The 487,587-nt window shown below is 48.4% G+C and overlaps 1 protein-coding gene across 1 annotated transcript; it reads right to left on the bottom strand.

Annotated features, from left to right (window-relative positions):
- Positions 1 to 5,565: 5,565 nt before the first annotated feature.
- On the bottom strand, positions 5,566 to 456,870 carry GALNT17 (polypeptide N-acetylgalactosaminyltransferase 17). The gene is made up of 11 exons (XM_043559874.1): positions 455,163 to 456,870; positions 293,766 to 293,949; positions 247,768 to 247,934; positions 220,117 to 220,291; positions 213,959 to 214,156; positions 119,913 to 120,030; positions 44,265 to 44,450; positions 41,847 to 41,984; positions 33,478 to 33,573; positions 7,879 to 8,046; positions 5,566 to 7,158 (listed from the first exon to the last, which is right to left on the bottom strand). The coding sequence occupies exons 1-11, from the start codon at positions 455,398 to 455,400 to the stop codon at positions 7,030 to 7,032; spliced, it is 1,797 nt and encodes a 598-aa protein (XP_043415809.1). The 5' UTR covers positions 455,401 to 456,870; the 3' UTR covers positions 5,566 to 7,029.
- Positions 456,871 to 487,587: the final 30,717 nt, after the last annotated feature.

Below are 487,587 nucleotides of genomic sequence, written 5' to 3'. Positions count from 1 at the left end.
ATGAGTCCTAGTCGTACTGCTAAAGCTCCCCGAGACTCTCCAATCTCGCTCTAATGCTTTCCAAAGTCCTGTGGTGCAATTTCTTGCTTCACATCGAAAATTAGAAGAAAAAAAACAATCCTGTGATTTTCTTTCAGTTAGGAGGGTTTGCTCTCGTCCACATAGGACACCAAGTTTGGGAGTGACCAAAAGGTGAGCAGCTGGAAGAAAAGCAAGAGCTGGAAACAAGTCCCCTAGGGATGAGACCCATCACAGATCTGCGGGTACCGCGTCCTTATCCAACTTTGCGGAATGCAGAGAGACCCGAGCATCGCTTCTCCAACGGCACCTGCAGGTTCTCAGACTCCTGCAGCTGTAGGACGTCCGTCAGATTTTCAAATGTTGGGTCTTCACTTTGCTAATTGCCTAAAAATTAATACAAGCATCTTCTGAATCAGCTGGGGGGTCAGCTAGCGCCCATCGTGAATTTGGGACAGGGCTTTGAGTCGGTGTCACAACAGCATTGGCACCAAATAGTTCTACAGGAGCTGTCCCAGGTGAAAGAGAAGGAAGGAGCGGAGATTTTGATATCAATGTGTTTGCCCCTCAGGAAAGCCAGTGGAATACGGATTCCTGGAAAGCAGGGTCTCTATCTGCTTCGCTCACGGCTCTACCCTTAGCTACGTCCCGGGTGCTCGTAAATCTGGGCTGCACTAGTGAATGGTGAATAAGTATTTCAAAAGCAGCTGGGATACAGAAAAGAGGTGGGATGATCAGGTTATCACAGGACACACGACCTCTGCTAAGGCCGTTGTTACCATCACCGCAGTCGAAGCAGCCGCAACTTAGCGTCCACAGGCCAGGCCGCCACCAGGTTGAATGAATGCTAACGTTAAGTTTTATTGACTCTGTAGATTCGTTTGTATCGACTTGTAAATTTATTTTATTTTATAGCAGTAACGGAGCTATGAGCAAAAGCCATTTTATGTTCATACATATTTGAGAAACACTGCAGTACAAAATAAATTAGGTCAACCCTGAGGGTCTGTGAGAATCTTTTTTTTTTTTTCTTGAGAAGGATTCCATCCATTCATTTTCTTTAGAAACAGTAGATGAGGGGGCGCCTGGGTGGCTCAGTTGGCTGAGCATCTGACTCTTGATTTCAGCTCAGATCGCCATCCTGTGGTTCGTGAGTTTGAGCCCCGCGTCGGGCTCCGCTCTCGCGGCAGGGAGCTCGCTTGGGATTCTCTGTCTCTCTCTCTCTGCCCCTTCCTTGCTCTCTCTCTCAAAAATAAATGTAAATAAACATTAAAAAAAGAAAGAAACAGTAGATGAACATTTTTCCACAACATGTACCTAATCCTGCGGCAAAGGGGAGACGGCTTCCCTAGCTAAGAAAGTTAACCATTTCGCTGGATGGCAGAAGTGAACTCTGTCCACAGATACAACTGGAATATAGGCTGTTTTTCTCTCAGCTATAACTGGCCCTGTTAAAACTTCAAGGTAGGGCACTGGCTTTAAGGCACACTGTGGATTTTAAGGGACAGTTGATTGTGTCAGAGCTCCAAGGGTGGGCGGTGGGAGGAGGTTACTGAGAAGTGGCCTTGGCTTGGCTCGCCATCAGAATGAGTTTTCTGCCCTAGAACAAGCTGTTTACGGAGTCGGTACTATGTGCTTAAGGAAAGGGGGCATCCAACGAAAGAGTGAACGAGATGATGTTTGATCTTGGTGTTTTATGAAGCCTCTATTTGTTATGGATGACGATAAGAGCTAGCCGGGTCTGACAGTCTCGTGTTGTGTTACCATCGGCAGCACCGATGATCCCTGTTTGGCTTCCTTAGTTCCTCAACTTGGCTCTCTGTGCTCGGGCAGTGTGGGGAGCCCCCGTCAACAGGCAGCCGATTAATTCGAGCTAGAAGCGTGCTTGCAAGAGCCATCAGCTGGGCCCTCTTTGGGGAAAGAACACTGAAATCTGTAAAAAGATCCCCATTTGTGCTGATGGGAGTAGGCCCCACTTCATGACTACCCAATACCTAGTGTCTATGTTCTTCTTTCAAAGATAACCTTTAACGGCTGAGGACCAAGATATTCGCTGTCTTTTAGCTCCTTCTGCCTTTTCTCTCTCTCTCTTCCAAGAAGTCTTAAAACGCAAGCCAAAGGATCAGTGTCCAAATATAACTGTCGAACTGAACTGAAATGGGCCTCTGGAGTTTGGGGCCCACCATCGATTGCCAACACGTGGTCTCGGGAACTTGATAAGTGAGAAAGCAGAGTGGCCAAGAGACTCAGATTCACGATTTGGCCAAGAGGAAGGGCAACTGATTAGGAGCTGACGACCTGCCAGCCCAACCGCTGATCTGGAGCCTGGACTGAAACAAGAGGCTAAGGTGCCTTTCATGACTTATCAGCCAATGACTTAGCATTGCCTTATCAGCAATGACTTATCATAGCCAAACTATGGAAGGAGCCCAAACGTTCATCCACAGATGAATGGATACACACACACACACACACACACACTGGAATATTATTCAGTCATAACAAGAATGAAATCTTGCCATCTGAAACAACAGAGATAGAGCTACAGACTATAATGCCAAGCAAGATTAAGTCAGAGAAAGACAAACACCATATGATTTCACTCATACGTGGAACTGAAGAAACAAAACAAACTAGCAAAGGGGGAGAAAAAGGAGAGAGAGGCGAACCAAGAAACAGAGCCTTGAGGATAGGGGACAAACTGATGGTTATCAGAGGGGAGGTGGGTGGGAGCATGGGTGAAATGACTGATGGGGATTAAGGAGGGCACCTGTCGTGATGAGCACAGGGTGATGTATGGAAGTGTTGAATCACTACATTTTACACCCGAAACTAATATAGCACCATTGGTTAGCGAAACTGGAATTAAAATAGAAGCTTAATTGGGGTGCCCGGGCGGCTCAGTCGGATAAGCATCCGACTCTTAAGGAGGGCACCTCGCGGTTCATGAGATAGAACCCTGCATCGGGCTCTGTACTGATAGCATGAAACCCGTGTCAGATTCTCTCTCTCTCCCACTCTCTCTGCCCCGCCCCGCCCCGCCCCGCCCCGCCTCGCCCCGCCCCGCCCCGCCTCGCCCCGCCTCGCCTCGCATATGCGCATGCTCTCTCTGGGCCTCCTGGTTTCCTGCACAAGCTCCCGGCCTCTCCCAAGCCCATCCCCTGGGGGACCGTCATTCCAGGGTGGGTGGGGGAATGGGGGCAGTTGGCAGGGCTGTCCTTCAGCCTTTCTCAGAGCAGCAGTCCCAAGCAAGGTGGAAGGAGAAAAACAACCTGATCAGGGACAGCTCACACGACAGCCCTGGGGGAATCGCGTGCTCTGGCCGGGCCTGACTTCTGCCATTTGGGAAACCGGGATGCTATTCAACATTTTTTTTTTTTTTTTTTTTGGGACAGAGAGAGACAGAGCATGAACGGGGGAGGGGCAGAGAGAGAGGGAGACACAGAATCGGAAACAGGCTCCAGGCTCTGAGCCATCAGCCCAGAGCCCGGCGCGGGGCTCGAACTCACGGACCGCGAGATCGTGACCCGGCTGAAGTCGGACGCTTAACCGACTGCGCCACCCAGGCGCCCCCCGGGATGCTATTCAAGAATGGCGGGGAAAATATATGAGATGGAAAGGAATGGCTTCAGGAAACCAAGCAAAAGGGCTTGGAGTGGGTTAACATGGCGGCTTCCGGCCCAGACTGTGCTTTCTCAGCCTTCCGCATTTCTCCTTCTCTGGCCACCGGAATAAGAATAGAGAACACATTTGAGAAATAACACATATAGATTCAAAGACATCTGTGGTGGGGCTTGGGCATGTGTCAGCAATACCATCTGTGATGTTTTTGCCATATAAACAGAGAGGGGAACTTAGAGAAAAGCAGAAGAAATTGTCACCAGACAGGGGCACGGGGGCACAGGTGAGGGACTAAGTAGACAGAAGGGGTGTGTGGAGCAAAGGCTGTCGGGGCTCAACTCCCTGTGCATCATCCCTCCTGCAAGGGCTGGGGGTGACGGAGGTATGGGGATACAGACGGTGCCAACGCCCAACACCTGCTGAAGGCGTGTGAGATGCCCCTGGAGCCGGACGTCTGGAGCTGATGCCACCGCGCAAAGATGTGGGGCTCCGGACCTTCCAAAGCCCTCCAAAGGACTGGACACAAGGCTCCCTCAGGGCCCTGCTGCTTTTTTCTCTCCTCCCTCTTTAACTTTGCTCATTCCTCCTCTCTGCCTTGGTCTCTGATCCTCCCCCCCCACCCCCACCTCCTGCCCTGTGGCGCCAAGAGGGTGCCGTCCTGGGATGCTGGCCATTTTCCCCAGGGGGCCCAGTCTTTCCCCAGGGGTAACCCAGGTGAGTGCTGACGGCAGGTGCTGATATAAACGCACAGGCCTCCCGGATGCTGGACCCAAGACTCGGGGCCCATGCGCTGGTGTTCGGAGGCAGAGAGTGTCCCACGGTCCTGAACCAGCACCACTACCCTCCCCCACAAACACACATAAATAAGCCAACCCAAACATCCTGTCCTGCTGCGTGTGACACTGAAGAAGAGTACTTCACTCTGGTAAGTTCTAGGATCCTTGCTGCCTTGTGTTCTTAAGGGTTCGGCTTGGAGTACCAAGGACTCCCACATCCAGTGAGGGTGCTAGAGCCCCAGAGGGTGTGGGCTCCTGTTCCCTCAGAGAACTGAGCAGGCCTCGAGGCTTACTTTGGTTTGAGGCCATTTGGCCCATTTCCTGTAGAATGAAGGATTCTCCCTGGTGCCCTCCCAGGCCTCCCAGGCCTCCCTGGGCCTCCCAGGCCCTACCTGGTGCCTCACCGGGATTTGGGATCAAAACCTCAGCAAATGGTAAAACAGGATGATTCCGTCTTCATATTTGTACTTTCAGACCCACACAGAGGGAGTATGGGGCAGTCAGGGTAGGACTCCTCCCCCAAGGCATCACACTGTGATATGATCCCTTGAGCCCCGTGGGAACCTGCAGACCTTCAGCTCTTTTCACTTCACGGTCACCCCGAGACTCCAGCATTTTCCGTCAGCACGCTCCTGGACCCTGATTCTCTTAGAACCCGAAAGAAACATGGCAACTGCCATTGGTGCGCGTGTCTGTGTTTTGTGTGACGTCAAAGAAGACGGACCTTCTGGGCTTCTTCGAAGGGAAGAGGGACTGTCACAGCTGAGGGGACCCCTGACCGTGCGTCCCATACCCGTTTCCATGATGGAAGGCCTGGAGTCTTTAAGGATTTCACTTTGCCACGAGCAGGAGGGGCTCAGCCAGGTCACCTCAACCCTCCTCCCCTTTTCCGCTTCCTGCACCAGCCTGAGCCTCCTAAGCTGGGGTCCGCAAGGGGGTTAGTACACGAGCACCAAAATGTCAGGTTCTGTCCTGCTTCGGGGGGGGAGTGCAAGTGCCGACCGGCTTTGTCACAGCCTCGTGCTGCGACCGACGGCTTTTGCTTACAGTAAGACCAAACCCCCCACCCAAAAGAGCCCTCTGCCATGTTCCAGGAACTCCCCCCCCCAAACCCCGGGCTCTGGAGGAACCAAGAAGCAAACAAGGCTGCTTGGGGAAGTGCTCACATGTATTTATTTCACAAGGGAGGAATTGGGGGAGGGGGATCACCAATAAGATGCCACCAAATGAGACACTGTGAACCCCAAACCGGGCAACTACAGGATTTGGTTCTGGGCAGGGCTTGGCCCTTGGGGACAGCATGAGGGACAGAGAGGGACCCGGGAGAAAGGACAGCCTTCCATCTGGGGCGCCACATGGGGCCAGGCTGGGCCGCGTCCTCCTGGCCACAGATGCGTGGCCAACCCCCCATGCTTCTGGCAGCCTCGCCCCGATCCAGGTGAGCGACGAAGGGGCAAGCCCGAGGCCACACTCTGACACCCGCTCTATCACACACTCGGAGGCGCACGCCCAGACACACACATGCACGCGCACACGCACACCACGCAGGCACACACACTCGTAGGCATGCACACGCGTCCATATATTAACTCTGATTTACAAGTGCACCCTAACCAGAGGGCAATCGAAAACAATTATTACTCTGCAGAGAGGAATCGACTGCCTTCTCCCCTGTCAGCCAGCAGAGCATGGGGTGAGATGAGATGAACCCGGAGCATTTTCCAGGGTCCTGCCCTCACCCCGCCCCGACCCCCGTGCTGTGCTGGCCTCAGTCCTAAAGCTCCAGGTGGAGGCTCCCATGGCGGCCTCCCTGGTCATGAGTCAGGGCCCCCTGGTCTCCCGGAGGGCAGAGCCGCACTGGCCCGGCTCCAGCCCGGAGGGCCCCTCACAGCCATGACCTCCCTACGTGCTCAGCCTCTTTCTGTGTCTGGCTCCCTGCGGACACGGGCAGAGCAGCTGGCCCCGGAACGCGAGAGCCTAGCGCCCTGGTAACCATGGAAGCATTCATTCCTTCCACGCCATCTCAGGGAGGGTCCAGAAAAGTCCAGGGCCGTAGCCGCCAAAGCCGTCTGCCGCTAAGGGTTGGGGTGGAGGCTGCCTCGGGCTGCAAATGGGCATCGGGGCAGAAGCAACCTCCAGGGAAACGGAGTCCCAGGGCCTGACTGCCTCCTCTGAGGAGGGGCAGATAGGACGTGACTGAGCGCCACCCCCCACCTTGCCGAGGGTCGGGGTGGCACTCAGGAGCTGCTGCAGCTGCAAGAGACGAGGACGAGGAGGGGCCCCTGTCGGTCCCAGTCCTGATTGTGGCTGCAAAGACGACGAGGAGGACGTGGGGGGTTCACTCCATGGTACGAGGTCCACATCCAGGCTGCAGAAGACACGGCTCCCGGGTTCCCAGAGAAGGGTCGGGGGGCTTTTCCAGGGGGCACGAGCCTCACGGCAGCTGAGCGCCCACTGGGGACACCAAGTCTCCATCCGGGGCCCCTGGAGAAGCCCCGGAAGGGCTGCTGCGCCCCGGCTGGCTCCTCGCTGTCTCTTCACCAGTGCGGCTGGCCCAGAAGACGGGCAGACCTTGTCCCGGGGGCCAGGCTCCGGGGGCCCCTGCTCCTCCCCGCTACTTGATCGAGTTCTTAATCGTCCACCTCTGTCCCGTGCAGCTGCGGAGGATGAGGTCGATGCCAGCCAGGCCCCGGTTCTCCACCTCGAGGCAGCGCCCCGTGCCCTTATTCATGATGGCTCCATTCTAGGTAAAAGGCGGAGAGACAGATGGAGACATAGACAGGGAGACAGAGAGAGACACAGAGACAGAGACACAGAGAACGGACACAGATCGGCGGAGACAGAGATATAGAGAATAAGACCGATAGAGAGAGAAAGAGAGGGACCAGACCATGAGAGAAAAAGAGACCGAAAGGCAGAGAGAGAGGGAGAGAGACAGGGAAAGAGAGACAGGGAGAGAGACAGAGAAAGAGGCCTGGCGCGTGGCCTCTCCTGGGGAACAGTCCCACCAAAATTGCCCAGGGGGAGGGACCATCCAGAAACCCTGAAGTCAGAATGGCCATCGGCTTCACCAAGTCTGAATGGCTGAGCCAGGGGACTGGCCCCGATGGGCGACGGTGTGGGAATGCGGAATTTGCAGGGATATTGAAGGTCTGGCTTTCTCAATCGCAGTGGCTGTAGACACTTAGCAGATTTCAGGGACATCGTCCACACTCCCCTCCCGAGATCTGCCGGAGCCCAGCCGGCCTGGTGCTGCCGAAGGGACCCGGAAGCTGTCCCAGGTGGAAGGCCCCCGCCACCGCCGGTTCCCCCTGGACGTGCCCTGGGTTCACGAGGCTGGCCCGGGGCTGGAGACCTTTGGTGTGCTTTCCTGGGCACCGTTCCTTGGGGAGGTCGGACTTCCCTGTGGTCTGCAGCAGCCTTACCTGCTCTGGGGTGCTGGCCCTTCCCAGGGGGTACCCACCTGGATGAAATTCCAGCGCTTGTACAGGCTGCTCTTGACTTTGTCACAGTCGAGGAGCTGGGGCAGCCGACTCTTGGAGTTGTCCACCAGGCAGCGGGTGTCAGGGAGGAGCGTGGTGGTCCCCAGGGCTCCCAAGTGCAGGAAGCCCTCCTTGGTGTAGCGAGCAAGCTGGGGAGAGAGCAGACGAGAGGTGGGGAGAGGGGGCTCGGGCTCGCACGTCTCATCCAGGCCTCTGCCAGTGCCGCGGTCCTGGCCAGCAAACACTCAATTCACAGGCGAGCCCTGCTCAGGAAGCCCCCTCCCTGGCTGGATCCTGCTCCCCCAGGGCCGGTCTGATTTTCTTCTAAGCATGCCCTCGGTCAGCGTCTCTGGATTCTAGCCTTCTGCTCAGCAACACGGGGGGAGCAGGGATCAGTCAAAGCACAGGACATCTGATTTCAAAGCTTGGCTCTGCTTCCAGCTGGCGGGGCCCCCTCGAAGCAGTCACTTAACCTCTCTGAGCCGGCGTTTCCTCCCCATTTGTAAGTTGGGATTCGTTCATTCATTCCACCCTGCTGTAAAGTGCCCAAAGAGGCAGCTCACCAAAAAAGAAACGCATTAAAAAGCATTCAACCTGATAGGTGTCAAAATAAAGAAACTAAAACAGCAACGCGATACCGCATTAAAACAACAACAACAACAGCAACAACCCTATTCCCGTTTTGTCATGGGCTGGAGCGGGGGTAAGTTGCTACAGCCGGTCAAAAAGGGAATTTCAACATATAGGCTCCATGCTGTTAAAATGTTTTCTTCTCTTGACCCAATAAATTCCCCTTCAGACATCCATCCCAAGGTAAGGATCGCAACCACAAACACGAGTTCATGTCTAGGGTCTTTACTGCACCATTATTTACAGTGATGAAAAAGCAGAAGCGTCCTAAATGTGCGACACAGTCCTGGCACTTGTTGACGGCCCCACGCACAGCAACAAATCCTGGGGGACTGTGGTAGATTGCCAAAACAGCCACATCCTTCACTCCTTCCTTCTATACACCCTGGGCACTGTGACTTTTAGAGCCACGTGCATCAGGAAGTGGACTCTATTTCCCCATCCCTTGAAAACCGGCGACTTGCTCTGGCCCACAGAACATAGCGGAAGGGAGGATGTGCCACATGCTAGACTAGCCCTTTAGCCTTGCATGTTTCCACCCTCTTGCTCTTGGAAACCTGCTGCCACCCTGGCAGGTAGCTCTGGATGGCCTGCCAGAGGAGGAGGGACAGGTGGGCCAACCAACAGCCAGCCAACCACCGGCCAAGTGGATGAGGTTGTCCTAGATTTGGCAGCCCTCGGCTGCCCTCTGGTCCTGGCTGCCAGGAGATGTGTGAATGAGCCCAGCTGAAGTCAGCCGAGCCTGGTCCAGATCACAGAACCGTCTGGCTGACCTATAGACTCATGGGCAACGATAAACCACTAAGGTTTGGAGTAGTTGTTACGCAGCAAGAGCTGACTGATACACAGATGCTGTTGCCTATCAACCCTTCCCGCGGCGGGGTCCATGCTACTTCAGTGGCCTCCCTCTCCCACTCGTCCACGTTGTTTATAATCCTGGATACCAACTTTTGAGGGAATGCATCCAGCTGTCTTTCGCACTCTTTTGGGGGCCAGAGACTGCGTCTAATTAACTTCATTCCTTGCTGGGGGAAAATGACAGACCAAGTGCTCAAAACGTGTTTGTGGATGTTATCAACGTGGTGAACGACATCATTTAAAAGACGCGGCCATGTCTATTCGTTTAAACTCCAACAGGCATGTTTTGAAGAGTTCTCTGTGTGCCCAGCCTGGGAACAGGTTTCTGGGAATGTAAGGACGGGGCTATGTTCCCCCTGAGATAACGCCAATGCAGGCTGGTGAGGGCAATGAGACAGGAAGATACATCTCTCATTTTTGCTCTCACGTCCTAGGAGGTGGGCGGGGGCAGGAGTGAAGATCGTTAATATACAGCTGGTGCTGAATGAATTAAAAAACAAAATGACCAGCTTGCGTGTATTAAAGGCATACCCTGCACCATTTCTAAGCATCTCTAAGTTCTCGCAGATAAAGAACGTAATTCTTACGACAACTCTGAGATAGGTTTCTACTGCTCTCTGCATTTTAAAGACGAAGAAACTGAGGCATGAGGACATTTGGTCACCTGGCAGGGTCCTGGCCTCTCTCCTTGGGACCCTAGAGACCCGATGGTTGGCCGCCCTGGGCCAGAGCTGGGCAGCAGAAGGGCCTCCTCCTACGTGACCCTGGGCTCCTCCCGAGAGCCTGGGCATTTCTGGTCAGGAATGGAGCAAGGAGGCAGCTCTGCTCAGTGCCTCTTCTCCAGGGGACGGGATTTTCTGCAGGGGTCCTCATTCCTGAGGACAACCACTCAGAAACCCTTTGCTTTGATCGCCAAAGGAGAGCCCACCTGGCGCCCTCTGAAACAAGTGACAGGGGCTTTATTAAGTGCCCTTGTGAGAGATGCGGGTAACGTGTGCTTTAAACCCAAATTAGTTCCAAATCAGAGTGATTGTTAGAGGCAAAAAGATAAAATCAGAAGCCCTCCTCACCCCTCCCTAAACAATGTCTCTCTGAATATACTCAAATTCACCAAATGCAAAGTGATGAATGACAGCAGGCTGCCTTTATGTTCAGGGGAAAGATATACACAGCTGCTTATTGAAATTATGAATCAATCTATTATCCAGCAGGCAAATGAACAGTGCTAAGAACATTAATTAACTGAGCATATCTGTGACCCAGATGTTTAAAGAGCGAAGCTAAATGCCACCAGGAGTCAGAGGCTCTCTTTTCTGAGGGTCTGTGAGCAAAGGACGAGATCCCAGCCAGTAGGACCTGCAAAGGCCAAGTGCCAGCCCCAAGGGAGTTGGGCAGGGAGGGTTGAGGAGGGTCCTATAGGATTTCCAATCTGGGGGAAGGTGGTTTCCCAAGCCAAAGACCCATACGAGGAGGGCACAAGCAGAGGCTCTGCAGACCTGGCCAAGGGTCGTGGGAAGGGGACCGCGGTCTGAAAGGACGATGGTACTAAAGTTATGCCAACAGATCTCACACTGCTTCTCATGCACGTGGTGCGTGTCTGGACCTCATGCCGACCACATCCTCCTCCTTGTCTCAGTCCCGGATCATGAGTCTTTGTGGTGTCTTTGGACCACTGTCTAGTCTACCTCCCAGCTCCCCAGACGTGGTATTCCTTCCTTAAGGACCTCTGCTCCCTGTCCTCTACAGGTACAATAGGCTTTTCCGCCCCCAAGGCTTTGCTCCAGCTGTTTCCCTGACTAGAAAAGCTATTTACTGGCCCTCCTCTAGAATAGCCTGTCCTCAACTTTCCTAGACTTCAGGGCGATTCTCTCCATTCCACAGGGTCTTCTGTAACTCTCCCACCCCCACGGCATCTCCTCTCAAGTCTTTGGTGCAACATGCTCTGGTGTCTCCCTCCAAGGTGGTGTAGGAGTATCTCATTTTCCTCTTGACTATTCTGGGTACCCATGGACCAAGTGATGGATATTTGGGCTTTTTTCTACTTTGTGGCTATCATGAATGATACCACTATGAACATTCCCATATAAGTTTTTGTGAGGCATAGGTTTTCAATTCTCTTAACTATATAACTAGAAGTAGAAATGCGAATTGTTGGGTCATATGGTAAATTGGTGCTTAACTTTTCGAGAAGTTGCCAAACTATCTCAAAGCAGCTGTACCAGCTTACATGCCCAGGGTTCCAATTCATCTACATCCTGGCCAACTCTTGTTACTGTCTGGTTTTCTTTCCTTAAAAAAAAATTCTAGTCATCGACTGGGTGTGAAGTGGTATCTCATTGTGGTTTTGATTTACATCTCCCTAATAACTAATGCCATCGAGCATTTTTCATGTGCTTACTGGCCACTTTGTAGATCTTCTTTGGAGAAATGTCAACTCAGATATTTTGCCCATTTTTTTTTTCATGGACAAATTGTCCTTTTATTGTTGAGTTGTAAGAGTTCTTTATATATTCTGGATGCCAGATCTTTTTCAGGTATATGTATGAGTTCATGTATTTTCTCCCATTCTATGGGTTGGTTTTCCACTTTCTTGAGAGTGTCCTTTGAAGCACAAAAGTTTTTAATTTTGAGGAAGTTCAATTTATCAGTTTTTTTCCTTTGGTTGCTTGTGCTTTTGATATCATGTCCAAGAAACAGTGCCAAACCCAAGGTCATGAAGAGTTACCTCTATGTCTTCTAAGAATTTTAGAGTTTAAGCTCTTACCTTTAGATCTTTGATCCATTTTGAGTTAATTTCAAATATGAGGTAAGGTATGGGTCCAGATTTATTCTTTTTCAGGTGACTGTTTATTGTCCCAAGATCATTTGTTGACAAGACTATTCTTCCCTGTTGAATTGTCTTGTCATCCTTGTTAAAAAAATTAACTGATTATAAATGTGAAGGGTTATTCTTGGACTCTCAATTCTGTTCCATTGATCTATGTGCCTATCCTTATGATAGCACCAGAATGGCTTGATTAGTATGGCTTTGTAGTAAGTTTAAGAATTGGAAGCGTGGGGGGGGGGGGAATCTACCCCCAAAACCAAGAGCACACTGTACACACGGTATGTTAGCCAATTTGACAATAAATTATATTTAAAAAAAAGAATTGGAAGTGTGAGTCTTCTAACTTTGTTCTTTTTCAATATTGTTCTGGCCACTCTGGGTCCCTTGCATTTTCACATGCATCTTAGGATTATCTTTTCCATTTGTGCAAAAAAGGGAGTTGGAATTTTGATAGGTAATGCACTGAATCGGTAGATTAACTCAGGGAGTACTGCCATAACAGCAGTTAAGTCTTTCCATCGAAGAACACAGTGTATATTTTTTTTATTTAGGTCTTCCATTTTTTTTCCACAATGTTTTGTAATTTTCAGTGTACAAGACGTATACTTTTTTGGTTAGTGTATTCCTAAGTATTTTATCTTTTTTGATGCTACTGTCAATGATATTGTTTTCTTAATTTCCTTTTTGGAATGTCCATTGCTAGTGCAAGCAGGGTCTTTAATATATCTCTGTGAGCCACCGGCAGCCACTCTGGTACCTCCTGGTCGCTCAGGACTGCTGGCTCTGCAGGTGCCCTTGGCTCCTGCTTCCACAGGGTCAGGGCCAGGTGCCAACTGCCTGCACCCTCTGTGGACCCATATTCCAATGGTGCCCCAAGTCATCTTATCATTTGCCTCACGTGACTCTGCCAGCCCGCATCCTTCCCATCCCCAGCAAGGTCTAGATTCTTAAAATGTGCCCTTCATCCTAACCTGTAGCGTGGTGGCTTGGGCCCTCACTGGTCAAGAGGATTTTTGCCTCCCACTTTGCGGAGAAGTTACCTTCTCTACCCTTCAATACTTTCCTTCCTTCACATTTGCTCATTTCCTTCAGCTCCGTCTCCTCCTGGCTCCGCAGGTACCTTAAGTCATTATTTCTCCCTTCTCCTTCATTTCTTCCAAGCTGCAAGCATAACCAGATCTTTATGCCCAGAAAATCTCCAGTCACAGCTTTCATTCTCCTTATTTTTTTCTTGGTTTTCTGCTCTCTTTCCTTAGTGCATTGCAATTTGGCTGCTACCACCACTCTGCATTGAGATTGCTCTCTTGAAGGTCAGCAGGATTCATTAATTACCAACTTCAATTGTTTTTTCTTAGTCTTTCTGTGGGGCACCAACTGTGGGCCAGAAACTATGCAGGGTGCAGGTGAAACCACCTCTCCTGGAGAGCCTGCCATTCTAGGGCCTATCAGTGGCATCTATACGCTAACTTGGCTAATTGTGCCAAGTTTCTATCTCCGAACCAAACTTTCTCCTCAATTCCAGATTTGTCTATCTAACTCGCCACTGGACATAATTTGGGGCTCTAATAAACATTTCAGATTTATAGGATGAAAACAGTATTGGTTCTATCTTGGTAATGAGAACTCCATCCTTCCAGTTGCTGGGTCCAAACACTTTGGCTTTGTCCTCGCCTCTTCCCCTGACCCACCATATTCAACCATTAGCAAACTATACTCAGATTTCACCTTCACTGCTACCTCGCTGTACCCAGCCACATTTGTCTCTTGACTAGATTAGTACAATGGCCTCCTAATTTGTCTCCCAGCTCTCACCCTTGCCTCCCTTGGTCTTTTTTTTCAATATGGCATTGGATTGCCATATTGGCAATCAATGATTGCTTTTAAAATATTACATTATTTAAAATTATGTTCTTTCAAGTTGGAGTCAGGTCAACATCCTCCAAAGGCTTCCCATTTCCTTCAAAATAAAAGTCAAATCCTTACAAAGGGCTACAAAGACCCAATGCTACCTAATAATAGCTCAACTTCTACCACTGTACCCTTTGCTGACTCCACTCCAGCCACACTGGACTCCTTGTTGGTCCATGAACAGGCCATACTTGTTCCTGTTCAGAGTCTTTGCATTGGCCGTTCTTCTCTCTTGAATGTTCCTTCCCCGGTATTTGAATGGCTCACTCTCTCACCTCTTCCAAGTTCCTGCTTAAATGTCATCTTCTGGACCATCTTACTTAAAATTTCACCCTCACCGTGTATTCTATATCCCTTTTCTTGCTTTATATCCTTCCAAGCACATATTATCTCCTTACAGATGATATCTTCTCCTTATCTATAGGGTTTGTTGTCTGGCTCCATCCAGTAGAATGTGAGAGGCAAGAGACAGAAGTTTTGTCTTTTTTGTTCATGGCTCTATCCCCACCTCTTAGTGGGCTCTTATAGCCAGAGCAGAAGAGGCCCTGATTCAGAAAAGGGAGGTCAGAAAAGGCATCCAAGAAGAAGGGGCATTTGAGTGAAGCCTTGTTGGAGTCAGCCGAACAACTGAGTAGGAGAGGGCAGATCAGATCAGACAAGGCGAGCACATATCCAAAGGCCTAGAGACCAGAAGAAATGCAGGGTTTTGGATGATCTAGGCATAGCTCACCATGAGGGAGCATGATGGCTGTGATGGGGCAGAAGCAGGGAGGTGGGAGAGAGTGCAGATGAGACTGCATTATGTGGACACACGGTGCTTAGGGATTGGGGCTTTTTCTTGAGGAGCCACCTGACTTGTGGGAAAACCACACTGGCTGCCAAATGGGCAATGACCTGCCACGGGACATGATGGAAGGCGAAGGGGCTGATGAAGGTCTCAACCCAAGTGGTTGCACTGAAAGAGGGGAGAAGATAACAGATGTGAGAGGAGCACCCAAGCCGAGAAGGATTCTACCATCCTGGTGACTTTCATTGTCATGAAACAGAACACTTCATTTTTAAGAATCCGTTTTGTGTGGAAGGTGCTTTGTTTAGTTACCCCAGCATCCTGCCCTTTAGAATTGCCTGTTTCCATGCCTTTACTTTCAACCTCTCTCTCCTATGTTTATTTATTTATTTATTTTTTTAATTTTTTTTTTTTTTAACGTTTATTTATTTTTGAGACAGAGAGAGACAGAGCATGAACGGGGGAGGGGCAGAGAGAGAGGGAGACACAGAATCGGAAGCAGGCTCCGGGCTCTGAGCCATCAGCCCAGAGCCCGACGCGGGGCTCGAACTCACGGACCATGAGATCGTGACCTGAGCTGAAGTCGGACGCTTAACCGACTGCGCCACCCAGGCGCCCCTCTCTCTCCTATGTTTAGATGTGTCTCTTGGAAACAGAATACTCCTGGATTAAAAAAAAAAAAGAACTAGGGTGACAATCTATGTTTTTTAGCCAAAATGTTTAGTCAATTTGTTTTTATTGCACTTAATGATATATATGGCCTTATTTCTACCATCCTTCTTTGTGCTTTCTGTGCATCCAGCCTTCTCTGTTTCCCTTTTCTCCTTTATTTGCTTTAGTTGGGATTGGTTCCGTTTGATTTGTTGGAATATTATCATATTTCATTGTTCTCCTCTATGGATTTGGAAATTCTATTCATTTCTATTATTTTACGGTTCACTCTTGAAATGTAGTATTAACTACTGAGCAAATTATTCAATATTCTAAATTTTATTTTTGTAATGTTTATTCATTTTTGAAAGACAGAGAGAGACAGAGCACAAGCGGGGGTGGGGCAGAGAGAGAGGGGGGGGGGGACACAGAATCTGAGGCAGGCTCCAGGCTCTGAGCTATCAGCACAGAGCTGGAGGCAGGGCTCGAACCCATGAACCGTGAGATCATGACCTGAGCCTAAGTCCGATGCTTAACTGACTGAGCCACCCAGGTGCCCTGCAAATTATTCAATATTCAAATGTCTACTCCACTCAATAAAATTCAAGGATGTTAGGACACTAAATTTGATCACCTCCTTTTAACTGCTCAGCCTTTGGTTATATTTCCGTGCCCCAATGTAGACATTATTCTTATTATGTAAGAAATGTTTTTTTTGTTTTTTTTGTTTTTTAATTTTTAACGTTTATTTATTTTTGAGACAGAGAGAGAGCATGAACAGGGGAGGGGCAGAGAGAGAGGGAGACACAGAATCTGAAATGGGCTCCAGGCTCTGAACTGTCAGCACAGAGCCTGACGCGGGGCTCGAACTCACGGACCGTGAGATCATGACCTGCGGCAAAGTCGGACGCTTAACCAACTGAGCCACCCAGGTGCCCCAAGAAATGTTTCTTTGGATTTACTTGTATGTTTATAAATTTCTTTGTTTATAATTCATTCTTTCCTCAGGACACTCTTCTGAGCTCAATCTCCTTCTACAAGAAGAAGTATTTCCTTTGGTGACTATCTGTCATAGGAAACCCTCTCAGATTCTTTATCTGAAAGTGTCTTGGGGTGATTTGTTAATGCAGCAAATCATTGTAATGGACACAACCACTTTTTGTGCAGCTAGCATGGGCTTAAAATGATATTTGTTGTCGTTGATTTGGCATCTGGTTACGCAGCGGTGGGCAGACCCTTCAAAGTATCTAAACTGCTCTGTCGTTGGAAGCTGACTTCTCACCTTCTGCCCACGTGCTCCCCCACAAAGTGACGGCCAAGCCACTGTCTGTGGGATTTGCCACCTCAGTACGACGCTCACTGCGACGCTCACTGCGACGTTCTAGCGACGCAATCCCACAAAGAGCGGGAGAAGCATGCACTCACCCATCACGTGCTCCACTGAGGAGCCAATGGGTGAAGCTTCCTCCTCTGAGTCGGTAACTGCCCCAGACTTGTTGCCTCTCACTTCCCCAGTTATGGCCCACAGGCAATCAGCTCCCTGTTATTTACCCGTACTCCTGAGCTCTTCCCAGGCTCTAAGTTTGCAACCTTGGGTCATCTCCCCCCCTACGCGCTCTCCCATCCCCAAAGCTACAAGTCTTCCCATTCCCCTCTCCTGTGTTTCCTCCTGATCTCCCACCTCCAGGCCCTTCCAGTTTCTACTTGTCCTTCCTACTCCTGCATGTTCAAATCCCATCAGTCTCTGCTTCAACCTTCAGTTGCTCTAGTACCCTCTGATTTAAGAATAAACTTTTTTTTTTTAACCATGATCTTCTATTGTAAGTCCCCAGCTTAGCTTTTCAGCTGTAACTCTTGGTTTCTTGGCTCGGCCCAACAGGTAACTTGAGATCTCTCAAAAACAGCCAGAAGTCTTCCCTGTGTGGAATATATCCCCACCCTACCCCTATCGGATCTCCCCTGGTTCCACAAAGCCCCCGCCCAGATGCGATCTCGTTCAGCTTACCTACTTGTGTGTTCTGTGACATTCCTTGCTATAGCTTTTCGTTGTTGTTGTTGCTGCTATTGTTTTAGGACGGCAGCATCCTACTCGTTTTTATATTGCACAAGGAGTGAGAAAGTATCTTGCAGAAAGCAAACGCTCTATAAATGCCTTTTGAATTGAATGGGATTATTCTAGGTTTGGCTGCTGGGCCCAAGAGGAGAAACGAATGCCATTATCCACAACCCTAGTGCATTAGGAAAAAAAAAAAACAAACCCTCTGAGCTCAAATACAATTAATTCTCATTTAGCAGAGAAAAAGAATTTTCTATTTGAGATGATCTAAGAGGCACACACAACTATTAACCCACATTGAACAGCCTTGAGGGAAAACTGAAATATGCAGGTTATAGCCAAATAAACAAAAACCAGCCAAATGATTGTGGAATGACTCTGGAGCACAGCACAATCCATCGAATTGTCCATAAAAACATGGCTTGCAATTGCTTTCACATTAAGGGTCTTTCTTGTCATTTTAAAACCAGGCCTAGTCAGTGCAGAAACACACTGTTAAATGAAAAAAATGCATTTTCCCCACCTTCTACTCCGGACACAGGGAGACGGGTTCCATCGATTTGAACCTGCTGTAGGCTGAATGTATTCGTTTGCTGCTTGGCCGAAGGAGTGGTTTCTGGTGATTACGCGTGCATGTGTGCATTCTTAAAAACAAACAGACTTCCTCTGTCACTGTCCAGAGTGTGCCTGATCCCAAAATGAATAGGGAAGAAAAATGTCTCCAACTGTATCTCAAGCAGACACATGGTGTTTGGCAGCTGGGGGCGGAGAACGGGGGCAGGGGGGATCTTTGGGGGGGAAATGGAAATGTTGCGTAGCTTGATCAGGAAGGGAGATCTGTAGGCACGTACCCTGTCAAAACTCATCCAAGTGTACACTTTAAATAGATGACGTGTATTGTGCTGATCTTCTACTTCAATAAAGTGACTTAAAAATCTACCTGGGAGCTTAGAAGGTAGGCAATAGAACCAGATATGTTTTGTGTAGGGAGAGCTAGTTCCTGGGGGACTGGATGGTTCCAAAGGCCTCCCTCTTCAGTCTTCTTCCACCATTAGGACTCATCATGCTTGATGAAAGCGTTAGATTTCCAGAAAATGCACCGCTACCAAGAACGAACGGAGAAACACATTCATGCCACAAAACCTTGGGGGTGGTTTTCTTGCAGAGATAGGTTGAGGAGTGGATAGACGAAAGGCATCGCCAGTGGAGGCGGGGGATGGCAGGGTCTGGCCACCATAACTTTGTGGAGAGAGCTGGGAGCCTTCTGGAATGAGGGCAGCACCAGGATGAGGGTTAGAGGAGCTGAGTGGGAGAGGGGCTGGCAAGCAGGATAGTTCACTCCAATCCCCAGAGATCTGGAGACAACTCCTAAGCATGCCTCCAAAGCTCACCCTGAGTTACAGGAAGCAAAGACTCTATTTTGCAATGAACAGATACATTTCTTTCTTGCCTCTGTGGCGTGACATAAGAAGGTAGGATTGTTATCTGGGTGCAGTGTGGAAATGCCGGCAAACACTTGGCTCCCCTTTTAGCAAGATCTTAATTAAATCTGTCTCACCTTCTCATTTTTGCCAATTGAAACAGGGTTCCTGGCTTTGTGCTGTGTCATCAACGAGGCAGTCTATTATATGGCTAAAGACTTGGACCGTGGAGCCTGCTCTAGAAATCTAAGCTCTGCCACGTAATGGTTTTATGATCTGAGGCCTTAAGCCCTGTGAGACTCTATTTCCTCATTTTCAAAATGGGGATAATTTTACAATTTAAGTCATAGGGTAGTTGTGGAATTAAGTAAATTAGTGAGAAGAAGGCATGGGGCACAGGAAGCCCTGTGTTTTGTTGTTCTTATTCCCCCCTGACCTCATGTGCCAGTTGAGAACTGGGCCTTGTTTCTAATTCACCAGACTTCTTTTCTTTCCGATGGGCTCCCACGTGGCCTCATGGGGCCAGCATTTCCTGGCCCCGCTCCTTCCCGGCACTCGGCCACTCCCAGCTTCCTTCCCGTTCTCTGCCTGTTCTCAGAGCTATCTGTCTAAGGGTTGCTGGCCCAAGAGCTCCGACAATACTTCCGGGAAGCCGAGTACCCCCAGGTGGCTACCTGGACCATAGGGCTCTCTCTGCCTAGGTCTGTGGGTAACTTCTAGTTGGATCCCTGATCCGGGGAAGGCTGGATCCCACAGCAGGGTCTCCTGCTACGCTCCTGCCTTTCTCTTCCCCACCCCCCACTTCATTCCCCCAGTTTGATCCAAATCTCACATGCCCTTGCCTGGAGTGGACTTGGAGGGGACTCTCAGAACTCAGCTTTACATCTCTAAAGCCACCCCTTTAGAGGAGAAGCAGCATTAAATGTGGAGCCACGCTAGGGTCTGTCCTAGGATCGGTGCTCTGCTCTCCCTTGGTGCACCCCCCCCCCCCACCAAAGCCCCATCTGCCTCTCCCGCTCTGTCCTCAGCACCTGGTTGGAATGTTCGGCTGCCTGGAGGACATCACTGTGGGGGTTTCCAAGACCCACCCCCCCCAAACTCACACCGCCCCAAACAGAACTCACATCATCCTCCAAAACCCATGTCTCCAATCTCAACAATGGCACCACTATCTACCTCCTGGTGAAGCCAAGGGAGTATCACCTCCAACCTCCCTCACCCCTTCCCTTGACCTCTCCACCAATAATTCCAGTCAACTAGACCTCTCAAAAGATGTTTTTTTAAAACTTTTTAGGTCAAAGTCATTTTAGACTTACAAAAAATTTGCAAATATAGTACGGGGAGTTCCCAGTATACCTGGCATCCAGCTTACCCGAAAGTTAGTATCTTACATAATCATGGTATGATCACCCAAGCCAGGGAATTCACACTGGTACAATCCTATGGACTAATCCAGAGACCTCCCAGAAATTTCAGCAGTTTCCATCTATGTTTTCTCTTCCAGGATCCCCCACTGCATTCTGTTCTCACGTCTCCTTAATTTCCTCCTGTCTGGGATAGCTCCTCAGTCTTCCCTTGTTTTTAATGACCTTGACACTTTTGAAGAGTACCAGGCAATTATTTTGTAGAATGTCCCTCAATTTGGGTTTGTCCGATGTTTTCTCACAATTAAAGTCATAGTTGTGCATTTTTAACAAGACAAACCACAGAGGTGAGGCTGTGCCCTTCTCAGGGCATCAGATCAGGGGTCTGTGAGGTCTCATTACTAGTGACGTTAACCTTGATCACTTGGTTAAGGCGGTGTCTTTTGGGCTTCTCAACTGTGAAGTTACTATTTTCCCTTTATAAAGGGAGATACTCAGAAACTGAAAATATCTCCGTTTTCATCATATTTTCACCCACCAAGTTTAGCGTCCATTGTTACTTCTGGACTTCAACAGATATTACTGGCATGACTGCCTCGGGGTGATTTGCACTTTCCACATTCCTTCTACATTTGCTAAGCGGACTTCTACTGAAGGAAGAGCTATCCTTTCTCTCCATGAGTTTGTCACTGTGGACTCATGCATTTTTAAAAAGTCATACGATGGAACCACAAAAGGCCCCGAATAGCCAAAGTAATTTTGAAGAAGAAGACCAAAGCAGGAGGCATCACAATCCCAGACTTTTTAGCCTCTACTACACAGCTGTCATCATCAAGACAGCATGGCATTGGCACAAAAACAGACACATAGACCAATGGAATAGAATAGAAACCCCAGAACTAGACCCACAAAACGTATGGCCAACTCATCTTTGACAAAGCAAGAAAGAACACCCAATGGAAAAAAGACAGCCTCTTTAACAAATGGTGCTGGGAGAACTGGACAGCAACATGCAGAAGGTTGAAACTAGACCACTTTCTCACACCATTCACAAAAATAAACTCAAAATGGATAAAGGACCTGAATGTGAGACAGGAAACCATCAAAACCCTAGAGGAGAAAGCAGGAAAAGACCTCTCTGACCTCAGCCGGAGCAATCTCTTACTCGACACATCCCCAAAGGCAAGGGAATTAAAAGCAAAAATGAACTACTGGGGCCTCATGAAGAGAAAAAGCTTCTGCACAGCAAAGGAAACAACCAACAAAACTAAAAGGCACCCAACAGAATGGGAAAAGATATTTGCAAATGACATATCGGACAAAGGGCTAGTATCCAAAATCTATAAAGAGCTCACCAAACTCCACACCCGAAAAACAACCCAGTGAAGAAATGGGCAGAAAACATGAATAGACACTTCTCTAAAGAAGACATCCGGATGGCCAACAGGCACATGAAAAGATGCTCAACGTCGCTCCTCATCAGGGAAATACAAATCAAAACCACACTCAGATACCACCTCATGCCAGTCAGAGTGGCCAAAACGAACAAATCAGGAGACTATAGATGCTGGAGAGGATGTGGAGAAACAGGAACCCTCTTGCACTGTTGGTGGGAATGCAAACTGGTGCAGCCACTCTGGAAAACAGTGTGGAGGTTCCTCAGAAAATTAAAAATAGACCTACCCTATGACCCAGCAATAGCACTGCTAGGAATTTACCCAAGGGATACGGGAGTGCTGATGCATAGGGGCACTTGTACCCCAATGTTTATAGCAGCACTCTCAACAATAGCCAAATGATGGAAAGAGCCTAAATGTCCATCCACTGATGAATGGATAAAGAAATTGTGGTTTATATACACAATGGAGTACTACATGGCAATGAGAAAGAACGAAATCTGGCCCTTTGTAGCAACGTGGATGGAACTGGAGAGTGTGATGCTACGTGAAATAAGCCATACAGAGAAAGACAGATACCATATGGTTTCACTCTTATGTGGATCCTGAGAAACTTAACAGAAACCCATGGGGGAGGGGAAGGAAAAAAAAAGAGGTTAGAGTGGGAGAGAGCCAAAGCATAAGAGACTCTTAAAAACTGAGAACAAACTGAGGGTTGATGGGGGGTGGGAGGGAGGGGAGGGTGGGGGATGGGTATTGAGGAGGGCACCTTTTGGGATGAGCACTGGGTGTTGTATGGAAACCAATTTGACAATAAATTTCATATTTTGAAAAAAAATTAATTTATGTGCATTCTTAAAAAAAATAAATAAAAAGTCATATGAGTGACAATCCAATATTTTATTGTTCCAGCTATATAGTTCCAGCTTTGGACATAAGGAACTCCTTTCGGGGTGGCTCCTACGTTCTATTGAGAAGACAACACCTTTTGAAGAGCACTTTTTAAAATTCTGACACCGCCCACAAGGTTTTCCAGGCTTACCCTGTATTTTCCGCTCCATCCCTGGGGTCATCCAAAATCTGGGTGCTAGATGTGTTCACTGCTCCTGGATTGTATTGCTTCTAGACGCTCTCAGAGCTAGGAAATATATGTATGTACACCAACCCATAGGCACATTTGTTTTTATGCCTACATTTTCTACAAATTTATTTCTACAGCTCGCTCTATGTTTTATACGTGTATATTTATATATTTTTACATACACCTATAAAATAACTTCATCCTGATCCCTCACATTGCAACTCAACATTCATTCTAGCCATACCCTCTCCTTATTTATAACCTCTTTCTCTAACAGCAAGAGACCAGGCTCCCAGTATCCACACTTTCTTTTTCCTTTTTTCTTTTTATCCTCAAGTTAGTTAACACACCGTGTAGTCTTGGCTTCAGGAATAGACTCCAGTGACTCATCAGTTACATATAACATCCAAGGCGCATCCCAACAAGTGCCCTTCTTAATGTCCATTACCGATTTTCCCCACCCCCAACCCCCATCAACCCACATTTTGTTCTCCATATTTAAGAGTTCTCTGTATTTATGGTTTGCCTCCCTCTCCGTTTTTGTCTTTTCCTGCCCTTCGCATATGAACATCTGTTACGTTTCCAAATTCCACATATGAGTGAAATCATGTCCGTTATCCATACTTTATATACTTACTTGTTCACATACAGTAGTTTCAGAATTGTTAACCCAGACTCCTGTGGAAAACAAGCTTACTGACTAGAATGCGTTATTGGCAATGGTTCTTTTTGCCTTTAAGTTTCTAGAATCCAGTCAAAACTGTCCAAACCGGTTCCAAGCCATGGAGATTGGCTTTATTCTTCCCCATCCAACAGTGCAGTTATGTTATTCATTTAGCTGCTTTGAATGTTGAAATCATTATTATTTCTCAGAGATTTTCAATATCACCGTGGTTCTAAGAGTCAGGACTTGACAGAAAACTGCGCTGAGAGGTGTCACTCCCCTTTCATTCCTTATTCTGCTCCCACGTTCTGTCCACCCTGTTCTCACCCACCTCGAGCAGGCAACCAATCTCATCAGTTTCTGGTTTATCCTTCCCGAATCTCTTGCACAGATGAGCAGATAAAGGTATTTACTTTTCAGAGGCCATTTGTCTTAAATAACGGTTAGCATACTAAGCATCTTCCTTTGTACTTTGCCTTTTGCATCTAACCGTACGGGGAAATCACTCAGTACCAGTTCACAGGGATGGCCCATGTTATGCCTACGAATAGGCATTAAAGTGGTTTCCAATATTTTGCAACTGCAAATAATACAGGAGGGCACATGTGTGTTTTCACATTGTTGGAAATGTATCTTCAGTGTAGATTTTTGCAAGGGGATTGCTAGGTCAAAAAGTAAGCATACTGTAGCTTTGGTAAGGATTGCCAAACTCCCTTCAAAAAAAAAAAATGGCACCAATTTGTATTTCTATCGGCAACCTATGAGGCTGGAGTTTTCTCCAGAACCTGGACCATGTTCTCAAATTTTTTAATTTTTGCAAATATGCAAAAATTTGATAAGTAAAAAAAAAAATGCTGGTGGTTGGACTCAGCCAATCACCAAGCTATTTTATACAATAACACCTTAATTAACTATGAATTCCTAGACGGTAGGAGTCTCCATGTCTCATCCATCTTTCCAAATAACCCGCTTTCCAGGTAAGATTGCCTTGAAGAACTGAACCAAGCTAGAAGTCTAGCTGAATGATGGAAAGGCTCATGTGTCCCAAAACCTGAGAACTGGAAGGAACCTTGGATATCACTGGTCCTATCTACTGCTTGCAAGGTATACGAGGATTTGAGGTGCTCAAAGTGCCTGGGGATGTTCAAGTTTTCACTGCTATTTGTTACTGGTTTTTATAGCCTCAAAAAGTAGAATACTGTGTTCCTTTAACTGACTCTTGGGAAAACTGAAGCTTTCCCAAGGTCTCACGTTCAGCACCATGGACATCATCTTTATATGACATGTGCCGTGGACCTCGTCTAAGAACTTTTCATCGATTAGCTTGTTTAACTGACACAGCATCTCTATGAGGTGGATACTATTATGATATTTACATTACAGAGGAGGAAACTGAAGTACGAGGAGCTTCAGTGTCTTGCCCAAGATCACAGCTTAGAAGCCAACCACACACAGAAAGGTACCTCTCAGCATCACCATGGAAAAATGAACTTTGATGTGAGATGTGGGTGAAGTATCATTTCCTGATTTCCAGTCTCGCTAAGGTGCAGAGATCAGAGATCTCCACTTAGCCATGCATGGCTCTCGTTAGCTCCTACCCACCTTGGCACTGGAATTAGGAGCCTCATTCCCAACAGAGAATGCCATGACAAAAAGTATCTGGAGTGCGAGCGTGGGCCTTTGGGTGACCATACGTCCCCCAGGTTGAAATCTCCTATCCTGTGCATGGCCAAACCAACCATTTAAGTAGGGGACAGTGAGCCCGAGCTGACGAGAACCCACATCCTTGTGCACGAAGCCTTCCTGCAAGGCTTCTTGGGAAGGTGTTCAGTTCTTGGCTGGTTGACATTTCCATTTCCATGGAGGGCCACAGATTCAAGCCCTGCAGACATTTAATTTTGGGAGCAGTATCAGGAAGGCAAGATAGGAATCTCTTGAAAAGTAGGCTCCGTCACCTGCCACTTGGCCCCTGTAGCTGCAGGAGGAAGCCAGGAGGCCATGCAGGGCAGCACTCTCAGGAAGGGGGTTGGTGATGACACCACCACGGCACAGAGAAATCTGCAAAAGGCCCTTTTCTGGAACCAATGTCAGTGTATATGGTACCCTTGGTGGTCCCCATGTGGGTGGGATTCCAGAAAGTTGTCCCAAACCTGGCACCCCTACCTTCTAAGCCAGGCAGGTGGTAGGACGGTAGATAAGAACAGTCTAGAACATTGTGCTACTGACATTTGGTCTTCCTCTGGCCTTCTCTGATGGGAACTCAGACATCTTAGACCAATGGCCTGAGCTGCACTAGCAATAAACTCTTCAGGATCTGCCCTTAACTCTGACTGGCCAGGTTCTCAGACCGTCTCCATTCTGAACAAGCAACGTCTTTGAAAATAACCATTTGACAGACGTTGCTGTTCCAAAGAAGCGCTGAAATTCTCAGCACTAAATGGCCAGGGGGTGAGGCTATTGTAATGTTTTCCTCTTTCGCCGCTGCTCCTGGTAAGTGCTAAGGCACTGAAGACTTCTTCACCAGTAGGTTCCACCTCCCTCTTCTTGTCCTTCAGAAGAAGGGATGTTATTAATTCAACGATTTGTGAACAGCCTAGGAAGGCAACATACTTCTTTGAAAACGCAAGGGCTGGAAGCCCACCTCGGAAATGATCATAGTTGTTTTAGGATGGCGAGATTATGGATGATTAAAATTTTTTTTTTTCCAAACTCATTGCAATGCTGTTGCATCTTTAGTAGAAAAGGAAAAGATTAGCAGTGACTTTCTTTGAATTTAACAGCTCTGGGCAAGGAAGGGAGAAAGGTTCAGTTGAAAATGTGGTCACCATCTGACTATTCAGTGTGAGTTTTCCTTATTCCATACCTAACATTAACACAAAATCTACCCGGATCACTTTTTGTGGCTGGAGAAAAAAATCCACTGAACTTCTAAGCAGACATAAGAGTTTTAACTAAGAATCTCTACTGGAGGGGCACCTGGGTGACTCAGTCGTCTGAGCGTCCGATTCTTGATTTTGGCTCAGGTCATGATCCCAGGGTCATGGGATCAAGTCCTGGGTCAGGCTCCATGTTGAGCATGGGGCCTCCTTGAGATTTTCTATGTGTCTCACCCTTTGCCCCTCTCCCTCCCTCAGTCTCTCTCTCTCTCTCTCTCTCTCTCTGTCTCTGAAATTGAAAAAGAAAGGAAAAAAGAAAAAAAAGGATCTCTACTGGAAAAGAATTCTGATTTTCTGGAAAGAATAGTTCATCAACCCAGTCTGGCAAGAAAGCAGTAATACAGTAATTCCTCCTTAACCCTGGGGTCCTCCTTAAGCAAGATAAAATTCACGTGCATTTACTTCCGAATGCCATTTAGGAAATCGGGCATTCCTGCTTCCTGTACATGGACCTCAAGACCCACTTGTCAGGGGTAATTTAAAAAAACGAACTGGGGATCGGAAATCGAACAGGGAAGCAAAGCTGAAGCCTCGGGAAAGTCTCAGAAGTGCAAAGCGCATGGAGGTCTACAGAGAAGGTGGGCACCAGGGACGCTCACAAAGGCTGGATGGAGGCAGGGCCTGGAAGGCAGGAGCTAACAACCTGGAAATAATAAAATCAGAAGCAGTTTGAATATCTCGAGAGAAGACGAGTCAGAAGAAGAACAACAACAAAAAAAGCGCTTAATATTCCTGCAATCTGCAACGAGGCAAAATGAATTTATAAAAGTGTTGCACTGGGACGCAAGGAGAGGGTTTTTAAAAATACCGCACAGGAGATGAGAGATGGAAATGAATGGTACAGACTCGGTGGTGTCATATTTCGGATGTGTCAAAGAGCGCTGGCGTTTTCTTTCCCCTCCTCTCTCTTTTCCCTCCTCTTTTTGTCTCTGCAGGTTTCCTTAACATGGGTAGCTGCCCTCCCTCCTCCAACCCGATTTTCCCACAAGGCCTAAAGCTCCCCAGCTCTGGCCTCATGATGCTCTCCAGGAACTGAAAGGGATTCCCGGGCCTGCTTCTTACCAAATGCGAGCGGCCCGTCCCCCAAGTCACAGGTCTGTTTTCTGGGGGCAAAGCCATCCTTCCGGGGGTGGTACCTTCAGTGTGCTCTCAACGGTTCCAGCCCCTGAGCCCCAATGCTTACATGACTTTGCCTGGAAGCCAAGAGGCTGCTTGGATGTCATCAACTTCCGCGTTTTCCGAGTGCCTTCCGCGTGCTAATAGCTGTGGGAGCCCCGTCACTCCAGGGGGGCACCAGCGCCTTCCTGGCACAATGCATCATCGTGACAAGGTGTTTGGATGATGTATCACTTAAAAGATGAAGCCATCAAAGAATAAGTCGAAGATCAGATTAAATTTAATTACAGGATAAAAGAATTCTCATCTGTCATTCTGGTGATGAATTCACCGAGGGCAAGGAATGGGAGCTTCTCTGAAAAGGAGGGGGAGGAAGAATAAAACATATTGATGGGGGGGGGGCAAGCAGAAGAGAGACCTCCGATACCTCTCTGGAGTGCAGGGAGTCACAGGGGCCCTTGGGACAGAGCCTGACACCCCTCTCTGTGATACACACCTCCAAGAATGTTCCGCCACAGCTAGGAGCTGTTTCACGGGGAGCTCCTTGAACGCCCAGGGGACCACCGACTCCAACCTTGTGCTGGCGTGCTGGCTGTGGGCCTCGGCTCAGGGAGGAAACTGTACCAGAACTGTTGCCTGGTGGGCCGTTCCAGGGGGTGAAGTTGGGCCTCAAATTTGGGGACAGAGGGAGGGATTAATCACGAAGGGGCTCAAGGGACTTTTGGAGGTGGCAGACCTCGACTGAGGTGGGGTGACCTGACGGCATGTGTCAGGGAAACCTTGTAGTTACGCTAACAAGAATGAATTTACTGCAAAAATGAAAAAAAAAAAAACAAACCAACCCCGATTATATAGAAGTAGTAGTATTATAAACTGGAAAGAAGAATTCGGTTGGGACACTGGGCCTCATGTCGGGCAAATACAGATGTATCTGACCTGTAAGTCACACAGCCTGGCCCGTAATGGACGCCCAACAGACGGTGTTGACTGAGACAGGAAAACACTTGGAGATGACAGCATGCAGATTCTCAGGCCGTAGCTTCAGGAGGTCTGGGGTTGGACTCACGGGCCAGTCGGCTTTTGTGACGCGCCGTTGGTGGCTCACGGCTCTCCGGACCACACCCGAGATGCTCAGGGGGGAGCCCCGGCCCCTCATCCTGGCACCCGGGGCTCTCAATACCCTGTCCCTACTGGTTACCCTACAACAACCATATCGCTGTCCCCCGAACATGCCATATGCATGTTCTCCCCACCAACGTCCATGCCTCTGCCCTCACCTCTTGCCTAGCATTGTGTCCGTGCTCAACACAAGTCCTTCCACCATGCCTTCCCGTGGGCTAGCGAACCATGGGGGCTCACTCAAGGGAATGAGACAGGCTCCCCAGAACACGCCAGATGCCACAGCCCAGGGTTCACGACCAGGAGTCACAGGACTTGAATTTGAAAAATGTCATGGCACTACTTGAACCTCAATGTTCTCATTGTTGTAAAATCGGGGGTGGAGGCGGGGGGGGGGGACTACCCACTTGGTAGGATTAAACATATCGCTAAAAACAGAAATGGGTTTACGGCCAGCATGAACAATTTTTTAATGTTTATTTATTTATTTTGAGAGAGAGAGAGAGAGAGCACGAGCAGGGGAGGGGCAGAGAGAGAGAGAGAGGGTGAGAAAGAATCCCTAGCAGGCTCCACGCTGCCAGCGCAGGGCCCGACACAGGGCTCAAACCCACAGACCGTGAGATCATGACCTGAGCTGAAATCAAGAGTCAGACGCCTAACTGACCGAGCCACCCTGGTGCCCCTATCGCCAGCATTTCTATTCCCTGTCTCCGCCCAGCCACGGCTCTGGCCCAGTGCTCAGGGCTGTGCCATGAAGCTCTGGGCCACAGTCCGTTGGGACCTCAGCAACAGCTCAGCGGCAGGGGCTCAAGAGAGCAGCCCAGAACCATTGGGGCTGTTTAAGGGTAAGAAGGAAGATGCGCATGTGCCTGGGGGCCCCTGGGGGCGGCACTGCCCACCCTTCTCTCTCCTTGACTTTGGTCCTCAAGGGAAATCAGAAGGAGTGGCCGGGGGTGGCTGACAGGTTGACCGGGTGGATGGGGAGGGAGCAGGAAGGGGCTGACAGAAGAGGCCAATCTCATGGCTGATAGGCCTGCAGGGCAACCACCTGACCTGGGCCCAGATCGGCAGCCTGGAGTCGGGTGGGGGAGCCGAGGGCCTCCTTAGACAAGAACCCTGGCTCTCAGTGAGGTCGAGCTGACACCAGAGGCTATTGCTGCATCGTTGACACCCCATTTTTAGGTAAAACTTGAGCTCGAAAAGAAACGGGCACGTGTCCAATCCAAATTAGTAACCGGACAAGAGCGAGGCTGGTCAGCAGCTCGCTGATAGACACTTGTGAGAGAGCAGGCTCTCCGAGTGGCAAGGAACCTTTTCCATTTTGTTGGCAAACACATGTTGGAAGACAGGAGATCACCCTCCTCGGTGCTTATTTTCTCTCTGTTTAATTGCTGTCGGATAATAAATTACGACCGAGAGTCCATTAATTAAGCTCACAATGTCCGTGGAACACCAGTTCCTTCTTCTGGGAGTTGCCTCGTTCCAGGAGCTTTGATTCAGTCTCTGTTTGCCCAAAGCACTTTACGGAGCGGTTTTAAAAGATGCCAAGGCACGTGACTGGTGGGGAACTCACTCCCAGCGCAGAGGGAGTGGTTTTGCAAGGAGGGGGAGGAAACCTTGATGAGCGACGGTGGGGGGGCGGGGTGGGGCGCAGCCTGGCAGCTGGAGAGAAGTACCCAGGGTGCCTTCTCAATTCAGAACATGTGGTAGAACAGAAAACAACATTAGACTTACTTAAAAAAATCAGCTGATGGAAAACAACCATGGTCCCCTCCTAGGTGTTCATCCCAGCGCTGGGGCGCGTTGGGGGGGGGGTCAATGGACAGCCTCCCTTGCTTTTTCATTCTACAATCTGCTAAATGGCAGGAGAATTCATTGGAAAAAGCCCTGTGTGCAGGTGGAACCCAGGAAAGATGAATTCCGGAGCCGCACCGGGAAGCCCTCAGATCTCTGGGAGACATTTATTAGACCACCTTGATTCCTTTCCTCATGCCCAGAGGTTGGCTTCACAGGCCAGTTTTTGATTATGCAGATATCTAAACATGACAGGGTCTGTTAGCTCAAATGTTACCTGTTCGGAACACTGGGTGGAGAAACCTGGGAGTTAAGTATTTTTCCAAACGCTACTCCCGGCATCTCCCGAATGACAGTCACATACAGCAGTGTGGCTCAGAAGCCGACATCCCCAGGGCTTAGCGTCCAGGCTCCCGCTGCCCTCCTGGTGCGATACCACCACGTCCCAATGTCCCCCTCCCTGCCAGCTCACCCAGCACCAGTTGGGCTCGATTGCCAGCTTGTCATATGGCCTGTCCCAAGGTGCGGCCTCTTAAATGTCTGACTTGACCATCCCCTGCAGGCCACGGCTCCCCACCTCCACTGCCCGGGTCGCCAAGGCTTCCAGGGTCCTTGTCACCTCCAGACCCTGCGAGGGAAGAGCTGGAGAGTCAGCGGGGGCCGATGGCCAGGATGCTTCCGTAGCATCCACACCTCTCTGAACTCCTCCGAGAGTTCAATCTAAGCCCGATCTAAGCTGTCACCACCACCCGCCCCGCGCCCCTGGTGGTTCCCTAGTACCCCCAGAGTCGAGTCCCACACTGGTCAGGCCGGCATCGTGGCATCATCTGGGAACTTGTTAGAAATGCAAAATCTCCCCTCCCACCCCAGGCCCCCTGACTCAGAAGCTCTGGGGGTGGGGGGCCAGAAGTTCAGAAGCCAGAAGGCTTTCACAGGCCTTCCAGGTCATTCTGCTGGACCATGAAGGCAAGGACCTGTGTCTTGGAGCATGCCTTCTCTGGCCTTGGGAGACCCACCTCTCCATGCCCTTCTGCATGATCTCCCAGCCAGCCCTCCCCTCTCGCAACTCTGAGCGCCAGCCATGCTGGGCCACCTTCTGTGTTCCAGCCCCCGGGCTATCTTGTTCTTTCCACACTTCCTATGCTATAGAGTCTCCTGTCTCTTTTTCTCTTCCCTTAAGTGGAGCCCATCTGAGAGCAGGGACCAAAGCCTACCCACCGCCGTATATACACGTGACCAGCACCTGCAGTCAGTGAGAAAGACACACTCTTTGAGCGAACGGATAAATGAATGGAGACACTCCCTGGATTCGTTAGTCCCTAATGCCTTTGCTCGGAGTGCCTCCCTGTGGAGAGCCTGGTCGCTCTCCTGCTCCCCACGCGTGCTTTTAGCCAAGTAAATCATCTTGACGTACATGGGTTTGAACACAGAGCACTTTAGTCAGGCTGGAGGGCGTGGGTTCTCGTCTGCTTTGCTCACAGGCACTCGCTCCTCTGTGCCTCAGTTTCCCCATGCTGCCCGTCTACCCCCCAGAAGCAAAGGGCTCAGGATTCAATCTGTCTCGCAGTACCCATTATCCACCTTCAGAGGACCTGTCACACACTGAAGGGATGCTGAGAGTCTGGACTATCAGAACTCCCTGCCATGGGGCAGCCCGTGTGGTTCAGTCGGGTAAACGTCTGGCTCCCAATTTCAGCTCAGGTTCTGATCTCACGGTTCATGGGATTGAGCTCCATGTTGGGCAGCTCAGAGCCTGCTTGGGATTCTCTCTCTCCCTCTCCGCTGCTCGAGCTTGCTCCCACTCCCTCAAAATAAGTAAGTGCACTTAAAAAAAGGGAAAGAACTACCTGTCATGATGGTAGAGAGAACACAATTCCTCTCCTTCCAGGTATTGGCTTAACGGGAAGCAAAAGTGCCGGGAACAGAGGAAACCCATGAGCCGTAACGAATGCCTGCTTGAACGTGCACGCGTGACTCTGAATGTGAATTGGCAACTGAATGTCTTTGGGTTCACGGAACAAGAGACGGACCAAGGGAGCTGACGCGGCATTTTGTCCAGTGTCTTCTATTACAGAGGAGCAAACTGAGATCCAGAGAGAGGGAATCACTGAGTCTGGCTCAGAATCACCTGTCTGGTGCTCCATGAGGACCGCATCATAAATGTTTTCCCCGTTTGTAGCCTGCCTTTTATTCCCATTAGTTGACATGAAAAAAATGTCTTAAACTTTTATGAATGTCAAGCCTAATGACATTTTTGGGTACGTTTTCTCCCAAATCTCAGAGAATTTCTGCCAAGTTCTTTATTCACACACATGCACACACATACATACGTAAACACACACGTATGCATACATGTGTGCACACACCTCGGGTTAGCACAAAGTTGCCGAGGGAAATTCATTGACTAGGCTCTATTTTCACAATGTTGGTCGAATGTGTTGCCCTTTTTGAGTTATTCTGTGTTCTCCTCAGAAACCGGAGAACGCGTGTGTTCTCTGAAATGTTACTACCGGTACGTTTCTCTTCCCCAGTTAGCGCTTCACTCTTGTACTTACAGACCCGGTCACACTTACCACCCAGCAGGTCCTTCGGGATGAACATGTCAGGCATGTTCTCATGAGGAAGTCTGTTATTTCTTTGAAGTACGCGTAAGCGGGCATATTCAGTTATGATTAGAACGTATGCCCATGTGGCAGATACTTGCCTAATTGCACATGACTCTGAAATGTATTCACATTCTCTATCCGGTATGCAGTGTGCCCATTGATCCTCTTAATATCTGTGCTGATGCAAACACTCATGAATCTTTTCCCAACTGCTATGCAGGAACAACCAGAATGTACCAACCCCTGCCCTTCTCCTTAAAATCTCAGAACACAGAACAGCTACAAAGTAGAGAACAACAGATGCCCCACAGATCCTCTGGAGGCTGGTGATTTTACTCCTCTCCTGGTCAGAGATGGGCTCCTACCTGGGGTCCCCAGCCATGGCATGGGTACAGTATTGCTGTGTGGTTCTCCAGTGGCCCCTGGTCCAAGCAGACGTCTTTAGCCTTGTTGTTTCGAAGCTGTAGGAATAGGCAAAACATCACCCATCAGAGCTCATCTGGTGGAAATTCCGTTGCCCAACCCTTGTTCCGCCATGACTTGGTTCGGACTTTTCTGTGAGGTGATCATTTTGGCAAGAAAGACAAAGTCCTTCAACGGACGGTGTGGGCATGAGCGCTCTGCCTGCGACACCCCTAGCCCCTGCTGACACACAACTCCCCTGTCCCCAGCACAGAAGAGAAGCCTAGGGAACATCTGGACATAGGAACACCAGTTACCCACTGGTTATCCAGAGTGGGCCTTGACACCAACACTGCTTTTAATAACCCCGGGAATCATGGGTCAGTTTCTGAAGTCACTGCTGGCATGGAGGCATTAAAACCAGTAATCCCCCAAAGCAAACAAAAACCCTGCCGCCGAGCAACAATTTATTTATATATTTCTGTACTTATCTACATATTCAAAGAATACTTACTGGATGCCTAGACGGTGGCAGGTACCATGCTAGGTGTTTGGAACGCATCTGTGGCAGAACGGACCGAAGTCCCCAAGACAAAAGCCCAGAACCTAGCTACGCACATCTCTCTGGGAACACGGAAGAATTTGTCTCGTTGGAACCTAGACCGGTGTCCATCCCACCCGCCATGTTGCAATCTCAAACCGGTGGGAAAACGTTGTTGGTCTTACACTCGGTCTCCTCCATGGAAACCAAACTAACCAGAGACAAATCAAGAAGGGAGACAAGGGGCACTTGGCTTCTGTGCTCCCAAACTGTGTTTAGGTTCAGGCAACTGAGCAGAGTTTCACTGCCTTTTTTTTGTTTGTTTTAAAGATTACAAAAATAACCCCATCCTACTGAGATATCTTGAAAACTGTAGAAGAAAGTAACAATTGCTCACCATCCTTTCCCAAATTCGGTTAATTTTTTTCCCTAATTCTGAGACAATTTTGTTTTGCTCAAGTTGGACCGTAATGAGCAACTGTGTAAAGCTTGTTCACCCTTCAGGTTTTACTAAGAAAATAATCCTAGAACTGCGGTTACGGTAGCAGAAGGTAGGGCTGCCTTAATGTTCTTAAAACCTGCCGTCCAAATCCTTTCCGGGAGCTTCAAACTAATTTCTATTCCCATCCACGAGGTATGTAAATACTTATTAGTCCTGAGTTTCATGCTTTAAAAATATTGTGTTGGTCAAAGTATACAAACATCCAAACTTAGATGCTGGGGAACCTAGTGCACAGCATGGTAATCATAGCCAATAATACTGTATCACATACTTGGAAAATCACCCAGCGATTAGATCATCATAAATGTTCTCATCACCAAAAAAAGAGATGGTAATTAGGGGATGTAACAGAGGTGTTAGCTAACTCTATGGCAATAATCACTTTATAGTATGTAAGTGTGTCAAATCAACATGTTGGACCCCTTAAGCTTATATAGCTTTATATGTCAATTATATCTCAATAAAGCTGGAGGGGAAAAAAAAGAAAGCTGCTTGGAAGAAAAATTCTAAAGAAATTGGCGGGGGTATTGCTTTAAACCCAAGTTACCAAAAATGTATGCAGAGGGGTAGAAGTGATGAATCAGATATGTTGCACAAAAGGTCCCAAGCAAGAGATCTCTGCTGAGTCGCCTTGGAGCCCCGTGCTGTGTTTTAGTTCTTTTGTAGATGCTTTGAGGACACGCTCACTGTCGATGCTTTCAATGAGGCAAAGGATAAATTACGTGGAAAAAAACCCAAGCAAACTTCTGAGTCAAAAAGTAATTCAGAAGAATTAAGATGTTGAAAGTGATAACATCTACCAAATGTATTTTGCTTATGTCTTTTTTTTAATGTATACACAAGAGCAATATTATAAAAATGTGTCCAATGGAGTCTAATGAAGCTTTTAAGAGAAGTATAAAATAAAAATTACAGGTGATAGGGAGTATTGTTTTGAGAGGTGAGGAAAGACATTCTTGTTTTTATGAATTGACAATTAATAGGAAATTGGAGAGTTTCAAGTTTAGCAATTGTTTCCCTTTTTAAGAATTATCTGCTTATTTCCCCATTGGGATCTCCCGTGGTTTTATTGTAGATTTAGAAGCGCTCCTAATATATTAAGGTATTGTTTTTATGGCATATTTGTTCCCTATAATGATTTCAGAATGCCAGGCTTTTCAATTTTGTCTCTAATGTTTATGCAAAGAAATCTATTATTCAGTAACTTAATAAATATTATGGAGGGCCTCATACGTGCCTGGGACTGTGCTAAGTTCAATGAATGCAAAAATAAACAACACAGTCCTTGTCCTGAAACAGTCCATGGTCTGGAGAGACAGACACAGGAAGAGCTCGTGCAAGACTCAATTTTTGCCAGGACAGCAACGAAAACACGTCCCCATTCCATCTGTATATTATTATATTGCTGTATATTATTATGCTGCACCTGTATGCTTTATGCATACCGTATGTGCATGGTCTTTTTTTTTTTTTTTTTTTTTTAATTTTTTTTTTTTCAACGTTTATTTATTTTTGGGGCAGAGAGAGACAGAGCATGAATGGGGGAGGGGCAGAGAGAGAGGGAGACACAGAATCAGAAACAGGCTCCAGGCTCTGAGCCATCAGCCCAGAGCCCGACGCGGGGCTCGAACTCACGGACCACGAGATCGTGACCTGGCTGAAGTCGGACGCTTAACCGACTGCGCCACCCAGGCGCCCCTGTGCATGGTCTTTCATATAAATAATGGTAAGAGAATAACAAAGATGAATCAAATCAAACAAGGGGCAGAGGCACTTCAGGCCACGAGGACAGTATGAGCCAACCACAGAATTTTGACCAAAGACCCGGTGAATGTTTTTGTGCTCACTGAGTTGCTTTTACATGTGGAAAAGCAGTATCTCATACATGGAAGAATCAGGACATAAAGCGGGCACATGTCTTTCTTTAAAAATTATGTTAAGGCAGGGGTGCCTGGGTGGCTCAGTTGGTTGAGCGTCCGACTCGATTTTGGCTCAGGTCATGGTCTCACGGTTCAGTTGATGAGTTCAAGCCCCGCACGGAGCTCCCCGCTGATGGTTCAGAACCTGCTTGGAATTCTCTCTCTCTCTCTCTCTCTCTCTCTTGTTCTCTCTCTCTTCCCCTCCCCTGCTTGCGCTCTCTATCTCTCTCAAAATACATTAAAAAATTTAAAAAATCACGTTAAAGCATTCTAGCTAATAGAGGTGAATAGACATTTAAAAAGCAAGGGAAGGTGGCTTACTCTGTAAGTGGGCCTGGGCGCCATCGCTGTGGTCAGGATGAAAAACACTGGGGCTGACACCTGCTCAGAGGTGTCTGTCTCCCTCTGTCACCATGCTGGGGTCTGGGCGTGGCAAACAGGACTGCTAGCAGTAAGTGTTAAAATACAGTTGCCTGAATAATCGTACATCTTGTTACTGAAACGAATTTAACCGTAAAGCTATTCTGAAAGGTATAAAATGTAAATAAAGGAAAAGAATGTTTGCGCCCCAAACCCCAGATAATATTAGCAAAGGCTGAGAAGTTGTTGAACTTTCTCAGTCAAGGAGAAAGTGTGTTAACGTTCTTGTGTTACATGCCCCCTGACCCTTCATTTTGGAGACTCGGAGACGAATTAAAAACAAAACAAAACATTGGAGGTAGTGCAGTTGCTGGATCGTAGGGTTGTTCTCGTTTTAAATTTTAAGGAACCGCCATACTGTTTTCCGAAGCGGCTGCGTCAGTTTGCATTCCCACCGACGGTGCAAGAGGGTTCCTCTTTCTCCGCATCCTCAAACATCTGTTGTGTCTTGTGTTGTTGACTTTAGGCCATTCTGACAGGTGTGAGTTGCTATCTCATTGCATTTCCCTGATGATGAGTGAGGTCGAGCATCTTTGCACTACTAGGTACAAAGAATGCAAAAATGCTAATTTAAAGGGGGTCCCTGCACTCTGATGTTTACGGCAGCACTATCTGCAACAGCCATATTATGGAAAGAGCCCAAATGTCCATCGAGTGGTGAATGGATAAAGAAGGTGTGGTAAAAAACACACAATGGACTATTATTCAGCCATAAAAAAGAATGAAGTCTTGCCATTTGCAACAATGTGGATGGAGCTAGAGAGTATTAAGCTGAGTGAAATCAGTGTGAAAAAGACACACACCATGTGATTTCACTCACATGTGGAGTCTAAGAAACAAAACAACACAGGGAAAAAGAGAGGCAAACCAAGAAACAGACTCTTCACTACAGAGAACAAAGTGATGCTTACCAGAGGGGAGGGGGATGGGGGGTGGGGGAGGGATGGGGATTAAGAAGGGCACTTGTTGTGATGAGCAACAGGTTCAAAAACTAGAACCACCCCACGATCCAGGAACTTCACTGCTTCTAACGTTTTTTGAAAAAAAAGAAAAAAATTCATCCCTGAGTCTCCAACATGAAGAGTCAAGTGGAGTGTAATATAACCGGGTCGAATCACTACACTGCACACCTGAAACTAACATTACACTGCCTGTGAACTAACGAAAAAAATTTTTTAAATCTTTTATTTATTTTTGAGAGAGAGAGACAGAGACAGAGCATGAGCAGGGGAGGGAGACACAGAATCTGAAGCAGGCTCCAGACTCCGAGCTGCCAGCACAGAGCCGGATGCGGGCTCGAACTCACGAGCTGTGAGATCATCACCTGAGCCCAAGTCAGACGCTTAACCGACCGAGCCACCCAGGTGCCCCTGAACTAACGAGAAGTTAAGTAAAAACTTAACAACAGAACGTTACAGGTTACCATAATGCAATTAACAACGAGACACAGATAATTCACGTGACGAGGACGTTTTTTTAAAGCCAAGAAACAAGCCCGCTAAAAAATTGGGAAGGAGCAAGGAGCATTAAACCCAGAGATATTCACTGGCCTGGGGAAAGACTCTCAAACAGAATTGTACATGAAAACCGGAGGACATAAATTGCAAATACAGTACGATATTCACTCTGCCTTCTTCTTTTTCCTGTTGCTCGGGGGCCTGGTGTGGTGAAAAGAACCAGTAGGAGGGAGTATTAGAAATAGAGTTGTCTAAATAATGGTAGATTTTGTTACCAAACTGAATCTGATTAGTTTGACTTCTTTCATTTAATGTTATAGTCCATACGAAATATATTTTAGCATATGTTGAGCTCAGCAAGCCGAGAAGGAGTGATAAAAGCAAATGCCCTAAAATGTTAACACTGATCATATCTGGGAATTGGGATTTGGAATCACTTTTGTTTCATCTTTATATTTCCTATAGAGTGTATGCACTGAATTTCTTACTTAAAAGAGATAGAGAGATTTGCAAAAACAAAAGCCGCCCCTTTCCCCAAAACCAGTCTATGATTTCCACGTTGACTCCATGGCCAGCCATCCCACTGTTCAGCTCCAGAGACATCATTTACATTGTACTTCATGTGAATGACAGGCCCTGGAGCTGTTCAGTGCACAGCCTGTGGAACTGGGTCCTGGCCATCGTCTTTCATTTTCCCGTTTTTATTCCTTATTTTTTTTAATACTGTTTTCCTCCTCATTATGGTATTATCATATAAACATTAGCAATAATTGGGAACACATGACAAAGTACCCTCACAAAAGCTGCCTGTCTCCACCCAGAGGTAACTAGAACCCGTGTCTCCATTTCCCCATGCTATTTTCTCACTTGCTTTCAATCTAAAAGAGTAAGTAGCTAATCCAATTTTATAATCCTGACCTTTTCCTCTTAAGAATTAGACTATCAACATTTCTCTCAAGTCATTAAACTTTTGTACATACCTTTCGAAATGGCTGCAAATATTTCAAACGATTAATATGGTATATTTAACTAACCTTCAAGTGAGAGTCAAATTTTTTTGATAAAAAAAAAAGTCACGGAGATGAACAATTACTCTCAAATCTTTGTGCTCATTTCAAAGTATTTGCTTAGGATAAGGGTAGAGATGAGAGTGTGACTCTCATTAAGCCTTTTAATACATGTGGTTCAAACTGCTATTTAAAAAGCTTGTTTCAATTTACACCCTCACCAGAGGATCTGTGATTTTTCATATAACCAAGATCTTACTGGCAGGATGCCCACACGTATTCCAAAAATGAACCTTTGTTTATTTGGCAGAAGCACAAAGCTACCTCAATGCATTTTAACGTCTTCGATGATGAAATCAACGAAAAACGTCCATGTTTTTCAACCATTTGTGTTTTCTCTTATACTTTGTTTTTCTTTGGGGGTGTTCTATTTTCTTATTTAAATTAATTATTAAGATGTAATTCAGTTTGTGGAGCTCATTAGATATTATTGGCATTGTCCATTCATCTATACTCTTCTTGTGGTTTGGCATATTGTTTCTCTATTCGGTTGATGTATAGATTATTTTAATATTTATAAGCTCGGATCCATTATCCTTTACTTTTGCGTTTTCTTCCAAGGCTTTCATTCTTAGGAAGCTCTGGCCCTTTCAGAGACCAGCTGCACATGCATTTCCGTATGGTCCTATTATCATTTCTTTTCTTTCGTTTAACGCTAAAGTTCATCTGAAATACACTTCAGGATATGGTGAGCTGCAAGGATCCCAACTGTTTTCTTCTCCAAAGAACTAGGCAATTCACCCAACTGTCTTACGAATAATCCGTTTACAGCCTGTTGTTTTTCAATGCCTCCTTTTATGTGACCTTACCTTGATAACCCTAAACCCCCAGACCACACTTTTGTTTTGAAGAAGAAAAGATAAGGCAATTTGCACCTGTTACTAGTCACTGCTGAGTGCCAGCTACTGGTCTAAAAACTCAACATATCCCGGCTCGTTTCACCTTCCCGATAGCCCTGTGCAGTGATTCAGTCTTCACGCGCCCCTAATCACTATATGGACTGTGCCCGCAAGGCACATGCTTCCCATTCCAGATTCTGGCTCCAGAGGGACACCTCGCCCACACCCTGACGGTTTAATCTGGCCCTTACTTACTTCCCATAAAAGGCATCGGGCATGAAGCGGGAAAATACACAGTTACAGAAAAAGGAAACACTGTAAGTCAAAGAGAGCCTTAGCTTCAGCCGCAAGCAGCTCTGGGAAGCAGCCCGAATACCGGAGCTAGTGGGGGTGTCACCAGTGGGTCTGGTGCATCTGGCGCCCTGCGCCCTGGCCTCACTCTGTGCCTCATCCAAACACACAACGGAAGGAAGTAAAAAGGCTTATACACAGCATGTTCTCAGCGGTGGTGCTTACGATATTGAAAAAAATAGAAATAACATAAACGTCTGTATTATCGAGCAAAACACGGCACACAAAGGTGGTATCATGCACAGTCACTACACAGTCATGTGTAATGACATACACAGTCATTACATACACAGTCAATGACATACAAAGTCATTACTAAGGCTGCGGAAATGACACAGATATTCCTTGTATGTTATGATTTCAAATTATTACACACGTGGACACCACGGCTGCAGCAATACATAGATACAGATGTGTTTATAAAAATATACATGTGTGTATATTTTTAGCAAAAAATGCACACACAGACACACACCCAAAGACCACACATCAAAATGTACGTATCACCTACGAAGTCGGAATGCCTGTGTCCAAGGCCGGCTTCATGACTTACAGCCCGAGACCTTCGGTAATTATTGAATTCATCCAAGTCTCAGCTTCAGCTTCCTTATCAACAACACGGACATAATACTCATAAAGGGAGGGCAAAATGAGTTCACAGGTGAAAAGCACTTAGAATAGTGCCTGGTGCATCTTGTACGTGTTCGCTGCCCCTTATTAGTATTTTCAAATTGTTCTGAAATGCATACTAATGGCCTTTGTAATAAGAGAAAAGTCTCCCTATTTCAATGTGTAGGGAGTTGATGTTATCTCATCATAGAAGATCTAGGAGCGTCTGTCCTTTTGTTGGTGGCAAGGGGTTCTGGCCGCCAGCACTGAGCAGTGGACAGCTCCAGTCACTGCCTGTCTTTATCTCCAACTTCCTGCTCGACGTCCCTCTTACGGGTCCCGGGGGACCTCAAAGTCAAAATGTCCCAAATAGAACTGATCATGCACTCTACACCCCAGACAGAACAGGTTACCAGAGCCTTTGGTCCCCCCCATTGTAACATTTATTACATGTGTCCCCCCACCAGCTGGTGAGAGCCTTGCTGCCAGGTCTGTACCTCCGAAAAAACACTCAATGAATGAATGAATGAATGAATGAATGGATCTGTCCTCTATTTTCCCCCATCAGAGCAATCCCCAGCCTACTGCACCGCCATCCAAGCTGAGGGCATGTGTGGTCTTAATTACCTCCCCATATGCAATGGTGTTATTGTATCTTCTCATTTCTGGGTAAACGTGGTCCAGGTACCATTGGAAATTCTTACACTTTAAACTTTTCCTCAAGGCTCTTCTTTCGGAGACATCACCGATGTCAATTCCTGGATTCTGAAAGTAGAGAGAAGCAAGGGGCATTAGTGACTGGGGAGCTCTGGCCGGAGAAGAAGGCGGGTGGCTTTTGAGGAAAGCCATCAGAGAGAAACCTGATGTCCTGCATGCTTGCTTGGGAAGTAGGTTGAAGGGGACTCATTCGATCCCAGAGCCCCGGGCTAGACTACGGTCCCCTGAGTGCAGCACGCGGCCCCCCAAAGGAGCCGTCCTTATCATCACCACACAAAAGGGATCCTAGGACGCACTGATGTTGACAACCTATGTTCCCAGCATCTTCCCTCGTTTCCTCAGTGACTCTCAGAGCCAGTTATTAGAGGAATTATTTGATTAAGACAGGAAAATAAATGCCTATAACCACCTCCTGTCTTTCTTCTCTATACACGTGTGATTCCCCCCTTTGCTGGCCCTTTGTGAAGTTCATTATACACCGAAGTGAAAATAATTTTCCATTGCAAAGCTTGTAATGATGTTCTAATGAATAATTCACTCTGCTTTTACAGAAATGAACCTGTAATGGGTTCATTACATGCTGACAAGGGAAAATAAACTAGCTGAAATAGGACTCCACAGGCTCCGCCGCAAGATGGCCGCGAACCAGGAGGGACAGGACGCTGTCTCCACAATGGCGGGCAGCCAGGCGGCAGCTCGGGGGCCAGGGGGAGTTCATATTATTTCGTTAAGATTTCTCCTTTCAACAGCCAAATGGTGGTGTTAAAGGAAAACCCCCCTAAATGTGCATCGGAAGACGGCCAGCCGCGTTGAGCGCTTATGACCCTAAGTCACACTGCCACTGTAAATGCACAAACGGGAATAATAATACTGATTGCACTGATTTCACAGGGCTGTGGGGAGAGTCGAGGAAGGATGTGAGTTCACAGCCCTGCCCTGCCGTGTGCTACACGTAGGACCTTACGCAAGTCACACGTCACCTCCCAGAGTTTCAGTCTACTCACCTGTAAAATGGACGTCATAACAGGTCCATATCAAGCTAGCATGTATTGAGCCCTTCACAGTTGCTATACTCTAAGCCTTGTTTTTATCTTCACAAGAGCCCCAGGAGATGAATGTCAACAATCCCTGCTTTATAGGCAAGGAAACTGAGGCAGAAAGTTCTTCTGTCATGAGGTCGTTACGGGGGCGCTAAATGAGATACTGCTTAGGGAGTACGTTTAAGGGGACTCCTTTGATCATACTTCCTGAGTGCCAGGGACATAGCCAGGGCTCAGCAAGGGGTACCTATATTTATATAAATAACCACATGTCAAGTCACTTCTGGTTTGACAGCTACAAAGTGCTATTATGGCCAAAAGGGCTTCAATGCTTGGGAACATTATTTCAATAACTGTAACAACATGATACAAATTCTTCACTTTTACCCTCTTTATCTAGAAATCCTGCACATAGTCTGCTGCTCTGGGCTGCCGCCTCCTGAAAGCTGAAATCTGCCGGTCCTCAGAGGGAACAATTCTAGGCGACTCTCTCAGGGCATGGCTGAGACACCTACAGGTACTCTGACTGAAGAGATAAACCCAACTTTGGGGGGTCACCCCGCTGTGCTGTGGATCTAAGTGCATCACATGCACCTAGATCGATGATTTTGGTACTCTGTACTTAAACTGAGTACTCTAGTACTTAGATGGGGGTACTTTAGTACTTATTACTTAAGCGAGTACTTTAGATTCAGTTCCCCCAGTCACCTTCGGAAGGATTTTCTGGGCAAGGAGCCTCAGGGACGGAGGCAGTAAATGGGTTTGTTCAAGACTGCATAGCTGGTAAGCGGCAGAGCAGGGATTGCAACCAAATCAAGGCACAGCCATCACACAGTACTCCTGTCAGGCTTTGGCAACACGGGGATTTTCTTAGGCTGTATTCTGGAGAGAATATGGAGGAGACTTGAAGAGCCATGTAAACTGGTAGGGGTGTATGTCATGGGGCAGGTGGAGCTCCGTGGCAGGGCACAAAGTGAGGGCAAATCATGGAGTCGTTGGTTAAGAAGCTTCCAGAACACCATGGACGTTCAGGAGCAGGGCATCCGGATGACTACAGTACGGCTGGGATTAATTCAATAAGACCCTTCTACTCTTTGTAACTGGATTTCGAGAGTTCCATTGTGCCAGGCCCCACGTAAAGCAGGGTTTCCAACACCTGGAGATCTGTGAACCCCCTCAAAATGCTCTTACAATTTTGCAAGTGTAAGCATCTTTCTGAGGAGACACCGTCAGTGACCTGACAGGATCACTGGTCCAGGGTGATGGGGAAGGGCTGCTGGGGCCCTACCTCCAGTGGCAGATTCCACGCTATGTACACGTGAGACTTGTAATCATCCATCCAGACCTCAGCAACCCGGAGAGCATTCCTCTTGGTGTAGAAACCGATGTTGCTGTTGTAGGGTTTCTTCTTCCGCTCAATGTGGGCCACCCGTGAGCAAGGCAGGACCTCCATGCTGCCCCCACAGAGCCATACCTGGAGGAGGGAGGACTTGATCAGCCTGAGAGAGAAATCCCTAGAGGCCACTGCCCCTCCCCAAGGCCCAAAGGCAACGGTCAGGGGACGCAGCATGGGTGAGAAGTACATTGTAATGTATTTTGAGGTTGGTCTGTTACTGCAATGTAGACTAACCTAACTAAAACAGGTGTAAAAGAAGGCTTGGGAGACTTTTACAGATAAAATAGTTTAGGATATTAAAATAGAGCTCTGGGTAACTAAGGCCCAGAGCCTTAGTTAGGTGGCTCCTGGTGACACATGGATTTTCTTAAGCTCTTCGTAGTGCACAGTTGGCACCCATGGAGGTTTTCTTTTCCACCTGGCTGAAGTCGGGCCTTGCAGACCTAGAACAGAAAATTCAAACTGAAAAGCAAACCGTATTTATTCATATCAGCACCAAGGGCACAACAGGCTACTTACGCATCGTTAATATGCTCTATGATGGAGTCCTAAGAGCACAGATGCCCAGCCTTCTGGAAGCATCTGCCCCAATCCCTTGTTATTGCTGGAATTGGAACATGCGGGTGGAAGGCTGATATGGTAGTTGCCTTTGACGGATACAAAAGCCCAAGGAAGTGACACCTGCCATTCTCTGCATGGGCATGGCAGGCATCCAGGCCCAAAAGGCCCTGCTTGTATGGAAAAGCTGAACTGTCCAACTTCTCCCAGTCCCCGGCAGGCAAAACAAAGCACTCCTGATTGTCAGGAAGGACTACTTTGTGGAAATAAACGTACCGGTGGGGAGAGTGTGCTGGTGAGCTGACCCAGTCAACACAGACAATGTATATGCTCACCCCAACCTGGGATACTTCAAGCCCCTCTACCTTTACTTTCCCAGACCCCCTTCTTGAGGATACTGGGACCCTCCTGCAGGTTTGTACACCATCCCTGGATCTTCATTGATTGAATCTGGTGGCAAGATCCATGCGTGTGTGGTCTTCTGTTTCTATTTCCCAACTCTGGCTGCACCACAGGGAAATGATACAGATGGAAAATCCTGCCCATAACCATGAATCCTCACCTTCAAGGAGGAGACTGTAAGCTAAGGGTTTGTTTGGTAGACAGTGAGTGGTCCAGAGGAGCTTGATTTGGGGACCTGACCATTAGGTTCCCCTTGCGTCGTCATGGCAGCTGCTGACAGTGGAAGGAAGCCATGTCAAGGAGGCAAATATAGCCAATGCCTGTAGGGAATGGGGGCAAGAGACCTTACCAGGTAAAACAAGGTAGCTGAATTTCTGGGGTGGGCAATAGGCAAAGATACAGAGTGGCACAGGTATGTGGCATTGCACAGTTTCAAGATTCAGGAATGAATGGAAAGACATCCCATATTCATGGATTGGAAGGCCCAATATTGTTAAGACGGCAACACTTTCCATATTGATTTAAAGACAACACAATCCTCATCCAAACCCCAGATGGCTTCTTTGCAGAAATTAGCAAACTAATCCTAAAATACATGTAGAAATACAAGAGACTCCAAAAAACCTTGGAAAGAGCAAAGCTGGAGGACTTCCACCTCTGATTTCAACTTACCACAAAGCTACTATAATCAAGACAGTGCGGTGGAGGAATAAGGATAGACGACAGGATAGAACGGAGAGTCTAGAAATAAGCCCTCACCTCTACAACTGACTGACTTTCAACAAGGGTGCCAAGACAATCCAACGGGGGGGGAAATAGTCTTTTCAATAAGTTGTGCCGGGACGACATGCCACAGAATGAATCTGGACCACCGCATCACAACATATGCAAACTTGAAATGGATCCAAGACATAAATGTAAGAGCTAAAACTGTAGAACTCTTGGAAGCAAACAGAAGGGCAAATTTTCATAACCTACGACTAGGCAAATATTCACCAACTGATAAAAGGATTAACAAAAGATGATATACCCATGCAATGGAATATTATTGAGCGGCAAAAACAAGTAAGTGCTACCCTACGGATGAACCTCGAAAACATTCTGCTAAGGGAAAGAGGCCAGTCATAAAGGACAGCGCACTCTATGATTGCATTTATGTGAAAGGTTCAGTATAAGAAAATCCATACAGACAGAAAGAAAATTAAGGGTTGCCTAGGACTAGGGGTGGGGTTGGAGGAAGGTAGAGAGGGGATGGGGTTTCCTTTTACGGTGATAAAAAAAATGTGTTAATATCAATTGAGGTGATCACTGAACAACTCCTTGAATATACTAAAAACCATTGAGTCGTGCACTTAATTTTTAAAATTTTTTCATGTTTGTTCACTTATTTTGGGGGAGAGAGAGAGCGCATGAGCAGAGAAAGGGCAGAGAGAGAGAGAGAGAGAGAGAGAGAGAGGGAGAGAGAGAATCCCAAGCAGGTTCCGCGCTGTTAGTGCAGAGCCCAACGCGGGGTTGGATCTCACGAACTGTGAGATCATGACTTGAGCTGAAACCAAGAGCTGGGTGCTCCTTCGATTGAGGGCGCCTCGGAGTTGTGCACTTTAAATGAGTGAATCGTGATGGTATGTGAAGATCTCAACAAAGCGGTGACAAAAATAAACAGATAGGTAGAGAAGTACTTCCCCAGAGAGATGGGAAAAGAAGATTCAAGGGGTAGATTCCAGTTTGGGAAGCTAAGGAGAAATAATGCAATCCAGAGCAGAGTTGTGTGAAAACCACTTCCAGAGTAGGGATAACGTGTGCGGGTGTATGAGGGGCCTCAGCAAAAGCCAGAAACCCCGTAACAAGAACGGAGGTTCCAGGCGGGAACAGAACCCACAGGCACACCAGCTTGGTGCCAGTCTTCTGTAAGCGGTCCAGACCAAGGTCAGGACAGACCAAGATCGGGATTGCTCCGATTGTTTCAGGTTGTCCCTAGGGAAAGTGGTTTCAGACGTCCCTTGCTAGGAGTGGGCTGACAGAGCAGAGGGTCCAGGTCAGACCCCAAGCCTCTTAAACAAGAGTGGGAGACGGTGTGCCAGCTGGGAGGCAGGCCGCACAGCACATCTGCCGTGTGTAGCAGGGACCGTGGCTTCCTCTCCTGGACTCTGCCATGTGGATACCAGTTGGCATACTCATGGACACCAACTCAGAGCCACTTAGGTTTTCCTGTATGGTCTGGGGAGAGGCAAAGGGTTCTCGGACTGTTTAGCATCTTGATGGTACAGACAGCCCTCTGCTGGGCCCAGCAAACCTGGAGTGAATGACCAGTGTCAGCACTGGCCCGGATGCCTGTAACATCATCACAGACCTCTTCTGCCTGGAACACATTCCTGTTACCATCCTGTGCCAGCCTGGCCTTGGTCTACACCTCAGTCTGTCACCTCTAGTGACTCGGACTGGATTTAGGGTCGTAAGCACGAGCAACTCGCAACAGCAGATCTTGTATGAGACAGAAAGTGACAGCACTGAAACACACAGGCTGCAAACTACTCTGGAGATACTGGGCAGAGGAGGTAATTTAAAGTTAGGGAAGAAAGTTAAGGAAGGAAGGAAGGAAGGAAGGAAGGAAGGAAGGAAGGAAGGAAAGGAGGGAGGAAGGGAGGAAGAGAGAAGAAGAAGAGGAAGAAGAAGAAGAAGAAGAAGAAGAAGAAGAAGAAGGGAGTGGAAGGAAAAAACAGAAAAGAAAAAGAAGAAAGACATACAAACACCCAGTAGGTGTGGGAGGCAAACTGAGTGCAGTTTGGGCCTTGAGGAGCAGCCCTAGCCTCCTCTCTGCTTTATCCTTCCTCCATCCTCCACTTCCACAGACCCTCCACTCACAGAGGTGAGTGTCTTCGCTAGGCCTGCTCCAAAACGTAGGACCAGCCAAATCCTTACAACCAGGCACCAACACCAAGTACCTCATGAAATCCTCACAGATGAGGCAACTGAGGGTCCAAGAGGTTGATTAAGTTGTTTACAATCCATAGTCAGTAAGTGGGGGAGCCAGAACCACACCCTAACCCCGGGCCACACCAACAGGCCAGCCCTTACTCGGTGGGCACCTGCAGCTCTGACCCCACCAATCCAGGGGGGGCGGGCCTGCGCTCATGGATCCTCCAGAATTTCCTCAGCCACAGCTTGCACCTCACTCAAGATGTCTGGCCAGTGCCTCTGTGGGTGGGGTGAGTGAGGGGGACAGGGTGTGCATCCATGGCCTGAGGAAACTCAGTGGACCCGAAGTGGCACCAACGATACCCTCAGGGTCAGGGGTGTCATCGTTAGGGGTGCCAAGGTCAGCCTCCTGCCGCACAAAGCCACGTCCAGTGCGACGCAAGGGGAACGGAAGGAGCCAGTGGGTCAAGTGATTCTCAAGTCTTGGGAGGCTCTTCTCCAAGTTGGCAGGAGTGGTCACAGCAGAGCTCATGGGCTGGCCCTAAGTGTTGACAGGGTGACGTGAAGTCTGTCCGTGGTCAAATGACTGAGTGTAGATGTAGTGTAGAAGTGAAGCCATTCACGAGGGTAGACTGAATACCTTAGAAACAAAGCGACAGGTTAACTAAGGCAGCTGCTGAGGGCTGATCCAGGGGACTGATACTCACGCGGTTTCCTACTCTACCTGAGAGCTATGAAAGCAAAAAGGTAGCTCCATAAACGGAGTGATCGATTCATCCTTCCGCCAGACATAAGCACTGGCTACACGTGTCTCAAGTACAGCTGCTCCCGAGGAAGTTATCCTTCCTTCCGTTACTGTTTGTCGGCCCAAATGGCGAGGTTCTATGGAGACTGGGGGACATTATACCAGGGGAAATGAATAAGTAGGTGGGGATGAAAGACTGATTGGCACATCTGTGATGCCAGGGAGGAAGAAGAGAGCAAACGACCATCCTGGAATAGCACTCCAGGCCCGGAGGTCCTCCCCAGAGGAGGAGGTAGGCCCTCCAGATGGGCTGGAAGGGGCCAGGAAGATAGCACAGTCCAAGCTCGGGGACAAGTCCTGGTGGGATAGAAGCCATAGCAAGGCTCTTGGTGACCCTCTGCCTGGGAAGTGGTGGCCATCAGGAGACGTGCTGACCCCAATAACACATATTAATTAATTCATAGTTATTCATCCAGAAAATTCCACTCAGAGCCTGCTTTCCAGTATGGGAATGTCATGGAGAGTGCCGAGGGACAAGTCCTTGCTCTCACGAAGGTGATGATCTTAAAAGGGAAACACATCAATTAAATAATCACAGGCAGATGTGCCTTCTCAGAAGCAGAGCCAATTTCAATGAAGGAAAGCAACACAGTGCTGGAAAAACCAGCATCCAACAAAGGGACAGGCCCTTAGGCTTAGAGAAAGCATCCCTGACACGGGGCAGGTAAGGTGAAATCAGAAAGCCTAGACTGAGCTAACCTGGCTAAAGAGGTGGGCTAAGTGGACAAGAGACCAAGCCTGGGCGCAGCCAGCACAGATGCAGTGGCCTCGTGGGGGGGGAAAGTCTGGGTTCAAGATGGCTGCAACAATCTCTCCCATGCTCCTTTGCAATGTGGATTTTTCGCTCCTTCCATCAACGAGTGGGATCGACTTTCCCTCCTCTTGGATCTGGGCTCGTGAAGGACACTGATCTTCGTTCTAAATGAGAAGCCACCGAAAGGTATGAGTTTGAAAACGTGAACTCTGGCTGAAGCGTGGGAAACAGATTAGCAGGAAGGCGAGGGGAGGCAGAGGAGGCAGGAGGGTCTTAACGTCACTGGCCGGAGAAATGCTGGTAGCTTTGGCTAGGGCAATGGAATAGAAGCAGATATGTTGACAGATTTGAGGCTTTTTAGCAGGCAAAATCTTGAGCAACGGGTTGGATATGGCGGAGACAAAGAAGGATCACGAATGACTCCTAGGGTTTTTGCTTGTGTAGTTGGACGTAGGGTGGTGGCATCGTGCCCTGGGCCAGAAAGCCTGCCCAAGGCTCTGGAAGAAAAAAAGCATCACAAGAGTCTTAGGCGGGACACGTCCTTTCTGCTTAGGACACTTGATACCCTGGGGGAAGAGGACACTATGGGAGATGGATGTCAAAGGGTGCCATTGATTTCTGAGTTCTCCACCATCACTCCACGGGGAGAGTCTTCAAGGGTGCGCTGGCTTAATTCCATCTTTTGGTGAATTTCATTCATTCAACTCATATTGTCTAACAAGTATTTTACTAACTCACTAGAGTCTTAAAGATGACGGAAAGTATGTCACAGACTAGGCAAAAGTTGGTATTTCCGGAATTATGCCTGGATCTCAGCCGGTCTGGCGGTCTCCCTGAATGCCCTCTGTACTTCCCAGAGTCTCCGTCTTCCCTTCAAGGGCAGGATGAGAAGCTGGCCTAGATTGCTGGTTCCCAAACCTGGCTGTGCCTCTGAATCCCCAAGGGATGCTTTAAAATAACAAACGCTTGGATCCCACCCGAGACCTATGAATCACATTCTCCGAGGAGAAGCTGAGGGACTACTGGGTGGTTTAAAAAATCCCCAATGTGATTGTGATGTGTCCAGGTTTGGGAACCACTGGCCTAAACTCATTTCATGTCTTTTTCTGAGACTGTGGTTTTATGACTGGAGGCAAAGAGAAGGTAGGATGTGCCTGGCCAGAGCTCAGACCACTGGGTGATGGCTCCAGGAATGCTGGGGATCTAAAGTTCCAGGTATTGCCCAGACCATGCTCTCCCTGGTGCCTCCATCACCAAGGAGCTTGGACGGTAAGGGGGCAAAGTCAAGGAGCCGGAAGTCACCGCCTTGGTGGAGGTGAGCAGCCGTGGAGGCGGCCAGGAAACATGGCGGAAGCCAGGAGCTAAAGCCAATGTGGCTCATTCATTTATATCACCTACTGTAGGCAGTGGCCTCTAAACATTTTTGATATATGTTCTCCACTGGAAAAAGAACAGTTGAAGGCCAATATGTTGACTTTATCCCTTTAAAAATATATGCCCATGCTATCGTATTAATGTATTTTACACACGATACATTTAAGGACAGAGACATTTAAAAATTATACCACCATGGAGGTGCTAATGTATTCCCCTTAGACCCCAGTGGATTATCCTGTGTCCGTCCGGCTTTGGAAACCACTATGAGAATTCAAGTATTCGAGGTCTGGGTCCCATTCCACCATTTTTAGAGGCCAGCTGTTGCTCAAAGCAGCAGAAAGTATTGTTCAGGAACGAGTAGGTTTGGAGCCAAAGTAATCTAGTGAGAATTTTCAACCGTGACACTAGAGTGTGAACAGCGAGCGCCATGATAACATGAAAGCTACTTGTCCCGAGATGCCCCAGGTGCCATCTGGGGGCAGCTGTCTCTGGAAAAAGCCCTGGATGGTGTTACAGGGTCTGCACCTCCATCTCCCCCACCCCCTAGTCATTAAGGTTCAACAGGAAGCTGCCGGATCCAGAAAGAAATCCAGGTGTCATGCTCAACACTCACCTCCCCAGACACTGGTCAGTCTGTCACCAAGTCCTGCAGACGAACGCCTCTTAACTGTGGCTCAATTGTAGCCACTTCCCCAAACACCCACCATGACCACCAGACCACCGGCTCCTCTGCCACCACCACTCCAAGCTGCCACCACCTGGACCGCGGCACCCACGTGCCCATGGCGCCATCCGTCTGGCCTCCACTCAGCAGCCAGAGTGCCGTGATCCGATCACGTCATTCCCCCGAACGCTTCGTGGGCTCCCACTGCTCTGAGAATGAAGTCCAGAATCCTAACATGGCTTTGGAGGACTCCCGTGCCCGCCTCACTCTCGTGTGCAGCTCCCCCACAGTGAGCCTTCTTTCTCTTCTTTCATGTGCCACAATCCTTCCAGCCTTGGAGCCTTTGCTGAGCCCCTGCCCGGGACACTCTTTCCTTCTCTGCCTGGTTACCTCTTCCTCCAACTTCAGCCTTTAGCTCAACCGCTGCTTCCCCAGGGAAGCCCCCCCCCCCCCATAAAGGCAGAGCCCCCTACTGGAGACTCACGTAGTGCTTGTACACACTTGTGCAAGTACAACTTACCGCAGTTGTGATTTTGTGAGTGTGCCACGCACACACACAGTGGGTGCGTGAGAGTATTACTCTCTCTTTTCCTTACTGGGCTGTTAGCTCGTTGAGGACCAGACCCATGTCATCCTGTGTCCCCAGTGCCCAGCGCTGGGTCTGGCACATCAGTAAGCACCTGACAAACTCTTGTTCAATGGGCGGATGTGAACGTACTAATGAATGCAGTGGGGACGGAGGGCGAATTCGTAGGATGGGTCTAGACAGAGGGCATAAGACGGGGGGAGGGAGGGAGGAAATGAAGGGAAAAAATAGAAACGGTCTAGAGATACAACATGACAGGCACAGAAAGGACAATCAGATTGACCAAGGGCCTTTATTACAGGACTCAACACCAGGAAGATCTGAGTCTCCCCAACTTTTTGGCCCACAAACCCAAAACCACCCTCGTGCTTCTGGGACTGCGGTTCCTTGGCACCCTGGCTAATAATGCAAAGCTACCCTGGAGTAGTCACCACCAGCCGGCCCAGTCCAGCCTGGACACCACCGGGAGGCATTCTCTAGCACAAGCTGAGAAATACTGAGCAGGTATCTGGTAAAGGAAGCCCACGGGCTCCATTTCTCCCAGAATTTGGGCACACTCACTCTACCCCACCTCACCCCCCGGTTTCCTCATCTATAAACAAGGGGGGGGGGGGCTACTTCCGAGCCTCTTTTGGCCCTGGTGTTAAGTCTGTGATTCCCTACACCATAGACCACAGGCCCAGGGTTCAGGGTCAGGGTCATCACCAGTGGAGGGCACCGGCTTCCTTATGCTGGCCACCCCAGCGTTGACCTTCTTGGAGAATAATCTTGAGACTACCAAGAATCCCCCAACTAATGAATTCAGGCATGTTATCTAGACCACCGGTTTATCTCTGAATCAGATCTCCAGGCTGCCTTGGGTGCACCTAGGGTGCACCCTCTATCACAGGCAGCCTCTAGGCGCGCACCGAAGCTGGTTATTTCTCCTTGTGAACTAGTCGACATCCCGACCGTGCCACTCACTGAACACATTTCTTGGATGGCACTTCCTTGTATTGGCATAGGGTGTGACACTGACTCTACCAGATCTCAGATCTCAGCTAGTGCTGAGTGGGGGGCACCTGGGGTGGCTCAGTCAGTTGAGCATCTGACTTTGCAGGGTTTGGTGTGGATATGGGCATATTTTCGTCTCCCTTGGGTATACACCGAGGAGTGGGATTGCAGAGTCGTATGGTAACACCACGTTTAATCTCTCCAGGGGCTGCTAATCTTTTCCAACGTGGCTGCACCATTTGACATTCCCACCAGCAGTGTAAATTCTCCACATTCTCCCCAACCCTTGCCATTGTCCATCTTTTTGATTATAGCCATTCTGGTGGGCGTGGACTAGCCTCTTGTTGTGGTTGTGATATGCATTTCCCTGATGGCTAATGATGTTGAGCATCTTTTCACGGGCTTATGGGCCATCTATGTCTCTTCTCTGGAGAAATGTCTATTCAGACCCTTCGCCCAATTTGTAACTGGGTTGTTTGTCTTTTCAGTATTAGTAGAGGCCGTGTGGAGGAAATGAAGTTGGCTTCCGGTGTCATTTCACTCCCTCTCCTTGCTTTCCATCATCCAAATGCTCTAGGGTTCAAGGCCTCTCAAATCAGTCCTCCCCTGTGTAGAGCTGCCATGGAGATGGCCATGAGGTGCAGAAAAAGAACTGTGCAGCAGAGGCTGGTTGTTCTTCTTTGTAATGTTTACTGAGAGACAGAGCGTGAGTAGGCAAGGAGCAGACAGAGAGGGAGACGCAGAATCCGAAGCAGGCTCCAGGCTCGGAGCTGTGAGCACAGAGCCCGACGCGGGGCTCGAACCCATGAACCGCGAGATCGTGACCTGAGCCGAAGTCGGACGCTTCACCCACTGAGCCACCCAGGCGCCCCCGGAGGCCAATATTCTTGTTCTACCTCCTCCGAGGACTAGCTGTGCGATGTTAAACAAGTCCTTTTCCTCTTTCCTCCCAGGCTTAAGGCGTCCTCACCTATAAGATGAGAGTTGTACTACCCTCCTGCCTGTACCACAGAGCTGTAATGAGGGCCTACTTGAGGTTATAGAGGTAAAAATGTAGGGACACCGTAGAGCCTTCCAGCCCTTCAAAGGGAGATCAGTGATGTAACTTCTGGGCCTGGACCCAGGTTTCAGACTGCATGCTTCCGTCCCTGGCCCCACTGGTTGTTAGCTGGCCTGGGGCAACTTGTCCCAATGTCCCCCCCTGTGTAGTGTAGTGAAGGACAATCGCAGCCCTTACCTCTCTGGACCGTGGTGATGTTTAAATGAGATGTTAGCACATCTCACTGTCAAGTGCTTAGAGCAGCGCTTGGCTCCAAGAAAGTTCTCCATACACGTCATCTGGGCCATCGTTATTACCATCACTCCAAGTCGAGATTTCTGATCCCCTATTCTCTCTCTGCTCCCGGCGCCAACTAAGAAGAGAATGGGCCGGATTGAGTTCCTAGAAGGTTTCTTCCTGATTGAGCACTGGACGCACTGGCAGAACAGGCATGCCGATGAGCTGCGCTGGTTTTTCCAGCCTAGCCGTCTCCCCGAAACGTCCAAGTCTGTGTCTGAAGTGTGTGTGGGGGGATTCTGCCTTTCGGGGCCCTCCTCAGATAGGTGCCTCTTGGCGTCTCTACCCGTCTCTCCTTGTTCAGGCCCCAAGCACAGCCACTGTAGGAGACCAGAATATGCCACCCTGAAATATGCCTCTTTGTCATAAAGATAATTTTGAGCTGATTATTTTGAGAAACAGCAGACAGAGAAGCTCTGAAAACAGACCAGAAGTTCCCCTTTGGTAAGGGAAAATTGTATTTATAAAAGATCTCCATTTGCAAGGGTACCTTCTCCTCTGTACCAGGAAGAGGAGGATGCCTCCAAATCATAAGAGACCCATCCGTAGACAAAGCACTGACTTCACTCTGCATAATAAGACTTATCCTTGTTTACAGTACTATTCCCGGTCCTCTTCCCATAACTGGTCCCCTCTTCCTTTGTTTTAGCTGAAGATGGTATTCAAGCCCGAGTTCTTTAAAAAAAATTTTTTTTAAACGTGTATTCATTTTTGAGAGACAGAGAGAGACAGAGCACAAGCAGGGGTGGGGCAGAGAGAGAGAGAGAGAGACACGGAATCTGAAGCAGACTCCAGGCTCTGAGCTGTCAGCACAGAGCCCGGCGTGGGGCTCGAACTCACGAACCATGAGATCATGACCGGAGCTCAAGTCGGACACTTAACCAACTGAGTCACCCAGGTGCCCCTCAAGCCCAAGTTCTAAGCCACCTCTTGAAGTTTTCCCATCCCTGAGTTTCTCCCAGGTATACGTGAGATGTACATGTCAATAGATACCTGTTTGCTTTTCTCCTGCTAATCTGTCTTTTCTTACAGGGGCCCTAGCTAAGAACCTAGGGAAGGGAAGATTTTTTTTTTCCTCTCCTCTACCCCACCCTCATCCCCAGAGTCTGTGCATGTTCCCAGGGCAACCATGGGTGTCCAATGCTGTCCATCCCAGTCTGTCAGCCAAAGAGGCAAGCCAACCAAGGCAGCTCTTCAGACCCCAGTCACTCAGTGTCTTTCTCCGGTGTCTTACAAGATGCTGCTTTTCACAAGTTAGAGTTGGCTTTGTTCTAGAATAGAACGATAAATATCTGGATTCCAATGGGAGAATCTCAAGGGAGTTGACAGGTCAGCCGGCCAGCAATGGGTGCGGGAAATAAAATTTCCTTGTAAGGCCTCCATTCTGTCTTCAGTCAGCTTTCTCCCCAACTCACGGGCACATATACCTAAAGTAACAGGGGACATCACTGACATCTCTCGGGAGAGAAGAAAACACGATTTTCTATTTTGTCATGTAGACTCGGAATGTAAGAGGAAAAAAAAAATTCGCCCCTTGGAAAAAAGGTGGCGGGAGGGGAGTCAAAGAGCCTAGAATTCAATAAACACTGATGTGTTCCTGTGGTTGGTGACCAGCACCTTGAGATTCTGGATACGGCCATCCCCCGAGGAGAGATGGACTTGACTGACCTTCAGCTACAGGAGCTCCATCAGCTTGGACTCCTCTCACGGCCAGACCTGTGTATTTGATTCCACAGAACCTAGAAGTCCTATACTGGGGGCTTCTCCTGTCCCTTCCCCTAGGGAGTCTAGCCCTGCCTCTCTGAAGCTGGTCTTCTAGATGCCTCCTTCCCATGGACACAAATTCTTCCTGGTATCACGCTGAAATCACTGTGGAAGCCATTTAAGCCCATTTACATTGCTAAAAGCAACGCTAGAGGAACGTTCAACACAGAAATTATGTAAATAACCCCATTTCGGTAATCCAAATGCAGGCAAATGTTAGCCTTTTGTCTGCTGGTAAAATCTGTTCAAAATAACATAGATTTCTAGCTAAGAGAACTTTTAATTTGTTATTCCCATCCGGCCAATTCTTTTGGGGACTCTCTGGTAACCCACCTCCCAAAGACACGGGCTCATCTTCGAAATCCCAGGGGGTGGCCCTGCTCCTCCGTGCTCCCCTCTGCCATCCTGGAGATGGCGAGCTGGCTTTTCGTGGCCGAAATGTCTGTTCCTATCCCACTAAAATGGACAGATGCGTAATGGCTTTCCTCCTAAAGTCCTTTAACAAAAATTCAATTTCAATCTTCTGCTTGATTTATTACCGTTTCTCAGAAACAAGATTTACAAATATGGACCTGAAGACATATCTCAATTTAACACCACAGTGGCAAGAACCTCTAAACACCTAGATTCTATTGCCAGTGGATGCGAGTCATTTCTCTTAATACAAGATGAGGAATTAAAATGAAGCTTGGTAAAATGGCACGTGAGGCAGAGGAGGAGAGAAATGCACACATTCTGAAAGCAGCTTGACTTATCGAGCATGGAAGGTATGGTGGGAGGGCTCTTTCCTTTTCTTTCCACTTGTGTGGTCGCTGCTTATGTGTTTGAAAGCATAATATTGGGGGGGCGGGACAAATAAGACCAGGTCTATGCTCTTACCAGTTTAAAATGTAGCCCAGCCTTGCTGCCCAGCCTGGTGGCATGTTACTGTGGGAGAGGACCCAGGGTTCTGTGTTAGGAAAAGAGCCCCAAACAGCCTCAATCATGCACTTTCAGCCCATTCCGCCCCTGCCCTGTGCCTTCCCCACCACTGAGGATCTCCCTACGCGGGTCTTCCCTCGTTCTTGTTTCTGTCCTCCCACTGTTCACGGACTCCTTCCCTTGGACAGTCCCTCCTTGTGTAAGAAGCTCCAAGTAAGTCGGTATTAAGCCTGTATCCCTCTGCACTCCCAGCCTGATGCTCTCAACTTGTAATAACCGATCTTCTTTGGTCACCCAATTCAATACCATCTACGCGTTTACTAAGACCAGAGCTCAGAGCTAAATGCTGCCAAGGAACTAAAGATAATTTAGATGCACATCTGACACACAGTCTTTGCTCTTTTCTCAGAGCTTAAAATTAGAATTCCAGGAAAGTGTTGAAGATTGCTTTAGAACCTTGGTGTGGAAGCAGCCAGAAGGCGGGTGGGTGCTAACAGCCTTCATTCCCCTCCCTATGCATCCATGTTCTACTATCACTTAGCCTGCAATCTCACTTAGGATGAAAGAGGGGCTGGTAGGGTGCAATTAGAGATAAACTATGCTTCGCCATAGGAGGAAAGTGGATTATATTTAATTCTGTGTCTGTGACACCAAAGGGCTGGAGTTTTATCAAGTACGGTGATCTGGAAGGAGACGGGAATGTCCACATGCTTCAAAGAGTATCCCGTCACCCTGGTTCAAAATGTCCTCAAAGGGTGTCATTGCTCTTTCTAGAGCTCCATAACTGAAACCAACCTGGTCTGGGGTAAATGAAAGGCCTTGCCAATTACCACTCTCAGAAATCTGCAGAAAGGGACAGCGGGTACAGGGTTGCCGGTACTTTGGGGGTGGGGTGGGGTGGGGAGAGGCCAGGACTGACTCACTGACAGCTCCAGCAGATGAAATGGCCCGTCCGCCCCTTAGCTGTCAGGTGAACCTCCCGTTCATTATAACGCGGCCACTAAGGCATGTAGTGTGCATGGGAGGGGCAGGTGGGAGATAATGACCCTATGATCGCGGGGGGAGAGCAAGGGTTGCTGATGCCGGGGCGGGAGACACAGGCCTCACCTTTGGGGCACCGTGAGTCTCTTTGTGCACGTTTGGGTTTTGTCCAAGGCACATCTGTTATTGGATGTGGGCTTTCCTATGGCTGGCCCTGCCCTGCCTGGCTGGACAGACCCTCAGCCCCCTGATCCTTCCCCAAGTGGTCAGGCCGGAGCATTTCCTAGCGTGCGCCTGCTGTAAAGTGGTGCCGGGTGTTCACGGAGGCTCAGAGGGCAAGGACGGCCACGTAGGAGACACTCACGTGGACCTGAGCACTGGCCCGGAAGTCCACGATGCGACCTGAGGTTGGTCCTCCTGAGACTGTGGCCACAGACACCACCTGGGAGGTGCAGACAGGGCAGCGCTGGGGGGCTGAGAAGCTGCGGGGTTCCGGGGCCTGGCGGGAAGCCAGCCCGTCGATAACAGGGACTGTCACTGATGCTCTTTCTCTCCAGTTCTCCTAAGAGTGGGATGAACGGGGCGGGTTGGAACTGCAACCTGTTTCCCCATCCCCCCCTTTTAAAAAAAATTTTTTTTAACGTTTATTTATTTTTGAGACAGAGAGAGACAGAGCATGAACGGGGGAGGGGCAGAGAGCGAGGGAGACACAGAATCGGAAACAGGCTCCAGGCTCTGGGCTGTCAGCACAGAGCTCAACGCGGGGCTTGAACTCACAGACCACACGATCATGACCCGACCTGAAGTTGGCCGCTTAACCGACTGAGCCGCCCAGGCGCCCCCGTGTCCCCGTCACCATCTACAAACAGCAGCTTTGGACGTTCCTGGAGGGATAGCATCACCAAACGCACTGGCCTTCCCGGTAGGGGATCGTGAAGAAGCACGGTCCGGGTGTAGGAAGGTTTCTATCCCTCCCTCTGCTTCTCCTAGAGCCGAAATGAGGAGCGTAAGCAACTTCCTTCCCCTGGGAACTGGGGGACGCGCACTCATGTTCCCAGGCTCGGCAAAGAAAAAGAGCGAGCGCGCGAGAGATAACCGTAAGTTAAATTTAAAGAGAAGCGGACTCCACCTCCCACTCGGAAGATATAAAGACACCGAGTCCCTCGCAGGTAGCCGATCAGTTAGCGAGAAGGTTCGTGGCGGGAGCCTGCTGATGCGCTGGGAGCAGCAGTCGTGGTCCTGCCTTCCTGAGCCGGGTCACCCACCGCTTCCTCCAAGGCTGGACGTTCGCCAGAGCCCTTCCCACGATTCCCTACCAGTCTTTTTCTTTTTGCATACACTGCTGAGAGCATCAAATAGGTTTTAATTTTTTTTAATGTTGGAATTTATCTGTGGGAGAGAGTGCGTGCGTGTGCGCATGCGCGCGCAAAAGCAGGGAAGGGGCAGAGAGAGAGAGAGAGAGTGCACAGGTGGGGGAGGGGCAGAAAGAGAGAGGGACAGAGGATCTGAAGTGGGCTCCTTGCTGAGAGCAGACAGCCTGATGCAGGGCTCGAACTCGCAAACTGCAAGATCGTGACCTGAGCTGAAGTCGGACACGTAACCGACTGAGCCCCCCCAGGTACCCCTGAAATGCTGGACTAAAAATCGGGTTAAAAGCCTGAGACGTCGGGGAACCGTCAGGTCTCTGAAGCTGACGAGGAGCTGGAAGTCAGGCAAAGGTGGAGCATTGGGGCGCAGTAAGTCAGGGACAAAATGCCTGACCCGGTAGTCCGTGGGGACCTGGGTGTGCATCCTTAGGGACAAGGAAGCTGCCAGCATAGTAGGGTCTGAAGACCAAAAATTACATGCCTTCAGGCCATTCGGTGCTCTGGGGGATGCTGGGTGACTGACAGCCAAGAAAAGGCAAACGGATCTGCTTCACTTGGGTCTAGGCACAAAATGAAACTCAGAACCGTAAGATGACCCTCCTAGGTGACTCTGGGTCTGTAGCTTGGTGGCTTGCAGCTTGATGAATTACAGCACCAGTGGATTTCACAATCTTGTCAGTTTTTCCACATAACCGTTAGGATTTTGAGCAGGAAAGAATCCTAACACCTGGAGGGGACTCTCATATACTGAGAAAATGATGGAAAGCGGTCCTTTTACTGAATTCCAACCGCTATTCTGGTTCCTAGAAGGACCAGGCAATCACGCGATGCGTCATGCGTCCGGGCTCCCCCGAAGCCAGGGGTCCTACAAGACTCCTCCTTACCAGCGCGGATGAGCCTGGGGAGTCGCGTCACCCAAGGCCTGACAGAATTGCCACTCCTTCTCTCCCGCTGCACAGGGACCTTGGAAGTCGCTCACGGAAGTCACCTGAAGAAGGAGCCGAGGTCCCTGAATGACCTCACGGAAGGCCGCCTGCCAACCTCGAACATCCATCCACAAATGGGCTTTTACGAAGACCTCAGGCAAGCCACCCAGATGAGGCGGTTCGATTTGCTCCAGCGGCCGGGGAATCGCTATCCCCTGTCTGGGCTTGGAAGTGTGTAGAGTTTTAAAATGTATACAGGAATCCCATGTTTTGAATGGATTAGACGTCCCGAAGCAGGTGGCCTCACCGAGCGTCCTTCTGATCTGATCATTTTATTTCAGTTTCTCTCCCAGGAAACAATCTATTCCTCAGCTTCCATGGATGCTGGGTATTGTACATGGATATTGAAAATGTCACCAATTTGCCCTCTTCCATTCTATTCTCTGTTCTGCTTGGGGCCGGCTTCGCCTTCTGGAAATTGCTAGAATAGTAGCCAGCAGTGCAGCTGATCAAGGGAAAGGTTCTTTTAAATTTTTAAACAGTCCTTTCTGGCGCTGCTTTGTTCTTGCTCGCCTAACACAATGTCCGGCATATCTGCTAGGCCTGGGGGTCTATTTGAACAATTCTAAAATGTCATGTCCTACCTGCTGACTTCTGCTGCCGCAAGCCACTTAGCAGCCTGGCTCCCACAGAGCCCGTCGGGCAGACTGTGTGTCAGTACTATGCATTCACAGAAGGCTCGCTCAGAAAGAAAGCCAACTTGACTAAAATATGTCTACCCACTCTCTGGCTCCGAGAAAACACAAGGCTGACATTGTATGATCTTGAATGCACCCTTCTTTTTAACTTTTGTGAAGATGCCGGGGCGTGGGGGGTTGGGTTTTGACACTTGATCATGATAGGGTGCCATTTGAATAGCATTGCTCTAGAAACCTTAAAGAACCATCAGCTCAGGGTATGTGTAGAGGCCTCCCCAGCTTTTGTCCTGGAGAATCTGAAGCACGATCCATCCCGTGATTGAAGTTCTTCGTGTGTGACGTTCCCAACGGATGTCACACGCGCCCGTATTTTCGGGCCACGCCTGGGGGTCGTCTGAGGAGTGCTCAGGGAGGAGAAAGAAATCATGTCAGGGACTGAACCCTGTCCCCACCCCCACATTTATACTAAGCCCCAGTACCTCAGAATGTGACTATATTTGGAGACAGGGCCTTTAAAGAGGGAATTAAGATTTAATGACCTCTAGGCCACTAGAGTGGGTCCTAATCCAACACGACTGGTGGGTGCCCGAATAAGACGAGGAGATTAGGGGTGCCTGGGTGGCTCAGTCGGTTAGGCATCTGACTCTTGATTTCGGCTCACGTCATGATCTCGCGGTCAGGAGATCAAGCCCCGCATCGGGCTCTGTGCTCTCAGCACAGAGCCTGCTTGGGATTCTGCCTCTCTCCCTCTCTCTCTGCTCTTTCTGCACGCACACTCTCTCCCTCAGAATAAATAAAATAAACTTTTTTTTTTTTTAAAAAGAGAGGAGATTAGGGCACAGACACACACAGAGGGAAGACCGTATGAGAGTGCCAAGAAAAGATGGCATCTGTACGAGCCAAGGGGAGACGTGTCAGAAGAAACCGACTCTGCCAACACCTTGATCTCAGATGTCCAGCCTCCAGCCGTGTGAGAAAACTAATCTCTGTTGTGACGCCCACCCCGGCTGTGTGCTTTGTTAGGCCAGTCGGGGCTCACTAATACGATATGCCTCCTACATCTTCCCTGGATTGATGACAGGGTACTGCCTTAGGGGCACCCACCTAAGACAGGCCCATAGAAGGTTCTGGAAAAATCTAGAAGGAAGTCCGTAAAAGAAAACATTCCTTCCAAGCACTTAATCTTGAAAGACGCGAAGCATTCGGCTGCCCACGAAACCGCAGCACCTTCTGTTATTAGCTTGGAGGCCCGCTTCGGGAAACCATTTTAAATCCCCTCTCAGAAACAGAAGAGATTTGTTCCAAGTCCCTCCATACGGAGGAAAAATAGCTTCTGGCTCGCAGACAGGAAGGGGCTTCTTTGCGGCAAAATGAGACGCTTGGTTTCATACCAAAAGAGGGGGGTGAACCAGGAGTGACACTGGACTCTCGTGGAAGGGGGGTCAGTAGGCAGCCCCAGACTCCCGGTGGCACGTCGGCCCCAGGCTGGAGCCCCTCTAACAGCAGACTGCCACCTCCAGCAGAAATGACCTACCAAGCTTTGGAAGCCACGCCACAAGCACCGCTTCCCTCGGCAGCCTCGGAATTTCTAGCACCCAAACGAGGCATCATCAACATCAACAGAAACAACGGCGGCTGACTTTCCACCCGTCCGCCTCCCTGCAAAGTGCTCCCTGTTCGTTATTTTCTTTCTTTCTCCCGACAAGCCTGTGTTGCGGATGAGGACACTGAGGCTCAGGGAGGCCGGGGACCATGCCCCAGGCACACACATCCGGAGTGAGGGGCCCAGATGTTTTCTCACACACTTCCAGAAGTTAAGAAGACCCTGCCCCTCTGTGAGCAAGCCTCTCATCAGTGCCACCAACCCCAAATTCTGAGTCCTGGTTATTGGGATACAGATGATCTAAGTAAGAGGCTTCTTTTTTTTTTTTTTTTTAATGTTTATTTATTTTTGAGAAAGAGAGCACAAGTGAGGGAAAGGGCAGAGAGAGAGAGAGAAAGACACAGAATCGGAAGCAGGCTCCAGGCTCTGAGCTGTCAACACAAAGCCTGACACGGGGCTCAAACCCATGAACTGCGAGATCGTGACCAGAGCGGAAGTCAGATGCTTAACCAACTGAGCCATCCAGGCGTCCCTAAGTCAGAGGTTTATAAATAACAGACCTCTGACATGGGCTGGCTGCACTCTCATCATCTGGGGAGTTGTTTTGTTTTGTTTTTTTAAAGTTTATTTATTTTGAGAGAGAGAGAGAGAGGCATAGAGAAAACTAGCTTCCTTTGTAATTCTGTGCATTTTGTTTTACTGAAGCATTTGTATTCTGAGAAGGGCTCCGTAGGCTTCACCAGACTGCACAGGTGTCCGTGGCACAAACGTTTTCAGATCTCTACGAAGCTCCAGATAAGTGGATTCTCTAAGCTCATTAAAATACACAGGCCAGGCCCGCCACGCTGTGCGCATGCAGCCTGACGCGGGGCTCGAACCCACGAACCATGAGATCATGACCTGAGCTGAAACGAGAGTTGGATGCTTAACCGACTGAGCCCCACAGGCGCCCCCATGTGATTCTTTAACACTTTCAGGAACAAGATCCAGTGTGGGTTTAACGACTATCATAAATTTGTACGCAGACGGGAGGATTTCAAGACGTCCACAAAGAACTGGGACACGACGTGTACAGGTCTGTGATTAGCGCTGGAGACAATAACCCGGGTTCGGCTGATAGTACGCAGACCCGTAGCACCAGTGCCAGATGGAGATTAGTGAACACAAACAGGTGTTTTACATTCCTGACCAAGTTTACAGTCCCCCCTCGATTTTATCACAAGACTCCTCGGAGATGTGTGGACCCCAGGCTAACCGCTCTCGTTTCGGGGTTGTGGCCGCCTATAAAATCTGAGATACGGAGAATATGAATATGAAGAGCCTTCTCTCCACAAACACAGGTGTCACAAGAGGCAAAATCAAGCCGAAGAGACGCTTGATTTCCATTGCCAACGCGAAGCCTGCGTGATCTCTCCTTCCTCGCCAAGGGGCCGGATGAAATGGTCGATATAAAAATTAACGATCGCTGGTGGAAGAACCACCACAAGAAATCACGTTCATGCAAATCTCGCCGGGGAGAATGGCGCCTGATTTATCTTGTTGTCAGCGTTCTTGTATGCGAAGATGAAAGTTATTTTTTTCCCCCACTCTTGCTTTGTTTTGCACTTATCTTAATTTTCTAAATAACATGGTTTCCAGATTGCGAGAAATGATTATCCTTATTCAGAGCAAATGGTGCCGGAGAGATATTCATGGAAAGGGCTGCGTTCTTCCCCGCCATCAGCCACCCTCTCCTTCGCCTTGTCGGAGCGCGTCCCCCTCTGACGAGATTACCTGAAGGTTCAAATGGATAAAGCAAAAACGAGAAGCTCCACGTTGCAACTAGGAACGATGCTTTATGAGCCCCCAGAAAGTTTGGTGCGCCGAGCTCTTGCATAGATACCGGGGATAATAGGATTTTTGTGCACGCTCACGAAGCATTTAAGAGCTTAAAGCATTTCCTTCCTGCTTGCAGTCCCAGTTGTGTGCTGCAGTGTAGGTGAGTCTCCGTGTTTCCAGGCTGCTCACGGTTATTCATCTCTATGGCAGAGGGAACGGGGAGTTCACGTTCACCTGTGGCAGTGAGCCGAGCCGTCCCCAAGGACTTCCTTGGGCAACTACTCTGCGTCAGAGCCTCTGGTGGTGGAACAGACACCAGCCTGACGAGAAGCATGGACGGATGGCCATCTGGACACCTGTGGGCACAGCCGGGAGGAGAAGGGGAGCCTTTCTTCCAGCTGTGTGCGTGGAGATGGGAATGTGGTCGCGTAGACACGGCTCCATCCTCGGGACTGTCTCATCAAACCGTCCTGTGTCCACTCAAACCGTTTTTCTGTGGACTCCTCTTAAAGCAATACTCTCCCGTCCCATAGCGTCATGGGCCTCGGTACCCAGCATCCAGACTCAGCGGCCTCACTACACACGGAGGGCAGGTACCCACATCAGAATATCAAAAGGTCCATTTCATTCTTTCCATCTGTTACTGTGGCTCAAGCCTCCACATTCAGACTCACCTCCTCCGTTATCCCCATTAGACTTGACCGCATGTTCTCCCGTCCGTTCTAACCTCAGTGACTACCCGCCCTGTGCCCACAGCAGAGGCTCCCTCTCCTGTCCTCTCTGCCCATCCAGATCCCACTCACCTTCCGAGGCCCAGGGACCCTCCCCAGAAAGCACCGCCCTGACCCTCCAAGGGAGGGCCAGCCCCCCATCTTCATTTTTTTTTTTAAAGTATTTTTTTTTTGGGGGGACAGAGAGAGACAGAGCATGAACGGGGGAGGGGCAGAGAGAGGGAGACACAGAATCGGAAACAGGCTCCAGGCTCTGAGCCATCAGCCCAGAGCCTGACGCGGGGCTCGAACTCACAGACCGCGAGATCGTGACCTGGCTGAAGTCGGACGCTTAACCGACTGCGCCACCCAGGCGCCCCCCCCCCCCCCCATCTTCATTTTATAACACTCTGTGCCGGTGCCATTATTTCACAGATGCAGCAGATGGTCCAAAATGCCGGCTGTGCATGGGGACATCGCGTGTGGTTCCCGTTCGTGAGCTGCGTACTGAACCAGCGCGGAGGACTGTCCCCACCTCCTTCTCTCCACTGACCTCCCTGCTCCGCGGCAAGCCCCTGGTCCCACGGTTACACCCTAGCTGCATTCAGAGTGACCCACTCTGACCTCAGGCTTTTTTTCTTCTCTCCCACTAAACGTGTTCCGGAAAGAGGGCCTCAGGCCGCTTCATGCCTGGGATAATAAAATAATAACAAAGTAACGAGCTAACACTTAACTGTGTTCCACGCACTTGGCATTTACTGACTCATTGCTAACTCAATCACATAATGACGCCACAAGCTATGTGCTGTTACCCTGCTCACTTCAGAAACAAAGAAACTGAGGCAAAGAGAGTTTAAGCAAATTGCCCCGGGACACCCAGTGTCTTCACTGTGTTGTCTTAGATCGTGTATCTATTTGGTGTTCGTTAATCACAGAGCCAAACTAACAGCCAGGATTGTTTCCGTCTTCACGGAGGACCAGAGCCCATACCCTGAACCACCTTCTTGTCTAACTCCTACACCAGGCCAGTGTTCCCCCCGCCCTAAATCTCCCGGGGTCAGCTATCGGGGAACCAGGGACAACCCCTCTGTCCCAAGGCCGGCCTGAGTCATTCAAAGTAGGCAGTCCTCAGCTGAATGTCCTGCCTTGCCCCCTCCGTGGAAACCCAGTCACCCCTCTCTCAGCCTCCTGACCAAACCTGGTGCCTCCTGCTGTGGTCCCGTGTGGAGCGGACAACCTCTCATTCCTGGGGAACTATGAACAGAGAGCACTTCTGTCTCAGTGGCACTGACCTCTCTCTGCGTCATTACGCAGTCGCCTTTATAAATTAAGACCCAGGCGCGAATCGGCGAGCTGGACGGTAACTGAGCTGGGGTCCGAACCCTGGCAGTCTGCCTACACTGTACCTCCGCCGTTGGCCCTCCCTTGCTCTCCTGTGCCTCTTCAGCTCACAGGCCCTTCTGTGTCACTTGTAACCTCTGCGCCACGTCCTTTCTTTTGCGTCCTCTTGGCAAAGCCACAATCTTGGAGGGGACCGACGGTCTGCATTCTCTAGACCCATACCCAAACTACTATTGGAGGAAAAGCATACAGACACTGGTTGTCGCCATAAAGAGGTCCTCAGGAGGACCCTGGATGCTGCCGGAGGAGCTAAGCCTCTCTCTTCGGTCCCCGCTGCCGCAACTGCGAGCTTCCCTGTCTGTTCTCAAACCTCCAACCGCCCCTCACGTTCAGCTGATGACAGCAAACAGAAGCCACCAGGTGGAAGCCGCCCCACCCTCTGTCACCAAATTAGTTCGCCTCCAGCCCTGCCTGGCTCCCCGCTTCCTCCTGTTATGGAGGGGGGGTGCGGCTTCCACCTGTACATCGGCCCCTCCAGCCCTGTTCTTCCCGCAGGGCTTTATCTCACTGGTTTTCTCTGCCCCTTACACCTGCAGGGTCTCCCTCTCTCTCTGCTGGATCTTTCTGGTCAGTGCGAAATGTGCCCAAGTCTCTATGTCCCTAAAGGCAATACAAAGTAAATCCAATACCGAAACCATACAGTCAAGCTTCAGAGCAGTTTACGCTCCCCATCTTTACTCCCCGGTCACCTCGCTCCTGAACGCAGTGCAGCCCTGTCTTACTCCTGAATCCACTGTCCCCAGTGTGACGGATGGCGCCCTGCGCCGAATCCAAGGGCACTCTTAACCCCTTAATCTGTCTGCAGTGCTCAGCCCTATCTCACTCATTCATCTAGGGAGCACCTGCTATGTGTCAGGCACCAGGAAAAAAAAAAATGCTGACAGGTCCCTGCCCTGTGGAGCTGATATTTCAACAAGGGCAGAGAGACACTAAATGATACACATAAGAAGTAAGTAAGTAAATTATGTAGCACATTGGAAGGTCGTAATAAGTCTATAGACAAAAGAAGCGAAGGGAGGTGGGGGACTCAGCAGGGCTGGGTTATGGGCAGCGGAAGGGAGAGCTGTAACACAAAGGTGGTGAGAAGGAGCTGTGGGAAGAGCATTCCAGACACTGGAGGGCGCTAGAGCAAAGGTCCTGTGGCAGAAGCTCAAGGAAAAGCCAGGAGGTCAGTGGGGCTGAAGGAGAGAAGGCGGGAGAATAGCGGGGCAGGTGGTCTGTCCCTGGAGGGTCAGTAGGAGACAGAAAGGACTTTAGCTTTTCCTTCCAGTGAAATGGGGAGCTAGTGAAGGTTTTGGAGCAGAGGAGCGCTGTGATCTGACTTAAGTATTAAGAGTATCGACTGCTGTGTCAGGATGGGCTGTGGGGGGCAGGGGCAGGGAGGAGGCAGGGTGAGCAGGGAGGAGGCTCCAGCAGTGCTCCAGACAGGAGGTGAAGGCACCCTCGCCAAGAAGGGAGCAGGGAGCTGGTAAGAAGTGGCGGGCTTCTTGGTCCTTCCACCATGCTGGCGGCTCCTCCCTGGAGGGCATCTCCCCTGGACTTTATGTGCTGGGGCTCCTCATGGCCCCTCTCACCAGCCCCCTGTGGTGGGTGGCAGTGTGAACGCTACTGACGCCAAGTCCCCAGCTTGTATTTCTCTGCTGAGCTTCTGACCTATAAATCTAACTGGGCTACTCGTCCCTCTGCCTGGATGGGCTGCGGATTTCAGAAACGTATCCGAAACTCACCGTGAAATGTGCTCCTCCCATCTCAGTGAATGGGACTCACCCAGTTGTCCAAAGAAGGAACCTGGGAACTTCCCTCTCCTTTCTTTCTTTATTTTTTAAGTTGTTTATTTATTGTGAGAGAGAGGCAGAGAGAGGGAGAGACAGACTCCCAAGTAGGCTCCATGCTGTCAGCGCAGAGCCCGACGCGGGGCTCAAACTCACGAACTGTGAAATCATGACTTGAGCTGAGATCCAGAGTCAGATGCTCCATCGACTGAGCCACCCGGGCACCCCCTTCCCTCTCCTTTCATATCAAAGCTAACTTACGGCTAGGATCTGGTGGTCTCCCTCTGAAACAGCTTCTAAAAGCACCTGCTTCTTTCTATCTCTGCTGCCACTTTCCTGATCCGCCGTCTTCCTGGGAGGATGGGGGGGGGTGCTCCTGAGTGGTCTCACTGCATCTCCGTCACCCAACGCCTCCGCCAGGATGCACTTTCTAACGTGCAAGTCGTGCCTTGGCGCCCCCTTCTTCCATCTGTTCTGTGGCTCCACGCTGCCCTGAGAAGGCCCACAAGGCCAGTAAGAGCGGGCGTCTGAGGGTCTGCTCCCGTCTCCCCGCCACGAACCTCTCCTGCTCCAGCCCCAGGGCGACTGTGTCAGTCCCTGCCGTGGGCTCTGCCACCTGCAATCCCAAATGCCCACAGCACTCCTCACCCACCCCACCACCTCTCCCCCTCATCCTCGGGTCCCATCACGAGGTCGCTTTCTCTAGAAGCTTCCCTGGCCCTGGATTGGGGCTGCCTGCCCGACACAAGTATCCTTACTTCTTCAGCCGTAGCATCTCCATTCTGCTTGCTGTTCACCTATTCATGTCCCCAGCACGCCATCAAGTCACCCAGGGCCAGTGCCTGCCTCTCTGATCCCTCGTCACAACCCCAGCACACCGACAGCGATGCCTCACACGTTGCGGGCGTTTGCCGATTCGCAGAATATTAACTGGCGGGCTCCGGATTCTCAGGAAACCTGGTCTCCGAATATAAAACCGGCTCCTCAAGTCAGTTCTATGATCTGCGAGGCCCCCACTGCCGACACGTGACATTGGGATGCCCTTGTTATACGAACGTTACAATCATCTGAAACCTAGGAATTCCATGGCCAATGCGCAAGGCCCGGGACTGGGCACTCTGTAGGTTATTTCAGTTAATTCCCACAATTGGAATTTCCACTTCATAACAAAACCCCGCAGCTTTGAGAAGTCAAGCGACGTTTGCTTCATAGCGAACGAGGGGCAGAACGTGGCCTGCAACTTCGGATTTGGGTGTCCTCGTTCCCCTCCATGATGCCTTCCCCAAAACGGGGTGGGGGGGAGATACCAACTCTTGTTTTAATTATTATTACCTGTTGAACTCCTATCCCCCAAATTGCTCGAGCCCCTTCTTGAATACATTTCACTTCTTGCTTGTCCACACACGCCGCTGTGTAAGGAAATATGCTCTCTGATTGGTCTTCTCCCCTGCACTTAACAGTGGGGCTTCGCAAGGCAGGAGGGTGGACGTGTGGCACGCGATCCTGGTACCACCAGCCCCCCGGGCTCCCGAGGGAGCTCTAAGTGGGAACAGAGGTCTCCGTCAGCGGCTCCCCTGGCGCTGTTCCTCTGGGCCCGCCCACCTTCGGCCCGTCTCACAGAAAGTGACCCAAACTGGGCACCAGAAAGAGCCAGGCTGGCCAGTGGGCTTCAGACCTGCAGCCTCAGGGCACAGAGCGGGCCTGCATCTCACCCCGTCACCCCAGGGACGGCGGCTGGGCTGCTGCAGGAAGCAGGCCCTGCTGAAAACAGCATTCGAGGGGGAAAAATTCTGAAAACAGAATTCACTGAAACAATGCTCCTTGTTTATAAAGGGCCACTGAGCGGGGCGCCTGGGGGGCTCGGTCAGTTAAGCGTCCCAGTCTCGGTTTCGGCTCAGGTCACGATCTCACGGTTCGTGGGTTCGAGGCCTGCATCGGGCTCTGTGCTGACAGTGCGGAGCCTGCTTGGGATTCTCTCTCCCTCTCTCTCTCTCTCTGCCCCTACCCTGCTCGTGCTCTCTCTCTCTCTCTCTCTCAAAATAAATAAATAAACAAACTTAACAAAAAAAATAACCACTGAGTAATGGAGGCCTGAAGACAACTGAGTCTGGCTGCCTCGGCCTAATCCTTGCTGAGGTACCCAGAACATTCTTCCGGAGAAAGCATGGGGAGGGAATGCCCCAGAATCAAAGACATCTGCAAACAATCCCATGGCCTAGAAGGTGTAAGGAGGTGCCAGAGACGAGAGAGCCACCAAAGGGGTGGGCCAGCCCAGCCCAGGGGTCTGAGGGAAGCTGGAGAAGACGCAGGGGCCAGTGCCTGGGTGCAGAGGGAAGACCCATCCGTCCAAACAGCCCCCTCCCTAATGCCTCCTCACCCCTGCCCCAGGCCTCACATCCCCCAGGGAGCTGGTCCTCTGTCAAAGTGCGCTCCCTGGGGGGTGGGGATGGGAAGGCATGGGATACTCCTCAGGACATAACTCCAGGGGAGCTAGGACCCGGGTGGGGTCTAGGACCAGGGTGGATAGGCCTGGCAGCCTCAGACACAGGCGGGGAGGGGAAGGGGCCTTCTCATAGAGGGTGTGGGGGGGCTCCACTATGAGGCAGGTGCCCCCTCTGAGCAGGGTCTGGGCCCTAAGCACAAGCTTCCCCTCCTTTGTCCCTGCCTCGTCCAGCGCTGCTGCCCTCACGATTCTTGATGCAGCTGAGAGCATATGGCTGCAAATGGAAAGTAAAAATGGGCTTCTTCCTTCGGTCCCCACCTGCCGATGCCAACGGTGCCCGGGATGGGCCATCCGCTGGCTTCCCTCGAGTACGACTCACTTCCTCTGTGGTGTTTCCAGGCGAGCGATTAATGAGCAACCAGAAACAGGACTTCGAAAACAAATTCAGCCAAACAAATGCTCCAAGCAACCTCTCGGGCCCTTCAGCGGGCAATGAGGCATGTTATATGAAGATTAGCGGAGAGAGCGGCCGATCTCCCTAAATAAATAAATAATGAGGCGGCACATACCCACAGCTGCATTCGTTTCCTCGGCCACGGTCCCCTTGAACGCTCCCTGCTGGGTAAAGGAACGGGGTCCCGCTTTGGATGGGTGCTGCTGGGCCCTCCCCAGACGTAACCGGCCAACCGGAGGGGTAAGCCCGGACCTCAGGACGAACCGTCCAGCCTGGCTGCCCCTTCCGTAAGGCGTCGGGTGTATGGGCCACGGTTTTGAAGGCCTCTTGCTAGGATGCAAACCTCCCACGTTGCCCGTGGAGGCTGCCGATGGGGAAGCTTTCCCAGTCCAGAGCAGAGCTGCGTCTGGGGCTAGACGAGTGAGGCACTCCCCATACGCAGCGTTCCAAGGGCGCCATAAAAACCCAGAAGTCGAGAGAAATGATGATTGACGCAGCATTTTAAACATCGAAAAGAATGCCAGAACCCCGGGCAGGGCGCCTACGCTGCGACGCATGTGCGCACAACTCACCTCGCATGCCTCCCGCGGGCCCCGGCAACTGGAAGCCTGTCCGCCTACCTGAACTTGGCGCCTTGGGCATCCATCCCCATGGCTCCTTCCCACACGCCACACCCCCTGCCGGGCTGTCGGTGTCTACAAAGGAGCCAGGTCCTCTCCTCAGCCAGGCCCCCTGTACACACAGACGCACAGATCCATCCGGCACGGCTGATGGCGCTGTGCTCCCGACACTGGCCACAGCGACCACCCTTCTGTGTCCTCTTGGCACCCCCCCCCCCCCAAGCACTGCCTCCCCTCTCCAAGGGCTGGGCCAGATCGTGTTTGATATTCACACCCTGTAGATTTCAGTGGTGAATCAATGAATGCACAGGCGACTCTGATTTGGGGCGGCTCCCAGAATGCATAGCATCTGGCAGGGGGGCCCTCAGGGCTCACTCACTTCCGGTGATGGGACCTCACATCACCCAAGCAGCCTGTCCTTGCAGGGAGAGCGAGGCTGGACAGAGACACTTCCTCATCTACAGCCCTAATGGTTCTCCTCGTTAAGAGCATCTCTTCAGGTATCTGAAGAAAGGGTTCAGGCCCCCTGTCCCTTTTCTTTCTGTCTTTGGGCTAAACATCTCCAGAGCATCTAAAGGATCCCCATCTGACATGCCTCTGGGACCCCCGCAGAGGGTGCTGGAAGGTTTGCTTCAGGCCCTCAAAATCTTCAACCGGCTGCTGGCTAATTTTTCTCTTCCCCAAAGTCTGTCATCGTCTTCAAGTTGAGTCGAGGCCACCTGGTGATTTCTCACCTGGATTATTAAGTGCCTAACCGAGCCATTTCTGCTCTTGCCCCACCAACAGGAGAATCCCCACAGAGCAAAGAGGGATCCTATAGGATGTAAACCAAACACATCACTCTTCTGCTCAAAACCCTCCCATGGCTCCCACCTTACTCAGAGCACACGGCAAACTCAAAGAACGGGCAATGGTCTTCCTCTTCTGTTCCGCCATCTCCTCTCACTCATGCCACTCCAGCCACACTGATGCCCTGCTGTCGCCAACTGGGCCAAGCTTGTTCTTACCGCGGGGCCTTTGCACCTGCTGTCCCTTCTGCCTGGAGTATTCTTCCCCTAGAAGTCCACATGACTTGTCCCTTAACTTCATTCGGGCCTATTACTTAAATACCTCCTTATCCCCCAAACATTCGCCGCCTACGTTACTCAAAACGGTCTTCTCTCCCCCCATCCCCAACCTCTGTCCCCTTATTCCGTATTATGTATTTGCGTATCGTCTGCTCCGTGAGGGCAGGGACTATGCTGCATTCCCGGTGACAGCACGGGGCCTGGCATGCAGCAGGTGCTCGATGAATATCTGTCGAACAAAGAAACGAGCCAGAGATCTGGCTGCTGAGCCCGCAGCCTCAGCACTCACACCTGGTATGTGGGGTACAAACCCAACCGTGCGGCCCATAGCAGCTCTGCCTCATTTCTTTACATCCCAAATGGCAACCCCCCCTGGGAACCCAGCCCCAACCTCCACCGTTTCTGGATTGTACCAGAAGATCCAAACATTTCATCCTTGCCGTTTTCAACTCTTGCTGAGTTGAGTCCCTGGCCTGCCTTGCCAGTGTTGCCCCGGTATTTTTAGAAGAGTACTTCTTGTGTGTTTGTGAAGGCCAATTATCCCAGCTGCCTCTCTGGGTACATTTCCACTTGCTGGTTCATTTTTGTTTTTCAATCCGTACAAACACTGATGAAATTGCCCACTAAATATGTGCCAATCCCCAAAGCGTAATGACATCCCGGTCTCGAGTGGCCTCCGCCACCACAGCTCATCCAGTGGCAGCTCACGGGAAGTGCACAAGAGGGGATCCACAGGCAGAGGTGGCCTGACAGGGAGAGGTCAGGTGGAGGGGGCGGGGAAGGGAAGGAGAACCAGACTGCCCTGGGGGCAGGGAGGTGGTGCCCGGAGAACATCAAGCCCTTGTGCTCACGGGATGTCTAGGGTTTAGTAACTCTGCTCCTCTGGCATAGAAGCCCCGCCAAGGGAAGGGTTTGGCTTTCCCCCCAGATCTCTGGTCAGCACACAGCTGGGACCCACAGACATAGGGAGGGAAGGAGCTCACCTCCGAAGGAGGGTTCAGAGGGATCAGCTCCACTGTCTGCACCCAGTTCTGGATCTGGAGCCTCCGATGGACCCATGGATGGCAAAACCATCCCCCCAGATTGTTCGGTCTTCGGGAAGGGGGTCCATGGGTGCCATTAGAATCTCAACCTAGAATCTCCATTAGAATCTGCCTGGCCTCCTCTCCCCCTCGGCCCCCTGCCTCTGCCGGAGCCACACCTCATCATTCATCTTCACCCATCGGGGCCACCAGCTTCCGACTTGGTGCCTCTGTCCAGGCTGCACCTTCTGCTAAAACACTCCTCTTCCTTCCCCACCAGCCAACTCCCGCTGCTGCTTCGACACCCTTCGGGGATGCCCTCCCCGAGGCTTGTCCCGAGCCCCCCTGCTCCTCTCCCCCCGCCAGCGTCCCCAGATCAGGGCTCCGCAAAGTGTGGCCCACAGACCGCTGCCTGTCCCCGAGCGGTCTGCAAAAAAGATGCGGATGGAAATTGTGAATAAGCTTGGAAGGCATTTATAGTAATTCAGCTGAGTAACTTTCAGTCGGTTGAACTTAATAATAAAAACGTGGGCCTTGTGTTTGTTTCTCCCTACCCCCCCCCATTTTATTTTTCTGGACATCCATTTTTACTGCCTTTTATTAAAGTATCAGCTTGTGATCGACTGGAAGAAAAGATGTGGTCTGTTACTACACATCAGTGTTTCTCAACCTTCTTTTCATTATTGCCACCCCCCTGTCCCTGCTGCCCCAAACCGGAACATTTGTAGCCATTTTTCTCCCCCTAGCAGCCACCCACTCTTTCTCCCGCCATGAGATTTTAACACCACAGACATTCTGTATGTCTGTTTGCATGCTGTCCCGTTGGGGACCATATCACTCTCGGTAAGCACGCAGGCCACATATGGTTCATGAAGCTCCTCATCAGGGAAATACAAAGCAAAACCACACTCAGGTATCACCTCACGCCAGTCAGAGTGGCCAAAATGAACGAATCGGGAGCCTATAGATGCTGGAGAGGATGCGGAGAAACGGGAACCCTCTCGCACTGTTGGTGGGAATGCAAACGGGTGCAGCCGCTCTGGAAAACAGTGTGGAGGTTCCGCAAAAAATTAAAAATAGACCTACCCTATGACCCAGCAATAGCACTGCTAGGAATTTACCCAAGGGATACAGAAGTGCTGATGCATGGGGGTACTTGTACCCCAATGTTTACAGCAGCACTCTCAACAATAGCCCAATGATGGAAAGAGCCTAAATGTCCATCAACTGATGAATGGATAAAGAAATTGTGGTTTATATACACAAGGGAATACTACTTGGCGATGAGAAAGAATGAAATCTGGCCCTTTGTAGCAACGTGGATGGAACTGGAGAGTGTGATGCTAAGGGAAATAAGTCATACAGAGAAAGACAGATACCGTATGTCTTCCCTCTTATGTGGATCCTGAGAAACTTAACAGAAGACCATAGGGGAGGGGAAGGGGGAAAAAAGTTACAGAGAGGGAAGGAGGCAAACCATAAGGGACTCTTAAAAACTGAGAACAGGGGCGCCTGGGTGGCGCAGTCGGTTAAGCGTCCGACTTCAGCCAGGTCACGATCTCGCGGTCCGTGAGTTCGAGCCCCGCGTCGGGCTCTGGGCTGATGGCTCAGAGCCTGGAGCCTGTTTCCGATTCTGTGTCTCCCTCTCTCTCTGCCCCTCCCCCGTTCATGCTCTGTCTCTCTCTGTCCCAAAAATAAATAAAAATGTTGAAAAAAAAAATTAAAAAAAAAAAACTGAGAACAAACTGAGGGTTGATGGGGGGGTGGGAGGGAGGGGAGGGTGGGTGATGGGCATCGAGGAGGGCACCTGCTGGGAGGAGCACTGCCTGTTGCATGGAAACCAATTTGACAATAAATTTCATATTAAAAAAAAAAAAGAAGCAGCATCGCCGTGGTGCTGGGCTACCGCCAGAGGGGATCTGGAAATGTGTGTGGGGAGGGGGTCTTGTCAGCTGATAGTTGTGCTGGAGGGTTGAAATACACACATTCTTGCAAATCACCTTTCAATGTCCCTTGTGTGTTATAGTGAGGGTATACACACTGTTTTTTTTTTTTAACTATGGATTTTAGCAGGTTCCCTTATCTGTAAACTACCTGTTGGGTTTTGTGATTCTTTGGCAGGGGAGGAGGAGGAGGAGGAGATAACAGAGGAGGGAGAGGGGGAGGAGGGAGAAGGGGAGGAAGAGGGAGAGGAAGGGAAGGAGGAGGCAGCCACGGTCATGCATCTGGTTGGTCATGTTCAATATTCTTGCTCCTCTGCCATTTACCCTGTGACCACTCACTGCTCATCCTCCAGACGTCTCAGGGCAGCCAACGGGAGCCCCGTGCACCATCTGGAGGGGCTGTTCTGGAGTGCACAGCAAGCTTCTCTGCAGAAAGCACCAGTCTAGGAACTGCTTCTCTCTGATACACCTGCAGCACACTCAGCATTGCAAAGAGCTGGGGAGCCATGCCCACTCAGTAGCGAAGCCCTGACATTTCTGTCAGGATCTTTGAACCCTATTACTTTTGCTTACATACGACTACTTTAATTTTTCAGGACACCTATGACGACCCATGGAACTGGCGTTCCAAGGAACGCACTGTGGGGAGGAAAAAAAGGAGCCCGAGGTTTTGTTAACTCATGTTCCTTTTCCCCAAGGCCACAGGTCATTGGAAGTCCATCAGTAAAGACCAGAACGTCTCCAGCTGGGCTCACGCAGATCGGCTGGAGGTGCCAACACCAGCGCCCTCACACCCCATCCACCAGCTTTGAAATCCTGCCTAGAACTGCCCTGGTAGAAAGTCTGAGGAACATCATGGCTCCTACGGTCACCCTCTCTTCCCGAGGCTTAGCATGAGCCTTGGCCAGACACCAAAGACTCAAATTCATTTCCTGATTTCTCCTCAACCAAAGGTAGATTCGTTCTACCTTGAAGATGCCTATCATTTCTCACCCTCTCTTCGCTTGGGAGACAAACCAAAGTTATAGAAGCATCACAGACACATTTAGTGCCCAGGCCCCCTGAGCACTCTCTGGAACTGCCCAGATGATGTATTTCTTCAGAAGAATCTTTAGCTTATGTTCGTCTTCTCCCAGAGGAGCTGTTTCAAACGCAAAGAATTCAGACCACGTTAAAAGCAATAGCCCGCTGAACACTCGGATGAGGGCTCAGAGAACATCCCGGACGGTGCATTCATGCACGAGGGCTGCCGTAACAAAGTACCACAGACTGGGAGGTTTAAACAACAAAAATCAACTTTCTCGCAGTTCTGGAGGCTAGGAGTCCAAGGTCAAGGTGTTGGCAGGTTGCGTTTCTCCTGAGACCTCTCTCCTTGGCTTGCACATGGACGGCCATTTTTTTCCCTCTGTGCATATTTGTGTCCTTATCTCCTCTTCTTAGAAGGACCCCAGTCAGATTGGATTAGGGCCCACCCCAATGGCTTCATTTGAACTTAGTTACTACTTTAAAGACCCTGTCTCCAAATACAGTCACACTCTGAGATGCTGGGAGTTAGGCGCAAACATATGACTGTCAGGTAGAAATAATTTAGCTCGTAACAGGTGGGAGAAGGTAGCTGGCCTTGCTGGTGTCGTCTTTTTTCAAATTTTTAAAAAATATTTGTTTTTGAGAGAGAGACAGAGTGAATCGGGGGAGGGGCAGAGAGAGAGGGAGACACAGGATCCGAAGGAGGCTCCAGGGAGCCCGACATGGGGCTCAAATGCATGAGCCCTAAGATCATGACCTGAGCCAAAGTCAGACATTAACCGACTGAGCCACCCAGGTCCCCCTCACTAGTATAAGTCTTAAAGAAACACACGCACTGTCAGAGCTTTGGAGGCCGTTGAACTCACTCATTTCAGAAACTGGAAAAATGAGGTCCAGAAAGGAGAAGTAATGCGGCTCATGGGCCCTGGACTCAAACCCAGGGTTCACAGCGCCCATAAGTCCAGGAACCTTCCCGGGCACCCGTCAGACTCCCCCCTCTCTGAACCACTACTCTTGCCCACGCCCCCACCCACAGAAGAAACAAAACACAGAAACGCTAAAAACTTATAAGCAGTTGTAAAAAGAGAGGAGAAAAAATAAGTCTCCAAGGCAAGGCAAATACTTGGACAAAGATTTTTTTTTCCTTGACTAAACATTAAACAACCTCCTGAACCTGCTCCTGGGCCCCTCTGTACACTTCTTTGGACACTCCAATTCCAGCAAGAGCCCCACTAAGTCAGTTGGCCAAGAACCCCTGACGTGGGTATCTGACCAATCAGGTTCCTTGTCCTCCACCATCCCCCAGGTACTATCCGACATTCTGGCCCATCTTCAGCAAGAGTCCTGTTAGGTGGGTGTGGCCAGAACTCCCTTCACCCCTGGATATTTCCTCTTAACAATTTCCTGTCCATTGACCCCCGCCCCACCCCCCCCTGCTCCATGGCTGTAAATTCCTACCTGCCCACGCTGGGTTCAGAGTGGAGTCCCGTCCCTCTCCCCGACTGAGACCTCCCACTGCACCGGCCCCTGCGCCTGTCACGGTGGTCCTCGATGATGTCTGCTTACCATCTTGCACAGGCGGCACTGAATGTTTCTGTTTCCTTAACAACCTGGAGTCTGGTTTTATAAAGGCTGCAGACCAAAGAAGCAACGCGGAGTTGGTTACGCAGTTCAGCCGCAGTTTTCAAAGTACGCTCCGGGAGACCCCGTGGTCCCTGAGACCGTTCCAGGGGTCCCCAAGGTCATAGTCATACCGAGATGTCATTTACGTTTTTCGCTTTCATTGTCTCACGAGTGGAATCTTCCAAAGGCCCCATCATGTGGGATGATGCCATTGCTCTGACGACTAATGGAATGCGTGAAGCAGGCATGAGAACCACCTGTTGTCTAGTAAGCTGGACATCCAGAGATTTGCAAGACAGCGGAACAATCTCCTTATAGCTTTTTTTTAAAAAAAAATACACTTAGTTTTCATAAACATGTGCTATGTATGTTGCTGTTCTGAATGATTTAATATATATTTTTGAAACTTCCACTTTAGTTTCTAACACAGTAAAAACGGATAGATAGGAGATACATACGTCAAGACCCTTTGAGGGTCCCCCATGATTTTTAGGATTGTGAAGGGGAGCTTACACCAAAGAGTTTGAGAACAAGGGCTCTGGACAATGGATGAAGGTTACTGATGAAATCACCAGTCATTTTCTTTAATTTTTCTTTATGCCATTTTTCCTTCCAGTGGATTTTTTAAAGTTGTTTTTTAAGTTTATTTATTTTGAGAGAGAGAGAGAGAGAGAGAGAGAGAGAGCAAGACCGACCAGGACAGAGGCAGAGAGAGAATCCCAAGCAGGCTTCACAATGTCAGTGCAGAGCTCAATGTAGGGCTCGAACTCACGAACCATGAGATCATGAACTGAGCTGAAATCAAGAGTTGGACGCTTAATGGACTGAGTCACCCAGGCATCCCCAGTGGGTTTTTTTTAAGATCTGGTTTAATTCCACCTGCCCCCCCGGGCCCTCATTGAGAAGAGAGGCAGCAATTGGTACCGAGAAACCACGAGCACCTTGACCTAAGGGCTGCTCCCACCCCACGCTGACCTCCCCGCGCTCCATGGGAACTGCCTCCGCCATGATTAGAGGGGACCCCAGGATGGCATGTTGACTGCTGGGGCAGCTCCCTAACTCCCCATCGCTCACTTCGTTAGCCTCTGATAAGCCCCGTGCCCTTCTCCAGGGAGCTGAGGAGCTCATCTTCTGAAAGAAAGGAGATCCAGATCCAGGAAGACGGAAAGGGGCAGGTGAAGGGTGTCAGTCAAAAGACACTTAAACTTAGAGGGAGAACTTGGCCTTGAAGAGGCCAAAACGCAGGGGGGAGGAGACGGAGAGGAGGGGGACCAGGGGGGGATGTTAGGAGCAGATGGGCTGTGAGGAAAGTCTAAGCATGAGGACCCCCGGCTCGTCTCCCTTTGGACCCCCCAAAGTCCAGCCCGGGGTCTTGTGAGGAAGACTCCCATTGATACCCAAAAGCCGACTGTCCACTCCCCGCTGCCACAGGGTCTTGGACGTGGCTGGGAGAATCCACATTTACTGAAGAGTCGGCCGCTGGCCTCGGTCCTTGGATCTCCTCCTGAAGCCAGACCCGAAGGCCAGCCTCCCGGCCTATGAACGGTAGTGGTAAAGCCCCCACTGGACAGAGTCGGGTCAGCTTCTGAGAGAGGCCACATCCAGAAAGAAGCAGATCCCGAAGTGACACAGGGAGAAACCTCAAACTGTACTAGAGCAAGGGCGAGCGCCCGCATCCGAGAATAAAGCCTGGCGAAGCTAAGGGAGACACAGGTGCGCGTGAGAAGAGGCCCACGGAGCACTGCAGACAAAGGCCACTCATTCTGGGGACGACAGGACTTCTTCTGAAGACCCAGGGTTCCGGCCGCTCGCGGTAAGTCTTCACGGCCGCTGTGTTCGGCGTTTGAACTGATGCTTCTATCACTTGGGAAAGCAGGCTCTTGTTTTTTATTTCAATGCGTAGTAAAACTATCACTCTGTGCTCAGCGAGCCCCAGGAAAAGAATGCCCAGAAGAGTCGGACGAATACACAGAGCAATCTGACAACGTCAGCCTGCAGAGCAGGACTTCTACCTGCCCAACATCACAGCTGTCGTGTGGCACGCTCCAGGGGCTCCGTTCATGTGCATTCCGTGCTGGGTCCCCCTTCCGCTGCGTGATATGCTCTAACGCCGGCCAGCCTGTGGCCCTGCCCCTCAGGCTCTTTTCCCGTAGGACCATCGTTCCAAAGGACTGAGCGTCGGAAAAATCCCCTGGAAGCAAAGGAGCTGGGCAGACGAGCGCTTGGGGTCTACTGGTCCCTCAGCATCAAGGAGTGAACAATAAACAGGTTCTTAGACCTTTACCCGGGAGAGACAGTCTCTTTTCTTATGCTGACCCATTTTAAAAAATGAGCCCCAGAGACCATGATGGAAGAAAAGATAGTTTTACTAAACTTCTAAAGTAAAGGACAAGATCCCTTTCCTAGGGACCCAGTACGTGGCTAATCTGGAAGAGTAGCCAAGAGAGCGCTCTAAGGCACAGTGAAGGTTCTGTTTCCATCTCGGGGTCCTATGGTCTTATCACGGCTTTCAAAAATAGAAGACAGGAAAAGACACTTTTTTTTTTTTTTTTATTTAAAATTTTTTTTTTCAACGTTTATTTATTTTTTGGGACAGAGAGAGACAGAGCATGAACGGGGGAGGGGCAGAGAGAGAGGGAGACACAGAATCGGAAACAGGCTCCAGGCTCTGAGCCATCAGCCCAGAGCCCGACGCGGGGCTCGAACTCACGGACCGCAAGATCGTGACCTGGCTGAAGTCGGACGCCCAACCGACTGCGCCACCCAGGCGCCCCAGGAAAAGACACTTTTATGCATTTTCCATCCGTCCATCCATCCATCCTTCCATCCATCCATGTCACAAAAATCTGCTAAGGCCTACAACATGCCAGGTACCAGGGGGCGCACTGATAAATAAAATAGATACAGACCCTTTTCTTAGGGAGTTTGCATGTAACAGATAAGGATACTGATGAAGCTGTCACAAGGATCAAGTACAATGAGAAGAAAAGAAGATGTTCAGGGTGCTACAAGGGCATGGATATTAGGCAAGGGAGAGAGAGAGAGAGAGAGAGAGAGAGAAAAGCCAGGCATTAAAATGAAAGTGTGTTCACACTGAATGAATACACAGTTGAAACTCTCTCTACCTAAAGATCCAATTAAAATGTGGGAATGTGGTATCTCTCCTATCTGCATCTGAATACATGACTTAAGCCTATAATTAACTGTGTTTCTAAAAAATGCAGCCCCGTGAAATCTGGGACCCAAATCCTGTCTCTTGGGCTATTTACTAAATCCCCAATTAGCAATCAGACAAAGGCCATTGTCCCAAAGGCAGTAATTTGGTCTTGAAGTGTGATCTGAATTTGCAAGCTTATGTGAATTGAGAATCAGAACAAACCTGATATTTATCCAAAGGGGGGGGACGTGCTTTCTGATGCCAGAAAAGAAGGACAACCAGAATGCTGAAGAGGTGAGCGGAAACTTGACCCCGGAAAGGCTTCATGCTTCTGACAATCATTCCTTTTCTGTCAAATGGGTTTGGTGCCTTTTCCTATCAATTCTCCCCGTCTTATTTCAAAATGACTCTCTGAGTGAGACGAATGGTCTCGAAAAACTTTCAGAAATTGTGAAAAATGAGCAATGTATTGATGCAAGAGGGAAGCCAAGAGATTCACATTTCCCCGCATATAACAGCAGAAGGAAAGCGATGGGACCTATGTCACTGCACACATCCAACTTTCCCAGGGGAAAGGGGAGAGGGGTGACACGTCACTTGCCTCCCTTCTTTGGAATCTCAGTCACACTGATGAAAGGATAAAGAGACTGACAAGGGTCCCACCTCCAGCTGCATGCGGGAGTCCCCAGGCGGAAGTGGCTGGAGAGCAAGTGTTTTCTTGGTTGACAGAGGCAACCTTCCACACCCACTCTCCAGAGAGGGACCTGTGGCCAAACGCAAACCTTAGGCACCAGACCCATGGATGCAGTCTCCACTTAAAGTGGAAAGTGTGTGGGCAGGTGTCGACAGTCTCTCCTCCCCTTGGCCACTGAGCGTGGACAAAGTTTGACTCTAGTCTATAGAACCATCTGCAGAGAGAACCTCCAGGGCTACCGTGAATCTATGAGTCCAGGGTTCTGCACACGGCAGAGAAGGCCCCCCTCCATCCATTCCCCAATCAAGGGGTCAAGATAATGTTGAGAATGGAGGGTGCATCTTAGGCGACTGGTGCATGATTGGCTACACGTGGGGGTGAACTCCCATTCTTAAAGGGGGCATGTTGTCTTTTTTTTTTTCCCATGGAAAATCTAGGTCTTTTTGCTTTCTGACTTTTAACCCCCTACCAGACAAGTTCAAGAATAGGACATCTTCTTCCAATTAACAGAGAAGGATGATTTTTGTAAATATGAAATTTATCATCAAATTGGTTTCCATACAACACCCAGAGCTCATCGCAACAGGTGCCCTCCTCAATGCCCATCACCCACTCCCCCCCCCTTCCACCCCCAATCAACCCTCAGTTTATTCTCAGTTTTTAAGAGCCTCTTATGTTTTGGCTCCCTTTCTCTCTAACTTTTTTTTTCCTTCCCCTCCCCCGTGGTCTTCTGTTGAGTTTCTCAGGATCCACATAAGAGTGAAAACATATGGTATCTGTCTTTCTCTGTATGACTTATTTCACTTAGCAAAACACTCTCCAGTTCCATCCACGTTGCTACAAAAGGCCAGATTTTATTCTTTCTCATTGCCATGTAGTATTCCATTGTGTATATAAACCACAACTTCTTTATCCATTCATCAGTGGATGGACATTTAGGCTCTTTCCATCATTGGGCTATTGTTGAGAGTGCTGCTATAAACATTGGGGTACAAGTGCCCCCATGCCTCAGCACTCCTGTATCCCTTGGGTAAATTCCTAGCAGTGCTATTGCTGGGTCATAGGGTAGGTCTATTTTTAATTTTTTGCGGAACCTCCACACTGTTTTCCAGAGCGGCTGCACCAGTTTGCATTCCCAGCAACAGTGCGAGAGGGTTCCCGTTTCTCCACATCCTCGCCAGCATCTATAGTCTCCCAATTTGTTCATTTTGGCCACTCTGACTGGCGTGAGGTGATATCTCAGTGTGGTTTTGATTTGTATTTCCCTGATGAGGAGCGATGTTGAGCATCTTTTCATGTGCCTGTTGGCCATCTGGATGTCTTCTTTAGAGAAGTGTCTATTCATGTTTTCTGCCCATTTCTTCACTGGATTATTTGTTTTTCGGGTGTGGAGTTTGGTGAGTTCTTTATAGATTTTGGATACTAGCCCTTTGTCCGATATGTCATTTGTAAATATCTTTTCCCATTCTGTGGGTTGCCTTTTAGTTTTGTTGATTGTTTCCTTTGCAGTGCAGAAGCCTTTTCTCTTCATGAGGCCCCAATAGTTCATTTTTGCTTTTAATTCCCTTGCCTTTGGAGATGTGTTGAGTAAGAAATTGCTGCGGCTGAGGTCAGAGAGGTTTTTTCCTGCTTTCTCCTCTAGGGTTTTGATGGTTTCCTATCTCACATTCAGGTCCTTCATCCATTTTGAGTTTATTTTTGTGAATGGTGTAAGAAAGTGGTCTAGTTTCATTCTTCTGTATGTTGCTGTCCAGTTCTCCCAGCACCACTTGTTACAGAGACTGTCTTTTTTCCACTGGATATTCTTTCCTGCTTTGTCAAAGATGAGTTGGCTGTACTTTCATGGGTCCAACTCTGGAGTCTCTATTCTGTTCCATTGGTCTGCCTGTCTGTTTTTGTGCCAATACCATGCTGTCTTGATGATGACAGCTTTGTAGTAGAGGCTAAAGTCTGGGATTGTGATGCCTCCCGCTTTGGTCTTCTTTTTCAATATTACTTTGGCTATTTGGGGTCTTTTATGGTTCCATACAGATTTCAGGATTGCTTGTTCTAGCTTCGAGAAGAATGCGGGTGCAATTTTGATTGGGATTGCACTGAATGTGTAGATAGCTTTGGGTAGTATTGATATTTTAACAATATTTATTCTTCCAACCCATGAGCACGGAATGTTTTTCCATTTCTTTATATCTTCTTCAATTTCCTTCATAAGCTTTTTATAGTTTTCAACATACAGATCTTTTACATCTTTGGTTAGGTTTATTCCTCGGTATTTTATGATTCTTGGTGCAATTGTGAATGGGATCACTTTCTTTATTTGTCTTTCTGTTGCTTCATTATTAGCGTATAAGAATGCAATTGATTTCTGTACTTTGATTTTGTATCCTGCGACTTTGCTGAATTCGTGTATCCGTTCTAGCAGACTTTTGGCGGAGTCTATTGGGTTTTCCATGTATAATGTCACCTGCAAAAAGTGAAAGCTTGACTTCATCCTTGCCAATTTTGATGCCTTTGATTTCCTTTTGTTGTCTGATTGCTGATGCTAGAACTTCCAACACTATGTTAAACAACAGCGGTGAGAGTGGACATCCCTGTCGTGTTCCTGATCTCAGGGGGAAAGCTCAGAGAAGGATGATTAAGCCAAGCTACCTTCTGGCTCTTTCTTGAACTAGAAAGCAGATTCCCTCAGGAGGAGGAGGAGGAAGAGGATGGCAAGGGAAGACCAGAAAGGAGAAAAAGGCCAGGACGGTTCAGGAGGACAAGAACTCAAAATGTTCACACAAAGTCTCTGGTGATTGAAGGGAAGACAGTTCCAGACGAGCCATCCAGAGGAGACAGAGGGAGGAAATCTGAAGGAAGGGGTGGTGGGAGCCCCATTTCCCCATTTCTGGGAGCCAGGAACAGGGGGAGAAAAAAAACTGAAGCTAGAAGGGGAGGAGACTGGCCAATTTAAAAGGAGAGGGAAGGGTCGAAGAAAGGAGGACAAGAGAAGCCATCAAGTTCCTGAAGAGAAAGGAGGATAAGGAATCTTGGATTTGGAAGACTTCAAGCTTCTCTTGAGGTACCAGCATGAACTGTCCATCTCAGGCCCCACAAACATTCCCAGATTCTCGTCCGAGCACCATTCTCATTTGGTTGAGGCAGAGGCTGGGAGACCACCTTCTAGGCACAGGTGTGCAGATGGTAACAGTTCCCATGGTGCCGCCATATGTATTATCTTGGGGCCTCCCATCCCATCCACCTGTGAGGTCAGCTGAACAGGCACTTGCTCCATTTGGTAGAGGCACGGTCTTGGCCCATCAAGATCCCACATTCAGCACTGGGACCTGGGTTTCAGACTCCGACCTCAGGGCTCTTCCTGCTGCCTGCGCTGCCCCTGCCCCTGTCAGAGGTGGGGGAGGCGAGGGTGATGCCTCCTGGAATCATCAGAGAAAGCCTCTTTGCTCTCCTCCCACCAAGCCAAGTAGAGGCCACGCCTCTTCTCATGGCCGCATTCATTCAGAGTCCACTGGATAGAAAAGAAGTTGATGTAGAGTAAGCGAATAAGAAAGCAGGAAACACTCTGCTTCTCAAGAGTAGACAGAAGAGGGAGCCAGAATGCTTGAATCTGCTCCACGGGCTGGAAAAGCCACACCTGTGGCCAACAACCTAGGTGACCTGGCAGGGGCTGGCCAGTGGACGCAGGGCTGGGAAAACAACAGAATCACAGACCCCAGGACGAGGGGCCAGAACGGGCTAGTGGGTTGGAAACTAGTCTGGATGAGGTCCCGACTGAACAATTACATCTGAAATTGAATATGACAGTCTGTTCGGTTACATGAAGCACTGGCAATGAGCTAAGCCCTCTGCGGGTGCTGTTGCTCCATCACACCCCCCACCCCCCTCCCCCGCCTGGCACCTTCCCTTGGGGGCAATGATCCTCTCCACAAGACACTACCCCGCTAGAAACTACCACGGTAGTGCCGGAAGATTCTTGCCAGTCACGCTGGTCTTGAAACAAGCTGTCTTGGTAGGAAGCAGGCATCCTTCCCTCCTTAAGGAAAACTAGACGTGTGAGGTTAGAAATGACCCCCGGGGGTGATCTCTTGGCTCTTTCCAGCTGGAAGAGAAACTGGACTTGGCCCCACTTAATAGGGACATACAGACACACAAAAGGGAGATTAAGGGGGCCGTTTTGTTTTGAAATGTTAATTTCAACGGCGATGAGGTCGAACCGTTTTATTGTAAAATCGTGAACCAAGAGGAGCAAACTAAAATGAGTCACAACTCCCAACACCCACCCAGAGAGGTTCAGCGACTTCGCCCAGATCTTACAGTGAGCTAGACCTGAAAAAAAATCAGGGTTCACGACTGTCTGAAATTCTGTGTTCCGGAGGCAAGCCAGAGAGAGAAGGTTACTAGAAATACCCAGACATAACCATTCAACCAGTGGAGGAGACCGTAGGTAATGATCTGGAATGCCGCTTCCAGCTCTGGGTCCTTATTGGTCCTCCAAGAAAGCAGAGATAGGACAGATGCTGATCTGGCTGACGCACCTACAGAATGACACTGCTTCCCAGGGCTGGTTCATGCAGACCCTTTGGCATTTTCGCTTTTGATTTCCTTAATATGATTGCTCTGTTTCCTTGCTGTCTGACAAAGGTCAATTTCTATGTGTCCTCTAATAAATGGGCTGCTTAATGCTGGAGCAGAAAAAAAAAAAAAAAGAGAGCAACAGGAAACCCTCAGAGCCATCTACAAATAAAGTAAATCATTTACTATGGTTTCGTCTTTGAACTTCAGAATTTTTATCACATACACATGTACCATCATTAGCCTTCCCTGGCAGCATCTAGCCCTTTATGGAGTTACTGCCTCTCAAAAACGATCATGCTTTTCTGAACATGCTGTATTTTTGGCTGCAGCCTTGAATTACTGGGAATGCAATTGCTTTTTAATTGGAACCAACAACCAGTGCTGGCTTGGATTCAGAGCTGAGCCTCTCTGCATCAAAAATGTCTGCTACATCCTAGAGATCAGAGAGAGAGGGTGGCCAGGTCGTCCACCTTTGGGTTATGACACCCCCCCAGCCCCCCCCCCCACCCTCCGGGGAAACTCTGTTTGTCTGTGGGGACTCTGCTGGCTTAGGAAACAGAATTTCCATTCTCTGACCAGAAAGAGAAGTAGCTGCCATTCAGGGGGCCTGGCAAATAGGAGTGGCTCATGCGGGAGCCTTCACCTTGCCCAGCTGAGGTCTGCAGACGCGGGACTAAACCAGAAGCTCGGACGAAAGGAAACAAAAGAGTCACCAAGGAAAGTTTCAGTCTTCTCTGTCAATGTGCCAGGACAAAAATGTCCCTTTCTTCCCAAAGGGAAGCGTCTGCAGGAATGGGTCCTCTTGCCTTCTGGGAGGGGAATAATCAACATTCTGGAAAGGAAGCCACAGCTTCAGGTTCTCATTCTATCAAGCAATTATTTAGAATTTGCAGCTTATTAATACGAGAGCACATCTCATTGACACAGCAGGCTAGAAAGCTTACACTTAATCAGATATCAGCACAATGGCTTGCTAAACACAATCTCTTTTCCACACATTCTTTTGATTTAACTAATTTTAACTGAACGCACGAAGGGCATGAGCTGAAGGCGAGTCGCCCATACCGAAATGTGGGCAGGGGAATTATGCACGATATAAAGTGACTAATTCTGAGCGCCTCAAGGGCTATTTCCATATGCACAGCCCTTAGGATGGGGTATGTGTTGTACTAGACTTAGCCTCTGTGCGGTGTGGGATGAAAACCAACACAGAGAAAAATCCAAACAATTCAGCCAAATTCTCTCTTCCCCCACTCACACGAACTCAGGTCTGACCTCACTCTCTTAGTCAAGTTTGCAAACAGTAGATAAAGACTTCTACATTGGGGGGGGGGATATTCCATTGGAACTTATAGACATTGTTGAGCCAGCTGAACGTTTTCAAAGAATGTAAGAAACCCTACTTGGGTCTGAATGACACTGGTGGCTTCAATCGCTGATGTTTTACAGGTATGAGATTTGGCCCACGTGCCCCCAATTGTGATTGGGGGGTGGCTGTGGGAACCATCCAAACTCAGGTCCTGGGTTCCCCTTTGGGGACTCTCCCCTCAGCTAAGGCAGCCCCTCCATTGTCCCCACACTTACTCCCTCTCTCTTCTTTGGATCATATCCCTCCAGCCAGAAATCTCAGGCCATGAGCTCCTTCACCGTTCCAGGGTTTTCCCTCTGCCAAGCCAGCAACATATCATGGCACCCTGGGGCATTCTACACCATGATCCTCCTCTTTCTCTGAATTCCTGTGGCACTTTCACGGTAATATGGAGTTTCTCCTCTTTTCCCAAGAGTTTAATATATTAACACCAACAAGAGGAACCGCTCTTTGGATGCCTACATCTGCTCTAGGACCTGAGAAGTGTTCTCTGTCACGTAGCACGTGTTTGTCTTGTATTTCTGTCCTGAAAGCCCTGTGCGGGGGCCCAGCGAGGAAGACGAGGGGCAAAGCAATTCAGGGACGTGGAAGAATACGGGAAAGCAGCTTAAAAGCTACCGGGGGGGAAAAGACAAGTCAACAGACGTGCGTCGGTCTACAATCTAACACTTTCACACCCACCATGAGCAAGGTGGGAAGTGTGGGCTGGACTGAACGATCGGTTACTTGTAAGTTCGAGGCCAGCTGGCACGTGAGCTGGGATCTCAAAATCCAGTGCGTCCGACTGGGGTCCTCCGTGGGAGGGGCCTTGAAGGGCCCACCCACAGAGGACAGATTTCAACCTGACAGCAGTAGGGATACAGTACATATTTCTCACAGGGGAACAGCAGGCCTGTCCCTGTTTTAGAAAGAGGAGGTTGCTGGAAAATCCCACATGGGTGGAAACAGGGGACTACATGAGGGCAGGCAATGGGCATAGAAAGTAGGTATTGCCAGCAGACAGCCTGAGGGTGCCCAGAGGGAACTCCTGGATGAACTGGATGTGGAACAGAGTATAGGGGTGGAGACACGGGATTCCTGACCCCTCAGCACCACACATAATTACGGCCACGAAAGCCGCCTACCCTTTGAGCATTACTTGAGCAACATTCCTTGGGGTTCTGACAAGTACTGTTTCCGCTTATTATTTTTTTAGCAGCTTTTATGGATTTTCTTGGTGTTCTCCTTTGACCAACGATCCTGTATTTGGGGCATCTTTAAACACTACATGTTTTAAAGCTTATTTATTTATTTGAGAGAGAGAGAGAGAGCGCGTGCAAGCAGGGGAGGGGCAGAGAGACAGGGAGAGACAATCCTAAGCAGGTTTCACACTGTCAGCGTGGAGACTGACATGGGGCTCGATCCCATGAACTGTGAGATCATGATCTGAGCTGAAATCAAGAGCCGGATGCTTAAGTGACTGAGCCACCCAGGTGCCCAGAGAAGGCCAACACTTCTTTCCCCCCGTGCTCTTTTCATTTAATCCCATGTTACCAATTTCTGGTTTGATGATATTGTGATCAGAGAGCCAGATCTGAAACATTTGTGCTTTTTAGGATCTATGACAATTTTGCAGGCTAGGATACGATCAATTTTTTTGTGACTGATTCACGGGCATTTGAAAAGAAGTTCCATTCTCCTTCTCGGAGGTACTCAAGTTCTAAAAATATTTACCTTTATAATTATGTGTGTTCATTTGCTCATTCGTCATGTAATTGATGAATAAGTGTTTGTTAAATATGATTAAGTCTAACTAATTATACCTTTCCTATCAGCTATATAATTTCTTCCTGAAGGCTCTGGCTACTCACAAAGGGACATCTGTGTCGCCACTCCTCCTGCTTCAGGCCTGCTGGTACCTGACCGCTCCTCAAATGCTCACTCACTCCGCATCCATAATATCCTTAGGCGAGCCCAGGCAGAAGATTCAGAACAAGCCAACCAATGTCAGCCATAGATATGGAATGGTAATGAAGGCCCTGGAGGCGAGGAGTTAGATAGGTGGCTTTGATCAGGAAGAATAAAGGATGTCCAAGAACTATATATACACCGTTGGGTCAAAAAATGAGATGGTGTTTGGTGTGGACCCAGGAGGTAGTGTAAAAACACCAGGCAGAGTTTGGATCCCTTCTGCGGTTATAGCGGATGGGCTCAAATGATGGGACTGTTCTTGGAGACTTCATTATTTTGATGCTGTATCTGTGGAGCTCTTTCCCTTTAATGTCGGATTTTACGAAGGTTATTGTGACAGCGATATTTCCCGCTTGTCGACTCTCCGTGTGCCCGCCTTCGTGTCCTGGCCTCCCTACAGTGAGATGAATAAATCACTGTGATTCCAATGAGTGGTAGGTGCAAATAACAGGCATCGCACCTGAGCCAAAGCGTTTAGGAACACAATCGGCACAAGGGTCTCCAGTTTCCCTCTTCCCTGCTGCAGTGACCTGGAAGCCAGTTCCAGATCGTGCAACAATAAGATGACCACGTAACTTAATGCACTTACATGCACATTTCAGGGAAGCAGACTGGGTTCCTAAATGATCCCTTGAAGGTGACTTTCGTGGAGAGTGTCAAAGCTCTTGCTGGACTTTTATGAGACAAAATTTTTAGGTATTCAAGCAACTCAAGATTCAGGGTGAAGGTGTTACCACCGCAGAACTTATCCTGCCCTGACTAACACAGTTCTTTGGGAAGGATCAGTGTGGCTCCCAACGCGTTGACCATCAACAAGGACTGAAGGGCTTTTGTTTGCACTTGGTTGGCTCTGTTGAGAAAGCACTAGAGGAAGGGTGAAATTGAACAGATGGGAGGAGATTCTTCTCGCCCTCTTTTCCTTGGAGATGTTTCTTTCTCCTTTTCTTTGGGCACTCCTATTCTTCGTTGATTACACCTCTATGTCAGTCGTCTTTTCCCACAATCCTTCGGAAATCTTTCTTGTTTATCTATTTATCTTCTTCAGGGCCCTTTAAAATTTTTTTAGTGCACCCCCCAAAAATAGTTCATGGTCTCTTAGAGTCTTAACTCCATTTTCTTATGATGTACCACCCTGTCTATGATTAACAGATATAAATCCCCCCTCTACCTTGTTGAGAATGTGTAATAATTGATTTCTAACTTTTCCATTGGTCTCAAGTAAGAAATTATTCCGGTGCAACTTTATGCTCTTATGAGTTTATTCTTTTGTGTTACAAAATATTTCCAGGGCTTTCGATGTTTTTTGTTTTTTGTTTTTGTTTTTGTTTTTGTTTTGCGTGTGTGTTCACATACCTTCTTGAGTTCGTGAATTGATGATAACACCCTTTTATTCCTCGGGCAGTACCGGAAGCATTTTTTTTTAAGTAGGTTTCATGCCCAGTGCAGACCCTAACGCGGGGCTTGCACTCACCACCCTGAGATCAAGACCTGAACTGAGATCAAGAGTCAGACACTTAATCGACTGAACCAGCCAGGCACCCCGGTACCGGAAGCATTTTTCATAAGCTTGTCATCCTATCACAGTCTTGGTGACATCAGCTTGTATTTTAGTAAGACATCCAAGTTGAGGAGCAGACCCCGTGGGTATGGGCCATTTATTTCTGACCACCGAGTAATTTTGTTGCTTTGCCTTCCCCCCACCTATTTCAAGTTCACCATACTCTCCATCGACGCTGCTTGTGGTTTCTTGAGTGTATCAGTCTATTTCGCCCTATCGTAGAGACCTGTGATCTAAGATTATAAATCAAGATGAGATTTGTGTGTGCATGCGCATGCGCACACGTGTGTGTGTGTGTGTGTGTGTGTGAATGAGGGTTACAACGGCTAAAGCTAATTGAAGTAAACTCAGCCAAGCCAAGGATCTCCTAAGAAATATTCACCAATCTTATGACCATTTCCATAAAGGCAGGACAGGGGATCATGAGGGTGGGTGTCAGGCCAACTGAGAGATGAGACTCCATAAGCAGACCACCAGGACACCACAAGACTTCCTTCAGAAACCGTACGAAAATAGACATGTATCACGACCGCCATGAGATGAGATCAGAGGCTATAAAAGATCAATGAAAAGAGGACATCCCCATGGGGGAAGGAGACAAGAGAAAGGACAATTTCACGAAAAGATAATATTGCTGAGAACTGTGGAGCCTCCTTTACCCTCTTCATACTAAGCGCTGGCCATCTGAGCGCACGGGCCACAAATGGTGACAGGTTTGGAATGGGGTGAGTGACGTGTGAAGGACTGTGTACCATTAGTTGCAGCCCATAAACATTTAAATTGGGAAACGCTTCCAATGTGATTTATACCAACGGGCCTCCCTTGGTCTTGGAATGTTTCCCTTAGGCGGAAGGGATTTCACCTTCCTCGGCACGTGTCCTTTCCTTCTCCTGGAACACCGTTACTCATGTGTGCCTTTCAAGGCATCCTCAGAAGCGCCTCCAGATCCTCCAGCCTTAAGTCTCTCCCGTAATCCCAATGAGTCCCGGCACAGCTGTATTCTCGTGCTCATCGGGCCCTGTTGTAACTACGGGCATCTTCTTTTTCTTCCTTGAAAACAGGACCTATGCCTTCTTCATGTGTATATCCCCCAAACTCAGTGCTCTGCTCGAAACCTTAGTAGAACCTCTTCCGCTCTGTCAAGAGTGAAGAAATAACTGGGTAAGGGAATGAATAAGAATGTTGGCACACGGGCGGTCGTCCTGAAGTTTACCTATACAGTGCCAAAGCAGGAGTCAAGTCTGGGCGTGAAGATTGGGGAGAGCTTCCTAGGTATCCCTGATTCATGTCTTGCCAGTGTAGCTTCCGTGATTCATTCGGAAGGGAATTCTCCCAAGCATCCCTTTGCCTGTTGAGAAAACAAGCGGGTTTATCCACTCCATTCGCGGCGAGATGTGATCTTGGGTTTTAAGCATAACTTCGAGAACGGGGAACAGGCTGTGCTCTTTGTCCCCACCCCGGTCCTGCTCTTCGCCACATATGAAGAGTCAGCTTCTTCTCTGGGCAACACAAGAGGAGAAGACCCCGGCCAGGAGGATCTTGAAGCGTGAGATTCAAGGAACCAGGGAGGAACTGGGTGTGTTTACCTACATACTCTCTTCCTCCGGCAGTAAAGACTAAAGGGGGCCGAAGGGGGAAGGGGGGGAAGCACGCCTTTGGGTTGAATCAGCCTGAGGAATTTTGTGCAGAAGGGGAATTGAACTCGTCTGCCAGAATGGCAACGGGCAGCATCAGTACCGCTGCATGAGAGCCACAGGCAGACGTCCTGCTGACACGACAGTGCCATAGACCATAAGGCGATATTGCCCAGTGGTTCATTAGGCCTTGGAGTCAGGCTTCCTGTGGCCAAGACCCGGCTTCTCCGTTTGCCAGCTCTGTGACTTGCCCTTCTCTGCAATGGTGATAACAGTAACAGCTCGCCGGGCAGTTCTAGGAATGAAGTAAGGTGGCAAGAACTTAGCAATAGGGCCTCGTCAGCGCTCTACGATGCAGGCTGCTAAAAACACGACTTCCAGGGGATCCGAGTGGTTCAGCAGTAGGATGGGTGCGAGGTGGCAAGCCACCTTGTCGTCAGAGGGATTCAGGCACAGGCTGGCTGACACCTGACCCGGTTCATGCTCCCATCACAGCAACCTTGAGGTCCCTCCCGACAAAACTCGACGGTGGATCCGGGAGCCCGCCAGTGACCTGGGGACACCTCCCCTCCAACGTGCCCGCAGCTGCTCTGGACCCTTAACAGCTGCAGAGAAAGAGGCAGGAGCGGGCTGTAATCTGCGTGCAAGAACTATTTTGGAGAGAACGACACGTAGAGTCAATTATCATAATTCCATTCCTAATTTGAAATGCTCCAATTACTCTACGTTACCGTAACTTTTCAAAGTTGAAACACCCAAGAGGCAGCTTCTATCGCCTTCGACGAGCAAAGGAGGGTCAGTCTGTTTTGAGGTACGTCCTGGGGGCTTGGAGCTGCCTCCCCGGCAATGGGACCTTCAAACTGGAACCTAAAACCCTTTCTCAACATAGAGTGAGGATAAAAGAGCTAAAATTCCAACTCTGAGAAGACAGCAATATTTGCCAAAGAGAGAGAGAGAGAGAGTGAGCAAGCATGAAATAGTGTTATTTCTCTGTGTAGATATACAGCTTGGGAGGAAAATACTCTATGCATTTTTTTTTTTTTTTTTAAATCAGGGATGCTCGCAAAATTCCTTTCCTAAAGATCACGAACTTAGGACAAGAGCGAGCTCAGTTGAGACAGGCCCCAGAGGGAAGTCAGGAGCCATAGTGATTTACTTGGCGGGTGGGAAAAGAAGCAGCCAAGGCCAGCCTTGCATGGGTCGGCTGGGAAGAATTCAGCGGCCTGGCCCCGCCCACTCCAAACCCACTATGCAGCCTCTGAGGCGGAGAGAGACAGAAGGCAGAAGAACCCGGAGAAGGTTGTATTAAGGATCTCACTGAACTCTGAGGCTGCTTTGCTAGCATGCCCCTTGGACTCTTGGCTCCCTCCCTCCCTCCTGGTCTAACCTCTCAATTTTCCATTTTCTGCCCACTCCTTCCCTGCTACCTTGCCTCCCTCTGCTCCCTTCCCAGCCCCCAGGGACCCTCTGGTCCCCCCACGTTCCTGAAAACCCCTCTGATGGGCTTTTGAGGTCATGGTCCTCCACCCCCGGGTTGGCCCTGGCCCACTGCGGTAGAGGGCAGGGTCTCTGGACGCTGTTTATTGTGAATCTGAGTGTGCCTCAGTTTCCCAGCTACGTCAGGGTGCTGCTGTGCACGCTCAAACCACTCGGCCCCATGCCTGGCACGTGATCAGTGATTACTGTTAGCCTTTGCTGTTAGTGATTACTTGGCCCTTCCTGCCGGGCCCTCTGGCTCCCCATTTCGATTTCCAGGACCCTTCCTGCCGGGCCCTCTGGTTGCCCATTTCAGCCAGGTTTCCGGCTTCCCGGAAAAAAAAAACCGTTCTCCCTTGGTCGAGAGCAGTGTTTCTCTATTTTGTTTTTTATTACTGCCCTCCCAAGAAGCCTTCTTAGACATGTTTTGTTTTCAATTGCCTTCCTCTCCCATGCAATTTTAATACCACGGATACACTATATATCTGTTCACGTACGGTGGCCCTTTGGAGGGCTGTAAACCACTGTCATGTCGACGATTTTCACTCCTCAAGAACCTCTGCTTTTACCGCCTGGGGAGCATTTTACCCCGTTGAGAAGGCATGGTCTAAATCAGTGCTTCTCCACCGAGGGCCAGCTCTGATCCCCGCCCCTCCCCGCCAGGGACACTCGGCGATACCTGAAGATGTTTTTGGTCATCACAGCGTGGCGGTGGTGGTGGGCACCACGGGCATCTGGTGGGCAAAGGCTGGGAATGCTGCCACACATCGTACAACACCAGGACGCCCCCTCCCCCCACAACAAGGAATGGCTCAGCCCCAATCGTCACTAGTGTCTACACGAGAAATTCTGCTCTAATGGATGACCCTAGGAGCTTGATCAGGCAGAAGAAATATCCCGGGTTTAAATTTCCACTGGCCGCCGAGCCCCAAATTCTGGCCACTCCTGCCCAAGCCCTTGTCCCCCAGAGACTCAAGGGTCTGAGCGCCACAGCGTGGCCTTGACCCGTTAAATATAAGAAAGCAAAACCCCTATAGGCATTTGGTCAGGGCTTTCCCGATGTGATCAGACCAGCCTGCCTCCTCTTAACCCTGTCTCTACTCAAGTCTGTTACAGACCATGTGGTTCTTCCTTCAGGGACTTCTCATTAACTCTAGACAAAGTCCCCAGTGAGCCAGGTGGCCTACGAGACCGTGTAAGACCTGGCCCTTTCCTGCCTTTCCAAACTCGTCTCTCTCAACCTGAGCCTTCTGCTCAGCCACGCGGGTTTTCCCCAGAGGCTGGAACCCAATGATTCCATTTGTCTCTGGAGATGTTATCCGTCCTGCTCTTTGTCTGGATCACTCTTGGCTGCTCCCTGCTCTTCCCTTGCCCCTTCAGGTCATGCTTTCAATACCACTCCTGAGAGAGGACCTCCCCACCCACAAATGTCCCCAGCACACCACCTTACCCCCCGTCTTTTCTTATCCTGCTCAATTCTCTTCCTTCACATCATTTACCCCAATGCATTACCATCTATTTGCGCATGCCTACTTACTTAACGCCTGATCCCCCAACCAGACCATCAACTCTACAACGTGGGAGACCTCCCGATACCCCAGGCCAGCACACAGGAGACGCTTACTAAGTATTTGTTGACTGGCTGAACTGTAGGCATTTCCATAGGATTCTGTTCACCTCTAACTGCGTGCGAAAACATTTCTAGAAAGTGGGTTGAGGCACCTCGCTTCTGCAGAGGTATCTCCTAGGACTTTCTGCCTTACATCTACTAAATTAAAAAAGAAGACGAAAGGCTCCAAACAAACCCCAAAGTCACCCTGGAAACAAAAAACCCCTCCCACCCACTGCAGACAAACGATAAACACAGCTGGTGTATCTTCACATGTGTGAGATCAACAGATACGTTCCATGTTATCCATATCCCTGCTGACCGAGAAAAGCCAGCGGTCAACTGCAGGACGTCAAGGACCCACTTTGCCGTTGCTGAGGGCGTCAACCAATATCTGGCAGAGAGACCCGCCTCTTCTAGAACATGGACTGTTCCTGCCTTCTGAATTAGAAAACTACATCCCCCTCAGAGTAAGAAATGAGCCCAGGGCGCTAATACAGCTGAGTGTAGGAGACCCACAGGCTCCACCTTGTCATGCGAAGCGATCATGCAGCAACGGGTGTCGGGGGGGTGGTGCTGACAATGGGGACGCTATTCGGTCTCCTTGTTCCCCCACATTCTGCTTCCACGTGATGTACAGCAGTAAATCACATCTGGCCTTAGGGGCACGTCTGTCGTGGCCCATCACTAGGACTCCTCTGGGCCAGCAACCTTCTTCTCTGCAGACACAGGGCTTGCCACAGGATTTAGCTCGCTTTCTTGCACACAGGACCCCGAACATGTTTACTGGACAGAATTTAGTTCCTTCTCTGGTGGGGGACCAGACCATGGTTGCAAGGACCGAACGTGGCAGCACAGACATGCCATAAAGGAGATGGCAGAATCAAAAAGCGAAGGGAGGAAGGAGAGACGGTCCCTGCCCCTGCCCTCCGATGGGGCTGTCTAATCCACGAAAACTGTGGGGTGGAACCTTCTCTAATGTACAGGCTGTATTTTCCACAAATGCTATACCTGTCTATCCCATTCCACATGCACTTTTGGAACGTGACCTGGACATTCTGCCCATCAAGAAGCGGGATCTTCTCTTCTTGAGCCCAGGGCTTCCCCCGAATGGAAACTACGATAGAAATGACACTACGTGATTTCAGTGGCAAGGTCATAAAAGGTGATACAACTTCCACCTGGCTCTTTAAAGATGCTCTTGGAACCCAGCACCGCGATGTCAAATTGCCCAAAGGAGCCCATCCAAGAGACCACCCGGTGTTCTACGTGACAGCCAAGCTCAGGTTTCAGGTGACAACCAATATCAGCTGCCAGACGTGTTAGTGAACATTCCAGATGATTCCAACTCTCATCCTCTAAATCCTTCCAGCGGATGCCCCAACCATCCCGGAACAGAGACAAACTATCCCCACTGTATTATTAGTTTCCTTGGATTGCCGTAACAAAGACCTCAAACTGGTGGCTGAAAACAAAAGAAGTACGTTGACTCATAGTTCTCTTCCGAATGAGGTCATTTCGCAGGTACTGGGAGTTATGACTTCAACATATCTTTTGGTGGGGGCGGGGGGCACAATTCATACCCTGTGTGTCGCTGGATACTCTTCTGGATACCCAGAAGAGATAATAAAAAGACTGTTGTTATTTTAAGCCATTTATTTTGGGGCTGTTGGTCATACACTTAGAACTTGAACATCAACCGATTCCCTCCAACCCATCTACCTCTTCTGTCTTCTGGTTCTCAAGACATTGTGTGTCCCACTACCCCCCCCCCCCCCGGGTGCAGATCTCTTCCCATCTCAACAGCTTTCCTAGAGTTTGTCACAGCTGCTGCATCTCTTTAAGTAGGCTGAGCATCTTCAGAGCGCATCCCCACCCCTCAGAGCAAGCCTCAAAGCCGCCCCTGTGCCCTCTAACGCTGGCAGCCACCCTAATTTGTTCCAGACTTGCGGCATGCCACTAGGATGACTCTCCCTTGATAACTTCCCCCCAAAAAGAGCTCCGAATTTATCACATCCATTCCAAGCCCGAAGAACTGGCTGATTTTCTGGGTGAGAAAAAAAAAAGGACAACTTTGGGGGAGAAAAGAGAAGATGATAACTCTTCCCTGAATGTGCACACTCCTCTCACCTCTTTTTTTTTTTTTATTTTTTTTCAACGTTTTTTATTTATTTTTGGGACAGAGAGAGACAGAGCATGAACGGGGGAGGGGCAGAGAGAGAGGGAGACACAGAATGGGAAACAGGCTCCAGGCTCCGAGCCATCAGCCCAGAGCCCGACGCGGGGCTCGAACTCACGGACCGCGAGATCGTGACCCGGCTGAAGTCGGACGCTTAACCGACTGCGCCACCCAGGCGCCCCTCCTCTCACCTCTTTTACATCAACAGGATGGACCTTTATCATTTCCTACCTGGGTGTCCTTGTGGGGGGCGGGGGGAATGGAGTTGGAATGCACCTCAAAAAGGTTTAGAAGAGTCTAAATGCAAATTTTGAAAAGTATGCGAGGTTTTAATTCTTTCTATTCCTGTCGCATAGAGGAAGCACGGAGTTGCATTTCTAAGCTTGAGTATTTTAAAATTTATGGAGTTGTCAAATGCACAATATATTTCCCATTTAGATTTTCAAAAGGAGAGAGAATTAATTACAAAATAGTCCAATGGGAAGCCATTTCATACTCTGTGAAGCAGACAGTGGCTACATGTGGCTGTCAGCCAGAAGTGCCCACACATGGGCGAAGGGACGGACAGCGGCTGCAAAGTTGAGGGTCCCAATTGGCAAATCCAGCCACCCTATTTCCACTTAGGCTTCTTTTCCCCAAACGAAGTCATTTAAATAAGAGCTTCGGCAATAATACAGGCCATTTGCATATGCAAAGTTTTCTTGCTGAGCCAGACTAGCGTGTCACACTTAGGATAAACGACCTTCTAGGAAAAATGGTTTCAATTAGGGAGAGCCCCCAGCACAAACCTTCCAGAGTCAGAATATGATCAAGAGAGGTCAGAGAGGCTTTCATGCCTGAATCTGGACTCCTCAGTGGGGACAAGAGCTCAGGGATGAGTTGCCTTATCCTGAGGACCTTTAAGTGCACCCAGCCCACCCAAGCACCATACTGCAGAATGCACGGGAAAGCCCGCCCAGGGCACCAGATCTCACCTGCCTCCGGCAGTCCTCCAGGATTTCTCTGTGCATCGCTTGCCCCATCCATCATCTCTCTCTCTGGTCTTTCTGGAACTCCAGTTCTCTGGCTACAAACTCCAGCCCTGATTCCTGCTCACATCCCCTACCTCAACATTTTAGTGACTATTCAGGCTCTCTTCCCACTGCCTACTTTCCTGGTCCTGGAAGCAGCCAGATTTTCAGGCCCAAACAGCCTTGGTCCCAAGCAACTGACAAAAGGATGCCCCCCCTTGGCATCCTATCAAGGAAAAAAGGGATGAAACATGGGACATTTCCTAGACAAGCTCTTGTAGATGGATAATGTGGGTCTGCCTAACAGGCCATCCACAGGGCAGCAAATCCCTAAAAAGCCCCCAAATATTCGACCACTTTCCTGCTGAAGCCTTGAAATGTAAGCATTTGCAATGGTGCTCTCTCAAGGCTGAAGCACATCACGGTGCCCTGGGTACATTTACAGACATCTCACCCAACTATGGGACCCAGAGCTGAACGGAGTGGCTCAGGACCCTAGGACTGTCCCTTGAGCCATGGCATTTAACGAGCCCACATGGTACAGGGAACAAATCAGTGACATCCTACGTCGAATGGGGACAGGTGGATTCCCACCCCCCTTTCTGCGGAAATAATGGAAAATGGCAACAAACACACCGGGCCAGGATGCCACTTTCCAGTCCCCTGCCCCGGAGACACAGAGCTATAAATCACCCACATCACTGACGTCCCAACTGGAGAGGATGGTGTAAATTCAGGTTCACATTTATAGAGAATCAAATTATTGCTTTATTCCCAGGGAGATGAATGAGAGTGACAGACTTTTCGGAGTTGTAAAAATAGATGGATGCTTCCTATAAAATAACTCACAGACGCCTACAATAATTTACAATAGATCTGGCAGCCTGGGAGCAGGCAAGTGGAATCTCCGGCAGAATACCACACCATTTTCCAGTGGTAGAGTAAATGGTTTGGCTATTATGATAATACATTTCAGCACAGCAAATATATCTCCCCTTAATAGAAATACATTAGACGCCATTTATAAAAATATCAACACCGCGGTTCTGTTTCTCGAACTATAACTTAGACATAAATATAACACAATTTATGGATGAGGAAATCCAATTTCATGGTGTTTCAAACACATTTTTGTTTATTACATGACTACGCTTCTCTATATATGAGATAGTGTATCACATGAAATAGATGTATGGGCATGGGATCTATTTGTGTGTCTACACAGGAATTATGGACATCGTATCGACTACAAACGGAATGACTCTCTGATCTGTACTGTATACGGACAACATTCGGAGCACCTACTATATGATGACATCGGGGTATAATCTGCAGCTTTCACGGCTACCCAAAGGGTGGATGGATGAGGCTCTGGATGAATAAATACACCAAGCAACAGGTGAGCAAAGCCACAAAGAGCTCCGAAGTCGGATAGATTGGGGTAGAGTTCTGATTCCTCTATGAGCTGTGAGATCTCAGACCAATTAGTTGGCTTCTGCCCATCCTCGTATCATCTGTAAAACGGAATCGATAATGGCTACTTCACAGATCTGTCGTGAAGACTGACTAACCTGGTGTTTATAAAGTGCCCAGCACAGTGTCTGGCCCAGTGTTACGCCAATCGACGGCAGGCATGATTTTTAGGTGCTTGCCTCTCCTATGTAAATGCAATGACATTCGTGGACACCCATTCTCAAGTCCACGACCCCCTTGCTTATCTTCTCAGGCACCATGAATACAGATTAGCTATGGTGCAAACACGCACCACGCGATGAAGGATACGGAGAAGGCCTGTGGGCTTTTCTCCCTGGTGTCCATTCTGTTCCCTCCCTCCACTCACTGATGACGGTCATGCTCTGTTCCGCCTTTTAGAGCTCCGGGGGCCCTGTTTTAACCCAGGAACGGGCTATTTCTCCTCTCTGAATAGTTCTCATATGTGAGGATTTAATTTAGCTTTGACAATCAAGAAGATGCTTTGGGGGGGGGGGAGGTGCTCAGTGTTCTTTTTATGCCTGGCAGTTCTTGAATTTTTTTCCCAACGCTCTAGCAATAATAATAATGATGACAACAGTGACAGACCCCCCTTCTCATTGGATCCATAAGCTCAGCCACAAGGAAGGTGGGCTGGGGCAGATTTACTAACAAAATGAATCCATGTGAAGCGGCTGTCCTGACTCGCAGCTCCTCTGGCGGTAAGCGTTGCCGGGCACCAGAACCAGAAAGCCCGAGAGGGTGCTGGAGAGAAATCAGCCCGAACACTGTGTTTGGTGCACGCTGCCGTGACTATACGCAGGACTGCCAAAATTTCGCAGGGGTGTTTAGAGCGCTTTTATTCTTAACCGTCAAAGCTTGGAAACGACCAAGATGTCTTTCTTGAACAAGTAAACTGTGGCACATCCAGACAATGGACTTCTATTCAGCTCTGAAAATAAATTCCGACTCTACGATTCCAACTGCACGTACTATATGTACAATTCCAACTATATGACATTCTGAAAAAGGCAAAACTATGCACGGAGTAAAAAGATCAGTGGTTGCGAGGGACCGGGGGACAAGGGAATAAAGAGGCAGAGCACGGAAGATTTTTAGGGCAGCGAAAATACTCTGTATCATGCTAAATGATGGATACACGTCATTATACATTTGTCCAAACCCACAAAACGTACACGAAGAGAAAATGATGATATAAACAGCAGATTTTGGGTAATAACGATGTATCAACGTAGGTTCGTCAAGGGTAACGGGAGAGGCTATGTATGTGTGGGGGCAGTGGGTATATGGAAAATCTCTGTACCTCTCTGTCAATTTGACTCTGAGCCTAAAGTTGCTGTAAACAAAATTTTCAAGCCAAAACTTCAGGTCAAATGACTCCAACCAACTGATTTGTCAAGGCTAAAAGAGAAAAGCAAGTGAACTTCACTGCCCACTGCCATACAGCGCTGACATCCTCTACCAAGAATGTGAAAACAAACCACAAAGAAGTATTGAGTTTCACTCAGTTAACTAGCTAGCTGGCATGCTTATTTTGAAACCATTATTTATACAGTTGTAGAACCATGCAAATAAGAAATTACATGAACAGGAACCAAGTCTTTCAGTAAAAGAGAAGTATAAAAGCAAAGACGCAAAAAACCCTGTGATCATAAACTTGAATTAGAAATAGGAGCATGAGGGGCGCCTGCCTGGCTCAGCCAGTTGAACATTTGACCGTTGGTTTTGGCTCAGGTCACGGTCTCGCTGTTTCATGAGTTCAAGCCCCGCATCACGCTCTGCGCCGGCAGCCCTTTTGGGCTCTCTCTCTCCCTCTCTCCCTCTGCCGCTCCCCAACTTGCATTATCTCTATGTCTCTCAAAATAAATAAATAAACAAAAATTCTTAATATTAGTACGAACTCATGATCTACATTTCTCAGTCTATAAAACTCAATATTGTCTAGCTTTGCTCATTGAAAAGGCAACACAGTGATACTCCAACAGCAATGGGCACCCTGACTAATAGGTTGGATACCAAAGTCTTACTATTTCCCATCGGAAGGAAATAGGGCTTCTTGTAGAAATGGCTGATTCCAGGTCAGGGATGAGAAATATACAAAATGAGACCCAAACTGAGAAAGCTCTGCAAAGTGGGTGTTCAAATCTCTTGCTAATTTTCCCTCACGATTTTTAAGATTTGTCATATAGAATCTGGGTAAAATTCCTTTCTCAGATACACACACTGTGAATATTTTCCCCAGTGTGTGGATTTGTTTATGCATTTTTAAAATTTTTTTTAATGTTTATTTTTATTTATTTTTGAGACAGAGAGAGACAGAGCATGAACAGGAGAGGGGCAGAGAGAGAGGGAGACACAGAATCGGAAACAGGCTCCAGGCTCCGAGCTGCCAGCACAGAGCCCAACGTGGGGCTCGAACTCCCGGACCGTGAGATCATGACCTGAGCCGAAGTCGGACGCTTAACCGACCAAGCCACCCAGGCGCCCCTTACGCATTTTTAATGGTATGCTTTGATTAGCTGACGTTTTAAAATTTAAAAAAAAAAATTTTTTTTCAACGTTTATTTATTTTTGGGACAGAGAGAGACAGAGCATGAACGGGGGAGGGACAGAGAGAGAGGGAGACACAGAATCGGAAACAGGCTCCAGGCTCCGAGCCATCAGCCCAGAGCCCGACACGGGGCTCGAACTCCCGGACCGCGAGATCGTGACCTGGCTGAAGTCGGACGCTTAACCGTCCGACTGCGCCACCCAGGCGCCCCTTAAGTTTTGATTAAGTCTCATTAGTCACTTAAAAAATTGTTAGTGTCTTTTTGTGTCCAGTCCAAAATAGTATTGCCTACCTCAATATATTCTCTTAGGTTTTCTCCAAGGGTTTTATGGCTCACAGACCTAAATGTAAAAGCTGGAACCATAAAGCTTCTAGAAGAAACAGAGCAGAAAGTGGATAGACAAACTACAGATTGGAGAAAAATATTCAGAGTACGTATATACGAAGTTAGTATCCACTACACATATAATGAACCTCTACAAGTAAACAAGAAAATAACACAGTGTTTTAAAAATGGGCAAAAGAAGATACACAAATTACCCAAAAGCACAAGAAAAGCTGCTCAGTGTCATCAGCCATGAAGGAAATGTAAATTAAAAACACTGAGGTACGGCTTCAAATCTACTAGATTTGTTAAAATAAACACTGACACCACCAAATACTGATACAGATGTGACACCCCCGAAACTCTCATACAGGGCGGGTGGGAGTGGTAAATGACACTTTGGAGACCTGTTTGGTGGTTTCTTAAAAAGTTAAATATACATCTTCCCTATATTCTAGCTATTCAATTCCTAGGTATCTCCCTAAGACAAACCAGAACATCTGTCCAAAAATGACTTTCTCATGAATAATCATAACAGATGCAAATTGGAAACCAACCCACTATTCCTCAGAAAATAGGAGGGAAATGAATGAAGAAATTTGTCATATATTCACACAGTAGATACCTCTCGGCAATAAGAATGAAGGAGTTGCTGACCAATAAAACGGCGAGGAGGAATGTTGAAAACTTTACTCGCGCTGTAAGAGTAAAGTATGTAAGATACGATCCCCTTTATGTGAAGTTCTCAAGACACAAACAAGTCGCAGAAATCAGAAAATGGTTGCTTGGAAGATGTGGCGTAGGGTAGCGGTGGGAAATGATAGGAGAGGGGCAAAGGGGGCCTTTTTCAGGCAACGGGAATGTTCGATATCGGGTTTTGGGAGGTGATTATAGGGAGGTATACAACTGTAACATCCATCACACTGCAGACTAAAAGTCTGTGTATTTTGGGGTCACTTGGGTGGCTCAGTTGGTTAAGCTTCCAACTTGGGCTCAGGACACGATCTCATGGTTCATAGGTTCGAGCCCCCGTGTCAGGTTCTGTGCTAACAGCTCGGAGCCTGGAGCCTGCTTTGGATTCTGTGTCTCCCTCTCTCTCTGCCCCTCCCCGCTCACACTCTGTCTGTCTGTCTGTCTCTCTCAAAAATAAATAAATATTTTTTAAAAATTGTGTATTTTATTGTATTAAATAATACCTCAACAAAAACATATATATATAATGGGGAAACAAATCAATAATGACTGTAATGGATTTAGACACATTATGTATGTATATATATATATATATATATATATATATGAGTCCATAATATTACTGGGGAGAAAGACCTCACTGGTCATCTTTGGGGGTTGCTATGGCACCAATTCATTATTCTACAAAATGTTTAAATAAAAGGAACGAATTGGGCATTTACCCTGCCCTCCCTATTTGAACTGTATTTCTGAGTATCCAAATAGTTGATGAGGGAAGGTTCCTTTTAAATAGAATTACAGCTTATAAATGCAGAATTAATGTAGAATTTACAAATCACCATTTTGTAGGCCTTAATGAAATAATGGATCTAGGCAATGATCATTACTGGCCACTAAAACCTTTAGGTGAAAGGTTGATGAGGAACTTCTATAATGGATGAATTAGGTTGACAATACACAAAGCCACTGCTGAAACTCAACATCACAAAATGTGATGAAAACTTGATAAAGTTTAATTTATAAATTAGGCACAGTGAGAGATTAACAGGAAGAACTACTAATAACTTTAATAATTATGATAATATACTGTAATAAAAGTTATGTGAATGTGGTATCTCTCAAAATATCTGATCGTATGGCACTCACCCTTCTTTCTTGCCAAGATGTGAGATGGTAAGACGCCTACGTGATGAGATGGAGTGAGCTGACCGATGTAGGCACTGTGACATAGCGTTCGGCTACTCCTGACCTCCTGATGACGATAAGTCAGGAGGGTCACCTGTTCCTGGACCACAGTTGACCATGAATAACGGAATCCACAGAAAGCGAAACCCCAGTTAAGGGGGGACTACCGCACAGCTTAGAGAAAATGGTGATCAGAAGGAACACATTAAAGGCAATAAGAAGAATCAATCTTCCAAACCCAGATTGTGCAAAACTTTCCTGGACAAAGGACTTGGTGTCTTCGACAAATGAATGATATGAGAATAATAAAGGTCGGGTATGTTCTAGCAACTGTAAGTGTGTGTGTGTGTGTGGGGGGGTGGGTGTGGGCGGGGGGGGGGGGGCGGACAGAGACATCTTACAGAATGTTGAGAAATATTCTTGAGAAACATGGCCTGGGTATTGAATTTTACTAAATGTAATTTTATGTTGAGCCTGTGATGAAAAAGTTCTTTTTATGTTAAGCAACGCACTCTAAAGTTTTTACAGCTGAATGACAAGACGTCTGGGGATTTGCTTTCAGAAAGCTGAGGGGCAGTAACTGAAAAACACATAGCGAAATGTTGATATTTGTTGAAACTAAATGATTAGTACATTTGGATTCATTAGACTGTTCTATTTTTGTGTATGTTTCAAATTTTCCATAATAAAATCTTGAATTAAAATAAAAGAAATTAACATAAAATGTAATGACTGAGTTCTTCATTCTCCAATTTGTTCTGAGGGGGAAAAATAGCAAGAGACAAAATAATCAACACCCCCTCATCCACTCACGGTGGGATTCCCAGCACATACAAAATTAGCGTTAAAAATTTTTAGCAACTCTACGGAGGCCATTTTCTTCTACAACCAACACCACATTGCTGGCTGCCCTTTGGAAGGTCTCTTGAGGTGTGTGTGCATGTACACGTGGGTGTGTGTTTTCAGCTTTCTACATATATGAGCTTATTTTTCATCTTTAAGGGGATGGTGATACATTTGAATAGAGATAGCAGAGTGAGCCTGCTATCTAATGCCATAAACTGCTTAAATTAACTTTCTCTTGCTCTTTCCATGCCCTATAAAGCACTATCCTGCCCCACGGTGAGAATATCACCCAGCAGTGATAAGAGCAAGGTGTCACTGCAGATTTTAAATCTTTACAGGTAGGTGGCTCCTTGGCTGTTGCTCTGATAGTTTGTGGGGGCCTCACCATCTCCTTTTGGGAGGTCCCATAGAAACAAGCATGGTGGGACTGGAGGAGAGCCAGGAAACTCATGTACTTGGGTGAAATTAGAGTATGGAGCAGAGATATAAACACTCTAAACATCCTGAAAAAACTAAAATCTTTTCCCAAAAATACGCAGTTAAAAAAATCTTTCCATGTGTTTGCTGGCCATCTGTAATGTCTTCTTTGGAAAAATGTCTATTCAGGTCCTCTGCCCATTTTTTGATCAGATGATTTGCTTTTTTGGTGTTGACTTGTAGGAGTTCTTTATACATTTTGGGTATTAACCTCTTACTGGATATATCGTTTGAAAATACCTTCTCCCATCCAGTAGGTTCTGGCCATTTACAGCCATGTGTAATATTATGCCATTACAAGAGGGCATAATGCTAAGTGAACTCAGTCAGAGAGAGAAAGACAAACACTGTGGGATTTCACGCACATGCAGAATTTAAGAAACCAAACAAAATAAAAAAGAGACAGGGGCGCCTGGGTGGCTCAGCTAAGTGACTTAGTTTCGGCTCAGGTCATGATCTCACGGCGCATGAGTTTGAGCCCCTCACTGGGCTCTGTGCTGACAGCATGGAGGCTGCTTGGGATTCTCTCTCTCCCTCTCTCTCCCCTTCCCTTTTTGCCCATGCACATGTGTGTGTGTGCTCGTTCTCTAAATGAATGAATGAATGAATGAATGAATAAATAAATATTTTAAAAAAATAAAAGAGACAAAAGAATACCAGACTCTTAAATATAGAGAACAAACTGGGGGCTGCCCAGAGGGGAGGTGGGCAGGGGGATGGGCGAAATAGAGAAAGGGGACCAAGAATATACTCATCGTGATGAGCCCTGAGTAATGTATGGAAATTGTTGAATCATTACACGATACACCTGAAATTAATAGGACACTGCATGTTAATTACATTTCAATAAAAACAACAATAGTAACACACTATTTTCCTAACTCTTCGATAAGCCACTGGCTCAAACCACAAAAGGAGTCACCCTGCCCCAGCTCCTGTAGGTCAGCCCACACCTAAAGCACCTCACAGACCCCCGAGGGCCACAGTGAACACCCCGCACTTGTGCTGGAACCTACCCCCCGCCAACCAACTCACACTCTTGGCTGGGACCCCATCCTACTCCCGCGTTCCCTTTGACATCTCACTACCGGGTCACAGGCCGCTGCGTTTTTAAACCCCCAACGGTTTTAAAATGGAACTCCTCGAGTCTCCACCCGCGGACCTTCCTCTGTGCCAGCGTTCACGACGTGAACCCGCCCAGGTGCCGGGAAAGCCGGGAAGCCTCCTTCACGCTCGCCTCTCATTCATTCCTAAGCTTCGGCCACCCACCAGGTGCTGTTATACCTCCCCAGTGGTGCTCAGCTCCCCACCTCCTCCCCATGCCTCCTGTCCCTCGGACCAACTCTGGGTGCTTACAGGTGGCCTTCTCTCGCCTGCCATGAGCTCACTCTCCCGGCTTCTCTCCTATTCTGTGCCCCCTTCTTAGTCTCCTTTCCAGCTGCTCCTTTCACGCCTTAAATGTTGATTTTTTTTTTTTTCTGGACTTCTGTCCTATCCTTTCTTGTCTTTCTCTATACAACTTCTTCCTTCTAGCGACTTCGAATGTGATCCCTGGACCGAAGATGCCCAGGCAACCCACCCCCCCACCCGACTCAGGCCTAGGCCTCTCTTCCTTGGCGTGATCCCTACAGAGCCAACAACCTGCTGGATGAACTCGAGTGTTTCAGAAACCGAACAGAACACACTGCCTTTCTGCTTCTCCCAAACCTCCTCCGGTGGTGTTCCTTATGTCAGAGTAGCAAGGGCATTTCCTGGTTGCTCAAGCTAGTAACGTGGGAGTCAGCCCCACCCCCACACTTTCCGCCATTTCCTTCAGATACTCAGCCCTCCTCATATGCTGTCTCTTCTTTCTGAATCTGCCCATTTCTCTCCCACTGCTCCAACCAACCATAGTCCAAGCTCCCGCACTGAGGCTTTCTTCCTCTGAATCTAACTCAGGTTTACAATCCATTTTCCACAAGGCAGTCGTAGTGACCCTTTATTAAAAAAAAATAGTTGGGGGCGCCTGGGTGGCTCAGTCGGTTAAGCGTCCGGCTTCGGCTCAGGTCATGATCTCGCGGTTCGTGAGTCCGAGCCCCGCGTCGGGCTCTGTGCTGACAGCTCAGAGCCTGGAGCCTGTTTCGGATTCTGTGTCTCCCTCTGTCTTTCTGACCCTCCCCCGTTCATGCTCTGTCTATCTCAAAAAAAATAAATGTTTTAAAAAAAATAGTTGGATGATCTCACTTCCTTTAAATCTCTTCAAAGGAGCTGAGTGATGGGTACGTGGGACCACACGCACACACACACACACACACACACACACACACACACACGTGTGTGTATGTGTATGTATATATATCTTTTTTATTTTTCAAAAACATTTTTTTTTTCAAAATGTTCACACTGGTCCTTAAAGAAAAGCCAAATTCTTACTTACAAGAGTATTTCCCTCTCAGGATTCCAAACCTTGGCACATGCTACTCTAACTAAAATATCGTTTCTCTCTGTTAAGTCACTTTATTGAGGTATGACTGACATATAAAAAGCTGTACACATTTAATGTATACAACTTGATGAGTCTGAAGATATGTATATACCTGTGGAACCATCACCACAACCTATGCTAGAAACATATCACCTCCAAAATTTCCTGCCACATTCTTAATTATTACTAATTAATTACTATTATTAATTCGTATTACTGTTAGTATCATGGTTATTATTTTGTGATAAGAACACTTAAATCAGGGGCACGTGCGTGGCTCAGTCGGTTGAGCACCCGACTCTTGATTTTGGCTCAGGTCATGATCTCACAGTTCACGGGATCGAGCCCCGCATCAGGCTCTGTGCTGACAGTGAGAAGCCTGCTTGAGATTCTCTCTCTCCCTCTCTCTCTGCCCTGCCCCAACTCAGGCACAGGTGTGCTCCCTCTCTCTCAAAATAAATAAACTTAAAATAAAAGAATCCTTGGGGCACCTGGTGGGCTCAGTCAGTTAGGTGTCCAACTCCTCATTTCGACTCAAGTCAAAATCACAGTTCGTGGGATCAAGCCTCCCGTGTTGAGCTCTGTGCTCTCTCAAAGTAAATAAACATTTAAAAGATAAAAATAAAGTACACAAGGTAAAAAAAAAAAAAGAGAGAACACTTAAATCATACAATCATCAACAGATGCAGAAAAAGTATCTGACCAAATGCTGTTCATGGTAAACAATCTAAACACATTAGCTACAGAAGAAACGTGCCTCAACATAATAAAGCCCATATATAATAAGCCCACAGCTAATATCATACCCAATAGTGAAAGGTTGAAATCTTTTCTTCTAAGGGCAGAAACAAGACAAGTGTGCTCAGTCTCACCTCTCCCATTCAACCACTGAAAGTCCCTGCAAAAGCCATCGGTCAAGAAAAAGAAATACAAGGCATCAAAATTGGAAAAGAGGTAGCGAAAGTTTCTCTGTTTGCCGATGACACGATTTTATGTATAGAAAAAACTAAAGACTCCACCAAAAAAAAAAAAATGTTAGATCTAACCAATCAATTCAGTAAAGTTCTAGGATACAGAATTAACAGGGAAGAATGAGTAGAATTTCTATACACTAACAATGAAATCCAAAAAATATAAAGTAAACAATCCCATTTGCAATAGCATCAAAAGCAATAAAATACTTAGGAATAAACTTAACCAAGGTGGCGAAAGATCTCTACTCTGAAAACTTTAAGACGCTGAGGAAAGAAATCGATGAAGACACACATAAATGAAGAGATAGCCCCCATTGATGGATTGAAAGAATTAATATTGTTAAGTTGTTCATACTACCAGGGGCACCTGGGTGGCTCAGTTGGTTAAGTGTCTGGCTTCAGTTCAGGTCATGATCTCATGGTTTGTGGGTTCGAGCCCCGTGTCAGGCTCTGTGCTGACAGCTCAGAGCCTGGAGCCTGCTTTGCATTCTCTCTCTCTCTCTCTCTCTCTCTCTCTGCCCCTCCCCCACTTGTTCTCTCTCTCTCTCTGTCTCTCTCAAAAATTAATAAACATTAAAAAAAATGTTCATACTGCCAAAAGCCATCTATAGAGTCAATGCAATCCCTATCAAGACTCCAATGGCATTTTTTGAAGAAGTAGAAAAAAATCATACTAAAATTTATATGGAACCAAAGACCGCAAACAGCCCAAACAATCCTGAGAAAAAAGTTCAGAGAGAAAGCATCACATTTCCTGACTTCAAGCTATGCTATAAAACTATAGCAGTCAAAACAGTGTGATACTGGCATGAAACAGACAGATCATGGAAAAGATCGAGAGCCCGGAAGTAAACCCCAACATATATAATCACCTAATATTTGACAAGGGAGCCGAGAATACTCAAAAGAGAAAAGGTCGTCTCTTTAAATAAATGGTGCTGGGAAAGTTAGATATTCACATGTCATAAAATGGAACTAGCCACCTGGCTTACACCCCTCACAAAAATTAACTGAAGATGTAAGCCTCAGAGCCATGAAACTTCTAGAAGAAGACAGAAGAAAAGCTCTCTGACATGGGTCTTGGGAATGATATTTTGGATTTGACGCTTACAGCACAAGGGACACAACAGAAAATAAAGTGGGGCTACGTCAAACCAAAAAGCTTCTGCACAGCAAAATAAACAATCAACAAAGTGAAAAGACAACCGATGGAAGTATTTGCAAACTACATATATGATAAGGGGTTAATATCCAAATTTATAAAGAACTCCCACAATTCAATAATAAAAAAAATACATCAATAAATGGCAAAAGGCCTGAACAGACATTTTTCCAAAGAAGATACACGAAAGGCCAACAGGTGCATGAAAGGATGATCAACATCACCCGTCGTTCGAGAAATGCAAATCAAACCACAATGAGCTATCACCTCCTGCCTGTGAGAATGGTCATCATCAAAAAGACAAGAGATAGCAAGAGTTGGAGAGGATGTGGTGAAAAGGGAACCCCTGTGCACTCCTGGTAGGAAGGTAAATTGGTGCAGCCACTATGGAAAACAGTATGGAGGATCCTCAAAGAAATGAAGAACAGAATGACCATATGATCCGGCAATTCCACTTTGGGGAATGTATCCAAATGGAATGAAAACACGAACTTGAAGAGATACATGAACCCTCATGGTCATAGCAGCATTACTTATAACAGCCAAGACGTGGAAACAACCTAAGTATTCATCACCAGATAAACGAATAAAGAAGTTGAGATATATATATATATGGAATATTATTCAGCCATTAAAAAAAAACAACGTGGAAATCCTGCCATTTGTGTCAACATGGATGGACCTTGAGGGCATTATGCTACATCACATAAGTCAGACAAAGACTGCATGATCTCATTTATATGCAAAATCTAAGAACAAACAAACAAGCAAACAAACTCTTAGAAAAAGAGATCAGATTTGTGGTTACTAGAGGTAGGGGAAGGGCTGAGGGGGAAAGGTGGTCAAAAGGTACAAACTTCCAATTATACGATAAGTATTGGGGCGCCTGGGTGGCTCAGTGCATGGAGCATCCGACTTTGGCTCAGGTCATGTGTCAAGGTCCATGAGTTCAAGCCCCGCATCAGAAATGTGTGCTGACAGCTCGGAGCCTGGAGCCTGCTTCAGATTCTGTGTCTCCCCTTCTCTCTGCACCTCCCCTGCTCATGCTCGCTCTCTCTCTCTCTCTCTCTCTCTCTCACATTAAAAAAACATATTAAAAATAAAGCTGCATCCAATTATAAGATAAATATGTACTAGGGACGTAACAAGTACAGCACGATGACTATAGTCAACACTTCTAGGATTTATATGAAAGTTGTTAGTTCAGGGAGTAAATCCTAAGAGCTCTCAACATGAGGAACTTTTTTTTTTTTTTTTTGCTTTCTCATTTTATTGTACCTATATGAGATGGTGGATGCTAACTAAATTTCGTGCAGTAATCGTGTCACAAAATACATAATTCAAACTATCATACTGTACAACTTAAATGTATACAGTGACATAGGTCAAGTCTATCTTAATAAAATAAGCTAATTAAATTTAAAAACCACAAGGTATACCCTATTAGCAAATACTTAAGTATACAGTACAGTATTTTGTCAATGTTTATTTATTTTTTTAGAGAGAGAGGAGAAAGAGGGAGAGAGAGAGAGAGAGAGAGAGAGAGAGAGAGAATATAAGCGGGGGAGGAGCAGAGAGAGAGAGGGAGACACAGAATCCGAAGCAGGCTCCAGGCTCTGAGCTGTCGGCACAGAGCCCGACGTGGGGCTCGAACTCACAGAGCGCGAGATCATGACCTGAGCCGAAGTCGGATGCTTAACTGACTGAGCCACCCAAGCTCCCCAGTATACAACAGAGTATTAACCATAGGCATTATACTGTGCAGTGGCTCTCTAGGACTTACGCATCTCGTCTAACTGAAACTCCCTCGAACATTCTTTCTCCCACACTACACACCCACGCCTTCTTTGCCTATTTCAATTCACCTTAGTTTTAAAGTCTTAAATATCACTCCCTTAGGCAAGCTCTTCCCAATCCCTAGACTAAGTGATATTCCCTTGCTAGATTCTCCCATAGCGTCCTCCCAGCCTATCTTTTCACACTGATCACACTGGTAGTTACTGAATTTTATCGCAGACACCCTCTAATCCTGCACTACGAAGTCATTTGCATGGCCAGACATGACCAACGCCAGTGGGGAAGGGGGAATAGATTCATACACTCTAAGGATCAGGAAAACTAAATCAAACCAATGGTCTGGTTCCCCCAGGAGTGACCATTACCCAAAATCACAACATTTAATAGATACAGCAGACTTGAGCCTGGGAGGTCCAAATGGGTGACGAGGCAGGTCTTCAGTGTCTTGAGTTCAAGCGGACTGGACTGGGCAAGATGGCGGGGCTGCCAACCTTGGGCCCTTTGGGTCATGACAATGGCATCCAAACTCCTTAGGAAAACGGTGTGGCCCGGGGCCATTACGTACTCTGCCACCGGCGACTGTGGCGGCCAGGTCAAACTCTGCTGTTTAAGAACGTTATTGTGACTCTAAGCAAATGAAAATACATCCATCCTTTGCCATCACTCATCGTGATGGGTCTGAATCTCAGCTGCGACCGTTGTGGAGCCTCCTGCAAAAGCTGAACCACAGGGAAGGTTCTAGGCTGGACTGAGCCAGGTAAGAAGATTATCCCAGCTGTGCCTCCCCACACCCTCTAGATCACTGACTTGCATCCGGTCTCACAAATACTTGCCAACCACACATACACACACACACACACACACACACACACAGGAACTCTGCCTTGTATCTACTTCTTGAGTTTCCTGACCAAGGCAAGATGTTTTCCAAGAGCCAGAGGATCTGATCATGTCTTTCTATTGTCTCCCTTTAGGGACGGCCGTGCCCAACAGGATTCAGTAAACTTGTGTGTCACTCTTTTTTACGAGGCTTCAGAATAAGACAGTGCCTTCTCTTCCCAGAGAAGTCGGACATACTGGAGAAATCTGAAGCCATCTGATTTTTTACACCACTTAAAAGGAATCTAGGCGGTCTTCTCTCCTTGGAGAATTTCTTTGCTCTTACCATTTAGACATGTTGCTATAATATGCCTTGTTAATAGTTTCTGATTAATGTTACTCGGAACAAGATGAAACCTTTCAATTTCTCATCTCATTTATTCTCTCAGTCCTGAAGAGCTTCCCCCCACCCCCACCCCTTCCCTGCATCGATCGTTTTGGTCACAGGCAAGCTGCCTTCCACCTGAGCAACGGCCCTGGAGTCAACCCTGCTAGTATCTTTCCCTGAACCACAGTGAGACTTTGCATGTCGACTCTCGCGATTCATCCTTACTCACTTAGGATGAAATGAAATGGCAACAACAAAAATTTCAAAGAACAGTTAGAAAGATTGCAGGGGGACCTATTTCTTGGTGAAAAAAAAATCACAAAGAAAGTGTGCTCGTATGAAAATTTTCCTACTTAACTAAAGCACGAGATGTGTCATTTCTTACAGGTCAATGTGTATAACTGTATATGGGCACCAAACGAAAATTCCATACAGGTGTGTGTATATTCAACAAAGCTCTGATTTTTTTTTTCAAGCCGTGGGGATGGCTTTCTTAACAATGTATTTATTATTCACCTAATTCGTTTGTTTTAAATGTTTATTTATTTAGAGAGAGAGACAAGAGAGAGAGAATGCCATAGTGCAAGCCGGGGAGGGGCAGGGAGAGAGAGAGGGAGAGACAGAATCCCAAGCAGGCTCCAAGCTGTCAGTGCAGAGCCCAACGTGGGGCTCCTGATTCATGAGATCATGACCTGAGCTGAAACCAAGAGTCAGATGCTCAACCAACGGAGCCACCCAGGTGCCCCCTTTTGTCATCTAATTTGTGTTCTTAACAGCATGAAATAGCACAAAATGCACGAGAATGAACAGAGTTTGTAAAATAGATTACATCGATGACCTCATGTAAAAGGGACCCCTGTCCTCAAGAACCTTATAGTCACCTGGTCCAGACACCTGCCCTTGAAGTTAAGGACGACTTAAGGCGCTGACAGCTAAGGTGGGCTGCGGGTGAGGGGAGGGGGAAGGGCGCCCTGAGGGCCTGCAGTGGCCACGAGGGGCACCCAGCCTTGAAAGGTGTGAACCCTCACCTGAGCTACTTTCTGAGAAAAGGCATGTGTTTAACCAGGAAGCTGGCCGAGGCTGCGGTGTAGACCAGCGACTCTCAAACTTGGGTGTGTAATAGAATCACCTGGATGGTTTGTCGCCAGGCAGGTTGCCGAGCCACACCTCAGGGTGTCTGATTCGGCGGGTGCGAAATGGGGCCTGGGAATCTGCATCTGTAACAAGTCCCCAGATGAGGTCGATGTTGCTTGTCGGGGACCACACCCTGAGAACCACAGAGTACCACGTAGACAGTAACTACGTGGACCTTGAACCCAGGTCTTGGTCTTTATGGCACCAACAGCACTCGCCTCCTGCTTTAAGGATTGGCAGAAAACCGGGGTGCGTGGGTGGCTCGGTGGGTTAAGTGTCCGACTTCTACTCAGGTCATGCTCTCACAGTTTGTGGGATTGAACCCTGCATTGGGCTCTGTGCTGACAGCATGGGGCCCGTCTGGGATTCTCTCTCTGCCTCTCTCTCTGCCCCTCCCCCACTTGTGCTTTTTTTTCTCTCTCAAAATAAATAAATAAATTAAAAAAAAGAATTGGTGGGGGGGCACTTGGGTGGCTGAGTCGGTTAAGCGTCCGACTTCGGCTCAGGCCATGATCTCGCGGTTCGTGAGTTCGAGCCCCGCGTCGGGCTCTGGGCTGATAGCTCGGAGCCTGGAGCCTGTTCTGGATCCTGTGTCTCCCTCTCTCTCTGCCCCACCGCCCCCCCAGACTCGCACTCTGTCTCTCTCTCTCTCTCAAAAATAAATAAACATAAAAAAAAGAGAACTGGCAGAAAACCAAGGCTTCTGTGGAGTCAGCTCACAACTGGCAGGACGACGTAATCTACAGGAATACGGCATAAACAATCCCACACCTCCAGCGTGGATGCTGGATATGCCTGGGTATACAGTAAGCGGCAGGTAAGTGCACAGGAGGGTGGCATCCATGCCTCGATCCATCTGAAGTGCTCATGAAGACGTGCAGAGAACAGCCAGGAGCTGAACCATAGGGAAGCCAGGACTGGGAGCAGACTCCATGGGCCGTTCACTCTAGCCTGTTCCTGGGGAGCGTGCAGAGTAGGACCCACTGGCCCCTGGGATGGTGGTACAGCCGGCTTTGTGTCCTGGGCTGTGCTTTGGGGTGGAAGCCAACACACCCCCTGCCCCCTTCATGGCTGGGGCCAGCCACACAGGACCACCATCTCCACGGAGCCCGGCAGAGCCCCCCACGCTGCCCTTTGCAAGTTCCAAGTCACTGCAAAGCAAATACTTTTGCAAATGTGGGGAGACCAACGTCTTAGCAAGCCTTAGCCCTGAATTCTGCTGTCACAGCCTCTGTTTCCCCCAGAACACAGCAGGCAGTGGCAATCAATCCGGGAGTCCCTCCTGTCCCCATAACTCCTCTACCTATGTGCCTGGTCACATAGGGGCAGTGTTTCCCCCCCATCATCTGGTTCTCCCCTCTCTTGGTGATGTCTTACCCTTCACCGGCTTCCTTCTAACAGCATATAGAGACATTCAAATCTCTCTTATCGTAAAAATAAAATTAAAAACAAAAAAAAAAAGGTTAACTTTTTCAAGGCAGGGCTCCCATCAGCTCATTTCCTTTGCAGACAGGTACCTGGAACAAGTTATCACAGATTCCTAACAGACATTCAAGCATTAACCTAAGAGACACCTACCGGGCCATGTGTGAAGCATGGTTCTACATGCATGGAACACAAAGGTGAAAACAGCAAAGATCGGGGCCCCATAAAGGGCAATCTACTGAGGGCAAGGTCGACGAAAACCAACACTCCTAATAAGTAAGTAAATTCTATGGCAGGCTACAGGTCAGTGAGAACTTTAAAACAAAAAAGAAAAGAAAAGAAAAAACAAAGCAGCAGAACAGAACAAGGAGAAATGGACGGGAACAGGACGGGTAGAGGTTTGAGTCACAGGCCAAGTTCATCGTGCTGGGTCCAGATCTTTTCCTTCAATTAAATTCCAAACGGATGAATGACAAATGTATTCGCTATAATATCATATTCATAGGCGTTTTAATTGCTGGGCTTTACAAAGAAATCCTATGCAAATTCCATCGAGGAAAGAACCCAGGCTGACATTGACAGCACAGGAAGAGTCTGCAGTCTCCAAAAGGGGACGATTTTAGGATCCAGGGAACGTCCTCACCATCCCCTTTCACTCATGTATCCCAGGAGGTCATTACATCATGAGGGCATGACGCCTTTTGTCCCACAAAGGGGGATCCAGTACAGACGAGGGGCTGGCGGAAGGTATTGGGCAGTGAGGGATGAGAGAGTCAAATAGAGAGCAGGCTTTGAGGAGGGGAGGGGATCCAGACTGAGTGTCCGCCTGGTAGAACAAAAATGGGAATGCAGAAGAGGAAAGCAAAGGAAAGTCAATATATTTAAAAACTTCGTATTGTGTCCTGAGCTGTTTCTAACAAGCCTGATTCCCAGGGGCTCAGGCATGAAAAGGGTCAGGACAAAGGACAGTGGGCACAGAGGCTCCAGCTAGGGACACAAAGACCACCTGCTCTTTGTGGTATGGAAGAAGACATACCAGTTCAGTGGTTACTGGGTCCTCAAGGAGCCACCCAAGCCAAACCCCTGGCTGGGGTTCATTGGACTTCACTCTAAAACAAAGAGGTCGGAATGCATCAGTGTGTTCAACTTTTATTTTTTCTACACTGGAATTCGCTTTTCAAAGAAAATCTTGAGCAAAACACAGTACAACTGACCCAACACAGGGGTTCAGGGCACTGACCACCCACCTGCGTGCAGTTGAAAATCCATGTACAAGCCCTGACTTTCCAGAAACTTAACTACTCACAGCCTACTGCTGAGCGGAAGCCTTACCAATAATGTACACAGCCGATTAACACATATTTTGTGTTATGTGTATTAATACCGTATTCTTACAACAAAGGAAGCCAGAGGGGAAAAAACCTGATTAAGAAACTCCTAAGGCAGAGAAAATACATTTACAACACTGTACTGTATTTATCGAAAAAAAGTCTGCATGTAAGTGAACCCGTGCAACTCAAACCCACGTTGTTGGAGGGTCAACTGTATCCAAAATATCTTAACAGTGAAGCTGATCTGGGTAATGTTCTATCATTACCCTTCCCTAACCTCCCCCTTAGAAGCATTTCTAAGGAAAGGAAGGGTCCCACAGAACATGGTCCTTCTCTCTTCTGGTATCTTATGATTCCATGAGGTACCTGAATCGTCGACATGTATACGATAGGATACTACTTAAGGAGACAGTTGAATTTAAGAAACATTTAAGGGAAGAATCAAAACTGGGTGGATGTGGGAACCGAATTCTGCGGCTCAGGTCCAAGCTGGGTCACCAAGGCGTGAAACACATCGTTCAACCTTTGGAGAAGGGAAAGCCCAGGGTTCCCCATGTTCCCCCTGGGACAGCCGGGCTGGCACATCCTCAGGAGCGGGGGATGGGTGAACGATCCTGCCACTCACCAGCTAAAGGAGCTTTAAAACACACACGAAGGACGATCAGGCGGCAGTGCTCACAAACACGAATAAACCAGGGGGAAAGGATGCCATGCACAAACCTTGATTCCAAGTTCGATATTTTCTCCTCCATACACATCCATGCCAGGGTCAAGGAGACCGATTTCACCAAAGAACTTCCTGTTGACCACGAAGGAGCAGCCAATCATGGCTGGTGTCCTGCAGGAGAGAGAACGAAGTCACAGTCAGCCGACGTATCATTCGGCCATGGAAAAGCGGGAAATGCCGCCATTTGCAACAACACGGGTGGACCTTGAGGGCATCACGCTAAGTGAGAGAAGTCAGACAGAGAAAGGCAAACACCGTAGGATGTCTCTTATGTGTGGACTCAGAGGAACCAAGAGTAGAATGGTAGTTGCCAGGGGCTGGGGGTGGGGTGGGGGATATGCTGGTCAAAGGGTCTAAACTCGCAAGATGAGTATGTTCCTGAGATCGAATGCACAGCATTGTGATTATAGTCAAGCATACTGTACCATATACTTCAAAGATGCTAAGAGATTAGATCTTCCATGTTTTCACCACAAAATGAAATGATAATTACGTGATGTGACAGAGGGGTTGGCTAATGCTGTGGTGGTAATCATATTGCAATATATAATATTGCAATATATATGCAATATATAATGCAATATATAATATTATATGCAATATATAATATACTGCAACGTATAAATGTATCAAGTCAACATGTACGCTTTACACAGCGTTATATGGTAATTACGTCTCTATGAAGAAAAAAGGGGGAGCTGAAGCCACTCAGGTGACAAAACCAGAAGCCATCACAACAGGTGCTGGATTTCACTCCGGCAGATCAAGTAGCTCCCCTGAAATCCTCGATTCCCACACGCCCTCTTTGCATAAAGCTCTGTTTGAGCTTCAGACCAACTCGGGGACCCAAACCACCTAGCGACAACCAAGCTTCTGGGTGGCTTGCACAGGATGGGCTCCCATGACATGTGGGGTCTGCAAACACGGGAACGATTCTCATGGTATGTCTGGCAACAGCCATGTGACGGGATGCGCATCCCTGGGCAGCTACGGAGAAGCTCAGAGGTGAGGAACGAGAAGGGAGAAGACTCATCCAGGAGGCCACTGGTGCCCACAGAGAGACTGCCTCCGCCCGCCGAGAAGGGGATGCCCAGCAGGAAAGACGAAAAGGATCAGCAGGGTGGCCCGTGACCATCAAGTCCGGAAACAAAGACTCAGTCTTTATTTTTGTATCTATCGATCCCCTTCATTCTGTCTTCCAGGGCAGGCCGAAGGCACGAGTTGGCTCACCGAAAATCAGAGACAGACACCGTCTGAAGCAAAATATCAAGGACGTATGTGCGGAATTGACAGGATTGTGGTATTAATCTACCACGTTCACTGCAATTCCCCATGAAGCACAGAACCACGCTTTCTAAGGGCAGACGGCATTACATTACATATTGTCTGGTATTATATAGTATTACATCGTGTACTGCGGGGTCATACCAGCCGATCCCGGACTCTGCCCTTTCGCCTCTGCTTCTAGACTTTATGGGTACCCCGTATAATAAATTCATTCAGCAAATATTTTCTCCCACCTACCATATCTAAGGCCTCTTACCAGTGCTGTAGCAGGGAGAGAAAGACACAACATACTTCCCGTGTTCAAGCAACTCTAAGTCTAATAACAAATTAATATTGTTATATACTAATAATATTACGTACTATGATTAATGTTACTATTTTCATCACAGCCATTTATTAAGCAATTAAGGAGCCTCAAGCACAAGGGCAAAGCCCTCTCTTCAAGCACCGTCTCATTTAAAAACCTCCACAGCCCTGGGAAGAAGGTGGGGCCATCGCCACGGAAGAGCTGAGGCCCGTGGATATTTGGTGACCTGAGTCACAGGGTAGGGCTGAGGACCCATCAAACTTCAAAGTCCTTGACCGTGGCCCTTCTGCTGCACTGTACTCTCCAGAAAAGTCTTCGGAGAGGAGCCGGCAAACGCCCACACTGTCAAAGGCCAGAGATGCTGTTGAGATGCTTTCCTTGAGAAAAGAGACAGGCAGGCAGGTGAAACCCCACTGGGGCCACCAGGAAGTATTAATTCGATGGAATTCTCTTGAGCTGAACCATAAACCTCAATGTCAGATCTTCAGTGGCTCCTGGTTTTGAACCTGACTCTCACCTTAATGTCCAGACCTCCGACTCCATGGAACATCCCTCGGTTGTTACTCTTTTCATTACAGCCATTTATTAAGCAAACATTTTTTGCTGGAACACTGGAAAAATCAGTGCTCGGAGTTGATCAGCCTGGTGTGAATGTTGGCACCACCCCACTGGAAACCGTACTTATGGGATGTTAACGGAGTGCTCTGGATCCCAGAGAAGTCCCTACAGAGTACTGCTGTGAAAAGAGATACAGTCGGCATACAGGAGGGGCTCCGTGAATGCTGTTCCTTTGCCCTCTCATTGTGAGGCCCATCCATAATGTTGTCTCCACAAATCATATGCCAATCACACCTCTATATATGGGGCGCCACCCTCTGCCATGCCCGCTACACCAGGGAAAGGAAGCACGTCACTTGCTCATTTTCTCCCAGCCCCGCGCCCCTCAGGGAGAGGCAGCTGACCGCCCCCCACCCCAGAATGGAAAAGCACTTTGCGGGCCCACCCTCCCCGCGCTCAGTGACCTAAACCGGGAATGCGCACCAAACCCCAAACTGGGTCCACCGAATCACGGTATTCCTGAGGCTTGGAATCAGGAGGCTGCTGGTCTCATTCGTCTGTAGGACTCAGGGCGCCACTTTGGGGCAGCTGCAGGGGCCACCGCCTAAGTGCACGATTGTGCAGAGGCAGGACGCGGACGTCCGGTGGGGGTGTGAGGCCCTGGCAAGGGACTGCCTAATGACTTTGGCCTCCCATCAGCTGACAGGCCCGGGCTCTGCTCTCCGCCCCTGGGTCATGTGGGACCCCCCGCGTCATTCTGTTCTACCTCCTTGACTCAAACCGTGTTAGATAGTTTTCTGTTCTTTGCAACCAGTGATGATAACACAGGCTGTCTCCTCCTACTTACCATCGGTGGGGGGGGGGGGGAGGCAGGGGGGGTGGAGGATGTGTTATCACACAGCCAGGAGGGGCAAACTGCAGGGGAGGGTCATTCCGGGAGAGCTAAAAGCCAGGGTCCCCCCCCCCACCCAGTGATAGAGAAATGCCAGCAACTTGGAGAAGTGCAGCCAAGTGCAGGGGTCTGCAGAGGAGGGGGGAACATGAGGCAGCACCCGGGCCACCTCAATTTTGAGAGCAAGTGCTGAGCACATCAAGAAATTCGGGTATGCTAAGGCAATCTCCCCAAAGCCCGTGCTCAGCATCGCCAAGTTCCCAACCTTCACAGACACGTGTAATGAACTCCTGCTCCAAGATGCTGTACTTTCTAACCCCTCGAGGGCAAGCAAGGCAGCCGACATCAGATGGCACAGTCAGTCAACAGACTCGCTTGGACGGGTGGCTCTGGGCACAACCCCATGGGCGAAAGAATGTTTCTCTGAGACTGGCCCAGGGGCACCAGCATCACCAGGACGGCTCTTTAGATAAATGCAGATTCCTAGGGCAGACCTCAGTCTGTTGAGCGTCTGAGTTAGGCTCAGGTCACAATCTCACGGTTCGTGAGTTCGAGCCCCGAGTCAGGCTCTGTGCTATCAGCATGGAGCCCACTTTCAGATCCTCTGTCCCCCCCTCCCCACCTCCCCTGCTGCACTCACACGCTCTCTCTCTCTCTTGCAAAAATAAATAAACATTAAAAAAAAGAGAGAGAGACGGACAGAAAGAAAGCAAGAAAGAAAATGCAGATCCCTGAGTGCGGCCCAGGATCATGGAACCAGGTTTACAGAGAAGGGACTTAGGAATTTGTGTTGGTGCCAGCAGACCTATCCCGTGGGGCCATCTCCCCCAGAGCCATCAAGTTGTCCCTCTAATTTGTTTGTTCCCAGGACCTACTGCCCTTGCTGGCACAGAGCAGGCGCCCGCTGTCTACTGTTGAATAAACGAATGAATCTAACAGAGCTGAGCCGCCCCTGCTGGGGAAGGGCTCCGTGACATCTCTGGGACATGCTGGCTTGCTTACCTGGACCGGAAGCCGAGGACAGCAGGGGCGTGTGCCACAGCTGGGGCTGACAGGGAGGGGCGCAGAACGGAGAAGACCGAGAGAAGGAGGAAGACACGCGGAGGAAGGAGCGGGGGAGGGAGGGCGTCAAAGCACGAAACGTTCGCTGTCACGGAAGGTAGACGGGCTGCTTGTTCCCTCCAGATCCCTCTCGCATTGCCCTTTGGGAAACATTTTTCCCTGTCAAGCCGCATGATATTTTAGTGTAACTGGCTTTATCTGGATGAGATTTTTCACGCGTGGTGGCAAGGAGGGAATTCACAGTATGAGCCGCTCCGGGGCCCCTCTCTGCTGGTCACAGCTCTGTTCAGCACACTCGGCTAGGTTCGCTACCAGAAGCCCCAGGATCCTTCGCAGCAGAACTGAGAGGTCCCTTAGGGCCTCCTCGCTGAAACCGGGCCAGGGTGGCACCAGGGCCCATGGCCATGGGAAAGCAGGCCTCTGTATGCATCCTGGGTGGCTGTCAGAAGCTGAAGGTGAAAGGCAAGGTGCCCGGCCCTAAGGAAATGCAGACGTGGAACAAATATGTGACCGTTTTCGTTGGTGGCAGCATGTGGAAAGGTCCCCGAAAGGTCACGGTGAGAAACCTGATGGTGTGTCAAGAAGAGAGAGCACGCCATTCCACGTCTCGGCTCTCTCGCGAGGTGCACCTGACAGGACAGTGGACGAGGGAGGCCGGAACCAGAGGCGGCCTCCGCGAAGCAAAGACCACAGTGCTGGGGGCAGCGCAAGGCTCCCGGCAGGTGGCCAACATCGAACTGGGTCTCCCCACCCCCCCCCACCCCCCCCGCCAGGCAGGCCGGCATTGCTGGTGAGGTCAGCGGGACAACTGCTTTGAGTTCTGGAACTACCCGGGGCGCCTGGGTGGCTCAGCCAGTTAAGCGTCCGACTTCGGCGCAGGTCACGATCTCACGGTTTGTGGGTTCGAGCCCCGCGTCGGGCTCTGTGCTGACAGCTCGGAGCCTGGAGCCTGCTTTGGATTCTGTGTCTCCCTCTCTCTCTCTCTCCCTCTCTCTGCCCCTCCCCCCACCTCAAAAAATTGAATTCTGGAACCGCCTGGCCGCTGATGAGCCGCTGGGGCTCCGCCCGGGGAGAAGCAGGTCTCCGCTATAGCAGCCCATCTTCCAGCCCCACCTGGGAGCTGCCCCAGGGGTGGCAGGCTTAGCCAGACCCGGCCTTCCACTGAGAACCAAGAGGCGAACCTTGCCCCGCTTCCCCTCTGGTCTCCTCCACCTGCCCGGCCTTGCCGGCCACAGCCGACTGCGCTTCGGGGCGGACAGGATCCCGGAACGTGAAGTTCTTCAGACTCAACCGTGATTACCACCATTAGTGCAAACATTTCCATTCAGAATCATTCAAAAATGATAATCATATTAAGGGATCTGCCAAAGTCTAATAGCTCTATTACAGAGGAGAAGAACAGAAATTAAAAATAATCACTTTTATTGTTGCTGTCGCACAGAAGATGTGCAACACATACAACGGTTCCAGCTGAGAGGGAGGCGGAAGGGAGAATGTCCGCCAAATGCAAAGCCTTCTCAGCGTCCACACTTCCTCTCCTCGTAAGGGCCAACGGGTCCGTCTGGGTTGTAGGTATTCCCCCCCCCCCCCCACTCCACACCTCTTCATTGGCTCCCTATTCTCTCCTCGGTTGAGGGCGGGCTCATCCTTCGCTCCCAAGTCCTCCTCAGTACCGTCCCAGCCACATGCCCCACAGATGCGACGGCCTGCCGACTCTGGGCTGTTCGTTGTTCAGATGGTGTGTCCCTTCTTCTGAACTGCCCTCCCTGGGACCACCTCCATCCATCCAAATCCTACCCGCCCTTCAAAGCACACGTCTTTCTTTCTTAAAAAAAAAAAAATGAATTTTTTATGTTAGGCGAAGTCCTGAGGACTTCTGTAGGTGCTGTCCTAGTGAGCAAGCAAACACGATTTTTTGGTAGTGGGCTCTTAGTAAAAACGTTTCGTGGTTGCAGTACGGTACCCTTGTTATCATTGGTGAGCGAGGCCACTGGAGGGGGAAGGGCAGGCACCAGGGGAAGAGCGGGCTCCAGGGGTAGAGGGGAAAGAAGGTGCTAGAAAACAGAGACTCTGCTGATCTGTGGCCCGTGGGACTAGGTGATGTGCTGTTTTCAGAAGGAAGGCCCCCACTGGCCAGGGTCTTTCTTCTGCCCCTCGGTCTCCTGATTTGCAGTGACTACTCCTACCAGGGTGCGTGCATGTCACGGCGTGGCTCGCGATCTTGGTCACCGCGGAGGGTATTAGAGCTGAGATATCTGCTCCTGCCTGCCTCATACCCACTGCTGCTTTCATAGGTCCCAGCTGCCCCCTGGCCCCCATCTCTGGTGGCCACGTCTCCAAATTCGTGGCTCGTGAGTCAGGGATCCAGGGCTCACCCTGTTTTCTCCTCTCATGATTCCAGCTGGCCTGCCTCACCTTCCTCGGTCCTCAGACTCAAACACCTGCCATTTTCATTGGTCCCAGCTCTGCTTTAGCTGACGGCCAGGTCTGTTTGCGGAGCACCTTCTGACGCCAAGACCCCGTTTGCAGGAAAAGCCTAGAAAACTCTACGCCACCCCTGGGGTTATCCTTCGAAGAATTTCCGCAAGTCTCGTTCCCAGGGTACCACCAGCCCTGGGTATTTGGGTGATCTTGTCAACTTCTTCAGCAATAGACAGCTTGCTTAATCGCAATGTACTTACTCCAGTGCCTTTCTTTCAAATGACGAGGACTCTGACACCGGTTCCTCACACGCAGAAGGGGTGTCTCACGTGGATGTCGCCCTTCCTCGGCCACCCCATGGCACAGAGGCCGATGTGCTCAAGTGACCAAAGGACAGAGCAGGGATGGGGGAGGAGAACTGAGCACACCATCCAGGCCAACAACGCCCCGTGCCGAGAAAACGGACGTATCGATGCTGCGCTGGGACAATCCAGTTGTCCCTGACCCTCAGAGCAGCTCTCGTTGGTAGATACTACTCGTCCCAGTTTCCAGCCGAGGAATCGGGGGTTAGGGGTCAGGTGAACTGGTCAAGGGCAGACACGCGCACGGTAAGCGCAGAGCCAGGAGCAACCTGGTGGTGTGTCTGACCCCACCCCCTCCTAGGTATCCCGGCTGTCTCCCAAACAAGATCACCAAAAACAGGCAGCAGCTAAGAGCTCTCGCACCGGGTGGGGTAAGTGGTCCCGCTCGGAAGATTTCTGGGAACTTGCAGCTGCTACGCACTAAAAATACAATTTGGGGGAAGGAGCTGGCTGGCTTGCATAGAATTCTCAACTGGCACAGTACAGTAATTTAATACTCAGAGTTCCATTTGCCTCTGCTATACATACAAATACCAAAAGGGTAAGGACCACGCTGCCTTTTTAAAAAGCAAATGCTGTATCCGGCGCACAGATATCTCACGAGAAAATCGGACCCAGAGGCCAGTGATTCGCTGTTAAATGGAGGCAGCACTTTTCCCTTTTGTTGCCGAGGAGATAATTCACACGGAAACAACAACTTCTTCCAGATTGGGAAGTGAACTGTCTGGGTATTAAGAGCCTTTCCTTGTGGAGGATAAAGGAAAGGCTCATCTCTCTGGAGTGTGATTTTTCACAGATGCAGAAAATGCCAGCGGGGATTGAAGTTGCCAGTTCCAAAAGCATTTCCTTGGCTGGCTGATTTTGCCCGGGCTTGTTTTATTAAAACAAAGACCACATCAAAACTCTCTAGTAAGATGTTTCCTCCAAGTAATCTTCTCAGCATAACACTTTGGCTCTTTGCTAATCACATTTTCTGTAGGCTTCGGGAAATCGATTTGCAAATAATCCTTTGAAGACAATTTTTGCAAAAGCACAAAGTTTCTAAAGAAGCGGTAACGCATTAAGCCATTATCAGCCATCAACACTTCATATATGTGTGTATTTAAGGGTCTGGTTAGCTACCTTGTGAGATAAAATACAGGTTGGGTGAATGTTTGGGGAAGAGAAAAAAAGAAGAAAGGTCTAGAACAGGGGTCAGCACATCATACCGCCCGCTTTTGTCCAACCCGAGAGCCAAGAATGCTGTTTATAGATGCACATACGGACGTGCGGGTGAGAACACCGGCAACATGTTACCCCTCCCCCCGACAAAAATTCCATTATCCTCATTAGTAGACATGAACTCCAAAAACTTGTACTCATGATTGTTACAGCTTGGATTTCATCGGTAAAATATTTGTGGAAATTGGTCTTTCCTCTTCTTTGTAGGCATCTATGTAATAGCCTTGAATTTGTCTTTTGGATTATAGAGCCTAAGATATTTACTGTTCGGTTCCTTTAGAGAGAAAGTTTACTGAACTCTGTCCTAGAACATGAGGCCTGGAGGGAAGTAGAGACTCCATGTGGGGCCGCGTGGTACCAGGTGACTGGAAGAAAGGTAACTTTGAAAAGGACAGATAAGGGACTTGGGGAGAGAAAGACTTAAAAGATGGATGAGCATCCCTCCAGACACCAGGGCCGATGTCAGAGCAAATCTGATGAAGGCTTTGGGCCGCACACTCAAAAGTGCACACCCAGGCTGGCAACACACCTTGTTCTCTGCAAAGAAAGTGAGAGGGCGCGTAATTTGCCCGCCCCAAATATGCCTCTTTGGCGCAAGGATTACCTTGAGCTGGTTATCTTTAAGAAACAGCAGACACAGGAGAAACTCTGAAAACCTACCCTTCGGGAAAGAGAAATCTCCATTTATAAGGGAAAGCTCCATTTGTAAGGGTGTCCCCGTCTCTGTACCAGGAAGAGAAGGAAACTCTTATCAATAGAGAAGACACCCACTTAAATCACCATAATAAACCTTACCCTTGTTTGACTGTGCTTTTTCTGGTTACCCCCCCCCCCGCCCCACCATTGACAGACCTCCCTTCTCTGCACCATATTTCTTTTGTGTTTAGCTGATGATGGTGTTTAGGGTGGTGGTTTGGGCCATCTTGGGAAGTTACTCAATTTTCCTTGCTCTCTCCCATCTATCTAGAAGGCATACATGTTATTAAACTTACATTTGTTTTTCTCCTATGAATCTTTTTATAACAGGGGGGACCTCAGCCAAGAACCTAGAAGGGTAAAAGGAAAATCATTTTTCCCCCCTACTAAAGGAGGTAGAGAATCTTTCTGAGAAGGTTTGAGGCCATCCTATAGAAATGCGGGCACTGTGGGATAAAATACAATTAGAACTAAATGGCGACACAGAGCAAAGGGGAAATGAGCAGAATAAGATAATGCCAAGGGTGAGCTTAACATACGTAACGGACGCTTAATAAAGGTGTGCCAGAAATGCAGCACAGGCTTTCTGGCAGTCATTGCAAACACTGGAATCATCTGCAGTGTCTAAAATATTTTTTTTTTAATTTTTTTTTCCAACGTTTTTATTTATTTTTGGGACAGAGAGAGACAGAGCATGAACGGGGGAGGGGCAGAGAGAGAGGGAGACACAGAATCGCAAACAGGCTCCAGGCTCCGAGGCATCAGCCCAGAGCCCGACGCGGGGCTCGAACTCACGGACCGCGAGATCGCGACCTGGCTGAAGTCGGACGCTTAACCGACTGCGCCACCCAGGCGCCCCCTAAAATATTTTTAAAAGACAAGTACAGACACTTGGCCCCTAAGTCCCCGCCCCCCCCGCCCCGCCCAAACTTCTCCACTGAGGAACTTGGTCAACCGTCCCCTCAAAACACTACTTTAGTAACACCACACGCTCCACATTTCTGTTTCTTAAAACACTCTTCGGCATCGGCCCACAGCATTTATCCAAGTATAATAAGATGAGGACAATTGTTTTCAGGGCCAAAATGAGGTCAAAGTAAGAACATAGCTTTCTGATGGCCTTGTTTGTTTATGGTTAGATTAGCAGTAAAGTAGCTATAAGGAAGCAGGCAAATAAAATATGTATTTTGAGGGGCGCCTGGGTGGCGCAGTCGGTTAAGCGTCCGACTTCAGCCAGGTCACGATCTCGCGGTCCGGGAGTTCGAGCCCCGCGTCGGGCTCTGGGCTGATGGCTCGGAGCCTGGAGCCTGTTTGCGATTCTGTGTCTCCCTCTCTCTCTGCCCCTCCCCCGTTCATGCTCTGTCTCACTCTGTCCCAAAAATAAAATAAAAAACGTTGAAAAAAAAATTTTTAAATATGTATTTTGAAATATATGAGTATGCTTTTCTATTCTGGCTTCACTTTCATCCAGAGGCAGTCATAGCTTTGAGATGAGTAAAGACTGTCAGAACTAAGATGAAAAGAAGCAAAGAAGTGTTAATTTTCAGTTGTGACTGTAAAACTGACTCTTGAAACTAACTTCCGACACAGTCTTGAAATCAGGATTTTAAGTGCATTAGCCATGCGCTGGAGAAAGATGTTTTCTGAATCTGAACCTCCTTTGAAATATCAGGCAAAGACAAGATGGAGGTTGTGACATGGCCATGGGTCTCAACGCTGGCTCACTTTGGGATCACCTGGGGAGCACTCATAAACGACCTGTGCTTGGGCTCACTCCCAGACACTTGGATTCAACTGATCTACATCCATATTCGATTCAAAAGGGCATGCGACCGGGGTCTAGAACCACTGGCAGATGGAATCTTTCCAATCCCAAAGAGAGGCTACTTCTTTGTGGGTTGGGGGCAAAGTCCGTAGAGAGCGGAGAAAGGGAGACAGACCTGAAGCCAGGCCTCCTCTGAGCGGTGGTTAGTTTAGTCCTACCACTCGGTTGGGAGTCCGGGTGTGGGGAGAGAAACTCTGCAAATAGATTTGAACCTAGGAAAGCAAAAGTTTTGCTTGCTGCCTAAGGGTTAAAGACAGGCTACTCCAAGATGGGCCACTTTAGTGTGATGATTATTTTGAGTCAAAGGCAATAAAAACCCAGCAGATTCAGGAAAAAAACTTTGCCTCCTTCTCAACTGCCTAAATTTACACTGGAAAAGACAGCCTGTACCAGGATGAGAGCTATTTTTTATATATATATAATTTATTGTCAAATTGGTTTCCAGACAACACCCAGCGCTCATCCCAACAGGTGCCCTCCTCAATGCCCATCACCCACTTTCCCCTCTCCCCCACCCTCCATCAACCCTCAGTTTGTTCTCAGTATTTAAGAGTCTCTCTGGAAAACAGTGTGGAGATTCCTTAAAAAATTAAAAGTAGATCTACCCCATGACCCAGCAACAGCACTGCTAGGAATTTACCCAAGGGATACAGGAATGCTGATGCATACGGGCACTTGTAACCCAATGTTGATAGCAGCACTCTCAACAATAGCCAAATGATGGAAAGAGCCTAAATGTCCATCCACCGATGAATGGATAAAGAAGATGTGGTTTATCTATACAATGGAATACTACTTGGCAATGAGAAAGAATGAAATCTGGCCCTTTGTAGCAACGTGGATGGAACTGGAGGGTATTATGCTAAGTGAAATAAGTCAGGCAGAGAAAGACAGATACCGTATGTTTTCACTCATACGTGGATCCTGAGGATGAGAGCTATTAACAGAGATTCCTCCTTACCTAAAACAATGTATCTGCATAATAGGGCAACCTTTGTTTTCCAAACAGCGCCTCTCTCCTTCCTGCTAGTGGTCTTCCTCCCCTTTGTATCCTCAGGCCCCCTACCACTCTCCTTAGCTCCTAGAAGCCTCGTGTTGCCTCAATGTCTTTAGAATTTCTTGTCCTTGTGGATTCCCCATAGGTACAAAACTAAACTTGATTTTCTCCTGTGAATATCTCCTGTTAATTTTGTTCTTAGTCCAGCTAGAAGGACTTTGAAAGGAAAAGAGAATTTCTTCGTCCCAACACTGCCTAGCACTCTGCAGGAGGGAGAATGCCTTGCAGAATAGCCAGGCCGTAGGGCAGAGATGGTCGAGTGATGTTTAGGCAGACAGAAGACTTAAAATAGTGTTTCCAGTGCCCACAGCTAGCTCCTGACTTGCCGGAAATCCTGATGCTCCCTCATTTCCCAGAGGAATGGTAGCAAAAGGCTAGATCAAGGGAGTCAGGGAAATGGAGGGCATGGAATATGCAGATATTGTGCCTGGGGTTCAGGACCAGGACCAGGGGTATCAGCAGTGAATAGGGGATAAAACACGTATGAGAGGGATGAGACATGTCAACAAGGCCCAGGAAGGTTACAGAGGACAGCCTGCTACCCAGACACCTCTCCCCATCACCACGGTGGAGGGCTAGTTCATGCTTGCTCCTAGGAGTTATTCAAGAGGGGAAGAAGGAGAGGAAGACCCTTTGATGGGAAAGAGCAGTGCTTACATAGAACAGCCCATTTAATCATGATTTAAGGGAGCAAATGACTTCAGAGAATGCAGTTTTAAATTCAAAGAAACTGAATTTCCTTCAGACAACAAGATGAGTTTTCTTTTTCATCATCAGTGAATATGGGGACTAGAGATCAAGTTGAATTCAAATACAGAAAAACAAAGTCAACGTTTTCCACATCTGACGTGCAACCACAATTTAAAACTTGCTACAGGATTTGGAGCACTTAGAAGAGTGAACGGACTCTAAGACACCAACAGAAAACTAGGAGAGGAAAGAACAAAGGAGTCTTATAAGAAAAACAACTTTTCTGGGAAGTAATTTGGCAAAATGTCGCACAAGTTGTCACAGTGTATATGTCTCACGTGTAGAAACCCCATGCCGGGGCGCCTGGGTGGCGCAGTCGGTTAAGCGTCCGACTTCAGCCAGGTCACGATCTCGTGGTCCCGGAGTTCGAGCCCCGCGTCAGGCTCTGGGCTGATGGCTCAGAGCCTGGAGCCTGTTTGCGATTCTGTGTCTCCTTCTCTCTCTGCCCCTCCCCCATTCATGCTCTGTCTCTCTCTGTCCCAAAAATAAATAAACGTTGAAAAAAAAATTTTAAAAAAAGAAACCCCATGCCTATGAATTTATCCCAGAGAGTAATAATGATTTCCGCCTCTGAGAACGTTGGATTACGTGATTTGGACAACTTTCCAACTAAAACCAATGAGAAAACACTGGGTTACAACTTTCGAATTGTAATGAAACCATTACAGATGAACAAGATGTAAAGTATTGAGTTGAGATCTAGCCGAGATTGGAATAAAGGGAGAGAATCCCAACACTAGGTTTGCTTCTGCCCAGAGCTATGTACTAGTACAGAAAGAGGGGCTGCATTTATTATGGCAGCCTCAAAAGACCAGGGAGTTAAAAGATAGATGTCAGGGCCCACCATGATAGGCAACCTGATAAACCACCTTCTATTTTTGGCCAGGACAATGAAAGGCTGACCTAAGAGTAACTGTCTACTGGAAATCAGCCTGCCCTCCCATAAGCTACAAGTCTACTTCATTTCATCTGAGTAGCCCAGAGGACTTCAACTCTTGAATTTTGATTAAAGGAATCAGGGTCACTTGTACTCCTGTGCTCCTGACAGAAGTGAACAAAAATTCTGCCTAGAGGCAAGTAATATCATCCTAGGTTTCAAATTCATTCAGTAACAAATTTTTCAAATACACTCTCCAACACATAATCAAAGATAAGCAGAAGCATTAGGGTCAAGATGTCAGATGTAAAGCTCGTAGAAATGAGAGACAACAGAAAGGTTTTAAGCAAGCTTAAACCTCAATAAGCAAGCTTAAACGTCAATAAGGCCCAGGAAGGTTACAGAGGAGAGCCTGCAACCCAGACACCTCTCCCCATCACCACGGTGGAGGGCCAGTTCATGCAGGAAATTCAGCAGGAATTTCAGCAGTTAATTGGAAACTATATAAAAAGTGAGACAGCAGGTTTTGAAAAAGAAAAAAGAGAAAATCTAGAACTGAAAGGTTAACTAAAATTAAGAGCTCAATGGATAGTTTAATAGCGGATTAGACACAAATAAAGAGAGCATTATTAAAGTGGAAGATAGGTCAGAAGAAACCTAGCAGAAACAAAGCACAGAGAGACAAAAAGATGAAAAATACATAAAAGAGGGTAGGTTATATCAAGAATACAATAAAGCCTGACACAGGTTTGTGAGATCCTGGAAGAGAAGGAAAAAAGGGCGGAGGCAATATTTGAAGAGGTAATGACTGAGAATATCCCAGAACTGAGGAAAGACATCAACGCACAGAGTTAAAAAGCTCAACAAATCTCAAGCAGAAAAAATAAAAAGAAATCCACACCTAGACACATCACAATGAAATTAAAAAAGAAAAAATGGAGATATAATCTTATAAGTAGTCTGATGGGGAAAGAAAAAGAAATAATGATTTTTTAAAAAAGTTTTTGTGTAAGAATTTTAATCAAAACATTATTTGTCACAGAGAACAAAAGCCTTCTGAATTTCCACCAACAGAGAAACACTTAAATGTATTTTGGCATATGCCCATGATGGAGCTGTTAAAACATCATTTAAAAAATACTGAATGATGTAGAGAAAGTTACATTTAAAAATATAACACCAGCAACCACTGTTCTCAATTTCAAACTAGGGCAGGACTCATTTGAGTTAGTAGTTATTTTGCATATGTCACATTCCACTTATTCTGGTTTTAAGTACATTAAGTTTTATGCACTGAAAGACAGGCGAGAGGGGGCCTTATGTTCAAACATGGTATTAAGTGAGCAGGGGGAGTATACAGCTGAGAATGTCACATATTCTCTTCTAGATGCTTCTGTGGAGAATCTACCAAGCTTTTCCTCTACACCTCTTTTTCTGTCCTCCCAGAAAACCCATGTGACAGGATGGGATTCTTTTTGCTCTAAAATTCTCCCAGGAGTTTGTCATTTCCCCGTCCCCTACTGGGCCTGGCATATGTCAAGCTGGGATGACAGAAAAGGGCTTTTTTTCTAATACAACTCAAGGAGAAAAAGAAATATTTTTTCAGTATACTAAGACATATTAAATCTTCTATTATAATCAGATTTACATTAAGATCTGTTCTCATGGTCTTGTAGATGCCAAGGCCAAAGGCTCATGAAGGACCGTGATCCTTCGATCGCCTTCTCAACCCACATGGTCTAATAGCCTCTGGAATTCCACTTAAGAGTCAGATCAACAAAGGATCAGGTGTCCAGAGGGCCGGCAATCCTGGTCAAGCAGGCTGGCGGTGTCAGAACTCACTAGAATAACAGCAAGACCACATTAAACATGAACTGTGTCATCCCTGCCCTCCTGGAAATAATGGCATGAGGAAGGAGTTAAGCATGGAGGGCACATGGTTACCAGAGCTCAGAGGCTGCCAAGGGACTTCACCCAGAACTCCCAGGAGCTCAAAAGCAAAGCGATTTCTTACATACCCTCATTTACTCCCTGGCTCGGAGAAATAAACTGCGAATGTTGTCGGTTACTTCCTTAGAAGGCTGATGAGTTGATAATCACCAGGAGATGTAACATATGTCATTAAGCAAACCTCTACAGGAACAGGACTCTTGCTGCCTTCTTCCTTAATGAAATTGCTCCTTCCTAGCTGTGTTTGTTATGAGGAAGGAGAGACGAGTCGCGGATTCTAAGCACAGGTACACCCGCCGGCTCTGCCTGGGAACATTCTCCAATGCCTCAGTTTCAAGGTGTCCCCAACACCTACCTGACGAATTCGAAACTTCTAGGCAGCGCTCCTTCGAGGCTCACTGAGATCTGGCCCTTTCTTAGCTTTCCAGCAGGAAAACTTTTCAACTTGCCTAGAATCCCCTCCCTCTCTGAACCCTCTGCTCCTCACTCAAAGGCCAAGATTATTTGTGCTTCTTCCCCTGTGTTTAGACAGTCCCCTGCTGTCTTCCACTCAAGTCCTTGTATTTTATGGGGCTAGTTTTGGCCCAGCTGCCTCCATGGATCCTTTGACTAGCTTAGCACAGCAGCTCTCAACCCCTAGAGTCCCTGTTGTCCCTAGCATTCCTTTGGCAAGGGTATTATTCTCTTTTTCATTGTCTTGTGTCTCCCCACCCATACGTCCAGGCCCCAGGCCTGGGGAAATGGCCACATTGCTCTTTTCCCCGTCATGGGCATTCAGCAATGGGAGAGCCTGGACAGCACAAATCGGCTGTAGAGCACGCTTTCACCTTTAATAGCTATGATGACTGCACTGCCTCTCCGCCATCCACACTCATCAAGTTGGGTCCAAAAGAGCAGAATAATTCTGTCACTGGGAGATTTGAGAAGAAGCCAGGAGGGAATGAGCTACTAAGAACAGCTTTGACTCATGATGCATGGGGAGCAGCTGGGTGGGAGGAGGGAGCTTGGCAGAGAGAAAGCCGGGGAGATCAGGCACGAGGCTGGCCATTCGTACAGGGCTGGGTTACGCCTGGTACCCCTGCCAGGTTCAGAGTTCAGAAGACAGGGCTCCAAATGTTTTCCAGTGAAGAGATCAGAAAGTCCAAGTGAAGTCACAGTCAAATCCAGACCCAGAGAGAAGAGTCACAGAATGAAAATCAGAACAGATGCATGTTTATGTAGGACTGATTGGGCAGCTGTGATTTTTCTATGGGCTCAGGGGTACCTCTCCCTGTGTGCCCTGTAAGCCTCTGCTGCCTGGCTTGAGGGGCAGGGATTCCTGGGCAATTACATTTACAGTTTTGCCATGAACCCCCTTATAGTTCTGACAGTTCTGTTTTATTGAGCACTTGGTACGTCCTAGATGCTGTTCTAAGCGTTTACATACATTATTTCGCTTACTCCATCCAACAGCTTATGGGGAGGTACTATTAATATACCCAACTGAAAGATGGGGAAACTGAGGCACACAGGAGGTAAATCCTTTCCCCAGCAGCAAATCACTAGTAAGTGTGTAACCAAGACCTGAACCCCAAGCTCTCCCAGACAAAGCCCATGGGGTTTTCTCTCCCCCACCAGTCTGTGTCACCTTTGGATGGGTCCTGACCCTGGCCTTAGGGAGAACTGAACTACTGGCAGTGGTCCACAAGGCCTATGTGGGTCGGGCCCTCCCCTGGCACAGGCCAGCCTTCAGGCAGATTCCTCCTGTCCCATCTCAACTTCAGAGCCTCCCCGTACTCTAAAGAATGTGTATCTTCCCAGCTCTGGTAGCCTCCATTCTTCCTGCCTCAGCCAGGCCCACTGCCTCCTGTTCTTTCTCCGAGACACTAGCCCTGTGGAGAGTCACAGTCTCTGTTTTTGAGTCTGTGCGGTCAGGGCCCTGGGGAGAATGAGGTATATAGGGGAGTCCGGTGCAACGCGGTGGCCAAGCCACAGACCTCCTGGCCTCTGGGTCGGAGTATCCCTCATATCACCCTCAGGTTAAATTACTTACTCACTGGGAAGATTCACAGGACTCGGTGTATGGTCAAAGTCATGGCTATGATTTATTACAGCAAACGGAGAGAAGGAAAAGTCAGCAGAGGGAAGGTGCATGAAACAGAGCCGGAGAAACCAAGCACAAGCCCTCAAGATCCTCTCCCACTGGAGTCAGACAGGATGTCCCCCAACCAAGTGCTGTGACAGCATGTGTGAAATGCCATCTACCAGGAAGACCCCCCCCCACAGACTCAGTACCCAGCGTTTTTGTTCACTATGGAGGTACCTTCTGCCTAACAGGTCCCAAAATTCCAGGCTCCCGGAAGGAAGGCAGGGGCTTGGCATAAACCACATTGTTTGTACAGTTTGGGTGAAATAAGCCACTCTTATGAAGCCACTCCAAGATGCCAGCCAAGGGCCAACCTTCTCAGTGTCAAGAATAAATGGTTTTAGGGGCGCCTGGGTGGCTCAGTCGGTTAAGCGTCCGACTTCGGCTCAGGTCATGATCTCACGGTCCGTGGGTTCGAGCCCCGTGTCGGGCTCTGTGCTGACAGCTCATAGCCCGGAGCCTGTTTTGGATTCTGTGTCTCCCTCTCTCTCTGCCCCTCCCCTGTTCATGCTCTGTCTCTCTGTCTCAAAAATAAATAAACGTTAAAAAAAATAATAAACGGTTTTAGAGAATAAATAGTTGGGCCTATTATGTTAACTGTTTTCTGCACATAATCCAAACAGACAATCTAACACCCCAGCAGAGCTGTCCCTCCTTTCCATTTATGCCAGATTCCACACTTCCTAAGCGTGTCCATCTCATTACAATCTCACGATAACTTTGTACAGGAGGCAGGTGGGAATCAGTCCCGTCGCAGATGAGCAGGTCAACGGCTGAGGGAATTCTTGATTCGGAGTCACCGAGAAAATGGCTGCGAAAGCTGAACCCTTAGACCAGCCAGCCTCCTCCCCTGTGACAAAGGAGGGACGGGCGACACGGAACCTAGATAAGCCACGTGCACAAAGCTGTAAGAAAAGGCTGCTCTTGTTGTCATCTGGAGTAAAACAGGGATGTGTCTCTACCACTCGAGAAAACCCAAGATGAAAAGAACTCCCAGTCTCCATGAACTTCTGACTGTTCCACAGTGCTCTCCATTAAATCAATTCACAGAATATTAGCGCTAGAAGTGTCCTTAAGAAATCACTGTGTACAACTCATTTCTTTATTTGAAAAATAGGGAAAACAATTAGCTTCAGCCCCTATTGCATATGGCTAATAACCTATTGTTTAGCAAAGACTGGAGAATGGGTAATGAAAGCCATTATGTGAGATAGCTTTTATTGTGCCTTCTTTATCGTTGGAAAATTGCCTTCATTATCAATGAAAACAGTGATGGTCCCTCCTCTTTCAGCTTGGCTTTCTCTCCCGCTGCAGGCTCAAGTCAGGGACGCTGTTCTAAGTTTGAGACAGAATGTAAGAAAAAGAAAAAGATAAAAAAATAAAACCCTCAGCTCTTTTATTGTTTAAGGGCAGGCCAATTTACCCAAATGTGAACAAGTGGGCCCATGAGAGGGTTTCTGAGAGACAGATAATGGCCTGACCATGAAGTAGGGACAGGGCCTCATCCAGCGGTCCATGGCTGATTCTTTCTGGGTCTGACTTTCTTCACCTCCGCAGTGGGAAGACCAAGAACAGCTACCACGGATGGACTGCTCCCTATACGGCGGGTTCAAGGCCATGACCTTAACATACATTTGTGAGTCCATCTGATTCTCACGGCAACGCTTTTAGACAAGTCATGGTACCTGCTTTCGAGAGTTGGGCATGCTGAAATATAGAAAACGCGGGTGCCTGCTCTAACACGGTAGAGAAGATGCCACGCTGGGTCCCCTCAACTCTCAGCCCAGCGACTGTGTAGACTGTCTGCCTTCAGAGAATCTGCTCAAAGCCCAAATCACAAGGAAACCCAAGGAAACCTGCCTGTCTCCTCTTGAGCTCTGTGCCTGAAACAAGTGTCCTCTGAAAATTCATAATTACTTGCCCCTAAGAGGGTTTGAGATTTTAACTTACATTGGCTGCACGGTCAGGAAACACCAAGCCTAGAAATTTGCATGAAACACAGTCCCAGCGTGAAGACACCCAGGAGTGAGTGGCAAAAGCAAAAGTAAAACCTCACTATGTAATGTTGTGTGTCAACTATACTTCGATAAAAAACAAAACACCACAAAACAAAAACCTCACTGGAGAGATCCACATGCAACCCAGAATTCCCACCCAGAAGCTCCACAGAAGGTGAGCTCACAATCTAAAATTACAAACATACGAGGGAACAATCTACCATAAGCGAGAATCAGCAAATACAGTGGAATTAGTACCCCCGAGAACTTGAGATAACAGAACTACCAGAGAGAGACCACAAAACTGAAATGGTCCAAATGTTAAAAACCTCAAAATAGGGGTCAAAACCATAAGGATAAGACCCTAAGAAAAATAAACAAGCAGATGTGAAAAATAATGAAGCAAAACTTCTAGAAATGAAAAGTATAGACTTTGAAATCTAAAACACAACAGGCGAGTCAGATGATAACTCATGCCTAGATGAAGAGCGAAACAGAGTGAACAAAGGGATAGATGGATGAAATTACCCTTAGTGCATGTAAAGAGATAGAAAAGAATGCAAAAGGGATTAGAAGATATAAAAGTTGGATCCTGCCATGGAAACACTGGCCAGCAAGGTCCTGGAGCCTGGGCAATGTCCCTCTGTTGCCAACAGTGGAGATTACTAAGTGTGCTACATTTGAATAAAGTTTTATAATTTATCAATAAAGCTTTCAAGGTTAATGCGTGTAATTCATTTGACCCACAAAGAATCCACGTGATGGAGATGCACGTATTAAATTACCCACCTTACGGATGGAAATGGAAGCTCAGAGACATTTAAGGGACTTGCACAAAATCATACCGCTAGCTCATCAATGATGAAGCTGAAAGTCAAAGGGGCTCTCTCAAACCTCTTTTATAAGGTCATTCATCGCAGCCATAAGGGCTCTGCCTTTATACTTAATCACCTCCCAAAGGCCCCGCATCCTGATACCATCACATTGGGCAGGAGGATTTCAAGGTATGAATTTGGGCTCTTTGCAGGGAGATACTTTCAGACCCTGGCAGATGCCAACTGGGATGCTAATAGGGTAAACTTTGCAAAATTAACTGACTCTCAGGGTCCACGGGGTTAACTCAACAGCCCCCGGCCAGGACCACAAGGCACCTCTCCTTCCTTGGTGTGGAGAGCCCCCTTTTCCTGCTCAGGCCGAATTAGCCCACAGCTGCAGAGGATAAACGACAGGACAAGGCTGGCTTGCAGAAAGGGGAAACTGCTCGCCACAGCCCTTCTCCGAATGAACTCCTGCCACTCCGGACTTGATCATTTTTGGTGGGAGAGAGAGAACGCATCGTTCATTTCCTTCCTATGTTAGGGGGAAATGACCTGGAGGGGAAATATACCAGGGTCAGTTTCACAGGCCGGGCACAGAATGAGAAACATCCCCAACCACGGGCAGAAAAGTCAACCACAGTCACTGAAACTCTTGGAACAAAGGACAAGCAAAAATGACATTCTTCTGGAGCGTGGGCTCCCTTTTTAAAAGGGCAAGTATTTGCCCCCTGGAGACCCTGGAACCAACTAACTGCTCAGGCATCTCATTCCTGAAAAACCCTCCCACACAGGCTTCATTTCTCTATTCTGATAGCTCAAATTTATAAGTTATTGGGATTCAACACATCTGCCAGGTGGGATCTTAAATCTGATGAGGCTCTGGATTCATTAACCTTGGCAGAAGGAGCCTGGGTAAATCTGCTTGAAAAATACCTGTGGTATATTTTAATTCTCAAAAGGGCAGGGGATGTAGAACGCAGATCTGTGTATCCTGCCCCCACTACATCCTTGACAATCTCAATAACCTTCTCGAGATTATCATTATCTTTTATTAAAGAAGAACGGCTTCTGCCAGAGACACGGGGCCATCAATGGCCAAGGGAAGTGACGTCTGCCTCCTGCGGCCTCGATGCAAGCTTTGTTCTGCACCTCTCTGGGGTGTTTAAGGCCCCCCACCTTACCATGCAGTCATTCACCTACATGATCTCATTCTCCTGCTCTAAAACTGTGCCCCTGTTTTAGTCCCCTGGTGTATCATCAACAGCAATTAACACAGTGGCTTCCATTTCGTAAGTACTCCATAAATTCTTACCGGGTAGCAAATGAATGCACGGGCCTGATTAGCACATTCTTTCCTCAGTAACCCTTCCGCTTAAAGAAGTCCTCTCTGAAAAGGGGCCTCCATGTGTATTCATAAGAGAGCAGCAATAATTCAGAAAGAAATTACACGCAAGCCAACAAATGGTCGCATTTGTAATGAGGTTGTCCTTCCCGTCGCGGTTTCAGACTTGCAGTTCGATCGCGTTGCGTTCTCAGGAAGATTTCACGGAAAGGGGCTCCAGTTCATCTCTCCTCACGTCGTCGGGGGTTGGGGGGGTGGGAAAGAGCAAGCGTAGTGTCCAGATTACACAGAGAGAGGGGGTTATGAATGGGAGCTGTGTGGGTCTAGGAGACCCGAGAACGAACTCTCCATACCACTTGGTGGCAAGTGACCACTGGTCCCTTGGCACAGCTCTGTCCTGTGGCTTCAAGAATCCAGGGCAGGTGAGCGCACAGTGGGGATTCCAAGCAGGAGAAGCAGACCTAATAACGCAGCTATTGACAGGTGTTATGGGCCAAGAAAGAAAACGGCCCACCGGTGCGTGCTGTCTTGATGGGCAGTTCGAACCTCTTTTTCCAGTTGGCGAATTACAATACCATCAAGCTCACGTGATTGAACAGAACACGTCTACTTCTGGGAAACTGGCCCAGAAATAGCAAAGCATACATTTAAGGCTGTTGACTATTGCACTTGTTGGAAGAGAAAAAAATAGAAATAACCAAGTGCCCGTCAATAATAGGTCTTGATGAAAATGTCCCACGGGACAGACAGACTCCTCTATCCGTTGTGTGCACTGCTTTAAGCCCAGCACCTAGAACAGTGCTGGCACATGGTAGGTGCTCAGTAAATAATTCTTTTGCAAGATGAACAGGATGGCACTCACCTGCCAAAAAGACGGAGGAGGAACTAAATTCCAGTTAACGATGTGTCCTTGGTGGATTAAGCAAAAAACAAAAAAACAAAAAAACAAACAAACAAAAAAAAACAAGCTGCAAAATAATAGGAATGAGGTACTCCAAGTTTGGCACATCGTAGGTGCCATCAAAATACCTGTCAGAAAAAAGGTTGGTGAATGTACTGCATTTTGTAGATGTCATGTATATTTACGGGCATACGCACACGCACAGAAACCCGCTCACGCACACACGTATATTGGTAAATGCATAAAGCAAAGCGTCTGGAAGTCTATGTGCCAAACTGTTCAGAGCAAGGGAGGAAGATACGGGGCTTTTGACTTACGTAATCCTCATAAGGGTTGAATTTTTTACGACAAACCTTTTCCTGTTTTTACAATTCGAATGGCATTTTTAAAAACTCCGCCTCCAAGAAAACGTCCAAGAGAAAGGGCAGTGCTTGTCCTGTGCTGCTTCCTACGGCCGCTCTGATGCACCGTGAGGCGAGCGATGAGGGAGAGATGAGTTTCACGGGCTCAGCTCCCGAGCACTCAGGAGCGAAGAAAAGTGTAGAGACCCTTTACAAAATGAGGGTTAATATGACAGTGGAGAAGCTATCCCTGCCATCACATTACCAAAAAAGGGAGGTTGATAAGGGCGATTGATCATTTTATCTCATCACTTCAAAGGACTAGAAAGATCTTTCATAGGCACTGAACACACTCTCAAGTTTAAAGGCCTTTAAATCAATTTTATTAGGTTAATTGATGATCTCTCCTGTGCACTTTTGTTCTGCAATCTGCCATGTCTTGTCAGGTTGACTGCAGGGCTCAAACTAGAGTTCTTAGTCTCTCATCCCTGCTGGAAGAGGAGGGTATGTATTTGCCCACATGTGCGGCTGCCTTGTGGGCTCGAAGGCGTACGGGGCGACGTGGTCCTTCACGGAGGAGCACCGTGCTTGAGCTCAGATTTCGGGGTTTCAGTCGGACTCATAAAAATGTGGGCAGAAGACACATTCAGAAGTTTCCCTTTTCCGCCGAAATATCTTTAACCGATTAAGTGCTCCAAATACAGAATTATCGATGTTTATTCATTTAACAGCGAAGCTCTGACTCTGTATCAGTCACTCTATATCCTGGCTCCCTAGGGCTGCCGTAACAAAATGCCACAGACTGGGTGGTTTATATCAGAAATGTATCTTTCAGGATTCTTTTCACTTTAATAATTATTCATTTTTGAGAGACAGAGAGTGAGGGAGGGGCAGAGAGAGAGGAAGACACAGAAACTGAAGCAGGCTCCAGGCTCTTGAGCTGTCAGCACAGAGCCTAACTTGGGGTTCGAACTCACAAACTGTGAGATCGTGACCTGAGCCGCAGTCGGACGCTTAACCGACGGGGCCACCCAGGTGCCCTACGGATTTTAATTTTTTGTCAATGTTTATTTATTTTTGAGACAGAGGGAGACAGAGCATGAGAGGGGGAGGGGCAGAGAGAGAGGGAGACACAGAATCGGAAACAGGCTCCAGGCTCTGAGCCGTCAGCCCAGAGCCCGACGCCGGGCTCGAACCCGCGAACCGTGAGATCATGACCTGAGCTGAAGTCGGACGCTTAACCGACTGAGCCACCCAGGCGCCCCTGGATTCTTTTTTTTTTTTATTTTAAGTTTATTTTGAGAGACAAAGAGGGAGAGGGGCAGAGAGAGGAGAGAGAGATCTCAAGCAGGCTCTGCACTGACACCACGGGGCTCAAACTCACGAACCGTGAGATTATGAGGCATAACTGACTGAGCCACCCAGGCACCCCTCCTCTCAGGATTCTATAGGCCAGATGTCCAAAATCAAGACACAGGCAGGCTGCACCCTTTCTGAAGGCTCCCGTGGAGAGTCTGCCTTTGCGCCTTCCAGCCTCCAGTGGCCCCAGGCGTTCCTTGTCCTGTGGTTCCATAGCTCCAGTCCTGGCCCTTTCCTCTGTCTATGTCTTTTCTTCCTCTGTCTCCCGTAAGAACACTTGCGGTCCAATCTTGGGCCCACCCAGACAACCCAGGACGGTCTCAGCTAGAAATCCTGAACCCACATCTGCCAAGAGCCCCCTTTCCACACAAGGTCACAATCACAGGCTCCAGGGGTCCTATCTTTTGGGGAGGCCACCATTCAATGCACCACCCTATACTAGACACTGAAGGCACAAGGATACACAGGCCACAATTCTCCCCATTGAAGAGCTCGTGGTTTGTTATGTGTAATCAGGTGACACTGTGCAACGTAAAATATAAAAGGTGGATGGAGACCACCGTCCTAGAGCTGAGTGACTGATTCAGGAGAAAGCTGTGAAAAGGAGGAGGTGTCGGGCTGAGCCTTAAAGAATGAATACACAATCACCAGGCAGAGATGCAGTGATATGACAATGGGCGTCCCACGCAGCAGAAGGACAATGGGCTCACGGAGAGGGGAACGTAGGGGGTTTCAATGGGCAGGGTACGTTCAGGGCCTGCAAAGTAACCCAAGGGGACAGGAGCATAGAGTCCTTGTGCGGGTATCTCAAAGAAGGAGGAACCAGAAGACGGGGTTGACCTTGTGGGGTCAGGACGTAAAAGATCTTGCTCTTCCAAGTGCATGTCTTGCCAACCACCTGCCACTACTCACCCCTTCAAGGGCAGACTTAAAGTAACTCCAAGCTTATCCGTATCTGTGCACAGCCCATTATGCAAGAGGCTCCGCGAGGCTGCAAGTCTGTCTCCCCTGCTCCCACCTGAACGTGAACATGCTGCGTCCGGGGCTTGGGTAACCTGTGCCAGGTAAAAGGGTAAAGCCCAGACGTAGGAGCCTCCCCAAAGCAGAGTGTTGGGTGTAATCAGCAACCCCGGGTGAACACGTCCACTAACGATGTCGAGCCTTCTTAGTTATCTCTGGGGAAAGGAGCTTAGCGAGAAGAGCAGTGACCAAAGTTGATAAACAATCCTTCTTGCTATGCACAGTCACTGATGCTTCGTCTTTAATCTTTGATAGCTAAATGCCCAAATAGACCGATGGTGAAGACAGTCGGTTGAGTCATAAAATGAGCCGTTAAGCTGAAATCATTGATTTTTATTACTAAACAAGCCCCGATAATGGCCTGGCTGGGCCATAACGTAGACACGGCTTCAGCATTACGGTACGCAGAGTCAAACATTCCAACTGCTAGGAATTAAATGCATTTATTTCTACAAATTAAGTTGCCTGGGGGAAATCAGTCTCAGGTGCAGAAGTGCTTAATGTTTACCGACGAATATTCCAATTGCTAAGTAACCCTGTCGGGTCTTGACACTTGGCCCAGAAGTGACATCTGTCTTCTTAATAAGCAGGTAAAATGAAATCATGGCCACGTGACCAAGGGTTTCACGCCCACCGCTCTTCCTAACACAGATGCTTGATCCCAACTCTAGAGACACAGCCAGCGTGGTCATTAGCAGGCCATATGTTAGAAGGGAGCACCACAGAGTGGATGACTTATCGTGCGCGCGATCATCTGTAAATAGCAGCACTTAATGGTCCCCAAATAGAATTTTTGCACACTTTTACTGCACAGGTGAAAATACATGCCCATTAAGGGAAATGCACTTGATTTTACTCACTGGCCCTTCTCTCCCATACAGATATGATCTGGGCTTCCCATCCGTCAGGGAGTATGATCTTGGGTAACCCTTCCGGACAAAGAGAAAACAGAATAAGAACAGCATGAGCTCGATTCAGACGTCAGTTGGCATCTGGCTCGCACCCCCCTCTTGCCACCTTCTCATCAGGTAAGCAAGATGGATGAAGACGCCGAAGAAAAGAAAAATTACTAATCGTCCCAAAGCTTGGATTCAGGCCACCTACTGCCAGAATCTGGCAGAAATATCTGCTCACCACAAGTCAGTAGGGCTGGATGGAGAAACACAAATGTGGCTTCCCTCTTGAAATATCATTCTTGCCCTCTTAAAGGATGATGGGAAGAAAGCTCTATGTCCCTTCCGCACTATCTTCCTGCCCTCAGAGATGGAGGGAAACAGACAGCCGGGCAGCCCGGCTCCTCATCACTTTGGGGAGCAAGATGTCGGGTTGTATCCTTCTCCCTCCGATGCCTGAAGCACCCGAGAAACTCCCAGGGCTGGGGTACAGAGATGATTCCGCCTCAGCCCAGCAGAGCTGCATGAACAACACTCCCAGAAGTACACCTGTGATCTGCGCACATCCTTCCGTTCCCCCTGGAATAATGGAAAATGGGCTCTGACAGGCAACTCCAGCCCCACGTCATCAATCACCTTGCCTGGCACGTCTCCCGAGGGTGAGCGTCTGCGGAAAAGCGAGGGAAAGAGACCATCTCGCTGAAGCCTCCAAGAATGAATACAGCTCTGCAGTTATTTGCTTACAGAAACCAGAAATTAAAAAAAAAAAAAAAAGTCTCTCATCAACCACTGCAAGAGACGAGGATATATAGTCTCACGCCTTCCTCCCTGATTTTCTAAGACGTCACACTTCGTATATGTTTCATCGATTCTGGACACATTTTTGTTCCCGTACAGCTTACTAAATCCACGAGCTAGTTTCCTCGTGTGGCTAACGTGTCTCGGTCCCGGTCCTCCCTCCTTTGCTTCGCGTCCGCGTGAGGACGTTCAAGCCACGCGAGGAAGAGAGCGTCCCTTAGAGAAGTCAGGTTTTTGTTTTTTTTGTTTTTTTTTTTACCGAGAAATACATTTCCCAATGTCTTGGTCTGAGTGTCGGGTAAAAGAGAAATGTGAGCGTTGACGACGCTTCTCCCTGGCCTGAGGTTGTGGACGGAAGATGGGGGTGGACGCCGTGTCTAGTCCAGCTCCGAAGAGGAAGGGTTTGCACAACCCGGGCAACCGTACGACACAGCCGGTAAAAGGAGGTGACAAACGACGCTGCGAAGGCCACGGGGATTTTACTGGGAGAAGCGCAGAAGCTTGAAACAGGTGTAGCAGGAGACGAGCTCGCTTCCGTGTAGTTTTCATTCCTTTCTTTCTCCCCACTTGGGAGGAGCACACTGGAGAACTATGGACAGGACTGGACCAGCAGAAAAGGCAAGGAGCAGGCTCCTCAGGGCTGTCTCTAGAGCTCCAAGGTCTGCAGAAGGGAGCCCCGAGGCTCATCAGAGAGGAGCCCAATTAGCAAAACAGGGGTGAAGACTCCGTGAAAGGGGCTGGCCGCCCCCCCCCCACACCCCGTGCATATACACCTGCGCACACGTCCTGGCTGAAGCGAGTGTGGACATTGACCATGAGTCAAGATTCGGCCCTTCAGATCCAAGCATCCCAGGAGACACTGTCTGACCTGTGCTGTGGAGCTTGGAAAGTGATGACATCATCGACACATTTCGACACACAGAAGTTTCAGAGAAATGCTGATCGCAAAACTCTACGTAGACGTTTTGTCTATTCTCCCCCAGCACCAAGCTTCTAAACCCTGCACTGAGATTCTGGGGCAGGGAGTCCCCAAATGACATCTTCCAGACCCTTCTGCCTGATTATATTCTGATTAGATTTCTGATTAGGTTCTGATTAAATTAGGTTCTACAGATTATATGTGCCATAAAATTAGATTCTGCCAATGGGAGACGCTGGCAGGAGGCTTGAAGTCAGGCGAAGGAAACAGGATACATCTCCTGCCTCCAAACTGGGTCTGCATCTCTCAAGAAGTGAGGGAAGACAGGGGCGCCCGGGTGGCTCGGTCGGTTACGTGTCCCACTTCGGCTCAGGTCATGATCTCACGGTTCCCGAGTTCGAGCCCCGCGTCGGCCTTGGTGCTGACAGCTCAGCCCAGCCTGCTCTGGATTCTGTGTCTCCCCCTCTCTCTCTCTGCCCCTCCCCTGCTCACGCTCTGTCTCTCTCTCTCTCTCTCAAAAATTAATAGACTTAAAAAAATGTTTTTTAAAAGTGAAGGAGGACAGAAGTGCCAAACTCCAGTGGAGATCAGAGGTCCTGGCACCACCCGCACTGGGTCCGCAGGTGCAATGAACACCTGCCGTAATATTCTGCTGGAACCGCCCCCACCCTGGCCCCAGCCCAGCTTCTGTGTCCCTGAGCAATCCCTGCCCGACCCACTGCCATTAGGAAATACCCTAGAATTTTGTGAGGCTTCAGTGAGTTAATATACGGGAAGTACTTAGCAAACGCGAAAAGCCCAAGAGTCAGATCACATACAAAGAACAGCTATTGTGACTACTGTTACCGCCTCTGTCACTGCTGCTGACTTCTCATCTAGCTCTGCATCAAACGACGCAGTGGCAGCCACCAGCCACGTGTAACTATTTGCATTTCAATCTACCTCCGCTAAAACAAAATGAAATAAAGAATTGAGTCACTCAGCTGCACGGGCTACGTCTGAAGGGCCCGCGTAGCCACGTGCGGCTACCGTGTTGGATGGCGCAGAAATGGAACGTCCCCATCCTCACCGGAAGCTGTGTTGGGCAATGCTGATCCGGAGTACTCTGTGCCTAAGAATCAACGAGAGAGCTTGTTAAAAATAAAACTCCCGCGCTCCTACAAAAGACGCTGATTTCGAAGATGTGTGCAATCAGTGTTGAGAACAGTGAGCCTCAGGTGCACTCAGGTGCTGTGTGTTCCCGGAGCACACTTTAAGAATAACCGAGGTGGGGAATGGGGTGTTCATCTCCCAACATGCCTCTTAAAAAAGTCTTTAGGAAAACCGAGCGCGTGTGTGTGTTGCACAGACAAACACAGATTGCTGTTAATTCGCGACGAACCAGAATTCTAGAAGTTAACATTTTAGAGATGACGCCATTTTAAGACCAAACCTCAGTCAACCCGGGTGATCAGGAGTTATACGAACTATGCTGAAGGGACGGCAGGGACCCAGGACTTGCCGCCTTCTCAGTGGAACTCTGTCGTTAGGGGACAGGTGACCAGGGAAGTAGGAGAAATAGGTAGCCAAGTATCTTTGCTAAACCAGAAATTATTGTTAATTAGCATTAATTATTGTTAATTATTGTTCCTGTTCACCTTGCTAATCACAAAGCTCGCCATTGAGCAAATGCTTCTAGGTTCGTTATCACAATTAATCTTTATTTCTAAACAAAAGTTTGTTTACATTTTATGCATAATTATGGTTCACAAGCCTTCCATAGAGAAGCCCAAGCGTTCAACTTAACACTTTGGACACAATGAATTCTTGATGGCTCAATTAGCTTTGCAAATCCTCAGGTAAACATAACTAAAATTCGCGGATTATTAATTACCTAGCTGTGACTCGCCTTCCCCTCTTCCAGAGGCGTTGTGCACGGCATGCCTCATCCACCGAGGGTATTATCCCATGCACCACTCAATTCCTTTACGCAAAGAACCAAATGACAGAGCCTTCCTGGAGCCCAGCCCAGAGCTGGGAGAAGTTGTCGCTCGTAATGTCTGTTTACACACCTCACTACCACCAAAAGAGAGCTAGGTATTCCGTCATTCTATCTTCGCCCTGGCCACCAGGTGGGCCATTTCAATCACTGGCGCATTATATTTCCATGTCATGTGTAGCCTTACGTTTTCTTTTACACTCAATCTCGGTTTGTTTGTTTGTTTTCACATTTAATCTTATATCACGGGGTTTCAATCGTAGGTATCTGTGTTTTTGCTGTCAAGCCTCTTCTCATTTATTTTTTCTGTTGTAAGTTCATCCATCCATCCACCCATCCAGCCAAACGATCCTTCCTTGGTGTGAGTGACAGCTACCATTTGGTAACTAAGTTCACTAGGGTTCCTAATTCCCCCCGATGCAGTGGAATTATAAAGGGAGATAGATTACATTCATTGAACACAACTGTTCACATCCTTCCCCTTCTGACCATGCTTTCCCGAGGACCTTCCCGCCTCACTGACCATTAGCTTGGTCGTGTGACTTGCTTGGACCAATGGCCCGTGGACGGAGGTGATGCAGGCCACGTTCAAACGAGATCTTCAAGTGCTCTGGTGCCATTTGGCTGTCTTTGCTCCTGTCCCCTCCATAAGGATAACACATACCACATAATACATAATGACGTACACATAGGTACAATGGCCAAGGTCCCCCAAATAAGAAGACACACAATGTATGCTCAGTGAACCCACAGCTTTGAGAAGCGTTATGGGGTTGCAGCGTGGCTTCCTACCTGTAGAGGACATGTGACATAAGCGACAACGACCTCTTGTTGGTGAAGCCATTACAATTCAGGGGTCAACTGGTTATGCCCCATAACACAGCATAAGCACTATTCTTAATTTCGCTGTTGCTGATGCAAAGGGCAAGACTGGAGCACCGCTCCACCGTCTGATGGAGCACTCCCAGCTGGGATCAGCTCACAGGACAACCTGACGTGAGGTCAGAGACACGCATGTGTTACGCTTGTTTAAAACCTTCCAGCAGAGACAACGGAAGTGAGAACTCCCATTGAGGTTCCTAGGTTGCAAGGAGAGTTTATGAATCATTTTCAGGCTCTCTGCCGATTTTGTATCTCCCTGCAGGGACCCTTTGGGCTTGGCACACTTGCCTTGATTACTTAGCCCCCAAAACTCAAGGGAATTTTGGCAAAAACCTTGATTCAGCGATCATATCTCAAAAGTGAAGAAAGATGGGGGCGCCTGGGTGGCGCAGTCAGTTGAGTATGCAACTTCGGCTCAGGTCACGATCTCATGGTTCGTGGGTTCGAGCCCCACGTCGGGCTCTGTGCTGACAGCTCAGAGCATGGAGCCTGCTTCCAATTCTGTGTCTCCCTCTTTCTCTGCCCCTCCCCCACTCACGCCCTGTCTCCCTCTGTCTCAAAAATAAATAAACGTTAAAAAAAAATTAAAATCCGTAGGGAACTCTGTCCCTCTCTCTCTCTGACCCTCCCAGCTCATGCTCTGGGTCTCTCTCTCAAAAATGAATAAACATTAAAAATATTTTTTTTAAGTTAAGAAAGATGAATAAACAGGGAAGGAGGGTTATGGTGGGAAATGTGTGTGTGCATGTGTGTGAGCACATGTATTTAAGGAGAAAATAAAGGTCTCTTCTTTTTTTTTTAATGTTTATTTAGTTTTGAGAGAGAGAGACAGAGCACAAGCGGGGGAGGTACAGAGAGGGAGACACAGAATCCGAAGCAGGCTCCAGGCTCTGAGCTGTTAGCACAGAGCCCGACAGGGGGCTCGAACTCACGAACCGTGCGATCATGACCTGAGCCCAAGTTGGGAGCTTAACCGACCGAGCCACCCCGGCGCCCAAGGTCTCTTCTTATGAAATGCCAAGTTTCTTGTCTCGTGCTTTTTACTGTAGACATTTCGAGATTTTGCAACATTTTAAGATTTGCTACGGATGGAAAATATTGATTAACAAACCAAGTATAAAACGAGCACAAAACAAGACCAGACAGTTAAAAGCTGACACCAGCCTTGACGACAAGAGTCAAGTGAGCCTTCAGTGACAGCCTGCGGAGGACAGGGTAACAATCAGGCCACAGGAAAGAGGGAAAAGGGATGTCCGTGCAGTTGTGGCTTTGAAATCTCCCGAGCTCCTTTCAATTACCTACCTCGAAACCTAATGGCATTCTCACAGGGCTGGTCTTACATGATCAGGGTTAAAACACCAGTTCCTCACACTTAAACGGTGGTGTTATGGGACGACTTTGTTCCACTTTTTCTCTTCTATGGATTTGCACTGCCTAATGACCTATCTGATGGGTTTCTGCAGGAATTTTCTATATCATGCTGAACTATCTTTAGACCTTCCTTCCCTTTTAGTGTGTTACTGAAGGGATGTTTTCACAGATGCTGAATTAACTTCATTCATTTAGAGCTTGCTGGCTGTCCCCGACAACAGTCATTATCATTACAGCGACCATGGATGGCGTGCCTTTCCTGTGCAATACGTTTTGTGCTAGATACAGGCTGGACCCAAAAATAAACAGATAAACGGGACCAGATTCTACCTTAAAATTCTAATGAAAGAATCTAATAGGGCTCAGACAGCGACAGAAGGGATGGGGACGTGAACTTTCTTAAGAAATAAAGCAGAGAAAATGATCACTGCCTCAAGTGAGGTGCCGCAAGATGAAGGGACCGTGGAGCGATGACACTGAGCTTGGAGATGACCGCGGGCTTCATGGAGGAGGTGGCTGGCGCCGCTCCTCTGGGCATCGGTGGACGAGGAAGGCATGGTGTGGTTGCAGCTTGCAAAAGAATATATTTTGCACTTCAACATGAAAAGTCTCGCCTGGTCCTCTGACGAGGCTTAACCAGTTTGTGAGGACCCGGCTACAGATTCGGGAGAAGATGTCAGCATTTGCGAGAGAGAAGGAAATCGAAATAACCAAGGTCCTGTTTCTATTCCTGGCACCGCGTGCAGGCAGCAGTCACATAAACTCTTTTCGGAGGGGGAAAAAAAAAAAGTTCAACATCCTAAGAGGAGAATCAAAATGAAGGCAAAGGGGAATATTCTAGACTCAAAGAACTTGTGGCTGCCACTACAATCATCTAAACAGGGAAGTCTGATCATTAGCATAGAGGCGGTCGCAAAAGTAAACGTGACTATTAAATCTTATTCTTCAAAGGGAGCTTAGCTAATGGGAAAATTGATAAGCAGATAATGTCGACCTACAACCTCAGGTTTTATTCATAGAAAAAAGGAAAGAAGAGAGGGAAATGGGGAGCAGGAAACACTGAAATTAGTTAAACACCTTGTATTTAGAGAATTCAACCGACAGAGGTATCTTCCTGACTCTGAGCGTTTGAAAATGCAGGCTTCGCGAGTTTCTCAAAACACAAAGAAAAGTAATGGAATCAAAAGGGAAATGTGCATTTTCCACAAATCTCCGGAGAAGACGAAAACAAAGACCTACCCACGTGGGAGGAAAAGAGGGAAAACAAAAGCCAAGGAAGCAGAGAAGCTGTAACCCAGGATGCCAAGTAAGGGTGACGGTGCTATTTCTGACAATCGTCCCCGAGCTCAGAACATAAAAACAAAGCCCATCCACATACTGCTTGCAAGCAACAGGCTCAAAACAAAATGACCCACAAAAGTTTCAAAGGTGGGCAAGAGTAAACAACAAAAAAGCAAGGACAGGGGCCCCTGGGTGGCTCAGTCGATTGAGTTATCTGACTCTTGATGTTGGCTCAGGTCATGATCTCACAGTTCATCCGCTTAGGGAGGTCGAGCCCCACAACGGGCTCTGCGCTGACAGGGGGAGCCTGCTTGGGATTCTCTCTCTCTTCCTCTCTCTCTCTTCCCCTTCCTCAAGCTCTCTCTCTCTCTCTCTTTCTCTCTCTCAAAATAAATAAACTTAAAATTAAAAAAAAGCAAGGACTGAGGCGCCCAGGCGGCTCAGTTGGCTGAGCGTCAGACTCGCGATCGCTGCTCAGGTCGTGATCTCTCGGTTCGTGAGTTCAAGCCTCGCATCAGGCTCTGAGTGACAGTAGGGAGCCGGCTTGGGATTCTCTCTCTCTGCCCCCATTGCCTCTCTCTCTCTCTCTCTCTCAATATAAATAAATTAAAACTTAAGAAACAAACAAACAAGGACTGTGAGTGGTACAAATATCAGAACAGTGAAAGGTGACGCTCCCTACCTCTCGTCAATCGAAGACGCGCACTGATAAGACTGCCTCTCATTATTCTTTGTGAGATTAACACAGAGAAGTTCTGCTCTCCGGAACACGATGACCTCACTCGCTTCAACATCTTTCTCCAAGGGCAGTAAACTGCATGTTTTAGTCGATGCCTCTGGTACGCTGCGATCATCTGCTCGGCCAGTTGGAGACCGAGGTCATGTGTGGATTTTGGGTAGAGTACTGTCAGAGCTCCACGGTCCCCTGGATTTGCTGGGCCCAACCCAGGACTTTCCCGGTTGATAGGTCTGGGGGTGGGGCAGACAGTCTGCATTTCTAGCAAGTTCCCAGGGGATTCTGATGCTGCTGGTCTGGGGAGCAAGTTTGAGACCAACGACTTAGAGGATTTCTCCCCTTACTCATCCAAACGTGACTCAAGAAGTGACCCCAGGTGAAACCAGATTTCACCAGGTAGGAGGCCTGAAGAACACGGCTAACGGGTGTGGTCAGCCCACACCAGCAGAGGCCCCAAGAATCACCTGCATCACCTCAGAAAGGGCGTGACGACGGTTCGAAGCTCAGAGAAGGGATTGTGCCGGGAATGTATCAACCCTGTGGGCTTTTTCTGCTTTTTTGTCTCCCAGAGGAGACAAAGCCTGGATCGGGAAGCCCCACAGCGCTGTGCAAAGAACACAGGCCTGAATGGCCTGGGCCCAAATTTCATTCACTGCTTCATCACGAACTACCCGAGTGACCCTTGGCAAATCACGTAACGTCACCGTGCTTCAGGTTTTTTGTTTGTGGGATAAGACATTTGGACGAGAAGCCTCCCGGGGGACCTTATGGTCTCATGTTCTATGACTCCTTCCAGAATCAAGACTTTCGGGGGAGAAAATCTCTACGATTATGGGAATATTCACGCAACAGTTACACGTTTAATATAGACCATCTGTTACTGTTTCAGACGTGTCATAAACGCAACAATGCCATCAGCTGGTAATCTGCATCCTTTCCCTGCAGTGTGATGGATGAGATCCCACCTGCCGCCACATGTATCAGGAAGAGACCATTTTCCAAGCAAGCCGGAGTAATGAGGCGTGCTGGGCTTGGCACCTGGACACGAGAAGCCCACGAAGGAAGAGAGAGGAGCAGACTACGTCGGCAGCAGGCCCAGAGCTGGGTTCAGCCACTGTGATCTGATTGAACCACCGTCCTCACCCGCAGGGGAGAGGGAGGCAGCGAGGCCGCCTGGCTGGCACCAGGGTTCTAGAGGTTTCCATGGAGAAGTTACGGGAAGCAACGGTTACTACAAAGATGGGTTCCCAGAGAGGCCCTGGAAGTCTGTGACCCGGACGCCGGGGAAAGATGAGCAGGGGCTTGAGGAGGCTCCCTGGGCACATGAGCAAGAATGGAGGAAGAAGGCAGCCTTCACATTCGGGGGGCCTGGCTGCTTTGGCCACCTGGAGACAGGTGTGCTAAGCCTGGCCCGCGCCTGACTTGCGAGCACACAAACGCGCAAACATCCAAATGCGTACCAGCCCTAGGACCTGGGTTCGGAAGGACAGAGCCAGCATCTGTCTGAGTGCCCACAGTCAGAGCTCTATTGTGCCACAAAGAGGTGCGTGTGACATTCCGGAAGCCCAGAACCCATCATACACACACACACACACACACACACACACACACACACACACATCCAGAGTCTTCAGTGGCTCCCATGGCCCTCAGGAATCTCCTCCAGGCAGCTTTGGCTCTCCACCCATGGCTACCTGGAGGTCAGCATCATACTTCAGAGAGTGCTCAAAGATCACACTGAGCCCTTAGCAGACGAGCACAGGTGTCCTGGTGAGAAAGGGCAGTGACATCATCCACCACTAGGCCAAGTGCAATCCAAGCTCCTGTGCCTCTCTCCTAGTCTCTCGTCCTACGGTCCTTTTGCTGGGTCCCCCCGTCCCTGACCCCATCCTCTCCCGCCATGCTTGCTCTGACCTCCAGCTCCCATTTCCTGCCCAAGCATGTTTTTGAGAATCACGCTGACCGAGAATAAGGTCCCACCATTCAGCGGTCTTTCCCACCACCCACTTGAAGCATGCTTCTGTAGCTTTACACACACCCCATCCTGCCCTTGCCCGTGCTGGTCCCGCTGCCTGCATATCCCTTCCCACCACCTTTCACATGCAATTCTAGCACCGCTTTCTTCAGGAAGAGTCCTTGGAGAGTCCACACAGGATCGCAAGGTCCTGGGTCCCCAAGGGACACCGTGCACCTACATCGACCATAGTCTGACCCCACTGTATACAACTCCCTATCTAAATCTGTGTCTCTCCCTTGGACTCTGACCACTTTAAGGGCCAAGACTGCATCTTACTGATTTCTCGGAGTCTTATACCAAGCCCCGCACACAGTAAGTGCTCAACAGATGCTCACCGAATGAGTGAATACTGCTGCCTTCTGGTTAGATTAACAGCCCCATTCATTTCTGCCCCCCCACCCCCCCAGCCCTCCTGCCTCTGCACTTACACAGCACTTAAGCATGCCTCCTTAGAATAGCTGCTGCAGCCACTCCCAGATCACGCCTCTCCGTTTGTCCTTCTCCCTGAGCCAAGCTGGTCCCTCCCGGCTTTATCTGTGCTGAAGCTACCCCAACCTGCTGCTAACGCTGTCACTTAGAGAACAGAAATATGCCCCCACGATTCTCAACCATGACTCTGGAGAACCCTCGTGATTTCCTGAAGAGAAAAGCCAAGGTCTTTCTCTGCTCAACACCCTCCGGGGACATCTGGCCCGGAGGGTATGGTTACAGAATGAATGAATGTGTAGATAAATGAATGAACTGGCCAATGCTCGCCGATTAAACCGTTTACCTAATCCATGCAAGAGACAGAAAAACAAAACAAAACAAGACAAAAAACCAGGCACGGAACCATTTACTGGGGCGCGGAGAATCTTCCAATTTCTTTCCAGGCAGAGGTTTGGTTGTTTTTTTTTTTAATTTTTTTTTCAACGTTTTTATTTATTTTTGGGACAGAGAGAGACAGAGCATGAACGGGGGAGAGGCAGAGAGAGAGGGAGACACAGAATCGGAAGCAGGCTCCAGGCTCTGAGCCATCAGCCCAGAGCCTGACGCAGGGCTCGAACTCACGGACCGCGAGATCGTGACCTGGCTGAAGTCGGACGCTTAACCGACTGCGCCACCCAGGCGCCCCCAGGCAGAGGTTTTAATCTCGTCTGGCAGTGGGCTTTTAGAAATACGCGCTGTTCAGAACATCCATCTTTCCTCCCTCTATCCCACGGGCGGCGTGAGAGTATTTCCAAATCATGTTTAGAGAAGGCTGCAAATTTGTGGAGCTATACAGCCATTCTGAAGCTTCCTGGTGACTCACGGAGTGAGGAGGCATTCTGGAAATAACAATCTCAGGCCATATTGATTTTAGGAGCACGCGGTGGGCTGTGTCTCTTGGGTGATTAACGGTATCCTGGTTAAATCTCACAGCGTATCCAGGACTTTCAGAAATACCATATTCAAAGCATAACGGGTTACGATGATTTTTAACAGATGGCAAACGACCCAGCCACAGTTCCCTGAAGAAAGCCATTTCTGGGTTAGAACTTGGGTCCCGGAGGAAAGGACCAGTGGAAATGACAATGTGAAGATCAAAAAACTGGCTTCTTCAGAAACCAAGGGAAACAGGAAACGTGCAGAAACAACAGAAGATAGGAGAGGAAATACACACACACACACACACACACACACACACACACACAATTGCCGGTAAGCATTTTGGCACATCGTGGCGATTTTTGTAACCTGGATCAGATCATGCCATGCCCCTGCTCAACACCCTCTCAGAGCTTCTCCTTGAACTAAGAATAAATGCTACCTGCTTGCCTTGGCAGAGAAAGTCTGCACGATCTGGCCCTCGATCCCTTCTCTCCTCCCCCACTGGCTCCTGCCCACTGCCCACCCTCTCTTTCCCATGAGGGACCAAGCCTCCCCTGGGATCTTGGACGAGCTGCCCCCTCAGAGATGAGAGCTCCTGGTCCCAACCCTTTCCCAACAGCTGGCTCTTTTTCTCCTTCACTGGAGCGGGGCCCATGCCACCCTAGCAGCCCTCTGTTCAATTTCCTACACAACATGTATCACAGGCTTAGGTTTTCCGTTTTCATTTACTTGGGGGCTGATTGGTTTCATGTCTCTCCCTACTGTAGTTTTGTAAGCGCCACGAAAGGAGGGGCCCTCTCTATCATTCATCCCTGAAATCCTTGAACCTGGTACCGCCCCTGGCGTGTAGTTGCAGGTGGTAAATCTTTTTTTCTCAAATGATTGATCCTTATGATCCGATTACCCATCTCGATGTCTTCTACAGAGCGATGTCTGATCTGATAGGAACGGCAGCCACAAAACCGGAAAGAGAATGTAAAGACACGGATGGGCCAGACAGAAGCTTCCACGTTGTGTTATTCCTAAAAAACGCGGCACGTGAAAATCAACGAGATACGCAATACAGCAATACGGCCGGGCCAACGGGGCAACAGGGCTCCCGTCCTGAGGTCTCTGACACCCCTGCGTTACTGTCAGCAGCCCCAGGGGTCAGTTCAGGCCCTGAGGAACAGTGGCCCCGACGGAACAGAAACACCGGCCAAGACGGCATCCATCCCAGGCGGCCCAGGAAACCCCCTGGACGCCGCTGTGCCCATGCGGCTCGGAGAGACCAAGCATGAGGCCGAGAGGCCGTGGTCGCTTCTGGCTGGGACAAACGTGGCACGTTCGGCCCCGCGGGACGAAAGCCGTCCTCCCAGGCAGAAACTGGGATGAAACAGGGACTCTGGCGTGGACGACAGAGCGACAAGCAGAAGAGAAGGAAACGTGTGTCAACCGTGGGCTCGGGCCAGCGGGTGGGGCTGCTCCGGGCCGGCCTGGGGTAATTCCACACGCTTCCATGTCTCCGTTTCCCCAAGGAAGCCTACGGCCCCAAGGAGACGTATCCTACACGCCCTCTGCTCTCTGAAGGAGGCCCGGGGACCTGGCGCCAGGTGCCCAGGAGGCCGGCAAGGAGGTGAAGAAAAACGGCCGTCTCTCCACCTCCCCGGACGGCCATGGGAAAGGAAGGGGTTCTCGGCTTGATCCCACAAGGGACACGTGAGGACACACGCCGAGGACAGCAGCTGTGTCACCCGTCCGAAACAGTGCCACCCAAGTCCTACTCCTTCTCTGCTACTAGTCCCTGTGGCTTCTGAGCAGCTACCTCATTCCTCGATTATCGAAATGAGAAGGGTACTAGCTCCCCTCCCCCACCCAGGGAACGCAAAGGCGAAAAAGAAAAGATGAGCCCCTGCGAAGAGGGGTCGGCATTCGGAATGAGGAGGGAGGGGGCGCCACCAAGGGCCCCGTCGGAACCTTTGGCGGGGGGGGGGGGGAGGGGGGTGCTCCTCGGAAGCCCGACCTCATCGGGCCCTAGCGGCAGCCCCAGTGAAGTGCCTTCTAGACCATGAAGCCCACCCGTGGAAGAATGGCAGCCGGAGAGAAAGATGGGAGATCTAGTTTGTTCCCCAACGGCCAAGCTTCAGTAGGCAGTGAGCAGGGACATCTGCCCAGGACTGTCCCCCAAGCCCCCCCCCAACCTGCCTGCATTCTGCTCGGAGGGGCGGGGGGTCTCCTGGATCTAGAGAGCTTTTAATCCACAACGGCTTCTCTTACCAGAATCCTCTTACACGGTCTTCTCTTTAGGAAAAAATAATACCCGAGGGGAGACTGCCCGAGAGCTGCTGACTGCGGAAGCCGGGCGACGGGGGGGGGGGGGGGGGGGGGGGGGGGGGGGCGTGGAGGTGGGTTATACCGTTCAGCTTTTGCACGAGCTTGAGATTTTCCATGATCAAGAAACGAAAAGAAAATAAAAACAACCCGAAATTGCCAAGGGAAGGATAAGAGACCTAGAATGCAGGGTTCCTTGCTTCCCACGGAACGGGCCTTTAGTTACAACAATCCTCCTTGAAAACAGCACCAACAGCCTAATCAACCCGGGGAACATAGAGGAGGCTGTTTGTGAAACTTAATTGCCATTTTAATGTGTTTTAATTGCATAGAAATGCTATTTAATGTGCTGTTGCAGTATCCACTTGCCATTCTGGGGAATCGCAGTGCTCGAAAAGAGGAGACCGGGTTGCTGCTAAAGGAATCTTGGCCCATTAGACAAGAATGAAATATTTCCCTTGACAGGCAACCTGGGCCTCGGGCCTGTTTCTCCCCCACACTCCCCTCCATCGCTCCCCACCTTTGCCCCCACGCAGGGAGCCGAGCCCGCGCTGGCTGTCGGAAGGGACAGGAAGAATAATGCCTAGGGCAGCACTGGGGCTCAGTCCCTACTGGCATAAATGTGGCACAGCCAAAGTGGGCCACTTCCCAGGTGGTAGATCTGAGAGCCTCGAAAATCCGCCCAGCCTCCGGCGTCTCTCAGGGGGCCGCCAGGGAAACCGAGGGAGCCAGAAAGCAAAGCTGTCCCCTGAGCCTTTGTGCTGATGACCCGGACAGGCATCTTCTTAAGGGGCATCTCTCTGAGGGGCCGGTAGAGAGACTGCAGACCTCGTGTGAGGCCCGGGCAGCTAGGCTGACCCAGATGCTGAAGTCAGGGGCTGCGCCCACGGGAGACTAGGAGAGAACCAGAAACACCACCAGCCTAAGTGGCTTCTCCCTGTCAGGCCGCTTCTAACACAGCTGGGCAAGGAAAGCTGACCTCAGTGATGCAGGACGCATCCCATGGTTTGGGAGGCTGGATCCCAAATTAGCTGTTTGTTAGCAGAGAGTCAGTGTTGAGGGAACTCTACTGCAGATAAAAGAAAAAATTCCTTTCCATCCAGGCGATGGGTAGCAGTTGCTACCAAAAATGTCAAGCAGAAGCGGGATTCTGGGATGTCTGACAAGAGAAGGGAACCCTGACTGATCCAAGCAACAGTATCAGAGAAGTTTGTCGTGGGTGGCGGGCAGGGTTGCCCTATACAGTTATGCAGGTTGTGCACTGCCCAACTCTAAGGGGCACAATCATACACAGGTACATTAATTATGATGGTTTTCCAGCAGATGGCACTAAAGTGTCTTGTGCCTTACCCTAATTTGCACAAAGTCCTATTTGGGCTAGCAAGGGTGCTACTGACGGGGTCCGTGTCACTGGACTGGAGTTTAAGGGCTACAGAAACTGGTGGGGTTGGAGAGGGCCAACAGGAATCCAGTGCTAAAGGGCCGAAGTCCTAGGCAAACGGACTAAGAAATCAGAAGGTCACATCCCTTCTTACCAGGCTTCACAGCTTGGCTTCCCCTTGCTTTGGAAGAAAATCCGAACTCCTTACCAAGGTCACCAAGAGCCCTCCTGCAGGATATGCCTCTCCCACCCTCTCGTCCCTACTTCCTCATGCCCCCCGCCCCTCACTGCACCCACTCTGGGCCCCGGGCTTCCAGTCGGATCCCTGCAAACTCCCACTTGCCCCGTTTTGCACCTGAAAGCCTCGTCACCTCCCTGTTCGGGCCCCATGCCCTGACTGTACCCTCTAAAGCTACGTTACTCTCCCACCTGGGAAGAGGACCAACCAAATGGGATGGACCGGAGGAGCAGAGGCCTTCCTGGATCTTGGGAGAAAAGAGGTGATTTAATGGACGGAAGCAGAGAAGATACACGGATGGGTAGAGCACACAGCACCTCGCCGGCAGCCCTGAGGCCCTCCCACACCCGCTGCGGCCTCCAGCTCCCAGGCCTCTCGGCCTGGGTGTGCCCTGTGTTCTCTGGGCAGACGCGGGTTGGCCTGGGGGTCTGCACTCTGGGAAGGCTGGACGTGCCAGGGAACCAGCATCAGGAGCGACCCGGCCGATGGGGGACAAAGGCCCCAGCGTTGGGCAAATCGACAGCCAGAAAGTAGACGGAGCGGCTGTCTAGGCTGGGGGGGGATGTAGGGACTAGGGGATGATGGTGATGAGGTACAGGGTCTCTTTCGGGGATGACGGAACTACTATAAAATCCACGGTGGTGATGGTTACACAGCACTGTGAATACACTAGAAGCCACTTTGGCAAGCCTTGGGGCCTGATCCCCGGGTGCAGTTCTGGCCCCTGGGCGTCGGGCCAGACAAAGTGCGTCCCTGGGGAAGGGCAGTTATTGAAGAAATCCACTGAGGCCCCGGGGAGAGGCAGTGACCCCTTCTGACTCCCAGTACAATGCTCTTTCTGCTTGAGGCTGCCATACAAACAAAACAAAAACAAAAACATACCCCCAAACGCATATACTTTCACAGTGCTTTGGGGGATCATCCCCCCCCCCTACTAAAGCCCTTGCCCCGAATCCTAGTTTCAGGGTCCTTGGGGGCATCCCGGGCAAGGACACAGGCTCTGGTTTGAATCCTAGCTGTGCCACAAACTTAGGAGCTTTGGGCAAGTTGAAGGCTCAGGGAAGCCAAGCGTTTCCTCAGCTACAAAACAGAGATAATTATACCCACTTCATGAACATTCTTGTCTTGTGCGGATTAAATAAGACAGCAAATAGAAACACCCAGAACGGTGCTGAGCACCAGAACGAACAGAGATAGGACAGGCGAGCAGCCGGAAGGTGACGCAGGTGAGGGGCTGTCCACGTTCGGGTTCAGGTGCGCACGCACCCACACAGGTGTCCACGGTCTGCCCCCGGGGAACCCCTGACGTTCCGCAACCAGGCAAAGGCTCTGGAGTGGAAAACTGTAAAGCCAGGCCCGTGTCCTGTGGCGGCTTGTGGGTGTGAGGCTCGTCGTGGGGGAGGGACGGGTCCTCTGAAGAGAAGCCTGGAGCCTGTGACACCCCTGGCAGGTTGTTCATCTGCAAAGCCACGGCCACAGCCCCCGCGCCTGGCCAAGGCTGGGATCTGGAGGATCTGGCTCGTCCTGGCGGCTCCGGGACCGACCACCTAAACCAGCAGGGGCAGCGGCTCCCGTGAAACACCAGCGGCTCAGCTGACCTGCCAGGGAAGGGCCACGCGTGCTCACCTCTCTGGTTTTTAATGACGGTTCCCGCTTCGAAGGGGCCAGAAGAGCGGGCGGACGCCATCACCGTTCGGGTGACGGCGGCCAGGTTTCTGTCTTAAAAAGCCGACGGGAAATTATACGGGATCCCAGGGGCAGAGACGGGACTGGCAGTTTTTGCATGACAGGATCCTGCTGCCGAACTGCTCTGCTGTTTCCAAGTTGCCGAAGCCCCAGACACAGGATTAGCTGGCTTAACATAATTGCAAAAGAGACATAGACGCCTTTTTAAAATATGCTGACGGACGTCACGCCGCTGTGGGTTTCATTTACTTTTCCTTTCTTTCTTTCCCTGCCTGGAAACAAGGTCCCCAGTTTCACAAATCACCTAACTTGCTAGCACCTGACAAGTGGGGGGCCGCGGGCCCTTGCAAACCGCCCGCCTCACGGCCCGCAGCTCAGCCCCCTTGTCATCAGGACAAAGAAGCTGGGCACGATTAGAAGAGGCAGCTTAATTTCTTTGGGGTGGACTAGTGCGGCTTAAAATAGTTAATATTTTGTTTTATCTTCATTGACTTGTCTAATAATGCAGAAAATATCCTCCTCGGGCATTGAACAAAGGAGATTATCCTGTCACACAAGCTTAGCAAAACCTGTAAGCTGAATGCTGATCCCAGGTGTGTGCGACTTGAAATCCCCTTGCTTAAAACAATTAAGCTTATCATGGAGGAAGGTGCTTCCTCTTCCTCCCTCGTCCCTCGTTCAAACACTTCCCGGCCACGCAGACCTGCAGCGTGGCCCGGCTCCTTTCCTCCTGTGGGAAAGCGTGCGTGGTGTTCTGGATCCCTCTTTCATGCGGTAGGTAATAAATAGGTAATCAGGAGATGCAAATTGCTATTGCGTTAAAGGAATACAGCTTAAAGATTAAGCAACACGTCGGCTCAGGGCCCGGATGTGCTCACAGACACAAGCCGGGTGAATTTTCTCGGTGTGTCAAGGCCGGCCCACAAAAGACTCTGACCTCAGGGTCAAAGGGGGACCGTGAATAAGTGTTTGTTCCCAGCGAGGCGTTCCAACGGAGCCACCTCGAAGTTATTCTGGACCTGTGATGACTCTGGACCCGTGACGAGGTTTTCTCCAGAAATCACCTAGGCTTATGCATAAACGTCAAGTGTTTTCATCATTCTGGCTGAATGTGATCTTCACTAAGCAGGACAAAAGAAGTTACCAAGTTCAGGATCGAAACTGTTCAGACAAGGGAGGGAGGGTCTACGCCTAACCGCACGCTGCTGGCACGACACGTGCCTTCTGAGGACTTCCCTCCACACCCCAGCAAGTGTGACTCCTCTTTGGTTTGGATTCCTGGTTTTGCCTTGGCCAAGAGGCAGAAAGACGAAAACTGGAGCAATGGAGTGTGTGGCCTCCCACCTTTGTGGAATCTGTTATTTTATTAAGGAGCTAAGCAAAGCTTCGGCTTGAACAAAGGGAGAAGTACTCGATGTCACAAAGCATAAGTACTTGCTTCTTTCTCTCTGTCCTCACTTGTTTTGTCAAGTTCTCTGGAGGCAGGCATCTGTGGGGAGCCTTCCAAAGCCTTGTCTTCGGGGATGGGGGTGGGGAATGGGATCAAAGGGAATCACGCAATTCACCAAAGCTGGACGCTCAGACAGAGAGATGCATGCTAAGGACCTATAATGGAGGCATCTGATCTCCTGGAGAACGCCGTGAAGACGCTCTAAAAGAGAGATGAGGAGGAATTAACTGGTGGAAGAGGGGGGAAACAAAACACATCCCAGCAGAGGAACTAGCATGTGCAAAGGCCCTGTGGTGGTGGGGGGGGTGGGGGTGGGGGGTGATGTGGCAGGAAGAAGAGATGGAGGGCTGGTGTGCTAGGGGCAAAGCAAGGCTGAAACTGTTCCATCCGGGGCTGGTGACGTACCTGAGGCCAGAGCACCCCGACTCTGGGGCCAAGTAAAGGATTAGACTCCTAGCTCCAAAAGCCAAGGGCAACCATTGCATTATGTTGTGTGGGGGAACTCAAGCATGCAGACCATGATCCAACTTGCATGTTGCCACAAACCCTAAGCGTGCAGTTGGGATAGAAACGAGCAGGGGGTGGAGGTCAACCCGTGCAGTGACTGTGCCACAGTGGGAGAGACCAGAGAAATATTCAGGACTTAGCATCGACGGCTGAGTGGGACACAGCGGGTGAGGGATGTGGACGATGCTTCCGGCTGGGTAACCGGCCGGACGGCAGGACCCCTCACTTTCCTTTTTGGTCAAAGGTCCACGGGTTTCCTCTCTGCTCAAAGGCTGTTCCTTCTTTGTATGTCGGTGTCCTCAGGGCTCTGCACCCTGTCTCCTGTCCTCGCTGTGTAACTACCCGTTTTCCCTCAGTGACCTCTGCAGCCCCCTGGGTCTAAATAACAACACCGAGCTCCCAAAGCTTTCACTCCAGCCCTGATTTCCGCAGGCTCATAAATCCAGCTGTCTACGAGGCGTTTCCACCCACCTGCATGCCCAACAGGCTTCTCAGACTTACCACAGCCAAAGTGGAGCTCTGCACTCGCCCCCAAGTCTCTGCCACCTAGAAATGGTACCACCACCCTCCACCCCACGGCTCAGGCGAAGGTCTAGGGATCATGCTCAATCCTTCTCGGGCCCTTGTCCCCCGCACTGAATGCCCCCCACAGATTCTGTTGACTGCAGCTCCAAAACACAGCCCCACTACACCCAGTTCTCCCCACAGCCCGCATCCACCCTTTAGTCTGACCAATTGCCTGTCCTGCCTGGCCTCCTGCGGCAGCCTCCACGCTGGCCTCCTGGCCTCTACGTGTGTCTCTTACAGTCCCTTCTCCACCCAGAAGCTGGAGGGATCTTATCAAGCCGGGTCCTGCCACCTCCCTCCTCTACCCCATGGTTTTCACCCCATTTAGGACACAATTCAAGCCCCAGGCCCGGCCTCGCTGCACGATCCGGCTGGTGCCTTCCTCCTTGGCCCACCTCCGATCGTCATTCCCTTCACTGTCCCGAGTGTGCAAGGGGATCCGCTGACCTTCCCGCAAATTCCAAGATTTTGTTTCTACTCGGGGTCTTTTCACCACTGTTCTCTCTGCCATGAATGCTCCTCTCCGCCCCCTCCCTCCCCCCCCCAGTCTCTATGCGGTGGCTCAGTTTTATTTAACAAAAGCTTATTGGGATTATAATTCGCAAACCACGATCCGCTTCCTCGGAGCGTGTAAGTCAACAGTTTACCGTATGGTCACAGAGTTGTGCGACGATCACAATTGGGTTTAGAACATATCCTCTACCAGTATTTCATTTCTCATTTGCACAATGGCTCTTTTTATCATTCGTGTCTCTGCCGTCGTGTCCTCTCTTCATGACGGCCAGACTGTCTTCGGCGCGTTACCTTTTGTAGAATTGGCTGTCTGGTATCTGTCCCTATCCTTCAATATATTTATTTACCTACTTATGTATTTGTCTGCTCCAAATATCTAGAACAAAGGCTCACGAAAGCAAGAACTTTCCCTGTCTTACGCAAAGCCTTGGTAGGACAGCGTCCAAGCGATGACTGAATTTCATGAACCTCGAGGCAGAGCAGGTGGAGAGAGGAGCAGATCACGAGTACAGTTTTGAAATCTTGGCCCTGTTGAATCTGAGGTTAACGCTGACGTTCCCAAGAGGGAACTGCCAGCAGGAAACTGGACATATGGGTCAGGAGCCCGGAGAAGATAGAAACTGTGATTCGTCCACAGAAGGGGTTCATAGACATGTGAACCTAGAGTAACTTGCCTAGATGGGGGAGAAGAGAATGGAAACAGAAGAAAGACTAGGCTTGAGTCTTGAACAATTTCTGCATTTAACAGGCACAAAATCATGTATAAAAAGGGAAAAGAAGTAGCCTGGGAAGTAGAAGAAAATCAAGAGAGTCCAGAAGAGGGTTATATGATGGATCCCAACGGAATCTAGCAGTTCAGGGATGGGCGGTCAACAGTGTAGAGGCTAATTGTCCAGACAGAGAAGGTCTAAGCAATAACCTGCCAGACTTAGCAATATGGTAAGAGCCATTTTAAGCATGTGATGGGGGAAAGGTGGCCTGGGATATTTTAAGAGTTGACTGGGCTAACAAACTACTCCAGAACTGTGGGCTGTAACAGTGTCTTTGCTCATACATTTTGCCTGTGAATCTACAATTTGGGCAGGGCTCTGTGGGGATGGCTTTGTCTCTATTCTCCTCGGTGTGAGTTAGGGCAATTCAAAGGCTGGGAGCCTGGAATCATCCAAAGTCTTCCTCATGCCCATGCCTGGTGGTTGAGACTAGGAAAACTTAAACGGCAGGGCTCCTTGGGCATCTCTCTTTGTGTCCATGTGGCCTCACCACATGGCCATCCCAACATGGCGGCTTTGGGGAAGCCAGACTTCTTACATGTTGACTCAAGGCTCCCAAGATGTGTGTTGAGAGAAAGAGAAACACCATGTTGCCTATTATGATCCAACCTCAGAGGTCTAACGGCAATACTCCACCACATTCTATTGGCTGAGACAGTTCCAAAGGTCTTCCCAGGACCCAACTTCTCAGTGGAGCCATGTCAGTGACACAGTGTCAGAAGAGCACAAGAGGTGGGATTTATACTGGTGTGGTTATCTTTGGAAGAGATGATCTGCTACAGGAATGGATAGGAGGTGAGGAAATGGTGAGCAAAAATTAAGAGTTATGGCCATGAGGGACAAGAGAGAGTAGATACCAGCAAATATGACATTGATCTGTGTTGTTAATGGCTTATTTATCTATTTATTTACATTATTTTTTTTTGACAGAGAGAGAGAGCACGAACATGAGTGAGAGGCAGAGGGAGAGAGAATGAGAATCCCAAGCAGTGTCCACACTCAGCCAAGAGCCTGAAGCAGGGTTTGTTTGATCCCACAACTCTGGGATCATGACCTGAGCTGAAATCAAGAGTTGGACGCTCCAGCAACTGAGCCAGCCACGCACCTCTGTTCTGTTTTTTAATGCAAGAGCTCAGGCATGTTTGAAGACCAGTGGGACAGACCTCTTTGCGGGTGGGGGAAGGCTGAATAAAGAGGAAAGGGCTTATTAATAAACGGCACAGAGACCCTATGAAGACAGGGGATTGCATCCTGAGTGTAGGTGAAGGAACCCACTTAGAAGACAGCGTCCCTCTAGTGTAATAGGAGGGAAGGAGGAGAAGGTGGTGATATTTCTAGAAGTCTGTGTCCGCAGCCATGGAGCCGAGGATATCTTCTGCTTCCTCGGTGACAGAAGATGTGTTCCCTTGGTACATGGGAGAAGGGTGGTCAGAAGTTTGGATTGGGAGGGTGGCCAAACTGAAACACTAACTACGGAGAGTCGGAATCACCCTAACACTGTGGGTTTGGTGATCAGGAGCCCGTCTTCCCTGGAGTAAGGGTCCCTAACACCACTCAGGGCACGAGTCCATCGGGAAGAGACCCATCCAGGGTTGAGCTCTGCCATACGTGTATGACAAAGAGACGAAGGACCCGGAGCACTTACTGTGTAGTTAACGGCATGACTGATGATGAACCCTGGAATCTAAAGTAGGGAAGGAGGGGGTGATGGAAGAGGAGCCCCCACAACAGAAAGAAGAGGGGGTCGTGTTCTCCAAGTTCCTATGCCATCAAAGAACGCCCAGAGTGGGAACACCAGTGGTGCAAGCAACGATGTATCAAGGGACGCATGTCTGCATTACCGCTTTGTAGGTTATGACGAGCTCTAGAGGTGTGGCCACAAGAGCGGGGGTTCGAAGCCAAGTGCAGGAGGACGGTGGAGAGGAGGAAGCCAAGGATCAGAGAGCCAGTGTGCTAGAAGGGGCAGCCCTGGAGACGCTGAAGTCACCTGCGACGATGGCAGGATGGAGGGACAAACAGGACCACCATCTAGGTCAACCTCACCCAAGTACAAAATCAATGTGCCATAGACAATTACTGCCCACCATCACCGTGGCCTTCAAAACACACAGAGAGTCTTTACTGAATGCCTACCGTGTTCACAGCACTTGACTTGACACTGAGGAGACAGAAGCACACAACAATGTTTTCGTAGACATTCAAGAGCATAATGAGACACAGCACAAAGCGGTGCAGTGAACTGCCAATAATCGCTCCAGGAAATTTACAGGAGAAAGCCATCAATGGGGATGGAGGAGCCAGGGTCGGATTTATAGAGGAAGAATATGAATTTGAAATGGCTCTAGTGCAACAGGTAAAATCTGGAGGGGGGAAAAAGAACTCGGGAGCGCATCTCAAGCAGATGGAGGCCAGAGCAAATGGCCTTGTTCGTGACTTGTCCGAGTTTAAGGACGCTTTTTCTGGGACTCTCCAGACCACTCGTTATGAAACGAAAATGCTCCCGTCTGCACTACCTTCTCTTACTGGTGATCTGAGCCAGCACACGCTTGGACCGGGTTTTGGTTACAAGTCAATCTCTCCCACTTAGGAAACAGCCTCCCAGTCGCCATCCCCTGAGACCGGAAACACTCCTGGTCCGAGCAGAACACCTGTCCGTGATCAGCCCATCTGCACACCCGGCCCGAACTGGGAACCCATGACAGGTGATGGTATTAAAATACAGGTAAAGGAAGAATCTGAGACAGAAATGCCATTTCATTAAACGGTAGTGAACGCGGACATGAAGTATACAGATGAAAAAAATAATGCCCCGCTGTCCTCCTGCCTTCGGATCCCCCTAAAAATACACTTCTGCCGAAAGAGTTGCTATGGAGACTTACGAAGTATTCCAACGTCCTGTGGGTCATCCTTACAGGTAGAGTTGGCACAGGGCAGATTTCAAAGAAAATATCAACAGATGCTCTTAGCATCAAATGTCACCGTGTCCTCAAAGACAGCTCAACTTAGGGCTTTTGCATTTTTACAGAATCACAGACTCTCAGGGTTAGGAGGGACATTAAATGTCATCTTTCAACCCTATTCATCTCTTTGATGCGGTTATCTGCTCTTGCTTGGACATCCATCTGCAGGGCTTTCTGAGGCAGCCTGGTAGTTACCTCATGGCTGCTTCATGGCTGTACAGATGGGGTCCCAGCCTCCGCCATATCCCCATCCTCTCCCGGCCATCCTGACTCTGGGCAAACGTTCATCCCCTCCATTCTCTCTTGGACCCCGTTCTCTCTTGGACCCCAACCCCTAACTCTTGGACCCCAACCCCTAACTCTTGGACCCCAACCCCTAACTCCACACAAAATGGAGGCCAGACTTGAAAATTCCCTGAGCAGACAGAAACCCCTTAAACCACACAAGCAAAAGGGAACCTAGTATTTCATGGACCATAAGTGAAAAGCAACTTAGGGTATTTGTCAATGCCTCTGATAAGCATAAAAGAGATTTAAGTCACGGTCCTAAAGACAGTGTAAGAAAATCACTTTTAACCAATCCATCTGGAAACCCCCCACGTAATGACGAATTATCATAAAGGTTCAACGACATCCCCATATTCACTTTATAAGCCATCCTGTAACCTCACGCCACTGAGTTCCCTATCAGTTTTGGGCTTGAAAGCTCCCAGTTAGCAAACTGTTCTTATATGCACAATAAACTTTTACTAAACACTCATTCATTGATCTGGTGCTTTTAATTTTGGTATTTCTGGATTTTTGACACATTTCAAGTCCTGGCCCAGAAATCCCAATTTCAGGCACTGACTCCCAGCTCCGAGGTAGAGCATTTGCCTTCTCTGGGTCTCCCTTTCCCTTCGTTCATAGCCCTTTCTCTCTTTTATGTTATAAGAGCAATATAAAGTCATCATAGAAGACATGGCAAACACAGGTAAGAACTTCCAGAAATGGCAACCGCCCACCTTCCTGCCCATAAGGATAAACCCCACCGTGGGCTGTGCCCTCAGACATCTTTGCTTGCACAGATACAAGACATGGTCACGCGTGCAAGTGGACACGTACATCCTTTTAAAATAGAATCATGCTGTCCTATCTGTTTTGCAAACTGCCTTTTCTCATGGAGTAGAATACATTTTGTGGATGTTCTTCTTCCCCAAAGTCGCAGCCATCTGTAGGACGAGTCGCTGCACAGAGCACCTGCATTCTCGAAGCTGTTCCTACTGAGCCCACAGATGGTGTTCCTGGCACTTCTGGCCTTGCCATCCATCCGTCCGCAGCAACGAGAACACGCGTGGGCAGCCGCGGAGGACATCACTAACCCTGGCAGGCTGTTGGTGGCAATCTGAGCCAGCGTTCCAGGAAACCGGCGTGCTTCCCACGGGGCCGCAGTGGGCCACATATAAGGGAGTATTCGGGAGCGAAATTCATGTGGTCTCCTCAAAATCCTTGCTGGAGTCCTTACCCCTGGCACCTCAGCATGGACTGTATTTGGAAACTGGTCTTTAAAGAGGTCATTAAGTTGGTGCGCCTGGGGGGCTCAGTCGGTTAAGCGTCCGATCTCACGGGTCATGATCCCACAGCTTGTGAGTTCCAGCCCCGCGTCGGGCTCTGTGCGGACAGCTCGGAGCCTGGAGCCTGCTTGGGATTCCGTGTCTCCCTCTCTCTCTGCCCCTCCCCCCTCTTGCATTCTCTCTCTCTCTCTCTCTCTCTCAAAAACAAGTAAATATTTTAAAATTTTTTTAAAAATTAAAAAAAGAGGTAATTAAGTTAAAACGAGGTCATTAGGGTGGGCCCTGATCCAAGGTGGCTGTTGTCCTCATAAGAAGAGGGAATGTGGACACGGACACACAGGAGGGACGACCCTGTGGGGGTACGGGGAGAAGATGGCCATCTCTGCAAGGCAAGGAGGGAGGGCTCAGAGAAAACCAGCCCTGCCCACACCTTGACCTCAGACTTCCAGCCTCCAGAAGTGTGAGAAAATCAGCACCTGTTGCTAGAGTGCCCCCCCCGCCCCCACCTAGTCTGCAGTAAACTGTCATGGCAGCCTTGGAGACTAAGACACAGAGGCGGGTTAGCTGCCTGAGACAGAAACATCCGATGATTTATCTAGGCTCTGTTCCCGGTTGGAGGACAGAGATCCGAATTTCCCTCTTGGGACCGTTAGGAACAATGATCTCCTTCTGCCCCAGCCCTCCTACCTCGTACCAGCACAGCTGGAAGAGTCTGGAATAGGAGAGAAGGCCGTGCTGGGCTCCAAAACACCTGCTCTTCCTCACCCTCCTTCTCAGGGACAGGGACAGGAAGGCGGGGCGGGACGGGCCTGGGAGGGGAGGCAGAGAGTGTCTCGTGTCACTGGGGGCTCTCGGTGCCGGGGAGGGGGAGGGCAGGGCCTCATTTTGGCTCCCTCGGTTCAAACCATAGCTAGTGGCCTCACCAACGTGGTGGGCACGAAATGGGCCATGTGGCTTGCAGCTTTCTCTGGGGGAAACGTTCCCCTCTAATGCCAAGGGCCTCCCCACCCTCACCGAAGAGAGGTGGCCACGCGTCCCGCTCACTCCATCACTGCTTCGTGCCCGCAGACACTCCGGGGAAGGCGGGAAGGCGCGCCGATGTTGGTCTGCAGCCCCCTGGGCATTCCTGTGGGACCTGCCCCTGCCGCCTCAAAGCCCCTCACCCTTAAGCCCGGAGAGCTTCTTCTATGTGCTTCCATGAACACGAACCCCTTCTGAGTCCTTTCTTTGCTTCCCGGGCACACCACACGTGGCTCCCTCAGCTCTGATGACACGGGCAGCCACTGGGCTTGCGGATTTTACCACTCTCTGGGCCAAGCACAGACACTCCCGGGACCCTCCGACCTCCCACACACTTGAAGAGAGGAGGGAAGGGTGACCATGGGCTGGAGGCGCACTAGGGTCATTTCCAATTCCAGCAGAGAGGTCACCAGCCTCCAGTGCGACCGTCAAACGTCCTCCAGTGACGGAGGCCATGCCAAGACACGACTCCCTTCCCAAGCCTGCTCAGGACTTGGTGGTTAGGGCCCCACGTGCTGGGGGTCAGACCTCGGCACTACATTTAAATCTGGCCCTGCCACTGCTAGCCGTGGGCAAACGACGCAAGGTCTTTCTGCCTCATCTACAGCCCTCTTTTGAAGAATAGGTTATTAATCTATGGAGGGTGGTTAGCACAGGCCCTGGCACACGGTAATGCGTGCTCAGTAAAGACAGCTATTTCCGTGGTCATTGTTCACCCAGGACCCAGCGTAGGCTCTCCTAGGCTTCTCTCCTCTGCTTCGTAAAAAAGCTGATGGACTTCATTCTTCCCTGTGTGTAAACGACGTGAAGTAGAGCCATCAAGGCCATCCATAGTAAAGGTATTTTTTTTTAATGCCCGAGTAATACTCTACTGTGTATAAACCCCATAGTCATCCATTCCTCTGTTAGTGGACGCTCTGATTGTTTCCATATCTTGAGTGTTATAAATAACTTATCCTGCAATAAACACAGGGGCGCATGTTCTTTTCAAATTAGTGTTTCTGTTTTCTTTCGGTAAATAGCCAGTAGTGGAATTACTGCAGCATATAATATTTCTGTTTTTTCATTTTTGTGAGGAGCCTCCATACTGTTTTCCAAATCTTGCCACTCAAGACAACACGGACGGATTTACCGGGTGTTACGTTAGGTAAAACAAGTCACATAAAGAAAGACAAAGACCCAACGATTTCACTATATGTAGACTCTGAAAAAACAAAATAAGCCACAACAACAGAAAATAGAAATAGACTCATAAATTCAGAGAACACACTAGGGGTCGCCAGAGGGGTGAAGGGGTCGGTGAAATAGATAAAGGGACCTGAGAGGTTCAAACCTGCAGGTATAAAATAAACTTCACGGAGACAGGAAGCAAGGGAATTGTCCGTGAGATCATGACCTGTGAGATCGGACGCTTAACCGACTGAGCCCCCCAGGGGCCCCAACTTAATGACCTCTTTAAAGACCAGCTTCCAAATACAGTCCATGCTGAGGTGCCAGGGGTCAGCCCGACAAGTCAATACTACTGGAGCAACGACGTTTGGTGATAGATGATGACTATTTATCACGATGAGCACTGAGTAATGTGTAGAACTGTCGAATCTCTGTATTGACCACCTGAAACTAATATAACATTGTAGGTCAACCTGACTTCAATAAGAAAGAAAATAGTGAAGGGATGTGTGTGTGTGTGTGTGTGTGTGTGTGTGAGAAAGAGAGAGAAAAGAGGGAGGGAGGGAGAAGGAACCTGACAGATCTAAACAGAAATACTTGCATTGTTCACAGAGGAGAGGCAAAGGCATGGAGAGTGTTGCATGATGTCAAGAAGGAAGGAGAAGGGCAGAGAAGGGAGCCAACCAAAGCTCATTTCCTTCTCCTCACCAAGTGCACGTATTTCTTCACCATGAGGGTGAATCAGGGCCCCGTCAAGGACGTCCTGACAGTAGAGGACGCACACATGTGCCCTGGCAGAGGGGCCGAGGGACCCATTTCTGCACTCGGTGCTCAGGTGGAAAAGGCCCCAAGAGAGCCCCAACCAACCCCGGCACGAGTGGGGCTTAGACTGAGCTCCCTGGAGACAAGACTATGCTGCGCTGATCTCTGCACCAACACCCAGCCCAGACACCTGGGACGTGTCCAAATTTCAATACAAGCAGTAGCAGAAGTCAGAACTATTTCCTCTGGACACTGACAATTTCCACTAAAATATATATTTGCTCATGCAATTTGATTGGATCCAAGGGGAAACCGGGGGGCTGAAAGAAACCCATCCATCCACAAGCATGTGAACTAAGGAATGCTAAAGGGAGACCCTGGCTCCCCATCTCTCCGCGTGGGTCATTCCTTCAAGATACGGCTCTTGTTAGGATGTATTTTGGAAGGAAAAGGGGAAAATGACAATATGGTGTCAAATATAGATGACTCTCCCACAGCGTAGGGGTTAGGGTGCCGACCTCCTGTGTAGCGGAAAAATCCGAGCACAACTTTTGACTCCCCCAAAACTCAGCTACTAATATCCTGTTGAGCAGGAGCCTTACCAACAACATAGTCGATCAGCTCATATTTTGCATGTTATATTTTTGAAATGCCAACTCCTTACCATAAAGTAAGCTAGAGAAAAGAAAGTGTTAAGAAAATCAAAAGGATAAATACCTAACGGTGCAACTGCGGGATCGTAGGGGAGTTCTATTTTTAGTTTTTTGAGGAACCTCCATACTGTTCTCCACAGTGGCTAGACCAGTTTGCATTCCTACCAACAGTGCAAGGGGGTTCCCCTTTCTCCACATCCTCATCAGTGTGATATATACATAGAGATAGATATACAGATATATAGATGTGTATATACAAGCATATGCATATACATATATACATATGTATAATATATATGTATACACACACATATATAAGTATATGTATATATGTATATACATGTATATATACATACATACATACGTATGTATATATGTATATATATAAGTATATGTATACGTACTTATACATATGTATATACATATATACACACATATATAAGTATATGTATATATGTATATATACATATGTATATACATGTATGTATGTATATATACACACATATATATGTATGTATATGTGTATATATAAGTATATGTATATGTACTTATACATATGTATATACATATATACACACACATATATAAGTATATGTATATATGTATATATACATATGTATATACATGTATGTATATATACATACGTATATATGTGTGTATATATAAGTATATGTATATGTACTTATACATATGTATACACATATATACACACATATATATGAGTATATGTATATATACATATGTATATACATGTATGTGTGTATATATACATATATGTATATGTATGTATATATGTATATAAGTATATGTATATGTACTTATACATATGTATATACATATACACACATATATAAGTATATGTATATATGTATATATACATATGTATATACATGTATGTATATATACATACATATGTGTATATATGTATATATATAAGTATATGTACTTATACATATGTATATACATATATACACACACATATATAAGTATATGTATATATGTATATATACATATATATACATGTATGTATGTATATATACATACATATATAATATGTATATATGTATATATAAGTATATGTATATGTACTTATACATATATGTATGTATATGTATATGTATATGTACTTATACATATATGTATGTATATATATAAGTATATGTATATGTACTTTTACATAAGTATATACATATATATACACACACAATGGGGTGTTTATTACTGAGCCATCATATACATATATGTATATGTACTTATACATATATGTATGTATATATATAAGTATATGTATATGTACTTTTACATAAGTATATACATATATATACACACACAATGGGGTGTTATTACTGAGCCATCATATACATATATGTATATGTACTTATACATATATGTATGTATATATATAAGTATATGTATATGTACTTTTACATAAGTATATACATATATATACACACACAATGGGGTGTTATTACTGAGCCATCAAAAAGAAGGAGATTTGCCATTTGCAATGACGTGGATGGAGTTAGTACTAAGCTAAGTGAAATAATCAGAGAAAGACAAATACCATATGATTTTACTCATACGTGGAATTTAAGAAACAAAACATACGAACACGGGAAGGGGGGCAAAGAGAGAGGGAGGCAAACCACTAGAAACTCTTAATGATAGAGAACAAACAGGGTTGATGGACGGAGGTGAGTGGGGGATGGGCTAGATGGGTGATGGGCATTAAGGAAGGCACTTGGGATGAGCACTGGGTGTTATACGTGAGTGATGCGTCAATGAATTCTACTCCTGAAATCAATATTGCGCTGTAGGTTCACTAAATTTTAAATTAAAAAAGAAAAGAAAAGCAAAAAGAGATGGAAATACATCTCCAGTCCTGTACTGTATTCATTGAAAACAATTCATGTGTAAGTGGACCCGTGCAGTTCAAACCCGTGTTGTTCAAGGGTCAGCTGTACTTTGTATTGTGCAACTGATTTCTCACGGCCGTTCCACGAAACTGTATTCTCTCCAGTTTGCCGATGAATGAGTGAGAGGATTGGGGTCACTTACCCACTTTCGTCCCTGGCCCACGTTCTTTCTGAAGCCAGGTCTATCTGCCACCAAAGGCTCAGTCCTCTCTCTCCCTCTGCTCCACCAGGAAAGAGCCACCCATCAGATCATCCCATGTGTCAGTGAAAACACGGTTGAATGAGGATGCTCCGGCCACGGCCCTGAAAGTGACAGCCAGAGGACTGAGGGTTTCCACAGGAGCCAGGGTTGGAAAGTTCTAGAACACGACACACCTGAGGAAGGTGGGTACAAGTGAGAGGCTCCCGGCAGCTCTGTGGGTGGGGAGAAAACCTAAAACAGGCCCAGTTATCGCTGGGGCATGGACACGGTACCCAGCTCACGCTTTGAGAGGAGAGACTTCAGCATAAATTTCTCCAGGTCAGTGCTTCTCAAAGCGTGACTCCCAGACCAGCGGCATCTGCAGCATCGGGTAACTTGTTAGAAATGCATATCCTCGGGGCTGCCTTAGACCTAATAAATCAGACAATCGTGGGGCTCAGCAGCGTGTGCTCAAACAAGTCCTCCGTACGGCCACTCCGGGTTATCTTTTCCGGACGGCAAGACGGCACTGGGGTCTCCTGCTAAGACCAGTCCACCAAGCCGACCTGCCTGGGCTGATAACGAAACTCTGCCTCTCCCCACAGGCACTGATAGTGGATGAATTTACTAGGGTGTGCAGCTGCCTTAAATCATTCGGGAACAAGGCAGGGAACAAACATATAAATAATGCCGCGTGCTTTGTGGCCATGACGGCCCTCACTACAAATCATAGGCTGTAAAATGCAACTGGTGGAGAAAAGCCATCCAGACAGCTTCTTACATTCCCTGCCTGAGGAAAAATAAAGATCACCTGTACCACTGCTCTTACCCCTAGGCCCACCCTCACCCCCAGCTACTCAATATTACCAGGGAGGTCCAGCAGAATGAGTATGATTCAGAGCCCAGGGGACCAGAAGGCCAAAATTCCAGAGGGACTGGCTCCCTTTGCCCACAGAACCCAAAGCCGGTCATTTAAGATGACGTTCCCCTTCACCTTCATCCCCCCACCACCCCACATGCCCTACAAACACTTATGAAAGGCTTGGGATCATTCCGTCGGTCCATCTAATTCTTCCACCGGGCAATCATTCTGTCTAGTGAGGGCTTGTTCTGGCCAGACTTCACGCTAGCACCTTCCACATCTGATCTGTGGCAATTCTTACCGGAACCCTACCTGATACCTTTTTACAGATGAAGGACCGGGCTCAGAGTAGCAGACTCACTTCCCATAGCGAACATCGGACTCCAAAGTCTATCGATAAAGATCAGCTTGTCTGTTTCGCGTGACTCTCTGACCTTATTTCGGGTTTCTGTCCTTGCTGATAGGAGCTGATCGTGAGTAAGGCATTTCAGAGCTGGTATTCAGGTGTCCGTATCAGGCTCACCTGTCTTCTGGTCTTGCTCTATGTCAGGGTTCTCCAGACCAGCAACATCAGGATTACCTGGGAACATGTCAAAAAAATTGCAATCCCGCGGGCCCCACCCGCCTCGGCCTGCTGAATGAGAAAATCTCTGGGCGAGGCTGGGAACTGTTTCAGCAAGCCCTCTAGGTGATCCTGATGCCGCTCAAGTTTCAGAACCTGGGCTCCAGCTGGTGTTCCGACGAGTGACAGGGGTTCTGTCTGGCTCCTTGTGCAGAACCTGTCTCTCTTCTGAAAGTTCCCTCACATTCCCCACAGCAAAGACCGTATGCCTCCCCGGGATTCTGGTCCGATGCGACACTGGGTCTTGCTCTCTGCTATGACACTCCCTTAGCCTGCCTGCCCAGACACTCTACGATCCCCATGCCGGCAGGGCCCTTCGCTCTTCCTCACCTGCCCCTCGTTCTGTCTAAGGGCTTGCTTCTTGCTCGGACTCAGCTTAGCTCCCAGCGATTCCCTGGATGGGCTTTCAGTACCGTCACGAAAACTTCTGACCCACCGGCTGTAGTTTCCAGATTCTAGTTTCCTCATGGTCTATCTTATTATCAGTTAAGCATGGCCGAGGAAGGAGATGACAGACTCGTGTTGTTCATGCTCCAGCAAGCTTAGTAGGAGACTGAAAGATGCTTGAGGAGGAGAAACTTGGCCGCCCCCACGGAGACGCAAGCACACGTCCAGGATTGGGCGGAGGAGAAGCTGAACTACGATGCACACAGGACAGGGACCGCAGACGATTGCTGAAGCCAGCCGTCCTACAGAGATGCCCCCAGTCAGGCAAGGGGGTTGGACCTTCATGCCCCACCCTGAATAGCCTGGGTGGGGGCCTTACTTGGGGAGGGGGAGGGAGGAGGGTGGAGGGGAAGGGTGGGGGTGGGGGTGTCGGGTGTGGTGCAGGGATCTGAGCTGCCACCACCGTGGGAGCAGTCAAGCCGACTCTGGAAGGCTCTTGTCTCCAAGTCTGATGCTGGAGCTTGAATTCCACAGGGCGGAGGGTCAGGGAGGGGAGATGATGGATATAAGGAGAAACGAGAACAATCTGGAATCCAGACACGCGCCGAAGCCCAGGCCGACGGACAAACCTTGCCCGGGTGTCTTGCTGTCTCTGGCCTCGGTGGTTTGGGGCTTCCCACAGAAGCCGGGGCCCTTCATCATGGAGCTAAATACTCACATCCGGTGCGAGAGAGCTGGAGAAGCTCTGGAAGCTACCGGAAAAGCAGAGCGGTCACAGAGGGGCTGGCTACCCGAGCCAGCAGATGAGCGACAGCATGTGCGACGTGCACAACGTGGCCACTGCCTCACCTCCACTCTCATCTCCCCCAGGAGTCTTGTGGGCCACCCCATCAGAAACCTACAGGGAGGGGAATTCTGGGAAGTGTAGTCCAGCCGGGCCCACCGTCACAGCACCAAGCGGCCACACCCAGCTATCCTGCAGACTGTGTCTTCTGGAAGGACTCGTCCCATGGGTGCTTATGAGGGATTCCAAGCTACCTCTTGAGAAAGCGCACCGGTTTGGTACAAAGCTGGGGGGCCACGGTCTAAGGCGACGGGGGACCGTAAGGCCAGGATGTGGGCTGTGTGTTTTCTCATCTTCACGGGCAAACTGCAAAGGCTTTCAAACTCCAGGCTGACCAGCCTGCCGTGAAAGGGCTCATTCAGCAAAATATCGTTGTGGGTTTTTTTTTTTTTAACTTTATTAAAGTTAATAAACAAGAGTGTGAGCAGGGGAGAGGCAGAGAGAAGAGAGCGAGACAGAGAGAATCCCAAGCAGGCTCCACGCTGTCAGCACAGGGCCCCATACGGGGCTCAAACCCACAGACGGTGAGATCCCGATTTGAGCCGAAATCAAGAGTCGGATGCTTAACCGACTGAGCACCCCCCCCCCACCAGGCGCCCCGGAAAACACTGGGTTTGAAAGCTCAAAGCCTCAGCACGATAGACACCGGCCCCTTCTGCAATGACAACAGACCAAGTCCTCGGCATCAGGCACCAAAGCACCTCGGGTGAGTGTGGACAGCTGTGTGTCGGGCAGTATGCCACCCACGGGACTGGCATCCGGGGCATCAGAGGAACAGGAGACAGCACAGCAGGAGAGAGAAATGAAAGGACTGTGCGGTAGCCGGGAGGCCTGACCGCAGAGACCCTGCCCGGGAAGAAGCCCAGCCAAACATTGCAAGAGCCCCGTGAGGGGTCTCCCAAGAGCCACAGATCTGTGATTGTTATCGTGGACCGAGCTTTAACATCGGCCCAACTGGCGTAGCACGGCCTGGGAAACACAGGCTTTACTCGCTCAAAGGACAGACACACGCCAGGGGGGCAGAGGGCCTCTTCTCAGCGGAAAGACCTGCTGGGTCGAGAAGGGGTTCACCTCAAAAGGAGAGAGACTATGGCTCTGTCAGCCTCATGCACGAAGACGTGACACATCTCACAAAGGCAGCTCTGGTGCCATGTCTCCACTTGAACGCTTTCTGGAAAAACGGCTGGAGTGGCGACAAAGTGGGCCCTGTAGCCCGAGAATATCAGAGGGATCCTTGACTCAGACCATTAGCAGGTCCTCCAGCCCCAGCCCGTTCAAAGGCAATTTTGTTGTCCAACCGAGCATGAGCCCCGCGTGGCCTCTGCAAACATAATCTTGGATCTCACAGTCTCTGGACAGTTCCGCAGACATTTAAGCATGCTTCTGTTTGCAAATGAACGCAGCCCCCCCCCCCCACAAGAGAAAGAAAAGTCCCCCGCGAAGACGGAATTCGGGAGACTTCCTTCTCACTGACCGGCTGAGAAGAAAAGGCGTGCGCTGTTCATCAGCCACAAATTCTCTTGGCCGAATCAATTAGCTACCGGAGCGTCCTCAAGCCGTGCTGACGGTCATCAGGGTGGCTCCCTGAGCCTGTCGCAGCCACGGCTCTGTGGCTTTTCCCGAGAACCCGTTAAGACAGAGCCCACCTGAAGCCGTGCGTGCGGAAGCGACACGGTGAAAACCTGGGTGGAAAACTCTTTTAACTTTTTGTTTTTACTTTACTTGAGACATTTTTAGAAATCTAAGCATAGAGATTGAGTCAGTCGTGCATCTGGTCGCCATGGGCCGTGCAACGCCTCGCTCCTAATGCCAGCGGCCCTGAGCTCAACGGTAAAGGACGATTTCTGGTCTTAGACAAGATACTAGCGTGAGTGTTTCCAAAAGCTGCCTAATTAGGGTGGGCGACGCAGAGAAGGAGGGAGCGGTGAAGCTTCGTGCAAGGGTTACGGTATTTCACAGAAATGCAGCCACGCCAAGTGATTTGGTCTCTGAGATAGTTCTAGTGTCCTACTTCTTCTGCATCAGGAGTTTTTCTTTAAATCTTTTTTTAATGTTTATTTTTGAGAGAGAGAAAGACAGAGGGAGACAGAATGCGAGCGGGAGAAGGGCAGAGAGAGAGGGAGACACAGAATCCGAAGCGGGCTCCAGGCTCCGAGCTGTGAGCGCAGAGCCCGACGCGGGGCTCGAACTCACGAACCGCGAGATCATGACCTGAGCCGAAGCCGGACGCCCAACCGACTGAGCCACCTGGGCGCCCCCAGGAGTTGTTCTGAGTGGCTACCTACAGAACTGACCCTAGCCGATTCGCCTGCACAGGACTTTACCATTGGAGGCCCTCAGCCAAGAGGGGACAAGACACCCCGACAAAAAACAGGCACCGGTTTAGCTTTTCAGAGGCTTCTCCTCCCCGTCACGTGAATGGACTTGCTGATACGTCTTTCGATGGCCGTCTTCCCCCACCCTCCCCCAGGGGAGTCTGGCTGGGGAAGCTGGTTCTCGCCTCAGACCTGAGCTACAAGGGAGGCGGGGAGGCGAGTTTCCGCTCCGATCTCCGAAAGGCTGGGCGCGGGGTGGCATCTCCCCCGAAACAGGAGGAGGGTGGTCACAGGTGCCAGGCAGCCACAGAGAGGGAACACAGGATGACAGCGGGGCACCCAGTGTGTGCTTATTTCTCCCGGTCCTCGCCACTTTCTGCGTGGAGGAGGCCAACACGGAAGCTGTGGATTTACTGAAAACTCCAGCTCCTACCATGTGGACTGGAATTAGATCATCTCAGCTGTAAATGTTATACCCTCTGAACGTTCAGGGCCAACAACAGGGTGGGCTGGTGAATGCCTCGGTAAATAGTCTCAATAAGATCCTCAAATAACCATTCATGACGGTCGGAAACTAAACGAGTTCCTGTCGGAAAGATTTCTCAGACAACGGTTTGAAGCGCCACAGGTTTTTCCGACGGGGTCTGAGGGGACACGCGAGAGGGTCGGCTATGGCGCGGGGGCAGACGGGACGCTGGGCTCCCAAGGGCGCCGTCGCTGCCTGGGAGCTCCGGCGGCCGGACATGTACTTTTCAACTGCAAAAGAAAAGGATTAAAGCACGCCTGTTATTTTCGAACTTCTGCTGAGTAGCAACAGCACCCAGCTGAAATGCTCAGTCCCAGGCCAACACAGAGGAGAGAGGGGCTGGTGACGCGGTGGCCCCTGGGGACGGCCTCGCACCCCGCACTGGGCCTGCTGTAGCTCCCCAGGGCCTGCTCATCCCACCCTGTGGGATCTGAAGGATGTCCTCTGGAAACCACTCAACTTCATGATCTCTAGGGTCCCTCTGGGGGCTCGGATTCTGGGAGTCTGGAACTCTCGGCCCCGGATGCAAGCTTCCCAGCCTCAGCACTGCTACCCTTTAGGGCTGCAAAAGCCCTCACTGAAGGCAATCCTGGGCAGGCAACAGCAGCACCCCTGCCCTCTACCAACCAATGCCAGCGGCACCCCTGGCTGTGCTGACCAAAAATGTCACCATTCACTGCCAAATGTCCCCTGGGGGACAAAACCCTCCCCCAACCTCCTTGACAGCCACAGTCCCAGATTAATTCCATACACTATTAAATGTCACATTCCGTTCTGATCAGCCTATGGTTTTCCCTCCTTCATCCAAAAAAAAAAAAAAAAAAAAATTCAATCTCTTTTTAAGCTAGCAATAAGGCAGTTTCGTCTGCTATCTAGGGGGTTCATGAGCAAGCTTCTTTGTATCCTACTGGTACTCTCCGTGACTCTTGTTCCTTGAAAACCACACATCTTTCCATCTAATTATCCTTTTTGCTCTCTGTATCTCCCCAGCAGCTCAGGACATCGAGCTGGGGAGGCTTAGATACTACAAAGCCCATCACCGCCAACACCTGACGCCTTTGCCCTTGCACTTAAGTGCTGAAACACAAATCACAACGAGAACAACCTCCCCCCGCCCCCCAAGCATGATCCCATCGTTCTTTTCCATAGGACATGGGTCCCAGTTAGTCAAGTGAATCACTGGTGCCCATCAACACAGCCCACACAGAGACAAGGACCAGCTGGGAACACAAAAACAATGATGGCAATGAATTACTTGTAGTAAGAGCAGAGTATTAGAGCCGTTGCACAGTGATGCTTCCCACAGATCAGATGCTCCGTGTATGTCCTGAGGACTGTAGACTGTGCAGGTACCCCGGCCCAAGGTTGTCGGGAAGAAATATCCAGAGACAGAAATGGGTAAAAGAGATTCCCGGAAATCCCTTCCGCGGTGCTCTGGGTGCGGTCCAGCACGCCCTCCAGGGAGTCCGGGCTTTGGATTGACTTGTTCAGGAGGCTATTTTACACCTCTGAAGTCAGCTCCTGGGGCGGCGGTTACAGATTGCTACACACTTGCTGGCTTAAAGCAACAGAAATTTATGCGCTCTCTCTCTCTCCTTCTGGAGGCCAGAAGTCGGAAATCAGTCAGTGTCACCGGGCTTTGAAATCGCGGCATCTGCAGGGCTGTGTTCTCTCCAGACGCCACATGGGAGAACCCGTTCCTTGCCTCTCCCGCCCTTTGGTAGCTCCTGGCATTCCTTGGTTTGTGGCCATGTCACTCCACTCTGCGTCTGTAGTCACACTGCCTCAGTGTGTGTGTGTGTGTGTGTGTGTGTGTGTGTGTGCCCACTAAGTCTCCCTCTGCTTTTTTCCTAGAAGGATACATGTGATTCCATTTAGGTAGGAACCACCAAGATAATCCAGGATAATCTTTTCATCTCAAGATCTTTAATTTAATCACAGCCGCCAAAACCATTTTTCACCATATAAATAACGGTTACAGGTCCTGGGGGTGAGGATGTGCATATCTTTGGGTGGGGGTGGAGGGTGTTCACCGCAGGAGTAGCTGTTGCATTCTAGAGAACAGGCAGGGAACAGGCAAATGCTACCTGTAATGGTTTTGTTTTCTGGTAAAGGATATAAATCTCTGTAAATCAAACTTTCATTTGAACTGGACTTAACATCTTATTGATTCTTCTGTGAATTAATAACTTGAATGAAATGTTATGTTTTCACTTTCTATGTGCAGGCAGAGCACGGTTTTAAATTATGCTTTAGTGACATCAACTCATTAATCTTTGAAACAAGCCCATGAGATAGGTGCTATTGTTTATCCTCATTTTAAAGATGATAAAATTGAGTCCCAGAGAGGTTAGGAGAGTTGTCCAACGTCACCCAGCTAAGAAGGAAGGTCTGGCTTCAGGGCCCACTGCGCTGTGCCGTCATAACGCGATGGCTGGACCAAGGGACCAGTCGTGTCCTATTAACCTGGCTTTGCCAGGATTCCATAAAAGCCTGTAGTTTGCTTTGGGTAAAACAGTAAACATCAGTAAACATCTTTCACAACAGCCCACACAGAAAATGAAGCACTGATCAGGCTCTCTGAGGGTAGACACATGCTGTGCCTGGTTGGGGAGAGGCGGGATATTTTTCAACTACTTCAGAACACAATCATAAAACGCAAACATTAGGATTGAACCAACAGACACATGCAAACCGCAAAACAAATGATCTGTGATAGGAAAGCGTTATCTGTTGTTTATAATTCCTAACTGCAAAGGATGCCGCAGAGAAGGGTCCTTTGTTTGCTAAAAGGGATGATGGACTTGGGAAAAGCAAGATGGGAAAAGCTAAGAGTTACCGTGCTTGGTGTAAGAGAACAGGAAGAGACAGGGAGGAGGAGGAGGTGACTGGCAGCCAATGAGGAAACAAAAGGGTAGAATCAGGTATTTCATAGCAATTTTGTTAAATATTGCTGTGGCAGGTGACGTGGTCTTCTCTGCTTCCTCCTGCGTTAATTGCCTGTGCAGTCTATTTCACACCAAACATGCTCTGCAGAGCCGAATTTGTTTTTTGAGCATATGGTGCCGAGCCCTACTCCTGGAAGGGTGCGGAGGCTGTTCCCACAGGGGCCCAGTCACGTTGGGATCACAGGTAATTAGAGTTTAAAACTGCACGGACGTTGTTCTAAATGTCCGACGGGTTGGCCGTGGTTTGGGGAATCCGATGGGGCAGAACTTCAGTCCACAGCAGCATCCCAAATAATGAATTTCTATAGGAAAAAAAGTTTTTAAAAATTGGGTGGGGGAAGCAGAGAAAACCAATGATCCCTCTGTATATAAAAAAATATATATGAGCCCGAATATGATTCAATATGCAAAACACACACCCTCACCCTCTGAAATGTGAGCATCAGACAACTGACCCCGTTTGTGATTCCTCGTCACCTGTTTGCAGAATTCGGGTGCCCTTGGGTGTCTTAGTTAATTAAGCGAAGTCCAGTCTGTTCATTTTCTGATCTGCTTTAAATCTCTGCTACGGTTTTCACATCATCTCCCTCCTTCTTCTTGGATCAACGTCTCCATTTTCTGATCTGCTTTAAATCTCTGCTACGGTTTTTACATCATCTCCCTCCTTCTTCTTGGATCAACGTCTCCATTTCTAAAAGTTGGCAGTTTAAAAAGAGGTTTTTGTCCTTCCGGAGAGAGATGTACAAATACTCCGGATGACCGGCATTGGAAAGGGACATTTAACTCAAAATGCTCCCCTTAATCTGACTTCTACTGGTGTTTCTTCTCCATTCTAGGAGAGTCAAAACATCAACTAACCAACCCAACTAGCCAACGTTCCCCCCAAACTTAATTTTGTATTCATATCTTCTCTCTTAGTTTTGGAAGTATATCACTGGCATTCATTTCTGAGCTCGACTACAATATTAACGGAAGGGTACGACACATCTTGGGACCAACATTTTTTTTCCAGCGGACCACATCTCCAAGTGCGTGATAAAGCCACATCGATCCTCTGTTCCCTGGCTGCAGTCTTCAAAGGTAACAAACACTCGACCAGGAATTGTTCTAGGTGATTGCTACTACTGTTTGTTTTGTTTGTTTGGCTCTCTTGAGAGATCATGGACATACAGCATGGTGTAAATTTAAGATATACAAAACGATGATTTGTTACACGTGTGTTCTTTTTTGTGGTGAGAACATTGAATATCTACTCGCTCAGCAATTTTAAGTATTGTTAACTAGTCATAGTGCTGGCAGCGCTGTTTGTTTACAAATGAGGAGTCTGAGGCACAGAAAGTTTAAATAACTTGCCCAAAGCGACACAGTGGAGCCACCATTTGAACCCAGATCTCTGGGACTCCAGAACCTTCTTTTACACAGTTCCTCCGTCCCTCCTCCCTCCAACAACAGCCTCCTAGAGATTCCAGGAATCTATGATACTGTTTCCCATCTCTGAACCTTCACTGACCATTCCAAGAGCCCAGAACATTCTCCTCCCTCTCTCATTCCTTTGTCTATTGGACTCCTATTATTTGTCATATCTCTACTCCAGTGTCCCCATCACGGGGACAACTTCCCTGATTACCTTCTTACAGCACTACGTTCCTTACTGGCAAGCAGTTGGCTTACTTTGTCACTGTGAGTTCATCGGTGTGATGACCCACCCAATCTCCAACCTCCTTAAGAAGAAACTTCTATTTTGGCTTATGATTGTGACGCCGAACCCAGCAAGGATTAACAGCTCAGTAAATTGTTACCGGACGACAGAAGAATGAACGAGTGACAGAATAGAAGAAAGATAAGTACAGGAAGGCAAGAAGCCCCGGGACGAGCAATCAAGGTGGCCTGGGCTGGGGCAGATGCTGCCAGTCCAAGGTCAAGATGGGAGGAACACAAACCAGTGAGTTTAGGGGAGCCCATCTCTTATATCAAGAATGTCCTAGAACACACCTGCACCCTCCCCCACACGCCAATTCATAAAATCCAGACGCAAGGCCCAGCTGGTGTAGAAGCTCCGCCCCAGGCCCCCGGTGTACCTATGTAATGTTACCAATAGACCTTGGCTCTGAAGATCTTTGGTCCCCATCACTAATTTTCTTCATGTCTGATTTTCCCAGTATTTGGGCTTCAGGTGTCCCTACAGACTTTGAGCTCTTTCTTTGACTATCTATGTTTCCTGCCATCTACAACGGAACTCTGTGCATGAACCTCGGGTCCCCAGGACTCCAAATCTTCCATCACTAAGCTGGTAGCATACCAGGCCAAGTCCTGCCATGGGAGGGAGTCAGAGAATTAGTATTAAAATGCATAAATTACTTTTGAGGCCATTTTTTTCAAGCACGCGTCTTTTATATAAAACAAGCTGATGAAAAATAGGGCTTATTGCCTTTGTGTTTCTCCATGGATGATCACCATCTTCTAGGCATCACCGTGTCCCCCATCACTGTGAATTAATCCAATAATAATAATACAGTCAGCAGTTAATCATGTATGGACTTTTCACGAATACAAGCATACTTGGGAGACACAGCTGACCCTACCGATGTATAACAACAGTACAGCTGACGTGCAAGTGGCTCCAACGCATTGCAAACTCCACCCCAGTTCCTTGCCAAGGACACAACTGTCCCTAAGCCTCTTTTTTTTTTTTTTAATTTTTTAAATGTTTATTCTTTTTTTTTTTTTTTTTTTTTGAGAGAGAGAGAGACAGAGACAGAGACAGAGCATGATTGGGGCAGGGGCAGAGAAAGACAGAGACACAATCCAAAGCAGGCTCCAGGCTCTAAGCTGTCAGCACAGAGTCCGACAGAGGACTTGAACTTGTGAACCATGAGATCGTGACCTGAGCGGAAGCCAAACGCTAACCGACTGAGCCACCCAGGTGGCCCCTTAAGCCTCTTCTTTACAGCTTCTGTAGCCCCAACTGCTATCCTCCCAAGCACTGTGGACAGACATAACTTGAAAGAGTACTAGACCCAAGGAAGGGAGAAAGTAGGCGAGGGTCAGGCCCAGCAGGAGCAAATGCTTTTACTGAACAGACTTGACAAAACAAAGAAGCTGTTCTGGAATTTCATTCCCACCAATGTTGGGCGTGTGTGGCTTAGACACGGAAGCAGGACATGAAGCTGGGTAGGAAAGCATCATCTCTTTTGTATGTGGTCTTGTCCTGCAGTCATCTTGTTGGGGGGGAGCAAAGGTGATCAAACCTCCCATAGGAAAAAGCACGCTCTCCAGAGAGCAAGCTGGGTAGTTAAAGTTAAGTTTCTTTAACGTTTTTCTTCTACATGTTACATTGGAACTCTAGAACTGAAGTGTGTTTAGGAGGCTGGAGACAACAGCAGTAGGGAAGGGAAACAACCAGAAAAGAAGGCAACCGCCTCTCCGGGCCTCTCCAGCTCCCCAGCACCGGGGTATTAGGGATCCTGATGCCGTGCACAGACCCAGTGGGAGTCACAGATAAGCAACGTGAAAGGATCACCAAGGAGTGCTCTAACCCCTGTCCTTTTTGTTTGCACAAGGAGACAGGAAAGAATGAAAGATCATTTTCCAGCGACTCTTTGTGGTTTGAAGGTTATGCTGGGGGAAGAGAACAGAGGGCCAGTCAACAGCTTTGTTCTGTTTCAGGGCATCTCCAAAGAAAGCCTGTCTATAGCCAGGTGCATCTAGGGCATGGAAGAGAGGGAGAGTAGAAGAGCATCCCTTCATGATGACTCTGTCTTTGACCAAACTTCAGCAAGGCTCCCCTGAGCCCTCTTCTCCACCTGGGCCTTCTACGTCCTTCCTTGACGAGTCTTGTGTTAGCAGGGATCCTGCAAAGTCAGTTTAGAGCGAATCCGCCACTACTGGAATATGATCAGGTTCTTCATCCCCCACCCTGGATGCCTAAGCACTTGGCCTGCCTTTGGGAAGAATCCCGTTCGGCCAGGTGAGCAAGAATCCCCCCACCGGTGATGTTCCCTCTTAGTGATTTTCTATTCACTGACCCCGTCACCCTGCTCCTTGGCTATAAATTCCGATTTGTCCTTGTATTTAGAGTTGAGCTCGCTCTCTCCCCTATTACAACAGAGGTAAGCCCTGTTACAATCGTCTTGAATGAAGTCTTCCTGATGATTTTAACGAGAGTCATCCATTTCTTAAACACCCTTTGAATGGAGGGCATGAATGCCTGGGGGTGGGGATAAGTATCCTTGACACGGGAAGAAGGATCAAGGGACTGATTTCCGGTTCTCCACTACCGGGGAGTCCTATGCCCCGGTCCCCACAGCACCCCAACGAGGGGAGAACCCTCCAGATGTCCAGGAGGGGTATATCTGTGAGGCAGAGCGGCTCATATCCCCGCCATCACTGAGCGCAAGGTTCTGCTTTTCCTGGGACGCCTGCATCCTTCTTGAAGCAGGTGGGAACAGGAGGGCAGAAGAGTGGCATTCCTGGACATCCAGCCAATTACGTCAATTTTTACTTTATTCAAAACCTAAAGACATGCGTTCTTTCTTGTTCCAGGGGGTCATGGGACAAGCCTACAGCGGTTACACGATAAATAACTCAGACCTGTCGGGACATCTGTGGGACAGGGCACAGGGATGAGACAAGCCGCTGAGAATGACACTCCAGAGCAGGACCATGAAAGGCAGAGAACCTGGAGGGGATCTGCGGGAGACCCCTGCCAGGTGGCCCAGCTCAGGGAGGCCCAGCAGGGAGTCAAGCAATCAAATGGAAGCACTTATTGCCTCCTGAGGCTATGTTAATGGAGGTCCCATTTCTGACTTTTTATGTTAATTTAAATGATGTATGTTTATGCCCCACTGGGTAAAAAGGACACTGAATTAACACACACAGGAAAGCAAACCAGCCCTCGGCAATCACTCTCCAGTACTCTTCCGCTGCTTCCGATGAAGGACTATTTTACTCTGCTTGGAAGAAATCCTTTCATTATCACCTCCCTGTTTTGAATGCTTAGCATAGAAGTCATTAAATACTCCGCTTCTTAATGAGAAGATAGTGCAATAGGGCAACAATTTATTTCGGTGCCTTCTGCTTAAGAAAAATGAAAGGCTCACTCCCGCATTCCGTCTCCATTTTTTTTCCCCCTCAAGGTGTTCATCTAACATCCACGAGATGGTATTTCCAGTGTTCACACTTGGCTTTCCCTTGACAAGTCTATGGCGTCTATAGTCTGTAAGACCTAGACAAATGGGGTGGTGATAGTCTGGCCGATACAGCTGTCAGCGCAGAGCCTGATGTGGGGCTCGAACTCACAAACCATGAGTTCATGACCTGAGCCGAAGGCAGACGCTTAACCGACTGAGCCACCCAGGCACCCTGAAAATACCTATTTTAAACCAATGCTGGGAGCATCTGACCTCGAGCAAATTCCCTGGGGTATAAGGTTCCTCTTAAAAATGGAATAGACACCACCCACTCCCCCTCCGGTTTTCCTCAGGAATCTGACAAACAAAATACCTAACTGAAACAGGTAAACCATAAAATTTCTGTTATACAAGGGACAGCATGATCAGTCTGACTCCTCACACAGTGGAATCAAGTCAATCAGGAACGGACAACCCAGCACCTAGAGTTATCACGCCAATAAGGGGAGAACCTGAGAAGGAACAAGGGGGAAGGAACAGGGCTGACCAGGACCGTACAAAACAAAGTCCCTTTCCTATAGTTGTGGGCATTCACTTTCAAACGTCCCCTCTCTATAAAGAGAGCTTTCATACTATTCTTACCTTCTGATCTTCTACTCAAATAAACTTTTGCCTGCTGCCCATTTCATCCTGGGTCCACCTCTTCATTCTTCAAAGCGGTGAGACAACGAACCCTGGGTATTGAGGTAAAAAAAAAAAAAACCTGCAACAATATCACTGTGGGGGACAGGAAGGCGCCACCCCAAAATATGCCTCTCTGGCATGAAGATTATTTTGAGCTGATTATTTTGAGAAACAGTAGACACAGGAGAAGCTCTGGAAACAGAGTAGAAGCTTCCCTTTTGTAAGGGAAATGAACATGTATAGGGGAGATAATCCATTTGTAAGGATTCTCCAAGAGGAGAAGGGAAATGAACATGTATAGGGGAGATAATCCATTTGTAAGGATTCTCCAAGAGGAGAAGGAGGGCTCCAAATCGCAAGAGATTCTCACCCACAGAGAAGGCTCTGACTTAAACCCGCGTAACACTCCTTATCCTTGGGGCACCTGGGTGGCTCAATCCGTTAAGCCTCTGAATCTTGATTTCGGCTCAGGTCATTGATGAGAGACTACGGGGCAAATTGAAGGCCAGGCAGAAGCAAGCCTTACCACCATTGCCCCCCACCCGACCCCCGCTCCATGGGATATGTCTGACATCCCTTGGACACTGCAGGCTACCCAGAAACAATAAAGGACAAAAAAACAAATGGTTAAACTGATAAGAGTCTCTACCATTTTATTAGAAAAAGGTAATCAACTTCAGGAACTCCCTGGGTCCTGTCCCCGTGCTTTAATAAAACACCTTTTTGCACCAAAGACATCTTCAAGAATTCTTTCTTGGCTGTCAGCTCCGAACCCCACAAACCCCACCATCACCCTAAAACTTCATCAGTCATGACCTCACAGTTCATGAGAGCAAGCTCCACATCGGGCTCTGGGGTAACAGCATGGAACCTGCTTGGGATTCTCTCCTTCCCCCCCTCTGCCCCTCCCCTGCTCATCTCTCCCTCTCTCTCTCTCTCTTTCAAAATAAACATTAAAAAAAAAAACACAACCTTATCCTTGCTTACAGTACTTTTCCCAGTCTCCTTCCTGTCAATGCTTTCCTCCACACCCTTCTTACTTTGTTTTCGTTGAACAGAACGTGGCGTTTAAGCCCAAATTCTAAGCCACCTCTTTGAGCTTACCCATCCTTGAATTTCTCCCAGGTACATATAAGAGATACACATGTTAATAAGCTTCTGTTTTTTAAAACTTTCCCTTGTTATCTTTTGTTACAGGAGCCCTAGCTGACAACCTAGAAGAACAGAAAAGGAGATTTTTCCTCCCCTACAGTTTCTATTTATTTTTATCTGCCATCTGCGACCAAAAACTCTACTTAAGAAATAGAAGTCTCATGGCGGTTTACTACTGCCCCCGTTGCTGTGGTCCAACACTGGCATCCTTGCCTATTTGATGGAAATCTCTAGCCCCGCCTGGGTATCTGATGTGCCCATCTACTGCTCCATGCAGCTTTTAATTCGGTGGGAGAGCTCGACTTTCTCTGTTCCTGGGGCAACCAAAGATCAATCAGATGTGCGTCTGCTGGCAGACAGGACCGAGAGTCCCACTACACGTGCGGTGGGAAAGGATCAGCCGGCTACCGAGCCTGGCAGCACGTCTTCAACAAGCCCTCGTGATGAGCTTTGTTGTGGCGCTCTCTGGCAGGATGGGGGTAGGTGAGAACAGGGGCCGTACTGGGGAGCACAGCATGACTTCACAGAGCGGGGTGGGGGGGGGGTGGCTGTGGGCCCTGCCTTCTGTTTCTGCCTGCTGTTGAGATAAAATGTCATCAGCTCCTTTCTACAAAGAGGCTTATTTTAAAATGCCAATGCAACGGCACAAACATCCCTCCCCTCCCAGGCCCCACACCTGATTTCCAGAAGTGTCGCAAAGAGCTAACAGAGCGCTGGCTCCCACAATACGGCCTACCCTCAGGTAGATGGAGTCACGACACGTCATCTACCTTAACTTTCACGGAAGCCCAAGGGGCCACGATCTCTCCTGAGACTTCTCGTGGGATCTGAGACCCACTGAAATTAACCAGACAGAAAGCGGACAAGTCCTGGGACCAAGGTTTCATCCAGGTCTACTTGGTTCCTACAGTTGACTTATTCTCTTATGCAAACATGATGACCCCTTAAAGAGAGGTCATCACCTGCTCAGGGCTATGTTTGCCCAATGGGATTGAGGGTCCAGATGGAAAAGCTTTCTCCCCAACCCAGACTGGGGAGCATGGCCTGCAAGCTCATGAAAGACAGCTGTCTTCTCTGGGAGTGGAGCCATCTCTGGTCCCACAGGGTCTGGTACAGTGCCTTAATCACAGTGAGGTTCACGAAACGTTTGCTGAACGAATAAGTGAGATGCATCAAGACTCTCATTAAAACTCAAAACACCCCAAAACACAACCCCCAAACCCAAAAAGTTGTAATACTCCTGGAACTTAGTGTCCTGTGATCTTTTAGCACTGTAGCATGAACGAATTTACAGGAGATGAGCAAGTCAGTCGCAGAGAGGGTGCAGACAGAAAGAGGGACGTGGAAAGCCCAGTTAGGAGCTGGAACAGAGAAGCTAAAAGAGCCAATAAGTGCGCGTCTGCTGACACTGACCGAAGGGATCTGAAGACACTAGGCGTCCACCAGGGATCTGCGGAGAAGGGGAGAGGGGGTTGCGAGAAGAGTTGAAGCAGAAACAAAGAGGAGGACAGAAGAGCACCCACACCCCGCTTACCTCCTCGCCATTCCACATCCGCTTCCCCCTCCGCCCCCCACCGGGCTATCTTACATGTAAAGGGCAGAGAACAAAAAATGCCAATAGTGTGCACTTTGGAATCAAGTGTGCTGATCACCCGGGGTATTATGCTAGACAAAAACAAACAAACAAACAAACCAAACCTGCAATATAAGTATGAATGATGAGTAAATGAAATCTCGTTGGCACAACGCCCCCTCCCCCCCCCCCCAACCCAGGCAGCCACTCTCAACTTGAACTCGTGCAAAAAAAAATGTGGGCTTACCACGTTTCAGGCAGGAGTCTGCGCCTTTGAGAGAGGATAATGAACAAGGCGAGCGTGACTCTTACCCTCATGGAGTTCACAGTCTGGGGCTCACTGAACCAACAAGGAGAGCAGAGGAAATGATGGCCAGGACGAGTAAGAACACGAGGAGTGACAGAGAATTGAGGGCCAGGGTCTAGGCAGAGTTGGCAATCCTCTTAAAGCACGTGGAGGAAAATGGAGAAGCAGCTACCCAGCAGTCAGCAGAGTGAGTGCTCTGACCACACTTCATGAAACAGAACTTGCCAGAAAATAAAGAAAAAAAAAGTGCAAGATGTTTTAGGCTTGCTCCAGAGCCCCTAAGCCTGTGCTGCCCAGAGATCCCCCTTCCCTTGAGACATTGCACGGAAGGCTGACAGAGCATCACCCCTGCTCAGCCCCGATCACACGACTCCTCAGGGGCAAAGTGAGCAGACAAACACCAATAACTGAGAAATGCATACCAATGTTCTGCCCAATGCATAACACAGCTTCTTTCCCAATAACCATGATAAAAGTTGATCATACAGTAAGCCCTCCTCCAAAACAACCTTCATACTTAAAAAATAAACAAATTAAAAAAAAAATCACCGCGATGCAGTTAAAGCAAGAAATTCAGCATAAATGTTTACATTTCTAAAATCTAACCACTGGGTTATTAAACAAAAAAAAAGACTTCCAAATAACTCTTAGATCAAAGAGAAAATAAAACCTGAAATTATACACTATTTAGAAAATAGTGACAATTCTAACACTACATATAAAAACTTATGAGCTGTGGCAAGGTCTGTTCTCAGAGGAAAACACATAACATTAAATGCTTTTGCTATTAAGCAAGACAAAAGGAAAATAAATGAATGGAGATTTCAACTCAAAGGGTAGAAAGCAAGAAACCAAGGGGAAGGGGGAGAGGACAAAACAAGGTGTAGAATTCAAATAGGGGGAAAGAGGGGCGCCTGGGTGGCGCAGTCGGTTAAGCGTCCGACTTCAGCCAGGTCACGATCTCAAGGTCCGTGAGTTCGAGCCCCGCGTCGGGCTCTGGGCTGATGGCTCAGAGCCTGGAGCCTGTTTCCGATTCTGTGTCTCCCTCTCTCTCTGCCCCTCCCCTGTTCATGCTCTGTCTCTCTCTGTCCCAAAAATAAATAAACGTTGAAAAAAAAAATTTTTTTAAAAAACAAATAGGGGGAAAGAGAGGGACTGTACATCAGGAGCTGGTTCTTTGAAAAGGCCAGCTAAATAGATTATAAAATTAAATCTAATTTTAAAAGGAGAGGAAAAAAAAAAAAACACGTAAGTGCCATTAGGACTTGAAAAGGGCTTTGACCACAAACATAAAGAAGCTTTTACATGTTTTAATGACACATGAATGGAAGAAATGTCAATCCAGAAAGCTTTCTGAGAGAGCTGAAAACTGGCATAGGCCAACCACTTAAAATCCTGGAAAAGTCAGCCAAGATTACTATCCAAAAAGGCATTAGACCTCGATTGTACTACAAGTAAATTCTGTCTTTTTTTTTTTTTTTTTTTTTTTTTTTTAGGAATAGAAAAATACCAAGCAATCTGAAGTTGCCCAGAGCGTAAAAGAACATGGAAAAGTTTGTCATTTTTTGTGGGGGGCAGAGGAACTGAGTAAATAATTTCTTTTAAGGGTGATGAGTATGTACTAAAATCATGGTAATGGTCGCACAACTCTGAATATACTAAAAACTCATTTAATTATACATTTTAAATGGATAAAACGTGGGACATGTGAATTATATTCAAGAAGGCTCTTTTAAAAATTATTTTTATTGGGGCGCCTGGGTGGCGCAGTCGGTTAAGCGTCCGACTTCAGCCAGGTCACGATCTTGCGGTCCGGGAGTTCGAGCCCCGCGTCGGGCTCTGGGCTGATGGCTCAGAGCCTGGAGCCTGTTTCCGATTCTGTGTCTCCCTCTCTCTCTGCCCCTCCCCCGTTCATGCTCTGTCTCTCTCTGTCCCAAAAATAAATAAACGTTGAAAAAAAAAAAATTAAAAAAAAAAATTATTTTTATTTTTACTTATTTTCGAGAGAGACAGAGCGTGAGTGGGGGAGGGGCAGAGAGAGAGGGAGACACAGAATCAGAAGCAGGCTCCAGGCTCCGATCTGGAAGCACAGAGCCCAGCGCGGGGCAGGGCTCAAACTCATGAACCGTGAGATCATGACCTGAGCTGAAGTCGGAAGCTTGACTGACTGAGCCACCAAGGTGCCCCTCAAGAAGGCTTTTGCTTGTTTTTTTAAAGAAATACCGCATATACACAATCAGAAGGAAAAGCTATATATAAGTGTTACTAATCAATTGAGGATTGAAAATTTTAACAAAAAATACTAGCAACTAACACACCAGTACCAAGTAGAGTTTATTCCAGGAATACAAATATGGCCTTATTTTAGATAATCTATTAATATAATTCCAAAATATTAATAAATCAAGAGAGAAATTAATCACATTGATTAATGCCAAAAGCCATGCGAAAACATTAAATATGTATTCTCAAGAAAAACTCCTACAAAATTAGAAAGAAAATTTCCCAAATCTGTTATCCTCTTAAAACAAACATCCGATATTAGTTATAATGGTAAAAATAATTCAAGCATTTCATTAAGCCATCACCATCAATATTCAATATTGCTCTGTAGATTTCAACCGAGGCAATAAAAAAGGTAAACATAATGAAAGGAAATAAAAAGGCAAAGCTATGTTTATTTGTTCATAATGTGATGCTCTATCTTGAAAAATAAAATAAAATCAAGAAAGTCAACAAAAATTATTAGAACTTATAAAGACTCCAGAAATGTGGCCAGTTGTCATTCCTAATGAAAACTCTTTATCGAAGTAGAACAGACATTTTTTAAAAAGCACACAAATCTCAAGTGTTCGGCCCTGTCACTTTTCAAAAACTGAACACACCCATTTAGCCATCACCCAAGTCAAGAACCAGAAGATGACCAGACTCCCAGAATCTCCCTGTGTGCTCACCTAATCATTACTCTGTGGTTACCTGCCCAAAGGTTAACTATCTTGAGTTCTAACATCATGGATTGGTTGTGCTTGATCTTGAAACTTCTATAAAAAGAACACAACAGTGTATACTATTTGGGATCTGGATTCTTTGATTGTACATTATGTCTGAAAGATGTTAGTGCTTTTTTGTTTTGAAAAAATAGCATTCATAGCCTCAGATAATTAAGAGAATATATCACATTCATAAAACAAGAACTGGCTGCTGTAGCAAAAGATGAGTTAGAGAACCAGTAAGAACCCTTGAAAATTAAAATACAAAAGCAGAAATAGAAAGTTTAGAAAAGAAGGTTAAGAAAATTTCCCAGAATGGATAGTCAAAAGGCCTAAAATGAAAAATAGGAGGGTAAAGATAGAAAAAAAAAAATTAGACAACTGGCCCAGGAGGTATAACACACAAATAAAACGAGTTCCAAAAATGAAGAACAAACACTACCCCCCTCACACACAAATAAAGAACATCAATAATAAATATGAGTTTCCATTGGAAAGTTCTACCAAGCACCCAACACAATTAATGAAAGTAAATCCCAAAGTACATCATCAGGAAATTTCAAAATACCTGGGATAAAAGGATTTCTAAAGAGATAATGACAAGTCACCTTCAAAGAACCAGGGTCAAAATGGCTCTGAACTTCCCAATAGCCACGTTGAAAATTAGAAGGCAGTAGAACACGGCCTTCAAAATCTGAAAGAAAAATCATTCCAAGTGGGAAGCTTGAATCCAGATATTTTTAGACATGCAAGGACTAAAAACTTTACTTGAGGATATGCATCACTAAAATGAAGGAGTAAGCCAAGAAAATAAAGACATGAGATCAGAACACGGGAGAGAAGGGAAGGGAACCCTAGAATCTGTGTTGTATTGCACAGCCAGTCCCAATGGAAAGGGCCAGAGCACTCTTGAGACTTTTCTTCAAACAGATGAACTGGACAGAATATCTAATGTGGCTGAGATGATTGAGAAGGAATTCAGACAAGAGCCAGAGGGTCTGAAGTTGAATTGGTTTAAAGTATATAGAAAACAAAGTAAACAAGTAAATAGAAAGACAATGATTAAGTACAGGAAAAACAAAAAGCTGAGCAGGGAAATAATTCAACGTATACCATGGGGATCAGCAGTATGCTGTTACAATAATACAAATATTTTTAAATGAACTGAACAAAATTAGAATGTAACTATAATGGAGGATGGGGAAGAGATGAGAAGAGATGTAAAATGTGGCAGGGGTAGGTGTGAGTGAGCGATAAAGAGCTTTTATCCTATCCCCCGTAGTGGGAAGTCAAGAAATCATGCCTCAATCTCAAAAAAACAAGTAGGGCTGGAAGTATGTTATTTAGAGAGAGACAGGTAGACAAAAAGGATCATTTTTAAGAGTAGAGAGTGGTCCCTTTAGAGAGTGAAGAGAGCCTTGCAGAATATAGATCAGACTTTTAAAACACAGACGTATACCATTTCCATAAAACTACAAAATAAGTTAAAATATGTAAGACCCTAATGAAATATTAATCATGGTTGTCAGCAGGAGTATGATGACGCGTGATTATCTAATTCTCTTTTTTTTTTGTATTTTTAAGTTTTTACAGTGAACGTTAAATTTACAATGAATACATAATAATACGAATACAAAAAAAAGAAGTATTTTTACAGGGTGATTTTCAAATTCCCCAGTCTGCTCGCCACTGTCCTTGTTCTTCTCTGCTGGGCTGGAAGACAACATCTGGATTAGAAGCAGAGCAGAAAATGACTCCTATTTCTTCCCCTCCTGAATGCCTATAGACAAATTATAGAGCTCTAATTTCATGGCTGTCAGCCTCTGCTCCTCCCCCCTCATATTCTCTCGAATTTGAAGTCTCTGCAATTTCAAGTTTCTTCAAGCAAAAATTCCCGTTTTGCAGGGATGTCTACAAGCATCAGGGATTTTTTTTTTTTTTTCTGTGCATAGTTACTTTTGAGATACTGTAGGGTTTGGCAGAGGATGGTCACCCCGGTCACGTAAACATTCTCAATCCATCAAGACAACCATTCTTGGCCACTTTGAGGCTCGAGAGTATATTCAAAGGGATACACAAAGATGGGGGGCGGGGTGGAAAGGTCAAGGTGCTCTTTTGGAGTCAAGGAATGGGGTCGTTCCAGCCACAGAAGCCCATAGGTAGACTGGAGAAGTTCAGTCCTTATGGCAAAGTGAGGGTTCCAGCAACTTCCAATCAGAGCTCAGCCACGGGGTGGCCGGAAATCCAAAGTGAGCCATGGAGCTGGGGCCGGGGGTGCAGGAGGCTAGCCGAGGAACGGGATTCAGAGGTGTGGTTCCAGGCCAGGGAGGTTTGGCAGCAACGATTTCCAGCAGCCTAGGACTCCCAGTGGGAGCAGCCCGGACAGAGAGACTGGACAAAGGAAAGGCCCCTGGCCGCCAAGAAGCCAGAGTTCTGGGACAGAGCACACTGGTGGGGCGGAAGGTCTCGATGTGGAGACCCCACTCCAGGAGCCTCAGGAACAACACAGAGGCCTATGGGAGCAGCGTGCCCTCCCTGGAGGAAGAAGAGTTGCAGGAATGTGCAGTGGCTCAGGGTTCAAGAGGTGGACACTGTTTCTCGGCTCACGCCGTGGGGGCCGGGACCACAGCTGGGGCCTCCGTGTCGGCCGCCCTGGTCCCAGGACCAGAGTGGGGCCAAGGTCTGCAGATGAGAAAGGAGGGCAGGGATCTCAGAGGAGCTGGAGAATAAACAAGCCAGGGAAAGGCAGAGGTCATCACCGCTGTCCCCAACTGTCCTCTAGAACGTGGAGCAGAAGAAGGGCCTCGGGGAAGCTGTCCTTCAGAAACACTCCTCTCTTTGCTCCAGAAAAGGCACAGCCTGTGTGGCACAGGTGACAGTTCGAACACCACCCACGTGCTTTCCTCCTTTGGGTTACGTGACCTTCGCTCCGCTGCTCTAAGCTGCAAGGTGGGCGACTTGGGAGTTTTCTCGGGGCCTTCTCCGCCTCCTGCGGGAGTGACGCTCAGCTCGGAGGAAGCAGGGCACGGGGCTCTCATAACTGGAGGAAAACCCTCTTGCTCCCCTAAAGCCAAGGACGGGGGGCCGGGGCCAAGGAGGAGGAAGATGTTCTCTAAATGAAAGTCTGCGGTTTCCTGCCTATGGTCCCATGGGAAGGAGACAGGGGCAGGACGGCCATGAGCAGTGACGTGCACCCCGTCTCGGCACAGAGAGAGGAAGTGAAGTGATGCACGGTGAGGTTGGCGCAGAGGGCGTAGGGGGGCCTGTGCTTCCGTTTTCTATGGGGGCTGTGGAAGGAGCCTGTCCCAGGCGGCCCCGTACCCATCTGGGGCCCGCCTCATCAGACGGGTTATGATGGAACAGCGTGGCCGTGGGGCAAGAGGCCCCGCTCCCTTGGAGGGAAGGGGGTGGCTGAGTTGAAATCCAAAAGAGCAGCTGAGGGTCTCTCCTGAAGGCAACATGGGCCGGCAGCTGAGGCTGGGATGGGTAGGGGGAGAGATGACCGAGCTCAGGTGTCTGCCACCAGCACAAGTCCCAGGTCGCGGAGGCAGATGGGCCCTGACCAAGCCGAGAGGTCAGATCGCGATTAGGCCGGCCGGAGTCCTCTACCGGCGACGGTGGCCGGGCCAGGAGCTGCCAGGTGGCGCGGGGACACCGCCCAAGGGAAGGAGAGACACACAGAGACCCCGAGGCTTCCACTCGGCCACAGGGGGGCTAAGCCCACCGGTGCCACACCTGTCCCCACACCTGTCGCCACACCTGTTCTCCCCCACCCCCCACACGCCGTCTGAGACTGAGAGTTCTTCCTGGACGAGGCTGAGCGTTTCCATAAGGACAATAACAGAAACCCAGCGGCAGGTCCCTAGACTTCTGAATTGATGAGCCCGGCGTGTCGCGAGGGCTCAATACGTATTTGCTGGTACGTCAATGAAGGATTCCATATTCTGCACTTGTCTGTCCAAGACATTTGAAAGAAACTAAAGACTCTCCCTAACAACTTAATGGCTGGTGTGCTGTTTTATTGTCTGTGTCCACATCAGAGCATTTCATTGAGGCTAGGGTGCCGGGGACGGGGTGGAAAAAAAAAAAAAAAACGCACGTTAATGGCCTTTCTTTGGCCTCATTGCCTTTTTGATCCATTTGCTTCATAATAACACGTCGGTCCCTGTTGGGAGTGGTACGTATAGAAGTAACAGCAGCTGCTGGATTAATAGTTATTGTCAGTTTGGCCGCCTGGGTGGCTCAGTCGGTCAAGCGTCCAACTCTTGATCTTGGCCCAGGTCATGATCTCACAGTGTACGGGTTCAAGCCCCGGGCTGGTGTCTGCTTGGGATTCTCCCTTCCTCCTGCCCCCTCCCCCGCCCCTCCCCAACTTGCTCTCTCTCTTTCTCAAAATAAATAAATTAACTTAAAAAAAACCCGGCAGAGTAGATGTCCGTATGATCCTCCGTGCAGGCGAAAGCCAACTTGCTGTAAACCTTCCCGAGCGATGGCAAAAAGGTATAAATACGGAAATTCACAAACTTCGCTAAGCTGAGTTAGGACGGGAGACGAAGCCAGCGTCCCACGCGAAAAGCTGGGATTGCCCAGAGTGGTTCTCAGAGCCCATCTTTCCACTTGAAACCCCAGATTTGGTTACAGCGCAGGAATGGTTCAACCTAAGGCCGGTTCCATCTGCCAAACCGTCTGCAGCCACCGCGTCCGCCGCCGTCGGAAATTCAACGTTCATAAAAGACACTCGAGGAACATCGCTCTCCCTTCTCCTTCTTAGGCATCTGGGGGTCCACTGAACTTGACGCACAGAGGTCAAACTCCAAAATACCGACTTGAGCACCCTACCAGGGGTACAAAGGACGCTCCGTGCGGGTGAGATTTACCGGACCTCACACACTGCCCGTTCTCAGAAGCCTTCGAAAGGGCCACTGCTCCACACACGGCACTCGCACTCTGTTGTGCATAACAGCAGAGCAAGCTTGTCGCAGCCTCTCGGCTGCTATGAGGATGCGTGACCCGAGTGGCTTAACGACCCCGGAGCCCGTTCTTCGGGGAGAAAATGAAGCCCGCTGCCCCTGACTTCCCGTGTGCCTGGCTGCAGAAGCTATTTTTAGAGCCACGCTGGCACCAGCGAAGACTTCCACCTCGAACTCCAGAGAGATACTGCGAAGCGTCAACCCGAACTTCCCTACTTTGGGAAGGTCTGGGTAAAACTCCCACAGCCTTGGAAACCGTGCAGGGTCGGCAGGAGGAGGAACCCCTCGGGGCCCACCAAGGTAGCAGGAAATGGTCATTTATGTAGGCTGGACTGCCCGAAGTTCATTACTTGGCCACCACAACTCGGCCATCGGTACTTAACAATTAATTTCCCAGACTAACAGAGGACTTTGCTTGCTCTCTTTTAATCTAAGAGAAATAAAAGTCACATGTTCCCGTGTTTCCGTAAGAGGGGACAAAAAAACGGATAGGGGCTAGGCTCCACAAGGAGCCGCAAACGTAACAAACGCGAAACTGGCAAAGCCCGATCCGCCCTAACCTGTGCGGAGGAGGCGAACTGTGGCCAGTGCACCGGCGAGCTGAGCAAATGGCAAAGGCTGACCGGGCGTGGGAACACGTTAGAGTCTGTACCTTAGTCATCTCATCCAGAGGACACCCTCAAAAACAGCGGGGAACAATCACACACGGAGGACGGGATGGGCCAGAGTTCTAAACTGCACTGTAGAGAAAACGATGGGGCAGCCGGGAATAAAGGAGGAAAGGGAATTTTCTGCTCTGAACTCAATCCGAGCGTCTTCTGTAACTGCTTTGTGGGCTCTGAGGATGGAGTGGAAAAAAGAAATGTGAGATGGGGCGCCTGGGTGGCTCAGTCGGTTGAGTGTCTGACTTCGGCTCAGGTCATGATCTCACGGTTCGTGAGTTCAAGCCCCGGGTCGGGCTCTGGGCTGATGGCTCAGAACCTGGAGCCTGCTTCCGATTCTGTGTCTCCCTCTCTCTCTGCCCCTCCCCCGTTCATGCTCTGTCTCTCTCTGTCCCGGAAATGAATGAACGTTGAAAAAAAAAAAAAAAAAAAAAGAAAAAAAAAAAAAAAGGTTAAAAAAAATTAAAAAAAAAAAAAAGAAATGTGAGAAAGGGCAGGGGAAGGAAATGCAGGAAATGGGCAGGGGAAGGAAAACCTACGCAAGGCCAGAAGACGGCACATTCTGGAGTCATCTAGAAAAGGGGGATTAAAGCTACCAAAATAATGGCTGCAGCCTACCCCTCCCCGCTCCTTCCGCAGTCACACCTCTCCAGCTGCAACCGATCTGAAGGCCCGCCAGATCAATCTGGAAAATTAAGGGTACCGCTGCGTCCCTATTTATGTCCGGCAATAATGCAGGAACCGGGCATTTGACTCAGAGGCAAAGCATCTTCTATTTTTAAAGCCTTTACGTTTCAAATGAAACTTATCTGCTCTCTGGCAGCCCAGCACACTGAGCCTCTTTGCGAGGGGGGAGGAAAGCCTTCCCAGCATTATTCAGATTTACCTGCTGGCTGCTATGAGCTGTCATAACACATGTTGGTTGATGGAGGCAGGTCTCTGCTTGTCATCACGGAGAACGGTTACCCTGCAAAGCCTTGCTCTGGCTCCAGGGCACTGCCTGGGAATTTTGCTTCCAAAAGCAAGGCAACCAGCAGCGACATCAGCGTGTCACGCCAAGGTAAGAATTGATCTACCCAGGCTGGTGTTGAGGGTACATAGGTGATGTCAAGAAAGACCATTTATTTCACCCAAGAGCAGTGTGTTCACCAATGTGCAAGCACACTTCTGTTTTATATTGAACAGCCTCCCGGAAAGGACCGACTTGAAGGCGGTGGGACTCTTCTCTTTCCGGGCAAAAACACTTTCGTTGAAATCGCCACTTCTTGGTTAGCGCTCAGGACTCTGCTCCGTTCGTAGGATACCGACTAGGGCTAATCCAATGAGCAGGTCATTTGTCATAATCATTCATAACCATTCAGAGTTGTACGAATGGACCAAAAAAGAGATTATTACCCTCATTTACTACTGAAGAATCTAAGGAGCAGAGAGGTAAAGCAGCTTGTCCGAGGTCCCGTCGAATGGGTCTGCAGCACATCTAGCCCTTTTGCAGAGAAGTAAACGGAGGCTCAAAGCCGGTGGTCAAATCTGGCCCCCAAACAGGTCTTGGGACCCTGGGCGATGTTTTCTCCGTCGCATCGTGCTGCAGACACACGGAGTCATTGACAAGCGCTCGCTCCTAGCTCTGAGCACCGCGAGAAGGCCGCGGTCACCGGGGGATGGCTAGGCAGAGCAGACGTGTGCCATCCTCTGTTTCCCCGTGGGTGTACCTGCCGTTTTCCCAGGAAGGGACAAAGTTGAGGATGCTGCTGCTTCCTCACAGTCCCGATCAATTGCGATCACTACTAGACATTCTTTCCAGCTAAGCATCTGACCACACAGCAAATTCTGTAAAGAAGTGGCCATGTCTTCCCCTGGATACTCTCACAGGACAAGCACCCACTCATGGCTTCTCCAGTGATCGTTTTCATCCACTCCACTCTTGTGGGGGGTCTCAAAAATGCACAAGCATGGATGAATTTGCAAAGGACTGAAGCCCAGGTGGAGTAGCCTCTATTCTGCTCTGAACAGAGGTTTATACACAGGAGGAATCTACGAAGGCTCACGAAGCAAAGAGGAGCCAACCCCTAGGCCTGATCGTATTCGGAACAATGCTTCCTGCGGAGGGGTGTAAAACCCCACGGTTGACCAGGATTGACCAAACGAACGCCTTCCATCAACTCACTGGGCTCCTCCAGGGCTGGCCCCTGAGGAAAGCAAGCCGAGTTTTGTGGAGGGTTGTTATTTTTAACTGTGAAATGCCTCACGTCTTGCTTCTGTAGTAAAACTCTTCACTGAAACTGATTACCTACAACACCTCCTGCCGGATCATGAGAGCATCAATGAGTGCTTTTCATCAGAGGAGCCCAAAGCTGTGTTATGGAAATTTTCTCCTCCTGGGAAAAACACCTTTAGACGCTTTACATGGTTTAGCGATGAGAAAATGAAACGCTCATCTACAGAGGAGGGGTGACCGGCCTAATGACACAGACCCTGTTGGGGGCAAAATCGAACAGGTCAGTCCTCTGTTGCTGGGAGACTGCAAGGCAGGAAAGGAAGGTAGAACTCTTCCATTGTGATTTTTCTCTTCCTCAACTGGGACGGACTTCAGATGGCCCTGGAGCTAGATTCCTTTTATGACTCTCCTTTCCTAGGGAAGGGCTTCCAAAGGGAAGTCCTAAGCACCGTGGTCTTTAATTTGTCCTTGTCCACACATGCTGCAGGACGGCCAGCACCATACACACAGCCCAGGTGGGTCAACAAGACGAGGCCCTGGCTCAGTGAGATGGTCACCTTCTGCCCAGGATGTGCCTCGTTTTCTGAAACCCTGCTTGCGACTCGGCCGTGACAGATTCTGCTGCTCTGGGATGTGACCCCAGTTTAATTGCCCGCTGTGCTCGGTGCTGCCCTGCCACTTCCCCCAAAAGGGGGACCACACAGGACGAGGAGGCACGAGTTCACACCCAACTGTCTTCATCTTGTTGCAAGATCGGCCATCTGCTGATGGCCATCAGCTCCTAAGGTGGAATTCACATTCCATTCAATTCATCTATTTACAGTGCGCAATTCAACAGCGCTCGGCATGTTCACAGAGTTGCACAATCGTCTCCAGAATCAATTTTAGGGCATTTTTATCACTCCCCCCCGAAAGCCCTGGACTCATCATCAGTCTCTCCTCTCCCTGTCCCTTCCCCAGGCCTAGACAACTGCTCTTACACTTCTTGTCTCCCCGATTAGTGTTTTACCCATCTTTAATCTATCTCATTGGACCACTGGATCGAGTCTGGCCTCCCCTGTTTGGTTTTTAGAACCCTCCATCAAGCGGACTTCCTGTTTTGATCTACATGGTCTCCCGTCTTTCCTCTCCTTTTTAACGCACATTCCCTACCTTTAGCTTCCTCACCGTACCCAAAATACCCAAGCGAATGGTTAACTCAGTGGACTTGGGTTGCCCAAACCTTGTACCTTCCAAAGAAAGAACTGGCTCTTCCCAGGGCCCAGGGAGATAACTAACAAGGTCTTGAGACGTCCTGCCTGATAAGAGTGATTCTGCCTGCCTGAAGCCCTGGACCGTGCTGGTTTAAGCTCCGGGCGTGGGGAGCTGGAGACTGCGTAGCCGAGGTTAGTCACACGGCGCTCCATGACCGACCCCCCACTAAAGACCTTGCAAGCTAAGGCTCAGGTGAACTTCCCTGGATGACCATGCCTCACACCCGCTGTGACCTCTCACCGCTGGGACACGGAGTACTGTCCACACAACTCCATGGGAGAGGATGTCCAGCAGCTCGCACCTGGTTTCTCCTGGACACTGTCCTATGCATCTGGTCCCTTTACCGATTTTAATCCGTACCCTTCGGCTGTAACAAATCAGTAATCGCGAGCATCACTGCTTTTCTGAGGTTTGCGGGTCCCCAAACACACCCATTTTCACCACCGGGCCTCTAACTGTGTTGTCTCCCGTCTACCGTGCCAGGTTGCAAGGTCCAGAAGGTCCCGTCTTTCCCAGGACAGACAGCACAATGGGCAAGAGTGTAGACTCTGGGTAACCGGACCGGAATCCCAGCTTCATGCCCTACTGAGTGTGTGACCTTGGGCAAAGTGCTTGCCCTTGTGCTTTAGCAGCCCTGCCTGTGAAGTGGAGACCATACCAATACTTACCTCCAAGGGCTAGTATCAGCTGTAAATGGATACCGCGATGTGTAAAATGCAATGCGTACAGCGTATGATTAATGCCTGGCGCGCTGAAAATTCCAACATTAGCTATGGTGTCTATGAGCTCCCCCATCCACCCCTCTCACAAAGTTCCTTTCCTCCCATAAATGCACACTCACCGATGCCGAAGGGCAATTGTGCACACTTGGGTCCTCTGTCTCCAATCAGCCTATGATCTCCTTCAGGAGGATCATGTCATTTACCAACACCGTCCCCCCAGAAGTTCCTACAATGCTGAGCAGACAATGGATTCCTAAAATATATCTGCTGGTGCACAGGGAAGATCTCTCTATTTAAAAGTCTAGGAAAATCTGATTCTTCACGTAAGGATTTCCCCCTTGTGTAAGCCAGTCATCTTCCTCTAGGGAGGGAAAAAATAAATAAAACCCTTCTCCTTTATATACATTTGTGTACAGAATTTGAGATACCAGCAACCACGCATACCCAGGCCAGCCCTTTCAACTAAGAATCTAACAGCCTCTAATGGCTCCTATACCTTATAATTATTATCAAATTATATGTTGGCTTTAAGATGGCTAATTATTAATCATCGGCCTGAATTCGGTATTAATGAGCAATGCCACTAATTGTAGGGTCACCTAACCCAGAGCAGGAAGGCACGACTGACACCTCACAGAGGGTGCCTGACTCAGCCCCAGACAGTGCCCTGGAAGCAATGTGCTGTAAAATGTCCCATCTCTGGTGACACCTCGGACCCTTGCCGGCTGGTAAAAGGCACGGGATTTTACAGCTGGAAAGAACTGTAAAGATCAGCACTTCCCAAGCTGTGAGCGACACATCTCTGAAGACTGCTGAGTTAAGCTAGGCTTCCATGAATTCATGGTGCACCCAACCCAGGTGCCTCCAGGCTACATGGGTGATATCCCCGCATCCTTATTTCTGCTACTATTTTTCACACATATGTGCCTAATTTTATCGATCATAAAATTCAAGCTTATATCAAAGGACAACTGAATTCACAGTAGCTTTTTTTGTCAGGGAATTCTCACGGGAAGTTTGGTGAATGTATATTCCTGGACCCTCAAGACCGCTGTCAATGACTTCTCTGTTCTTGGTCGGCTCGCCCATTCCTATTCCTTCCGGAAATCATTCCAGAGGCTTTATTGTTTTCCTGTAACCCCCATGCAAGGTCTAGCTCTCACTCTTTTTTTAATTTTTTTTTAATGTTTATATTTATTTTTGAGACAGAGACTGAGCGGGGTGAGGGGCAAAGAGATTGGGAGACACAGAATCCGAAGCAGGCTCATGGCTCTGAGCTGGGCTCAGACACTGGGCTTGAACTCATGAGCCGCAAGATCATGACCTGAGCGGAAGTCGGAGGCTTAACCGACTGAACCACCCAGGCACCCCGCCTAGCTCTCACTCTTAAGGATGATTTCTCCTCCTCTTTCCTGAAGAAAATGTGGGTCACAAAGCATGAGCTCACTGCTCTTCTCTTCAAGACCAAACCACGGTTCGTGTTCTGGACCTGAGCTCCTCGCCGCTCTGTGGGGTCCTTCGTTCCCAACCAGCCCCCCTGCCTCCTTCCGATGCCTTCAGACCTTCCCTCCCCTTGCTCGGTGCCCTCAACTGTTCGTACTGTGTTAAAATAGCACTCTTCGCGTCCTCATTCGGGAAGAGGATGTTCAGACAACAGATGTCATATTCAAGGAGATCAAGCAGGAAGTTCAAGAAACAGCTGACGAGCAAGTGGAGTTTAGGAAGAGGACTGTGTCAGAAGAGGCTCCCTGGAGTGAAGTGCTCCCCGGAGCGAATGGGGATCCTACCATCTGTCCCCAAGCCCGGCGGTGAGTGCTTCTGGCAACAAGAAACATCCTCACTGCCGCCTGACTCGGGCTTAGCAAAGGGAGAGTGGCCTGTGAACTAGAGGGAGCCTTGTGTGGGGGGAAGTCACCTCTCCCCTCCCATGCAGGACTAAGGTGTGTGAATCCTGGAAACCAGATACGGGATGCAGAAGGAATGCTGGCCTGCGGCCACTTTAAAGGTGGTCATGATTAAAAGTCACTATAAAAAAGAACGAAGAGGGGTGCTCGGGTGGCTCAGTCAGTTAAGCGCCTGACTCTTGATTTTGGCTCAGGTCGTGATGTCACGGTTGGTGAGTTCGAGCCCTGCGTGGCGCTCTGAGATGATGCTGCAGAGTCTGTTTGGGATTCTCTCTCTCTCTCTGCCCCTCTCCTGTTCACTCTCTCTGTCTCATTAACAAATAAACGTTTTAAAAATAAGTAAATAAATAAACTACACATCACTTGATCTTTACCCGCCTCCATAGTTTCTACGCCTCACCTCTCTGAGTCTACCCCAAACACCTCAAAAGCATAATCTGCTCTCAAACTGCCCCCCCACTCCTTCATATCCCATTCATTCCTCCATACACGGCCAACTGGCTTCAGACTCCAAGAGTCCCTTAAAATGGTTTCACCAAGGCTGTGATGAGTGGACCCCTTAAACCCGATGGTGCTTCCGGTCTTCTTGGTCTTAAGTCTTGGACTCCACGGATCATCCTCATACCTCTCTGACCATTCATCATCACTTGCTGGTTGCTCTTACATAGGTTCCCTCCATCCCAGAAATATTGGCGCTCTCCTTGTCTTTCTCTAAGGGACCTCTGGACAATCTCACTCTCTATCTAATCGCTAGCCCTGATCGCTCTTCGGAGCCTCAGATGTCACTCATCCATTCATTCACTCGCTATAGATTTCCAGCAAACCTACTAAGTGCCAAGGGAGTAATCAGGCACTGGGGATACAACTGTGAACCAGTCACAGTCCTGGCTTCCTAAAGCATATAGTCTCGTGGGTGATAAAGAACGGTAAAGAGAGGCTCTCCAACTGGGAGAGCCAAGTAGAAACACCTAGCAGTGGTTCTTAATAAAAGGCCTGTGGATCATTAAGGCATTCATAAACTGCATGAAACTGCACGCAAAATTCTGTCCGCTTGTACGTGTTCAGGGCTGATACGATCTACGCCTTTCATTAGATGATCCCAGAGGCCTTTGACACGAAAACGTTTAAAATCTGCTGGTCTGATGATAGGTTACTGATGTGACATTGGACTTGATGGCACTTTGGAGAAAAACTGGGGCTTAAGACAGATTTGAGACCCTCCTCTGAGAGGCGAGAGTTGGCTCATGGCTCCTCAAGGTCTTTCACTGGAGAATCTCAGCAGCAGAGGGCAGCGACATATTGGAGGTGACAGCGGGACCCCGCATGGCTTAACTCAAGCTCTAAAACTCTGAGCAACACTGTCCCCAAATCCCCCAGTCATGCGGTGCCCACAGCCCCCAGCGTGAGAAGCATGGACCACAGCTGTCCCGGGAATGATACAGGTCTCCCAGAGCTTTGAAGAAGAGGCATTTTTTTTTGGCCAACATTTAGAAGTCAGAAGATTTCATGCAATGATCTGGATTTGTGTTTTCTCTTAAAAGTCTGAGGACCCGGGGGCACCTGCGTGGCTCAGGCAGTTAAGCGTCCGACTTTGGCTCAGGTCACGGTCTCACGCCCCGCGTCGGGCTCTGTGCTGACAGCTCAGAGCCTGGAGCCTGCTTCAGATTCTGTGTCTCCCCCTCTCCCTCTGCCCCTCTCCCACTTGTGCTCTGTTTCTCGGTCTGACAAATAAACATTAAAAAAATTTTTTTTTAACTTAAAAAAAGTCTGAGGACCTGACAAAAGCCAGCCTGTGTCCCCATCCCCCAGCCCAGCACCATCCCCCAGGGCGGGGCTAAGAGCAGCTGCCTCCTTATTGGCGAGCCTTCTCTTCAGTCCCCACCCCCCACCCCTCATACACTTGGACTCTGCTCTCTTTCGTGGCACCTGTGCTCTCTCCTTGCCCGAAACTTGGGAAATAAACTGTTTACCAGGCAGGAGAAGCCACAAAACAAAACAAACAAATATGAAAAAGGGAAAGAAGTAAAACGAAGGACGTACATTTTCTTAATGGAAAAAATCTCCTACGTTATGTTGTCTGCTGGGAAGATTCAGTATCCACGGCCTCATCCAGTCTAATGCCATTTGGATTGTGAAAATGTTCTCCTCATTCCATCCTTCGCCAGAATAAAATCATTACTATCAAAATATTAGAATCACAGTGGGGAGGGGGAAGCCACCATGTCCCAACATTTAAGAAATCACATCGTATCTGCCTAACAGCATCAGAAGGGCCATAAGAATTCCTTCCTACAATTAAGTATCCCCATCAACTATTAACAAATTAAACATTTTGTCAGTTAGGATACATTAAAAAGAGATCATCGGTATTGGGTTCTGTTTTGGGCATCAGAGATACATGTAATGTTAATGACTCGTGATCACAACTCTATTTTCTCGAGTCTCTTTTAAGTGCATATTAATCATCTGTTAATGTTACCATAACTCATTAAATACAAGCTACATTTTTGCCTGGCGCCTTTCATCCATGGGGAATAGCTAGGTTTTCAGGGCCTGTTACAGCGTTAGGACGCACCCGCTTCTTTCCCTCTTGTGTGGTTAACACCACCGTCACACCTCCGTTCTCTTATCGGTCAAGGCTGGAGGTCAGCCTCCCTGTGGGTCAGGGATGAAGCACCCTTTGTGTTCCGTTCAGTAGTGTTAATTGCATTCAAGTTGTCGTGCAACCAGTTTCCAGAACGCTTTTCATCTTGCAAAACTGAAACTCTATAACCATTAAATAACAACTCCCCATCCTGTCTTCTCCCCAGCCCCTGGCAAACCCCCTTCTACTGCCCGTCTCTATGAATTTGGCCATTCTAGGTACCTTCTATGAGGTATAGTATCCGTCTTTGGTAACTGGTCTATTTCACTTGGCATGATGTCCCCGTGGTTCCTCCATGCCATAGCATGCGTCAGAATTTCCTTCCTTGTTTAAGGCTGAATGATATTCTGCTGTAGGTATAGACCACATTGAATCCATCCATTCATCTGTTGGTGGACATCTGGGTTATTTCCCCCTTTCGGCTATTGTGAAAAATGCTGCTGTGAACACGGGCGTGCAAATACCTCTTCGAGAGCCTCCTTTCAACTCTTTGGGGTATGTACCCAGATGTGAAAATTACCACATGGTAATTCTACTTTTAATTTTTTTGAGGAACCGTCACGCTGTTTTCCATAGCGGCTACGTGGTTTTGTATGTCCACGAGCAAAGCTCAGGGGTTCCAATTTCTCCGTATCCTTGCCAACACTTGTACTCTACTCTTTTGTTTATTTCTTTGATAGTCACCATCCTAAGGGATATGAGGTGGTATATCACCCATTAAACTTAAATTATCTCAAAGGTTATGCTTTGCTTCTCAGAAAACGCCTTAGTGATGAGCCTGCATAATTACCTGCGAGGATTCTAAGAGTGTGGCCCCGAAGCATTGCACAAGGACACTGAATGTCTAGGTTGGGATGGAAACTGAGTCACAAGGCATCTCTGGTGGAGGAAGTTACTGGCCCAAAACATCACCAGGCTGTTGCACAAATCTGCCACGGGCAGCTCCACTCTAATGCGATCAATTCTGTACTCTTCCATTTAGGCAGGAAAGTAAAGGAACATGAGGCTTCCCAGTTATTTAGAATGCCACAAGGAAGAACTTCACGACTACTTGGGAGAAGCTTCTCATCCTGTTCCACAATTCCTTCTTGGTACTCCCGCTTTATAACAACAAACACTGCCTTAAAACCAAGCCAAGGTAGGAAAGCCTCTTCCCCCTCTTCTAACGTAAGAAAGAACCGTGACAGTTTCAAGTGGGTTTGGCCTTTGGGCGGCACTCACAGAAAGCACCGCACGGCAACCAGGCATCATCTGGGTTAAAAATCAGAGCATCCGTGGTGGGCTGAACGATGCCCCCTCCCCCTCCAAAAAATCCACCCCCTAATCTCCGGCGCCTGTAAACGTTACCTTACATGGGAAAAAGGACGTTGCAGACGTGATTCACCTTGGGCAGGGGGATTAGCTCAGATTATCCGCGCGGACCACAAATGCCATCACAAGGGAGGCAAGAACGCCAAAGGGAGATGATGGGCGTGTGACGAAGGCAATAGGGGAGGAAGAGGGATGTGATGGAGCCACAAACCGAGAAATGAGGGCCTCTAGAAGTTGGCACAAAATGGACTCTCCCCTACAACTTCCAGAAGGGCCTCCACCCTGCACACGTCTTGAGCCCGGCTCCGAAAAGCTCATTTCGGACTTCGGACCTTCAGAATGGAAGGGAATACATCTGCGGAGCTTCCTGCCACCACACGGATAGAGATTTGCCACGGCGGCCACGGGGCACGAACACGGCATCAAAGCCAACCCACGTCATTCAACACCCTTTAGAGGCGAGCCCCCAACGGCTGCGCCATGGGGTGCTGGTCTCCCCGTCTCCGGGGGCAGCAGGGTGGGACCCGGGCGAGGGTCACGCGGAGCAGCCCAAGGCCCTCCAGCTGCCCCAGGGTCACACAAAGAGTGTCCGTGTCTACGCATTCCTGCATCGTGCAAAAGGGGAGAGGGAAGGTTGCAGGTACGAGGAAGCCCCAGGAATGGACGCCTCTCGAACCACGCAGCTCCTGGACACAGCTCACCAGACATGAAGAAGGAAGGGAGAATAAAGGGAGGGGAACGTTCCTATCGTGCCAGTCTCTCCGTCTGCTGAGCTGCCCTTGAAAACTCAAGCTCAAGAAGCAGTCTTTCCTCAGCAAGAAAACCACGATGGGAAGATACCCTGAAGTCCTAAAGCAGCTTCTATAGGCTGCCGGTCTGCCCCAGGCGGTCCCTCCTAGACGCCCTCCCCCCCCCCCCCCCCCCGGGGGCTCCTGTGTCCCCGGAGATCTGGGGACGCGACGGCTCCCAGAGCTTGCCCGCCACAGACCTGATGGGGAGAGAGGGGTCTCCGGCGTCCCACCAGTCTTTCGGGGGGCTGATGTACATGCACCACAGCTCCCAGCTGTAGCCGTGGGCCGAGTTCTCGTAGCGCTGCACCTCGAAGGTGTCCTGTTTGATGTTGTCGATGGACGGGAGGATCACTCGCTTCCGGTTCTCCTGGATTCGGGACAGAACCGGCTCGGCCCTGCAACAGAGAGAAGTAGATCTAGTTAAGTCTCTCTCCTGAGGCACGCCCACCCCTCAAACGGGCACAGACTCGGGCACCATGGAGAAGGAACGGGGAAGTGTGGGCCCCGGGGAGGCTGGGGCTCAGGTGGAAACTGAGGCACGGGAGTGACCTGCCCCGGGTGGGTCGTGCAGCTGTAAGCACGCAGGGCGGCTCGGGCCCTGGCCCAAGGGGGATCCCGGCCTGAGAGGCCCCGAGCAAGATTTCGGAATCTGGGGGGTACCCCCCGGAAAGCACCAGGCCTCTCTTTTGTGCTGACGACATCAGCCAAGGCAAGGCCTTCTCGGCTACAAGTGAGTTTAGCGTTTCCATCTCCCCCTCGGGGCTCCGGGTGACGCTCCTTGTTTCTTCTGCAGGAGCCGAATTTTCTTCCCCAAAAATGGGTCGCTTCTGCCCTGGACGGCCTGGTTTTAATAAGCATTTCACTAGCTTCTCGGTGTGCGTGACTATTTCAGTTGGTTTAATTGATTACTTAATTGATTTCTTAAAAGGGATCTAATTGAATTGGTTAGCGATGGCGGGCGAGAACTAATTAAAAGCAAAGGCAGGCAGAATCGTGCCTCCCAGCTAGCCGGTCCCCTCAGGGCTACAGCGGGAGACAGGCAGGGACCTGGTTCCAGGCCCAAGGTGCAGCCCCGCTAGCTTAGGGGAAAGCAAATGGTCAGACTTCCCCGCTCGTGTGCGTCTCCGAGGCAGACGTAGGAAAGCGCCGTTTCCCATGTTCCAGAAGGAAAAGATGGCCCTCGTAAGCCAGGGCATTAATCTCTCTGCTTCGAACAGAGCTAAGGCTTTGGACAAGAGTCAAGTGAAAATCCCATTCCTCTGCATTATTTGGAAGAATAATGAGAACCCTCGCCCTGCCTCCCATCTCTTTTCATTTCCAAGCTATTGAATTACCTGTTGGCTCATCTCATCTTTCTATTTAAAACGAGCAATAAAATATACCCTGGGCCATTTACTGCCTCCGTTGCTTATGCGCACACCATACAGGCTGAAGCCAACTGGGACTGATTTGCCACGGCTTTCAGATATGCTTCCGAGCTTCACCCCTCCAAGCATCTGCCGACGCCGTTCTCCTCCGGGAATGCCCTTGGCCGCTGGCAGGAAGTCTAGTTACCGATGGAGTCTTACCAGATCGAGTGCCGCCTCTCCCGAGAAGCCTCCCCTGATTTCTCCTGGAGGGAAAACTCTCTCCTGCCTCTCAGCTCTTGTTCCATCTTCTCCACCTCGTCAAAAGTCACTCTGTCCACACGTTGTCTTTGCTGATCTCGAACACACATTATTTCTCCTACTGGGCTAATGGTAGCTGATGTTTATGGAGCACTTACTACATGCTAGGTACCATTCTAAACATTCCACGCAGGCCAAGCCGACTGACGGAAATCTCACAACGGTCCTGGGAAGTAGAGAGTATGAGCAGCAGTTGACAAGTCAGGAAACTGAGGCCCAGAGAGGTTAAGTCGCTCGCCCCAGGCCACACAGCCAGCCGGTGGCAAAGCCGGGTTTCTAAGCTGGATGGTCTGGCTTCACGCCCTAACTCTAAGCTCCACTGTGTCCTATGCTGGGCCACGCTTCCTTCAGCTGGTCTGGTGGCCTGGATATGGAAAGAAGCACTCCGGGGAAGGTTACTGGGCCCTAGGGTAGAAGACCTTGGTTCTTCTAACGCTTCTGGAACTGTACAGGGTGACTTCCCAGTCCACGAGGGAAGGTGCACCTGTTCCCAGTTATTCGCACCCCTCACTGGAGACACCCCGCTTTTTACCACCGGGCCCGCAGAGGGGCGCACTCCCTCCCTCAACCCCGTGAACGGTCGGCTTGGACATGTGACCGACTCTGGCCAATGGGCGATGAGCCGAAGAGATGACGTCACATCCTGCAGAAGCATTTAACAGCCGCGGCCAAGGCTCTTCTCCCTGAGCCACAAGAACGGTACGTCCTAGACGGGGTCCCGCGTCCTGTCACGTCAGACTGCAGAGCTAGGACATGTGTTTCTCATTTCAATATTGATTTGTATGGGAGATTTTTAAATTGTCTGCGTTCTGCCATTTCTGCGGTTTCCAGCCAGAAGCGTATCTCCAGTGAAGCTCAGCAACTAACCATCGATGTGGAGCAGCCGCCGATCCTGTGTCCACGTGACCTGTTACCCCCCTGTCCCACCCCAGTGCCGAGTAGGGGGAGCAGTCACTCAAACCCTTGGGCGGCCCTAAATGCTTCAGCCCACCACCTAGCCATGGTTTTAGATAATAATACAATTATTTCGTGTTCCCCAGACCTGTCGCCCATAACTAAAATTTCCTGGATTTTAAAAACAGGGAGCGAGCGACGAATCCCGGGAATCTACCCCCAAAACCAAGAGCCCACAGTGTGCCCTGTAGGTTAGCTAACTTGACAATACATTGTATCTTAAAAATAAATAGATAAATATTAGAAAAGAAAAAAAAAAACCCGGGGGAACTGTAGCATATCTAGGGTGCCACCCCAGCTACCTCAAAGCCATCAATAAAAACAGCCTCACTTTAGCAACGATCAGATTGCTAATCTGCAGATTTTATTTTATCTTTTTAATGTAATTTATTGTCAAACTGGCTAACAGACAGTGTGTGCGGTGCGCCCTTGGTTTTGGGGGTAGATTCCCCGTGGCCCATCGGTTACACACGACGCCCAGAGCTTGTTCCAACCAACTGTTAACCTGCAGGTCTTACTTTTTAAAATTTCGGTTTTCCATGGGGCGCCTGGGTGGCGCAGTCGGTTAAGCGTCCGACTTCAGCCAGGTCACGATCTCGCGGTCCGTGAGCTCGAGCCCCGCGTCGGGCTCTGTGCTGACAGCTCAGAGCCTGGAGCCTGTTTCCGATTCTGTGTCTCCCTCTCTCTCTGCCCCTCCCCCGTTCACGCTCTGTCTCTCTCTGTCCCTCCAAAAATAAATAAACGTTGAAAAAAAAATTAAAAAAAAAAATAAAATTTCGGTTTTCCTTAGGTGGCTGTCTGAACGGTGTTTATTAGCCCAGTAACAAATGCAGACTTAAGTAGTCCAACCACTCCCCTGAGCAATTCCTAGTTTACCCCTTACGGTGAACAGCTTAAGTGCTCTAAGTTTCCACAAGTCCTGATTCAAACCTCTAATATTTTCACATAAAGCAGACTGGCGTATAAAATAAAATACACGATTACTCATTTCCTACGTTGTCTCCTATAGTCATATTTCCATTTTATGTATATGAGGTGACAGGCTCTAAAAACTTCAATATCAGTGTTGCCCTCCAAGAAGGGAGAACAAAGTCCAATTTCTTCAACAAAAAGTACTTAGTCTTGGAAGGACTTTGCGTAAATGGCCACGTGTGTAATCTGTACAGAATTAAGCCATTTTAGGGTTAGAAATTATAAGCCACTGAACCCAAACGTCCATTCTTTTCTGAACTACGTTTCAGCAAATATTCTAAAACTGATGCCAGTTTTAAAAGCTGCTATTACAGGGGCGCGTGGGTGGCTCAGTCGGTTAAGCGTCTGACTTCGGCTCGGGTCACGATCTCACCGTGGGTGAGTTCGAGCCCCGCGTCGGGCTCTGTGCTGACAGCTCGGAGCCTGGGGCCTGCTTCAGATTCTGTGTCCCCCTCTCTCTCCGCCCCACCCCTGCTTGTGCTCTGTCTCTGTCTTTCAAAAATGAATAAACATTAAAAAAACATTTTTTTTTTCCTGAATAAATAAAAGTCGCTGTTACCAATCCCGTTGACTTTAGCAAGGTACCTAAAGTCACAACAAAGACCTCCTTGGGTCTCAGAATGCAGAGGACGTGTGGAAGCTGAGTATGAAGGACCACGGCCTCTCTCTCAAAGAGACTAGTTAGACTACAGACTACCTGAGGGCAGATACCGAATCTTGTCAGATTCTGAACCCCAGCCGAGTGACCAACTGTCCCAGTTTGCCTGGGACTGTTCTGGTTTTACCACTAGAAGTCCTGCGTTTTGGGAAATCCCTCAGCACTAGGCCAGTCCGAACAGCTGGTGACCCCAACCCCAGCCTAGGACAGTGTTTGGGACAGTGGTAGGCATCCAGGAAACATCTGTCAAAAGGAGGATTCCGGCAGCCCGCTATTCGTTGAGGGGCATGGTGATGAAGATGGAGGATGGGCGAGCGGAGGTCAAAGCCAAGGGAGAAGGGCAGATGGGCGAAACAGAAGGGAAAAACAGCCAGAGCTGGAGGTTGACCGGGTGGGTAACGTGATGGGGAGGGAAGGAGCCAATGAAAGGGACGCGGGAAGAGTCGCCAGTTTTGACAGAAAAGAAACGGGGAGGCAAGGATGTGGCAAATAAAGGCAAGAAGTGCCACATGGAACATTCGAGGGCCTCTGTTCAGAAGGCTTCCAGCTCAACGCTTCTCAAACCTGAGCGAGCCTCAGAGGTCCCTGGAGCACTGGCTAAAACAGAGTGCTGGACCCACACAGAGCTTCTGATTTCACAGGTCTGAGGGGAGCCCCCAACTCTGCCTCTCCAGCACGTTCCCGATGGCACTGCTGGTCCGGGGAACCACACTCTGACAACCATCACTCTAAGAGATAAACAACCCTGAAGCTTAGAGGAGATTAGGGCTGCAAACCTACAGCTGTGTGTCACCAGGGTCTAACGGTGGCAGAAAAATCAGGCAGGACACTGGTGTCTGAGACGGCAATGGACAGCCATGTGCGCTTGAACAGGCCAGTGTTACCTGTGACCCCAGGGTGCAGATCGTCATGTGCCCAAGTGATAGCCATTCTCCTTTGGTCTGGCCCTTAAGGGATTCTAAGATGTGTTGCAAATGAAGAACAGATTTTGTAATGCTTAATGGGCAATGGGGCACTGGCTCTTCCGATCTGGTACCACCAACGGTATTCAAGTTCAAGATCAAGATCAAGTTCAAGATCATATTCAAGATGGTGCCACTGAGTTAACACAGGTTACAAGCAGGGTTTGTGAAATTAAAGACTCTGCTTCTTAGGAAGTAAGCAAACTGAACCCAGGTTATTTCACCTCTGACTCGGTTTCCCATTGGGCAGTCAGCCACAGCCACATGACCGTGCTTTTCAGCCGTAAGCATGCCCACTGAAGGTTTGGGCGTTCTGATGCTTCACGATTCTTGCAGTCCTAAGTCTTCTCCTCTCTGGGTGGCCCCCAACTTCTCCCAGATTGTTCTTTTCACCTGGGAAACCATCGGGGCCACATTTGCAGAGATCCACCCCTCCCTTCCTCCAAATGATGTTAAAGATAATCCCTTATGTTCCAGGAGGCTTTAAACCCGAGTAGGTGGAATTATAAATGGATCTCTTCCCTCCAAATAGCACTCAACCATCCTCCTCAGAAAAGGGAACAAACAAAGTGGGAGAAGAGAAGAGACATGGCTGTCTCGTCCCCTTGGCAAGGATCATCTCGAGTTCTGTCCAATCAGTGTGTCATTTTCACTGGGTATTTTTTTAAAAATTTTTTTAAACATTTATTTATTTTTTTTGAGGCAGAGAGAGACAGAGCATGAACAGGGAGGGGCAGAAAGAGGGAGACACAGAATTTGAAACAGGCTCCAGGCTCTGAGCTGTCAGCACAGAGCCCGACGCGGGGCTCGAACTCACGGACCGCGAGATCATGACCTGAGCCGAAGTCGGCCGCCCAACCGACTGAGCCACCCAGGCGCCCCTTCACCGGGTACTTTGATGACGATGGTGGTGGTGGTTGGTGGAGGCCACAACAACGGAGAACCGGGTAGACAGCAAACTTCTCCCTGCTTCCCAGTTTTATCCCACAGTATGGCTCTCACCTTCTTTGTCAACCAACCCTTCTCCACTGTTCTACTAGCCCCAGAAGGAACAGGCAACGTTTCCACCTCCCAGATTCTAGCTCCTCCCGACCACCCTACTGCAGGTGCCGGGTGCCCCCAGGGTCCAGCTTGTGACCTACCAGCCAGCTGTGAATTCCACGTGGGCATCGAAGAAGCCAGTGACCTGGCCAGTGGCCGCCTTCCAGCCCTCGATGCGAGCTCGGATCAGGCCCTCTCTTTTTTGGTTGCGTACCACCTTCACCAGCCCAGGGTAGCGCTTCTGGACGTACTCTTCCAGCGGGGCCTTCAGCTCCTCTACAAATGACAAAATGCAAGAAGGTCCATAACCGTGTCACTTCAAACGTGTGTCCAACCCGCCGTGATGCCAACAAGATCTCCAGGAAGGCTGGAGACGCGGAAGAGTTGGCACGCTGGTGATCTTAGCAGAAAAGACAACTCAGGCAGCCTGAGAGTCAGAAGACATTGCCGACACCCTGACCCGGGACGGCAACGTCCTCCCAGCATCCAAGGTAGACAGCTGGACAGAATCCGCGCCTGGCTGTCACATCCTGACTGCCGCAGGCCACCAGATGTCTCTCGAGGCTTGTTTTCTCGGTGGTCTTTCCTCCTTTGGAGGCCAGCATTCCTGCCCTCCTACTGTCCCCTGGGTCCTGTTTATCAACTTCTGTATGGGTTTTCCCGTTTGTACACACACACTGGCTCTTACAGGACATGGCCTGGGTGGTCCAAACCCACAGTCACGCATCAGATGCAAAGTTAACAAGGTTGTTACTTTGGTCTTAGGATAACAAAGTAATCTTTCCCCGGTAGTGCCATGGCAGCAGGAGTAATGCTACCAGAAACTGAACGCTTTCCCTTCTGCAACAAGCAGGTGGTGGAGAGTGCTTTCTTTATATGGTCTAAATTAATCCTTACCCCAACCTAGGAGGTAGCTAGATTAATTCCATTAATTCCACCTTGCCAATTAAGAAACACAATTAGGGTGGCTAACTTGTCCCAAGGTCACACACCTAGAAACGGGTGGAGCTGAGACACAGCCAAAGGTGCCTGACATCGCAGACGGGGCGGTTGACGCCTCTCTGTGCAGAGAGTCACCAGGTGGGGGAGGGGGAGGGGGAGGGGCTGCCTGGCAGGGGATTCAGAGACAGGCACGCTGCAAGGACCCCCCACTTGGAGAGACTCATGCTGGAGGTCGCTAGCAGTCCAGATGATTCTGATGCAAACAGTCGGCAAACAATACCTTAAGAGATACAGTTACCCCTGACTTTACTCCAGAGAAACCCCAAAAGGTTGTGTTGATAGACGTCATACAGACGTCTCTCTTCCTAATTACACACGGCACCTTGGGGAGCTCAGAGCCATACTTTTGAGCACAGGTGGAGGCTGAGCTCTCTAGGTCACGGCTGTTGTTCCCCGGGAAGGATGCAGTCATGTGACCCAGGAGGAAATATAGAGCACGGGGTGTGCAGACGGATGGGAACCAGAGAGTCCCCAAGGCACAGAGACACGGAATGGGTCCTGTCAGCCAAATGCACGGATGGTGGAGACACAGGAACGATACGGGCTGAACTGTGTACCCCCCAAATTCATCTGTCAAAGCCCTAACCCCCACTTCCTCGGAATATCATCATACTTGCAGATAGGGACTTTAAAGAGCTGATTAATTTTAAGTGAGGTTGGGGGCACCTGCGTGGCTCAGTCAGTTAAGCGTCCGACTCTCGATTTCAGCTCAGGTCATGATCTCATGGTTCGTGAGATCGAGCCCCTTAGGCTCTGTGCTAACAGGGCAGACCTGCTTGGGATTCTCTCTCCATCCCTCCCCTGCTCATACTCTCTAAAACTACATAAACACACACACACACACACACACACACACACACAGGAATTTAATGAGGTTGTTAATATGGCCCTAATTCAATCTGACCGGTGTTCCTATAAGAAGAGATTTGGAGCCACCAGGGGCCATGCACGCAGAGGACACAGTGGGAAGGTGGCCATCTGAAAGCCAAGGGGAGAGGCCTCAGGAGACACCAGCCCTGCCCACACCTTGATCTTGGACTTGCCGCCTCCAGAAATGTGAGAAAGTAAATTTCTGTTGCTTAAGCCCCCCAGTCTGTGGTCCCTTGTCACGGCAGCCCAAGAAAACTGATACAGGGGAGTATTAGTTTGGAAAGGAGGGAAGTTGGAACCTGAGTGGGGAAGGGGCAGAAACCTCTAAGGAGATATAAGGTGCACTTGGGTATTTACACTGGAGTCAGACCGTGGGGGGTTCAGAGCCTAGCGCTGCCATTTATCACCTGAGTGCACCTGGGTGATTCACCCGATCTGTGCATGCCTCAATCTCCTCATCTGCACAAGGCGATGATAATCAGAGTAAGGACCTCATAGGGTGGTGATGAGGAGTGAACCAGTCAATGTAGACAGAACGCCGGGGCGCCCGGTGGCCTCACTGCTTGAGCGTCTGACTCTTGATTTCGGCTCAGGTCATGATCCTGCGGTTGTTAGATCGGGCTCTGTGTCGGGATCTGCACGGACACCGTGGAGCCTGCTTGAGACCCTCTCTCCCTCTCCCTCTGCCCCTCCCCTGCCCATGAGTGTGCCCTCTCGTCTCTCTTTCTTTGAAACAAAAAGAGAGAGAGAGAGAGACTGAATGCCTAGAATGATCGCTGGCATAGCGTAATTATCTGCTCAACCCTGAGTAGGTAGCCAGCGTTGGTAAGAATGTTCCCTCTTTCCATCCACATGGTGGAGGGCACATGGAGAGGTTTCAGAGCCACCCAGGGGGCCTGAGGAAGCTGCACCCAAGATGGAAAAGGGCCTCTACACTAGAACGATGGCTCTCAAAGCGGAGGGATCAGCTGGAGGGGCTGAAACGGATTGCTGAGCCCCTCCCCCACAGTTTCATTTTCAGAAGGTCAGGGGTGGGGCCTGAATGTTTGTGTTTCTTTTCTTCTTCTTCTTTTTTTAATATTTATTTATTTATTTATTTATTTATTTATTTATTTTTGAGAGAGAGAATATGTGCCCATGTGCACACACATGCATGCAAGTGAGGGAGGAGCAGAGAGAGAGGGAGAGAGAGAGAATCCCACGCGGGCTCCGTATTGTCAGTGCAGAGCCTGGAGCAGGGCTTGATCTCCGGGGCCCTGAGATCACGAGCCGAGCCGAAAGCAAGAATCGTATGCTTGATCAACGGGGCCCCCCGGGCGTGCCATGAGAATCTGTGATTCTAACAAGACCCCGGGGGGGGGGGGTGCCCATGCTGTGCTATGGGGAACCACTTTGAGAACCGCTAAGCTCAAAATGCACAGGGCTTCCTTGGTGCACGCTTGGCACATCACACACCCTCAAGAAGTTATTTATTGTTGGGGCACCTGGGCGGCACAGTCGGTTAAGCGTCTGACTCTTGGTCTGGGCTCAGGTCACGATCTCCTCGTTCATGGGCTCAAGCCCCACGTCAGGCTCTGTGTTCACAGCGCAGAGCCTGCTTGGGACTCCTCTCACTCTCTCCCTGCCCCTCCTCCACCCGCGCTCTCTCCCCCCTCTCTCTGTCTCTCAATAGATAAATAAACTTAAAAAACAAGTTACTTAGCGTCGACATCTTCACCAACTGGTCTCACCAGTATTGCTAATATCCGTGCCATCACCCCAGGGTTGGGGAGGGAGCTGGTGCAGAAGCCGGGCTGTGGGGACCCTCTGCCTCTTCACTCACTGTAAGTGAGAGAAGATGACCAAATACATGGGACTGGGGTGCCCAAAGAGTCCTCGGCTTCTAGAAACCATCTATTGACTGAATGTTGGCTGGATCGTCCCGTCTGTTAATTACATTTCTCGGAACAAGAATTCTAGCAAGAAAGTTGGGCAGGCCATGCCTGCTTGGTTTTTCAGTCCTCCTCGCGAGTACCGGGTGGGTGGGCAGGGGATGGAGGGACGTGCCACGGAGGGCGCTGGATCCCGCATGGGCACTGCACCTACAGAAAGGTATAATGGGAGACCGGCCCGTTCGCTTGGATTGGCCCACGGTGGGAGGAATTCTGGGAATCTCCATAAGTGCAGGGAGGACGCTCTGAGCGCTGCGTGTTAAGCACCCGCCAGGAGACCCGCAGGCACGGTTACCCTTTGGCTGCCTGGGACCTCACTGTGGCTCTGCCTGGGAACTGGGTGTCAGCTCCCATACGTGTCAGTCACTGTGTCCAAATGCCAAGGGGTTTCCTCATTTGCTCAGTGGTTGTGACTACGACTCCAGGGTGGAGAGAGTGACGGGACAGTGTCACTCACGACCACTGGCTTCTACACCTCAAGGCTCCTGAGATACGGGCATTAAAAGGCTTTGAAAAGTATAGAGGGATAATGCCTCGGTACCGGCCCTAGGGCTGTTAAATGAGATGTTACATGAACACATTAATCCTTAGTAGTAAGCATTCAATAAAAGTCACTTCTAACAATAATCGGTCTATTAATATTACCGATAGAGGTCAATTTTATAACTTCCCATGACTGACAGCTTCTCTTTCTAGCTAGTCAATGTCATTTTGAAGTCTGAGGGTCGCCTACGTAGGGGTAGACAGCACCCTCACTTACAAGGTTTGGGGACACGTTGTTCTAAACGCAACAGAAGTGTCGGTCTATGGGCTTTTGGGGGATCACAGCAGGATCCGGGAACAAGTGGCACTGGTCAGGCTTCTTTTCCCAGTCCCTGTACGTGGCTCTGTCCTTCAGAAGGTAGTGGCTCGTGCCCTCGCTTGCCTTCAAAAATCGCTTCAGACACGATCTGCTTCCCCCAGGCGCTTACGATCTAGTTAAGCACGTGCGAGATATTCCAAAACTGACGGCATTCAGCGTGACAAGAAAAATGGAGTTGACGGCCCAAGACAAATGGCCACAGAAGGAAGTGCTACGAAGAGGGAGACGGTATTTTGGTTGGGGGTGCCCATGAAGAAGGTAGTGTTCGAGTTAAGCGGAAGGTTTGGACATGTGTTCTAACTACCCCAAGATACATAAACACGCAGTGAAATACGGAAGCGTAGAAGCGGTCTTCTTAGGTACCGCGGAATCACTAGTGTCTGGGGGACGGGGAAGATGTCACTGATTAAAAAAGAGATAAAGAAGAAAAGTAGAACAGCCTGGGGACAGGCTGAGGTGCCGGCAGACACTCGGGTAGACTGTTGAACCAAGCAAGTGACCCAGAGGTGACAAGAAAGGCACAGAGTGTAGGGGACGCAATGGTGAGCTATGATGCCATAGGAGAGACTGCAGATGCCAGGAGATGGAGCGAGGACTTGGAATAGTACGCTGGGACACATGCCCGTTAAGGAGGCAGGAGGGAGAGCTAAGGAGCAAGGCTGCCTCGAACAGCGTCCCGGGGGCGGAATCCCGTCAAGGGTGGAGTTTCCAAAAAGGAAGACACGTGTACCCATTCCACAAATACATACAGGGTACCTGCGTGGCTGAGGATGACACAGTTCTTATCCTCAAAGAGTAACCCAACATCCAATGTCACGAAGGTCAAATGCACTCGAGAAAATGAGAGCTGAGAATGGCCCAGAGATCCAGACAAACAGTAGGCTCCTGACAGGACCAGAGAGGAAAAGGAATTCCCTTCTGGAAACAGCCGTGCCCTGCAGGGATGGGTTCGCATCAAGAGAAGTGGGTGAGTAGGAGAGCTCAGGAGAGTTCCAGAAAGACTAATCCCGGAGGAACACAGTTTTAGCAGTCTGAGGCATTGGGGTGTTGAGGTTCGGAAATCGCCTTCAAGCGAGAGAGCCCACAAGTCGACCCAAGTAAAATCGAGACCCCAGGCTCACCGGGGAAGGTGACAATGCTAAGGTGACCCCAACCTGACAGTGCTAAAAAAGGTCATCTCCACCACCCAAGATCCTTTATCATCCTTGACAGACGAAACCAGGTTTGGATATTATCCTAACAGGAAGAAAAACATTTTACACGTTATTTTTCTCAACAGCAAACGCGGAGAAAAGAAACCAAACCTCATGTCTGTGAAAATAAATGTTTGCCTTCCAGTGTTATAAAATCCACTACTAAATTGGTCCGGAGTCATCTGGGAATCTTTGTGTTTCTTAAGGTTTCAGTAAATAGCATTTGGGGAGGTCAAGAGGGAAGAAACAGACACCGCCTGTGATCAGAAGGGACCAGAAGAGAGATAAATCTTGTTCTTACCAGTAAAAGCAGCACCTGTCATCCAGGCTTAAGGAGTACATATTGGCAACAAGAAAGTTATAAAGACTGAGAACTACAGCGGAAACATTATTACAGAGTTATATCTAGATCCCACACTTTGAGGGATATTAGAAAATAAACCATCTGTCCCGTGTCGAAGCCCTGCTCGGAAGCAAGTGTTGACCTTGCTTACCATCTCTCCCTGTTCCCGAACACCTCGGTGCCACAGAGATGTAAACTTGGAGGTGGCCATGTGGCCCAGTGCTGGGCCACGTCTGTGCCTCTCAACCCTCACTCGGTTATTATGTCTTGGCGATGAGACTTACCGAATGTTCTAATTCTCAAGAAAATGGCGACAGGAGAATGAGTCTAAGCTTAGATGAGCGTCTCTCAAGTGTTGACCTGCATCAGAATCACCAGTAGGTCTGGGGCGTGGTCCAAGAACCCGCATTTCTAACAAGTTCCCAAGGGCTATTGCTGCCACCCTCCTGATGAATACCCTTTGGGCGGCTCTGGCTTAGAGACGACCACCTCTGCAACGCTGTCCGCATGAATCCGTCCCTGTATGTGCAACAGGACTCATCCGAACTGAGCAGGAGTCCCAGAATCCCAGGGGTGCCACTGCCCATCTCTGCCTTTCTCCCTACCTGAACCTTCTTCTCTTGCCTCATCTGAAAGACTGAGCTCCTTGAAGGTGACCTCAGTCTACACGGCAAGGGTTTGTCTTTCCAAAACTGGATCCCCATTGCTGGTCACCCCTGCGCGGAGCGACCTCACAATTATGTCAGTCCCTTGATGAGGACCTCATGTGTTCCCGGACTCTGGCCTCATTCCCATGACTCCTCTTACTATCGCTACGAGTGCCACAATTCTACCAATATTACATCTGCCACCGTCAGTGCCACTGTCACCACCACAGCCACTTATAACCAATGCATCTCCCTGCCAGCAGCTGCTGAGTTTGGGGCATGCCGCTAGCTGGCAATGCATGGGTTGCGACAGCTGTGATGAGAAAACAGCACATATGGCACGTTCCGATTAAGAGCAAAAAAAACCCAAAAAGCGCCTGCCTCAAAGCCAGCATTCCTTAGAATGGGGTCCCTACCAGGGAATCACTTGGGAGCTTGTGCACACGCGGGTCCCCAGGCACACCCGAAGAGTTTCTCATTTAGTTGGCATTCGTAGGGTTGACCAGCGCCCCAGACGGTTCTCACACGAACCCAAAACTTCTTGAAAGCACAGATGGAATCTTTTTCATTGTTTTTATGACAGTAACATGCACATGAGATCGACCATTTTTGCTTATTTTTGAAGTGGTCTATTCAGTAGCATTCTGCGCATTCACGGCGTGGTGCAACCATCACCGCTATCAGGTTCTAGAACTTTCCATGACCCCAAACGTAAACCCTGCACCCACTGAGCTGTCCCTCTCCACTTTCTAACCCCGCTTCAGCTTCTGGCACCCACTAATCTGCTTTCCATCTCTAGGAATCTACCTCTTCTGGATATTTCATAAAAATGGAATCGCACAGCATGTGGCCTTTCGGCCTCTCTGAGGAGAGGGCCCAGCCCTTGGATCGGTGTCATACCCCTAGAGTCCCCTGGCACCTGCCTCCTCTCCATCCCTGATGAAAACTTGCAGCTCACTGCGCTTGGGGGCATTAAGATCACTCAGGGAGAAAACACAGTCTTCAACACAGGGTTTTAGCAGCCATTAGTCACGATGCCCTACATTTCTGCAGTGTCTTTTTTTTTATGAGATTTTAAAAAATCTTGATTTATTTTTGAGAGGGGGAAGGGGCAGAGAAAGAGGGGGACAGAGAATCTGAAGCAGACTCTGCGGACGGCAGCAGGCTGGACGCGGGGCTCCAACCCCTGAGCCGTGAGATCGTGACCTGAGCGGAAGTCGGACGCTTAACCGACTGAGCCACCCAGGTGCCCCCAAATAAGGCATTTTTTAAAAAAATTACCTTTAAAGTTTAAAAAGGGAAGGGGGAAAAACCTGGTTGCCTGTCCTGGCCGTGAACTATATACAAGGGCTTCACGTTGGTCAAATGGAGATATTAAGTTCCAGAAACACATCTGGGTTTTGGAGTACCTTAAATTTGCAAAATTTGGAAGATCGTCTTTCAGGAAAAGAAAATCTCTCTTTCACACGTTTTCCAAAAACACATGGGCTTTGGGATGAACACACTGTCAGGGGGACCGAGCCAGGGAGAGGTCCCCAAACATCAGTTTCATTAGCTTCAGAGTTGAGCACACCCTGGCCAGGCCGACTTCACGGATGCAGAGTTCCTTTTCACTAATAATCACGACTTTTCAAACATTTCAAACAGTATGCTCGTCCGTATCTATAATGAAACATCTAGATGCCGAAACTGCTAAGCAAGCTGGCTGAGAGAGTCAGCTAATCACGAGATGCTCCCGGGCACTATTCAGATGTGCTCCCCTTGGGTTTTAACATTTATTTGTTTTTAATTTTTGCTTTAACATTTAACACTTCTTGGCACGAATGAAGTTGCACGTACTGTTGTGGCCACTTGGGCTGGATCAACTCTTTTTACCCGCATGATGACTCTGTTACTATCCCCATTTTATGAGTGGGGAAAAGGAGGCACAGAGAGGGTAAAGTCCTTACCGAAAGTCACGCAGTGACTGTAAGTGTAAGTGACATGGCCGTGCTCTCTGTCATCCTGCCTCCGATTCCTATGGATGCGAGGCTGTGAAACCCGACGTTGTTCGTCTGCTCGCATAGAACTGCACCTCACGCAAGGCCGTTGAGGCTCCAGGTTTGTCCTGGAACTGGCCCTCTCTGTAACTCTGAAGCATCCATTCACTCCCTCTGGGCTTGGTACATGCATTTACCTTTCGAGGCACCTGTCCATGGATGCCGATGCCGGCCGGCCCTCTCCAGAGAACGAGCCCATGGCTGATGGAGAGGCTCAAAAGGGCTGGGAGGCATCCAGAAGAACCTGCTGAACCCTGAGCTCCTCCAGACAGTCCCACCAGACCCTGAAGGGACAGCAGTGACTCAGGGCCCCTTCTCCACTGTCTCTGAAATCCTGGCCTTTACGAACAGCCATGGAGAGAAAGCGAGCATGTGAAAATGCATGCTGAAATAACACAGAAGGCAGCTATGATGTATATTTTACTCTCTGAGCAGCTCTCAGCTTTGTGGCTTAAATAATGCATTTTCTGACTATGGGACGGAAGAATAAAAAAAAAAAAAAAAGAGGCGGGAGCAGAAAACTTCAGCAAGAATGGAGGAGATTAAAAAGAGATGTTTTTGCTGTGTGTGAAAGCGTTTTAAAGGCTATTCCATAGCGAGATCAAAGCAAGGACCAAAGAAAGCAAACGACGAAAAGAAGCAAGAAGAGGGATGTGAGGCACAAAATACCAAAGTGTTAAACTAAATATATCACACAGAGTTGTGCATTCATGAGAGGCGCTTTGAAAAGGAAAGCCATCCCTGATTTCAATTCCTTTGTTAAGAAATTCCTCTCCCCTGCTTCTTCCATTTTAAATTTCACCTTAAAAAAAAAAAAAAAAAGACAAGTAGCCCAAATGGGAAACATCATAATGCCCATAGATGGTGCCTCCAAGTTGCTGCCCCAAATTAAAAGAGCATTCGCCTACCTTGCCCCATCAAAAGGCAGTCGAAAGTCTGGTATTTGCAGCTGATTCTAATAATAACGTGTGAATTTAAGCGATAAAATTTGTCTACAGGCTGGAGTGTGTTTTTCTTTCATTATGTTTCTTATTTACTGTGATATTGATTCTGAATGCTCTGAAGCCGGCAAAAATTTTTCCTTGAAATAGCAAAAGTCACCGTCATTAAGGGCAGGGGTGGGGCGGGGGGGGGGGTGGGGAGAGCAAAACAGAACACAAGAAACACGAAGCCTTGGAGACGACGGGGTCACATCTTGGCGCTTGGTCACTTTGAGTTTTCTTTAAATGCTATTGGCAAGCCCAGGAATGCAATAACTTAGAGCAAGGCATCTGGTCAGCCCCCTCTTCCCTAGCATTTGGGGACTCTGTATTCACAGCCCTGAATGCTCCAAGGTCAACGGCAGCGCGGACCCTACGCACAAGGAAGACGCTCGCGCGTGCTCACAAAACAACGGCGCGTGTTGAAGCGTCGCGTAGCAGGACAGTGTTTCTGTAAATAGCTTTTGTTAGGGTCCCGAAGGCCTGCAGAACCTCGTGTGTCTCTGCTAACCCAGGTGACCATCCAAATGTAGACTACAGGCACGGACCGGGCAGAACAGATATGAGCTGGACTACTGCACAGGAGCATGCTGGCGACACAGGGCAGGGATGTTTTGATGTGGAAAAAGAATGAAAATGGCAAGGTCTCGCGAAGAGGGAGTGCTGTGGGGCCGGACATATTTGTGTTGCATTTACACCGAGCCAGGGGCACCTGGGGAGGCAGGGCCACGCCCAGTCAGAAGCACTCATCTTGAGCTGCCGAATGACACCCACTCTGCATTTGTACATCCCTCGGGGGTGAACTACTGGCAGCTGGTTGTCCTCTCTCGCTCGTGAGAAGAGCAGGAAATCGGTGGCCAGTCAGGACCTACCCTCATGACTCTGAAGGCAGCCATCTTGCCATAAGGACATAGGGGAGAGAGTAAGTAAAGGGTTTGCTCTAGGCTCTCTGCTGGTCTTGGTCACGGGCCTTTCCAGACCCCGTAACATAGCCTGAGACCAGAGCAAGCAGACCAGAGCTTGGGGCTAAAGTAATCTACAGACACTCGTGTCAATGCCAACTCAAGTACCCAGCTCATTTTTCCAATAAAATATGGTCAAAGCTGGAACACTGCTCTTGGAGGAACAAAGGTGAAAGTGGCTTTATTTGGTCGTCCTGACAACTACTGCAACCATCCCTGGGCTTCCTTGCTCCACATCTCCACCCGTCCCACCTCTATCCTGGTGGATCCCCAACCCGGGCTGGGCTATTCAAGCAGCCCTTGGCATCCCTGTTGCTCTGAGGCTGCATAGCATTGCTGGAGAACATCAACACTCTCCTTCCTTAATCCTGTGGCTCGGTGAGGCTCTCAATATCTGAGATGCCCTCTCTCTGAAACTCCAGTCCACCCATCAGTTCTCACACGTCAAATCCCATCTACACTCTTCCCTCTGTGTGCCCCAAGCTTCCCTGCCTCTATTTGAGAACGTCTCCCCACTGTATCTTCTTCCTATTTCCATATGTCCCAAATCTCTCTGGAGACGGCCAGTCATTCGCAAACACTTTTAAATTTTTTTTTCTTTTTTTTTTTTTCAACTTTTATTTATTTTTGGGACAGAGAGAGAGAGAGCATGAACGGGGGAGGGCCAGAGAGAGAGGGAGACACAGAATCGGAAGCAGGCTCCAGGCTCTGAGCCATCAGCCCAGAGCCTGACGCGGGGCTCGAACTCACAGACCGCGAGATCGTGACCTGGCTGAAGTCGGACGCTTAACCGACTGCGCCACCCAGGCGCCCCTCTTTTAAATGCCTGGGGCTGACTGGCCCCTAGCCCAACCTCACTCTTATCACTGGGATGCGTCGGACCCTCCAGCATTCTTACTGGGTTCCTATCAGTGTGGACCCAAAGTCTGACCACAAGGCAAACATTTCAACACATATTCTAGATAACTTCTGGTTCTTGTAGAGCGCAACTATCCCCTTTGGCACTATAGTCATGGACACCAAGGTTAAAACAGAAACTTCTCCTCCACGGGAGGCTGGGTTGGAAGATCAAGAGTTAATCTGATTTTGCACCGAGGGGATGTCACCCAAATGGAGTAAATGACCAAAAGAGCTCGTTTGAACCCGCAGGCATCGTAAGACTCAGCAGTTGTGTTCTTGGGCACAGAGACGAATATTGCTTTTTGTACAAACATCTGTACGCAAACCCTGATAGCAACTTTATTTGCGAAAACCCCCAAACTGAGACAACCCAAGTGTCCTCCGACGGGCCAGGGGTCAAACAGACTGTGGTGAAGCCGTATCACGGAACTCTGTGCAGAAGTCAAAAGGAATGAACTCACTGAACCCCGCAACGTGGGCAGATCTCGGGGGACTCATGCGGCGTTTACAAAGCCAATCACGAAGATTTGATACCGTACGGCTCAACCGAGGGAACAGTCTTGCAACAGCAAAACTATAGGCTGCAGAACAGATCAGTGGTTGTCAGGGGTATCGAAGGAGAGCGTCGGGGAGCGTTGAGGTGCCAGGACAGCTCTGTACCTTAATTGTGTTTGGTTATAAGAATCCACACCTGTGATAAAACTGCACAGAACTGTCTCCACACACACGCACCAACACAGACACACACGCGTGTTCAACTGGTGAAATCAGACTAAGCTCCGTGGATGGTACCCAAGTCAGCGCACTTGTTATAAGCCTGCACTAGAGTTCTGCAAGATGGTAACCATTGGGAGAAACTGAGTGGAGACACATAAGACTTCTCATACATTGTTGCAACCTCTTGCGAATTTATAGTTGTTTCAGAATAGCGAGGGGTTTTTGTCTTAGTGAATTTTAAATCCAGTTAGGGGGCGCCTGGGTGGCTCAGTCGGTTGAGTGTCCGACTTCAGCCCAGGTCATGATCTCGTGGTCCGTGGGTTTGAGCCCCGCATCGAGCTCTGTGCTGACAGCTCGGAGCCCAGAGCCTGTTTCAGATTCTGGGTCTCCCTCTCTCTCTGACCCTCCCCTGTTCATGCTCTGTCTCTCTCGGTCTCAAAAATAAATAAACATTTAAAAAAAAATTTTTTTAAGCCAGTTAGACTATGAAGCTTTCACTGGGGTTCTTTCACGATCTCCAGTGTAAAGACACACAAACTCTCTTTTTTAAATTTTTTAATGTTTATTTTTCGGGGGGGAGGGGCAGAGAGCGAGGGAGACACAGAATCCGAAGCAGGCTCCAGGCGCTGAGCTGTCAGCACGGAGCCCGACGCGGGGCTCGAACTCATGAACTGTGAGATCATGACCTGAGCCGAAGTCGGATGCTCAACCCAATGAACCACCCAGGTGCCCCTACACTCTCTTTCTTAATCTTTCCCCCTCGTGGCCTGAAAATACATGAGGGGAAATGTAAATACACAACCTAGTTGTGATTACAGACCCACAGAGCAAACGCCGTCACACTGTGGTGATCTCGTAGGGGACAAAACCAAGCATTGTTTCTGATTAGGAAGGCTCTTTACAGGCAAGGGGAAAGGCAGGTGACGTTCCAATAAGGAAGCCTGGCCCGGCACGGGGCATGGAGTTGCGTGATAACAAGTTGTCTCCTGGCTGCTTGACTCAGAGCCTCCACCACACAGGGGAAACCGTTATCTTCCAGAAACACAGGACTCCTCCTATCCCCGCAATTATAAACCAGGAAGAAAAGCAAACAATGCCGTCGCGCCGTCTCCAAAATCCCTTCTGGAAGTCCGGAGGGTGTAACCTTCCACGCAGAAAAGTTTTCTAACTCGAACCACCCTGCTTTCACCCTCTGAATGCGCCACGCAAGAGAAGAGCCTGACCGGGTGGGCTGGTCCCCCAGGGAAGGAGTAGGGACCAGGTGGACAACCGTCCCGATCACCAAGAGATGATTCCCGGAGATGAGTGCTTTCTGAGACCTAAACCACAAGAACCAGAGCATCGAAGCCCAAACACGCACAGCAACGCCGAATGCAGAACCTCCCAGGATGATGTCAGAGGAAGTACAAAAAAGGAAGCTTGGCGCTCGCGCAGTAACTGAACATATTCAGCAATCGCTGTAACTCAGCAGCGTGCGGGGGCCCTGGGAAGGCAGCACAGAAGGAGCTGTGGTTCTTGCCCTCAAGGGTCTGCCCGTCCAGAGATGGGCAAATACGCAAAAGCAAGGCGGCAGGCCAAGTGGGGGGGGCCAAACCCCACAGTCATGCCCGGGCAGCGGAGGCGAAGGGCCCCGAACCCTGCCACAGCTGGGAAATCCGGGAAGGCTTCCCAGGGGAGGTAACCCAGAAGAAGAGTGCCCAAGAGTGATCTGGAGCTGGCAAATCCAATAGCACCTCGAGCACCCTCAGTGGGAACATCCTTTGTCATACCTCCCGGGACTTGCACTGTGGGCTTTTGCAAGTCTTAACTCTAAAGCCGACAGTTTAAACCCTGCCTCAAAGCCACTGCTCTCCCCCAAAGTACTCAACACCAGGAAAGGTAAGTGCCTTGGCCGACACCACACCAGATTCGATTCTGCTTTTTCCTCCACATGCTATTGCTTAAGAACAAAGAAGGTAATGAGGGAAGTTTTTAAAAAGTAGCTGAAAACTATGGAGAAGACCTGTTTGAAAATGCATTAAGGATTATGACAGTAGAAATGAAGAAGACCCTAATGTTCTTGTAATATTATTTTATTCCAGTACTATTTTAAGCCACTTTTGGAGAGAGGGAAGGAGAAGGGGGCGGGGAGAAGGGCAGAGGGAGAGAGATTCTCAAGCAGGGCAGAGTCCAAGGTAGGGCTCGATCCCACGACCCTGGGATCATGCCCTAAACCAAAGTCAAGAGCCGGACACTTAACCCCCTGAGCCACCCAGGTGCCCCACCATTAATACTATTTTGATGGTTGAAGTTACCCCTCATCTGAGTTTGGAAGGCACAATGAACTTCCACAGGAATTTGCCCCTGACATATCCAAAAAGGTGAACTCAGTCCCCCTCCCATACCCACCACTTCTGCCATATCCTTTCAATGTTCATTTATTTTTGAGAGAGACAGAGCATGAGCTGGGGAGGCGCAGAGAGAGAAGGAGGCACAGAATCCGAAGCAGGCTCCAGGCTCTGAGCTGTCACCACAGAGCCCCACGCGGGGCTCGAACTCACGGACCGCGAGATCACGACCTGAGCCGAAGTCAGACGTTTAACCGACTGAGCCACCCAGGCGCCCCTACATTCCCCCTCTTAATGAGTAGCACCAATACCCATCCTGTGCCCGGAGGCAACACCCCTCCATAACTCCTCCCTCCTCTTCCCCCTCCTCCAAAACCAATCAGTCCTCATGTGATTCAGCCGCCATGTTTCCACATCTGAAATATGGTAGCATATGAAAATAGGAAATCTCAAATCGGTGGTTAAAGGACAGAGTATTAAATAAATTGAGATAAGCACATGTTGAGACCAGGGTCTCCAGGCTGAAACTCTTATACCAGAACACGAAAATGTTTAATCCACAGAATTGATTTTGAAAAAAAACAAAACGATTTACCTGGAAGAAAATATGCATGAATATTTGCGCCCCCTGAGGATGATGAGTAACTTTCTCGGGGCGTCACTAAAAGAAAAGACTAATGGATCTGACTATGTAGAAATGTATAATTTATATTTGTCACAAAATACAATAAACAAATTAACATCAAAAGCACAGGTTGGGGAGAAACGCCCATCAGATGACTGTGAAAGAAGTTTATTTAATATCTATAAAGTTCTCACAATTCAGTAAAGTGAAGACAAATTCTCCAGGAGAAAAGGAAATGAGGGGTCATCAACTGGCAAATCTCTATCAAAATAAAGACAATTAACCATTTGAAAAAGTTCCCGTCGTCACTAGGGTTAAAAAAAAACGTAGATTTAAAAGTATGTCGGGGCGCCTGGGTGGCGCAGTCGGTTAAGCGTCCGACTTCAGCCAGGTCACGATCTCGCGGTCCGTGAGTTCGAGCCCCGCGTCGGGCTCTGGGCTGATGGCTCAGAGCCTGGAGCCTGTTTCCGATTCTGTGTCTCCCTCTCTCTCTGCCCCTCCCCCGTTCATGCTCTCTCTCTCTCTGTGTCCCAAAAATAAATAAACGTTGAAAAAAAAATTTAAAAAAATAAAAAATAAAAAATAAAAGTATGTCATTTTTCACTCATCAGAACCGTAAAGACAAAAAAGAAATAATGAATCAGTGTCGATGAGAATGCAGAGAAAAAGACACTTTGATATCCTTCTCGTGGGACAGACCACATATCTGGAGAGCAATTTATCAATCCATATTAAAAGTTCTTAAAAACTGGGGTGCCTGGGTGGCTCAGTGGGTTAAGCGTCCGACTTCGACTCAGGTCACGATCTCACCGTCCGTGAGTTCGAGCCTCTCATCGGGGTCTGTACTGACAGCTCGGAGCCTGGAGCCTGCTTCAGATTCTGTGTCTCCCTCTCTCTCTGCCCCCTCCCTCACGCTCTGTCTCTCTCTGACTCTTAAAAATGAACAAACGTTAAATTTTTTTTTAATTATTAAAAATTAATATGGAATTTTGGGGGGAAGATGAATTTAACTCACGAATGTGACATGCTTCCCTGAAGCATAAACCCCGAAAACACTGATTTCTTTTTTAATATGAAAGAAACCCACACAGGCTTTCCCAGGGTCGGAGAAAACACAAGAGGAGACACCAGCCACAATACCGGGGAAGCTGGAAAGTGGTAGAAAGTGCGCTGAGAGATGTCTAGCAGCCGACCTCCAGCTACCATGGGAAACACTGAGAAACCAATTCAACATACGCCGGAGAATCCTCGAGAGATAATGAAGCCAGCCGCACCGGGTACCTCTTGAACTGGGGGTGACAGAAATGAGGGGCACCAGAAGGAAGGCCATTCGAAAGGACACTGATCACTAGATCCCCGTCCCTACCCTGTGCTCCAGCCCCTGCGACCCTCTACTGTCAAAACTGGCTGCGATCCTGAGCAGACAGCAGGCTCACCAGACCTCGGCGGGGGGCCTCAGCTCGGGGAGACAGAAACCAAACAGCAAAGAGCAAAAACCGTGTGGAACCAGACTGCGCAGGGAGAAAAACCGAAAACCCAAACAAAAGACGAAATATTATTAATATCCTCCAGGGGATAGGAAAACATATTGCTTCTATTAAATAAGAACAATATGCTATAAAAAGGAACTCTCAGAGAATAAAAATGGGCACTTGGAAGTAAAATCATGATGGCAGAGATAAAAAAAAAACTGACTAGAAGGGAAGGAAGATAAAACTCAAGAGAGAGCAAACAAAGCTGGGCAAAAATATAAGGAAAGATAAGGTGGCAGAGAAAAAATAAGAAAATTAAAGGCTCCACCCAAGAGGCTTACTAATGGAACAGTGGGAGACGCTGAAATAGAGAAACGAGGAAAACGGGGAAGGATTATCAATGGAATGTTCCAAGAAATTTTCCGAAAACTGACAGACATTAGATTCCAGATTGAAGCCACTAAACTGACCCACACTAAGGCTCATCATCGTGGATTTCAAAACTCTGGGGACAAAATGGAAGATTCCACCAGCTTCCAGAAAGGAGAACACACACACACACACACACACACACACACACGCACACACGCGCACACGCACACACACACGCGCGCACACACGCACACACGCACACACACACGCGCACACACGCACACACACGCGCACACGCACACACACACGCGCACACGCGCACACACGCGCACACACGCACGCGCACACGCACACACGCGCGCACACACGCACACACGCACGCGCACACGCGCACACGCACACACGCACACGCACACACGCGCACACACGCACACACACGCGCACACGCACACACACACACACGCGCGCACACGCGCACACGCACACACACACACACACACACGATCAGAAATCAGAATGCCTTTGGTTCCTTTACAAAACATTGGAAAAAGATAATGAAGCCAAAACATCAAAATCTGAAAGAAGGGAATATCTGTCTCAACCAGGCCATCGATCACACAGAAAATGAGGATAAAGCTTTCTTCAGACACGGATGATCTCAAAAGACTTTATCTTCCTCGCAGTCCCTTAATGAGGCTTCTAGCTGTTATGTTGCACCTAAACAAGCACGTAAACCAAGAAAAGAGAAAAGCCTGGAATTTAGCATAGGAGAGGGGGCAAAGGAGGTCCCCAGGAGGATGGTGAGGAGGGATCCAAGGTGACAATGACCTATAGCCACTGCAGCCAACTGTCCACAGCGGGGCAGCGGGACTTGAGGCAGACACATGGCAAGTTGCCATTACTCTTGCTTCTGCAAACTCACCTCATTTTCGACTGAGGATAGATTGCTTGAATGAGCCCAGAACTTTCAATATGAATTGATAAATTGTTCAGATATGCGGTTCTGTCCCATGAGAAGGATATGAGAGTCTTTTTTCTCTGTATCCTCACCGACACGGACTCTTACTAATCTTTGTCATCTTTGCTGCTCTGATGAGTCAAATGATGTCTGAATGAGGATAGATTGTCCCCATTCTTCCCTATAATGGGATATTCTGACCACAGGCTGACATAGTCTGTGCTCTCTCTCGCCATGCCCGCTGCGTGGATCAGCGGAGGACATTCATTTCATCCCCCAGACGTGGTCTGCTTCGACCTCCTTCTAAGAGTAGGCAATGCGCCTTGATGAGGTCGCCGGCAGAAAACACAGAGCAGCGATTCCTTCGGTCCCGATTTTTGCCTTATCCCCAGCACTGGTGCACACAACAGCCTGCCAGATGTCCCCACAAGGGTGTGTCCTGTGTTTCCCTGAGCTCGCTCGTGACTTAGCTGTCTTCTCCAGAAGAAGCCTTTGTAAACAATTAAGAATGTACACGGGTCAGTACTCTTGTTCTTGACATGATAGGATATCAGGCATTTCGTAAAAAGTGCACGAAAAGAATAAAGGAGCCAGGAAAACTAAGCAAAGAATAAATAAACAAAAGGCATCCGGATTGGAAAGTACGAAGTAAAATTGTCACTACTTGAAGGTGACGTGACATTACAGGCAGAAAGCTCTGAAGAATACACACACACACACACACACACACACACACACACACACACAATCAGAGCTAAGAAACAAGTTTAGCAACGTAGAGGAATACAAGATCAATATACAAAAATCAGCTGCATGTCTATACGCGAGCAGTGAGTAGTCCAAAAATGAAATAAAGAAAGCAATTCTACTTACAATTCAACATCAAAAATAATAAAATATCTAGGAATAAATTTAGACAAAGAAAGCAAGACTTGTAGGGGAGCCTCGGTGGCTCAGTCAGTTAAGCATCCGACTCTTGATTGTGGCTCTGGTCATGATCTCAGAGTTGTGGGATTGAGCCCTGCATCAGGATCCACACTCAGCAGGATTGGGATTCTCTCTCCTTCTCACTCTGCCCCTTCTCCTCATGAATATGTGTGTGCTCTCTCGCTCTCTCTCAAAATAAATAAATAAACAAACATTTAAAAAAAAAAAAACAAGAGGACTTGTATATTGAAAATTATAAAACATTGTTTAAAGAAATTAAAGAAGATCTAAATAAATAGAAAGGCTCTCCATGTCATGGTAATCTCTACACCCAACATGGGGCTCCAAATCACAACCCCAAGATCAAGAGTTTGCACACTCTGCTGACTTAGCCAGCCAGGTACCAAAGACATTCCATGTCATGGATTGGAAGTATTAATATTGCTAAGATGACAATACTTTTCTTTTTTTTTAATTTTTTTTTCAACGTTTATTTATTTTTGGGACAGAGAGAGACAGAGCATGAACGGGCGAGGGGCAGAGAGAGAGGGAGACACAGAATCGGAAACAGGCTCCAGGCTCTGAGCCATCAGCCCAGAGCCCGACGCGGGGCTCGAACTCACAGACCGCGAGATTGTGACCTGGCTGAAGTCGGACGCTCAACTGACTGCGCCACCCAGGCGCCCCTAGATGACAATACTTTTCAAATTGACCTATAGATCCAATGCAAAATCCCTGACAAAATTCCAACTGCCTTTTTGAAGCAATGGACAAACGTGTCATATGTCCCATGTGGGACCCAGAATTCACACGTCAACACGTGGGACCCAGAATGGACAAAACAATCCTGAAAAAGAAGAATAAGTCTGGAAGACTCACTTCCTGATTCTTAAAACTTGCTATAAAGGAAGAGTTATAAAGACAAGGCGGTACTCACACAGGGATAGACACATAGATCAATGACATAGGATTTAAAGTCCAAAAATAAACCCTTACACTTACAAGGCAATTTATTTTTGGCATGGATGCCATGACCATTCAATGGGAAAAAGAACAGTTCCTTCAACAAATGGTACTGGGACAACTGAATATCCTCATGGGACAAAAAAATAATAAGAATAATTTGGACCCCTACCTCAAACCATACACAAACATGAATTCACAATGTCTAGGAGCTAAAACTCCAAGACACTTAGAAGAGAATATAGGTGTAAATCTTTGTGACCTTGGACTAGGCAATGGTTTCCTAGATATGACACCAAAAGCTCAAGCACCCAAAGAAAAAAATAAAAAACTTGACTTTCATGACCATGAAAAGCTTTTGTGCATCAGAGGACACTATCAATAAAGAGAAAAGACAATCCACAGAACGGAAGGAAATATCTGCAAATACATTTGCAAAATTACGTACAGAATATATTTGATAAGAGTGTGTGCCCAGAAGACATAAGCAATTACAACTCAACACTAAGAAGACAAATAACCCATTTTAAAAATCAGCAAAAGGGGGCGCGAGGGTGGCTCAGTTGGTTAAGCGTTCCACTTCGGCTCAGATCATGATCTCAAAGTTCATGAGTTCGAGCCCCGCGTCGGGCTCTGTGCTGACAGCTCGGAGCCTGGAGCCTGCTTCAGATTCTGTGTCTCCCTTTCTCTCTCTGCCCTTCCCCCACTCGCACTCTGTCTCTCTCTCACTCAAAAATAAATAAACATTCAAAAAATAATAAATAAACAAACAAATAAATAAAATTCAAGTTGACAAAAGATTTCAATAGACATTTATCCAAATAAGACAGACTAATGGGGGCGCCTGGGTGGCTTAGTTGGTGGAGCATCCTACTTCGGCTTAGGTCATGATCTCACGGTTTGTGGGTTCAAGCCCCGCGTCGGGCTCTGTGCTGACAGCTCAGAGCCTGGAGCCTGCTTCGGACCCTGTGTCTCATTCTCTCTCTGCTCCTTCCCCACTTGTGCTCTGTCTCTCAAAAATAAATAAAAGTAAAAAATAAAAATAAAAAAAAAAGACAGACTAATGGCAAGCAAGCACATGAGAAGATGCTCAAAATAATCAGTCATTAGAGAAATGCAAATAAAACCATGAGATACCACCTTACACACACCACGGTGGCCTTTGTGTGTGTTTTTTTTTAAAGGAAAATAACAAATATTGAGGATGTGGCGAAACTGGGACTTCATACATTGCCAGTAGGAATGCAAAATGGTGCCGCTCCTGCGAAAAACCGTGTCGTTGGGGAAAACAGTCTGATGGCTTCTCAAGATATGAACCGTGGAATTATCACAGGACCCAACGATTCCACTCCTAGATAGGTACCCAAGAGAACTGAAAACATTCCACACGACAACTTTTATATGAACGTTCCTAGCAGTATTATTCGTAACAACCAAAAAGCAGGGACGCCCCACCTATCCATCAACGGAAGAATAAAGAAAGGTCATGTGCTACCTCCACACAACCGAATGTCGCTGAGCCACAAAAAGAAATGACGTAAAACCATGCCACCACACAATGAACTTGGGCGACAGTACGTTGCACGAAACAAGACAGACACCAAAAGCTACAGGCTGTACATTTCATTGAGAGCAAATGTCCAGGAGAGGCAAATTCATAGAGACAGAAATACTTGGTGGTTGCCCCAGGACCTGGGAGAGATGGCTAAACAGGTCCAGGATCTCTTCAGGGGGGACGATGAAAATATTCCGGAATTAGATCGTGGTTACAGTTGCAAAACGTCGTGAATATACTGAAAGCCACCGAACTATACACACTTCATAAGGGTGTATTTGATGTTATGTGAATTCTATCTCAATTAGAAGTAAGGGACAAGAGGGACACCTGGAGGGTTCAGTCCGTTAAGCATCCAACTCTTGATTTCGGCTCAGGTCATGATCTCACAGTTTGTGGGCTTGAGCCCCGTGTGGGGCTCTGCACGGACAGCTCAGAGCCTGTTTGGGAGTCTCTCTCTCCTCTCTCTCTCCGCTCTTCCCCCACTTGCACTCTCTATCTCAAAAATAAATAAACTTTAAAAAAAAGTAAGGGAAAATCATAAAGGATGACCGTGACGGGGTGTGGCAAGAGTGATGATTGATACAATTCCGTGCACCTGAATTCCCTCAGCCTCAAGCCCTCAAACAAAGATCAAAGCGGAAAAATGCTGATGATCTGAACAAAGACCAGTGGCTTGGGACACGGCCAGGCGGGATCCCGCTCAAGAGGGACTAAGCAGATGCTGAGAAACAGAGCAGAAAGAGAATGAAAAGCCTTCTGGTCTTTGGTGACGAGGTAAAGCCCTTCACTGACAGGAGATAATGAGAAGCAGGTCTGCGAGGCCGAGAGGAGGATGCTAAGTTAGTCATAGGACAGACTGAGCTTACGGTTCAGAGGGACCCTGGCCCTTGAGGAGAGAGAGGACGCAGGGCTGGAGCTCAGGGGAGAGGCTGAATTGCTCTGCACTGCAGGGATGGATCGGGAGACCATTCACCATGTGCCCATGGGAGGAAGCGCCCCGCGTGTCCCGACGCTGAGAATCATGAGTGATCCCCTCGAAGCAGGGAGCCGAGGCAGAGAAGACAGCGGTGCTGGGGTCGCAGGAGGAGACAAGTGCCAGGAAGGAAGCCACCAACAATGTCAGACGTGGCCGGATCAGAGCAGGAAAGTGCCCGCTGGACTGGGTGCGCCGCGATCACTGGTAAATTTTGCCCGAGGGATTTCGGTTTAATGTACAGGAGCACAAAGAATTGCATCTTACTTGGGTTTAACTTGGGTCAGCATCAGTATTCAAGCCGAATGAAACAAATGTAAAAACAAACCTAACAAGTGAAAGACCCTGACTTACCTGTACACACAGGTCCTGAGCCTTCTGGCTTTATTCACATACTCCCTGGACCAGGTGGTTTTTCTTTCTTTCTTTCTTTCTTTCTTTCCTTCCTTCCTTCCTTCCTTCCTCCCTCCCTCCCTCCCTTCCTTCCATCTCTCTCTCTCTCTCCTTTTTCCTTTCTTTCTCTGTTTTGTTCTTTCTTTCTTTCTTTCTTTCTTTCTTTCTTTCTTTCTTTCTTTTCCTGATAAAGCTTGGTTTTCCTTTAATGGATATGATAACATACAGCTGTGGGATTCTAGTTCCCACCTGTGCCAGGCATGACTGGCTTGAGAATGGACCACTCTACCCTCATGAAAATGATGTTTGCAGATCTTTTTTAATAAAAAGAGAGCTATGATGCTTCACAGTTCAGGGGAGGAAACAGGAAGAATAGTAACTTGTTTTTACTATAGGATCTTAACTATGTAATACCTGCATTAAAAAAAAGAAGGGGGTGGGGTGCCTGGGTGGCTCAGTCGATTAAGGGTCCGGCTGCGGTTCAGGTCATGATCTCATGGTTCGTGGGTTCAAGCCCCGCATCGGGCTCTGTGCTGACAGCTCAGAGCCTGGAGCCCGTTTCAGATTCCGTGTTTTCCACCACCCCCCCCGCCCCCGGCTCCTTCCCCGCTCACACTCTGTCTCTCTCTCTCTCAAAAATAAATAAACATTAAAAAATTTTTTTAAAAGAAAGGGAGGGGGAGCCCTTGGCTGGCTCAGTTGGTTGAGCATCAGACTTTTGATTTTGGCTCAGGTTATGATCCCAGGGTCGTAAGATCAAGCCCCATGTCAGGCTCTGCACTGAGCATGCAGCCTGCTTGAGATCTCTCTCTCTCTCTCTCTCTCTCTCTCTCTCTCAAATAAAAAAATTTTTTTAAGAAGGGGAGAACAGGGGAGAATGAACAGTTGCCTTCAGTTACTCTCTGCGTATTTGTATTTTCCAGTTACTTTTTGATACAAAGTTTCCTACAAAGAGAGCACGCATTACTTTTAAGATCGGAAAATACAGTAAGGCTGGGGAAAAATGGTTTAATCAAACTTGAGCAGAAGGTAAGCAGGGATAACAATATTAAGGTTAGATGAACTAAATTCGAGGCAAGGAAAAAAGTATGCTTTTAAGATACAGGAAGTCTTACATCAGGGTGATAGCCACCACTAACGATGAAACCACACAGACACGAATCTACAGTTACCAAAGAAACTGACAACGAGATACAGAAATCAAGCATTATTAGAGACATGGGAAGGAAAAGTCATCGCAGGAGGAGATTTGAAAACACCATCATCAAAAGCCTTAAGAAAATAAATCGTAGTCTATCTAAATACACAAAATTGATGTCTGGCAGGAATTCAATTCCATGATTACAGTGTGTGTGTGTGGGGGGGTCTTTTCAAGTGTATATAGAACATTTACAAAACTCGATAATACCAGTCACAAAGAAAATCTCAACAGAGAAAAAAAATGTTAAGTCCCTGTTGCAGTTAAAGAGAAGGTATTTCTAGCCTGGAGAAAATACAGAAGCTAGAAGGAAGGACAGAAAAGGGGGAAAGAGTGTTAATATAGTCTCCTCCTGGTCCACCGGGATTTGCAGGGTGGGTGGGGGGACAGAGGAAAATGAATGGGAATTAACTTGATGATCAGGCTGGACCGAATATCTCTCCCACCCCGTTTCTCACCCACTGAACAGCTTTATTTAAATGCGAACCCCTGAGATGGTAACTCGGTGGTTCTCAACTGTGTGGTTCCTGTAGGGGCAGGATCAGCACCTCCTGGGAATTTGTAAGAAATGCACATTCTCAGCCCTACTCCAGACCTCCTGGAGCAGAATTTCCTCCAGGGTGGGGCTCCAGGAGGTTCTGAGCGGAAAGCCGGAGAAGGTGCCTAAGTACTCCGGGAGCAGACTGGCTCAGAAGAGGAGTGGGCTTTATACCCCTGGCTCCCGGAGTCCCCCAAGTGGGATTAAGCTGCCTCAGCCACAGGGGCCACCTGCATATCACGCCCTTCCTGTCCTACTTCCCCTGAGCCCCTCGAGGTGTTCTCTCCCCCTCGCAAATCAACTAACACACTCAAATCTTTGTCTCAGGGTCTGTTCCTGGGGGAGCCCAAACTAAGACGCCCACCAGAGACCAGAGTTTCCATTCTGGGTGAGACGAGCTTGGACCCCCATTTCTCTCTGGTTGAGCTCTGCCAAGATCTCCTCAGGGGAGGGAGCCCCACTGGCCGTGGGTCCTCACCCCAATGCCGTCCCGGCACCCGCTCTCTTCTCTGGGGGTGCGAGCTCTTCTCTGCCCCGCCTCCTGCCACAAGGCCACTTAGCCCCCCCCCCCCCCAACTTGACCTTTGCAAGCCTCGTTCATCTTTGTCACTCACTCCCAGGCTGGGTGAGACTCACCGAGGGCCGATGCCAGACGGGCCCTGAGAAACCCCGTCCTATCCAGCACCGTGGGAGGCCAGTTGTGCAAGACGGGGAGGTATCACGTGCTACGTGCTGGGTAGGTAGGGGAATGGGTGCTGGGGGAGCACCCAGCTAGGGCCGTAGGACGGCAGCAAAGGATTCTCTGAGCAGGGCACCCACAGGGGACACCCGGGGGACTCGGCCACCAAATGGAGGGAAGGAGGATCAGGGATGCCCTCCGCTGATGCAAGGGGTCCACGGTGGGCACGCGGCATGCCGCGAGGGGCTCTGGGAGCCACGTCAGGGAGACAGGCTTCGCCTGACGGCTTAGAGGCTCCAAGGAAATGAACGTGCCACGTTCTCACAAGAAGACCGCCAGGGCCAGTGTTAGCAGAATCTACACCTGGCAGAATGGCCAGAGGTAAAAAGAGATGTGAAAAATACAGCCAGCGACCCCTCCGTCCTCCAACTCTGGAGGCCTCGGAGAAGGCGGTACCCGACTGGCATATTGCTGGGCCCAGGTGCACGGGAGCCCTTCGGGGGCCCAGCCAGCCAGTTCAGAAGGGGCAGGGGGACTTCAGTGCCCGGGCCAATGACGTGGCTCAGCCCTGAGCTCCCAGAGATAGCCAGGTGCCACACGGCACCCGTGGCATCGTCCTGGCTCCTGTTCACCCTCTCCTAGCCTGGAAGCACACACGGGGTAATCTTTCTCCTTCTCTACCCAGCACGCTGAGAGCCAGGGCTTTAGCCTGCCCTAGTCCTCCCGTGGCTCAGAAGATAAGCCTCCTTGGCCTTCAGCGCGCACCCTGGCTGGCTTTCTCCTGTGGCATCAGATGGTGGGGGTTTCTCCCTGTGGCGAGCACAGCGCATTACCTTAGGCCAGGAGCCAACACAAGGGCACAGTTAGCAAGACTCATCTGCCACCACTTGGACACCAGGCCTCCCCCTGACCCGCCTCCAGGGACCCCGGAGGATTTTTGTTCCTGCTGCCCAATACCTGCCTGTTTTATATATATATATATATATTTTTTTTTTTAATTGAAACTTTTTTTTAAATTTTTTTTTTTTAACATTTATTTATTTTTGAGACAGAGAGAGACAGAGCATGAACGGGGGAGGGGCAGAGAGAGAGGGAGACACAGAATCGGAAACAGGCTCCAGGCTCTGAGCTGTCAGCCCAGAGCCCGACGCGGGGCTCGAACTCACGGACCGTGAGATCATGACCTGAGCCGAAGTCGGCTGCTTAACCGACCGAGCCACCCAGGCGCCCCAAACTGAGCCACTATTCTAAAGGGAGCCGACCTCCAAAACACCTGTGGACACTGCTCGTCTCTACCTCCAGTCATTTTTGGCTCGGCGGCCCAGAGAGGACTTCGGATGCCAGATGAGTGGTTCCCGTCCCAGGACGGGATTTCACTGTTTTGTTTTTTAAGTTTATTTATTTACTTTGAGAGAGAGACAGAGACAGCTCGAGTGGGGAAGGGGCAGAGAGAGAGGGAGGGAGAGGGAGAGAGAGAGAGAGAGAGAGAGAGACAGAGAGAGAATCCCAAGCACACTCCACCCTACCTGAGCAGAGCCCCATGCAGGGCTCGAACTCATGAAACCTCAAGATCATGACCTGAGCCAAAACCAGGAGTCCGGACGCTCAACCGACTGAGCCACCTAGGTGCCCCCAGAATTTCATTTTTTATTTTACCTCTTGGGAAAGGACGGTGGCAGTGGGTAGGGCTGGGACGGGGAGTGGGGAAGAATCTAGGCGCCCCTTGTCATCTACTTTAGGTAATATGAAGAAGGGAAAATGAGTCCATCTATGTGGTCAGTAACTTCTTTTTTTTTTTTAATGTTTATTAATTTTTGCATTGATAGCAGAGAACCCGATGCGGGGCTCGAATCACGAGATCATGACCTGAGCCGAAGTTGGACGCCCCACCGGTAATGTCTCAGTTTTTTCTTAATGTTTCTTTATTTTGAGAGAGCAAGAGAGAGCATGAGCAAGCTGGGGAGGGGCAGGGAGAGAGAGGGACAGAGAGAATCCCAAGCAGGCACTGTACTATGAGCGCGGGGCCCGACACGGGGCTCGATTCCACGAGCCAAAGCTGAAATCAAGAGCTGGACGCTTCACCGACAGAGCCACCCAGGGTGCCCTGCCAGTCATTTATTCCTAAGAGCCCTGCAGGCCTCGAGGTCTAATGGGCCAGTGCTCGTGCGCCCAGATGTCTTCCTCTCTGTAGCTATGCCCCAGGGACAGGAGACAAAGACAGGTGGACTCGGGTTACAATGCAAGTAGCATTTTCCCCCCTGCTGACACAGCGTGCTCCCAGGATCCCCTCCAAAACGCTCGTGCAGCTTGGCAGCCCCCATACCTTCGTCACTGTTGTCGTCCACCAGGATGATTTCCTTCAGCAGGTGCGTTGGCGTGTGGTTGACCGCGCTGTGGACTGACCGCAGGATCACTGACAGGGCCTCATTCACGAAGATGAATATGATGGAGATCTGGGGCAGCTCCTTGGAGTACTTCAGCTCCTTGCACCTGGGGGAAGAGAGCCAGCCGAGTAGAGTCAGAGGAAGGCGGAAGGCATGGGCGCTGCGGATGGACACGGCCCACGTGTGCCCAAGGTGTGCGTCACCAGTTCCCTCCGGGCCCCCCTTGGCTGAGAACAAAGGCTAGAACCTAAGGAGGAGATCGTTAAGGGGTCCCGCCCCAATCTCCTCAACCTGCCGCCCCAAAGGAACCAGAAGCAGCAGTCTCGGGGACGTATCTCGCGTCTCCCAGGCGGCCTGGGTGCCCGTTCACACCGCCTGGTCCCACTTCACTGCCCACCTGCCCCACTCCCTACTCGGGCACCTGCGTTTCCATGCCTGGAAGCTGCTTTGCTGCCGCCCCACCCCCATCTGCTCCCATCCAGCGGCGGCCAGGAGTTGAGGCATGAACACCCCAGCTCGCTCACCCCAGGAGCAGGCTGACTCCAAGGGCAGCGGTTTACAAGGGCTCCCAGGGTCCCCCTAGTGAAACGAGGGAGGGTTCCCCCTCCACCCACAGTGGCCATCTGCATATCACACCCTTCGGGGGATGCCTTCCCTTCCAGATCCTACTGCCCCACGCCCCTGGTGGTGTTTGCTCTCTCCACCTTCCGAATCAATGGTGCACTCAAATCTTAGTCTTAGGGTCTGCTTCTGGGGGAACCCAAACCAAACAGCCCGCTCGGGTGGAGCCTGCATTCTAGAATCAGACACGAAAGGCACACGTAAATAATCGTATTCAAGGAAGCGGGTCCTCAGCCTGCATAGGAGCCTGCTGCCGGGTACACCCCAACCCTTCTGGCAGGCGTTCCTAGAATCTCCTGGGGGGGGGGCAGGAGACGGGACCGCCTGCCTTTGAGGTCCTCCCTCCTATGACCCAGCAGCTCCCCCATCCCTGAAAACCGGAATAAAAGAGAAGAGTCCTTTTCACCCAGGCTGGACACAGGGGTGTCGAGCTCTGGCCTCCCTGGAGCTCCCGGTGATGCAAGCTTGATACCCAGAGAACAGGCCGTGTGTGGCTCAGTCATGGGAACACCGCGCTCCGTCCAGGGGAGCACTCACGAATCTGGTCCTCTGCTTAGGCTGAGCCGCATTGGAAATACCAAGTGGAAACCAAACAGCATGGGAGAGGGCGCTAAGGCATTTCAATACATTCTCCCCCTCCTCGTGTGAGATCGGACAATATATAGCACAGGCGTTAGAGGAGAAAACAAAGGCGACGAGCTGAAGGAATGGAGTGAGGGGGAAGAGCACTGAAGAAAGAGCAAGAAAAACGGCTGTTTTTTATGCGGAACAGCTTGGGCTGTGTCGGGCCGTATTAATCAGGCAGGCAATTTTCGGAAGAAAATAAAGTTTTGTTACAAGATACATTTGTGTCTCCTGGAGGAGAACGTCCAGGGATCCATTGATCATGCAGCCTCATTTTTACCACGTCGCTCTAAATTCACTTCTGGGGCTGCCAGGGAGATTAGAATGGTTATTGACGGGCTCTCGGGCAGTCGGCGGGAATCATCTCATTTGCTGCATGGGGATCCGAGGGAGGAGGGCACCCCAGAAGGTCCCTCGGAGCCCCCTCGACCATCCTGGGCAGCTTACTCACCAGCCTGTCCCTGTAAGCACACATTCCGGACGTGCCCACCTATTCCCAGCGCTCAGCCCCAGGGCTTAAGTGCCTTTGGTCCTTGGTTTTTAACAGCTTCTGGCACTTGGAACGCAGAATCAGAAAGACCAGATTGCAGTGTCCCAGCACTTTCTTCTCCACCCACAGGCAACGGGGTCATGATGCAATCAGGACTGAGTTCTGAGTCAAGCCTCTCGGCTAGAGCAGGCAACTCGCGCCCCCAGGGTAAAGTGGGAAATGGGGGAGCCTCAAAGCCCCCACCCTGCCCCTTCATGGGCCAAGGTGGCCATTTGGTAAATCATGGTGGATGGGGGAGGGGGACAGGGATTTCAAAAATGAGAAAGCGCTCCGTCACACACGGGGTACACTGTTCATAGGTCTTCACCTCTAAAACTGTCAAAATAATCCGTACCACACCTAGCTGTGGTGCTTGCCTGAGACCTCACAAGGGTCATCTGAGAGCTCCGTGACAATGCAACATACCAACTAATGGAAGGACCCAGTCTGCCCGGCTGCCCCCCCCAGACCCCCCTTTCGGCTCCTCCGTTCCCTTCTGTATGCTCCCCAACGCTTGGGCCAGGCTTCCAGAGTTTTCACGCAGCCCAGACCCTCCTTGCAGGACCCACCCAGGAGTCTCCTCCCCAGCCTGGCCACCCGGGTCTCTATCCTTGCCCAGCTGACAGTGCACCTCTCCTGGGCCCCATGTCCTCAGGCTTTCCCAATGGGCAGACGAGATGAATACAGTCACTGTCATAAAAATCAGCGTTCTTTCCTTGGTCTTTTTTTTTTTTTTTTAAGTGTATTTATTTATTCACTGAGGTTTTTAAGCACTGAGGAGTAGGTGCTGACTCATCACACGTTACTTACAATCACACCCCCGGGGCCAGACAGGGCGGAAGATGAAGGGTGGTTGCTGCCGGGAGAGAGGCTCACTGGCCGTAGAAATGCAGAGAGAAAGAACAGACCACCAGACCACGGCTCCTGCCCGTAGGACTTGACACTGAATTCCCGCCAAGTGTTCCGTCCCTGAGTCCCCGCAGAGCCGAGGAGGCAGAAGGTGCTGAGCGCCCAGTTACCCCGGTGGCTTGCACGGTGCTCTCGGGGGTGGCCGGGGTGGCGGGGCAGGCCGACTCGGGGAAGGAGAGGTCGGTTTCAGAGCTTGGCTTCCCACCCCCATCTGTACACAGTGGAACACACAGAACCCGACGTGTTTCCTGCCGCCCCGACGGCCTTCCAGCTGCAAAACCCGGGTAGGAGTAGCCTGGCAGGTTTAGGAGGATAAAAGAACGGATTCGGGATCTGCGAGGCACCCAGGAATGAGCAGAGGATGCTATGCCACAGCAACTGCCAAGTACTTCCAAATCCACAGCCGGGGGGGCATCCCGTGGGCTTCCTCTAGCAACACGGGCTCGGAACTGGGTCCCAGAAATCACAGGCCTCCTTTCAGAAACGGGTCAGTGAGCAATAAACAATCTTGTCTTAAAGAAGATGGTTGGCAGGCAAGCTGTCTTAAAGTCTGGATAACTTTCTTTTTTTTTTTTCTTTTTTTTCTTTTTTTTCTTTTTTTTCTTTTTGAGAGACAGAGAGACAGAGTGTGAGGGGGGGGGGGGAGGGGCAGAGAGAGAGAGAGAGAGAGGGAGACACAGAATCCGAAGCAGGCTCCAGGCTTCAAGCTGCCAGCCCAGAGCCCGATGCAGGGCTCGAATCCACGAACCGTGAGATCGTGACCTGAGCCGAAGTCGGACGCTTCACCGACTGAGCCACCCAGGCGCCCATTAAAAAGTCTGGGTAATTGTCAATAAACACTTAAGGCCCCGTAGAGAGGCTACAAAGCAACTCAAGCCCAGCCCTCTGCTCCGAGGGCTACGAGGAGAACAGTCCCTGGAAAGCCGATCTCACAGAGAAGAGCGAGCAGAGACAAACAACCAACCTCGTGAGATCTGTCAGACACCTTCTATCCATCCTTACGTCTGTCTGTCCATCTCTCCACATGCCTGGGATACTCCCTTGAACTTGGTAGCTCCCCGAGGGTAACTGTCTCCCCTTCTCTCGGTGCCCTCACAGCAGAGCCATTGGCATTGACCTCATTCAACACCAAAAGTATCCACGACTTCCCTTGGCTGATGCTGAGCAAGGAGAAGAGAGCTGAGGAGAACTGGCCACTTCGGAACCCACCAGGCCTCCAAGCAGGAAATGAAGCCCAAGGAGCTGCCCATGCCAGGACCTCCTTTTAAGGACAACTTACGTGAGCCCCACGTGGTACATAGATCAGAGGGGCCAAGTGACGCTTGTGACCCAGTTTGCCAACCTGGCAACAAAATGACCCTACAACATCCCCACTGCACTGCTGTAAGAGAATCGAGACGCAACGTGGGCCAGGAGATCTCAGGACCTTACAGACGAGGATGACGGTGAGGTTAGCCAACATTTATACAAGTGCAGGCTGTGAGTCAGAAGTTTCTGGAAGCTTCTATGTACTGTTCTGTCTCATTGAACCCTCACAGCAACCTTCTGAGGTAGGCGGTATTATCATCCCCATTTCACAGAGGAGGAAACTGGGCGCCCAGAGAGGTGAAGTCACTTGCCCTGAGTCGCACAAGCTGCCTGAAGACAGCAGCAAGGGTGCCTGGAAGGAAACTTCTTCATCTGATGTGTCGACTCTTCCAAACACGGGATAGCACATGGGGCCAGTTCAGGGCAGGCGCCCACAGGGCCTGCACTCAGGCTCTACTCCTTATCTCTGGTCCCACTTGGGCATTAATCCCTCGGGTCTTAAGGTGAGGGCTCCCCTTCCAGGGCCTACCCAATCTCTCCCGTCACTCAGCTCACACGGATGGTCACCTCGTGGCCAATCTGCTGGGCCTTCCTGGCTGCTTACCCTGAGCTCTGGCTTTGGGGCGTCTCACTAGGGTGTGGGGACCCGTGACCGAGCACTGCCCGGGCCCCAATCCTGCCGTCAGTAGCCAAGAGTCTTGGGGTTTGCAGCTAAAACACGTTCAACACTTAGAACAAGGCAGCTTGGAATGCAGTGCGGTAAACGCTAAATGCCGAACGGTTGACGAGGGTCCCTTCTGTTTCCCTTCCGGGGCCTTCCAGAAGACATCTAGCTAAGGTTGCTCACAGACAGAGCAGTGGGGAGCCAGGGCTTGGAACCAGAGGGTCACAGCCGGCTCTGCAAATTCCTACCAGGCTGATTCATTTTCATTTTCCAAGTGTACCAGACACATGCATAGGATCAGAAAGGCCAATTAGTAAAGGTTCTTTACAGTGGACGTGGAGCCCATGCCCTCTCAGTGCCGGCAGCCCAGAGCGAAACCAGAGGGAGGAAAGAGGGGGGAATCAAACGGAATAGGTAGTTTGAGTCAGGAAACACCACCTCGACTGAGCCCAAGCAGCCACAGGCTTGGGGCAGACACATCTTCCCATCCATTCCTTCCACTGCTGTGGGTAGTGGTGGGAGGTGAGGCCTCCTCCTCTATGGCTGCCCGACCTCAGATCCACGTCAAAAATGGAAGGTCCGGGTCCTGGAGTGTCTACCTTTCTATTTCTTTTTTTTTTTTTTTTTAATGTTTATTTATTTCTGTCTGAGAGACAGAAAGAGAGAGATGAGGGGCAGAGAGAGAGGGAGACAATCCCAAGCAGGCTCGGAGCTGTCAGCGCAGAGCCCGACGCGGGGCTCGAACCCGCAAACCGTGAGATCATGACCTGAGCCGAAACCAAGAGTCAGACGCTTCACCGACTGAGCGCCCCAGGCGTCCCTACCTTTCAGTTTCTGAATGCGCTTTACGTACGAGAGCAAGCCTGGAATGTACCCGTGTACTACCATCCCCTGGGCTTCCGGAACGGGCACACCAGCTCCCGGGACCTGGATGGCCACACGCTTCCTTGGCCTGGGCTCACCCTCCTTGATCCACAGCAGACCCCGCCATCTCCAACTGAGAGGCAAAAGGGCCCCATCCCCAAGAATGCATTGCTGTGGCCCAGCCACTAAGCAAGGGGATTCATTTTCCAAATAGTGGTGCCCACTTGCCAGATAGAGGTAATCAGAAAGGAAAAGGCAAATGCGTCAGACGGTCACCTCTTTGCCGCCGCCTGAATTCCGTGAGTCCGTAAACGCTGAAGGCACATCCTTAACCAAAGACACGGCTCGTGTGTGCCAATCTTAGCTACGCCAAGCCATGGGTTATGGGCAATCAAGAACAGAAATGGGACTCCTCCTTGGAAGCCCTATTGCAAAAATTCCCATGCTCCTGAGCCCGGAAAAGGCCATGAACGTTGACACTACACCTGCCAACTGACACGGAACTTCAGAACGTTCCACTCACTTCCTGTGTCACATCAACAATGGCAACTTCACTTTCTGTCCAGCAAGGAGACAAACCGCTCCCTCCTCTCCCCGGCCCACTGTGGACGGGGGGCCAGATGATGACGTCAGATCGCAAAGCACATCTAACTGCTTCTAATGCTCAGTTTTATGGGTCAACTTGGCTAGGCCGTGGTCTTTTGGCCACAGGTTATTCTAGAGGTTTCTGAAGGTACTTTTTTTTCTCGATGAGACTGACATGTAGATCAGTAGGCCTGGGTTGAAGCAGATTACTCTCCATAATGTGGGTGGGCCTCATCCCATCAGTTGGAAGGTTCGAAGAGAAAAAAAAGACTGAGGTCCCCCCGGGGGAAAGGGAATTCGGACAGCAGACTGCCTTTGGATCCTCGCTGCAACATGAGTTCCTCCCTGGGTCTCCGAGCTGCAGGTGAGCCCTGCAGGTTTTTGGATATGCCAGCCTTCACAATCACGTATGCCAAATTCCTTTAAATAAATGTTTCTCGCTCTCTCTTTAGCTCTCCCTTCCCCCCCTTTCTCTCTCTCTCTCTCTCCATCCATCTGTAAATATAATGATATTTGATATAATGATAGAGACAGATAAAGAGAGAACGTCTCACACCTGCAGCTGATGACAAGACAAATCCGAGGTTTCCAGTCTTCACGGCCCTCAGAGGACCTGCCCTGAAGCTTCTCTGGAAGGCTGGTCAAAGCCTCCAACCCTCCCCCCGCCTCCCCACTGCTCTCTGCTTTTACCAGTCTCCCCTCTGGCTCATCTCCCTCCTGCAGGGAAGCGTGCCTCTTAATCCACCGAGGAAATCAAGGCCATCAAGGCCATCGGCAGGAATTTCCAAAAGTGGTCACGGGCCTGTAGCATCAGCGTCGGTCAGCATCCCCTGGCAACTGGGCAGACCCTGGGCCCCATCCCGATCAAATTCCGCATCGTGGCTCCTCTGCAGGTGAGGATGAGAGAAGCCAGGCACATGTAAGGACGCTCTGTCCCTCCTCCCCACCCCCCCCCCCCCCCAAGCAGAGTCAGGAAGCCAGACGCTCAGGTCTCTCCCATTTAAATACAATGTGGGTCTCTCCCACAGCTTTCATTGATGTCTTTCTTCTCCTTGTCTCCTTCCGTCTCCCATCGGTTCCTCACTCCACTCTCTTCCTCTGGCCTTGAGTTACCCTCTTGCACTAAAACCGCTCTTGTTAGTTTCCAATGACATCCGTGTGGCCGGAATCAGCAGATACCTCCCGACCATCATTGCTGCAGGATTTAACGTTGTTGCCTCTCACCTCATATAAATGTGACTCACTCTTGGGTGCTGGCACACCCAGGGTTCCCGGAGTCACACCTCCGCTCTCTCTCCCACCTGATCGGCCCCGGCCCCCTGTTCTTTTTCCCGGGTTGCCCTTTCTGTTCCCGTTCCAAATCCCCAAATTCCTCAAGGCTCCTTCTCTGCCCTTGGCTGACTCTAACTAGGCGACCTCGTCCTAATCTATGGCTCCAACTGTCACGCCCTGCAATTTCCAAACCCGCATCACTAGCCTGGACCTTGGCTCAAGCAACAGCTTCCCACTGGACGTGGCCACCTGGACGCCTCGCAAGCCCAAGGTCAGCACGCCTAAACCTGACACCCACTCTGTCTGTGCCTTCCTGTCTCCATCGCAGGGGACCGCCCTCTCTTCTCAGGAGGCATGTTAGAATCACGACCCATTCACCTCGTCTGGCTGGTCACCGAATCCTGAAGATTCTGCCATCTTGAGGTTCTCTTTGTGACACTCGCCCCTACCCCCCCCACCCCGGCCATTTGCACTGCCCTGGCTCCACGTCTCAACGCTTCCCTCCTGGATGCCACCGAAAGCCACTTACTGGAGCCCTGCTCCCGGCCGGCCCCGTCTACAGCTCAGCCTCACTCTATCCACCACACTGCTGCCAGCACGTTCTTTCTTTGTAATATTATATTTTTAAGTGATCTCTACTCAACGCGGGGCTCGAACTTACAACCTGGGGATCAAGAGTCCCACGCTGAGCCACCTAGGTGCCCCCAAGCATGACCTTCCTAAAATGCAAATGGGATCAGGACACCCTCCCCCTGTAACTATCTCCTCGCCTGCTCCGTTGCTTTCAGAGTCAGGTTTAAACTCCTTTGCTTGGCACCCAGTTCAGCCCCAGCTCATCCTTCCAACCTCAGCTCCTACCCCGTTCCCCCAGCTACCGTGAAGCAGTCACACTTCCCGCAACCAGGAATGCCCTCTCTCAATGCACACTCTTTCCCCTCTGCCTAAAGTGCCTTTCCTTGGACCTAACACGCCCCTCCCCTCCAGCCCCACCCCAGGCACGTCCTGGCCTGATGTGAGGTCCCTGTCCTCTGTTGCGTTCTCCCCCTCTGCAAATTGCCATCCTGATGCCCTTCGCTCTCTTCTCTCCCACTGCGGGGCAGCTGGGCTCCCTTTGTTTCCCCAGAGCCCAGCCCAGTCCTTGGCAGATAAATGGTTACTGCACGAACCCGTGAAAACCCTCCTACCTTCCCTATTTCTTCTCTCTGCTCTTTTTATGATCAAAGACATCACTTATCGTCTCCCGAATTATAACACCAGTGATGGCACCTCAACACTTAAAAAAGACACCACCCTGAACTCGACTGCCTGCTGTCTCCTTTGATTTACTAATCAGAACTCAAATTCCGAAAGCCCGTTTGGGTCAAGTGCATTAACCAGGCCGACAGCCCCTCTCTTTCTCCCCTCCTCATCAAGACTCTCCTATAATCCACGGAAAGAGCACTATCATTTTTAGCAACAGCAAACCTTGCAAAACAAGACAGGGGGCTGAGCCACCGGGACGCACGAGGCCCCTCTACTGGACCGCTCATTACCAGAGAGAAGGCACACTTTGCTGAGTGGTTTAATTTCCTCAAGTTGAGCTCGGCACTTCATCCAGGAAGGAGCTCCACACCTCATTAGCTCGGTTCCTACGCAGCCAGGCTCTGGGACGAACTGCCTACTTCAGCATCTGAGTTCCTGTGCATCCCGCAGATCAGTCACACTGGGGCGATTTTCATGAATCGAGATGCAGCCTGCTCTATGCCTGAGACGGGGTCCCATCCTGGGGTCCACAGAGCCCCCCAGGAAAAGCCTCCCAAATTGAATGCAAGATGTGATGGGCGTAGGAATTTTTTTTTTCCCCTGGGACGAGAATTCACACCTTTTGTGGGCTTCCCACAGAAGCACAGAGGAAGGGTACAAACCCAGGGCACATGGCCAGAGGGCACAGTTGTCAGTGACAGGCCAGTGCCCCGCCCACGCCCTTTGGTTTTCAAGCACCAAAGGATCAACAAAGCTCTAGGCCTCCCCTGCCAGCCTGGTTCCTACAAACATTTCTCTTGGAATATTCCCAAGCCATTTTTGATTCTTGAGCTGATTACCTACAGGTACCATGGAATCTCCCAGGCTTCCTGGGACGTCTCTTTCTCCGAGTCCTGAAGAGTTGCTTTTCCAAGGACAAGGTCTGAGACTCAGCTGTCCTTGGCCAGGTGGCAGATAATGACAGTTTCAAGATATGGCAGGAGGTCATGACATGGGCACCCCCTACCTGTGTCTCTTTATCTTTGGAAGGTTTTGTTTTGTTTTGTAAGTGAAAGGGGTTGATTCATCTTCTTTAACCCTCAACTCTGACCACGGGTCCCTGCTTTGTGCAGCATGCTTTTTCTAGAAGGGAAGGGAGGAGCCACACATGGGGGGTGGGGGGAGGGTGGAGAGGCTGATGGTGGGGGAGGAAGGGAAGGGTGGGGAGGGGCATCCTTCAGACTCTCAGCTCAACAGATGGATCTCTCCGGGCATGAGGAAGCTAATCTTGTTGTAGCCAACTGACGAGAACAGAAAAAGAAAAGAAAAACCCTGGAGTTTTATTAAGCAATGGCTCAGGAACAGAATTTCTAAAAGCAATTAAGGGTAAATTAATGCAGACAGTTTCAGGCCAGAGCTAAGAAAACCTCAGTGCACTTAAGGCACAAGAAATGCTGCCTAAGTTATTCACACATGGTATTTATCCCATAACCTTCCGAAGGGGAGTGTGATGAACGGGGACCCCCCCCCCCGCCCATGGCCACCGGAGGCCAAAACGCATTAGGAAATGATCCCAACTGGAAATAATAAATAGCCGTGTTCCAAGGCCCAGCAGATCCAAAATGTGGGCAATCTGATCCTTCAGAGAAACGGAAGGGCCCTAAAAGGCTCTGCACTCAGCCGAAGCCTCACTCTCCCACCCCAGCCCCTCCCGGAGCTCCAATCTGGGGCCACAGTTGTCTTCTAGAACTTCAGCGAGGCAGTGAGAAACATATTACCCAACGGATGACTTTTCCTTTCCTTTCCTTTCCTTGCTCTGGTCAAACTGGCCAGTCCAGCCTGCCTTTTCAGAGGCACAGACCACGAAAACACTTCTGTTCATTCCTGCATCCGGGCCACCCTTCTGTCCTTGGTGCTATGGTACCTCCACGCAGAAAGCCGTCCCCAAGGGCAGGCCCTCCACCATGGGACTCAAATCTGACACACCAGCCCCAACCCCCCACCCCCAGCCTCAGTTTAGTGCTAACCTGACGCTGCCTATCTTACTCAATCCGAAAATGCCTTCTCCCTCCCCGAACCACCAGAGGCTTCAGCAGATTCTGTTTATGTTGTGTGGCAAAAGGCATTAACCTTTCACCCCTCCGTGTGCGCGGCTCCTTTGCCAAGTGACTTCTTCCAGGAGGTTTTTCTCACTGAAGAGGCCAAGTCTATCTCCCCACCCACGGGATCTGGGCGCGGCCACACGATCGGCTTTGACTTTCAGAACAAGGTAAGGGGCTATTGCGGGTCCAAGCGTGAGCCTCCGGGGGTTCTCGTGCCCTTGGCCATCACCTGAGAAGCGCTGGGCTGGCCCTCTGCTCCGAGAGGGCAATACAGGATGAGTAACAAAAGGTGACCCCCCCCCCATCCTGCAAACACACACACGTGTGTGAGCCCAGCTTCTGCAGCCGTGCGTTGGGCCAAGAACCTTCCAGTGTACGCATTATCCCATTACTTTTCACGGTAAGCCAGGAATGTAGGTATACCCATTGTACTGATGAGTAAACTGAGGCCAGAGGCAAGTGAGTAGTAGGCAGAGCTAGACTTCAAACCCAGATCTACCTGACTCCAACGACCTTTGTCTTAGCCTCCGAAAAACAAAACCGGTTCTCCAGGAGGGTCTGAGCAGAGACATGTGTCTTGGCATTTGTCTAGTAAACAAAGCCACAGGCACGATGACGTCACTCATGCTAAGCCAAGTCACCAAACTGGGGCCGAACACCTAACCTAACTGCAGTTTCCGCCTCCCCCAGAAATGCTGTCTTCACTAGTCAGTCAGGAATTTTCCGGTTGGCTCTGATGAGGTCATTGGTCACAGGAGCCCTTCTCCATCCCCCACAAAGTAAAGTGAGGTGAACCCACCGAAAAAGACCCCCAGCCTTCCCTTCCCACTAAGGGAAGGTGACCTTGTCTGAAACAATCCTTCCTTTGGCTAATCACTCTTGCCCCACCCTCCTTCCAATTTCCTTTGCTTGAATGCTCTTTTTTTTTTTTTTTTTTTTAATTTTTTTTTTCAATGTTTATTTATTTTTGGGACAGAGAGAGACAGAGCATGAACGGGGGAGGGGCAGAGAGAGAGGGAGACACAGAATCGGAAACTGGCTCCAGGCTCCGAGCCATCAGCCCAGAGCCCGACGCGGGGCTCGAACTCCGGGACCGCGAGATCGTGACCTGGCTGAAGTCGGACGCTTAACCGACTGCGCCACCCAGGCGCCCCTTGAATGCTCTTTTTTAACATGCTTATTCCTTGACATTTAACCGTGACCTCCAACGTTCTATACAAATATGTGTTACTTTCATAAGTTAGAAATACTACAAATGTTACTTTTTCAAAGATTTCTATAGCACTAACTTTGCCACTTGACAAATAATCCCAACAGTGACCGAAAAGAAAAAGCAGGCGAGAATAAATAACAAAACGGTTGAGGGGAAAAGGGCTGTAAGGAAACCTGGAAACATCCATGATGTTGAAGTCAAATGTCAAGTGAATAGCATCTAATCAAGAACCAGATGATGGACACGTGAAACAGAAGTAAGATGCTAGAAACAGATCCGATCTTGGAGAATTTATGCCGAGAAGTTTCCACAATAAATGATGTTAGGGCTACTCACTCTTTGTCGGGTGAAGCAGTGAGAGTCCCCCCCTACGAACAAACTAAAAGTAAATTTTATTTTATTTTTTTAAGTTTATTTACTTATTTAAGTAATTCTACACGCAACGTGGGGCTCGAACTCACGACCCCAAGATCAAGACTAGAACGCTCCTCCGAATGAGCCAGTCAGGCGCCCCCGAAAAGAAGGTTTTTTTTTTTTAATTTTTTTTTAATGTTTATTTATTTTTGGGACAGAGAGAGACAGGGCATGAACGGGGGAGGGGCAGAGAGAGAGGGAGACACAGAATCTGAAACAGGCTCCAGGCTCTGAGCCATCAGCCCAGAGCCTGACGCGGGGCTCGAACTCACGGACCGTGAGATCGTGACCTGGCTGAAGTCGGACGCTTAACCGACTGCGCCACCCAGGCGCCCCAAAAAGAACATTTTAAATAAACAAACTGGCTGAGTGCAGAACTCAAAATAAAAGGAAAGCAACATAAAAATGTGAGGGAATATTCATGCAGACTCCGGATATCGAAGAATCTCCAATAGTTTGATAATATTTGCAAACTTCTGATCACGAAAATAAAATTGAAACAGCAAACTCCCCCCCCCCCAAAATTCACAGCAATTACAAGGGGAGAAGATAATGAGGGCCCAAAGAGCCCAGACAGATAAACAAAAAACATGAACAGACAATTCAGAGAACCAAAGAAATAAACACCACGCATGTGAAAATAGGCAGACCATCACTAGTAATAAAAAAGACTCAAAACAATAATGAGATGTCATTTTGCCTCTATGTGGTGGAATTGTCAATAACTTTTTCTTGCTTCTTTGTACATTTCCTGCTCTTATTTTTTAGAGTGAGCAAATGTAACACAGAAAAACACATCAGTTTAGATTAACACACGAATGACTGAGCCATATTGCAGAATTAAAGGGAGTCGCAATGCCGGACTACAAGTTCGTGGATTTTCACACGAGAGCATGACGTCAGTTGGCATGAATAAGAAACAGCCATGTCATCCCCCCAACAGGCCTTCTGAGGCCACAATCGGAGACAGAAGTCTTGAGTCAAAACCAACATCACAACTGTTCCACCTGTTGAAATGCAGATGGGGGAAAAGAATAATGTGGCCTGATCTCACGTTATCCATTCTAGAAAGCAAGCATGCCTATGACTGAAATGGACCTCCACCTTTTTTCTCTACCCAGAAGCTTTTCCAAGAGGCCCTTATATAATAAGGGGTTTATACCATAAAGGTATAATAAACATAAAACCGATCACTGCGATTGTAAGCCTTCCTCTGTTAGTCAACACGTAGCTTTGAAAGGGCAAGAGAAACTTAAATATGAAAGAACTGTAATTTTGTTTAAATGGCGGAGTTAGCTCCAGCCATCTGCCAATTTCTTAAGGTGATGGGAACTGCCCACTTACCATGATGATAATGCTGCACGAGATGTGAGCCCCAGCCTGGGTTTCTTTTGCAAAGAAACTGAGCCATCCAACTGAGCCTGCCAGGCAGCTAGTCTGGCCCATTAATAACCATTGATCAAACAACCCCATGACTTCTGCACTAGGACATACTTCTGCTCCGGAGTAGAAGGGCATGAAAAGAAACTTCATTCCTGTTTAAATGCCGTTCCCAGTGGTTTCTCGATATCCTATAGAATGTTCCCTGTCACCTTGTGCCATCTCTCAGACATGTTAATAACAGGCAATTTTCACAGTTTTCAACCTTCCTCCAGGTAATGCCTTCCTTTCTAAAACCCCACGGGTGGGGCGCCTGGGTGGCTCAGTCGGTTAAGCGTCCGACTTCAGCTCAGGTCACGACCTCGAGGCCCGTGAGTTCGAGCCCCGCATCGGACTCTGGGCTGATGGCTCAGAGCCTGGAGCCTGCTTCCGATTCTGTGTCTCCCTCTCTCTCTGCCCCTCCCCCGTTCCTTCTCTGTCTCTCTCTGTCTCAAAAATAAATAAACATTAAAAAAAAATTAAAAAAAAAAAACCCCACGGGTAAGATCTTATGCTAACTTGGAGACCTGTAGCGCATTGACTCAATTCCTCCTATCTTGGGCCGGCAAGGGAGCTACAGAAAACGGTACACGAGGCACAGTGGTAATAATAAATCTGTCCATGCAGCTGAAGGCCCCAACCCTTACCCTTCCCATCACTGGCCAGTAGGTTTCATGAGATCAGGGACCACATCTCTTCGGCTGATACATCTCCAGCACACAGGAAGGGCTCATCCCAGATGCTCAGAAAGTATTTGTAAGATACATTAATAAAGAGAAAAAAGGCATCTAGTCATGTGTGGCAAAAAGAGGTTGTATGGAATGCCCAGTTCTGGAATCCTACAGATTTAATGAAGACCCTAGACTTGTAGGAAGACTGAGTCTCCTCCCAGGGTACCTCCTACACCTGTTTGAAGATGCCACATCAGATCACTGGAGAGAAAGTTCTCCCGCCTGAGGATGGTGACTTTGTGTAACTCCAAATATTTTATGATAGATGGAAGACAGTGCCCATCCCTCGATTTTAACATGGATATTTTGTCTCTCTTAAAAAAAAAAAAAAAAAAGCACCTGTTCTTTTATTCCCACACCCCTAGGACCAGTGTATCTATATCACCTGGAAACAACAGGTTGATGGTGACATTTGCACATACTGGACATAGATTATGGACAAGCAAAGTGTTGAAGATACAGAAAGTTTTTTAAAAACCTCACTGTTACCCTGGAAAAGTTCACAGCCCCATAAGAGAAAAAGCTAGGTAAATCGTAACTACGGTTACGGAATGCTACATGTCACAAGGGAAGTTTGTTCAGGATGGTCCGAGATTTCTGCCTTCAAGGAGACAGATGGAGGCCCCACCCAGGGAAGGTTTTGCAGCAGAGAGAAAATGTGCCCTCAGCCATGAAGCATTGGTAGGTAATTCCCAGGTGAGGGCCGGTGAAGGGAGAGATGGGACAAAGGGCAAAATTCTCTGAGCAAAACAAAATGAACAGCGTGTGTAAAAACGGAGGAGAGAAAACGTACAGTGCACCGCCAAGAAGCAGAAATCAGGGTTTCGGGGCGTGTCTGGGATGCGGAAAAGAAACCAACGGTCAACCAGGTTGCTCTGAAGGCAGTTTAGAAAATTCAGACTAAGCCCTCCAGCAGCGCGAAGCCATGAAGTCAAGGATTATTGAGCAGGGAAGAGGCATGACAGCACAGGGCATGTGTCTAAATCAAAGAACAGCATCCCTGCAAGCAAGGCCAAGATGCGACCTCAGAGGCCGAGTTCCGAGCTCTCGAAAAGACATGGGTGTGTAAGTTCCCTGCCCAACAAGCTCATTCATTCCAGACCGCCCAGATCACAACCCCAGGTCCTCACGGAGCCCGCTCATCTGCTCTACAGATGACCCTGTAGAGACATCTTCCAAAGGTACTCACGCTTGGCTCAGACGCTCCGATTCCTCTCCTAGGCCCCAAAACTCTGGCCTACCCACTAGTTCTCAGGGTGGATCTTTGGCAGGGCTCTCTCTACCCCATCCTGAAGAAAGAACATAACAAAAAGTATTTCCTTGATCTCTTACATAAATTAGCAGCTCACCACGTTGTTGGCAGAAACTAATGTTTTTCAGTTCAAGTCAAAACTGTGAACAAGGCACTTTATCTTACAGGCAGAGCCCTAGAGGGAACGAGCTGACCTCTGAAACTAAACTTGGAAGGAGCTCTGGACCCAGAGGGCTGGTGAGACCCGGCAGAGAAGTGGGCAACTTGCCAGATCTGATTTCTCGATTTCCCAGAGGCCTCTGGCATTAGGGGGCCTCACCCGAACCAGGCCCCACCCCTTACCAGAAAACTCACGTAGCTCAGAGGGGCCCATCAAGAAATCAGCAATAAACATGTCCAACAGAAGGGCATCTCTGCCTACATCCGAGGCCAGTAGACCACACATCACAATGGCAGCCAAGCAAGAACCATCTCCCAGCCCCCACATATAAAGAGAAACCCCTGGGGATTGGAATTTGGCCCCATATCCTTCATCAACTCTGCACTGCCAGCTCAGAGCCCAACACGGGGCTCAGACTCACGAGATCATGAGATCATGACCTGAACGGAAACCAAGAGTGGGACACTTAACCAACTGAGCTACTCAGGCGCCCCTGAAACCACATTTAGAAAGCTACTCCAAAGCAACAAAGAAGAAGTTTTGAAAAGGTGGGGCAAGAGAAGGAGGTAATCAATGAGAAGGTAAGTAGAGTCACTTGGCAAAAAACATGAAGGGATCAAGGGTCAGAGAAATATTTCTTTTTGATAAAAGGTATGATTTAGGACAATTAAATGGTCATGAATGTATGCACCTGATAGCATGCTTTGAAAACATGCAAAGCAAAAGGTACTGAAAACCTAAGAAGTATGGGGCACCCGGGTGGCTCAGTCAGTTAAGCATCTGACTTTGGCTCAGGTCATGATCTCACAGCTCGTGAGTTCGAGCCCCGCATCAGGCTCTGTGCTGACAGCTCAGAGCCTGGAGCCTGCTTCAGATTCTGTGTCTCCCTCTCTCTCTCTCCCCTTCTCCTGCTCATGCTCTCTCTCTCTCTATGTCCCTCAAAAATAAATAAAAACATTTTTAAAAATTTAAAGAAAAGAAAATCCAAGAAGTAAAAGATAAATCCACAGTCATACTGAGAGATATTCACCACATCTCTCTCAGAAATCAAAGGAAACAAAAATATCCAATAAATACATGAAAAGATGATCTATCTCTATAGTAATCAAAGAAATGCATCCAAGAGCTGTAACAAAGTACTTCTTTTTTTTTAATCTTTCGGGTTGGGAAAACAAATTGAAGACAGATCTTATACAGTCCTTTCAAATGTGAGGAAAGACACCCTCATACAGTACTGGCTGGAGTATAAGCAGGCAAAATCATTTAAAGAGCAAGTTAGCAGCACCCTGCAAAATTAAAAACGAGCATGCCTGGCACATCCACGCATAAGCAAATGTCAGACAGACACAGGAAGCAGCCACTAGTGGTCACCTTTGTTGAGAAGAGTGAGGTTTGGGTCTGGGGCTTTAGAAGGGCTTTGTGTTTTGCTCTATATACATCCACATAATTTATAAGTAATACATTCAACTGTTGTTTGTGGAGTTTCTTTAAATTAGAAAAAGAGCCACGGGGTGGCTCAGGCGGTTAAGCATCCGACTTCGGCTCGGGTCACGATCTCACGGTTCGTGGGTTCGAGCCCGGCGCCGGGCTCTGTGCAGACGGCTCGGAGCCTGGAGCCTGCCTCGGATTCTGTGTCTGCCTCTCTCTCTGTTCCTCTCCTGCTCGCACTCTGTGCTTTCCCTCTCAAAAATAAATGAAGATTGAAAAAAATTGTTTTAATTAAAAAATAAATAAATAAACTGATACATGAATTTAGCAAAGTTGCAGGATATAAAATCAATGTACAGAAATCAGTTGCATTCTTATACACTAATAATGAAGCAACAGAAAGACAAATAAAGAAACTGATCCCATTCACAATTGCACCAAGAATCATAAGATACCTAGGAATAAATCTAACCAAAGATGTACAAGATCTATATGCTGAAAACTATAGAAAGCTTATGAAGGAAATTGAAGAAGACATAAAGAAATGGAAAAACATTCCGTGCTCATGGATTGGAAGAATAAATATTGTCAAAATGTCAATACTACCCAAAGCTATCTACACATTCAATGCAATCCCAATCAAAATTGCACGAGCATTCTTCTCGAAACTAGAACAAGCAATCCTAAAATTCATATGGAACCACAAAAGGCCCCGAATAGCCAAAGTAATTTTGAAGAAGAAGACCAAAGCAGGAGGCATCACAATCCCAAACTTTAGCCTCTACCACAAAGCTGTAATCATCAAGACAGCATGGTATTGGCACAAAAACAGACACAGACCAATGGAATAGAATAGAAACCCCAGAACTAGACCCACAAACGTATGGCCAACTCATCTTTGACAAAGCAGGAAAGAATATCCAATGGAAAAAAGACAGTCTCTTTAACAAATGGTGCTGGGAGAACTGGACAGCAACATGCAGAAGGTTGAAACTAGACCACTTTCTCACACCATTCACAAAAATAAACTCAAAATGGATAAAGGACCTGAATGTGAGACAGGAAACCATCAAAACCCTAGAGGAGAAAGCAGGAAAAGACCTCTCTGACCTCAGCCGTAGCAACCTCTTACTCGACACATCCCCAGAGGCAAGGGAATTAAAAGCAAAAGTGAATTACTGGGACCTTATGAAGATAAAAAGCTTCTGCACAGCAAAGGAAACAACCAACAAAACTAAAAGGCAACCAACGGAATGGGAAAAGATATTTGCAAATGACATATCGGACAAAGGGCTAGTATCCAAGATCTATAAAGAGCTCACCAAACTCCACACCCAAAAAACAAATAACCCAGTGAAGAAATGGGCAGAAAACATGAATAGACACTTCTCTAAAGAAGACATCCGGATGGCCAACAGGCACATGAAAAGATGCTCAACATCACTCCTCATCAGGGAAATACAAATCAAAAACACACTGAGATATCACCTCACGCCAGTCAGAGTGGCCAAAACGAACAAATCAGGAGACTATAGATGCTGGCGAGGATGTGGAGAAACGGGAACCCTCTTGCACTGTTGGTGGGAATGCAAACTGGTGCAGCCGCTCTGGAAAACAGTGTGGAGGTTCCTCAAAAATTAAAAATAGACCTACCCTATGACCCAGAAGTAGCACTGCTAGGAATTTACCCAAGGGATACAGGAGTACTGATGCATAGGGGCACTTGTACCCCAATGTTGATAGCAGCACTCTCAACAATAGCCAAATTATGGAAAGAGCCTAAATGTCCATCCACTGATGAATGGATAAAGAAATTGTGGTTTGTATACACAATGGAGTACTACGTGGCAATGAGAAAGAATGGAGTATGGCCCTTTGTAGCAACATGGATGGAACTGGAGAGTGTGATGCTAAGTGAAATAAGCCATACAGAGAAAGACAGATACCATATGTTTTCTTTCTTATGTGGATCCTGAGAAACTAACAGAAACCCATGGGGGAGGGGAAGGGAAATAAAAAAAAAGAGGTTAGAGTGGAAGAGAACCAAAGCATAAGAGGCTCTTAAAAACTGAGAACAAACTGAGGGTTGATGGGGGGTGGGGGGGGGTGTGGGAGGGAGGGGAGGGTAGGTGATGGGTATTGAGGAGGGCATCTTTTGGGATGAGCACTGGGTGTTGTATGGAAACCAATTTGACAATAAACTTCATTTATTGAAAAAAAAATAAAGAATAAATAAATAAATAAATAAATAAATAAATAAATAAATAAACTAGAAACACTAGGGGCGCCTGGGTGGCTCAGTCGGTTAAGCGTCCAACTCTTGGTTTTAGCTCAGGTCATGACCTCGTGATTTCGTGAGTTCAAGCCCCATGTCGGGCTCTGTGTTGACCGTGCAGAGCCTGCTTGGCATCCTATCTTTCCCTCTCTCTCTGCCCCTGCCCCACTCATGCTGTCTCTCTCTGTCTCTCTCAAAGTAAATAAATAAACTTAAAATAGAAATTAAAAAAACAAAGTAAATTAGAAAAAGACTTGAAAAATCTATTGGGTATGGCCGTCAGAAACTCATAGGAAACATCTGTATATTTCAATGTCATGTTTTGTATGAGGAGTAGTGTGGGGAAGAATAGATACGGTGAATTAAAGCTTCCTCCCAGAGCAAGGGAGGAAAAGGAAAGAGCAGAGAAGCAAGTTTAAAAAGAGGAATGTTCACTTGGCATTCAGCCCCAGCAAATGAGTCCCTCTGGTCCCGTGTGCCTACATCCTTAAAGAATCTTGTTCCCTATTCTGCCAGCAGGACTGATGGGAGGCAGGAAGCATGTTAAGGTCTAGCAGGCGAAGTAATGGCTTTCTCAGAATGAGTGTCCTGGCACATCTAACTCTTCTCGTCCTGAGACATTTTACTCCCTGGCTCTGGATCTGTGTGTGTCTGTGTTTAAAAACTGCCTTAATTAGTAATTGCCAATGGGTTCTAATAAAAAAAAAAAAAAAAAAAAAAAAAAAAAAAAACGTGGCAAAATGTCTACAACCCCCCACAAAATCTTCTACTTTGCACACTGGTCCAAACGGGTATTTATAGGGGTGCCATCACTTGGCAAAGTGATGTTAAATTGGAAATTCCACTCCCACGTGAACACCTCACAGAAGAGGGGCTGGGAAACGCCTGGGAGGGGGACTGGTGGAGGGCACTGAGTCCTTTGAGAATGATGGCTGGAGCGACAGGCTCCATCAAGATCCCCCCCACCCTCCCCACGGCCCCGAGCCTGCAAAGGAAAAACTTTGGACGAACACCAAGGTCCAAAACGCCAGGAATGGAGGAAGGCGGATCAGCACATCTGTGTTCGGGAAGTTAGAAATCAGGATACTGAACCAAAAGTTAGCACCCTGTTTCCACAGCACCGAGCTCAGTGTCCGGACCAGTCAGGGGCGAGGATGGGGAAGGCAGTCTGGCTTAAAAGGTCGGGCGCGAGGCAGACCCCAGCCTCTGCGAAGGTACCCCTGGGCTGCCTCTTCTGTCCTGATGAATGGGGAGCCTCCCTGAAGGAAGAGGTTGGCTCCAGACATCCGTCTTCCTTCTGCTCCAGGTACAGGGGCTGGCGGTGGCCCAGGAGCATTCCATAGCTTTTCTCTGCGTGCACAGTCTCTGTGTCCAGGTAGACGTGTGGCTACAGCCCCAAGTAGCCGCCTTTAAGTACCAGCGAGGGAAATCTGCACGGATGCCGAGAAGAGTGCTGAAGGGTACCTCCCGCTGGGACTTCTTAGGGTGATGTCCGGTCATGGGTAGCAGACTCTCCCAGTCCTGGCTAGTGCTAGGAGGGCCGTGGGCCCGTGGGTGTGCAGAGAAGCAGCCAGGGTGCAAACATGCGTGTGGCAGGTGGAAGAAAGCGCCGAGTGGTTACTCATCAGTCCGGGAGTTTGTGCGCTTTGCCTCCGTATCGGTCCGCGTACGATTATTCAACAGCCTTTGGGAACCCGTTTGCTGCATTTATCTTGGCTGAAAATCACTGGACGTACGGTTCTTTCCGCTGACCTTCCCACACTGCCCCGGTGGCTTTTAATGACGTTAGATGTAGCAAAGTCCTCGGGCTTGGACAACAGTAGGGCAGCACACCCTTTCTGCCCCGGGGTATCTGCTCAGTAGGTTCAGCCACCAGAGAAGCACAGGAGATGTGCAAGTCAAGGCATTTGAAGGCCACCTCCGACCTCGCCTGGCTAGTGGGGACTCGGCCAGGATGCCTCAGTGGTTGCAAGCTTACTGAGAGTCTGGGTCAGGGTGCCGGTCTCAGACCAGGCTTCTGGGACTCGACGATGTAGGTGAACCACCAGAGAATCTTGTTAAAAAGCGTATTTTGATGCAGTGGGTTTGGAGCGAGGGCCGAGCTCCCGCATTTCTAACAAGTCCCAGCCGATGAGGAGGCCAGAGGTACACGGGTCACCCTTGGCATCGAAGATGGAGAGCAGGGCTGACCTTGAATCCTGGGTCTGCCACTTACCAGCTTATGGGCAAGTCATCTATCGGGTCCAGGTGGGGAGCGAGGAAGGGGAAGGACCTGGGATGGGGGACGAAGGGCAGACGGTTGGAAATCGGAGAATTTCCAAGCGGGGGGATGGCAGCGGGGGCAGGAAGGTCTGGATGACAAGGAATGGGGAGGTAACGCTGTCCCAAGAAACTGTCTAAAATGGCCGCTGGCATGGGCAGCTGGTGGCTACGGAGTGGGGCCCCCCGGGTGGCTCAGTCAGTTAGCATCCGACGCTTGGTGTCAGCTCAGGCCACGATCTCACAGTTCGTGAGTTCCAGCCCCGCGTCGGGCTCTGCGCTGACAGTGTGGAGCCTGCTTAGGATTCTTTCTCTCTCTCCCTCTTTCTCTCCCCTGCTTGTGCTCTCTCTCTCTCTCTCTCTCTATCAAAATAAATAAATAAACTTAAAAAAAAAACAAAAACAAAAACAGAGGGAACCGGGACATCATGTGTGTTTGGAGAAGACGTCTCTGCTCCGACCGGCAAAGACCGCCTCACGATTGTTTACCAGCGCCTGGCTCAGCCCAGGGCACACCATCCGTGGTCCAAAATTATTGGGCCTGGAGCAAATTACCACATTAGCAATGGAAGGGAGGTTTGAAGAGCGTTTTGTTCAAGGCCCTGTTTTCACAGTTGCCCAGAGTGGCTGAGATCCAGCCAACATCACACACCCAGACTACGTTCTTGGGTTGGGACCCGAGCTGCCCTTTCAACAGCCGTAAACGGGTCGCGCTTTGCTTCGGACCCTTCGAGGGGGCCATGGCTGGGGACGGGCTGGGTGGAGCGTTTCCTGTAAAAATATACATAAGCCGATCTGTTTTGTTGAGACACGCTTGCCAAGAGAAACGCCCCCCGAATCAGCATCTTGGCCGTAAAAGAAAGCACGAGCAAGTCTTCATGTGAATCGCGCGGCCACGTGGGATGGACTCCCTCAGGCCCACGCGCAAGCTTCGCGAGGAGGCGAAATGGGATCAATGAGTTTCTTTGTTAATCTTGATATTTGCAGGAAGCAAACAAACCAAGCACTCTGCAAATCACTGGCTTTAATCTTCAGAATTACTTATACTGCCATTTAGGAGAGTTTTGTTTTCTGGGGAGATTTGCACACAGCAGGCGGCAAACATTCTAATTGCCGTTAAGTACATTTGGTGTAATATGTTGGGGGAAATGTACTCGTTGAATCAGTTAAGCATGAACACACAGGCTCACGGGCAGAATGCAAGTTTGCACACAGACCCGCTCACCAAAAGTGTTCTTAGTCACAGAGACAAAAATCTCACGTGGGAAAAGAGCCTGCCCCTTCCAGACGTGAACGGCACCCCGGGGCCCAGCCACAAATGTCCACAACAAATGTCCACGTTGCACTCCACCTTTTCTGCCCCTCTCTCCCCACTCTCTCTCTCCCTGGGTTCATTTATAGCCAAGATGCAATGCTATTCACAACATATATTGTGTCGCCAGGCTTTGCAACCTGACGCGGGAGGCGTTCAATCTATGCAACAAGAGTAAAGCTCAGTGGGAAGTCAATGTCACGGCTATTTTCCGCCTCCAAGTATTCCAGCCACACACGCCCACTTCTCCCACCAGATTAAAACCTCCTTGCAGTCAGGGAGCACATCGCGTCCATTTCCACATTCCTCAAGCTCTTAGCTCTGTGTCTGCCACACGGCAAAGACACAACTGCTATTTGTTGAATTGAACCGAAGATTCTTCCCAAGCGTAAGAGCGTTCACTCAGGAAAGGAGCGTGAAAAGGAAAGGGAGCGTCAAGGCCATTTCCAGAAACGAAGAATGGAGGCGGTGGGGTTCAAGTGCTAAGGCAGGCTTGCCACGAGAGGCACGCTGATCAAGCTAGTTGACTCCCAACTCCCAACTAAAATGCGAGACCAGTTTTTGAAAAACGATGACCCAAGCCTGGGCCGATTTCCCTTCAAGGTCTTCCAGTCGAGTGTGAAATAATTCATTGAGCCCTTGGTTGCATAAAAAGGAACTGTTTAAAAATCTGACAAGGTGTCGAAGTAAATAATTCACCCGTAATAAAGCAAAAAGCATAAAGTGATTACCTGCCTATTCCGACTAACAGGAAGCCAGTAGCTAAACCACACCCAGGGCCAAGTTTCAGAGAACCGAAGTGACAGGCTGCATCCCAGGAAAATTGCCAGTTCTGGGCAAGTGTCGGCAATTTCATATGGCTCGACCACGCTACAGCGAAGATACACGGAGTCTAACTAAATCTACTCCAAACAAGGTGATATCCTAGCTGTTGTCTGAAAACTTTTAGTGAACTCGTTTGCTTACAAATTAGTTCGTCTGATCATCCAGTTTTGTTGTTGTTTTTTTTAAGTAGGCTCCAAGGCCAGGGTGGAGCCCAACACAGGGCTTGAACGACCCTGAGATCAAGACCTAAGCCAAGAGCAAGAGTCAGATGCTTTAAGGGCGCCTAGATGGCTCCGTCAGTTAAGCGTCCGACTCTTGATTTGGCTCAGGTCATGATCTCACGGTTTGGTGCAGTCGGGCTCCGTGCTGACAGTGCAGAGCCTGCTGGGATTCTCTGTCTCCCTCTCTCTGCCCCTCCCCCACTCGTTCATTTTCTCTCTCTCTTTCTCAAAAATAAATAAATAAATAAAACTTAAAAAAAAAAAAGTTAGACGCGTCACCGACTCAGCCACCCAGACGCCCTTGATCATCCAGATAGTAAGACCACCAATTCAGATAAGATGTGATCTCTGTTATCGCAACTTGTAAGGAAAAGGAAGAAATGTGATTTCTAGGTCACAGGAGCCAGTGAAGCAAGGATCCCAGAAGGAAGAAGTACTTGGTGATGGAAAAGTCATTCTGCAAGTTCCCAGGAACGTGGCCACGGAACAACAGCCATCGCTCTAAACCCAGCGGACAGACGAGGCATGGGAAATTGGCCTGAACTGCATATAACGACAGACACTGAAAAGGCTTTTGGTTTTACTAAATCTCAGATACCAGATTATCATTTGTTCCTCTCTAATAGCAAGGTGTAAAATACGGTATATGGAGAGATTTTTTTTTTTTTAACTTTCTGACGGCTATAATTTACATCAAGAAATAAACGAACCTAAAAGAACTTACTGGTGACCAATAAGTTCTTGTTGAATGGATACCTAAATGATGACACGGTGGGGCCCATAAATATCCCATGAGTTACCCGAAGTCCGCCAAATTCTAGCTTTGCAGTGCTGTGACCAAGCGTAATTGTTCCCGTATCTGACTTTATCATTTTTCCCGCCTACACCAGTGACTCCCAAACTTTAATGAGCAAAGAACCCACTGAGGCGTCCCTTGAAATACAAACTGCTGGGCCTCACTTCCAGGGATTCTAATCCAGTCTACATAGAGTGGAGTCTAAGAAGTCCACCAACAACCTCATGGGATTTTGATGCAATTGCTTCATCAATGTAGGTCAATATGCTCATCAGTAACGAACTTTAAATCCAATTATCTCCCAACTTAAAAACAGCAACGAGAGGGGCATCTGGGTGGTCCAGTCGGCTAAACATCCCACTTTGGCTCAGGTCATGATCTCCCAGTTCGGGAATTCCAGCCCTGCGTCGGGCTCTTTGCTGACAGCTCAAGGCCTGGAGCCTGCTACGGATTCTGTGTCTCGCTCTCTGTCTCTGCCCCTACCCTGCTCGTGCTCTGTCTCTCTCTGTCTCTCTCTCTCTGTCTCTCAAAAATAAACATTAAAAATTAAAAAACAAAAAACAAAAAACAGCAATGAGAATTTGGGGCTCCCCAAATCCCAATTTCTCACCACATTTTCCAAAATAGTAATAGATAATGTGTAAAAGAACAAATAAAATTATAGCGTTACTGTAAGACAAAGAACCCTCAAAACTTCAAATTATCATTAATAGTATAAAAAGGAAAAAGCAGGGTTCATGATCCCAATACCACCGAAAGTGGATACAAGACAAAAGGCATTAAATGCAATCAATTAACTGGAACACAGGTGATTTTTTTAATGCTAAAAGCCATAATTCACCATGAAGATATAAACATTTTTCATATCTATGCGCCAAATAGTGCAGGAAACGTCTTTATGAATCAATACACTAGATGCAAGAAAACATAGGCAAGAACCCACACTGATAAATATTAACACCCCACTCTTAGCATAAGCAAACCAAAGAGACAAGGAGTAAACATATAGAATGCTTAAATAATACTATCCATATGACAGAATTGATGGTTATTCATCAAACTTCACTCCTAGAAAAAGACAATATACCTTCTTTTCAACCTTGGGAGAAGTTTTAAAAAAATAATCACAAAGGAAACATCAGTACCTATCATAAAACAGAAACATTACAAACAACACTCTCTGATCACAATGCAATAAAATTAAAAAGTATTAATAAGTATTTTAAAGCCATCAGCCTGGAAACTTTTTAAAAAACTACTAAACAACTCATGAGTTCAGGGTAAGTAGAAACCAAAATTAAAGTACTTCTGAAAAATAATGATAATTATTGAAATAATTATGAAATTATGAAATAATTATGAAAACATCACATAATGTCAGTGGGGAACTTCAAGCCTTAAATAAGAATATTCAAAGCCTTAAAAACTTTTAGCAATAGAGGCACCTGGGTGGCTCAGTCGGTTGAGCGTCTGATATGTGATCATGTGAGGTCATGATCTCACGGTTTCTGGAATCGAGCCACTGACAGTACAGAGCCTGCTTGGGATTCTTTCTCTCTCTCTCTCTCTCTCTCTCTCTCTCTCTGTCCCTCCCCCCCTTGTGTGTGCTCTCTAAGTAAATATAAACTTAAAAAACTCTTTTACCAATAAAAATCCTTGAGTTTCATTACCAGCTCAAAAAGCTAGAAAAAGAACAACAAAGTAAGCCACGAGGAAATACAGAGAAGGCAATAATAAATACAAACGCAGAAGTCAATGAGCTAGAGAAGGGAAAAATACACTATCTCATCAATAAATCAAAATTCTAGTTTTTAAAAAAGTAATTTACAAAACAAGCCAACCTAGTTTAATCAAAAAAGGAAAAAGCACAAAAATATAAGAAACCAAAGAGAAAAATCACTACTGAAACAGTTTTCTTTGAAAGAATTATTTGTAGGTGTATACAAATAAATTTGAAAGCCTAGATGGACTGGACAATATCCTAGGGAAAGGCAGTTTACCAAGGTTGACCTCATTAGAAACAGAAACCTTTAGTAGACCTGTTTCCCAAGGAGAAATAGAAAAAACCATCAAGGAATTACCACATAAAGCACTCCCAGCACCAGATGGTTTCACAGGTAAACTCTACCAAACGTTCAAAGACCACACAGTCATAATTCTCCATAAATTGTTCCAGAGCATTGGAAAGGGAGAAAACTTCCTAAGTCTTTTTTGCAGGTATCGATACCTAAACCTCTCAGGGAGAGTGGAGAGAGAGATAAAGAGAGAATTACAAATTTTGTTGCAAAAGTTCTAACATGATATGAGTGAATATCACGTTCAGAAAGTGATACGCCATGGCCTAGTGGAATTTATTCCGGGGATGCAAACTTGATTCAGTATTAGAAACTCTAATAACATAATACACAATATGGGGAGAAGAAAATCTACGATTATGTGTAGAGGTATGGGAAATACTGAAAACCGTTCAACAATGTTGACTTATCCTAATAAAAAAACTCAAGAAAATCGGAATTGTTACTTTCTTAACCAGGCACACAACTTTACTATCGTCCTAACGAGGCAACGGAGCCCCCTAGCTCTTACTAATTCAACATTTTACTGGAGGGCTCAGGAAATGTAACTATCAGGCAGACACCAACTTTAACCAAGTGATCAACATTAATGCCACCAGTAATGAAACAAATAGATCCCACATGTGTCCTCATAAGACGTGCTGAGACGAACACATCACTTTTGGGAGTATTCCTGCACAATAGTATAACCTGAATCTAATTCTGAAGAACACACGTGTCCAAATTGAGGGATGGTTTTCAAAATAACTGGACTGCAGTCTTCAAAAATGTCAATGTCAAGGTGCCTGGGTGGCTCAGTCAGCTAAGTGTCTTGACTCTTGTTCAGCTCAGCTCTTGATCTTGAGGTTGTGAATTAGAGCCCCAGCATGGAGCCTACATATGTGTTATACATGTGCTTACATACACATATATAATAAACATATATATGTGTACATATATATATATATATATAGTATATATATAGTTGCTAGAATTTTAACAAATAAAAAAATAGAAAATATCAGTGTCACGTGGGGCGCCTGGGTGGCTCAGCCGGTTAAGCGTCTGACTTCGGCTCAGGTCATGATCTCACAGCTTGTGAGTTCGAGCCCCACGTCAGGCTCTGTGCTGACAGCTCGGAGCCTGGAGCCTGCTTCGGATTCTGTGTCCCCCTCTCTCTCTGCCCCTCCCCCGCTCACACTCTGTCTCTCTCAAAAAATAAACATTAAACAAATTTTTTTATTTAATGAGAGAATGTCCTTGTTCTTAGGATACACACGCTGAGGTATTAAGAGGGAAAGGCGCATCGTGTCTGCAACTTATTCTCAAACAGTTCAGGAAAAAATATGTACATATGGAGAGATAGAAATATTAGAAAATGTTAACATCTGAGGAATCTGGGTAAAATTTCTTATACTATTCTTGCAATTTTTCTGTGTGAAGTTATATCATAATGGAAATTTAAGATAAACAAAGTGATATTAATAACCTACTTTGATTCCCAAAGCCATTGGATGCAATCCCATGACTCCTCTCCTCTTCACAATAAAAACCACCAAGAGTAGTCAACTTGTTGTCCCCACTTCCTTTCTCCCATTCCTTCCTTTGCCAATCCCCATCAGGGCTGAATACCCTTATGGAGATCATCAGTGAACTTCCTGTTGCCAAACCCACTGAACTCTTCCAGCATCTCAGCACCACTCATGGCTAGTGACCACTCCTTCCTTCTGGAAATACGCTCTTCTTTTGGCCTCCAGGTCACTACATTCTCCCAGATTTCTTCCTTCTTTAGTTGCTGTTCCCTCTTGACATCCATTACTTAATTCATCTCCTCTTCCTATCTCTAAATTTTAGAATGACCCAACACTCAATCCTGAGCCCTTGCCTCATCTCCAGCCCTCTTTAGTGACCTCAGTCTTGATGGACATCTCTTTGCTGCTGCCTCCAAAGGTATATCCCCAACCCCAACCTCTCATCTGAGCTCCAGATTCAGAAATAGTTCAATCACCTATTTGATATCTCCCATTATAGGATGCTCATCCTATAATTCTACTTAAGATGTCCAAAGTAGAATGCTTAAATATCTCCCCAAATCTATTCGGTGTTCGGTCCTCCTTAGCTCAGTAAATGGCACTACCATCCACCCATATGGTTCCATCTAAAACCTGGCTGTCTCCCTTGATTACCTCCAACACAAGCCTCCTCTCATTTCTTCACCTCCCTAGGCTCACCTAATCGGAGTTGCTATCATCCCCTGCCTGAACCATCCTCCAAACTGGACTCCTTGCTTCACTCTTGCTCTGTATAGCCCATGCTCCAAAAGAATTCGGAATGATGTTCTAACAGCATAAACCAGATCATGACCCTTCCCTATATCAAAACTCCAGTGACTTCTGTTACTATTGGAATTGGTTTCCTAGAGCTTCCATAAGAAAATGGGTGGCTTAGAACAACAAAAAACATAGTTCTGGAGGCTAGAAGTATGAAATCAAGGTGTTTGGGGCCATGCTCTGAAGTTTCTAGAAAAGAATCCACCCTTGCTTCTTCCTAGCTCCTGGAGATTGCTACATTCTTTGGCTTGTAGATACATTATCACTTCACCCTCTGTCGTTGTCTTCCCACATCCTTCTTCCTTCTGTGTCTGTGTGTGTCTTTGTGTCTCCCCTCCTCTCATAAGGACACCAGTTACCTTGGACTTAGGGCCCACCCTAATCTAGTATGACCTCATCTTAACTTAGTTTCATTGGCAAAGACCATATTTCTATATGAGGTCACCATCAGAGACACCTCTCTTTCCCCAGTGGACCTTCCTCTAAAGCACACCCTCATTTCCAGTTACTCTGTAGATCAGCACTCTGTTTATTTACTTCAAAGCACTTAACCGCAATCTATATTCATCTCGTCTTTATCTTTCCCAGTTTATCAACTGTCTTTCATTACCATTTCAGCATCCAACCCGGTACCCGGTACATGGGAGCTGATCAATGAGTATTTGCTGAATGAAGAAATACATTCGTGTTTGTGTGTGTGACACCCATCTGTTACAATTGCCACAGAACCTGCCCCTGGCTCTCTACATAGTCCTTGAAAGTGTTTATTGAAATCAATTAGCTAATAAATTCTATCAATTTCCTCCATGCCAGAATTTATAGTCAAACAAAGAATTCTCCTGAACAGACTTTGTAAGACAACAACAATGGCTCCAATGCTGCCACCGGGGTTCCAAACATTTATTAAGAATTCTGTATTGGGGCACCCGGGTGGCTCAGCTGGTTGAGCGCTCGACTCCTGATTTCGACTCAGGTTGTGATCTCATGGTTCATGGGATTGAGCCCCGTGTGGGGCTCTGTGCTGAGTGTGGAACCTCCTTAGAATTCTCTCTCTCTCCTTCTCTCTCTCTGCTCCTCCCCTGTTCTCTCTCTCTCCCTCTCAAAATAAATGAGCATTTTAAAAAAAGAATTCTGGGGGTGCCTGGGTGGTTCAGTTGGTTAGGAACCCAACTTTGGCTCGGGTCATGATCTCAAGGTTCGTGAGTCTGAACCCCATGTTGGGCTCTGTGTGGACAGCTCCGAGCCTGGAGCCTGCTTCGGATTCTATGTCTCCCTCTCTCTCTGCCCTCCCCAACTCGGGCTCTGTCTCTCTCTCAAAGATAAATGAACATTAAAAAATTTAAAATAAAAGAATTCTGTATCTGGCGTAGGGCAGTCCAAGACTCCTCAAACTTCCCGTGATCAGATACCGTGTAAGTGAACCCACCTGCAAAGCGGGACAGGATTCGCCACGATGAAGATCTAAGACCTTCTTCAAGGTCATGTTATGAATAGGCCTGGGTTGCAGAAAATTTCACGTGTGTCCACAAAGCATTTGAGAGTTGTGGAGAGCTCGACGTTATCATCAAGGGTCAAGCGTACAGAAACGTGTTGCCCACAGAGGCACATCCTGCTCCCTCGCCACCGCAACACGTACCATTAAAGGGGTTTTCAAGGAACGGTAATTCGCGGTACGTCTACTTGAAGCGATTTTGTATTTATTTATTCGACTGAATTATTTATGTTCCTCATAATGAAATGCAACTCGACCCGGCATTGGTTCTCTCACGTCTTCTCTTGCTTTCATTTGGTTTGTTGCCTATGACTATTTTTATGCAAATGAGGTTATGATGACATTAAACATTTTCTCCTGATTTTCCAAGAACAAATATGTTCTCTCCATATGCCACAGTCTTCTTTTGCCTGCATCCATCCTCAAAGCTCTGTCGGCTGATCAGAATTTTTTCTAAATTAACTCCAAGGACATTCCATCTGTAATACTGATGAGCCTGTCTCCCTCTGCAGTGTGCACAGAGCACTCCCATTAATACCTGAATTTAGCCCATTTCGCCCATTCCGCCAGAAGCCTCATGCATCCCCCCCCCCCCCGCCCCCAGCTCTCACAGCGCTGTAAATCTCACCTTGTTACAGGGCACCGTGGCACTTCCCCGGCTGCCACTTCGGGGGACGTTTACTCACAGAACAAAAACAACCAAGAACTCCACACATTTAAAAAAAAAAAAAAAAAAAAAAAGGCCTGATGATTGCAGAGACATTTGCCTCTATTGATTATATCCAGGGCTGAGAAACAAGGGTTTTCAGGAGAGAATTTCACATAACTAGCCACTAGACAAATCAGAGTGGAATTCGGCAGGCTGCATACACTGGGCTCGTGTAGGCTGGCTTGGGCTTTCTCATGTGGGGTGTGTGTGTGTGTGTGAGAGAGAGAGAGAGAGAGAGAGGGAATTTGTTTTAACTCAGGTGCACTGCTACGGTGAGAGGCAGTAGGTCTGGGCAGGCAGGAGAATCCCCTAGAAGGACACAGGTTGCAGACTGCCAGAGTCCCCAGGTACAGGCATTGTGGGAATTTCTGAATATTACTAGAGGTGAGCTGTTTGCCTATGGTTCAGACATGCCTGCAGTCCTGACATACAGCATCAAAGGGCTGCAGAAGCAAGGACAACCACGGCTGTAAATCCCAACGCTGGTTTGACGTAAGGTTATAAATCAAGAATTCCATTTCCCATGGTCACATCTACATCTGGGGAACATGCATTTGGTACTCAATAACCCTGGCCGTTGTAAACACGCCACAGAGCGGATGCATTTGCATAGACAGGACGAGGTTCACGTTGGGTTTCTCTCTGCAGATTTCAAGTTCCCCGTGCAAGCAACTGGAACTGGTCCAGGAAGCTCTCTGGAACCGAAATGGAAGGGAATCTTTCCCGCAACCTCGCTTTAATGCATTTAGATGAGAATCCTCTCAGGTTCAAATGAAAGATTAAATTAACTTTGCCAATTCATAAATTTTTGGGCAGCCAGGCTGGCACTGCCTCGAGAAGTGGAGTCCTTTCTTAAAAATTAGCTAAATCTTTGACCCCCGTGCTTACGATGCCCTTGGTAGCACAAACAACATCTCAGCTGTGAATCTGTCTTTCGACCCTAGTCTCTACGTTTGAAACACTCTGGAGGGTTCTCCACCGTTTCACGGGGGTATAATAAAGTACAAAAAGGAAGATCATTCAAAATGAGGTTGATTTCTTTTTCTTTTTTTAATATTTAGTGTTTATTTATTTTTGAGAGAGACACAGAGCGTGAGCAGGGGTGGGGCAGAGAAAGAAGGAGACACAGAATCCGAAGCAGGCTCCAGGCTCTGAGCTGTCGGCACAGAGCCCGATGCGGGGCTCGAACTCATGAATAGCGAGATCATGACCTGAGCGGAAGTCAGACACTTAACTGACTGTGCCACCCAGATGCCCCAAAAGGAGGTTGATTTCTATTCAGTTTCATTTATCAAATGGATGCTCTGGAGGACATGGGATGGGAGGGAACAGGCGTAGGAGGGAAGGTAAACCAATAACGAAGGATGAGAACTTCCCCAAGCGTGCAAAGTCCTGCCCTGCCCTGCCCTGCTCTGCCCCTCGTTTTCTCTTCCACCAACTTTCTCCCATCTCAGAAAATGGTGGGGTCCCAAGACGCTCAAAGTTTTAAAAATAAGAATCACGCAGGTGAAATCACACAGGTGAATCAGCTTGTGAGGATGAAGATTTATAGCTCCCCATTCTAGGGGGCTAACTGGGAGGCGAATCTAACTAGCAGGGCCAAAAACTTGACACGGTTTTTTTTTTTAATTAATTTATTTTGAGAGAGAGAGAGAGAGTGCAAGCAGTGGAGGGGCAGAGAGAGAGGGAGAGAATCCCCAGCAAGCTCCCGAGGTCACCGCAGAGCCCGATGCGGGGCTCGATCCCGCAAAACTATAGGATCATGACCTGAGCCGAAATCGAGAGTCAGACGTTTAACGGACTGAGCTGCTCAGGCACCCCAAGACTTCACAGTTTTAACCCGCAGCCCTGGCAAGTCAAATGCAAGGGCCACACTTCCAGAAACATGATAAGCCTGCTGAGTATCAATCTGATGAGATACTGGGGTAAGTGGGACGCTTCAACAAAAACCACAGAAAACAATACTGATGCTTGGCCCCACTCCCCGAGATTGTGAGTCAATCGCTCTCGGGGAGAGTATCGGCATCCCAATGGGGAAAGTTCCCCAGGTGATTTCAATGCCTGGTCAAGACTGAGAACTGCCATGTTGGGAGAATCCATGCCTTTAGACAAGCAGGGATGTGAGCCCTAGAGCTTCCACTTTTCACACTTTTACCCAAAGAACATTCCAGAAGACCCCTGTCTGAATAATCACATTTATTCCAAGATTCCACGGTTGCAAAAAAAGGCAGGAAATAATGATGAAAATTGGGCCATCTGCCTCTTGACTGTAACGGTCGGGGATTTTAAGGCAGGAGCATCTGACTGAGGCAACAAAGGGTTCTCTTTGTGCTGTGCGGACCCCAGACCAGCCTGGAAGATGAGGCAGAACCTCCTTCGCCCTCCCCGCAGCTGCCCCAGGCCAACGGCCAGCCTCAGAGGCCGGGTCAGGCTCCACATTGGAGCGGCTGCACAGAAAGTCTCAAAACTCAAAACTTCACTGAGAACACGAGGCCACAGCGGAACAACATCCAATCTCTTAAAACTCTCTTACCCTCTCAGAGGTTCTCCATGTAAGGAATTAATTCATCGAGAGTGGCCAAGACTTCAGACCAAGGACTCCGTTGAGCCCAGCAACCTACTTCTTTTGCAAGCTCCAAAGAACTTCCTTTGAGAACCATTCTGGGCTTTTCAACATTCAGCCCTTCACACGGAAAAAAAAAAAATATTTTCACATGTGGTGAAAGAAATCATTTCAATTTTTCCAAAAGTAAAGAACACAGATTACAACTGATCCTTGAACTGTCTGAATTGGACTCAAGCAGGGTTTGAATTGCGTGAATGCCTCATTCGCGGATTTTTCGCAGAACAGTCCCGTAAATGTGTTTTCTCTTCTTGATGGTTTTCTTAATCGCATCTCCTTTTAGCTCTAGTTTACTTTATGGTAGGAAGGCAACGTATAATGCATGTGACATATACAATATGTGTTAATCAACCGTTTCTGTTACGAGTTAGGCTTCTGGTCGGCAGTAGGTTATTCGTAGTTAAGATTTTAGGGAGCCAAATGTTATAGGCAGATTGTCGCCTCCTAACCCCCACGTCATTCCAGGGCTGACTGTAAACTGCCTTTTTTAGTCAGATTGCTGTCGGTGATGGCAAAGCAGGGGCAAGCGGCGGCTGATAGCATCCCGCCGCCTTCTGCTATGCGTCCTATGCCCTCAGAACACCCAACTGACCTTCCTTCATACGGAAGTTATGGTAGATCCCAAAGCTGGGCTTTCTGAGTCAGCTGGGAAGATCCTGGGGAAGTCTTTCCCAGGAGCTCATCCCAGCCTGGCATCTGTCTCAGGCTGGGTCCCCTGGATTTTTGTGCCGACTTGACGACGAGAAAATACTCGTTAGGCTAGATTTGAGCTTTCCAAATTAGAGACATACAGCTGTGCCCTACTCTTCAGGTAGATATTTTCCCAATGATTCTGTCATTACATGCAAGGTGTTTTAAGGATAAGAGGTATGTACGATGAAGGATCTTTAAGATGTAACGACAGCTAATATTTACGGATCAGGTATCATTCGTATATGAGAAAAGGCTCAGACGGTGGCCTGGTAGATCAGTCTATGGAGCTCCCAAGACATAATCGATTTACTCCCCACAACAATTCCATGAAGTAAACACCATCACATCACCACCTTACATATGAGGAAACTGAGGCACTGAAAGGTTCAATAACTTGCCCACAGGCACAGAGCTAGGAAGAGGCAAAGCTAGGCTTGGAACTCAGACAGATTTCCAAGTCCATGCTCTTGACCTCTGTAAAAACTCTCGGATCAAGGTTTTGAAGTGATGTAGACACGCTCTTCAGACCCAGGGAACCCACAAAAGTGGGATCGACGTTCACCCACAAATACTTTGGGAATGATGGGACATTAAACCAAGGGCACCACGCCGTTTGCATATTCCCATCACTGTGGGTGAGGACCAGTTCTAGCCAAAGAAGTTCCTTCCTCTAGAGGAAATCAACTCTATGGTAAGACACTCCCTAAACTTGTAAATATCGCACTCTTCATTTTTTCTGAGTTTTGCCCCCCCAAAATACTGTATCCCTTAAAGAGAGTTTCAATTATACCACACCACATACGAGGGGGCCTTATGTGCACCACTTAATCAAATTCAAAATGCAGTTTCGTGGTGGGGGGATTCTGTTACAGTTGGAAGGGGTAAAAGGGACGAAGAGAAGCAAACGAAGGAAGTAGACGCACGCAGACACACACACACACACACACACACACACACACACACCTCCGAAGAAACTGTCCTGTTCCTCGGACTCAGAATCTCTCTTCCTTCTGACGGTGCCAGCGTGGACTAGAAGGTTCAGGGCACGGCCTGAAGAGGAACCTTGGTGTGCGGGCAAGTGCACAGGCCTCGAAGACGCACACAGAGCTGCGTGTGACTCCAGGCTCCAGCACTTACGGGCTGTGCGACCTCGGGCAGGTTGCTCAACCTCTCCTAACCTCCTTCAACTCATTTATAAAACAGAGAGGGGAACAGCTCCTTCAGAGAGCAGTTAAATTTAAACAAGATCAATAAAACATGCAGCACAGTGACAAAACATAAAAGGCAGTCAATAAAAGGGAATAATTATCGTGGTTAGTGATTCAGAGACACTCCTAAGCATGCACCGATTTATAACGTCGACCAACAAGTATTTATGGGACAGTTACCCTCTGTGCCCACATCTGTGAAAGACAAAGTGTAACACAGGATTCTTGACCTTCTTTAAGGTGCGTTCGCTCTACTAGAAAACAACCTATGAGACACGGGATATTGATCATCGGAGAAACGATTCAGAAAAAAAAAAAAAAAAAAGCCCAGTCACCGATTCAATAATCAGATGCTTCGTTTTCACAGGGGGCAGAGAACTCGGGTCGGGTAATTATAACACCGTCACCTGCATACACACACAGACTCCGCCCACAATAATACCCACTGGACTTGGATGCTTCTCAAATCTCCATGGTCAGCCCGGATGTCGTTCCTGACCTCCATACCCACACGTGCAGCTGTCCTCTGGATATGACACGAAGACGGTCCACAGACATCCCACGGCCAGGTGTGTCCAATGCGGGGACATCGTTGGAATGTAACTGGTTAGAATTTGTGGCAATGAAGGAAAGAGGGGGCTTTCTAAGTGAAGCAAAATGAATTCCAAAGAAACCTGGCATGTGGATTTATAAGCAGGAGGCCAAAGGAGAAATTGAAGATAACAGCAGTAGAAACTGCCCATAAATTACCGACACGATCTGGGAGGAGGAGGCCAGCCATAAAAAGTATGCAAGGATCTCAGCGGTGGCTTTCATAAGCACAGCCGGATTTCTGTGCTGCTGGGTGGTACCTCCCCCCTATTACCAGATAATCAGGCAAGCAGATCGTTAATACGCCACATGATACGATATAGAACGGGAGATCTCCGCAAGGGACAGGAGTGGGGTTTTTAAAGCCTTAGCTGGCTTCTGGTGTCACCAAATGTCACCGCCTCGCGCGCACACACGTTGTCACGTGACGAACGAAGCTGGCACATTCGTCTCGTGGTTGCCTCGAGAAATCCCCCCCCCCGAAGGGAAAACGCGGACAAACAAAACTACCGTCTGTGATGCAAAACACGAGCCTTTGCAGGGCTCTCTCACGGTTAACGAAATCACTTCACGCGGGCTCCCAAGCTAGAAACTTCTGACTGTGCCCACTTCATCCATATCCAATTAATGGCCTCATCTGACCGATTCCCAGAAAGTTTTTCTCGAATCTGCCCGCCCGCTCCATCCCTGCCTAGTTCTTGGTTTGCTACAGAGAAACCATTTCCATAAAAATAGTATGAGAATAATAAAACTCTATTATTAGAGGGACAATATCCTCCCCATTGGATAAGGCCTAGCACTCGGTTGGCACTCCACAAATGGGTGGATGAAGAAAAGACTAAATATATTCAGCCAACCTGCGCCCAGCCCCCATCTGCTGCAACCTATCCTACGCATTCCTGCCAGAGTTAATCATTATCAAATCAAAAAAAAAAGGGATTGCACCAAGAGTACCATCTTGCCTCACGCCCTTCGCCGGCATCCACTGACCACGATAAAGTCCCCGCTGGAACCCAGGCTGGCACGTAAGTGCCACAATCTGGCCACCTGCCTCCCCTCCCACTTCTCTTTCCGCAATTCACTCTCGAAACTCTGTTCCAGCCCAAAGTGGATGTGCTGTTCCCCGCACCAAGAACTTGCCCAGTCCTCTGGCCCAGGCTGTTTTCACTTAAATGCCCTGCCTTCTCTTTGGAGGAAAAACTCCCCTCTGGCCAGTATGACCAAGGCTACCTTTGCACTGCTCTCTGACTCCTGCGAACATCCATCTGCCTCCCCACGCTCTCGGATTTCCGAGAGGGCCTGGCTCCTCTCCGTGCTGCCAGCACAGTGCCCGGCAGATTGACTGGAGACTTCCATCAAAAGCCATTTTGGGGGCGCCTGGGTGGCTCCGTCAGTTAAGCATCCGACTTCAGCTCAGGTCATGATCTCGCGGTTCATGAGTTCGAGCCCGCGTCGGGCTCTGTGCTGACAGCTCGCAGCCTGGAGCCTGCTTCGGATTCTGTGTCTCCCCCTCTCTCGGCCCCTCCCCCACTCATGCTACTGTCTCTCTCGCTCGCTCAGAAATAAACATTAAAAATTGTTTAAAAAGCATTTTTAATAGCTTTTTTGAAAGAAGAAAGAAAAAAAAAACCATGAGGCCAAAGGAACAGTGTACAACTTAGAAAAGAAGCCCACATATATGAAACATACAAACTGCATTAAACATAGCACCTCCAAACAAGAGTGATTTACAAGTTTTTTGGCAAAAGCTGCTTTGAAAAGAAACGGACAGCCATTTTACACAAAAGATACATACCTGGTACCATAGTCTCAAATAAACCCTAGGTGGATAAAAGAGCTAAACAGAAGAGTCACGGAAAAGCAACATGAACAGAATAGAATATTTATTAAGTGTTTCCAAGGGATGGTATCTTTCTCGGCTTCAAAGCAGTGAAGAAATGAAATTGGCAAGATTGACAGTTTGGGATTCATACAGATTTAAACTATCTGTCCTGTGGAAGAAAGAAAAAAAAAACCACACAGAATTGAAATGAAACGGAAAACAACATTTTGGAAGCCATTTGCGTGCAACAGAAACAAACGGTTAATCCCACCACTATCTAAAACTTCCTTTACATTTATAAGAAAAACAAATTTCTTAAGCATGGCATGAGAATAAAACAGTAAGAATCAAAGCAACATAAGCTTCTGTACAAAATCTCAGTTGAAACCTGCTGATTTAAATCCCCCACACTCGGGAGGACTTCACAAAAAGGATCTTGCCCATCAGGGGATACTTTCTCCTGGGCTCGGACTGCATGGGAGGAAGGAAACTACCCCGGCCCCAGACACCTGCCTCCCCTCCAGTGACCACGATAAAGTCCCCGCTGGAACCCAGGCAGGCACTTAAGTCCCTCACAATCTGGCCACCTGCCTCCCCTCCAATTTCTCTTTCCGCAGTTCACTCTCGAAGCTCTGTTCCAGCCCAAAGTGGACGTGCTGTTCCCCGCACCCTCAAATCCAAGAACCTGCCCAGTCCTCTGGCCCAGGCTGTCTTCTCTTAAATGCCCCGCGGCACCCCCAGGGCTCAGATGTCAGAGCTTCTACAGGTAAATCCTTTGCCGCTCTTGGATGGCAACGGTTAATCCGCAATTTAGCAAAGGTTAAGTTGGTAACTTTTGCCGTGGAACCCAGAATTTATTTGCAGTGGTACCTCTGGTTTCCCTATAGGGCCCATGAGCAATCCCTCAAGTTGGCATTCCACCTTCCAATTCGGCTTCCAGATAGCTGCCAGAACGATCTAAAAAAGGCAAATGTGGTCACGTCACCGAACCTATCTCTTCCTTTCTTCTCCCATACTTTCGCCCTGCCTAGCCTGCGCTGAATGTTTTCCGGGTGTAGATTACACTGAATGCTTCATTAAACTTTCATTTTATGAAAATCAAACCTATACAGTCCCGTCTCCTTTCTGTAATCTCCATGTACCTAAACAACAATGATGACACTACTATTTCTTCATGTTTAAATTTTATATCTTTTCAATTGATTTTCTGTTTCTGCAGATGGAGACTGAATGGCCTGATACACCCCACGCCCCCACACACATTTTGCCCCCCTCCTTCTCCTAACACAGCTATACCATAATTTACGGGTAAGTGAATATCCAGCGTTTACATTTGCGTGACTATATTGTCCGCAGCTGAGCCAGAGTGTATATACAATTAAAGTTCCTTTCTTAAGAAACTCTTGCTCCCCCCGCCGCGTGGCTAACAATTGCTTTGCTTTGTCAGAAGTTTGGTTTTTTTTTTTTTTTTTTGCCTTCTGTTTCTATCACTAATTCAGTCCCAAACTTTTGAAAAGAATGGTTAAAAAAAAAATCTTGCGAAGACAAGAAATACAAAAATAAACACGTGGGACTCCATCAAACTAAAAAGCTTCTGCTCAGCAAAAACCAAAACAAAACAAAGCAAAACACCACCCACAAAATGAAAAGGCAGCCTATTGAATGGGAGAAGATATTTGCAAATCATATATCTGAGAAGGGATTAATATTGAAATGTACTACAACTCAATAGCACAAACACCCATAAACAATCCAATCAGAAAATGGGCAGAAAAGCTGAACAGACATTGTGCCCAAGAAGGCATACAGGGGGCCGAAAGGCACATGGAAAAATGCTCCCCATCACTCATCATAAAGGAAATGCAAATCCAAACCGCAAGATAATACCTCACACGTGGCTAATATCAAAAAGACAAGAGTAAGTTTTGGCGAGAATGTGGAGAAAAGGGAATATCCCTATGCACCGTTGGCGGGAATGTAAATTGGTGGAAAAGAGCACGGAGGTTCCTCAAAAAAACAAAGAACAGAACTACCGTAAGACCCAGCAAATCCACTTTTGGATATTTATCCGAAAAAAGAAATGAAAACACGAATTCAAAAAGATGCCTTCACCTCCATGTTCCCGGCAGTATTATTTACAGTAGTCAAGATACAGAAGCACTGTAAGCATCCATCAGTGGATGAATGGATAAAGAAAATGTCTCTCTCTCTCTCTCTCTCTCCCACACACACACACACACACACACACACGACTACCATTCAGCCATGAAAAAGAATGAAATCTTGCCATTTGTGACAACATGGGTGGACCTGGAGGGCACATTAGGCTAAGTGAAATAATTTGGAAGAAGACAAGCACTGGGTGATTTCACATATATGTGGAATCTGAAAACAAGCTCATTGACAGAAGAGACCGGTAGTTGCCAGAGGCAGGCGGGTGGGTGAACGAGTCAAAAGGAAGAAACCGCCAGTAATAAAGTAAGTCCTGGGGATGTAATGTACGGCGTGGTGACTACAGTTAGTAATAGTGTATTCATATGTGAAAGTTGCTGAGACAGATCTCAAAAGAAAAAACAACCTGTTACCGATGTGCAGACGTTAACTACACCGGTCAGACTTGCCGCGGTCTGTTCACAACGTACACACGCGTCATTATGCTGCACACCTGAAACTAATATAATGTATGTCAATTGCCTCAACAATAATAGCAATCATCATCATCATCATCATCATCATTCTTAATGTAGTCAAACACATTAGGTAATCAAATAATTCTGTCCCCTGGCCTCCCTTGGAGACATACCGCCTACAGCCCTCCATCCTCCTGTTCCGATGCGGAACGCCTGCTCTCTTGGCCGGCCACACAGCTGTCACCCTGAAATGTGACTCTGGAACATTCCTTCATCGGCTTCCCGGGATCTGCCTTTAGTACCCTCCTGTCTCTTCAATACTATCACCACTCTCTTTCTCACTTTACTCCCTTGTTTTACTGGAGCATCTCCTTGAGACGCTTGCTGAAAACAGATGCAGGGAAGGGGGCCATTGCGGAGACCCTACAGAAATGCAGTACGTTTACTCTGGGCTCCCTCTTGGCACAAAGAATTCAATGGCTGACCACGGAATTTGAGGTCGAAAGCAGTGTTTTCAACTCCTCTCCTGGAGTGCAGCGTTGCTACTGTGCAATCCAATACGAACGATTTATTTGATCCACATTTCCTCTCTGAAAGCTTTTAGGACTCTCTCCTCCTCCAAGCTGTTCGGAAATTTTACATTGACATATTTTTTTTAATTTGAAGATCTCACTGGCTTTATTAAATGATTCATTCATGAATCAGGCAGCATCCCAGCTAGAAAACAGAGGGGTGATCTAAGAAGTTGTGCAAAAACATTCACATGCCGTGATGTGGGTTTAATTTTTCTTTTCAGTGATTCCACAGACATGGGGTGGGACCTTCTAACCTGAAAGCTTATGAACTACAGTCCTGGAAAATTATGCTACATCATTAATCTGACCATTTTCTTCTGTTTTTTTTTTTTAATGTTGATGTTTGAGAGAGAGAGAGCGAGAGAGAGAGAGAGAGAGAGGGAGAGAAGAGCATGAGTGGGGGGAAGGGCAGAGAGAGAGGGAGACACAGAATTCCAAGCAGGCTCCAGGCTCTGAGCTGTCAGCATGCAGCCTGATGCAGGGGGCTCGAACTCATGAACTGTGAGATCATGACCTGAGCTGAAGTCAGATGCTTCACTGACTGAGCCACCCAGGCACCCCTAATCTGACCATTGTCTTCTGTTTTCCCTGTTCTCTTTCCAATATTCCTATTATTTAATGTCTAACCGGCTGGTCTGCCAGAAGTTTCTCTCAATGCTATCTTCCACTCTTTTAGTGAATTATTTATTTCCACCTTATTTTTAACTTCCCAGGCTTCTCTGTTATTCTCCAATTATGACTTTACCATAGCACTAGGTCTTGTTCCGTGAATAAAACAAGACATTCCACGATTTGAGCCACCAATTCGAGTTTTCAAGTTTATAGTCTCTTCCTCTTCCAGACGCCTTTTCTATTGTTGTTGCTGTTGTTAAGGCCTTTTGTAACGGAGACTCTCCAGAGACGTCCAGGGATCCTGGCTCTCCTTTCTTATTTCAGACACTGACAGCTATGTGTAGACAAATGGAGCTTTACAACAGGCACGCTTTACTACTAAGTGAGCTGAACTCTGGGGCGCCTGGGTGGCTCAGTGGGTTAAGTGCCTTACGTCAGGTCAGCTCATGATCTCACGGCTCCTGGGTTCGAACCCCATATGGGGCTCTGTGCTGACAGCTCAGAGCCTGGAGCCTGCTTCACATTCTGTCTCTCTCTCTCTCTCTCTCTCTCTCTCTCTCTGCCCCTCCCCTGCTTGTGCTCTGTGTCTCTCTTTCTCAAAAATAAATAAACATTAACTTTCTTGTTTTTAAAAATTGAGCTGAACTCAGAAACTTGGGGAGGGGAGCCAACTATCGTATCGGTCAGCCTGTTTCTTAGCCTGGTTTCCTGAGAATAGATGCTTCAAACTGTACTCATTTACAGGGGTGTGAAAGTCTGCGGGGGGCAATTAATGATGCTGAGGGTGTCCCTAAATGGTATGTGGCCCTATCCTCTGTCCTAGTCTATATCTTATGAGTTCAAGCCCAGAGTTCACCTTTTCTGGAGAGTAGATCTCCCATATTCTTCCAGGCAGGGAAGGGCAGAACCTGGCTGTGTGGTGTGGGGGAAAGAATCTGGGGATACAGCTTCAACCCCTGTTTTCCAATCTACCTCCCAGCCATCAGAAGTACCCAGGGCCTCCAAAGCCTGAGTCTCTGGGGTTCTGAGATGTGACTGGGCTGCATTCTTCAGCTCTTCCCACCCCACCGCACCATATGCAGGAGGCGGGGTCCCAGCCTCATCCAGCTTTCTGTCAGTGACCACTCACCCCTCCTCTTTCGATCTTCCAAAACTGTGTCGGTGTTTCTTCCTTGACGTCATCCCCTAACGTGCTCTGTTGTCCCTTGTAGATTACCATCCTCTCCAGTTCTTTCCGATCATCTTAGTAAATAAAGTTCCAGGAGGGGCCAGATGCAGGTCGTATGTTCAAAACACCATGCTAAGTTAACAGAGCGCAAATGAGCTACGCGTTCCCCCACCCCCACCCCCCGAGCTCGCCATGTTTTTCTTTGTGCCCCCAACTCTGCTGTTGTTCCGGTGCCTGGTCCATCCGTATCTTTCTCCCTTTGACCCTTCATGGGGTGAAAGGGTTGAGATGAAGTTCAGGCATCACGCTGTGTACATCGCTGGCTTGACACACACCACACAGACCACAATGTGCCAAATCAATCTGCCTACAAGTTTGCCTCCATCCCCAGAGAAGAAGTAAGTAGGCAAGGACTGTGTCTTTGCCGATATTCTGTCTCTAATATGGGGAAAACCATCTGGCACATAATAGGTGCTCACTAATATCTGTTCAACTGACCCACTTCCAGCAAGCTCCACGTTGGAAACATTTTCATTTCCAAAGGAGTGGAAAAAAAAAAAAACAACAACCCACATTGCTCTGTTTATTTGCCAACATCCAAATAAGAAAGGCTAATCAGAGAGCACCAGGAAATGAAAACAGCCAGATGTGTTTGAGAGCAAAAGTCCAGGAACACAAAATAGCTTCCAACAGGGGTGATGTATGTTTTCTTAGCGATTCAAAATGAATATATGTTTATTAGGCAGAGAGAGAGAGATTTAACAGGCTTCTCGGCTAATGCTGCAATTTTAAATCCATTTAAGATAATTTTCTTTATCTTGAATCTATTTCTCTCAGTAACCAGGATACTTAACTGATTTGTACAAAATCCATTTGAAAAAGGAATAATCTACTCTAAGCAAGGACACACTCTAAATGGGAAAAAGGAGACACTACAAATCTAACAGAAAACAAAGAACCCGTTAAGCCAACGTGGACGCCTGCCTAGAAAATAGGTTTTCCTCCAGCATCTTGATTCTATGACCAACCCCTCTTCTCCATCTCCCAAGGAGAAAACAAATGTTTCCTGAATCTGAGCCCGCAGAACAAAGGCCTTTCAAGAGACAATGAAGATGCAAACCACTTGTTTAAAAGGTAAGACTCAATCAAAACAGTAGAAGTTGAAACAATCATGGAACATACTTTCTCACCCATCAGCTTGGCAAAGCGTCTTTGAAAGGCGAGTATCCAGTCTGGGAAGGGACGGGTACTACTCCAACTGGAGTGAGGATTGCCATAAACTTTCTAGAGGACAAGATCCCAAAATGTATCACCAGTCTCCAAATGTAGTCCTATGATATGCTACAAGGATTATACTTTTAAGAAGTGTGGATTGAGAAAATAAATACCAAATCACGACACATAAAGATTTGAGTGCGCAGACATCCATCAAATTGTTATTTATGAAACTGGTATTTATGGAAAACTGACAATAAACCAAATTTCCGAAAATGGAAATAATGATGATCATAATGAAGCATAATTAATAACATCAGAGAGTGCTCATGAAATAATATTAAGTGAAAAAAGGACACAAACAATATATCACATAATCATAAATCTGTATAGAAGGCAGACTCAAAGGCAATATACTAATATTTGACAAATTGCAGTCTCTAGGTAGAAATCATGGCGATTTTTGTTTTTGACTTAAAACCGAAGGGTTTTTTTTTGTTTTTTTTTTTAATTTTTTTTTTCAACGTTTATTTATTTTTGGGACAGAGAGAGACAGAGCATGAACGGGGGAGGGACAGAGAGAGAGGGAGACACAGAATCGGAAACAGGCTCCAGGCTCTGAGCCATCAGCCCAGAGCCCGACGCGGGGCTCGAACTCACGGACCGCGAGATGGTGACCTGGCTGAAGTCGGACGCTTAACCGACTGCGCCACGCAGGCGCCCCAAAACCGAAGGTTTTAAGGTTGAGGACCTTCCTATATGTTTCTCGGTTCCTTTTATAAAAATTTAAATACTTTATCGGGGGCACCTGGGTGGCTCAGTTGGTTAAGCATCTGACTTCAACTCAGGTCACGATCTTGAGGTTCACGAGATCATCGGGCCCTCTGCTGTCGGTGCGGAGCTCGCTTTGGATCCTCTGTCCCCCGCCCCCACCCCCTCCCACCTGTCCTCACTCTCTCTCTCTCAAAAATAAACATTAAAAAAAAAAAAACAAGTAAGCAAACAATAATTATAAATTATTTTTTAAAATGTAAATACTTTAGATCATATTTCATGGTCAACAGTACTTGGTCTGTTGACTGTGAAGGAGACTGAGTGAGATCAAAGCTCCTCTGCTAGTTACAAACAACATGAGAACATGTCACAGACTCGGGTCTACACCCAACCCTATGACGTGGCAAGTCGCTCTGAATGACCCAACCAGAACTTACTTGGTGGGACGATAATCCGGAATGGAACGATCCAGTGAAATTTTTTCACTGAGGTAGGAATTGTAGCCATACTTCTCATGGGGTCCCTTGGCTTTTTCTTCTTCGGCCGGGGAAAGGGTAGCGGGAAGGCCCCCTTTGCCCCGTCCACCATAACCTTCGATGAGCCCAAGGGATTTGGATAAGCCTAGAAAAAGGAGGGAAAAAGAATTATTTGAAAACCACCACATCAGGACACGTCAGTCAAACTGAGCTATGGCTTTGATGGAAATTCTACCATTACCTGTCGCAGAGAAATTTACGTCCCCAATTTATCAATCCAGGACTGTGCCCTGAACGCATTCATATTGAGAGGAAGTTCAGGGCAACTGGGAGTTCTGGGGTTGAGTCTAATTCCCAAGAAGAAGCCTCTCCCTCCTTTGGGGAACAGACTGGATGGAGGTCTACAAAAGGGAAGAGATCATCTAAACTGGGAGCAACGCAGACCGAGAAGGACACACACAATGGGACAGAACTGAGGCTCAGCCAGGCCAGCTTTCCTTTCTCCGTGGGACAATTACAAGGCTCCATATTCCACGAGATACGCGTACAACACAGAATGAGAACAGCCAGTAACAGGGAACGGCCAACCCCGCAGGTGTTTTTGCTTCATTTGAACAGAGAATGACATACAGATTGATTTTATCATGAGTTTAAAGTGTGTAACAACCTGACACAGTTCTTTACCTAATGGTTTTATTTAAATTTCATCTAAATGGCAAAAGGAAATACAGAATGTTTGAGAACAAATCATAGACAGAAAAACCCCATAAGGGTGATAACTGTGCCAAGCAGAGTAGGAGGCCTCTGTAACAAGCCTCACTGAGCAATTGGAAGTTCCCAGAATGGTGGCAGCTTTATACCTACTGTTCCATTATACGATAAACAGCTTGATGGGCAATTTTGAAATCCAAGAGTTACGGGAGGTTTTACTTCAGGCCTAGAAAACTTTTGTTGTTAAGAGCTCTCATTCCCTTTTGCCATTTCAAATATTCAAGCCACTCAGCATACACTCAGGCATGCTCGCGGGCATGCGTGCGCGCACACACACACACACACACACACCACTGTATCCGTAAGAATCCCATTGCTGCCTCTGGCAGGAAGAGCACAGAGGAGAGATGTCAACCGTGCCCTCAGCTTTCATGATGGGCGGCCCATAAAGCTGAGGAGGATTTGAACCTCCCAGGAAGGCATCCCCAGACCAGTCAAAGGCCAACAAATCTGCTCCGGTCACAGAACGGGGCTCCGTCTCGTAATGGCAAGACTTTCCTGCTTCTCTGAAAACAGAAATGCATTTTCGGTTGAGTAGGAGGCCTCTGTAACAAGCCTCACTGTAAAAAGCAGAGGTCGAGCAAGCATCTCAGACGTGGTCGCAGGTGAACATCATTTTTCTACCTGAGAATCCTTTCCACTGTCCGCTATGACCTCCAGGCACCCTGACATCTTTCCTGCCTGCCATCATCCCAACAGAGGGGCCATCAACAGAGAACGAGATCATTCCAACACTTCCCATGGACTTCCTGATCTTTGAATTATCTTTCCACCCACCATCTGTGTGCCACTAACGTTCCAATAACCTCACCTTCACAATGTTCGAAAATCTCTAAGAATGCTTCCCACGTCAAGTACGAACACCTGTGCTGGGTTTAAAACTCACTCATCGTAGAACATTCCTAGTAGGGATGTGAGGCGGCACAGCTACTTTGGAAACCGGTCGGGCAGTTCTTCAAAACGCTAGAGCATCATTTGACCACGTGACCCAGCAATTCCTAGGTACGGACCGAAGAAAAATGAAAAGATACGCCCTTGCAAAAACTTGGACGGAAATGTTCATAGGGGCATTATTCCCCTATGTCTGTCCCCATGTCTATCGACTGATGCATGAACACCCAAAATGCAGAACCACACCATGAGATACTATTAAGCAATAAAAAAGGAAGGAAATAGCGATGCACACTACAACACGGATGAACTTTGAAAACATCATGCCAAGTAAACAATGCTGGTCAGGAACGACCCATGTAGGTATGATTCTGTTCATATGAAATGTACAGAACAGGCAAATCCCCAGAGATCTGTTTCAGGCTGAGGGCGTTGTGGTAGGCAACGGGGAGTGACTGCTAAGGTACGTGGGCTGTCTTTTTGGGTGGGGATGATGTTCTGGAGTTAGATTGTGGTGATATTTGCGCACACTTGAGAATATACTAGAAGCCACAAAACTGTACCCCGTTAAGTGGATGAAGGATATGGTATGCGAAAAATATCTCAATAAAGCTATAAGAGAAAACCCACTCTGTGATAGGCGATTCTGTTTCCAACAAGATGGAAGGCTAAAACAACATGAAAAGTCTCCCGTAATATACCTAGAAATGCCGAATAAAACCCTTTGAAGAATATTTTAGATGCGGGGCGCCTGGGTGGCTCTGTCGGTTAGGCATCCAACTTCAGCTCAGGTCATGATCTCACGATTCGCGAGTCAGAGCCCCGCGTCGGGCTCTGTGCTGACAGCTCGGAGCCTGGAGCCTGCTTCGGAGTCTGTGTCTCCCTCGCTCTCTGCCCCTCCCCCGCTCACACTCTGCCTCTGTCTCTCTCAAAAAGAAATAAAACGTGAAAACAAAATTTAAAGAGTATTGTAGGTGCATCGCTGAGCTTGCAGGAAAGAAAAGCGAACTCCCGGAGGGAAGTCACAATCAGAGCTGAGGCTGTACCTGCTGAGATCGAGAGTAGGATGGACTGCTCCCTAACTAAAGATGTCTTGTAGAGCTCTAACCCGCACGGGATATGAGACCTTTTGTACGCCTTAAACGTTTCATCATTTTTAACTATGGAGTTGCCGGGTTGAGTAGTGGACCCCTGAACTGTGAATATGACTTTATTTGGAAATAGGGACACTGCATGTGTCAACACACTAAGACCCTCGGTATCCTCAAGAGAAGAGAGACACAGACACAGAAGGAAGAAGGCCATCGGACAAAAGATGCAGATATTGGAGGATGCAAATGTAAGCCAGGGAATGTCAAGGATTGCTAGCAACTCCCAGAAGCTAGGAAGAAGCAAAGGATTCAGAGGGCTGGCCAACACCTCGATATCAAACTTCTAGCCTCCAAGAGTATGAGAGAGGAAATTTCTGTGGTTTTTAGGCCACCGAGATGGCAGTCACTTGTTACAGCAACGTCACGAAACTAATGCAATGAATATCAAAAAACCTCCGGGGACACCTGGGTGGTTCAGTTGGTTGAGCGTCCGACTTCAGCTCGGGTCACGATCTCGCGGTTCTTGAGTTTGAGCCCTGTGTCAGCTCTGTGCTGACAGCTCAGAGCCCGGAGCCTGCTTCGGATTCTGTGTCTCCCTCTCTCTCTCTCTGCTCCTTCCCCGCTCACGCTCTGTTTGTCTCTCTCAAAAATAAATAAACATTAAAAAATCTTTTAAAAAACTTGTAGGATAGTGCTAAAGCAATACTTGGAAAGAACTATATAACCTTAAATGCATATATGGGGGGGGTAGACTGATAATTAATGTGGTAAGCATCTAACCTGAGGAGTTAGGAAAATAGAGGCAACCCAAAGAAAGCAATAATAAACAAAAGAACAGAAATAAATGACTGCACGCACACAAAAGAAAGACAGCAAGGAAGGAAGGAAAAAGTGGAAGGGAGGCATGGAGAGAGGAAAGGAGGGAAAGAGGAAGGAAGGAAGAAAGGGAAGAGGGGGAGAGAGTGGCAGAGGGAGGGGAAAGGGAAAAACTAAAAGAAAAGAAAAGGTGGGGAGAGTAACTTCAGCAAGACTAGATCAGGATAGATAATGGATGGATGGATCGATCGATTGATCAATCACTCAGTCAACTGAGAGATAGATAGATAAATGGATAGATAGATAGATGGATGGATAGATAGATGGATAGATAGATGGATGGATGGATGGATGGATGGATAGATAGATGGATAGATGGATGGATGGATGGATGGATGGATGGATAGATAGATGGATAGATGGATGGATGGATGGATGGATGGATAGATAGATGGATAGATGGATGGATGGATGGATGGATGGATAGATAGATGGATAGATGGATGGATGGATAGATAGATGGATGGATGGATGGATGGATGGATGGATGGATAAATGGATGGATAGATAGATAGATAGATAGATAGATAGATAGATAGATAGAAGGCACATGTACCCTTCACAGAAGATTTATCTATTCATCACAGTAGACGCAGAGCCTAGAGTCACCTTTAGGGGCCCAGGAAAATGTTTAAATTTCTTTTAAAATCAAAACAACATAGTCATAAAATAGAATTTCTGATACCATTTTTAATGGAGGAAGAAACTCACGAAGGCCAAAGCACCTAGAGCCCACAAAAGTCATTTTGTGGCCTTTATTCCCTTGAGGTTAGAGTCTTATCTATAAGTGACGGGGCCTAAAGCATAGACAAGCTAAGTAACAAGACTAAGGCATAACTTACAAACTTCTCCTAGAAGGTGGATCGCACAAGGACAGACCCCAGTCACGAGCAGTAGGGCCAGCTACCATGGACAGAGGGGCATTTTCCGCGTGCCGGGCGCCCCGCTAAGTGCTTTTACATGTACTGTACCACAATCTCTAGACAACTGCATGAGGAAGGTATTATTTAGATCTCTGTTTGACAAAGGAGGTCACTGAGTCTGAGAATGGAGGAACTTTGTCAAAGTTCCATAGTTGGTAATGGAAGGCAGACTGGGCTTCTGGATACAGTTAGAGATCCAAAGGAAGGCAAAACCCGGCCTCTGCGACAAAGAAGGAGACCAGTTCCAGGGCTCTTGCAGCAGCAGACAAGAGACGGCGGGACCTCGTTTTATGGCAGTGGTGACAGCGATCAAAAGGAGAGGAAAGATTTGGGAGATCTTTAAGAGATCCCATCACAGGGCAGGAGACAGCAAGTGTTAGCGCGGGAAAGCGTGGGAAGGAGTGAGTGAGCCCAGCTTCCGGTGCAGGAACCGGGCAGTCACACCACTCACAAAGATGAGCCCCGTACTGCGTTTGCGGTCTCTGGGGCACCCGAGGGACATTCAGATAGACTCAGATGTCCCGTGTGGAGCTGAAACATAGGACCAGGGAAGTGCAGGTGGCAGACAAACCCAAGATATGAACCTGGAAGCCGCCAGCACGATAGGACAGAGGGCAGGGGGGGAAAGGCTGGGGGCAGCTATCAAGCAGCAAGAAGGAGAAAGACAGATGATGCTCAAGAACTTCACGATATCTAGAGGAGGAATTGCATCCTTCAAAACTTATATCTTCACCACTCTATATGCTACTGAAGGTACGCTCCAAGTTCAAGACTTCAAGGAACCCAGACTTAATGGAATGGAGAAAGATCCCAGTACGGACCACGTCGTTAAGCTGCTTGCTTGTCTCCATAGATCCATTCGACCACCCTCCCTCCACCTATTAATGATCACTGCTTTGACTTTAATATTTGCAATGGTTTTACATCCATTTCTGCATTAACCAGGCAAGGTTGGTGTTACCAGGATCCCTTGACAGGTGAACAAATGGAATATCTGAAGGATTAATTATTTGACCTTCCTAAGTAATGGAGCCTCCAACACACACACACACACGAATGTTCCATCCAGGAAATTCTTTGGGAAGAAACAACCCACCATGGGAAAGCATGATGGTGGCAAAATAATGTCAGGAACTCATTAAAAGGAATACCGCACAGCTATGAACATGCACGGATAAATAGATGAATCTCAGACACTCAGTGAAAAGCAAGTGAAAAGCAAACATGAAAAGTGCCTATGGGGGCTCCTGGGTGGCCACGTCAGTTGAGCGTCCGACAGCAGCTTTGGGTCATTGGTCTCACGGTTCGTGAGTTTGAGCCCCCGCACCGGCTCTGCGCTCACAGAGAGGAGCCTGCTTCGGATCCTCCGTCTCCCTCTCTCCCTGCCCCTCCTAACCACGCTCTCTCTCCCTCTCAGAAGTAAATAAATGTTAAAAAAAAAAAAAAAACGAGAATTAAAAATAAATTTTAAAAACGCATAGAATTTCAAGGTTTCAAAAGCTAATCAAAACACAGTTCGAAGCTGTAAACTTATTTCGCGAGACTAGAAACAGCCGCAAAAAAGAGACGGGGTCCTCACTGGGTAACGCACACAAAGGGCCTCAGAGGGCCTGGTAACGCCCCGCTGGGAAGCGGCTAGTATTCATTACAGAATTATTACCTGACGTATACGTGATGTAGATAACGGATGACGTCATGCATAATAAAAAAGATGGTGAAGGGACTACTTCAGGGGAGTTTTTTTTTTTTTCCTCCTTGTTTTGTGCACTTTTGCCCATTCACCCTGGATTTTCCCTCCCGCTCACTAGGCCACCAGCTCGGCCTTTCATGGCTTTTCCTGCCAGCACGGAGCCCAAGGGTCAAGGAGGGAGATGACTGGAATGGGGCACGACTGACCGTCAATCTAACCGAGCAGCTTCAATGGAAAACATCTGATTCTTCCTCTTACGTCATCCGGGTGGTTTGGTTAGCGCATCTTTTTCTTCCCCTGATGATAAGGCATTTCTTTTGTCCATTAAATGCCACCTCCGAGCTAAAATGCATCCCAGCTGTGTTTGCCCCGCATCGTCCATGGCCAGCCTTTCCCAAACAGGCAGAAGGGCCAGGGAAGGAATTCATTTTTGAAATGGCACAGGAATTAAGACTAGGAATGCATGTTAATCCCACCAAGAACACAAAGGGAACGACACTTCCCGGCGAAGTCTTTTTCCCCCCTTCCTGTGGCTTTATTTCTCCCATTGTGAAAGGCACCCACTTAGCAGCCTCAAAAAAGATCATTTTTCACGGTGCGGTGTGACAACTACGAATTATATATTTTGTGGTCCGTGCGCTCCCATTTTCCCCCCAATTTAATCTGCCAGAAAGGTTCAACAAAGCAGCAAAAATCTTCACTGGCATTTTCATGTGCCTACTTAGCAGGCCCCGGAACGCAGTGGCAAAGATAAATAAGAATTCAAGATCACCGACAAGGCTCGAGTCGGTCCTCACTTAGCCAGGAAAGGTGAGCACTGGAGCAAGGAGGGATGACTCCGTGCATCTGGGAACCTTCTCTTCTGAAAGTGCCTTTGCGATCTGGCCAGAAACAGTTACGGCCGCCGCCGACCACAGTGAGCTTGTAGGCACAGAAGTGCCGATGAGCAAAGGGAAGAAGAAGAGAAGAGGGACAGAGGGGTGGGAATAGAGTCGCTGCCTGGCACTCGGCCTGGGAAGACTCATCATTCCCTCCTCCGGGCCCTGCCTTCTGAGTTATTTCAGCTGAAGTCTGCAGAGTCAAGCTAAAGATAAAGGGAGGAAGAGCCAGTTGAGGTCAACCATCCCCCAGCACTTCTACCAAATAATCTTCACGTTTCTCTCCAGATCCACCGTCCACCCTCTTTCCCTGCTTCCTATCCCGGGAGACAGACCGACAGAGACAGCATCAGGGATTCCCCTGCCCTATGGCTTTGGGCCGGAGTCCACCAACAGACACGATGGATGGAAAGAGAGAGAGGTTGGGGTACGTACTCCCCGGCTCCCTCCCAACGGGACAGTGGTTGGATAGAGGCTGCTTTCTCTATGCCGCTGTTGCTACAGGGCAGCCCTGTCCTAGGGTTACCCCCGGGGTTATAGCTAACCCTGTGTTCTGTGAACCGCTCCCTCCTCTCCCCCCCTGCAGGGTTTGGCAGGCCAACAGCTTTCTCCTCTGTGGCGATCCCTAGGTGAGTCAGCATCCCTTGTCAATCTTGTGGATCTCTGAAACTTGGTAAATATTTTGCTAAACTCTCTTCAATCCCTCTTCTGGGTGTGCCATCTGTTTCCTGCTGGGATACGGACAGATAGAGCCTCCCACCTATCCCCGGGGGGTGGCATCTCCCGCGGTGCCACATCTTGGCACTCCCCTGAAGGGCAGGGATGTAGTCACCCCAGTGCCCTGACAACCGGGGAGGTCTTAAAAACTGTCGCGTATACGGATGAGTAGAGAAAGATCTGGAGATTCAACTCAGAGCCATTTGTGATAAAGTGAATACTTGATGTCAAGAAAGAACTTAACTACGTGTCCATGAGATAACGTCTACTAAGTGAAGAACAATTAAAGCTACTTATTACAGGGGCACCTGGGTGGCTCAGTCGGTTAAGCGTCCGACTCTTAATTTCAGCTCAGGTCACGATCTCACGGTTCGTGAGTTCGAGCCCTGTATCAGGTTCTGTGGTGAAGCCTGCTTGGGATTCTCTCTCTCCCTCTCTCTGCCCCTCCCCTACTTGAGCTCTCTCTCTCAAAAGTAAATAAATAAACATTTTAAAAAGACTACATATTACAGTTGTATATACAGTCATAAAGAAGAGAGTCTAGGGGCGCCTGGGTGGCTCGGTCGGTTAAGCATCCGACGTCGGCTCAGGTCTTGATCTCGCGGTCCGTGGGTTCGAGCCCCGCGTTGAGCTCTGTGCTGACAGCTCAGAGTCTGGAGCCTGCTTCGGACTCTGTGTCCCCCTCTCTCTCTGCCCCTCCCCTGCTCACGCTCTCTTTCTCTCAAGAATAAATAAACATTAAAAAATTAAAAACAAAAAAAGAGAGTCCACGCTGATGCATGTCACAGGGAAGTCGAGCCTGAGAAAGGCCATTGAGTTGGCCGTGGAAAGGGCCCTGGTGCCCTTGAAGACTGGCACACCCGGGAAGCAGGCACCTCCAGGGCAGAGAAGAAAGGGGGCAGGAGGCAATTTCCCTCCTCAGTCGGGACCCCTGAGCTGGAGCCATGTGGAGAGCCATGAGCCAAGAGCTCCCGGTGTTTCGCATTCTAGCGATAACCCACTAGAATATATCATGTAAAAAGAATGATATTTATTAAAACGACAAATATGACCATACATCTGGAAATAACTGTAACCAATAGGGAGAAAATTATAAAATTCTTTTTTTTTTTTAATTTTTTTTTTCAACGTTTATTTATTTTTGGGACAGAGAGAGACAGAGCATGAGCAGGGGAGGGGCAGAGAGAGAGGGAGACACAGAATCGGAAACAGGCTCCAGGCTCTGAGCCATCAGCCCAGAGCCTGACGCGGGGCTCGAACTCACGGACCGCGAGATCGTGACCTGGCTGAAGTCGGACGCTTAACCGACTGCGCCACCCAGGCGCCCCTATAAAATTCTAATAAAGGGAATAAAACGAGACATATCTAACTTGGCAGAGAGACGTGCTTTGGAATTAGAAGGTGCGATGCCGTGAAGACATAAATTTCTCCCCTTTAATGTAGAGGGAACGGAAACTCCAAAATTACCCCAGCAGAACACAGAGGTAAGAAAACTTAGATTTTTTCTGTTTTAAGAAGAAAAGTGGGAGGGGTGGCCCTATCCAATATTAAGTCAGCAAATAAAAGCAGTAAGAATTCAAGTGGCAGGGTCACCGGGAGGAAATTCTACATATCCACGGGGAAGCGAGCCTCTGAATATTGGATAGTCATCCCATCTTCCAAACATTAAGCCATAAAAATAACCCCGACTTTTGAAATTTGAGAAATTCCCTTCTAGTGCACTTGGGTCAACACCTAACTTGTGGATGACAGAGAAGCCCTGCCCATCTCGCACGGAGCGCGGGGATCCGGAGTTGCAGAGACCCGACGACCGCTCGGAAAAACTCAATCGCTCGGCCCACGTCCGTCTTGGGTTAGGCCCAAGCCACAAAGGCTCCATGGTGGCAGCAAAAATAAAGAGCCACGGCTGTAAATCGAGTCCGAGCCGCCTTCCTACCTCCCCCCGTACGACGGAGGACATAATTTTCTCCAGGGTTACAGCTTAAACTCACGAGTTTACAGGTAACCAGCATTATTCTTCCAGAAGTAGGGATACGGCACTCACAACAGACACACAAACTCCAGGACGGATGGAGTCTGCAGCGAAATACGGTCTGGTGCCTTGTCAACTCGTAAAGCTCCCCAACATCCACGGCACGTGCGTGCCTGTTCACGCACACACACACGCCAGCCAACGGTGCCACGCGGCCCAGTTGGGTGAGCGCGTGCGAGGGGGGTCTCTGCAGAGGCTCGGCGCCTCCTGAAGGTCACGGAGTCTCAGGGAGCTCCTCTGCGATGCTACGGCATTTGGAAGTTGTAAACCTTACAATCGGGACGTTGCAGCCATAAACTTCATAGTAAGCAATAATTCCAGGCATATTCCCGGCCAACTTCTCAACAGGGACCACCCCTCAGAAACGCATGAAGAGGGGGCCACGGAGGGGCTTAAAACACACGGAAAATCTCTAATAATTAAGACAGCGAGACAATGGAACAAGAAATGATAGGCCCATGAGCGGAATGGAAAAGCTAGCCCAGAAACATTGTCAAAAGAGAGAGAGAGGAGAGTACCATCTGGGACACAAATATTAGTGATAACTACTCAGATTGACAAATGTCCTTTAGATGCAAAGCACCATACTGTACTAAGCATTTCAATTCTCAGTATACAATACTTATGTGAAACAAATATGCTAATCGTATCTGTGTTATATATATATAAATATTTTTTTTTCTTTTTTTTAAGTAGGCTTCACGTCCAGAATGGAGCCCGACGTGGGGCTTGAACTCACTACCATGCGATCAAGACATGAGCCGAGATCAAGAGTCGGACGCTAAACTGACTGAGCCACCCAGGCGCCCCATCGCATACGCATATTATTTCTAATTCATTACTCCAACGACTCTCGGGACTCACTCTTGCGTATCTCTTGACCCTGTTCCTCCTCTGCATCCCTGGATTCAAGCCCAAGTCCTCGAGTTATTGCAGTCAACTCCTAACCCAGTCCTCAGAGGGAGACTAAGCCAGGGTGTGAGGCACACCAGGCTGATCACTGCCTGCTTAAAATTCATCAGTGCGTTCCTGCTGCTACGGGAAAAATCCAAACTCTCCATGTAATGTACAAAGCCGCTCATTAGCTGACTCCCTGCCCAGCCTCGTCCTCCACCCTTCCCCCTGCCTCATAGTTTCTTCTGAGCTATCCCACACTCTGCTGACGCCTCTAAAAAGTCACCGCCCCTCCGTGCCTCCGCCAATCATCCGCGCGACTCGACACAAACCTGCAGACCCTTTCTGAACACCGCCCTGGCCAGAGAGTCAGATGCCGCCTCTTGGTGGAAATCTCAACCAGAGCACGGCTCCTATCATATCATATATGCCCTTGACGACTCCGTCACACTTCCTGGGAACAGGAAGACCTCTCTGTGTCTCACACACGCCCTGGCACATAGGAAGCGCTTCGTATATGTTGCACACGTGAACGAATAGCTGAGTGAGCCAAGCCACTGAACGCACGAATAAGTGAACAAGTGCGTTATGAGCTGCGCTGGCCAAATATATTACCACGTATGTTCTAGTGCTGACACAGACATCTCCTGGAGACATGTCAGAAACTGGTAAGCCCTGCTTCACGAACTCCTATCAAATCATTATAAAATCCCCAGCTCATTTATTAGCGTGATGATCTTGACATTTGTTGACATCTGCATTATAACGATTTTGACATTTTCTGTCCCGTATCCTCAGTGCTTCTCAGACATGATGTCCGAAGGTTCTGTGAGTCTTGATATCTTGAACGAACTCACGGAGTTCAACCGTGTCAGCTGCTTCTTGGCAGAAGAGAACGGAATAAATCGTTCCTCTATCTAACGGCAAGAGTGCCCCCGGGATCCGACACAGAATCCTGAGTTGGAAGGAAGGAAAATTCAGCTGCTTCTCCACACCACCATCCAGCGCGGGACTTCCAGAGAGATGGCCACCCAGTTTCTGCTATAGTCCTCTAGAAACAAAGAACTCACCACCTTGCAGGGCAGGGCATTCCTGGTTTATCTGTCATGCAAATAAGTACGCTTTCTTGTTATTTTCAGATATTTCAAGACATTATCATGACCTGTCTTCGTATTCTCTTTTTTCCAAGCTAAACATACCCGCTCCTCAGTCATGGGATAGGACCATGGTTTCCAATTTTCCATGATGTCTTAGCCTGCTCAGGTCGCTATAACAAAATACCATAGATCGAGAGGCTTAGACCACAGACATGTGTTTCTTAGATTTGGAGGCTGGGAAGTCCAAAAGTAAGGTGCTGGTTCTTTGGTTCTTGGTGAGGGCTCTCTTCTCAGCTGGCAGACAACCGCCTGACTGCTGGGTCCTCACGGAGCAGAACAAGAGCAAGCTCTGGTGTCTTCTTCTCCTCTTAAGGGTACCAGTGCCATCACGGGGACACCGCTCCCATAACCTCCTCTAAACCTAACTACCTCCCGAAGGCCTCACCTCCTAATACTATCACATTGAGGGCTGGGGCAGTAACATCTGAATTGGGCAGAAGGGGATACATACATCCACTCCATCACCCATGGTCGTCCGCCGTTGGATTCTATCCTAGAAGACAAAATGATGACTAATAGGTCTTTGGATGTGGCTCCCCCCGGGAGCCCAGAATACTAGAAGTACATTTTTGCCCATTAACCAAACTGTTCATGCAGCATTTGCATGAGATATGAATCATTGTTATGTGCTTGAAGTGCCTTTGGAACAAACTGTCCATAAATTTTCAAACTGCAGTTTTATACAAAATGACACATCGTACATGTATTATGAACTTTATACTCCCTGGAATCTTTTCTACAAAGATTATTTAATTTGATCCTCAGAAGAGCCCTATGCACATTCCGCAGAAAGGAAAAGGGAGGCCCAGTCAGGATTACGAAGGCCCCTCAGACCACAGAGGACAGTCAGAGGTGGAGCCAGAACCTGGGTCGATGTGTTTCAGCTTGCCAGACATGCCTTAAGGAAATGCACTCTCAGATTTCGTGCTTGATAAAGAGGACCAAAAGGGCCTGAATCTCCCTCTTTGTGCCGAGCAGACATTGGCACAAACATCCCCCTGTGCGTGGAGGTGATGAGCACACGCCTCCGGGCTGGCCCAGGCTCTAGCTGATGCATATGTCTGAGCGTGTAGATGAAAAAAACTATTTCTAATAAAATAAAGAAGCGACGCACTTGGCAATCATCGAGATTGCTTAGAGCAGACGGATGAGAGACGCCGGCTGCACGGGTTAGTTGTGTCACTTAGCCTCGCATCACTCATAAAAACTACACAAGGGGGAAAAAAGGCTGACCTAGGGCTGGGTGGGAAATATGCTGAATTGGAGAAAGTCCCCCGCCGTGACCTACAAAATTCGCTGGCGTCAAATGCATGCAAGACATTGCCGACCATGCCATTTGCCACATTCGTCTGGCACCTGCCGGTCCTAAGAGGTTTCAGAGCAAACTCCCACTCCTCCCTTCTCATGCCCTGAACCCTCCTCCTAGGGTTCTATTCCTAATGAGAGGGGTTAAAAAGGGAGGGGGAGAAGGCAGTGAACTAACCTTCACCAAACTCTGTAAAAAGCATATACGTTTTCAATACCATACGTAGACATCCACAGATTTTTGAGTGACGACGGTGGCCACGTCATAAGGGTAAATTACGAAATCAGAAAAGGGATGAGGAAGAGAAGACAACATAAAGTGAACCCCTTTAGGGAAGTGTCGCTATCTCCTTCGCTCCTAAAAATCATCAGCATCACCTTCCTTTAATGGGCGTGCGTCTGCAAACACACACACACACACACACACACACACACATACCACCGCCGCCACAATCATCATCCACATCACCATCACCACCGCTACCATGACCATCCCTGCTTCTAGGAACTAGAAATCATAAAACACCCATTCTCAAAGAGCTACTCAGAAGCACCACAAGTTTAAAAATGAACAGCCAGGTCCTCATAAAGAGACCCTGTTGGCTAAAGATCCCATTGACTGATAAGGACATTTCCCCTCTAAATGCTTCTCCAACATGCTATATTAGATTTCTGTTCAGGAAATACATACTTTCTGCCCCCCACCTCCCTGGGAAGAGTACACATCCCCACCCCACTAATGTTGGGCCTGACCATTTTGCTGGGCAAAGGCTACTTCCCCTCCCTTAATTCTGGGCTTGGCCATGAAGCTTGGCTTGGGTCAACAAGGTACTAGAGGGCGTGACCCGAGAAGAAGCTTGAAATGTGCTCGCGCTTGGCGGCTTCCACCTCTTCACCCGGTTTCAACATGACAACGGGCTTTGGGTGGCCCATTGGTCCAAGGAGGATGAGACGCACACGGAACAGCTGGGTGCCATCTGTAGCTAAAAAGCAAGCCCGGCCAAACTCAGGCTAGATTCGCCTATCTGAAGACACAGGAGAGAAAGAAAGACTCCAGGAAGAGCTCACTTACATTTTTTACCTGAGCAACAAAGAATTTTGGACGCTGGTGCCGTTCAGTAAGATGGAAAACGGGGGGAGGAAAAGATTTTGGATACGAGTGGGCATGACACAGAGACAAGCATTTCGTTGGGACACACTGAGTTGGAGACGCCCACGAGACGTCCAAATGGAGACGTCAAGCATATAGGGGATGAGGTCAGCTTTAGAGATACAAAATTAGCATTGACCCAAGTGTCCGAAGGGAATTTAAAGACATGGTCCTTGAGTCACCTAGGCAACAGAGATACACAGAGAACAAGGAAGCCTGAACGCTGAGCCCTGGGCACTCCAACAGGCAGGGGACAGAAAGAGAAGAGCTGTGACAAGAAAACTGGCATGGAGACAGAAAACCCGGAAATGGTGGATTTCGGGAACCACTCCCTTGGATTTGGTCATGCCGAGGCACCAGTAAATCCTGCGAGACCAGCTTCAGAGAACCAAAACCTGGAGCAGCCTCGAGAGAGAACAAGAGAGAACGAATGAAGGCAGCAGGTACAGGTAATGCTTCCAAGGCGCCTCTGTAAGAAAGAGCGGAGATGGGGCGCCTGGGTGGCGCAGTCGGTTGAGCGTCCGACTTCAGCCAGGTCACGATCTCGCGGTCTGTGAGTTCGAGCCCCACGTCCGGCTCTGGGCTGATGGCTCAGAGCCTGGAGCCTGTTTCCGATTCTGTGTCTCCCTCTCTCTCTGCCCCTCCCCCGTTCATGCTCTGTCTCTCTCTGTCCCAAAAATAAATAAACATTGAAAAAAAAAAAAAATTGAAAAAAAAAAAAAAAAAAGAAAGAGCGGAGAAATATGGAGCTCCTTCTATTCTAGGTCATTACGGAAAACAGTTACCCTGACAAAAGCATCGATCAATAAATAAGCCTTGGCATGCAGAGGATGTGGGTCTGTGGACCCCAGGGCCCTCTCTGCCCTGGTGGGACGACGGCCTCACGCAAATCCCGGCCACGTGTGAAATGGGGGGCTGAAAAGTGTCTGAGACCCCTTGTATTCTCGGATTCCACGCTCCTCTCCGCGCAGCCCCGGTGTGAAAACATATGTGACAGAATGAGGACACGAGCAAGAAAGCTCATCTGTCAGGAAACGAAGGATGTGGAATAACCTGGCGGCATCTGGAGATCAGCAGACTTCCAAAGGCCTTTGTTCCAGGGGTTCCGCGGTTACGTGCGGCCCGCACAGTGGGCAGCTGTGAGGTCCCAACACCTGACGCAGAGCGTCAGAGCCCCGTGGCATCGCAGTAAACCAGAAGAAGGGAAGCAAGAGGCAAGATCCTTCCGGACCTGGGCGGGCCCAGCTACAGCAACACAGGCACTAGCTTAGGACTGATCGCTCCGTGGACAAGTGGCAAAATCCAACCTCTTGGAGATTCAATAAATTCAGCAGATGCAAAAGAGCCCCCCCCCCAAATATATGAATCCCCAAATCTCAGGCTTTTAGGCTCATCCAGGGCCACTCCAGTCCTCGACCTAATGCAGGATACACCTCCTCCACTGTGCCACCGGGATGGAATCCAGCCTCAGAATAAACGCCTCCGGAGGTTCAAACTCACATGTGAGCCCCCAAACAGCCTACTCCATTGGGTTCCTTTAAATTTTTTTTAATATCTGTTTCTTTTGGAGAGAGAGACCGACAGACAGACAGAGCGTGAGCAGGGGAGGGACAGGGAGAAAGGGAGACACAGAATCTGAAACAGTCCCCAGGCTCTGAGTTGTCAGCACAGAGCCCGACGCGGGGCTCGAACTCACGAACCGTGAGATCATGACCTGAGCCGAAGTCGGATGCTTAACCGACTGAGCCACCCGGGGGGCCCCCACTGGGTTCATTTTAGATGTTCTCTGAATAGGGTTAATATCGGCCTCACCATTTGATCTTTCACACGCTGGTCTTAATTCTGCCTGGGAACACACAGAAAAAGGCGGCTTCCTCTGAGCCCCGGAACTATCACTGTCGCCACCATGCCTGGAGCACAAGGCCTCTGTGGCCGGGACAGGTTTCTCCGTCTTTTCTCCTCCCGGATCGTCTCACATGCTCCTGATTCCTCTATGTCCCGTGTCACTTTGCTTCCTTCCCTTGCTGGAGCCCCCCACTGAGGAAAACAAACAGGATGCAGAGCAGAGGTAAGTGTTCCACGGAGAAGCCTACGGCCCTAGTTCTCAGTGCGGCCAACAGCCTCGACCTGGAGGCTACAGGTTTAGGCAGGTGGAAGAGTCTGGACACTTCACTAAACAGAGATGCAAGTGAATGCAACAGACCAAAAGAAAACACAGTCTCACGCCCCGGCCACTCTCCGCCTCGTAGAAAATGACCTTCATGGCAAGGGTTAGTGAAAACGACCTAGGAGAAACACCCCGAAATTTATTGCTCCTGGCTTGAGAAGAACCTGGAAGCCTTTTGGGGGAAGTGATGACCCACACAACACATGCACCCTCAGAGACCCCCAACACTGACGTGACAGTTTCCGCTTCCAAAGAGCTGCAGTGAATGCACGCGGAAAGAGGGCCTCCGTGGCCCTTCTTTCTGGTATCGGGGCCACTCCCCCCCCACCCCCCCCACCCCCGAGCATGTGCCTGTTAACCCCGGGGCAGAGAGAGACAGAAGCAGGCTCCAGGCTCTGAGCTGTCTCAACACAGAGCCCGACGCAGGACTCGAACCCACAAACGGTGAGACCACGACCCGAGCCGAAATCAGACGCTTAACCGACTGAGCCCCCCGGGCGCCCCAATTTTCTGTTCTTCAGGAATAACCAACTACTATAACTTTTCCATCCCCTTGTCTGCAGAGCAATAAACTACACACCCACACTGTCCTTCAGGTGTGTTTTATTTTGCAAAAGTAGAAAAACCCACTGTCCCTATAAGGATGAAGAAAGACATCTGCACCCCCCGCCCCCCGCCATAGCGCCTAATAGCCAAACTTAAATGATCTTTTTCCAACTCCACTAGGGGCGGGAGTTTTTTTCAAGTGGACAGCCTCGCGAGCTCTTCGTGAATTTTCCTGACATCTCACATGACAAAATGTCCCCTTTATTCCCTCCCCGAGGCTAACAATTGCAGCAACTCAACCCGTCACATTTAATTTCCTTTTAAAACCAGGTTTCTGAGGGGGCTCGGCATCTACCACAATAGTTGCCCTGGAAGGCTTCCAATAAGCCAGTAGCGGCCTCCAACCCAATATGTACTCAGTGTTATACAAATTGCCTTCATAGAGAGAAACTCTTGAGTCAATATGCATTTTCTCCCCCCGACCAGCGTGCTCTCTCCCTAATTAGCTTTCACTGAGCTATGGCTCACCATTTTTTAAGGTCAAAGAGTCTCCTTTGCAAAATATTCACCTGATACATTGAAGATTTTTTTTTTCTGAGGCTGCTTTCATTCTAGATAATTACTCTTTGCTAAAATGAAACGAGGTCTATAGCTTGCTGATGTGCTTTTTTCGCACTGGACAGTCGGCCACAACGCAGAAGAACCTTTGCCGCTCAAGGACCATCCTCTCTCAAATTTCAACCTACTGGAGGAGTGTCATTCCAAGTCCTTGGGGAGACACCTGAAGGGAAAAAAGTATCCCCAGGATGCCGCCTGGTCCTCCTGGGATCTACAGTCTGGACCGGAAGCTGAGATACACCCACACCACTTGGAGGGGTAAAAATAAAGACTCCTGAGAGCGATTTGGGGGGTGATTCAGAGCATTCGCTGGTCCGTAAGAGCTTAGAATAATGCTTTCATGGTCCTAGGACCCAAGGATGGGAAGACCTAATGGTCCCAGTGTGGTAAGTGGGAAAGTCTACGGCTCTCCCCAGCGTGGACTCTGGATTGGGATTTTAGGTATCTCTCTTTGGGGGAGCCCCTCCTTGCCAAGCCCGCCGAGCACAACCAGTGCGTGATCCGCTGGGAGCACGGCTCGGAAGGCGGTGGCCACAGCGAGCACGACACGAAGCAACTAATGACACAAGTAATTAAAGTAGGTCAAGGGCAACAGGTGAGGTGTACCGCACGCACATGTCCTGTCACATGTTGCTGGGTGTTGAGTTCCCAACTCCTGGGACCTCAGCATGTAACCCTACTTGGAGAGAGGGTCTCCACCGGGGTGGCAGAGTTCAAATGAGGTTACCACAGTGGCCCCTAATCCAATCGGACCAGCGTCTTCTTACACCCCAGGGATGAGCACAGGCAGGAAGACCTCCATGTGGAAGGAGAGAGGCCTTGGGGCAAACCCATCCCGCAGGCATCCTGATCTTGGACTTCCAGCTTCCAGAACTGTGAGACCATGAAATCCTGTTCTATAAGCCCCCCGCCCCGGTCTGTTATATTATATTATGGCAGCCCCAGCAGACCGATAACACACTCACAGATGACCCTGCCAAGTTCTCAAGGGCTTTTTAGCAATGGTGACGTGGAAGGGATGGCCCACACCAAGGTTTTGATCCAGGCAAACAGACAATGATGAAAGTTGACGGGCGGAGGCAGACACAGGGACAGCTGGTGTGGGAAGGTAAGCGATACTCTAGAGTGATGTCCTCTTCTGTCTCAGTGACCGCCAAGGTCCTTCTCGGCTGCAGCGTCTTCTGCTTCCCCCACACAAGGGACCCGTGAGAACAGATGCCCAGCACAGCCATCTACATCCTTAAACGCGAACACTCCTATCCCTTCGCCGGCCCTTCTCAGGAATTTAAGGAGTCAAGGGAAGACCCTCCCAATTGTGTCCTTGTCATGACTCCACACGGACCATCTGTGCTACCCTGCGTCATCTCTCCACGGTTCTGGGAGTTTCCTCAGTTACAAATCGCGGACCTCGTCCTGAACCACAGCATCCGATCTGTGCTCCAGGCAAAACAGAAGCGTAAGCTGGGATCCCTCTCCACTTTCTCGATCTTGTACGTTATTCATCCTCTAACCCCCCCCCCCAATTCTTTCTCCATCCACCTTTGTTCTCATTAGCTCAAGTGTTTATTTTTTAAACTCTATTTCACTCAAAAAGTATTCATTCTCTTACCAACCTACTTTTAACACCTGTCTCAAATTTTATTCCTTCTATTTTGTATTTTTAAAAATGTTAACCTTGTCACTTTCAGCTTATCTCCTTCATCAGAAATCTCAATTTGTGCCTTGTTTTATTGTCTGGAAACATTTTTACTTTCTTTCTGTTGGCTTACTTGCTTTGAAAACTCCCTTAACCTTCTGCCCTCCTTTTAGGACACTGGTGTTTCTGGAGAATTCATTTCCATATTGGCCAATATGGTCTTGGGAAGGGAAACAGGGGAGGGATTCTTCCCACCCCCTCCCTCGGCTACGCAGAGAGGCTCCCTCACCCCCAGGCCTTCCCAGACCACCTAAGGTAGCTCTCCAGAAATATACCTCCTCGAACGGTCCTACAACCTTCCAGGTAATGCTCCCCGGGTCTAGAGCGTGCAGTTGGCACATCTAAGTTACCAGATGGACGATTCAAGAAACACAGAACTTTCTGATCCTTCTATGAGGAAGTGACGGTTTGGAAACCAGTACCATTAGACATTGGATGTGGGCCAAACTAGGCCCAAATCCATCACAATGTGGAGGAAGTGGTGAATGGGAAGCCATTCCTGGAGAGAAGAAACCAGGTGACCATTGGCTTTGCCTGTATCCAACCTGTGACCTCTGGGATGCTTATTTCTGAATTGCCCCCCTCCTTCCTCCCTTCTTGGCTGAATTCTGGAAACCTATCCTTAGTGGGGGAGGAGGAGGAAGCAACTTCTCTGAGCTTATGAAGGTTCCAGAGTAGCTGACTGGAGCGGAGCTCAGCCCAACTCTGGCTGCAAAGCCAGACGCTGTGTCTCACAGGGTAGCTCACCCATAATGTGTTGGGGCAAGCGGTACCTACCAAGGATACGGAAACCTGGACCAGAGGTGGGCCATTCACTCTGCCTGCGCTCTCGTGAAATCCTTGGGGTTTAGGGGAGAGCCTGTAACTAGGCTTCCACAACCTCTAGTCTATCCCTCAACCCCCAAAGAGCACATTTGCTTTTCTATGGGGTTTTCAAGGCTGATGGATGATCAAATCTATTTTCAGAGCTAAGTCATTTAACTGTAGTACCTGCGATGAACGGTCTTCGGTTCTCTCCTGATACGTGTCCCCCACTGGTTCGCCATGTAGGATCCAAGCCAAGGGAGAAACTCCCCTCCTCCTCCCCGCCCAACAGGTTCCTTAGAGCAGCATTTTTCTGACTGTGCCTTTTCATCGTCTCCAGTAGCACACCCTTGGCTCACTCCCTGCGGAGGGGCTTGACCCTCAGGCTATCTCCAGCCATAAGAAGCTTCCTCATCTGGTGGGATCACCAGTGAACCCCACCCCAGCGTGGCTTAGCTGGAAGGCCTGAGCCACATGAGTCTTTGCCAAGCCTACATACACCGCACACCTTTGGGAACGAGGCATCCTCATTGGGTTTGTCAACTTTGCCGAGGGCATGTGGTCCCCTATTCCCATCTCGGCTGACGGACACAACACAGAGTTAACTGGCCAGACAGCAAACCCTCACTCCGGATATTGTCAGGAAGCTTCACTTTCAAGCTCCCTGCTGCTCGGGTTACAGAGAAGGTCAGTAGCAATAAAATAACATCCACAGAGAGGCTTTCCGAAATGAAATACAGGGCGGCCATCCCTCTGAAGACTCGAGAGTTATTTTGGGAATAAATCTAATCAACGCTGAGCTGCACACTGGGTTTGCCTCCTAGAAAACGGGGGTCTACTGGACTGGTGTGTTAGGGGCCTACTGAGGCCGTCCCTCTGAGCTGTCTTCCCAAACCCTTTCTCCTCCGCTCCCACCTCCTTCCTTGCTAACAGAACCCTGACCGGGTGGCAATCGGCCCAGCCCCACAATGATCAAGGTGGCGTAAGCCCATCGCGCCCCACTGCTGGACGCTTCTCCAGCCCTTCTGCTGCTCAGGGGTGTCACGTGACCTTGCTCTGGCCAATATAGGGGAGAGACCCCTAAAGAGCAACCGCTCCTCTCTGATAGAAAGGAAAGCCCTTTGACTCTGCTTGAGATGCCCACCCTCAGGGCATGACATCTGGATCAACCACGAAGCCAGCAGTGCGAGCGATAGGGACTAGAAGCACGCACCTGACACCTCAGAGCTCCTAAAGAGCCTGGGACCTTGGACTTCTAGGATTCCTGTTAGGTAGACGGTAAATGTCTTCATGGTCTCTGACACCACCAGCTCTTCCGGGATTTGCAAACAAACGCAATGAGGCACAATTTGCCTCACGTGCCCTCGAGGACACCGTGATAGGACTCGGGGTCAGCCCACTTCCGGGAACTCTCTTTAGGGTCTCGGCACCAGGCTTGGGTGTGCTGCCCCTGACCCGCTTTATCCCGGAGACGAGCTGAGCCACCTGGATGACATCTCTTCGTCGAAAGCACCAGCGCGGATTCCGGTTCCGTTTCTGGCAAATGCGTGGAACCGAACACATAACGCTATTCAAGTTCATGTGGCGCCTAGCTTCCTTCCTGCTGTCCCCTTGTCACGAATTACCCTCCACACAGCTACGACTGCCACTACAATATAACGTTCGATATCCATACGGGTCCTTCTGTCATATGTCATTTTCCTGTGGCCTAAACCATTTTTGAAACAAAGGTAATGGGAACCCAAAGGGAGCGATGGCGCCCTCGCCTTGCAAGGGGCGTGACCAGCTTCCCTAAGGAGGCAACATGAGGATTTCACTCCGAAAAGCATGCAGTGTGTGCCAGGCCAAAGAGAGGCGGGAACAGCATGTTCCCAGGGGAAGGAGAGGCATCACCTTCAAATCACAGAAGGAAGAGGCAAGTTCGGGGCAGCAAGAGATGGGAGAGAGGCGAGCCGGGAAGGGTGGTAAGGCCGGAGGAACAGACGGGAATCAGATTGCAGAGCCTCATGGGTTTGGGTTTCTGGGTCTCTTTCTCTTTGGGAAAGACAAAACACGTGACCAGGTCTGCGTGCGATGATACAAAGTGACCCTGACTGACACAAGTCAGAAGAATGACCCTGAAGGGAGAAAAGTCCATTTGAAGGTGACCTCAGCTGTCCAAGACAGACGAAAAAGGACTTGAGCCAAGAGACGCGGTGGGTAGAGAGAGCAGAGAGGAAGGAAAGGTTCTCCGGGAGCGGAGGCCAGAGGGCTGGCCAGGCCACCTCCATACTCCCAAGACACGTCGCATCCACTCATTCACGCGCCACGTTTACTAATCTGCAAAGTGTCCGACACTCTGTAGGGTTCCGGGGATACAAGGGGTTCTCAGTCTACTCTGACAGATAGACAAGTTTGCAGGGAGCCTTACAAGGAGCCCACGCTAAATACGTAAGCGCTAAATCAAACGGGGGGGGGGGATGTTTAGTACAGAAGTTCAGCAAAATTATATGCTGTGTGTGTGTGTGTGTGTGTGTCTCCTCCCTGAGAAAAGCATACAGATCTCGTGACATCAGACCCACCGCCTCTTTTGAGAGCAGTTCTAGAAAAGGCAGCGCAGAGGCATGAGGGCGGAAACGGAGCAGCCTCGGTGTCGGGACAACCCTCAGGGACACCGGTGAGATCACACACCGCTTCAGTCCCAGGCCCGGCAGCCAGACCGCCCCCCTCCGACTGCAATTCAGTCCTTCTCTCTTCCTCTGCACACAGCCTCTGAGGCTCAACAAAATGTGAGTCGCCATGACAACAGTGGCATCATTCCTACATAGCAGGCCTTTATGTACTTTCTCCGTCCAGACTTGCCATCTTGCCCCTGGGCTCTCCCCCACGTGACTACACGCCCCCTAACCCACAGCCTTCAAACCTTCCCCTTCAAACACCCATCGCCCTGGATCAGGCTCCACCTGCCCCTGTTCCCGTTTTCTCCCAAAGGCCTCGCCTCAGTCTGGCCCCTTGCGGACAACCACAAACTGTGAAGGAAGTATCCCAATGAAGTACCCTTTACCATCTCTCAGAGCCAGACAGACACCTACACTAAAAGAAGGAAACGCGTCCACCAACGTTCCGTTCCCAAAAGATCGCTCCAACCCAAACCTACCAACTGCCCGGAGCTTAACTTTAGCTTCTCTTGTCCTGGTTCCTTCTCCTAAGCGGGCTTTGGAGAATACGTCCAAGAAGAATCCCCACTTTGGGGAAGTCTTCCTTGATGGCATCCCCTCCGTGTTCTCCTAAGACGTATCTCCATCGCCACGCATGCATGACGTATTATAGTTTTCTGTCTGGATGCGTCTCTCCTCCCACAGACCATGAGATTCCTCTTTTAGGGCAAAAACTGGATCCTACTGTCTCTGAGTACCAGCACCTGAGAACAGGACGTACCCCCAGCGGAAAGTCACAAAGGTGCTGGGAACCACAAAGAGATACCACCTCCCGCCCACCAGATGGCTATGTCAAAAAACAAAAACAAAAAAAAAAAGAAAGAAAAAAAAAAAAAAAGAAAAAGAAAAAACAAACAAACAAAAAAACCACAAGAAAACACAGAGAAGAACAAGGGTTGATGAGGATGTGGAGACACTGGAACCTCATACACTGTGGGAATGTAAGACAGACAGCGCGGCTGCTATGGAAAATGGTGTGGTGGCTCCCCGCCACCCGCCCAAAAAGTAAAAAACAGAATTATCAGACGACCCAGCAATCCGCTTCTAGGTATACACACAAAAGAATTGAAAGCAGGGTCTTCCAAGAGATATTTGCATTCACGAGGCAGAATGTTCACGGCATCACTCACCGCAGCCAAAGGGTGCAAGTAAGTAAAACGTTCGTTCATCCAGATGAATGGATAAGCAGAATGGTCTATCCAGACAATGGAATATTATTTGGCCTTAAAAAGGGAGAAAATTCTGACATGTGCTCCAACATGAATGAGCCTGGAGCTCATTCACTGTGCTAAGTGAAATAAGTCAGTCGCAAAAAAGACGAACGCTGTGTGATGCCATTTATACAAAATCCCTGTAGGAGTCAAATTCACAGAGACAGAAAGGAAAATGATGGCTGCCGAGGGCTGGGGAGAGGCGAGACCGAGGGGTCATTTAACGGATCTGGAGTTTCAGTGACTGTACTTAAAACGATCGTCTGGCATGCTTACAAGTGGTTGACCTGGTAAATTTCATGCAGTGTATATTTTACCACAATTTAAAAAAAAAATTTTTTTAAGTATAGATCAAATCATGATACTCTCCTGCTTATGACATCCAGTGGTTTTCCAGGGAACCTAGACTACTTAAAAAAAAAAAAAAAGTTGCAAATGAATTGTTCGGGAACCATCTTCAGTGGCCAGTTAACAACTAAGATCTCTGCAAGATCCAAAATGTTAGTTAAAACACAGAAACTCTCCAGTTCCACAGTCAAAGGCGGGGACACCTGATAACCAGCCTGACGTGTCCTTTGCCACTGACCCCATGTGGATCTATGAGGACAGCATCCCGGAGCGGGGCCCCGCTGCGGCCGACTATAGGACATCCACCAAAAAACGGGCACTCTGAGCACAATGGTCGACAGATTTCCTCTTTAAACGTGAAGTTAATGTCGGAGAAGACAACAGTTCCCACAAAAGATAGGGCCAGATTTGAAGAACAACTGCTAACAATTTCACTCCTGTGAATTTCCGGGACAGGATCTGCCATCCTGAGGGAAAGAAAAACGTATTCTCCTCGTGGGTCAGCCGGAGAGAAAAGAAAGCAATTGTGGTGCTTTCGCCTGGAGCCAGAATTGATCTGCAATTGAAGGAGAGTCACCGCAGGAAAAAAAAAGTAGGGGAAAGATTTGCTAACACAGAAAGTTTCTGTCTGAGCATTTACTAATTTACTAGTCTGGGGAACGGGAGTTTGAAAAATAAAAAAATAAATAAGCCCCTCCCAAGAAACTAGCAAAAATTAAAATGCGCTCGAAGCCTTTTTTTTTTTTTTTTTTTTGCTCCAAATCGGATTATGTTTGACAGAAGAAAAATAATGAAGTCAGGGATTAAGGTATTTAATTTTAAGAGTCTGTACACCTGCATATCTCTATCTACATCTACCTCAATTCCAACCTTATTCTTTCCATGTCCCCACTGTATTAGTGGGCTGGGGCTACCCTAATGAGACACCACAAAGTGGGTGAAATTTATTTTCTTACAGTTCTGGAAGCTGGAAGTCCACACTCAAAGCGCCAATGGGGCTGTCGCTCCTCGGCTTACAGACGGGATGCCTGTCTTCCCTCTGTGTTTGGTGTCCTACCCTCCTCTTCTTTTAAGAGCATCAGTCAAATTGGATCAGGACCCACCCTGATGGTCTCATCTTCATTTAATGACCTTTCAAAGGCCCTCTCCCCAAATGCTGTCACATTTGAAGTACTGGGGTTAGGACCTCAACACATTATTTTTAGAGTGACACAATTCAGTCCCTAACACCCAGAGAGGGAAAAATACTACACCTCTAAGTAAAACACTAAACTTTCCGGTAAAACTAGCAACGGATGCTCACGTAGCAGATCATTTTCTAGCAAAAACACCCGGATAGGAAGCACGAACGGAAGCTCTCTAAACGGCAGGTATCCCGTCGGCACAGGTAGGCAAACGTCAGGAATTTGCATCTCGGCACCCCTGCAAACTGAGTGGTGTCTCCCGATCGGACCTTGCTATAGTCCAAGAATGATGCCCTTGACGCATTTCCTAACAAAAACCCGCATGTAACACTGCTTCATCAAAACCCTCTCCACTTCCAGCGGTTTGCCCATTGATTGAATGTAACCAAACACAGAACTACTTAAGGTCATTAGGTAATTTCCCCAAGGTCATTCAAGCTGCAAAGGGAGACCCAACGCCTGAACCCATGTGGTCGTCCCCTCCCCCATAGCTTCAGTTTCCACCTGCACACTGACGGATCCCTAACCCATCTCTCCATCCCATTTCATTTCATTCAGTTCTAGACCTGTACATGCCATCATTGACTCTTCCAATAGGGAAGTCAGTATTTTTTACGCCTAACTTCCCTTCCTCTTCTGTGCTTTGTCTTTTTTTCCACTGGGGAAACAAATACTAGATTTCCGAGGAAAGATGGCAGATTGAGCGTACCTATGTAATTTTGTCGTCTCTCCAGCACCCCGCCTAACACGTCGGAAGAGGGATTTACGTTTTAAGGAACAAATCTTCACGGACAGGGCACGCAGAAAAGGAGGCAATAGGAAGGATTTGGGAGGCTGGCTAGTTTATGGATGAGTGGTAACAAACCAGACAAAAGGGGCAAAGCTGCATCTTGAGCCGACAATGAGGAAAGAGGAGTACCACCTTGGTTCCCTCCACAGGAGCCCTTGAAATACACAAGAAATGAGCCCTTGAAATACACAAGAAACGAGCCCTTGAAATACACAAGAACCTAAGGCGCCAGGAGCAGCAGCCATGCACATGTGGTGCCCGACTCTCCCTTCCAGAAAGAACCTGCCAGTGCACAGCCCCCAGCTGTTAGGACCTTTGGGGTCAGCCTCGTCTTGGGCGCAGTGGCCACGGTCTTCCCGGGCAGCCCCAGCCAGTGACTGAACACGGCCAGGATACTAGCGCCTAATCGTTCCTGCCCGGTGCGCGAAAGACAACCAAGAATCAACCAAGAGCCTGACTCTTGTCAGATCTGTATCACGGTCTGAGGCTCACCCTGCCCATCCCTAGACGTGTCACATCCGCATTGTCTCTTTCTTTCTCTGTTTCTCTCTGCTTGCTTTCCCTCTCTCTCTCTCTTCCTTTCTTTTCGGATGTAATTTAGTCAAGATGAGGTCGTGCCGAATTAGGATGGGCCCTAAATCCAACAACTGACGTCCTCATAAGAAAAGGACACACACACAGGTGAAGAGGTTCGTGTAAAGATGGAACCATCGATTGGAGTGATGCCCCTACAAGATGAGGAACAGTCAGGATGGCCCGCAGCCACCGGGAGCTTTTAGAAAAGGCAAGGAAGGATCCTTCCCTGGAACTTCAGAGGAAGCACGGCCCCGCGGACACCTTGACTTCAGACTTTGAGGCTCCAGAAATCTGAGAGAACAGACGCTCAGTGTTGTAAGCCACCCAGTTTGTGGTCGATGTGTCACCAAAGTCCTGAGAAACTAACACGAGGGTGCAGGTGACCTGGGACAAGTCACTTAACCTCTCTGAGCCTCAGTTTCCTCATCTGTGACGGGGGGATACTAATAGTAGGATGAATTCATAGGGTTGTTACGATGGATTGAGTAAAAGCGTGGTAGTTACTTCTGTGTGTCAACTGGGCCGGCCACAGGGAGCCCAGATTACACATTCTTTCTGGGGGTGTCTGTGTGGGTGTTGCTGGTGGACCAGCGGACTCTGTTCACCCATCCGTAGGCCGCCCTCCCCAGTGCGGGTACCATCACCCAGCTAGAACAACAGGCAGAGGAAGGGGGAATTCAATCCCCTTTTACTGTCTGCCTCGCAGACAGGACAGTTCACCTCATCTTCTCCTACCCTCAGACGGGGATAATGTCATCGGCTCCCCTGCTTCCCAGGCCTTCAGACTCAGACTGAATCACACCACAAGTGCCTTGAGCCAATTGCTACAATAAATACCTTTCTCTCCCTTCCCCCCACCCCCCACCCCAGGACACTAACCTCTCCTGGGTTTTTTCTCCCACCTTATTATCAGTGGCTTCTTTTCAGTCTCCTTTGGAGATTCCTTCTTATGTTCTGGCTTCAAAAGATGGCCCCAGGCTCATCCTCAGCTTGTTTCCTTTCTTTCTCTTCCCTTCTCAGGCTCTCTTCATTGCCTAAGTCCCTAAAGTCAGTCCCATGCGCTAAACACTCGCCACACATCGGTGTTCTGGCCATCCCAAGCTTCTCCCCTCAACTCTAAACTCGGATACCCACCGGTGCACACAGACAGCATCTCACCCTGGGTGTCCCACGGGCATCCCAAGCTCAGCATCCCAGCCCCAAGTTCCCACGGCCCCTCCCAAACTCGCCCCTCCCACGTGCCCCCCCATCTCATCCCAGAGCAGCTTCAGGTTTCCAGCCGCCCTCTGGGGCTCCGCACCTGCCCTCGACCCACCAAAGGCCTCAGGAGGCCCTGTCAGCCCTTCCTTTGAAATACACCCAACATTGACCACTTCTTCCCACCACGTCACTACCGTGTGCCCCAAGAGCCACCTGCTCATCCTCCTCCTTGCTATCCCCTGGCTCCTTTTGCACATGCTGCCCCTTCTGCCTAAAGTCCTTCTGTAAGGCTTCTTCCCTTCCTAAATAAAAGCAAACCTCCTGCCATCCTCCATCCCCTACCCGGCCTTATTTTCTTCCCAGCCGTCATCGTCACCTTACGGAGTATGTAGACAGTTGCTTCGTCAGTCCCTCCAGATAATAAGCTCCAAGAGGCCAGGGACTTTGCGTTCCCAGAGCCTACACCAGGCCTGGCACTTTGTAAATGCTCAAAAATTATTTGCTGGGTGAAAAAGAGCAAATTGAATCCATGAATGAATGAATACCGCTTGAGTTCTGCCGATTCCCTGAAGTAGGAAAGCTGGCCAAAACCAAAGAGCGGGATCTAGGCGTGTTTTGTACAAACAAGCAAGGTATGCTTGAGAGCTGAGCCGGAGAAGTTAGAGTTGAAAGCTTCGCGGACATTCTTGAGGGACACGCTCATTTCATATTTTTGACGGACCCAAATACACACACGTGCTCCCGGAGACACGTGTGGAGAAATAAAAGCCAGCTCTTGCCTACTCTCTCCAGATAACTCTGATGTGGTCGTTTTTAAAATACCTGCCTCACAGCCGCCCCTGAGGAGTTCAGCTCGTATCTGGATCCTGGAGAGACAAATGTTCCAAGTTTTGTTAGACGTCCAGAAAGAGAAATACAAAGGGCTAATCGCAAATGTTCAGGGTCAAGTCTTGCAAGGAATGTGGCTCTTCATCAACTGTAAGGGCGTCTTCTTCAGAGGGGGGGCCAACCTAATCTGAGTCACGAAGAAACAAAGAGAGTCATTTCCCAATAGGAGAGTATCTGTGAATCGCTCCCGAAGAAGGGATCAATGTGCTAAGTATCCGTAATGACGGTCTTAACAAGAAAGATTAGAATCAGACATCTTTGCAGCGCAAGTCAGAAAAAGCACCGTATCTGTATTTGACCACGCTCTCTTTCCCCTCAGGCATCCCAAAGTATATATGAGCCGCGGTTATTACAGACCCCACCAATTCGGACTCAGGGATCGCTCACGCAGAATGGGCTGGCTAATTTCACTTTGGTGTAATTTATGAAGCAAATGAAAAAAAAAAAAAAACCAAAAACATAGCAATGAAGTGACACCAAGAAGCCTGGCATGCCTAACCTACAGAAGCCATCCTATTTTTAAGGGTCTTAGTATGCTAAGTATACTTCGTATACTAATGAAATGAAATATAATGCATGAAAGTTGCTTCTCCTGATCTCAAATGAGTGCCCCGTGTTGAATAAGGCAAGTTCAACAGAATTGCAAGGGAGACAGTTTTCGTTTTGTTTTGTTTTGTTTTGAACCAGATGAGTCATGCTATGTTTCTGGAAATAAGAAATTTGGTATAACTAATAAAATCCAGTGAAACAGTATTCCTGGGTTTTCACCAACTCAGCCTGGCTACCTCTCCCCGCTGCGGTAACCTTCCGCGCGGTGAAAATACCTCAGCCTGGAAGCAAAGGACAAGACTGTGTGCCCAGAACAATCAAGAGAGGGTACATGTGCGCACACAGCCTCGCACACATATGTCTGTATCTTTCAATCCCTGAAATTACTGTATAGAGTTCCAAGGTGGCCATTTAACTTAGGGAATGCTCACTTTTGAAACATAAATTTCAGTGTATGTTTAAGAACCCATCTTATGATCAGGCTTTGTACCTACTTAGACTATTTTTTTAAAACGTTTATTTTTATTTTTGAGACAGAGAGAGACAGAGCATGAACGGGGGAGGGTCAGAGAGAGAGGAAGACACAGAATCCGAAGCAGGCTCCAGGCTCTGAGCTGTCAGCACAGAGCCCGACACGGGGCTCGAACTCACGGACCGCGAGATCATGACCAGAGCCAAAGTCGGATGCTTAACCGACTGAGCCACCCAGGCGCCCCTAGACTATTTTTAAAGTTACCACCCATAGCAGGTACCTCACCATCCTCCCCTGGGTAAAGAAAACCAGAAGCTACCAAGAAAAGGTTCATTCAGATGAAAGTTAAATTCTTTTCTCATCTAAGTAGACTCCTTAATTTATCTACCATTTACATTACTCACTGTTTTTTCAACTTTATTTTACCGTGATAACAACACTCAGCATGCGCTCGAACCTCTTAACAAATTTGTAAGTATCCAACATTGCATCGTCAACTGTAGGTACGATGCTCCGGACCTCTGCAATGTATCCATTCTGCTTAACTGAAACTTTATGCCTGTAGAAAGACAGCCAAAAGAAGTACAGGCTAACAGGAAACAATGAACAAAATGGCAATAGGAAATCCTTCCCTATCAATAGCTCCTTTAAATGTAAATGGATTCAATATTTGTTTAAAAAAAAAAAAACAAGCTTCTGTTACAGCACAACGAACAGCTGATGACAAATTATGGAAAAAAGACCAAGTTCAGTCTCTGAGGCTCTGACGGCAGCACACGTCTCTTCAGCCTATGCCAGGGGGTGGAGGGAGGGCCTGGAGGCTCGAGGTCAGGGTCAGGTCCCGCTCAGGAACACACCGTGTGCACAAGACTGTACACACGGCGTCCACGCTGTGAGGAGACGCAGGGGCGGCGGGCATGTGTGGATTCTGGAAATGCCTTTTCTCTTCTTCCCCTTTTAGAAATACCGTGTGCAATTTTTCATTGTGCCTAGCAGCACGCTGATAACGATGTGTGCACAGGGTGTGTAGGGAACCGATGACTTGCCTTCCAAGCTAGGAAGAAGAGCCGTTTCTCACTTATTGGGATCAGAAAATAACCCCCTTCCATTTGTTATCCTGTCCAAGTCCATGAACGTCCAATAGCCAGTGATTTGGAAGAGCTCAGCCATGTTAGCTGTGGCTGGCGGGGAGGGGGGACACGGGACAGGAGACGGGCAGATGTCTCCCTGTTGGCCAGCACACCGACCTCCGTGCCAGTCTGATTTGTGAATTTAACAAGCCTCCCTATAGGAAGAAAACTTCAAATCCACCTCCTGTCTTTAATGAGAGCACACGTTCCTAAATTATCAAAAGGAGCCCCAACTCCCAAGGGTGTTATCAAAACAATTTAAATCATCTCCTTCAAAAGTTTGATTGAATATAGCAGGCATTTTTCTTCCATCAGTGCCAGACGCCAAGGAAGAGCAGGCTCTGTGAGGCTGTGACCATGAAGGTGAATCATCCCCCCCCAGGGACCTAAACGCACAGACACATGAAGGACACACAGCTCTGCCTGACCACTGCCGTTCGCCCCACCACACGTCATCTCTGTGCTGAACCCTATCGATCCGGCCCCCGGGGAGGCAACAGCCCATGGGGACAGGAGAGTGTGCTCGGGGGCCGGCACACAGCAGGCATCTAGCCAGGGCTGAGGGGAGTCAAAGCGCTGCAAATCCTAAGTCTGCCTAAGCCTCAGTTTCCTTGTCTGTTCAGTGGGGTAGATAACCCCCACCTCACGGGTCTGCTGCGAGGAACTCAAGACGTGACACAGGTCAAGCACCTGGCACATTGGAGGTTACTTCACAAGACGAAGACCAACACGGATCAAAAAAGCATTCCAGGAAAAGCTAATCATAAGACAAGAAAACCCGTCTCCTAGATGGGCCCCCAGCGCCCCACAAGCCCTTCAAGTCGCTTGTCTCCGGGGCTCGGGTCTGCTCACCTGTAAGATGACCCAAGGTCCTGTGAGCAGGTGTAACGTTCTCTGCCTGTAGGTGCCCGGAAGGCTCTGCCTCTGGCGTTCACACCCTGCAAGTCAGCTGCACGGGTAGGGACACAGCGTCTGCAAGCCGCTGGGGTGAAAACCCTCACGTGCCCACTCGGGGAGATGTGACAGACCCACAAGTCACACCATCAGCACCGTTACCCTGCCAAGTTCCCACAGGCAGCCACTGTTTTTTTTTAAAAATCATATTCCATATCTTGGGGTTAAAACAGCCTTAGTCTGGCACCTCCGAAACAGGTCTCTCCACCCCCAAAATAGATTTCTATCCATATCCCGTAGAAGGTACAGGCCCATGCACCCATGGCGAACACACACACTGAAATCGCTGGAAATAAAAACGAAGTACAAATCTGATGAAGCCAGGTCTGAACATACCTTTACTTTTGGAAATTGAAAAACCCAGCCACTCGGAACAAAGACAGGAAAGCCGGGCTGTGGCCGCCTCCACGGTCAGCTCAGAGGAAAACGCGGGGTCAGAACCAGACAGGGGAGCAGCCTGCCTGTGGGACCAGCCCGAGGAGATAGATGCCGACACTCACCTCTGGCCCCTGGGCCAACCCTCAGCTTCAATTTCAGCTGCTTTGTTCATGGATCGTATTGAATTTAGGTTAACGTGTTACTTTATTCCCCCGATTTTTTTTTTTTTTGTTTTACATGATACTGATATTTTGAAATTGAGGTGAAATTCACATAACACCCAACGAACCGTTTTAAACTGCACAATTCCGTGGCATGTAGTACATTCAGTGTTGTGCTACCACCGCCTCTAATTCCAAAACGTTTCCATCACCCCTTAAGCGAACTCCACACTCATCATGCATTCTTCTCGCCCCACCCTGCCACCAACAACCACTAATCTGCTTTCTGGATATTTCTCTAAATGGAAGCATGCCATATATAACCTTTTGCCTGGCTCCTTTCACTCAACGTAATATTATTGAGTTTCATCCACCTTGTAGCCTGTATTAGACTTTCATTCCTTTGGTGGCTGGATAGCATTCCATTCCATGGACGTACCACATTTTGTTTATCCCTTTATCCACTGACGGACATTTGGGTTGTTTCCACCTTCTGGCTCTTTTGTAAACAATGCTGCTATGAACATCCGCGCACAAGTATTTGTTTGAATATCTGTTTTCAGTTCTTTAGGGTATGTACCCAGGATTGGAACTGCTGGGTCATACAGTTAATTCTATGTTTAACTTCTGGAAGAACCCCCAAACTCTTTTCCACATGGCTACATCACTTCACCTTCCCACCGGCAAGGCGCAAGGCTTCCAACTTCTTCACATCCTCAAATAAGTTGGCCTCAACTCCTCAAATAAGTAAGTTTTTGCTTGTTTCACCACGGCCTAGTGGTTATGAAATGGTATCTCATTCCCACATTTGTTGTTGTAACAACCATGGCCATGTAATTTATTGACATATAACTTACTGAGATTAAAATACACAGACCCAAAGTTCGACTCACTTCAAAGCGCTGTAAACACCTGATGGGCAACTACGACTCAAGACATGATCTAGAACATTTCCAGCACGTGATAAGGTCCCCTTATGCCTCCTTCCGGTCTATTGTCCCCTCCTCCAGACATCAACACATGGTGACTTTATCACCAGAGGCCGCTTCTGCTGTTTTGGCACTTCTTATAAATGGAATCCTATTGTAGGGGCTTCCTTTTTTCAACACGATACTTCTTTTAGACTCATCCACTCTATTACTCATGTCATTACTTTACGTGGCTGGATCATGGATCAGTACAAAGTTCATTCCTTTGTACGGCTGGATGGTCCCCCACAATATGAACACACCAGTCTACACATCCATTCACCCGGTGGTTGACATATGGGTGGAATCCAGTCTAGGGCTACCATGAGTAAGGCGGCTATGAACATTGGATCCAAATCCCTCTTGTTTTATAAGATCGGTTTCGCGGGGCGCCTGGGTGGCTCCATCGGTGAAGCATCTGACTCTTGATTTGGGCTCAGGGCGTGACCTCGAGGTTCGTGAGATCGAGCCCCCGCATTGGGCTCTGTGCTGATGGTGTAGAGCCTGCTGGAGATTCTCTCTCTCCCTCTGTCTCTCAAAATAAGTAAACTTAAAAGAATTAATTCATTCGTTAACTAAAAGATCAGTTTCGAGACTGTGGCCTCAGGGAAGATCAAGGCCCAGAGCAGATGTAGCACACCACAGGTGAGACATGGCTTCTCCGGGGTGGGGGAGGAAGAGCCCCGACTGTTTCCACTAAATCCATCTGAACGTAACGAAGTGCGGGCAGTGGGGGTGAGGGAAGGCTTCCCCTTAGTCCACTAGAGCCACAGTGGGAGAACCTGGGTTAAAGAACTTGGCTTAGGTCCATATCTTTCCTGACATCTGCAGCCTTGGGAGGAGGAATCTACCAATCTACCAGCATGGCAGGTTCAAGTGCCACGATGCGGGCCGAGTTCAATCCACATGGCAGGAAAAATACGTGTGTATATGCACACGTCTGCGTGTCCACACATCTATGCCCAACGATATACATCCACCATATTTCAATATATTACGTGTATTATTACATTATATTTATATACGTATTTGTAGTATGTGTTAAAGCTGCCGTAATATACGGTAATATGTTATAATACACGCGCACCTACACACACACCTACCTACACACACACCCTGGGTCCCGAAGGTCAAGGATTCGTTAATCAAAAGCATGCCTGCATGTCTGTGAGGGGAGGGGGTAAGAAATACTAGACTGGCTCCTACACAATGAGGAATCAAAAGAAAGTACTTCATTCTTGCCTCAGATAAACAGAGATCTATAGGCTCAAGAGCTGCTTCTTAACTTCAAAGAGAATTACTAATGGCAACAAGAAAGACAAAATACTGCCCATGAAGTCAAAGACTGAGAGTGAGGGAACAGTACAAAGTATGGGGAAGACGTCAAAGGACCGCATAGGACTTATGACTTATAAACTGACAAAAGGTAAAATTCATAATTAATATAGACTATCATGTCCGGGGGCGGGGCAGGGGGCAAATAAGAGAATACCAGAATCGTTGGAGAAAATGAACAAGACCGCTCTTTCCAGAAGCTTCTTTAAATACTTGAAACGTCAAGTTCATAACCACGTAAATAATAACATAAAGCATTTGGAGATATATAACGTTGAATTAACGGATGTATATGTAAATATGTGTATCCTATAAACAGATGCTATGCTCTCACCCCAAGCATCCATGGAACATTTACAACACCCGATCACACATTGGGCCACAAGAAAGAACCTTAAAAATTTTTTAAGAAGCAAAAATTGGCCAGCCCCCATGCAGTCCACAACACAATGAAACAAGATGATAACAATGACCTTTCAATGAAAAAGAATCCACACTGCATGAAGATTTGAAAACAATCCTGTGATTAACCGCCATTGTCTACACAGACCTGAGACCTTTATAGGCTTATACAGCCCAGAGTCTGGAGCACCACACTGAAGAGCCTGTTGTCTGCCCTTGCATTCCGTGGCCCCCTACATAGAGTGACACCTTCTTACTGACCCTTTTTTTCGGCTGTCCATCTCACTCTCCTAGAGGGAGAACTGGAAAACTAGGAATCCAAAAAGAAAACCAAATCTACCACGATAACTCGCTTGAAAATATCTAGGTTGGAAATAATCCATGTTAGAGTTATATGCACCCGGATCTAGTCAGAGTAAAACTCATGGCCTTAAGTACATTTATTATTAAAGCAAAAAATAAAAATAATAATAAATGAACCCCAAGCATTCTGTTGAAGAAGTGAGAAAAACAAAGAAAGAAAACGGGAGGGGAAAGCAGTGATAAAATTTTGCAGACACTAACGAATCAGAAACCAGAAAAACAAATTGCACAGTTGGATAAATAAATGGAAAATGATTTAAAATAATTAAAGAGGCAATCTTCTGGCAAATCAACCTTATAAAGGATGGAAAGTTATCATTCTTTGCACATTCATTGATTATATGTATAGAAATCACAAGACAATGAAAATAATAATTCTGAAAATTAGTGCGTAGGTCAGACACATGAGTGGGCATAAGGTAAATACAATATAAAATTTTAAAAACCAACACCTTTCCTGAGGCAAAATCCAATTAGAGCACAAGATGGGGAAAATAGCAGTCAAAATAGTTAAAATAAGTAACAGTCTAGGAAGAAACCTGACAATACATGTTTAGAAAGACAGAAAACATGTAAGCCAATGGAAAGGTACATCCTCTTACTAGAGGAAAAGACCAAAGAATCCAGGTCGCCAGTTTTCACAAACCAAGGTGTAGGTGTAATAGAACTCGATTCTGATCACCAGCCCAGTGGGGTCCGGGGTCAACCTGACAAAATAGCTACACAAGCGATACAAAGTTACAGAAATTATATAGAAGAAGAGAAAGACAAGAAGAGTTAAAATACTTTTCTTTAAAATGCTAAGAGGGGTTGCTCCAAGATGTGAAAAGCTTGAAGAAAGCTGGGGCGCCTGGGTGGCTCAGTCACTTGAGCGTCTGACTTCGGCTCAGGTCACGATTTCACGGTTCGTGGGTTCAAGCCCCGCGTCGGGCTCTGTGCTGACAGCTCGGAGCCTGGATCCTGCTTCGGATTCTGTGCCTCCCTCTCTCTCCGCCCCTCCCCTGCTCGTGCTCTGTCTCTGTCTCTCAAAAATAAATAAACGCTAAAAAAATTTCTCAAGTTTAACAAAGCCACTATAACTAAAATAAGTCAAAATGAAAACCTATTCTAATAAATAAAGGTGATATAAAGATGGTGTTACAAATTATTTACCAAATGGGGTTGGGACATCGGCTATTTAGGAGTTAATTCTGGACAGATGAGCCGGTTTATTACTGTTACTTTATCAATAAGGATAGGTATATTTACATTAACAGTGTTTGGGGGACACGTAAGCGATGTGCCAGGCATCGTGCGAAAGGATTTGCAGGCATTATCTCATTTAATCCCGACCACGCCTGTAAAGCAGGTGTTATTACTTTCAGATCATCTGTTCCGACCAACTCCCTTAGAAACGAGCAAACCAAGGCCCGGAGAAGGTGAGTGACTCAGTCAGGGTCACAGCGCCGGGCAGGGGGCCAAGATGAGCACGCAGGCCGGCGTCGCGCCTGTCCAACCACACGGGTTCCAATTACCGCCTTGGGTAACGGAACGCGGCTCTCTGGGGTCTGCGCACACGAGCCTGCAGAACACGAGTAATCCACAGCACAGAGACTCAGAACAAAACAACACATGCAAAGGGAACAGCGAGGAGGGTTTTCAGAGGCAGAAGCTAAGGATCCAAAGCAGGATGTGACCAGCCAACACTGGTGCTTTTGCCAAAGGTGTCGAGGGAGCTTTTTTTTTTTTTTTTTAATTTTTTTTTTCAACGTTTATTTATTTTTGGGACAGAGAGAGACAGAGCATGAACGGGGGAGGGGCAGAGAGAGAGGGAGACACAGAATCGGAAACAGGCTCCAGGCTCTGAGCCATCAGCCCAGAGCCTGACGCGGGGCTCGACCTCACGGACCGCGAGATCATGACCTGGCTGAAGTCGGACGCCTAACCGACTGCGCCACCCAGGCGCCCCCTTTTTTTTTTAATGTTTATTTTTGAGAGAGAGAGAGAGAGAGGCAGAGATCGAAGGAGACAGAATCTGAAGCAAGCTCCAGGCTCTGAGCCGTCAGCACAGAGCCTGTTGAGGGGCTCGAACTCAGGAACGGTGAGATCATGACCTGAGCCGAAGTCGGACACTTAACCGACTAGCCGGGGCCTCCCATCCCCCTCCCCATGCAAGGTCCGCCATGAGACGGAAGGCTTTGCGATCCAGGGCTCGTTCAACAAGCAACACATTCCGGAACATCCTGCCTGGGCAGAAATCTTGCCAAAGACACTCCTCATGAAGTTGAAAGAGAACACATCCACCTGTAATTCAAGGGCTAATAGCTGTGGGGTTTCTTTCTTTTTTTTTTTTTCCTTAAGCTTGTTTATTTGAGGGGGGGGGCTATCAGGGTAGAGGCAGAGAGGGGGTAACAGAGGATCCAAAGCAGGTTCTATGCTGACAGTGGAGAGCCCAAAGCAGGGCTTGAACTCACAAACCGGGAGGTCATAACCTGAACTGAAGTTGGACACTTAACAGACAGAGCCACCCAGGCGCCAAAGCTATGGGGTGTCTTTCTTTCTTTCTTTTTTTTAAGCTTGTTTATTTGAGAGAGAGAGAGGGCTATCAGGGTAGAGGCAGAGAGAGGGTAACAGAGGATCCAAAGCAGGTTCTATGCTGACAGTGCAGAGCCCAAAGCAGGGCTTGAACTCACAAACGGGGAGGTCATGACCTGCGCTGAAGTTGGACACTTAACCGACTGAGCCACCCAGGCGCCAAAGCCATGGGGTTTCTTTCGGGACTGATGAAAGCATTCTGGAATTAGACGGTGGTGATAGCTGTACAGCATGGAAATACATTAAAACCCACTTCGGTTTAAAGGATGAATTTTATGCTATGTCACTTTTATGATAAAAACATAAAAATTTGGAAAAGGAGGGTTGCCTGGGTGGCTCAGTCAGTTGAGCACCCGACTCTTGATTTCGGCTCAGGTCATGATCCCAGGATTGTGGGATTGAGCCCTGCGTGGGAGCTCAGCGTGGAGCCTGCTTGAGATTTTTCCTCTCTCTCCCTCTGCCCCTCTCCCCTGCTCTTTTTTTTTTCTCTCTCTCTAAAATAAAAAATGTTTTTAAATTGGAAAAGAAAAAAGAAAACTAAAAGAAGGAATAAACACTTAAATATAAATATTAAACTATGGGGGCTCCTGGGTGGGTCAGCTGGTTAAGCGTCTGACTCTCAGATTCAGCTCAAGTCGTCATCTCATGGTTTTGTGAGTTCGAGCCCCGCATCGGGCTCTGTGCTGACAGGGCAGAGCCTGCTTGAGATTCTCTCTCTCTCTCTCTCTCTCTCTCTCTCTCTCTCCTAACCACCCATCACTGGACCTCAGTTTCCCCATAGGTAAATAATGGGCACAATGAATTATGTAGTTTACAGTCTTTTTCAATTATATGAACTAAAGCATGTTTCAGCATTATTTAAATAGATAATTTTTTTTTAAATATGATGAGAGGTTAGTCTCCTCGAAAGAAATGTATCCAGAACCAGAATGTTCCTGGAGTCCACAATGGACTCCCCTCTCCTGCACCTTCCGGCTACACTTCTGCCAGCAACGCGTATTGCTCTAACCCGGTTCTGAAACTGTGGGACCCTGTGAATGCCCGGACGCACGTGTGCATCAAAGCAGGAGGCAAGGCAGTGGAACCACAGTCAAGAGAACCTGTCCAAAAAGCAGGGCCACCGCACTGCCCTTGGGCCCAGGGCACCCACAGCAGCAGCAACAGCCTGCGAGTCGGGGACGTGCTTCTGAAATCCGAGGAGCAGGGAAATCATTTCCACCATGATCCAGCCGGCTCCGGGCTCACATTCCGGAAAAGACACAGTGAGAGAATTTCGGGATGATGCCAGGAAGGAAAAGGTTACCAAAGCAGAGAAATAAGGGAGAGAAAAGCCCCTTTACCGATATTTGGATCTGAGACAAGAGGCAGGAACCCTGCTCTGGACCAAGTAGAGGACAGGGTAGGAAAAGAGCCCGAGGGTCACCTCTAGGAGGTCATCGCTCCTTGACAGATGAGGACACGGGCCAGCTGGAGCCAGCACCGTCACGGGCCTCAGGATGGTGCCCCGTGGTCCCTGCTCACACCTAGATGCCCCCTGCTGCAGGCGGAACCTCCTGAGAGGCAGATGGGAGCCGCGGCCGGCTCAGAGCGAGCTTCCTCATTTGCACACAGGAATAATACTGGCCCTGTCTAGCTCACAGGGCTGGAGTGGAGTGGAGATAAAATAAAGCCCTGTGATCCCTTGCAAATTGTAAACCACCACACAGATGTTAGGAAATGTAATTATCATTTGGGCAAGTATTCTTAATGCCTATTTCAAGGGAGAAAGAAAAAAAAAATTCTTTTTTTAATTTTAGAGGTCCATTAGAGAAGAGAAAACACCAGGGTGTGCAATCCCAGCTCCCTCACCCGGGAGGGCTTAGTAAATATTCACATTCAGAAGCAATCAACGAATACTGAGCTAGGATTTACCACGAAGCTATTGAATAAGCTTACGCTTCAGGGTCCCTCACGTACACGGGCCCCTGCTAGGCCCTTGAAAGGGTGCTAACAGTGAGTGCACATGGTCAGAGGTTTCTCTAAAATGTGCAAAAGCAAAATATTTTCATCGCAATTGGCTAAGTGCCCTGTCTACTTTTGTGACAGTTCCCCGCCCCCCTCCCCGCCACAATGGTGGGGAGGAGTACCAGAAAAGATGGTTATTTGGGATCTGATTTGGGACATTTAAGCTGGGAACACATTTATTTTTAAGGTCAGTGGGATCTGCGTTTGACAGTTCTCCGTCTTTCATATAATGGTGACCTTCCCTGGGGTAGGAATAGCTTCCAAGAAGGCTCATAATGTCATCAATTCAGAGTATATTTAATACAAGTGACCACAAAAAAAAAAAAAAAAAAAAAAGTGAAAGCCTTGAAATCCTACAGCTCATATAGCAAATGGATAGGAGCCACCCCAAATTCGACAACAATCCTAAAATTTAGAGGACATTGCCAATACTGAGTGGTGAGGCTAAAATTAATTTTCTTAAGTATCAACTCCTTTTTTTAAGTTTATTTATTTATTTGGAGACAGAGAGAAAGAGAGACAGGGAGAAAGGGAGTCCCAAGCAGGCTCCACACTGTCAGCACAGAGCCCGACGCAGGGCTCAATCTCACAAACTGCGAGATCATGACCTGAGCCAAAATCAGGAGTGGGACTCTTAACTGACTGAGCCACCCAGATGCCCCAAGCATCAACTCTTTAAAAAAAAGAGAAAGATCAATCAGCCAAGGATGAGAGACTGAATTACTTCAGACTCTCTCAATAGGAAAGGACATTCCAAATTGTTGTCATATGACAAGTCTAATAATAACATGTGGTCAAAAACATAAGAAAAAGGATTATAAAGGTGTATCAGGCAGCTAATAAAAACACACTGTTTTCTCAGGCTTTGTGATATCTGTGATATTTGTCAGCTTTTTTAACTTGGCTTTTTTTTTTAAATCTTTTCCCTCATTCTAGATATTTACTCCTGCACCTAATTTCATATTACTAAATTTACATTCCCTTTTTTAAAATTTTTTTAATCTTTCTATTTATTTTTAAGACAGAGAGAGACAGAGCATGAGTGGGGATGGGGCAGAAAGAGAGGGAGACACAGAATCCGAAGCAGGCTCCAGGCTCTGAGCTGTCAGCACAGAGCCCAACGCAGGGCTCGAACTCACTTACCGTGAGATCATGACCCGAGCTGAAGTCAGATGCTCCACCTACTGAGCCACCCGGGCACCCCTGCATTCCTTTTTTTAAAAAGGGAAGCCAAAATGGTATAAGCTTCAAGCCCCAGTAAACTCGGAATCAGGGTTAGAGCACATCAGTGCTCTAATGTTTGTTCCTTCGAATAGTTGGCTGAGTTATGAAAAGAAGCTCAGAGTTTCCTTTCATAAAAACAAACGCTTTAATTTTTTTTATTTATTTATTTATTTTTGGACAGAGAGAGACAGAGCATGAACGGGGGAGGGGCAGAGAGAGAGGGAGACACAGAATCGGAAACAGGCTCCAGGCTCGGAGCCATCAGCCCAGAGCCTGATGCGGGGCTCGAACTCACGGACCGCGAGATCGTGACCTGGCTGAAGTCGGACGCTTAACCGACTGCGCCACCCAGGCGCCCCAAAACGCTTTAATTTTAAAGCATCTCCACCATGGACCGAAAGAAAATGGATTTGAGCAGCAGAGGGTAGAACAGTTCTATGGAAGAGAAAGAACCTTCTAACCATGAAAGCTCACAGAACCCTTTGTCGAGAACCCTGTGAGAAAATACTTTGTCTGGAAGAGATGGAAAAATAATCTTACCCAAGTGCACAATGATGCTGACTCCCAGAGAGGCGAGCCTGGCTTTTCTAACTCAATGAAAGGCCTAACTTTTTTTTTAACTGATTTATATGCACACACCTACATAGGAGGATAATGTGAAGGCAGCTTGCAGTATAATCAATTAAAATAATTAACCCAAGACAAAAAATAGAAGCACAAATTATAAGAGCAAGCAAGAGGGAGAAATATGTCCTGGGAACCACACGGTTAAGGCACATCACAGCTGCTTTGCTCACTCAAATCCAGAGTCCACGTGAGACATTCTCTCCAACCCCCTCTCCCCCATTTGCACTGCCTTCCTCCTCCTTTGCGCTAGGCTTTCCCTTTGCCATATAAACATGCTGTCCAGTCTGGCTGAGGCCCTTCTGTCCATCCATCCATTCATCCATCCATCCATTCATCCATCCATCCATCCACCCATCCATCCATCCATCCATTCATCCATCCATCCATCCATCCATTCATCCATCCATCCATCCATCCACCCATCCATCCATTCATCCATCCATCCATCCACCCATCCATCCATCCATCCATCCATCCATCCATCCATCCATTCACTCAACCAATATGGAAAGAGCATCCACCAAATGCCTGACACAATGCTACAGCACTTTCCCTTCTCCCTAGCACTGCTGTGCCCACACTCTGCTGATGCCCTGGTTCAATCCCTGTCTCTCCCACTGGGCTCAAGGTCCTCATGGAGCTGTGTCTTGAATCCCACATGTTTGCTAAACCGAGCTGGAAATAAGGTCTCACTCTCGCTGTCGGGGGCACAAGCACGCCAGTCACCATTGGGACGAACAGGGTTTTGCCTGAGTTTAGCTCACAGAAGAAAGCATCCCACTGAATGAGTCTGGGATTTCACACAGCAACCTTCACCATGTGGATGCTTCTTGAGTTTATTCCCATGAATGCAAGATTCGGCAAAGACCCAGGAGCCCAGGGAAAGTGGAGTTCTCATTTATCACCCAGAGGAAGCTTGGAAAACCTTGTGAAAGAAACAGGGAACACTGGGGCGCCTGGGTAGCTCAGTCGGTTGGGTGTCCCACTTCAGCTTAGGTCATGATCTCACGGTTGTGAGTTCGAGCCCCGTGTCGGGCTCTGTGCTGACAGCTCAGAGCCTGGAGCCTGCTCCGGATTCTGTGTCTCCCTCTCTCTCTGCCCCTAACCCACTCGCATTCTGGCTCCCTCTCTCTCTCTCTCAAAAATAAACATTAAAAAAATTTTTTTAAAGAAACAGTGAACACATGGGGGACAGCCGGTCCCCTGGACCCTCACGGGAATGAGAAGGAACCAGGTTCGTTCCAGAATAGAATTGGCTCCTGAAGACGGCTCGTCTTCATCCCAGGAGGATAACCTGCAATCAATCTCTCGGTCCCTTTTTTTCCCCCACTACAAATGAATTTTCAAAACACTGAGTAGAAGATTGTTCCCGCACAGGGAGGTGGTTAGGTCAAAATGGATTTTTCTGGTATCAGAAAATATATATAATTTTCTCCCAAATTCAGAACTACTGACACAATTTCCAGCATAAGGAAACCGTGGCGCATTGACACGCCAGTTGACTTCAGAAAGGGCTTAATCCGGTGATATGATCAAAAGGAAAAGGTGAAGGGATGGCAGAAGAGCACGAATAAAAGAGACAATGCACCGCTATGTGATATTCATTAGTTCAACCGAGAAGCTGCCTCACGGGCCCTGTCATGCTCTGGGCCACCATGGCATGCAGGAGCCAAGTCCAGGCCAGGCCATAGCAGCACGTCTCAAATGACCCGTCTCGGGCCCACGCATCTACATCTGGACATTTTCAGATTCCGGCATGTGGGCTACTTTCCTGTCTGCACTGAGCTGGAGCTCAAGGGGGCCAATTCCTTTGAGCTAAAGGGCATTCTGTCTCCCTCCCTCAGAGGGGCAGCCACATGCTGGCGATCCGAGATGGCCACCTCTCCTCCAACAGCAGGGGAAGGCCATCGGGATCGCCTCGACCTGTGCAACTCACCAGGCCCACGCTCTAGGGCCGGTGGCGGCACAGGGAATCGGCCAGAGTGTAGAGCGAGGGTGGCTGATGGGTTTCTCCCGAAGTTAACTTTCAAGGGAGGCCTTGAAACGTAAATCGATTTGTGTATATATCAAGGCGGAAATGTTCAACTGGCCCATCTATGAACACATTCTCCTTTTTTGGCCTGGCCGTTGCTCCCCCCACCCCCACCCCCACCCCGCCGCGCCTCCTGCTAACGACTGAATATTTGCGCCCCCCGCCCCCCACCCCCCATCTCCCTAAGACTCACAAATGGAAACCCTAATGTGATGGTAGGGTCTTCGGGAGGTAATGGGGTCACGAGGGGGGAACCCATGAGGGGATTGATAGTCTTACCAGAAGAATACAGCCAGCCCCGCCTCTCAGCTCTCTGCCAGATGAGGATACGGAGAGGAGGTGGACATATGGGGAGGAGCCACTTCCTGGTATGCTGGTCCTCCCGGGCTGGGAGGAATGAATGTTTGTTGTCTGAGCCCCCCCCCTCCGGGTCTGTGATATTTTTGTTACAGCGGCCAGAGAGGAGACAGCCTACATCTGGATCCACAGTCCACCCAGACGGTGCCCAGCGTGCTATTTGGCACCGTGGAATAACACCGTGTTCATTTCAGCCCCGCCTCCCCTCTGACTGCTTCTCAAACCTGGAGCCCCAGGCTTTCCCAAGAGCTGCTCCTGTGGTTCCAACTTTTCCAACTCTTTTGCATTCATGGGCTGAAGCGATCTCCTCTCATGGTAAGACCACCACCACCTCCGGGCATCTGTGGCTCTTCCCTGTGCAGCATCCTGACCCCCTTCTAGCGGGAACAGAACTCCTCTCCTCCATGTAAAGGCGCACCCTAGGCAGACGAGGGTGACCCTACCCTCCTAAGGCACGAGTGGGCGTGTGATAAAGACCAGTCCTATCCCAAACCCTAGATCCCCAGCCCCTATGAGCAGTTCAGAGATAGACATGCGCCTCAATCCAGACCAGAGACTTTCCTAAGACTTCTCTGATGGAACTTTCCCAGAGGAGTCTCTTCCTCCAGCTCCCACCTTAGCTCCCAGGTGGAGAAAGCCTGTCTACCAGATAGAAAGGGGGCAGAGTCTTGAAGACATCGCTTGAACGCCTGGATCTGGCCTCATCCCAAGCCAGACGCTACCCTAGACTTCCCAGTTACAGGAGCTAATAAATTCCTGCCTCCTCCTTTTCATGTTTAACCAGGGATAAAGTGGTTTTTCCGTCACTTGGAACCAAGAGGGCCTCGATGACTAGACAAATAGACTTCTAAATCCATGTCCTAACCCTGATTTGTTTTCACTTCCGCCCTCGTCTGCCGCCTTCCTGTCCTGGTGGGAGTGGACAGTAGAGGCACGCTGGGACAGTGACCTAACCTGGCGATGCCACCAATAAGCCACGTGACCACAGGGAGGTTGCTTAACACCTCAACTTCCAAGGCACTAGGAGGATTATTGCCCCTGTGAGGTAGGTACCGTGAAGACCAGAGGAAATTAAGAGCGGAGCTCCCTGTGCCCTCCTGCGCCCTGGCCCCCATTCCCTCCCACAGCCTCAGGGACGCCCCTCCCCGTATGTTCCTCCCTCCCATCCAAAGGTAAAAAGCTCCCAACAGGACAGAAAATGCTACTCCCTGTCCTCGTACAAAAACACGCTCGAAACATCACCACCCAGACCAATTAAAAGCACGCCCCGAGATATATTGGCCAAACACAAACAAAGCATTCCAGGTTAATGTCAAAGAGGACTGTGAAATAGACATTAAATGAGTCAGAGAACTCTTTAATTTTGACGAAAGGTACAATCTCCAGTGCAGACACGACAAGGCAAGAAAGCTGACGTGCCAAATAGCACGACGAACGTTCACAAAGCCAAATGTCACCCGCTGGTGGAAGTTTCTCCCCGCCCCCAGACCCTGTTTTCCCCTGTCTTCCTCTGCTCCGCCAGGCTGGGGCACACCTCCACGGAAGCCTCACGCTGTAGCCTGCACAGGGCATCAGAGAAGACACGGTTCCGAAGTCAGACAGACACACAGGGTTGTAATGGTTGCGGTGTCCTCCCCCCCCAAATTCATATCCATCAGGAACTTCAGAATGTGACCTCATTTGGAAATGAAGTCTCTGCCGATGTAATTAAGATGAAGTCATGATAGATTAGGGTGGGCCCTAAATCCAACAACTGACGTCCTTATAAGAAAAGGGCACGCACACAGATGAAGAGGTTCGTGTAAAGATGGAACCACCGATTGGAGTGATGCCCCTACAAGACGAGGAACAGTCAGGATGGCCCGCAGCCACCGGGAGCTTTTAGAAAAGGCAAGGAAGGATCCTTCCCTGGAACTTCAGAGGAAGCACGGCCCCGCGGACACCTTGATTTCAGACTTTGAGGCTCCAGAATTCTGAGAGAACAGATGCTCAGTGTTGTAAGCCACCCAGTTTGTGGTCGATGTGTCACCAAAGTCCTGAGAAACTAACACAAGGGTGCAGGTGACCTGGGACAAGTCACTTAACCCCTCTCACTGTTGAGCTAGGACAGCTCACCTCATCGCCTCCTACCCTCGGAAGGGGAAAATGTCATCGGCTCCCGTGGTTCCCAGGCCTTCAGACTCAGACTGAAATATACCACTGGCTTTCCTGGGTCTCAAGCCAATTCTTATAATAAATCTTCCTCTTTCAACATATATATATGTATAATATATATGTGTGTGTGTATATATACATATATACACACACATATATATACACAAGTAATAATAATTATAATAATCAAGTTTATTAAGTAATGATGATATCATTATGTATATGTAGCATATTTTATAAATTTTAATCATGTATTTATAAATGAATATCACATATTCTACACAACATGCATATTAGTTAAGTTATACATTATAATACATAATAATATATAATACATAATAATAATATAATATACATAGTCATTATAAATTATATGTAATTATTACTTGTTATACACTCAATGATTTTATTTGATTTATTATTATATATTATGCTACTACCATAACTTATTGTTGGATCCCTCCTCCCTCCCTCCCGTGGGCACACCTCAAAGGTGAAACGAATTACCTAACTTGACCTTCCCTTAAGTCCCATCAGACAGAATTTCAAAAAAGCGTGCCCTATTATCTCAGGCTCCAAATACCAGCTTTGCTCTCAAATTAATTTTTCACACTAAAAAGAACAATGGATTTCAAGTTTCTTTCTCCCTTTGTGTAATTGACATGTTTTCCTTCAGGGGTGACCACGCAGGGCAGGAAAGCAACATGCAAATAAATGAAAACAGGACCACAGGTGGTGACCCTGGGAAGAGACACCATACTGGTCAGTATTCCTAAAAGGAGCAAGGTCTCCCCTCCCCCGGGACTACTTTCTTTCTTCCTTCCCTTCTTTCTTTACAGCTCCACAGAAGTGTAACTAATATACAACCTCCCCACACACATATTTAATGTAAACCATTTGGGAGTCTGGACCCATGCATACATCCCTGAAGCCATCAGCACAACCCAGATAATAAACATATCCATCGCCTCCCAAAGTCTCCCTGGGCTCCTTTGATTTTGGGGTTTTTCTGCGGGGGCGGGGCGTGTGGTACTGGTGTTTAAGTACGTTTAACATGAGATCTACTCGCTTAAATTTTTTAAGCACGCAGTACAGTATTGTTAACTATAGGCACTACGTTGTACAGCAGATGTCCATAACTCATTCATCTTGCCTGTTTGAAAGTTTATACCCACGGAAAATCAAGCTCCCCTCTCCCCGATCCCTTGGCAAACCCCATTCCCCTCTCTGGTCCTACGAGTTGGGTTATTTTAGATATTTCATATAAATGGAATCACGCAGTATTTGTCTTTCCACGAAGGGCTTATTTCACTTAGCATAATGTCCTCCGGGTTCTTCCAATATGGCAGGATGTCCTTCATTCATGCTAACATTCCATTGTATGTATATAGCAGATTTTGTTTACCTATTCATTTGTTGATGGATATTTCGGGCGTTTCCACCTCTTGGCTATTGTGAATAAGGCTACGAAGAACAGAGAAGTTCAAACATCTCTTTGACATCCACATTTCAGTTCTTTCGGACACATACCCAGAAGTCGACTGCTAGATCATATGGTAATTCTAGTCTATTCTTTCCATTCTATCTTGAATTTTGTGAGGAAACTCCATACTGTTTTCCATAGCAGAGGCAGCTTTGGACATTGCCAGCAACAATGTATAAGGGTTCCAGTTCCTCTCCATCTTCACCAACACTTAGCTTTTCGGGTTTGTTTGGGTTTGTTTGGGTTTTTTAGTTCGGGGTTTTGTTTTGTTTTTTAATAACAGGCATCCTAACATGCATGTGGTGGTAGTTCATTTGAAGTGCATTTCCCTGGTGCTTAGTGAGGTGGAGCAACGTTTCATGTATCTGTTGGCCATCTGTAGGTCTTCTTTGGAGAAAGGCCTATTCAAGTCTTTGCCAGTATTTTAATTGGATCATTTGGGGGTTTATGCTATTGAGTTGTATGAGTTCCCAATATATGTTGACTAGTAAACCCTTATCTGATATATGGCTTGCAAACATATTCTCCCATTGTGTAGGCTGCCTTTTCATTCTGCTGATTGCTTCCTTTGCTGCATAGATGCTTTTAAGTTTGACACAGTCCCATTTGTCTGTTTTTGCTTTTGTTGTTTGTGCTTTTGGTGTCATATCCAAGAAATCACTGCCAAGGTCAAGAAGCTTTTTTAAAAGATTTTATTCTAGGAGTTTCACCTTTTCAGGTCTTACGTTCAAGTCTTTAATCTGTTATGAGCTGGGTTTTTTTAATTAATTTATTTATTTTGAGAGAGAGAGAGAGAGCAGGGGAGGGGCAGAAAGAGAAAAAGAGAGAGAGAATCCTCACTGTCAGCGCTGAGCCTGACATGGGGCTCGAACCCACAAACCGTGAGATCATGACCTGAGCCGAAACCAAGAGTCGGGCATTTAACCGACTAAGTCACCCAGGTGCCCCAGTTTTGAGTTGATTTTTGAGAATGGTGTAAGATGAGGGTCCGATTTGGTTTGGTTTTGCACGTGGACATCCAATTTCCCCAGCACCATGTGTTGAAGAGACTATCCGTTCCCTATGCTGCATTCCTGACACCCCTCTCAGAGATCGGTTGACGGCAAATGTGCGGGTTTATTTCAGAGCTCTCTATTCTCCATCGGTCTATAGGTCTGTCTTGTTTGCTAGGACCATACTATTTTAATTCCCATGGCTTTGTAGTAATCTATTTCAAACTCAGGAAGGGTGATGCCTCCAGTTTTGTTTTGCTCTCTCTGTTTTGTTTTTTTTAAGGTTTTATTTACTTTTGTAAGAGAGAGAGCACATGAGTGGGTTAGGGGCAGAGAAAGGGAGAGACAGAGTCCCAAGCAGGCTCAGCACAGGCCAGGGCAGAGCCCAGACGCGAGGCTTGAACGCATGAACTGTGAGATCGTGACCTGAGCCAAAATCAAGAGTCGGATGCTTAACCAACTGGGCCACCCAGGCCTCCCTGCTCTCTGCCTTCTAATCGCCTTTTTCAGTGCTTTCCAGATCATCTAAGAAAGCTCAGACACACTGAGACGCAAAACACGTCTCCTTCCATCTGTGACGTGCGCTGGGCTGTTGTCTCCCACAATTCTCCCTCATCCTCTCGCCCTTGCCATCCACAGACCTTTACGAGTACCTCTACTGCACGCTGGCCACTAGGCTAATGGAGGACACAAAGGCACACCTTTATGGTACTTATAATCTGCTAGGCAAGGGAAACATGAGACAAGTAAACGTTATAACAAATGATAAACTTAAGTGCAGCGAGTGATGAGTGTTACGGAGAAAACAAAGCAAGTAAGAGCACGGGGAGTGATGGAAGCTGATGGGTTGAACTGTAGGAAGGGTGGTCCATCGTGCCTTTGTTTCCCCCTCTGCAGCAGGATCAAGTTCTCCTAGGGCTCCGTGAGTCGAGTCAAAGCATCGCGCCCCAACTAAGAGAAGGGAGCTTTGTAAGCTGGGCAACAATAGAATGAGGCAGCCCACACCTGAGAGAGAGGTGCTTCATTGCCTGATCCTGCAAAAGCAACCCTGCTTCCTTCCTTCTCCTGGCCACGTCTTCCCACAAAGTCACCAACAAAGAGCTGGCAGCATTATCTGTCCCCTTCCTCAACCTGCAGACCACCTGAAATGTTTTCTGCCTCCTAGTGCCCCCAGGGGAACCGCGGCTGACACAGCCTGTGTCAGGCTCCGGGCCAAGTGTTCACATCCACCGCCCCATGATTCCGTGGGTCTCGCACCCCAGCAGGCACTGAGGTCACCTGCAGAGCTCAGTAAGCACTGGCCCATCACTGGACCCACCCCCAGAGCTTCTGGTTCCGGATCTGGAGAGGGCCCCAGGAATCTGCATTACTGCTGTTGCTGATCTGGGGACCCCCATCTGAGAACCCTTGCTATAATGGAGGGATTGTATCTACTTGACCCAGGCAGGAAACTGGGGTTCTAGAGATGAAACCATTCGCCAGGACAGCAGGAGACCAACACCAACCCTTCCTGTTATTTCTGAGTTCGTTTTATGGCCCCACCACCACCACTGACACCACTCAGCGCTTTTCTTGGGGACCTGACTCCTGAGACAGACCCTTGCAGGCTGCATCAGCCCATCTACAGAGACCAGGGACCAGAAGACAGGGGGTCACGGACCCCCAGAGGTGGGTCCCCTGCACACCGCTACCTCAATAACCAAGCTGTTGGTTGGAAGACTAACTTTTCCTCCAGGAGTTCCGGCCTTCACTTTGAAATGCAAATCAGAAGAAAGCCCCGAGCTTTCCCAGTCGCCCAGTACCTGGGGCATCCACAGGCCTGGAGCACCTGGCAGAGGGGTGAGGGCGTTTTCCAGTCAAACCAGAATCAGGCAGGTGACATCTGCCAATGTGTTTTAACCTAGTACTGTGTGCACTGATGTGCACTTGACAAACGTCTTCTAAAGGGGATCTGTGGGAAAATGAAGCATGTGAAAGTGGATCACTGACAAAAGCAGAATGCTTCTCGAAATGAAGGGTGTGCCGGAGTCAGCTCTGCCGAGCAGGCTGTTAAATATTCAGAAACTTTGCAAGCCAGTTGTCAATTACCAGTAGCTTGAAATTGACCATGGCAGGAACATTTGCCAAGGCCCCCAGCCCACCCCCCACACACCAGCTCAGACTGCCTCTGCCAGCACAGCCCTGCCTGAAAGTGAACATGAGTGTTTCCGTGCTGTGCTTCGCAGCCAGGCATTGTTCTTGTGGGTTTACATCTCTAAAACGAGTCTCTGAAATTAAAATAGAGGTCGGTGGAGACCTCGGATTCATTTCTTCTCTCCCTCCCTGCTCCCCCCCCCCCACGCCCCCCCCCCCACAATCTCATTAGAGAAAATTTTTTAGAAGTGTCGCTTTTTGCACTTGACCATCAGTAACCTGATGCATCAGAGAATGCTTGGCCAGAGGCTCTTTTTTTCTGCCCCCTTTTTACTTCCCAGAAAGAAATATTTGTTGTCTCCAATGGACAAATGAGAACCAAGCTCCTAATACATTTTGCTCCACACAAACTTTGAACATGATATTCTGGGGCATAGAAGATAGAAACCATGGTCCACCTTCATTCAACTGTTTGCTGACTTTGCTACCAGAGGGGAAAGGGGTATATACAGCATGAATAATTCAGATCCCCAGAGAGCCCAAAAGACGACATTTTAGCCAAACTTTCAACAACAGCCATCACCAGGGGAAAAAATAATCCAGCCTACATTTCATTATATTCCATTCCTCCTGTCTGAACCAACTGAGAATGCCATTGAGCAGTAAAACAAATGGTCCAAGGGGGGGGGGGGGAATAATCCACAAACTATATAAACAGCACCTTTTATGAGCAAGGTCTCCGATCACATTGCAGGGGATTGGTATCTGGGAAGGAAGGTGAGTGATTACAAGAGGTCGTGTTCGCCTAAAGAGAATTTTATATTAAAAATCACGGCAGAGGGGCGCCTGGGTGGCGCAGTCGGTTAAGCGTCCGACTTCAGCCAGGTCACGATCTCGCGGTCTGGGAGTTCGAGCCCCGCGTCAGGCTCTGGGCTGATGGCTCGGAGTCTGGAGCCTGTTTCCAATTCTGTGTCTCCCTCTCTCTCTGCCCCTCCCCCGTTCATGCTCTGTCTCTCTCTGTCCCAAAAATAAATAAACATTGAAAAAAAAAATTTAAAAAAAAAAAAAAAAAAAATCACGGCAGAACCTGCTGCTTCTACTCCCGGCAGTTTTCTTGGCATTTTCATGGGATTATATGTGTATAAAATGGTTAAAAATAACAAAGCAGATGAAAACCAGTCCCCTCGACCTTCACTGCTAATAACAGTAATGCTCTACTTCTGTCCTGGGGTTTTAGCCAGCAGCAGCAACCCAATAGCAATAAAAATAATCATGCCCTTCTTTCTTCTGCGGATGGCACTTTTCCATTTTCAAGGTTCCTCCTCACTCTCCGGTAGGGTGGGCGAGCCGCCACGATTATCTCCATTTCACAGAAGGGCACAGGCAGGCGCAGGCTATGAGTGATTTGCTGGATGTTGAGGGCACGATACGTGGCAGAAAGAGAATTCGGTCCCAGGCTGCCAACACCACGTTCTTCCCACCATGCCCGTTGCCGTGCCCGCCTCGCCAGGCGCTACGCGGCCAATTCCCTCACCAAAGCACTCACTCACTTCGTGGAGCAAAGTGCACCCGTACCCAGGGGATCCTGCAGGCAACTTCCTCAAGAAAGAGGCTCACGGGAGCAATCACTGAGGCCGGGTTTTAAATAATGCATTCCTATCCTTGCACGTAGAAAACTCGACACACATAACAGAAGGGCTAAAAAGATAACCAGATAATACCAAGTGTCGACAAGGACAAGGAGCAACTGTTGGGTCACCGGGGGGTCCAGCGATCCCATTCGTACCTCTCTACCCAAAAGAAAGGAAAACATATGTTCGCACAAAGACTGCACATGAATCTTTAACAGCAGCTCTATTCATGATTGTCCCACACTGGAAACACCCCAAATGTCCCTCTATACGTTGGACAGCCGCTCAGCATGAAGAAGGAAGGAATGCCTCCTGATGCATGCAGCCACACGGCTCGAACCTCAGAAGCACTCTACTGAGCGAAAGAAGCCAGATGCCAAAGGCTACATGCTGTATGATTCTCATTTCTATGGCATTCTAGAAAAAGCAAAACCATAGACGCAGGGGCCAGATCGGTGGCTGCCCGAGAACGGGGTTAGGCTTCCACCACAAGAGGCCACGAGGGAAGCTTTTACAGTGACCAAACAGCTCTGGATCCTCACGGTCTTGACAGATACGTGGCTATCCACTTTGCCAAAACTCGAAGAGCTGCACACCCACAAAGGTGAATTTTATCACCTGAAAAATAGACTTCGATCAATCTCACTTAGAGGAAAAACCTGAATGAGGGCCGGAGGTTTTTCAATTCTCTCCTGGAAGATCAGAGTGTTTCAAAAAACGCTACTGGCTCCTTAAGCAAAGCCGGCTTCCTGGGCACAAGGTCTCGGAGACAGGTCTGAGGCTGAATGCGGGCTGGGTTCGAAAGGGTGGCCATCTCTGACATGACAGCACTAGGGACGGGGATCTGGGTGGACTGGTTTTTTTTTTCTGTACTGTGGGTTGTTTTTTTTTTGTTTTTTGTTTTTTTTTTAAGAAAAAGGATGGCACCTTTAGACAGAAAATATTGAAAGTAAATGAACTGGCAGCACATTATTATTCTCAGCTTCTCTAACACATTTGAATGAGTGTGTCTTTAAAAGCCTTTGTCAGCTTGCTTTAGAAATGAAACTTGATATTATTAAGACTATCCAATATGAAACAATTATATAAGTGTAAATGGGAAATTCATTTAAAGGGTCATGATGAAATCCCTGGAAAATGCCTTCCTGATCTCTTCTTTTTTTTTTTTTTTTTTTTTGTCTTACTAAATAAGGTCAGATAAGATGAGGACAAAACTCAGTCAGCATGCAGAATTTAAATTACTTGAATTGCTTTCTTTTTTTTTCTTTTTTCTTTTTTTTCCACGCAGCTGAACTTCAGAATGTGGGAGGGGGAATGGCAACTTAAACCGAAGCTAAGCTCTTCGGTTCTGTGTCAAAAGGCAATTACTCCTCAATATTTTTTTTTTTTTCATCCGTCCGCTCAGCAAACATCCACCACCTCAAACAAATTTGCTAAAAAAGGCAGAAGAGCGTGGGGTTCGGAGCACAGCCAATAAATTGAGAATAGCCGGAGCTGCGTGAGCGTGTATCGGGTCCATTATATTATTCTCTTTACTTTGTGTGTTTGGAAAATTCTGTAATAAAAAAAAAAAAAAAAAAAAAAACGGAGACAGAGGAGACGGGGAGAGGAAGAAGGAAAGGGAGGGGGCGAAAGAGAAAGAGAAAATGGCTCAAGGAGCCAGAAGGCCAGGGTGCTGGAGAGGTCCCTGCTCCTCCACATTTGCTGTATACCCTCAGGTGAGTTTCTTAACCTCTCTGGGCTTCAGCTCCCTCTTTGGAGAATGGCACTGAGGGTACCTGATCACGAGACGGCCGTGAGGATTAAATGAGGTTAAAGCACATGTATTAGATGTGTGGGGAAGCAGGGAGACATATTTCTTTTTTTTTTTTAATGTTTATTTTTTGAGAGAGAGAGACAGAGTGTGAGCGGGGGAGGGGCAGAGAGAGAGAGAGAGAGAGAGAGAGAGAGGGAGACACAGAATCCGAAGCAGGCTCCAGGCTCCGAGCCGTCAGCCCAGAGCCCGACGCGGGGCTCGAACTCACAAGCTGTGAGATCGTGACCTGAGCCGAAGTCAGACGCTGAACTGACTGAGCCACCCAGGCGCCCCTCAGGGCGACACATTTCTAAGTGCCTACTGTATGCTGGACATTATACGCAGCGATGTGATTACACAAACACACACGCATAGTTCCTAAAGCCGCTCAATCAGTACACGTGGTTCGCCGAATATATTAAATCCCGATCCTGGGTTGATGCCCCGCGCTGTGCTCCAGTCAGCCTTTTTCACAAAGGTGTTGAATGGGCTGAACTCGGGGGGATGAAAAGGCAATGGCTTCGAGGTTCTTCTGTCACTGCCCCAGCCAAGCTCCGCCCGCCCCCTTTCTTGCCCGGTGATCACCTCGGGCGGATTCTTCAGCCTTCCCGTCACTCTCAGTTATAAGAACAAAACATGTCAGGAAATTACGACTCCGTTTTCAGATTTAAAAGGCGCAGCCTGAACGCTTCCATCCACATCCAGTTCCCAGCTTGGCCCCCCCCACTTCCGCCCAGCCCCCCACCCCCACCCCAACACGGGTCAAGGGCCTGCACAGGCAGGGGCACCACCGGCTGGTCCTCCAAGCTTCCTCCTCCAACCCCACCTCCTGACTCCTTGAAGGTGAAGGGAGAATGGATTAGATAAAGCAAGAGAAGCAAACACCTGTCTGTCAGAGACTTTGCTGCTGAGGTCTGGCAGGCGATCCAAGGTCGGCTCACCTGCAGGGCACATCTGAGGGGTTCCCCCAGCTGGTGCCGTGAAGACCTCCACAGGACAGGGCCCCCGGATGTGGCAACCCGCTCTCTTGGAAATCTCCCTGGACCTGACCTTGGTCATCTCAGTGCCCGGGGCCTCCCCACAGCAGACCTCCCCGTCCGGCCTGCCTTCCCACACCACCCCCCCCCAGGCCTCCAAGAGGCCACAGGAGACTTGCACCTGCTTACCTTGGAGGCAGAGGAGACATTGCAGGGGGTCCGCCCTGCCTGCTCCTGGCTTCCTGCCTTCAGGGCCCCCATGTCCCCACAGTTGCCCCCCCCTCCTGAGGACTCGTGTCAATTTCTTCCCCACTCCAGGGCTTCCGGGAACGTTCTCATCAAACTCTGCTCCCATCATGAGAGCTATGATTTGGCAAGCATCCAGCCAGAGGAGACGCCAGACTCCTCTTCTGGAAGGCACCCCCAATCTCTGTGGAGCCTGCTTTATTTGGGGGAGTCACTCCCACTGAGGAAAAAGCAAGCACCCCACCTCTCCTCCAACTCTCCTCCACAAACACATCTCGTCCACACAGAGGAGAAGCTGCTGAGGGTGTGGACCAATCCCACCATCTTTGCACAATGGAAAACCCTCTCTCATTGCTCTCAGCTTTGGGACAGGAACCGAAATTCCCAAGCAAAAGGAAAGTCCCCTTCGACATCCCATTTCTTGTTTTTACACAAAGGAATCTACTACTCTCTGTGGCTGTGAGGAATAAGCAGGATAAAGGAGGCTAAGGAAGAGCCAGAACACACAGGCGACAGAACGTTTCAAAATCCATCAGCAAATGAACAGATATTTACTGAAACGGATGCAAAAAATATTATCTCAAGGGAGAGCACGTTTCTGGAAATACCCAGGCAAGTGGCCTTGAAAATTGCTTTCTAATATTTCCAGCTGAATTATCCCTCCTTGACAAATGATTTCCAAGCCATTTTCAGCTATTAGGTTTATTTACACCCATTTTAAAGACTACATGACATCCTGGAAGATACATGACTTCCTGGAGGGGAGAAAACTAAAAAAAAAAAAAAAATCATAACCAAGGAGATCAAGGTTAACAACTCAGCTCCCATCGTCGTTACTGGAAGGTATGGAAAGTGAGAAAGGTGTCCTAGCAACCAGCGGATCTCACGGTTCCTGGCTTCAGCTGCTGCCCATGTGCACCCGAAAGTCTACACACACAAACACAGGAAACTGACGAGACAGAAATCAGAGCCTACAATGCAGCCGCCACCTTGCAAGGTGCTCCAAAAACTTGCAACCCAAAAAATGTAAAGTAAAGGCCGATGCACCAGGCAGCGTGTCGTCTACCAGCAGGAAGCAGGGAGCACCGGGGACCTTAGCAGGCATGCTGGGGAGGATTCCTGAGAGTCCTAAGTGAGCCAGGCACAGAAGGACTTGTACTCCTCTTGATTAATGACACCATTGGAAACCCGAGAGGCATCCTAAATGCTTCTTACGCCCTGAGCCTCTGCTACCAAATTCATGCAACTCGCTCCAATTTGTTTTCCTCTCCATTCAAGCCCCCGTCCCCTGTCCACCCCCAATGACACCATTTGAGTGTCACACGCCCTTGGGGACCAGCAGAGCTGGGCTTCCACACTGGATTTCTCTCACCTTATCGAGGTGACTTCCAATTCTTCAGCTGCCCTGCAGCAGGCCGAATAATGGCCCCCAAAAGGCGTCTGGTCCTGATCCCCAGAACGAATGTGTTCGATCCCCAGGTACGAATGTTACCTTACCTGGCAAAACGGTGAGCATTACAGGTGTTAAGTTAGGGATCTTGATCCGGGATCTCATTCTGGATGGTCTGGGCGAGCCCCAGGCCGTAAATAAGGGCAGTAACAGGGGCGCCTGAGTGGCTCAGTCAGTTGAGCATCTGACTTTGGCTCAGGTCATAATCTCACAGTTTGGGAGTTCGAGCCCCACCCTGGGCTCACTGCTGTCAGCGCAGAGCCCCCTTCAGATCCTCTGCCTCCTCCCCTCTCTGCCCCTCCCCCACTTGAGCTCTCAAAAATAAAGTTAAGAAACAGTAAAATACCTTTAAAAATAAATGAACAAAATGATAGTAATAAACAAAGAAATACTAAAAACAAGGTTCTTCATAAGACAGACACACGAGAAGCAATCAGAGGGGCCACGTGACCATAAAAGCTGAGAATCAAATGCCGCCGCCACGGCCGAGCAATGGCGGCAGACTCTAGAAGCTGCCAGAGGCAAGGGGCAGATGTGAGTCTCCCTTGGAGCTTCCAGAAGGAACACAGCCCTGCCGACACATCGACCTTAGTCCCGTAAGGCTCATTTTGGATTTCTGACCTCGAGAACTGACAAGAGAATGAATGTGTGTTGTTTGAAGCCACAGAGCCTGTAGTCATCTGTTACAGAAACAGCATGAGATACGTGTCCTCATTCCTGAAGATACATCCCAAACTCCCAGTTCCTGGGGGCGGCACCAACCTCTCTCTCCTGCCTCGGCTCCCTCCATGCTCCACCCACAGAACGTCTGCTTCAAGCCACCCTTTGTTCCTCAACCCTTTCCCCGGGAGGCTGGATTGCTGCCAACCCCCGTGCCTTTGCATGTGCCACAGTCTCAGACAGGAGCCCCGCACTCCTCTCTGCCGGGAAAATCTCTGCTCCTCGGGCACACCCCAGGTGAGACGCCCCTACGTAGCTCTGCTGAGTCTTCTCTTTCCTCCCTGTGCCAAGCAGCCACTCAGCACTCTGTCCTCACATGGTCTTCAACACAAAGGTCAGCGTTCATGACCTTTTTCCAGTAGCTTTATGAACGCAGCTGCTGGCCTTCTCCATCACCTCCGTAACCCCAGGGATCTACGTGCGTCTGTGACAAGGACAGAGAGGAACCCTAAAAACATGGACAGAGGGACTCCGAACTGGATAAAGGTTATGCCCTTCTGCTTGGCCAACGAAGAGACCTATGAGAAATGAAGCGTTTACTGCACCCTCAGACCCTGAAGACAGGGTCAGAGGGAGAGAAAGGGACAGGCGTCGAAACACCAGCTGCCCTGGGCAGGTGAACACAGATGGACCTTCGTCGGTCCCAAAGTCAAAGTATCCAAAAGGCACTTGGATGGGGCGCCTGGGTGGCGCAGTCGGTTAAGCGTCTGACTTCAGCCAGGTCACGATCTCGTGGTCCGTGAGTTCGAGCCCCGCGTCAGGCTCTGGGCTGATGGCTCGGAGCCTGGAGCCTGTTTCCGATTCTGTGTCTCCCCCTCTCTCTCTGCCCCTCCCCCGTTCATGCTCTGTCTCTCTCTGTCCCAAAAATAAATTAAAAACGTTGAAAAAAAAATTTTTTTAAATAAAAAATAAATAAAAAAATAAAAAATAAAAAAATAAAAAACAAAAGGCACTTGGAGGGCCGGCCGGGGGCCACCTACCGGTTTGTGATTGTGAGAACGACACTTTCCAAAGTACAGTCCCCAAACCATCAGCCTCCACATCCCCCCGTGTCATGAAGTGAAAGTCTGTGTCTCCCAGAATTCTCGTGTCGAAGCCCTGACCCCAGTGTGATGGTATCCGGAAGCGGAGCCTTTGAGGGGTAATTAGGTCATGAGGGTGGAGCTCTCGTGAATGGGATGAGTGACCTGGTAAGAAAAGGCCAGAGAGCTGGCCCCTCCCATTCCGCCAGGTGGGGACACAACCCAACATCAGCAACCCATAACCCGGAAGAGGGCTCTCACGAGACCCTGACCAAACTGGCACCCAGATCTCGGACCTCCAGCCTCCAGACCCGGCACTTCCCAGCAGCCCAAGCTGACGAAGACACCTGGAATGTACTAGAAACGTAAATTCCCAGGCTCCCCCTGGGACATCGGAGCCTCTGGGGGTGAGGCCCAACAATCTGCTCCGATCAGACCGTGGGGTGTTCTGAAGTCTGCCAAAATTTGAGAACCACCCTTTTAGAGGCAGGAGAAACCCAAGGAACGTCTAAAGGCAGGTTCCAGAAAATGGCAAAGAGGACTCTGTCCCTGATGTGCCGACGTGGGCTACCCGAACAAGGTAACAGACTGGGTGGCTCAAACAACGGAAATATGTGTTCTCACGGTGTCTGGAGGCTGGAGGTCTGAGAACAAGATGTGGGCAGCGTTGGTTTCCTCTGAAGTCCCTCTCCTTGGCTGGTAGATGGCTCCCTTCTCACCGTGTCCTCACGTGGTCTTCCCTCTCTCCATGTCCGTGTCCTAATTTCCTCTTCTCATAAGGACACTAGTCATAGGAGACTAATGCCCACCCTGAAGGCCTCGTTTTAACTCAATTATCTCTTTAAATGCTTTCTCTCCAAATATGGTTATATTCTGAGGTGCTGGGGGGTTAGGACTTCAATGTACGAACTTGGGGGAACACCGTTTAGCCTAGAACATTCCTTAGGAATTAAAAACATGCCTTGTGAACACCTGCCAATGAGAAGTGACATGTACAGAAGACACCAACAGAACAATTAATCCTCACACTCTTCTCCACCACCATCCTGATGCGGAAAAGGCGGAGCTTCCCAGCCCTAAGGTGGGATTCTGGGGGTTGCCCGAGATATTGATCCCCTCTGTGCTCATAGCTCCTGGAACAGGGACCAGGCCTATCACCCCCGGCCCCTGCAGTTGTCACACTTTTACTCCAGTGTGCTCCACAAATGTCATCATTCTCCATGGAACTGGTCATGTGGAAACGGTGAGGTGTCAATAGTAACCACCACCTATGACTACTTAGAGGAATACATGAAGTTCATGTGCAAAACACCTGGCACAGAGGACACAGCTACACGGGAAAATGCCCAACTGGTGTTTATCAGGGGTGTCACCATCATCATCATCATGCCATCAACACTGTCACCCTCATCCTCATCGTCACCATCACTGCCATTATCAACATCATTGTCATCGTCACTGTCATCATCATCCCTGTCCTCATCATCATCACCAACATCATCATCGCCATCGTCAACACTGTCACCAGCAGCAGCACTGTCGTCCTGAACACCGTCACCAGCATTGTCACTGTCATCGTCATCAATGTCATCACCTCACTGTCATCACCGTCATCATCACCATCACCAACATCAACCTCACTGTCATCACTGCCATCATCAATCCACACTGTCACCAGCAGCACTGTCGTCCTGAACACCATCACTAGCATTGTCACTGTCATCATCAACACGGTCATCATCATCATCACCGGCATCAACACCACAGTGGTCATCGCCGCCATCATCAACACCGTCATCACCATGAATACCGTCACGAACACTGTCGTCATCACCATCACCAACGGCACCAACACCATCAACACTATCATCATCATAGCCAACAGCACCCGAGTGAGCTCCTTTCCAGGAACCAGGTCAAGGACACAACACACATAGAACTGACCTTCTTAGGGGCTCCATCGAGAGGCTCCGAACTTCCCCAAAGTACACAGGTGGCAGGCGCGGGACCAGCAAGCTGCTTTTCTCAATCCCTTTAAGGTCCAAAACGGAACAGAGGCCAAGAGGTCATCCAGGGGGGAGTCCAGAATGTATCTTAAATCATGGTTCTCAGACTCGACTGCACATGGGACCACCTGGGAGCTTTAAAAACCTTTGGCACCTGGCCCCACCCAGGGCTTCTGATCCAACCAGTCTGCACATGGCCTGGGTATGAGGATTGTTTCGAACCTTCCCAAGTGAATCCAGATCTCAGGCAAGGCTGAGAACCCCGCTCCGAAGTCAGCTGCCCACTCGGAAAGGGGGTATTGTCAGTAGCAGTCAATAGGATGCTGTCTCTCCAGGGTGAAATTTAACACCTGGGTTTTAATCCTTCTGGAATCAAACTGGTTTAAGAGATGAAAAAAGTAAATAATCTAAATAGCACCGCAAGGAGTAAAAATCCTGCGGAATGATAAGGTTTAGCATAAAAGGGGAGGAACGGAGTTTTTCTAGGAAATTGGGTCCCATGAAAGCAAATGCCTTGGCTAAAAATACTTTCCCCATTTTTTTTTCGTGGCAAATGGAGCCCACACACTGAAATAATGAAGACAAAGGCTGGGTGTCAGTCAGCCACCCTCTCAGCTTCTGATGTCTTCACACAGCCTGGCCTCTGTCAGAAGCCAGGGAAGAATGGCAAAATGACAGAAGCGTCAAGAGATTTACAGAAACCCCAAACTGGAAGAGACGTTGCAGATTATCTGGTGGGATCCCCCACCTAGAGAAGGAAGCTCCTCGACGATGCCCCTGCCGTGCTCGCCTCTCGTCCGGGGAGCCTGGCTCTTTCTAAATAGCCCGGTGCAGTTTTAAGCAGCACCAGCGGCAAGCGGAAGACTGCCTCAATGCAACTTCTGTCCACTGCCCCCAAGGCCACATGGGCCAAAATGAATCCTTCTTCCGCGCGACGCTCCCGCAAATATTTAATGACGGTGATTCGCACCCACCTACCCGACACACACAGGCCTCCCTGGCATCTTCTCTGCTCCCATATTGCTCGCAGGACAAGACACAGGACAGCAGATCTCCGTCCTCTGCATACACTTTAATTTGTTCATGTCCCTTCTTATATTTGACACTGTCTACGAAGCACATTCTCTGAATGAGATCTGACCCACCGGACAGGGGCCACTCATTACCGGTGTCCACACGGAAGCCATTGTCTCAGTCCGTTCAGGCTGCCACAACGGAAGGTCAAAACCGGGGTGGCCTAAACAGGAAATATTTATTTCTCACGGATCTGGAGTCTGGGAAGTCTCAGATCGAGGCACCAGCAGAATCCATGTCTGACGACGACCCGCTTTCCGGCTCACACACAGCCAGCCGTCTTTCTGCTGTGAGCTCACGCGGTAGAAGGGACAAGGGACCCGTCTGGGGCTCTTTTACGATGGCACTCATCCCGTTCATGGGGGCTCCACCATCATGACCTGATCACCTCCCAAAGGCCCCACCTCCAAATATCCATCACACTGGGGGTTCGCTGGAGACATATGGATGTGGGGGTGGGGAGGACAAAAACACTCCGTCTCCAGTAGTCATCTAGGACCACAGCCTCCAGAAGCACCCAGACCTCTCATTCGGCTACCCCACAAACTCTGTCTAACTGTCAGCAAGGGGCACGATTTCTCACGTGCTCTGACAATACTTTGCTAGACCCTAATGCATAGGACTTTTTTTTTTAATTTAACGTTTATTTATTTTTGAGACAGAGAGAGACAGAGCATGAACGGGGGAACGGGGGAGGGTCAGACAGAGGGAGACACATAACTGACAGGCTCCAGGCTCTGAGCTGTCAGCACAGAGCCCGAAGCAGGGCTCGAACTCACGGACCGCGAAATCGTGACCTGAGCCGAAGTCGGCCGCTTAACCGACTGAGCCACCCAGGCGCCCCCCTAATGCATAGGACTTAAGAAGAAACATAAAGCCATCCCCTCTGCCTTCAAGTATATGTATAATCTATCTGAAGGGTAGAGACAAGCATGTGTGAAACCGGAAAATGCAACTGCCATTCATCCCCGGCTGACACGACCTTCTCCTGTTTTCTCCTCAGTGGGGCTCCCTCCTCTTACTCAGGGACCTGCAGCCCTGACCTCTGCCTTCCACACTTCTGGGCATGGGATCTGCCAGACATCCATGTTCAGTCACCCCTCCTGAAGGGAGACGCTCCTTCAGGGCTCACGGACATGAGCCCTCATCCGTGACCTCATTCTGGGTCCCCATCCAAGCCCCTCGCTCCTAGTGGGCGCGGCGTGCCAGGCTCGGGGTCTAAGGTGAGTGCCACATCAGGAGATACAACCTGGATGGGCTCCAGCCTCACCCTGTATGTCCGAATACCCTGAGCCTCGGTCTCAAGGAAACACCGCGCCCCGCCCGACGGCCTCTCAAGCCCTAAGCATGGCGTACAACTGTCCTCCCGCCTCAACTTCCCTCCCTGCTCCATCCTGTTTTCAACTTGGCAAACTCCTATGAGTGCATCAAGGCCCAGAAGAAATATCCTCCTGTCCGTGAAGGCTTTCCCAAGCCTCCAAAGTAGATGGGAAGGCTTTCCTCCAGGCTCCCATGGCATACATTCTGGAGACCTCTCTGATAGTCCTTACCATAGTTATCTGTAACTTTTCTGTACAGGCATCTGTGAGCAAACCGAGAGCTCCTAAGGGACAGGTCTATGCCTCATCCGTCCCTGTATCTTCAGAGTGTGGCACGGGGCTCAGCACACAAAAGGCACTGTGTAAATATTTGCTGAATGGAATCGACTTGTAAGTCAGCATTATCAAAGCTTCATGAAGGAAAGTGTACTTAAGCTAAACCTTATCAGGCTGATACAAGACTGTAGAAGAGTTCACAGAGCATGAAGAGTTCACTCTTGGCCATGAATCAGCATTGCACCTTGGGAACTCTGAACGCCGTGAGCGGCTTCAGACCCGGGGAAGATCAAATGTTTCCTGTTGACACAGATGATGGGGCGTCAGCCTTCCAGCCCTCGGAGGAGGCCTGGTCCCATGTTCAAGGAAGGAAGAAGCACCAAGGGCAGACCCTTCTCCCCAAGGGGGAACTTTTAGGGTCTACATAAGCTTAGGCTTATGTAAGCTCAAGGGCAACCCTGAATCGGGAGGGAATGATGAATGATGACGAATCCCAGCCCAGCTCCTGGGTATCGGCAATGGTGGGACACCAGGGAAGTTCATGTGTACAGACAGCCAGTGTGGCAGTCCAACCCGGTCGGGCCACTGTGTCACACGGGTCTTCGGGGGAGTCAGACGGCCTCTCCATGCCCAGGATGCGGTGGGTCTAGAGAGTGATTCATGGAACTCAAGCAGGACGCACACCTTCCCTACGGCAACATGATTCCCTTTGGGGCAAATTCCGAGTACCCCTAAAATTCACAGTGGGACCCAGACAAGACAGGCTGAGGCCCCTGACATTCTCCTCTTGGTGCTTTCCCGCTTCACATCCATTCTTAGCTTTCCCATCATGGACTGCAAGGACAGGGGCTGTTTTCCAGAGACCCCAAAGCACTGGCTGAATAAGCCAACGTTACCAGCCGCATTAAATCCATAAATATTAGTGGGAAAGTCTAGTGCAGACGCCTTATAAAAACCATATCAAATCTATAACTTTGGCACAGTAAATTATATTGATAAGTTGTTTCCATTTTCACTTCTACTTTTTCCCCCCTTTGATAAATGGGCAGAGACGTACCGGCCGTGCGGGAAAACACGCTTGCCTTTGGAGAAGAAAAATTCATTAGCTAATCCACCTACTTGGAGAATTTATTTCCAAGGCTGAACTTTGGGGAGGTTTTATAATGGAGGCCCTGACTAATGGGAAGCATGAATCTGTTCCAGATGGTTAATTACTTTTTATCATTCCTTTTAATAATAGTTAAGAATAAGAAGACAACCAGGCTCTGTGAATGCAGGAGGAATTAAACAGAAGTACCCTGCACCCACTTCCCAAAAAAAGGGCACGCTGAGGTTGTGCAGAGCGCCCTAAAATACCAGGTTTTAAAACGAGTGGAAGTTACACGTTGTGAGCCACGCCAAAGAAATTAGTTTCTACCTGAACCCAATAATGTCCCAGAAGTGGTCGCACAGAGGCCACTCCATCATCCACACAGAGATGCCACATGAGGAGCTGCTGAGGGGGGGGAGACCCCATGGGGGGAGCATTTTTAGACAAGCTCTCATCCCTCCCCTGTTCAAACGGGTTCACTAGCTCCACACGGGAAATCTATACCCCTCAGCACAGGGTTTGGGATGACAGGACCCCTGCCAACTGGGTTGGTTTCTCCCCCACCTTGCTTACTTCTAAGTTAACCCTCCTAACCTTGAGCTGAAATATACCAACACTGAAATATACTAAGATACAGTGACTCTCTCTCACTCTGTCTCTCGCGCTCTCTCAAAAATAAATAAATAAACTTTAAAAAGGGGGGAAGGCGCCTGGGTGGCTCAGTCGGTTAAGCATCTGATTCTTGATCCCTGCTCAGGTCATGGCCTCACGGTCCATGAAACTGAATCCCGTTGTTGGGCTCCATGCTGACAGCAAGGAGCCTGCTTGGGATTCTCTCTCCCCCCGCCTCTCTCTGCCTTTCCCCCACCTCTCAAAAATAAATACATCAACCTTAAGATGCAGTGAGACATAGCAAGTCTCCCAGTCAACCTCCATGCCTTTACCCATGCTGTTCCCTCCACCAGAATCCCTTCTCCAGGCTAGTTCACCTGAGAAAGTCCTAGTCAACCTTCATGTGTCCGCTGAAGAGCTCTTCTCCCGCTGGGCCCATCCTCACCCAGTCTGCAGAGGGAAGAACGGACTCTCCTCTGAGCCTCAAGCAGTTAGCACGCTGGACTGGAATCGTATGCATGCAGCCTGCATACATCCACGTCTGTCCCGCAGCAAACGGAAAACACCTTCAGGGCAGGCGGTAATGAACAGACATTTCACCTTGGCCTCCACGGCCTTAGCGTGACTCTTAGCACAGGATCAAGAAATATGCTGTTGAATGGGTGCGTGAAATGGAAAGGAAGCCATTGACAAAATGTTCTGACTGGAACGTTCCGTGATTCTAGACTCGTCCCACTGGCTGACAATGGCTCTCACAGCTGACACCGGCAGTGAATGAAACCTCCTCTTGGCAGGAGGCCACTGAGATACATGTTCTCCTGGGGATGCTCTGGTTTTAAACCAGACCCAGAATCTTCTCCTCAGGTGGGCAACAGGATGGGATTCAGTGAACGCGGTGCTGGACCGGTCTCATTTCCTGGTTCCAGCTTGCTGGGTGACTTGGGAGCGAGCAACAACTCCCTTGGGCTTTGGTTTCACTCTCTGTATGTTCAAAAGTGGGGTGCTCAAGAGTGGGGTGCACGCACACCAGGGAGAGCCGAAGAATCCACAGGGCCATGCGAAGAGCTTACAGGGTCAGTCACGTCCCCTCTCCAAAACCTTGAGAATCAGCTCGGTTTCAGAATCAGAATGGGGTTGGGGCGGGTTATATATATATATATATATATGACCTAATACTCTTTGATGGGCCCTGACCAGCACCCCAAATAAACACATAAATATTCCTGCAGTATACATATTAAACACAGTCCCACTAAATGGGATAAATGCACACCGTGAATGGCCTTATGTTCAGATAGGGTTTAGATTTTACCACCTGTAAAAAAAATCATTCTTAAAAGATATAAAAATATAAAGATTTTATTTTTTAGAGAAGTTTTAGGTTCACAGCAAAGCTGAGAGAAGGGACAGACACTTTCCCCGTATCCCCTGTCCGCGCACACGCACAGCCTCCCCCACATCTGTAATAATCGGTGACCCTACATTGAATGCCATTATCACCCAATGTCCACAGTTTACATTAGGGGTCACTCGTGGTGGGGTACGTTCTGTGGGTTCGGATGCCGTCTCTCCTTTGCGTCTCAGAACTGCAGAGGAAAGATTACAAGCCTACACTCCAACTTGTTACAGTGATGCTTACTGATCTGAAAACAAAAGGATATTGAATCTAACCACATGTAATGCACGCCCTAACGATGGCATCCCACTGGGGGAGATGTCACATATGGTAAAAAAAAGAAAAATAAATCAAATACAATAAAAAAGTCCAGTGGCCCAAGTAAGCCCAGCACTCCCGCTGCAGCTCAGAGGATGCACCAGGGACCCACTCTGCCGGGGGGGCTGGATCACAGCCCAGCGTGGAGCACACGGTTTACACATGTCCACGCGTGGCTGCACCAATTCGAGGGCGGAGCTTTAACAAAATCGGCCTCCATCAAACAGGTGAGAGGTTTCAAGGTTTTCTGCAAAGAACGTGGGCACTGAGGGTGACGGGAGTAGGGTGGACACAAGCTAGCACCCAAACAGGGCACAGCTGACACTCTTCCCCCCCCCATGATGGCAGCTTGTCTTCAGCCACGACATGAGATAAAGCAGTGACAATCTGACACGGAGCCCCTAACAAGAAAAGGAATCACCGAGAACTGAAGTACATGAGCGCATACCCACTATCACAACAGTGACCCTGACCCCAAGCATACATTGTGCCCTGAGCTTTTAGCTAGCCATAGCAGGCGACCATCACACACACTGGAACATTCCGGAAACTGAAGATGAATTCCGGCAATGTTTCCAGCGATAACTAACATCGTACTAGACACGATCCAAGTGCCCTCCAGACTTTCCCGGAACCAAATAACAAACATTCTGATTCTCTTTTAAGCTCTCTTACCAGTAGCGAAAGGGAGTAAGCCCTGTTGGAGACACCCTTGTGCTTTCGAACGTAACAAAACGAGCCGAACTACCACACGCCAAACAATCTGCCCGCAACTTAAATAAACGCACTTCTCTGTGAGCAAATACCCTTGGCAAATGCACTGGAAAGGCCGGTGACGATCTGAAGAGGGACACCTGAGGACGATGTGCGCGGCTGGGGGCTGGCCGTGCTCTGGGGTGAGGGTTCCTCAGCACGGTTCGGTTTGCGGCATTAGCTAGATTCCATCTCCGTAATGACACGCATACGGTACTGTTTTGGGGGGGGAGTCAATTAACCAAAGATTTACAGGAAATTCATACTCTGAAGTAAATGACCTCCTAAATGAAAACTCTGTTTCAGGAGGAAACTGAACGTAGCTCTTGATGGAATGGTAAACTTTGCCGGGAATAAAAACAAGGGTTGGGGGCTAAGAGAGACAGCTGCGCAGTGAAATTCATTTACTGCATCGTTCCTGGCACGTGACCGTAGGCTTGAGGACATCAACTGTGAAGACACAGGATCTTTAAATTTTTTTTTTTCAACGTTTATTTATTTTTTGGGAGAGAGAGAGACAGAGCATGAACGGGGGAGGGTCAGAGAGAGAGGGAGACACAGAATCGGAAACAGGCTCCAGGCTCTGAGCCGTCAGCCCAGAGCCCGACGCGGGGCTCAAACTCCCGGACCGCGAGATCGTGACCTGGCTGAAGTCGGACGCTTAACCGACTGCGCCACCCAGGCGCCCGACACAGGATCTTTAAAATGCAGTCATATCTTTACCAAACTTCTGGAATGAGATGGGCAGCGACCTAAATCTTCTCGAACACCCAGCAGTTCCCTGGTTAGCTCACGTCCAAGAACTTAAGACGAGTTGCAGATTTAAATGAAATGGCGCAGTATTATTTTTTTAAAGTTCAAACTTTGATGGCCTATTCTTGGGTGCCAGGTGACTATCGAAAGCATATGGCATCCGACAGACATTTTCAGGAAAAATACATATGCTTAATTTGTTCCCTCAAGGTAAAGACGACATTTTAACGATGCATGAGAAAGCAATGCTTTCCAAAAGGTAAAAGAAAAAAGAAAAAAAACTTGTACCACTGGAGAGGCATTTTTGAAAATGGATGTTTGGAAAGGTCTCCATGATTAATGATTTGTGGCCGAAAATGCTGTAATTCAATTTATAAAAACTCACATCTGCACACTTCAAAAACTTGGAAACGGATTTTTCTAGTCTTTTAAATGTCTTTCAAATGAAGAATTTCAGCGGGCTTTGAACCCATTTGTTAAAAACATTGAAATGCAACACCTTTCAGCTACGATGCAAGAACGAGGGACTGACATCGTGAGCAATGAAAATTTACTAGCTGAATTTCAACAAAAACCTTTGCATGGCACACGGATGGGATTGAAAACTGAGCATCACAATTTCGTGAGCCCTCCCACCTACAAGCTTCTCCCACTTGGGTCTACATATCTTCTTTAAGTACCTCTGCAGCTACTGAAACCAAAAATAAGTGAATTAAAACCAGATATTTGAATTACCGTACCACAAAGTACCAAGGCAGGATTCTGAAAACGACAGAACATATTCACTAACACGGCTCTCGTTGAAAATACGACCAGTAATGATATTTTAATGAGCACACAAAGGTTTGCTGTGCTATTAAATCAGACGTTATGAAAACTATTTTTTTAAACATTGTTTATTTCATCATGCCAACTCATGCTTTCACATACGACCCGTCAGCACTGTGAGCCACACGTACCATTTGTAAGCAAACAAATACCCAAGTATTAGGAGGTGTGCGCTCAAGAGATTTCGCCAATTAGGGTACGCAATCAAAAAAAGGTTAGAGCCCCTACCCTGCTAAGTGAAGACTACTACGTGCGTGTAACCAAATAAACGAGAGAAAAAACAGCTATGAAAACGCTTTTAAAGAAGGATACAGGGGCGCCTGGGTGGCTCAGTCGGTTAAGCGTCCGACTTCGGCTCAGGTCACGATCTCGCGGTCCGGGAGTTCGAGCCCCGCGTCGGGCTCTGGGCTGACGGCTCAGAGCCTGGAGCCTGCTTCGGATTCTGTGTCTCCCTCTCTCTCTGCCCCTCCCCCGTTCATGCTCTGTCTCTCTCTGTCCCCAAAATAAATAAACGTTAAAAAAAAAAATAAAAAAAAAAAAAAAAAAGGATACAGTGCCAAAGAGAGGCACAGCATCATAAATGAAGAGAGAGGTCCATACTAAAATGAACTGTTATTATTTCTGACCCCACTGGCCGAAAATCTGTGCTATTCTGGCCTCATCCAGGCTGAAAGTGCCCAGCGTTCGACCTACCGGGGCTTTGTTACAGTAAGAAAATCTGTAATCAATGCTGTTATTTAAAGAGGGACCTTAAGATTATATTCATTTACCATAGAACATGGATCCGGAAGCATTACCTGTAAGTCTTACCCACCACATCCATGAACCTCAAGGTACTAACTCTACCTTTGTTATTTTTTTCTTATTACTTTACTATACAAACAGCATAATGAGGACGGTGATTAGCAGCCAGTGTTTACGGAGTTCCCGCGAAATGCCAAGCCCAGAGGGAGCACGCGTCACCCCTACAACACTCTTAGAAAAGTGCCAAGAAAGCAGAGGCAGAGCAGACCCCACCGGTTGGTAGTTAAGGGCGTTGCCTTTCGCGTCAAACCACGTGCGCTGGGAAGCCCAACTCTGACACGCCTGCGACGAGCTGTCCAAGCTCACTTGTCTGTAGGCACTATCCCAAGGCGGGTCGAGGGGAAAACGCAAAAGAGCTGACAGATGGACAGACCAAGAACAGAGCCTGGGTGGGGGTGGGGAATGAGCTGCTAACCTCATGCAGTATCATCACGCCCGTCGTACAGATGACAAAATGATTCTTTTAAATGCTTCCGTGACCAAAGTAGAACTTGACTTTCGGCAGCAGTCCCACAACGGAGGTCCGAAAAGGACCCGCGATCGCTCCCGTGCTTTTCGTAATTATAATGAATGGGGGATGCTCTGTGGTTCGATACACCATAATTTAAGTCACCATTCCAGCCCTGATGTGCCCCTAAGTTTCGCTTCCAAGTGCTTAGTATGAAAACCAACGAGACAAGCAGCATCGTCATGCATGTGGTACTTTTTCCTTCTTTCAGACTGACTGCCCTAGGATACATTCCCAGAAGGGAGATTACCGGCTCAGAAGGTATGAAATATTTCCTCCCTCTCTCTCTCTCTCTCTCTCTCTCTCTGTGACCCTCTTCTGCTCACATCCTGTCTCTCCGTCTCTCTCAAAAATAAAATAAAAACATTTAAAAAAAAAAAGAGCCAATTAAAAAATAAATAAAGGGGGCACCTGGGTGGCTCAGTCAGTGAAGCGTCCGACTTCCCCTCAGGTCTGATCTCACTGTTTGTAGGTTCGAGCCCCGCTTCAGGCTCTGCGCTGACAGCTCAGAGCCTGGAGCCCGCTTCAGATTCTGCGTCTCGATCTCCCTCTCTCTCTGTGACCCTCTTCTGCTCACACCCTGTCTCCCTCGCTCAAAAATAAAATAAAAACATTTTTAAAAAAAGAGCCAATTAAAGAAGGTATGAAATATTTTTACAGCTCATGATATGTACTTCCAAATGGCTTTCCAAAAGCGTGACTCCGAATTTACAAGGCCACCAGCTAGCTGGAAACCTCTGGGTCCTGGCAAAACCTCAACCATATTGGGTAGCAAGTTCACTTCTTTGCAAAACAGTTCTACCCTCCGCAAGCTTCACAACTCAGGCTCGCCTTCTTGTGTTGGTTCCCCCTGTTTCTATTGAGTGATTTCGGTGCCTTTTTTTTTTTTTCAAAATTTCCATCTCCAGAAAGTTAATTTGAAATACTAATTTGCACATGGGTTTCCCTTTAATGATCTCCAGCCTCTGCCCGTCAGACAGTCGGAAAATCTACCCACCCACCCAGTTCAGTCCCCAGCGTCCACAGGGCTGGTCACCTTCGGGGCTCAGGACAAGAAGCTGCACGCATTCCTGGGGTGCCTGCAGCGTACCCACTCTTTTTTTTAAGTGGTATTTATTTTTTCTCAATTGCTTTAATGTTTATTCATTTTTGACAGGGGGACAGAGGGTGAGTGGGGGAGGGGCAGAGAGAGAGGGAGACACAGAATCCCAAGAAGGCTCCAGGCTCCCAGCTGTCAGCACAGAGCCCGATGCGGGGCTCGAACCCACGAACCACGAGATTACGACCGGAGCGGAAATCAAGAGTCAAGACGCTTCACCAACTGGGCCGCCCAGGTGCCCCCAAAGCCCCTACTCTTTCACGGCAAAGTCGTGGGTCTCCAACTGCGCTCGGCCTGGTGCTGCTTTACTCTTTCGGCTGCCTCCTCTCCAGCCCAAGGACGACAAATTTGCCTGGAGTGTCACAATTAACGTAGGCTACTTCACACCGGTGCCCTCCTCTATATCCTGGCCCTGCAGTGTGCTTCGCAAAATCAAGATGGCTTTGCCATCGCTTGACTTTTTAGCACACATTGTCAGCACGGCCCCCGCGGGATACAAGTGTGTGTCTGGGTAGAAAAACCCACAGATCTTGGTCACGTTATTTGTAGGCTGGGACAAAGCTTCCACAGAGTAGGTGGGTGGAAGACAGGAACGACTGGGTGCCCAAGAATTAGAGTGTAATTACTCAACTGTGTGTTGTCTGTGAGCGAATAAACAACACAAGCACAATGGGCTCTTTGGGAGTGTCTAGGGTGGGGCTGTGTGACACAGGTTAATTGCCTTTCCTCAGAAGTATCCATCTGGTCATGGGAGTCCTTCCCAAAAGATAGACGGTTTCATTGGTTGATCGCTTTTTTTTTTTTAATTAATTTATTTACTTATTTTGAGAGTGAGCGCAAACAGGGAAGGGGCAGAGAGAGGGAGGGAGAGAGAGAATCCCAAGCAGGTCCGACGCCTGTAAAGCCGGAGGTGGGGCTCGATCTCATGAACCGTGAGATCACGACCTGAGCCAAAACCAAGAGTTGGACGCTTAGTGGACTGAGCCACCCTGGCACCCCCGGTGGCTGATTTCTAATCCCGGGTTAGGCCATGTTAAGGATCCCTGTCTCTTGTCTTCATCTTGAGATCATTCCCACAAAGCTCGCAAGCAATCTTTTGTTCCTTACGTTGGCACCTCCATTACCCCCAATTCACAGAGACTGAATAACTGACTGAAGGTCACACAGCTCATAAAAGGCAGAATTAAAGTCCAACCAAACTTAGGTCTGTGTCCCTCCAAAATCTCAGCTCCTGACCACCAAGCTCTTTGTCTCTCTCCAAAGAACGAACAAGCCGCACAATCAATGCCAGAGGGTTAGAAAGCGGGGAACGGCTGGCGGTGCCTGGGCGCTCGGTCAAAGCCAGAATGACCACGGCAAGCCTGTCCTCTATGATGACGGTCCCAAGGTGAGCAGGTGGGAGCTGAGGAGGGTGCGCTGAACTAGAACAGCTCCGAGGACGTTAGCAGAGCCGGGAGGAATGTGTCCTGTGCAGGGGTGGGCCGGTGTGGGGGCCGGGGGAGGGCAAGGAGAGACTCGAGGAGGCTACCCTAAAGGAGGATGGTCAGGAAAAGTCACAGGACTGTCCCAGTGTGTGGGAGAAAGCAGGCCAGACCTTCCACACTCCTCCTGCCTCTCCCGGTTCGCGCGGAAACTGCCCCAACAAGCCAGCATCACTTGTATCTCCTTTCTCTCCCCACCTAGCCCCCAAGGTTGGCCCCCAAACCATTGCTCCATTCTCATTTCAACCCCCCAGGGTCCCCGGGGCACTCGTCAACCTAACCCTCCCCTGGACCAAGGCTACAATCCACACCACGCCTCTGGGCCCGTATCACCACGGCTGAAGACCTCCCAAAAGCATCGCACCGCAGTGTGGACTGTCGGTAAGTTCTAGTACCTCAGCTGGGCACCTGGTCAGCCCTACACAGGTCCTTGAGGCTCCCTCTCCTCCACTCACTGGGGCTGTGGCACATCGTCACAAGGCCACTCAAGCGTCCTGTTTAAGCCGCACGCCGGGCTCAGCACACAACCTTGCCTGCTGCTTCATTAATTCCATGAAGTTCATCTCCCTCGACCCCTGGACCTCTACCTCAGAGCAAACACCTCCAGCACATCTAGCCCCGCTCCCCCTGGTCTCAAAGGATGAACTGCCTGTCCCCTCTGTTCAGAACCGAGCTGCCCAATTTCATCATGGCCGCCCTCCCCAGCCTGCTCTGTCTGCCCGGCTTCTTCACCCTCTCCTCAGTCCCAACTCTCTCTCTGGCCACTAAGCCTGTCATGTCCCTCCTCCGTCATCAGGCTGGGAGCCAGACTGGCCAAGAATGACGCGCAGAAGTTGATGTCAGTGAAGAGTGCACTAGAGAGAATATCTGGAAGATTCTCTCCAAACCTACGGTTCTAATGGCCTAAGCAGTAGTTGGAGGCCACAGACTGAAGAAGGAAGGGGCCTTCTGCGTCCACCTGAGGTGGCTGTCTTTACCCGGGCTGGTGACTTGTTCATCGACTCATGATTCATACCTTCCATAGTAGGCCCAGTGACAGCCACCCTGGGAGACATACGGGGCAATGAATTGAGACACGATGTCTGTTGTGTGACCGAGACCTGAAGTGACACTGGCTGAAATGAGGCACGTGGCAAGCAGCCTTGCTTGACAAAGTCCCCAGGGGCCCTGGCTCTTCCTCACCATCTCTAGCTTGCCGCTCTCTTCCTTAGGGTCCAAGTTTGGCTCAAAACGACACCTGCGTTCCAGCCAGTGGGGGGTGGGAAAGGGCAGAGGGGCACATTCTCCCTCCCTTTAAATGCACGTGGCACTTCTGTTCAAATCCCATTAGATCATATCTCTGCCACCACACCGCAAGGGAGCCTGGCAAATGCAGTGTTCTCCTGGGTGGCCACGTATCCGGCGGCAAAGCCCGTGTCTAGGGAAGATGGGCCAACTGACAGTCCTGATCGCAAAGGGTGAAGGACACAACAGAAACAGGGTACCTGTCCCCAAGGAGCCCACTTCCCCCAAACAACTCCCCCATCGGAGCCCTCACCAGAACAGCCAAACCGAGAAGGAGAGAAAGAACAAGAAAGCAAAGAGGCGCCCGAAGGCACTCGTCTCCTTGGGGATTTGGAACGTTGGGGATATGCAAAGAATGATGTCAAAACAAGCCACTTGCAAAGATCTTGTGGACAAGCTCAGAGCCAGGGAAACAGAACGGCCTGATCCCCCAAATGCCGTTAGAAAGTATATTTGGGGTCTGAGAATATGTCTTCTCTAAATATAATTGACAATTCTTCTGGTCTCAGCTAAGGCGGCTGGGGCAACACATGTGTCTCTATCTATTTCAGGCTCTTCCCTGGCCTCTGCGCAGGAGCCCCTTGGTAAGGACCCAAAAGAGTCAGCATGCTCATAGTGTTCTATCCTTGGAGGGGAAAAGTGGGAAATGTCACTTCTGTGTAGCTGTGAGGCATTCTTTTATTTCAATATGTCCAAGGTCCCTCAAAACAGCCAAATTTAAGAAAACTAAGTTCTAACTCCCAGCGACTCCAATGTAATATAGGACAAGGAGGACACCTTATTTTTCATAAACTCTGCAAACAACCACTTCCTGACTCCAAAGTCACTTATCACTTTGTTCTTGAAAAGTAATAATGTAAAAATCATTTTTCTAGCTACACGCAGTATTTCCTAAATGGATGGCTGGAATTTCAAAGTGCGAGCTAGTAAAGCTATTTTTAAACCTGTTTGCAGAGCCTAATCACGTGGTCCAGCTCGGCTGTATCCCTAGTCTGGGGCCCGGGGTGAAAAAAAATCCTGGGCTTGGTCTGGCTGAGCTGCTTTCAAACAGGCGGTCTCTTCTCCTTACAAAGAACAGGCCACATGGGGCGCCCGAGTGGCTCTGTCGGTTGGTTAAGCTTAAGCGTCTGACTTCGGATCAGATCAGGATCTCAGGGTTTGTGAGTTCGAGCCCCGCATCAGGCTCTCTGCTATTGGTTACAGAGCCCGCTTCAGATCCTCTGTCCCCGCCTCTCTCTCTGCCCTTCCTGTGCTCATGCACACACTCTCTCTCAAAAATAAACAAACAAAAAAGAATTAAAAAAAAAAAAAGCCACGGGGTTAAGATATCCCTAGGCCTTCCTGGTAATGCCACCTGGAGGGCCCTAGCGGAAGGAAGGAGAAGGATTTCTGTTTTAGCTAGCTATCGCTGCATAACAAATTACTCCAAAGTGGAGTGGCTAGAAGTAACATTTATTATCTCAGTTTCTACGGGTTGGAAATCTGCACAGCTTAGAGCTTGCTGCCTCTGGCTCAAGGTCTCTCATTAGGTTGCAATCAAACTGTCAGCTGGGGCTGCTGTCTCATCTGAAGGCTCAACTTGCAGCCTCACTCACATGTTTGCTGTCAGGCCTCCCCCCCACCTTGCCACGTGGAACTCTCCACAGGGCTGCCCCATATGGCAGCTGGGTTCTCCCAGCCAAGCGTCCCAGGAGAGTGTGCCCCAGATTGGGAGCCACGCCCTTTTTATAACCTAATCTCAGAACTGTCACAAGTCACTCCTGCTGTACTGTGTTCATTAGAATGACTCACTAGTCCTACCCACACCCATAGGGGGAGGATGACACCCGAGCATAAATGCCCAAGGCAGGGATACTGGGTCCTGCCTCTGACTTCCTTGCTTTGACAGAGGATGGGCTTTAACTGCGTAGAAAGAGGGGCATCACGCATTATTTTACTTGGGACAAGAGCAAACACAGGATCCAAGAGATCACAGGGCTAGGGGAACCTGTATTCCCCCAGCCTTTGGTATTTAACCCACTGATTTAATAAATGGTGGCTGGAGCTACCTCTCCCCCTGCCCCCACTCCAGAACGAGACTGACTTGCCTGATTAGGGCCGCGGAGAAGAAAGTCGTGGCTCTAGCTCGGCCCCTCTGGGGCTCTCTCTCTTGCAGTCTTACCTGCCCAGACAGAGTGTGGCTGATACATCCTCTGCCATGTGGGACGTGCTGTCTCGCAGGGGAGCTGTCCAGCTCCGGTTGTGTTCGGGTGGAGAAGTGTCATTGTGGGGTAAAAGTAGGAACCGCACTACGGCCATGGATTGAAGCCACACCCTTCAGAGGCCAGCCTCTATCACTCATAAAGCTGATAGATTTTCATCCCATTGGCCTGACTCCTGTGCCTGTCGTGCAAGTGATTTCAAACTCAGATGGGCTAGAAAGGGGGCTGACAAGCGCCCCTCACCGCAACCACCCCCAAGCCATCTCCCATCACATGCAAAGGATCCAGTGCACATGAGTTTGCAGGGGAATCAACCAAGACACTGAGACATGGGTGGAGCATGGATAAACACCACCCCCCCCCCAAACTCCTACTAAGCCACCAACGAGTTATGGGGCACCTACTACGTGCCAGGCTCCGTGCTGGAGTCTGAAAAGGAGAGATTCTCACATTCTGTCCCAGGAAAATACCTTGACCTACCTAAGCCTCAATTCTCTCATCTTGGAACCTGTTCCACTCCCATGACTTATGGCCCTACCTCCCACTCTCTACCCCCGCCCCAAATGTGCCAGTATGCCTGTGCATTGCCAGGGAGGCACGAGATTCCCTGGGAGTTCTGGCAAGCCACACATGAAATTCTGCCAGGGCAGGAACAAACCAAGACCAAGAGCTAAGGCGACTCCTTCAAGGACACTCCGTGAGCATGCAGCAGAGACAAAAATAGGGCAGGGTACGGGGCGTTTCCTTCCCCGGCCCGACTTTCTTTCCTTTTCTCTTTCCAATGGCTGAGATTATTATCTTTCCCCAGCACGGCCATCAGCTACTACAGCAGGTGCAGTTTTTGTAAACACCCCCACAGAAGTGCTGTGAGTGAGGTCAAGGGCAGGTGCCCCGCTGAGGGCTGGCCTGGATTCCACGTTTCTGGCTATTGTCGCTCTTGTCGCAGATTCCAAGCACAGCCTGGAGGCTTCATCTGGAGCTCCAGGAGTTCGTGGTGGCGGAAGGAACACCGGCCCGGCCCTCCCAGGTGGGAGAGCAGGAGCCTTGGGGCCAAACGGTGCAATCGCCCACTCCTTGGAAAAAGAAAACAAAGCCGCCTTACAGGCAGGCAAGTGCGTGTGGTTTGCAGAGCTCCGAGAAAGGACCCGACGAGGAGACCGGGCCCACCCGGCAGCCAGGCTGTGGGAAGTGTGGCCGTATCGCTCAACCTCACGGGCACCGGCCCAGAGATGCGCAACCTGCTTTCTGCCCTACAAAGTCTGCGTTTGCCTGATTCCGACCCTGGATCTCAGTTTTCCACCGTTCACGTTACCCACCTGCGACCACCGCAAGGGAAGTCAGCCAGGAAGCATTAGCCTCCACCGAAACCTCAGTGTGGATGAGCTCGGCCACTCCTTTCCTAAGAAAGCAGATTTGTCCAGGCCAAAGAGAGAACAGGGCGAGGGCGCTGGGACCCAGGGAGAAGAAAGGGTCACCCCAAAGTGAGAACACGGGTGGGGAGAAGAAAAATACCCCTTCATCACGCCCTCCTGTGTTCGGCCCCTGGGAAGGGCTGGACCACATGAAAGTTTGCTCTCATTTGGTGTAAGATCCACTCTCCTTTGCTGGGAGCCTCAAAGGGGTAATGGAAAAGTGATAAAAGCCTGGCTTTTCAGTAAAAATGGAAAGAAATATATGACGATTCATTGTCTTATTCTATTGTGCTTTCGGGCTGTATCAGGACTAATTCTGCACAACGGCGGTTCTGCTGAGAGCCTTCTCCTCTCCTCTCCCTCCCTCTGGCAGCACTGGACAAAGATTTCTCATTTCATACATCATTTATTCCAGCAGTAATTCCATCCAAGTCACCGTAGGTCCTCAGCAAACAGAAACAGCAAAATAAAATTCTGTTGTAGCATGACAACCGGGGACCCTGAGTAACGTGGGATTCGGTGTCGTAAAGCCACAAACCCTGGGCGGAGGGTCGTATTCCCAATGGGGGCAAAACCAAGCGAAGCAGACTGTATTTTTTTTTTATCGCGAGGGGCAAAGTCAAACCTCCAGGGATCTCACGACGCAGGAGAAGGCGAGGCGCAGAGAGGCATCTGAGGCCAGGACAAATCTCCTGGTCCCAAACTTGGCAATCAGCATGCGTAACACTGGGAGACTGGCTTCAAGGGTGGGAATAAAAGCAACCTGGCCCAGTACTGGGGGTTCCCGTTGCAGAAAGTAAGAACAAGGTTAACGAGCACCACGGATGAAGCCAAGATCCGTCCCAGAACATCCGACCAGCGTATGAAGGTTGCTTTAGTTCTCCTTTTACCCCACCCCCTGCCCTTCACCTCCGGTTTGTCCTCCAAGATCAGATGTAACGTCAGCGCACACTAGCTCAGAAATCAGCCGTGCAAAGTCACCTGAAAGAGACAGGACGGCTCCCAGACTGCAGCCTGGTTGACAGTGTGAAAACATCTGAAGCGGGACGCCCGGGGGGGGAGGGGGGGCGGGGCGCAGTCAGTTAAGGGTCCGGCTCTTGATCTCGGCTCAGGTCACGATCTCGCGGTTTGTGAGTTCAAGCCCCGCATCGGGCTCTGCGCTGAAGATGTGGAGCCTGCTTGGGATTCTGTCTCCCCTCTCTGCCTCTCCCCCACTTGTGCGCTCGCTCACTCGCTGGCTCTCAAAATAAATTAAAATAAACATTAAAAATAAACCATCTGGAGCGAGAAGCATGTGCTCCAGAGACCCACGGGGCAGCGTGAACCACGGAAGGAGAGCCCCAAAGGCAAGACCACCGCTCCACGAGGCACCACAGGTGTATCCTCTGTCCCAGATCGCTGCCATCACCCACACATTCCTCCAGCTGGTTTGGGTTCTAGGCTCCCAAAGTCAACTTCTGATTCTTCTTTGGCTTTCCACGTGGTCAACAGAGAGCTCTCGTGCCGGTCAAGCCAATGCGAACTTTCTAGGCCTTGTAACAGGCACACCTCTTCCTGCAATTCAACTTACCGGCCTTCTGGGGTCTACTGTTGAATGTGACTTGCAGTGAACGAGTCCCTCACATGGCTTCTTCCACCTTTACAGCCTTCGGAACCCAGGACGAGACATGGATCTGGGGTGCACAGCCTACGTAAGGGGCTCCCCAGTCCGGCTCTGTCCTCTCTCTGATACCACCCCACTTCTGGGAAACGGGACATAAGCCCAGGAGGTGAGGGGGACCGCCATCTGCATAACCCCAGCCCCAGGCTGTGGACAGAGCAATCACTTACAGACGCCCTGCATGGAAAGGAAGGTTAGGGAACAGCGTGTCTGGTGGAGAGGCCACTGGGGTTCTCGGCAGAACACCGAAGGGTTTTTTCTCCCAGTTTTATGGAGGGAGAATTGACATACATCACCGTGTAAGTTTAAGGTGTCCCATTTCATGGTTTGACTTGTGTATTTTTTTTTTAATGTTTATTTTTGAGAGACAGACAGAGCACAAGCAGGGGAGGGGCAGAGAGAGAGAGGGAGGCACAGAATCCGAAGCTGGCTCCAGGCTCTGAGCCGTCAGCACAGAGCCCGACACGGGGCTCAAACCCACGAACTGTGAGATCACGATCTGAGCCGAAGTCGGGCGCTTAACCGACGGAGCCACCCCGGCGCCCCTTGACTTGCGTGTTTTGTGACATGATTACCACAGTACCCTTAGCACCACCATCTCACATAGAGACAATAAAAAGAGATTTTTTTTTCCTCAGTGCTGAGAACTCAGGATTTACTCTGTTAACACCTTTCCTGTGCCTCACACACCGGTGTTAGCTACGGTCATCATGTGCACATCACAACACCGAGGGTGTCAAAGCCAGCCTTGCTCCCGGGTGGGGGGGGGGGTGGAGCAGACTCCGGCGCTCTGCGCCTCAGTTTCCCCTTCTGTAACACGGAGCGTAACCTCCTTCACAGACTTGTTCCGACGATTCCGTGACAAGACGTGTGTGAACTCGGAATTCGTGGTGGAAATGCACCCACTCTTCATCACATATAAAACCCCCCTCGCCTTCCACTCTTCCTGCGGCTCTAGCTTCTGTATTCGTGCCTCCTCCCCGCCTCACGAAAATACAAGTCACCCGGGAGCGGTCACTGGAGGCAGAGCATGCTCTGAAAGGCTGTACCCGCCCCAATGACGCTGGCCACCACGGCCCCAAGGGGGAGCCTTCACTCCCGCATGAATGAGACGGGCTGGTTAGAGCCAGGGGACAAACAGTCCAGTCTAGGGCACAGGATATGGAGGCCTCTCCTCGGGGCTTTAGCACACGACCCTGGAGGGCGGGATCCGGCTTCCTCTCGCTTTGCTCCTGCCATCCTGGCCCCACGTCCCAAACTCTTAGTGCTGGTGGACACCCACTGAGTGTCCCAGGGCTCAGTGGTCTCTGTGGCAATCCAGAATTCTCCAAAGTGAATGGTGACCTTGAGCATGACTCAGGGAAGGCCGGAACGCTAAAGACCCTCATGTGTCCCAGGCGAGACCAACCACTGCCCGGTCATCATGGACCGAATGTCCGTGCGCCTCCCCAAATCATATGTTGAAGCCCTAACCCCCAAGGCAGTGGTGGGGGGATGGGGGTGAGGATGGAAGTAGGGCCTCCCTCCCCCTCCCCTCCTCTCCCCCGCCCCCTCCTCCCTCTCTCCACACAGCGAGAAGCCAGCCACATCTACAAGCTGTCACCAGAACCCGCCCGTGCTGGCGCCCTGATCTCCGACGTCCCGGCCTCCAAGTCAGTGGTTCCCAAATCTGGGCGTGCACTAGAATCACTTGGGGGGCTTCGCTGGTCACCCCCCCCCCCAGAGTTTCTGATCCAGTGTGCCTGGGTGGGGCCCAAGAGTTTACTTTTGTAGCAGGTTCCCAGGCGATGCTGACGGTACCCCCTCGGGACCACACTTTGAGAACCAGGCCTATGCGACCTACCTTTGGACACGCCCCTGTCGGGGATCTGCGGAACCCGAAGTTCACACCACCTAAGACTCGCCCAGGGGTGGGTCTGGATTCGCCTCCGCCTTCCTTGGCTCCGCTGGTCATAACGCTCTCTCCCGGCAGGCACCCAAGCTCTCTGTCCGCCCAACCCAGCCTCATTCCCGGCCCCAAAGACGCCGTCCCAGCTTCCCCTGCAACTAAGAGTGGCCGTGTACGAGAGTTCCGACCAAAGGGACAAAGGGAACGTCTGCCGGAGGCTGGGGGAGCTGAGAAATCTGTTGCTCCCCGGACGCTGTCGCCACCTTCCCTCCCTCTTTCTTGAACGTAGGCAGCGCGCCTGGAGCTGTGGCAGCCTTCTTGCCGCAGGGAGGGAAAGCCCGGCCATTCGGCTTCTCCCCGCGCCGCAGCGGCCCATTCCCACATCCCCGGTCGGGAGGCAAACAAACCCCTCTTCGATGTGCGGTTAGTTGGTGTTCTGTGTCGTGAGGCTGACGGATCTCGACAGATACACGAGGACTCCACCTGAATTTTAACCACTCATCAGTCAGCATCGGTCTCACGGAGGGGAGGGAGAGGCGCAGAGCAGAAGCGGCAGTAACGATAATGCAAGAAGCACCCTCTGCTTCCTCTTCTCGGGTCCAGGTCCATCCATCCGCTGGGCCCGCTCGCCGTGGCGCCTCTTCCGGCAGCCTTAGTCATGGACTGCAGTTCAGCCCAGCGTCCTCTGCGCTGGGTGATGCCCGAGGCCTGCCCTGCACGTCCCTCCAAGCAAAGCGGCCCACTGGCTCAGGCAGTGTGGGCCCATCAGAGATGCACGCTGCTGCTCTCGGCCCCACCCTGCTGTTCGCCATCTGCCTGGGGTGACCTAAGTAGGCATCTGCCCCGCCTTGGGGACAGCTGGTCACAGACGCTGAGCTGAATGACGGGGGTGGGTGGCTCCGTGACTTCTCACACATCCCACGTACGAGGAGGGCCCAGCCACCGGCACAGACCTCATTTGTTGGGTTGAGTTGGGAACGTTTTGCAAAGCCAAGCCATCCCGTACCTCTTTGCCTGGACATCAGAGGCTGCTGGGGACAGCCGGGGGACTTCTCTCCATAGCAGGAATAAGAATGGCTTGGGGCGCCTGGGTGGCTCAGTCAGCGAAGCGTCCAACTTCAGCTCAGGTCATGATCTCGTGGTTTGTGAGTTCGAGCCCCGCATCGGGCTCTGCGCTGATGGCTCAGAGCCTGGAACCCGCTTCGGATTCTGTGTCTCCCCTCTCTCTCCGCCCCTCCCCTGCTCATGCTCTGTCTCTCTCTGTCTCAAAAATAAATAAAAACATTAAAGAAAAAAAAAAAAAAAGAATGGCTCGCAGAGGCCCTAACTTTGCCTCACATACATGGATTTCTCTGATTCGGTCTTCTCCTGCAGACCCACTGGCTACCAGACGGGAAACCCAGACACAGCCCGGCCTGTGGCCAAGCCACGTGGCCGGCAACTGCTCAGATGTGCCGTGGCTGCCAAAAGAGCCAGAGACACAAGAGAGGCCTCTGGGATCCAGCCTGGGCCTGTCGTGCCCTCGCTCCAAGGCCAGTGGGGTGGGCCGGCTTGTCAGCCAGGGCCGGAGGGCCCTCCCAAGCGAATCCTGAGTCAGCGAACAGCCTTCTGGCTGCAGAGGGACACTGGAGGCGGGCAGTCCTGTGTGGGCTCCGGGTCAGAATCTTCCTGATCCTCCTGGAAATATGCCCATGGTTACAAAACGGCTACAGCACCTCTGAGAATCATGTCTTCACACAGCAGCCCCCAGAGCAGAAAAGAAGGGCCGAGGAGAAAATCCTGGATGCCCACTGTTGGCTCGTCCTTTGCCTCGTGAACCAGACCAGCCACACACAGGGGAACAGACTGCAACAGAGGCACTGGCCAAGCAGCATGCAATCGGGGCCTTGGCAAAGAGAAAGAGGAACTGCTGGGGGCTGAAAAATGCCCGAAAGATGGCAGGTCATGATCGCTGGAGCCTGTGAGCGTTACCTTATGTGGGAAAGGGCTCTCAGCAGGCCTGACCAAGTTAAGGATCTTGACATGGGGAGATTATCCTGGATTCTCCACGTGGGCCTTGAAAGCAATCACAAGTGTCCTTATAAGAAGAGGTAGAGGTAGGGGCACCTGGGTGGCTCAGTCAGCGAAGTGTCGACTTCAGCTCAGGTCATGACCTTGCAGTTCGTGGGTTCGAGCCCCGCAGCAGGCTCCGTGCTGACAGCTCAGGGCCTGGAGCCCGCTTCGGATTCTGTGTCTCCCCCTCTCTCTGCCCCTCCCCCACTCGCACTCTGACTCTCTCTCAAAAATAAACTTTAAAAAAAATCAATTTAAAAAAAAAAAAAAAAGAGAGAGAGGCAAAGGCAGATTCAACCAACACGCACCGGAGAGGAGAAGTCAAGGGGAAGACAGAGCCGGAGAGCTGGCCCGAAAGGCTGGAGCCAGGCAGCCACCAGCCTGCTCGGGGCCACCAGGAGCGGGAAGAGGCAGATTCGCTCCAGAACATCCGGAGGTAGTAAAGCCCTGCTAACACCTTGATGTCAGTCCAGCGGTACTGAGTTTAGACATCTGGCTTCCAGAATCACGAGAGAATAAATCTGGTGTTTTAAGTCCGTGGTGATTTGTTACAGCTGTCACAAGAAACAAACACGGGGGAGAATGGCTTTGGGGTAGGAAACCACCTCTATAATCCCCAGGTTCCTTCACAGAGACTCTGGCCTCTCCTTCCCACCCCTGCACCGAACACACACACACACACACACACACACACACACACGCGCGCGCGCGAGCGCCAAGCAAGGTCCTCATAATTCCCTGCCCCGATGTATCCTGATGGCGAGTCCCTGAAGCAAACACCAAGCTGGGCTACTCTGGGACCACCGTCTCCTCCTCCGGTGGGCTGAACATTCCCAAATGTTCCCTCTTTGTAACAACGAAAGGGAGCCCTGGGAATAAGGCATCCGATGAGCCGTAACACAGAAGCAAAAGGGGACTGACCAAAGGGGGGTCAAAGCAAAAGGGGACTGAGCCTGGAACAAGGATTCAGGCTCACTCAGCCAAGCACAGGATGTTACCATTTGATGTGCTTTTCAGCAAATCACTCATAAAAAATTCATGGCTGCAGCTGACCCTCATTAGAATGTGTTTCATTAAATTAAAACATCAATCCCAGAAATATATGTTTGCTTAACAGGCAGAAATGATTTGGGGACGTCATGCTGCACGCCATCAAATCAAATCAAATGGTGGGAGCAAACGAAATTAAGCCATCAAGCAAAGGGGGCAGGAGGGATAACAGAGGTCTCTTGCCAAAGGAACATAATCACGGCTTATGAGAAGAGCCCACAGCATCCAAATCGTGTAGCCACGCAAAGCAGAAGAACAGTACGAGGAGGGTGGTCAGACAGGGTGCCCACAGGATGCACACAGGGTGGCCTGGAAAGAACCGGGTTCTCCCCAGAGCTCCAGGACCTGCCGTTTGACCTCCAGGGTCTCCCTTCCTGACGGCATGAAGCAAAGTTTCTAAGGAGGGGCTCAAAGGCTGGAGAGGACCTGATGATCCCCCTGCCGTCCCGCCCCCTTCCATTCTGATGATGTGTGGTTCCTTAGAAGGCAGCACAGGACGGGACAGACTCTCCAGCCAAGAAACGTAAGGGGCAGGGCCAACGTCGCAGCTTCCGTCCCAAACTAGACGTGACGGGACCGCGGAGCCTTTCCGATGACGCTTTCCTGGAGTTTACAAGGTCCTTCCAGGTGCATGACCCCATCCGTGACGACACGGCCGCGAAGCAGAGAAAGCCACTGTCACGGCCCAACGCAACAGAGGAGTGGTTCAGACTGGATCACGAAGGTCAGAAATGGAAATTCCCAAATTGGAATCCAGATCTACTGCTTTTTTTTTTTTTTTAATTTTTTTTTCCAACATTTTTATTTATTTTTGGGACAGAGAGAGACAGAGCATGAACGGGGGAGGCGCAGAGAGAGAGGGAGACACAGAATCGGAAACAGGCTCCAGGCTCCGAGCCATCAGCCCAGAGCCCGACGCGGGGCTCGAACTCCCGGACCGCGAGATCGTGACCTGGCTGAGGTCGGACGCTTAACCGACTGCGCCACCCAGGCGCCCCCAGATCTACTGCTTTTAGTACTCACCGGTGCCGTGCTCTTCTCCAGAGGATGCCCGAACTCCCCCACCCCAGGCTGCCTGAGCGGAGCGCCCGAGAAGGGCCAGGTGGGCTGGTGGGGAGAACGCCCAAGTCACGGCCCCGGAAGGCCTTGCCAGCTCATTAAAGGACCAATTATTGAAGTTGCCCCTCATACACGCTTCACCTGTTCAGAAATTTAAGCTCCTGAAGAAGGGTACTGATGGTGCAAAGCTAATTTTGGCTTTAATTGGCTTTAATACATTACTCACAAGTGCTGTGGGTTTGATTTAGGAAAATTAAAAAATAACCAAAGGGACTTAAAAAAATCTACAACAGAACCGCTAATTTTTATATGCACAGAAAACTACGTCTTTTTTACAAAAGGCGATCATACGACACGGTGGTATAATACGTTTTCTTTTTTTTTAGGTTCTTTATGTATTAGAGAGAGAGAGAGAAAGCAAGAGCGCCGGGGAGGGGCAGAGGGAGGGGGAGAGAGAGAATCCCAAGCGGGCTATGCACTGTCAGCACAGAGCCCGACGCGGGGCTCGAACTCACCAACCATAAGATCACGGCCTGAGCCAAAACCAAGAGTTGGATGCTTAATTGACTGAGCCACCCACGTGCCCCTAATCTGCTCTCTTTTTCAGCTAACAGTGCATTATAAGCATCGCGTCATGTCAAAATATACACAGACATCACTGGGTCGTGGCTGCATAGCACGCCGTTGTGTGAATGCGCCATAATTTCCTTAACAGAATTGCCAGTTACTGGCCTTTTACGCCGTACCCAATTTTCTTGGGTAATAGCAACACTGCAATAACCCTCTGGCAAGTTGTATGAACACATTTACCTACTTACTTCCTCGAGATAATTTCCTAAGAGGTAACTGCCTGGTCAAAAGGCAGACCGTATCATCCACGGCAAGATGTTTGGGGAAGTTGCTTAGGTGACACAGTACGGGGCTGCTCCGTACGTGAAAACTAAGAGACAGCCCTGCCTACGGACTGGACTTGATTCTAACTCTCTAAGAGAATGGCCCCAGGCAGGGAGTTTATGGTCCTAAACACCTCAGTTGTCAAAGAGGCAGCTTCCAGCGTAATCACTGCCCTCATGACAGAGCAGAAAGCGCTCACCAACCTGGAAACACAAAATAAGATTGCGCTTGCTTCAAAATATTTGCAGATCAACTGAGATCATTCCTATCTCTATTGCATACCCTGCTTGCACATTTGAGGGAATAAAGCGATTTCTGTAAGAAAGAGATTCTATTCGTTGAAAGTGAAGTTATCCAAAAATGGCACACACACTGGTCTCCACGCTAAAGGAAGTCTTTTGGTTCATGATTTGGATGTCCAAACGGAGGTTGGGTGAGGCTTTCTACAGCAGCAACTCAAACGAAGCCCCAAGGTGCGGGGTCTTCTGGCTTCCTGTCCCCTCCTGGGTTGGCCTCACCCTCGGGCTCTCCGTGGTGACAGCTCCCGACAGCAGCACCTGACTCTCAGTTCACGGTGGCAAAGCGGCTGCGGCAGTTCTGATCCTGATGTTCCAGAACACAGCATCAGCCAACGAAAGGGAGAACGGTTCTTCTGGTTGCTTCTATGGAAGAAAGAGCTAGTCATCCCCCACCCCCCTTCCCAAAAGCCCTAGAAAAGATTTTCTCGTGGTTTGGTGACTCTGACCAGGATGGCACGTGCCAAATGTTTTCAACCAAGCAGGATCCTCTGCTCGAGGTAGGTATAACATCAGCCACAAGTGCACCAGACTAAGGATGGGGCAGGAAATTCAGGTTACGGTTTCTGGAAAGACGGAGTCTGGATGCACTCCCTCTAACGGAGAGATGTCCACTTCAGAGACTATTTAGGCAACAATGAATATAAATTAAAATAACAGGGGTCCCCACGTGGCTCAGTCAGTTAAGTGTCCGAGTCTTGATTTCGTCTCAGGTCACGATCTCACAGTTCATGAGTTCAAGCCCCACATCACGCTCCGTGCCAATGGTGCAGAACCTGCTTGGGATTCTCTCTCTCCTTCTCTCTCTGCCCCCTACCTCTCTTTCTCTCTCTCTCAAAATAAGTAAATAAACTTACAGATAAATAAATAAATAAATAACAATAACATTGTAAGTAACAAAGGAAGCCTTTATGATCAAAAAAGTTTAGAGAAAACACTGAACACATGCTTCTCTGCTTCCTTCTGAAACCTCATCAAAACCGAAGTGAAAGAATTTTAAAAACCTATGAACTATACAAGATGAGCCTGGAACATCTTGTGGCATCAGAAAGTAAGAAAGTGCTTTAAAAAAAAGTTGCGGGGCGCCTGGGTGGCTCAGTCGGTTGAACATCCGACTTTGGCTCAGGTCATGTCTCGTGGTTCACAAGTTCGAGCCCCGCGTTGGGCTCTGTGCTGACAGCTCAGACCCTGGAGCCTGCTTCCGATTCTGTGTCCCCCTCTCTCTCTGCCCCTCCCTCACTTGCACTCTGTCTCTCTCTGTCTCTCAAGAATAAATAATAAACATTAAAAAAAAAAAGTTGGATGCACATCAACACCACAAAAGAACCAACCTGACCATCTGACAGAGCTCCCGATGGCCAAGGCGAGAACAATCTGAGCAACAAAAGAAATAAACGGAGTACTGGATATGGCCCAAAGGATAAAATCAATATGCCTACATCTATCCCTACTGATATAAATAAATGACTGAATAAACACAGAAATGGGGGAGAAGGGACCACTTCTCCTTACAGAATTCCAGTTGGGAGGAGTATGGAAGGAATAAGAGAAACAGAAAATCTCCACCAGAAACCACAGTCATCCCTGCTTCCGGAAATGCCCACCAATGAATACTAAAAATTGGGGGGTAAAAGTTTAAGGAGAAATGGGATGCATGCATAGGCTTCAAGCATCCCCCAAAGGCACGTTGATTACAAAGAAGAAAGCTTTGCCCCCACACTGGAACTTCATGGGCAAGAAACCCGGCAGACACCCCCTTCGCAAGTCATTTCAATGAACATCACCAGTTCTCTCGATCAGGTACCCTAGCCTTGACCTGACGCCCTGGAGGGGCCACATCCCCTCTGTGGTGTCCTTCCCCCCAGATCCAAAACCCTCGGTCAAATCCTGAGAAAACTTCACACGAGCCCAAATGAAGAGACGTTCTACCAGACCTGACCAACGCTCTCCAGGCACGCGAGGTCATGAAACACAAGGAAATCCTAAGGAATTCTGACTCCTGAGAAAGAGAAAACCCGACAACTGACTTACAGTGTAGGATCCTGGATTGGATCTTGGAACGGAAAAAGGACCTCACTGAAAAACGTGGTATAAACTCTCAATCAAGTCTGTACTCAGTTGCTACGTTTGGTTATTTCGGTTAGGGTAGGATTGTACTGGCATTGGTACCTTAGCTCTGACAGTCACGTCACTGTTCCGTACGACGTCACCACGAAGGAGCTCCCCGTCCTATCTCCGCAACTCCTCTGTAAGTCGACATTTACTTCAAAATGCAAACTTAGCAATGAAGCTTGCACCACAGGCAGCAGCATGGAGAGATGGAAAGAGACAAGGTTCTACGTCGGAGTCTTTCACTGCAGAGGGAGATGCCAATTCATGTCCAGGGCCCTGGAAAGGGGGCTCCGGAAGGTCGGAGCAAGGTGTAGGGTTGAAAGAGAGGCACGGCTGCAATTCTATAGAAGGTGCAGCTATGCCCCTGGCCCTCTAGCCCCGTCCCACGCCAATCCCACTTGGACAGCTGACTGGCTCTCCCGCAGAGGCCCCAGTGGCCAGGCTGTCCCAGGAGGAGGCCACGGGATCCAGGGGAACAGAGCAAGGTCACGATGGAAGTCTAGCTCCCCGCCCCGAGCCCCATCCTGAGCCACAGGTGCTCATGGCGGGCCTCCCACCTGGCAGAAGACGGGGAACTTCTTCTCCAGGAAAATTGAATGGCCCCAGAGGAAAGATCTACAGATACTGATGGGCAGGCTTCGCCGGGTATATTGGTCTGCTCGGGCCACCAGAACAGAGGAGCACGGGCTGGGAGGCTCAAACAACAGAAATGCGTCTTCTCGTGCTTCTAGAAGCTGGAAGTCTGAGATCAAGGCATCAGCACGTTTCTTCTGGGGAAGAGGGTTCTCTCGTGGTTTGGTGGTTCTGACCAGGATGGCGTGGGCCAAATGTTTTGAACCAAGTAGGATCCCGTGCTCCAGTTAAGTATAATGTCAGTTCCAAGTGCGCCAGGCTGAGGATGGGGGAGGGAATTCGGGGTTACCGTGTCTGGAAAGGCCAGGACAGGGTGCAAGCCCTCTGACAGATGTCCACGGCAGAGATTATTGATTTGGACAACAGTGAATATAAATTAAAATAACAGGGGGAGCGGGGTGAAGCTGAGTCTGTTAAGCATCTGACTCTCGATTTCGGCTCAGGTCCTGATCTCACAGTTCATGAGATCGAGGCCCGCCTCAGCTCCAAACAGAGCATAGAGCCTGCTTGGGATTCCCTCTCCCTCTTTCTCTGCCCGTCCCCCATTCATGCGCACACACGTACCCTCTCTCTCAATAAATAAATAACAAAACTAAAAAAAATAACAATTAACAGCAGAAGAAACAAAGAAAAGCTCCGTGATCAACAAAGTTTAGGGAAAACATTGTACTGAACATAGGCTTCTGGGCTTCCTACTGAAAACTTCCCAAAACAGATATAAAAGAACTGTAAAATCTATGAACCATGCGAGTTTGCAGATGACTCTCTCCTTGACTTGCAGATGGATGCCTGCTCCCTGAGGCTTCACCCGGTCTTGCTGTGTGTGTGTGTGTGTGTGTGTGTGTGTGTGTGTCCTAAGCTCCACTTCTTGTAAGGACACGGGTCACGTTGGATTAGGACCCACACTAATGACCTCCTTATACCTTAGTTCCCTCTTTAAAGACCCTATCTGCAAACACGGTCACATTCTGAGGTAGGTGGTTAAGACTTCAACATACGAACCTGGGGTGACACATCTGAGTCCGTGACACGCAGTGAAACAGCCACCCGTCTGCTCGAGTGTCCACCGGTGGGGACCAGCTTTGTTCTACCCCACGGGGTACAGAAAGTTCCCTAACGCCTCAGCAACTCCCTCCTGGGTAAGAAAGAACAAAGTGTCTTAAGGAAACCAGGCCTTAAGGAAAAATCAACGATGCGAGGGCAGGTGCCAAAGGGGACAGATAACACCAAGCTTGGAGCGTGAAGCGTGCAGACCCCATGCAGAGCACAAGGGAAACCCCACCATGATCCTCAGAGACTCAAGGGGCAGGTACTGAGCTCACAAAACAGAACCGGGGTATTAAGATGAGAAGAGGAACACTACAGGACAAGAAAACGCTTTAGGGATTAAATAGAACAGAAATTTTATTTCATTTTTAACTTTTTTTTTAAGTTTTTTTAATGTTTATTTTTGAGAGAGAGAGAGAGAGAGCATGAGCAGGGGAGGGGCAGAGAGAGAGGGAGACACAGAATCCGAAGCAGGCTCCAGGCTCTGAGCTGTCAGCACAGAGCCCGACGCGGGGCTCGAACTCACGAACCGCAAGATCGTGACCTGAGCCAAAGTCAGATGCCCAACTGACTGCGCCACCCAGGCGCCCCAAACAGAACAGAAATTTTAAATTTTTAAGAGAAGAGTCAGGAGACCAAACCTCCTCCCGCCTTCCAAAAAAAAAAAAAAAAAAAACTGGATGAAAAGACAAAAAGGCAAAAACATAGGAGGGGAATAAGTAAAGCCAGAGAGAGGTTCAATCGAGGAGGTACAACACCTGATGGAGAAGCATTCCAGAAAAGACAGGAGGCAAAGATTTCAAATACACATACAGTCGAACCAATGATCCCGAGGGAACAAGTCAAAAAGACAAAAGCAGCTCCTGGAAACGGCCCCAAGCACAGGAGGAGGCAGAAGGAACCCCAGGAGGAGGGTTCACAGCAGGAACCACGGGGCCCCAGGAGGACCGTCTCCAAGGAAAGAACACAAACACAACAGAAAATGGAACTCATGTGCTTGGCCATGTGGAAAAAGAGCATCCAGAGGGGTCTATAATTTTGTTGCAGCATATGGGATAGTCACCATAAGCACAAACAAAAAAATATCCAAAAGCAAGGAAAAGGAAAAAAAAAAAAAGCGAGGGAATTATTAACCCTGAAAGCCGTACAAGCTTGAAACTGTGATCACGGCTCCCTGGGTTATCAGGGAACGACACATACACAGTCATACGAAGGTAAATGCTAATCCCGCCAACCACTGTCACATGCAGGTGTCAGGAGAGGGGGAGACAGACAGGGTGTGACGCAAAGTGCCAGGAGCTGGACAGCAGGCACCGTACAGGCCAGGGGGAGCAAGGACGTGACAGCCATCGGGGCAGCCCATACGGGTGGCCTTCTCCCTTTAGCCACCGTCTTGAAGCGTGAGCGGAAGGCGGTCAGGAATAACCCGCACAGTATATGAATCTGCTAAGAATAACTCACACGAAGTATGTAGAGAAAACGTCTGGCCGGTACTAGCTGCTCAATAAATTGGAGTTGTTATTACTCAGGTTCTTATAAAATTAACGATCCACGAAGAACATGCAGCCGTTTTCCCCCGAAAAATACGTGGGCATTATCTACACGATGCCTGGACCCCTGTAGACACTTAATTAAAAGTACAGTTCCCGCGGACCGTCTTGCTCACGGCCTTTTTAATAATCCCTGGCCTTTATATGTCAGAGCAATTACCCGTGCCTCTTCGTTCCATTTATCTACCATGGTATAAGATGGTCCTCCGAACCTAGCATTTTCAAATCACCACCATTTCTTTACTTCCCATGATCGCTCATGCTTCTGTCGGTTGACTGGGCTCGGCTGATCGGTTCTCCTGCTGGTTTTAGGACTACAGTCAGATGATGGATGGAGCTTCACGATGGCCTCGCCCACAGTGTGGCGCACTGGCCGGGACGGATAGACGGCAGGGTTCGGCCGGACGCTGGTACAGCCGGCCTTCTCGTCCTCCCCGTGTCCGTTTCGTCTCAGGGCCTCTCCCGGACACCGGAGCTCTGGGCACACGAGGGCGCACAGGCCTTCTTAAGGCTGATGCGCAGAATCATCATGGCCTCACTTACACCACACCGTGCTGGCCAGAGCAAGTCACTGGCCACATGGATCCAGTGTGGGAGGGATGATTCATCCAGGGTCACCTTTGGAGAGGACCGACCAGCCCTGGGAGGAGAACAGCAGGCAGCAGAGAGGACATATTATATATGAAGTGCCTCCCAGCATGCCCCGCACATTCGAAGCATCCAGCAACCAACAGGCTAGCAAAAGAGGGGCACTTTCCAGTTGGAAAAGAACACACATCCGGGCATAGAGGCACGAGACATCGTGGAGGGATTAGAATATACAAGCTACTGGTAGCTGAGGACAGATTACAAGGAAAGAGGTCTCGTCTGCCGGGGAAAAGAACCCTGTCTCCCCAGTAACTGGTCTTCCCCCTCAGCGTGGAGTCACGAAGATATTTGTCTTACACGTAGAGGACCGTGGAATCACGTGACGAAGAAGTCAAAAGATTATCTCCCAGACACTGGAACATTTAAAAGATGCAAAAACACAGAATCACACAGAAAATACAGGGATTGAGAGATCCTAGTGCAGAAAAAAAAAAAAAATGAGCAGGTTCCCAAAGATTAAAAACTAAAAAGCCACTGACAAGGCTAAAAGCCAAGCAAAACACTAGAAGCAAATAACTGTCCTTAAATCAAATGTAAGGAAGGATTAATACCTGGAACGTGGTTTGTTTGTGTGTTTTTTATGTTTATTTATTTTGAGAGAGAGAGAGCATAGGGGAGGGGCAGAGAGAGAGAGAGAGAGAGAGAGAGAGAATCTCAAGCAGGCTCTGCATTATCAGTGCAGAGCCTGATGCGGGACTCGAACTCACACACTGTCAGATCACGAGCTGAGCCGAAATCAAGAGTTGGACGCTAGGGGCGCCTGGGTGGCTCCGCCAGTCGGCCAACTCTTGGTTTCGGCTCAGGTCACGATCTCACGGTTTGCGGGCTCAAGCCCCGTGCGGAGCTCTGAGCTCACAGCGCGGAGCCCGCTTGGGATGCTCTCTCTCCCTCTCTCTCTCTCTGCCCCTTCCCCCCTGTGCTCTCTCTGTCTCCCTCAAAATAGATAATAAAAAAGAGTTGGACACTTAACTGACTGAGTCACCCCAGGTGCCCCACCACCCAGAACTTGTAAACGGCGCCTGCAAACAACCCGATGGAAAAACGGACAAGGGATGAGAGCGGAAATCTAATGCTTGGTGCAGCTGTGTCGGGAGAACGCAGCATCCATTACGCTTCAAAATGGACAGTTTTCCATTTTGTATTCCTATTTCCGGGAGAAAGGCCATAAATATCACAAACGGGCTGCAATGAGGATATTCACGATGGCAGTGGTGCCACAGGAAAACAGGGGAACATCTTAATGCCCATCAAGAGCAGGCCGGCCACGTGAACTCTGGTGCATCTACACCCGCCCACGTAGCATCTACGAGAATGCAGTCAGATATTGCATCGACGTGGACGGATCTCCAAGACATAGTGTCAGGTTACAAGTCAGAGAAAAAGAAAGCTGCAGGGAAAAAAAAAAAAAAAAAAAAAAAAAGCCCAGGGTCCACAGCCATTTGTCATTTCTAAAACCCATTTTAAAACCCAAGTATTTACTTTCATTTCAACGATGCAATATTTGCAGATAGGCGCAAAGAAAAGGTTTTGAAAAGGCACACGCTGGGTTGTTGACCTGGAGTGGGGATAAACTCGTGGAAAAGCTTCTGCGTTTCTGCTCCCCAATCACTGAAGTTTCCAATAATAACGTGTGTACCTGTCACTTAGGTGCTTTTATAAAAGTGACAAAGAGGGGCGCCTGGGTGGCTCAGTCAAGCGTCCGACTGCAGCTCAGGTCACGATCTCGCAATTCGTGAGTTCGAGCCCCGCATCGGGGCTCGGTGATGACAGCTCGGGGCCTGGAGCCTGCTTTGAATTCGGTGCCTCCCCCTCTCTCTGCCCCTCCCCCACTCATGCTCTGTTTCTCTCTCCTTCAAAAATAAATAAACACGAAAACAAATTAAATAAATAAATAAATAAATAAATCTGACAAAGAAAAGACTAAGAGAGGTAAAAATGAAATAGCAGGAAAACTGGAGTGATGTAAGCGATTTTAAATATTAATAGCCCTGGATGTAAGCAATCTGATTGGTCTGACAAGGGAATTCTCCATCTGGAGTAAATCAAGTGCAACAATGTGCTGATTAAGTAAAGCTCACGGAAACTAAGCACACCTAGGGTTAAAATACAAAATATCATTTCCTAAATAAATAAATAAAGATTAAAATCGGGTTAATCAAATGCAGGTGCAGCCTTATACCCACAAATGAAAATTTAAGACAAAAACATTAAGTGAAAACAGAAGCAAAAAAGTTAAGAACTAAAACACACACACGCACACACACGCACACACACACACACACACACGGGAAGTGTATAAACAACAGAGGACAGAATACACGAACAAAATATTAGTGTTGCATCCCCAAACCATATTGCGGTAATATATATTAAAGGCAAAAAACGTCATGAATTCCAGAAAAATTCTTCTCGCAGAAGAAATGGGAACCAAGTGAAAAATTAAAATGCTTATTAAGTAAAAGCATTTGAGAAAGTGGAACCAAGTACGTGAAAGCAGGATACAGGAGACACGGAACGTGGGCTTTTCTCAAATGCACACCAGACCTGCTCCAAAACCGGGTCCACCTGTGTGGTCTCAGCTATAACCATGGGTCAATGTCAGCCGCAGTAACGGGGAACAAGCAGACCTCACGTGCCCCCGATGGGATGCAGTAGGGAACGTGGTACCATCTGAAGTACCCCTGTCCCCACCACCGCCCCAAAAAGAGGAATGTGAATGTGCTTCTTTCCAGCGATCTGCGACCTCTGGGAGAACCGCAGAACCTCTCACAGAATCTACAAGATCCAAACTATATTCTGGATAATAGGAAGACAACAGTTGTCTTTTAAATTCTTCTTCTCTCCCAAGTATACGGTATTTTCCAGAAGCTGCACGACACATGATGACGTCCTCTGTGAGCAATGGAGGGCAAGCCGAGGTCAACTTGTGTTTTACACATTGCTCAGTTTTACACGTCTAATATACTTCGTATCAGTAGATACAATCCACGTAAATAAAAGCATTTGGGGTCCTCGATAATCAGTAGTATTGCCAAGGGGTCCTAAGGCCAAAATGTTGGAGGGCACCTGCTCTTAATCCAACTACCAGTTTACAGGAAATACAGGGGTCAGAAGGGCAAAGCCAGGGACCATCATGAGGAAGCACCAGCCACGCCCAGGACTCTGATATATGACATTGACATCTAGGCTTCCCTTGAAAATGCTGCAGGACAGGGGCGCCTGGGTGGCTCAGTGGGTTGAGCGTCCAACTTTGGCTCAGGTCACGATCTCACAGTTTGTGGGTTCAAGCCCTGAGTCAGGATCTGTGCTGACAGCTCAGAGCCTGGAGCCTGCTTCAGATTCTGTGTCTCCCTCTCTCTCTGTTCCTCCCCCACTCCTGCTCTCTCTCTCAAAATAAACAAAAATGTGAAAAAAAAATTTTTTTTAATGCTGCAGGACAACATTGGGTCTGTGGGGTGTGAATAAAATGAGACTAAAAAAAAAAAAAATCATTACTAAAGCCAGGTGGTTACCTACACGAGGTACATGAGAGAACATTTTACAATCCTCTCTTGTCTAGAAGTTTCAATTTTATTATCACAATATAACCAAGATAAAAATGCATATAATAAAGTTGGAATAGTTCACATACCCACATCAGGGAAATAAGTAAAATACAGTAATAGATCACTTTGAAAAATGATCACAAAAACTTTCCAGCAACGGAAGATAACAAAACAGGCTCTTCCAACTAAAAATACTAATGCAACAGAAAACAACTAAACCAGAAAAGTAAGTTTGAACACTATAAAAAGAAAAAAAAAAATCAGAAACCCAGGATTGACGAAAATGTATTCCATGTGAGAAGCTCAAAGCCCTGGGGAGCCGGCCAGAGGGGTGGGCTGGGAACGGCACTTTGATCACCAACATGTAACAACTACCAGAATCAAAAATGGCATTCAGGAAACAACTGGCATCTTCTCGTGAAAAGATGAAAGGTGGCATTACAAAAATCAATCAAGATTAAACTGAGGTTTAAAAGAAAACTACAATCGTCTGACTTCGGCTCAGGTCGCGATCCCGTGGTTCATGAGTTCGAGCCCCATGTGGGGCTCTGTGCTGACAGCTCAGAGCCTGGAGCCTGCTTTAGATTCTGTGTGTGTGTCTCTCTCTCTCTGCCCCTCCCCTGCTCCTGCTCTGTCTCTCACTCTCTCAAAAATAAATAAACATTTAAAAAAAAAAAGACTACAATAAAATGCTACCAATTAGGAACATCCCAGAAATGTAGTCAAAAGCCATAGTGGTTCTGCAAAACATCACATCAATGAAACAATATTCCAGAGAACGGAGGAGACGTAGAGAAATTAGGAGAGACACAGGTACACAGGTATACAGACACAGGTATACAAAGGGGAACCTGACCTTCAAATTGTGAAAAGCGCCTATAAAAGCCGTATCAAAAAATAAAGGAAAACGTGCTCTGGAAGGAGACAGGTTTCCTGGATTGTTTAAAAACTTAGTTTGGAGACCAATGCTGCTCTCGATGTTCCTTCCAGCATCCACGAGCAAGGAGGAAGATCCCAATCTCTCCTAGGAAATGCCTTCCTAATGCACTGAAAAGGGAAAAGAACAAATCGCATCTTAAACAAACAGAACAAATAAGCCTTTTCTTGGAATTCTCATCTTAGACCTCAGCCATACACATAAATCCTCAGAAGTAAAAGCAGAGAATTCCACGCATTGTTTGCCCTGCAAAGCTGTCACTCCAGAGCACCTCCAACAGAAGACCTAAATGTGTCCAACTCCTGAAGGAATTATTTATGGCTCTGACAAATTTCACTTCTGAAATTACTTCAAAGCGGCGACTGAGTTTAAATGCCAACTCCAAAAGATAAATAAAGGACACTAATGGGAAGGGCTGCCGTACTGTGAGGAATAAGAATCAATCCAATCACAGATCAGTGAGAACCAGATAAAGAATGGCATCGAAGACAAAACAAAAACCTCTCTGAGCTTCTCAAAGTTTCTGCGTGTAAAGGAAAAGTTGGGAACTGGGTGCAGGGCCTGGGGGCAGAGGGGGACCCACCTGCTCTTCTACTGAGAGGATCCAAAATTGCGGATTTATTATACTAAGTGAAATAAGCCAGACACAGAAAGAGAAGAAAAAAAAAAAAAGAAAAACCCTGCATGATCTCACTTCCAAGTGCAATCTTAAAAAGGTGGCAACACAGAAACACAAAGCAGAATGGTGGTCAAACGGGGGGCAGGGAGGTGGAGAGAAGGACTTTGCTCCAAGGGCGCCAAGGTACAGCTATGCAAGATGAGGAAGTCTAACGTTGTAACGTACAGGATGATGCCTGTAGTTCATACGTTGTACTGAATACTGGAAATTTACTCAGCAGATTTCAGGTGCTCCCATCAGACACACACAAAAAAATGGTAACTATGTCCAGAAGCAATAGGTTAAATTAGCTTGACTATAATAACCATTGCACCATGCCGTGGTATATCAAATCATCATGCTTCAATCAAATCATCACCTTCAATACACGTCATTGTTATTTAAAGTATTTTTAAACCAAAATTATTGGTTTGAGTTAAGTGGTTACAAATGTAATGTTTATTTGTTTCTTTTGAGAGCCCGAGAGAGCAAGTGAGTGAGGGAAGGGCAGAGAAAGAGAGGGAGAGAGAATTCCAAGCAGGCTCTGAGCTATCAGCAAAGAGCCTGAGATGGGGCTTGAGCTCAAGAACCCTGAGATCATGACCTGAGCCGAAATCAAGAGTCCCGACGCTGAACCGACCAAGCCACCCAGGTGCCCCCGAGTAGTTAAAAACTTAAAGGTATGTACATAGATATAATGCTTGCTGACCAATATGGTTTAGTAATATTACAGTAGAGTCTGGTTACCAGAAAAATAAAATTAATTGGGGGGGGGGCGGGGAGAAGAAGAGGAAGGAGGAGGAGGAATACGGCCATTGAGGAATGGCCAGAATTCTGCAGTCATAATTGGAAAGAAATGTCAAAAGAACTAAAAATATGAAAATAATCATTAGATGACAGAAGATCCAAATGTAACGCCAAATATAAAAGAACTTCATTATTATCCCATGCAGGGGGGAAAAAAGGAGTTCCTGACTGGATTAGTAAGCAAAATCTGTTACACACGAATAAAAAGTCACTATAAAAGGATGTGTACAGATTTTTTAAAAAAAGGAATAAAAGAATTCAAATAAACAAATGCAGAAATGAAGGGGAAGTACTAACCATCACCACAGAAATACAAAGGACTGTATTGTATATAAAAAAATATAAACCGACAAGTTGGCCAGCCTTAAAGAAAGGGATAAATTCCTACCAACATATAATCTTCCAAAACTGAGTCAGGAAGAAATAGGAAATCTGAACAGACTGCTTGCTAACAATGAAACTGAATCGGTAATCGAAAAACTCCCAACAAGCAAAAGTCCAGCATCAGAGAGCTTCACAGGTAAACTCTAGCAGACATTTAAAGAAGAGTTCACGCTGACTTATCGTCAAATTATTCCAAAAAATTCAAGAGGAAAAAAGCCTTCCAAATTCATTCTATGGAGCCAGCATTATTACCCTGATATCAAAACCAGATAAAGACACTACAAAAAAAGAAAACTCTAAGGCCAATATCTCTAATGAACGCAGATTCAAAAGTCTTCAACAAAATATCGGCAAACCAAATCTGACACTACATTAAACACAAAACGAAACAAAAATCATACGCCACAACCAAGTGGGATTTATCCCAGGGACGCAAAGTCCATCCAATATTCTCAAATCAATCAATGCGATCCGTCACATTAACAAGAAAAAGGCTAAGACAAGGATGATCGTCTCAATAGACGCGGGAAAAGCATTGGCCAAAGTACAACATCCACGATAACAGCTCTCAACAAAGTAGGTTCAGAGGGAACATCCTTCAACATAATAAAAGGCCAGATAGGAAAAAACCCGCGGCTCACATCATCCTCAATGGGGAAAAACTGAGAGCTTTTCCCCTAAGGTCAGGAACAAGACAAGGATGTCCGCTGTCACCACCTTTATTCAACATAGTACTGGAAGTCTTGACACAGCAGTCAGATGAGAAAAAGAAATAAAAGGCATCCAAATTGGTAAGGAGGAAGTCAAACTTTCACTCTTGGCAGATAACATGATACTATATATAGAAAACCCGAAGGACTCCACTAAAACACTACAAGAACTGGTAAGTGAATTCAGTAAAATAGGATACAAAATCAGTAGACAGTAACATGTGGCATTTCTATACCCTCATAACGAAGAAGAGGAAAATAAATTAAGAAGACAATTGCATTTACAACTGCACAAAACAAACGATAAAAAATACCTAGGAATAAACTTAATCAAGGAATTAAAAGACCTGTACTCTGAAAACCATAAAACATCAGTGAAAGAAACAGAAGACGAAGCAAGCAAATGAGAAGACATTCCGTGCTCAGGGACTGGAAAAATCAGTATTGCTAAAATGTCCATGCTACCCAAAGCCATCTACAGATTTAGTGAAATCCCTAGCAAAATACCAACAATATTTTTCACAGAATTAGAACAATGAATCCTAAAATTTGTATGGAACCATGAAAAAAAAACCAAAAACCCCAAGCAGCCAAAGCAATCTGGAAGGGTTACTACCCTAGGCTTCAAGATTCACTACAAAGCTGTGGTCATCAAAAGAACAATAGAACAGGAGAGAGAGAGCCCAGAAACAAACTCATACTTATTTGGTCAATTAACCTATGACAAAGGAGACAAGAATATACAATGAGCAAAAGACAGTCTCTTTAACACATGGTGTTGGGAAAACTGGACAGCTACACGCAAGAAAATGAAACTGGACCACTTTCTTACACCATACACAAAAATAAACTCGAAACGGATTTAAAGACCTAAATGTGGGACCTGGAACCATAAAATTCCTAGAAGAAAACACAGGCAATAATTTCTTTGACATCAGCTGTAGAAACATGTTTCTAGATATGTCTCCTCAGGCAAAGAAAACAAAAGCAAAATTCAACTATTATGACAACACAAGAATAAAAAGCTTTTGTACAGGGGCGCCTGGGTGGCTCAGTCAGTTAAGCGTCCAGCTTGATTTTTGGCTCGGGTCACGATCTCACGGTGGTGAGGTCGAGCCCCACGTCAGGCTCCGTGCTGAGTGTGGAGCCTGCTTGGGATTCTCTCTCTCTCCTGTTCTCTGTCTGTCTCTGTCTCTCAAAAATAAACAAACAGTTTTAAAAAAAAATTTTAAAAAGCTTCTGCACAGTGAAGGAAACCATCAACAAAACAAAAAGGCAACTTACTGAATGGGAGAAGATATTTGCAAGTGATAGATCTGATAAGAGGATAATACCCAGCATATACAAAGCACTTCTACAACTCAACACCAAAAAAACAAAAATTCAATTTAATAAATGGGCAGAGGACCTGAATAGATATTCTTCCAAAGACTTACAGATGGCCAACAGATGCATAAAAAGATGCTCAACATCACTCATAATCAGGGAAATGCAAATCAAAACCACAATGGGACATCACTTCACACCTGTCAGAATGGCTAACATCAAAAACACATGAAATAGGAAGTGTTGGGGAGGATGTGGAGACAAAGGAATTCTCATGCACTGTTGGTGGGAATGCAAACCAGTACAGCCAGCGTGGAAAACAGTCTGGAGGCTCCTCAAAATATTAAACATAGAATTACCATATGATCCAGTACGTCCGCTATAGGGTATTTACCCAAAGAAAATAAAAACACTAATTCAAAAAAATACATGCATTTTTATTGAAGCGTTATTTACAATAACGAAGATATGGAACCAAGCCAAGTGTCAATACCTGTATTAGAGAATATATGTATAGAATATATAGAATATATATTATAGAATATATATATGTATTCCATTAAATTTAATGGAATATTATTCAGCCACAAAAAAGAACGAAATCTTGCTGTTTGCAACAACATGGATGGAACTAGAGTATGATGCTGAGCGAAATAAGTGAGTCAGAGAAAGGCAAATACCATATGATTTCACTTGTATGTGTAACTGAAGAGATAAAACGAATGAACAAATAAAGAGACAAACAAAAAACCAGATTCTTAAATACACAGAACTGGTAGTTGCCCAAGGGGAGGTGGGTGGGGGGATGGGTGAAACAGATAAAGGGGATCCAGGGTACACTTATCTCCGTGAGCACTGAGTCATTCAATGGTTGAATCCTTATGTCATACACCTGAAACTAACATAACCCTGCTTGTTAATTGTCCTTCAATTAAAAAGGCAAAAATGGATACATTACGGAGTGAGTCAAAATTCACTTAACAAATTACATATGGTCATTATAAACTGTTAAAGGCAAACTAAGAACTGAAAACCAAAGAATGTCGAACAATTTCTCAAATAACAAATGTCAGTGAAATACATAAATAAAGACTGATTGCCCAATGTAGAGAACTTGATAGAATCGCCAGAGTAGTGATTTACCATAAAGCCACGCTGTTACAATTTGGTAATCTGGTACATTAAAGAGCAATGACATGCATCTGAACAATATAATTAATAGGGCTTAATTAATGAAGAATCAGAACAAATTAAATGAAAACAGAATGTTTCTCCTTTTCAGAGAAGGCAATAGGACAGTAATTTATAATATAGTACATGCCATTAGGTACAGAAAAGTAACTATTATAGAAGTCAAATTCTCTGATTACAATTGTTAATAAAACACACAAAAACGTCTTTGCTTTGTTTTTTTCAAAACTCTAAAAAAACAAAATCCTCAGTTAAATTTATTTTTTTTTTTATTATATTTTAGAGAGAGAGTGTGTGAGAGCAGGGGAGAGGGGCGGGGGGGGGGGGAGAGGACAGAGAGAGGGAGAGAGTCCTAAGCAGGCTCCACACTTAGCGCAGAGCCCAACGCAGGGCTCGAGCCCACGACCCTGGGATCGTGACCTGAGCCCAAATCAAGAGTCGGACACTCAACAGACTGAGCCACCCAGGCGCCCCCTCCTCAGGTAAATATAAACAAGAAATAAACACAAACGCACAACATTACATATGAGAAATAACAATGCATATGATGGAGAAGAGTCATTTGAAAATACTAGGCATAGTCATATTGGTATCTCTAGGGTAATTTATAATTTTCTCTCTTGTTTTTTAAATGTTTAGTGTTTAAGACATTAAGTAAATAGGGATGTCTGGGGGGCTTGGTCTGTTGAGCATCCGACTCCGGCTCAGGTCATGATCTCACGGTTGGTGGGTTCAAGCCCTGCATCTGGCTCTGTTCAGAGCCTGGAGCCTGATTCTGATTCTGTGTCTCCCTCTCTCTCTGCCCCTCCCCCGTGCTCACTCACACGCTCTCTCTCTCTCGAAAATAAACAAACATGAAAAAATAAATAAGCCAATAAAACATTAAATAAACAAATACATGTTAAATAAACATTAAATAAGTAAATAAATTACACGTTCCTAAATAAATTTTATATTTATATAAATATACCTATATATTTTTTTTCTATTAAAGCTTAAAATACCCGGGGCACCTGGGTGGTTCAGTCCATTAAGCATCTGACTCTTGGTTCCGGCTCAGGTCACGATCTCACACTTTGTGAGATCGAGCACCATGTGTCAAACTCCATGCTGACAGTGCAGAGCCTGCTTGGGATTCTGTCTTCCTCTTTTTCTGCCCCTTCCCCGCATGCTCTCTCTGTCTCTCTCAAAATAAAGAAATAAACTTAAAAAAAAAATTCTTACGTTTAAAATACCAAGCCAATGAGAAATAGAAAGTTTAAACAAACCGATTGCTGGGGGAAGATACACAACTACAGAAAGGAAAAAAAAGAAAAAAAAAAAAAACTAGACACGTATGGACACATATACCCACAAAGCCCTCCCAAGTCTGAAAGACCTACAATGAAGCTTAACAAATGTAAGGGTTCTGCTAAGCCCTGCGAAATAATTCTAAACATAGGAAGAGAAGGTGTGTGATATAGTTCATCGTGAAAGAAGTCACCCCAAACATTAGTAAGGACTACATACAAAAGTAAATTCTCCCGCAGCTTAATATTTGAATGTAGGCAAAATACACTGAACAACTTTGCTGGCCCATAAAATATAATCTTTTTTCACCAAAAATAAGTTCATCAAAATAGAATGGGGAGAAAATATTTAGCAGCAGCATGAGTTTTAAACATAGCTATGGGGGTTTTACTTGACTGGAAGTTCAGAATAGTAACAACAGCTCCCATTTAATGTGCCAGCCACTTAGCATATCCCAGCTCATGTAATCCTTTTGACAACTCCCCCATGCAAACAACTATTTTTACTTGCATGTAAAAATGAGGAAACTGAGGCAGAGAGAGAATAAATAACTTGAAGGTCAATGCAACTTCCAAGTAGTGAAGCCAGATTCACGCCTAGACAACTTCTCCTCTCTCCTGTACTAAGTCTGATAAAGACCCAAGAATCATCCCAGGCTTTATTAGTACGTTCTAGTTAGGAAATCTGCTCACTGGCTGAATTATGACATTGTATGACAATTACAAAATGATTGAACTGCCCACTCTCTTCCCCACAACTCTGTAAACTCCTCAAGAACAGGGATTTTTAGGAGCGCCTGGGTGATTCAGTTGGTTATACCTCCAACTCTTGATTTCAACTCAAGTCATGATCCCACCAGGGTAATGCAATTGAGCCCCGCATTGGACTCTGCATTGAGTGTGGAGCCTGCTTAAGATTCTCTCTCCCTCTCTCTCTCTCACCCCCCTCCCCTCTGCCCCTCTCCCCTGCTCTCACGCTCTCTAAAAAAAAAAAAAAAAAGAAGAAAAGAACAGGGATTTACAGGTCGACCTAAATTCAGGCAGATCTCAGTTCACTATGCCACCCCATCATCCATTTTACATGATGACTCCATAACCCTGGGCACTCAGGAAGCCTCAGTCTCCCTGCCTATAAATAAATATAATTCAGGGTTTTCAGGAGAGATTATGGGAGCTGATGCGCGAAAAATGTGCAGCACAGAACCGAGCACACGGAGTGAGTTATGTAAATCACAGCTATCCAGACAACCCCAACGACCTAGGCCAGAGGGCCAGCAAATTATGGCCCAAGTCCAGCCCATGGCCTGTTCTCATACAGCCTACAAGCTAAGAAGATTTTTGCATTTTTCCAGGGTGGAAAAAATATCCAGAGAAGAATAATATTTTGTGACACATGAAAATTATATGAAATTCAAATTTCACGGGCCAAAAATAAAGTTTTATTGGCACACAGCTATACTCACTTGTTTACGCAGTGCCTGTGGCTGCTTTCACACTACAGAGGCAGGGTGTATGGTTCTGACAGAGACCATATGGCCCGCAGAGCTGAAACTATGTATTCTCCAGGCTTTTTTCAGAAGAAGTTTGCCACCCCCTGACCTAATCAATTACTGAACAAAAGTAGCAAGTCGAGTAGTGAGAAATCAATGATTTGTTTCCTGTGAGTATAATGTTATTAACAAGAAATTCCATTTCTGGAATTACGTATCATACCATGAAAATACTGAAACTTCTTACACAAGAAAAGAAACAGAAATACCTTATGTGATTTTACGAGCATGGATTACATTAAAACAAACACAACGTGAAAGCCACATCACACCTGCTTCTTTGGGGGGAATCTGTTGTGGGTCAGTCTGGCGGAGGCTTTTTGGTTGCCGGAATCTGTGAGGAGGCTACTTCTCCCCTGATCGATCTCCCTTTGGGAGCAGGTATGTGTTGTTGTTCACGGAACCATCTCGTTTAAATCAAAATTATGGCTCTGGGTCGATCTCATTCCGGAACATACGTCACCGACTCCAAACGTGTGCCTCCGACAAATACCCAGGCAAAAGCAGTGGCCGGAAAACCTTCTTCGGTGAACGTTTGCTCTGCCATTTCAAAGAAATGCTGATGGCGTAGCTCCAATAGCTCGTGGTGACTTCAAGATCAAGTTCACTCGCATCAATATGGCATGCGAGGCCCCCAAGACCAGTTCACTGGCTGTCTGTTCATCTCTCGCCACTCTCCCCCAAAAGTCTAGGCACTGGTGACACTTCCTCATGGTGGCATGTCGGTTTTTACCTTGGAAAGCCCTTTCTCGGAGAGTCCACCTGATAGGACACGCCTCCTATCCTATTCCCACCCTCACCCCGACGAGTTTCCATCACCCCTACTATCCATGTTGCCAGATGAAATTCCTTCAGGCCTTAGTGCACATTAGTAGAAGACTTCAGTAGGGGATCTAGCCTCCGTATCACTACAGAAGATGAAGGTAAATAAAATTATTCTGATTCCATATCACAGAAGATAGGGAGCAGCTCAAAAATATGCCATGTCACAAGTCAAACAACAACAACAAAAATAAGGTCTGACAACAAAGGGGCACAGTTTAAACTTACAAGTTCAAACACAGAAAGCCACTGAAACTGGATCAAAGTCTAAATATAAGTTGTTTACTAAAAAACAGAACACAATTGATCAAAGGCGAAATTCAGAGAAGGGCTCTCTTTAAAATTTTTTTTTCAACGTTTATTTATTTTTGGGACAGAGAGAGACAGAGCATGAACGGGGGAGGCGCAGAGAGAGAGGGAGACACAGAATCGGAAACAGGCTCCAGGCTCTGAGCCATCAGCCCAGAGCCTGACGCGGGGCTCGAACGCACGAACCGCGAGATGGTGACCTGAGCCGAAGTCGGACGCTTAACCGACTGCGCCACCCAGGTGCCCCATGAGAAGGGCTCTCTTTAATGGGACAAGGAGAAGGAATCATGACGTTAGGCTGGTAGATTTCAGAGACACTGTACATGTGATCAGTCCCGAGGAGAAGAGCAGAACTTTGTACAGTGCGAACAAAACAAGGAGGCGAAGCATCAGACCCCAGACATGGTGTGCATCCTCCAGCCATAAAAATAGAGGACCCCGCCCCAGTGGAGGTCTTCAGCAAGCCTGCTCTGGAAACCCACCAGCTCTGTTGCCCGAACAATAGGACCTCTCCCTAGACTTCACACGGGAAATGGAATCACGTGAGAAAACCCTGCAGATACACGAATGCTAATTTAGAATCAAGGCTGCACATTGTCTATTTGGTGCTACCTTGAGGGAATCCCTGGCAAGGAACTTGGGGGAATGAGTCTGTGCCTCCTGGCCCTCGAGGGGCGCTCAAGAAAGCTCCCTCGAATGGAAAAATTGGACAGGGGCCCCAACTCCTACAAGAAGCATCATATAAATAACCAAATGGAGAAATGGTCAACTTCAAAGAAATACAGTATGTGTCTCCTTGTTCTCATGAAATAGACATACTGCTAATTTGAGGAGCTGCAAGGTAACTATACCCATCTATGTAAGAAAGCAAAGCTGTAGTAAAATTCACCTAGGCTTCGTTTACATTATGCAATTTGCACACATTCTCAAGCTGGGAAAACAACTTGGCAATTTGTATAATCACCCATACGTCTATACGTTTTGGCCTAGTGACCTCACTGCAGTGTAATATCCCCCAAAATAATTCTCAATAAGAAAAAGTCGTATGTACTACAACATTGGTTACTATATTATCTGTAACAGCAAAACACTATAAAAACGGCCTAAATACTTAACAAAGGAACTGGTTAGATCAATTATTAAACACGGACTCAACGGAAGAGAGTTTACTGAGCCATGTAAAACAATAATCATTTAAAACATAATAATATGGAGAAATTTGTGATATAAAGTCAAACGGATACATTTAAAATGTGAAACTAAAGTTTAGCTAGCATTAAAACCATATAAAACCTCTGGGGCGCCTGGGTGGCGCAGTCGGTTAAGCGTCCGACTTCAGCCAGGTCACGATCTCACGGTCCGGGAGTTCGAGCCCCGCGTCGGGCTCTGGGCTGATGGCTCAGAGCCTGGAGCCTGTTTCCGATTCTGTGTCTCCCTCTCTCTCTGCCCCTCCCCCGTTCATGCTCTGTCTCTCTCTGTCCCAAAAATAAATAAACGTTGCAAAAAAAAAAAAAAAAAAAAAAACATATAAAACCTCAGATACACTTAAACAGAATTATATACACGCTTCAAAAAATATTACAGGTGACCGTGGGTGATTTTTTTTTTCATTTTATTTTCTTTACTACTGTTGTAATATTGTCTGTGTGACAATTTTTTTTTATTATTGAAATAATATAACTGCCATATAACTGTGTCAGTTTTAGGTGTACGACATAATCATTTCCTAAAAATATGTACATAGCAAATAGATGACTACAGTTATGGGTGATGAATTCCTAAAAAATTAATAATTAACACTCTTCTAAGTATATCTCCCTGGTAGAGAGGGGAGGGTTGCTCTTAAAAGTACCTTTTGCTCCATAAAGCTTTTCATTCCTTATTTTACTGTCGTACGTAAAATGCAATTAAAAACAGAAAAAAAAGGAAAAACACTACTTTTCAGAGGAAAGGGATAAAAAGGACTTTCTCCATTAAATATCAGAATGTGTTCACAACAAGCATATCACAAACAGTGATAATGGCTCAAAGCCAAGCCACAGATCACTGAGACATAAGAGGCCCCTCAAAGATGACCCAAACTTTTAAGAATTAAATCAACGCCTAAGTGAAAAATACGTAATTGCAAACATTAGGACAGAAACCAAATGACAAAATGGAGACAAACTAGCTGAGATCCATACCTTATCTGAATTTGGTGGCAAAAACCGCTAAATAAAACAAATCAAACCCACCAGAAACGCTAGAATTAAAAAAAAAAAAAAATGACACTTGGGCGCCCAGCTGGCTCCTTCGGTGGAGCACATGACTCTTGATCCTGGTGTCATGAGTTCGAATCCTCCGTTGGTGGTAGAGTTTACTTAAATAAAATTCAAGAGTTTTTAAGTCACGGAAACGAAAATACAGCATAAAGAATAAAAAAATTAAAACGTAGTAACAACATCCTTCTCCCAAGTGGCTCTTAAACTTATTATACTAGAAGAGTCTTCAAATATCCATCCATTCAATTAATATCTGAGTTCCAAACAGGCAGAACTTGTTATTTTATGTATTTTTATAAAGTTCATCAGCTTTTATGAAGCCAAGAAAACCTAATTAAAAAGAAAACATAGCATTGGAAATTTCCAGACAGAAGTATTATTAACACACACACACACACACACACACACACACACACACACACACAAAGAGTATATATGTAAACATCTATAACAAAGGAATCACATATCAACAGTCTCCAGCACAAATATGAACACGAGGGTAAACAGAACTCCTTTAGTAAACCAATAACCGAAAAAAGGTTAAATGGTATTAGTAATTAAAGAAGTATAAACCAAAACAGTGGGAATACACTTTACAATTTATTACATTGGAGGGGCACCTGGGTGGCTCAGTTGGTTAAGGTCTGACTCCGGCGCAGGTCATGATCTCACGGCTTGTGAGTTCGAGCCCCACGTGGGGCTCCAAGCTGACAGTCTGGAGCCTGCTTCGGATTCTGTGTCTCCCTCTCTCTCTGTCCCTCCCCTGCTCGCGCTCTGTCTTACTCTCTCTCAAAAATAAATAAAAACATTAAAAGACTTTTTTTTAACTTATTAAATTGGAAAAACAAAGAAAAATTACTAAGCTCAATTTTGGCAGGGAGATAATGGGTTCAGTTCCTCGGGAAGAAGGTCTCACACGTTGTATCAAGAGTAATTGAAACTATACCAACACGAACAATAGCCCAGTCCTCGAAATGAATGTAAATAATTCCAAAGAAGAAAAAAAGAGTGTGCCTGGTTTTTTTCTTTCTGTATGTATGTAGATACTAGGTGCAGAAGCATTTAGTTACGTTAAAAAAATAGAAATGACCTAATATCCAGCCATGGAAAATCGAAAAGCAATACAAGCATATTAAACTGTAACTATTACCAAGTCATTATGGCCATGTAGGAGCGAAAAAGAACATTTACCAAATAATGCGAAGTGAGAAAAGCCAAAAAATTGAATATCCATAATGACTACAACCATGTAAAGAGCTCTATTTGTTTACGTTAAGATGGGACAAGGAAAAGAAGAGGTGAAAATAATTCGGGTTTTTTTTAGTGTTTATTTATTTTTGAAAGAGAGAGAGAGGAGAGGGAAGAGAGAGAGAATTCCAAGCAGGCTCCACACTTTCAGCACAGAGCCCAGGGTGGGCCTCGAACTCACAAACCGTGAGACCACGACCTGAGCTGAAACCAAGAGTCGAACACCTAACTGACTGAGCCACCCAGGCGCCCCAATTCGGATATTTCAAGAAAACTTTACAATGCAGATTTCTGACACTTGGAGCAAAGACATCATCTTAAATCCTTCAGAAATGGCCTGTAAGAACCATTAAAGCAGCGAAAGCCAAAGTGGTCCCTGGTCAAAGAAGCCTCAGGAAGATGTTCTAGAATTATTCACAGGGGTGCTCGATCACTGCAAACGCCCCCCTTCCCCAACAATCCTGCACAGAGCCGCTGGCTGGGCTTACTGAAACAGACATGCGTCTTTCTGGATAACCTGATACCATGGCAGAGGTTTCTGAAAAGCAGCATCCTAATTCAAAGAAAACCTTTCTGTCATTAACACCCAGAGGCTATGAAAAGCTTCCTTAAACTGCCTTTCCACATAAGGTATTGGGTTAAAAACATTTACGCCTTTACTTCAAGAAATCAGCAGACTTCTCAAAACATTTTCTGAGGAAATGAACGCTTGCAGGGAAGTGATGGTATTAATCCAATGGATTCAACTATTAATCGCAACTCACTAGGAAGAAAGAAACGCACATTTTCTCCAGGGAAGACAAGAAAGAGTTTTTATTACCATAAACCTCTTGAGAACAGGAACATCCTCTTATTTTTCTTTATAACTCTACAGCCTACCAGCACATTATGTTGGGTAAATGGGTGGCTGGCTGGCTGGCTGACTAGCTAGCTGGTTGGCTGGGTGGATAGATGGGTGGACGGACAGGTGGGTGGGTGCATGACTGAGTAGATGAGTTGCTGGGTGAGTAGGCAGATGGATGGATGGATGGATGGATGGATAGATAGGAGGTTTGATGGACTGATGAATGGATGGGTGGCTGGATGGCTGGCTGGATAGGTGAGTGGATGGATGGATGGATGGATGGATGGATGGATGGAATGATGGATGGATGGAATGATGGATGGATGTGTGGGTGGGTGGATGAAATGATGGATGGATGGATGGATGGATGGATGGATAGATGGATGGATGCAATGATGGATGGATGGATGGATGGATGGATGGATGGATGGATGAAATGATGGATGGATAGATGGAATGATGGATGGATGGATGGATGAAATGATGGATGGATGGATGAAATGATGGATGGATGGATGGATGGATGGATGGATGGATGGATGGATGGAATGATGGATGGATGGGTGGGTGGGTGGATGGAATGACGGATGGATGGATGGATGGATGGATGGATGTGTGGATGGATGGATAGATGGAATGATGGATGGATGGGTGGGTGGATGGATGGATGGATGGATGATCGTGAATCCTAATCCACAAGCAGCTGCTCAAACCACTTATATATACCAGTGGGTTACAAAAGTTACAACAGTAGCAATAGTGGTATTCTGAACACAAGTCAAACAAGAGAACAAACAAGAGACTTGAAACGTCATCTGTGGAAAAAAACAGATTATTTGTGAGATCATTCAAAGAGAAAATTCAGGGCTTCTTACCCTGTAAATTAGGCTTAAGCCCCTAGGCCATTAATTAGGGTGAACGCAGCATAGTCAGGTGCTTAAATGAGTCACTCTTGACAAACAAGAGAGACGTTCCTTAGCCAGAGCCAGCTATGCTGTAACAGAAGCTGCATCCTCGTAACAGAGCTGCCCAAAGTGTGACGGCCACCAGCAGCAGCAGCTGGGAACCATTTAGAAAGGAAACTCTCAGGCCCCACCCAGACCTACGGATCAAAAACTCTGGGGATGGTGCCTGCAATTTGTGCTTTAACAAATGTTCCAGGTGATGCTAAAGCCAGCTGGAGTTCAAGAACCCCTGCGGCCAGCACATCAACGAAGGGAACTACACACTCAGTTTTGACCCAGATTTGTTTTTTTAGGAGAGCAGAGGGGAGCACACACACGCGAAAAGTCTCCCTGATGGGAAACACGGAGACCTTCTAGATGCAGTGCAGGCATAAAAATTCCTTCAATACTGAATTTTGCAGCCACAGCACCTGCAGACCCCAGGAGTACAGGGGCTTCTTGGCCAACGCGAGATCCCCACCTTCCAGAGCTACATAAGCTAGGGGACGGGTAACGGCGAGGTCCTTCATTCTTAGAGTTCTGTGTTGGCATCAGTCATTTACTGCTAGTCAAGACATCCCAGGGAAAATGCGAGGGGGTTCCAAGTCTTTTGGCTTCTTCTCACTCTCTGGTACAGGGTCAAGTTTAATACGTATATTCCAGATCAACAGAGAGCAAGGAACATAACCCAGTCGATTAAGGAAATGATAATCGGAAACTGAAGATACCTGAAGGTCTTCCCTTTCTGGCAAGCAACGTCCACCTACTCATCACTCCTTTTGGTTAACATCACTCAGTTGGTTAGTGCTACTTATTTGGATGGGATGGCAGAAAACAACTAGTATCTGTTGAAGGCTACTAGCTGCGTATTTCTCACTGACCCCAGACCATACCCATTTGAATTGGTATTTTCATCCTGTTTCACAGGGGAGGAATAAGGTTCTACTTTGGCGATAGTCTCCAGGCCACGCAGTATTAAGCAGCATAAGCAGGTTTCAAACTCGGGTGTGTTGAGGACCCCCAAGACCGCCTCCATGCCGATGACTCAGGAGGGGACTCACAGGACCCAGTATATACTAAGTCACATTCATGCTATGACTTATTATAGGGAAAGAATACAAAGCAAAAAATCAGCAAAGGGAAAAGGCACAAGGAACAAGTCCTAGAGAGAACCAGGCAGAGGCTTCCAGAATCTCCAATCTCCTCCCCGTAAAGTCACGCAGGATACACTTAGCACTGCCAGCAAGGAGTTGTGACAACACACGTGAAAAATTTCCTACCAGGGAAGCTCATCAGAGACCCGGTGCCCATGGTTATGACTGGGGGTTGGTCACAAAGGCCCACCACGTACCTAAGCTCCAGCCTCCCAGCAGGAAAGCAGGGGCACAGCATAAACCGTATTATTTGCACAGCTTAGGCACCGTGGGCCACTCGTATCAGTTAGGAACAGGTGGAAACTCTCTCAAAAGCCAAGTTCTCAGATGCCAGCCAAGGGCCAACCTGTTAGGTAGATATCTCCGTGAAGATAACGGTCTCTGGTCTGCCAGGTTAAATCTCTTCTGCACACCAGGCTAGGCAGGTGCCAGGCTTCTTCTTGTTCTACGGCTCTGCTACATGAACCTGTTCCTCAAGTATCTCCCCAAAGACCCAACGGACTCTTTGGCATGTTTTTAAATATATATGTGCCCAGAGTCGGCGATGCCATTCTCCAGTGTCTGGATCTCCTTTCAGGACCATTCTTTGGTCAGCGCCTTGTCACCGCTCCAATGGTACCATAGGATTTTAATTTATGGAAGTGACTGAGCCACAACCGGGGAGGCCAATGCTTTTGAAAGAAGACATTTATTACTTACATTTCCCGAGAGAAAGGGGACACACACACAACCACACCACACAGGGCCACCTGGGGACACACCAGGAGTCGTTCAGGAGACAGAAGGAGTTGAGGCAAAAGCTTAGGCCACAGCAAAGCAGGGCAGGTAAACAGCATAGGGTTGGCAGTCTGAATAATTCCGGCACACTTGGGCCAGAGGGGCTGTCCCCAGTTGTCTGCGCACTTGGCCCTGGGTTGGTGTAAAGCAGGGGGGGATACTGGCCTGGTGAGTGACAGTTAGATAGAAGGCAGTTCAGAGTATGGGCTCTGGATCACAGGGGAGAAGAAAACACCTCTGGCCGTTAGTTTGGCTCTGCAATGAATGGATGCCAAAGACATAAACACAGAATCTAAGAAGACACGGACCACCAACCCATGGCGTGTCCCCTGCCCTAGATCTGGCCCACCCTGCCAACCAACCTTATCCTCACCAACAGCTTCCCAGCCCACGGGCAGTGGTCTGCACAGCGCCTGGCCAAGAGCAAGCGTCGAGAAATATCGGCTTATCGATATTGTTATTATGATGCTACTCATGAAATAATGGTTAAGATCGTCGGCTCCAGATTGAACAACCGAGGTCCAAACCCCTCCTCTGTCATCTTACGTGTGTTATTACTTAAAGGTTTTAGGGTGAACTCATTCGTAAAATGGCATTAATCACAGTATCCACCCATTAGAGTTGTTCTAAGGATACATTATAAGGTAATGTGTGTAAAGTTCTCAGCAGGTGCCAAACACAGACTGTGTGCTCAATACATGTCAGCTACTAATGCATCCCCATTTAGCCCCTCCACCCCAGGCCGAGGGCCAGGCAAACACCTGTCTAGGTCAACTCACATCCCTGGGACCTAAAGGTGGGTGTAACACTCAGAAGCTGTGGCCAGAGGCCATTGTAGCGTCTCCAGACACAGGGACAGACAGCTCTTACCCATCTCTCTGTTCCCTTTCATTCCTTAAAGACCTTGTTACAACAGGACCATACAAATCTGAGACCGCACTGGAACACCGACGGGTGCTGGTGTGTGGTTCACAACTTTACCAAGACATCACTGTTGGATTGAAAGGGGTAACTAAAATGGAGGAAACCGAAGTTGCTCTAAGTAATGAGTAAAGTTTAGAGCTGGAGGGGAGAAAGATCACATCCAAGGATCCGATTTTCTAGATGAGAGAACAGAGGTATGGAGAGATTCAACGATGGCAGCCAGAGATGCAGGGCTAATCAAACTCCTCGTCAACACCCAGGCTATTGCTCCCATCACCTCGTGTCCCCATCAGTCAGCCACAGTGCCAGGGGTAGGCTCTATTTCATCGCGTGGCTGAATCTCTAGAAAAAGTTCTCTTCTCCCAAATCTACCTCACCCTTCTCCTTCCTCTAATTCCAATATCAGACCTTCCTGGGAATACCATTATTTGAACTTGAGGATCCAGAAGTTTTTTTGCTTGTTTGTTTTTTTTTTTTCTTAAGATGCCAAATCCCCACCCTCGGGGTGGGGAAAAAATATTCACTGAAGTATCACATGAAACACCAAGTAATTTGCAACTTCAAATACCCACTCAAGTAGGACCACCGTCCAAGCTAAGTGACCTTGGGCATGTTACTACATTCCTTTTTTCTGTTGCACCTGGACCAAAACCACATTATTTTATTATTTACTTGCTATTTCTGTAGCTAATTTCCCAGCTTTTATTCTTCCCTTTTAGAAAAGAAGCAAAAAAAAAAAAAAAAAAAAAAGGAAATCAATGGAATAAAAATACCGCTATTTTCTGATACAAATTAAACTCCACATCCAAACACAAACAGAATCACCAGCAGCAGATGGGTCTGTTTTCTCCATCTTTCCCCTCACCCCCAGGGAAAATCAACCATATGGCAGGAAGGAATCAACTGGGTGTTTTGATAAACGAGGACCAGCCCGGTCTTAAAGCTCTAAGCATGACATTTGTAAAACCAGAAATGACGTCATTGCTAACACCTTTCTCCCAGCTCTACTCCACCAACTGAACCAAGGAAGTGGGATATTTTACACCAAAGAAGACACAGGGATATCGGTGTCAAATCTGATTCATGGGGACGATTAAAGGAGATGACGATTAAAGACCAAAATACATTCTGTCAAAGGCTGAATATACCCATGCCACTCACTCATCCAGATTCTATGTAAAGAGAAGCTATTAAATGCTTGGAAGGTTGATCATAGGAAGAAGCATGGTCTTTCCAGCCACCTCAGAAATAACTCCAAAATAACAACTCCTAGGATGGAACCGTATCAGTCGAAGATTCACGGCATGATGAGACATGACCCCACACCCACGACAACCACCAAAATGAAAAAAGACTGACAATGCCAAACGTTGGCAAGGATGAGAAGCACCCGGAACTCTCATACGTTGTTGACAGAAATATAAATTGGTACAACGACTTCGCAGAACTGTTACCTTTTTTAAGAGTGGAACTCTATATGACAGTGGGGTGTGACCGTAATCACACTCCAGGGTTTTTCTACGAGAGGAATCAGAATTTAGGCTCATGAAAGTCTTCACACAAAAACATTCATAGTAGCTTTATTCATAATAGCCACAAACTGGAAACGGCCTGGGTGTCCATCAACAGAGGTTTGAATAAATTCTGATATATTCATACGTGGAATACTTCTCATAAGTAATTAAAAAAAATTTGTTAAACAAACATAGAGCAAGGGTCAGCAAATTCCACCTGTGGAATGGCCACCTGTTTTTGTAAACAAAGTTTTATTGAAACAGAGCAGTGACCAGTCATTTGCATATCGTCAGAGACTTAACCATTGTGGAGCCTAAAATAATCATTATTGGTTTCTTTAAGGAAAAGTCGATAGACCTCTGACAAAAATAAATGCAGAAAGGTTACGCTGAGTGAAGAAGAAGAAGAAAAAAAACAGAAATAGGAGTATGTACTTGATGATTTCATTTCTGTTAAGTACTGGAATAGGCAAATCTAATCTACGGTGAAAATCCCAGAATAGTGCTTGTTTCTGGTGGATGGAGAATGACTGGGAAGGGGGGTAAGAGCACCTTCTGGAGTGAGGGAATTGGTCTATATATCGGTGTTACACGAATGCAACTGATCAAACTGATCAAAGTTGTACAGTTAAAACCTGTTACATTTCACTCCATGTGTACATGAAACATCGATTTAGAAATCCAAAAAAACACAAAACACCTTTTAGTTTTTTCCTTCAAAAAACACAAGGGTAGGATCTGACCCCCTAAACTAGGCTGTCTTTCTCTTAGACTCTGCATTCTTCACTTTACATTTGAAATTCAAGTTCGAGCCCATCTTGTACAGCTGCTCCTTCTTAATGACCAGCTGTTCCTAATGACCAAGCCTCAGGCCCCTTGGGATTCCTCAGAAGTGGTTTTTAATCTTATTTCATCTACAGTCTTTGTTCAAACAGTCCTGCGGGACAGGCCCAATATGTGAGAAGTTCAAAGCAAAGACACTCCGGTTGAAGGACAGCGGAGGCCAGGCCAACCCTTCTCCTGCCCCCCCACCCATGACATCCCTACAGGGGCTTCCTCAGAGGATGGCCACAGCGTCAATGACCCACATCCTAGCTTTCCCCTTGCCCTAACCACTGGATCACCCTGACTTGTCAGCCCTCATGGCCAAGATCGCTCCCACCTCCCCCACTCCTTCCCTTGATAGCCCATCCTCTCCAGGGACTGGGACTGCAGACCAGCTCTGATCAGTGGCTCTGGCCCATACGCATCACGCACGCGACCCCACGGCCCCTGTTGGCAGAAATGACTGCCGAGAGAAGGGCCATGAGAAAGGCTGCCTTCCAAGGAGCATCCGATCTTTTTCCCATCTTCCTCTCTTTCTTGTATGGAAACCTCATTCAAGAGCACTGGGGCATGAATCAAAACACACACACTTAACGTACCCAGGTGTATTCTACATTTACGCTGAGCTACTGCCGCAAAAAGACACAACCAAACCTTCCCTGTATCCTCACTCTCCCTGGGGCCCATTTCTGGTGAGATACGCTTGGGTCCAGTGACCCGGTGATGTGTCCGAAGCTTTGCAGCAGACATTTCACTGTATCAAATGGCCTGGCTCTGAACAGGCAGCACCACGCCCCGGACATCTTGTAGGTTACCTACCACAAGGTCAGCATCTCTCTCCTCTTAAGTACAAACTCTCCTCTCGAGAACAAAGAATCCCACGATGGAAAATGGACAAGGCGGGGGACAAAATAACGTTAGGAAGCAATTTCTTTTTGTGGCTTCTCTCAAAAGAAAACCACCTACCCACACTAACCACAGTGTCAGCTGCCAATACACAAAGCAGACAAAAGTCGGCAAAACTCGGGAGAGCTTTCTACCCGCCCCTCGAAAAAATTTCACCGCGTCTTGATCCCAGACCCTCTTGGTGGACTGGTCGTTTTAAGGCAGGTGTCCTTGCCTCTTGGCGGTTAGTCCTTCTTACCCTGTGGCCTGGACCATCTGTCAGAGACGTTAAGCTTTGCTTTTAAATGCAAAATCCAGAGAAAACAGGAAGGAAATCTGGGGAGCAGAGGTGAGGGTGGTGATCTGCCTGTATATTTACCATTGAGGAGAAAAAAGAGAAAATACGAGAAACACGGGCCCAGTCCCGAGGGAAGTTGCTACCTGCTGCAAGCTCAGGCTTTTCTGCCTCAGGGAAGATATTTATTTTCCCAGTATAGCATCAGCCTTGACTTACAGGACCAGGGAGCTAAGTTTGCTCCAAACCCATTCTCATTTTGGTACTGGCTAGAGAAATAATGGCCGTTAAGACCCTTTTGTTTGGCAACTGAGTTTGGAGTGCTGATGAGAGAAGGCTAATAACCTCTCCTTTCCGTCGGGCTCGCGAGGTCGGTCAGACCCCAGGGGCCATGGCCAACGTGAAGTGCAACCTGGCTGATGCACGGGGTTGGGGACCGAGCTCTACAAGTCTCTCTACTAAGCCCAAACCCAAAATGCAAGCTTTTCCACGCGCCACTTACGCTATGAAGGCAATGAAATGCCCACAGGAGCAGAGCAAAAATGGAAAGAGAGTTGGGCTGAGCCAGGAGGGGGGGCCCCGCTCAGTTTAGGGCCGCAGCACGGACGAGACAAAGCCAAAGAGCCCACGCTCCCATGCACAGGGTGTTGACAAGCTATGGCCCACCTCACCAGAAACGGGGGTCCTCGATTCTAACCCAAACAGGAAAGAGCTCCTTTCTCTTGGAGAGGGGCAAGGGAGAAGGGAAATTAGGGAGAAATGCAGTTCCACCTTCTAGTTTTTTTTGTTTTGTTTTTAATGTTTATTTATTTATCTAGAGAGAGAGGGAAAGAATGGGAGCAAGTGGGGGAGGGGCAGAGAGAATCCCAAGCACTGACAGCACAGAGCCCGGTGTGGGGCTCGATCCCACAAACCATGAGGTCACGACCTGAGCCGAAATCAAGAGTCGGACGCTCAACGCACAGAGCCACCCAGGCGCCCCATCTAACTTCTAGTTTCAAATAACAAAAGGAAATTAACCCGGAACTATAAATCTAAGGACTCACCGACTCACAAAAAAAGCAGAATTCGCTTTGTTCAAAAATCAGCCACATGCACAGTTTCTTTACGTGGATTACCATTTTTGGAGAACCTGCATAGAGTAACTTATGCTCCACATGAAGATCATAAGCACCATTATTTAGTGTATCCGACAGAGCAGATCTCTATTGATTTAGAGGGCACGTCGGAGTCTCGAATTATCTTGGAGGTCCTTACCACGAAAGTAATATTTCTAACAGCTAAGCAACCATTCCTGAGTGTTCGCTCCAGATAGCTTTGGCTTCATATGTTGTATCTCTACGCTGCACGACGCCCCATGACTGACGGCGATTCTCACCCCCATCTTGTAGATATACAGACACTGAGTTGTAGACAATTAGACAATGCCCCCAAGCCCCACAGTTCGTACGGCAGGCTGATTCCAGATTCAGAACTCACATGTACTGCCCTAAACTCCCTCTATCATTTCCCATACAATTTTTAGTGCTGCTGTGAGAGTTACCTTAGAAATCCATTTAATGCCAGGGCGCCTGGGCGGCTCAGTCAGTCCAATGTCCCGACTTCAGCTCAAGTCATGATCTCGCAGTTCAAGAGTTCGAGACCCCCCCCATCGGGCTCTGTGCTGACAGCTCGGAGCCTGGAGCCTGCTTCGGATTCTGTGTCTCCCTCTCTCTCTGCCCCTCCCTGCTCGTGCCGTCTCTGTCTGTCTCTCAAAAATTAGCAAACATTATAATAATTAAAAAAAAAAAGAATTGTTTAATGCCAACTTGGTAGCTACGCACAGAACAATGTAAAATGGGCCTTTAATAACACCCACCATGCCACAAAACCAAGAAGGGAAATACGCGGACAGCCCTTTTAGGGCCACTAGCTGTTTTCCATCTCGAGTGAGGGAAGGGAAGTCGGAAAGCTGGGCCTGGGAGCTGGAAAACTTAGCCAGAGAGGGCCTCCTGGCCCCATCCTCAGAGGGTAAGTCTCTCAGATGGCGGGGCTGAGATGGGAAGGACTGACGTGAGGTGAAGTGTGTCAACAGGGACAGCAGCAGACGGGCTGGGTGTGATGAGAACTTTCTACAGAGGCCTGAGAGACAGAACTGGGGCGACGGCACGATTCGGCCACGGCACCCAAGCTCAGAGAAGGGATACATCATCTGGCAGATCTGGGTTACTTCGACAGTTGCCTGGGGGCCGGGCTGGGGGAGGGGGGGGGGCGGTGCTTACACAACAAAAATGGATTCTCTCAGCCCGGGGACCGGAAGTCTGAGATCAAGATGTGGGCAGAGTGGACTTCTTCGGGAAGGAAGGAAGCCGCTCGCCTTGGCTTGCAGGTGGCTGCATTTTTGCTGGGTCCAAATCTCCCCTTTTCCAAGGACTCCAGTCACATGGTCTGAGGGCCCACCCTGAAGACCCCATTTTAACTTCTTTACTTCTTTCAAGATCTTATCTCCAAACACGGTTACCCTCTGAGGCACTGGGGGCTGGGACCTCCATATATGACTTTGTGGGGGCACAGCTCGGCCCCTCACACGCTGTGAGGCGGCTCTCAGTGAAGGTAGGGCTGTTGCTGCCATTTCTTTTAGTTGTTGGTTTTCACAGACACGCAGGAGCACCAGACTCGAGCTTGGGGTGGGGAGGGGGGGTGGTTCTTGAAGGGGTCAGACTTCAGGGTCCTGGTGAGCAATGCCCAGAATCAACTTTCACCCGGGGAAGCCGCTAAGGAAAGAAAAATCCCTTCGGAGGAGGAATTCAGTACCCCTGGTAAGGCCCCTGGCTCTCAAAAAACTGTGGGAGTGGGGGCTTTGTAAGACTCATCCCCTCGGAGCGGGAAAACCTCAATGTGTGGAGGGCGTGCCAGCCCCAGGACAGTGGTATGTGCCCGGGACGATTCGTCTTGTCTTCCGAGCTTCACTGGGAGGAATGAGGTATAACAAAGCCATCAGTCCCGTCAGACCAGATGGGTGAAATGGTTACACGTCCAGGTAGAGAGTGGACGTGCTCCCAAGTGCTCAGGCTCAGTCCTTGCCATGAACTGGCGCTAAATGGGAAAAAAAGAAAAAGGCTGAACCCCGTCACTTTGCACAGCTGGGTCTTCAAATCCTCAAAGAATCCGCAAACCCCTCCAGGTACACAACACGCCCACAGCCCTGCGCTGGCACGAAATGCACACGGTTTGTTCTAAGAAACAATTACCCTCTGCATCCGAAGGCCCCGCTCGCAAAGCCTGAGCACGCCAGGTGCCTCCTTAACAGAAACATTCTCTTCTTTGCAAGCCAAGCAGAAACTCAAGAAGACCCCTGACAAATTGGAGGAATGCCCAGGATGCCCTACCTGATGACACATGAAGTCAGGATTCCGCAAATGAGCTAATGAGCAGAACGCCATCCCAGGAGTGCCTCCCAATCTGTCTGCGGCCGGAGCCAGCCGGCTCTGTCCTTCCCAGGACCCAGGATCTTCCGTAACGTTCAGAAAGCCTTCTCGTTGGCTCCCCGAGAACTTGTGGCAGAACACACAGTGCTCTCAAAATGTTACCCGAGAGGCTCCCGAAACAAGGCTCCGGAGTTGACGGGAGGTCATAAAGTAGATTTCTTGCAAATGTTAAATCGTGATTCATGATCCCAAAGACATCTCGCTGACTGTCAATCCCAGCAGGCAAAACCGAGAGGAAAACATTCCTCTACAGTCAGCCCCGAAGCGTAAAGGGCAGACAGCAGAATTCATAACCGTTCTCTTGACTTTGACTTTGAGCCGTTGGTTCCCAAAGTGTGCGTGACTGGTTAGAAATGCAAATTGGGGGAGCCCCCTCCGGACCCACAGACCCAGGAATTGTCTTCCAGATGATTCTGATGCGCATACGAGCTACGGAGGTGGTAATTTAGGGGCTTGTAAGCAAGCTTCTACCCCGTCTCCCTTCTCCCCCACCGTCATCTGCTTTATTGCAACCAACATTCACTGGGCACTTCTGCAGTGAAAGGGCACAGGCATCACGAAGGAGCAGTCTACCCTGGACCCTTCCTCTTTTCTCTTTTACAACCATCTCCTATTTCCCCTTAGTCCTTCCTTCGTAAAGGCTCTACTGTTTTCCTTCTCGCTTCCGCAACCACGTTCATCACCCTACACCAGCCTATGGCACGACGCGTCCCAAACCAGGCTCCCTGCCTGTTTCTCCCTGAGGCCCGCACACCGCCACCCACTGGCCCCAGGACTCCTCCGCTCGAACACTGCCGTGTTCCCCGCCGCACCCCACATCGGGTCCAGACGCCTCTATTTAACTTCCACGGTCTCCCCCTTTTCGGCCCCAGACTCACCTGGCCCTGTTCTGAGCGGTTTCCTCTCCCCGCTCGAAATAAAACTGAACTCCCGAAGACAGGGCCACAATTTATGGGTCTCGGAATCACAGGGGGGTAGTGGTGTAAGGGAGCACAGCGGGTATCGTGAAAAGGCCACGTCACTGAACACGTCACCTCAATGTCTCATCTGCAGAAGGGTGACATTAAGAGCCACGGTCCCTTCACTAGGGCGTCTTCGTTCCGGAACAAAAGAGGCTGGGTGGCTCAAACAACAAATATTCCCTTCTCACAGTTCTGGACGCTGGGATATCCACGACCACGGTGCTGGCAGATCCAATGTCCGGTGAGGACCCGCTTCCTGGTTGTCATCCTGACGCTACAGAGCGGAGAAGAAGAGGAAGCCCTCCTGCCTCTTCTGATCCAGGCGCTAATCCCATTCACAAGGGTTCCACCCTCATCACCCAAGCACCCGCCAGAGACCCCACCTCCAAATACCATCACATCCGGGGTTAGGATCTCAACATATGAACTGGGGTAGGGGGTCGGGGGGGGGGGGGGGGGGGTAGGGGGTCGGGGGGGGGCGGAGAATGGGGAAACAAACATTCAGTCCATAACCCAGGAACATTATGAAGACCAAAATGAGACATTGCATCGGAAAGCAATGCGCAAAATACAAGACATTAACGAGCCCTGTTTGCCCCACCACTCATCTTAGATGATCTCTTAATAAAATTCAAAAACCTACTGTTATCTTGATCGTAGTGACGGTACCAAGAGCACAAACTTACATTAAAACTTACAAAGGTGTATCTTTTATTTATTTTTGTTTAAGATCTTATTCTCGAGTAATCTCTACACCCGGCAGGGGGCTCGAATTCACAACCCCAAGATCAAGAGTCACCCGCTCCACCGACGGAGCCAGACAGGTGCCCCAAAAGTTGTACATTTTAAATACATACAGTTTCGGGGCACCTGGGTGGCTCAGTTGGTTAAGCGTCCGACTTCAGCTCAGGTCATGATCTCACGGTTCGTGGGTTTGAGCCCCGCATCAGGCTCTGTGTTGACAGCTCAGAGCCTGGAGCCTGCTTCAGATTCTGTGTCTCCCTCTCTCTCTGCCCCTCCCCTGCTCAAACTCTGTCTCTAAAAAATAAATAAACATTAACAAAAATTTTTAAAAATACATACACACAGTTTATTTGATATCAATTATACCTCGATGAGCCCATAAAAAAACAATCTCAGGGTTGACCCAGCTTCCAGTACAGAATAGCTTGTACAAACTCAGCTTTCAGCGGGTAACAATGATCAAATCCAGACAAAAATGTAATTAAAAAAAAAAAAAAAAAAGGGGCGCCTGGGTGGCGCAGTCGGTTAAGCGTCCGACTTCAGCCAGGTCACGATCTCGCGGTCCGGGAGTTCGAGCCCCGCGTCGGGCTCTGGGCTCATGGCTCAGAGCCTGGAGCCTGTTTCCGATTCTGTGTCTCCCTCTCTCTCTGCCTCTCCCCCGTTCATGCTCTGTCTCTCTCTCTGTCCCAAAAATAAATAAACGTTGAAAAACAAAATTAAAAAAAAAAAAAAGGAATTTAAAGGTATTGGGAAGGACCAAAAGCAGGCTGAACCTGCACAGGAGTCGGCCTTTGAAAGACAACTGCAGAGTAAAATTGTGACTTTGTAGCAGCCTTTTAGCTGAAGGCACTCTCCAATTTGCACGCACCTGCCGTGGAAGAAAACCACAGCCTTCACTGGCTTGTTACGGGAGGAAAACTTGGGGGCTGGAAGAACAGCCAGAAAGTTAGAGGTGAAATCCTGGAAGGGAGGCAACAGCAGATGGGGTGAGCCCACAAAAATCTGTATATAAAATCCACCCAGATCCCCGGCTGATTACCAAACTACACACAGATATGAGAGACCATGGTGGGGGCAGGGGGTGGGGTAAAAAAAAAAAAAGCAGCTGGAAACTGAAAGAAATAAGTGGAGATGTCAGGTGCCCTAGTGTAAGGGTGCAAGGGACTGAGCTTGGAGTTTAAGTCCAGCCAAGTTACCTGTCCGTGAGAGCAAAACCCCTATTTAATTAATAATTAAATAAATAAACAAATAAATAAATATCCTATTGAAAAGAATTTAGCAGGATCCAGAGCCTCTATAACATATATTTATTTTTTTAGTTTTTTGTAACGTTTATTTATTTTTGAGAGAAAGAGAGCAAAAGGGAAGGGGCACAGAATCGGAAGCAGGCTCCAGGCTCCGAGCTGTCAGCACAGAGCCCGATGCGGGGCTCGAACTCACATACTGCGAGATCCTGACCTGAGCCGAAGTCAGATGCTTAACCGATCGAGCCACCCAGGTGCCCCTATAACATATATTTAATAATGCCCAGGAATTCATCCAAAATCACTAGACATACAAAGAAAAAATATAATCCCTTTCTGAGACAAAAGAATAATTTTTCAATGAATTCCAAGATGATCCAGAAATTCAAATTAGCACACAAAGACTTTGGAGCAGCTCTTACACATATGTCCAAGAATTTTTGAATGAAAATATATACATAACAGATGCACAGGTGGGGCGAATCTCAGCCCCAAAATGAAATGTGATGAAGAAAGAACCAAATGGGAATTCTAGGAGTAAAAAGTACAAGTAGAATGGGATTAATAGCTCAGGGATAGAGTCTCTGACCCTCAAGAAAGATCAACAGAAACTATGCAATCTGAAGAACAGAGAGGGGACAACGACGAAGAAAAATGAACGGAGCCTTAGAGACCTGTATGACAGTATCAATCAGTTCAACTTAATATCTGGAGTAGAGGAAACAGAGAAGAGGCAGGAAAAAAAAAATAATAAAGAAGTTTAATCGGCTTAAAACTTCCACTTTAGGGGCACCTGGGTGGCTCGGTCGGTTAAGCGTCCGACTTCGGCTCAGGTCATGATCTCACGGTCCGTGAGTTCGAGCCCCGCGTCGGGCTCTGTGCTGACAGCTCAGAGCCTGGAGCCTGTTTCAGATTCTGTGTCTCCCTCTCTCTCTGCCCCTCCCCTGTTCATGCTCTGTCTCTCTCTGTCTCAAAAATAAATAAACGTTAAAAAAATTAAAAACAAAAAACAAAAAAACTTCCACTTTAGTAAAGACAAGCATAGACTCACAAAATTCAACCAAACCTAAAGTAGAATAAATACTTTAACATTTACACCTAGGCAGGGTATCCTGGGGGGTTCAGTGGGTTAAGCATCCGACTCCTGGTTGCAACTCAGGTCGTGATCTCGCAGTTTGTGAGATTGAGCCCCGAGTCAGGCTCTGTGCTGACAGCTCGGAGCCTGGAGCCTGCTTGGGATTCTCTCTCCCTCTCTCTCTGCCCCTCCCCTGCTCATGCTCTCTCTCTCCCTCCAAAATAAATAACCATTAAAAAAAAAAAAAGGAAAAAAAATGACATCTAGGCAAACTGCTGAAACACAAAGTTCAAATCTTGAAAACAGGCCAGAGAAGAATGACACATCACATCCATCAGAGAATAATACAAATGAGGGTGTACTTCTCATCAGAAACCATGGAGGCCAAAAGACATTGTAACAGTATTTTAATAGGCTGAACAAAAAACTGTAAACCCAGAATTCATTACGCAGCAAAAACCATCCTTCGAAAATGAAAAGGCAATAAAGACACTCTCAAATAAACAAACCAGAGAATTTATCACAAGCAGATCTGCTGTACAAGAAATCCTAAAGGAAGTTCTCCAGCCTGAAGAAAATGGACTAGGGGCACCTGTGTGGTCCATCAGTTTAGCGTCTGACTTCAGCTCAGGTCATGATCTCGCGGTCCGTGAGTTCAAGCCCCATGTCGGGCTCTGGGCTGACAGCTCAGATTCTGGAGCCTGCTTCAGATTCTGTGTCTCCCTCTCTCTCTGCCCCTCCCCTGCTCACGCTCTCTCTTTCTCTCAAAAATAAATAAAATTAAAAGAGAGAGAGAGAGAGAGAGAGAGAGAGAGAGAGAGAGAAAGAAAGAAAGAAAGAAAGGGAAAGGGAAGCAAAAGACAAACGACTATAGGTGGTAACTCAAATCTACAGGAAGGCGTGAATGTTACTGGAAATAAAACGTATGAAGTGGTCTCCGAATTAGAAATGGAGGGTTACTGGAAAATACACATTCCAGAAGATTACCTGAATCTTCGGGCAAGCACACTTCACCTTCCTGGTTTTTCCTAACCTTAACAGAAATAAATGTACGTTCCGTATCAAACTCGAGTATTGGTTTTAAAATGTGAGAACTCTTTCCAAAATATTTCACAACTTTTGACTAAGTCAAACTGTTCCCAATTTGCTGACTCTGTTCAGACACCCTCCGGTGTAGATTCAGCGGGAGGGTTCTCCTCAGGTTTCTGGATAAAAGCAAATGTCTGCATCTAGGCAGGAGGAAACGTGAACTAATTTTAACAAGAAGGTCAAGACACAAATAAAGGAAAAGGGCCCCACACAAACTATATGCATGCTCCTATCAGGATATCACTGATAAAAATCATTTAGAATTGGGGCGCCTGAGTGGCTCGGTCAGTTAAGCGTCCGACTTCAGCTCAGGTCATGACTTCACGGTCGGTGGGTTCAAGCCCCGCGTCAGGCTCTGTGCTGACAGCTCGGAGCCTGAAGCCTGCTTCGGATTCTGTGTCTCCCTCTCTCTCTGCCCTTCCCCTGCTCACACTCTGTCTCTCAAAAGTAAATAAAATGTTTAAAAAAATTGTTTTAAATCATTTAGAATAAAACACACCTCTGTCCTGTTCCCTGCTTTTTTTTTTTTTTTTCTTTTCAAGCTGGGACTCTAACTGGAATGTTCTTTCCATCATCTCCATCATCTCTGTCTATCCAGCTTTTTCTGACTTCCAAAGCAGAGCTCAAATGCCCTCTTCTCCCCAGGCAGAAGTGTTCCCTCCCTCCATGGAACTTTTTTCAGCATTTCAGGGCTTTCTACCTTGAATTATAGTCCTTTGTGTACAAGCTACAGGGAATCAGATTTTTCAGTCAGGGTTTTCAGAATAAATAGTGTCAGAACCACCCAGGCAGGATGATACGAAATCAGAGTCCAGACCCGGGAAGCTGGGGTTGGGGGGTGGTTCCCAGGGAAGCAGGCTTTCTGGGACACCGGATGACTGGAGACAGCAATGCTGGGCAGGGTCGTCTGGAAACCGGCTCTGCCTTCTGCCCCAGGGGCAGAGGGAGGGGATGTAATCTAGTTGATGCTGGGATTTACTTAGGGACCAAGAGAGCCGTAAGGGGGATAAACGGCCCATAACTTGTGAGTATGGAGGCTGGGCCTCCCTCTCCTCTGGGGCAGAATCTTTTGTCCGGCATACAAGAGGTGCTCAATAAATACCTGCTAGATGAATTCAGTAAGTCCCGGGTCCTGACCCGACTCCACTGAAGGAAGCAGGTGCTGAGGGCCATGGCATTCTCAGCCAGCAGGGAGGCCAGGAAACCCCACTCAGCCCAAAGCTACCAGAAAACAACTAGAAAACTCAAGTTCTCTGTTCCCAGGATAACGCTGTACTTGTAGATCAGTCGTTTATGACACTGTTCTGATGTGGGATTTACTAACAAATCAAGGGGACCCCAAATCAAACTCTTTCCTCATCATCCCCCTCTACCCACGATGCCCTTTCTGTGAATGATCCCCCCTCACCCTAGAGGTCTGAATGTGAGCTCAGATTCTTTGCACTTCCTCTCTCCCTACATCCAAGTACAAATCCCGCCATTTCGGTCCCTGGACAGACTGTGTTTTCCAAAAGTGGCCAAAAGCAGTATCTCGAGACCCACACGCTCTTCTAGAATCTTGCCACTCCTCATCAAGTGGTGGGGACTATTGTCTCTCCTCTTGCCCTTGAGACTGCCCTGATGACCAGAATGTGACCTAAGCAATGGGATGTGACCTTGGAGGCCACACCATAAAATTTACTATCATTCCAACTAGTGTCCTCATTCTCTCTCTCTCTCTCTCTCTCTCTCTCTCTCTCTCTCTCGATACTCACCCTTATAATCTACACACCATATTGTGAAGAATCCCAGCCACATGGTGAGAACACATCTAGGCGTCCAAATAAGATCTTGGCCAAGAGCCAGCCCAATGTCAGTGACTGAGGCTTCAGATGATTCTAGAACCCTGATCTTGAGCCATTACAGGTGGCACTGGGTAGACCAGAAACAAAGCAGCCCTGCCCAAATTGCAGATTCATAAGCAAAATTAATAGTGTCACCATTTTAAGCCACTTAATTTTGTGACAATCTGTTACAGAGCCATAATCACTGGAATAGCCTCATAAACATCTCTCAGCCCTCTGCCCTCCAACCCAGTTATCAAACCTGGGCCACCATCAAGGCCACTGTCAAGTCTCATCTCAACAATTTCAACGGACTCAAGGAGTCTTTCCAAATTCCACTCCCTTCCTTCTCTATTTCATCCTCCCTGTTCTTCCCAGAGGGGCTCCTCTGAAACAAATCACTCCCTTGCTTAAAATCCTACAGACGACAATAAATTTCATATATTGAAAAAAAAATCCTACAGACAACCGACAGCTTAGGATGGATGGACAGACGGACAGATGGACATGTGAGATCTAAAAAAATGGACACGAGCAGAGCACCTGGGTGGCTCAGTCATTTGGGCGTCTGCCTTTTGATTTCAGCTCAGATATCACGGTCTGTGAGATCAAACCTCGAGATCAAACCCCAAGATCAAACCACACTGACAGCACGGAGCCAGTGTGGGATTCTCTCTCTCTCCCTCTCTCTCCATCCCTCCCCCGTTTGTGCACACGCACGTATGCGTGCGTGTGCACGTGCGCTCTCCCAAAATAAATAAATAAGCTTAAAACAAAAAAGAAAGACGGCTAGAGCAAATATGGAAAAACCTGAATTGTAGTATCTAGGGGTTGAGCGTAGGGTTATCCTACGCTGCCCTTCCTGCCTTTACTTACATGGTGTTTGAAATGTTTCGCCCGAAAGGTTTGTGGAAAACAACAATAAACCTCTGGTTACTTCTCACAGATGGAAATCCAAATTCCCAAGCACAACACACAGGCCTCTTCTTCATGTGGCTTCGCTGAAATTCTGGTCCATGCCTGGAGCCTCCCCCCACCCCGGAAGCTCCGGGGGTTCAGACACACCTAACCATGCGCACATCCCTGATGGGGTCAAGGTCTCACACCCTGGTACCTGTGCTCTGACATGGCCTCTGCATAAAGGAACCCCTCCGGCTTCTTTCCCTGCCAGCCTATGCAGGTATCAACACCAGTGTTGATGGACTCAGAGGTCCCCTCTGGGAGGCCCTCCCTGACCCCCGAGATCCTACCAGGATTCCCCCCGCACCTGCCGCGGACCGCCCCCCCGCCCCCGGCAGTCCTATGGCTACAGCTTCCTTGCCCCCAGAACTCTCCTTCTTAAGTGAGAGCTCCCCAAGGGCAGGGCTGGGCCTTACCCATCTGTCTAATCAGTGCCTAGCACATGGTAAGCACTGAAGAATCTCTTCCGTTGCCTCAGAGAAAAGATCGCCAACAGCAACAGGTTCAAGCACAAGGGCATTCGGTCCTCCTCTCCTTCCCTGACCCCCGTGCGTTGCAGTTATGCCGTCCAAAAATTCAACCACTATCTACGGGGTGCCTAGGTATTGAGAGGTATACTGCTCCAGGTATATTGAGAATACAACGTGAGTAAAGCAGACAAAGGCCCTGAGCGCGTGTGGCTTACTTTTAAAAGGAAAGATAATAATAATATTAGAAAGTTAAATATTCAGTCATGTCACTGGACTAAACACTCTCCTCCTCCATGAAGCATCGATACACATCACCTTATCAAAACACGCACAGGCCAAGAGGTCAAGTCTATCATCACACCGTGACCCCAGGAACGCAGGTCCACCATCTTGTTTCCTGGCTTGGGACGCCGGAACCCATATCCAGAACCATTCTGCCAAGCCCTGGGGATTCCGGAGGGCCCTACGCACGCTACCCCATCTGAGGCTCATGGAAACAACCAAATTATTGCCCATCGCCCCCGCTGGTTCTCCTGGAATGGGTGTGACAGTGTTGAGGGCCAGTGGCCAGCAGCTACACCATGCACTGCGTTGTGATACGAAAAAAAAAAAAAGATCGGTCATAATCACGACAGCAAAAACTACACAGTCACTTTGCCGGGACATAAAACCCAAACCCTCCTCTAGCATCTGCTCTTGCCTGGCCCCATCTCCTTCCCCGGGTTTTTCTTTCCTTGCTACCAGTTCATCCATAATTGCTCTTCTCCTCACCTTTAGGACACAACAATATCCTCGTTCCAAACCAAAGAGGGAGCTCCCAGGACATTTCAAAGCCACGCTATACTGCTGATCTCAGTAACCAGGTTATTCTTGTTCTGTAAAAAAAAAAGTAATGAAGTGTGGTGCAATTTCAGGGCTCAGGGATTTTGATTTACTCAGTAAACATTTACTAAGCTACTATTCTGTGCAAGGCAAGGCAGAAACTGGGAGATGGTGACACATTTGCCCTCAGGTAGCTTTCACTCTAGAGGGTTTGGTCTTTGTGGGGGGCTTCAGTCCTTCTAAAGAGCAGTCCAAGATATCGTCTAACCATTGCTGTGGGGATATCCAAGATTCTTAGATAAGACTCGAGACGGGGGCGCCTGGGTGGCTCAGTCGATGAAGGGCTGGACTTCGGCTCAGGTCATGATCTCGTAGTTCGTGAGCTCGAGCCCCACATCGGGCTCTGTGCTGACAGCTCAGAGCCTGCAGCCTGCTTCAGATTCTGTGTCTCCCCCTCTCTGTATCGCTCCCCTACTCATGCTCTGTCTCAATCTCTCTCAAAAATAAATAAACATTTTTAAAAATTTTAATAGACCAGCAGGATTATTTCAGGGCTCTTACAATCCACTCTCAAACCTGGCTAAGTTCATCAACAGTTCTGATAAACACGTATGCCTTAATCTCTCTGTTTTGCTTCTTCGCCTTCTTCCGAAACCCTTCTACCATGTCTTCTTCCGTCCTATGTGTTTTTCTCTTACCGAGTCCTCAAATCCCTCGCCTTCCCTACAGCCACTCTCACTTTAGCACACCCAGGTGCCCCCAAGGGCCAAAAAGAGTCAAGCAAAAGACCGGAAGAGTGGACAGTGGCTTGGGGGAGGGCGTGTCTTTTCCCAAAAAGAAATCTACGCCAAGTGGAAAATCGAAAACAGTCAAGGAAAACACTCTAGAAACTTTCATTCACGTTGTTCTAACGGTAAAAACTCCCATCACCCCACCGTCTCCACATGATTGCCAGTCTCTTTACAAATGTGATCACAACTACTTAAAGACAAGCCATACCCGGCCCCGCAATGACTCTGGGAATGACTCACAACATATGCAGCTATGTTTCCACATTCAACCACATTGCGTGTATTTCTAATATAGTTTCAAGCAATTCCCAGTTGTCTTTGGCAACGTCCCAGAACCTTTTTCAAATAAAGCAAAAGCAAATAGCACAAAAACTTCAGAATCAAGAAATCCTTTGGCGCTAGCCGGCAAATTCCATTACAGCGGGATGCGAGTTTCCACATTGTTCAAATACAGTTAAAAACCCAGTCTGCCTTTGCCTTGCATTTTGCATTCTGCCCCACAGCTACAAGCACCAGTGGCGGAGAACCGAGCAGAGTGCACGGCAGTAATGATGAGTAAACGCGCTTCTCCAAATTAGTAACTTGCGAGTCATTGGAAATCAAAAATTTCTGACGAGAATATTTCTGAGACCATAGATTTTCTCTCTAAAATAGTGGCTTCACAGAGATAAGACACAAAGTTCCCACAGAGGCTTCCTTTTGATCACATATTTTGGCAATTCTGCCCTTATCCCATTCAGCGACCTGAGCGAAATAAGGAAATGAGTTATACAGCCAAGATTGTATAGCTATAAAGCATAATGGCATTTGTTTCATCAACTTTCATTCAAGAGCTCAGGACCATACGGCCCCAGACCTGTATCTCCTGGAGAGAAATTCACCATGAATTATTTGGGGGCCAGTAACTTCCAATTAGCCATCCTTTCACAGTGTTAAAACACCAAGCACCCCATCACCACGGCACCCATGCGTGCACATGAACACACACCCGAAATTCCAAATAAGCTAAATTTTGAATAAAGCCTCACCCTTCACACAGCACATAGCCTTTGCCGATCTGCTTCTCTGAAAGGGGAAGGGAAAAACAGCAACCTATGTATCCCTATGGAAATGGAAAATTTCATTTACTCTCAATTCACTTTTTTATGATATAAACAAACATTTGCTACCAGAGCAAGATGTAAATAAAACTCAGTCATAATCCTATAGTCTAATTTGACTGGGGTCAAATGGAAAAGAGAAACGATTAAAAACAAAACAAGGGCACCCGGCTGGCTCGGTCGGCGAAGCATGTGACTCTTGATCTCGGGGTTATGGGTTCGAGCCCCACACTGGGTGTAGAGAGTCCTTAAAAATAAAATCTTAAAAGGGAGCCTGGACGGCCCAGTTGGGTAAGTGTCCGACTTCAGCTCAGGTCGTGATCTCGCGGTTCGTGAGTTCGGGCCCCACGTCAGGATCTGGGCTGACAGCTCGGAGCCTGGAGCCTGCTTCGGATTCTGTGTCTCCCCATCTCTCTGCCCCCCCCCCCTTGCTCACGCTCTCTTTCTCTCAGAAATGAATAAACATTAAAAAATTTTAGGGGCGCCTGGGTGGCGCAGTCGGTTAAGCGTCCGACTTCAGCCAGGTCACGATCTCGCGGTCCGTGAGTTCGAGCCCCACGTCAGGCTCTGGGCTGATGGCTCAGAGCCTGGAGCCTGTTTCCGATTCTGTGTCTCCCTCTCTCTCTGCCCCTCCCCCGTTCATGCTCTGTCTCTCTCTGTCCCAAAAATAAATAAACGTTGAAAAAAAAAAATTTTTTTTTAAATTTTTTTAAATATAAAGTCTTAAAAATAAGATAATTAAAATAAAGACAGAAATAAAAACGATGACCACAGTTGAGACAAGGTGTTATAAATTGAAGACAAAGGAAGGAGGACTCTGGATGGAAAGAACCTGTACTCCCATACAGAAGGCCAGACAGCCTGGCTAGGGCAAGACCCCATCTAGAAACCAGACCAAACAACGTAAGAAAACATCATGTAAAACTCACGAGAGTGACTTCTACTTCCAAGATGGAGTAACTCCAAGATGGAGAAATTTACTCTCCCACCTGAAATCACCAAAACGTATTAAATGTTTATTGATTGAGAGAGAGAGAGAGACAGAGACTGGGGGTGGGGCAGAGAGAGAATCCCAAGCAGGCTCTGTACTGTCAGCTCAGAGCCTGACATGGGGCTCGAACTCACCAACCGTGAGATCATGACCTGAGCCGAAATCAGGAGACAGACGCTTAACCGACTGAGCCACGCTGACGCCCTCACAAAATGTATTTAAAAAAAAAGTTTTCAAGACACTGGACATCAGGCAACAAGGCACAATGATCGCCAAAAGAGAGGAACCAAATGAGGTGTGCCACCACCTTGAGAGTTTCCCAGCCACGTTATAGGAAGAAGGAACCTAGGCAAAGGCCAGCAGCCTTCCTGAGTTGGAGGGATAGAGATGAGGGTCCAGGGAGACGGAGACAGCTGGAATTCACAGGACAAAGCACTGGAGAGGGTGACTGCACAGAGAGAACATCCCAGAGGTCTACAGAGGGGCACCCTCCGACATCAACGGAATACTGATTAAGGCATCGGTGTGAGGAAAGGAGCCAAGGCTGGGGAAAGAACCATCCAGAAGGATGAGAGGTTAACAGTGGCCAGGACTCACACTGGGTCAGGAGTAGTGTCTGTTGCCACCAGCCAACAGACACAGAGATGCAGAAATTCTAAACACAATTCAACCATGCATTTAAAAGATGGCCAACTGGAGCGGATCCCCACCTGCAGAAACTGGTTCCAAAATGCATATGGAAATACAAAGGACCTAGAACAGCCAAAACAACATTTAGAAAACAAGTACAAAGTCAGGGGCTTAATACTCTCCATTTTAGGACTCAGTACAAAACTTCAGGAATCGGGCAGTGTGGTATTATTGTAAACACAGACACGCACATAACAGGGAGAACAGAAACGGACCCACAAATACGTGGTCAACAGATTTTTGACAAATGTACAAAAAGGCAATTTGTGGGAGAAGGGGAGTGTTTCCAACAAACGATCGAACGGTTGGATATCCACATATGAGAAGGCAAAACAATACACTTCCATCCATAACTTGCACCATATACAAAAATGAACCCAACGGGGATCAGAGATCTAAATGTAAAACCAGAACTTAAAATGTACAAAATAACACACGGTGGGTTAGGTGAAGCCTTTTTAGATGAGATAACCCAAGCATGATCCATCAAAGAACAAACCGATCAACTGGACAGACTTCATTGAAATCTAAAGCCTCGCTTGGAAATTCGCTTTTAAGGAAAGTGAAAACACAAGCCACGGTCTGGGAGAACATACTTGTGAATCCCATATCTGATGAGGAGACTGTATCAGGAATACGCAAAGAACTCTCAAAACTCAGTCACGACAAATGAAAAGTAAAATATGTGTGAAGAGTGAGCGCAGAACGTCATTAGTCATTAGGGAAATACAAATTATAATTACAAAAAGATACCACCACACACGTTGAAATGGCTCAAACATAAAAGTACAGACAAGATCCAGAGGAACTGGAACTTTCATACACTGTTGGCGGGAATATAAAATGGAAAACGGGTGGTCGTTTCTTAAAAAATACTTTCTTGGGGCGCCTGGGTGGCTCAGTCGGTTGAGCGTCCGACTTCGGCTCAGGTCACGATCTCGCGGTCCGTGAGTTCGAGCCCCGCGTCGGGCTCTGGGCTCATGGCTCAGAGCCTGGAGCCTGCTTCCGATTCTGTGTCTCGCTCTCTCTCTGCCCCTCCCCCGTTCATGCTCTGTCTCTCTCTGTCTCAAAAATAAATAAATGTTAAAAAAAAAAATTAAAAAAAAATACTTTCTTAAGTATCTACCTGCTACATGATCTAGCCAGTCTGCGCCTGGGTATTTACTGAAGAAAAACAAAAGCCCATGTCCATACGAAGACTTTTACATGAATGCTCATAGCAGTCTTATTTGGAATAGCCAAAATTTGGAAAAGCCAAAATTTGGAAATAACCCAAATGCCCATCTATGAGAGAATGAATAAACTAACTGCAGGCTACTCACATAATGGAAGATACTCGGCAATAAAAAGGAATGAATTATTGATACACAGCACAACATCGATGAGCCTCAAAACAATTATGCTGGGGGAAAGAAGTCAGCCAGAAAAGAATACACACTATATTATCCCCTCCCCATTACGTAAAACTAGGGAAAGATTCAAACTAATCTATAGTGCCGGAAGGCATATATCAGTGGTTGTCTAGAGAAAGGCAGGTGGGAGGCGCAGGAAGCATTATTACAAAGGTGCACAAGAAAACTGGGGGGTGATGAATGCATACATTTGCTTGATGGTGGCAATTTCTCTAGAACGTGCATATTTCAAACCTTATCCGATTGTACCCTTTAAACAAGTAGAATCTATTGTGTGTTCTTTATACCTCAGTAAAGCTGTTAAAAAAAACTTTTTAGGGGCGCCTGGGTGGCGCAGTCGGTTAAGCGTCCGACTTCAGCCAGGTCACGATCTCGCGGTCCGCGAGTTCGAGCCCGAGTCGGGCTCTGGGCTGATGGCTCAGAGCCTGGAGCCTGTTTCCGATTCTGTGTCTCCCTCTCTCTCTGCCCCTCCCCCGTTCATGCTCTGTCTCTCTCTGTCCCAAAAATAAATAAACGTTGAAAAAAAAATTTAAATAAAAAAAAAAACTTTTTAATATTGCAATATTGGTTTCAGGAGTAGAATTCAGTGATTCATCACTTACATACAACACCCGGGGCTCGTCACAACAAGTGCCGTCCTTAATGCCCATCACCCATCTAGCCCATCCCCCCACCCATCTCCCTCCATCAACCCTCTTCATCATTAAGAGTCTCTTGAGGTTTGTTTCCAAGTCCAAGTAAGTATAAAGAAATGGAGAATTCTGAACAAATCCGATGGGTGTTATTATCTCCATTTCGGTCAGAGGAAATTCAGTTATTTGCCAGGTAAAGGGAAAACTTTACTTGGGTTCTACAGGGCTGCTCTACGCTGAGCACCAACATTCATTTGCAAAAGAAAAATCAACAGATGCGCACACTGAATTTGAACTATAAAGTCAATGCAATTCTGCAAAAGACAACTCTTCAGAAAGCAGGAACTTCACTGCCCTGAATATTTATCCATCCTGTCGTAAATGACTCCCTGCTCAGAGGGCCCCCAAAGCAGGAGAGTTTCGGGCAGGGAAAGTGGCTTTCCCTGAAGTCCTTGGCCACCTAGTCCAGGAGGGCTGTATGTCGTTTCTGTAGAGGCACTTGTTCCCCATACTCTGCCCCTCCACGTGAAGGCTCTTAGCTTGGTCTGAACTCCTAAATTCCTTGCACACTGTTTGACCTAAAAAAATTTATCAGCCTTAATTTTAACATTCGAGTCAAGCCAAGTCAATTTCATTTGCAATGCAAAGGAAACAGTTTTTAAGAGTGCCAATGAAAACACAGATCTGAAATAAACTAATCAGCAGCACCAGAACCCAAACCTCAATCAGAATCCAAGCCTGGTCTTCCTCCCCATACCTCTGGGCTGCCCCAACACGGTGCCAGCCCAGCCTTACTCAATTCTGAATAAGCCTGTCTTTACTTTTCTTTTTTTAATTTTTATTTATTTACTTGCACGCGCGCCCGCGCACACACACGTGCCGGCGAGAACAGGGGAGGGGCAGAGAAAGAGGGAGAGAGAAAATCCCAAGCAGGCTCCATGCCGTCAGCGCAGAGCCCGACGTGGTGCTCGATCTCATGAACTATGAGATCATGATCTGAGCCGAAATCAAGAGTCCGACGCTTAACCAACTGAGCCACACAGGCACCCCGTGGAAACACCTGTCTTTTCCGTTAGGCTTCCCTGTTATTTTGTGCTTCCATCCATCAATGTGAAGCGAATTATTTTTCAAGCTTTTCCTATGTTAAATATTCATCCTCTTGAAGTAGGTCACTCTTTCATGAGCCTCAGCTTCTCTTTGAACTGATTCCCTTTTGCTCCGTATCTCCCCTAATAGGGACGTGTAATGCATTCAAAGTGTGAAATCCAATTCCAGTTAATTTTATTGATTCCTTTCCCAGCCTCCTTATTTCTTATGCTAATTCATGTTTATTTCAAAAAGAGAAAACAAAACAGCCTTTTGGAGAGAATGTCTTCAAAATCTGTAGAGCCACCGCATTTTCATTCAATTATAAATGAGCTATACAATATTTAAATCACTCACTGGAAATAAAGGCAGGTTTTTAATCCATTCCGGAACACAGCAAATGGCCTCAGAGAACAACTTCTTTGAAAGTGAGCAAATGGGATAATGATAAAATGCATACCTTGTCACACCCACACACTCACACTCACCAGGTTACCCGGTTGACTAAAATGATCTTCTCTGTTGTCCCTGTCTGCTCACCGAGTTTCAGACAGGAGACAGAATACACATGGCAAGTCCCACGTAAGTGCACTTCTCTGGTATTTCCTTTCTCTGCAAAAATTGCTCTTAATTTTGAAAGGGGGCGAGGACGTGCTGCGTGTCCCTGCATAGTTTACCATCATGCCTAGGCATAGCCACATAATGGCAGAACTGTCTCACAAGGTCAGATGATGAGAATGGCCTGGATGGGACCCACTGGCTCTTTCCTGAATCTGAAAATGTTCTGTTTCAGTTCCAAATTCACTGATTCTAGAAAGCCCCGCTTTCCCCCTAGTAATAGATCAATCCTATTGTAATGAATTCTATGAGCAAAGCTGGGATTCTAAAATGTGCTGAGTGTTATAAGCGAATTGATCTTGGACCTCCTTCCAAAATCATGACTGCCTGAACCCAACCCAGAGAAGGTAATCACTGCATCGTTTTTGACGCGCATCAATACTTTAGGCGTGTCCCCTGGAAGAGGTAATTTACTACCCAGCTTCCATCTAACACGCCTTCAGAATTGGTGTTTCTGAAAGAAGTCATTTCCTCCTAAATCATTAATAATGCAACATTTAAGTGGCAGCGATTCTCTCTTCATCATAAATAAATATCAAGAAATTACCTTCATCATCTCCTGCAAAAAAAATGTGAACCAGACTGGCTCTCTCCAAAAGAAAGAGACATGACTCCATATTCCAGAACCCCTGTCTGGTTAAGGAATGAGGGGGAAAGAGCCTTAAGAGTGGGTCAATGTCATTTTCTTAACCTGTTTCCTCCTCCTCTGTGTCTCGAGCAGGTTAGTCAGAATAGTTAAAGTCAAAAACACAAGAAATACCAAGTGTTGGCGAGGATGTAGAGAAAAAGGAGCCTTCGTGAGCTGTTGGTGGGAATGCAAACTGGTGCAGCCGCTGCGGAAAATAGTATGGAGGGTCCTCAAAAAATTAAAAACAGAACTACCATACGATCTAGTAATTCCACTACTGGGTATCTACCCAGAGAAAACAAAAACATTAATTCGAAAAGATATATGCACCTCTACGTTTATTGCAGCATTTTTTACAATAGCCAAGATATGGAAGCAACCCAAGTGTCCATTCACAGATGAATGGGTAAAGAAGATGTGGTATATATGTATATAAATATCACTCGGCCATAAAAAAAATATGAGATCTTGCCATCTGCAACAAAACGGATGGACCTAGAAGGTACGATGCTAAGGGAAATAAGTCAGTCAGAGAAAGACAAACACCATATGATTTCACTCCTATGTAGGGTTTAAGAAACAAAATGAATGAACAGAGAAAAATAAAAGGGGCAAACAAAAAACCAGACTCTTTAATACAGAGAACAAACGGGTGGTTGCCCTGGGGGCGGGGGGGGGGATGGATAAATCAGATAAAGGGGATTAAGGAGAGCACCTGTCATGATGAGCACTGAGAAATGTACAGAATTGTTGAATCATTACATTGTACAACGGAAACTAATATAACACTGTATGTGAATTACACCCGAATAAAAAATAACAATAAAAAACATTTTCTTGCCAGTTCCTTGCTTCTCTTCACTTCTCCAGCCACCTCCTGGGCAAAACCTTTTCCCCCTCTCTTAGATCAAGCCGAGATCCGGAACCGCACATCGAACTGTCTACTCGACATCTCCACCTGGATGTCTTGTTTGTTTGTCTTTATTTTAGAAAGACAGTGAGCACGGAAGTGGGGGAGAGGAGCGGAGCGAGAGAGAGAATCTTAAGCACTGAGCGTGGAGCCCGACACAGGGCTCGATCCCACCACCCTGGGATCGTGACCTGAGCAGAAATCACGAGTCGGACATTCAACCGACCAGGCCACCGGGTGCCCCTCCGCCTGGATGTTTAATAGGCATCCCAAATTCAAGGTGTCCAAAGTTGGATGCATCATCCCCTCCCAAACCTGCCCTCCTCCGTGTCTTCCCATCTTAGTGAATGGCAACTCCATTCTCTAACTGATTAGAGTAAATCCAGAGTCCTCTTTAACTGCTCTCTTTCTCACCTACCTCGTATCTATTCCATCCACAGATCGTCACAGTGCTATCTTCCAAATACACCTGGGATGTGAGACCTCCTACCACCTCCACTATTTCCAAACATGTCCAAGCCACCACTTTCACCTCCCCTGGCCTGGAATGCTGCAATGGCCTTCCAATCGCTTCCACTCCCGCTTTCACGCCGTCCCCTACAACGTCATTGGCACTCAGCAAGGTGATCTCTTGAAAACACCTGAAGTGGGGCATCCCACCCACCAGCTGAAGCTCGAAACTCTCCAAAGGTTCCCAGCATCACGTAGAACAAAAGCCTCGGAACACCAGTAAAAGGACCGTCTCCTCCAGAAGCCTTCTTTGGCAACTAGGTCTGGCGGAGTTCTCTCTCCTCTGTGCATCCACAATATCCTGGGCACACCTCCATCAGGTATGGACAACGTTACATCTCAGTGGCCTATGTTCCCCCCACCACTGGACTGTACCTTGGCTCTTTCCCTGGGAGCACACAACACGTAGCGCGGGCTCCATAAGCGCCCGTGAAATCAAAAAGCCCTGAACTTAAAGGGCCTTGCACTTGGTTTAATGTTCTGCCGTCGCCATCTTGAAATTGTTCATGATGGGTGAACAAGGTACTTTGTATTTTCATGTTGCAGTGGGCGCTGCAAATTATATAGCTGGTCCTAGATGGATAGATGGATGGATCCATGGATCAATGGATGGCCGGACAGACGGACTCAACTTCTGCAGTGCAGTACTAACTATCAGAATAAAACACCACAGCTTGCAGGGAAAAGACTCCAAGAAAGAAACGTTGTACTTAAGGCACATATATGTAAAAGCCAAGGAAAAATATAAAACGAGATTTCTGAAAATCTGTCATCCACATACCTTTCCCTCAGGAATGTTACTGGTCTGCGAAAGACCGACAAAATTAGGAATTCCAGTACGTGGATGTTGTGACCAAAAAGAGCCATGGCAATAAGCATCTAAGGACAAAAAGACCAACAGAAGATAAATGATGAGGACAAGTATGATCGCATTCATTAATACAACCTGGTACTGATTCAAGTCGAGACACGACATTCGCAGAACAGACATGTCAGAAACATTATTCTTTTGTATATAACAGTTGAGACCAGGTCAAAGGAGAAGCATGAGTCAGTGGGAAAGTCAACCAATGGGACTGAAATAACTAAAGTAAGTGGAAAAGATCAAGCTAGAACTTCAACTACCAAGTATAATCCCCCAGCATAATTCCCAAGTATATTTTTAGGGATAAGCTAAAAATTCAACTTAACTTTTTAAATAAAGCCAGAAAAAATACATGCGAGTATTTTTTCAAACCCCGAATCAAAGACAACTTGTGAAGTTAAATGTTCCAGGAAAATGTGAAGCCACTACATCCCATCCAAAGAAAGCATCGACATTAAAAGGTAAGCGAGGAGTTTGGAAAGCACATGTGTGATAAATACTGAAGACAAAGATAATTTCTTCACCACATAAAAAATGCATGCAAATCAACAACTCCATTAATCAACAGATAAATTCTGTTTTTAACAGATCAAGCAGAGCTTCAAATTTCACCAAGAGCAAATGCAAATAAATCGTATTTGGAAAAATATTCAATCTCACTACCGATCAAGACAATGGAAGCTAAAAGGAGAAGATGTGACTGTTTATCAAATTAGCAAGGTTTTAGAAACTGCACCGTCTCTTCATTGTGAAAGAAGATAAAGGTAATACAAGGACTCTGACACACTGCTGCGAAATATAAACTCATACAAACCTAATGGGAAACCAGTTTGGCAAAATATATCAAAAGTCTTTAAAAAGCCCATACATTTTGGTCTACCGATTCCACATGAGACTATTTCTATCAGAGGCTGGATATAAAGTTCTATATATAAAGATGTTCATCACACCGTTATGTATAACAAAAATTTGAAAGCAATTGTGAGATCACAGAAAATATATATTTGGTCTCTGGCCCCAGCTCCTGGCGCAGAGCTCCTAAAACTCTTGTAATTTCCTAAGTGATAAGAGCACAGAGAGCATCTTTTGTTCTCTAGTGATCGCTGACCCTGGTTCCTGACACGGGGCTCCTAAAACCCTTGGAAATTCCTGGGTCATAAGAGGGTCTTGTTCTAACGCAGTGACTCTAGGTGGCACCAGACAGACTGGGCCATGATTAGAAGCTTGGAACTTTCAGCCTCGCCCCCCATTCTCCTTGGAAAAGAGAAGGGGTATAAATGGAGTTAACGATCCATCGTGCCTCTATGACAAAGCCTCCGTAAAATCCCAAAAGGATGGGGTTCCGAGAGCTTCGGGTTCCTGAGCGCATCAGGGGGCTGGGAGAGTGCAGTGCCCCAAATGGGCATGGATGCCCCCATGTTCCAGCCCTACACATCCTTTCCATCTGGATATTCAACTGTATCATTTACCATATCCTTTTATAAGAAACCCATAAAAGTAAGTAAGAAAGTTTCTGTGTTCTGTGAGTCACTCTAGAAAATCAATCGAACCTGAGGAGGGGGTCCCTGAAAACTCTGATCTAGAGCCAGCTGGTCAGAAGCTCAGGTGACAACACGGGCTTGTGACGGACATCTGAATTGCGGGGGACAGGAGGGGGGTAGCCTTGTGAAACTGAGCCCTTAACCTATGGCATCTGATGTTCTCCCCAGGTAGACAGCATCAGAATCGAGTTGAATTATAGACCCCTCAGCTGGAGGCACAGAGAATTGCTTGGTGGGGAAAACCCACAACATTTGGTGACCAGAAGCGTCAGAAATGGCGTGTTCTCCGTGAGTAATAAAGGACACACAGGACAGAAACGGGAGGAAAGAACCGGGTTTTTTTCCCCACAGAGGAAGGAAAAAATCTCTAATGCTGTAATCTGTATCTCCGCCTATATGGAAGGGACAGAGAGGGACTTACGGTAAAAACCGTTGCATGAAAATACCGTATCATAACCAAAATTAATGTTTATGAAGTGCTTAGTAGCACGGGGAAGTATTTGTATAAAAATGTTAAGAGAAAGCATAGGACGCAAACATTTCTATGCAAGCGTGATCTTAAAGATGTTAAGAATGTTAACAGGGAAGGAAGAAGAGGCTCTTATCTTAATGCTACAGAGCTGTAAGTCTTATTTTCTCATTTCTGATGTTCCCCGCTTCCTGACTTATCACAGCGAACAAACCATAGATGCTCTCTAAGTGACACGCAGACAGCCTGGCCACCACCCCTCCATCACCTCCGTGGAGCCGGACACAGACAGGTGCCAGCGTGCGGTTGACCAGGCTGGGGGGCACCCCCCCACCTCTGGTTCTGCCCTTACCAGTTGAGTTGTATACCTGCCAACAGCCCCTTGTGTTTTTCCCAAACCTCTTCGCGCCAGCCGTGCTTGTTACCGGAATGACACAATTCTATTAAATTACATAAATGGGTGGCATTATGAGTGAGAACCAAGTTGAACGCTTTCGAAAGACAGGGGAAAATAAAAAAAAGGCTACGTAAAGGCATGTGCAATTAGATGTGGGCAAGACAACCATACAGGATCAGGAAAGAAATCACAAGCTGTGGAAAGTTTCCGCACACTGCAGAAACCTGTCTTCTCAGAGACTAAGATATCAGGTCCAAACAGACTCCCATCACGCTCAGGAGCTCTGAGATGACAGGTCGCCTTCTTCAGGGAAGGCGCCTTGGTGCTAAGGGAAGACAAGCATTGCCAGGGGGCACAGAACAAAACCCGGGTGAACGGGGACACCTGGGTGGCTCAGTGGGTTAAGCATCTGGCTGGAATCTGGCTCAGGTCATGATCTCACACTTCGGTTTGTGAGTTCGAGCCCCGCATCGGGCTCTCTGCGGTCAGGGCAGAGCTCACTTCAGATCTTCTGTCTCCCTCTCTCTCTGCCCCTACCCTGCTCGTTCTCTCTCTGTCTCTAAATAAATAAATAAGTAAGTAAGTAAGTAAATAAATAAATAAATAAATAAACTTAAAAAAATAAAATAAACAGGCAACCAGAGCACCAGGAGTGGCCTGATCCAAACTTTGGCTGGGGACACCGCAGTGGTAGCAAAGTGCAACACAGACTTCCAGGAGCAGAGCTCGGAGATGGAAACCTTCCAGAGTCAATTCCCAAGTCCTCGGTCAAACATGGGGCCACACCAGGCACAGGGAGCAGAAAGGGGACAGAAGAGACAGGAGAGCTCTCACGAGTCTGCTGTCGGTAGCTGCCGTGGTCTACGAACAGATTGAAGGCAGAGGCTTGTAAAACCAGAAGGTCAATACCACGGTCAACTGACTTAGCGAACATCAGAGGACAAGTAGGTTTTACAGAAAAAGATAAAACTGTACTCCCAGCAAACAGAATGAAGTCTATTCCCCCGGGGGTGCGCCTGGGTGGCTCAGTCGGTTGAGCATCTGACTTCAGCTCAGGTCATGATTTCACAGTTCATGAGTTCGAGCCCCGGGTCAGGCTCTGTGCTGACGGCTCGGAGCCTGGAGCCTGCTTCCGATTCTGTGTCTCTGTCTCCCTCTGCCCCTCCCCTGCTCGTATTCTGTCTGTCTGTCTGTCTCTCTCTCTCTCTCTCAAAAATAAACATTAAAAAAATTTTTAAGAAATACATTCACCCAGATCCAGCTTACCCAACAAAAGACACCCAGGTGCCATGAGATGTGGGTGTGGCGTGGGCAGAACAGAGGTGCCGTGAGCCCCAAAAGGAGGCGCCACCTGCCTGGGTCACAGCAACACCTGTTGATCGGGAGGGCAGGTCTCATGTGAAGGGTTCTTACAATAAGAAAAAGAAAAGAGCAGCTTTGAAGGCACGTTTCGAAATCGTGAAATGAAGAGGCAAATGCTGGCAGTCACGTTAATTGTGTTTGAAAGTTAAAAAAGAAAAATCTACCAGAAGCCAGGAACGTATCAAACATCCCATGCGAGTAAAACTCATCTGAGCTTCCCAACAGCCCGGTGGAATCGATGATATTTTTACAGATGCAGACACTGAAACCAGGGGTGATATCTGCTCTCCAAGAAGCAGTCTGCAGGTATGAAGGCGGGAAAGGTTTTGCCGTGAGGAAAGGACTCAGAAGCACTTCAAAGCACAGGCGGCAACCGTCTCGGTGGCTCCCAGCTGCGCATCAGAATCACCTACTGAGCTTTTGAAAAATAACGATTTCCAGAGCCATGTCTGACCGGGATCTGCAAAATGTGAACTTCTGGGTTGAGGGATCTGGGAGCTGGTACTTTGGTACTTCCCCACAGGTCCCCAAGTGCATATGAAGTTCGGACAAGCATGGGAACCACTGGTCTGTGGCGTCCCCTGGTCTTCAGTGAAGGGCTAAAGCCGTAGGCATCGTCTGTCCTAGTTTGGACTGAAATGAAATGCTCTCACTCTGGGAAAAGTGAGATGGTGATGCGTTTCCTCATTATAAGACCATAGTCCACTCATGAAGAGAAAAAGCTTCTGCACAGCAAAGGAAACCATCAACAAAACTAAAAGGCAAACGACGGAATGGGAAAAGATATTTGCAAATGACATATCAGACAAAGGGCTAGTATCCAAAATCTATAAAGAGCTCACCAAACTCCACACCCAAAAAACAAATAATCTAGTGAAGAAATGGGCAGAACACATGAATGGACACTTCTCTAAAGAAGACCTCCAGATGGCCAACAGGCACATGAAAAGATGCTCAATGTTGCTCCTCATCAGGGAAATACAAATCAAAACCACACTCAGATATCACCTCACGCCAGTCAGAGTGGCCAAAATGAACAAATCAGGAGACGATAGATGCTGGAGAGGATGCGGAGAAACGGGAACCCTCTTGCACTGTTGGTGGGAATGCAAACTGGTGCAGCCGCTCTGGAAAACAGTGTGGAGGTTCCTCAAAAATTAAAAATAGACCTACCCTATGACCCAGCAGTGGCACTGCTAGGAATTTACCCAAGGGATACAGGAGTACTGATGCATAGGGGCACTTGTACCCCAATGTTTATAGCAGCACTCTCAACAATAGCCAAATGATGGAAAGAGCCTAAATGTCCATCAACTGATGAATGGATAAAGAAATTGTGGTTTATATACACAACGGAGTACTACGTGGCAATGAGAAAGAATGAAATCTGGCCCTTTGTAGCAATGTGGATGGAACTGAAGACTGTGATGCTAAGTGAAATAAGCCATACAGAGAAAGACAGATACCATATGTTTTCTCTCTTATGTGGATCCTGAGAAACTTAACAGGAACCCATGGGGGAGGGGAAGGAAAAAAAAAAAAGAGAGGTTAGAGTGGGAGAGAGCCAAAGCATAAGAGACTCTTAAAAACTGAGAACAAACTGAGGGTTGATGGGGGGTGGGAGGGAGGAGAGGGTGGGTGATGGGTATTGAGGAGGGCACCTTTTGGGATGAGCACTGGGTGTTGTATGGAAACCAATTTGTCAATAAATTTCATATATTAAAAAAAAAAAAGAACATAGTCCAGACAAGCCCCCAACTTCCCAGTCTGCTCAAGTAGAAGAAAAGAAGCTTAAGGGACTTATTTTAACTTCTGGTGAAGAAGAGGGTAGGTTTGCAAGACTACAGTGGGATGTCAGGAACTCTGGCGTGAGAGTCCGTGAGTCCAGACACGATGCTCAAGCTCAGCGAAGGGAGACGCCCTCGCGGGAAGGAGCTGCCGCAGAAAAGCCACGCTTCCTTCTCCTGCCTCAGCACCCCAGGGGTGCGCACGCGCGTCCTGGCCGAGTCAGGAACTTGGCGAAAAGACGTCTGAAATTCTTGGCCAACCTGACCTCCCCTGCGATAATCACGCTGCAACCCACAGCCTATCGGTGGCGTATAAACCCAAGACTTAAGAAAAAAAATTCATTTCCCACTTTTACGTCCATATAAAGTCTTTAGAACAGTATTGGGCACTTGAAGCACATGCACAGTAAATGTTCGCTACTGTCATAGTTATTACTGTTAGCACCATCACCGTCGCCATCATCATCAGGAATCTCCTATTTCTTTAGTGTTTATTTTCTTTATTTTGAGAGGGGTGGGGCAGAGCAAGAGAGGGAGAGAGAATCCCAAGCAGGCTCCGAACTCTCAGCCTGGATCCCGATGCGGGGCTCGATCCCACGACGGTGAGCTCGTGACCCGAGCCGACATCAAGAGTTGAGATCGACTCTCAGATGCTCAACCCCTGGGCCAACCAGGCAGCCCAGGAATCTGTTTCTTGTGGTTAAGAAGAAAAAGAACACCTTATTGAGCACAGAGGTACTGGCCCAGCGTTCCGGTTATTTCTTGCTGTTTAACAAACCACCCAAAAAGTTACTGGCTTAAAACCACAACTCCATGTAATTTTGCTCATGAAGCAGAACTTGGGGGTGGGGACGGCTCCTCTCAGCTCCAGCTGGTATCAGCTAGGGAGGCTTGAAGGCCAAGGTGGTGTGGGGTAGGGTGGAATAGGTGGGGAGGAAGGCTAGGCGGGGAAGGGAGAAAAGTGGGGGGTGAAGACTAGAGAGGGGTGAGAGGTGGGAAGGGCGGATAGGCAGGGAAGGGTGGTGGGGGTAGGGTAGGTTGAAGCGCACTCACTCACACGTCTGGCACCTGCTCTGGGAAGACAGAAACAGCTGGGAGCTGGAACAGCGGAGACTCTTCCCCACCCCCGCTCCCGCCACTCCCCTTCCCTTCCCCCTCCCCCCCCACCCCTGCCCCGGGGGTCTCTCTCCAGCACAGGCTTCAGGTCAGCCTGATTTCTGACAGGTGGCTCAAGGCTTCAAAGGGGCACATCCGCAGAGACAGCACCTGCTAGAAACTCCATCGTCCTTTACCACCCGGCCTAGGAAGTCCTGCGACATCATTTCCATTGAATTCTAGCCTCTCAAAGGCAGTCACTAAGGCCAGCCGATGATGATCCACGGGAGGGGAAGCACTCCACCTTTTGCGAGGAAGAGGGACGAAAAAAAAAATTGCAGACACATTTTGAAACCACCACACGTTAGAGAAACCCTTTCTTGGTCCTTTGGACCGAACTTTTTATTGCTGGCAAAAAATGCAGATCTGACCAATGCTGACCAACCGCTGTCTACAGGAAAAGACGCCTTTGAATCACTGACTCTACCTGTCTGATCCACACAATTACAGAACTTGAACACACTTTAGAGCCCATCTAGATTTCGCCGGGGAGAAAAGCAGTCCCAGAGGGGCCGGGCCGTCTTGTTCCAGAGAGCGATAATGGCTCTGACCCCCCCCCCTGCGGCAGTATTAACCGAATCATTCATCAATATTCTCCTATTTACAGGCATGCTGCAACGTATTCGACAGATGTCATCTCATCCGGTCTTTCTTTATCATACTCACAGGAGGAGCTGCTGTTTTTCCCGACGGGTAAACTGAGGCTCAGCAACATGGAGTTGCCCAAAACCCAAGGTTGGGTCTGGCTTTGTTATGTAGCCAAGAGGAAGTTCGAGAAAAATCTGTCAAACGCGAAAGCCCATGCTCAGTCCACCGAATGGCCCCCCCTGGAGATCAGCTGGTTAGGGAAGCAGCTGGCGGGGCCGGGGTCGCCCATCTGGCTCTTGTCCAGAATTCAGGGCCATCGAACGGTCTCTACTAAGATGAGGCTTTCAACAGAACCGTCCCTGAGAGGTAACCATGAACTCACGTTCTGACAGAATTGTGCGCCGTTAACACGAGATCCTTTCTTGTGGGGAAGGAGGACAGATGTGGGTTCTCACAGCCCTAAAGAAGAAGCTGGGACACCCACCTAGCAGTGAGGCTGGGAGGGGAGGGACCACAAGCCCGTCACCAGCTGCTGTTGTGCAAAGTTGGCCTCTGAGTGAGGAGGAGGAGGAGGGGGAGGGGGAGGAGGAGGGGGAGAAGGAACACATAGGGCAGTCTACTTTTCCCCAAGGGTCGCGGAACACAAGTTCCTGAAGGGCAGCAGAAGACTTTTGACTCCAAGCATCCATTTGGTGACTGCTGTGTGACTTTTGTCTTCTCCCCAAACCGCTTTGTGCAACTAAACACAGCCCGGGGGGGCTTACATCTTCCTGAGTGCTCCCCTTCGGCTGATGAAGGAAGAGACGGAGCTCCTGAAAAGGTACGTTATAAGAGTTGTGTATTTTACCATTAGTTTCAGCCCCGTTCCTCAAATCCTCTGGAATCAGTTCAATTGCGGGAAGACGGGGAGGCAGGGGGAAAAAAAAAAAAGGAAAGTGGATTTTAGAACAACTTGGCAAATTAGCAAAGTTTGTAACATCATTAGAGGGCTCTTAAATATTCTTCCCTGAACTCCATTTTTATCTTGTGAATGCATTTCAGTAATTGCTCTAAAAGAGACTGTGGAACTTTGGCACAAACATAAATGTTTGCATGATTTAAAATGCAGCGGCAGCAAAGATCATGATTTTTTAAATTGCTAATTCTTAAGCTAACCTTTGCAGTTTGTCTCCTCTTGAAAAATGCCAGTTCCTATCAGCAGAAGCCGTAATAAAGACAATGCATATATTATTTAGTTCTTTATAATTGCAAACAGCTTAGCTATATTTCAATACTTATCCCTCAGCTCCAACATGGAGCATAAGTAGGGGATGATTACAATCATTCCATCATTCTGTAAATAGAACACCAGGACACTAAGGAACAAGACTCTTTTCTTAAAGCCAAGAGATCAGACAGAGAGAAGCTAGTCCAGAACCAGGTAGATTTCAATCCAACCACCTTGCCCCACCCCCACTCACTGTTCAACCCAATCAGTACATGTTGATCATACTGGTCAAGGACAGAGACCCAGAGTCTCTGGGTCTAGCCTCCGGACTAGTGTTGTAGGCCTACCTAACGGAATTAGGATAATTAACACTGGCTGCTGTAACAGAGAAGCGCCACGATCTCAAGGGCTTAAAACAATGGTCCGATGCATGAGGGCATCAAGAGAGAGCTGTGGAGGATAGTGCTCTGTTCCACATAGTCATTCAGGGACTAAGGATCCACCCACCTTACAGTCCCCCGAGAGGTGGACTCCAAGGCCACCACTAGCAGGTAATGACATAAAGCGTGGACTCCACAGGGGATTTTGTGGACCAGGCCTACCGGCGACGAACATCCCTTCTACCCACCTTCTATCGAGAACTCAGTCACATGGCCCCACTTAACTGCAGGCGAGGCTTTCTGCAGATCAGCTGTGTGCCCAAGAGGAGAGGAAAATGCCTTGGCGAACAAAGGCGTTAGCTCTGCCTCCCCAGCGAGAGGCAAGGAAAGTTCTGAGCTGCCTGACGTCCGTTTCCCTAATGCAGACCCTGATCTGGTATAAACAGTGTCGTAAAAAAGACTTGTCCCTCCCTTCCGGGAGCTCCCAACTAAAGTTCTGCACCACATACTCAACCTCAGGTCTCCAGCACAGATCAGGATGGTGAATGGGAATGAGAAGAAGGGTGCACTGGAGCCAAAGGGACTCCCTTCCAGACTCAAGAGAACCACGGACCAGCTCGTGGCATCAGCTTCTCAGATGTCTACACACATCTGGGTCATCTGGATGGTGTGGCTACTACTGAAGACTTGGTTTCCATTGAAGAATGACCCTCACAGGATCACACCGAGCTTGCCCAATTAAAGCCACCACGAATGGAGGCCAGACTGTAGAGAGGGCAACAGGGCAGAAGCCAAGGACAGAGCTTGCCTCAGGCCTGCCGAGGGTTGCCCAACACGAAGAAGAAACTAACAATGTGCACTTGTCGGCACTCTTGTGGCGCTAATTTCCTTGCAAATATAAGCAAAGCCTTTTAATTAACTTAATATCAATTTCACTTTTCTCACATTTTGTTCTAATTATGGGCTGGATTTGAAGCTCTCACAGCATAATTGAGAGCCCTAGAACTAACAGCTTTACGACTTTACACGCTGGTAACTGCAAAACCTGAGGGGAGGAAGGTTCCCCGCCACCACTGTGTCACTGCACCCCCAGGCCCGCCACTCCGCAATCCCCGGTCCGGCCACCGACGCTGATCAGGACCGGGTCACACATCCAGGGGTCGGCGAGTACCGACCTCAGCACAAAGGGAGACACAGAGAGGTGCCTCCAGACAACTCACTTACTTCTCAAAGTTTTGGCTTCCTCATTGGTGAAACGGGCCTCATGGTGTAAGAAGATCTGATGTAGGGGCGCCTGGGTGGCTCAGTCGGTTAAGCGTCCGACTTCAGCTCAGGTCACAATCTCGCGGTCCGTGGGTTCGAGCCCCGCATCGGGCTCTGGGCTGATGGCTCAGAGCCTGGAGCCTGCTTCCGATTCTGTGTCTCCCTCTCTCTCTGCCTCTCCCCCATTCATGCTCTGTCTCTCTCTGTCTCAAAAATAAATAAACGTTAAAAAAAATAATAAAAAAAAAAAAAGATCTGATGTACCATCAAGTAACACAAAACACTTGATACGTACTACGTGCCCAATAAAAATCCTTTGTAGGGCACACTACGGTACACACATATACAAATACTTGACATTCCCCAAATCTACGACACCTTCAACTCTAAACTTTTTTTTACCATGTTTGTGTACTCGCAGAGGAAAAAATGCTACCAATTAAACTATGACACGTGACTGACCCTAAAATGAATCTCCGTTTCAGAGACACATAAATGTGCACCTTAGCAGTGACCAAATAGGGCTACGCGTGGTCGTTTTCAATCGGTGAGATGTCTTCAAGGCAAATCCAAGCTAACCCTAGGATCTGAGTATTCTAGTGCATGGACGTTTAGTTAGCAAAGACTCTTGCTTCATTTTGATATTCACTGAAAATGCACTTGGGGGTGTGGAGGGGCTGACAGGCACCACGGCTTCACAATGCAAATGCCATGCTCTCTTTTCTCTTTTGCCTCCGCCATACTCTCTCTGGAAAGCAACTATTCTCTGGAAGGGAGGGAGACTCCCCTGCTGAGGGCGGAGCTCCTTGTTGGCCCCCATCAAAGGCCATCCCTTAGAGATCTCTAGTTGGCTCTCCGGGACTTCTGAGTCCCATCTTCTAGTCCCTTAAAGCAAAGGCCGGTCACGTGACCACTTTCTGGACCACACGCAGAGCACGCCAGAGGCACTTCTGGAAAAGATTTTCGTTCCTGATTCAACAGCAGGAGCAGACGTGGCCCCTTCCTTCTTTGTACGGAGAGGCAATGACTGGAATTGCAGCAGCCATCTTGTCACCACGAAGACCAAGAGAGATACGATTAGCTCCGACATTACGTCATCATGACGACCTCATGATGCCAAACCAAGCCACTACTTCTGGCCTTGCTAAGAGAGAACAAGTCACCTGATGGCCAATTGATTCCCAAAGGACCTAGAGAAGGATTTTTAGAAACAAAGAAAATGTATTCTCTTGCAAACTCTTGGGTCCGCCGTATACACAATTCATTATGATGCGAGGCAGAGATGAACAGGGGCTAAAAGCAGACCCATGCAAAGAGAAGGAAGAGAAGGGTGTGACCCATAATCCGAGAGTTAAAGTCACGTAACTCTCATTTACACATCCATAGACTTTGGTCCCTAGAAAGATGGCAGACCGAGAACCCGGGTCTCCCGTTAGTTCAGTGTTCTTTCTACAGGGAGGTACGGCACCTAACAAGGTGTGGATGGCCATTAGACATCCCTCAGTAAACACTAATCACACAATTAGCCACCGTGTCTGGGGCCAGGATGGAAGGAGGCACTTGGAGAATCCTGCCCCCTATTAACCGTCAGCTCGCTCATGTGTCGGTGTCTGGATGCGGCCGCCTGTCATGATGGCAGCGGTTTATTTCCCATGCATGGCAAGGCTGAGGCTCCGCAGTTAGCAATGACAGGGACATTATTAAAAGGGAGAACTTCTCTATCAGTGGCTAAGCCAATTGCCATCCATATGTCAGAACAGTCTAAAGACCTACGAGGAGCAATAGTTAAGGCGGAAGAAGGTCCTTCCACCAAGCGAGTGCAACAGGGCATCAGGAAAGCAGGGAGGGAGAGAAAGTTCCTTGCTGAGGCGGGGAGCTTCTGTCCCCCCCGCCGCCCCCGTCAAAGGCCATCCCTCTGAGAGCTGGCTCTCTTGCACTTCTGGGTTCCATCTCTCGGTCCCCTGGGCCCCAGGCAGGGAAGCAGGTTCAGCCCTGCAACGGGGCACTCCGCGGGGTGGCAGGGCCCAGAGGCCGGGTGGTGGCCCCAGGAGGCAGGCCCGGGGGACCGTTGTCGTAGCAGCCACAGCTGAGACAAAGCCAGACAGCTGCAGGGGGAGGGCAAGACTGGGCTTGGAGCAGGGAACTCCCGGGCCCCTCATCCCCACCATGACCCTCCGCAGAGTCCCCCAGCCCCTAGGCTGCCTCTTGGCCGGGGAAACAGAAAGCTGTGTGGTATGTGGAACAGAAGTGCCGGGACAAGCTGCGCCCCCCCCCCCCACCATAAGACTGCACGGTGTGCGCCCTAAGGGTGCCACCCCTCGCCGTGGTGGGACTTTTCGCCGGGGAATAAGCTGATTCAGGATGAGGGGGACAACAGGTAAATGGAGCAGAGGCGCCAGAAGGATTCCCGACGGGCTCGCCAGGGGAGCGGCCCTGCAGGCTGGATGCGGAAGGATGCTGCCGGCAGGGAGCTGAGCTGGAGAAGACTGGAGGGAGGCGGAGGGGGCTGGGAGGTTCCACAAGGAGAGCAGCAGGGGAGGCGAGGGGAGAGCAAGCTCGAGGGGAGCGCGCAGGGCTCCGCGCTGAGGAAGGCTTCGGATTTTCCGGAGGGGGCAATTCCAGGTGTTGGCTCTTGGCACAGGATGCGGCCAAGGACAGGGCTCCAAAGTGAGGAGCGCCCCGGCCTCTGAAGCTCGGAGGGCCAGCTGCGTCTTGTAGCAGAGGCACCTCATACCCACCACTGGATCTTAACCCGCTTTCCCACCTATTTGGCCCTGAACCGTGACATCAGTTCCCTTACGTCGCCGTGGTGCCCCGGGTCACCCAGTCCCCCCCCCCCCCACCCCCCATGTCTACAGAATTAAGTCCAAGCCAGCCTGGGGCTCAAAGCAGTCTCCACCTGGCCCTCCGCACCAGCTCCCCCGCCACGCAGCCTGCCTTAGATCCCCGCACGCGTGCGCCTCTACACTGCTCCCCACGCCAGCCCCCCTGCGGATTCCCGCTCCCGGGCCCGGGCTGTCTTCTGTGACTTGCTTCCACCTCAGGCCCCGGGGTGCTCTCCCCACCTGCGTCCTCGGGTCCCCGTGTCCCAAGTTTCTGAGTTCTCCTGTTCAAGCTGAGCCCTTGCCGGCTAAGCACCTCCCGTGGGCGAGTCCGGGCCTCTGTCCTTCCACACTTGTGCCAACACTCTTCCAGAACCTAGTGCGGGCACCTGTTAGAACCACAAACGCACCTTTCCAACACCCTCTCTGTGTGCGGGCCTCCCGCCCACGCCCGGCGGCGAGGCAGCGCTCCTCACACATGTGAAGGACCAGCATGTTCTACAACGGGATCTGAGGCACACAGATCTCCTAGGCCTCAAGCGCGTCACCCAAAGGCATCATCTGTAGAAGAAGAAGACGGAGAGGAAGAAAGGAGGAGGAAGAAGGAAACGGAATGCGGCCTCCGACAAACACCGGAAGAGAGAAGGAGTCCAGTTAAATCAGAGACCAAGCAAGTGAGACGGCAAAGGACCTCTTTTTACCCCTTTTGAGCCTTACGTCACAGATGACTGTGACCACGCTCTGCCACAGAGCACGGCTAGCGGTTCACCCGTTCGGGCCACAAATATCTGCTGAGCACTGATGAGGGGCCAGTGCCGTTCCCACCATCAGGGATGTGGGGGGTGGGGCGGGGGACTGGCCAGCAGGGTCCCTTCCCTCCAGGTGTCTGTGTTCTCCCAGGTGCCACACACCGGGCCCCAGGGCTCGGGCCGCACCTTCCAAATTCCATTTCATCCCGACTCACAAGGGCCCCGTTTCACAGCCGAGAGGTGAAGTGATTTGTCCAAGGTCACACAGCTAACACGGGACGGAATCAGTAAGCCGGTGCAGTCTGCCCGATGCCCCAGTGAACACACTTTCTTCCGATTTTGTATTTTTTTTTTCATGTTTTTAAACGTTTATTTATTTTTAAGACAGAGACAGAGCGTGACCGCGGGAGGGGCACAGAGAGAGGGAGGCACAGAATCGGAAGCAGGCTCCGGGCTCCGAGCGGTCAGCACAGAGCCCGACGCGGGGCTCGATCTCACGAACTTTGAGATCGTGACCTGAGCCCAAGTTGGACGCTCAACCGACTGAGCTACCCAGGTGCCCCGTTCCAATTTTGTATCTTAAAAACAAAACAAAACAAAAGACCTGCAGGTTCTCCGATCTCGGAGTTTCTTCATTTGACACACGCCTTACTAGGTCCCTGCTCCTTCCTCTCGTCGTCAAGTCTGGCTCTAATTACCGAGCCTTCTTCCTGTCCACAAAGGACACTCCAGATTTGGCAACAGCAAAGGTCAGGGGTTGGATTTCTTCCTCGAGAATGACACGGCGGCCTCTTCCCCGCTACCTCTGGGCCGGGCAGGCAGCAGCTGAACCTCCTGGCAAGCTGCCTGCCGCACAGACCGGCCAGCACACTTGTGCCCGCGTCTGAGGGCGGCCCAAGAGCGGGCTCCCCGTGTCTCCAGGAGGGGCTGGCTGCAGCAGACGCTTCTAGGCCGTCGGAGGCAAAGGGACTGAGCCTTCCTCCCTGTGCACGGAGCTGGGGCCCCTGCCTGCCACAGAGGCCTGCCTGCAGGCAGCCCACGAAGGCTCCAGCTGCCTCCGCTTTCCTCCTGACACTCATCGCAGTGAGTGATTTTTAACACAAACGTTGGCCCTCTCCTCCTTCCCCCCTACCTCCTTCCCACAGCAAACGCCGGTCCCGTCCAGCGCTGGGGGTCCACAGGCGCCCATCCGTATCCTGGCAGCACAGGGGAAACAGCTCCGGGCCGGCTCTGGCATCCTTGAAGACATGCCTTCAAAATGCCAGCCTCTCTTGCTGACTCCCCCGCCCCCCCGCCCCCGTGAAGCCTATGAGGGCAAATCTCCACCCCTGTCCCTCGGTCCGGAGGCACCGGGCCGGCTGGGCTGCGCTCGGGTGACCGAGAACCTGTTGGTGGGTTCCACAGCTCGCTCTGCCTCCTGGGGCTTGGGGGCAGGACTCGGTTAGGTGATTTTGACTTCCCTCTGTTCCCACAAAGATTTTCAATTTCTTCAAGCAACCCTGCTTCTGCTCAATATCCTTCTGAAAATCTAAATTTGGAACCTACCCGGAATCGATTGCATTTCCTCCGATGACAGAGCTGCCCCGGGCTTAGTGGAGAGTGACACGCGCCCTTCCGTCTCACTGCACAGGGGCGTGATGAGGGAGGGGGTGCCCAGCCAGAGCCCGGTGCTTGCATGGGGGGGAAGGGGGAGGCAAGTGAAACATCACACCCGTCCTCCCTCTTCACCCTGACTCCTCGGGAGGGCGCTGGGCTGGAGACAAGTACCGTGATATTCATGAAATCTTGGCTCTGCCCTTCTCCGCCTATGTCATCGCGGCCAAGTCGCACAGTATCTCTGTTTCTCACCCTTTGCTCAGCTCTAAAATGGGAGAAGCAAATAATTTCCTCACAGGGTGACAAGAGAGTCCCAAGTCAAGTACAGAGCTCCAGGAGAATCCTAACAAGAAATCTGTCCATCCCTTGGTCCATTTTTCCTAATGCTGGTACCAAGCTGCCATTTCTTAAGATACTTTAAGCACAGCATTATTGTCTTTCATGCAAGCCTTTTAGATTTTCCAAGTCTCCACAATAAACACGAATTAATTTTCTCCTACAAAAAAAAAAGGGGGGGGATATAAACCCATATTCATATTATAAAATCACACATGGAAAGAAAACATACCGAAAGGCGTTGCTGTCTCTTCTGGACAACTGCTTGACTTCCAGGTCCTTCTGAAGGATCTGGAGCCCTTCGGGCAGGCGGGGGAAGGACCAGAGCAGCCTCAAGATGGCCCAGGCAAGATGGCGGCAGGGAGATGCGAGAGGCAAGATGGTTTCCTCACGCTCAGTCTCCCCCGCCATGTCTTTCCAGCCCCTTCCCCCTCACCACATCCACGCAGCCCAATCCGGCCACGACAGCGTCCAGACTATTTCCTCTGTGTCTACTGTTCACCTCCTATGTATCCCTACCGCCCAATTAACCAGCCCATAAACCTTAGGTGCCCGCATCCCGTGCTGCAGGAGATGCTTGAAAGATATAAGTGGTATTAAAAAGTCCAAAATATGGTTCCAGCCCTGAAAAAGCCTACGATCCAGTTCTGGACTCAAAAGATAAACCCACGTAGGCACAAGAAGATAAGCCAGGGTTACCAAGCAGTGCTGGCAAGCAAGCCTCAAGCAACTCGGAGCAGGAAGAGCTCAGACGTGTGGCCTGGCACGACCCCACTCCCACCACCAGGGCAAGGACCGTGAGCCAAACTTTCAAGGATGGAGGACTATAGAAAGGGAGCAGGGACGGCACACCCAGACAACTTCTCGAAGGCTGGGGCTGAAATGTGGAGGCTACGATCCTAAGGCAAACGTGGGGCATCCCAGCAAGCAGGTCAGTCTGGCCGGAAGAGGCGGAAGGTACCGGGCAAGGGTGGGAGCATGGGACACGCTGGTTGGGGCGGTGGCGGCCTCCAGGCTTGCCCGTGATTCCTGAGGAAACAGAAAGCCACCGGAAGCTGGGTCCTCGGGAAGGGGTGCTTCCCAATCTGGTAGCTAGAGCCACGTGTGCTGGGTGGAAGGCGGGCAAGAGACCAAGGGCAGGGACCTGGGCAGAGGGTACCGCCACAACATCAGGGGGCAGCAGTGGGGCCCTCCCGGAAAGAAATGGGAACACAGGTGCAAGACAGAGCCTGGAGGGGAACAACGAGCTCCTCTCTCTCTCTGTGAGCTTCCCCTCCATACCAGCATCTCGGCCTTCTCTTTAAAGTGTCCTTCTCGAGGGGCGCCTGGGTGGTGCAGTCGGTTAAGCGTCCGACTTCAGCCAGGTCACGATCTCGCGGTCCGTGAGTTCGAGCCCCGCGTCGGGCTCTGGGCTGATGGCTCGGAGCCTGGAGCCTGTTTCCCATTCTGTGCCTCCCTCTCTCTCTGCCCCTCCCCCGTTCATGCTCTGTCTCTCTCTGTCCCAAAAATAAATAAAAAACGTTGAAAAAAAAATTTAAAAAAATAAAATAAAATAAAGTGTCCTTCTCGGGGCGCCTGGGTGGCTCAGCCGGTTGAGCGCCCGACTTCGCTCAGGTCACGATGTCACAGTTCACGGGTTCAAGCCCCGCATCGAGCTCTGTGCTGGCAGCTCGGAGCCTGGACCCTGCTTCGGATTCTGTGTCTCCCTCTCTCTCTGCCCCTCCCCCATTCATGCTCTGTCTCTTTCTCTCTCTCTCTCAAAAAGAAATAAACATTAAAAAATAAATAAATAAAGTGTCCTTCTCAGCCTGTAGGAAGGATAACAACCTGTAACCGTTTTTTGCAAAAGGCAGGACTCAGGACTTGGACACTTGGCTTCTGAGGAAGCCTGGGTCACCCTGGCCGCCCAGCCCAGCGGGCCCCCTCTCGGGACGCGGAACAAACCTGTCCCAAGAGTGAGTAACCCCTAGGGGTAGCGGTGCTCACGGCCGGGGGGGGGGGGGGCGGGCGGCGGAGCTGTCCCTGAGTCCCTCCTGTCGGAACTTCATAGGAGTTCACGGGAAGGTTTGAGAAAGCTCAGCAACCTTGAAAATGCCAGCTCCCACCTCATACCCAAAGGGCTGGACCCAAGTGGCCTTGTTCCTATGCTATGCCCAGTGCCAGGCTCCCAGAGGCCCCCATTAATTCCTGAGGAATAAAGGGCTCGCACCCCTAAGCGTCCGGGGAATTGCTAACAAGACAGAAGAGCACACGGGCAAAGAAGCCAGACTCCCAGCCCATCTGAAGCAGGCTCCTGGCTTCTCAGAAGTTCCTCCCCCCTCCCCCACCCAGCTGGACCCAAGTGGCTTCGGGAGAATGGATTTTCCTCTTTGCTTGCTCAGTGTAGGGAGTGGGCCATGGTCCAGGCCACAGCTAGTCGAGATGCAAAGTCTCGGGCCCCCACCCCCGGCCTACTGAATCAGAGGCTCTGGGGGTAAGGCCTAGAAACCTATGTCTTTTTTTTTTCTTTTTTAATGTGTATTTACTTTGAGAGAGACAGACAGACAGAGACAGAGAGAGCAGGAGAGGGGCACAGAGACACACAGAGAGAGAGAAGTCCACATAGGCTCCGCACCATCAGCTCAGAGCCTGATGCGGGGCTCGCTCCCATGAACCGCGAGGTCATGACCTGGGCCGAAATCAAAAGTCTGACGCTCAGCCGACTGAGCTGCCCGGGCGCCCTTGAAACCCGTGTCTTAATGAGCCCTCCATCTGACTCTGACACGTGCCAAAAACTGAGGCAGGCTGATGTAGCAGCTAAGAACCTCAATTCTGGAACAGACCGTCCAAGTTCACCCCCTGACTGTGACCAAGCTCCTCAGCGGGCAGTATCAGCTACTACCTCCTAGGATTGCTATAAAGGCTAAATGAGTCCCTGCATGTCTGTGCACTTAGTAAGTACCGTTTCGAATTTTATTATTCCTCTCTGAGGCATTTGGGGGTGTAGCTATACCATATTTTGTTTCCTAGCTGAAACCAATACTAAAATAATTTGTGTCCCTAAGTGCAGCCTGACGGCGAGACCCAGGCTTTCTCGCACTCTCTCTTTTGGGTCCTCCGGGTGGGTCTATAGCAGGTATCCGTGCAGAATCATAAGGAGCACACCATACGCTCCTCCTTTGTCCGGAAACGAACTGGGGACCGCAGCTCCCCAGGGCAGATACAAGTTCAAAGCATCCCCTGGATACTTGTTACAGGACATTAAGAAGACCACAGGGTTACGTCAAAGGGCGCGCAGAGATCTGACCACAGCCCACCTAGAAGGACCCAGCAGGGATCTCCCCGGGGTGCAGGGAGAGAACTATCTGATACCCTCTTTCTTTTGCAATGATTTGTCGTTCTGGAACTCTTATGAGAACATGAGTTACAAGCTCCGGAAGTGGGGTGGCAGCCTTGGGTCTGCCTTGGATACCAGCCCCGTGGACCCTGGAGAGCTGCTTGCACTCCGGGTAGGTAATACTCTGACCTCGGGGACAGCAAGTGTCCAGTGACCCATCAGTCCCTGGACCAGGTGTGACCAGGGCACATTAAGTCTTCCCTTGCTCGCCGAGCGCTGAAGAGAACATTTTAGATGGGGCAGACTCTGACAACTGTCATTAACTGCTACGCTCTGAAACGCTGCCTCCCCGACCCACCGGCCAACTGTAACATTCGCCCTCGGGCAGCTCTGGGCGAGAAACGGGGTGTGTTTTTAACAGCAGCCTCCACCAAGGCAGCAGGAAGGGAGGAGTCCTCCGTATTCGCTGTGCACCCCGCCTCTCGCAGAGATGACATATTCATCCAACTTACTACCGAAGCGCATTAGCTCCAGACCTGAGGCCTTGACTTTGCAGACATTTAAGCCCGCCAACGTCCCTCCCTGTCTGACCCCACCAAACGCTAAAAGCTGCAAGAGCTATTTTCTCCAAGTCGGCCTGCGCCTCCGGTCCCAGTTGGCCGCGCGACTAGTTTCTGCACTCGGGCTGGAGTCGCCAGGTAATGATTCCCGCACGCGGGGACCCGGAGCCAGCTGTACTGACATGTTTCCACAATAAAAGCAAACTTACAGCTGGGGCACAGTAGAAGCAGGTAATTCTTTCCAGCAGCCCCGGCCTCCCGGCCAAGACAGGGCAGGAAAGGGTGAGAGGGAGCCTGCGGGAGCCAGGAGGCGCCGGCTCTCCCCCACCGCGCGAAGGGCCCCAGGGGTTTACCGGTGCCCGGCCCGCCCGCGCAGAGCCCCCGTAGGCGCCGGCGCACCTCCTTACCATTCAGTTGCCGGTAGACGATGTCCTCGAGCAGCGAGAGGCGCTTCAAGACCGCATCCTGGATGGGGCTGGCGCTGTGCGCGCTAAGGTTGGCCGCCTCGGCGCGCGGCCGGATCTCGTGGAAGGCGTCTCCGCTGCGCACCGCGATGGGCCGGCACTTGGCCAGGAAGAGCACGAAGCCGGCCACCGCGATCAAGTTCAACACCAGCAGCACTTTGACTCTTCTCAGTGAAGCCATCAAACACGCCCGGCCGGCCCGCGCCCCGGACCCGCGCCCCCTCGGGCTCCCGCGAGGCGCGGAGCTGCCGGGGAGCCGTGCGAGCCTCACACTCCCGACTGCCGGCGGGGAGCCCCGCGGCTCCCGGCCCCACAGCGCGGATGCTCCGGCAGCGGAGACGGTTGGGAGGACCGGGTGGTCAGGGGGAGAGCGAAATCGCTCCCATGGAAGCCCTCGGTGTGCAGAAGTGCTCCCGGAGACGCCTGCTCAGTTCACGCCTCGCGGCCCCTTCCGGGCGCCTCGGCTTCTCGGCGAAGGGCCGGGGGCCGTGGGTCTCTCCGCGGCACCAGCAAGTGGCTCGCGGCTGTTCCTCGGGCCGCCGGGAGCGAAGCCCGGGAGTGGCGCGCAGGTGCCGGGCTCAGGGTTTGCCGCCCGCCCGCGGGGGAGCGCGCCGCGCCTCGGGCCACACGGCCACCACCCTCGTCCGCAGGCGGCCGTCGCGGCGCGCGGCCCGCGGTCTTCAGCCCAGGACCCGCTCCCCGGGGCGGGCGCCTTTGTTCCGCTCAGCGACCCGCTCCATCACGCCGGGCAGAGCGAAAGCCCGCGCCCGGAGCCCGCATCCTCGCGGCTCCGCAGTCACGCTCAAGTCTCAATTACTCTCAAAGTGGGGGCAGCACTAGGGGGCGGACCAAGGGGCAGAGCGCGACGTCCTCTCCGCCCCTCGCGCCGGGGATACCCCACCCCGCCACCAAACTCACCAGCGCGCACAGCGCCGCGGGCGCCCGGACGCGTTCCAAGCCCCAACCTCACGCAGTGAGCCTTCGGGGCCTGCCGGTCACACTGGCCTCGCTCCGAGCTGGCGCGTCGCGAGGCCGGCCGGAAGGAGGAGTAGGACCTCAAAAGTCACAGCAGTTCTCTACCCCCGCCGAAAACGTCGCGGGGAGCGCGGCGGCAGGGACGCGCGCCGGAGCCCCCTCCGCTCGCCAGAACGGGCAGCTCAGCTCGTCCCGCGCGCCACGGAGCCAAACGCCGAGTGTCCTAATTGGCGGACGCAGTGATACGGCCGCTGCGGCACCGACAGCCCACGCGGCCCTGGCCCGGGGGTTGGAGAGCCCGGAGGGGACGCGCAGGTGGCGGCGGAGGGCGGGGCGCGGCCCGAGGGGACCGGCTGCAACGCCAGCTCCTCCTCCGCCGCCCCTGGCCACCCCTCTCCCCGCGAGCCTGTCGGCCGCCGCCACCCGCAGGCTGCCAGGCGCACAGCTCCCCGGCTCGCCCGCTCGTGCGCGCGCACCCGGAAAGGGTGGGGGCGCCCGGAGAGTAGGGACTGCGCGGGATGGGGGCAGTCAAGTCATGTTGGCTGCTGGCGGCGTCGGAGGGACCCTCTGGTTCTCAGCACTCCGCGAGCAGGCGGGTTTGTTCCATCCTGGGAGGCGATGAAGACATCCCTTTCTGTGTGCTCGCAGCTCCGCTTTGCGTGGCCGGGAATGGCTAGAGGGAAAATCTGGCCTGGAGACTCGGATTCGGTTACTTTGGGAGCCAGGCCGCGCGTTAGCGGGCTGGGTGGGTTCTCTCCGAGTGAAAATTCTAGTCGTCCGAGTCACGGTTTCTGTGTCCACCCTCATTTTATCCTAAGAAGCCCATCTGGGCTACTGGATTTCCAGGGTCTCTTCCTCTTCCCCAAGCCAGGAGCTGGAAAGGCTGGAATTCAAAGACCCTTCTTGATCCACTTAATTCCTTGGGCCTAAAAAAAGAAAGGAGGCTGCCGAACAAATAAGGCTGGGCAGTAGAGGGCCATAGAATCTGGTGGTTTCCACCTCACCATTTCTATCGCACTGAAGTTATTTCTTTTTTACTACTGGGTCTTTGGTGTGCGGGCTTGCTTTGTTGCTTATTTATTATTTTAGATATCAATTTTTAACAGAAGGGTGCCTGAAAAATATAACAAATTTTTAAATTTTCATTCCCTTGGAACTCTGTGCCCGAGTTCAATTGGATCTTGTTGGTTTTGCTTTATATCACCTACAGAAAGTGAACGCAAAGCAGTTCGATGAAAAAGCCACGTCCAGAAGCCCCAAGGGACCCACCAGCGTTGGGCATGAAAGGAACAGAGAGGGTAGAAACCTGAGTTACTGAGCAGCTGTGGGACATGACAGGCACTGGGGCAGGCAGGGTCCCCACTGTACCTGTCCCTGAGTACCCAGAGGGAAGCTGGCACAATCAGTGGAAGCTTCTGCAAAGCTAATTTTCCAACATTTACTCAGCTGCAAGACGGAAGCTAGGGAGGCCGAGGCCCTGGGCTAGGGTCCCGCGGAAGTAAGTGGCTCTAAACCCAGGTGGGTCAGGCTCCCAAGCAGGTGCCTGTTTGGGAGTAGGAGACAGGAAGCAAAGTAGCAGCAGAACCCCCCCTCGGAGCAATGGAGACGTTTCCAGGCAAGATTCAACTTCAGAGAGACTTCTTTTCTCCCTCTGAAGCCGGAGAGATCCCTGGCGCAAATTAACCAATGATCTTATCATGCAGCAGACAGGCTTCTCTCCTCACCTTCCGCGTGCATACATTCGTCAATGACATCCAACACCCTAGACTCCGTGAGAGATCCGCTGTCAGGCTCACATCCTAAGCACTGTCTTCCCAGAGAAGTGCTCCATTCCTGCAGTCCTGCTCGGCAATTTCCCACTCACGATCCCAAACGAATATTCTCTCCAGACACCAGCAACCCTTCTCTCCCTTCCAAGTATCTAAGCGCTGCCATCCCCTCCTGAGTTCCTTCTCTACCCTTCCTGGTTGTTCTTTCGTTCTGGTTACTTGTGTACTTCAAACACATTCCCAGTGGTGGCCACAGTTCACACATCCTCATATATACGTATTCTCCCACTGCCCCCAGCCCAGCAATACCTGACCTCTGAATCAGGCTCACCATCTCCTCTCTCGCACCCATGCACCCAAGCAAGAGAGCGTGTTTAGGGAAAACGACGTTACCCAAAGCTGGGAGACATTACCAGCTGGTAGGTATCTAACTTGAGCCGGATCCTTAGTTCTTTTAAAATTTTGTGTTTATTTATTAGTATGGAGAGACAGAAAGAGGCAGAACACGAGCAGGGAGAGGCAGAGAGAGGCGGAGACACAGAATCGGAAGCAGCCTCCAGGCTCTGAGCTGTCAGCACAGAGCCTGACGCGGGGCTCAACCTCACAAACCGCGAGATCATGACCCGAGCCGAAGTCTTAACTGACTGAGCCACCCAGATGCTCCTGGATCCTTAATTCTTTATTCCATGAACCTAACCAGCTTCTCCCCCCAAGAGGTGCCCAGGAAAGACTTCAGAAAGTCCATAAACACAAACCAATACAAAAATTTGTGCGTGGGGGGTGGGGGGGTTGCCCGTGTGGCTCAGTCGGTTAAGTGTCAGACTCTTGATTTCCACTCAGGTCATGATCTTGCGGTTCGTGAGTTCAAGCCCTGCAACAGGCTCTGTGCTGACAGTGCAGAGCCTGCTTGGGATTCTCTCCCTCTCTGCCCCTACCCCACTCACATATTTTCTCTCTCTCTCTCTCAAAATAAATAAACTTAAAAAATTGTGCGTGTGTGTCATATGGATGTTTTTCTGGGGACAAGAGCCCTAACTTCTATCAGATTCTCAATGTGGTCAGTGACACCAAAAAGTCAAAATCCTGCCTGGATATGCAAAAACCGTAATCAGTTCCATATTTATTGTATGCCAGCTGCTTACGAAATCAGATGGCACCAAGGCACTCCAGGTTGGTGGAACTCTTTAGTGGCTTGCATATCTAGATAGAAGAAAGGACACTCTGCGGGGCACCTGGGTGGCTCAGTTGGTTGGGCGTCCGACTTCAGCTCAGGTCATGATCTCACGGCTCGTGAGTTCGAGCCCCTCGTCGGGCTCTGTGCCGACAGCTCAGAGCCTGGAGCCTGCTTCCGATTCTGTGTCTCCCTCTCTCTCTGCCCCTCCCCTGCTCATGCTCTGTCTCTCTCTGTCTCAGAAATAAATAAATAAATAAATAAATAAACATCAAAAAAAATTGTTTAAAAGAAAGGACACTCTGGACAAAGTCCAGCAGCTTGTACAAATGATGGAACTGAATTGAAGAGGGTTCTTCCCGCTGAGTAAATTCTCAGGCCCGGAAGGAACCCACCTGGCCATTTAAACCACAGACACAAAGACTGAAGGACCCATTTACGGAGTCATCCATTGCCCGGTAACCAGAGGCTCCCAGAGGGGTGGGCGACCTCCCTCCCTCAATCAGCGACTGCCATCTGTCTTCCTGCCACTTGCCCCAGTCCAGCTTGTAAGACCAACAAAACTACACCTCCGAGGCCGTGTGGCCGGCTCACCAGGAGATCCTGGCTCTATTCCACTTGCTACCAAGAAGCAAATCGGTTCTTGACTTTAAAATAAGAAACTCCTCTGGGGCGTCTGGGTGGCTCAGTCGGTTAAGCATCCAACTTCCGCTCAGGCCATGATCTCACGGTCCGTGAGTTCGAGCCCCGCGTCGGGCTCTGTGCTGACCGCTCAGAGCCTGGAGCCTGCTTCGGATTCTGTGTCTCCTTCTCTCTCTGCCCCTCCCTCGCTTTGTGTCCCTAACTCTCAAAACAATAAACATTGAAATTTAAAAAGAATAAATAAGAACTCCCTCTTGGATGGCTCCAAAAATCTTTCCTCATCATAAAACTCAGTGAAACCACAAACATTTTTTGATAGTTTACCAAACCTTTCGTTGATATTTCTGTCTTTGTGTAGCACACCAAAAGGAAGGAGACGAATGCATTTCTGTCCATGGTTAATGAAGGATTTCGACTCCACATACAGTTTTCACTCATCAGCCATGGTTCCTGCTGTGTCACCTCTCCTGGCCTGTTAAGAATATCTCCCATCTCACCCTGGCCTATCACAGAAGTGAGAAACAGTTGGAGGGCATCAAGAAAACCAGGGGCTCATGTCTCTACAGAGGCTTGGCCAAGCTACTCTCTCTTGCTGGAAGCAGGGAGATGGGGCCTTCATTCCCATAAAATCTTGAGCAGCACAAACTGGGGGGTTTCATTTGATTTTTTTTAATGAGATATAATGGGCATATATCATTATATTGTTGCAGGTGTGCAATGTGATGATTTGAGATTTGTTTACCTTGTGAAATGACCAGCACAGTAAGTCTAGGTAACACCTGTCACCGTACAGTTCTTTTCTCGTGTGATGAGAGCTTTTACGACCTACCCTCTCCACGACTTACAAATAAGTGGTGTGCCTTTCGATCTCCCTCACCCGTTTGGCCAGCCTACCCCTCCCAGTGAGCACCCCCCCCACCTCTGGCAGCCACCAACCCATCGGTCCCCTGTATCTGCGAGTTCGGTTTTTTTTGTTTTTGTTTTCGATTCCACCTGTCAATGAGATCACACGGTGTTTGTCTTTCTCCGCCTGACTTATTTCACTGGAAGGTTTGCTTTGTTGGAGGAGGAAAAAAAACAAAGTCATGGATCTACCTTCTTCCCCTTCAAGAATTCACGACACTGGGGCGCCTGGGTGGCGCAGTCGGTTAAGCGTCCGACTTCAGCCAGGTCACGATCTCGCGGTCCGGGAGTTCGAGCCCCGCGTCGGGCTCTGGGCTGATGGCTCAGAGCCTGGAGCCTGTTTCCGATGCTGTGTCTCCCTCTCTCTCTGCCCCTCCCCCGTTCATGCTCTGTCTCTCTCTGTCCCAAAAATAAACGTTGAAAAAAAAAATTTAAAAAAGAATTCACGGCACATTGTAAGGGGGGGAGGGATAAGATTGTAATGGGGGGGAGAGGATAAGAGGCGGGTTAAGTAGAGGGGGAGAGACCAAGCTGCGTTGTGTGCCTATCATATCAGCCCTAGGTGTACCTCTTCTTAGCTGTGTGACCGTGAACAAGTTACCTAACTTCTCTGGGGCATCACCTGCCTCCCCGGCTATGGACAGGAATAATAGCCACTATACGACGTCACGAAGAATAAATAGCTAATACGTGTAAATCCCTCAGCCAGCGCGAGGCATATAGTAAGCATTGTGGAAATAAGCAAAGACTACCCGCGGAAGACAAGCTGAGGCTGTTTATTCAGAGTTTGCTGCTGCAAGAGAGTCAGCCGCCATCACTTGCGTTTGGCAGAGATTCAAAGGCAGACAGAGGAAAGAGTTTTATAGTAGAAGAGGCGGGGGGACGCTTCAGATAAGCCCTGACTGCGGGCTGTTGGTCTAGGAAGCTAAAGGCAGGCTCACGAGAAGTGGGGCATTCTATGTGATTGAATAAGGGAGCATATTCGACTTTCTTTGGTTGGTCCTAAGTTGGAGGCAGGGACAAAAGTCAGGGAAGCCGGCAGTGACGGAGCACATCCTCACCATCTAGAGCCACTTTCGGAGAGGCTGCGGTGGGCTTCTCAGGCTGGATGCTGCAGACGTTGAGATGATCAGAGACCCCCCGCCCCATACGGTCTGGACATCGTTTGTATTTCAGCCTGTCAACCCTCAGTATATGCTGGTTATTATCATCTGTTATTAAAATCCCTAGAAGGGAGAAAGGCTAGTCGCTGGTAGAAACACGCATCAAAACCAGATCCACCTGTCCAAGAGACGTAGGCCGCCCCCCAAACCCAGGGCCTTCTCTTCCGACCATAATCTCATCAGCCAGTACCATGTGGGCGCAGAAGGCAACCCACTGGGGCATGGGAAGAAAATATTAGAGCTTCTGTTTACTGTTATCCACAAGAAGAAAGAAATCAAACTTTACTGATATTTAATACATGCAACGAGAGTTGCCCATGGATATAATTTCTATATCACTGCACGTTTGATGGCCATGCATGTTTCACATCTTTTCCTGGTAGGGTCCACCATGCAAACGCGATCGTTGCCTGTTGGCCAACTTGCATGCAAGTCCTGGGGTTATATTTTCACCAAAATCCTTTCCTTCTACTAGAAGTTGGATTCCTTTTAAACTCAAAGTCCTTTTTAAGGCCCAGCTTAGCATCCCAGGCTTCCAGGAAGCCATGGGGGAGAACCCCTAACATATGGAGCTTTTTATCTACAAATTATCCATAGATTTATCTACCAAGTACCTATTCATTGATTTATTCATTAACTGAGCACTTCTCCAGTACTCAGCATGTGCCTGTTGTGGGCAGGAGAGGTAAGTAACGGATAAATCAGAACACCAAATTATTGAATTGCTCTTAGGAGAAACAATTCGGCCTAACCGTGGGGCACTGGTGGGCTGGGCCTGTTTGTTCAGAGTCACAGAGTTCCGAGTTCAGAGGCCTCAGGGCAACTGGCTTCTCTGCGACTCCCTTTCTCACCTCTCTGCCCCTGGACCCCTTCTCATTTTCACTCAAGGACCCCCCGCACCCCTCCCAAGGATAGCTCCCTTGGGAAGGCCTCAATATGGAAACATCTCAGATGTAGATGAACCTCACTACAGTCCTTTGTGTGCCCAAGCTTCTCTTTTATTTGTACATGCAACTTGTTTTTATTATGGTTGACGCACAATGTTACATTAGTTTCAGGTATACAGCATAGTGGCCGGATGAGTTTATACGTTACGTTACGTTCACCACAAGCGTAGCGTTCCATAACCAGAAGCCTGTATCTCCCAGTCCCTTTGAACCATTTTGCCTATCCCTGCCTGCCCCCCCCCACCCCAGCAATCATCGGTTTGTTCTCTGTATTTATGGCTCTGATTCTGCTTTTTGTTGTTTCTTCATTTGGGTTGTTTTCAGATTCCACATATGAGTGAAGTCATAGGATGTTTGTCGTTCTCAGTCTGACTTATTTCATTTAGCGCGAGACCCTCTAGGTCCACCTGACTTGTGGCAAATGGCCCAATCTCATCCTGTATATGACTGCGTAGTATTCCATTATATATACCCACCACATCTTCCTTATCCGCTCGTCTGTCAACGGACACGCGGGTTGCTTCCATATTTAGGCGGTTGTGAATGATGCTGCAGCAAATAGGGCATGTATCTTTTCGAATTAGTGTTTTCTTTGCATAACTACCCCGTAGTGGAATTCGTTGATCATTCGGTATTTCTGTTTTCAATTTTTTGAAGAACCACCAGACTGTATATGCAACTTTCTGAATTGAATGAACATTTATAACAACCAAAAGATTGTCTGTCGCTGATTCTAAGTGACAACAAAAAAGAGGGAGAGAGAAAAGTGCGAATAAGGAACTCGAAAGTGACTTTTCACGGCCTGTTTGTTGCCTGGTGCTCCGCTGAATTAAAGCCCTTCTTGGACCCTTGTTTGCTTTGGCTTTGGGGTAGGTATGGTATGTGCAAGAGAGGCCCAGACACTAGGCTTTCCCCACGATGGGTCACATGGATGCCGTGTGATGATGCTCAGAAGGGCTCTGGCCTGACCGGATGAGGAAGCTCGCAAAGGAAGTAGGTGGCCAGAGGCTCCAACCATCCATGAGAGGGACAGTCGTGGAGGCTCTCCACCCTGCAGTGCTTCGGACCCCACTCCCTGACCCCCACTCAGCGCCATGCCAGCTCTAGTCCAACCTGGTCAGACCGGCTCCAAGAACAGATGTCAGAGGTGGGTGAGCTGGAGGCATTTGTTAAACCACTGACCTCCTGCCTTTTTTTCCAGGATGAAAACTCTGCTTCTGGGTGTTCTAGACACATCTTCCTTTGTTCACAACCTGCTACCTACTAACTGATGCACCAGAGCATATGAAATGCATGTTGACATACCCCATGAGGACTTGCTCATTATATATGCAATGGCCAATGAAGAACAACAACTTTTCTATAATGGGTGGTAGTTTGGGCTCAAGACTCGCTCTGCTGAGTGGTTTCACGAAGCTCCAGGAGGTGGCCTTTGAAACCAGAGTTTCCTGGGCCATTTTGCTTGAATGCAGCAGCTCATTTGGAGAAAATTCTTAGGAAAGCGTATTTTTTTGATAGTCCACGTGGAACAGCCCAAAATACTCTGCAAGTACTCTGGAAACGAGCAAGTACTCGGAAAGCGAGCAAGGCTACTGGAATCCTCATGGTGCAGGGAGAATTTCCGGGATGGATGGAAGTCGGTGGGATTTTGCCTTGGCTATCGTCAACTTACTTCATGGTCCAGGACGTGTAAACTGACTGTCCCCAGGTTTCCCCCGGCCCCTGGGTCACCCTTTCCTTTAGATCCTCCATTGTTGTTGCTATGAGAAGCCTAACGTCCTCCCCAAGTGCTTCTAAGGGTAAGATTCTCCGGGGTTGCTCACCTTAGCCTGGCTGTCCTTGTCCCCTCATGCTCATGGCCCTTGGATTTCCAGTCAGTATTTTTCCCATGTCTCCATGCTTCCTCCTTCACCATCTCTTCCAAACCAAGGACACAAGTTCCGGTATTAACTATGAAAAATTGCCACGAACTTAGAGGCTTAAAACAACAGAAGTTGATCTTATAATTCTATAGATCAGAAGTCTGGCATGGATCTCACGGGGCTAAGATCAAGGTGTTTGGCAGGCTGCATTCCTTTCTGGGGCTTCGAAGGAAGAATCCATTTTCTTGCTTTTTCTGGCTTCTAAAGGCTGCCCACATCCCTTGCCTCATGGCCCCCTTTCTCCGTCCTGAAGCCAATCAGTTCAGGCTGAATTCATCCTGCCACATTAGCTCTCTGACTGCAGCCAGAAAAGATTCTCTGTTTATAAGGACTCATAGGGTTACAGGGCGCCTGGGTGGCTCAGTCGTTTGAGAGTCCAACTCTTGATTTCTGCTCAGGTCATGATCCCAGGGTCATGGGATTGAGCCCCAAGTAGGGCTCTATGCTGAGCGTGGAAACTGTTTAAGATTCTCTCTCTCTCTCTCTCTCTCTCTCTCTCTCTCTCTCTCTCCTTTCTCCCTCTTCCCTTCTCCTCCACTCTCACTCTCTCTCTAAGAAAAAAAAAAAAAAGAACTCATAGTATTAGAGTGGACCCACCTAGAAACTCCAGACTAATTTCCCTTCTCAAGGTCTTTTAAATTTTTTGAAATGTTTTTATTTTTGAGCGAGAGAGAAAGACAGAGACAGAGCACGAGCAGGGGAGGGGCAGAGAGAGAGGGAGACACAGAATCTGAAAGCAGACTCCAGGCTCCGAACTGTCAGCACAGAGCCCGATGTAGCACTCAAGCCCATGAACCACAAGTTATGACCAGGGCCGAAGTCAGACCCTTAACCAACTGAGCCACCCAGGCACCCCTCCCTTCTCAAGGTCTTTAATCTTCTAAGTTTATTTATTTGGGGGGTGTGGGGGACAGGGGCAGAGAAAGAGAAAGAATCCCAAGCAGGCTCCACATTGTTAGCTCAGAGCCCAATGAAGGGCTCAGACTCACTAACCTTAACCTGAGCCCAAATCATGGGTCCAACGCTTAGGGGACTGAGCCACCCGGGTGCCCCTCGAGGTTTTTAAATCTTAACCACACCTGCAAAGTCCCTTTGTCATGTAAATCAATACTTTCGTAGGTTCTGGGGATTAGGGTGATGACACCTTGGTGGGTCATCTGCCCATCACTGTCCCATCCTTCACACTTCAGGCACCTCCAACTCAAGGCCGTTCTGTGTAACAGATCTTCCATAAGAGTCAAGCGTATCATGGGAATTACAATGCAGAAAAGGAAAAAGTAAAGCTCAGTGTTAAGTGGCAGGGGGCCTAAAACTCACCGACCCTTCCCTGTCACTGGGAACCCCTTGACTGCAATCTTGCTCCTTGGTCCTAGCCCCAAGAAGAATCCTGCCAGTAACCCCAAGGGCAGTGTTTCCCACTCGTGAACCGTTCACACTGAGTGTCAGCTAGCTGTCCGTCAAAACCTGGGACAGAGCAACCCTGTGCTTCCCAGTCTCCCTTCCAGTCAGCTGTGAACACGTGAGTAAGTTTTAGCCAACAGGGGTGGCCCCTCCCGGGCCAGGGACTTCAAGACAGCTGGGACCTTCTTCCCCCATTATGTGCTAGAACCTCAACGTGGCCACCCGCCCTTGCCATGAAGGTAATGGGGAGGCTCACAGGGCCGGGAGAGCCTCACGACGAAAGGACTCTGGGGCTCCCAGACACCACATGGTGCAAAACCACCTGCTAACTGGAAACATCTACCCTGTACTATTTACAACATAGTACATTTCTTGTCTTGAAGCCATTGAATTTGGGGGTTCTGTTCATTACAGTCACCCCAACCTTCCGCACTATGGATATATTCAGCAATGTTTTGTTTGTTTGTTGTTTGTTTTATTGAGTGAAAGTTGGGGAGGGGCAGAGGGAGCAGGAGAATTTTTTTTAATGTTTATTTATTTGTTTTGAGACAGAGAGAGAGAGCAGGGGAGGGGCAGAGAGAGAGGGAGACAGAGAGAATCTCAAGGAGACTCTGTGCTGTCTCCGCAGAGTCTGAGGCAGGGCTCCACCCCACCGACGGTGAGATCATGACCTGAGATGACATCAGGAGTCCGACAACTCAATCGATGGAACCACCCAGGCGCCCCGCATCTTTTTTTTTAATGTTTATTGATTTATTTTGAAAGAGCGAGCGAGCGCGAGAGAGAGGCAGAAAGAGAGGGAGAGAGAATCCCAAGCAAGCTCCATACTGAGTGCAGAGCCCTGCGTGGAACTCCTCCCGCGACCATGAGATCATGACCTGAGTCAAAACACAAGAGTCGCTCACTTAACCGACAGAACCACCCACACTCACTAATGTTTTAATGTTTAAGTACCAACTGTATCATTATCTATAGAACTTTTGCATTTAAAAAATTTTTTTTAACATTTACTTATTTTTGAGACAGAGAGAGACAGAGCATGAACGGGGCAGGGTCAGAGAGAGAGGGAGACACAGAATCTGAAACAGGCTCCAGGCTCTGAGGAGTCAGCACAGAGCCCGACGCGGGGCTGGAACTCACATACCGCGAGATCGTGACCTGAGCCGAAGTCGGACACTTAACCGACTGAGCCACCAGGCGCCCCTGAACTTTTGCATTTAAACGAACCCACTTCTCTTTTCAATTAGCTAAGTGTGAGAAAGTGATATCCACAAAATAATAAAGCAAATTTTATCAGGTGCTTGCTGTGGGTCGTGTTTTTAATTTACTTAATGTTACTTTAATTTACTTAATGTTTTCCTTATGTGACTGATTAATGTTTTACATGCATTAACTCAGTTGAGTCCAAACGGGAACCCTATAAGGTGGGTACTGTCATTATCATGCCCATGTAACAAATGAGGACACCAAGGCACAGAGAAATTTACTAATTTGTTCAGTCTCAACAGCGGGTAAGGATAAGAACCAGGATTTGAACCAAGTAGTCTAACTCGAGAGTTCATGCTTTGAACTCAGGCTGCTGCCTTTTTTCACCTTTGTTTTGTAAGCTGTATATGCTTATAATGCACATTAAGTGATTCCCCTTCTCACAAAATACGCCCATCCATAGGCCACCGCCTGGTTCTCAGGTTCCACCAGAGGGATTTGCAAATGACTTTAACAAACCCTGCCCCAGAGCTGACCCTTGCAAATGACTACTTCTTTTTTCTTTTTTTTTTTTTTAATGTTTATTTTTGAGAGAGAGAGAGAGCAAGCAGGGGAGGGGGCAGAGAGAGAGGGAGACAGAGGTTCTGCAGCAGGCTCCTCGATGATAGTGGAAAGCCCGATGCGGGGCTCTGAGCCAAAATCGGATGCTTAACCGACTGTGTACCTTTTATTTTTTTTAAGCTTATTTATTTATTTTGAGAGAGACAGAGACAGCGCGAGCGGGGGAGGGGCAGAGAGAGAGAGAGATTGGAGACAGAGAATCCCAAGCAGGCTGTGCACTGTCAGTGCAAAGGCAGACACGGGGCTCGAACTCAGGAAACCTCGAGATCTTGATCTGACCCGAAACCAAAAATGGGATGCTTCACCGATGGAGCCACCCAGGGTCCCCTAAGAAATGGTTTTTTTTTAATGTTTATTTATTTTTGAGAGACAGCGAAGAAGGTGCGGAGAGAGAGGAGGACAGAGGATCCAAAGCGGGCTCCGTGCCTACAGCAGAGAGCCGGACGTGGGCCTCGAACTCACGAACCGCGAGATCGTGACCTCGGCCGAAGTCGGACGCCTAACGGACTCAGCCACCCAGGCGCCCCTGCAAGTGATTACTTTTCATCTTCGCTACACCTCCATGCAGGTGGATAGCAAAACCCCACAACTGGAAGGAAGGCAGAGAAGGCAGTGGCGGAATCGGTGCCTCCACTCTCTCGCTACACGGTCAGCCCCAGAGTGCTCTGTTATTAACCTTGTTGGCAGTGCGTTTTCAGAATGTCACTGCAAAGTTTGCAAATGACATCTTTTCTTATTGATCTTTTTGCCTAGGAGGACAAGCAGGTAGAGGTATCCAAAGAGAGAGGGGGAAAAGGCAGAAAGAATAAAAATGAAGAATGATGTAACAGGGGTGCCTGCGGGGGGCTGGGGGGCTCAGTCAGTTAAACAAGCATCTGACTCTTGACTTTGGCTCAGGTCATGACCTCAAGGTTCGTGAGATGGAGCCCCGAGTCAGGCTCTGCCCTGATAGCACGGAGCCTGCTTGGGATTCTTTCCCTTCCCCTCTCTGCCCCTCCCCCACGCACACACTGTCTCAAATAATAAATAAATAAAGTTAAGAAAAAAAAAAAAAGAATGATGTAACCAGATCCCAGCACCCTGTGGATTTGGGGGAAACGTATCCGTACAATTGAATAATGGCAATCAATAAGCACGTCCACACACATTAATAAGTAAGGTGAATGAATAAATTATACCAGAGTGCTATTTTCTTCATACCCAGAAGATGGCTTATACCTTAGCTGGGTGAAGGAAATAAGATTGCCGATCCTTTTCAGCCCAGAGCTGGAGATACTCTATAAACAACTTCCCTCATTTTTTGGTTATTTGCAGCCTTAAATGGCTCTAGGAGAAATCCACAGATGAGATCTTCACATGGATTGTTTAAGGGAAGGGATTTCTCACCAAACTGGCCCTCGACACCTCTGTGCGGTAAGTATGCCTCAGTGTTTCCATGTGCCTGGGGTGTGTGCAAAATCCTTCCTAGTTCCCTAGATTGTGTGACTTACTCCCTTGTCTGAATTCTCACAGCTCCGCGAACACTCACCTCGATGATCACGTTACATCAGAATTATTTGTTCACATGTCTGTCCCCAAACGGACTGTGAGAGGCAACGTCAGAAACATGGTCTCTCGGACACTCTGCACGCAGAAGCTGCAAAATGAATACTGTCTAAGTGAGTGAATTGATGAACTGAAAACATAAGTGAACAGCTGCTGGTCTGAATGGGTCGTGCTGGTGACACACACTGGCCCTTGTTTATGTCCTTCAGCCTGAAATATGCAGAATTCCCACTGAGATATGATTCGTGTTTGTGGTTGTACATCCAGAGTTTCATTCCCGTGAAAAGGAATAATGGAGATATTTGAATCTGATAGGAGGTGAAAGCCTATTTGTGTCCAACACACAGGAGAGTTTCTTTGTGGGTATCCGTAAAACCAACATCAGAACATCTGCCCTGGGCTTTCCAGACCCATAATAGCATCCCTAAGCTTAGAATATTCATGTCTCCAAGCCTATCAAAGCAGGTTAGCTGACATTCTCTGAGCTCCGAAAACTGACTTCCCATTACCTTCTGCCACTTACAGGTAACCTGGCTTTCCGCAGCATGATAGATGCGATTTTATGTAGAGCTACCTGCCCACTGTCTGCTTTTCAATCTTCACCAGCCACACCACTATTTTAGTTGCAGAAACAAAACTGTGTGCACGCTACAATGGCGGGAAAATTCTGCTGGGAAAAAAATCCGTCTCAAAGAAACACCAAAAACCTCCTATTTGGCACCACTGATTTGCCTTCCTACTGCGAGTTTTAGCTCTCGCTCCCCCAGGGTAATTCCTCATTTTCACGGAGGTGTAAATGACATACAACAAAAGGTATCAGTTTTACGTGTATATTTCAGTGAGTTTTAACACATCCCTTTAGTCACGTAACAACCATCACTTTCTAGATAGAGAATACTTTCTTTTATTTAGCCAGTTGCCTATTTACTTTTTATTCTTTGACAAAAATTGTATATATTTAGGCGAACAACATGATTTAATATGCATATACACAGTGAAATAATTACTACAGTCTAGCTAATCAACATATCTGCTCACATAGTTACTTTTTCGTGTGATAAAAGCACCTGAAAGCTACTCTTTTTTTTGCAAATTTCCAGTATTCAATGCAGTATTATTAACTCCAATCACCATGCTCTACATCTCTAGACGCACTCATCCTACATAACTGTAACTTTGTATCCTTGGACCAACATCACCTCCTTTTCCCTACCTCCTGCCCTTATTAACTGCTATTTTTATCTCTCCTTCTATGTATTTCACTTTTTTGGATTGCACATATAAGTGAGATCATGCGGTTATTTATATTTCTGTGTCTGGCTTGTTTCATTTAGCATAATGTTCTCCAGGTTTATCCATGTCGTTGCAAATGTCAGGATCTCCTTCCAAGATAGGGAATATTTTCATCACCCCCAGAAAGTTCCCTCATACCCCTCTGTGGTCAATTTCTTCTAACTCCAGCCCCAGGAAGACATTCATTTGCTTTCTTTATAATGAAGTTATGCAATACACAGTCTTTTTTTTTTCTTTTTTGGTCTGGCTCGCTTCTTTCACAGAGAATAATTATATTTAGATTCATTCTTATTGGAGCATGTATCAATAATTCATTCTTTTTTCTTGCTGAGTAATATTCCACTGTGTGCAGATACTCCAATTTATGTATCTATTCATCTGTTGCTGGAAATCAGGTTGTTTCCAGTTTTTGCTAATATAAAGAAACTGCTATAAACACCCATATATAAGTCTTCGTGTGGACAAATTGTTTATTTCGCTTGGGTAAATACCTAGAAGGAGAATCACTGGCAGATAAGGTAAATGTATGTCTAAATCCATCAGAAACTGCCAAACTGGCTTCGAGAGGGGCTGTACCACTTTACATCCTCATCAGCAACATACGAGAGATTAAGTTCTTCTATATCCTACCAGTGCTTTGGTATGGCAAGCCTTTTTCCTCTTAGCCTTTAGTGAAATTGTATGTCATTGCAACTTTAATTTGCCACAGGACAAAAGTCAGTACACATCTCATTTATTTATTTTTTTTTCAACGTTTATTTATTTTTGGGACAGAGAGAGACAGAGCATGAACGGGTGAGGGGCAGAGAGAGAGGGAGACAGAATCGGAAACAGGCTCCAGGCTCCGAGCCATCAGCCCAGAGCCCGACGCGGGGCTCGAACTCCCGGACCGCGAGATCGTGACCTGGCTGAAGTCAGACGCTTAACCGACTGCGCCACCCAGGCGCCCCAGTAAACATCTTTTAATATGCTCGTAAGTCATTCGTAAATCTTCTTTCATGAAATATTTGTTCAAATCTTTTTCCTATTTCTAAGTGTATTTACTTTGAAAAAGAGAGAGACAGTGAGCTGGGGAGGGGCAAAGAAAGGGAGAAAGAGAGAGTCCCAAGCAGGCTCCGCACGGCCAGCGTGGAGCCCAATGCAGGGCTCGAACTCACGAACCGTGAGATCGTGACCTGAGCTGAAATCTAGAGTCAGTCACTTAAGCGACTGAGCCACCCAGAGGCCCTTCTTTTTCCTATTTTAAATGGGTTGTTTATGATATCATCGAGTTGTAAGAGTTCTTTATATGTTCTAGACACAAATCCCACTCTTCTATGTACTTGGCTGTAGGGAGTCACTTGCCCTAACCCAGTTGCCTTCCTAATTTTCTGGAAGCTTCTTGTCCATGATAGTTATGTAAACTATACTGGGCTTCTGGATACAGTGGACACATGCTGCATTAGTCTGTGCTTTGTTTCTGGAGGAAAAGAGGTATGGTCTAGAACCTTCTCATTCTATGAAATCGGACTTCTGAACATAGCAGGCAGGAAGGAGAAAAAGGGAAGGTATGAAGAGTAAAGAAAAGGACATTCTAGGGAGTTATTAGCTGCCTATAACCCACCAGTTTCTGGGCAAGTTATTACCCACCAGTTTCTGGAAAGGCTATTACTGTCACTCGAGTTAACAAAATGTTTTTTTAACTTTCTTTATTTATTTTGAGAGAGATAAAGAGAGAGTGAGGGAGGGGCAGAGAGAGAGGGAGACACAGAATCCAAAGCGGGCTCCAGGCTCCGAGCTGTCTGCTCAGAGCCAGCCGCAGGGCTTGAACTCACCGACCGTGAGATCATGACCTGAGCTGAAATCGGAAGCTTAACCAACTGAGCCACCCAGGCTCCCATTTGCAGCTTTTTGTTTCAGCACCAGCCCCAAGGTATCACACGGAGAATTTGGGGGTGGGTGGATCAGGAGGTCCTGAAGCAGGGAGGTGCAGGGGCATCGTGGAAAGACGGTGTCTATTCGTTGTCAGCGTATCACACGTCAGTAGCCACCTGGTTCCAAATCATTAAGTCCAAAGAGCTCAGTTTCCCTGCAGCAGGACTCTCTATCCCATCCCTGCTACAAACTCCTCTGTTCCTCTTGCAAAATGTCCCTGTGTTGCAGAGCTCAGGAGCCAGGGAGGGGAAGTCGCAGAGACAACAGCACATTGTCGAATATCTCGCGGGACAATTCCTGCCGGGCCCAGGTCTTGCAGAGTCTTTGGCCTCCTCTGTGAATGACCGCACGTTCTAAGACTCTGCAGGTAAACAATAGCTGACTTTCGTTGTCTCATGATACCCTCCAGAAACCCTCGGGAGAGGACTCACCATCTTACACACCAGAAAGCCGAGGCTCACAGAGCTCATGTGCTTTGCCCAAGGTCACCCAGTAAGTGGAAGAATCTGAATCTGAATCTCGGTCTCGAGTTCAGAGACCCAGAAATTCATCACTTGGTTACGAACTTGATGGGTTGGTTGCTCGCTTGCTTCGTTGAAGAGAATCTGCCTTATTCCAGAAACAAACTAACAAAGAAGCAAAACGACTTGAACCTTCCACCAGTTTGTGCCATAAAACAAAATGCAAGGAACAACATGGAAATCAAGGCCTCTAGGAACAAACAGTTAACCTAATTCTGGTTCCCCAATTTGAGAAATTCCTCAAGTGTCTCTGCTTCAAATTGAATAATTTTCCAATTTCTTTCTTAAGGTAATTTTTTAAACTACTGATTTTTATGGGCTTGAGCATGTGAAAAGCCGACCACTGTATGTCTTTTTAATTAGATCCTTTACATGATAATTAAAATCTCTCTTTGCATCATAGCTATTCTTAAACTCCGCAGTAATGTTCCTCTGGCTGGAAGTTAGCTGACCATCTGGAAGCGATAAAATATCTTAACCTTAAAATGCAAACTATCAGTTAGAGATACCACAAATTAGACCTAGTCGTCATTGCTTTAATGGGTAAATGCCAGGCTTCATCCTTCATTCTGTCTAATCAGAAAACTGCAGGATCTCGCAGTTGGAACAGGGAGTTTGAAAGTCAAATAGTCCCTTTTCCTTTGTCTTCTTGGAACCAGTCCTGAGCGGGCCTCCCATCGAATGGCCCCCGGGGTACACAGGCATGTGGTCCGCCCTAAAGAAATTCTGAGGCCCTTTTTAGAAACCTCTTCCAAAGTTCATTCATTGTTTGGGACTGGAGACCAAGTCCTGCCTTGGCGGTCTAAAGAGGGAATGAATTCTGGCTAGAAGCTTGGGAAGGGTTGGTATGCAGAGGGAATGTAAGCAGGAACCGGGGGCACCTGGGTGGGTGCAGTCGGTTACGCGCTTCGGTCGGGTCATGATCTTGCAGTCCGTGGGTTCGAGCCCCGCGGCGGGCTCCGTGCTGGCAGCCCGGAGCCTGCTTCAGGTTCTGTGTCTCCCTCTCTCTGCCCCTCACCCGCTCAAGCTCTGTCTCTCTCTCTCTCTCAAAAGACAAATAAATACTTTAAAAAAAGTTTTTTAACATTAAAAAAAAATTTTTTTTTAATTGTTGTCTCTTGTGGAAATAAACAAAGACCAATCAAATGGGAAAAAGCAAAGGCCGTGCGTGCGTTCAGAACTTGCGATTGCCCCGGGAGTCAGCCACCATCACGTGGGCTTGGCCAGACTCCAAGGCAGGCAGGGGGCGGGAGAGCTTTGTGGGGGTGGGTGGAGGCCTTCAGGGCCCTGAGGGGAGGCTGTAGTGGGATCCTCGGCAGGAGGCATGCCACACCATTCATTGGCTTGGAGAGTGTATTTCACTTTGTCTGATTGATCCTGAGCCCAAGTGGGGACAAAAATTAGGGAAGCTGTTGGTGTTTGCATCGGATCCTGGTCATTTGGGGCCAACTTGTATTGTTGGTTATTGTTTAGCATCCTGGGCCAGTTGCTGGAAGCGAGCTGTCTGACTTCTTGCAAGAGACAGAAGCTTGATTCTTGGCCGGCTACTCTGCTGATAGGTTAGTTTCCTCGGCTGGTTGCTGCAGACTGTGGGCCCTAGCTCTGTTTTTATATATGGTCTGGCCATTCTCTGTCGTATACTCAGGCACTCACACTTAGTTTAATCCTATATATGTTTTTTTTTTTTAATTTTTTTTTAACGTTTTTTATTTATTTTTGAGACAGAGAGAGACAGAGCATGAACGGGGGAGGGTCAGAGAGAGGGAGACACAGAATCTGAAACAGGCTCCAGGCTCTGAGCTGTCAGCACAGAGCCCGACGCGGGGCTCGAACTCCCGGACCGCGAGATCATGACCTGAGCTGAAGTCGGCCGCTTAACCGACTGAGCCACCCAGGCGCCCCCTATTTATGTTTTAAACTGCGTAATACGTTGTTGTTTTGCCGTATCCAATACCATTATTCATCTCTAAATCTCCATTTAGAAGACAACATAGCCTGTTGGTTAAGAACATTTGGGGGTCTGGCCACATGGTTCAAAGTCCAGCTCTACCACTATTGGCTGTGTGATCTTGAGCTAACCGCCTAACTTCTCTGGTCCTCAGTGTCATTGTCTATAGAGATAGAAATAGTACCTACCTTAGAGACTTATTTTGAGGATTAAATGGGTTAATAATATCCATGTAATACACTTAGGCCTCGTCACATAGTAAGCGCTACGTAGGTGTTTGCTGTTCTTAAAAATTAAATAAAGACACAAAAAATTACAGTAATATGCAACATCCTTCAAAGTCCAAGATTTACCAGGATATTACTCCCGATGAGTTTCCCGTGCTATCAAATACACACTTCAAGAAATGTAAAAAAAACCATTAGTCCATGGAAAGATTCTGCATCAAAAGTTTTAAAATCTAATACAAGTGGCTTCTCAGAAAGCCATGAATACATAAAAATCTATATTCTTCCTACAATGAATCGTATCAGCAATACCTAAATCTGTGCAGGTTTTCTCCTGAAGCCGATAACGAACGGCATTTATGTTCACATTCTTAGGAAACAACTCGCGCAGCGCGAGCCTCTGGGGAGCAGCAGAGCCAATTATTCTTTGTTTAACCCTTTTAAAAGCTCATGAACGGCAACACATCTACAGAAATGTTTACAAATCAAAAATGGGCAGCTCAACACAGAGCAGCTGCTTGCATAACCACCGCCCTAGTGAGGAAAGAGGACTTCAGCATCCAGGAGCCCCTCCCCTCCAGCACTCTTGCCCATCACTATCCTCCTGTCCCCCACTTTGGCGGGGTCAGAGATAGGCAAAGCCAGATATTAACTGAAGACTGAAAAGGACAGATTTTGAACAGTAATATACTACTGCAGTAGGGAAGAGGTCCACACTGAACTGAACCGAACTGAAATGAACTCTCATTTGTGCAGAGGTGACTGGGTATTTTAATAGGAGAACAAGGAATTGGGGAGGGGGGTGAGTAAGGGTCAGTAGAGTCAGGGAAGTGAGAAATTACCAAGGGTTCCTTAGTGTAAATGTTGATTACATCAGCTCTGTCTGTTGCTGGCAACTCTCAGAGTTAGGATGCTTTCCTCCTATAGAGATTGGGAGACAGAGACCCTACCTTTCCAAGGATTATATTTTATTTTATTTATTTATTTATTTAAATTTTTTTTGATGTTTATTTATTTTTGAGACAGAGAGAGACAGAGCATGAACGGGGAGGGTCAGAGAGAGGGAGACACAGAATCTGAAACAGGCTCCAGGCTCCGAGCGGTCAGCACAGAGCCCGACGCGGGGCTTGAACTCACGGACCGCGAGATCACAACCTGAGCCGAAGTCGGACGCTTAACCGGCTGAGCCACCCAGGCGCCCCACAAGGATTATATTTTAAAGGAATGGCTTTCGGGTCCTTGACAAAGACACTCTGGAGTTGTAGGCTGCTGTATGTATACATCTCAAAGGGACAGAGGGAAGTTTCAGAATTGTAAGACCTTTTTAGTGAATGTTCTAAGAAAGGTGGCTAGGGATGTATGTTCAGGTATTGCCTGTAACAGTCCATGCTAAGCTCTTCCTTGTTTTGTCTTAGTTTTACTACCTACCCACACATCCCTACTCGTGTTTTATCCCACAAGCTAATAGATTACTCCTTGTGTATGCTTAACATAACTTAGCAGTTTCACCCAAGCCTCTTACTTTCTTGCTTCTGTAGGAGTGTTAAATATTCTCCGATAACACACAAAAAGGGGCCACGCTGAGGATTTCCTCCACACACAAGTCTTCTTTACACATTCCCTATGAATTCCTATGGATTTTTAGTGCTTCTGTAGTATGGGTTCCTTCCTAGGCTCCCTGCCGTCTTATGAACAACTCCATTACCGGCACCAGCCCAACCACGGTAATGGCCAGTAAGCACAAGGACTGGAAGGTCATCGCCTGCTTTTCCGGAAAGGGTAACTGTGGGGAATCCCATCTGCTTACAGCCAAAGCCAAAGTTCCATTCTATCTGACTGAGGCAGAGGTAAGCATGTGCCTCATGGTCTAGGCACAGACAAAACCCGACCATGCTTCCAATGAAGATCCCCTGGAACCAAGGGTCGGAGCTCCCCCAAACTACTTGGCAAAACAAGCAACTAGTAAGGAGCACACACTGAGTCAGGCGGCAGAGCCCTCACCATTGACCCGACAGAAGCTGATGGGACAACTGCATGGGCCAATTTTGAATGTTCAACCAACCTTGCATTCCTGGAATAATACAATCTAATGGTGATATAGTATCCTTTTTTATATATTCATGGGTTTGGTTTGTTAATGTTCTGGGTAGGATTTTTGCATGGTGGTCATGAGTAAGATGGGCCTGTAATTTTTCCTTACTGCAATGCCTGGTCAGATTTTACAACAGTATAATCGATATATAATTTATACACTGTAAAGTTTACCCGTTATAAGCATATGGTACAATGGCTGTTAGTAAGTTTATTCAGTTGTGCAATCATCACCACAGTGTAGTGTCAGGACATTTTCATTACCCTTAAAAGCTCCTTTATGCCCATTTATAGTAAAATATTACCCCTCTTCCTAGCCCCAGATAATCAATGGGATGATCTGCTTTCTGTGTCTAGAGATTTCTTTTCTAGAATTTTCCTATAAATATAGTTTTAAAATATGTGTAGTTTTTGTGTCTGGCTTCTTTTCTTAGCATACCTTTTCTGAGGTTCAATCAAGTTGTAACATGTATAAATAGTGTGTTCCTTTTTATTGCTGAGGAACATTCTATTGCATGCAAACATCACATTTTGTTTATTTGTTCACCGGTTGATGGATAATTTGGTTGTTTCCAGTTTCTGGTTATTATGCGTAATGCTACCATGAACATTCACATATACGTCTTTTTGTGGGAACAGATTTTCATTTCTCTTCATACGTCCCTAAGAGTGAGATTATTGGGTTGTATCATTAAGTGTTGGTTTAACTATTTAAGAAACTGCCAAATTGTTTTTCCAAAGTGGCTGTGCCTTCTTTACATTCCCTCTACCATGAGGTTTCCAGTTTCTCTACATGCTCACTGAACTTACTAATGTCAATCTTTTTTATTAGAGTCCTTCTAGTGGGTGAGAAGGTGTGATGTGGTATTTATTATATTGTGGTTTTCACTTGCATTTATATATAAATTAAAAAGATATAAATGACTAATAAGAAAAAGAAAACTGGAATTGAAGAGCACTGAAATGAGAAATTCATCAGAGGGGCTCAAAAGCAGATCAGATGTGAGCTGGCAGAAGGAAGAATCCATGAACTTGAAAACAGACCCATAGAAATTATCTAATTGGAAGAACAGGAAGAAAAAAGGAAGAAAAGGTCCTCAGAGACCTGTAGGAAACCAGATCAGATAAGAAAGGGGAAAGGGGCAGAAAAAATACTCAAAGAAATAATGGATGAAACCTTCTCAAATGTCATGAAAAATAGTCTACACATACATCCAAGAAGTTCAGTAAACTCTGACTACTGTAAATTTAGAGAGATCTACACATACGTATATCGTAGTGAGAGAAATTCAGTAAAGATACATCCCATGTTCATATGTTGTTAAGATAGCAGTTCTCCCAAGTTGAGCAATACACTCAATGCAATTCTCATCGAAATCCATAACTGAAATGATTTTGAACAAGAACAAATTTTCAGAACTCCCGATAGCAGATTTCAAAGAATAGGTATATATATTCATTAAACAGAATAGAACGTCCAGAAATAAACCTTTTCATTTATGAGCGATTAATTTTGACAAAGCCTTCAAGGCAAGTCAGTGGGGTAAAAGAGGGTCTCTTCAACAAATAATGCTGGAAAACTGGATATCCATATTTAAAATAAGGAACTCATGGGGCGCCTGGGTGGCTCGGTCGGTTAAGCGTCCGACTTCGGCTCAGGTCATGATCTCGCAGTCCGTGAGTTCGAGCCCCGCATCGGGCTCTGTGCTGACAGCTCAGAGCCTGGAGCCTGTTTCGGATTCTGTGTCTCCCTCTCTCTCTGCTCCTCCACTGTTCATGCTCTGTCTCTCTCTGTCTCAAAAATAAATAAACGTTAAAAAATTTTTTAAAAATAAATAAATAAAAAATAAAATAAGGAACTCAGAACTTCTTTTCAAACCATGTACAGAAATTAACTGAAAATGGATCATAGACTTAAATGAAGAGAAAATTATAAAACTTCTTGATGAAAACAAACCTAGGAGAAATGTTTCTAACCTTGAGTTAGGTAAAAAAATTTTTAGGGGCGCCTGGGTGGCTCGGTCGGTTAAGCGTCCGACTTCGGCTCAGGTCATGATCTCACGGTCCGTGAGCTCGAGTCCTGCGTCGGGCTCTGTGCTGACCGCTCAGAGCCTGGAGCCTGTTTCCGATTCTGTGTCTCCCTCTCTCTCTGCCCCTCCCCCGTTCATGCTCTGTCTCTCTCTGTCCCCAAAATAAATAAATGTTGAAAAAAAAATTTTTTTTAGAATAATACTAAAAATGTTATTTTTAAGAAAAGAATGAATAAATTGAACTTCTTTAAAATTAAAAAGTTTGCCCTTCTTTTTTTTCACTCCACCATTTTGGAAGTTCCTGTCCTCCCCACTCCTTCCTTTCTTCCCTTTAAATATTATATTTTTAAGTTCCAGGATGGTATTTCATTGATAAAGATTCTATTTATTTCTTGAAATTTTATCTTGTCATCCATTTTTGTCTAGATTTTATTTTTTTTAAACATATCGATAACAATTATTAATGTTTTTAATGTTTTTATTTGTTTTTGAGAGAGAGAGAGAAACAGTACAAGTGGGGGAGGGGCAGAGAGAGAGGGAGACACAGAATCTGAAGAAGGCTCCAGTCTCTGAGCTGTCAGCACGGAGCCCGACGCAGGGCTCGAAATCATGAACTGCGAGATCATGACCTGAGCTGAAGCCGGATGCTTAACCGACTGAGCCACCCAGGTGCCCCTATACAATTATTTTTAAGTCCTCTGCTAATTTTAAAGCTTGAGTTGTCTGTAAGTCTGTTTCAATAGAATGTTATTTGTCTGGAATCATGTTATTTCTCACTTTTAATAATATGATCCAGAAATTTGAATGGCAAGACTTTCTTCCCATAAGTAGGAAAAATGCCACACACATATATACATATATATGATACTCATACACATATATGTAACATTTATGTTCAAATATAAATGCACAAAGTAGCAAGAGTCATAGTCTCCGGAAAAGCTCTTCATTCTTTATTTCGTGCCAGATAATGTGCATTAAAAAAGCCAGAGGCTGAGGCTAATGCTATTTTCCCCAGATGAAACATGCTTTTTTTCCTCTGTCAGTGAATTGAGCTGCATTGGGGCTGGGTTTCAGTGTCAGTTACTTTTAGTTCCCCTTTGTTTTCAAGCATATTGAAGGTGAGATTTTTCCTGTCTATGTCAGGGCTTCCCCCAGGGGTTATCCTTTTCAAGAACCAGATTACAGGGACTCTTCCTCTGCCTTTTTAGCCAAGTTCTACTCTTTTTTTTTTTAATTAATGTTTATTTATTTTTGAGAGAGAGAGAGAGAGAGAGAGAGAGAGAGCGAGGGAGCACAAGTTAGGGAGGGGCAGAGAAAGAGGGAGACACAGAATCCAAAGCAGGCTCCAGGCTCTGAGCCATCAGCAGAACCCAACGTGGGGTTCGAACCCACGAACCGCAAGATCATGACCTGAGCCGAAGTCGGAGGCTTAACTGACCAAGCCAGCCGGGTGCCCCCCAAGCTCTATTTTTAATCACAGCCACAGCACTCATTAACAGTTATGTGATCAGGGGCCCTTGGGTGGCTTAATCGGCTAAGCATCCAACTTCGGTCCAGGTCATGATCTCACAGTTTGTGAGTTCAAGCCTCACATCGGGGTTTGAGCTGACACCCTGGAGCCTGTTTCAGATACTGTGTCTCCCTCTCTCTCTCTGCCCCTCCCCTACATGTGCATTCTCCCTCTCTCTCTCTCTCTCTTTTCCTCTTTCTGTCTCATAAATAAACATTTTTTGTAAAAAGTTGTGTGATCAGAAACTGACAGGTAGGAAAAACCATCTTCCATTTCTTCATGCCAGTCCACGAGGTCACTAAAAATCACAATGGTGTCTCTTTCCCTCATGGAGTTCTCTGCCTACGGTAAGCCTGAATCTCTGCTTGTGCCCAAATTTGGCAAATGCCCCTAGGAAGGGTTAGGGCTGGCTGATCTCTAGGTGAGATCTCTGCCTCCCCTAGAAAGGACTCTCTCCTCTCTGGAATTTATTCCCTTAAACTTATTTGCACAACTCTCTGGTATATTTAAAAATACATGAAATTTGGGGGCACCTGGGCGGCTCAGGCAGTTGAGCATCCGACTCGATTTCAGCTCAGGTCTTGGTCTCAGAGTCATGAGTGTAAGGAGCACATTGGGCTCCGGATGGGGCACGAAGTCTACTTTTAAAAAAATAATAAATAAAGTAAATAAAGAAAAATATGTGAAATTTCATTTATCCAGCTATCTTTGAGTCATTAACACAAGAGTAATCATCAGCCATGACATTCTATATCCTAACGATAGAGGAACTCAGTGTCATCAATTTAAAAGTACTGTTGGGGCACCTGGGTGGCTCAGTTGGGCGTCTGACTTCCGCTCAGGTTGTGATCTCATCGTTCGTGAGTTCGAGCCCCGTGTCGGGCTCTGTGCTGACCGCTTGCTCGGAGCCCGGAGCCTGCTTCGGATTCTGTGTCTCCCTCTCTCTCTGCCCCTTTCCTGCTTGCTGTCTGTCTCTCTCTCTCAAAAGTAATAAATATTGGGGCGCCTGGGTGGCGTAGTCAGTTAAGCGTCCGACTTCAGCCAGGTCACGATCTCGCGGTCCGTGAGTTCGAGCCCCGCGTCGGGCTCTGGGCTGATGGCTCGGAGCCAGGAGCCTGCTTCGGATTCTGTGTCTCCTTCTCTCTCTGCCCTTCTCCCGCTTGTGCTCTGATTCTCTCTGTCTCTCAAAAACAAACAAATGTAAACAAACAAAAAGTACTGTTGTTTTTTTGCTGTATTTTGTTTAAATTTAATTTTAATATTTATTTTGATTGTGTAGCTTAGGAGCTATAAAAACCTAAGGAATTTATGCCTTGTTTAATGTTTGAATATGTTTTAGTAACAAATAAAAATGACTTGAGTCAACGCTCGAGGTATGGGAAGAGGATTTTTTGCCTCCTTTTAAAAGCAATTCTTTACTGAAACTTGAAAAATGCTTTGCTACACTAAGCTGTCTCTCTATTTACTACTCAAACCTGTCACAGAAATTATTTCAGCGCGGTTTTGTAATGGCACTGATGCTGGCATAATGGCAGGTTACGACATCTGGCCAAGTGCAGAATTCAGATAGCCAAAAAAATAAAACCTCCAAACCCAAACAAAGACATTTCGGTCTATCTCTCAAAGAAAATTCCTGACGAATTTCAGAAATGTGTAGCTCAAAGGTGTTGGTAGCAGTTGGTGGCAAGGAAAACATTCTAGGGAGTTGGCCGTTTCCCATGAGAGGCTACGTGGGCCTTTAGGGAGAGCCATATTTTAGTTGTAAGAAATTAGAGTCATTACCAAGGCACCCCCTTTATTTTCTTAATGTTTATGTATTCATTTTGACAGAGAGAGAGAGAGCGTGTGTGAGCTGGCGAGGGGCAGAGAGAGAGGGTTTTGAGAAAGAATCCCAAGCAGGCCCTGTGCTATCAGCATGGAGCCCAGCACGGGGCTTGAGCTCATGAACCATGAGATCACGATCAGAGCTGATACCTAGAGTCCGAAGTTTAACCTTTTGAGCAGCCACCTGCATCAGGTACCCTCTTTTAGAAACTTCCCAGCCTCTACCACCAGAGGGTACATGATGTGAGTGAAAGAGAGGATGTAACTTGATGGCACGAAAACACGCTAATTCTTGCACGTATGCAATTAATCTACAAGCCCGCACTCCTGCAAAGCCTTGTCCTTTACATCCTCAAGCCGTTGCCTTGTTTACTTAAAGTTTCTTTCTGACGTTGACTTTAACGAGTTTAACTTGAAGTGTTTCATTTTAGGCAGATGTTGAGGAAAGCACACAGAAGGCTTTTGCCTGCCTAAGGCAGCCCTCTCAAGATGGCCTTGGATCCCACACACGCGAGCAAGTAGGTCACAGAGTTACATCCTCTCGCCCTCCCTCCCTCCAGATCTTTTCAGTTTTTACCCCATTTTCTCATCCGAGCCACTGCCTTTGCCTAGATTCAGCGGCATAGGGTTGCCTTCCAAGCTTTGGCACTTTTAGCCAAGGCTACAATTTGATAGTAAACGAAGGTGCCTGGGTGGCTCAGTCAGTTAAGCCGTCGACTCTTGATTTCAGCTCAGGTCGTGGTCTCACGGTTCGCGAGTTTGAGTCCCAAGTCGGGCTCTGTGCTGACAGTGTGGATCCTGCTCTGAATTCTCTCTCTCCCTCTCTCTCTCTCTCTCTCTCCCTCTCTCTTCCCCCCTCCCAGCTTGTGCTTCTCTCTCTCTCTCTCTCTCTCTCAAAATAAATAAATAAACAAAAAAAAAACCTTAAAAACAATAACCTCTGACTCTGTTGGTAGTGCTGGTCTTGCAAGAAGAGAGTTCTATGCTGTTCCAGGGACTGGCTCAGATTCAAATGTTGAAAAGCCATTTTTATGAGGGATAGGCTTATGACAGTTGACTTACGAGTTAACGGGTTTTCCCTCAAGCTTTTAATAATACGATCCAGAAATTTGGGTAGCAAGACTTTCTTTCTATAACATTTTTTCTAGTTATGTATAGACAGAAAGTCTTGCTACCCATACCTATGAATGTATATGTGTGCATACGTCATGTAAATATGGAATACGCACATACATATGTATAAGATTTATGTCGAGCCATAAATGTACAAAGCGGCATATCTAGAGGAGCACAACTTAACAGGATCGAGTTATTGTTCCGCACAGACTCCAGACCTGTGCAAGGACACCCCCAGGGAGGGGTGGTATTATACAGTCTTACTTGCCTGCGGAGACAGGTAGACGAATAAAAACAGCATCAACTTGGGGCCCTGCTCGTCTCAGAAGCCGGCACAGACGCTTGACTGGTTGTGGGGCTCTGGGTAAATTATCCAACCCATCTGAAATCGCGTTTCCGCCTGTCTAAACTGGCGATGCTCATAACTCCTTCACCAAGTGTGTATTGGGATCAGGATGGTGCCCGGATGGTATTTCAGTACCTGGCCCAGCGAACTCTTGTGATCCAAGATACCCGTCTGCAACCCGCCCGTTCCTCCGTCACAAAGGAAAGACAAGGGTGGTGGCCGGGAAGGACGGAGGGTCTCTGCCATAGTTCTTGTGGGTGTGCCTCTTCGGGGCACTGGGAGGCCAGATCCAGCTTCCCCGGGGCTTGTGCCAGTGCCAGGCCACTTACCAATGCCAGTGTCGCCCAGCGGTGCTGCTTGCCGGGGACACGTCCCAGAGCGGGCACCATGCCAGGCTGCCACTCTCAGGGGGTTCTTTCGCCAAAACAGGCCCACGCAAAGAATGCCCAAGGAAGGGCAAGGTGCGTGTCCCTTGCCCTGGGTTTTTGCCAGGCCTTCCCAGCCCTCCCTGTCTCCGTTCGCTCTAGATTGGGGCATCACCGTTTGCCTGTTGCTGCTCGAAGGGCCCCCTCAGCTCCCAGCAATGCCATTCTTCCTTCCTCAAAGGCCTGACCGCTCGCTCACTCACTCTCATCCATTCAAAAATATCCATTAAGCATCAACTCTGTGTCGGGTGTTGCATAGGCACCACAGATACACTGGTTGAGTGGGAGACAGTGATTTCCACCCGGTAGAATTTACAACCTGGTGAGTCATTTTCAGCTAGCCCTTGCCTTCCTGCTCCTGTGACTTTTTTTTTTTTTTTTAGAGAGAGGAGAGAGGAACAGAGGGGGAGAGAGAATTTTATTTTATTTTTTATTTATTTATTTTTAATTTTTTTTTTAACGTTTATTTATTTTGGGGACAGAGAGAGACAGAGCACGAATGGGGGAGGGGCAGAGAGAGAGGGAGACACAGAAATGGAAGCAGGCTCCAGGCTCTGAGCCATCAGCCCAGAGCCGGACGCGGGGCTCGAACTCACAGACTGCGAGATCGTGACCTGAGCTGAAGTCGGACGCCCAACCGACTGAGCCACCCAGGCCCCCCGGGGAGAGAGAATTTTTAATCAGGCTCCACACTCAGTGTGGAGCCCAATGCAGGGCTTGATAACATGACCCTGGGATTATGACCAGAGCCGAAATCAAGAGTCAGACGCTCAGCTGACTGAGTCACCCAGGCACCCTTCCTCTCTGACTTTTTATTTTATTTTATTTTATTTTATTTTATTTTATTTAAAAAAATTTTTTTAACGTTTATTTATTTTTGAGACAGAGAGAGACAGAGCATGAACAGGGGAGGGTCAGAGAGAGAGGGAGACACAGAATCCAAAACAGACCAGGCTCTGAGCTGTCAGCACAGAGCCCGATGCGGGGCTCGAACTCACGGACCTTGAGATCATGACCTGAGCCGAAGTCGGACGCTTAACCAACTGAGCCACCCAGGCGCCCCTCTCTCTGACTTTTTAAATTGTGCTTGGGGGGGGGGGGCATGTTGTTGGAATTTTTAAACCATGGTTTGAATTCAGATTTGGCAAATGGATGGGTGGATGGGGATCCTTAATTTATTTCTAGGTCTTCAAAAGTCAGTCGGTATTTTCCACTCTATGCAGATCTCAACATAATACACAGCTTAAAAAGCAGATTCACATACTCAAGTCATCCCAAACATACTTTTAAAATTCCCAATAACTGAAGAGCGCATTCGTGCAAACACTTAAAAATGAATTCATGAAAACTAAGTAAACGTGAACATTCACTTCTCCAGTCACGCTGGCCACGTTCCAAGGGCTCCCATGCAGCAGGAGGCCGCCATATTGGATTGCAGCTGTGGCGTTAGCCTTGAGCTGAAAGAAAACACAGAAGATACAGTCAACTGACACCGTGAGGAAATAATCAGGCAGATTCAGAGTATACTGCATGGACTCTTTGGGCCCTTTGAAGAACTCAGGCTTTACAAAAGTTAACCTCATGAAAAATTAAAGGACAAGGTAAGAGACTAAAGAGACACAATAATCAAACGCGGTGTTTCACCCTAGACTGGATCCTGAATGAAGAAAAAAAAAACCCATACAGCTGACATAAAAGGCATCTCAAGGAGAGTTGGAGAGATTTGGATTTTATATTGGGTGACAATATGGAATAAGTCATTTTCTTAATTATGATATTGATACTATGTAGCAAAACATCATTATTCTTAGAAAGTGCATGAGGAAGGCTTGAGGAGTCAACTGCCATGATGTCTGCAACTTATTCCGAATGGTTAAGGGAAAATGCGTGCATGTGCGTATGACCGTGAAGAAAGAGAGAAAGATAATGTATCGCGTTAACATTCAACAAAACCATGTAAAGCGTATGTACTAGTCCTTCAGCTTTTCTGGAGACTTGAAATTTTTCAAACTACAATGTAACTATTCTTTTTTAACAACGTTTACTTATTTTGAGAGACAGAACACGAGTTAGTTAGGAGGGGCAGAGAGAGAGGGAGAGAGAGAATCCGGGGCAGGCACTGCTCTGTCAGCACAGAGCCTGACATGGGGCTTGAACTCATGAACCGTGCGATCTTGACCGGAGCTGAAATCAAGAGTCAGACGTTTAACCGACTGAGCCATCCAGGCACTGCCAACTTAACTGTTCTCATGAAGATTATGTTTTCAAGAAAGGCAGAAAGTTAACCATCGAGCAAATGCAGGAACAAAATAATTTTAGACTAGTACTTATTACTAGTGCTCAGATGTGGGTAAAAGACGTCGTTGACATAGGGAATGATGCTTGGGTAGGGGTGGGGGATGCTTTATGTTAACTGGTCGAAGTTGGCCCCTCAAAGAAGTGACAGTTGCTTCAATCCCTGAATGACAAGAAGGTAATAACCATGGGGAGATTTGGGCAAAGAAACTTCTAGGCAGAGGCTCCCTGTTTCAGACACTGAATGAGGCCACTGTGGCCAGAACCCAGGACAGAGGAGCGGAGAGAATGAGGGACAGGGCTGGAGCTCAGAGCCTGGCCAGCTCCTGTAGAATCCAGTAGGGAACGCTAAGGAAGTTGAACCTTATTTTTTGTGTGATGGGGAACCACTGGAAGGCATCAGGCAGAGGAGGATCAGGTCATTGCACAGTAAAACCTTGGATTGCAAATAACTTGCTCTGCGAGTGTGTCGCAAGACAAGCAAACTCTTCTAACAAATTTTAACTTGGTAAACGGGCAATGCCTTGTAATATGAGTGGGATGTGACACTGAACGTCACG

The sequence above is a fragment of the Prionailurus bengalensis genome, chromosome E3 (genome assembly GCF_016509475.1).
Source record: "Prionailurus bengalensis isolate Pbe53 chromosome E3, Fcat_Pben_1.1_paternal_pri, whole genome shotgun sequence".
Lineage (NCBI taxonomy): Eukaryota > Metazoa > Chordata > Mammalia > Carnivora > Felidae > Prionailurus > Prionailurus bengalensis.
This window is presented reverse-complemented; position numbering and strand designations above follow the sequence as displayed.

Coding starts and splice junctions, on each gene's coding strand:
- GALNT17 (XM_043559874.1), bottom strand. CDS start 455,400: ATGGCTTCACTGAGAAGAGTCAAAGTGCTGCTGGTGTTGAACTTGATC. Junction 293,950..455,162: donor CGTCTACCGGCAACTGAATG/GTAAGGAGGTGC, acceptor TCCTTTTTCTAG/GCTTATCCAAATCCCTTGGG. Junction 214,157..220,116: donor GTGGAATTCACAGCTGGCTG/GTAGGTCACAAG, acceptor TCTCTGTTGCAG/GGCCGAGCCGGTTCTGTCCC.